At 46.6% G+C, this 469,295-nt stretch overlaps 3 protein-coding genes and 1 pseudogene across 3 annotated transcripts; 1 reads left to right on the forward strand and 3 right to left on the reverse strand.

Moving 5' to 3' along the window:
* Positions 1-30,553: 30,553 nt before the first annotated feature.
* Positions 30,554-60,012, reverse strand: CACNG5 (calcium voltage-gated channel auxiliary subunit gamma 5). Its single transcript, XM_049780934.1, has 6 exons — positions 59,972-60,012; positions 36,451-36,690; positions 35,420-35,506; positions 34,129-34,269; positions 31,223-31,368; positions 30,554-31,006 (listed from the first exon to the last, which is right to left on the reverse strand). The coding sequence occupies exons 2-6, from the start codon at positions 36,644-36,646 to the stop codon at positions 30,749-30,751; spliced, it is 828 nt and encodes a 275-aa protein (XP_049636891.1). The 5' UTR covers positions 36,647-36,690; positions 59,972-60,012; the 3' UTR covers positions 30,554-30,748.
* Positions 60,013-85,231: 25,219 nt separating this feature from the next.
* Positions 85,232-383,680, reverse strand: PRKCA (protein kinase C alpha). The gene is made up of 17 exons (XM_049779179.1): positions 383,499-383,680; positions 380,578-380,609; positions 256,248-256,330; positions 174,085-174,196; positions 171,838-171,966; positions 133,978-134,134; positions 132,774-132,908; positions 132,289-132,385; positions 119,598-119,735; positions 118,487-118,660; positions 117,710-117,801; positions 115,005-115,067; positions 113,320-113,458; positions 95,324-95,404; positions 91,710-91,817; positions 90,637-90,777; positions 85,232-86,106 (listed from the first exon to the last, which is right to left on the reverse strand). Exons 1-17 carry the CDS (start codon positions 383,669-383,671, stop codon positions 85,942-85,944), a joined length of 2,019 nt encoding a protein of 672 aa, XP_049635136.1. The 5' UTR covers positions 383,672-383,680; the 3' UTR covers positions 85,232-85,941.
* Positions 383,681-421,200: 37,520 nt separating this feature from the next.
* On the forward strand, positions 421,201-455,398 carry APOH (apolipoprotein H). Its single transcript, XM_049780585.1, has 9 exons — positions 421,201-421,307; positions 441,173-441,279; positions 441,793-441,969; positions 443,479-443,575; positions 445,757-445,833; positions 448,910-449,098; positions 452,078-452,257; positions 453,509-453,706; positions 455,245-455,398. Exons 1-9 carry the CDS (start codon positions 421,273-421,275, stop codon positions 455,298-455,300), a joined length of 1,116 nt encoding a protein of 371 aa, XP_049636542.1. The 5' UTR covers positions 421,201-421,272; the 3' UTR covers positions 455,301-455,398.
* LOC126032500 (uncharacterized) lies at positions 434,982-435,123 on the reverse strand (annotated as a pseudogene).
* Positions 455,399-469,295: the final 13,897 nt, after the last annotated feature.

Genomic DNA, 469,295 nt, shown 5'->3' on the forward strand with positions numbered 1-469,295 from the left:
AGAAAAAGGAAAGAGAAAAGAAGGAAGGAAAGAAAGAAGAAAAAGGAAAGAAAGAAAAGAGAAAGAGAAAAGGAAAGAAAAGGGAAATAAAGAAAAGAAGGAAAGAAAGAAGAAAAAGGAAAAAAGGAAAGAAAGAAAGAAAGAAAAGAGGGAGAAAAAGAAAGAAAAAAGAAGGAAGAGAAAACTGGAGCCCCCATGCACAAACTTGAGGTTATTCACTTAGGAACTTGGGAAAACCAGCTCCAGCCAGAACCCAGAGCATGCTCAGAGGAGAACCCTGCCCGGTGGCACTTTTCTCCTCATTAGGCTCCGTAGGCATTTTAACCCACAAGCCCCTCTAGCTGCATAACAAGATGCTAATGCTAGAGGCACTGTCGGAGCTAGCTCAGTTTTTCTATGCTTGAGCAACTCGTACCAGCCCAGTCAGGCTTCCCCTGCCCACGCCTCATGCATATTCCTCCTGCCTTAGCTCACCCTTGAACCGTGGGGTGTGCTATCTCTTTAACAAATCTTTCTGCTTTGGGGGTGCTTGCTTTACACACAGCTGCCCAAGATCTGCTAGAAGCGATCCCCTAGTGCAGAGGCAACAGTAAGTCCTCTGAGCTGATCCCTTTGTAGTCCCTTTCTGCAGGAACCACAATAGCCCAGCGCCACCCCCTCCGGCCTCTGCCCTCCGACAGACATGGCCCAGCCCTACCTTCTCTGACTCCAAGTCACCAAATTTGTTTGAGATTTATAGATCCTGGATCTCATGGCCCCAAGTGGCCATGCAACACCTCAAATTTTCATAGTAGTGTCAGCCCAGCAGAATCACAGGAAATTTGATGGGAAAAGTTCATAGAATACCACCAAGCTCAGTGAATCTCAACAACACACAAGGTTCAACTGGCACCAACCACAGCCCAGTAAATCCTTAGACACCGACTTCAGTAACACCGTGGAAAGATAGAACAAGGATTTCAAACTGACCCTGTTGATCTAAGTCTTGATAATCCCATTTGCCTTTGTGTTGTAACAATATGAAATAAATTTGTTCGTGCCACATGGAGACAGGTTAGAGTGATGAGTGGAAAATGGGGACACTGGTGAAGGGAAGGTCACACTGATGGTGGGATTGGTGCTGGAACATTTTAGTCATTTAATGCCTGAAATGACTGTATTATGAACAACTTGGCAAATCATGATGTTTTACATCATAACAAATTAAGATACAAACAGTAAAGCTCTGAGCACAGCTGAGTGTGGCTTAAATTCAGCACACTTCCTCCCCCTGCCCCAACACCAAAAGATGCTGAGATGGAAGAGGGCAGGCCTAAAGAGGGGCCTCTTCTCCCTCCAGGTGACCTGACCCAGGGACCTTGTTTCCCCTCTGGGAGCTGCAGGGATGCAGAAATTCATTACTCAGCATGCAATGCACTACCCACTATACTCACTCTCTCTCTCTGACCCTTGACTAATGTCCTTTAAAATATAAAGTACTTTATTTTACTTTACAATAAAAATGGAAAGTGAAGAGATCAGAAAGATAGTAGGGTAAGTAGGGTACTTGCCTTGCATATTGTTGACTTCTGGTATCACAAATGATTACCTGACATTCAGGCTGAAGTTCTCTCTTATCTTCTTCCAGACCCCAGAGAATAAACGTGTTCCAGTTCTGTGGCTTCCCTGAAATTAGGGGTGGAGGAGGGTGAATTCCCCCATGAACTGACCAAGGGAATGTAGGAGTGGTCTGGGGAGCACTTGGGGTGCTGCAGAGTAGATGGCCACAGGCACTCACCTGGGCTCCCCCCTTTTTCTGTGCCCCTCGAGTCTGATCTTCCTCAGCTGAAGGTGGCAGTCACCAAAGGACAAATGGGGCAGAATCCCAAATACAAATCTAGTTTGGGGACAGAATCAACTAGCAAGGGAAAAGGCTGAGGTGGAAAGGGGAGCCAGATTTGTTGTTGTTGTTGTTGGTGGTGGTGGTGGTAGTGGTAGTTCATTCATTTTGTGTAAGATGAAACCCAATCACCAATCCCAAACAAAGGTGTTCCCCAACTTTCTTCTTCCTAAAACTTCTTCCTTTGATATGTAAAAGATCACTGGATAGAACTTTTGTCTCTCTTGACCTGTCCTCTCCTGGTATTGGGAATTGGTTTTATTGAAGAAGGAAGAATTCTGGCTTTTGGCCAAGGCAGAGAGCACAAGGCAAAGGCCACAGATGCCATGTCAATTTTTCCCTGACTGGCATGGTATTATATCTTCACTGCTACGCTGCTTCTTCAGACCCATTGTTTTTGTTTGTTTGTTTGTTTGAGAAAATGGATTCAGAAATCCCAACACATAAACCTTCAGCTTCTAAGAAGCAGCAAGCTCTGTGGAAGTCCAGAAATGCAAGAGAGCGTTTTCCTACAACCAGGCATATTTATTGGGAAGCAACAGACCACACCCAGAGGTGGGATTAGATAGTCTAAACACCAATCCAAGGTTCTGCATTCAAAGATGGGTCCAACCAATGAGTAACAAGGTGGATACTGAGTGGGGAGGAATCAATTCAACCCCACATCCAATTAATCCCACAATTTTCGTTTTGGAGCCACATCCAGCAGTCCTCAGAGGTTACTCCTGGTTTTACTCTCAGGGATCACTCCTGATTCTGCACACAGGAACCTCTCCTAGCAGTGCTTGGGGGACCATATGGCAACCAGGGAATGGAACCTGGATTGACCAAGTGCAAGGCAAGCACCCTGAAGGGAACCAATGTTTTATGGGGACAAAATTCCAATGACATACCTTGAAAAGAGTGACAATGTCACATACAGCTTGACTATACTCAGTGCCACAAAGCTCAACGCAATATACTCAACCAAACAAGGGTGAACTGGTACATGTGATATTCACCCCAGTTTTTGTTTGGAGGCTGATGATGCTCAAAGGCTACTTCTAGAATGCTCTGGGTACTTGGAGGACCATAGGTTGTACCCGGGTCGAATCCAGGGCTTCGGCATGTAGAGCCTGCACTTCCTGAGCCAGAGAAGGTATCTTTTCCAGCCCAGGACACAAATTTACCACTGATCAAGTCGAAGCAAAATCGTGAGGTGGGGAAAGTGCCCTCTGCTGGTCTCGAGCTGGTACTGCAGAACCAAGAACAGTGCTGGGGCAAGTCGGATAAAGGGGAGAGGAAATTTTACTGTACCTTTCCTGTCCTGTCTTGAGCCACAATTATTTCAAATAAAAGAGAAGAAAAGTAAAGAATGGGCTCTCTCTGCTTCCCCTGTCTTTACCTCCAATTGCTAATTACTCCTCTCAAACCACTTTAGTTTCCAACCGTCTCCTTCCACCTCCCTTTTGACTATAGAACAAAGGCAAATCAGATGGGGTTGGCTACCATTTTGAAGCAAAAATTTATGATTATTATTTTTGTTTGGGAGGCCACACCCAGCAATGTCCAGTGGCTGTTCTTGGCTCTTTACACAGGACTGACCTCTGGCTGTGCTGGGGGAGCCAATGTGGGGGACTAGAGGAGGTGCTGGGATTGAATAAGGGTTGGCTGCAGGAAGGCAAATGTTGACCTCTCCCTATAGCATCTCTCTGACCGCTCAAATAGTGTCTTAACACATGTCACTCATTTTTCAGTGACCCCACTTTGGCTCACAGAGCTTTTTCTGGAGCTATGTAAGCATGTGTGTGCAGGGCTCCCAGGTTGGGCCACCTCTTCACACTTAATCAGCGCCCTTGGATGGGCATCTTGAAGGCTGCTCCCAAAACTGCAGCAAATGGGCTTTTTCAGACACCACTGGTTCTTAGCTCCTTCAGCAGGGGGTGGCACACTCACGCTGTGATCCAGAGGTTCTGCTGCAGGAGGGACAACAGCTTTGAAGCTAGATCCCCCCAGGCTGGAGACTGTGGCTCATAAGTGGGCAGCTCCCCCACCGCTGGGTGTTGATTGACATCAGCATAAACAGGATGTCACACCCCTCCCACACTTGTTTAAGTCACAGCTGTGCCTCGGACCCCTTTCAGAAGCAATTGAAGCCCCCACAGCAGCCCTGTAAGGAATCAGGAACAGGAGAGGAGGAGGAGCAGAAGGAAGGAAAAGATGAAAGAAGAGGAGGAGGGAACAGCTGTCCCCAGCCAGGCCCCTGCATCCTCCCTATCCAGGTTCCCCCCACCCCTGCCACAAATGCCATGAGCCCCCACCAGGAGCCTCTGGTTCCCATAGGTGGGCTTGAGCTCAGATCCTATGGCTCAGGGTAGGAAGATGGAGAATGCATTTCGGGCTGTTTCAAGATGAGATCCTGGAGGATAGCCTGGAGGAGAGGGGCAGGACTGGAGCACAGGGCTTGGCCGCTGTTTGGGACACAAGACCAGGACTGTCTCATGGATGTTCTGGGCTCAGGGAGCAGAAGGGTGAGTTCATGGGCGAGGCCAGAGAAATAGGACGCCAGGTTAGTTGCTTTTCTTGCACACACACTCAACCTGGTTTGAATGCCTGGCACACCATAGATTTTACTGCCAGGAGTGATCGCTGAGCACAGTCAAGTGTAAGCCCTGAGAACAGCGGTGTGTGGCACAAATCAACGCGCCCCCCTCCCCCAAAGATGCTGAGGATAAGGCAGACCTGGAGAGGATCCCTTTCACCTACCAGGTGACCTGACCCACAGGGACGAAGACACCCACCTACCCAGCATGCACTGGAGTTGGCTTGCTTTTCTTTCGGTTTCTGGGTCATATCTGGTCTTACTCGGGGGCTCCTCGCAGCTCTGTCCTCAGGGGTCACTCCTGGAGTTGGTATTGGGGACCAAACCCACTCTTCCAGCACATAAAGCATGAATCAGTCCTTTGAGCCAACTCTCTGGCCCTGCCTCCCTAGGGAGGAAGAAGGTTGTCTTTATTTTATTTTAGTTTTTGATTTTTGGGCCCACACCCAGTGGCACTCAGGGTTATTCCTGGCTCTGCGCTCAGAAATCATTTCTGGCAGGTTCGGGGGACCATACGGGATGCCGGGATCAAACCCAGCCGGTCACGTGCAAGGCAAACAGCCTACCTTCTGAGCTATTGCTCTGGCCCCTGTCTTTTTTTTTTTTTTTATTTCATTAAAGAACTGTGATTTACAAAGTTACTGATAGTTGAGTTTTAGGCATATAATATTTCAGCACTGATCCCACCACCATTGTCAACCCTCATCCCCAGTGCTACCATACCATATCCTGTCATTCCCCCCTCTTGCACTTACTCACCAGCCGCCTTGGCACGTACATTACGAAGTTGTGTGGTTGCAGCTTAGACCTCATGCTTTCAGTGTTGTTGAATCTGTGCTTTAGATATAGAACTATACACTCTTCTATATCCCCCCATACAACCGAAGCCCAAACCCTGTCCCCGCCATTATTTCTTATTCTTACCTTCTTCCTTCCTACCTTGATTTCTTTTCTCCTCTGTCCTCCTCCTCCCTAAGCTCTGGGGTTAAAGGTGATCTAGGCACCCCCCTTTACTTCATTGTAGCAAATCAAAATGTGACATAAGGGCGTATATGTCCCAGTCCAATTGCTATCACATTGCTATCACAATGGCTATACATTAGCAGTAACCCCCTTTATATAAATTAACACTTCATGACATTTCTTCATCCAGTTATTCTTTTTTTTTTTTTTTTTTTTGGTTTTTGGGCCACACCCGGCGGTGCTCAGGGGTTACTCCTGGCTGTCTGCTCAGAAATAGCTCCTGGCAGGCACGGGGGACCATATGGGACACCGGGATTCGAACCAACCACCTTTGGTCCTGGATCGGCTGCTTGCAAGGCAAACGCTGCTGTGCTATCTCTCCGGGCCCTCATCCAGTTATTCTATGGACCACAGATAAGTGAGATCATCCTGAGTTTGTCTTTCATCTTCGACTTACCTCACTTCACAAGCTCTCTTCCAGGTCCAACCAAGTTGCAGTGAATCGCAATGATTTCATCATTTCCTGCAGCTGCCTGGTATTCTGTTGTGTACAAGTACCACATCTTCATAATATCTGTGTGTTGTGGTTGGACACTAAGTTGGTTTCCATAGCTTAGCTATTGTCCTAAGCGCTACAGTGAATAATGGTGTATTCATTATTACATCCTTCTGAATGGTTTTAAGTCCTGGGGGGGGGGTAGATACCCCAAAAGCACAACTATGGGTCAGCTGAATTCTGAGTTTTCTGAGGACTCTCCATACTGTTTTCCACAGTCATTGAACCAAGCAGCATTCTCACCAACAGTGTATGAGACCCAGGGCTGGAGGCATTCAACTGCATCACTTCATTGAAACCTCATAAGCTGGAGTTGGGAGAATGTCCCAGAACCCATTTGTCAGGTGAGAAACAGAAGCTGAAGTAGTTATTGATCCCAATGTGCCTTCCACCCAGGCTTTGGGCCCATAACACTTTCACTTGTCCAGAGAGTAGAGTCCAATGGGTCAGCAGGGGCACTGGAACAGGATGAGAGAGGTGGGCAGGTGGCAGAGAAGATCCCATCAAAACAGTACTGGTTCCCTTAACCACTGCTCATCCCTTGCTCCCGCCCCCAACATCAGTCCAGCTGGGCTTGAGGGGGAGAGATTTGAAGTTGGTAAAACACATTAGCATCTTCCTGTCTGCTAATTAGATTTGTGAAAAATTACTTATTTATCTGTTTCTTTTCACCAGAGAGCAACTGGGGCTTCGGAAATGTGGTGGCAGGTCTCAGATGAAAAGGAAGGAAAGGGCTGTTTCCACATTCTCCAACACCCTACAAGACTGATGAGCAGGAAGGGGGAGGGCTGTCAGGGGAGCCATGGGGCCAGCCATGATCCCCCCACATAAAATAAAATGGGGCTCTGGTACTGTGAGGGAAGCCCTGGGGGTATGGGAAGACAGGACTTGCAGTCCTGGGTGGTGTCAGCTCGGCCCTCAGTGGTCACTGTGGAAGTCCTGGCTGGTCCTAGCCTTGCACCCCAATCCAGACTGGTTCCTGTCCTTCCTAGTGGCTCCATGCAAGGGCTGGTGTGTGATCCTGACTTCTGGGACACTGAACATCGATGACCAGGTGTGTGGACACCAGGACAATCAGATGACCCTCAGTGTGTACCATAGTGTCATGGGGTGACTCTGGGCCAATGTTAGCTCATAGTGAAGGACAATGATAAAGGGGAAAAGGGAGGGAAATATCTGCTTCCCAGTATTGATTTTGTCTTTCTTTTGAGGTGTCTCAAGTGGTATTTAGTAATTCTTGGCCAATGAGGGGGTGTGCAGTTCTGTGTGCGTGCCAAGGATGTGGATCCCTTCTGTAGTGCTTGGACACCTTCCCTGAGTATCATACCCTATTGTGCACAAGGGGTGCACTTGATGATGCTGGCCCGGGGATGCCGGGGATCGATCACAGGTCAGCCCTGGGTCAGCCACATGCAAGGCAAACTCCCTACCTGCTGTGCTATTGCTCTGGTCCCTCCTGCCTGCCAAACTCTTTGAGATATGCAGTCCAGCCACTTCCCCCCCCCCCCAACCTCTCATCTACTCACAGGAAAGAGAGGGGGTGCAGAATAGAAGTAGAGGACCCTGGACTCCATGCAGAGAGAAGGGAGTAAAGCAGACAGACATTCCTCCTTGCACCCACTCACTTCTCTGTCCACTCATGCTTGGAGCCAGTAACTACGTGGCTAGGATAGAACATGGATAAGGTGCCAGAGCTGCCTGGGGAGGCAAGAAGACTGGTTGGTCTTCACCAGGCTTGCTGACCCCAGCTCAAAGGCTCCTTTTTCTTTTCCTGTTGAAATGGAAAACAGTGTACCAGAAATGATATTCAGTATCCGGAACTTGGGAAAATCACTTCCCTCTAGCCTGGAGACAATTTCATTTGTATCTGTCATTTCTTCATTTCTTGTTCTCCTTCTTCATAGACATAGTCAAAGTTCTTTCCTCCCTCCTTCCCTCCCTCCCTTCCTCCCTCCCTCCCTCTCTCCCTCCCTCCCTCTCTCCCTCCCTCCTCTCTCCCTCCCTTCCTTCGTCCTCCCTCTCCTTTTCCTTCTTGTTGTTGTTGTTCTTCTTCTTCTTCTTGTTCTTGTTGTTCTTGTTGTTCTTGCTGTTGTTGTTGTTGTTGTTGTTGTTGTTGTTGTTGTTGTTCTTCTTCTTCTTCTTCTTCTTCTTCTTCTTCTTCTCCTCCTCCTCCTCCTCCTCCTCCTTCTCCTCCTCCTTCTCCTCCTCCTCCTTCTTCTCCTCCTCCTCCTCCTCCTCCTCTTCTTTCTTCTTCCTCCTTCCTTTTTTTTTTTGTTTTTTGTTTTTGGGCCACACCCAGCGGTGCTCAGGGTTTACTCCTGGCTGTCTGCTCAGAAATAGCTCCTGGCAGGCATGGGGGACCATATGGGACACCAGGATTCGAACCAACCACCTTTGGTCCTGGATCGGCTGCTTGCAAGGCAAACGCCACTGTGCTATATCTCCGGGCCCCACAGCAGGTCATTCTATCACTCAGACAGGCCCCCTTTCATCAAGTCTATGTTAACAGATGTCATTATTCCCAGCACAGGTAAAGTAAGAAAGGGTCAGAGACACAGTACATGGGTTAAGGCACTTGTCTTGCTCACTGCTGACCCTGACTCCATCCCTGACACTGCGTCTAATTCTTGTAGCACTTCCGGGGGGGGGGCACTCATGACCACAGAGTCGGGAAGAACTCCCAAGCACTGTTGGGTGAGCCCTTCCCTGAAGTCAAGGAATGGTCTTGCACAAATATAATTTCTGATACATGCTTTTCTTCAGTTGCTGGCCAGGGGAGAAGGTGCTTATAGTTTGATGGGTCTGGCCCCTTGGTTGCCTCGATTTTACTCTGACCATTAGAGAGTGTCACTGTCTGTTCCCTCTCGCCCTCTCTAACATGTGTGCTTCTCTTTGTGGATCCTATCTGCCTAGGTGAAGTGTAAATTCGAATCTCCACTCCCCATGGATTTCCTATCCCATTGGGCTTCACTGTCAGTGCAGCCCTTCTCCCGGTGCAGGGCAGGAGAGGGAGGGCCTCGGGGCCTCATGAGGATCTGGAGGAGATGCAGCAGATGGAAATACTCTGATGATCTTCACACACAGTCTTGGTCAGGTTTCTTAGCCCACTTTGCAGATTTGAAAACTGAGGCACAGAAAAAAAATTCTGATATCTTGCACATATGTCCCCACAGATGGTGGGCAGAGGAAAACTAGGAGCCCGGTGTCGGCCATGGGGCTGCAGACTTAACCCCAATGTAATTTGGAGAGTGCTTTGGATTCAGCTGAATGCTCCCCTGCTAGTTTTTGGCCCTCAGGAGAGAGGATTGACTGTTGCATCCGGGGTTCAGGGCATTTGTCATGCACACAGACTCTGATTACCTCCGTGGGGCTGCCCGATCTCAGCTTGCACAGGATCTGGCTGGGGAGGGCTTGATTAGTCATGTTTGCCTCTGGAGAAGTGGAGGGGCTGCCTCCCGGCTGGGTTACCCAGCTGTTTGCATCCTGAGTTCTCCAGGCATCCTTCTTAGTGGCAGGCTGATCTCTCTTCCCCTGACACCCAGCCCCTATCCCCTTATCTTTCCCCCTCTTCCTTTCCTCCCCAACTAGTTTTACTGTGCCCACTATAATACCACCTTTTCCTGATCCACCCCTTCCTACCCATCATTGAATTCACCCACCTTCACTCCAACATCTCTGATCTTGATTTTCTTGTAAATTCTCTGAGCTGTGACGTGTAGAGCAGCATGGAGGCATGGTCACTTTCCCAGACCAGACAGAGCCCCTGGGGTGGGGGTAGGGAAGAGGAATTCAAGCTTGGACTCTGACTCACAAGTCCAAATCAGAGCCACTGCTACTCAGAAATGCTTGTGAAAGGAAGAAAAGAAGGAAGGAAGGAATAAAGGAAGGAAGAAAAGGAGGAAGAAAGGAGGGAAGGAAGGAAGGAGAAAAAAGTGAAAGGAAAGAAGGAAGGATAAAAGAACGGGTGGAAGGAAAGAAGGAAGAAAGGAGGGAAGAAAGGAAAGAAAGGAGGGAAGAAAAGGAGAAAAGAAGGAAGGAATAAAAGAAGGAAGGAGGGAAGGAAAGAGAAAAGGAAGGATGGAAGGAAAGAAGGAAGGGAGAAAGAATGGGAGGAGGAAGAAGGAAGAAATGAGGAAAGAAGGAAGGAGGGATGGAAGGAAAGAAAGAAGGAAAGAAAGGATGGAAGGAAGGGGGGAAGGAGGGAAGAGTGGGGTAAATGACATCAGTTATTCCTTTGGCCTCCTCTCTTCGGGCTCATGATGTTTTCTTATAATCATCTGAGACAGACACAGAGTTAATAAAACTTCCCATGCAGTGTGGTTCTTAAGCAATTCCAAGGAGATAGAAAATATTAACACTTGTAGCAGGCTCAAGGACTATTGAACTGTTCAGATAGTAACAATGACAAAAGGTTCCCTCTTGGGCCCGGAGAGATAGTACAGCGGTGTTTGCCTTGCAAGCAGCCGATCCAGGACCAAAGGTGGTTGGTTCGAATCCCAATGTCCCATATGGTCCCCCATGCTTGCCAGGAGCTATGAAAAAAAAGGTTCCTCTTTAGTGACTTCACTCTCTTGGCTCTGCAGGGGCTATATTTTTGTCTACTACTCAATGTTTCTGCTTCATGGTGATATTCATAGGTAATTTATAAACAGTTAGCTTTGACTGTGTAACAAAACAACCCTGAAATCTAGTTGGTTTAGAACAATCAAGATTTATAGATATCTACAAGTAAAATGTTATAGCCTTCCATTTTTTTTGTTTGTTTGTTTTTTGGGTCACACCCGGCAGTGCTCAGGGGTTACTCCTGGCTCTGTCCTCCTCAGAAATCACCCCTAGCAGGCACGGGGGGACCATATGGGATACCAGGATTTGAACCACCATCCTTCTGCATGCAAGGCAAACACCCTACCTCTATACTATCTCTCCAGCCTCAAGCCTTCCATTTGTTTTAAAATACAATATATCTTTTTTTTTTTTTTTTTTTTGGTGTGGCTTTTGGGTCACACCCGGCAGTGCTCAGGGGTTATTCCTGGCTCCATGCTCAGAAATTGCTCCTGGCAGGCACGGAGGACCATATGGGACACATGGATTCGAACTGATGACCTTCTGCATGAAAGGCAAACACCTTAACCTCCATGCTACTCTCTGGTCCCTATATCTTTATTTTTAACAATAAAAACCAAAACACAAGGAAATCCTGCTCTATTTATTCTGACTTAACAAATGAGCAAGGCTTTTGAAAAAAATTTTTTTAAATAATGTTCCAGCTGTGGGTGTGAAGGAACGTGGGGACATTACTGGAAGGATATGGGGTTGGGACTGGAACATTGCATGCCTCAAACAATTCTATTATGAATAACTTTGTAAATCACTGTGTCTTAATAAGAATTAAAAAAAAAAGTTCCAGGGAGCCTTAGGCATTCTAGAGTCTTTTTCAGAATGCCTGAGAGATAAAACTACTTTCATAACAATATTAAAATGGGATTTGCTGCTTCCACTCTTCTTTCAGTCCTGCATATGGAGCTTTCCAGAAACTCCAGGAGCCAGAGAAATCAGCATCTCCTACGGAGCCAGCTCTCAGCATGATACCTCGAAATGTCAAACAAGTCCATTCTGCTCATTAAATTTTTGGGGGTTCAAAAGTGCTCCATTAATGTTCTCTTTAAGTATATTTTGTTGGCATCTGATGATATGGATTATAATTTGAAATGAATGAATGTTTTATGGACATGTTTTAAGACTACAATCCTATTGATATAAGTAATTTACATGAATGACAACACTTTGGGATGATAATTTTTTTGGTTTGTTTATTTTTTGGCAACATCCAGCGGTGCTCAGGGGTTACTCCTGGCTCTGTGCTTAGAAATTGCTCCTGGCAGGCTCAGGGGACTATATGGGATGCTGGGAGTAGAACCCGGGTCTGTCCTCCGTTGGCTGTGTGCAAGGCAAATGCCTTACTGCTGAGCTATCACTCCGGGCTCATGATTGATCATTTTTAAGAGCAATAAAAGAGTCCCAAAGGTTTCAGATGGGCCACACTGAGCAGGATTATAAGATGCTCCTGGAATTGTCAAAGTGATTCTTGCAAATAGGTTCTTTCTTCTTTCTTTCTTTCTTTCTTCTTTCTTTCTTTCTTTCTTTCTTTCTTTCTTTCTTTCTTTCTTTCTTTCTTTCTTTCTTTCTTTCTTTCTTTCTTTCTTTCTTTCTTTCTTTCTTTCTTCTCTTTCTTTCTTTCTTTCTTTCTTTCTTTCTTTCTTTCTTTCTTTTCTTCTTTCTTTCTTTCTTTCTTTCTTTCTTTCTTTCTTTCTTTCTCTTCTTTCCTCTCTTTTTTTATTTTGGTTTTGGGCCACACACCCCTGGCTCTGTGCTCAGGGATCATTCCTGGTAATGTTTGAGGGACTATACACGATGCCAAGGACCAAACCCAGGTTGGCTACGTGCAAGGCAAATGCCCTATCTGCTGTGCTATTGCTCCAGCCCCAAATGGGACTTTTCTTTAATCTAACCATTGCCACCTGAAAATAATATGTCCTTAGAAGATAGTCAGATACACCCATATTTAAGATAGCAACCTAGAAAAACAATGTCAATGTCTATAACACATAGACAACTTCCAATATTTTACTTGAGTTTATCTGGTTAGTAAAGATACTTTCAGGGCCGGAGAGATAGCACAGCAGTAGGGCATTTGCCTTGCACACAGCTCATCCAGGATGGACGGTGATTTGAATCCCAGCATCCACTATGGTCCCCTGTGCCTGCCAGAAGCGATTTCTGAGTGCAGAGCCAGGAGTAACCCCAGAGTGTGACCAAAAATAAACAAAAAAACAAAACAATAAAGATACTATCATAAAAAATTAATTTTGGTTTTAAGACACACTCAGTGGTGCTCAGGGCTTGCTCCTGGTTCTGCCTCAAGGGCTCACTCTTGGCAGGGCTTGGAAGACCATAAGGGGTGCTGGGGACCGAATCTAAGTCTGGCTTCATGCAAAGCAAACACCCTACTTGTTGTACTCTCTAGCTCATTATGTTAAAATATGACAGAATTTAATGTGAGACCTGGGATCTCAAGGGGGTTGGGCCACACCTGTCAGTGCTTAGGGTCACTCCCGGTGGTGTTTAGGGGTATCACATGCAGTACAGGGGAGAGAAGCAAGATTGCTTATATACAAGGCAGGTGCCTTAAATCCTGTAAATCCTCGGACCCATTTCTGAAAGAGCAGCAATCCACAAATATGTAAAATAAAAAAACAACAGTGGCTGGGTGTCTTTTCATGCTGCTTTCCAGGAGTCCCACGGGAATAGAAAGAAGCTTTACAAGCCACAGCACTTTCCCCAGGCTATAATTTTGAATTGATGTTTGGGACAAGCGTTACTGATCTCTGCAGCTCTTCCGGTCTTGGTCAGATTTTGGCTGGGTCAGGGGTTACTCTTGGCCTGAGTCTAGGATGAAACTCCTGCCACTGTGCAGCAGGCCAGTCACAGGATGGCATGGAATGGCATGGGACTGCAGTGCAGAAGGCAGCTGGAGAGGAAGGCATCCAGTCACATGCATTCTCCAGCAAAGCTTAAGAAATAGGACCCGGATCTAAAGCTAAGTGCATGACTCTGCCCTTATCCTAGAGACCAATTCACCTAGCAGCCCTGTACTGGGAATCCTGGCCTGGCTTCCACACTCCCCTTGTGCCCCCCCCCCCCCACCCCATGGCAGCTTTCTCCCTGCAGAGAGCCAAGGACACCTGTAGATGCTCACCTTAGTAAGAGTGCAGGGGTGAGGGTGAGGGGTTCTCCCTCTCTGGGCCTCTGATCCAGCCCACCCCCATAGCTTTCCTCTCATCCTCTAGCTCCAGGCAGCACACAGCAAAGCAGAGCAGAATCATGGGAAAGCAAAGAAGGGATGTCATGGGGTTCAGTGTGAACCAGAACCTGCAAAGTGTGAGTGGATCCCCTTAGAGAAGGGGAGAAAGGGGTGGAGTACATCAAGATACAGCCGCTTGGGAGAAAAATCATTACTGGCTTTGAGAAGAATCATTACTCTGGGTTTAGACGAGCCTAGGAAAGACTCGGTTTCTTTGATGCTGTCACTGATATTGCGTAGACAGGTAAGAAGCCTTCAGTGCTGGGTTGAGCTTTACAAACAGGCTTCAGAGAGAGGGGGGAAGGTTTTGTGTTTGTGTGTGTGTGTGTGTGTGTGTGTGTGTGTGTGTGTGAGAGAGAGAGAGAGAGAGAGAAAGAGAGAGAGACAGAGAGACAGAGAGAGAGACAAAGAGAGAGACAGAGAGAGAGACAGAGAGAGAGAGGAGGTGTGAGCTCCAAATATTTTCATCTCTGAGCACAGAACACAGGAAGCCTCTGAAGATGTCGGTTTACTCTGAGCTCTTTATTTATTAAAAAGAAAATCAATGACTTCTCCAAGGAGCAGGGGCCACTGCAAGCCACTGGCTGCCTCTCCCTCCTGCTCTGCTTCCTTTGCAGGTGCCCTTGAACCCCAAATGTCTGGCTACCATCTGTGCTTCCCTACAACCCAGCTCTCCCTGGCAGGGCTCAGGAGGACATGGGGTGCAGGGAACTGAACCCGGTTTGACACATGTATGTAAGGCATTCCTCACTATACTATTGTTCTACTCCTCCTGGTTATTTTTTGGGGTGTTTTGAGGGGTTAGAGTCATACCTGACAGTTCTCAGGGGCTACTCCTAGTTCTGCACTTAGAAATTACTTCTGGTGGTGTTCGGGGGGACTATAAGGATGCTGAGGAATCGAACCCGGGTTGGCTAAATGCAAGGCAAACTTACTACCCACTATATTATCACTCTGTTCCTTGTGGTTATTTGTTTGTTTGGTTATTTTTTGAGGGAGATTGGAATCATACCTGGCAGCTCTCATAGATCACTCCTGGCTCTGCACTCAGGAATTACTCCTAGCGGTGCTCAGGGGACCATATGGGATGCTGAGGATTGAACCTGAGTCAGCTACATGCAAGGCAAACTCACTACCCTGAAAGATGACATCCAACTATCAACCCCAAACAAAGGTGTTTCCCCAACTTCCTCCTTCCTTAAACCCTTTTATTTTTTGATATGTAAAAGCCCACTGGATAGGTATTTTTTTGGGGGGGGGGGTCATACCCAGCAGTGCTCAGGGGTTACTCCTAGCTCTGCACTCAGAAATCACTCCTGGCAGGCTTGGGGGACCATATGGTATGCCAGGAACTAAACTGGGTCTGGTCTGTCTGGGGTTGGCCAAGTGCAAGGCAATCAACCTACCGTTGTACTATTGCTCTGGTTCAGATAGGTAGGTACTTTTGTCTCACTCTCAATCTTCTCCCCCCATCATGGTAGATGGGTATTGATATAATTTTTAAAAAAAGTTAGTGTTGGGGCCAGAGAGATGGCATGGAGATGGGGTGTTTGCCTTGCATGCAGAAGGACAGTGGTTCGAATCCTGGCATCCCATGTGGTCCCTTGAGCCTGCCAGGAGCAATTTCTGATCATAGAACCAGGAGTAACCCCTGAGAGCTGCTGGGTGTGACCCAAAACCCATAAAAAAAAAGTCAGTGTTGGTTTGACTCTTGGAAATGTCACGAGGAAGAAGCCACAAGAAGCCACTCTTAAAAGCCGCTGACTACTTGACTTTCCTGACTAGCTTGGTTTATTATTTCTTTATTGCTACCCTGTTTCTTCAGACCCAACTACATGGGATTTAGATAGATGGCATCTGAGCTGATCTCACACCTCATGGATTTTTATTTTACAGTGCCCACTGTGCTATTGCTCCAGCCCCACGGGTTATTTTGTTTTAAAACAACCATTACTGCTGGGGTTTCTTATATGGAAAAAGTTTCTTAAATGGTGACAGTGGGTCCAGAGAAATAGTATAGCAGGTTAGGGCATTGCCAGGGCGTGCCAGGCATTGCCTTGAACATCACCAGTTATGGTCCCCAAACTACAACCAAAAATAAATTAATAAATGATATCCTGGCTCATGAGTCCTATAGAGCTCCATATGCAGCTCCAGATGCATTGGAAGTTCACCCCAGTTTTTTTGGGGGGGGTTTGGCCACACCTAGCAGTGCTCAGGGGTTACTCCTGGCTCTGTGCTCAAAAATTACTCCTGGTAGATTCAAAAGACACCATGGATCACCAGGGATCTAACTCAATTGGCCACTTGCAAGGCAAATGCCCTACCCATTATGCTATCTCTCAGGCCCCACACCTGCAACTTCTTGCATCTAACCCATTCATGCCCCAGGGTTTCTCCTGCTTCTTGGTGTTTTCCCAGTGAGGATACTTTTTTTCTTTTCCTTAGCACCGCTGTGGTCCAGGCTTGGGCTGGGGGTACATTCTGCCTGCTCCCCCTTTCATTGTCAGGGAATGAACTGGATAGCAGAATCAAATTCATGTAACTTCTTTCTGGCCAGTGGGGACAGTGAATGCCATTGGCTCTGTGACCCGAACAGATTGTCCAAGCAAAGTTCTGGGGTCAAATCAGCATCCACGGAAAAACCCAAGGTTGCCCCCCCTGGCCCCATCCATGCCTCGTCAGACAAACCAAGAACCAACACCCAAATGAGGGATTAGAATAGGAAAATTCGCCCTCTTAGGGCTGTAGCTTTGATGTGCTAAATGTTCCTTCCAGGCCCACAGATGCCCAATTAAGATGCCACAGGAAGGAGCTGGGGCAGGGCTGGCCTGAAATGTGACTTCCTCTTAGGGATTTTACCAGCCCTTAGTTGCACCCCACTGGCTCCTTGACAACTGGGGGCTCTCCCCTCTCTCTCCCCCTGAAACCCAAGGTGACACACTTGGCTTCCTCTTCCTGACTGAGAGCATCATCAAGGCTCATAATAACTGTTCCTATCCTTGGATCATTTGGGGGCCCTCTGCTCCCAGCACTGCACCCAAGCCTGCCAGACCGCTCTTTTACATATCCAATCAGGGTACCAAACACGAAGGCATTAAGATGATGTTCTTCAAGCCAAGAAGATCACATGATCAACAATTTCTGTCTTATCTGGGAAGTGGGGGAGAGACCTCATCAGGCCAGCTGAGGTCCCCTCAGAAGTCATGAGGCATGTGATTTAAACATTGGGGTGGAACCAAACAAGGGCCAAAGACTGAGGAGTCTGGAGTAATTCCTGCATCTACTGCCTCTTAGAATCCAACCAGATTGTGCAGAAACAAGTAGAAAAGAGCAGGGAGATCATGCTGGGGTTAAGGCACTGGCTTGCAAGAAGCCTACCCAAGTTTGAGTCCCAGCATCATATATGATCCCCTAAGCATCCCTCTAGGAGTGACTTAATACTGAGCACAAAATCATGAGTCATCCCTGAGCATTGTGGAGCCTAGAGCAGAAAGGACTCTTTTTTGTCAGCTCAGTTTTAAGGGTTCCATTTCCTGCTTTTAGGTTAAGTTTCCATTTGCAAAAATCTCACGGCTCTCTCATGGCTTTTAAGGCCGTTTGAAACCATAAACTCCAGGGCCTGAGAGATAGCACAGCGGTAAGATGTTTGCCTTACATGCATCCTACACGGGACAGACCCGGGTTCAATTCCTGTCATCCCATATGGTCCCCTGAGCCTACCAGGAGTGATTTCTGAGTGCAGAGTCAGGAGTAACCCCTGAGGGCTGCTGGGGTGCCCCCCCCAAAAAAAAAACAAAATAGAAACCATAAACACCACCCAGGACACCTGGCCATAGCAGATATCTTGTTAGAGCAAAGATAGCAGGAATTGTGGGAAGCCCCTTAGACATTAGCCAATCAGTGTAAAGAACAACAGGATGAAGTAGCCGTATATGCAAAACCCTATATAAATTTGCTTATTATCCCCGGGGGGGGGGTCACCTGCTGCTGGAGGTGGCTCTGACCGGTCAGTTTGGAGGTTGTTGGTAGACAGAATAAAGCTTTGCTTTGCTTTATTTTTATTCTGTGGTCTCCTCCTTCGACTCCGGACCCTACCAAGCATCACCTGATGTGGCCCTCAAACTCAACAACAACACGCAAAGAGAAAAACTAAAGTAATAATTCCATGTGATAGGATGGGATTTCTCTTTCATATTCCCACTGAAAGGGAGACACAGCTTTTGTAATGGTGCCAGGAACCCAGAATCCTTCTAGTTCATTCTTCCTCCAGTGACTTCCAACCCCATCGTCATCTTCTGTGGCTGCCAGGGTGGGAGACTTCCCATCTGCATCCCAGTTTTGTGGAAAAAGGAAAGAAGGAAAGAAATCCTGTGTCCATAATTTCAGAACAATTTCTGAGTCTGCCCTGTGCTGCATCTTTTCGAGTAAAACTTAGCCTCATGGGCTTAGCCTTGCTGTCAGGAAGGCCAGGAAATGTCTTTATTCCCAGCAGTTGCATCCATGCAAACTTCGGGGTTCTGAGAGTTGGAGACTATGGGTCCAGAATTTTTAGCAGGGATGCTCTGTAGCCCCCCCCATATTGATCAAAGACTTGCAGGAGAACAGTCTTGCTTTCCTCCCCCTCCCAAGGAGGGTCTCCCCACGCAAATGGGGCTGGGGGCTCCAGCCCAGTCTCCCTCTGTCTGCTGAGAGGGGGGACTCTGCCTCTATCACCTTGAGTCCAGTAATGACAGCCAGCTGGGTGGCACTCAGTAGATGCCTTGTTTAGTCTTTAAAGACTTTGTTTTTCAGGGAGCTGGCACAGCGGTAGGGCGTTTGCCTTGCACGCTGCTGACCCAGACGGACCTGTGTCCAATTCCCGGCATCCCATATGGTCGCTGAGACTGCCAGGAGCTATTTCTGAGCGCAGATCCAGAAGTAACCCCCGAGCACCAAGGGGTGTGGCTCAACTCCCCTCCCCAAAGACTTCGTTTTTCTAAGAGGGTGTTTGGTTCACAGCAAAGTGGGGAGAAGAAGGTGCTTTGAAAGGAGACAACAGATAATGTCAAAATTGATGAGGCCAGTGGGAAGGACCTGGGCGAGGGAACCTGGAGCTGCATCAGTGAACACTCCCCACCCCAGCCAGACCCCTCGCCTCCCTGCCCATCCCCTCCATTCTAGTTCCTCTTCTCCTCTTTCTGCCCCATCCTCCTCCCCTCTTATGCCCTTCCCTCCTTTTATCCCCTCCACCCTTCTCTCTTCTCTTCCCCTCCCTCTCTTCTTCGCTCTTCCTTTCTCTCCCCTCTTCTCTTCTTCCCCCATTCCCTCCACTTGCATCTCCTCTCCTCTCCTTCTCTTCCTTGTCCCCTCCTCTTTTTCCCATCTTTCCCCATTCTTCCTCAACTGCAGGCATCTCATCTCTTCTGAGAGTCACATAGTCTGCTCATTCCCAGAACACCAGCCCATCACCCCCACTGTTAGGACCCCCCTCTCCACACACATCTCAGATGCCTCTACTGTCAGACTGAAGTGCTGGGCAGATTTTTTTTCTCCAGAGGGTCTGGTCAGAACACAAAACTAAAAGATATGATTTTGTGCTTGACATGCATGAGCTGGCAAAGATTTTTCTTTTCAATGGCAAAGATTTCCCCCATTTCAGTCCACCAGTGAGTTGGTAGATAGAAAATAATGTTCCTGACCTGAATAGCACTTTAAGGGTAAATATTTAGTTGGAGTATCTCTGGGGAGCTTAAGTGTTTGCATATATTTACTTAGGAGGACATGACGCCTGTGCTTGCTCTCATTTAGGGGTGAATATACCCATATACCCATGGGCTTGCCTCTGCACTGCAGGGACAGTAAAAGGATTGTGGCTTGTATTTGTACCCAGCTGTGGGACATTAGTGTGAACTGGTACCCTGCAGTTGCAGAATATCGCCACTAGATGGGGCCTCTCCCCTAGAGTCTGAGCAAGCAACCTTGCCATGGCCTCATTTCTCCAGGCAGTTGTCAACTGTTCTCTTAACCTTAATCCCAACCGTTACTTCTTAAGACTTCACAAATGTTCCCTGGGATCCAGGTCTTAACCCAGATGTGAGTTAGACAGAAACGCCTCCCTGCTTTCAGTCATCAGTTCGGTTTCTCTAGGGGCTGTACTTCTAAGAGGTCTATGATTGGTATCCAGACCTACCCCCAGGAGCTGTGCATGGAGATAGTTATTGGGTTCACTCTCAGCTTTGCCCGTCATAATATCAATTCCTCTAGGGCAGCTCTTGGTTATAGGAGGCTCTCTGTGAGTCTGGGAAATGGATGAGTGGGGTCCCAGGAGCAAACTTCCTGGAGGGCTAAGATTAAGAAGGAGTTAGTTGGCTTATATCAAGAGGTTGACCCCACCGCTAACAAATCGTTTTCCACCTCTTCTGGGATAAGGATAATTCAGAACAAACATAAAATTTATGCAAAGTAGCTGAAAATGTGTTTCTAGGCTTAGTTTTCTGCTGTGAGCTTGGAATTAGATACTAAACTAGGGACCCCTGGTAGAAAATCACAGATGTACACAGACCCCTGAGAATGGGTCTTGCTGGCTGGGCTGGAAGGTCTGACTTGACTATTTTGATGGGAAAGGGTCCTGTGAGGCACTTTTATTCCTCTCCCTCTCCCCAAGATGTCTAGTAAGTCATAATTTGAGTTCATACTTGTTAGAATGATAATATGGTGGATATGCACTTGCCTTGCACACAGTTGTCTCCCAGATGAATCCATGGCATCCCATTTGGTCAGTCCCCTGTGCACTGCCAGGGAAGATCCCTGAGCTCAGAGCCAAGAGTAAGACCTGAACACAGCCTGATGTGCCCCCAAACTAAAACCAGCCAACAGAGAACCAGAATGTGGGCTCATGGCCCAACCCTATCCCCACATCGCTCCCTCCCTCCTGTTCTGAGTTTTTTAGCACACCCATCCCCGGCCTCCAGGGACCTGTTCTCAGGCACCAGGGAGCAATGCTGGAAAGTTGATTCTGCTAGCGGCATGTTCCCAGATCCGAGACGGCTGCATCGGAACAGCAGATAGATAACGCTCAGCTCTAGATGTTGCCAGAACCTGCCGGAACTGCGGCTGTGCCTGAGGTGTTTCCATGCCAACCAGCTGGGCCCTGGGGAGGAGCACTTGCTTTCTAAACAGCCCCTGTGTTAACGGCAGACGAGCACATATGGAAGCAGCAAAAGTGTGCACCCCTAGGCGTATCAATCACCTCCAGAGACAGAGAAATGAGGACAGGGCTGTGTCTTCTAAAGCTGGATACCCCATCTGGGCCTGGGGCATGTTCCCTTGTCTACTCCCTATTCACACCCTATTGCAGTTCCTGCATCTCTGGCCCTTCCCTGCCCTCATTCCTACTCATCATGGTTGCTGAAGGTCCCAGGAGCACTTTGCTAGATCCTCCCGACTCCTTGGCTGCTGAAGGTGGGGTTTCCCAGCAGTTTCCACTCTCCCAGCCGAGCAAATGTCTCTGCCTCTTTGCAACTTAAGTATGCATCTGTGTGTGTCTGTGAGAGTGTCTGACTATGTGTCTGGGAGATGTGTGTGTCTCTGTGTGTGTGCCTATTTATGAGTGTGTGAGCATATATGTGAGTGTATGAGCATCGGCGTGTGTGTTTGTGAGTGTGCGTGCCCTCTTTCCCCCTCCTTTCCCTATTTCCCTCTCCCCACTCTCTCCTCTCTCTCTCTCCACACTCCTTGTTGGGAGTCCCATCTGGTTTTTGGGACACATCCGGCAGTGCTCAGGAGTTACTTCTGGCTCTGTGCTCAGAAATCACTCCTGGCAGGCTTAGGGGACCATATAGGTTCTTTGAGATCGAACCCAAGTATGTACCAGGTCTGCCAGGAGCGAGGCAAACACCCTACCCATTGTACTATCCCTCCGGCCACTGGAGTCCCATCTAGAAGAGTGGCCCAGGAGGGCAGGATCAGCAGGAGGATGAAATCCCAGCCCAGAGCCCAGCGCCCCTCCAGGATGTGGACACCACCCCCCAGCTGGCCTAGTCCCCCGGAAACAGGTGCAGTCCCCGACCTGAATTGGACACTGTGCTTGGCTGCTTTGTTTTAACCATGGGCCATGCACTGTGATCGCTCTGCCCCCCCCCCCCCCCCAATTCAGAGTTCCAGAGTCACAGACAGAGTCTCAGGGTCACACCAGGACTCCATGGGGGCTGGTAGGCTTCAGGCACTGATCCACCACTGAGCTGTCTCTGGGATCCTCAGGACAGAGGAGGGGGGAAACACTGCAGGTTGATGAAAGGGGAAAAGTCTCCCTGTGGCCTGACCCTGTGATTGTTCAGGGACCTTGTGAGCCAGGACGTGATCAGCAATGACAGAACAGTGACAAGCGCTTCTGCAGGCTGGACTAAGGCTGGATTCGAGCTGTCCTTGGCTGCTGAGACGCTGCTCCAGGCTCTACTCCTAAGGGGGCTGGAGGCGCCGGGTTCTGCTGAAACCCAGAGCCAGAAGGAGATAGGGGACTTTCCTTTCCCCGCAAAGTGGGTGCTCAAGGTGTGGGCCACCCCAGGTGCCCTCTGTGTACGCCAGGGGAGCACTTCCTGAAGGAAGGGGCTGGCATGAGAGTCTCCTGGTGGAGCTCCCACAACAGGTGACAAAGTCTTTTGTGGAAGAGAGGCTGGGAGCAGCGTCCATAGGAGGTGGTGATAGCTTGTCCGCCCTTCCCTTCTTCCTCATCTCTCTTTCTCCTCCATCACTTCCCTCCTCCTTCCCTTCATCTTCATCCTAATCTTCCTCATGTTCTCACATCTTCATTGTCCTCTTTCTCCCCTCCCCTTCCCTCATCATACAGCTCTGACAACTGTGAGCTCCAGAAAGACAGGAGCTGGCGTCACCCCTGTTCCCTCTCAGGCTCCAACCCAGAACTGAACCTGCGAGGTGGGGGGGGGGGGGCACTTGGCTTTGTGCTCATGACCACCAGTCACTCTTCTCTCACCCTCGCACATGGAATATTTACAGAGCCTCGAGTCACATGCTACAACCAGTGGCTGACACGAGGTCAGCGGCCAGCAGTGGGAGCAAGGACTAGTCTACCATGTGCCTCAGTGACCCTGCTCTGCAGACCCGCTGACTCAGGAACCAGATCTGAGTTGGCAGAGACCCTGATTTCCCAGCCTGCCTTTACTTCGAAGCCAACTTGCCTTCTTGAGTCCATCTCCTCTCTCAGCTTTCCTATTGGGGGGATCCTGGCCCCCACTAGACTTGGGGCTGGACTGCCACAGCAGCCGGGCTAGGCCCAGGAAGACTCAGACCCCTAGACACTGTCAGCTCTAAACCATACCATGTGTAGGACAGTAGCAATGGAGAGTCTGCAGAAACGTGGAGGAAGAAGCTGAAGGAGACACCGGGCGGAGGAATATTTGGAGCAGCAGGGCAAAGGGCAAAAGGCAAAGGGCAAAGGGCCTAGGTGTTGGGAGTTGGTCATACCTGGCCTTGCTTATCTCCAGTGATCCTTTAGGACAGTCACCTGAGCTCTTGGGTCCTGGTTTGCTAATCCATGCAATCCCCAAAAGTGTGTCCTTTGTGGGTTGTTGCAAGGAAGTACTAGAGTTCCCTGACATAATAGGTGCTAATGAAAACGAATCCCCAACTTTTTCTCCTTTCCCAAGAGTTCTGAAAGTTGGGCCAGGGTTCTTTGCTCTGTAAGGGCTTGGAGAGAGAAAAAGAGGAAAGAAGATGGAACTCTGTGTTTTAGGAGGGCACTCGCATGCACTGAAAGCTCGGATTGAGCTACTGTATGGGGATAATTATGGCTGCTATTTTTGTGCATTTGTTTAATAACGCTAATTTGGCGACAGCCTGATATTATAGCATCCACTCCCACACAGAAGTGGCTTTGGCTCCTTATTAACCAGAATCCATTAGCGTTTTTTTTTTTTTTCCTGTGGGGCTCAGGGTTGGGAGCTGGTGACTCAGCTGGGGTGAGGGTGGGGACCTGATGTGGGTGGACTGGGAGGGACAGTGGAGCCTAAGGTCCTGGCTGTGGGGCTCTATGCACAGGAGGACTTAAATCTCCCTTTTAGCCCTGCTTTGGACTCCCTGGAATGTTGGCTGAAGAAATGGATCTACTCAAGCCACTGAGTTAGGGGTTACTTCTCAGAGGAGGGTCTGGGACGTGGTATTGGCCTGAACAGGAGTCAGAAAGAATAAGAGTTCTATTATTTATGTCTCAAAGGTCGGTCGGCCTGGACATTCAAGGTCAGATTCAAGAGTGCTTCTTCTCAGTAAAAGTAAACAAAATATTATTTGGCGAATCTATTAAATGTTTAACCATGGGGGACTGGGACCCCACGCAATACAGCTGTAGGATGTTCAGAAAGCAGATGAGATCATGTTTGCACATCAATGGAGAAAGGGAGGAAGTTGACCATTTGCTTTTACAACCACTGGAAAGTAAGTTCCCAGCTGGTGCTGTCCAGACCACTTCCGAAAAGGAAGGCTTGATTTTGCAGTGAATTCCAACATGGTGTAAAAACAGCAGAATATGCGTGAATGGTCTCCATTTCCACCGTTCCCCCTGAAGTCTGTCCCCCCTTCTGCTGTACTCCACTCTCTCTACTCTGGTCCCACTTCTTCTATCCTCCACTTTGTCCTCCCTTTCTCTCATGAAGCTTCTAGAAAGAGAACACTTTCCTCAATAATAAAAACACCAGGAGTATCTTTGATTCTCATAGTTGGCTTCTGACCTCGTTTCTGAGGACAGGTTCTTGGAACTTCTGAGGTGACCCTGGGTGGGCTCCTGAAAACAAGTGAAATGGGGACTAATCACCAGAAAAAAAAAAAAACCACATGGCAGAGATGGGAACTAACTTTCTGGCTAGGGGCAAGGGGCTGGTTGGGACCTGAAGGTCCCACGAAAAGACCTAGACTCGCGGGGGTCCTCAAACTTTTTAAACAGGGGGCCAGTTCACTGTCCCTCAGACCATTGGAGGGTCTGACTATAGTAAAAACAAAACTTATGAACGAATTCTTATGCACACTGCATATATCTTATTTTGCAATGAAGAAACAGAACAGATACAAATACAATATGTAGTCCGCGGGCCATAGTTTGAGGACCACTGAAAGAGGCTTCTAGGTGGGCAAACTCACCCCAGTCTTCACAGAGAGCAGCATGAGGTCTGGAAAAACCTTTAAGAACCCCCATATTTGGAATGCAACCGCTTTCCCCTGAGTTCTGTAACTTCTTGAAGTCAATGATTTGACCCACAAAGGGCCATAGCAGAAACTCCAGCTTTAGCCAAAGTGGGGTCAGAGGAAGGGGGACAGGAACTAGCAGTAAGGTTGTACCTTGGAACAACTTGGGACTTGTTGCCTTGGAACTCTGGGTCAACCTCAGTTGGGGGTCAGAATTGCTGCCTTGAGTCATGAAACACATAACTGGGCTCTCTGGGAGTAGCTCAGAGGGGGGAAATAGTTAACCCCAACTACCCCATACCTGGTGGCAGCAGGTGAACATGTGAGTGCAGAGGAATCGGAGTTTTCTCTGCAGAGCCTGAGCCTAGCATGAGGGGAGGAGAGGGTCAGCACAGAGGCTGGAGCGGGGGGCATGCAGGAACTTGTTTCTGACTGGAAGTGGTCTAGGTAGCCAGGTTGGGGCTTTAAGCCAAGACACCAAACTCGGGAACAAGGACTTACAAAGTAGGAATCAAACCTGAGTCTCCCCTAAATGCAAAAGCACCTGCACTAGCCTTTTGAACTATTAGTCCTCTTCCCTAACCTTTTCTAATTTTTTGGGCCACACCTGGTAGTGTTCAGGGGTTACTCCTGGCTCTACACTCATAAATTATGCCTGCCAGGCTCAGGGGACTATATGAGATGCCGGAGATTGAACCCAGGCCAGCAGTGTGCAAGGCACATGCCCTCCCCACTGTGCTATCTATCCGACCTAAACCTAACATATTTTCTTTGAAGTGCTGGAGGAAATGAAAATTTAGAAGGTGTTCAAGAGAAGGAGCCCTTCTGGATGCTTTCTGAGCTGAATTTCTATCTACACTGTGTTAGTCAAAACCTTTGCAGAATGTAGAAGCTGCAAGCATATAGCTACTTGTGTTCCTGAGTACTCTGGGCTCTGACCTAGATGTCATCTCCAGATACAGGCTTGGAGGCTCAAAAGGACAGACTTGCTTCTGGGACCCGAGAAGTGCTTCCCCTGCATGTGGATAAGGAAGGTGCTGGCTGGACCCCCTCAGAGCAGCAACTGAGGTCAGACCTCGAATCACAGACAACTGGGTTCAAGGCTGCAAAATATTCCTTTCCCCTACCACAGGCCACTGAGCCCCACTCATTTAAGGTATTTCTTTTAATTTAGTCTACAGTGCTCCAGTGTGGGGAGGGTTGAATGCCATCTCTTTACCATTTTGTTAAAAAAATGATTTAAAAATGATTTTACTGTTGACACAGTTTAATTTTGTTTGTTTTACTTTGTACCACACTTGGTAGTGCTCAGGGCTTACTCCTGGCTTGGGCATAGGTGATCCCTGAATCTGGCTGGGCAGAAGGGTAGTTGTTGGAATAATTGGTCTTCTCTCTATTCAGGATAATAATAATAATTATAATTTTTTTTTTGGTTTTTGGGTCCCACCTGGCAGCGCTCAGGGGTTATTCCTGGCTCTAAGCTCAGAAATCGCTTCTGGCAGGCTCAGGGGACCATATAAGATACGGGGATTTGAACCAATGACCTCTGCATGAAAGGCAAACGGCTTACCCCCATACTATCTCTCTGGCCCCTGAGGATAGGTATTTTTGTTGGTGCTTGTAACTCATTGGATAGAGTTTTGTATTGTATTGTATTTTTGTATTTGTATTGGTCTCTTACCCTACCTGTTTTTCACCACAGGGCATGGTATTTCGCTTCCCAATAAGGACCCCTGAACAAAGGGGAGATACCACTTGCAATTTCAGGTTTTCCACGACTGACCTATCTGCTTCCTAGGAGTGGAAGGCTTGCACATGGAAGTTTCTGGACCCTTTTTTTTTTATCTCCTTAATCATGTGTTTTGTTGCATTAAAATATTAACCCACCTTTGGCTAAAGGTGGAGTCAGGATTACAAAAGTTTCTTTTATATTTCAGAGAAGGGGGAGATGTAACTCCACCCTGGATTTAGGTGTACCTACCTGAGACCCTCCCATTCCGGGGAGTGGTCTTGAAAGGTAATATAAGGCCTTTGACCCAGGGGATTAGGGCCTTTGGCTCTTTTGGTCTTTGGCCAGCATGGAGGTCAAAGGGAAGATGGCTGAAAGGAGTTAAGATGCAGGGCTAGCTAAGTATGGCTGTGCTTAAAAGGTTATGATAGAGGCCACACATGTGGTGGATAGGGTATGAATAAAGTTGATGCTTCCTGATGCCTGTCTCTGGATGAGTCTGATTTCGCCGTTCACCTAAACCTGGGACCCACCAGCTGAATGGGGATTGCGGAGCCACGTGGCCTGGGATGGCAAAGAAAAATCCATCCACCTCCATCCTTCACCATCCAGCTCTATTGCTAATTATTTAATGCTACAGTGTTTATTATTTTCTAATTGGTGTTTGCTTCCCTCTAGTCCCTTGGAATTGGGCATAAGGCTTCTGCTTCACTGGCCCCAGACATAAACTAATTCCCCGTGGGTTGTGAGATCACCACACACGTGTATCTCCAACCTCAGGGTGATGGGTCGAAAGCAGGTAGGGTAGATGCAAAGAAATAATAAACCAAGTCAGTCAGGAGAGAGCCAGGGAGTCAGTTTGCTTTTTTTCTCGTGGTATCTCTAAGCTCCCCAAGCAAAATTTGCTCTTTCTTTAGGTGGTGAGAAAAAAAAAAGGTGCTCTTTTCTTAGGGGCAAATTAAAGGGAACTGGGTGTCCTGGAGTGATACAGGTAGGGCATTTGCCTTGCAAACAACTGATCCAGGTTTGATTCCTGACATCCCATATGGTCCCCTGAGCGCTGACAGGAATGACCCTGAGTGCAGACACAGGAACAAACCCTTAGCACCGCCATATGTGGCCCAAAAACAAAAGCCAAAACCAAAAGAAAACAAAACAAAAAAAGGAGTGATAGTATAGCAGGTAGTAGTGTTTGCCTTGATGTGACCAGCCCAGGTTCAATTCCTGGCATCCCATATGGTCCTCCAAACACCACCAGGAGTAATCTCTAAGCACTGCCAGGGATGGCCTCAAATACAAAAAAATGAAAAAGAAGGGAACTAGGAGGGCTATGGCTTGTACCCCAAGTGCTTTTAGTTTCTACTTTTCCTACTTTTGATTTATTGATCTCTCTGGCTTATTTTGTGTGTGTGTGTGTGTGTGTGTGTGTGTGTGTGTGTGTGTGTGAGAGAGAGAGAGAGAGAGAGAGAGAGAGAGAGAGAGAGAGAGAGAGAGAGAGAAAGAGAGAGAGAGTGAGTGAGTGCGATTCACACTAGTAGTACTAAGAAGGGAATTCATTCACACCCTGTAGAATGGGGATCAGACCTGGACCTCCTCTAATTGCCAAAAGCATATGCACTAGCTCTTGAAATGATTAGTCATCTCCCCAGCATATTTTCTTTAAAGTGCTGGACGAGGGGCCGGGCGGTGGCGCTAGAGGTAAAGTGCCTGCCTTGCCTGCGCTAGCCTTGGACGGACCATGGTTCGATCCCCCGGCATCCCATATGGTCCCCCAAGCCAGGAGCGACTTCTGAGCACATAGCCAGGAGTAACCCCTGAGCGTCACCAGGTGTGGCCCAAAAACCAAAATAAATAAATAAAAAATAAAGTGCTGGACGAAATGAAAAATCAGGGGGTGATCTGAAGAAGGAGCCCGTTCTATTGCTGTCTGAACTGTCTCTACACTTTGTTAGTCAAAACCTTTAGAAGGTGGAAAGGCGGCAAGCAAACCCCAGTCCTGAGGATCATTCAGCAGCCACGGAAAAGACCCAGACCCACTCTGCCAGGCACAAGTTAAGGACACGACAGGCAATAGGTGAGTGATGGTGGGACCAAATTCTATTTTCCACGCACAAGAAAGCGAGCCCTGCCCAGTGACAGAGAAGAGTGTGAGGGAGAGAAGGATGTGCCCGCGAGGAAGGACTACAAGGACAGAGGCTGGCAGAGGCGACAGAGAAGCTAGTGCCCACCAGCACCTCCTCTGCAAGGCAGGATCAGAAGCTTCTGGAAACAGTCAGCAATGCACATACTGGTCACTTCACTGCAGGTGTGGACAAATGAGGGAAAGAATCGAGGCCTCCATGCTTCTTGCTGTCAGGCAAGAAGAGGTGAGAGCCACATGACAAGAGAGTGATCTTGGAAATTTCTAATAGAGCCTGTGTATTTCGAGGTGGAGAATACTTTGTGTGTAGAGGAGGGAATATCTAGAAATTGTTGAGGCCAAGTCCTCCAGAGCAGAGGGAGGTGATAGGCATCCCTGGGGGGGGAGGGTTGGTGGCTGATTGGAGACAGGTGGTCTTATTCTGCCTCCCTTCCAGCTGTGGAGACTGCCCAGCCAGTGATGTATGAAATTATGCCCCTAGTTCTGTGTGGGCCCCTCACCTCCTGTACCCCAGGTCAAGGTTATCCAGAGGGGACCTTGAAACTGGTGATGAAGTTAAAATTACATGTGTGTGGGCCACATTCTCCTCCATCTGAGGATGCGCATAATATGGGATAGGCTGGGCCAGTATGTGGGGTTTGGGGGAGATAAGGTCTTGCCCATGGGGGTCTGGATCTCCAGAACTGCAGGCAGTGTAGACCATGGTCTGACTTGTGAGCCCCAACATGGAGGTCTGTGGTGACCACAGGGCATATCACTGGGTATCTCTCCATGCCCAGTGAGTGTTCCATAAACCTCACATTTTAAGGGCACAGGAAACAATAGCAGGCAAAACTTCCCTGCAGGGGACTGGCTTGTTTGGGGGGCACTTGGTCTCCTTAAAGTTACAAAGGGAGCAGTTAGCAGGGAAGGAGGGGCTGCCTGAGAGTGTCCCGTCTATACCCCACCTCCCAAGGGGTCCCCAGACCCCTTATTCTCCCACCCCTCAGATTTCCTGAAATGTGCCAGTGGCTACAAGTCCAGCTGGGATTACAATGGTGTTTTTCAAAGCTGCCTTCTTTGGTGGTGTAGATGGTCATTGGTGGGTGTGGTCAGGTCCTGGAGTCTGGGGTGGGGTGAGGGTTCTTCCCAGGGGTACAGGAGCGTCACCCCCAAGCGAAAGTCCTCACCCTACCCAAACTCAGACCTTCCAGCCAGCAGCCTCAGATCTTGGGGTTAAGGCAGTGCAGGACCCTAGAAACATGGAATCAAGGGCCCTGGTGTGTTAAGACATTGTTAGCCATGACCACCTCAGAGTGATGTCATAGAGGGGGGTTGGGCCCCTGACAGCCCTTGAGGACCAAGGCTGCTTGGGGGCTATGTGGAGCTGCAGGAAGGGTGGGTGAGTCCCAGCCTTGGGGGTGCAGAATGCAGCCCCCAGGAGTGGACAGAAGAACAAGGATTTTGAGAACTCAGACCCCACCTGGCTTCCATGCCAGTCCTTTCTGGGTGTTGGCCCCATTATGGTCATGAGGCCAGGCCTGTGTGCAACAGGGCAGTGGAGCAGACTTGGGGCTATGATAGGGACAGACAGACCCAGACATAAGGCAAGACAGACACCCCCTCAGGGGAGAGAGGTCAGCTGGCCTGTGGCCACTCAAGAGGCGCAGAAACTCCACTCTCTCATTCCACTACTGGCTTGGGGTCTCCTCCAGAATCCGGACACCCCCAGGGACAGTCCCAGCAGGAGCAGGGTGGGAGAGAACAAAGTTAACTGGCTGGGTCTGAGGGACACCTGGGAAGCACGGGACAATCTCAGCCACCATTAAGGGGGCCGGAAGGGACAAAAGGGGAGGAAGGGGGATGGTTCCCCAGCCGGGGGCTCAGCTCAGCAGGGCGAGGACGACATCTGGTCATAGTCGGGACACTTGAGCAGGGCGGGGTAGCTGCTGTTCATCTGTAGGGAAGTGTCGCTGGAGATGTCGGAGGGGCTGCGGCCACGCACCCAAGCATCGGGGTGCAGGAACTGGCCTGAGTAGTCTGAGCAGTTGCTGAGCCGAGGACGGTAGAAGCCAGGGTGCGGCCGGTACATGTCCTCTGCCGTGTACCTCTTCATGAACAGGTACACGGACATCACCCCTGCGCTCTGCAGACAGAGGGGTGCAGGGGACAGCTTGCTGGGCTGGGGGTGCCCGGTCACCTCCAAGATTGGGGAGGGCAGGGGGCAAGGGTAGAGAGATGGGTGGCTGGCGTTTTGGATACAAGAGACACAGGGGAGCAGGATGGGCAAGTTGGGGCATCCAGGATGCATATGGCGCTGGTATGGCCTCCCCTGGACCCCAGGCTCTCAGTAGATGCTCACCTCTGTCAGGAGGAAGGAGATGGCAGCGAAGGCAAAGGCCCAGCCATACTTGTAGTTGAAGTAGGTCTCGGCACTGCGGGGCCTGTTCAGCATCTCATCGTTGATGCTGGAGATGTACAACACCAGGCCCACCACCAGAGAGAGGCCTGTAAGGGGGAAAAGGGCTCAGGGCAATGCGGGGTATCATGGGGAGGCTGGTCCGAGGGGCCCGTTGGTCCATGCCAACTGGAGCTCAGTTTGGTCTGATTTTCTGAAGCACTGTATGGAGTGGGAACCCTGACCTATGACCCATTATGACCTATGACCCCCAGGGGCCTCCTAGGGCAGAGGGGAGGAGAAGAATGTGGTGGAAGCCACGGTCTCAGCACTGCTGCCCTCAGGTAGTGGCTGCTACTAAGGCTTAGATCATGATTTTGTGTTTAAGTAGAGGCCTGGTATTACATGAGGTGACTTGAAAGGGAAAGAGACCAGGTCTGGGGCTCTATGAGCTATGAGTTATCAGTGAAACAGGCCCCTGGATGCACCTACAGGATTTCATGTCCTGTAGCCAAGTATGAGGAACCACAGCTGTCTCGAAGTGACTGCAGGACCTAGGTGTTTGGTGAGGGTCATAGAAAGGCAATGGGAGAGGCGGGTCTTGGGTTTGAATCTCTGCACAAGTTGGGAGTCACTATGCAGAGTGCTGAGGACATTAAGGGGCCCGGTGTGTATCTGTTAGATTGATGGGTGGATGGAGGGTAGATGAATGGATAGACAGATGGAAGGCTGGATGGGGAGGTTGTAAAAAGATGTGCATATGTGTGAAAGAAAGGATGGGGAGAAGGAGAAAAAATCTGTGCATTGGCCACTCTGATTGCTTCTACTTCCCAGTGAGTATCGGAAAATTTGGACAAGGAAATTAAGGTGCCCTGGGATTCAGGTGGCAATCAGGATGTCTTAATGATCTTCTTCCTTCTTTCCTTCCTACCTCTCCCTCCCTTCTTTTCCTTTCTTCATTTCTCTTTCCTTTTCTCCTCCCTCCATTCATTTTTCCTCCCTCCCTCCCTCCCTTCCCCTCCTCCTTCCTTTTTATTTTTCTTCTCTCTTCCCATCCTCCTTTCTTCTTTCCCATCTTCCATTCCCTTTTCCTCCCTCTCCATTTCCTTCCTCCTCTCCCTCTCTTTTCTTCATTTCTCTTTTCCTCCCTTCCTTTTCCTTTCTTCCTTCACTCCATACTTTTCCTTTTCCCTCCCTTCCTTCTCCCTCCCTCCCTCCCTCCCTCCCTCTTTCCTTCCTTCCTTCCTTCCTTCCTTCCTTCCTTCCTTCCTTCCTTCCTTCCTTCCTTCCTTCCTTCCTTCCTTCCTTCCTTCCTTCCTTCCTTCCTTTCTTCCTTCCTTCTTTCCTCTCCTCTTCCCATCTATTCGACCATACCTATATCTTCCATCTGAGTAACTGCTCGTCCCTCCCTTATTAATAAGTTTAGGGGTCTAGGGCAACTAAATACCCTGGGAGTTACTCTTTTGGCTTGAGAGGAAAAGTTCTTCCTGAAAACACCTAGACTGCTTTGAAGGGAAAGAACTTCCCTTGTTCCGATTCCCTCTGCACCTGCCATGCTTCATATCTGCCATATCTGCGGTCCCCCCTCTGGCACTCTCAGCCAACAGTTCCCACATTTCTATCTCTGGCCCAGGCCACTTCCCAGACACTTGGCTGTTTGAATGCATCTTCTCTCAGATGTTACATGAATACCCTGGACTCAGATCTCCCCTATAAACTCATAATCTCTGTCCCTTCTTCCAGGAGCTCCTGAGTCAGTGATGTGATATGTCCCCTAGCTGGCATTAGGGCTTGGCTCTCATCCTGACTCTCCCTTAGAAGGTCCAGTCAAGCTGTTTCATGTGTCATGGGCAGTCACCGGCCCCTCACCCTTTTCTCTGCTTCTCCCCCCTGTTCCCCCCCCATGACACCTGACTTTTCTGCACTAATGCACTAGCCTCCTTCCTGTGCCCCCAATCCCTGTTTCAAAAACCCAAGTCTGAAGCTGTAGAATGAGCCTAAGTGGGAGAGTGCAGGCTTTGCATGTGTGAAGTCCTGAGTTTATCTCTGAACACTCCAGCTCTTCTTTGTGGCCCCCCCCAAGCACCTTGGAACTCAGCGCAGAATTGCTAAGAGTGACCCAGCTCTGCTGGGTGTAGCCCCTGGAAAAAAGAAGCAAATCAATTTCTTTCTAATCCTTGGGTTCTTCCTTGGGCCAAAAATCTTCCTGAGGCTTCTAATCATGGTGGGACAGACAGTTTCTCCCTGATCACATGCTCCTTTGAGTGGACAGTGCATCCAGCACCTGGTGACTTTCATGGATGTACAATCCGGTGCCTGTCCAGCAATGCACACTTGAACTGACCAGACCTGAGAGGCCTGAGCATGGGTGCAGCAGGGGAGAGAAAGGGACAAAGGTTCTCCTGGGGATAGCTGTGGGCTGGGAGGCAAAGGAGCTCTGTTCCAAGGACTTTTCTTTATGAAAAGCCTTTTATGTACTTTTTTGTTATGAAAAAAATAAATAGCAATTTCTGCCCTATTCAAGGCGGGAGCATTAGTCGGGAAGCTGTCCACAGCAGAACATTTACCTTGCATGTGTAAGCACACACACACACATACACTCTTATGGCTGCAAGATCAATGGCAACTGGAAAGTCAATGGGGTGAGGACATGGTGTAAGCAAGGCAGCTGTTTCAGCTCTGCCCCATGAAGCCTGCCCCATTCTTCCCCTTCTCCCCCATCTGGAATGTAGTTGCCCTAGGAAGCCAGTGCTGCCAATCACCCATTCAGTGTTCCCATGCCCAGAGTGGACTCGCAGCCAGGAGCAGGTCTGGCAAAGCAACTCTGTAGATGCCACAGTCCAGAGAGCCTGGCAGGAAGCTTCACTTACCCGAGAGGATAAAGAAGATGCCAGAGACGAAGGCCAGGATGGTTCTGTGTGGACGGATGTGTCCGATGTTGCTGAGGATGAAGCCGATGAACATGAAAAAGAGGCTGACCAGAGGGAAGGGTGTAGCCGAGCGGATCATTTCTAGGGAGGGCGAGAGAGAAGAGCCAAGGATGCCATCAGTTAGGAGCACAGGCCTGGCAGGGTCAGCTGCGGTGCTGAGACCTGGGATGTGCCCGGATGTTCTCTCCCCTTGGGGGTCAGAGCTTCCCCATGACAGGGGTTGTTGGGAGTGTTCAGGGCACACTTAACAGTGTTCCTCAAACTTTTTCAACAGGGGGTCAGTTCACTGTCCCTGAGACCATTGGAGGGCCAGACTATAGTAAAACAAAAACTATGAACAAATTTCTATTTATTTATTTATTTATTTATTTATTTATTTATTTATTTATTTATTTATTTATTTTTGGATTTTGGGTCACACCTGGCAGCGCTCAGGAGTTATTCCTGGCTCTATACTCAGAAATCGCTCCTGGCAGGCTCGGGGGACCATATGGGATGCCGGGATTCGAACCACCATCTTTCTGCATGCAAGGCAAATGCCTTACCTCCATGCTATCTCTTCGGCCCCCAAAACTATGAACAAATTTCTATGCACACTGCACATATCTTATTTTGAAATTAAGAAACAAAATGGGAACAAATACAATATGTGGCCCACAGACCGTAATTTGAGGACCACTGGGAATTTTATGGTCTCTACTGTACAATAAAGAATTTTGGTGGTATTTCTGGCTTCTGAGAAGCCCTGAGTCTTAGACTTCAACTCTTAAGGGATACACTGGGACACCCTGAAGTCATGATTTTTAGGAATGGGCAGAAGCTGGTGGGAACAGCTGGGAGTGGGATGCGGGGGGAGGGGGGAGAGCTGAGTCAGTCACATGACTGAGCTCTCACTACAGCCTATTCAGGGACATTGGGGCTCTACAGCCAGGTGGCACTTCTTGGCTTCAGTGTGTGTGTGTGTGTGTGTGTGTGTGTGTGTGTGTGTGTGTGTGTGTGTCTGTCTGTCTGTGCGTCTGTCTGTCTGTCTGTCTGTCTGTGTGTCTGTCCTTCCTGTCAAGGGAATCCCCACCTTGCCTTCACCTTATCACCAAATTGCATTCAAGGAACCTTAGCTACAACCCGGGTCCTGCAGAATTCAGGACATCAGTGTTGGAGGGAAGCAGGGTCACCTCTGGGCCCACCCTAGACCTACTCCCCTCCCAATACTGTCCGGGCCGAGAGCACCTACTGAGCACGTTGACCGTGGACTCGGATGTCAGCTGGGCGCTCATGGGCATCACATCCTCGATGGTGAAGCAGTGACCCCTCTCCTCACCTAGGCATGACAACATGGGGCTGTGGGTTACTGTCAAGGGGTGTCCCAGACCTTGGCGGGACAGCAGCACTAAGACATATCCTGCCCCCACACTTTTCCTAGACACATCCTGGGCACAAAAGGGTAACACCAGGGCAAGGAACGATCTTGAGACTGACGTGGCAGGCACTGACCTAGAACCTCCCCAACACTGTGTATGTGTGACAGAGAAGCCGCCAAAGCCTTGTAAACAGTGGCTCCTTGGAACCCCAAACTGCCTGAGGTTTCCAAGGGTCAGGGCCCATTTTCAGGTAGGTCCCTCTTGCCTTGGAGAGGCCCACCCTTGCAGCTTCTGCTGTTGAGTGCAATTGGGGTTTGGCCAGCACTGCAGCCTCAAAGCTCATGATCGCCCCCCCCCCCAAGTCCTGTGCCCTTGGCTTCATATACTTAAATTCTAGGTCCACTACAAAAGGCTGAGTGACCAGACAGATGCTGGCTCTAGCTTTCCTGCAGGCCACTCTGGGCCACTTTGTGGGCTGAGGTGGAGGGAGTCTGGGGGTTCTGCAGAGATAAAAGGAACCTTGCCTGGGTATTATTTGCTCTTTCACTGCTAGAGAGAGAGAGAGAGAGAGAGAGAGAGAGAGAGAGAGAGAGAGAGAGAGAGAGAGAGATGGAGACAGGGACCTGGAGATCTCCTGTCCAGGAGGCTGGCATCACCCTACTTGGGGTTCCCCATGCTCTCACTTATCAAGTGCAAATAAATTTTGTGCTGCCTGACAGGGCTGATGTACAAAGTGTGAGAAAATCGAGATGGGCAGAGGGGGAATTTGGACACAGCTGGAGGCAACCTGGGTTGGTACCTTGGAGAGTGGCGTCTGTGCGCCCAGGGCAGGTCCAGAGGTGCATCTCTTCCCTGGTACATGTGGGACAGAGAGTTGGGACTTGGGGGTTGCAGGCACCCTTACCTGCCAGAAAGCAGACACGCCACAGCCCCGAGTGCAGCGACATCCTGGCCTCGGTGCTCTGGTTCTGTGGCACAACCACGCCTTCCTCCAGGTACAGCCAGTAGTCGGTGCCCACGGCCACTCCCAGCAGCCCCAGGCCACACACTGCGAACACGCTGCTCAGCAGGGCCAGCGCCTTCCTGCCGCAGGTGCTCATCCCCACGCTCCTGGGGGACCAGGTCCCACTGTAGATGGGGTGCTCTGGGGGTGAGAGGGGAATGGAGTGCTCTGAGCACTGCTAAGGGAGCCAGCCTGCTTGGTTCACAGGCCAATGAAAGTCCTGGCTCAGGGCACTGGTGGCTCTGCCCCTGCCCTCCTGTGCCACGAAGCAAACATTGGCTTTGGCATCCCCAGCACTGCTGAGGTTGTTGGCCTGACTGAACACTGACCTGTCTCATCCACTGGGCTGGTCATCACAGGAAGTGTCCTCCTGAGCACAGTATGGGAGATTTCCCTACACTCCCTCCAAAAGACCGTCAGATAAGGCATCATGACGAACGTGGTATCTTCTCTTCCCATTGGGCATTGATTTCTCAACAGGACCTTGGCAGGCCTCCTCGTCTTTTTTGGAAGATTCACTGGCTGGATCATCACATTCATTCCTTCTTTCCTCCATCCATCTATTCCTCTATCATTCATCCATTCATTCAGGCATTCATCCATTCATTAGTTCATTCATTCAGCAACCCACTGATATAAGGTGAGGAAACAGCAACATGCACTTGATGTTGGCGCCTTGAAGCCTTCCCATCTGGAGGGACACGGGTGCCCAGATTGAGGGGGATATGGTTGAAGTCTTCCTGAGGGCATGGGGCTGGCAGACAGGCACAGACGTGGTCTCACAAGATGCCCTGCTCAATGCTGAGGAGGTCTCTGAGCACGCCATGAAGTGGCATCACCAGGGAGGAGGAACAAGGGCATTGAAGGCTTCTTGCGGGGAGTGTTTCCTTGGGGATGAGACTCCTCATGCCCCACCTGACTTCCAGGGCAGAGCATGAGAACAAAAAAGGGCACAGGCAACCAATTGAGTGGCATTCAGGTTCACACCAGGAAGCCATAAGTCCCCTGATGGGGACCCACCAAAGTTGAGTGCTGATTTGAAGCTAGGGAGGGAGGAAGGGAGGATGGGGACACCAGAAACCCTCAGGGTTTCTGAACTGCAGAAGATACAGAGGTGCCCAAATTTAATTGGCCCACTACTCCCTTGCAGAAAACATCATCCAGTGCCCCCCTGAAAAACCAACAGGAACCCCCTCCACTTACACCTGATGTAACTACTGCTCCTTTTGTCACTCTAGCATCCTTGTTGTGGGTTTATACTAGGAAGCCTTGTTCTGGAACTATTTGCACCCCCATGCTTGGACCATTCTGGGGTCATGGAGTTGCTTCACACAGCCTGGCCACCACCACTCAGGGCATCGCCATTGTGCTATACAGACTGTCTTGTCATCTACACAGACTGTCAGTCTTTCCAGCTGCCAAACCAGGATCCACCTGTGAACAGGAGGAAGGTGAACCTGTCACCTGCTGGCCAGTGGGGCCTGTGCAAAGGCAAGGAGAACCCAGAGAGGTATGACCAGGTGGGGCAGGAAGGGATGAACAGAACATGCCTATGCCAGAGCCACAGCTAATGCCCAGTGCCAGGCTGCTAGCATTCTTCAGTGGTCTTTTGCAATAAATGAAGGCAGACACTGAAGCATTCTGGGGCCTACCTGAGCAATGCAGGTGAAGCCCAGGACAGCCGACAGGGCTATTAGCTGCACCAAGCCCGCTTCCTTCCTTCTTTTGGGCAGGATGATAATGGGAGGGGGAGGGGAGGAAGCGAGTGCTGTTGTTCAAAAGAACAAGGGACCTCCAGCCTGGACTGCACAATCAGGTCCACTGTATCTACAGCCTAGGTGAGAGCTGGTTTCAGATTGGGGTAGTCCCGCACTGGCTTGTTGGAGGCAGACACCAGCCCCCCTGCAGTCTGCCCTGATGCAAGCCCAGGGGACACATCCCAGTCCATTTTGGAGGATTAGCGAGCACTTCCTGTCCTCCCCCGTTCCCCTACAATTGCTCGGGGATTAACAAAGGCGGTTGGAAGATTTGCAAAGATTTATGAGTCTATAGCCTGCGCCCTGCTAGGCATCAGTCTGCAGCACCCAGGGCTGAGCAAAGCTTGAACCCCCTGGCCAGAGCCCCGGGCCAGTTTTGACTCTAAGCTTGACAGACTAAAAAGAGTCTTGGAGATTTGAAACGATGCATGTTGGAAAGGAGATTTGATCTGAATTGATGAAAGCAAATGATGAAGAGGAGGATCAAGTTGATCTGACTGAATGGCAGGCTTGGGGCCCTGAATATGCTCAGGAAAACCAGGATGCCTGTTCCAGAACCTGTGTTGGCTTTAGCACAATTCACCAGAGGGGCAATCCACTCAGTACGTTGAGTGTCTGTGTATGGTTTAGGCTCCTGGTTACCCAGAAGGGAATGACATTCCCGAGTACTTGAGAGCAATGTAGGGTTTTATCAGGACTTTATAGACTCCCTAAGGTTGCATTTGTCCCGAATTAGGAAAATTGAGGTTTAGAGGGGATCAGCAGCCTGCAGGCTGGCACTGACAAAACTCAGCAGACAGATAAACCCCCTGACACTTGGATGAAGAAGCTTCCCAGGACTAAAGTTCTAATTATTTGTGTTTTAGACTTTTTCAACTTCCACACAAGTGTCTAAGTCATGTGTGTGTCATTTTCAGATTCAGAGATGAAAGCCAGATGGAAGCTTAGAGGGGTGCTTTCTCCAACCACTGCCCCCCAAGAACAGAGATGTGGGGCCCCAACTAACTCCAGGGTAGAGATGTCAAAACATGGGGTGTCCTAAAGGATGGAATTGGGAGGCCCCAGAGGGTATGAGCTTTGAGCTTTTTAAGATGATTCCCCGGGTGCCATTACCTCTAAGTATTAGCTTGTTAATTATCAGGAATTAACAGTTGCTAATTATCATCTGAGACTAGCAATTAGAGAGAAATGTCTTGCAGAGATTAAATCATTAATGGCACATTTCCCTGTCCAGGGGCACTAATGGAAGGCCTTGGTGCAGGAGGTAGGAGGTGAGTGAGGACCCGCAGAGGGAGCACTGTCCAAAGACTGTGTCAGGGCCCATGGAGAGAAACAGGAAAAGGGTAGCCCAGATCCTGGCCTTGAGCTCACTTTGCTCCGGATTCCCTTCCAAGAACTCCCAGCAGCACTTTGATGAAGGGTTTGGGAAGCAGGGTTTGAGCCAGTTATAGCAGCTGTTTTGGGAGTTGGTCCGGTGACTCAGGTCAGGCATGGCCAGCACCAGCTGGCTGAACTAGTGAGAAGCACAGCCCCAAGGGCCCCTGGCCCAGCCTGACCCCCCACTGCCTGCCCAGGTGGCTGGGAACAATGACAGGTCCTCAAACACTCTTCTCTCCTCAAAGCTGGGGTTCATGCTTCTCCACCTCCAGGGAGGGGGTCTGTCTGGCCGCTTTGCAGCAGCCCCCAGGAAGCAGGAAGTGGTGCTGTGACTTCTGAGGCTGAGTTAGAGAGGAAAATAGTTCCTAGGGCAGGAACCATTGCACAACGGGGAGGGTGCTTGCCTTGAACACAGCAGACTTGGGTTCGATTCTCAGCATCCCATACAGTCCCCTGAACACCCCCAGGAATAATTTCTGAGGGTAGAACCCAGACATAACCCCTGAGCACCATTAGGTGTGACCCAAAAACCAAACCTAACCAAGCCAAAAAAAAAAAACAAAACCCCAAAAAAAACAACCAACAAAGAAGACCTTCAGAAAATAGTTACCAGGGCTAGAGAAATAGGACAATAGATATGGTCACTACTTTACTTATGGCCAACCCAGGTTCCATCTTCTACATCCCAAATGGTCTCCTGATCCTGCTAGGAATGATCCCCAAGTTCAGAGTATAAGCCCCAAACATGGTAAGATGTCGCTCAAAACCAGCCAACCAATTAACCAACCAACCAACCAACCAACCAACCAACCAACCAACCAACCAACCAAAAAAAGACTCCTGAGAAACACTGAGCAATTGAAACTCAGTTTGGGGAGGTGAGTTTTGGCTCTCCAAGTAGCCTTGGGGACACTAGGTAGAGGTGGGTGACACATCTAGTTTGATGATACCCACCCATATTAAAAGGGCTCTTTCTGTGGTCTAATAGTGGCCGAATAATTCGTGGTCTACAATTCTGTGACCTAATATTTCTGTGGCCCAATAATTCTACAAGTAATAATCACGTGGTCCACTAAGTCCATAGATAATAATCCTGCAGCATAATAACTGTGGTCCAAAAAAATTCCCTGGCTAATAATCCTGGGGCCTAATAATTTGTGGGCTAATAATTCTATGGCCCAATAATTTCATGGCTTAATAATTCTGTGGCCTAATAATTTTGTAGCCTAATAATTTTAAGACTTAATAATTTTGTGGCCTCGTAATTCTGTGGCTAGGAGTACACTCCAGCCGCTCCACACTCCTACCCTAGATGATGTGTGCAGGGGATTCTCCCACGATGGTGTGAGCGTAGGGCACAGCCAGTCTCTGGCCACAGTGCTGCTCAAAAACTCTAGATGCAATCATGTGACAGGATACAGGAAAAGCTGAGTATTGTGCTGGAGATGGGTAACTAGACAGGGCAAGTGCTTGGGGAATGGGCTTTCCCAGGCAGTGCTTGGAGGTCTGGCGACTGTCCTGGTGATTCCCAGTTCAATGTAAGGGTTCAGGGATGCAGTCCTGCTCGGGTCCTGCAGTGATGGGACTCCTTGGGCCACTCAGGGGTACTCATGGAGCCCCAAAATTTCAGTAGTACAGGAGTCAAAGTGCCTATATGCAAGGCAAGTGTCTGTACCCTCATTCTAGCACTCTAGTCCTCCACCATTAATCCTTAAGTGATCAGTACAAAAACCAATCAGGAAGTAGTTTTTTTTTCTTTTTTTTAAATTTTTTTGGCCACACCCGGCGGTGCTCAGGGGTCTCTCCTGGCTGTCTGCTCAGAAATAGCTCCTGGCAGGCACAGGGGACCATATGGGACACCGGGATTCGAACCAACCACCTTTGGTCCTGGATCAGCTGCTTGCAAAGCAAACACCGCTGTGCTATCTCCCCGGGCCCAGGAAGTAGTTTTTAGTATGACACTCTTGGATTAAAAAATAATCAATACCTTCTACCTAAGTATTTTACACATTGCTCATATGTGTGTGAGAGATACTTGCATGTCTATGAATAATCCATCATGAATATATAAACACGTGTGTATGTACGTCCAGTGAATAATTCTGTACAGGGACAGGGGGTTTCCAAAATAGCAGACAGTATATTTCAAAAATCAGACTTGAACCTTTAGATAAGTCTAATCTTACCTATACAGACTGCTGAGGTGTGTGACTATTTTGTTTGTTTTGGGACCATTCCTCATAGTGCTTAGGGATCATTCTTGACCCAAACCTGGGTCCACCCATGTAATGCAAGCACCCTGCCCTTTCTACTACCACCGGCTCCCCAAATCTGTGTTTAAAGGTGCAGAATATGGGTTTGTGGCTACATCCCTTGTTGCCACCACATCTTTAAGAGGAGATACAGAGCCCAATGTTTCTGTGGGAACCACCCCTGGAGGCAGGGAAAGGCCCATTGAGAGCCTTTCCTGGGTGGGGCTTTGGGCGAACCCCAGCTCCTGACCAGCCCCAAAAGAAACATAGTAGATGAGCGCTATTCATGGCAAAGGGGGACCAGTGAGATGTGGACACACAACAGACTCTGAGTCAAGGTGTCCTCTACATGCCACACATTGACCTGAATCTCTTCTCCACACTTCCCTGCTTTGGGGTGCTGGGCTGGGGGCAAAGACTCCCCTCCTCTCTCCCACTTCTTTCCCTGATGTAACTCAAAGAATCACAACCTTCCTTGGTCCCAGCACAAGGCATCAGGCTGCTGTTCTGGGATGGCCTAGGGACTTGTGGAGACTGCAGGTTCACACTTGGGTGTGGAAGCACCTCTGTCCGGGTGACTGTCCTGGCTGGCTCAGAAAACTTGCAGCAACAGAGATAGAAGGGGCAGCCCAATGGATGACCCCCAAGATACTGTTTGGGTATATTGATTATTTTGTCATCAAAGTTAGTTAAGAAATGAGGGGTAGGGAGGCTAGGGTGACAGCTCAGTGGGTAGGGGGATTACATTGCATGTGGTTAACCTGGGTTTGATCCCTGGTATCCTAAATGGTACCCTGAGCCTGCCAGGAGTGATCCCTGGTACAGATCCAGGAGTGATCCCTGAGCACTGCCAGGTGTGGGCCAAAAACAAACCAACGGAAAAGTAGGTCCAGAGAGACAGCACAAGTGTGAGGACATTTGCCTTGCATGTGGCTGACCCCAGTTCATTCCCTGGCACTGCATGGAGACTTGAGCACTGCCGTGGGTAGCCTCCCATCCTGGCACTGAAGGTTGAGCAGCACCCAATGGGGTCTGGTACTAGACACCAGCTCTGTGGCCAAATATCACCAGCACCGTTGCCCCCCATTATCATAAGCCAGAAGGACCCCAACCCTCCTTGGAGTCCTGGAAAGCAGGAGATAGTCACCCCATAGAGGCACCTCCCTGCCCCTCTAAATTGCTTCCACATCACTCACTGCTACCCTGTGCCAGTCTCTTTGTTTGCTCCACCCTCCCTGCTCCACCCCTGTGCCCCACCCCTACCCTCCCTACTCCACCCCTCCTGATGGCTTCTGCTCTACAAGGCTATAAGTACAAGAGCTGCTGGCTGGGTACCTTGTGAGGCCACTCAGCTTTGGGGCTCCCTCACCACCACCATGCACCATTTTGTTGTCTTTATCTTGACAATATGTCTTCTGTGACAGCCGGGGTGCAACTAATGACCTGGGAAATAGAGAGAGAAGCATTTTTCTCTCCCCATGAGACAGTGATTTTCGTGTCTTGTGCCTGTATAGCAGACGCATCTGTTCAGACACACCTGTGCATGGGAGACTCAGGGAGCGGGAGAACATGAGTGACAGGACTGGAGAGGTGGCACAGTGGGTGAGTACCAGCCTTGAACACATGATTGACTCCGGTTCAATCCCCAGCACCCCATATGGTTCTCCAAACACTGATAAGAATGATCCCTCAGCACCACCAGGTATAGCCCCCACACCGAAACCGAATTAAAAAAAATACAAAAAACACTTAGCAGAATAGGGTGGTGGTAATAAGGAGAGAGGAGGTGGACGAGGAGGAAGTGGAGGAGGTAGAAAATGAAAAGGAAGAGGAGGAGGAGGAAAGGAAGGAGAGGGAGAGGAGGAGGTAGAGAAAGAGGAATAGGAAGAAGAAGAGAAGAGGAGGAGAAAGTGAAAGAGGAAGAGGAGGGAAGCAGAAGGAAGAAGGAAAGAGGAGGAAGAAGGGAAGGAGGAGAAAGAGAAGAAGGAGCCACATCGAAGTTCCTGGGCCTGCTGTGTTGTTCTGGGAACCCCTTGTTGACTCACAAGCAAAGCCTGAGGACAGTAGTTGGCCGCGCTCAGCTCATAGGGGACAGACATTGGCTAAGCTTGATAGGGTGGGACTCGCTCTGCAGACAGACATGTCTAGTGAACCATCCTGCCTCTTTCCTCCAATGCTCCCTGGTGCCTCCATTTCTGCTGCCTTGCGACCCACCAGCCCCCAAACACAGACACCCCTCCTGCAGGCAGCTGCGGGGTCTCATCAGATATCAGGAAGCTAATCTCTCTCCAGGGGAGCTGGCTGCCTCTGCACCCACAGAACCAAGGCTCCATTCAAAGTCTCCTTAGCAGGGAGGGGAATGAATGGGACATAGGGGGGAGGCCACTGTGGGACATCTGGAGCCCTGAGGGGGCTATGCTCATGTCCCCTCCACTCATCCTGCAGCCCCCCACGCACACACATGGCTTGGCCATCCTCCTCCCCTCTGCCTCCGGGCTCCAAGTACAGTCAAGCCTGCAACAAGCGTAAACAGCCTCCAGCCTGGACTTAATCTGTGTAGACAGGACGAATGCTCAGGCCTGATCTAATCTGGGTGACACTGGCCATTTATCAGCTCCAGGCTGCCATGGTGTGGGCCGAGCACAATCTCCTGGCATCCTGGTGAGTCTGCGGAGGTGGCGGATCGTCTCCCCCTCCCCACCCCACCCTCTGACTGGCAACCACTGGGCTGGGCTGGGACAGGGAACTAGATTTTGTGCTGAGAAGTGGACACACACAACCCCCTTAGTCTTCCCTTGCAGCCCCCTTTGTGGGGTAACCATCCTGGGAAACTGCTTAGGATGCCTGTGGGCCACCTGGGCCACAGCCATGGTCCCCCACTGTGGGGAAGGAGGTGGAATAAGTGACAAAGTGGAGCTCTGGCAAACATACCCCACTCACCTGCTTGTGGCCCTGGAGCCTACCCTACCCCAGGACTGCTGGGATCCCTCAACCAAGTCAGTTTTCACTTTGCACCCCACCTTGCACCCAGAAAAGCGCTTCTGGCTCAGCAATTCCTGAGTGTCAGGGGAAAACTTCACCCTTATTTCTCTCAACGTGATTAGCCTCTGGCAGGGAAGAGAAGGCAGAAGAGCTCAAGGCCTTTGTGCTCCCTGGAGTCTGTGAGCTGGTAAGAATAAAGAAGGGGAGGGAGAAGGGAGAGGGAAGGAGGGAGGAGGAAGGAGAGGAGGGAGAGGACAGAAAGGAGGAGGGAGAAAAAGAGGGGGGAGAAGAGTGAGGAATAAAAGGAGGGAGGAAGGAGAGAAGGGAAAGAGGGGAGGAAGGAAGAAGAGAGGAGGAAGGAGAAAGAAGAGGGAGGAGGAAGAAAAAAGAGAGAAAGAGGGGCCGGAGTAATAGCACAGTGGTAGGGAATTTGCTTTGCATGCAGCTGACCCAGGACAGACATGGGTTCAATCCCTGGCGTCCCATATGGTCCTCCAAGCCAGGAGCGATTTCTGAGTGCATAGCCAAGAGTAGCCCCTGAGCATCACTGCGTGTGGCCCCCCCCAAAAAAAAGAGAGAGAAAGAGAGAATAAAAGGAAAAGAGGAAAGGAGGAAGAATAGAAGAAAGGGGAAAAGGAGGAGGAAGAAAGGGGAGTTAAAAATGAAGATGAGAAGAAGATAAAGGAGGAAGGAAAGGAGGAGGAAAGAAAAGAAAAGGGGGTGGTAAAGAAAGGAAAAATCAAGTAGAAAGAAGAGGGAGAAAGAAGAGATAAAGGAGGAAGAGAAAGGAGAGGAGAAGGAAGGGGAGATGAAGGAGGAAGGAGAGGAGGAGAAGGAGAAGAGATGGATGAGGAAGGGGAGAAGGAGGGCCGGGAGGCAGGCAGTCTGGAGTCAGCTTTCCATGCTAGGCTAATAGGTGAGGTCTGTTTGCCCTGCCCCCCCCCCATGTTCTTTGTTTCCAAAGGAACATTTCTTCCTTTTTCTGCTGATTCTTTCTCCTGAGAGAAAGGAAGGAGGGAGGGCAGGGTGTGGGCTTAGACTTGGCAGCAGGTCTGGGGGTGTTTGGGGCCCAGTGGGGAACAACCCCCTCACAAGACAATGACTGTGGCCTGGCCAGGTGACAGCAGGTCCATCTATAAATACCTCTGGCCAGCTCTGCATTCCTGCCCGGCATTTGTCACTGCCAGAGTTTTAGAGTATGTAGGACAAGCAGCCCCTCCTTTGGGCTCCCCAATACAAGCCCCAACTTGACCCCTTCGAGCTGGCTGCTCTGGGCCTGGGGCAGGCGGTTGTGAGTCCAGGAACCATACTGAGGGCTCCAGAACATTTCTGCAGAGAGGGGGCACCAGCCCCTTTGGGGGCAAGTGTGGGGAGGGGGACAGGTGAGCACTGAGCTGGAACGGAAGGACACAGCTGCATGGTCATTTCTTAGCAAGCCACTCTCTGTCTTCCCCTTGGAACCCCAAGGATGCAGGAAGTAAACCCCAGACTCTGGGTTCTGAGCAGAGTGAAAGTCCCCACCCAGAGCCAGGAGATTGTTAGGGCTTTTACAAAGATTTGGGTGTCTGCTTCCTAGAGATATGGGAGGGGTCTTGTGGCCAAGAAGGGGGTTCAGCATTGCTTCCCAGGCTCAGGGAGATGGTCACCTTGTCTTGTTCTTGTCCCTTCCTAGCCTCGGAGTCAGGACTAGCACTGGTGAAGCGACCATGACCCAACACAGCTCCACGACTGCTATTCGCTTGGTTCACAAGCCCCAGCTGGTCACTTAGCTAAGGCTGTTTGTGCTGTGGGACCCGGAGCTGCTGGTGTGGTGAGGTGCTGGGCCAGGGGACCTCTGTTCTGGGAGACCCCCGTTGGGAGACTCCCACTGGAGACACCCTCAGAACCACATTAGGAATCCATGATCCATGCATGCTGAGGACAGGTGAGAAGATAAAGAAACTGTGGTACATCTACACAATGGAATACGATGCAGCTGTTAGGAAAGCTGAAGTCATGGCAAACACCCTACTATTGTGCTATCTTTCTAACTCCAACTTATTAATTTTGTATCTCACAGGGATTTAAGTAAAAAACAAATACATGGTAAAAAATACTGTTATGGTGGCCCCTGGACACAGAAGTTGGGGGGGGGTTCAGAACGTCTGCAGGTCACTGACTTGAGTCAACATTCTTCATGCCCTTTATGGTGTTCCCCTTTCATGGTGGGGGACAAGATGAGCATCTAATAGGGGGCCCCAGAGCAGTAAATAGTCAGGGAAATCAGGCAGCACAGGGTGGGGCATGGTGGTGGGAAAGAAATACTCCAGCTGGAATAACAGTCTCCCATCCAGCAGAAACTTCCAGAATGGCTAGAGAGAAAAGTGCCTGCCCTCCAAGTCAGGTCAGGGTGATAGAAAAAAAGGAGAAAATACCCCAGAATTTTCCAGATTCCAGCAGACAGCCAGTCTGGGGAGGACCCCACATGGTGCTCTTCTGTGGGAGCCTCAGCCCTGCTGTTCCTTCGGGTCACTTGCAGAGACCCAAAGAAATGCCAGCACTAGAGTGCTCTGAGTCCAAGAACTGTGTAGGTGGTAGGACTGGACACTTGTAATTTATGTCTAAATCCTAGGACAGTTCAGTAGGCAGCAAAGTTGACCCAAGGCTTACTCACTAGTCAATGGGGAGCCTCACAAGCTTGGGGCCCCCACACCCACAATCTGGCTTCTGTCCAGTCTCACCTGAGCTGTCCAATATTGCAATCAATGACCAACCACCAGTGGATTCGTGTCATGTGACCAGTCCCAAGGGAAGCATTATTGGTGCGAACCACATACAGGGAGAGATTGTAAGAAGTATTTGGTGGATGGCATTTAGAACTTGGGTTTTGTGTGGACATGTTGGGCTAAAGAAAATACATGGATTTGGGGCCTTAGAGATGATTCAGCAGGTAGGGCACTGGCCTTGCACACAGCTGACCTGGGTTCGATCCCCGGCATCCCATATATGACCCCTTGAACCCACCAGGAGTGATCCCTGAGTGCAAATTCAGGAGTAAGCCCTGAGCCTATAGCTATGTGTGGCCTTAAAGCAAACAAAGAGTATGAATTTCACCTAGATTTTCATGCCTTTTTACCATAGACTTTTAAACTATTTAAAGTATATCGTGAGGCCTATATGGCATTTCCAGCAGACTGTGCAGGTTTAGAGACGAGGCCATTTGGAAGTGAGTTTTCTACAATTTTTCTATTTTCCAATTTTGTTCCATCTGCTTTTTTTGGGGGGGGGGGAGAAAGGAGAGTGTATAACCATTTTCCTTTAGAGCTTTACTTTAGGGTCTTATTTATAGGACATTCTTGAAATGACACAAATAATAAAACAGATACTCTATGAGTAGTGTGGGTCTGGAGACAGGTTTGGGGTACAGAGAGAGTGAGGCTCAGCAGGCATGTTCTGTCTCCCTCATCATGGAGGCCAGACCAGGTGTTTATGTGGCATTAAAATCTCACTCTGGGGACCAAAATGATGGTGCAACGGTAGGGTGTTTGCCTTGCATGCTGCTGACCTGGAACAGACCTCAGTTTGATCCCCCATGTCCTGTATAGTCCCCCAAGTCAGGAGCAATTTCTGAGCGCATAGCCAGGAGTAATAACCCCTGATCATCATTGGGTGTGCCCCCCCAAAAAACAACAACAACAACAAAAAATCTCTGTCAGGTGTTTTCACTAGGGGCTGGTGGGGGCTTTCTTTTTCTTTCTTTCTTTTTCTTTTGTATAAATCTCAAACTAAAAACAGTTAGAAAAGCCAGCATTTTGGAACTATAACTTTTATGCTCGGCAGATGGAACAAGAAGAGACACAATACACCCTTTTTGGGAAAGCAATTTGGTACCAAGCATGGGGCCTTGAGCATTTTTGTTTCCTTCAGTCCCAACCATTCTTCTAGGAATTGTTGCCAAGGAAATAGAAAGGAGCATAGAATTCCATAAAGAGGCTTCCACCCTGGAAGTCTGCAATTCAAAGTGCCTAAAACCGACAGGAGGCCTTTGAGAACGGGCAGGGTTACGGAAACTCTGGTTTTTCCTTTCAATGGACTATTAAGTTATCAGTGATGGGTAATGCTGATAAGACCAGGTGATGTGGAAAAATAATGGGGGGGGTGCAAAATAATTATAACTTGCTCATTTATTTTTTTTAAATCTTCTAAAGGTGAGATGCTGTAAAAATAATTATTAATGGATGCTTTGAGAATAGGTCTATGAAGAATTTGGTTCTTATATCTCAATGTACTGTTTCGTAGTCCCCCCCCCTTTTTAAATAACAGCACGTGTTCCTTCTTTTCCTTACTGTAAGTTGGGGAGAGGAGAGACCAAGCCCCAGGAGAACAGCACGGGTGGGGGACTCGCCCCCTGCTGGCCGACAATGGTGCTGCAGCCCAGAGCCCAGAGAAAAAAGAAAAAAATTCATAAAACAATTATGAGCAGATTTTGGGGTCATCTCTGCCCCTAATCCACACCCCCAGCCTTCCAGAGAGTCATTTCCTGTTAGGAAGGCAGAGAAAATAGAGAAAAGAAAAAAAGAAGAGAGAAAAGAAAAGAAAAGAATGGGGCCGGAGAGATAGCACGGAGGGCGTTTGCCTTGCATGTGGCCTACCTAGGAGGGACCCAGTTTGAGTCCTAGCCTGCCAGGGGTGATTTCTGTGTGCAGAGCCAGGAGTAACCTCTGAGCACTGTCAGGTGTGGCCCAAAAACCAATCAATCAATACAGTTTTAAGATTTAAAAAAGAAAAGAGAAAAGAGACTGAAATTTCCTAGTTTGGTCTCAAAGGGAAGAGTCTCCCCCCAACCCTCACACCTGAGTTATCTGCCCTGAGCTCACAACTGTTGCATGCTGGTATAATAAATGGAGTATAGGGTCCCAGGGGCCACCCCTGTCCTTTCTCGGGGGGCACAGCTCCATGAAGATCCCAGATTGTGCTACTTTGGACACCTTGGGGCCCCGACTCCCCGGCCCTCTTCCATCTTAGTGCTTCTGTCTTTCTGGTGAGTCAACTACATATTTTAAGACTTTAAGTGTTTGGAGTTGAATGCAGTTCTAACAAGCGGAACTAATTCTGAGTCCCAAACTGCAAGTCTCTGATTCAGTCTCCTCTGCAGCCCCCAGTTCTTCAGAGACGGAAGGGGGCCTCTCTGCTTCGCTGAGTTTCCTCATGTGCTAAAACAAGCACAACACAGCTCTGCCATGTGGCTCACATATATAAAAATCTGACACCCCCTTATGGCGTGCATAAAAGGTAATCCATATATCAGGAAGGGGAAGACATATTTGAAGCCAGAGGTTGTGTGGCAGAGGGGGGCTGGACACAATTCCTTGCCCTCTCCTTGCTTCTGCCTGGGGTCTGCACTGCTGTTGTTTCTGCCCACCTGGCTCCACTGTGGCCCTGCTCAGCGTACCAAGTCACAGACCAAGGTCCTGGCGCTGCTCCCCCTGGAGCTCCATGGGCCACTCCTTGTGACCGTGTCAGAGGAGAGTCCAGAGGACAGGGATGGGGATCAAGATCCAAGGGGGGGGGAGAGACCGGAGAGATAGCACAGCGGTAAGGCATTTGCCTTGCATGCTGAAGGACGGTGGCTTGAATCCCGGCATCCCATATGGTCCCCCGAGCCAGCCAGGAGCGATTTCTGAGCATAGAGCCAGGAATAACCCCTGAGTGCTGCCGGGTGTGACCCAAAAACCAAAACCAAAACCAAACCAAAACAAAACAAAAGATCCAAGGGGCTGTGAGTGAGGGGGCACTGTGTGTGTGTGTGGGGAGGGGAGCATGCTGGGAAGAGTCTGGAAGCATCTGGAAACGTCTTCACCTGCAGCACTGACCTTTCAGCCACTGATACTCGCTCTCCCATCTCTAGTCAGTTTATGATGCCTTGCACTCACTCAGTTTCTGGCCATCCCAGAGGTCAGTGTCCTGAGAATACTTCCAGGGCCTCTCACCTAGTCCTTTAGTCCATCTTCCTGTAGTTTCTAGTCCAGAACAGCAATCAATGTTTGGACAAGATGACCAGGGAAAGAATGGAGGAGCCATCAGAATGGGTTTGGGGTGAGGAATCACACACATGTAACCTCAATCACACACAACACACATGTGAACACACATGCGCACAACACATACATATATGTACATGCACTCACAGATACTTATACATGCATGCGCACACACATGCTGCATACTCATCCACACACATATTCATGCTCACGCACACAGAATATTTATTGTTGCCTTGACCTTGACCCTTGCCCCAGATCACCTTGCTCAACCCTGTCTCTGGTCATGACCTCATGGCACTCCCAGACCACAGGAAGGAGGGTGCTAAGGACGGTGACTCCTTCCTGAGTGAGGAAAACCCAGACTAGGCAGAGGTAGGAAAAAGTGGAACCTGACACAGATCTGCTTGGGGATAAGCATAAGCAGAATGGCCCAAAGGGTCCCAGACACAATGCTGCTGGGGATCCCCAGAGCTGCTTCTGCTGCTTCCTAAGAGCTCTGCACTTTTATTGTGTATCCCCACCATGTCCCTCCAGGGATCCTCCGCCTTTGGAAGCAGCACGTGCATCAGGAGAGACCCTGAGGTATAGGGGAGTCAGAGGATGAGGAGGGGACACTGACCCAGATGGACTCTGTCCCCACATATGCAGAGCTGCTGGATGAGCAGCCTGGGCTATGGGTTTGGTGGGAATTGACCTTGACGCATCCCCATCCCCTGCCAGGGGCCAGCCACTGCTTGCTGGCACTGGGCAACAGGATTCTTAATGCCCATGGGCTGGGCCACTCATTAGTCTGACTCAGAATCCAGCTCCTCTTGGCTCACAGCACCTACTCACCAGCGTCTCAGAGCAGGTTCTCAGCAGGGTGAAGTGAGTAGTGGGGAAAGGGTCAAAGGAGGGGTGCAGGGTAGTTCCCACACCCCTGCCTGCCCTGGATTCAAATTCAAATGAGTTGAACTCCTATAGAAAGAAAGAAAAAAAGAAAGAAAGAAAGAAAGAAAGAAAGAAAGAAAGAAAGAAAGAAAGAAAGAAAGAAAGAAAGAAAGAAAGAGAGAGAGGGAGGGAAGGAGGAAGGAAGAAAGAAAGGAAGAAAGAAAGGAAGGAAGGAAGAGAAAAATGAATAAAATAGATTAAGAGAAAGAGGAGGCAGTACCAATAGAAATAGGAAAGTAAAAGAAGAAAGAAAATGAGAAGTAGAAAAATAAAATAAAAAGAAAAAAGCAAGGAAAGAGGGGCCGGAGAGACAGCATGGAGGTAAGAAGTTTGCCTTTCATGCAGAAGGATGGTGGTTCGAATCCCGTCATCCCATATGGTACTCCGAGCCTGCCAGGAGCGATTTCTGAGTGTGGGGTCAGGAGTAACCCATGAGCACTGCTGGGTGTGACCCAAAATACACAAAAAAAAAAAAAAAAAAAAAAAGGAAAGAAGGAAGAAATAAAAAAAGAGATGAAAATGAAATAATTTAAAAAGGAAAGAAAAATAAGAGAAAAAACAAGAAGGCAAGAAGGGAGAAAGATGAGAGAGAACAAGAACAAGAGGAGTGAGAGAGAAAGGGAGAAAGAGAGGATATCTAAGGGTGCAAGCAGGGCTACAGCCAGTCATATTTTAGTCTGAATTTGTGGACCCATCGCAGTGAGGGATGTAATTGAGATTCACACACAGATGCCCATCACACCAACTGTTGTTTCAGTCACCTGCTGGCCTGGACCCTTCAGTTCCTCAGCTGGTTTGGCAAGTAAGTGTCATCCTAGCCAGGCCCCTTCCTGGACATTCCTGTCATCCCCCGTAGCTTCCCTCTGGCCCCCAAGATTGTGGCTAGAGACCCAAAGTCAAGCTCACCCAGCAGCTACGGCAGCAGCCGCCAGAAGCATAGGTAGGGTCAAAGGTAGAGACTTGGGGGCTCAAATCCCCTTGTAGAGTCCCAATTCACCACGTTCCCAGACCTCAGAGGGCAGCTGAGCCAAGGCATGGTGTGCGCGACGCTGGGGTCGGAGACTTAACTCCTACCAGGCCTGGTTCTAGAGCCTTCTCTCCAGCTTCCCTAGGCCCCCCAGGGACTGTTAGTATCCTCAGCATTGTCCATCAGAGGCGCTGACCTGGAGGGTCTGTCTGATAGGTCACACAGGAGGAGCTGCTTCTTGAGGTCCACTTCCCTTGAAACAACCTTTGTGGGGTGGAGGAGGAGGTATAGCCCAGGCTGGGATCCAGAAGGAACATTAAAGCGAGAAGTGGCTTGAGGGCGAGGCTGGGTGGTATTGGTGGGAAGATGGACAATGCAAAAATAATCTGCAGTAGACATGGTACAGACCATCTGCAGTGGAAATGACATAGACATGGTGGACATGGTACAGATGCTGTGGAACAGAAGCACAGAATATCTTGGGCCACAGAGTAGACAGGGCAGGAACAGGAGTGCTGATGTGCACAGCGTGGACATGCTCAGAAAACATGGGGCAATGCCAGGAAGTCAGACATCTTGGTCATGGGAGACCCCACTGATATGAAATGTCCTATAGGGGTCCAGCACAGGAAGGAGCAGAAGGTGCTGGGCTTCGGGTTGGGCCCTGCAGAGGACTGTTGCTGGGGACAGACATCCTTGTGGACAGGAAGGTGCTCTGAGCCAGACCGGGCGGTGGTGCACAAGTGAGCGTGCAGAGTAAATGTCACTCATCGGTGCATTCAGAGGGTCAGAAGGAGGGACAAGCAGAAGAGTGGCAGTAAGCTCTCACTCACGGGATGGTTGGTGTGTGTGTGTAGGAGGGGACTCAGCTCAGAGATACCCTGAGCCAGGCCCTGTGCAGCCACTGGCATGCTCTTCCTTCCCTCTACTCTGCTGGGGTGGGGGCTCTCAGACACACGAGCTCAGAGGGTGTGTGGGCTTAGAGGGTGTGTGTACTGCAAGGTTATGTAGGCTCGGAGGGTATGGTGGACTGAGAGAGTGCCTAGGCTCAGAGGGCATGCAGACTCCGAGGTTGCGCAGGTTCTGAGGGTATGTGGGCTCAGAAGGTTTCTGGGCTCTTAGGGTGTGCAGGCTCAGTGGGTGTGTGGATTGGGAGGTTGTGCTGGCTCAGAGGGAACGGTGGACAGAGAGAGTGTCTGAGATCAGAGAGCATGCGGACTCTGAGGTTGTGCAAGTTCTGAGGATGTGGGCTCAGAGAGCTTCTGGGCTCTTGGGGTGTGCGGGCTCAAGAAGGAAAGGAACATCCAAGGCCCTCCTAGAGTTCTGAGCTCCATTGCCTCCAACTACCTCCACCCAGGATGTTGCTAGCAGGATGTGAGGGCTTCGGTTCACTCCCCCACCTGTGCTCCCAGTAGAGGCTGATTCTGGGCTTGCCAAGGTAGGTGGCAAAAGTGTGTGTAAGTCAGCAATACTCAGGGCAGGAGGTCAACAACTTAGCGCGTAAGGACCCAGAAATAGCTGCTCTCATATTCTTAGTACCATCCAGGCTGCCTCCCTGAGGTCACGTTCCCAGGAGGCTGCTTCAGGAAGGATAGCACATAGCCATGCCCATCACCCCGGGACCCCTGAGTGGTGGGTACCATTGCCCCACTCCTCTGTCCTTCCTCCTCCCCTTATCCCAGGCAGGCTGCAGAGAGCTTTCCTGGGGTGGTCTGAGTGCTCTACCGGGAGTGTGATCCCAACATTGCCACTCCAAGGATCTTGCCTCCCCGATCCAGGCTGGCATCTGACTCCCTTGGAGGCAAGAAAGGGAACCCCCCCGCTCGGTGCCAACCCCGAGGCAGCTGCCTCTGCTTCCGTCCTCAGGCGTGTTCTAAGCCCACAGCAGCTTCCTTAGGGGAACCAGGAAATGCAGCAGCATGAAGTAGGAAAGTGGGAACAGCGCCCTACATAGTGAAGGGAGGGAGTCCCAGGGAGGGGTTGTAGGAGGGTTCAAGAGTCCTTCCACCATTCCATCAGTAACGCAGCTGCTCCCTGGTTCTTCCCACTTGACTTAGGGGTCTGTGGGGGTGCTCCCCCTTCATCCTCAGTGCAAGGCTGGTGCTCAGTGTGTGTCCGAGGGGCCCTTTCCATCCCTAACATGCCTGACCTTTGCACACAGGTTTTGGGACCCCCTTCCTGTACAGAAGACACCAGCAGCTCCAAGAGAATGAGGATGTGTCTGAGGCCACATGGGAGCCCCGAATTGGACTCCATCTCTGGATGTCAGGCCCCAGATTGGACTCTTCTCGCAGTATCCCCACCCCCAACACTCTTTCCCTGGCAGGTCACAGCTGGACAAGTGATTAAATCTTACCGAGCCTGGATCAGACCCCAGTGTGTGTCTGGGGTTTCTGAGCATCAGGTACCCCATCATCTCTTAAAGCCACCGGCCCAGGGGGACAGAGGGCTCCTCCTAGGAACTAGGCAGAGCAATCCCAGACCCTCCTAGTGTAGCACCACATGGACGTGGCCCACACAGGCCCTGCCTGTGAATCTCGCACTCTGAGACCCCTATTGGGATCTCCCCCAGACAGCAATGCCTTTTCAGGGAAGAGCCTGTGACAGAAGCTTGTTTTGGGGTTCAGTTGACACCCTGGCCTGTGCTTTTCTGCTCCCAGGAGCCAGTGGATGCTGAAACCCAGTAGGGACTTATTTCTGACACATGTCACTTGGAAAGTAAGGGGCACATTTTCCCCGTATCTCTGTCTCTGACCCCAAAGCTTCCATTGAGTGTCTGGGAGGAAGGACTGGAGCTTGGTCGAGCATCCTGTGACTTTGGAAACTGGTGGCTGTGACCTCGGCAGATGGGGGTATGCAGTCCAGTGAGCAGATGGTGCTGCTGATGGGGGCTGGGAGGATTGGAGAGTGCTGCAGATCCCCTGGCTACAGGGGTACAGGGAAGGAGATAGCATAGGCGGGTGAGGGCAGGGCCAAGCACTCTCCCTTCCACCAGCCAACTGAGGCTCAGAGAGGTGCATGGCTAATCTGGGACTCGACTCCTTCCTGTGTGGCTCTAAGTCCATAGGTGAGGTGAGATGCGAGGTGTGTGTGTGTGTGCCATACAGGCTCAGGTCCTAGATGTACCCGGGTTGCATCACCTGGAAACCCCAGTGCAGGGCAAGTAACCCCCATTCAGCCAGAGTGAAAATCTGTGCAAGATCAGGGGGTGTCATCACCCCGAATATACAGTGAGAACTCATAGGCTCTTCTGAAAACCCCAAGAACTAGTGAAGTTCCTGACAATAGCCTCATAGGGATGTTGGGGGTGCCTGTTCCCCAATTTCTGTCCCCTGCCTCATAGCCTCAGACCTACTTTTCTCCTGCTGCTCTCAACTGCTCCTCCTTCCTGGTAACTCCCGGAGCACACATGGGCTGGAAAATTCCCAGCAGCACAGCACCTCCAACTTTCTGTGTTCTCAAGGGTACCCATGAATATTTCCTTCTGTCACCAAGTTTCTGTTCTCTGGCTCCTGAGGGAGCAGGGCGGATAGAGTATTCTGTTCTTGGTGCATCCCCAGCACAGCTGAGCAAGCGGCTGTACTCCCTGGGGCAGCTGCCAGACTCTGGGGACTTTTATTTATGGCTGCAACAGCAGGAGGAGGGGATCAGGGCCAGGGGAGCTACTCCATCTGCTGCAGGATATCCTGTACACAGGATAGACCTGCCCGCCCTTCCTCCAGGAATACCCTGGCCTTGAATGTCAATAATGGAGGTCGTGTGGCCACTACTCAGAACTCACCAGGCAGGCACGGCAAGCGGCTAATAAGTGCCTGTGTTGGGAGAATGCAGAGTGACTCTCTTTTTTTACCTTTATTTTTTGGTTTTTGGGCCACAGCCGGCAGTGCTCAGGGGTTCCTCTTGGCTCTTTACTCATGAATCATTCCTGGCAAGCTCAGGGGACCATATGAGAAGTTGGGGATCATACCTGAGTAGATCACGTGCAAGGCAAATGTCCTCCCCTCTGTGCTATCGCTCTGGCCTTAGAGTGACTCTCTTCCCCGTTATCATGGTGACTTCAGGGTGGATGGACCTGGGGCTGAGCACAAGTCCTGGAGCTGCCCAATGAGCACTAGGTTATGAATTCCAGCCCCTCCACCCCTGCATGCCCTGTTTCACCACATTGCCAGGTCCAAGATCGAACACTAAAAGAATGGCCCTTAGGTCTCCCTCAAAAGATTGCCCATTTGGGTGAGAATAATCTGGAAGATGGAAATCACTTGAAAGTCTCTGGTCCAGAGTCTGATTGTGACCCCATCTTTTCTTTCTCTATGCATGGTGCAGATTCGGTTGTAGTACAGAGCTGTGACCAGGCAGGCAAGACCTCCCTGGCATCCCACCCACTCTGTGCTCTAAACTGCCTGCTCCCCATAGTGAGTTTGCATGGGTTCTCAGCAGTCCTCAGAACCCCACTGTTCCCCAACACTTATCCCCTTCCTGGAAAATTCAACCCAAGTAAACAATTTAATACCATCTGCTCAGAAACTTGTGCTCTCAGGCCCGAGTGGACGACTGTGCAGTATTTGAGAATGGGTTCAAGAAAGGGGGTATATGGAGATAGTTAGGGAGTCCCCCTGTCTGCCTGCCTGCCTGCCAGGCCTGCTCAGTTCAGGCTTCCGGCTGACCTCCTCATGGTGGATCCCTCAATTTCCAGGTGCAGAAAGAGGCAACAGAACCCCAAACACCAGAACTTTTTCCACTTGCCTCACCCCTTCTTGAGCATCCCAGATTTCTGACTATGAAGTCTATGAAGTCTGGACTCCTGTTTGGTCATTGGATCTTCAGAAACTTTTTTTTTGTGACCTTTCCCCCATTATTAGTTACGCAACCCAGTATGGGACCAGGACCACACAATGAAGGAATTCTGTTACACCATAGTTTGAATTGGGGACCCCTGTAAAAAGAACAGCCCCATTCTACCTTGAAGAAGACCTCCCTGATACTCATTTCTTCAGAGGTTCACTCCCTGTCCTCGAGCCCGGGCCTGAGGTTGCCACTCTCCTTACTTCTGTCCCGTCCCATTTCCCTGAGCCTGTCTATCTCCGGGGACTTTCTAGGCACAAGTCACACAAAAAAAGTGACTTGTGGCCACATCCACACTTCTGGTCCCACTGTTCCACCTTGCTCCACGAAGCTTTCAAACAATTCACAAGTGTGAGGGTTTAGATGCCAACTGAGCCAAAGGGATGAGTTACTAGTGCTGAAATGTCAGGTGTCAGGTGGCTAGATTTGAGGGAGCCTGAAGTCACACAGAGCTGGTCCCGATTCAACCCGGGAGCGAGGCTGACTCCAAACCCAGGATGGATTGAAAGAGCAGATCGATGCGTGTACAGAAACCTCCAAACATGCACCAGGAGACCACAGCCCCCATCATGGTCAGAAGTCTCCAGAGAAGCAGCAGCACCCTCAGAGATAGGAATTGGGAGAACTGGGTTCCGCCTTTTTAGTTCTCATTTTCTGAGAGTCCGACTCCAATCAAACATAAACCCAGAAGCCCCATCTCTCCCCACTGCCCCTACTCTAGAGGTTTTAGTCACAAAATTCACTTCCCTCAACTCCAACATTGGTGATACAGGCTGGGGCTGGAGGATGATGAATGCTCAGGACCACCAGGGCCCAGACCTGAGCCCTTAGCCTTACAGATGAAGAACCAGTCCTCCTATTCAGTGATCCACCAGCTAGCAGTGTTTTGGCTTCCTTGCTCTGACCCCAGAGCCCTGTGTCCACCCCAAAATAGCAGGGCTTCTCTTAAGCCCAGCACCCACTGTTGAAACCAGATACAGTTGAACAGGGCAGTCCTGGCTCTGCTCAGCCCAATGGATGCGTACCAGTCCCCCCTTTTAGGAGGGAATTACACAACTTACGTCAGGTGCAGAAACAGACATAATTCCCCGTGTTCTAGACACCCTGTGGGTCTACCCACAAGAGAAGGGGCACAACTTTCTCTGCTATTAAGTCATCTGGGAAGAAGAGAGTCTGGGAATGGGGGGGGGATTTGGACTCAATGGGGCCACCAGCCCATCAAACCAGCCCCTGAGAACAGATTCACACCTTCCATCCACCCCTGCTGTCACCTGGGCTCTCCAAACATCAAGCCAGGGAAGAGGGGAGGAGTTGTGGCAAACCGGGACAGCGTCTGTGGAAGGTCCAGTCAGTCCTGTGCTGTTGGCAGCAGCAGCAGTAGTGGGGGCCAGTGACCAAAAGCAACACTTGGCAAACTCATGGTCCCCTTTTCAGGGGTCCTGCTCCCTACCCGACCAGTGCAAAGTGGGTGAGTCACTTCCTTTCTCTAGCAAGAGCTTCCTCCACCATAGTAGAGGACCCCAGGTGCCCGGCGGGGTCTGTGGAGGGGGGTGCAGAGGAGAGCACATGGCTGCCCCCCATCTCTCAGCACCGCATCACACCAGGCCCCTTTCTCCTCCCCAGCCAGGTTCCCTTCCCAGCAACCACCTCTGCTGTTCAGAAAGTGCCGGTTTGGCTTAAAAATTGCTTAAAAAAAAAAAAAAAAAAAAAAAAAAAGCATCTTCTTTAGCGGACACAGGGAGACAGGTCCTGGAATTAAGATGGGGATGGAGGAGGGGGCATTGAGCTCTCACACTCAGTATCTTCCTCCTGCAGGTTCCCCTATCTTGGGCATCCTCTGCACCCCCTCATCTCTGCCTCTGGGTACCCCTTAGGGACCTTCAGGGCAGGAACAGACCCCAGGGAAGTGAGCCCACCTCCTGCCAGCCTTAAAAAAAACTGAGGAATTGGATCTGTATCCCCTCCAGATCGCTTCTGCGGGTGTCCCTACGTGCAATACGGGGGTTCCTGCCTTTAGCGTGGAGTGGGCAGCAAACTCTGCCTAGCCACATCTGCAGAGAGGGGGGTCAGCCAGTACCTCCCCCCAATATACTCAAGGAGCACGGCCCTGGCACCATGACACCGGGTTGGGGTGCACGCTCCTGGGCATGGGGGTGGATGGGGTGGATAATCAGGGGTCCCCGTGCCTGGCTCCCTCCACGCCACTGGGGTGTGTGGGGTGGGGTGGGGAGCAGCCGGGCAGTGGCCGAGGCTGGAGGCGATGGGGAGGGAAGAGCCTCTTCCCGATCTTACCTCCCGGGCCTGCCCGATGTTCCCTCCCCGATTGCCGGAGGAACCGCGCGAGGCTCCCGGGGCGGCTGCCCCGTCGCGTCCAGCAGAACCTCCCGGTGGCCGCGGTCGCCTCCACCGCTGGAGCTGTCAACCCGGGTGGGCGTGGCCTCAAAGGGGCGTGGCCTCGGCGGAGCAGCCAATCAGAGGGCTCTGAAACCTCCCGCTGACTCTGGGCTCCACCCCTGGAGGTGAGCATCTTGGCTACACCAGTGGGGTTTGCAGTTTCTGAGGGGTTTGCAGCTGAAAAGTTGAGTGGGGAGCTGGGGGTCCAGGAGGACAGTCCTAGGGCTTCACTGAGACCTCCCTCCTGCAGGCGCCCTTTTGGAAGACTTGGGATCAGACAGCCTTCCAATTCTAGCTGCTCCTCTGTTGCTGTTTAACCAGAACACCACCTAGGATTTTGCTAGGGTGGGATCCCCCCTCCCTGTCACCCCCACCCGAGCTCTTTGCATGAGTGCAGTCACTGCAACGCAGCACTCTCTGCAGCTATCCCAATTTTGCAAATGAAAAAAATTGAGGCATAGAGGAGCCAGGAGATGCAGTGGGGGCCAGAGAACATGGTACATGAGGTGGGGGGTGGTGGGGGAAAAGGATTGCAAAGCTCCAGCTGCAACTCTCATCTGTCTGGCTTGGAGATCTGTGCTCTGAAAAAGCTCTTTGCATCGTCTATGGGCTCCCCCATTCCCCACAGGGCTTGCTCCTCGAAGCCTCCCCAATAGAAAGAAGTATGTGTACAATAAATGACATTTTTATGGTGTTTCCCCCCCCCCACTTTATAATTTCTGTGTTTCTTTTATTCTCTGGTCCTGGACCTTGGAGGCGTTCTAAATAGATTTGTTCATCAAGGACTACTCCCACAGTGGCCAATGACAGGTGGATCTGGTCAGCCAGTCTCCAAATCATTTGCCCCCTGTTCTGGTCTGAGTATGATACTGGTCAGACTTTGTTCTGTACAGCAGCCAAACCTTACTCTGCCTGTGCCTCTGCCTGTGTGCCTCTCTCTCTCTCTGTGTGTGTGTGTGTGTGTGTGTGTGTGTGTTTGGTTTGCAGACTGGCCGATCTGCTCAGGGCTGGAATGCTGGAGGCTGACACACAAGAATGAACCTCCAGGGAGCTGTAGTGGATCTGTAACACCCTGCAAAGACTCGGAAATGAAGGTTTGGGAGTTTGTGCATGTCCCAGGGTTGTCAAATGATGAGACATCTGCAAAGCTATTTGTTGAATGCTCTCAGGAAGCAAACTGATGGCAGCCAGGGTTCTGCTAAGGTCTGAGTGGGGCTTCAGGGAGAGCACTGGTACATGAGAATGGGGCCATGGGAGAAGGAGGATTTTGGGGAAAGATAGAGGCTTTTAGACTTAGTAAGTGAACAGTTTTCTTTTAACTTCCCTAGAATGGGGGCTCTCCTGGCTCCATTTGCAGATCAAGAGACCTTTAATTAATATTCACAGTTGGGGTGGGTCTCGAAATATCAAAACTCCCCACCTCAAACTGTTCCAAATGTGCTTGTTGCTTCTGCTTCCACTTGTCCTCTTGGCCCTTTTGACCCAACCATGGATTTTCCCTTCTTGCAGCTGAGCCCAGGAGCCCTGGTCTTGTTCTCAGTAGTCTAAGAATAGGTTGTTGGTCTCAGCCTCTCTAAGTGGCAGGTTCCATTTGGTATTTGTTAATACTGGCTCACAGGTTGCTCAGTTCATAGTTATTGGATGGGCAAGTCTAAGCAGGAAGCTTTTCCCAGAGTCCTAAGCTGGGAAGGAGAAACCCACCCAACAAAACCAATGGTGAAACTAGGCCAGATAGCAAAGGTGATGGATGGGCATCACAGGCTGGAGCAGATCAATTCCTGGGCTGTGATCAGTAACTCTAGCAGAGGTCCTAGTGCTGCAGGGACCCAAGTCCTGGGATTTTCCTTCCCCTGATAGGTGATGAGTATGAGCTTGGGGGAGAGGCTAGACTGCTTGAGGACAGCAATAAGAGCTGATGCTGAGGTGTGGGGGAGTCAGTCCTGGGAATTTTTTTGTTTTTTCTTGGTCACACCCCAGCAGCACTCAGGAGTTACTCCTGGCTCTATGCTCAGAAATTGCTCCTGGCAGGCTCGGGGGACCATATGGGATGCAGGGATTTGAACCACCAACCTTCTGCATGCAAGACAACACATTACCTCCATGCTATCTCTCCGGCCCCATTCCTGGGAATTGATAGATGCCTTAAGTACCCATATTGTCCCTTATTGTGCCCCCATGCCTGTTGTGGTTCCCAGGTGCCCATCCAAGGCCCTGTGGCAGCAAAAACACACTCTGTTATCAACACAAAGAACCATTTCAAAGAAAAGTCTGTTTCCTGATGATTTATGGCCTTTCTTACAGCCTGAGGAAAATGGGAAGGAACCCCAGCTCCCAAGTGAATGGTGGTGAGAAAAGTGTTGTGCTGAACTGGAATAAGACTCTGTTCCAATCTGTGTGACTTAGGCAAGCTTACTTCCTCTCTCTGAGCTTGAGTTACTCCTCCAGGGCTGCCATCATGGGCAGCCATGTCACTGGCCCATAGAAAGGCTGTGAAAACTCAGGAAACACAGGGTCTGCTGTGGTGGCCTGGCCATATGCCTTGATTCCCAATGCAGGGGGCACATCCGGTTGGGGATTTTCCTCACCCCCCAGTGTCATGGCTACACATCAGTCAGCCTATGTCTGCAAACCCATCACACAATGGCTTGCTTCATACACTTATTTCCCTGTCTCTGAGTGGGTCCTGAAGATGAATTCAATGCCACACCAAGCCTGTGAAGGGGAAAGAGAGAGGGTTCAGCCTGCCCAAGGGATGAGACTTGGATGTACAAGGAAGGCAAATAATTTGGTGGGATGGAAAACAGCACAGGGGAGAAGAAAAGCAGAAGGGATACACCTCAGCAGTAGAAACCATCACTTTGTGGTTCTTTTAAGGCCTTTGTATCTCTGTGCTGGAGACCTGAGTGGAGGGAGGAGGAAGCTCTGACTTCCTACCCTCTAAACCACACTGGGCTGCCACTGTTCAGCTAATGAGATAGGCGGCAAGGGTGTGGGCGAGAGCCCTGCTCAGAGGCTGCCAATCCAGCGGGCTTGAAATGTTTGCTGGAGACATAATGGGAAACTGCTGTAGGTGTCAGGGCTGGCAGCTGTGCTTGGGGACCTGGGGACTACGGCCTGATGAATAATAGAGCAGCATGCCCCCCCCTTTCCTGGAGGTTCTTCCCAGCCCTTCAATCATTTATGCATCCTCCCTTGGTTGGAGGAATCTCATACAGCCTCCGCAGTTTCCTCTGAATCCGCAGCCAATCTGGGCAAAGCTCATGGCTTGGCGCATTAGACCTTAATGAGAAAGACACATGCAGACACGCATGGCCAACTGTGCAAACTGGCCAGAAAAGTGACTACTCATGTCCAGTTGAGGGAGGAAGGTCCAGGCAGGACCTTGGAGAGAGATGTTGTAATGAGGAAGGCTGTGAGAGTGGGGGTGGTGGTGGCAGGGAGGTCTCCCTGAGCTGCTCTCCCTGTAGGAAGCTATATTTGGGTGCTGGCTATCGTCCTCTTATTGGCCACTCTGGAGACCAGTGTGGTCCAGGAATCCTCTTCCAATGACGACATCAGAGCCCAAGGGATGTGGATCCTATCCAGATGGAATACTGAGAAACATTGAGTGCTTGTGACCCCATTCTACCTGCCTTTAGGGTTCTGAGCACATGATTCAGAATGGGGTTTGTCACCCTAGATCTCCAGGGCATGGCCAGGAGCAGAATTCTCTCCTGCCTGACTATGCATCATTGGGAAAAAGGATGGAAGGGACAATAGAAATCACCTGAATTTCTAGGGTTGTTTTTGCTGTGGCCAAGCTAACTCAGCTCTCCTTTCCTTCAGCCCCTTCTTGAACCATCTCCTGCACCCCGATAAGTCTTTAGACGCTCAGGGCTAGAGCCTCCAGCTCTCAGTGGGCTCAATAAATCCTCTGTGGTGATGTCATTGGTTCTCACCACACCCTAATCTGGGCCACAAAATCGCCTCTTCCTAGATCCAGAGGCACCTGCCAGAAGGCATTGGTCCCAGCATGAAAAATAGTGAGTGTCCAGGAGAACCTGGGTCCTGAGCCTGAGTTCATGTGAACACCAGCCTCTGTGTATGTGTGTGTGTCTGTGTGTGCAATGAGTTGGGGGGGGGGGAATGGCATGGGGAGAGACAATATTCAAAAATTTTCTGCTGGCATCTGGGCCCAGCATCAGCCATTGGTTTCCCCTGGGAACCAGAAAGCTGTTTGGGGGTGTCCAAGGCCCCTAAATAGCTTCACAAAAATGGCTAAACTGAGAGTTTCTTATTACACCATTCAAGGTGGTAAATGGGAGGCCTTCAAGCAACAGAAAACAGTCTGGGTACTCCCAGAAAGGGAAATGGGGTTTCCTCCACTTTCTGGGATATGGGGAATCTACTGGAGGATCTGGGGGAGTCCCGCTACTTTCCTCTGCTCCTCTTGGACTGGGCTCTGCTGGTGGAGGATGTATGGGGGGTGATCTCGGCTCTTGCTTGTCTTCCCTCCCTCTTTCTCCTCTCCCTTCCTTCCTTCCCCAGGCGCCTCCTGTCAAAGCAGTTTTCCTTAGGGTTCCCAGCTCACACCCTTCTCTCCACCGCTCTCTGAGTGCAGTGACCTGCTCTCTCCAGTAAGAACCTATTCTCTTGGCCTCAGGAGCAGCTAAATGTGGAACCTGGGGGGACATCCAGCTGACACCCCCAGCCCTGCCCTGCTGGGTATCAGAACAATCCCCTGCACATGCAAGTACACACACACACACACACACACACACACACACACACACACACACACACACCATGCCTGCACCCCCCTGCTGGCACTTCTCCCAGCTGCTCTCCTCCTTCCCTTAAGACCAGCTGTTCAGCCCCTGCGCTTTTCATTTGTCCCCTTGGCAACTAGATTATCGCTTATTAAACAGTGGCCGCAGCAGGGTAGCTGGGGAGCCCAGGATTCCTCTCTCTCTCTCTCTTTGGACTGCTGAGAAAGTTGCAGGGGATTCTGGGAGGTGGCATGGCTAGGCAGGACCAGACTGGGGTTGAAGAAGGCTGGGGGAAGACAGTGAGACCTTGGAGAGTCTACAGGGGGCCTGAGAAAGCCTGCAAGTAAATTCAGCACCTGGACAGCGCCCTGCTAGGCTGGCGAACAGCTTGATCCAAGGCAACTCCATCACAACCCTGAGCTTAGAAAAAGATTCCTTTTCTGCCGCTGCCTTTTTGTTCTATTACAATTGTTGTTTTGACCAGTGGTTGCATCCACACCTGGCTGGAGGCTTGCCCAGGCTTGTAGAGTGTTTGCATGGCTGCGATCCAGCCAGCTCCCTTATTTCCCAATTTGTCCAGGATCACTGTCATGCAAATAGACCAATTTTGCCAGGGCCCTTTTCTTGTTCTCTGCAGAGCCCCAGGAAAGATCTGCTTGGTGCTTCCAGACTTCAGACTCAAAGATACCATCTCATTCAATAAGCTAATCCATGGGGACACAGGAGAGGGGTGAACCCGACCAGGCGAGAGAGACACACATGGTTACCAGGGAACACACTGTGACTCTGCCATGCTGGGTCACTATGAGGAGGAAGGGAGGGAGAAGGACAGCTCTCCTGAGCTGGTCGGAAACTAGCTTCCTCCTTCCTGGTGGGTCCTTGTAGGTAGGTGACAGATGCATGGTGGGGGGAAGGCCGTCACCTCCCAAGAGAGGATCAGTGAGTGGGGGGAGGTGAAGCGCAGAAGGAAAAAAGAGAAAGGTAGGCAGGTGTTTTTTTTTTTCCTTTCTGAAAGCCAGCACCATTCTCCCCAGTGACCTAACTCCTGAGATGACAGTAAATGACATCTTCCAGGGTTGCTTTCTGCTTTGAAGTCGGAAGCTCTAAAAGTGAATATGGAAGAATTCTAAGCTCAGGAACGCAGCAACACTGACCATGCTAGAGCCAGCAGTGATGGGGAGGGTTTGGGCTGTCCCTTTGTTCACAACACTGTCCTTACCTCCAGATCTCCTTGGAAAACCCACCAACTTCCTCTGCAGGCTCCATCAAACCCCACCAGAAGACACTAATCAGAGCTTGAGCGAAGGGGTGCCTGGGCTTGTGGGGAGGAGGCAAAGTGGGGACTTCAGACATTTGCACACTTACCTAACTTCGTCATCTGTCTGCCATCAATAGTGAGTTTTCAAATTCACTGGAGCTTTATTTATGGTAGAAAGGAATCAAAATTGCCCCTCAATATCTGCTCATGGGGAATTGATATATTAGCTGTTGCATGGAACACTACTGGGGTATTAAAAAAATCAAGATTTGCGGTCGGAGAGATAGCATAGTGGTAGGGCATTTGCCTTGCATGCAGCCAATCTAGGATAGATTGTAATTTGAATCCTGGCATCCCATATGGCCCCCTGTGCCTACCAGGAGCGATTTCTGAGCACAGAGCCAGGAGGAACCCCTGAGTGCCACCGGGTGTGACCCAAAAACAAACAAGCAAAAAAATCAAGTTTTGAATTTCAGGATGCAGAAAATTGGGGGATGTGGCCTGGTGGTAGCACATTGGACTGACATCTGGGAGGCACCGGGTGTTGTTTACCACACTGCAAGGTTTCCCCGAGCAGCCAGAGTGTAGACAAAACTACTCCAAAGGATGTAGGGAATTTACACAGAGCATCAAAAAACTGTGTTACACAGTTAAGTAAGCCAAGATGCAAAAATATTTATACAATATGACATGATATTTATATAACTTCGTGAAGAACTAAGATCACACACATATGCACACTGTAAAAAAATTAAGAGGGTTCCAAAGAAATTCACCAGTGTTTGCAGCTCGTTACTCCGGAGGAGAGATTATGAAGGATAATGATATTCTTCCTCAGACTTTTCCCCGAAACTTCTACTACGAATATATTCCTTTTATAATAAAAAAGACATGGTGCTATTTAAAGTTATGGAAACTATCAAGGCTTTCTCTTCAAGGCTGTGTTCTCAACACCTAACTCACTGATCTTTCTGTCTCTTTGCTTATTTATTTCCACTCTGGAAAAGCCCAGAACAGAGCATGTTTTCTTCTCGAACATGTTTTTCTTTTTTCTCTGCCTCTCTCTCTCCTCTCAACTTTCCAAATAAATTTTTTTAAAAAAAAGTTTATTTATCCTGACTTGGTATTGTACTGAAAAGAGTACCAGTGCCTTTTGAAGATAAACTTGTTGCATTTAGGATCTGACAGGCATTGTGTGGACAAATTACAAATATTCTGAGAATATAAACAATGTATATGCACAGATTTATGTATATACCTATAAGTGTTTGTCTACTATATATGTATATAAATATATAAACACACAAAGACAAAAAAGTATGTTAAAATATTAACAATAAAGATATCTGAGTAAGGTAGAAATACTATAAAAAGTTTATTGATTAATTGATTGAATGTTTTTTGGGGCCATACCTAGTGGTGCTCAGGGGTTACTCCTGGCTCTGCACTCAGAAATTGAACCTGGCAGGCTGGGGAACCATATGGGATGCCAGGAACTGAACAAGGGTCCTTCCTGGTTGGCTGTGTGCAAGGCAAATGCCCTATCGCTGTGCTATCTCTCTGGCCCCTTTCCAAAGAAATTTCAATAAATGCTATCTTGCTTCACACACACACACACACACACACACACACACACACACACAGATATCATCAAATGTACACACTTTGGTCATTTTTAAATGAGCAAATTATTGGCATTAAGTATAGTTACAGTTCTATGGAAATCTGATGTAATAAAAAAAAGCAATTCAAGACCGGAGAGATAGTACAGTGGATAAGGCACAGGGCACTTGACTTGCATGTGGCCAACTTGGGTTCAATCCCTAGCATCCCATTTGGTTTCCCCAAGTGATTCCAGAAGTGATTCCTGAGCACAGAGCTGAGGGTAACCTACTGAGCATCACAGTGCATGACCCCAAAATAAAAAACAAAATAAAAAGGACAAAGAATTTGTTTAGGGGCCACATCTGATGATGCTGAAGGGGGGAATATATGGCACCAGGGATCGAATCTAGAGTCTTTCACATGGCAGACCTGAACTCTACCACTTTCTTGCATGCCCAGTCCCACAAAAAAAAAATTCAACCTAATAGAAAACCTAAAGCTGGTTTTTGGGCCACATCTGGTGGCACTAAGGGGTTACTCCTGGCTCTGTGCTCAGAAATTGCTCCTGGCAGGCTCAGGGAACCATATGGGATGCCAGGGATCAAACATGGGTCTGTTACAGGTCTTCTGCATGTAAGGCAAATGCCCTACCACTGTGCTATTGCTTCAGCCCCCTATCGCAGACATTTCTCTGCTGTTTCCTGAATTCACTCAAATGAGGACTAGCATCTGTGTCACATACACACACTGAAGCTGACCGCATCCCTCAGGATTGTTTTGGCTGAGAGCAAACCAGGAGAGGGAAGGAGAGAGAAATGATTTATATAACTGGCATTCGGACTGAGAGAAGATGGTGGGAAGAGGTCCCCAGAGAGAAACTCAGGGACAACCACTGGTAAGAGAAATGGATTTGTTTACCACACAAAATCTGCTCACTGAAAAGCTCATAACCAGCTAGCCCTAGTACCCAGCTAGCAATAATCTATTTAAAAATAAAACCCAAATAGGACATTATTTGTAATGAAAGCAAACTTCACAGTGACATCACAGAAATCATTTTAAAGTGAGCAAGGAGATGATGCTTAGTGAACTGGCTTAGCCATCTCATCCAAGTTCTCGAACACTCACTACCCTAAAAAAGAATTTCTGCACCCCATAAGTCAGCGTTCTCATTTCCTCCTTTTCACCCTCTGGACCAATTTTATTTTCACTCCCTGGACCAGTTCCCATTGCCTCCTTTCCACCCCCAAACTAGCTGACTTCCTAGCTCCATCGAGCTATATCTTCTCTATATTTCATGAAAATGCTTGTCAGCTGCAGCCTTTCTGAACACTTAACCCCGTGTCTATGTCACCCTGGTTGACCTCTATGTCATTCTGGTTCATATTGACATCAGCCAAAGGCAAGACACCTCCTCCTTTGTTTCTTTCCCTCTGAGCAAGATCCTTGTAGAAATCCGTTTTCTTCTGTCAGCAGCAAGAGCTGGTCCCAGGATTGAATCCAGCTCAGAGGCTGTTTTTCTAAAATCATTGTCCCCTTCTAAGGTGCTAAAAGACCCATGAGCTACCTATCTGTGTTCCTGACAGACTTCCCCACCTCAGCAGTTGTGGCTTGCAGTGGCCATGCCATTTACTAGGTTCTTCTGCTCTTCAGCATTGTCTGAGGGTGTGTGTGTGTGTGTGTGTGTGTGTGTGTGTGTGTGTGTGTGTGTGTGTGTGTGTGTGTGTGTGTGTGCTCTGCTACATCATAGACCAGAGCTCTTCTTCCCCTACAGTGGTCGAAAACCTTTTTTTTTCAATGGATCGAAATCTTGCCAAAACCACGATTGAAATTTATTTTGAGAGCCACACAGGGCGCGCACTGACAGAGGCGAGGAGCAGAGTCCTGACTTCTGGAGCGGCTGCCCGGCACAGAGAAGAGCCAAATTAAAAGGGTAAAGAGCCACATGTGGCTCGCGAGCTGCAGGTTGCCGACCACTGCCTTAGGACTCAGACAAGCACATTAAAAATTGGGGCCTTGATGACCCATTTCCCAGGTCCACTCAGGAAATACAAGATTGAATCGGAGAGGCTGGAATGATAGCACAGGTATTTTGTTTTGCAAAATAGGGTGTTTGCTTTGCATCTTGCTGACCCCAGTTCAATCCCTGACACCTTATATGGTTCCCTAAATTCCAGGAGTAATTCCTGAGCACCGCTGGGTGTGACCCCAAATCAAACAAACAAAATAACAAACAAGATTAAGCTGATGACTTGCCCCAGTGGGATGGGGGAAGGGACCCAGGAGTGGTCCTTGTCACACATCTAGCCAGTAAAATAAATCCAAGACTAGTTGTCCACAGGCCTGAGGTCTGCTGATCTTGGGGTCCCTATACAAACAACAGAGCCAGTGGCAAAGGAGGGGTATTTCTTTCTCCTCTTGTGGGGTCCTGCCATGACCTTTGTGCACACCCCCAAACAGCAAGTCCTGCCCTTCCCTGGGACCATAGTCTCAGGCTCTGAGCTGAAAAGAGGCCAATGTCTCTGTACCTGAGAGCAAGTGGGGATCAATTCTCCTTCAAACAGAAGGGCCAGACCCCACTGGGGGTGACTTTGCTCCCCAGGAACCTTCTAACAATATCGGAGAAACTTCTGGCATTCCCATTTGTAAAGGCAGCCAAGAGATACAAAGCACAGGATACCGCCTGATGGAGTAACAAACCCTGATGTGACCCAAGAGTTGAGGTCCCTGGATAAATCCGAAGCCACAGAAGCTGGGACACCCCTGTGGAGGGTATGAAGTGTGCAGTTCCCAAGTGAGGTGAGGCAGGGTGCAAGGAACACTGTAGCAGGAGCAGTAGGTAGCTGGTTCTGGGCTCTCTGGACTGGGCTCTGTTAGTTTTTTTGCTTTCTCTCTTGAGTGTGTGATGCTGGGACAATGCATCATTCAACACCCTTCCCGTGAGGCACAAAGAGGCCCCATGCTTCCTTGTGGGGAACAAATCTGGGGGTGGGGAATAGGAGCCTTGGAAGAGACAGGCCTCCCTAGCATGTCTCTGGAGCCCAGAACTATGCCCTACATGGGAGAAGCCAGCTGTGTGATTTTTTTTTTCCGCCCGAGTAACATTTCCCTGCGGCTCTTCCTGTTCCCCCTTCCCAGAGCAAGTTTATGGGTTTCCGTTTGGTTTTGCAATAATTTGTTCCTGCTGCAGCAGAGGGGCTAGGGGACTCTCTGCAGGGAGGACCTTGGGGAAAACAACCCAAAATCAGTGCTCTCAGAGTCAAGAATCCTTAGATGTTCTTTGAGGTCTTGTCATTCTTGGTGATATGTTCCCAGCCACTTGGTTCCAGAAGTCTCTGAAGGATTTGAAATGGCTTGCTCAGACCTGCCAGTGGCCCCAGATGTTTTGGAAAGCAGTCTCAGCTCAGAGAGCAGAATTTCTGTGAAAGAGACAACCCCACGTTGATTTTTTTTAAGAATAAAATCCCTGTGATTTCTGGTACTCTTTCTTCAAGCAAACAGAAACACCCCCAATTACACCTCAGACTTCAGATGCTTTCCTGGATCATTCTAGTAACCCCTGGGGGAGCATTATCACCCAGTTTGATAAACACTGGCTCACCCCATGAACAGGGCTGCCCCAACTGGGGCTCTATTAGCAATGAGGAAACCAGGGCAAAATTTCAAAGGGGCACAGCCATTTTGGGTTTCCCATGAGTTGCCACAGCTGTTCCCCAGCTTCATTCCCCAGAGGGCTCATCACTTTTCCAAAGGACCAAGGCACCCTGCTGTTGGCCACAGACCCTCTTACCAGACTGGGGTTCTGGTTTCTCTGCTGTCCATCTTGACCCAAGACATGGGTGGACCTCTAAGTGTGCCAGGCCCTCATATACCTTTTCTTAGAGATGTGTGTGTGTGCGTGTGTGTGTGTGTGTGTGTGTGTGTCTGTGTGTGTGTGTGTGAGAGAGAGAGAGAGAGAGAGAGAGAGAGAGACAGAGACAGAGACAGAGACACAGACAGAGACACAGACAGAGAGACTTATCTTGGGATGCAAAGCTGGAAGGGTGACCAGAAGCTACCCAAGGTAGAAGTTTGGAGAAAACCATGCACCCAGGAAGGGAAGTGTGAAAATAGCAGCTGATAAAGAGAGAAGTATCTTGTGCAGTTCCTTTTATGGGTCCTTCATCTTATAGTGGGGACATTCCAGTGACTGAGAAAGATTAGTTGTTGGGGTGGGGATAGAGGGTTGAGGGGACTTGGGCAGAGGAGCAGGTATGATGCAGGAGGAATGTGGGGGGATCTTTCTGGATGACCCTGAATATGAGGGATAGTTATGGAAATCTATAGGTTGAGTAAATATTCATCAAAATACAAATACATATGGGGTCAGAGCAATAACACAGCGATTAGGGCATTTGCCTTGTATGCGGCTGACCCGGGTTCCATCAATGGCATCCCATATGGTTTCCCTGAGCCTGCCAAGAATGATTTCTGAGCAGAGCAAGGAATAGTCTCTGGGCACTGCTGAGTATGACCCAACTCCCCCAAAAAACCCCAAACCCCAAACACACAGAGGCAAAGGAGCACAAGCATAGACATGAACACACAATATACATATGAATACATGTGTGTATGCACCTATGCACACATAGACACATGCATGTAAAAGCTAGAGAGATTTATATCAAGCCTGATGTTCAGTGGCTGGCACTAACTAGGTCAATGTCCTCGTTTGGATAATGTATGGATGGAGGGTTGAGAGGGGCGTTCTGTTCCCTCACTCTCAGTAATGTTTATTTACTATGGTTCTAGAAGTCATTACCACAGAGGATGTGAAAATTGGTTCCAGCCTTATATAATCTCAGATGAAAAGTTTAAAAAATAAAGATGCTGAGATGCTTATCCAAATGATAGGGAGGAAGAACACTCCCCCCCCCCCAAACACACCGCAGCACCCAAACTAGTCTCAAATCCAGAGATTTCCAGCCTCAGGGTAGTGAGCCATCTGTGTTTATTAAAAACCAAAAAGTCTGAGCACAACAAATCCCTTGTTCATAGTCTATATTTTTTCACTTTTTCCAAGCACAGCAGAATTGCATTGTATAAGCACATTTTTATGTCTTGCTTTCAGTGCCAAGCTGCCCCCAAGAAAGAATGTGCCAATTTATGGTCCCACCCGTTGGGTATGGAAGGATTAGTTTTCCTAATTTTGACCCAAATTGGATTTGAGCCTGTAAAGAAAAATTTATCTGTGTCATGGTGATAAAGTCTGGAATCTTAATGGTATCTTTTTTTTAAATCACTGAGAATGTGAAATTTTTTCTTTGGACCAAGTGGAATCATGTCATTGGCTACTTATCTAGAGATGTGAGTTGAGCTTTTTTTAAATTTTCTTCTCTTTCCTAAGATTTCTTTTTGGTTTTGGGGCCACACCAGGAAGTACATAGGGTTTATTCCTGGCTCTGTACTCAGGGATCACTCCTGGCGGGGTTTGGGAGATTATATGGGGTACCAGGGTCAAGCCTGGATGAGCCACATGCAAGATAACTGTCCTACCTGCTGTATTTTTGCTCTAATGCCACAAGTTCAGCTTCTTCATGGGGTCACATTTCAATATTAGTCCCCTAACCCAGCAAAGATCATTAATGATGCCTATGTGGAATTTGCCTCTAATTGGTAAAGATCACTGGCAGTAAACAACTCGTATGTCTGTATCGTGTTTCCTGTGGTACTGGGACTGGAACCCAGAACCTCACACATTCAAGGTAAGTACTTTAATACTGAGCCACTTCCCCAGACACCAATGACCATTAACAAAAGGCCATATGGAAGTGACAGCTGTGTTTATAACTCTAAAGAGTGGTCTATCATGGTGGCCTTACATTGTACGTTACACAGCCTCATTTCTCTGCATAGCAAGATCACCACCTCCACTCCCGTGGAATTCCACATTAGGAAAATACTTCTGTGCCTATCTTTTTATTATGAGTCACCCTCTCACTAATGTGTTTTTGGTTTCTAGGAAATTTATGTCAACTTTGAGGGCTGGTGATAACAAGTTTGGGAAAATTCTTGATGATATTACTGATTTTGGTCCTGACCTTCTCTGTTTATTATTCATTTGAAGTGTTTTTGCTGATAACCTACTTCCAATTATTATAAAGAGAGGCAGACCCCAACCTGCTCTTCACAATGAATTTTGCTCATCTCCGAATCCTTAGAGCCCCCACCTTGGCTCATAATAAAGTGTCCACATGGAGGCTGTTGAGGAAAGATATGAGTGAATGAATGAATTATGGAATGAATGAGTGCATTGACTGATATACCAATGAATAACAGCATTGACACTGACGACAAGAATGAAGAAACATGAATTTCAACTGAGAGTGAATCTGAGAAGAGGCTGTCCATTGACCAGGAATTCAGTTAGTTCTTGAGGATTTATCCTATGGAGGTGCAAAACATCCCATAAAAATATAATCCACTTGTGGTCTCTGCCAACAAACTCTGAAACAAAGGGAACAGTAGCATTCTAAAGTGTGGCTCTTTGGACCATTTCAAGTTCCAACACAAACCACATCCACTCTGTTCAGAGTTCATGTATCTCAGTTATTAGCATAATCTTACTCATTGAGAGCAAAGAAATTGAGAACTACCTATGTATTTGGGCATGTAGCCCAAAAGTAAAGGCTGGGCAGGATGAATGAGAATGCCAATGTATGTATTACAATATAAATACTCCAGGGGTTTCTGAGTGATAAGATCCTTGCCTTGTATATGGCTGACCTGAGTCTGATCCCTGGTTCTCCATATGGTTTCCCATATTATTCTCCAAGCATGCCAGGAGTGACTCTTGAGTGCCAAACCAAGAGTAAACCCTGAGTACAGCTGGGTGAAGCCTTCCAAAGGAAAAACAACGCAAACAGTAGAATATAACTGCTCCTTAAAACATGATGTGAAATGAGGGCTGGAGTGATAGAATAACAGGTAGGGAGTTTGCTTTGCATAAAGCCAAACTGGGTTCGAGTCTCAGCATCCCATAGGATCCCCCAAACCTGTGAAGTGTGATTTCTGAGTACAGAGCCAGGAGTAAGCCCTGAGCACTACCAGGTGTGCCCCCCAAAAGATGTGAAATGACCTATATTCTGTAGTGGGATCTTTCTTAGTTAACACACACTGAATGACCTCTTGGATTAAGAAACATTTTTATTTTCTTCTATAAAACACTACAGATTCTCATGACATGCTGAATATCTTATTGACTCTAAACTTTTATTTTCTTACATCTCTACGCAGTGTGGCACCCACTGTGACCAGCAGGATCATTCAACTCACTCCCAATACTTCAGAAATCAGATATATCACGGAATAGTTAAATAATTTAAGAAAAAGTGCCTTAAAAACACTTGCTAAGGAACTACAAGAAGCTTGGAATGTTGAGTTGTCTCAATGAGCACAAAACAGAATGTTAAAGTACAACAAAGGTGAGCCTTAAAGAATGACCACATTAGAAAAACCCGAAGACAAATTATACTCAAAATGACAAAATACAAAAGTCGAGGCAGGGTATTAAAAGCAGGAAGGTCTAAAAATGGAATTTACATATAAAGGTGTGTAGCCCATAACATGTACAGCAGATCTATCAAAAAAGATGATAACCCAGAAGAATATGGGACAATTTAGTACAAAAAATCAAAGAACACAACACCAAGTGTTGAGTTAACCAGTTTTCACTCTAGACAAAGACGGCTTCCTCTTTATATGTCAAAGACCCACCTAGGAGAGAAGAGTTTCTAGACCGGTTCTTTGCCTTCACTTCCCCTGCCCATGGGGGATGTGTCTTAATTTTCCAATAAAATGTGGTCTAGGCTTTCTTCCTTTTGCTCCACAAGATGGAAATGCCCACGTGTTTCACCCTTATCAACCTGATTTACATTATTTCCTGTGGTGAACCCTGCTCCAGATCTGTTCTTCCTGGGATGGGAGTATGACGTGTGCAGCCTTTACAATCAAGAACACCCTATCCCAGGAGATCATTTTTTCATTTGAAGGTACTATCCAGAGCTTCATGGACTACACATAACTACACAGTTTAGAGGATTCATAGCCTTCAAACCAGTTTTGCAAGAAGCACTAAAAGAATTCCTTTAAAGGAAAGAAACTTCCCGACATGTTGCATCGAGTTTGGCACTCAGTAATGGTGCATATGGCTGCCCTCTACTAGGTTAAGAACAGTTAAAAACAGAATAATGAATCATCATGGATTAACTTCTATTGATTTATTTTTTGATGTTTCTACTTGCCATTCCTCCAAGTTTTATTGAAGCAAGTCATATGAAATATTTTATATATTCACATACGGTGTGGGCTGGAAGGTGGAAGGGGACAGAGATAGAAGGAAGGAGATATCGGTGGGATTGGTGCTGGAACATTGTATTCCTGGGACAATGTAGTTGTAGGCAAGTACATAAGACCAGGAAATCTGCCATCATTTCAAAGGATTGGTTGTGGGAAGACTCAGATAGAAGTTTTCTTCTGGAGTAAACAGCATGATTAAAAAAAAACATTTTTATTCATACTCAATTATGAATAACTTTGTAAATCACAACAGTTACAAAATAGCGAAATATTTTATTGACTAATTAACTGGAATTTGGGGGCCACCTGCAGTTGTGCTCAGTGCTTACTCCTGGCTCTGTACTCAAAGACCAATCCTGGTGGTGCTCAGGACAGTGACAGGAATCAAACCTAGATCAATGGTGTAAAAGGTAGGCACCTTACCCATTTGCCAACTCTCTGGTCCACAAACAATATGATGAAGTAATACTATCTTTGCAATCTCTGCTCTATTTGGGGGTGGGCGAGTCACATCTAGCTGTGCTCGGGGGTCACATCTGGTGGTACATAGGGGAATCATAGGCAGTGCCTGGTATCAAAGTGGAGTTGGTTGTGTGTATTATAAGTGCCATAACTCCTTACTGTACTATCTCTCCAGCCCCTGAAATATCTATTTTAGATGGCTAGAGGACTTCCATCACAAATAAGAGAACAGGACAGGAAATAAAAATCAGATGCCTGTGAGAATCTCAGGGTGGGGTTTTTCTTTAGGAAGCTGCCCTCTAAGAATTGGACACTATTTCTGTCATTTTCCTAAAAGGAAATGCATTAGCATAGTATGGTGTCCCTTCAGTCCCCAACTTTCCCTGCTGTCCAGCATCAAAGAAATTACTCTTTCATTCCAACACGTTCCCTGGCCACTGGATGGGGCTTGCCCCTGCCTGGCTGGCTTTAAATGCTCCTTCCCTGGGGCTTGTCTGCATTTTGGGAGTTTTGATTGCTTTTGACTTCTGCATCAAGGAGGGTATTTCTGTGCCAGGGCTGGCCCATGGCAGGAAAGGGGTGGGGGTTATCAGCTGCCCTGATAGTCGTTTCTCTGGGTCAGAGTCGGCCCCACTGGGAGAGGCTGAAAAGCACCACTGGCTTCTGAGAATCCCAGAAGCTATTTTCTCTCTCTACCTAACATCAGGCAGCTCAGAGAGAAAGCCAGGTGGAGGGGGAGGGTTTCAGGAGTCAGGAGGAGCTTGAAGTCTCAGTGGTGAGGGACTGAGCTTTGCAGATAGCTGGAAGAAGATCAGCCCCCTTTTACCTAACTGCTCCCCTATCCAATTTGCTTCTGTGGTCTTCTGAGCAGGCAAAGTCAGAGCAGATACATCAGGCTGGCCACCCAGTTCACAAGGGATCTCACTGGACTCTGCTTAAGTAACTTGAGCAAAGGCTTCTATTGCACAGAAGGTCCATGTGGATGAAATGGAACGAGTCTGCAGAGATTACAAGACGGGAACTTGGGCTGGAGAGATAGCACAGCCGCAGGGCATTTGCCTTGCATGCAGCCAACCCCAGATCGACTCTGATTCGATTCCTGAGCCTGCCAGGAGTTGACTTCTGAGTGAAGAGTCAGGAGTAACCCCTGAGTGCCACTGGGTGTGACCCTCCCAAAACAAAACGAAAGCAATATATATATATATATATATATATATATATATAGGGACTGGACATATATATATATATATAGGGACTGGACATGTGTCCTGCCTGCTGTGTGGTGTGACTTTTCCTTTCCCTCCTTCCTTTTCTCAGTCACAGTCTTCCTGCTGCCTGCTCCAGGCAGGCTCCTGTGAAATCCAACATCCTTCTCTTTTGGTTGGATCAAAAATTACAGAGATTATTGTTACTTGTTATTGTTATTTGACTCTTTCCACTCTGTAAAAAGGGCATAGTAGGACCAGAGAGATCGTACAGGGTTAAGGCACTTGAGCTCAGTTAGATCCACAGCACCACATATGACATCCTCCCTTCCAAACTGCCAGGAGTGATCCCTGAGTACAGAGCCAGGAATAGCTACTGACGATCACTACCAGGAATAGCTACCTATCATCAGGTGTGATACAATCATCAACAAATAGATGGCATTTAAAAAGTAAAAGAAAAAGGTTCAGGAAATAGGACTATGTGGAAAGACTTCTGGGGACATTACGCATTTAGTTAAACTCGAGGTGTATTAGCTTACTTTTGGTTTAAAATACTATAAAATTGGGCCCGGAGAGATAGCACAGCGGTGTTTGCCTTGCAAGCAGCCGATCCAGGACCAAAGGTGGTTGATTCGAATCCCGGTGTCCCATATGGTCCCCCGTGCCTGCCAGGAGCTATTTCTGAGCAGACAGCCAGGAGTAACCCCTGAGCATTGCCGGGTGTGACCCAAAAACCAAAAAAAAAAATAAATAAATAAATAAATAAAATACTATAAAATTATAGGAGCCTAACTTTCATCCTCCACAGATTTGAACAAAACATATAACAGTAAAGCCAGAGCTCAGTAAGGGTTCAGTGTGTGAATGTATTTATAGGCTGCAGCTCATGCTTCTGTTTTGCTGTTTTCACCTACTGGGCAAGAGTCCTTGAGCTCTTCTATTTCTTTAGAGGTTGTAGTGTGCTTCCCTCTTAAAGCTAGAACAGATCTCTCTGCAATGCAGTTCTTAAATCAGCTCCTTAAGTAAAGCATGTTGAAGAAACATCCAGTTCTGCTTTCTGAGAGGCCAGACACGCTTCCCACAGGCGCAGCTTGGCACTCTGCAATTCGTGCTCTCAGGCTGGGGACAGGGTGTGCAGACTGTAAGAACGGGCATCTTCACAAAACCATCATTTCACTCCAGATCAGACAAAAAGCTGGAGAAAGAGCTTGAGGTTTCTACCTTCTACCTTTCTACCTTCAGCTCGGCACCAGTGTGAGCTAAAGCTGCTGTAGCTATTCAGCGGCTGGGCTGATGGAAATGAGAACTTGGGTTTCCTGGACATGAGCTCATGCCAGGAATCTGAGAGCTGGACTTAGTCTCATGTGCATATTTTGTCTCCCTAATTAGCTCATGCTCGCCTCCAAGGCAAGCCCATGAGAAAGCCCCAAGACTCAAAGAGGTCCTGGGAATCTATACATCCATCTTTCCATTCACCCATCAATCCATCTGTCCTCTCACCCATTTTTTTCTTTTTTTCCTCCTTTGAATATTTCCTTATAGTTTTTAATAATATATTTAAGCACCACAATTACAAACATATTCTTAGTTGGGTTTTAGTTATAAAAAAAGAATACCCCCTTCATCAGTGCAACCATCCCACCACATCTCCCTCCTTCCTTACCCCCGCTTGTATTCGAGACAGACATTCTATTTTTATCACTCAGTACCATTGTCATGATAGTTGTTGGTGTAGTTATTTCTCTAACTGAACTTACCACTCATTTTTTATCCACCTATCCATCCATCCCTCCATTCATCTACCAACCCATCTCTCCATCATTTCTTCCCTTCCTCTCTCAATCCACCTATTCCTTCCTCCTTCCCTCATTCACCCACCCACTCACCCCCCCTTTTTCCCTCCTCCATCCATTGGTTCACCCACTTACCCACCCACACTTCCTTCTTTTTTTTCTTCCAACGTTCTTCTGTGTTCTTGTCATGGTTCTAGATGTTGGGACCAAGTCAGCCCTCCTCTGAGCTCTCTCTTATTACCAATGAGCCCATAGGCCAAGGTTAATTCCCAAAGCAGTGGAGAAATTGGGGATTTATTTCTAAGGAGAGGGGGCAACAGTAATTGAGGGTCTTCAATAGGGAAGGGACCTATGCAGACAAGTCAGGCTGCAATGTAGAGGCCTGGGTAGGGGTTTTCCAGAAAACCCCATAGTGACAGGCAGATCTATGGTGGGATGAAAGGAAGGAAATGGAGAAAGTTTAGGAAAAGGTTGGACTGCTGTATGGCAGCCATGTGGTGGAACTGCCCCTTGTAATGGGGGTTGTGCGTGGTAAGAAGTTGGGGTTTATAAGGCATCCTGTATAGTATGTGGAATTTCCCAATGTTTGTTTGAGTAAATGCACAGAGATATGTCTGTCCACATGGAAAAGGTGGCCCTCTGGGAGTCCATGGGGCTCGCTTGTGAAAAAGGTTTGCAGAGAAGAAAACCCCAAGATTTTAAACCAGATAGATAGTCTGGGGGTTAAGGCATTTGCCTTGCATGTGGCACTGCTGGGAGTGAGCCTGAGCACAGAGCCAGGAGTAGCCTAAAACACCCCCACCAAAGTAATAATAATAAAAATAATAATTGCTAGATTTTTGAGTGTGATTCCTTCTGAAATGCTGGTGGAGAGCTGTGCACCAATGAACATTTCTCTGCTCATTGCTCTGTCCCATAGTAGGGCTCAGAAACGACATCTTCACCTGGGCAGAGCCATCAGCCTCTCTCTGCACCATATTCCTTGGGTCTGGCTCCAAACACAAAAGGTCTGAAGCAAAAGGGGGCCTAGAAGAAGCAATATGGTCCCATGAGGAAGGGACCGTGCAGAGCCCCGCAAGGAGGCCCTGTGGGATGCAGGTTCGATGCCGCAGAGTTAGGCCACAGAGTCAAGGCCGTTAAGGAATGGTCATTATCTTTATTCATACACACTGGCTTCCAAACTACAATGACTCTACCTAACAAAGCTTGTCATGCAAACAGAGATTATAGGTGCTTCGAATCGAGGGAGCAATGCAGTCACATATACATCTGTCTGCTAGAAACCCAAGGCTCCCACACAGGTGAACGGCTCTTGGCACCCACAGCTCCACCTCCAGCTCTTCCTCTTCCTCTTTCATCCCCTTGCAGCCATCTCCAGCCAGGCTTTGCCGGTCCATGACCGAGATATGGAGTGTCCGTTGCACTCTTGCGCGCGCGCACACAAGCAGGTACAAAAGCAACTTTCAAATGTTTCTGACCGTCTAAAAAAGAGATTCCTTAAGCGAAGGGATGGGAGTGCGTCCTTAGACCATTTCAACACCCATCACCGCCTTCTTGTCTGAATTTGAAACAGTCCGTGAATCCCCTCAAGATGAAAAAGAAAATCACATTCTTCCAGGAAGAGTTTTGACAAGAACCAGCGACAGACAAGCACAGGAGCAGACTGGTGGCAGGGCAGAGACCAGACACACTTTTTGGGGGGCAGAAAAAGGCAAGAACACTTTTTGTCTTAGTTTAAAAAACAAGGTTATTATAAAGTGGGCCTGATCACCATGCTTGGAAAAGTGGGGGTTCTGTCTGCCCACAAAGGTGGTCAGATGCAAGTCGGGGGCTGGGGTACATATGTGACCACCTCTTCTTTCTCAGGATTGGTCAGGTTGACATATTTGTGAATGGCTTCACATGGCCTTCTTCACATGATTGTCTCAGAATTTTCACCAAATGTGAGTTTGGGGAGCCCTGGGGGCTGGAAACGGAGTTGCAAAAGCGGGTTCCCCATTTATTGTGTCAAAGGGGGACCCAGATTTTTGAAGAGTAAGGAGAATCCCAGAGACCCATAGGGATGACCTTTCCATCCCTTCTTTGGCAGGGGAGATAGACCTAAGGCCAACTCGGGGCTCCAGGACCCAAGGTCATTGTGATGTGGACCCCTCATCCCTGGGACCCTGGCAGTGGGAGTGTAGGAACTGGAGGGGTATTTGACTCAGAATCTTATGAAATTACCAGCAGTATTTTAAAAATTCCTTTTGAAAGAACTATGAAAGAGCTTCATAAGAAAGTAGAAAGAGTCCAATATGATCAATTGTTCTGGAATTAATAAATTGATTTCTTCCTCTGGGTTTACAAAAAAAAATCAACAACCTCTTTGGAACCGGTGAGCCTTACTGAAGGAGTTAGTAGGCTGCACAAGTGTCGTTGGTGCTCTGGGCTCCCAGAGCAGAGGCACAAAGTCCTGGATATGGTGAAATGAGCAGGGTTATGGGGGACCCCACTTATAAAGTAGGGTCATGTTTCCTTGTATTTTCTGTCTTCCAACAGCACAGTTCCCCCAGCTGGCCTTGGATCTACCTCATCAGACCAAATACATCAAGACAATCTAGCCTGGGACACAGAGGCACCCCTCCCACCAAAATAAAAGATTTCCCAAATTACTCCTTGAAAAGAGTTTCTGAAAATATTTCCTGAGGTCCCAGTGCAATCAACATGCACTCTCCTGGAATTGGGGGAGTCCCTGGCTAGGCACCCCTATGGGCCCAGAATGATTTCATGGGCTCAGTGGGAGTAGGAGGCCCTCTGGTTGGGGGAGTCCAGGGAACAGAAAGCGGGGTGATGAGTAGGTACCAGAAACACAGCACTGGAAACCAAGTTGAGAAGGTAGGGCTACTTTTGGAGGCCTCCTAAATATTCATTCCACCATTGATATGTCTTCTGGAGGACCAGAGTGTACCTGGGGTGCGATAGCTGGCACCTCCAGCTGTCCCCACTCTGGGATGCAGCAAGAGGCTTCCTGCTGGATGGTGCAGGAGTGTGGGAGTCACTTCTGGCTTAGGGAGGGGCAGGGGCTTCTGTGGAGACATAGAGGTACCTGACCACAGACACCTGCATGAGAACCATAACCCAAAGTGTCTGACATCTGGGCCACAGGCCCCAAAAGATGCTTGGAAGAGGCCACCACCTACTTCCCAGTCACCTGGCCTGCACCCCACCTTGCTCTGTTTCTTTGCTTTCTCCTGTCTGTCTCCACCCATGGACCCTTCTCAGGCATTTGAGGTACCTCATGCACTCCCCTATTCCCTTTGGCTATTCCTCTGCCCTCTCAGGGACCTGGGGGTGGGTCCCTTTGCAGAAAGCCAATTTCCCCCAGAGAAGAGGAGCTGGGCCAGCTTGTCCCAGGGTCTGTAGGGAGAGACACAATGGTTGGGGGAATCATGGCATCTCGGCTTTACCCACTGGTCTCCTGTGCTCAGTATGTGGGGTACCACCTTGGACCCTGAAGGGCTACATTGACTGGGGCACCCCGGGGAACATGATCCAGGATGGCCTTTTGGAGGAATCTAGATGTTGCCCCATAGCACTGGACATAGGGGCGATAGGCTCTTTGGCTCAAGGCCATTTGAGGATTTCCTACTCAAACTATTCATTTAGTAATGACGATCTTTGGGGGCTCAGTGTCCCCTTCGGCTAATGCCCAGTACAAAGCAACTTACAGAGTAGCTAGCCCCAACCACACTGTCCACACCCTCATTTTCAAATTCTCCCCACTTTGTTTCTGAGCTGCAGACCCTTCAGCTGGAGCCCCCCCCCCCCCATCACCATATCTTCTTGGAAGGTGCTGTCACCCCTTCTGAAGGGTATACAGATGAGCGAGCAGATAGGAGGCCTGGCTCTCACTCCTGGGGAGTGTGGGGTGTTTCTGCTCCAGCTTCTTTGGAGCTGGGTGGGGGTGTCTTTTCTGTTCTTTATTTTTCGAGGGGCAGTGGAGCAGCTGTTGTAGCCTCCTTACCAAATGAAGGGTACAGGGCATTGATGTGAAGCCCAAATAAATGCAACCCAGCATGCTAGCAGCTGGGAAGGTGCCAGCCCCTCTGAAGTCTCTAGGGCAGGAAGGTGGCATTGGTATGGCCTGTCCCCACACCTGCCTTTTCTTGGGTGAGGGTTTCTGCCATACCCTGGGGGGACCTTTACGTTGAAGCCCCTTCTGGGGGTGGCACCACAAAGAATGAGGAGGTGGCAGCAGTGAGCCAGGAGACAGAGGGGCTATCCTCTGCTGATTTGGAGAGCTACCTCCTTCTAGAATATTCTGTGGCTTCTGTGAGGATGTTGTCTTGCCACAAAAGGGCCTGCAAGTGACCAAGAAGGCTGTTTGGAGCCAGGGCTGAGAGTCACCTGCTCTGACTGAGGGGAGGCACGGGTGGGTGGGATGATGTCTGGATGAGAGCATCAGTGTTGGGATGAAAGGCAGCCAGTCCCTGGGGGCCCAGGCATTGACATATCCTTCTACCCAAGTCACTCAGAGTCACAGGCTGGACACCAGGACCAATCACACTGGGCCTAGTCCAGGGCCAGAAGGGGAGCCCAAGATCACAGCCATACGGCTGCCTTCAGGTCATACCCTTCCTGCTGTCCCCAAGAGGAAGTGGGGAATCTGAACCCCAAAGAAGATGGAGTGAAGAGGTTGAAGAGACAGTCTGAACTCATGGGAAAATAAAACCAACAACACAAAGCCCACCCTCAATAAAACTTCCATTTGTAGATTCAAATATTTATACATACATATATATCTATATATATCTGTCTAGTTGATCATGTAAAGTAGCCATTCGATTTTGAAATTAGATCTATGATTAAAAAAACATTAATACCCAATTACAATGGCCTCGTGCAGGGATGTGGGAGGCGGGAGACACACACAGCAGAGAAGTCAAGTAAATGGAAGAAACTTCAAAGCAGGTTGAAAAACAAGGGCCTTCACAGACATAGCATGGTTGTGTCTTAGAAAATTATTGTAATGTTCTTGTTATGCTTAATATGATTAGATCGATAATATAAGATTCACTTGTTGGTAAGGTTTATTAGAAACATGCAAACTTTCATTGCATGATGCATCAGCAAAGCACAGTAAACTCCTTCTAGCAGGAACCACCTGTGAGCAGAAACGCATCCAGGGTTCTGAATTCTCAGCTTCAGGGGTGTCCTTCAGCATGAACCGGAAGTGGAAACCCAAACCTTATGGTTTGTGTTTTATTTATTTTTTAATCTCCCTTTGCTTGGCCCTAAGTGCAAGCTAAGGACCAGAGACAGGGACCAAGTGGGAACAGAAGGGATGGAGGCCAGAACAGACACTCAGAGGGGGTCACTGTACATCGTACTCTCATAAAGGTTGCTACAGCCTACCAAATAAATAAGTATAAAAGGGGAGGAGGAGTGCACGCATCAGCTTCTTTGGAAGCGGGGAGCAAAATCCTTGGATGGGGAGGGAATAGGGATGAAGGTGGGGGGGTTGGCTAACGACACTCATGAATAGTGGCTTGATTGCTGATGGCACCCTGGATCGCAAAACAATCTCCCAGAGATTAAAATGAACGTACACACATGGGTCTGTCCTCTATTGGAAATGATTTCACATGATCCTTTAGCAAGGTCCTTAGAAGATTTGGCCTCTTCAGAAGAAATGTAAAGAATTCTAGAAAGTGATCACTGATTTACAAGATGACAAGGTGCACCCCACACTCATCTGAGGTCCCCCCTTTTAGAAGAAACAGGTGTCTGCTAGACCTTATTGGGGTCATGACATTGGGGAACATTAATGAGCCTGTAATGAGTCCTGTAAGGATTAGGTGCGTCCCAGCCTCCAGGGGCTCTAAGGACTGTCTCCCCCAAAGCATTTCAAAGCCATACTGACTCCCCCTCCAATCTCAACTTGCTCACTCTCTGGGTTCTTCTGCTGCTTTTTCATTCCATTGTTGTCTTGGGTGGTGGTGGTGGGCTGCCAATTTCCAGCCTGTGTCCAGGGCAAGCTCACTTCACATCTCTGGCCGCCGGGGGGGTCATGATGGTGTCGGTGGACAGGTGTAGGGTTAGGGGCAGAATATCAAATCGTACCAAAAAAGGGGACAAGAGTCTGTTCGCTCTCTCTGAAGAGGATACCAATTTCCTGGTGCGACTTTACATCGTTAAGCTGGACACTGGATATAACATTATCCTCCACTAAGAGAACGTTCTTGGTTAGGGCTGGTAGAGGAGGGGGAAAGGGAAGGAGGAGAGAGAGAGACATTGAAACAGCTGCTCACATCTGGACTAAGGAACCCTACAATTTTCAGGCCTCCTCCATCTGGAAGGAGGGACAAGGCCGAGGCCTTCAAATTTTAGGGTTGAGGGTCACTTCCCACGGTCAGGGACTGGGTGGGAGGGTGGGAGATCAAGGAGAGAGGGAGGCGTTCGGTCTCCCCGCCGAGTTTCATACTGCGCTCTGGAGAATGGGGTGTATGAACTGGGGGTTGACGTAGGAGAAGCCTTCGAAATCGGACTGGTCTATGTTAGCGATGACCAGCTGGTCGGGCGGGGTGAGGACAGGCTGCCCTCGGGTGAAGAACTTGTCGAAGTTTTCCGCGCCTTTGCCACACTGAGGAGAGAAGAGAGACAGGAAAGCAGGTCAGGAGCAATCACATAGGCCAAGGTACAACATGGCTGGATGGGTGAGGACACCTGGACCCACTGGATTCCAAAGTCAAGTTAAGCAAGCAGAAATGGGGGCACATGGGTGATCTTCAGACTCTCTTGGGAATGACCTCTCCCATTTGAAGCTGGCAACAGGGAACCAGTTTCTCCGTGCTCGTTATCATCTGTAAGAGCCATTGGGGCTAGACATACACCTATGCACACAAGCAAGTCTGAAGGCATGAACTCACTCAGGGACACCTGCCCACGCATGCAGCAAACCCACCCATCCACACACATAATTAGGCACACATGGCTGGTGGGTACACAGACAGTGACTCCTGGGACAGCCATCCCAGATTCAGCTGGGATCTGGCACATTTAGAAAGAGTGGCCCACGCCTGGTTAATCGGGCCCTGGGGGAGAGGGGGGGAGAAATCCCGCCCTATGCATCCCAAAACTACAGAACCGCTCGGGGGCTAGCGCCCCCGCGCGTACTTCATTTATTAAGAGTATTCCTTACTGTTATGTTATGTTTTACGTATCCAGAATCTTTATTTTGTATCGTGCCCTTTCCCACATCCCTACAAAGCTCTTTTTTATTCCTTTTCTCTCTATCCCCCCAAACATCTCTAATCTACATTACTCTTTTTAATCAGTAGTGTACAAGCCTTATCACAGACCAAATGCCGTGTATTGTGTGTAACAACCCAAAACTGTTTCAAGATACATAAAATGGACACGTATTTCTTTAGAATATTTTGTGTTTTTTCTCTGACAGCTATAATTCTTACTAAATGTTGTCTTATATAGTGACGATTCTAACCGCTTTTCATCTTCTCTTTTTGAGCTGTTTAACAAGGAATCTTAGAGAAAGAGTTCCCCAGATTAATGCTTATGATTGAACCATAATTGTTCTTATCACCCCCTTATGGGCCAAGAACACCACGTGGCATTGCTCCTTTTTTGCATAGGCACATTAAAATGGGAAAATACTATACATATAAATAAGATCCTATCTAATAGAGATTGGTACAGACAAATCTTATAGTGCAAAGGGACCTTACACCCTGAACATTGACGTAACGACCTGGCACAGACCTCAGAAGAAAGGGCATTTCCCTGAATCAGGGAAGCCATCCACAAAACATGCAGGCTGGTCTATAGCATCACCTGGAAGCAATCCTCTACCAAGGAAGACTCTACACTGCTCAGACATTGTCCTGCTCAAAAGAGACTTCCATTAACACTGAGAAGACTTAACAACAACAACGATTTGCTTACAGGACAGGGCTCCCTGCATTGCCCTTTGACTGTAAGGTGAAACCAGAGGACGCTCCACATCCTGACTTCAATGTTGGATATACAGATTCCAGGTTCTTAAATACAGAAGCTTGATACCAACAACAGAGACTGTGTGAAAAATATAAGTGTGTTGGCACTACAGACAATGTCTTGGATTGGACGATCTAGCTTGCCTGGAGCCTAGAGTTGGTCTTGTGCCAGGAACCTTCAGGGGTCGGGTCTTTTTGTATTTAGGCCAAGGTTATTTCTTTCCATGTCCCTCATATTTTGGTGGGCCTATGCAAACAACAATTGCCACTCTAAGACCATTTTTGCTGTGCTCCTTTGACTCTAATCCTTAAAAAGAACCCAGTTAAGATTTGAGGTTAACTTAAGCTAATATGCATGAATATGGAAATGTAAAAAAATGCTATGCCTGTAATGTTTAAGGAGTTATGTAAGTTTTATGGCTTTAGATTGCCTTGTGCGCTGTTAAGAAATATTATAGTGTGTTACAATCTTAAAAAAAAAAAAAAAAAAAAGAAAGAGTGGCCCAGTGAGAGAGGGAGGCAGAGGAGGCAGTGTCTGCTGAAGAAATGGCATTTGTCTGTAATGTGGCTCACTAGAATGGTTTGTGTTCCTCTACCCCTCTGCAGTGGGACTGGGGGATGGGATGGTAACTTGGGTAGGGGGTTCAACTAGGTTCCAGTGGGCTCAGATCAAGAATGCTGCAAGCAACCCAGTATGTCCATGGCTGCTTCCTACAAGGAAGTATTGGTCCTGATGCTGCTGAGACTGCCACATGGACCAGGGCCATAAGTTGAAGTAGAGCAAGTCTTCAGGCCAGTTTAGGCACAATGCAAGCAAACAGGAAGAGTTGGAGAAGGAATATGGGAGAAAGAGCGCGGGAGAAGGTGGGAGGAAGATGTGAGGGTAAAGAGGATGGAAGGAAGAAAGAGGAGGATGTGGGGAAGAGGGTAGGAGGAAAGAACTGTAGGAAGAGGAAGGTGGGGAAAAGAGGATAGGAGGAGCCATCCCTTTCCTAGGACGCCATCTTTATGAGAGGAACCAATCTCTTCCAAGGGTGCCATCTCTGTGGGAGGAGTCATTGCCTTATTAGGAAGCCATCTTTGTGGGAAGAGCCAATTCCTTTCTCTGGTGCCACCTTTTGGGAGGAGTCAATCGACTCTTACAGGAAGTTCTCAGAGCCAGCCTTAAACCTAGGTCAAAAAATACAAACTAGGAACCAGAGCTATAGCACAGAGGGTAGGGCATTCGCCTTGCACGGTTGCAACTAGGTTCGATCCTCAATATCTCATATGTCACCTGCGACTGCCAGGAGTGATTTCTGAATGCAGAGCCAGGAATAAGCCCTGAATACAGCCAGGTGTGGCCCAAAATCAAAACAAACAAACAATACAAACTAGAAGTGTCTGCAAGCCTGAAAAAGGGGAAAGTTCAGAGTGATAAAACAGCAGGGAAGGTGCTCCACCTTGCATACAATCTGACCAAATTCAATCTCCAACACTCCATATGATCCCTTGAGCCCCACCAGGAGTATCTCTGAACCAGTATAACCTTGAGCCATCACTGGGCGTGGCCCAGAAACAAAGAAAAAGTAAAATGGGGTCCCACCTGAATAACTTTGTAAGTCACAGCAACAGAAAATAACTGGGAGGGAGAGGGGAGACACACCTACCAGTCAGCTCAGCTCTGCAGAAGTGGCAGGATTTTGGTACCACGGTCACAAACATGACATGAGAGATTAAAAATCTCACAGGGCCTGGCGCCAATGCTGACTATGGCACAGTCATGCTTGGCCTGGCAAGTTCGAGCACTTCCAGGTGATTCCAAGTCAAGCCCTGTAGTTCAGAGACCCAAGGATGCTTGGAACCTAAGGTTCCAGGGATGATCTGGGTGACTGATGTGTTCCCCAAATTGGGTCCACCTAAAGATGGCACACCCAGGCGGTCCTGTTGGGGTGATGATTCAGGAGGGAGTCAACTGACCTGATTCATCCTGGTGTTTCTCCAGTTTGGGCTAAAAATATCTTTGGAAAAAAAACCAGAGGGCTCCCCCATAGCGCTTTTATTCTTGGAGCTGCAGAGGAGACGAGGAAGTCGCTGCTCTAAGAATAAAGCTGGGTGCCACCCAGTCGGCCACTCAGCCACTCAGGGAGAGCCGTCCAGCCTGCTCATGGGTTGCCCATCAGAGGAGACAGATTTGGGCTGAGCCACAGCTGTGGTTGCTGCAGATGCAGGCTCGGAAGCAGCACTGTTCTGTCTATGGTATGTCAGGGCATATCTGGGGCTGTACCCTGCTTCCTCCAGAGATATCCAGCAGGGAAGGCAAACCCTGGTGCCACCCTGAGATAAGCAGAGACACTTCTTCCCACTTGAGGCAAGTCACTCAGCTTCTTTGGGCCCCATTTGTCCCACCATAAACTGGAAACAATAGTGCCACTTCCTTGGGGGGAGGTGTTGTGAGGGTGACAGAACTCCTTTGGAAAATACTGGGAATAGGGCCTGGTATTTGTGATTCAGTGAGAATATGAGGTCACACAGGCTAGGTCTGTATCCAAGTGCTCTGGCATATGCCACCCATGCTGGCAGTAGGGGAGTGGGCACAGTGGATTGTCCAACCAAGCCTGTGTTTGGATTCTGATTAGAGCTGCTGCTAGGTTGCCAAGGCCTGCCCGGGAAACCCAGGAAACCAGAGACCATGCAGAAGGCCCCAGGGCAGGAGCCCAGTGAAATCCTTGCCTGGAATCAAACCCTCATGCTCAGTGCTGCCACCTTCAGGGGGTTATTGTGAGCATAGGCTCTGTTCCAAGTCTCCTCTAGCCTCCTTTGCTTTTTGTTTTGTTTTGTTTTGTTTTTGGGGGGGCGGCACACCTGGCGGCACACCTGGCGGCACTCAGGGGTTACTCCAGGCTCTGCACTCAGAAATCACTCCTGGCAGGCTCAAGGGACTATATGGGATGCCAGGTATCGAACCCAGGTTCATCCAGGATCGGCTGCATGCAAGGCAAATGCCCTACCGCTGTGCTATTGCCCCAGCCTCTCTGACTTCACTCTTAAGTGAGTAAAAATCATTGAGGGCAGAATCTCAGGGCTGGGGACACAGTTGAAGCTACTCTTGTGACCCTGCTCGGATCTCGTTAACCCCCACATCAGGAGTTGGGGTGGGAGCTAGGCTTGTCCAGACTCACCACTTTAGGCTTGAAGGGCGGCTGGATCTCCCTGCTCTCCAGCTTCTCCCAGTCGATCCTCCGGAAGAAGGCGTGTTCGCGCACATCCCTCTCACCCTCAGGCCCACAGCCCAGCCGCTTGCCAGGGTGCTTGGTCATCAACTGGAAAGCAGAGGGGAGGATGTCACAGGCTGGCCTGACCAGAATAGCTGAAGCACCCCCAACTGAGGTGGGCACAGAGCATCGGAACCAGGCATTCCCGCCCTAGCCCAGACCGCTGGGGTACACGGGGTGTGGGCTGTGGCTTGCCCACGTGGTATGAGCCACAAGTGTAGATAGCAGATGGTTGGGCATTCTAGAGGATGGGGAAGAGGCTCAGGGTTCAGGGTGTATGCCACATACATGCAAGGCCCCGAGTTGGAGGCTCAGGACTGGGGGCCCATCTGAGCAGGATTGTATCACTGAGCACTGAACTGTGGGCCCAGCTGGCTTAGGATGGTCAAGAATGGAGCCTGGGCCAACCCTGGGCTTGGGAGCCCCTTGCTAACCGATATTACATTCTCAATAAAGCAGAGGAGAGGAAGAAAGAGAAACTTGGCTTCTGTTGGGGTCTCTTTCTCCTGCCCCAAGGCAGCATGGATAGGTTTTCAGGGTGCTGACCAAGAAGTCCAGTTACAAGATTCACCCCAAAATCCACCACTGACTAATACAGGTCTTTCTTGTGGCATGGACAAGAAGGAAGCAGAGAAGTATCCTGGACATTGACTGAACCTTAGGAATTAATCATAGGTCTTTGAACAGGATTTTGGTGCTCCAAGTGGGTTACAAACAGCTGCCTGTAGTTTCGGGGTCCTCGGGAGTTATGTGTCCTGGAGGTACCCCTCATAGCCTCATAGATCCTCGAGCCACATCCAAGACTCCTCTAGGGCCTGGACCAATGTGGTCTCAATGGATGCCTCCTGGGACACAGCCATGACCACTGAAGCAAGGCAGGTCAGATAGATGTGTGGACAACTGGTTCTCAGAATGTGACAGTTTCACCCTTCAATCTGCACGCTCAGTCCCGACCAGAAAAGGGATCCAAAGTCACTCACTCCCTTGCAGATGGAGACAGCTTCCTTGGATAAGGACTTGGGGTAGGACACATTGTGCTCCATGATCGACTGGAAAAGCTCATCTTCATCCTCGCCATCAAACGGAGGCTAGAGCAGGAGACAGAGCAGGAGAACATTTCCAGGGGTCTCAAACTCATGACCCACGGGCCGTTTGCTGCCCTCTGTACAACATTTTGCGACCCTGTCCTAGAGAAATCTTTCTTTGTTTTGTTTTGTTTTAGTTGTTTGGGTCACCCCCCCCCCCACAATGTTCAAAGCTTACTACTGATTTTGCACTGAAGGATCACCCCGACTTTGCCTCCTGTGGCCCCCAGGTAAATTGAGTTTGAATTTTAGGCAGTGGCTTCACCCAAGATCAACTTTGCATAGAGGACCAGGCTGGGTTCCTGGCTGGGGACAACCTGGGGCTGAGATAATGCTACACGGTGATTGCTCAATGGTGTTTAATTAGGATGGTGCCTTGTATGAGTTTTCATTTCCCACCTCTGTCCCTTTAATTATCCTGCCCCAGGGCAGCCCACAGATATCTTTCAGGGAAAGCGGTTCTGAGTAATGTCTTTAATGATTTGCAAATAAATGAGACTTTGGCCATTCATCTTGTAATTATGTGTTAAAAAGTTAATCACGATCAAGTTAGGCTTGGTGTTTGGGAGACGGGGGGGGGGGGGTGGCTAATGCCTTTGGAATTTGGAACATGCGGGGTAGGAGGCAGAAGAGGGGGTATGTGATATCAGGACACGGATTTTGAGGCCTTCCCCAGGACCCTTTGAGTCCAGGGAGAGCTGCTCCATGGAAGGTCTGCTGGTGGCTGGGAGGGGAACAAGACCTTGTTGGGGGGTCTCCAGTCCTCTCAGCAGTATGTGTGTGTAAGTTGTGGTCTCAGAATCCCAGCTTTATTTGGGGGGGGGTCATACCCAGTTGCACTCAGGGGTTTCTCCTGGCTCTGCACTCAGAAATCACTCCTGGCAGGCTAGGGGAACTATATGGGAGGCTGGGAATCAAACCTAGGTCTATCCCAGTTTGGCTGCATGCAAGGCAAATGCCCTACCACTGTGCTATAGCTCCAGCCCCAGAATTCCAGCTTTCATGCCTGGCAAGCAATGCCCCTCATCCCAGTTGGAAGGTTCGTAACTCTAAGCACATCCATTCTGCAAAAGGGGGTTCTCCAGGAAGTCTGCCAAGTGCCTGGCACTTGTTTTGTGTCCAGGAAGAGATGGACGAGGCGTTCAGGACTGCCAGCAATCACTACAGACTGTGGCCAAGTCTGGGCCTGTTGCATTGTCCTTTCTTAGTATCACTCCCAGAGAATGACTTTGCGGGCCTGTTGGTGACCCAGTCTGGGGATGGATGCATTTACATAGCATTTGTTAAAGCTATTCTGGGTCACCTTGGGATTTGCACAGGTAACCGAATTAAGTGTGGGCTCAGGGCTGGAGGCATCTCTGCAGGGAGAAGCTGGAATTACATTCAATCACTTCTCTGTAATACCTGGGTATGGAATGTGGAGGGGAGGACAGAATGCTGGGGGGGGGGGCACTGCTGATGGTGACACACAGCTACTTCTGGCAGCTCCTGTTCCCTCTTGATTTTTTTTCCAGTTCCTGTATCTAGACTCAGCACACCAAGCTGACACGTGGGATCACAAAGTCTGGCTTGATATTAAACATTGCTATTTTTTTTAGGGGGGGACACACCCAGAAGTACTAAGGACTTTATTCCAGTTCTAAGCTGAGAGATCATTCCTGGCACAGCTGAGAGGACCAAATGGGGTGACAGGGATCGAACCTGGGTATCCACAGTCACATGCAAGGCAAGTATCCTACCTGCTGTTCTATTGCTCTGGCCCCTCTGAGATATTTCTACATGGGATTTCCCTTCTAAGCCCATGCAAAGTCCCCCTAATTAAGGAGAGCTGGTCCATCCTTTTCTGAACCATCCTGAACCCCTGATGGGGTACATGTGTGTGGGAAAGAATGCTCGCTGGGGTCCAGTCAGTACCCCAGTCACTGACAGTGGGGGCTGCCTAACACCCAGGGACAACTCATATCAGAGTTTAGGGACAAAGCATAATTAACTTAAGTGATACGTCCCAAAACAGGGTGCTGGTTTCTTTGGGGGTATGCCTCTGATGCTTGCAGCCATTGCATAACTCATTAGGGTGTTGGGCAGACACTCTTTTTTTTTTTTTTTGTTGGGCCACACCTGGTGACACTCAGGGGTTACTCCTGGCTATGTGCTCAGAAATCACTCCTGGCTTGCGGGACCATATGGGATACTGGGCATCGAACCCAGGTCCATCCTGGATCAGCTGCATGCATGGCAAATACTCTATCTGTGTGCTATCACTCTGGCTCCAACATTCTTTTTTATTTTAAGCTCAAAAATTTTTATTTTATTTTATTTTTATTTTTGTTTTTGGGTCACACCCAGTGGTGGCACTGCTCAGTAATTACTCCTGGCTCTGTGCTCAGAAATCGCTCCTGACAGGGTAGAGGAACTATATGGGATGCCAGAGATTGAACTTGGGTCCATCCTGGGTTAGCTGCATACAAGTCTAACGTCCTACCGCTGTTCTATCACTCTGGCCCCAAGGGCAGACACTCTTTATGGCCCAAAGGAAACTTTGGTTTCCTTAGGTCCTTAGGGGGCCATCCTTAGATCCTGTGGGGGCCAGGATATTTTGGGCTGTTGACACTGAGCTGCAGCCACTGAAGGTCATTAGGCCAATGAGAAGAGCTAGCATGAGGTGCAAATTTCTGTTCCTCTCTCTGCAGTTCTAACCGGTCTAGATAGCCCCAAATTGCTTTGTCATGTATCTTGGTTTTGGGTCACACTCCACGCCCAATCCTGAATCACTCAGGGGCTGTGGGCACAGACACTGCACTTTCTTGAGCCTTCTCATGTCACAGGTGGGGAGTGGTGGGTGCACTCTTCACCCTGTGGTGGAACGCCAGCCCATCTCCCCAACCCTAGGTTTCCTCCTGCCTTTCTTTTTCTACCTCGCTACAGACACTTTTCCTGTAACCTGTCTGCTCGCAGCTTCTCTTGGCTGTGCTATCAAAGGATAAGGAGTTGTGACTACTTGGCTTTGTTCCTGGCTCATCCCACGCACAGGAATTATTCAAGAGGGAGGGAAGGAGGGAAGAATGGAGGAAGCAGAGAGGGAAGGGAGGAAGGAAAGAAGGAATTGGGGATGGAAGAAGAGAAGGGGGAAGAAGGCAGGATGGGAATGGGGAAAGAGGAAGGAATGATGACACCCATCACATACACAGCAGCATCTGGGGGCATTTTGGGGAACAACTTGGAGGGTGCATATGGACCCCACTATGGGCAATGCTAGTGTTGGCCTTGACAAGCAAGGGCTTCTCTGCACAAGGTGAAAGCTGCTTTGTCTCCTCTTCAAGGTTCATTTCTTGGGATTAGGAGAGATATTTCTGAACTACTGGATTAGAATACAGGATCACAGGATCACCACCCTTCTTTGACTGGGTCTAGGTGCCAGAATGACATCAGCCACTTCCCACAGCCCCCACAGAGCAGACACAGCCCTCTTAGAGCACAATAAGACCCATGAAAATAACAGGAGATATTACCTGCCCTGCCAGCATCTCATATAACAGGACACCGTAGGCCCACCAGTCCACGGATTTTCCATATGGCTGATAAGCGATGATCTGTTGGAAAACAAAAGCATTGGTGACACAGAGTGGTCCAATAGCCTATCTCTGACCATATGTGCATAGGTCTTACAGACTCAAGCCGAGAAAGTACTGAAGAACTCCCGGGTTCCTGCCAGTCATAGCACTATCATCACCAGCTGAATCACCTCCCCAACTTGTCTCCCAGGTGCTTTTCTGAGTCTACCATCCAAGAAGATGAGGGAACTCTGGAACCAAGGTTTGCTAAAACTACTAAGGCCGTTGCTGTGGCTGAGAAAGGAGAATGACATTAAAAGAAAATTCTAGCTTGCTTGTTCTTCCCATAAACCAGGAAATTGGTTCAGTGAATAAGGTTATTAAAAAATATTTTGCCATGTGGAGCTTATGTGAATCTCGATTCAAACCCACAGTAAGAAGGGAAGAGCAGGAGTTAAAATAGGGCTGGATCTGAGATGTATCGAGGGAGGGCACATCATTTCTTCCCTTCTCTTAAGTCGTATACCTACCTGGTCCAATGAGAAATTTAAAAAGGGACCTTTGCACTTTGAGATGAATCTATCTGTGGGTCAGATGCAAGCAAGTGGCCATATTAGGGGACCAAGCAACATGGTTGGTTTTAAACACTAAGATGCAGTGTGTGTGTGTGTGTGTGTGTGTGTGTGTGTGTGTGTGTGTGTGTGTGATAAAATGTTCCCCACAAGACTCTCCAGCCTTCTCCACTCTCTCTCCTGTAACAGGAGTTTCTTATTTTTACAACCACTGATAAAAGGCAAATTGCATTCTCCAAAGGTCAAATCGGATTCCCACCCCTGCTTGGTGCCAATTTTGTCATGTCTTCCATTATATAAAATTGCTCCTCTTAAAAAAGTCTTGTAAAACTCCTAAGCCATAATGTTCATTAAAGAGATATTACAAGGAATAGGAAAAAGATAAGCTTATTATTATTACTTTTAAATTAAAGCTAACTATAATTAATTGCCTGCTATCTTGCCACTGAGAGATAATGCATTTTTTTCTGATAGGGATTCCTATCAGAATGTATGCTATATGTATGTATGTATGTACAGATTTAAAGAAATGGGGGTTATTCCAAACTAATAGTCTACAGTTTACCATGAGCATCTCTCCCAGACCTTGCATCATTTCCTCACAATAAATCTAAGTAGAATCAGGTCTTGGGAAATAATATAGTAGGTAAGCACTTGCCTCAAATGTGGTCCACTAGGGTTCAATCCTCAGCATCCCATATGGTCCTGAGTACTACCAGAAGTAATTCTTGACTGCAGAGCCAGGAGTAAACCCCTGAGTGTGACTGCTGGGTGTGAACCCAGAACAAAAATCTAAGCAGACTTGTGCTTTCAAGATATATGCTTTGTACTCTAAAATAAGACTTTGAGAACAGATTACCAGGACGCTCAAGAGTGGAAATGCCTGGCCATGTACATAAAAATCAGTATTCAAGCCTGCCCAAGAACTATTATCTTCCTTGAAGCTGCATCTTTGAGTGATGGAAATTAGTACTGCAATGTTCCTGGAACTTGCAATTTGTTCACTTTCCATTTTTTCTCCTGGAAGTAGCTGCCTCTGTCACTTAGTGATACACCTAGATCTACAGGGCACCCTTTCAGGGACAGGGTTGGGGTCATGTGAGGGCAGGCATGTGAGTCCCAGCCCCCTGGAGATTACACATATGCAAGCTGGTCTTCTCACCAAAGAAGCCCTCTTTGCACCTAAGGTTTGCACCAAACCCCAGCCAGAGTTTGGAGAGCCTCCAAATGTTTTATGTTAATCAATGGCTTATGTTTTGCTTCTAGGTTCTTTGATGTTTGGAAGTAACAATGTCAACATGAAATTCGAACGAGCTTCAAGGTATTGCTTAGAAATTTCTATCTCACAATGGTCAAAATGCTTTCTCATTTTCTCTAATTCTGTCGTACATTAAAAAAGAATTTGATGGGCCCGGAGAGATAGCACAGTGGTGTTTGCCTTGCAAGCAGCCGATCCAGAACCAAAGGTGGTTGGTTCGAATCCCGGTGTCCCATATGGTCCCCCATGCCTGCCAGGAGCTATTTCTGAGCAGACAGCCAGGAGGAACCCCTGAGCACCGCTGGGTGTGGCCCAAAAAACAAAACAAAACAAAACAAAAGAATTTGAGCATTTTATTCTATTTAAAATATTATGACATAGTTTATGAAGCATTTTCTCCAAACGCTAACCTTTTATCTCTATGTGATTTAATTGATAAACCACCTGAACTTATTTTTCTTTGTTTTTTTTTGGGGGGGGCACAACCATCATTATTTGAGCTTACCTTTGGCTTAGTGCTCAGAGATCACTTCCAGTGGTGCTCCTAGGACCATATATGGTATCAGGGATTGGACAAGGGTTGGCTGCATGCATGACAACTGTCATCATCCCAGTATTATCTCTTTTGTCCCTAAATTAAGTTGGGTTTTGTTTTTTTTTTTTGATTCCCCATGCCATTGTGTTCAGAAGCTATTCCTGGATCTGTGCTCATAAGTGATGCTGGCACTGCTCAGGGGACCCTTGGTGGTCCTGGAAATTCAAACTAGAGCATGACTTCCACAGCTGCATGCAAGATTAGTGCCTCATTGCTTGTATTACCTCTCCAGCCCCAAACAATCTTTTCTTTTTCTGTAAGTTACTTTACTTAAACACCGTAATTACTAGGCTGTTCATAATACAATAGATTTTCCGCCCATAGTTACAAAATTGTTCATGATGAGTTTCAGTCATACAAAGTACACCACCCTTCACCAGTGCACATTTCCTGTTACTAATGTCCCCAGTTTTCCTCCCACTCTCCTCTGTGCCTTCTCCCCTGCCTGCTTCTGTAGCAATCCCCGCCCCCTTCTTCTAACCCCTAAACCATTTTAACTCCTTGGAAAAGTGATGTTCCACACACACTAAGGAGTCAGCTCACACTATGTTCTCCCAGGCGCACCACTTCTGCCCTCTGAGGAGTTCTGATTGATCCAGCCTGTTCTTAAATCCACAGAGGAAGAAACCTCTATGTTTCTGCTTCCCTCACGACTGGATCTCCTTTACAGTGCTCAGTGAACGTCCTCAAACAATTCTCTCTCTTTGGTCTACCACCACACTCCAACACCATTTAATCTGAGACGGAAAGTTCTTTGGTATTAAGAATCCACATTTGTTCTGTGGTTTTAACCTAGAGGACACCCAAATTAATTTACCTACTTCCCTCCATTCAGGAAAAAAAAAAAAAACAACCACTCAGTGCCCTCTGAAAATCCACCTACTTGAACATTGTTGATGCCACTATGGCAGTAATGTGTTAATTAAATTACATTCAAGTGTAAGCCACCGGTGGTACATACTAGCATCAGTGTGGTGAGTGCCCAAGTGCAATGCTCTATAGTTCTGGATAATTCTCTGGAGTATTTTCTACCATAAAAACCAGGTTGTTATGCTCTCCTTTCTTTTTCTAAGGACCTGGTGAGGGAGATATGACCATTAGCATAATTCCTCAGATGACAGAACCGAGACTAAGATGGAATAAAATTACTTCAGTAGAGTCAGGGCAAGAATTTGCATTGAGAATTCCTTGCTCTGGAATCTGTTGTACTGGCTGTTCCAGGGGAGGAAAAGGAAGTTTTTTTTAGCTGAAACTGCTGAAACTCTGATTAGAAAGCTCCTACTTTACCCTTTCCCCAGAGGTGGTCAGTAAGGGACAGGTCACCGAAATGAATGGGTTGGGTGTGACTTCGAGGACTGACATTTTTCTCACTCTGTCCCCTGTGGAGCTGGAAACATTTAAGCCTCCACCTCTTACACACTCTGACCAAAGATGCTTTCTTGAAGGCTGCCAAGAAGCTCCTGTCTGGATCAGCTGGGGGTTGGCTGGGAGACCTGGCTAATCTTGGGTGACCCACATCTTGCAGGCAGCTGACTGGGGGTTGGTCTTAGCACAATCATCTGTTTATGCTTTTGCTTTTTCCAAAAATCAACACACTATCACTCTGCCATGAAACACAGAAAGATGGTGCAACTTTGGAACTACCTACATAAAAAAACTGGGGAAAACTTAATGAACCATTCAAAGGTGCCATTGAAATCTAAAGAGTCTAAATCTTTATTTTTATCTATTTTATTTTATTTATTTTATCTTTATTTATTTATTTGGTTTTTGGTCGCACCTGGTGGTTTCAGGGCTTATCCTGACTCTAAACTCAGGGATCATTTCTGGTGGGGTTCAGTGGACCATTTGGGATGTCAATGATCAAATCGAGGTTGGACGCATGTAAATCAAGTGCTCTAACTTTTTTTTTTTTTTTTTGTTTTTTTGGGCCACACCCGGTAATGCTCAGGGGTTTCTCCTGGCTATGTGCTCAGAAGTTGCTCCTGGCTTGGGGACCATATGGGACACCGGGGGATCGAACCGCGGTCCGTCCAAGGCTAGCGCAGGCAAGGCAGGCACCTTACCTTTAGCGCCACCGCCCGGCCCAAAGAATGTATTTGGGACTGGAAGATAGCATAGTGGGTAGGGCTTTTGCCTTGCACACCCTGACCCAGGTTTTTTTTTTTTTTTGGTTTTTGGGCCACGCCCGTTTGACGCTCAGGGGTTATTCCTGGCTATGCGCTCAGAAATCGCCCCTGGCTTGGGGGGACCATATGGGACGCCGGGGGATCGAACCGCAGTCTGTCCTACACTAGGAGGTAGACACCTTACCTCTAGCGCCACCTTCCCGGCTCCGTGCTCTAACTGTTTACTATCACTTTGGTTCCTGATTTCACGTTTAAACCTTGTCCCATAGTCTATATATGGGAAACATTGCTGGGTATGAATTTGACTATGACTTGTTTAATGACTAGATAAGTGAATGGATAAAAAAAAAATAATAACTTTGTGTCTTTCCATTTTTTTTTTCACTAGCAAAACTCTTTACTGCCTATTTCTGAAGGAAAACAAATCTGTGCAAAGCTCAAGTGTTCTCAAGAATAGACACATTTCACCCAGGACACTTTGCTTAGTTCACAAAGACCAGGGCTTATCAATACATGCATAAATAACAGTAGCCTTTGCATGAAAACTCTTGAGTCTGATGCAAATGCTAAGAACTGTGGCAGTTTTTGACCATATGGTAATTCCCCTTCCCATATTCTCAGTGGAGAACTACAATTAGTCAAACTGGAAAAGACATTTAAAAACAGGCGTGAACTGAAGGGTTAATGAGTCCCACTTCTTCAGAGGCTCCTGGGACACCATGTCTTAGCTTGAGAATGTTCTCTAGAATAACATTTAAAGAGAAGTGACATGTTTCCACAAACAGAACTGTCATTTCACATGCCTGGCTCCTTATCCAGTTGACTATTTAAAGAGTACATCCTACATTATTAGATCAAAGAAAAACACACTAGGTCCTACCTAATGGGAAATGTGGTTTTCCCAAAACATGTGCAGGAGAACAAAAATTATGCAATATGCAGACACTTTGTTCTCAAGCTATTCCTAAGTGGAAAGTGTTGCAAGTCAGCCCCTGAAGAGGTTGACTGATGGAGGGATGGAGGATGAGGCCTTTCTCTTCCAGCTCGGAGCACGCGTCTGCCACCCTGTCTAGCCGACGGTTCTGAGGTGAAACGGCGGGTAAACAGCTCGCAGACAGTCGTGGAAATATTAGCTTTATTTGGTGGACAAGACTGAAGTCCAAAGACTCAGCTTCAGTTCCAGCAAAAAAGTCTCGGCCTTCCACAGACCCTTGTTTTTATCCCCCAGAGTCAGGTACCACCCAATGGTGGGATCAGATACCAACCAATGGTGGAAGCAGAATCAGGTACTACCCTAGGGTGGGGGCAGAATGCCAGGTCACACCCTAAGGTAGGGCACAATCACCAATCAGTTTAGGGTGAGTAACATAGTAATCCCCCAAAATATTTACATACACAACAGAAAGAATGCTACAAAAGAACCTGAGGGGTGTGTGTGTATGTGTGTGTGTGTGTGTGTGTGTGTGTGTGTGTGTGTGTGTGTGTGTGTAAATTAGCATATTTTACTCAGTGATGAGCTATTTAAATGTGCCTAATAAATCAACCTCTGCAAAATATCAAGCAAAGGAAAATGAGATCTGAGTTGGGTATCTATTTCAAACCGACTGTGTCATCCTTTGCTTAATCCTCGAGTCTTGGAGATTGAGAGCTGATTTACACATGGGTTCCCATCTGAGAGCAAAAAATTGAAATCTTTAACATGAGTCACAGTATAAAATTTGTTGATTCCTGCTTTATGCAGATTCAGGACATGCTTAGTGTCCAAAGAATTTATTAGAATCGAACTCATATCCATTTAAGCAAAGACAAGGCTCTATCTAAATTTGCTATGCTAAATCCTCATCATTGATGTGGAAGAACTATTCTAGTTGTGTGAAACCTATGTCAATGGCATGGCTAAACCTAGTTTTGGAAGCCAAATGTGAAAATGAGAAGTTATCAGAGCTTGAAGAGTTGGAAGATATAATTGCTGTCAGAGAGATTTGAGTCAAAGGAGTAAACTCTCAGCACAATACTCATCCATGTGCCTTCTCCCTCCTATTTTGCAGCTTACTTGGCTTTTGAGCCATATGACTAGCTCTGGCCAATAGATGGTGAAAGAAAGTCACTTTTCACTTCCAGGTCAAAAGGGAAAAGCCCTCTTTCTCCTGCAATATAAGGTTTAGTCGCAAGGAGGGGATTGGTTGCCTAACATGTCCTAGCATATGTGAACAGTTGGAAAATACTGGTTTAAGTCGTGGAGAGTTGAGGGACTGCTTAGGTAACTGGCAAATATAGCTAATGTCTTCCTTTGTATGAGAAAAATCACAAAACCCTAGCTCCCCACTTAGCCTGTCTTGACTAGCAGAGGAACCCTAGAATTCTCTTTGGGAGGAAGAGGTCCCTTGTGCTGGGACACTCTAATTATTTTCCTTTAATCCAGGGAGACAGATATCTTTATTAGTTCCATTAGATTAGTCCCACAAAAGTCTCATTCATCCCACAAAAAACCTGGCATACAACAAGTTTTATAGATTTTGTTTTCTTGTGGTGAGAGAAAGATAGAGAGCTCAGTATTTGCTTTAAAAACAGAACTCAGAGGCTGGATTGCTAGTACAGCTGGTATGCCCCCTTTCATGTGGATAACCTGGATTCTACCCCCGGCATCCCATATGGTATTCTGAGCACTTCCAGGAGTAATTCCTGAGTGTAGAGCCAGGAATAACTCCTGAGCATTGTTAGGTGTGGCCCCAAAACAAAACAAATAGAAAAAAGAAAACTTATAGAATCAGAGCAATAACACATCAGGTAGGACATTTGCCTTGCATAGAGCTGACCTGGGTTTGATCCCTGGCATCCCAGATGGTCCTCTGAGCACTTCCAGGAGTAATTCTTGAGTTTAAAATCAGGAATGACTCCTGAGCATTGCCCGGTGTGGCTCCAAAACAAAGCAAAAGCAAAAACCCAGAATCCATGGGTTGCAAATGCAATTACTCACACTGAGATTAAGAAGATATTAATCAAAAAACTCTGAAGATGAGTTTGAGAGACTCAAATCATTATTTCAGTTGCTGTAGCTCTATTTTAGAAGAATGTGAGAGAAATAGGTGTAAACAATGTAAAGTCAGTCTTTGACAGCTCTTAGTGGGGAATGCAGGCAGAGTTGAAGTGACCTGTGCAGGAAGATTCAGGTCCAAGATCAGGGCCCAGATGAGGAAGGCCATACTTACTGTCCCATTTTATATTATTTTTATTTTTTATATTTGAACCACATCCAGCAGTACTCAGGGGCTGTATCTGGCTCTGCACTCAGGAATCACTCTTGGCAGGTTTGGGCCATATGGGAATCAGGTATTGAACCTGGGTTGGCCACATACAAGGCAAGCTAACTACTCACTGTACTATTGCTCTGGCTTCCAATGTCATATTTTAAACCCTGAAAAATACCAGAGCAGTGTATGGATGAATGGGGTAGGAGCTTCGCCTCTGAGCAAATTCAGTCTCAAATCCTAAAAGCCCAGGCCACTGAAGAGTTCTTCCATTTTAATTTCAGTTTTGGACTCTCTGCTTCGATACAGGTTTTTCTGTCTTATTTCTACAGCACTAAACTCTAACTTCTGCACCTTCCTCCAGCACTTATAGGGGCAAGATGCCCAGGGCCAATGGCTTGGTTGTTCTGGCGAGTCCCTGGCATTGGCTGGCTTGGCCACTAGACTGAGGTTATGGTGGCTTTTGCACTACAGACTCTGCCCTGAAGTTAGAGAACAGGGTCCAGAGCTCAGCCAGTACCTCCATCCTCCAGCATTTCATGCTCTGTATCTCCTGCTGGGCACCCATGAAATGGGAAGTCTAAGAAACCCAAGTGGTGAGGTCCAGAGTGCAGCTATGAATATGTACCCCCTGGTCTGAAAACCTCACTGCACAATGGTCAGTAGTGGCAAGTCTGTCCAAGATAGATGCAGAGGATCATGGGACTTAGAAAGATGGTGCTCCTGTCACTGGAGCTGCACTGGCCAATGATGATCTCATCAGGCTCTTATTTTGGGTGTGTTGGGTTTAATAAGCTACATCAAAATAATGGCTCCTGTTTTGGTTGTTTGCTTGGCCACACTCAGCGATGCTCAGGAGTTACTTCTAGGCTCTGCACTTAGGGATCACTCCTGGTGGGTTTGGAGGAAACATATAGGATGCTGGGGATAGAAACTGAGTCAGCTGTGTGCAAGGCAAGTAAGTGCCTTACCTGTGGTTTTATCTCTCTAGCTTCCACCTGTTTTTTTGTTACCTTTTTGAAAAGGTAGTTTAGGGTTGGAAGCTGCCTGCCTATACCCTCCAAGACCCACTGGTTCCTATAACCCAGACAGGCAACCTTGCCCTTGTTGGCTGTGGCAGTCAAACTCTACTGAGGACTTATCTCAGATTCTGCATGATGGACAGGGGAAGCTCTTGCATGCATCATGGGTGGAAGGAAAGATGGTTGGAAAGGCCAAGGGCAGGCTCACTGGCACGGGTAGCCAGTGGCTGGCAGCCAAGCTTGAAAGCAGCCTGGCATCTTGATGGCCCAGGCACCTGGCTGGTGTGGCCCTTTGGTTCCCCCCAAGAGCAGAAACTCACAAAGGGAAAGGCAGGCCTGGCAGGAAGTGCCTCGGTTGGCGCATCTCCTGCACATGTGGGAGGATGAAACTTAGCATCAAAGTCAGACCCCCGACAGGGCCTCCATCACTTAGTTTTCCTGCTGCTTGTCACTATGATCATTATCATTATACTTGCACGAGCCAAGCACTCGAAGGGATAGCAGGATATTACAAACGGTTGCCTGTCTGAGTAGAGTGTGAGATGGATGCCCTTCTCTGGGCCTGGGCACAGACCCAGGCATGGAAGGAGCCAGGGAGAGCCTCTGTCTCTTCCCAGCAGCTGGAGGGATGGCACCAGCCCTTCCTCTTACTGGAGCTGTTCAATGGCAGTGGGGCTGCAGAAGCATTTCTGGAAAGCTTGGAAATAGCAAGTAGGGTTCAAGAAGAGCAGCTGATGGTCAGTGGTCTGCATGCCTCTACACGTTACACTGAGACTGCTCATCTGCCCTGCTCCCCTATACTCTGCCCTTGGGTACCAGGACTCCGACCCCTGCATACGAACACAGTGGCCCCATCACAAGCTCTGTCTGTGGTGCAAAGCCAAAAGGGGTGGAGGAGGGCAGCCAGATCCCTAAGGCTGCAGGCGGATCTTAGAAAGGATCCGGAAGAGCAGGGCTCTGCAATGGAACCAGGCTTCAGTAGTTAAACTGCTAGATGAGGTTTTTCCCCAGGAGGTCACTGGACTGGCGAGCAGCCAAAACATATGACCTCATTTTGCAGCTGCTATGGGACGATCATACTGTACAACCAACCAACTCCTCAATGTTCAGCAAGAGGCATCCCTATAAGCCTCTCTCATGTGGCCAGACTGGGACCCACAAGCCGCATAGGAGGTTGCTGGGCTCAGAGCCTGACAACAGAGACCAGCTCTGCTGCCTGGGAACTAGTGTGACCTTGGGCAAGTGCCTCATTCTGACTAGCTGTTTTCTTTTATGGCCCACCAGTAAATAGATGGAAGGGAGGCTTACGTGGCAACATAAATTGAGATTATAACATTCCTGTGAATGAGCTGATCGGCCCGGCTCTGAATAATATAAAATAAAAACTGAGCTCGACCCATGATGAACTCAGGTTCGAATTCTGGCATCCCATATGGTCCCCTGAGCCTAGGGGCGATTTCTAAGCAAAGAGCCAGGAGCAACCCTTGAGTGCCGCCTGGTGTTGTCCCCTCACCCCCCTAAAACCAATCTGAGCTCTGGCATCGCTGGCAGGTGAATTCTCTCCCAAGGTTTGGCTGAACAAGAATGAATCAAGAACTGGAGAAATAGAACAGTAAAGATGGTGGTTGTCTAGCACATGGCTGTGTTGGATTCTATCCCTGGAATGCTTATTGTTCCCCAAGTACTACCAGGAGTGACTCCTGAGCACAGAGCCAGGAAGAAGCCCTGAACATTGCTGGGGGTTGCTCCCAAAATCGAGGGTGGTGGTGGTGGAAATGAATGAACCCATGACGACATTGGGCAAACACTTGGAGTACCACTGTGAGGTCAGATATAAGATTCAACTTTGCAAGAAACTGCTAGAATGAATGTCCCACCCTGAAGGACCCAGGGTGGAGTTGCTGGTGGAAGAGCTACCTGCGAGGAAACATGGAGTGAGGGATTCCACGTGGGACTAGAGCCTGGGGTTAGGGTGGGAGACAGGGACAGGCTTCTCACCACTCCAGCTCAACTTTCCATTTCTCAGTTCCCCATTTTCCACCCATGGCTGAGACCTGATCACTGTCCACCCCTACATCCAGGCCTTCTTCATGCCTTCAAGGAGGGTGACACATCTGGGCCTGCATGTCCAACTCTGTCCCTACTCTCTGCAGACCCACAACAGCACTGACAACTTCCAGAAGAGGTAGGACATACAAATAGGATGCCGAGTTCTGGGCAGGCCCACCTTGGCACTGGAAGAAAACTCTCAGGCCCCAAGTGCTCATCCCTATGACCTTACACACCTCTTGTCCCCAGGACAGCTAACAGTGGAGGGGAGGCAGGGGGGCTGTCTGATGTAGGGGGAAGGAGGAGCAGCCATCTGCAGTCCGGATCCACCCTGCTGGGTTTTGGTGGCCAGCCAGTGAGCTAAGTGTGGTTTTTACAGTTTTAAGTGAGAAATGAAAAAAAAGTAAGAGGCTGTGAGCCTTTTGGCAAGAAGTTGCCGGTTAGTTTTTTACCTTTGGTGATAAAATCTAAAATTTAGATGAAAGCATAGCCTAAAATATTTACTATCTTGCCTTTGGCAGTAAAAGTTTGCGATGGCAGCCCTGAGCCATGGGGGGAGGGGGAATCCTTCCGGTTTGGTTTTCAGTACTGGGCTGAGGATGCTTCTGTTGGCCAATAAACAGAACTGAAAGCCAATGGTGGCCTGAAGATGAGAGAGATGGAGAAGAGAAGTTGGAGAGAGAGAGAAAAAAGATTTTATCTGCTCTTCAATGAGAGAGAGGGTGAGTGGGGATGTGGTGGGGGGGGAGAGAGAAAGCCAGAGCTCATTCAGGATATCCTGGGGCCATCTTGCGCTTCCCCCCCCCCAACCAGAGGGTGGAGGGTGAGACACTGCATTAAAGAACAACACTTTACAGATGCTCTCTGACGTAGGTCCAACTCTCAGGGACAAAGCCACTGAATTCCCAGTGCTGGGCTTTCAAGGTAGGTCCTATGATTGTCCTCCAAATACAGATATCACCTCAAGGCTTTAGAAGAGCAGAGTGAGGTCACCTGAGGTCAAACCATGGGGGCCATTGGGATGGAAGGCACTGCCATGGGCTTGTAAGCCTCTTCCTGATGGTCTCTCCTATCTAGAGGGAAGTGCAGTTGGGGAGAACAGGACAGGCTGGGAGCCATCTTTGGGCCCATTTCTCAAGGCCCTTCTCCTGGTGGTGCTGATCAGGACATGGTGCTTGTAGTGTAGGACTTCCATTAGCAACTAGAAGCTTCCTGTGCTAAGTCAGTGTGACTTAGGGACGAGCGTGGTAACAGAACTATGGGATACACTGGGTGGCTTTGGTTCTACAGCATCTGGGGAAATGGGCCTGTACTCTGGCCCATGTGTGAGTTAACATCTGGGTAACAGATCTGTACTCTGGCGCTGGGGAATAAACATCTGGGTAATGGGCCTGCACTCAGGGCAGTTGAGCAGGAGCCAGGCCAATGGCTGAGTAAGGGGAGTGCAGGTGCCTCTCCTCCTTCCCATGACTCCCCTCTGTCTAGAAAACAGTCACTGCCCTCACCCTAGAGGGCATAGGATCCCCCCGAAACAGTGTGCGGCCATGTCTGGAAATGGACCACAGGCTGCTGATCTTCCTTCTTAGGGTTTGGACCTTGCTCAGAGGCCAAGGGGAGACAGAGGTCAGACTGCTTAGCCCCATGTCATGTCAATTAAATGAACCCCAACCCTGCAGGCCAGGGAGTCTGCAGGGGGAACCAAAGATTACAAGGGGCTTATGGGCTTCCAGAGCAGAGCCTAGATGGATAGCCCCTTACTTCCATTGGAAATGCATGGCTCAGAACCCATCTCTGGGGTGTGGGTGGCCACCAAGAGTGTGCCTCTCTGTGCCTCAGGGTTGCAACTCCTGGGAACTGACAAGAGTCACTGACACCAGCATAAGAACAGACAATAGGATCCCCACCAGGGAGTTTCTGCTTCTGAAGAAATAAATGGGGGACTGGCAGGGGCATGTGTCACAGAGCTGATGGTAGTGGGAGGCTGTGACAATTCTGAGTGGGCCAGAGCTGCAGACAGACAACAAGACAGGGGAGACGAGAGACCCTCAAGGGGAGCTTGGGACCGGCACCCCTGTGATAGGCAAGCCAGGGCTCGAACCTGCCTAGGGCTCCCTGAGCCAAAGTGGCTATTTCCTCTTCTCTGGCCAAGGATGGGGGTGCCTGGAAGAGGGGCAGGTTGCCTTGGCAACAAAAAAGCCCTGAGCGTTTCTTCGGAAGCTTTCTCAGTGTCTGGGCTGGTGTGGGCCCACAGTTCAGTTCTCACTCTGCCTCTCGCTTCACATGAAAGTGATGTGCTAGCCCCCCTCCACTGCCCCCCAATTTTCCTCCTCTTTGCCTGGCAGGTGCTAATTTGCTGTTCAGTGTGTGCGTCACTGTGGTTATTTTCTCCTTTAACTCAGTTCTCTTGCTCTCTCTAACTCCTCTCTCTCTCACTCTCTCTCTTCAGAGGCCAGGTCACTCACACTGGGGGTGCTGAGCTGTCTGGAGGATCCTGAAAGATGTCCTCACCCAGGAAGATGCAGGGACACAGCACCAGGGCCCTCTGGTCACCAAGTGCACCTAGGATCATCATCTGTCTTCTGCCCAGGATACACTTAATTCCAAGTTCCTTTGCCTCTGTCCCCCATGGTGTACAACCCTCTGCCCTCCACACACCAAGCCTTGTGTCTGCTCTCTGGCCCAGAACAAAGTAGCTGCATGGTGGGTGTGACCCTTCACCCCGACTCCTACATGCTTAGCCACAGTGGATGTGAAGAGCATCCTCAGAGGTCTTAGGTATAGAGCAATATTTACATGTTACCATAGCAGCTCAACCCTGAGGAGGCAGCAGGCTTGACCCGGCCACTTGTCACTCCTGGTTCTGGGGGCTCCTGATCTGGCCAGGGACCACCCAAACAATGTGTCTGTCTAGGCACATGGGATTGAGGCAGATCTGAGCTCTACTGGCCCAAGTTTCTTTCTTCCTTCCTTCCTTCCTTCCTTCCTTCCTTCCTTCCTTCCTTCCTTCCTTCCTTCCTTCCTTCCTTCCTTCCTTCCTTCCTTCCTTCCTTCCTTCCTTCCTTCCTCCCTCCCTCCCTCCCTCCCTCTTTCTTTCTTTCCCTTCCTTCCTTCCTTCCTTCCTTCCTTCCTTCCTTCCTTCCTTCCTTCCTTCCTTCCTTCCTCCCTCCCTCCCTCCCTCTTTCTTTCTTTCCCTTCCTTCCTTCCTTCCTTCCTTCCTTCCTTCCTTCCTTCCTTCCTTCCTCCCTCCCTCCCTCCCTCCCTCCCTCCCTCCCTCCCTCCCTCCCTTCCTTCCTTCCTTCCTTCCTTCCTTCCTTCCTTCCTTCCTTCCTTCCTTCCTTCCTCCCTCCCTCCCTCCCTCTTTCTTTCTTTTCCTTTTCCTTCCTTCCTTCCTTCCTTCCTTCCTTCCTTCCTTCCTTCCTTCCTTCCTTCCTTCCTTCCTTCCTTCCTTCCTTCCTTCCTTTCTTTTTGTGGTGGAGGGCAGGTTGGTTCACATCTGGTGGTGCTTAGGGGTTACTTCCTGGCTCTCCACTCAGGAATCACTCCTGGCAGGCTTGGGGGACCATATGGGATGCCGGGGATCAAACTTGGGTAAGTTGTATGCAAGGCAAGTGCTCTGCCCACTGTGCTATCATTCCCTCCCACTCCCCCACGCCACCCAGTTCTTTCTGAGCAAAGCCAAGACATACTCTCTTTGGTGGTGGGAATGGTTTTCTGTGCTGTGTCCTAGTGGGGAACATCACGACTTCAGATAGCACTTGTCAGGGATGCAGCCCTGTGTGCTGTGCCCAGGGTGGCAGAGAGCGGCTGTGAATTAATCCATTTCAAGGTGTGAACAAACAGTTGCCTGTGTCTCAGCCTCCACAGTGCTCAGGAAAGAAAATGGAATCTCTGGTAATTATTCTGTCACTGCCCAACAGAAGGGATGGTACAGAGATTGGCCGATTTCAGCCTCCAGTCGGCCTTCCTCTGCACCTGACCCCCAGCTGACTTCTAGCCAGTTGGTCCCCAGGGATCCATGGCTGCAATTTCTGGGAGTCCAGGCCAACTTAAACCCAGACCTGGATCTTGTCCAGAAAAAGTGAGTCTCTCTGCCTACTAGATTGTGGCCACATGGGAAACCAGGGTCCGCTGAGACACCCAAGGCCTAGGGAGGCCTACGGGCTGATCCTGGCAGCAGACATGTAGTGAATGGGGGTAGGGGAGGCGCCCTTTACAACTGCAGGTACAGAGGCTTCCAGGCCAGAACAAAGCTGGCTCTGGCTCTGGTATTCTTTGCAGGACACATTATGGGATGGAAAGGAGAATAGTGGGTGCCTGGGGAGAGGACGAAGCAGAGTCAGGTTAGTGGTAGTAGTGCTCAGGAGGTACTGCATAGTTCTGGGGCTGCTGTGGGGCTGGTGCAGTGATGTACTTGGGGGCTTGAACCTGAGCACTTACAGGCCAAGCAGGGCAAGTGAGAAACAGCTAGAGCCCAAGATAATGAAGACACGGAACCAGCAAGAGACTTGGGGAGAGGGGTTTAGGGAGAGGTGGTGTGTGTGTGTGTCTGTGTGTGTGTGTGTGTGTCTGTGTGTGTCTGTGTGTATGTGATCTGTGTTACCATGCACAAAGAGCTGGCCCTGCACTCAGACACTCAGAGGTGGTGTGTGTGTGTGTGTGTGTGTGTGTGTGTGTGTCTGTGTGTATCTGTGTATCTGTGTGTCTGTGTGTCTGTGTATCTGTGTTACCATGCACAGAGAGCTGGCCCTGCACTCAGACACTCAGAATCTGTGAATGACACTGATGTGGCATCAATGAGGCCAGCATGAAGCCCATGTCTGTCTTGAGCAAGAGGCTACAGGAGGTATTTTAGGGAGACAAAGACTGGAAGATTCTACTTTTCAGTACTTGGTGGGACACATGCAGGCTCCTCAGAAAAGTCCCAATGAGTCCCACCAGAGGTAGGAAAAGTTTCCAGAGCTTCTGGGAGAAGCTGTCTAGGTCTGTCTGAGAACTTGGAAGGGAACTGATTCTGTTTATCTTTGTTCCTACTGTTTTCTTACTAAGCATGTTTCCTTACTTTGGAGTTTCAGTTTGTTTGTTTTGCTGCCACAGGCCCTGTGCTCAGGGGCTACTGTTATTTCTGCCCAAGGGTCGTTCAGGCAGTGATTTAGGAGCTTAGAGGGGTTATAGGAATCAACCCTGTGCCTCCTGCATTCAAATCATGTGCTCCAGCAGTGAGAAATCCTCCTATATGTCTGAACCTTCCAATAGAGTAGCAATATAAAATTCATCTAATGAGGAACATTATAAACAAAAGCTTCAACTTACTGGCTAAATTTAATGGCTAAATTTCATCTCCAGGGTTATATGGGGTAGCTGGGGTTTTAGTGGGAAATACAGGGTTGGCAGTGATCTGGTCTGAAAGGAAATGAAGTTCAGAGCCACCTTCATTCTGTTCAGTAAGCAGCAGCTTTTGCATGTAACACTAGAGTGAGGTGAGCACTGCCTCCGGCTCCAAATGACATCGGACGCTGTCTAGGCAGCCCTTCCTTCCAACAGACAAGAATATGGATGCTACTGGGAGTTCTTGAAGATGGCGGCGTGGGATGGTTTGGTGGAAAAACAACAACTACAACCACAAAATGACTTATCACAATACCCTGTCACCTTCGGTCCTACATGCAGAATTAAAATTCTGAAGACACAGGAGCCAGAGCAGTGGCATGGAGTGATAAGGCGTCTGCCTTGCTGGCACGAGCCTAGGTTGGACTGCCATTCGATCCCTCAGTGTCCCATATGGTCCTCCAAGCCAGGAGCGATTTCTGAGCACATAGCAGGAGTAATCCCTGAGTGTCACTGGGTGTGGCCAAAAAAACAAAACAAAACAAAACAAAATTCTGAAGACACAGTTCAAAGACTCTGTTTGCAAAGTCTCTGAACTCAGCAGCAATCAAATCGCCTTCTTCAAGGAAGCAAGAGGAGAAAAAGGAGCACCCCTGGGATTAACTCATGCCTCCAGAGAGGGAAGTGCCTCAGCATGCAGCTCTGTCAGAGCAATTCTGCCTTCCACACTCCCACTGTTCTTGGCATCTCACTGCAGTGGGCTCAGTTTCACAGACTGGGGCTGAGCAACAAGACCGATAATCCCATGGGCTGACATCTGAGCTCTCACAACTGCCACTGAGACACACGTGTATACAGGCAACACTTTAGTGACCTTTCAATGTGGCCACCCAGGGTTGGAGGCAGGGCTGCCAGGTAACAAAACACAGGGGGCCCAGGACGGCTAGGCTGAAAGTCACCACCTTATTTCTCTTGTGAGACATGTTCAAGTGTTCCCCACGTGGCCTGTAGGGCCAGGGCTGCTCCTTCATTTTGCTCACACCATTCTGGAGAGCTCATGCTTGTCCCATTTTTCCCCGCAAGCATTTTTCACAAGCATGATCCCTCCTGCCTGCATCTTTCTGTTGCTTCCACCATTGGAAGCAATGGTGGGGGGACCAACCTCGAGGTTGGTAATGAAGCTGGTTTTTTTTTTTTTTTTGTGGTTTTTGGGTCACACCCGGCAGTGCTCAGGGGTTATTCCTGGCTTCACGCTCAGAAATTGCTCCTGGCAGGCACGGGGGACCATATGGGACACCGGGATTCGAACTGATGACCTCCTGCATGAAAGGCAAACACCTTACCTCCATGCCATCTCTCCGGCCCCGAAGCTGGTTTTTATGATCATATGACCACAATATAGATCCAGCCAGGGCCTTCCTGCGCATGACAAATGCTCACCATTTCCTCTGCCATGTCAATAGTAGTATGTTTTTTGTTTACTTTTGGACCAAAGCCAGCAGTGCACAAAGATTATTTCTGGCTCTGAGCTCAGAAATTATTCATAGCCATTCTGGGGAATCATATGGGATTCCAGGTAGGTCATGTGCAAGGCAAATGTCTTCCCCACTGTGCTATCACACTAGCCCCAACAGTGGTATGTTTTAGGGTGATATTCCCAGATACTGACTTAGTGGTACATCCAGGCCCCAACAGTGGCCAGGGCTGGCTGCTGTTGGAAAGGAGAGCTCTCGAAGATGAGAATTGGGGCACCTACCTCAGGGGCGATGTAATCCGGAGTCCCACAGAAGGTTCTGGTTGTGACCCCGTTCATCATATGCTCCTTGCACATCCCGAAATCAGCAATCTTGATGTGTCCTTCAGCATCCAGCATGACATTATCTAACTTCAGGTCCCTGCAGAAGGTGTGAGAGAGCATCAGGGATACTTGGGATTTAGGAGGATGGTGGCAGGAATTGAGTCCCCAAAGAGTAGGAACTAGTAATGAACTGGTGCATTTTCTATATTTGGGGGGCTTGAAATCCCCATATATAAATATAGAAAAATACTTCTATATTTTTTAAGTGAGGCTACTTCTGGCAGTGCTCAAGGGATCATATGCGGTATGAGAGATGCAAGCACATGCAAAGCTGTGCTGACCCTGCCGGCTGGCCAGGGTCAGCTTCTGTCCTCCTAGTGCTTCCAGGACTGAGGTTGTGCACCCTCTAGCTGATGATGGGGAAAGAATGGGTCTGAGGCTGATGACCAGAGAAAATTTATTTCGTTCTAACAGTGCCTCTATAGGACAAGAGGAATGAGATGTGTGCAGGGTGGCAAGGTCCAGGACATCGGAGATGGGCAACCAGGGACATGAGGCACTAGAGAGAGAAGTTGAACATGAACATTGGGGATCGGGAATGTTTGGAAGGAAAACAGCAGGTCAAAAGAACTTATCTCTCTTGGCTAGAGCTCTCTGTAAGGGAGGAAGGACAGCCTAGAGTCAAGCCTGTGAGTAACCTCTGATTATGGAGGTAGTGGTACCTTTCTTTCTGCTCTCTTTCCCCATCTCTGGAGCAGTGTCTTCAAGACTTCTGCTTCAAAGAGAATCCCCAGAGCAGAGCAGTTGCCCTGTCTATGGGGTCCTTTGGAACAGTTGTTCAATGGAGGGGGTTCTGTCTGCCAGATGGTTCAGGAATAGCATCACAGGGGGAAAATCTAACACAAGACGAGTATGTTACCCCCTGTCCTGTATCTCTAGACCTGGGCATGTGCTTCTTCATTGTATAAGGCCTGAGTGAGTGTATACACACACACACACACACACCAGGCAAGGACTGACTCATTGGCTACACAAACATGTCCCCTCTGTAGCTGTGTGTGCAAAGCCCCAAAGAGTCCATCCTGGAGACCCCATCATTGACTCATGAATTAGGGTCCCTCATCTATCATGGGATCTCAAACAGCCTAATTGGATCACACTTGGTTTCTGCCAAGTTCCAGGAGTCCTCCTAATTACTTACCAGCCAATCCCAAGGGGGCATCTCACTATCAGCACTAGCCTTGCACTGAACTCAGAGGGCTGAGTTCAATCTCCAGTTCTCCCTCCTCTTTCCCCAGTTCCTGGGCACTTCTGCCCCAGAAATTGCCTCCCTGCTGTCTTCCCTGACCTCCCATCCTCAAAAAGGCTGAGGAAGAGATTTTGTATGGAGAGAAGACTGGGTTCCCCTTGGAAAGCAGAACCTGGAGGTGCTTAGACCCAAAAAGCTGAAGGTGGCTGTGGTTTGAATGGAGGCTACTGAGAAAGGGGAGGGGAGTTCCCAGCAGCTTTTTGTCACTTGGAAGTTACCAAAGCCACATTTAAGGTACCATTGTGGAATGACCTGTCCCCCAAGCTGCAAATGCCTGCCCCTCCCAACCTCTCAACAACGACCGTGGCCCTGATGGCAGAGCCAGGACACTCACCTATAAATGATGCCTCGTTTGTGCAGAAAGAACAGCCCAATGGAAATCTCGGCTGCGTAGAATCTGCAACAGAAATGATTGGGGTTGGCTTCCTCAGCTCATGGAGGGTTTTCACCGACCAGCCCAGGCAGCAAAGGGTCAAGAGCAAGGAAGACTCTGGCACCATCACACTTCTTCGCCCTTCCCTATGCCAAATTCTTACACCATCTTCTAAGCTGAAGGGCACAGCTTAAAGAGCTAAGCCATGCCCAGAAGCATGCTCTCCCCCATAGTGGGGAGGGATACTAGAATCTTCTCTCCCAAAGAGCAGACATGGATCGGCCTATTTGGTGCCAAGATTGTGCGATGAGTAGGGTCCCCCTCCAATCCATGCAGAGGTGTAGGATACAAAGGAAGGTTGGATACAAAGGAAGACAAAAGAGAATGTTGGTGCTGGGGCAGCACCCCCACATCCAAGGGTCAGGTTAAACAGGGCCCACAGCCCCACATCCCTGAGCTCCTTCTCTGACATTGTTCCTCCCAGAAGCTCTTACTTCCTCTGTGGACTAATAATATCTGGAACCCAGAATAAAAGCCAAGGGAGCATTGGGGCCTATATGGGGCCTTTAGCACATCTGGACTCTGGGCCACTGAAGAACTCTCTGACGGCACTGACCTCAACCCCAAGAGAATCAGCTCAGTGGTCTAAATGGGCAGGAAAACCTCAAATGATGGAAAGACTCTGTGGGGGGGGCCCATTTTGGGTGAGAGTGGATGGGTGCAGGAGGAGGAGAGATGGGAAGGGAAATTGTTTACTTTGAGTGCTTCCCTGTATTTTTTAAAAATTTTATTGATTGATTGGTTTTTGGACAGGGGTTACTCCTGGCTCTGTGCTCAAAAATTTCCCTGGCAGTTTGGAGGACCGTATGGGATGCCAGGAATTGAACCAAGTCTCAGGTTGGCTACATGCAAGGCAAATGCCCTACCACTGTTCTATCTCTCTGGCCCCTTGCCTGCATTTTTAGAGTAAAAAACTTCAAAAAACACAGGTCGGTTAGGGGGAGGTCTTTGGGGGGAAACTTTGTAGCATACTGTGTCTACCCTCTGATAGCACTGAGATTCACAAAGCATTTTTCTCTATGAAGGCTAGGGTGACACTTGGGGTCCATCTGTAGTACCAAGGATTAAATTGGCATCAAGACAAGTGACTTAATTCCTGCACTATCACTCCAACCCACATACTTTAATGTTTTAATTGCAGCGAAGCAAGGAAGAGACATTGAAGGTCTCCAGATCGGAAAGGAAGAAGTCAGACTCTATTTGCAGGTGACATGAGACTATACTTAGAAAGTCCCAAACATGCTATAAATATAAAAATCTCCTAGAAGCAGGAGACCTGTACAGTCAAGTAGCAGGCTACAAAAAATCAACACCCAGGCACTTCAGTTCTGTTAATCTCATGACAAAAGAGAGAGACCAAGGATAGGTGATTTGAAAACACATCAAGTAAAATATAGAAAAATCATTTCCCTTAACATTAAAAAAAGAAAAACACCAAAATCCTGCCACCGAAGAATCTTTCCCAATATATTCTTGGGGCTAAGCAGTCCCCAAGTCCCAGCTTAAATGTTCAGCAGAATCCGTGAGTCCAAGAGGAATAGAGCACAGTGGTAGGGCTTTTGCCTTGCAAGCAGCCGATCCAGGACAAATGGTGGTTCAAATCCTGGCATCCCATATGGTCCCCCGTACCTGCCAGGAGTGATTTCTGAGTGCAGAGTCAGGGGTGACCCCTGAGCGCCACCAGGTGTGCCCCCCCCCCAAAAAAAAAAACAAAATAAAATTGTCCAGCAGAATCCTGTGACATGGGCCAACCCAGGCCCTTGTTCAGAGAGGCAGATCATCCTGCTGGTCAGACTCAGGCTGTCAAAAAGGCTCTCCCTATTGGGGGCACCCCTGCCTGCATGAAAGGCACTGTGGAAGCCTTCAAGGGAGCTCCCCCAAACCCTCCCCTCTCCTCCACAGAGGCTCCCCACAGCCTGAAATAGGCACTTCCTGAAGGAGCTTCTCATGTCTCCCTTCACCATTTCTAAGTTCATCATCCCTCCCCTTGGGTGTTCCCCAAAGGCACGTCTCTGTGGAGCCTGGGTCCAGTCCTCATGGTTTGTTTCCTCTCCTCTGGGTAGATGCCCCCAGCACCCCTGTTCCACCTCTGCTCCTTGTCCCAGGGGTTCTGGGAAAACATAGCCAGAGGTTAGGCCCTATAAGATCACCTTCTAGCACCCTCATTCTTAGTTCTCAGCTAGGTCTTCTTCACCAGCTCTCACCTGGAGCACTGCCCTCACCCCAATCTCATGATCTCCTGCACTTTTGAGTAGAGTATTCCCAAGGATAATTAATTTCCCACTGGCCACTTTGGGGGCAAGCATGAGGTTCCTAAGTCACCCCAAAAGCTATGGTGCCTTTAACCTCTAGGATGACCCTTTTACCCCTGATTCCTGGATGCCTGGGGACAGGATAAATGACACATTTCAATAATTGAGTGACTGGCACCCTGGGGGGTGGCAAGGACAAGCACCAGCACTTTCAGTTTACCAGAAGTGCAACCAAGCTCTTTCTTGACCAGCCCCCCCCCCCCCCGCCCTCTCCCATGGCAGAGCCCCTGGTTCCCCTAGGGACCCTGCTTTTCTAGTCCCCCACCCTTTACCTCTGGAGGGACAATTACTCACACTGCCTGTGGCTCCTTAAATTTGCCGACTTGTTGGATGTGGTACATGAGATCCCCACCGTTGACGTATTCCATGACGAAGTACAGCCGATCCTGGGGGTCACAGTCACACATGAGCAGATACCCTCACTCTATCTCTGTTTACTTTCCCATTAGTGAAAGGTAGGCTCCATCGGGCCTCATGACACTGTCTCCAATGAAAAGCCCTAATGCAGTAGGACCATGCTACGAGACTACACTATATCTCAACCGTCCTGTAACTATAGCAATACTAGAACTCTATTATATGATGACTGAACCATATACTACACTATAACTGTACCCTGCTATGATACTATAACTATATGCTATGGTTATGACTATAGTGTAACTATATAGTTACTGCACTATAAATCTTCTCTCCCATAATCATATTATACTAATGTAATTGTCTTATAGCTATACTATTCCTGTACTAAAGTATACCTTATCTAGGACTATAGCTAACTCTAGCTCTATATACTAGATTGTATCTCTCCTTCCCTTGCTTTGGGCTCCCTGAGCCTTCCTGCCAGTTCCACCCAGTACACAGGAAACATTTGCTTTATGGACAACAGGGTGCTGAGGCCCTCTGTAGGGAATTTGCGGAGAGGAGACAAGGCCAACCTTTCCACTTTATCAGGTAAAGAAGAACCCCAAGTCAGGTTATCCTGATGCTTTCCCCACAGTAGCCATGGGCCCCTAGCTCAGCTCCTGCAGGCATGGGCCCAAGTTCTAGCATCTCCTCTATTGGTCTTACCACTGTTTGGAAGCAGGAGTGCAGCTGCGTGAGGAAGGGGGGCTTGTCCAGCAGGGCCAGCACACGCTTCTCTACCATGGTGCACTCCACATCATCGTCTTGGATCACTACGTCCTTTTTGAGGATCTTGATGGCATACAGCTCCTCTGTGCCCTTCCTGTCAGCCAGCATGACCTTCGTGCAGAAAGGAAGTGAGGGTTAGTATGTGTATTTGTGTGTGTGTGTGTGTGTGTGTGTGAGGGTGCATATGTGTGTTTGTGCAGGCGTGCATGCCCGGGCTGGGAGTTTCTGAAAATATATCATTGCAGCTCTGCTGTAGGGGGCAGGTACCAGATACAAACTAGGGGATGCCACGGAGAAATGGTGGCCAAGGTCTGGGGAGACAGTTCCAAGGGCTATAGAGCCTACTTAAACCTGCAGGAGACTGGATTTAGTCCCAGGCACTGCAGAGTCTCCCAAGTACTGCCAGGTGTGGCCCCCAAACCAAACCTCCTTAAGCTACCACCATGACCAAAAAAACCAAAAAACAAAACAAAACAAAAAAAAAAACAAAAAAAAAACACAAAAAAAAGTCACCAATTTTGAAATCTTTCAGGCATCTAGCATGCTTCCTTAATCTGCCCTCATATCAACCAGTGGGCTTTGGCAACATGATGGTGCTGCTTTGGCTGCTAGCTGGCTCCTGGGAGCTGGGCTGGGCTTGAGCCTTGGGCCCCTTTTCCAGGAGTGACCTAAATATAGAAGGTGACTGACCTTTATGAGAGTTTCATGAGTCAGGAACCAAGTGTCTCCTCAACCACTCCACTCCCAAAGTGGCCTGCAATGATATGTCCTGCATCTCTCACAAGAGTTGGGATGGAGATGCCAATGGGGACTGAGCTGAAGACACCCGGCTTAATTCTGGTCATGAAAATGATTCTCTCAGCTATGAGAGAGTGGAGGAAGGACTGTGATCTGTGCTGGTTGGGGGGGGGGAATAGTTGTCATGGAAACATTGGAAACCCCCAGAGAAGTTCAGAGAGCAGGTTAGGATTACTTGGAAAGCCCTGGGGATGACACTACCTCCCAACATGCACAGCATCAGCCCTAGATTGACGGCTGCACCTCTTACCTTGCCAAAACTCCCCTTCCCCAGCACCATGAGGAAATTGAAGTCGGAGAGCTTCACTCTGTCGAGGTTGTTGGACAACTGTCTCCGCTCCTCCGATGAGCTCGCCGCCTTGTTACCCGCAGGACCCAGCTTGGCTTTCTAGGTGACAAGCACATGGGATGGGAATGGGGAGGGGCACTCAGCCCTTGTTCCCAAGAAGTGTGAAACTCACTAGAATGTCACCTTCTGGGGGCTGAAGAGATAGCATGGAGGTAAGGCATTTGCCTTTCATGCAGGAGGTCATCGGTTCGAATCCCGGCATCCCATATGGTCCCCCGTGCCTGCCAGGAGCAATTTCTGAGCCTGGAGCCAGGAATAACCCCTGAGCACTGCTGGGTGCGACCCAAAAACTACACACACACACACACACACACACACACACACACACACACACACACACACACAAAGAATGTCACCTTCTGGGAGGTAACATGGGACAGAAAAAGCACCTTGGAGGTGAGGAGACACCCCCTAAATGTCTGTCCCCCTGTGAGGCAAGAAAGTATCTTGAGAAGACTTTTGTGATGGGGTGCAAAGAGTCACCCCCAGCTGTGCTCATGAACTATAGGTACCAGAGATGGAACCCAGAGTCCCTGCATGTAAATCAGATGCTCCAGCCTGTCTGACCCAGCCCCATGATGGCTTTAGCCCATTCGTTCTGAGGCCAGTGACAGGAACCTGATTTTGATGCATTATGATCAGTTTCAGTTCAAGAAACAAGCCATCAAAGAATCTTCCCTATTGGCAGAGCTGACCCAATTTGTCTCATTGCAGAAAACTTGGGTCCTGGCACTGAGTAAGCCTGGTGAGGACCCCTGAAAGGTCATCTTTGTGATGTCCAAAGGTTCAGTGCTTTGCAGATGAGCAGACCCACAAAAAATGCTGGAGGTGTGTCTGAGAGGCCACCTGCACCCCTCCACCAAAGCACAGTGCCTGCTGAGCCAGAGAAAGACTTGATCATGCAAAGGCTCGTTTGCAGACAAGATACACAAAGGCCAAAGGACCCTGAGAAACATGTCCTTTCTCTGTTCCCAGTTAGAGACCTTAGAGGAAGGAGTAGAGATGCATCCTTTGGACACCCCTAATTCCTAGCACAGAAACTTCCATGGACTTTGTATGCAGAAAAAGCCCTTGACTCACCAAAACAGCACAGAACGCACCATAGAAAGGAGGCGTGATATAGAGTGTAGGCAGAATCACGGGACTTTGCACACTAAAGTTGTAGCATGTTGCTAAAGCACTCCCCACCCCCGCAATTCAATAAAATAAACTAGTTTCATGGCTATGAATCTAGGTGGTTCAAGTTCTGGGAAAGACATCACAGCAGCAGTTAGGTCCAGCCTGCTGTCAGGTGCCCTGTGGATTGGCAGGGACCACAAAGCAGCCATATTGCTGCACTGAACAGCTTGTCATAGCTGACATGTGTCTCATTCTACACAAAGGAGCTTTGCTGAGTCTTAAGATCTGCAACCTTTGCAGATACTCACAGTCCCCAGGACTGTCTAAGGTCCCATCAAGCACGTCTTTGCCTTTTAATGAGAACTTGATTGGCACAGAACTCAGCTCTCAAGATGGAGACAGAAGCTGGGAGCCCATCAAACCCATGTTGAGCTCAGCACTGAGGCTTTCAAATGAAAACTGGGGTGCTGTGCCATGCCGGACAGCGTCTCTCTGGGAGATAGTGCTGCAAGATACAATTTTTTTTTACCTGAGCTGGACCATCCTGACCCCTGGTGATGGCAGATTTGAGGAGCTTATACCTGTGCCCCAGATGGTCAGCAGGGCTTGGATTTTGTAGTGGGTGGCTGGCTCTCTCTGGCTTTCTGGGGTCAGACAAGATTTATCAGGTGACAAGCTGGCAAATTGCATGTCCCTTATCTTTTTTTAAACTAGCATGATCCCAGCAGTTCTTTAAGGAGGGGCTGACTTATGGGCAGAACCATTTTATCACCATATTTCACAGCACATCTCAGGGGGACATCCAAAACTGTGGGCTGATGTTGAACTGTGTTCCACTGTGCTGCCTTCCATCAGACTGACTCTCATCACATGAGAACAAAGAGTTACACCCATGAGACACGAAGTCCTGCCAATACTTGCCAAGTACAGAGCAATGAACCTAAGGTTCTTTACAAGAAGCCTCAGGCAGAGGGAACAACTATGGCCACTGATGGCATAACTGTGGGCTTATTCTCTGAGGAGTTTCCTATCATGAGAGTACTCGATAGTGAAGGGTTTTCCAACCAATCCCAGCAACACAAGACTGAGGGTATTGGGTGCTATTTCTCATATTGGGGATCTGGGTAACGTGCACCCCAGCTCAGAACCCTACATGAAAGGTCTGGAATCACTTACACCCACTGTCATGCCTAGTTAAGAGAGAGGGAATGAGGAGGAGACAGGCTTGAGGCACTTGCCTGGCATGTGGAGGATAATAAAACTTGGGTTTTATTATTGATGCAAGCACTCACACGCACACACACACACACACACACACACACACACACACACACACACACACACGCGCGCGCATCTAGTGGTTTCTGATGAAAAACCACATGTGAACCCGGGAGGTATCTGTGATGAAACCGCTAACTGGATTCGGGCTGGTGTCTTTCCAATAAGCCATGAGTCAGGCTGTCATCAATCACTTTCTGCTCAGCAACTGGCCATGGGTTAAGCCAGCGATACTTAATGGGCACCGTGGCCTACGGGCAGCACAGCGGGAGCAAATAAAGAACCTGCTGTTCTCTGGCTAAATCATTTTCATCTTCTGGAACATTCCAAGCACATTTTGCCTCATGGGGGCCTTTACATGCTGCTCTCTGGTCCAGGTGGACTGTTTGGGAGGGGCTAGAGCCCCGAGGCTTGGACATAGCCCCTCACCCCAGCCACACTTTGTGGGGTACAGTCCTGACTCTTCTAGTCTCTCCTGTTTGGGATCCCCTTTTCATCCTGAAAGCTTCCCTAGTGTCCAGACTGTCCAGAGAAACTTTGCAGAGTGTATACATGGGGTGAGGGGAATAGTTCCTTCCAGTAAACTGCCTTCCATAAAGGCACTTCTTGATTTTTAAATGATTTCTACGATAATGTTTGTTTTTATTGGCAGGAGGAGGTTGGGCCACGGCAGTGCTCAGGGTTATCCCCTGGCTCTGTGTTCTTTCAGGGGTCCTTTTTGGTGGTGCTTGGGGGTCCATATGTGGTTCTGGGGATTTAAATCAGGGTCAGTCATATGCAAGGCAAGCACTTAACCCTTTACTATTCCTGTGGCCCCAATAATACCGCTACCATTATAAATAGGTAGTACATGCTCATGCTGGTAAACTCTACAGGCACGAGGGAAATGTAGTAAAACACAATTTTATCCCCCTGTAGAGAACCATAGGCATCTCTTTCCTTGTTGTCACACATTTGACATGAGGTGCTGGGGGGACTGGAATTGCACTCAGCATGAGTTGGGGGTATCTAAGGACCCAGTTCTTAACCTCATGCCTATAGATAAAGATGCTGTAGGGAGCTCTTTTTTCAATCCCCTCAGCCCTTCAAAGGCTGTCATTTGACATGGGCAGGATGAGGCTGCTTGCAAATGCGTCATAACCATGCACAGTAATGAGGACCGCTTTGTGGGTGATCTGGGCTACATTGTCTCACCCTCTCACAGCATGGCCTGTTGTGGCTCTTCTGGCTAACCCATCCTCCTCCCCAGACACCTCAGTGGTTTTCAATATCCAGTTTTTCAAGGACAAGTAGCTGAGCCATCTCCACTCATCCCTGAGGCACATTCCTTACACAGAATTATGAGGTATAAGGGTTGCAAAGGTGGGAATCTATACTAGACCCTTAAACCCCACCCTGGAAAGGCAGAGATTAAAGTGGAGAGTCCAGGGTTGGGGCCATCGAATTCCCAAAGGCAAGATCTCTTTTGGTTTTTTGTTTGTTTGTTTGTTTGGGGGCTACACCTGGTGATGCTCAGGGGTTACTCCTGGCTCTGCTCTCAGAAATCACACCTGGCTTGGGGGGGGGTCATATGAGACACTGGGGATCAAACCAAGGTCTGTCCTAGGTCAGTGCCGTGTAAGGCAAATGCCCTACCACTTACACCACCACTCCAGCCCCCTCCCTTTTGTGGGGGAGGGCAACCTGATGGTGATCAGGGATTACACTTGTGCTCAGAAATCACTCCTGGTGGGACTTAGGGAACCCTATGGGATGTCTGGAATCGAACTTGGGTTGATCATGTGTAAGGCAAGCACTAAGAGGTTCTTTTTTTCTTTTGTTCTTTTTTCTTTCTTACTCTCTGTTTTTGGAAGGGGCTACACTTGGTGACACTCCTGGCTATGCACTCAGAAATCACACTGCTTTTGGGGACCATATGGGATGCCAGGGATCGAACCAAGGTCAGTTCTAGGTCAACCACATGCAAGGCAAGTGCCCTACCACTGTACTACCTCTCTGGCCCCTTCTGTTTTTCTTTTAATGAGGCCACATGCCCAACTCTGGGGTATGCATCTCAAAAGGCACCCCCCTCATCTCTCTTGTGCTGGCCTCTCCAAGTTTCAGGGCTAGCTGCCAGAATAAAGGCACATGCTTACTTCCACAACTCAAGGGAAAACGCTGTGTATGGATCTGGTTCTCAGGGAATTAAAATTACCATCAACAGAGGCAATTTGGGTTCTGATAGATGCATTCTCTGAAAGAAACCCGGAGGCCTAGGGCCAGATGGTTCCCCAGGAACCCACCAGCACCTGGAGCAGCCAGAAGAGTGACAGGAGAACAGGAAATTGGAGCTGGGGCAGAAGGGGGGAGGATAGTAGTACAAGATGCTCAGTGAAACCCTCAGAGGTGTGTGTGTGTGTGTGTGTGTGTGTGTGTGTGTTTCAGGGGTTGCCTGCCTTCATCTTGGGCTCTGACTCACCATCCATGGTTCTGAGACTGGTTCCCCCACCCTACAATGCTCCAGAAGAGGAAGAGGCTTCTGGGAACAGGAACTCACTGGTCTAAAGTCTAAAGAGAACTCTGGGGGGCTCCTGGTCAGCCCACCCACGCCAAGGTTTTCCCAGTGCTTGGAAGGACAGACAGCATGCATTTGCGGGGTGACTCAGGATATTAGCAGCTCAAGGCAGTCTGTGTTAGAGGTAAGGACAAGAGGCTGGGGGTGCTGAAATGCTAAGTGCTGGGTCTGATCCACAATTCCTCCCAGCTTGTGCTGTTCCATCTGGGGTGCCACACTCTACCCATTGGGCTCCTATCCAGCTCTGTCCACTGAGCAGGTGTCCCTGCTGGCTGTTCCATTCAGTCGAAATGGGCTGAACCTCTCACTAGCCAGAGTGTGGCCTGTGGGTTGCTTGCCAGACCTGGCCCGGGTGTGGTAGGACAGGTTGGTAGGAAAAAACTCCCATCCCCTTGCTGACCTGTCAGAAAAGGCAACAGATCAAAAGCCCAAAGGAAATGGAATCCCATAATGAGTCAGACCAGTGAGCACTGAAAAATGGAATATTGTGGTCAGCCCAGGGGAGAAATGCTGGTTTGATTTAGCAAAACTTTCAGGGAACTATACTGAGTCACTCTGGGGACAGCCCCACATTCACTCAGGACCTTGCCACAGCAGCAGAGAATTCCCAGGGGTTCAGTAGATCTCTGTAGTTATGGTAACTGGGGATGGGGTGGAGGACCAGTTGGACCTGAGATACAGTGAAACTTTGCCTGATGGGAGGATGTATAAAGAACAGGGTCCTACTAGGTCAGGGTCTCCTGTAGCAACACCTTTCCACAATTGTTGGTGTCCCCTTCTCGGGGCTGTTGACACAGATCTCAGTCTGACACTGCCATCCCCTGCTTCTGGGTCCTTACTTTCCCCCTCACTGTTGAGATCAAGACTTTATTAAAACTGCTGGACCCGATTCATACCCCACCTGCAGACATGAGCACTTTTTCCACCTACCTGGCTGATGTCTACACTGTAGGCTGGCTCTGGTAAGCAAAGATGGGCACCCCACGTTCCTCTTGCCTTCAACTTCAATGTTTGGGGGTACTTGATAACATTCTAAAACTAACCTGAAACTGACATCATTTTCCTGTCTCTGGGGGATGATGGGCTTCCCAGGCATTTAGGGCTTTAGGGGCAGGCCAGGGCAGGGTTAGCAGCCACAGGCACCTTCCAGAAATTGCCAAGAAGGGGTGGAGGTTTGCCAGGCATCCCTGAGGCCCTACCATACAGAAGGGATTCTGTCACCTCACACAAAAAAGCAAAGGAGAAGGAGATGATGGGAAAGGGATCTGGGGTCCCCAGTATGAGGGTGGGCTTCCAAGCGCTCGAGACCCAGAGCTGGGGCGGTGCAGGGACTTCGCAGACTGTTCAGTGTTGACATGATTCTGTGAATCCCAGGACCTTTATCTTCTCTTTCGCCTCCCTGCCTTTTGGGGAGAATTGCACTTTGTCCCTGGAAGCCTATTAGAGCAGGAAGGATGGTTTTATTTGCAAAACATCGATCGCCCTCTGGTGGTGGTGATTTTTCCAGCCCAATGAAATTTTGGCTTGAAATTCTTGAAGAGAATCTGGCCTGAAGGTCTGGGTCAATTCTTGGAAATATGCCTGACATGGATCTTTCTAGGTGTCTCTGCTCTCTCTCGTGGTGTGCTATCCTGTGCACCATGCTGGTGGGATGTGAGCTTCAGAGGGGCTAGGCGATTTCTAGAAAGTAGTTGAAGTCCTGCTGTGGGTGGGTGGGATGTGAGCTTCAGAGGGGCTAGGCGATTTCTAGAAAGTAGTTGAAGTCCTGCTTTTTCTAGACCTTCTGCTGGACTTATGCTTGGTTGGCAGGTCACGGATAGGAGAGGGCATCAGTAAGAGCTGCCCCCCGGGTACCAAAAGGACCCCTACGTAGAAAGCTGCTAGGGTGACTGTTCCTGAGGCAGGGACAAAGCAAGCAGGAAATGAGAAGAAATGATGAGCATTACATGCTGGCAGGATTGAGTGGAACAAAGCCACTCCTGGGGAAATTCAATTGGTGCTAAATGATCATAGAACAGCAGCTTATAAAGTCAATAATAAAAAAAAAATAGCCACAAACCAGAAAAAAAATTCCATACAAGTAAAAAGATAAGCAACCGTGCTACAATTGGCAAAAAAGCTTCACAAATGGCAATAAGGTTCCAGACACTTTCTGTACAGCCACAAGAGAAAGGAGTAGTGTCGAACCAATGGAGCAAGAGAGATCCCACCCTGTGTCCCCAAGGAGGTGAAGAAACAGGTCCAGTGCTGGCTGTGTTTTCTCATAGCCTTGGCTCCCATATTCTAGAAACATCTCAGATTGGCAGCATGACTGTGATGATATATCTGTAGCCCTCAATTCCCATAACCGTCCCTTTGGTCCCCTTTATACAGTGACTTTCTCCCATACCAGCTAAAGTCAATGGGGGGATACAGTTGGGGGCTGTTTTTTGGGCCCCTAGGACATCATGGGGGTGTATATGGAGGAGATAAAAAATGAAAAGCAAGGGTTTCTGGGACCAGCAGTTGGTTCCCACTTCCTTTACCAGGAATCTTGGGGGGGTATAGAAACCTTGGGATTGACCCCCAGAAGCCCCCCATTGTGTCCCAAACTCCTGCTCTAGTCCTATTACTGCATAGGCCATGCATAATCATTGGGGGTGGGGTGGGACAGTTCACAGGATCACTGCAGCTTCTCATCCTTATTCTAGGTATCTCTCTTTTAGAGCATTTGTTTTCTGGCTCCATCTTCTTCCCAAAGAGGAAAGCTTCAGTTGAACCCACTGTTCTGTGCAAGTCTCAGGGCCTGTGTACACCTGGGTGTCCAACTACCAAGGGGACACAGGGGACCCCTGCTCCTCCAGCTAGCAGCCACCCTTTGTACATCATTGATAGCCGAAGATCATAGACCTCTGCCCTCTGCAGGATTTATTACGAGGGAGCCAGGGCAAATGTGCCATCTTTTTCATTTTTGATTTCACATCCAAATCATTTCCACAAGAGGACTCAAGTTAAAATACACATCACCATGTTTTTACTTTCATCTAAAATGCTTTTCTCCCCTGGAGAAAAAGGCTTATCAACAATCCAGTGCAGTGGATTCCTTCCTTCCTTCCTTCCTTCCTTCCTTCCTTCCTTCCTTCCTTCCTTCCTTCCTTCCTTCCTTCCTTCCTTCCTTCCTTCCTTCTTTCCTCCCTCCCTCCCTCCCCCTTCCTTCCTTCCTTCCTTCCTTCCTTCCTTCCTTCCTTCCTTCCTTCCTTCCTTCCTTCCTTCCTTCCTTCCTTCCTTCCTTCCTTCCTTCCTTCCTTCCTTCCCCTCCCTCCCTCTTCTCTCTCTCTCTCTTTCTCTCTTTCTTTCTTTCTTTCTTTCTTTCTTTTCTTTCTTTCTTTCTTTCTTTCTTTCTTTTCTTTCTTTCTTTCTTTCTTTCTTTCTTTTCTTTCTTCTTTCTTTCTTCTCTCTTTCTTCTTTCTTCTCTCTCTCTCTCTCTCTCTCTCTCTTCTCTTCTCTCTTCTTTCTTTCTTTCTTTCTTTCTTTCTTTCTTTCTTTCTTTCTTTCTTTCTTTCTTTCTTTCTTTCTTCTTTCTTTCTTTCGTTCAAAGCTTTAGCTTCTAAGACAGAGCTGAAGCACAAGAATGAAAGCACCTTTCTTTCAACTGGTGTACACTTTATAGATTTTTCTCTCCCCTTAATATTCCACAGATCAGAAAGTAATTAAGTAAGCTGGGTACAGAACAGAGCAGAAAGCAGAATCCATATTGGGTCACATAGATTTTCTGTTCTGTGTTTAAAAGGTCATTGGAAAGCACTCGGTTTCCATAGTAACGGTGGCCAGCCTGACCAAATCAAATAGCTACAATTTCTCCGAGCTTCTTCGGGGCCCATCCATTCCCACCACCACCAACCCTGGGGCCTGACATCAGAAGAAGAACGTTTTGCATTAGGCAAAGTCTAATGCAAAGACAAACCGAGGCTTTTTGGAAAATCCAGTTTCAACAGGGGTCGTGAGAAGAATGCAATCCTGCTCTTTTCATGGATAATCTAGCCAAAACAGGCACATCTATACTGATTCCAATGGCTCAGCTACAAGGGGAATGGGATCAAAATGGATTTGTTAAGTATCAGGGATCATTTCCAAATACTTTTCTGGAATCAATAAATACAGGTGCAAGAAGTCAAACTGACTAATCTCCGAAGTGAGATTTCCAGAAGTTTCTGGACCAAGACCACTCAACTATTGTACCCGTGTGTTTTGTTAATGAACGGTGCTCATTCATTTCATCTTGGCTTCCTTACTGTTCTGCATGGTCAAAAACACAAGCGTGGAAAAAGCTTGAGCCCTTTCCCTATTCTGACCGATGCCAACGCTAATCTAGCTGGTCTAGCTAAGAAACCTTGGAAGGAATTTCTTCCGATAAGTCCTTGGGAAAAATGACTTCAGCCTGCTTCCATGCTGCTCAAATAAATGTGGCTCCAGGGCTCATGTTCCTCGGAGGAGACATTTAGTTTTAGTCTGAGAAGTTACAGGACTTTGTTCCAGAAGGCAGGGGGGAAGGGTGTCCTAGTACCTCCCTATACCTCATATCCATGGTCTCTTTGATCATAACATTCCAACTATAGAAATTCAGATGTTACTGGGACACTGGGGCTGTTACTAGGAGAGCATGCTACTTATAATGATTTTGTTTGTTTGTTTGTTTGTTTTTGTGCCACACTTGTGGCATTCAGGAGTCATTCCTGGCTCTTGTGCTCAGAAATTACTCCTGGCAGGCTCAGGGGGGTGGGGACCATATGGCATGCCTGGAATTCAACCAGGGTCAGCTGCCTTCCCTGCTGTACTACTGCTCTGATCTGGCATGTTATTAAGTGACTAGGGGACAAAGATCCAAGCAGCTTTGGTATGTCTCTGTCTCTAACACAGTCACCCAATTTTGTAAAATAATCAAATAAATAAGCTTCCCAGGCCTGCTCATGAGTGCCAAAGATAGAGCCCTGGCAGCCAGGAACCCAGGGCAACATTTCTCTTGTTGACTTATTGACTCTCTATTTGCTACCTTCTTGTGCTTAAGCTGGGTTCCCTCACCCCAGGACTGCTGATGGAACACACCCAACTTTCAGATGTTCACCCTTTGGAGTCTTGAATGAGGTCCTCTGCAGTCAGCCATCAATGCCATAAATGCCTACTGAGACCCACATCTCACTGTGCGCCATGGCTGAGGTCTGGCTCTGCCCCATGATCTGATCCATTGTCAGGAACACAATGTTCCCCATTTCAAACACATTATCTCCTAGAAATCCATCTAAATGCAAATGAGACTCCGTTCCCATCCTGGGGAGCCAGCACCAGTGCCCATCCCCTGGGATTTCAGGATGTGGAGGGATTTGCGCATTCAAAAAACCATTGAAAGCCACCCCAAAGGTGCAGAAAAATCAGCCCTTGTGGTCAAGACAAAAGGATGAGGAGGAAGTGCCATGATAGTGCTGTGATTAAAGAGGCTTTAAGGAATTTTTTTTTTTTTTTTGGGTTTTTGGGGCCACACCTGTTTGATGCTCAGGGGTTACTCCTGGCTAAGCACTCAGAAATTGCCCCTGGCTTGGGGGGACTATATGGGAAGCTGGGGGATCGAACCTCGGTCTTTCCTTGGCTAGCGCTTGCAAGGCAAACACCTTACCTCTAGCGCCACCTCTCCGGCTCCAGGAACTTTTGACTGATACCTACATGTACTCTTCAAAAACAGTCCTGGTAACCAGATTCCCTATGATTTATGGAGAGTGACAGGCACACAGAGAGCCTGGGCCACTCACCAGTGTCACTGGACTGGACTTCAGCAGTTTCATAATTGAACAATGGCCCATTTTGGAAGGCTATCCTCACCCTACCTGATTGTATGGACATGGCTGTGGATCTCCATAAAATCTGCTGAACCACCAATCATGGGCCCGGATGGAACTAGAATCTTCCAGAATCTTCCTGAATGGGTAACACTGCCCTGGCCCTATGACTAAGGGTTTCACAAATGCCTGCAGGAAATGCATGAACCTGGTGCCAGGGGAACTCAGGAAATGCCATTTGGGCAGATACTATGGCAATGTATATCTGACATCACTTTTGTTCAGAAAAAATAATAATAGAATGGTCAGGTAGCAGCAAGACTTTACCAAACCTTCTGACAATGAATTAATGACTTCATTGGAGATAACAATAATGTTCACAAAAGATTAAAAAAGGAAAAAGAGAGCTTGGTCTTGAGGAGGAACCAGAAGTCCCTTATTCTTCTATCTGGCACTGAAATGTCTATTATCCACCACCCTGCAATTTGCATTGCTTCAATATACCCATTTATTAGAAACAGAGTTGGCAAAGATTATTCCCTGGCTGATTCCTTCCCATGTCTAAAAAATAGATAAAGTTTCCATATATGCTGACTTTAACACCGAGATGAGAATGGTATCGAAAGAGCTCACTGAGGAGAAGTTTCAGAAGTAGGGCACCTTACCCTTGAGGCTCAGGCTGACACTCTTCACTCATTCCAGTCCTGCCCTTTCTGCTATCCCAAGAAGCCTGAGGCTATTTTACCTGGTAAATCATCTGCAATTCTTCTGCGCTCTTGTGACAGTCCTAGTCCTTAAGGGTTAGCCACAAACATGTTCAGAATCATGAGTCTGTGGACAGATTCAGATTTTGTGAGCAGGAAGCAAGAGAGAAAGAAGCACCAGCCCCTTGATGGGGATTTCCTTCCTTTGTGCCAGAGTTTTTTATGCATTTCCAGAGTGTTTATGCATTTCCAGGTGACTCTGACGTGGAAGGTCTGGGAAGGGACTAACTGAGGATTTTGAATCAGCTACGATATGACTAAACACAGGCGATTTGAATAGCTTTTTAGTTTTTTGTTTTGGGGCCATACCCAGGGTGCTCAGGGACTACTTCTGGCTCTGTGCTCAGGAAATCACTCTTTGTGGTATTCAAGGCACCCTATGGGATTCTGGGGATCAAACCCAGGTTGGCCATGTGCAAGACAAATACTACCTACTGCGCTATCACTCCAGCCTGCTTTGAACAGCTCTTAATAAAAGTGACTTGGAAGAGAGGGAAGTGCTGAGGGAAGATAATATTCACTACTGCACTGACTGGCAGATAAAGGTGGGAGAATAAGGAGGGTCAGAAGAGCGAGATGGAGAAAGACAATAGAACGAGCTTCCTGGAGAGAAAACAAACCCTAGGGTGCCAGAAGAAGAAGGGAAATGCCTCTTCTTTCTTCCAAAGATGAAGGGCGAAATTGAAGGTACCCTGATTCCGCCCAACCAGCCCCAAGTGAGATCACAAATCAGTCCTTGCCCTTTGGGGGAGCACCATCCTTCTCTAAAGAAAAAACACCACTCAGAGATTTGCCTATAGTTTCTCAAGATATGTGAACCCTTTACTCTAAAAATCAAACTCTCCCTCTACCCCTGTTCAACTTCCACTGTGTGAATGCAACTGACCAGGGGTGGACAGCTTGCTAAGGGGGATGGTTTCTTGCCATGTATCTATTTTTCAGCAAGAGACAAAGACTCACCCTTTCCTTTCTCTTTGTTTTTCCTCTTTCTCTGCTTAGCTCCAACCCTTCTCCAAGCCCAGCTTCTGAAAGCTCAAGAAAGTTCCAGCATTCTGGAAGGTCCACCTTACCTCGAACTTCTGCCGGAGTTCCATGTTTCCTTCTTCATCCCCTTCTGGAATGGGTACATTGTAGTACTCACCTTCTTCTTGGTTCAGCAGCTTATACCTGGCAGAGATACAGGAGAGAAGACAGATGACCACAAGCCTACCACATTGTGGACCCAGAGACACTCCATCTCACTTCAGTCCTTTCTGCCTGGATCAGCCCCACAGGGAATTCCAAATGGTCTATTGCTATGAGACTCCAAGCTCTTTATTTATTTTGATTTGGGGGGATCACACCCAGCAGTGCTCAGGGCTGACTCCTAGCTCTGTACTCAGGGATCATCCCTGGTGCAGGGTGTGTGGGGGAACATATGGGGCTGCTGGGGATCAAACCCAGGTTGGCTGCATACAAGGCAAAAATACCCTCACTCTTTGTTCTATGGCTCTGGCCCTGAGGCTCTGGGTCCGTGGTGGGTGCAGGCAGATTCTCTCTTGGGGTGTCGTCTTACCATCCACTGGCTGGCATCTTCATGAGCTCGGAAACGCCGAAGGACAGGGAGCCCATGAAATCATTCCTCGTAGTCCGATCCCAGTCCCAGATTTCTACAGACAGTCGGCGGTCTTTGTCGGATGGTTTTAATTTGCTATAAGAGAACACACATGTCCCCGGGGCTCTTGACTAAGGCTTCACTAGACAGAAATGGGGTACAGTGTGTCCTGAAGACTGGGGCAGAGGGGGAACCCTTCTGAAAAATGCCTCTCCAGATAACATGGTACAAATATCAGTGGGGTGACCTGGATGGTCCTGTCCATCTGCAGGTATACCTGGGAAATAGCTCTGGGAAATAACCCACCAGAAAAGCTGGGATGTGTCTGGTACCACATGACACAACATGACGGCTATGTTCAATTCCCTTCTGGGGCCCTCTCTCTGCTGCCAAAGGGACTCAGACCTCCTGACTCTCAAGCCGGTCTGAGACAATTCCACACAGATCAAGCCCAGCACATGGTTTGTGAGTAAAAGTTTCATGTGAACACAAGTGAGGCCCACTTGTTAGCGTGTTGCCTGAGGATGCTTTGAGTGTGGGTCCCCAAGTTTGTGTGGCTACAAAAGAGACTATGGGACAGGCCAGCTGTCTCTCTGCTCTCTCCCAAGAAAATGCTTCTTGGGTTCTAACCCACAAAGCGACCACAGGCTTGTGTGTGGCTGCAAGGCATGGCTTTCTCTGCTGGTGATGGCAAGTTGCTTTCGCCTTCCCTTCCCCTCCTTCCTGCATTTCCAGTTCCACCTCTAAAATCCTGGTCCTTTGTCCAGGGTCATGCTAAATACCACTTCCTCCAGAAAGCCTATCCTGCTGGAAGAGTAGATACAATTCCTATTTCCACAGCATATTCCATGTGACTTGCATTGAAAAAATTAGTCTTTAGATGCCTGCCTACCTCTCTTCTTTAACCCTCCAGGGAGCCTAAGACCCATTAGACGGAATACACATGAGATGCCCTGATCACATCTTTAATGTAAGGGAAGCTTTGCACAGGGCAGGAACTGAGTATTCCTGGGAACTGGACTGAAGGGGCTCTCAGAGAATCAAGCCCCGACCGATCACACAGGGGTGCTGAGAGCATCTCCCAGCACAGTGGGAGTGAGAGCCCTGGAGAAATGGTGCAGCTGGCCTGAAGATGGAACTAGATGGACAGGAAGAAGAAACTTACAAGGTGAAGGACTCATTCCACTGGGGGTTCAGAGTGGATCGGATGGTCTTGGTTTTCTGCTTACTCTCATTCTTGGGATCAGGAATAAGTTTCAGCTTCACATATGGATCTGAAAGCCCATTTGGATCCATGGGGATGAGATTTTTTGCATCGCGTACTGTGGAGAGAAAGACAAGGAGGAGAAGCCATTAGCAGTAGAGCAAGAACTGGCACTATCATGATCCTGTGTGGAGTGGATGGGTGAGTGGGGGGTTGTGGGGGAATCCCACAGCCTCTTCCTCACATCTGTAGTCAGTCCTGAGAGTAAGAACGGCCAGGCCAGGAGATGCTCAGATGGGCTGATGAAGACTGTATACACTGGAGGCTTCTGTCTGGTTTCTGGCACAGTGGTCCTCTGTTATCCTTCCTTCAACTTTCTGCCTATCTCACTTGGAAAGGGAGACCCTCCATAGCTGAGAGGAATCCGTGGGTGGTAATTAGAGTGACCTGGGGGAAGGAGAAGGGGGCTCGAAAGAGAAGCAGCAGGTGAAGAAGAGACACAGGTTGGGGCAGAGAGGCCGGTTAGCTTAGAAGCCATGTGAAATATGCACATGGCATATTAGGCAGTTAGGTCCTTAATAAAGGCTTTTTTAGGCTGTCTCCTAAGACTTCAACTGACTGCCTGTGTGTCATTTCTTCACTGTCACCCTGATACCTATAGACTTGCCAGGCCGAGAAAGGCTCCACCATCCACTCCATGCACCTCCACGACTATATGATTAATATTTAATACAACAGTCCCCTAAACACCACCAGGAGCAACTCCAGTAGATGTGACCCCAATCACCCCATATAAAAACTCATATAAAAACTCCCCAAAACTAAACTCTAACCCCCGAGGTGACTACAATGTTGGGTCTGAGAAGCGCCCACAGGGGAAGCCAAAGTGACGAGGAATGGGATCAGGCCTTTTCTTCTGCACTAGAAGTTGCCACAGCATAGCCCTGTCTCCCCATCACTGGTGAGCAACCAGCAAGGGTTCAACAGATGGAACATTGGTCTGGCGCACCCCACAGGCAGGGCTGAAATCCCCAGGGGACCCTGAGGAGCCAGATGCATAGTGTGCATGAAGCTGGACAGGTTCTCTAGCTTGTGTGGTGCTGGGACTGACTAATGGAACCTCACAGCAGAGTCTGAATGTGGGGCAACTGTGAAGACCTGTCCTGCCATGGGGAGATGTGTGCATTGGCTAGCCCAGATCTGTGAACTTTGACCTTTGCCCATCTGCAGGGCACCTGCCAAGAGTGCCAGCCTGGTCCATATGATACTGAAGTGGTTCTTTGGACTCTGGGGGTAGGGTCAGGGAGCTGGGATGGAAGAGGACGATAAGAGATTGTGTATTAGCTGCTCTCGGCTGGAGAACTGTGGTGATCCCTACTGGCCATTCCACAGCCTTCCAACCCTCTCTCTGCAGCTTCCTGTGATCAGAGAGAGGTACGGGCTGCCTCAGAGACCAGAAATAGAGCCTGAGTCCCACACAGGCTACTCAGCCCTCCCGCCTTTACCGCTGTGTCACAGTCTCGGTACCTGAGACCATTTTCCTGAACCTGTTTCTTCATCTAGAAAAAGGAACCAGAGGGGCCAGAGAGATAGCACAGCAGTAGGGTGTTAGCCTTGCATGCAGCAGATCCAGGATGGATGGTGGTTCGAATCCCAGCATCCCATATGGTCTGCCGTGCTTGCCAGGAGCAATTTCTGCATGCAGCCAGGAGTGACCCCTGAGCGCCACCTGGTATGATGCAAAAACCAAATAAAATAAAATAAAATAAAATGAAATAAAAATAAAAATAAAAAAGAAACTGGAGCAGCATTTGCTGTGGTTCTGGAGTTATGGGAGAATGAGGTGTATACAAAGTAGGTGCTTGGCAGCTTGGAAATGGAGGAAAGAAAGAATTTCTAGCGCCTTAAATGGCTTCTCTATTCCCCCCCCCCTCCCACAGGAGGGTGAGGGCTCATTCCTTCTACTCCCCAGTTTCTGCCAAAGGTTGTTGGCACTGTTGTCTGTTTTTAATACAAAGCAGGTTTTCCCTCCTAAACATCAAATCCATGCTCGCCAAAGATGAACCATCTGAGCGTAAACACAGCTCTCCTCTCCAAAGAACGGGAAAGGCCAGAGGTCTCTCTCCAATTAAGCGCTGGAATGAGAAATCAGATCTTTTTTAAAAGGCATAAAAAAGTCCCGGAATGTCTGACACGAAGGCCACATTCCAGCTGAACTAATAAATGACCAGAGCTTGGCCTGCCGGGCAGTTATTGGTGAAAACTAGCTTTTCATCCTCAATTTTCAGGTCTGGCAGCCAACATACACTGGACTCTTTAAGGCTGATCTACTCTGACTTAAAATCCTGATGGCACTGACAGCCATGGAATGTCTCCTTTCAAGCTGAAAACCAAGAGTTCTTCATTCCAGAAGGCTTTGGAGTCGACAAGTAGATCTATGTTTCAAAGTCTGATTGCAGTAGGCCAGGGCTTCCAGCCTCCTAGCCGCCCCCTAAGAGGATACTTGAATGAGTGGAGGGATCCCATCTTCTCAAGATGTCCCCATCGGGGGCCAGAGAGATAGCATAAAGGTAGGGCATTTGCCTTGTATGCAAAAGGACAATAGTTCGAATCCTGGCGTCCCATATGGTCCCCCGAGCCTGCCAGGAGTGATTTCTGAGCGCAGAGTCAGGAGTAACCCCTGAGCGCTGCCAGGTGTGACCCAAAAACAAAACAAACAAACAAAAAAGATGTCCCCATCATTTCCAGGGACAGGCTGTCTGGAATTGTACCACTTTGGGAATGGATACTCAGGACAGTATTTCCACCTTTCTCATACTCCTTGCTGCTGTTTCTGGCAAGTAATGCCTTCCCTCTAGGGGTCTGCATGAGTAGGATGTGGGTTTCCTCCATGCAGCGTATAAGCACAAGCTAAGTACATGTATATGCAGGTGTGAAGCAAGAGCCCACTCAAGAGTCATTGGTTGTTCCTGTTTTGGATACATTTTACCAGGAGATACACGATCACAAAGGATGTTGGGAAATGGACTGAGAAGCTAAGAACGAACCATCCAGTGGAGAAACACAACACAGGAAGGTCGGATGTAGATGCATTTTCATGGTGCCAGAAGTCTTAATTCAAGGACCATATGGGGACCACTGACAGCAAGAGGGAAGCTAAGACAGAAGCAAAAGTCAGACCTGGGGGAAGCAAAAGGGAAAGAAAAAGGCAGAGGGAAAATGCTAGTCTTAGGCCAAGGACCATATGGAGACCACTGACAGCAAGAGGGAAGCTAAGACAAAAGCAAAAGTCAGACCTGGGGGGAGCAAAAGGGAAAGAAAAAGGCAGAGGGAAAATGCCATCAAGATGAGTGTGTTCGGGTCCCATGGCAAAGGTGCTGTTCTTTTAGAGGTGCTGATGGCAGCTGCATATTCGTGGGCCTATTGTTCCTTCCTGAGCTGGTCACAGGGGACACTTGGCATGTGCTAACCCAACATACATGCCTGGGTCCCATGGCCAGAAAGGGCAATGGCCCAGGTACAAATACTCAGAAATTTCCCAGGGAAGCTGTGGGTGAAGTAATTCAATGCAGGTGGCCATCGTTCTCTAAAGCGACCTCCCTAGATCATGGTCTGTGAAGACTCAGATTCTCAGTCATATGTTCAAATGTACTCTTTTGTACATTTTGTACTGGGGCTCAAATCTGGGCCTCTGGCATGCAAAGCAAAGACTTGGTAAGTTGAGCCAGCTCTCTGGTTCCAAATGTACTCCCTTTATTTAGTGATATTTATTTTTGTGAAGGTTAGATTTTTTATTTTTAATGAGGTGCCAGGGATGGAGCCCAGGTTTCGATAAAGCGAGTGTCTGCCACTGTGCTTTATCCCCAGCTCCCTGGACTCACTTTTTAACACTCAACATTTAACACGGAAGCACAGCTCAGTGGAACATGATGCTAAGTGGCCAGCTGAGTATTGCAATAGATTCTGGAATAGCCCCCAGACAGAGCCATAGGATTATTTTTTATAATTTTTTTATCATTTTATTAAATTATTTATTGAATCAACATTAGGTACAAAATTACAAAGTTGTTCACAAGTCAGTTTCAGTCATACATTTCACGATTGAGTTTCAGTGGTACAGTTTATGATTTTCAGTGGTATAATGTTCAAGCCCTCATCCCTTCACCAGTTTCCCATCACCAATGTCCCCAGTTTGCCTCTTGCCCCCGCCCCTGCCCCCCAGCCTGTCTCCATGGCAGACATTTTTTTCTTCAAGGCACTATGGTTTACAATACCCTCTCTGAAAGGGAATCACACAAATCACGTTATCTCCTTCAGCACCAATTCTTGTCTAGGGTAATCATTTCCAACTATCATTGCCACAGTAGTCCCTTCTTATATTATGGCAAACTTTCTATAAAGGACCAGTCCTGCTGGCCTTCATTTCTATTGTTTTGGAATAGTATTCTCCTACTAAATTCCTTTCTATGTCACAAATGAGTTTCAATCATTCTATGTTTGTCCCTCTCCCTTTGGCTCATTTCACCCAGCATGATACCATCCATATCCATTCATGTATCAGCAAAGTCCATGACTTCATTTTCCCTAATGGCTGGCTAGGATTCCAGTGTGTAGATGTACTGCCTCTTCTTTATCCATTCATCTTTTCTTTGGCACTTGGGTTGTTTCCAGACTTTGGTTATTGTGAACAGTGCTGCAATGAACATAGGAGAGCAGGTGCCTTTTCTGCATTGTGTTTGGGGCCATTAAGGTATATTCCCAAGAGCATAATTGATGAGATGCATGGAAGATCAATCATTGAATTTTTTAATTATTGAATTACTATGAGATAGTCATAAAGTTACTCATGATTGATCTTGAGTTGTATAATGCTCAAGTCTCTGTCCCTTCACCAGTGTCCACTTCTCTCCACCAATCATCCACTAAAGTTCCCAGTTTCCCTCCCACCACCACCCCCAGCCTGCCTCCATTGCAGACACTTCATTTTTCTTTTACCTTAAGGTGCTGTGGTTTGTAATACTGTCACTGAAAGGGTATAATACATATTTCATTACCTCCTTTTAGCACCTAGTTCTTGTCTACGGTGGTCAGTTCCCACTATCATTGTCTTAGTGGTCCCTTTTCTACCCTAACCACCCTGCCTGCATTGTGGCTAGTTTCCTACTAAGGACCAGTCCTTCTAGCCCTTGTTTCTATTATCTTTGAGTATTATTCTTAGACTATATATATGTTTATATCCTGAAAATGAATGCGACCATTCTATGTCTTCTCTCTCCCTCTGACTCATTTTACTCAGCATAGTAATCAATTCTTCACATACATCCATGCATAAGCAAATCTTACAACTTCACTTTCCTAATGGCTGTGTAGTAATCCATTAAGTAGATGTACCATAGTTTCTTTATCCACTCATTTGTTCTTGGGCACTTGGGTTGTTTATAGCTATTGTGTATAGTGCTGCAATGAACAGGGAATGCAGATGCCTTTTCTGCATTGTGTTTTTGGGTCCTTAGAGTATAATCCCAAGAGTAGTAATGCTGGGTAATATGGAAGCTCAATCCTTTCTTTTTCTTTTTCTTTTTTTTTTTGCAGAATGTCCATATTGTTTTCCCAAAAGACTGGGCCAATTGACATTCCCACCAACAGTGAATGAGGGTCCCCTTTTCCCTATATCCATGACAATATTGTTTGGAGTTCTTTGTGATGAGTGCCCATTTCTTTGTTGTGAGGTGGTTTCTCATTGTTTTTATTTGCATTTCCCTGATGATTAGTGATCAAGAGCACTTCTTTTTTTTTTTTTTTTTTTTTTTCACATGCATAACCTAGCATTTAATAATAACTCAGTAATTGGTAAATATAGGATAACTGGGGAAACTGGTGGTGGAAAATAAACATTGATGAAGGGATGAGTGTTGGAACATCATATGACTGAAACTTTTTTAAAACTTTATTTATTTATTTATTTATTTATTGGTTTTTGGGCACACCCAGCAGTGCTGGACCTGACTCTGCACTCAGAAATTACCCCTGACAGGCTGGGGACCCATATGGGATGCCGGGAATTGAACCAGGTCCCTCCTGGGTTGGCCACATGCAAGGCAAAAATGCCTTACTTCTTTTTTTTTTTTTTTTTTTTTTTAATTTTTTTTTTATTTAAACACCTTGATTACATACATGATTGTGTTTGGGTTTCAGTCATAAAAGGAACACCACCCATCACCAGTGCAACATTCCCATCACCCAAGTCCCAAATCACCCTCCTCCCCACCCAACCCCTGCCTGTACCCTAAACAGGCTCTACATTTCCCTCATACATTCTCAATATTAGGACAGTTCAAAATGTAGTTATTTCTCTAACTAAACTCATCACTCTTTGTGGTGAGCTTCCTGAGGTGAGCTGGAACTTCCAGCTCTTTTCTCTTTTGTGTCTGAAAATTATTATTACAAGGGTGTCTTTCATTTTTCTTAAAACCCATAGATGAGTGAGACCATTCTGCGTTTTTCTCTCTCTCTCTGACTTATTTCACTCAGCATAATAGATTCCATGTACATCCATGTATAGGAAAATTTCATGACTTCATCTCTCCTGACAGCTGCATAATATTCCATTGTGTATATGTACCACAGTTTCTTTAGCCATTCATCTGTTGAAGGGCATCTTGGTTGTTTCCAGAGTCTTGCTATGGTAAATAGAGCTGCAATGAATATAGGTGTAAGGAAGGGGTTTTTGTATTGTATTTTTGTGTTCCTAGGGTATATTCCTAGGAGTGGTATAGCTGGATCGTATGGGAGCTCGATTTCCAGTTTTTGGAGGAATCTCCATATCGCTTTCCATAAAGGTTGAACTAGACAGCATTCCCACCAGCAGTGGATAAGAGTTCCTTTCTCTCCACATCCCGGCCAACACTGTTTATTCTCATTCTTTGTGATGTGTGCCATTCTCTGGGGTGTGAGGTGGTATCTCATCGTTGTTTTGATTTGCATCTCCCTGATGATTAGTGATGTGGAACATTTTTTCATGTGTCTTTTGGCCATGTGTATTTCTTCTTTGTCAAAGTGTCTGTTCATTTCTTCTCCCCATTTTTTGATGGGGTTAGATGTTTTTTTCTTGTAAAGTTCTGTCAGTGCCTTGTATATTTTGGAGATTAGCCCCTTATCTGATGGGTATTGGGTGAATAGTTTCTCCCACTCAGTGGGTGGCTCTTGTATCCTGGGCACTATTTCCTTTGAGGTGCAGAAGCTTCTCAGCTTAATATATTCCCATCTGTTTAATCTCTGCTTTCACTTGCTTGGAGAGTGCAGTTTCCTCCTTGAAGATGCCTGTAATGTCCTGTAGTGTTTTGCCTATGTGCTGTTCTATATATCTTATGGTTTTAGGCAGATATCGAGGTCTTTAATCCATTTGGATTTTACCTTTGTACATGATGTTAGCTGGGGGTCTAAGTTTAATTTTTTGCAAGTGGCTATCCAATTGTGCCAACACCACTTGTTGAAGAGGCTTTCCCTGCTCCATTTAGGATTTCCTGCTCCTTTATCAAAAATTAGATGGTTGTTCTCTGGGGAACATTTTCTGAGTATTCAAGCCTATTCCACTGATCTGAGGACCTATCCTTATTCCAATACCATGCTGTTTTGATAACTGTTGCTTTGTAGTACAGTTTAAAGTTGGGAAAAGTAATTCCTCCCATATTCTTTTTCCCAATGATTGCTTTAGCTATTCGAGGGTGTTTATTGTTCCAAATGAATTTCAAAAGTGTCTGATCCACTTCTTTGAAGAATGTCATGGGTATCTTTAGAGGGATGGCATTAAATCTGTATAATGCCTTGGGGAGTATTGACATTTTGATGATGTTAATCCTGCCAATCCATGAGCAGGGTATGTGTTTCCATTTCCGTGTGTCCTCTCTTATTTCTTGGAGCAGAGTTTTATAGTTTTCTTTGTATAGGTCCTTCACATATTTAGTCAAGTTGATTCCAAGATATTTGAGTTTGTGTGGTACTATTGTGAATGGGGTTGTTTTCTTAATGTCCATTTCTTCTTTATTACTGTTGGTGTATAGAAAGGCCATTGATTTTTGTGTGTTAATTTTGTAGCCTGCCACCTTGCTATATGAGTCTATTGTTTCTAGAAGCTTTTTGATAGAGTCTTTAGGGTTTTCTAAGTAGAGTATCATGTCATCTGCAAACAGTGAGAGCTTGACTTCTTCCTTTCCTATCTGGATTCCCTTGATATCCTTTTCTTGCCTAATCGCTATAGCAAGTACTTCCAGTGCTATGTTGAATAGGAGTGGTGAGAGAGGACAGCCTTGTCTTGTGCCAGAATTTAGAGGGAGGCTTTCAGTTTTTCTCCATTGAGGATAATATTTGCCACTGGCTTGTGGTAGATGGCCTTCACTATATTGAGAAAGGTTCCCTCCATTCCCATCTTGCTGAGAGTTTTGATCAAGAATGGGTGTTGGACCTTATCAAATGCTTTCTCTGCATCTATTGATATGATCATGTGGTTTTTATTTTTCTTGTTATTGATGTTGTGTATTATGTTGATAGATTTACGGATGTTAAACCAGCCTTGCATTCCTGGGATGAAACCTACTTGATCGTAGTGGATGATCTTCTTAATGAGGCATTGAATCCTATTTGCCAGGATTTTGTTGAGGATCTTTGCATCTGCATTCATCAGTGATATTGGTCTGTAATTTTCTTTTTTGGTAGCGTCTCTGTCTGGTTTAGGTATCAAGGTGATGTTGGCTTCATAAAAGCTATTTGGAAGTGTTTCTGTTTGTTCAATTTCATGAAAGAGTCTTGCCAAGATTGGCAGTAGTTCCTCTTGGAAAGTTTGATAGAATTCATTAGTGAATCCATCTGGACCTGGGCTTTTGTTTTTCGGCAGACATTTGATTACTGTTTTAATTTCATCAATGGTGATGGGGGTGTTTAGATATGCTACATCCTCTCCTTCAACCTGGAAGATTATAAGAGTCCAAGAATTTATCCATTTCTTCCAGGTTCTCATTTTTAGTGGCGTAGAGTTTTTCAAAGTAGTTTCTGATTACCCTTTGAATCTCTGTCATATCAGTAGTGATCTCTCCTTTTTCATTCCTGATACGAGTTATCAAGTTTCTCTCTCTCTCTTTCTTTTTGTTAGGTTTGCCAGTGGTCTATCAATCTTGTTTATTTTTTCAAAGAACCAACTTCTGCTTTCGTTGATCTTTCGGATTGTTTTTTGAGTTTCCACTTCGTTGATTTCTGCTCTCAGCTTTGTTATTTCCTTCTGTCTTCCTGTTCTTGGGTCCTTTTGTTGAGCATTTTCTAGTTCTATTAGCTGTGTCATTAAGCTACTCAGGTAAGCTCCTTCTTCCTTCCTGATGTGTGCTTGCAAAGCTATAAATTTTCCTCTCAGTACTGCTTTTGCTGTGTCCCATAAGTTCTGAGAGTTTGTGTCTTTATTGTCATTTGTTTCCAGGAACCTTTTTATTTCCTCCTTGATTTCATCTCGGACCCACTGGTTATTGAGCATGAGGCTGTTTAACTTCCAGGTGTTAAAGTGTTTCTTCTGAGTCCCTTTGGAGTTCACAAATAATTTCAGAGCCTTGTGGTCAGCGAAGGTAGTCTGCAAAATTTCTATCCTCTTGATCTTATGGAGGTATGTTTTATGTGCCAGCATGTAGTCTATCCTGGAGAATGTCCCATGTACATTGGAGAAGAATGTGTATCCAGGTTTCTGGGGATGGAGTGTCCTATATATATCCACTAGGCCTCTTTCTTCCATTTCTCTCTCTCAGGTCTAGTATATTCTTGTTGGGTTTCAGTCTGGTTGACCTGTCCAGTGTTGACAAAGCCGTGTTTAGGTCCCCCACAATTATTGTGTTGTTGTTGATATTATTTTTCAGATTTGTCAGCAGTTGTATTAAATATTTTGCTGGCCCCTCATTCGGTGCATATATGTTTAGGAGAGTGAATTCTTCCTGCTCTACGTACCCCTTGATTAATATAAAATGTCCGTCTTTGTCCCTTACAACCTTCCTGAGTATAAAGTTTGCATTATCTGATATTAGTATGGCCACTCCAGCTTTTTTATGGGTGTTGTTTGCTTGGATAACTTTTCTCCAGCCTTTTATTTTGAGTCTATGTTTGTTCTGACTATTCAGGTGCGTTTCTTGTAGGCAGCAGAAGGTTGGATTGAGTTTTTTGATCCATTTAGCCACTCTGTGTCTCTTAACTGGTGCATTTAGTCCATTGACGTTGAGAGAAAGAATTGTCCTGGGATTTAACGCCATCTTTATTTCAAAATTTGGTGTGTCTTTTGGGTAGTCTTGTCTTAGATTAGGTCTTTCAGTTTTTCTCTTAAGACTGGTTTTGTGTCTGTGAAGTTTCTGAGCTGTTTTTTGTCTGTGAAACCATGTATTCTTCCATCAAACCGGAAAGTGAGTTTTGCTGGGTATAGTATTCTGGGTGAAGCATTCATTTCATTCAGTCTTGTCACAATATCCCACCACTGCTTTCTGGCATTGAGCGTTTCTGGTGACAGGTCTGCTGTAAATCTCAGGGAAGCTTGCTTGAACATGATTTTCCCCTTTTGATCTTGCTGTTTTCAGAATTCTGTCTCTATCTGTGGGATTTGTCATTGTGACTAGGATGTGTCTTGGGGTGGTTTTTCTGGGTCTCTTTTGGTTGGTACTCTTCGGGCATGCAGGATTTGATCACATATATTCTTTAGCTCTGGAAGTTTCTCTTTAATGATGTTCTTGACCATTGATTCTTCCTGGAAATTTTCTTCCTGGGTCTCTGGGACTCCAATGATTCTTAAGTTGTTTCTGTTGATCTTATCATAGACTTCTATTTTCGTCTGTTCCCATTCTTTGACTAATTTTTCCATTGTCTGCTCATTTGCTTTAAGTTTTTTGTCCAATCTCTCCTGCTGTATGGAATTGTTATGTATCTCATCTTCCACAGCACCAAGTCTATTCTCAGCTTCTGATACCCTGTCCCAGAGCTTATCCATTTTGTCATTCACTTCGTTTACTGAGTTTTTCAGGCCTGTTAGTTGACATGTTATTTCAGTTTGGAGTTTTGTCATTTCTGCCTTCATATTTTCTTGGTTCTTATTAGTGTTCTGTTCAACTCGATCCATGGTTTCTTGGAGTCTGTTGAGCACCTTCCATATTGCTAGTCTAAAGTCCTTATCTGAGAGGTTGATTAGTTGTTCAGTCATTATCTGGTCCTCAGAATTGTCATCTTCATTCTCTATGTCTGATGCTGGCCTGCGCTGTTTCCCCATTGTCACATTTGTATTGTGGGTTTTTCTACGTGTTGTAGTGGTATTCATTGTCTATATGATGTAGGCAGCACACTCCTCTGGCTCCTCCCTTTCTGGATGGGCTGACTTGCCTCTAAGGGAGGGGAGTCCTCCGTGGATGAAGCCTCACACTGGGTCAAATCTTAGGCGCCGAGCATGTAACAGAGAAGACAGTCCAGAGAGAAATGTTTGCTTCTGTGATATAGCGCCGTTCTTAGTGTGATTTTTCCTTCTTGTTGCAATGGAGTTCTTTCCTTAGAAAGAGTGCACGGCCGCGTAGCGAAGCGGAGCGGCCGTGCTCCTCTGAGCCTCTTTTTGCCCCACTCGCAAGAGTTTCACGCAAGAGGACAGTAGACAGACATAGACAGGTCACACTCACAGTCTTTCACAGCTGAGCCCCACTGGGCCGGTGTACTTTCGCGGATTTTCCCCGCCTGGTGTCACACACAGGGAGCCAGCTTTTGCAAAGGATAGCCGGCTTTTATGCTCTGAAGTCCCTCCCTGAAAATGGCGTCTGGGCGAGCGAGGTTTCTGGAGGCTCTTTTTGCCCCACTCGCAAGAGTTTCACGCAAGAGGACAGTAGACAGACATAGACAGGTCACACTCACAGTCTTTCACAGCTGAGCCCCACTGGGCCGGTGTACTTTCGCGGATTTTCCCGCCTGGTGTCACACACAGGGAGCCAGCTTTTGCAAAGGATAGCCGGCTTTTATGCTCTGAAGTCCCTCCCTGAAAATGGCGTCTGGGCGAGCGAGGTTTCTGGAGGCTCTTTTTGCCCCACTCGCAAGAGTTTCACGCAAGAGGACAGTAGACAGACATAGACAGGTCACACTCACAGTCTTTCACAGCTGAGCCCCACTGGGCCGGTGTACTTTCGCGGATTTTCCCCGCCTGGTGTCACACACAGGGAGCCTCAAGAGCACTTCTTAATATGCCTTTTGCCCATTTGGATTTCTTTCTTGAGGAGGCTTCTGTTCATCTCTTCTTCCCATTTTCTGACAGGGTTGGAAGTTTAGATCTTGTAAAGTTCTACCAGTGCTTCACATATCTTGGATAGTAACCCTTTATCTAATAGTGGTGACAAATAATTTCTCTCAGTCTCTGGGATGTCTATGTATTCTGGTATTTATTTCCTTTGAAGTTAAGAAACTTAATTTAACATAGGCCCATTTATTTTTTCTTCTTGTTTGGCCAGTGGTGTTTTATCTTTAAAGATGCCTCTAATTTATATGTGTCACAGAGAGATCTGCCTATGTCTTCTTCTATGTAACTTATGGATTCAGGTATGATAACAAGATCTTGAATTCATTTTGATTTTGAATTCATTTTGTGTCAAGCATCAAGAGGAGGTGTAAGCTCTTTTTAATTTTTTTGTACGTGGTTGACCAGTTTTCCCAGCACCCCTTGTTAAAGAGGGGCTTTCCTTGCTCTACTTTATATTGTGTTTTTTGTTCCTTTATAGATTAACTGACCATATACCTGAGGTTCTCTCTCTCTCTTTTTTTCAATTCTATTCCACTTATCTGAGGATCTATCCTTATGCTAATACCATACTGTTTAAATGTAAATACCATTTTATAGTTCAGTTGAAGTGGGAAAAGTGATACTTCCGATCTATTTTTTTCCCCAAAGATTTCTTTTACTATTGGGGAAAGGGAAGGGAGATTCTCGTTCCATATGAATTTCAGAAATATATGATTTAGTTCTTGGGAAAATGTCATGAGTATTCTTATAGAGACTACTTTGAATCTGTGTAATGCTTTGACAATTTTGATCATGTTAATCCTTCTAATCCGTGAGCAAGGGATGTTTTTCCACCTCCTTGTGTGGTCTCTTATTTCTGAAAGAAGAATTTTGAGATCTTCTCTGGGCAAAGCTGCGGCGTAGCCAGGTGCCCACACGCTTCGTAGAGTCCAGACCTGGGGAAGAGATGGCAAGTTCTAAGTGCCACTTCCCAACTACTTCCTAGATGCTTTGAATTTAAGGGACTGGAAAGTGGGGCCTTCTGAGGCCAAGCTGGGGCCCTCTGGAGCCTCTTGGGTGCCTCCCAGGGCTAAGCTGGGGTCTAGCTGGGTGCCTGCATGCTTTGCATCGTTATAGGTGGGGGCACCAGATGAAAAGTTCCCACGGCTCCATTCCCATCTCCCCTCAGAATCAAAATGTCTGAGCTGCAGAATTAAGATGGGGGAGGCAGGAGGAGAAAATCACACCCCTTGGACGAAACCACTGAGTAAAGAACTTTGGCTGATGATTCCAAACCTAGCCCTGAAAGGTGGGGCACCGTTCAACTCAGCAGCAAAGAAGCAACATGTTCCCCCCTCGCTCAGGAGGAGGCTTCTGCCCCGGTGAGTCCCATGGTGTATGTGTGCAGATGAGGGGGAACATGAGTGGAGGAGAGAGCATGTCTGCCCGAGTCACACCTGGCACCTCGACTCAGCACAAGTCTGTTCTGTAAACCCTGAACACTGAGTAGGAAGATAGGAACTGGCTTATTATGAACCTCTTTGATGATGATGCTTGTTTGGGGGATGATCAGCTGTTAGCTTGGCCCAGGATGGGTTAGACACCTGCTTCCATTTCCGGCTAGTGGCAGTAAAGATGTTTGGACAGAACCCATCCACCTAAAAATCAGGAAAACTGAGAGGCCAACCTGCTAGTCAAAGAGCTGAGCTTAGGAGAGCTGTTTATAGTGTATAGTTATAATACACACACACACACACACACACACACACACACACACAGACCTATCACCAATTCAGAGTCAGAGGTCATGGGGAGGGTGGCCAAAACAACAGGCTTGAGCAGGTGCAGCTATAATCAGGGACCCTGGATATCACTGTGGGTGCTTTCAATTAGAAGATTTTAGGGACATGGACAGAGCAGGGGAAGTGATGGTGTGACCTTGCTTTTCCCAGGATGCACAAGCTATTCCAGCTCAGGTTTGCACTCAGGAGTACTTCCTGAGCTTCGGGGATCATTTTCCCCGCCCACTTGCTGACACCCCGCAGGTCACTCAAAGCCCAGCAGTTAAGAAGCGACAGAGTCCTGTCTAGGGAGGTTGTCAGGGTGTGTGGGGGCAACACACTGGGTCTGCAGAAGGCCAGATGGCCAACCTGGGGGTCACATGTCTCTATGATGACTTAATCCTGTTGCTATGGAGACAAAAGAAAGCTACAGTGCGCTGAAGGTGCTGTGTCCAACCCCATCTTGTCTACCAAAACAGGCCGAGCCAGAGATGGTCCCTGGATCTCAGTGCACAGAGCCCAGACATGGGTTCGAGTTTGAGCAGATAGGTTCCCTGGAAGGACTGGCAGCCCTGGAAGGGAACATCTGCCCTCAGAAATTTTCTTCTAGCTGCTCCTGCTCTGAGGGGTCTGGGGTTGGTAACAGGGGGCTCATCTCCCAGGAAGCAGAGCCCACAACTGTGTGGGGTTAGTCCCCTAAGTCTTAATACACCCTGAGACAGCGCCTTCTGCCAGCACCCAGTTCACTGGCCTCTTGGCATTTGGATCTCCTCTGCCTTTTCAGATAAACCAGGTTTGTGGATCCGGACTGATCCACCTGCTGCCACTGGCCAATGCAGGCCATGTAGGCGCCCCCTAGAGGATCCTCCTGAACTCTGCAGTGAGCAGGGCTTTCTATTGCTGTATCTGTGGGAGAGAAATGGGGGCCCACTTTGCTGTCCTCAGTCAACTAGGCTGGATGGTTTAGTGGTCAAGTCAGGTATGCCAGGGAACAGCAGAGGGCAGCGTCATTCCCTGACAGGGCAGGGGTGTGCTGGACTGGGACTGCTGATCTGAGCTTTCAGCACACAAAGCCAGTCATACCAAGCCACTGGCCCACTGTGGAGCTGTTTCGCTTGATCAGAAGGAAAAGTGGGTCTTAGGGGGCTTCTGGTTTTAAGAAGAAAGATTCTGGGCAGAGCTGAGTTTCTGTTTCCTGAGAAGGGGTTACAAAGCCCAGTAAATATGGAATCTCTGCTCTAAGGGGTCTTTGGGGAGAGGGCTTGGGAGCTAGGCTAGGTCCTGGGATCTGCCTCTGAGGGGGAGAGTGGAGTGGTAGGGTGTCCTATCTTTCATCAGTGCTGACAGAGATTGTTTTCGATGGGGCCTGCCAGCACCCAAGCTCAACAGGACAGGAATATGGGGGTGATCTTGGGGGGCATGCAGCCTCCCAGGTCCACGAGTCTCAGGTTGCTCATAGAATTGAAACTGTAAGTCCCGTCCTTCTCAGGAAATGGGTGAGAATAGGGGATGCTCAGTCATGGTTCGTGGGTATTTTAGTCCTGCTGGGAAGAGACCCAGATGGGTACTAGGGATCAAATCTGCATCAGACAAATGCCCTACTCATTGTACTATCTCTCTGGCCCCACATAGGTTCAATTTTTAGCTACATCTACCCTATTACAATGGGCACTTTTCTCTCCCAAACCCATTCCATGCCAATGACCATTACCGTTGCTATGAACCTTTTCCAACTATCACACCTATCATGACACCATTGCATGCTCTATAGTTTTTTGCTAATGACATGAATTTCCAGTGCCCACCTGGGTCCATGCTGGCTCTGACTGTGGTGAGTTGGGTATTCCCCCACTGTCTGCTCAGTGTAGCTGCAGGCCCTTTCCTTGTAACTTAGGTGCCCTTCCACTTGCCCTCCTCTCCTCTCTAGTTAAAGATTTCCAGCTAATGCTGCGTCACCCACTCCCCTAAGCAGGCTCCAATCAAATGCGAGGCCGGAGAGATAGTATGGAGGTAAAGGTATTTGCCTTGCATGCAAAAGAAAGGTGGTTTGAATCCCGGCATCCCATATGGTCCTCAGAGCCTGCCAGGAGTAACCCCTGAGTTACTGCTGGGTGTGACCCAAAAACAAAAACAAGCAAACAAAAAAATCAAATGCAACTGATGGCGCTTGGCAACATCTTCTCTCTTGGTTGCAGTTCAGAAAGCATCCATGTGGAGGGACTCTGAGCCAAGGAAACACTGAAAGGCCTTCCTGTGAGAGATGAAAACTAGGCCCCAAGGAGCCTGCATTTTCCCCGAGGAAATGTTTGCTGCTTTGAAAAGAAGCTTGAGGATTTCTTAAAAAAGAACGGACCTGAGACCATAGGACTGGCTTCTGGGGAAAACTTGGCAGAAAGGTTTAGGCATGGTAAGTCACTGCCCAGGTCAGGACCTGTTTACTCAAAGTTTTTTTTCAGAGGTGAGACCAACAGTTTTGTGATCATGTAACTCTTGCCTTATTAAACCCTGGTTTCCTATGCCCTGAAAAGATAATCCAGAAACTCTCTCTAAAGTCTCATTCATTGAAACGTAAAGTCCAGAAAGTAGAGGAGATGGTTCAAAGTACTGGAGAACATGGTTTGTAGTCACGATGTCTGGATTTGAGTCCCAGAACCACATGGTTCCCTGGGCAGACCAAAGAGTGATTCCCAAGCACAGAGTCAGATGCAATCCCTGAGGACCCCTTGATGTGGCCCCCAAAACAAATAAAATGAACACAAATTACAAAAGAAATCCAAGAGAGAGAGAGTGGTTGGAGAAGTCTAGTATGAGATGCAATGGCAGCATTTGGGGTTTTGGAAAAAAAGACCTAGTATTTCCTGACTTTCTCTCTTGCAGTGAATGAGAAACAGTTTTACTCCAGCTATAGAGGCCTGATGCTCAAAGAGAAATGAATCTATTTGTGAGAGAAAGAACATTTTCTAGGTTAGGAGAGACTGGAATGATTCTGAATCCAAAATAGAGAAGAATATATATATATATATATATATATATATATATATATATATATATATTTAAATATGTTTTTCTATAGGCAGAGTGACAGTGCAACAGGTAGGGCATTTGCCTTCCACATGGTTGGCCTGTATTTAATTCCCAGCATCCCATATGCCAACCATCTACAGGAATAATTCCAAGTCCACAATCAGGTGAAATCCCAAACACGGTCAGTTTTGGCCCCAAAACAAAACAAAAACCTTTCTTTTTCTTGGGCTCTGAAAAGGGTTCAAAAGTTTGATTGTATGATCTGTATTCGGGAGACCTTGCAGTGATCTTATCATGGCTAGTACTTTGTGTTGGATCTGAGGGACACCTGGGTTTAACCCTTGACACTACATGGTCCCCAGAGCACCATCTGGGAGCCATGTGTGAGCACCACTAGGTGTGAGCACTAATCATTCCAGCAACTGCCCACCTATAGATATTTTTCACATTGTAATATTAGTGGATAAAGTTCCACAAAAACTTAAATCATCAAACTGTGAAGAGGAGCATCAAAACTATCTATTCTATTGTCAGAAGCTCTGTGAGAGCTCTGTCACATCTCTGCAGAGAGAGATTGAGGGGTGTGTGTGTGTGTGTGTGTGTGTGTGTGTGTGTGTGTGTGTGTGCCTATGTACACTCTCTCATACTCCAAGTTCATACTTATGCACAACACAAATTAGGCTTTAAATCACTCTCCCACATGCAGGACCAGAAAGACAGCACAGCTGGTAGGGCACTTGCCTTGCACATAGTCAACCTGGGGTCACTTCCTGTCATCCTATGTGGTCCTGTAAGCTCTGCCAGGAGTGAGCCTTGAGCACAGCTGGGTGTCCCTGCCTCACCAAAATCACCACCACCACCACCACCACCACCACCACCACCACCACCACCACCACCACCACCACCACCACCACCACCATCACCACTAAAAGAAACCAATAAATGAAAATCAGTTCCCCATTTGGGCTCAACCATGTGGTTTGAAACCTTTCATCCTAATACTGATCAGAGCAAATGGTCATCTTCACACATCAATAGTCCCCTGAATTTCACTCATTCTCCTAAAGAGTCAGCCTTAGAAGTGCAGCAAATAAAATTAACTTGTTCAAAAGCCTTAACATATCTCCCAGTTATCTCCCAACTCCCACAGTGTCCCTCCAAATCTCAGCGAGGGCACGGGGAGAAAAGGATCTAGTCCTGCCATTTAGATTATTTCCAATGTGAACTTTTCCTTTCCTACATGATCAGTGGGCCACAGCAAATCTTCTCCACTGACTTCCCCTGTTCAAATTTTCCACAGGGTGGAGACCCATTTTCTTCTTGTTCCAAGTAACATTCACTACAAGCTGCACTTGGGACTTACTTCCCTAGTTTTTTTTTAAACACTGACACCAAAGTCCTTTCTAGTTCATGCCGTCAACATTTCCTTTTTTAAAAAAATTACTTCCCTTTCTTTCATATCTAGAAATACCTGTCATTTGTGAGACAAATGGCCCACATTGGTTCTATGACTTTCTTTCTTTTTCAATTGAACATTCAGGTTTTCAATTTTTGAGTTTTGCAGTTTCTCTTGGGGAGAGCGAGATCCAGTTTCTTTTCTTTTCCAAGTGTCTGGACAACTTTTCTCCATTCCTGCACCAGTCTCCCAGATCTTGAAGCTTCTGTTTCATTATGGCAGATTGTCCTTCCTGTGGAGCCTCGCCACACACGTTAAGATTTTCTGCCTATCTGGCTCCTTCCATACATATCTTCAAACCCAGTTCTCCCCAGGGAGCACTGCTCCATAATCTAGCAGTGGTCCTCAAACTATGGCCCACGGGCCACATATTGTATTTGTATCTGTTTTGTTTCTTCATTGCAAAATAAGATATATGCAGTGTGCATAAGAATTTGTTCATAAGTTTTGTTTTTACTATAGTCGGACCCTCCAATGGTCTGAAGGACAGTGAACTGGTCCCCTGTTTAAAAAGTTTGAGGACCCCTGAAAGTGACTCCACCGCAGCTGCTTCTTCACCCACTGCTCAGGATTATGGAGTGAGACTCCTGGGCTAAATAACAGAGTACAACAGGTGTGGGAGGGTTGGGGTTCAGTATATACTTGCCCCTCCAAGATATGGCATCTTGGAAAATGGGACATTTGCACTGACCTTGAGAAGCAGAGGGAAGGGTGAGAAGGATGGGGCCACCAGTCTCCCCTCAAGCAGGAGAAAAAAACTTCCTGAGGGTGGGGCAGAAGGGGGAGTCCCTTTTCCTAGAAGCTAGGAGAAACTCCTATCCCCAAGGTGGAAGGATCTTCGTCATCTCCTTTCAAAATTTCCTGCACTTAGTTCTTAATCCTCTGTCCCATCACTTCATCCCACTGCCTGTTCATCCTTCCCCAAGCCTAATACAACCATTTGGGATGGGGGAATTAGGGACAGTTCTCCATATCCCTGTGTCCTTGGGAAGGTGGGCACATCATGTCAGATCTACAAAAGGTTCCTGTGTCTGCACTCCTGCCAATATTGTTCCATTTTTAAGTTTCTTTTTTTTTCTAGGGGGTGATTATACCCAGTGCTCTGAGATTACTCCTGGTTCTGTGCTTAGGAATACTCCTGACAGTGCTCAGGGGACTCTATGGGGATGCTGGGGATGGAACCCGGATGGGTCATGTGCAAGGCAAATGCCCTACCCACTGTACTATTGCTCCAGCCCATCCTCTAATTTTGTGCACAAAAATATGGTCGCTGTCAAGTGGTTGGCTTCTGTTTTTCCTTATTCCTTAGATGTGACCTATTTGACCAGGAGGAGAGGCATTTGCTTTCTTTATTTGCGATGATAATTTCTCTACTTTGGTTTCTAGGGGTGGACTGCCCTGGAAATGAGGTCCTTTGTGTCCAGTTCCTTGTTTAAGATTCTACTTTTCCTGTAGACTTTCTGTCTGGCTTATCTGCCTCATGGGGAGAGGGGAAATCAGGAGACGGGGTGCTGTTCTCTTCTATTTAATGATTTTGCTGTCCTTCTCTCTCCAGGCCAGGCACAAGTGGCCTTATAAAGCCCTTGCTCATTCCACCTACATGGCCCCCTGCTCTGGGCACACAGTGTCTGGGATCTCCAACCTCAGTACAGAAGAGCCCCTTCCCTCATCTTTCAGTTCTAAAGAAAAGAAGTCTTGTTTCTTGCCTCAACATGGCTGAAACTGGAAGGGGTCACGGTGAGCAAAATCAATCAGGAGGAGAAAGACAAATAGCAAATGATCTCATGAGGCCCACACTCCTAAGTGGGGCACCAAGAAATGAAGGCACAGGCGAGGAATAGTGAAAACCAACCCTTCGGCTCAGTGGCAGAGAGGAGGCAAACAAAAGGGGAATAGGGGGTGGGGGTGGTCTTGTGGACAATGATGGGAGAGATGGTAACATGGCGTGCCCCCCAAACATAGAAACATTAGCATGCTTGTAACCAAATATTACTACCAATTAATTAAAACTATAAAATGAGGGGTAGGTGTGACAATGCAGTGGGTAAGGGGTTTGCTTTACCTGTAGCCTCCTGTATCCCAGAGGGTCCCCTGAGCAATGCCAGGAGTAACTCCTGAATGTAGTCAGGAGTAACCCCTGAGCCTTACCAGGTGTACCCCATAAACATATATATGTTTATATATGTTATATATTATATGTTTGTATATAATGATTTCTTTTGTGTTTCTAGCTGCAGACTCACAGGTACCATTTTTAGGAACCCACTGACTCTCCTCATTCAGAGACTGAGGCCTCTAAACTAACCCACCTCTCAAGTTGATGGGTTGTACAATAAAACCCACAATTTGAGATCACCCCACTCATCACACTTACACCCCCAGATAGACATATCTGAAGGATAGTGGTGAAGAATTAATAAACCAAGCCGGTTAGGAAAGAATCATGGAACCAGTTTGCTTCTGGCCTCATAGTATCTCCCTGTGTTCCAAAGCCAGACAGCTTTCTTTATGAAACCAATACCAATCCACCACGATGGGGAAGGTCTAAGTGATCCAGGTGGGCTTTTACATATTAAAGGAAATGTTTAAGGGAAAGAGGAAGACGGGGGAATATCTTTGTTTAGGGTGAATAGCTAGGTGTCATCTTCCAGATGGGCATGGACCCCAGCCAATGCCTATAGAACTTTGGTAGATCCAGGAGGGACCCAAACCACCTCACAGAGCTTGGCCATCAAATACAACATGTTGGGTTACTAATCCTACCCTAATCAATAATTGTAATCCACCCTAGGGTGTGACCTGGTGATAGTATATTGGATTATTCCTTACTTGGTAGTCTGCTCTCACCCTAGGGTGGTACCTGATTCTTGTCAATAAAAGCAAGGGTCTGAGGAAGGCTGGGGCTCATTCTTTGGTCTTCTTCCACTGAGCTGCACTCCATCTTAGGAGCAGAAAGCTTTTGTGGTTTGAATTCCTTGCTTGAGCACTGGATTTCCTGAACCTATTCTAGTACCTTTTCACAGTGTGGATTATTTTCTGAGGATCTCTACAACTGGAACTGTTCCCCCTAATCTAATCAAACAGGGGAATGGGAACTGCCTTTCCTGTCTGGAAGCTCAGTGGGAATCAATCCATAACCAATCTCCTAGAGAAAATGACACTTCATACCAATTTTAGGAAGCTTACTTAAATCCAGAGTGTCCCGTACAATGGGGCTCTTCTTCCTTCTATGCCCATCCACTGAACTTCGTACGTGGCACTCACGTCCCTCAGAACAATACACGAGACTGGCCTTTCTTCTACCCTCCCTTAATTTTCCATGGGAAGACATGGATCTCACACTGATCCCCTCTATCTCACACAATAACTGCATCCTAGGCCTCCCCCCCCCCATTGAGATCTGTAGACTCTGCTTCTCTGATCCCAAGGGATAGGTATACGGTAAAGAATCTTGCCTGTTCTTTCCAGCACACTTTTTGGCTTTGCTGTCTCTTCCCCAGTCCACTGGCCACTTTTTATTTTGTTTGGGGGCCACACCAGGTAGTGCTCAGGCTCTGTACTCTATGCTCAGAAATCACTCCTGGCAGGTTTAGGAGGATTATATGGGATGCCACGGATCAAACTCTAGTCAGCTGTGTGCAAGGCAAATGTCTTACTCGCTGTGCAATTTCTCCGGGCCTCCACTGGCTACTTTTTCTCCATGTGGATCCAAGGGTCTAAAGATAGAGTTTTGCCCGAGATGGGGCTGGGGGGTTTACTACTGCTGCTGCTGCTGGTGGGTTTCTGTCCTTTCCTGGCCTTTCTAGGCAGTTCAGAGATTCAAGAGAGCTTGTCCCTTGAGTTACCCGCCGCTAACCCTGATTCATGCCAAACTTGACTCTGTCTGGACTTAGGAAGCAGCTCTTGGAAGAGTCAGAGTTTCTGAGAAAGCTGGACCAGGGGAAAAATCCAGTGCCTGGCTGACTGCCCTTGGGTTGAGCTGGACTGCTGGTCCTCATGCTCATTGTCCACTGACCTCCTTCTGTCATGCTGCCCTCTGTAACTGTGCCACTGCATTCGGCTTCCTTTCTTCCTGACACTTCACCGGTCCAGAGTGTCAACATACCCAGGTATGGTCAACTATTTCTCTCACCAATGAATAAACTGCCACCTTGATTGGGATCAAATCTGGGGACCTTTAGGGGCCTGGCCACCTCTGGGTGGTAATGAGAGTCAATGCGGGATCTGGGGAGGTAGCTTGTCTTTGTGTGTGGGAACCCCTAGGTGCATTCCCTAGCATCACAAAGACAAAGGGATTCTTGGGGCCCTCTCAGTGCAAGGCCAGAATGAATGCCAACTGATATTACTATATTTTAAGCTTGTGTGCACTCTGGTTGATGGGGTGCTCTATGGAGAAGAGAGAATAGGAGAGGAGAAAGAAAGAGCAGGAGAGAGAAAGAAGAGAGATGAGAGAGAAAGAGAGACTGACATCTGACATAGGGGCAGGCTAGAGGTAGTAGGGGTTAGGAAGGAAATTGGAGGCATTGGTGGGGAAGTGTACACTGGTGAAGGGATGGATGTTGGGATATTGTATGACTGAAACTCAATCACCAACAACTTTTTAACTTTGTATTGCAAGGTGACCTAATAAAAATTAATTAACAGCTCCCACATACCACTCCACACATGCAGACACTCTTGCTTTTTGGTTCTTTTTAGCTTTTGGGTCATATCTGGCTGTGCTCAGGGCTTCTTACTCAGCAGCACTCAGGACAGTGTTAGATTGAGCTGGTATTGGCCATGCGTGAAGCAAGAGCCTTAATCCCCGAACTATTTCCCTAGCACCCCTCTTTCTGTTTTAAATCTACCAAATCCAGCATTTCTCAACTAGGGACCCCCAGCATACTCCAGGGGGAAAGCAGGTGAAAATTAATGGAGGAGGGCACCGCAGGATCACTGTGGGGTCAAGGGTGGTCTGAGTGAGGAGGAGGGCAGCAGGACACAATGGAAGTCGGAAGTGGCTGTGGCTGAGAAGGGCCCAGAGGAAGGCCCATAGCACAGACCCAGGTCCCAGCCCGCTGGGTGCTGTTGCTTAGTGGAGCTGACAGGCTTGAGGTCCTGCTCTAAGACTGGATTGGGGTCCTGGTCAGGGGCTATACTGGGGAATGTGATGTGGAGAGGGGGCTGCACCCACTCTGAGCCTCCCTCTGGCCTTCCTGCTGCAGAAACTGGAACAATCTCCACTCTGGGTGTTTCTCCACTCGGGGAGCAAGGGGCTCCCTGCTGTCTGGAACCAGCTTGGCCCACCATCTCTACTGAGGTCCCTGTGGGGTTCCAGTGTCCACCCGAAACATGCTGAACCTGGGCTCGGGGTGTGGCAATGCCTAGATCCCTGGCAAAGCTCTAGGCTTCTCTCAGCCTCTAAGTCGTCTCCACAGTAGGAATAAGATGGGTCTGGCCATGGTGAATGTGCTGCCCCTGACCTGTCATTGTGCTCTCAGATGGGGCCTAGCACATGGAGGCTTCCACTACATCACATATCACCTCAGGTACCATTTTCTTCTTCACACAGCACTCCTCAGGCATCAGTTCCTCACATATCAGGTCCTCAGGTATCACTTACTGATATATCACTTCCTCAGACTGTCACCTCCTCACAAATCATTTCCTCATACATCAGCTCTGCATATTCCAGAGCTATTCACACATCACTTCCTCAGGCCATCTCGTTAGGTGTTATCTAAAGAAGGCATCACCTTCTCAGGTATCACCTCCTCATGCATCACCTACACACACATCACCTCCTCAGACAGCCTGCAGAGACAGAGCATTTGCTGTCTGGGGCTCCTCAGCAATGTAAGAGGGCTGTGAGGAAAATAACACCCCCTAACTCCAGAACCAGTCTAGAAACCCAGGGCAACTGCTTGGTTCCACATTACTCTCCGTACTACTTCAAATGCACCCCCCCCTTGCACCCTGAGTTCCAACCAGAAACATGATGGATGGTGTGGCCTTCAGATCATGGGCCCCAACTCCTGGCTCAGCACTGTTGAGCAGGCCCAGACCAGCAACACATGAGGAGCTAAGTCTCTCCCTGTGCTGCATCTCTATATCCGGCTGGAATCAGTTCTCTGGTCTCCTGAGACATTCCCCCGACTTCTGCCCTCCCTCACACTCCCCAGATCAAGTTTCTTTTTTCAGAGGAATAAGTCTGGTTCTGAGAAGGAGCCGGAACCGGGCTGGCTGACCCGCTTCTACGAACTCATTCTCCTTCCATCAGGAGTAACGGGGCGGGGGTGCTGGCCATCCCCTCATCTGATTACTTCCTCTTCATCCGTGCCTAAAATAGACCGAGCCGCACTGAAAATAACCAGGGAGATTAAATTAAATTAAATCAGGCCTGGCTCCGAGGCGGTTGCTAATAAAATCATGAGCACTCATATCAGTGTGGTCGAAAAAGACAGGGACGATCATGGAGGCGGCGGAGCTTTCTGTAGCCTAGAGGAGACAGCCCTGAGGGTCCCACTTTCTTTTTTATTTTTGTATGTGTGCCTGTGTTGGGGCCTAACCGGGAAACACTCAGGGGTTACTCCTGGCTCTGCATTCAGAAATTGCTCCTGGCAGGCTCGAGGACCTTATGGGATGCAAGAAATTGAATCCAGGTCCATCCTGGGTTGGCCATGTGCAAGGCAAAGGCTCTACCACTATGGTCCCACTCTCTTTTTTTCCACCCAGTGGGGGATCTTATCCTTTCAGATCATTCTGACTACTTGGAATGAGCTGGGGAGAGCATCACATACATTCAGTATCTGGCTTTCTGGAACCATCCTGAATCAGGACAGATAATGAAGGGTCCAATGGGCCCCTTGCTACCCTTTGGGGGCCTCTTCTCATTCACATTCTCACTCAGGGCAGTCTCCCCAGAGGTCAGGAGGGGAGGTCAGAGGTCAGAGAGGACTGACATGTTTTTCTGCATCAAGACAATCCTGCGGGGCAAAATGACAATCCACTTTCCCATCCAAACCTCTCTGCGCTTCTACTGAGAGTGCAAAAATGACAGCCCAGGACCTGTGAGGTAGGCACTGTCTGGATATTCTCAGGACCACTAGTTTGTCTCCCCTCAACCCTAAGGTGAAAACAAATCTTGGAGACCAAACCGATAGTTACAGAGGGCAGGACATTTGCCTCACATGCAGCCAACTCTGGTTTAATCTCCAATAGCCCAAGTCCCACCAGGAGGGATTCCTGAGCACAGTGTAAGGAACTCCTCCCCCAAGGTCCTGTGTTGCTATTACCTGGATGGTCAGACCCCCCTGCACCTGGGAGGGGCCTGCAGTTTGGAATAAGGAATAAAAGGTGCTGGCTTTGGGAGGAGAAAAGGAATCAAGGAAGCATGGAAAGCAGCTGAAAGGGAAAAAGAGGCATTGAAGCTGCCTGGAATAAGCTGAGCACAGAAGCCATGGGAGGAAATGCACATGGTGGATAAGGCCTTGGAATAAAGCTGGCTGACTGCATTGAAACTCTGACTGCGTGTGATTCTTTCTTTCTACGCCTTATCCTGAACCTTCAGACTCACAGGCTGAAGGGGCAACAGGTGCCATGCAGTGCCAAAAAAGGCCTCACCCCCAACTCTAGAATTTTAGAATTTGATTTTTATATTAAAATAGCACACAGAGCCAGGGATCAGTAAACCCTGAGCATTGAAACAAATTGGGATGAGTGTGCAGAGAGCTAGGATGGGAAGTGGGGCACTTGCCTGGCACATGTCTAATCTCTGACACCTCACAGTTAGCTACTGTGTCCAAACCCTCAAGCTGTGGCATGAAACCCTGGTGATCAGTTGGAAGATCCTCCACCATCTGACTGGATCCTTACTCTGTCAACAATTAGTGACCCTTGACCACCTATCATCACCACGATACAGACCATTCTAGAAAGACAAGCTGTGCACTGAGGGAACATCAGGGATGGAGGGTTTTTTTTTTATTTGTTTGCTTGTTTTCTTTTGGGGGACCATACTCAGTGATACTTTGGGCTTATTTCTATCTTTTCAGTCAGGAACTACTCCTGGCAGTGCTCAGGGGGCCATATGGGGTGCTGAAAATGGAACCTGGGCCAGCCATGTGCAAGTCAAACACTCTCCCCACTGTGCTACTGCTCCAACCCCAGGAATAAAGTTTTCTTCCAGCCCCACAAATTGTCTCCCCTGACCAGGGGCTGAGGCCACCACTGATCTGGTAAGATTCAGGGGCACCCACACACTCAGGACCATGCTTAAGGATGATGACCCCCTTCCCCAGGGGCCTCTGAGCACTTCATGGAGATAACGCAGAGTAGGCTGGGCCATGCTGAGCCTAATGGCCAGTTTATAAACCAGGCAGGGGGGGACATGTCATTTCCCTAGCACCGGGAGGCACGAGGGCTTCCATGCATAGACAAAATGTACCTTGCTTTTCTCTCCCCTGGCTGAATGGAAGCTAGGCAGCCCAATTTTCTCGGGGAGAGGCACAGAATCGGGGCATTGTTGGCGTGTTGCTAACTGGCTCCTTGTCACAGCTGGAGTCGGTCCTGAAAGCTGGCGTCCGGGGATGAAGCAGGCAGGGTCTGAGGGCCTGGCACACAGTGCGGTCAGCAGACAAAGAGGCCCCGGGGGGAGTAATTTCAGGCCAAACAGCTCCATATGCTGGCTGGCCAGAAAGGGCTTTGTCCAGCTGTCAGGCTCTAATCAAACATCCCCTCCCTTCCCTGGGCCATGCTTCCTGGTTCTCCCTGGGCCCATTCACACTGCACGCTGGAGGCCTCAACTCCATCAACACCACCATGAGCGGACAGAGTCCATGGGGCAGGGGCGGCTCACAGCCACAGTGCGTGGCATAGAGCTTGGGGCTACAGGGCTGAATGGAACAGAGGTGATGGATCCATTTTAAAAAAAAAAAAAAAAAGATTTTCTTCTTCTTTATCCCTGGTTGTTTCTAGAAATGGGCCCAGCCGTGAATGTCTCTTTCAAAGAGACATAGTGATCCTAGTCAATTTTTTGTTTTGTTTTGTTTTTGGGCTACTTGGCAGTGCTCAAGGGTTACTCCTGACTCTATGCTCAGAAATTACTCGTGTAAGGCTTGGGGGATCATATAGGATGCTGGGGATCAAACCCTGGTTGGTTGTGTGCAAGGCAAATGCCCTATCCTTTGTGCTATCACTCCAGCACTGATCCTAGTCAAATTTTGTAGAAACTCAAGATAGTAGCTCTGGTCTTAGAGCTTTAGAAGAAGTGCTGGGAGGTGGACAGGAGCACAACCCTGAGCAGAGGTTAGGAGGCTGCTTTGTTCTCTGGCCACACAGCCCTGGAGAAGACTCATGGGACTCACTTGCATGCTACTCCTACCAAACCTCTTATGGGGCCCTGCCTTATAGCTAAGTGCATGAGTTTAGAAGTATCCCAGAGGCCCTGGGGAGTCAATGAAGCACCCTAGGACAGTGGGATCCATGCCTGACCTCCGGTGAAGAGCCATGATAGGTGGAGTGGTGAGAAGCTGAACTTGCCCTGACTGGTTAAAGGTTATGACCTGATTGGTTGGCCATGGGGGAGAAGACAGGATGTGGTGACTCTGAGTCCAGGTGCTTTGAGGTGTCCTACAGCCCTCTCAGTGCACCTTACCTCCTGAATTTCTTGAGTGACCCCCAACTTCTCTGGATTATTCTCCTTCCTGGGGACAGAGACAGTTCTGTTTTATCCCCAATGACCCTGACTAGTCCACACGCCCTCTTGGTTTGGATGTCAGTGATTCCCAGATCTGGCCACAGAACATCCTCCTGGGCCCAGAGGAAAGGGAGGGAGAGGAGGAGGAGGATTGGGAAGAGGGGGACCCACCTGGAGGCCTTCTATGTGCAACCTTGTTTGACAACAGGGACCAAATACTTCTCCGCCTCAGTCATTTGCTGACTTCCCAGAGCTTCCATTTCACAGAACCTCTGGGAAGTGGAGGTGATGGATATTCCCCCTTTCAACCTCCTAGAGATTCACTCTCAGCACCCTAAAACGCTAGTGCTGATGGGGTGACTCAGGGCCAAGGGCATCTTGAATATGCACCTTTTAGGCCAGCATGCCCATGTGACCTTGAGAGAGCACATCCGGTTCTCCAGGTGCCCCTGCCTGTGTCCCTAGGTGGCATTTGGAAGGCACTGAAAAGGAAGGAGTGGTGGGATCTGAGGTGGGTACCAGTGTCCTGGGTGGGGTCAGACATTGTCAATGAAGCAATACTCTTTTGGAAGGGGGTGACACTGAATGGAATAATCAAAACACTCCAGGTATAAAGCCATTCACAGAGTAACAATCCTGAAAACTCATTGTGGCAGGCATAGTGAGGTATGTACCCCAATCTTTTCAGCTCCAGAGTCCATGTAGAGGGCCTAAGAGCTGGTCAGAGATGGTCAATTGCTGTCAGGCCAAGCCCCCTACCTTTCTTCATGGGGTGCGGTGATTACAATTGTGCTGAGGATGATTTTTATTGCCAGAGTGGGCTTTGAGTCACTCATAATGGTGCTTGGGAAATAATAAATGAGGCCAAGAACTGAACCAGGGAAGTTCTGAGAACAAGCAAAGAACTCTGTTTTCCTTTAGTGTGTTTGTTTTTGGGCCACACCCAGCACTGCTCAGTGATTATTACTCCTATCTTTACACTTTACTCTTGGTGGTGGTTAGAGCACCATAAGGGATGCTGGGATGCAACCCCAGTTGGCCAGTTGCAAGGCAAACAACCTATTTACTGTGCTATCACTCTGGCCCCCATAAAACTCTGGCTTTATCGAGGGGACCTGAATAAAATGGTAAGGGACCAGATATAATGACGCTTCTGGCTGTCCTGTCCCCACTTCCAGCCTTGGGGTTCATGCTCAAGTACCCCCGCAATTTGGACAAGGAGAGTACTTTGACTCATACTCTTAAACGTGGTGAACTCCAGGTGGAATAAATGATAGAGAGAGAGAGAGAGAGAGAGAGAGAGAGAGAGAGAGAGAGAGAGAGAGAGAGAGAGAGAGAAGAGATGTCAGGAAGAATGATTATCCAGAAATCCAGAACAAGGCCCTCCTCTCTCCACCTCCCCACTGTGCCTTTGGAGGAAGCCAGCCTGTCTCTGGAATCTGCTTCCTGTCTCCTTTGGTTCGGCCCAGTGAGACCAACAAAGCGTGTCTTACCTCTGTACCTGCTCATCGTTTCAGGAAAACACATACAAACAAAGCCTCAAATGCTTTGGTTTATAAAGGGAGCCCCAACTGTCCTTAAATAACCACAAACCTTGCATTTATTTCCAAGGAGAAGGCAAAGACAGAGGGAGACTCTGGGCACTGTTTTCTGGGTACCCAGAAAGCAGTCCTAGAATGAGGTGGTCAAAAGGCGGGACTCGAGCACCAGTCCCTGTGCTCACCCATCACATATTTTTTGGGGGGGAAGCTGCACGTATTCTGAGTAGTACAGCTGAGGATCCAAGAGGAACATAGTTGGAGCCAAGCACTGGGGAGCAACACATGTGGGGAACCAGAGCAGCTGAACATCACACAGTATCTACCTCTCTGGCTACTGCAGGTGGAGCTCCAGCCCCGCTGGAAGATGAACACAGCCAGAATGGAACAGAGATAGGTGATATTATTTTCACTGGGTGGGGGGCATGAGTGAAGGTGAGTAAACCCTACAATGCCTAGACTCTCCAAGACTCCCCAGTGTTTTTGGAATGCCTCACCTATCCTTTGGAGGGGATCTCTGCCTCACCCCCATTTTTTATCCTGTGCCTTCCTCGTGTCTCTTGCTTGGTCCCCTCCCCTCAAAGGGTTAACCAAAAGTTGTCCAAGGAAGCGGTTACACAGACATTTATTTGCAAGCTTCACCGCATCTCCTCACTTGGCAGAATGCGTTTATGTTCGAGAAGATCGAGTCCCTTGCAATAATTTCATGGCAATTAATCTTGTGCTTAAATGATCATCCTATAATTAGAAGCAATTAAAACACAAGAATGACCCGCTCCGTCAATGACATCAAGACTGGACGCAGGCAGGCTGGTGGCAGAGAAAACCCTGGAAATGAGGTGTTTCTTCTCTTCTCAGGGGTGCAAACGGCCAAGCCCCCTCTCCAGGCTGCTTCCTGACCCACATAGATCCTGAAGGTCACACAGCACAGATGATGAAGGGACCCAGGAAAGAATCCAGGGGCTTCGTCCTCAGTTAAGTGGGACAAAGAGAGGTCAGGTCCCTTGGTCTATTCTAAAACAAATGCACAGGAAATGAGCACCTGGCTTGCTGCCTCTGTCCACATCTAGAGTGACCAGTGACCAGTGGGCAAAGCTCTTACTTGGGCTGCTGTGTCAACTGACAAACACAGGGACCACACACTCAGCAGGGCTTGAGGCTTATTCCTGGCTCTGTGCTCAGGGGACCATGTACAGTGCTGGGGATTGAACTGGGGTTGGCAGAGTGCAAGGCAAATGCCTTAACCTCTGTACTGTCTCTCCAGCCCTAGGAATTGTTTTCCTAATCAATGGTCGGCAACCTGCGGCTCGAGAGCCACATGTGGCTCTTTACACTTTTAATTTGGCTCTTCTGTGTGCCCGGTGGCCGCTCCAGGAGTCAGGACTCTGCTCCTAGCCTCTGCCAGTGCTCGCCCTGTGTGGCTCTCAAACTAAATTTCAATCGTGGTTTTGGTGAGATTTGGCTCAGTTGAAAAAAAAAAGGTTGCCGACCACTGTATAGGAACTTTTTTCTTTTTACCCTTTTGATTTTTTTGTTTGTTTTTGGATTTTGGGCCATACCCAGTGGCACTCGGGTTACTCCTGGTAGGCTCAGGGGACCATATGGGATGCAGGAAATCGAACTTGGCTCCGTTCTGAGTCAGCCATACGCAAGGCAAATGCCCAATCACTGTGCTTTTTTCTCTGATCCAACCTTTTTTGTTTGTTTGTTTGTTTTTTTGTTTTTGTTTTTGGGCCATACCCAGTGACGCTTAGGGGTTACTCCTGGCTGTGTGCTCAGAAATCGCTCCTGGCTTGGGGGACAATATGGGATGCTGGGGGATCGAACTATGGTTCATCTAGGCTAGCGCACGCAAGGCAGATGCCTTACAGCTTGTGCCACTGCTCTGGCCCCAACCCTTTTGATTTTAAAGTTACACCCTGATAGACTCAGGGAACACTCCTGGTGGGGTTTGGGGAAACCACATGTGGTGCTAAGGATCAAACAAAGTTGGCTACATACAAGGCAAGTATCTGCCCACTGTTTCCTCTCTCAAGTCCTCTATATAAATTTTTGTTTTTGGGCCATACACAATAGTTACTCCTGGTATATACTATATTCTGCAGTTACTCATGACAGGCTAAGGGAGCATATGGGATGCCAGGGATATAACCTGGGTCAGCTCTGTGAAAGCCAAATGCCCTACCCACTGTGCTCTCTTTCTCAGGCCCCTCTAATTATAAAATTTTAAGTCGACCAAGTGTCAAGTTTTGGATTTTAGTGGTGCCAGAGGCTGAACCCAGGGACAACCATTCCCTACCACTGTGTCCCATGCTGGAAAAAGCCATTTGAGGCACAGAGCCATGAGATCCGAGTTAGTGAGACAAGCTCTGACTTCCAGAGTCAACACTCAGTGAAGGGAAAAGGAGGGAAAAACTGTCCCAGTGATTACACAACCATGTACAACCTGGAGGGACATGGAGGCTTGGTTGGTAAGGATAAACATGTAGCTTGTACTGGGCATTATGTCTAAGGCCTAGTGAGAAGACTAAACGGTTTTGTCTGTAATTGTGATACAGGAGAATGACACCCTGGAGGATCCTCCCTTGCAGATGCAGGAGGGATGTTGAATATGCACATGTATTAGTACAGCAGTGGTACAGGGGTTGTGAATAGGCAGATGGGCCTCCTCGAGAGTTTGTTCCCTGATACCTGGGAGGCCTTTGGCAGGCTGGAACCTCTTCCCCTGTTTCCCTCTGTGACCAGTATCATCCTCAAAGAGGCAGAGCCAACATCACAGTGAGGTTACCAAAAATCCTCACCACAATCTCCAAAGTAGTGATATAAGGTGAGGTTGGGGACATAGAGCTCTCCAGAGTCCAATCTTGGATTCTCATGGGTTCCTCTCCCACTTTTCCCAGCCTATAGCTCTTCCAAGATGTGTGCAGTGAAGCTCTCCATTCTAGAGAGAAGGGGAGTGCTGAACAGAAGAAGGCGACCCACGGAAGCAGCTCTGCAAAACAGAGCCCACCTGCAGGGGACATTGGATTGATGATACTGGAAAACAGGGAAGGCAGCAAGAGAGGGTGTGCCCCTTCTAGACAGCTAATGAACCAGCTAATGGACCTGGCAGGATCACAGATAATGAACAGCACTGGGGTTATTCCCAGACACACGCTGGGGTGCAGATCCTGGGGTGAAAGGTGCTGGCTGCTACTTGAGACCCTGGGCTCCTGATTCATCAGAAGATGCCTTGGTGGGAAGGGCACCAGAGATGTTATGACACACAATGATAATCCTGGGCCACCATCTGGTCGACCTGGCCTGTTTCCCACAGCCTGCTCTCCAGAGCTGGCATCACACCCCAAAACCAGGCTCCAATGGACAGAAATGGCCCTGCAACAGCCAACTAACTAACACCGTCCATACAAGCAGGGGGCTCTTGCCATGCAGGGCTGCTAGGCTTGGCTTCTTGGAGAAGTATCCCCCTGTAGAGCCATGGGCTGCCTACTGGGCCTTCCTGGCTTGCACTGAGGGTCATGCAGAACTGGGGTGGGGTTGTGTGACAACTGAAATTGAGGCAGGAATTTGGTGTGCTCTGGCACCACTTGGAACTCCAAATAGTCTCCTATAAAATGGAAGCACTTCACTAGGAGCTGCAATGACCCCAGAACGGAGAGAGGAGCACTGCCAGCTATACCTTTAACCTCACCCTACTCATGCCCCCCCAAATCCCTCATGGTGTGGGGCTTCCTGTACAAGGTTCCTTCCATCTCCTCACCTGCATCTATGTGGAATGTACTCTCCCCTCTTTTGTTCTCATCTGTCTCCCTCTAACTCTCTCTCTCATTCTCTCATCTTCTCTCTCCCATCTTGTCTCTTGTCTCTCCTGTCTCTCAGTTATCTTTTCCTCCCTCTCTCATTTGTCTCTCTTGTTTCTCCCATCTCTCTCTTTCAGTTATCTTTCCTCCCTCTCTCACTTGTTCTCTTTCTCTCCTCCATCTGTCTCTTGTTTCTTTCATCTGTCTCTCTCCCTTTCTCTTCTCTCCCCCATTTATTATTTCCTCCCTTCTCTGTCTCTAATTTCTCTTTTTCTTCTTCTTTGGTCTCTCCCTCTTTCATCTCTCTTTCTCTCCACTGGAGGATTACTGCTGCAGCTAGCTTGGAGCAAGGAAACCCCTTTCCCTGGGGTCCCAGGGCACCAGTGGGCAAAAGCGAGGGCTTTGCTTCTTTGCTGGACATCACCTCCCCATTCCTACTGCAAGCATCTCGAGGGCACAGTCCTTCATGATCTTTCTCAGTGCATGTCTGATGCATGTGGAAGTTCTAAAGTGAGGCTCTGGGAGCAATGCTTGGCTCCTCTCCAGGTGCCAACACACAGAAAACAGAACCCAGGTGAATCCCTAGTGTGGGTGGAGAGACCCAGCTCCCCAGGGCAGCAGCTGCACACGAAGAAGAGAACAAGAGGTGACCCAAGGGAGGCCGCCCTTGCCCCATGGGGACCTTTTTACAGCTTCCATCTCTAAGCCAAATGGACCACACAGTGTGTGTTGGGGACAAGGAGTCTCTGTGGCAGAATAATGGATGTGTGGGGGAGCGGGTGCCCCCAAACCACTCTACAAAACATTCTCATTTTTCTATTTACTTACATCCTTATATAAAACATGAGTTCTGGGCACCTTTATTTTATTTATGATTTCTTTTTTGGGATGGCGTCACATCCAGCAGCATTCAGGGGTTACTTCTGGCTCTAAGCTCAGAAATCTCTCCTGGCAGGTTCAGGGGACCATATGGATGCCGGGATTTGAACCACCGTCCTTCTGCATGCAAGGCAAATGCCCTACTCTATGTTATCTCTCCGGACCCTATTTTATTTATTTATTTTTTTACTGCTCTTCCAAACTAAATAAAAAAAATCAGAAACAAAGATAGAAGCCTTGGAAATTGGAAGGAAAAGATAAAAACAACAGACAAGTTCATATAATATCAGCTGTACGACCAGAAGGTGGAAAGCAGAAAGATAGAGTGAATGGGGCCTTTCCCATACATGCAGCTCCAAGGCAGGAAGAATCCTTGTGGGGCTCCCAAAGGGTGAGTTTTCCCCCCAAAGAAGGGATCCTAGTGGGAAAGATTATATATTCCTTTGGGGCTGACTTCCCATCTGAGCCATTTTGCACAGGTAACACTCTCTGTGGAGTGAATGTAACAATTAACACAGCTGCTCTGGGCGCAAATGTATTTTCTAAGAAATCATTTGTGTTGGGACCAGATGAAACTCGCCATGGTTTCTCTTTTATTACTGCATTCTCATTAGAGGTGGGCTGGATCTCACGACCTATTTCAGCTTGTACTGGAGTTTGGGCCTTTGCCAGTTCTTTCTCTCCTCTCCTGATTTTTCCTTCCCCTTCTTTACCACGCTAGGAGCCCACACTCCTAGTTCCTATGCCTAGCAAGCACCAGCAGCTGTAGCTATATCATTTATTTTTCACTTGGGTTTTTTGAACCACACCCGGTGGTATTCAGGGTTTTATCCTGACTTTGAGCTCAGGGACCACTCTTGGCAGTGCTCAGGGAACAATCTATAGTACCAGGGATGGAATTGAGATTGGTAGGTGTGCAAGGCAAGCGCCTTTCCCTCTGGACTATCTTTCTGGCCTTGTTCTAATATTCTCAAATCTTTGCTGATGGAGATTTTGAGCGCAAAGCTGATTTAGGGTGACTTTTTTTTTTAGACTGCTGCCTTGCCCATAAAGTCTGTCCACTGAAGAGAAAAATTTTCTTGCTCAGGAGATTCTGTTGCGGTTAATCAAGCTAAGACCCTGATTGGCACCAACATGGCCCCTCAGCATCGGAGTCCTTGGAGACATCCATGTCTTTCTTTCCCATTCTGCCTGTGGCACGCTGGTCAGGCCACTGGGGTCCCCTGGGGTCCTGCAGAGATGGAACAGCTCAGGTAGCAACTGTCATTGCTGCTCTGAGGGCAGACAATATGTGCTCTTCCATAAGCATGGTGCCTGCCCCTGCCCGGCGGTATTCAGAAGCAAAGTGTGAATGTGTTTGCTGCAGGCTGTGGGCCTGGATATGAGTATGCTCTTAGGCACTGATTTAAAGCATTTGTTATAATTCACTATCATATTATATAGTTTATATTGTTTAAGAAAACAACAACCAGATACAGTTGAGCCAAGGAAGGATTTTGTTTATGAAAACCAGATCCCAAACAAAAGAGCCTATGTTGGCTATCTGTATTGATGCCTGAGCGACTCTGGGACAAATCTCTACCAGACTGTTGGTTTTAAAACCACCTTACGGATAAGGGCAAAAACATGGCCCAAACCTGAGCTATGGAAAGGCATGATTTGCTCCTGTGTGAGTTGAAGTTAAACCATCGCTGATTTTAAACAGAAGTCAAAACTGTAGTGAATCTTGCATGATCTTAACTGACACTTCGGAAGGCCTTTCTGGAGTATAAATGCAGCATTAGTTTTGAAATAATTGTGGAATGAGTTAGAGTACCATGGCCTGTCGCAATCCCTGGGCCCATGACGATGAAATAAACTGATATGCTATTCCTCTTCTGTGTCCTGTCTCTCTCAATGACACACTCTCTCAAGGACAAACTCGACTCTCCCAACTGAGTCTGGAACATCCCTGGGCCTGTCTCTCACTCTGCCCACAGCCATCGGGCATTCAAGGCTGGGCTATGGCCATCAGGCTTCTCCTTCATGCTCTCAGCCATAAGTACCGTGTTTCCTGGGAACGACCTTGCTAACCATTAGCTCCCTCATACATGGCGCTTGCTGAAGTGTGGAAGAGAGATACAGGCTGTGGTTGGGCTCACAGTACCCAAGAAGGCTCCTGTCCTGGACCAGAAGCACAGTGGTGCCCACAAGGTCTGGGGGACCTGGCCATGGCAGATAAAGATGATCCCAGGAGAGGTAAGGAGGGGCAAGCACAGCCCCCAATGCAGGAGGGGTTAGAGGCCCAGTTCAGAGAAAATTCAGGATCCAGAGTGCAGTTGTACCCTCAGCCGCTGGGACTTTGCTGGCAGCTGAAGCTGACAACCCACCAGCTCCTACTTACTCTGGTCCATTCCACCCTCCCCAACCATTCTGTGATCAAGACCCTCCAAGGAAAATGCCTTCATTCTCCCCTGCACTCTGATCCATGAGGGCAGCTGTGTAAATAGGGCCTTTGCTTATTTGTTCAAAGCACTAACAGGGCAATGGAGTTTCCCACAGTCTCCGGAATGCACCCCCTACTCCCTGCCTTTCTTGAGTTCTCATTCCAAGATCTTTCTGGGAGGGATGGGGGTTCAGTGGCCAAGCACCTGCTATACAGGGGTGAGGCCTGGCCCATCCCACCTCACAGAGCAGAACCCACCCCTTTCCAGCACTGGGGTACAGCCCCACTGCTAATTGCCACCACAGCCAAGATTCCTGGGGATTTCCCTACCATTTCTTAGTTCCAGACCAGAACTCAGAATTCTTCCATCTGTGTGGGCTCAGGTTCACAGTTCCCAAACCGAAGTGGAAATGCCAGATTGTGCTGCCCAGTGATAATGCTTGTTTTTGCCCATATGCAGTCCCTGAGGAAACCCCCAAGGTACAAGAATCAGCATGTGAACCCCAAGTCTGGGCTGGATCACAAGACACCGATGAATGGGGAAAGGTCCAAGGCAATGGGAACTGGGCAGGTATTTGCAGGAAACTCTGCGAGGGCCCCAACAATGTGGCCCTACTTTGGGTCCAGCCCTAGGTAAGGTGTCTTAGTGTAATTTTGGGGCCCTCAGCCAGGTTTTCCTTGGACTAAGTCCTCCAGCAGCCTCCTTGGGCCTCCATCTCCACTATCAAAAATGCTGCTCATCATTGGGGCCTTGGTAGGGCAATTGCCCTACCATGTGATGGGTGCATAACAGCCTCTCACAAAAACCCCCATCAGCCTGGGGGTCGGAGCCCTTCATATCCACCTGAAGGCCACACTCATCTCCTTCTTCTCTGCCCCACAGCACACAGGACCTGCACAGCCTCCATGTGGGATGGTGCTTGGGAACCTCCGTGCACAAAGTGTGCAGGACTGAAGTGTGTGGCCATGGGGGAGCGCCTCACCTGTGACATGCAGCTTCTCCTCAGTGACTTCCGCCTTCAGGTAGATGCGACCCCTCTTCTCAGTGTGGTCCATGCCGCACAGGCTGGGCACGTTGATGACGCATTGTTTGTGCACATTCATGTCACAGGCTGCAAACGAGAGGGCCGAGGTGAGGACGGGGTGCATGAACTCAAATGGCATCCCTTTCCCCAATGTTGGGGTGTTTGAGCAGGTGCAGGCACGTCCCCTCACATCCACACAATGCCACCCACACAACTCGATACTTTGCTACCATGTTTTTAGTGACATCCAGAACTGCAAGCAGCTGTCTTGGATGGCTCTGGCTGCCTGTGATTGACAAGCTCCTTAAAATACTCATGCCATCCCCGCAGACTTCAGGGGAGCCAAGTGCTTGGTGGTTTCATCAAATACCAAGCAGAGCCCCTTGAAAATCTACATAGCAGGATGAGCTCTGAGCACAGGCCGACTGACATGGGTTGTTCCCAGATATAAGCCCAGCATGCACCTGCTTTAAACCCAGGAAAACTCTAGGTTGGGAGTTTCTTCTGCCTTTTTGTAAAGAGAGAGGAGAGAGAAGAGGGGGGAAGAGGAAAGAAGAGGGGAGAGAAGAGGAGAGGAGAGAAGAGAAGAAGAGAGAGAAAGAAAGAGAGAGAATGGGGTAGAGAAGAGAAAGGCACAAAATACTCCTTTTCTCCAAGCCTTGTGCTCTCAACATGATTCCGGCCCATTGCTCAAGCAAACGTGTGTGATATTTCCAGCCTGTCTTCAAATATTGAAATATTATTGCCAGTACAACAAATGCACGCCTGGCATGATAAGCGTCTCCTTACCAGCTGACATAGTGTGGGTGAGCTGGGGAGGGGGTGTGAGGGGAGGATAAAAAAAGATCAGTCTTCCTGCACCAAGCCTAAGACACCCTGACAAGAATCCTGGGGGCTGAGCACAAACAGAAGTTTGCCTGTAGGGGGTGCCAGCTCCTCCTTCTCCAAGCCTGGGACTTGGGGGTCAGGCCACGACTTCCTCCAGGGGGCGCCTTGGAGTCATTCTGGTGGAAGGAATCTGCACCCCTTGTCTGGTTCTTAAGGAGAGTTTTCTTTGTGGGGAAGCGACCTGGGATTAGTGCAGGAGAGAAAGCTCTCTACTAGGAGTAAGCTTTGGGTATGTCCCCCCCCAAAAACAAACAAACAAACAAACAAACCCCAAGAAACCAAATCTTTGGAAACTGAAGAGATCCATCCCTAAAGTTACTTGTGCCTGGGCTGGTCATTGAGTTTTACTAGACTCTGAAATTGGGCTTTGTTGGGTAAAGAAAGAGCACTGTATTCAGAGCAGCTCACTACAAAGGCTAGAAATATCATGGCTCTTGGGTTTCATGTGCTGTCTCTAACCTTCTGTAAACCCCCACACTCAGTTGGGGGACAAACTGAGGGTCGTAACAAAATAAGGACAGGCTGACTGTCCTACAACACTCCCTTGTCTCTGAGCAGGAGAAATACAAGCTCCACAATTCTGGTTTTTTCAGGGCTGGAAGTAGAAACTTTTACTTAGGCAAAGAGCCTGAGAAGTCAAGGATAATGCTTAGAGCCAAGAGTTTGCAGCCATGTTTTTCTTCTCTAGTGGATGAAAGTTCACACAGGGCAGCAAAAGAGTAGAGTGCAAGGGCTGAGGCTTCTTCCTCAGGGTCAACTCCTCCCTTATTGGGCTCACAAGGCCTAGCCTGGTCCTAGCCCTAGGAAACCTCATCAAGATGCTACCCGGGGGGCCTGGTTTCTTTCTCATCACGGCTGCAATTTCAAGGAGTGCCGGGCTGGATTTTTCCACAGTCCACCCACTGATTAGAGATGCAGGAGGATAATGACTATGATTGCTTCGCTTCTTTGGAAGCCAAACCAAATGTAGAATCTGTAGGTGTGTGTCTGTATGTGTGTGTGTGATGGTGGTGGTGTGGGGAGTTTCCCTTCTCGCATGGCACTTGCTGTGGGGTCTGACTTGCTGCCTTTGCAGCGACTGAAGGTTCACACCACGAGAAAGCACCCACCTCATGTATACACTGGTGCTCCTACCAGGGGAGTTTCACACACCAGAACTTGGACCATGGAGAGACTGACACACTTCCTGCTTTGTCTGCCAGGATGGAACCATTTCCTTCTGGGCTGTGTGTGTTATATGTACGCCTGGATATTGATGGATTGGGGCTATAAAGCCACAGGCCGAGCCTTATGGATTGGGAAAGCAAACAAACTTACTGTCGCATTTCATTCCCTGGTGGATGAGGCCGTAGAGCAGCGACCCACAGTGATCGCAGAAGGTGGGGCTGCCGTAGGTGTGGATCTTGAACTTGTGCTTGCTTCGGGGGTCCTGGGAAGAGAAGTAGCACATTGGTCAATGGAGGGTTCCTCACTGCCCTTTCCCATGTCAAGAGTCCACAGCATCATACACACCCCCACACACTCACATATGACATCCTTCCCAGGAACTCTGTGCTGGAGAATAGTGAATTCACCCCTTCACTAATCACCTCAGGGTGATTAGGGGTTACTCCTGGCTCTGCACTTAGAAATTACTTCTGGCAATGCTCAAGGGACCATATGGAATGCTGGGGATTAAACTCAAGTCAGCTGTGAGCAAGGCAAGCACCCTTCCTGCTGTACTACGTGTCCAATCTCTTACTCTGTCTTTTTTTTTTTTTTAAAGAGGCTGCCCCTGTGGGTGGTTGTAAATTTTTTTTTGATAGGTACAATGGCTGATTTTAGGTTTCTTTTAGGGCAGTGGTCCTCAAACTATGGCCCGCGGGCCACATATTGTATTTATATCTGTTTTGTTTCTTTTTTTTTTTTTTTGGGCCACACCCGGCGGTGCTCAGGGGTTTACTCCTGGCTGTCTGCTCAGAAATAGCTCCTGGCAGGCACGGGGGACCATATGGGACACCGGGATTTGAACCAATCACCTTTGGTCCTGGATCGGCTGCTTGCAAGGCAAACGCCACTGTGCTATCTCTCCGGGCCCTGTTTTGTTTCTTCATTGCAAAATAAGATATATGCAGTGTGCATAAGAATTCGTTCATAAGTTTTATTTTTACTATAGTCAGACCCTCCAATGGTCTGAGGGACAGTGAACTGGCCTCCTGTTTAAAAAGTTTGAGGACCCCTGTAGGGGATGGGGATGTTGCACCACATCCAATGGTGCTCGGGGGACCAATAATGCACAGGGGTTCAAACTGGGTTCAACTTGGCCTGCATGTCAGGCAAGCAAGTTGCCTGCTATCCTTTTTCTCCCCGAGCCCAAATTTAGGGTTTTGTGCAAAGTTCTTTCTGCTGGCCACAAGGACACTCCAGCACTGGATCAGGCACCTTGTTATCTTTCTACCCTCTACCCCAATGTCCAATTCTGGCTGCAGCACAAAGTATGCAGGAGATCACACAGGGCTTGGGACCTCAACTACCTTGGATCTACCCTGTCGGGCTTGTGAGATCTCCCTTTGTTTAAGGCTTCCGGAAGTGCAATTAAGTGCTGAAACCAATATCACAGGAAAAAGGACAGATACATGTATCCTCCTGCATGTGCAGAATATAGAAAGCATCTGACACATCTGTATGGAGTGGGGGACAACACCTCAGTGACAGCAGGAGGAGACCCTGGACACACCGAGCATATGTTCCTCAGACTCCCTCAACAAGTCCATCAGCTCCCTCAGTACATCACTTGTATTACTGACAACGCTGACCATGACTTCTTTTCAGGCAAATCTTCCCTTTAGCATGCCATAGGGCTAAAACTTACATGACCAGGTGTGTTCATTAAACCATGTTCAAGTGTGAGCCACTGGTGGTACACACTGCCATCAGCAAAGAGCTCCCACACCCAAGTCAGGCTGCCCGAGGTGCCTTCCAGTTCTGCTACTACCCAGCACATCCCTATGAACAAGTCCTCACTCCTTTGGCTTGAGGACCATGACCAGCAGTCCTCAGGGTGTTCTCAGACTCTGTGCCCAGAGGTCACGCCTGGTGAGGCTCAAAGGGCCCTTTGAGGGACCAGGGATGGAAGCTGGGTCAGCTGGTCTAATGCAAGCATCCTACTCACTCCATGATCTCTCTACCCCACAACCCCCACCTTTATTTCACAGGTCTGCAGTGCCCCAGATCCAATTCCCAGCATCCAATGTAAAATCGAGTTAACACTTTGAAAGCTCAGCTCTCAGCTTTACTGGGAGTTGGGGCTGCTACAGAGATTTCTTTCTATTTGGTGACCTTATGGGGAACCCGGCCACAAAGCTCATGCTCAGAAGTTAATACACCGAATCAACACAGCACAGCACAAGACCTGGTCTTCACACACCGGACTCAGGATAGAGAAGGGGTAGGATGAGTGACATTATGAACAGGTAGAAAGAGCAGGAGACCTGGGCATCAGTGAGGGGCCCAGAAACACTCTCTGAGACTGTCTGATGAATGGTCACTTCATACATGGCTGAAGTTTTGTGTGCAAATAAATTCCTCACACATACAGAGGAGCCACAGACTCAGGAATTAAACCAGCTTTGTGCTGCCAAGATGTGGTGATGTTATATGGACAGGGTAACACCATAGCTACCACCTTGGGACCAGGTAGGCTCTCCCAGCTCTAGAGAGTGAAGTCATCTTGGCAAATTCTTCCTCTGGAGTTGGGGAGTACATGCTGCCTCTGGTCCTACTGGCCTGGCTCATTGTTTCTTCTCCTAAGAAACAACAATATTCATTCTGGGGCCAGCTAAAAGTCTCATGCATTGCCGAGTTACTGTCACCTTCCCTAGCTGGAGTGACTTACAAAATCAGGATTTGGCAACAGGAGGATTCTCATGGGTCTAAGGTCCGGCCAGGCAAGATGTGATTATTATCAAATCTGCAGCACCAAATCGTCAAAAGTCTCTTTAAGTCTCCACCAGCGGGACAATGACTACCTATGCCATAATATCTTTATGCTATGGGACACAGTGGAGCAGTTATGTCAAAGAAGCTGAATCTTTCCATTCCCAACCTAGACCAGGATCTAAGAGATTATATATATTTAAGGGAAAGAACAAGTCCGAGAAAAAGACTTGAGCCATCCTGACATTTAGGTAAAAGATGAAATGGAAATACACCCCACCAAAAGAACAATAGCACAGCTTTTCCCAGGAGGGATACAAAAGCAAAATGCCTTTGGAAACAGAGGAGGAGAGGCAGGGCTGGGAGATGATGAGAGGGGTCCTTTAGAAAATGGCCTTTTGAAAAGGTTCTATTGAATCAATGAATTCATGCCAATCAAAAAGCTTGGCGTTTTTCCTGCAGATACTATTGGTTCTAGGTCAAGGGTTTCCCCATGAAGAGAGAAGTTGAGCTTGGTGAAGACACTGGTCCCTTGGTTGCATTTTGGGAGAAAGAGTTTTGTTTGGCAGTTTCCGGGAAGGTCCCTGCATGAGACCACTCTGTAGACAGTTGGGAAACCCTACCAGCATGACCCAGGAATGCGTAACTGAAAGCACTCATATAGTTCAGCCAACATCATCCTTTTTTATCTTGTCAGTCTCAAGGCATCAATATATGTCCAGTTCCCTACCCCTTTCCCATGCCTGATAGTTTTCAAATTCCAGACGAACAGATGCATTAGGATAAACCTCTACTACGAAGATGATGAAAATGTGCCAATATTCAAAGCACGAAGTCCATGTGTTTATTTTAACAAGGCATCTTACAGTTACCCTTTTCTGCAGGGCCGCTCTAGTCAATAGAGCAGCTCCAGTTCAGTGGGTGGCTGGCCCTGTCCCAGGGTGGCTCAGGTCCGGTTCTGAGGTTATTTGGCTTCACTCATAACATACAGGGACATTAGCACAGCCAAAGGTTGTGGCTCAGTCTTCTCTCTGGGGATCCGGGGAGGTGATGGGGCACACCCCCCTTTCTGGAGTTGTTTCATGGGAAGGGAGATACAGCAAAAAGGGCCACCATTCCTACTGGCCACACACCCCAGGGAGGAGCAGACATGCTCTGGGTAGTAACTGCATCTATGAAAGGGTGCAGGGAGACTGAGATTAGTGTCATTCTTCCTTCCTCACTCCCCATGATGGATTAGAACTGTGAACCTGGGCAATTTGCAGTTAAAAGCACAACAGAATGAGATTTTGAATCTGCAATGTCAAATAAAACAGATTCTCTCATCAATGAAACAGCAACCCAAAACCTTCCAGTGTACAATATTTCGCATATGTTAGGACAGAACTTCTAGCCTGCTCTGGTCAAAATAAGTCAAAATATAAGATGGGGTAGGTGGGTGGGTGGGTGTGTTCTTCCTTCTTTTCCTTTTTCTTCCTTTTCTTATTCAGTTTTTGGGCCACTTCTTCTTTTAATTTTTTTGGGTCATACTTAGATGTGCTCAGACCTTACTTTGTTTTTTTGTTTGTTTGTTTGTTTGGGTTGGGTTTCCGGGCCACACCCACTGGTTTTTAGGGGTTACTTCTTGCTCTGCAGTCAGAAATCACGCCTAGCAGGCTTCGGGGACCATATGGGATGCATGGATCAAACCTAGGTCAGCTGCATGCAAGGCAAAGGACCTACCCACTGTACTATCACTCCGACTCCTTACTTTGTGTTCAGTGGACCTTGTGTGGTGCTCAGTCATGTGCATGGAAAGGAATTTTCTTACTACTTGTCCTTTCTCTTTGGCCCCTCACTGTAATTCTTTATCATAGACATCAGAGTTCATATCTGCTTTTGTTTCCAGGAAAAATCATTTTTCTTTCTTTCCTGCTTTTATTGACTCTTCTAAATGGGGGGGGGATTATCCCCCTTTGTTCCAACTTCCGCTGGAATAGAATTATTCTGTTCTGATTATACTCAGAGAGGTAAGAGGGTAGCAGGGGTGAACCCCACAAACCCTATCACCCTGGATGTGCAGCTTCTCCCTGTAGGAAAGGGGTGAAAGTTCTATTTAGTTTATTCAACAAGATGCGTTGATCTACCTTTACGAGTTTTCAGATAACTTTTCAAATGGGTCATTCCAGGAAAATCTGCCATTTTCAAAAGAGGGAGGGGGACTTTTTTCCTCTTTAAAATTCTCCTTGTGAGCCAGGTTTAGAGGCACAAGCTATAAAAGTAGCAGAGGAAGGAAGGTTGGCTGGGGACTCTCTCCCCAGCTTCCCTTGATGATCATGTCTTACAAAACCAGGGCCCCTAAAATACAAATCTGAGAAGCTCTGTGTGTAATTCCTAGCTGAGTCCATCCCAAGGCATCTGTCTGTGTGCTTGGACCTCTGGGATTTCATCAGAGTTCACAGTGAAGACATGGAAGAACAACTCCCACTCCCTGAGTCACTTACTTTTACCTTCTAGATTTATCCCCTCAGTTCTAATTGCTGTTGACCACTGCTTTCCAGCCAAGTTTCATTCCCCCCCCTTTTTTTTTTTTTTGGTTTTTGGGCCACACCCGGTGACGCTCAGGGGTTACTCCTGGCTATGCGCTCAGAAGTCGCTCCTGGCTTGGGGGACCATATGGGACGCCGGGGGATCGAACCGCGGTCCGTCTCCTAGGCTAGCGCAGGTAAGGCAGGCACCTTACCTCGAGCGCCACCGCCCGGCCCCGTCATTCCCCCCTTTTTAAGCCCCATCGTCACCAGATCCCCGAACTAATGGTGCTAATTAAAGACAGGACAATGCCACTGTTGAAAAGCAAAATGAAACATTTCGGAATACAAGCAGCATTATGTAAACTCCTGCCAGCCCCAAAAAGAGTCATTTGTCTCCTACAGAAATCCACAGCTGAGTTCAGAGGATTGAAAACAAATGGGAGCTAAAAGGTAACAGGCATCCAAGACATGCCACAAGCCCATCCTGATGGTTTAATGCAGTGAAGACAGAACTGGGTGGCTTGTGTAGCCCCAGCACTTAGAGATGCTGGAAAGATGAGGCCAGTGATGCTGTGCTCGTTTTGTTTTTTTTTTGTTTGTTTGTTTTTTTTGCCATGGACATGAGAAGAATGTGGTTGATGAGGAAGCCATGGCCCAGGGCTGCCTAGTATGTCACATTCCTGGAGCCTGGTAGTGGGTCACATGACTCTGCACATAATGGAAGAGGCAGAAGGTCGAGCTCTGTTTCTCTGGAGTTCCAAATGCAGAATATACCCATGGATTAAAATATGATGCAGGATTTTTTTTTCTCTAGAAACCTTTATTTCACTCCCCAGATGGTTGAGGACTTCTGGTCAACACCATCCCAATAGCAGACCCCTCCTAGTATGGAGACATTACTTCCTGAGACCCCATCACCTTTTTATTAGGGGGATGAGGGTGGCTATCCCTAGTGGTGCTCAGTACTTACTCATGAGTCTGTACTCAGAGACACCTATGATGTTCTGAGGACCACAGGATATCAGGAGCTAAATCAGGGCTGCTGGCCTACAAGGCAAATGCCTTAACCCCTATATTTTCTCTCTGTTCCCATTACCTTTAGGGATCCTTCCTTCCTTCCTTCCTTCCTTCCTTCCTTCCTTCCTTCCTTCCTTCCTTCCTTCCTTCCTTCCTTCCTCCTTCCCTCCCTTCCTCCCCTCCCTCCCTCCCCTCCCTCCCCTCCCTCCCTCCCTCCCTCCCTTCCTTCCTTCCTTCCTTCCTCCCTTCCTCCCTTCCTCCCTTCCTTCCTTCCTTCCTTCCTTCCTTCCTTCCTTCCTTCTTTCCTTCCTTCCTTCCTTCCCTCCCTCCCTCCCTTCCCTCCCTCCCTCCCTCCCTTCCCTCCCTCCCTCCCTCCCTTCCCTCCCTCCCTCCCTCCCTTCCCTCCCTCCCTCCCCTCCCTCCCTCCCTCCTTCCTCCTTCCTTCCTTCCTCCCTCCCTCCCTCCCTCCCTCCCTCCCTCCTTCCTTCCTTCCTTCCTTCCTTCCTTCCTTCCTTCCTTCCTTCCTTCCTTCCTTCCTTCCTTCCTTCCTTCCTTCCTTCCTTCCTCAACTTATGGTATACTACAATTTGGGGCACCTGTCATTTGTTCTCAGCTATTTACTATTTATATAGGTGACATCATTAAAAAATAATTGGAAAATAAAGTCAAAAAGAAGCTACAGGATTCTGCCCATTTTCGGCATATTAGACTCTTACCCCAGTTTATTACTTTTCTCTTTTTCAAACAAAACCACGCATCTTGAACTAGCTAGTCCTGCCTCCAGTTAGAGGGGGAAATAAGGGAGACATCAAGACCAAACAGGTGCAAGACTACTAAGTAGTAGGTCAGATACAGAGGGGACCACATATTCTAGCCGCCCTGGGGGTGAGGGAAGAGAAAATGGGAGGGAGGACAAAAATGGAGGTGTAGGGAGGACAATTTGGTGATGGGAATCCCCCCTGATTTTATGTAAATATGTACCTAAAATAATATTGTCAACAATATGTAAGCCACTATGATCAAAATAAAAATTATATTAAAAAAAAGAAGCTACATATTTTTAATGTATATGTTAGCCTGTTTTGTTTAAGGAAGATAGAGATGATTGTATTTTCTTAGGAATCTTACACACACACACACACACACACACACACACACACACACACAATCAGCCTGTTGTGTATTTTTACTTTTTTGTTTGTTTCTGTTTTAGGGCCATACCTGGTGGCGCTCAAGGGTTGCTCCTGGCTTTGTGCTCAGAAACCACTCTTAGCAGTCTCAGGGGTCCATATGGGAAGCTGGGGATCAAATCTAGGTCAGCCATATGCAAGATAAACACCCTATCACTGTGCTATCACTCAGTCCCTCACTTTTTATGCTACAGCTCATCTCAAACATCTTTCTGTGGCAGTCAATAGAAAGTAGATTCACTTCTTGCTATCTCAGTCATTAAACACATCTGTGAGGAGGTAAACCAGCCCCAATGCCTGGGCATTGAGCTGATTCCCAGACTCCTGACTAAATCCAACTAAACCCTTGCAGATCTGTGAGCAGAGGGTCTTATCAGCTCCTGGGTGTAGAAGCCAGCAGGGGATGAATGGAGCTGGAGATGTCCCAGGACTCTGTTTCTAATCAGTGTTCTCTGGTGGTACCAGCTGGTGACCATGCCTTCCACTAACCTGGCGAGAACCAGCCTGAAGTCAAGTGATAGGGAGTGCTAACTCTTGGTCTTCATTGCACTATTTGGAGGGAGACCTCTGTCCTTTTTAGCTGCCATCTTTATGTTGTTTTTCTTTTCTTTTTTTCAGCACATGCCCGAGCTTCTTTTTCTAGCACACAATGACTGCATTCCTTTCCCACCTGTGCAGGTGAGAATCCTTCCCGCCAAGATTTATTGTCTCTCTAGGGAGATTTGTGGTTCCTTTCCAGAAATGAGGAAATTAAACAGTTCAATCTATGGTTTTTATTTTTGGTGGGGAGCTGGAAGAGTATGGTGGTTCTATTTCCTCGAGGAGAAAGAGTTCTGAAGCTATTCACTTGAATATTACCTGAAAAGTACTTGCAGTCGAGTCTACAGCTGGGTCTGTGGAAAGTGGTTTTAAATGGGGGAAAACTGAGTTTCCTCTAAGTAATGGGGTTGGGGGGCATTTTCCTTGGGGCCATTGCTCAAGCAAAGCAGTCTTTGTGGGCTAACCACACCCAGCGTTGCTCCGAGGTTACTCCTTGCTCTGCTCTCAGAAATTATTCCTGGCAGGCTCAGCAGACCATATGGGATGCCGAGAATCAAACCTTAGTTGGCTGTGTGCAAGGCAAATGTCCTCCCTGCTGTGTTATGGCTCCAGCTCTTCTACACTCCCCTCTTGCACTTTGGTCCAAACATCTCATCTCCTATCTAGGATGCTGGGTGTGGAGCTTCCAGCATGGCCACGTGTCAAGCAGATGGATTCCTATCTTGCTTTCATTTTTAAACACCAGGAGGCAACCCTAATGCACTGTCCTCCAGCTGTGACTTTAAAAGCATCCTAGGCGTTGCCTCCCAGAACGGAAAGAAGAATGATGTTTTGCAATAGGGCTTGTTCAGCTCACCCCCCAGGATGGCGGCGGCTGCATCTCTTCAGAAACAAGCGTGGCTTGCTCTCAGCAACTAGAAAGAGGGAGCCCCAGAGGGTGGTGGAAACCTCTCATACACACCTGAGCTTTGTCTGCTTTTGTTGATGGCAAACAAGCCGCTAACCAAAATATCTCTGGCAACAAGCGCCTCTTTCTCCTATGCCATGAAAAGCAAGGCCTGCTTGGCCAACACACGGCTCGTATTTAGTGTGCTGAGCTCTCCCTCCACTGCAGAGGGGGTGTAGGGAATGGGATCAAAACAAAGAGCAGGGGAAAAGGGGGGGCGGCATTGAAATGCATTTGCGCAAACACCTCTAAGCGTTGTTCCCTTTATTTGAGGAGACAGAAATACCGAGATTGCTAGTATTCTAAAAATGACTTGTGCTCGGCACACTGGCTCAACCTCCACAGAAAGCCAACAATTAAGTTGGAGAGGGGACCCAGAAGCAACAACCTCCGTGGCAGCCTGAGAGCTGAGAAAGCAAGGTGGGTGCAGAGCAGGGGAAACGGGGAGACACATTTCTGGTTTTCCTGCGTGGCCAACCTTTCTGATAAAAGAAGGCTGTGGCGGTGGAGAGGCGGATGATGAAGGGAGATACATTTAGCTCAGCTGACTTCCCCAAAGGTTGGCGTCATTCACTTTAACCTGGTAATAGGCCCATGACAGGGGGAGGAGGGGAGTCACAGGGCAGTCGCCCCCCATTTCAAGATGAGGAATCTTGAAGCACAAGAAAGTCACAATATAAAGGCAAGAGCCATGGGTCAGAACAATGGTGAGGACCCATACCTGGTCTGCTCCCAGCCATCTCCATGGGGCTTCTCAAGGATTGCTGGCTGCAGCCCTGAATGCCCTCTGCAGCAGAGCATTCTGATTATTCCTGGCACTGATGGTCCCCAGCAAATATCGGATCCATGGGCTTCCCGCATTGCAAAAAGCATGTATCCAAATCAGAATTTTAACTCAGGCCTTTAATGGTTGGCAACACTGAACCAGTGATGGACAGGGAGGGGGGAGAGATAGTCAGAGAGAGACAGAGATGGCATGGAAGGCTGGTCCTGTGATCAGGAGGAAATGAATAGCCTCTCAGAGCTCTCCCAAGAAAATCTGCAGAAGATGGTTTCCTTCTGGGTGCTGGGAAAGAAAAGACACAGTGTGCAAAGCAGCGGCCACTCGAGAAATGGAGGCAAAAAGGAGCAGAGGCCGGCTCCAGCCTCTAGACTTTCACTCTGACACGGCTACAGGCAGGCCCAAGCTGGAGCTGATGGACAGAGTCCCCAGAATCGATTCCATTAGAGAAGAACAAAATGACACTGAAGGATTCAAATCCCCTGAGCTTTCAAGACTCTCATGACCAGAGCAGGGAGGACATTTCTGGTCCCCTGCAGTCCCTAATAGTCTGGTAGTGTGGAGTGTGGACACCCCATGCCAGGGCAAGTGGCTACCATCCACTTGAAAGAGGCCACATGAGGCCGAGATTCCTTTCCACTTCCTGGACATGTGCAAATATCCCCCTTGGCAAGTCACATTTCCTGTCTTCCAAGCCCACAACATTCGGCAGCCAAGTCCACTTATTTTTTTTTTTATCAAAAATCCAATTGGTATCTGGGAAGGCAGTGTTCTCCACAGCCAGAAGTTTCACTAGGAAGGTAAAGTTTTGTGGCATGAGACCCCAGAGGTTACTCTGTTTCTTTCCCCTTCGTGTGAACCCCCAAGATTCCTAGCACCACAAAAAGCTTGTTCCTTGAACCTCAGAGTGACCCAGCATGGTTCTGGCAGGGGATACTTGGCCAGGAAGAAAATGATTTTCAGTGACACTGAGAGGACAAATAGTTCCTGCATGCTAAGCCCTGGGTGAGGGTACCTTCTTCTGAGGAATGCAGACTTTAGTCAGCCCTGCCTGATATCTGATGCACCGAAACTGATCCAAGTGGTGCCAAGGCCAGGACACATCTGGGAGGCAAGGCCAGAAGTTCCTTCTCAAGATTTATTCTGTCCATCTCAGTTTCATCTTCAAAAGCAAGTCGACAGTAGGGACACCTTGAGAGGTTTCATCTGGGCAGGGCACTGGCCACACAACAACAGGCTGTTGTTCTTCTGAACTGGGCCCTCTCTTGCACGTGTTCTTAGTACCAATCCCAGGGCTTCCCCTAACTGTCCCCCAATCTAGTCCATCCTGGCCAGATGTTGTGACTTCCAGGAAGTCCACTTGGTAAAGGAGGAAGAACACTCATTCTTCCCCAGGCTTACCATTCTCTGAAGTTTCTCTGACACTTTCTAAGACAACTCATCACACAAAACCCAGTTCAGTGTTAGGTTTCCTAATAGAGGAAACACACCTTAATCTATGAGGGAAGCATCTATTTATTTTTAACCTCATTTAGTTTTCACCTCAAGAACCACAGATCTGGCAAAGAAAGTGAAGTCCAATAAGGGTGGTGGTGGTGGGGAACCTCCTACTTCCTCCATGGAGCAAATCATCTTCCTGGTGGTAAAGGAAGGGGTTAAAGTAGGTGGATTGGATTTGAACACCAGCCATGTTGTTTATAGAACCAAGTCGGTCTCTAAGCATCCAGAACAGGAAGCAACTAGAATTTGCAAGGTCTTAGAATAAGCCCATTTTGAAAGGCTTCCATGGATAAAAATATGGTTTTTGATGAGCCCCAAATAGAAATGTTTAAAGACACACATGGATTGTAAATGTGGTAACCGAGAAAATGCCATTTCCTGCAACTCTAGCAGAACTCTCCCGGGTTCGCTGTGTTCCATGACTGCAGGCTGCGGGCTCAGACTTAATTGCCTGGGACAGAAACGTGGGGAACAGAAGGCCTTCTCCTCCCTCTCCATTCTTGATGAACATCAAGATCAACACAAGCCTTCCCCCAGGGAACTCCCGGTCCCTCCTGAGACAGACTATTAGGGTTCATGTATCTTAGAAACAGAGGCAGACGCAGGGCTGAAGTCGCTGAGAGCACAGCTGGACCCATGCTGATGATAGATAAAGACTTATTTTTACTTCCTTGCCAGAGGACAACTCCATCACAAAACTTCAGAACCAAGTTGTTTTCAGATGTTCATGATAAAATGTTCATAAGACTCTGGACTATCTAGTGAACTTCAAGGTCTCCTTTACAAAACCCTCAGAGAAGGCTTGAAAATGGGCACTGGCGGAAAGTAGGGTTTACTAGGCACAATCAACATTCGTCCACTTCCTAGGGCCTCCGACACTGAACTTCTGGGGCCAGGCAGTCTTTCCTAATGTCCATGGGCTGGCAGACATCGAAGGGGGTCATCTGAATTCTCAGACCTGCCCTGTTTTCTCTTCCTGGGACCCAAATCTACTCCCCATCCATGGGATGACATCGTTGCTAGGTTACCAGGAACCAAAGTCTGTTCCTTGTTCCTTTCCGCCTGACAGGATGCACTTCTTGGCGAATGACACCATGACTAGAGGACAAAATTCGCCAGCCAACTTCTCCTGCCACTCCTGGTAATGACCAATCTGAAGCCAACACAGCCAAGCAGAGCAGGTCCCAGAAAACTGCCTGATCCTGTCCCTAGATGCTCCCCTTTTCTGGCTTCTGAGTTACAGGCGGGAACAGCCTTCTGTGGACAGAGTCAAACCAGTTGTCTTTTTGGGCAACTCTTAAAAGAAAGCTGCATTTTTTACGACCTCCAAGCACCAGTGGACAGAGGCTGCCTGGCAAGGGTTGGCCATTTCTACCACTTTTATCAGCTTCACCATTCCACCAGGAAACAAGTCCCTTCTTTGGTGACTGGTTGTGTGACAGGAAGACCTGTCTCCCCAAGGAATAGTGGCGTGCTTACAGCATTCATTCTACAGAGGTTCCTTATGAACCTGGTTCTCCATAACCACAGAAGCCAATAAAGGGAACCTGTGGCAGCAGGCTGAGCATTGTTTGGTTTCAGAGCCAAACCTGGCAATGTACAGGGCTTACTCTTGGCTCAGTGCTCACTCCTTGCAGGGTTAAGGGGAAGCCTATGGGGTGCCAGGGATCAAACCAAGGTGAACAGTGTGCATAGCAAGTGCCTTACCCATGGAATGGTTTCTTTGGCTCCTGGCTTGGCTTTTGGAAAATGATGCCCCAAAGTCCATTTACTTCCCTGTTTGGGGCGGTTCCTAAGTACCACCTATCCACAAGCCAATCTAGTTCTCTGCATCACCTTCCTTTAGAGATGGGAAGAAATTCGATGAGAAACAAAATCATCATCCCCAAGACAGCTAGTGGCAGTCTCCCTTCATCTCAGAGGGTGGAAAGGGAACTTAACAAATGTCTAACAGGATCTGTGACCTGATGCAAACCTTCCTTCCCTGCCTTTGGTTGCAATGATGACAGGAGTTTGTCTGTGTATCTTACCTGCCTGTTTTGGGGGAACTGCGTGATTTGTTTTTATTTTTTTGGGGGGGTGCTTTGCATCAGAGATGACACACCATTTGTCACTGAGGGTCCCAGATAGCAGAGTGGCCAGGTCCAAGTTCACTCAGCCCACACATGTGGGTGGCCCTGGGGATTGAACACAAGGCCTCAAACCTCCCACACAGAGCTCCTGCAGCTGAGTCACCCCCTCAACGGCCTGGCTGCACACTGTCTTGCCTCGAGACTTCTGAGTGGGAGGAAGAGAGGGCCTTAGTTTCTACTCTGCTGAGCTGGGTCCAAAGTGCTGGCTTGGAGGAAAACACTCAGTCCTACCATCCCTCAAAGCCTCTATTTTGCAGATGAAGATAATGATATTCATTTGAGGGGCATATTATGCCCTTCTGTTGCATCTACAAACCATACTTAATGGATATTTTAAAATATTTCCCAGGGGGAAAATAGCCCGGGTGAAAGTGCCAGGCATTCAGCTGCCACTTTCTCCCAGGGAACGGAGTGTAATGCAGAGGGAGTGCCCAGGCCTCGAGCTGGAGCCAGACACCATTTTCCCAGTGAAAAGCTCTGAAAGCTGTTGCCTACACACTTGGCTCTGAGCTTTCCTTAAACCAGCAGACTTAGGGAAGGCTGTTTCATCTTCCAGTGGGGAACAGTTTTCTGGGATCACTGCAAGAAGGTGAAAGGAGAAAGACCAGTTCATTTTCTTCTGAAATCAGCTCTGACTTGCACCCTCTAGCAATGCCTGAGACTCGGCCACAGGCATCCTGGCTCTGGCATTAAGCCCAGGGATCTTCCCCCCAGGCAGTCTAGTTGGTTCAAGATGTGCAAGAACTCTAATGCCTAGGCATCTTTTAGACTCTCTGAGCCACCAGTCCCCCCAAACCCCCTTCCTGGGTTTTCAGCAAAGGGCATGTGGTCTTTGGGGCTAATGGTGTTTAATGGAATCTACTTCCCTTCTTACCCAGAGGGGAAAAAAAAGATTCTAGAAATTAGGAAGACAGAATTAAGATGATGGATGGTTGGATGAATGGATGAATAGATGGATGGATGAATGGATGGAGAAGTGGGTAGATGGATGGATAATTGAGTATAAGAATGTGTGAATAGATAAATGAATGAATGAATGGATGAATGGGTGGTTGGGTGGGTGGATAAATAGGTGGATGGATGATTGGATGAAAGAGAGGGTGGGCAAATTGGGTGGGTGTGTGGGTAGATGAATAGACAGATGGGTGTGTGAGTGGGTGGGTGGATAAATAGGTGGATGGATGGATGATTGGATGAATGAGAGGGTGGGCAAATTGGGTGGGTGTGTGGGTAGATGAATAGACAGATGGGTGGGTGCGTGGGTGGGTGGATGAATGGGTGGATGGATGAATAGTTTGATGAATGGGAGGGTGGGTGGATTGGATAAGTGAATGGCTGAATTGGGTAGGAGGGATGGATTGATGGACAGATAGATGGGTAGGTAGGTAAATGGATGAATGGACATATGGAAGGGTGGGTGGATGGAGGGACCTCTGTCCCACAGCCCATAACACAAAATCATGCACATCACTGATTCTTTATTAAAATGCATGAATGACATCCTAAATCCTCTAGTCTCTTGCTTCCTGATATTTGCTCCTGATCTTGGAAAGATGGAGAGCTTTAGGGGGCCCTGGAACTTTGTCAAAATTGTAGTTGGAGGCTGATACTGAGTGACAGCACAGTGGTTGCCTTGCATGTGGCTGACCCAGGTTCAATCCCTGACATCCCATATGATCTCACAAGCACTGTCAGGTACTATTCCTGAGTGCAAACTAGAAGTAAGCCTTGAGCATCAATGGGTGTGACCAAAAAAAATAACCTTAAAAAATAAAACATACTTGGAAATAAAAAACCATACTCAGTGCTTTTCAATCATCATTTTTGTTAAAAAGTTACACTCATAGGCCCTTAATTAGGAAATGTACTTGTTTCATAAATAATTATAATGGGCATATAGAGAGCTCATGTGGGGAGTAAAAATCATAGAGAAATACTTAGGAAGGAAAATTGTGAGGACACAAGAGTCAGTGGCTTGGTTTCCTGCAGGCAATACCAACATTCCTAGGGCAGTAGTGGACTGGGGCTAAAGCACTTTTCTGCAAGCATGAGGCCCTGGGATCAATCCCTACCATGGCTCATATGTGCTGGAAGGTTAGGCTGACTCTGCTATCTGGAGCCTTCAGTGCCACAATACCCACATTCCTAAGATACATTTATGCCTCAGGAGTCACCCTTGATCTTGAAATTTTTTGAGCCATTTCTTTCAGGCACACAGTTGGAGGAGTTGGGCCAACTTGGCTTTCAGGACATAACACATCATTGGCACCAGAAGTGCTGAGAGAACCCAGCCTGCTGCCTTTTCCCCACTAAAGATCACCCTCTGGGCTCAAAACTAAAAGGGTTGGTCCTGGCACCCTAAGAAGTTTGTGATGTTAACAGGCCCTCAACCATACTGCATTCTCAAGAGTTCTTCATTTCATGGTCCTTTAGGGGTCTTCACAAAAGAAGGTCTGCCATCATGTCTGCAGCTTTTTAGAATGAGGGTCAATAGTGATTTCAACACAGCTTTTTTGTTTGTTTTTGGGTCACAACCAGCAGCGCTCAGGGGTTACTCCTGGCTCTATGCTCAGAAATCCTGGCAGGCTTGGGGGACCATATGGAATGCCGGGATTCAAACCATCATCCTTCTGCATGCAAGGCAAATGCCCTACCTCCATGCTATCTCTCTAGCCCTTCAACACAGCTTTTAAGGAAGAAGAGTCATTGGCATGATCCCAAGCTGCCTTGAGGCTCCATCCTCTTTTGGTAGCTGCAGATGAAGTTGCCTGTTCTGATGGCTCCAAACCAGCCCCTTCTTGATTCACTCCTGTGCACTCTGTGTCTGAGGGACAGACTTGCCAGATTCCTCTGGTTCACAGCCAAGTTTACTTATTATGCTTGGTTCTCAAAATACCCTGTAATCCCTCCTTGGACAGTCATAGAGTCAGGCAAGCACATCAGATGAGAAAAAGAGGAGGACTGGGGGCCGATGGATGATGGTAGTCCTGCTTCTAAGCAGCCTGAGAGTCAGGAGCGGTGGAAGAACAGCCCAAGAACTACATGATCACAGGAGAAAAAACAGCCGGCTGGAAGTTGAATGACAGAACTGGACCAGATCCTGTAGGTCAGCCAGAAACCTGGCCCCTTGGCCCTGAAAATGAACAAATCATCTGCCTACTTTGATCCCACAGGTTCCATGCCTTTGGAAGAGGCAGAGAAGGGTTTGTGCTAAAGCATTTTGTGTCACTTTTCCAAAGCTGTTGTTTCGAAACACTTTGTGCATTAAAATTATAAATAAGAAAGAACTTAAAAAAATAGATTGATTTGCTCAGATTAGTGTCTCTATCTTTTGCTGTCTCCCATCCAGTCACAGAAAAGTGGAATTTCTGCCCCTACTACTCACTGTCCCATTTTCCAAGCACTTTGTCTGTCACCCCAGAAACCACTCAGGAACTGACCTTGCTAGTGCTTTACTCATTAACCAGCGTCTGTTATGTAAGAGGCTCTGTGGCACTTTCTAGCCTCTTTGGTAACTTGTGTCTATAGCTCCAAGGCCAGTCTTGCAGAAAACCCAAGAAGGTGGACAAGATCAGCCACTGTCCCTCACTCATGCGGTATCCCCAGAGACAAGCACAGCAGGCTCCTGGAACACACCCACTTGACAAGCTACACCACTCAAGGAATGAACGAACCTCTGCCTCCAGTAGCTCCTCATCAACTCCCATCTCAACCCCGTCTGCCTGAAGACATCTAGCTGATACAGTGGAAATGGCCAAGTTCAATCACACAGCTAGAGAGTTAGAGACCAAGGATCCACACGGCCACTTTGACATGTTGTCTTACCCACATGTCATAGTGGGCCTCTGTCCAGAGCGATTATCTCCAACTATCCTTTCCATAGTGTTCTCTTCTCTACCCTAACTGCACTCCCCTCTTTTTATGGGAAGCTTCCTACCATGGACCAGCCCTCCTGACCCTCGTCTCTATTTCCTTTAGATATTAATGCCATATGAATTTTTTGATATATCCCACAAATGAGTGTGATAATTCTACGTCTATCCTTTTCCCTCTGACTCATTTCACTCAGCATATTGTTCTCCAATATCCATTCATGTATAAGCAAAATTGCCTGACTTCAGTGTTGGAACATATCACTAAAACTCAACCAATTAAAAAATGTATTCATGAAAAAATAACTAAAAAAAACCCAAAGCCAGTGGACTTCTGTTTTTCATTTGGTTCATCCTGATACTAGCATTTGAGGACATGGAGCAAAGAGACAACAACCGGTGCTCAGGAGGGAAACCCTGAACATGGTGCAGATGGCTGTTCCCTTCTGCCATCTGAGCAGGGAGCATGTTACCTCAAAATTCAATTAGGAATATGGTGGAGCGAAGTATCGGGATAAATGTTTCTTGGTTCTGGAAATACTGAAAATGCTCAAGTCTCAAACCATCCAACCTTAGATCTCCACTTCCCATTCCTACAAGTATCGTCATGGGAGTGAAGAAGTGAGTGGTGCTCCAGCTATTTTGGAGTACAGAGGATGATGTGCTGAACTAGGGGGTCAATAATGCCCCAAGGACAAACCCTTGTTCCTGGCAGTCCTTGAGTAGTTCCTGAGCTTGGGCTCTCTTCCCTCATAGTCCCATAGGTTAGAGAAACAATGCACCTCTTCAATCTCTCATCATTCAGAAGTTTTTATTTTGTACAGTTGCATAAAAAATGGGGGGGGGGTTTGGGCCACACTCAGCAACATTCAGGAATTTAGTCCTGGCTCTGCACTCAGAAATTGCTCTTGGGAGGCTCAGGGGACCATATAGAATGCCAGAGATCAAACCTGGGTTGGCTGTATGCAAGGCAAACACCATTTCTATTGTGCTATCTATTGCTCCAGCCCCTGCATAGAATTCTTAATGGAGAAGCCCTTTAGGGCAAAGGCATGCTTGCCAAACCTCCTATCCCATAACCCTTGATGGCAGGTGACAGTAAGGACAAGAGAAGCAAAATCACACTTCCAAGGGAACAAGAAGGCACAGAGATTCTGAGATGACTAACAGAATTAGCTTTAGAGAACCTCATGCATACGAGGTAGTGCCTTACCACAGAACCACACCCCAGGCCTGCACATGGGATTCTAAAATGTCCTCCTGGAAACACAGAAACACCAATGCTTCCATTTCTTCCTTTTTTCTTTTTTTTTTTGGGGGGGGGCACACCTAGCAGGTTGATTTTTATTTGAGGTCAACTAAGTTCTCTCACTCACATACACCCAAATAATTGTGCCCATCCGGAACTTCAATCAGGCCCACTCAGAGCCTAGGAAGAAGAGTTCAAAAATTAGAGTGTCAGAGGATAAGGATAAGTCACTATGGTGCATTTGCTGAGGTGCCTGTAGGGGAGTGAGAAAGGCAGATGCCTTCGGGTTCTTAAATAAAGTGAAGGAATAAATAGCATTGAGAGAGGAAGACTCCTTCCTGTGGCCCCCTGAACTGAGCTTTGGTCTTCTCTCCCCATCACTGCGTTGCTCTCCCAGACTCAGCCCTGTCAAGGTTTCTGCTGAAAGGCTCATTAAGGGTCCCTGGGCCACAAGTGATGCCCTAGTTACTGAGGTGAAAAGAGGCGCTTTGCTGCTGGACATGGAGTGGACCCGATGAGCTACTAATTAGATTCCCGGCTGAGGGAGCCGGCCTCGAGAGTGCCAGTCACCAGCGTGGATCTGCTTCACTTTTCCACGCGATGTTCTATTCTTCTGGAATTAAGGCAATCAAGTTGTGCCGCTCCTGTTTGGCATAGCTAATGAAGAGACACAGGCTTTCCACAGACGCCAGAGTTTTCTAAGTCTGGGAGGGAGAAACCCAATTATGATCATTTCCTTCAATTGCCTGCCAGGAATTAAAAAGCAAAAGAGAGCTTTCTTTTTTTTTCCTCTGGAAAAAATACACAATAACACAAATGAGATACTTATCTCTTGAGTTTCCAACAACTTAAAGACTAAATTAAAAAAAAACACAAAAACCTCTACCAAAATCAGTGGCTATTCTCAGTGGATATCTGTGTTCCAAACTTAGATTCCCCCAACAAATTCACAAATATTAAAATGTACATCATGTAAAACCAGTTATTTCCCATTAACTCACCCAAATAGGTCATATGCATATCTTAATAGGCTGTAGAATGATACAGGGTTCTATAAGTTTGCTATAATATGTGTATCTTATCTCCTATCTCTAGAAGGAGTCCCCAAATTAGGTTACCTAAAACAATAAGTCTGCTTATAACATTCTTTCAGCATTTATAATATTTGCCATTTTTCTACTTTTATATTCATACCATGAGGCTGACCCTCCCCCCAAAAAAGCAATGGTACAAACAGATGATAAAATGAGTCAAAGATTACAGTAGACATTTCTCCAGTGGAGACAGAGAATGGGCTCACCACTGGGCAAAGGATAAAAATCAAAACCACAGTGAGATTCCATTTCTCAGCAGACATGAATAAAGAAGATAAGACATGGTGAGTGGGGGCAAAGATGTGTGGGTGGCATAAGTCTTCCTCCTCTGACTTCCCTTGTGGGCATAAGATGGCAGCGCTACTTCAGAACAATGTTTGGCAGGTCCCCCAAACAAGGTAACTAACCAGCTGACCTAACATTATGCCCTCTCAGGAGCTATCTCCAGCATGTGGGAAGTGTGCGTAAATGATGTTGGAAGCCTTATCCACCCAAAGTGGGGAGGATGATCGGGATCATCAATTGACAAACGGGGGACCCAGACATAGGATACCAATTCTACATGGATGTGGGAGTCATTATGAGAACCAGGTATGAACACATACTTGGTTCCATGTATCAGACATAGGGGCACAAGTCCTTTATGTGTAGTGTTGGACTGGACGAACTCAGAGTGGCTGAGAGACTGGAGATGTAGGGGGTGGCTGTTAGTGGGACTTCTTTTCAGGGGTTATGAAAATATTAAATTTGAGTCTGGTGATGTTTACACAGCAATGAATATGCCAATTGAGCTGGGGGTTCAATGAGAGGTCCTGGAGCATCAAGGATATATATACCTGGCAATGCTCCAGTGACCAAGGGGTGCTGAGGCTTGAACCAGGGTCAAGTGCAAGGCAAGTGTGCCTTATTCCCTCTCTTTGAATCCTGCAAACATAGGATTTAAATAAATCTACAAAAGTAATAATATGGACATAATTGTACTTGTAAGCCTTTTAATCCAAAAATACAGAGCAATACTTTTCTTGATAAACCAAATTCAAGTTTGTCCCAAAGATACAACTTTTTAATCACTTGGGTGTGGAAGAGTCCCAAATTATGCTGTCCCGTTTCCCTTAGCTCTGTGGGTTCCAGTCAATCTCACAGTCTGTCACATTTTCAAGGAGTTTGATCACATAGATAAGACATATTCACATGACCTACATTAACTTTATTGTCTTATCAAGCTTTGGACGATTGGACAAGTCATGGCTTTCATTTCATTGGCTCTTACTGTGACTTTTATCACATTGACCCTGTTCTTTTACCCTTGAATCCAATAAAACCACTCTTAACACTGCACAGTGGCAGAGCCCAGGTATCATGACCTACTACAAATACTTAGATTTAGGCTTCCCTGGAGTCTAGTCCACAGGACAGAAGCATCTTAAGGAAAATTCATAGAAAAGTAAATAGATTGCACAAAAATTCCCCTTATGGGTGTTGAGAGGTCCTCCTAGCAGTGTGAAGGGGGGGGCCTGGAAGTACTACTGGTGAAATTCAGGCAGCCATGCCAATGCTGGGGGCCCTCAGAGACACATCAAGTGATCTTGGATATGGTGATGGTAAGTAGTGTCATGGATCCAATCTTGTGCATTAGAAGCATAATCCCGGACCTAAAATTTCATTAAAAAGAAAAATAAGGGCTGGAGCAATTGTACAGTGGTTAGGGCACTTGCCTTGCATATGACCACCAGAGCCAGGAGTGATTCCTGAGTGCAGAGCCAGAGGCAACCCCTAAGCATCACTGGATGTGGCCCCCAAATGAACAAACAAACAAACAAAAAAAGACAAATCAGAGAGTTTTGTGTGCTTTTAACTCCTCAGGCCAGCTTAGGAGCAGGGGCTGAGGAGGAAAAGGTGAGAGGTTAGGCCTCTGAGGTGAGGGGGGCACCCTATACCCCACAACTCAAGAGTGAGCTCCTTCAGTCTGATTAAAATGAAAAGAAAGGGCTGTGCTTCTCTAGCCTGGCTGGTTCTCAGAACCACCTGAGCAACTTAAAAATAAATAACTTGGGTACCAGAGCATTAGCACAGAAAGTAATGCATTTGCTTTGCATGCAGCAGACCTGAGTTTGATCCCCAGCTTCCCATAAGGTTCCCCGAGCCTGACAGGATTAATTTCTGAGTGCAGAGCCAGAAGCGCTGCTGGGTGTGGCCCCCAAACAAAGAAACAAACAAACAAAACAAAAGCAATCTTTCGCTGAGGAAAAAACTCAAACCTATACAAAGAGGAGCAAATATTGACTGCAGAACACCAACACCGTTGCCAGTTCTACTCGCATTTTTCAACCTTTTCCCAAATGTGGCCCTCTTCCAGCCTTGATTCCTTCCTATGACCTCTCTGTCCCACCAACTAAGACCTAGTCTTGTATTCTGCCCACACCCCCATGTATGTGGTTTCCACCTGGGGCCCCCTTGAATATCCATATGGTACCCAAGTGAGAAATGCTGTGCCCTATCATTCAACAATGGCCTAAGGAACAAATCCTACCCAATGGGAACAGTCTAATTTTGGTCAACAGGGGACACCTATGTCCTTCGGCCCTGTTTCTTCTCCGTGTAACCCTGATGGATAATGCTCTTCAAGAACATACATGACAGAACCAAACACTGGGGTCTTCGAGGACAATTCTGGGCAAACTGAGAAAGTTTTTCTCCTTTAAGGTCAAAATTGGGAGCCAATGGTCTACATTTATTTCCAGCAATAAACTCTTTATCTTTGTGATATTTTGGTAACAAGGCTAAAATAGTGTATGAATAGTATAAAGTTAATGGTTTTGACATACAAAGATACTGCACCTTCACCAAAAACAAAATGCCCAAGACCCTGCCCCCCATACCTATGTTGGTTCTAGTCTGCCTCCTTCCCTCTCCTCTCTGCCCCACTGCTTGAAGTTCTAAGGTTTGCAAAAACCAAGGGTTTTTCATCCTTCAACACTGTTCATTGCCTTGTTTTGCTGCCCTCCATACCAGATAAGTGTCATTATCTGGTACATGTCCTTCTTCCTCTAACTTATTTCACTGAACATGAGATCCTCCCATTTCATCCATCACAGGATGTCATCATAAAATGGTGTTTATTAAAAAAAAAAAAAGGGTGGTTCTAGGAACCATGATTCCTTCATCCACCCATCTGTTATTGAATTCTCTGGGCTGCTTCCACAACTGGGTTATTATACTTGGTAAGCTATGATATACATAGGTACACATCCATCTTTTTTTTCTTTTTTTATATAAATCTTTATTTAACACATCCATCTTTTTGAATTAACATTTTGTATTCTTGGGACAGAGTCTAGCAACACATTCTATCAGTGTGGGATATACAAAGCAAGATAGGCTAAATGTATGGAATAACACTGTGTTTTCTGCGTGGAATGAATACTATCTAGAGCATGAAGCCTTCGATGAATAAAAAGATGGTTTCAATCAAGTATAGATCTGGCCCCTTGAGTTACAGAAAATCCTGCTCAACCTCAATTATGGGAAGCATCCAGTGTTCCAGAATTTAGAATTACAAAAAAATGTGGGTCCTCATAACTGCTGCTTGGCACCCAATGAAATCCTCTACCCCTTCCCTGGCTATACCCCTGAAATGCTGCAGTATATGGGGAAGACTTCCCAGTACCCCAAATTCAGCTATAACCAACTGGCATGCTTTCCTTACTCTGATGTGTTGATTGAGATCATGGCAGACACATAGGCATATGAACTGGCATCCTTGTCCTCCAAAGATACATGCCCAAGTGGATGGTTCTGAGTTAGTGGCATTTTGGTCTTTGGCAATTCATAGAACCACTCAATTTTTTGAATAAATGCAATTTATGATAGCATCCTGTGATGGTCAAGTCTGAGTCTCAGAGGCAGCTGGCCACTAGAACTCAGCCTTAGCAAGCAAGAGATAGTGCTGTCTGCATGCCATGAGACTAAGAACCCCAATACCCGAGAAATGTAAGGGATTTCAGGGACTATGCAGCCACCTAAGTTGACCATTTCTTTCTTTATTTTTTTGTGTTTTTGTGTTTTTTTTTGTTTTGTTTTGTTTTGTTTTGTTTTGTTTTTGGATCACACCCGGCAGTGCTCAGGGGTTACTCCTGGCTCTACACTCAGAAATCGCCCCTCGCAGGCACAGGGACCATATGGGATGCCAGGATTCGAACCATGGTTCTTCTGCATGAAGGGCAAACAACTCACCTCCATGCTATCTCTCCGGCCCCCTTTCTTCATTTTAACAATACTGCTTTGGGCTTCTTCTACACAACCAGAAAAGCATGTACAATTCAAATGACAAAGTTTTCTGACCTATATATAAACACAGAGGTGAGATCTGGGGGAATTTGAGGACTCCCCCAAAGCACCCTCTGCACTTAAAGATTTTTGTCCTTTGTATATCCAAGAAAATGCAGGCTGCATCCATGAGATGGTGGAAGCAGTGAAAGCTTTGAGCTCAACCACTTAGGATGTAGCTTGAGTTGGCAAAGAAGCAGGTGTTTCTACAAGACAAAAAAAATGAACTTTTGCAGTTTGATAAATGCTCCTTGGGATCAAAACCAACAAACCAAGAAGGAGAAAATGACGTGGGGTGTTTTCTAAACTGGAGCATCAGCAAGAACTCTTTTCAAACACTGAACCAAGTTGTTCCCTTTAAATAGGAAAGACAGATTTCGATGGGAGGTTTTTTTGGGTTGCTCTTTTTTTAAACAGAGGGACAGATATACACTACCATGCCTTCTTCCTGCAAGAAAGCTCTCTAAAAAAGTACTCATTGCTAGCTTGCAAGAAAGTTGGCATTGATATTATGTGCCGGAACTTTCCCCCCACAAAATTGTGCAAATGGGTAAAACAAGAGAACCATTAAACCTCAGGCATGGCAATAACAGAATTCATCCAGGGTGTCCTAAGTACAATTTTCCTCATAAAAGAATACTGCCTAATCAATATTTTAGTTTGAAAGTTAAAACTAAAGCCTGTATCTCTTGATTGGAACAAACTAAAACAGTCTGCGTAGATTAATAAATATTTTAGGGGATATGAGTCTTAGAAATAAGGTCTATATATTTTTTAATTTTGAAAAGTTAAGTATACTACAAAATAAGAATTTTCAATGGATCCATCTCCCAGAATCCAACCACTACAATTTGATCACTGGATTAATCTAGTGTATTTCCTTTTGGTGATTTTAAGCATCTCTTTTATAAAAGAAAAAATGGTATATACAGAATAACATTACATTAAACTTTTTTGCTCTTTTATTTGGCATAAGTTAGTCATGTTGCTATGGCTTTATAAAAATTTCAAGTGAATGCCTGAATGAGTCATAACTTTGCCCTGCGAGTGAATCTTTTATTATTGAGAGTCTATCATTATTGCGACAGGTATATTCATGCATACAACACTTTGTGTGGTTGTATTCGTTTCTTAAAAGAGAGTTGTAGGGGCTGCAGTGATAGTACATCAGGTAATGCAGGCAGCTAGCCCTGGTTTGATCCACAGTCTCCCATATAGTTCTCTGAGTTTGGAAGGAGTGATTGCAGAGTACAGAGGCAGGAGTAACCCCGAGCACCACTGGGTGTGACTCAAAAAACAAAACAAAACAAGACAAAAACAGAACAGAAAAAGAGATTTCTAGAATAGCCATGCACATTTTAGACTGTATATAGACACTATATGTATGTGTATGTATACAAATATAGTCATTTTTCCAAGGCTAGTACCACCTTATAATGCAACCTGAAATGCAGAAAAAAATCTTGCTAATAATATTTTCTCTATCAGCAATGATACATAGCTTTACGCTGTTGATATGCGAGAAGTGACACCATTTTCTAATTTCAACACCTTTCAGAGGACCAAAATAGTTCCTCATTGTCTGTTTAATTATATTCCTTCTATTATGAGGTTTCTCTTTGAATCCTTTTGCCGGTTTACCTACTAGAGTCTTTATAAATTTGCATGAACTCTTTTCTAGACTGTTTTCATTCTCCTATTATCACCTTTGGTTTAAATGTATGGTATTTAACCCATTTAATATTGAGTTCATTTTCATATGTGGCATGAAATGAGTGTTCAAATTCACTTTTTTTTGGGGGGGTCCCAAATGACTGATTAGTTTATTCCAAATCATCTATCTATTGTCAAATCTTGCACTTCCTATTAACAAGTAACAGTTTAAATGTAAGCAATAACAATCACCAAAAAAAAAAAAAACCCAACCCACCAGCTTTCTTTCAACTTAAGAGAATGTTTGGACCAGAGTAATAGCACAGTGGGGAGTTGCACAAGGCCAACCTGGATTTGATCCTTGGCATCCCTTATGGTTCCCCAAGTCCATCAGGTATGATTCCTGAGTGCAGAGTTGGGAGCAAACCCTAAGCGTTACTGGAAGTGACCCCAAAATAAATAAAAGCAAAAAGAGAATGTTTGGAAAAATCTGGATGGCAAGGATATAGCCTCAGTGCTATTCATTTATCTCAGTGCAGTGACATTTAGGCATGTATGTAGATGATATACATCCATGCACAGGAGGATATATATATATATATATATATATATATATATATATATATATATATATATATATATATATATAAATACATCACATGACTGTGTGTATATGTTATATGTAGTGGCATATATAGATGCATGTGAAGAGAAGGAAGTCTTTTGAAAGCTTGTAAGAACAATAACAGCACAAATAAAACACCACGCTGGGGCATAGGTTTAAGAAAATAACAACAAATTGAAGGTGAGAGGCAGATGCCAACAGCCCGTAACCTATTCTGCTGCACTTCCAAGCACATGTGCTATTTCCATTAGAGGGTTAATGCAAAAACCCCAGTATTGCTTTGTCCTACTTTACTCTTCATTTCTTTCTTTCCTCCATTCCCTGCCCCAGGAAATAAGTTATGGTACACTCATTTGTCAACTGAATAAATACTTGCTAAGTATTTGCTCCTGAGTACCAGGGACAGTGGAGCATGCTGATGGATCCATGGGCCCAGGGGGCATAATGCTCCTTGAGAAGTCAGCTGTCACCCACTCTTCATCCAAATGATGGGGCTCCCACTGCACCCCCCTTGAACAGGATGGTAGAGAGGAGAGTGGTAGGCACTGTGGATGAGCAAAGACAACCAGAAGACTATAAGGCAGCATTGCAGAGCGACTGGACTCGGGTGTGGGGTAAACATGACCAGACAAGGCAAAGGCAGCTTTCTAGACCCTCTATTTCCTGTTAACACTTCCGCCTCTGCCATGGGGCATGGTGGCTCCCAGGACATCTCCCTGTGATTATCTGGTTCCATTCACCAGCATAACTTTAGCTTCTCCTAAGGATGCAGAACAGCCAAGCAGTGACCTATGATCCAGCTACATGGCCAAGCCTATTTAAGAACTCAATTATCACTTGGGGTGGGTTGGAGGCCACCCAGAGGTGGTCAGGCTCTCTAATATACAGCAATCAAGTGAACTGACTGTCCAATGGATGCCAGAACACTGATGGGGTGGTGGGAGTTTGAATCAGGGTCCAGGCAGTGAGAGCCCCAAGGTCCACTGAGGGTGGTTCATGAACATGACCATAACTTGTGGCAGACCAAGGGTCAGGCCAACATGACAGTACAGTGCGTAAGGTGCATGTCTTATATGAAGCTGACTCAGACTTGATCCCTAGCACCACACAGTTTTACAAACCCTGTTGCATTCAGTCTGGGAGGCCCTGACTCCCCACAGCTGACCTTGGCAATCACCAGCCCTGCAGGGTCTAGGCAGTACCTCATTTTTGGACCCCAGTACTTCATTCAGTGGCCCAGTGGGGCTAAAATTGCCAGGAGACCATCTTTTTCCACATTAACACAAACTAAGGAATGTAGGAAGATGTAGAAAGTGGAGTTTTGCTTTGTTTTGATTTTTGGGCCACTTCCAGAGATACTCAGGGCTTATTCCTGGCTCTACGCTCAAGAATCACTCCTGGAGGGCTCAGGGGATCATATGGGGTGCCAGGGATTGACCTCAGGCTGGCCATATGCAGGTCAAGCACCCTGCCTATAATACTATCACTCAGGCTCCAGGAAGTGTAGGATTCTGAACTGAGAATCTGAGTGGGCAGATTCACCCCTAAATCCAAACCCAGTCATGGGCGTCCTTGTCAGAGAAAGGAGGTGATGGAAGGAAGTACTGTCTCTGAGGTCTAGGAAACAGGCTTTCCGAACACAGAGGAGGAGACTGGAGGGAGGGGTCCCAGAAATATAGGCAGCAAGAACAGTGAGGGGGCGAAGGGAGAACAAGGAAGGCACCAATTTTACTGACACATTATTCCAGACTTCCGGCTTCTGGAACTGTTAGGCCACAATTTTGTGACTTTAAGCCATGAGCACTATGGTTCCTGACAGGCCCGGGCCATGGATACAGAGACTGTCCCACCTCAGACAATTTATTAAGACTTCTTCCCTGGTTTTGTAAATCCATGTGAAGGATGCAGCCTTGTGTCAGAGGGCAAGACTTTCTACATCAGGTTCCTGTTTTAATTTGTTGTTTAACACCCCCTGAAATGGGAGATAACCCAGAGTTGGCGTCATTGAACTATAAATGTGTCCAAGGTGGAAGCCATGTACCCCACATCTGTTGTGCATGAGCATACATGTGCTGTCCTAGGAGATATAGATTTCCTGGATCACCTGAGTTGAAAGTCATGAATGTCAGCCAGGACATCGCTGTGAAGAAATCAAGAGATGCTAGAAATTGTGCGTGTGCTAAAAATAAGAGAAACCATCTGGGAGTCTAATCTATGGCTTTGTTCGCTCTGGGGCGCGTCAGCAGGCAGGAGTGGGGAGTCGGCAAATATAGGTCCCAAAAGTGGTAGTCAACGGGGCAGACCAGCACGTGCCCAGTGAGTGGTCGTCATGGAGAACTGTGACATCAACTTGAGTTCCCTTCAAACCATGTCCTCAGAAACCCCTGAAAGGCAACTCAGGGGAGACAGAGTCTCTGCTGCTGCAGACATTTGGGGGTAAATACTCGGGTTGTGTCATCACAGGCAGGGAAGACTGACTATCACCACTCCCACCCTTCATTTCAGGGTATTGGAGCAGGGCTGGTGAGGTGAAGACAGGATAAAGTTTCCATAGCAGAAATTTCACTTTCCTGGTGTGTTGGAGAGGACAATGGTTGGGTTCCAAATGTCCCAATGGTGGAGAGAGAGAGAACACAGGGGTAAGGGCCAAGCTTAGCCTGTAGCCCATCCTGATTCAGTCGCTGTTGTCACATGGCCCCCCAAGAATTGCCCCGGTTAGTTTGGGTCTGGAGATTTTCCGAGGGGAATGTGAGGTGTCTAGGCTAGAGTTGAGAGTCACCGAAAGGGGCATTGGGCCTTCCTGAGGATGCTAAAAATTCTTCCTGCTTCCCCCCCCAAAAAAAATCCCTCTGTAACCAGCGAGCATTTCCAAGTAGATTAATGTGGGATCCTGAATTCAGTATGAGTTCCCCATGTGCTCGGACCCCCAAAACTGATGGACAGAACTCCAGGGGACCCTGAGCAACCCCGAGCTCTATAAAAATTCTCTTCCTGTTCTTGACCAAGATTTTGGTGGTTTTTCCAGTTAAGTGTAAGTAGGAATGTTTCCCATTCTAAGGCATGTCCTGTCCTCTAAAAATTGTATGCTAAGGGGCAGGAGCTCTTGCCTTGCATGTGGCTGATCTAAATCTCTGGCATCTCATATAGTCTCTTAAGCACCACCACAAGTAATTCATGAGCTCAGGGCCAGGAAGAACCCATGAGTACCCATAATTCAGCTGAAGTTCTGACTGCTGGGCTGGAGTGACATGGCCAGCCTCTATTGCACATAGGTGCCACCATGTCACCAGGCTGAGGCCAGCAGCTGTGGCTGGAGTGTTGAGTGTGAAGCCTCTCAGTCTGAATCTCAATGGGAAAAAGGGGTTTCCTAGTATCTCCATCCTACCCCCAGCAAAGCAGTTCCATTGTGTCAATCGTGCACTGGAGAAAATTGAGGGCATAAGAGACCCAGCCAGGCTGGGTGGGTGGCATACTTCTAGTACCGCCATAGAGAGAGACCAACTCTCCCCAGCCCCCACCTGGGACACTGCACTGCAGAATCTAATCCTCAGGATCAGCACCTAAGCGATAAACAAACGCTTCTGCATTGAAGGAATTGGCATTCTCAGCTCTGAGAGGCTCAGAAAACCAGCCCCAAAGTTCTGTAGCCTTGCACTCTATTAAACTGGAGTTGGGCTGCAGTGACTCAGTGGCCTGTGACCTCCAAAGCTACCAGGTGGCACATTCCAGCCTTGCCTGAGTGTGACTCCCTGTGCCTCATGAAAGCTGCTCCTGTCCTTTGCTTAAAGGGGCTTGAGGTATGAGGTTTGTGCTCAGAGCAGTAACATGTAGGGGGAAATCAGCAGATGCAATGGTTGGGAAAGGCTTGAGCATGGGTTTTCTATGTTCATCCTCTTTCCTTCTTTTTATTCCTCGCCTTGGAGGGGAGAACTCAGAAGGGTACTGGTCAGCTAGTGCTCTGGCTGATGTGGTGACATGGAACAGTCCTAGTTAAAAATATGGAAGCATCTCTAGGAAGCCAGTATGAAGGACTCAGAAGCAAGTGCTTTCTAAGGAGGAGCCCCCAAGTTAAGTTTCCTGGAACCAGGAGATCCCCTGAGCACCACCAGAAGTGAGCCATGAGCATTGTGGCCAGTATAGCCTTTTAAGCAAAAGGAAAACAAAAATGAGAAAAATAAAGCAAAACAAAAAATATTGACCATTCTAAGCCTATCCATCCCTCTAAAAGTTATATGCTAGGGGGCCGGAATGACAGTACAGTGGGTAGAACAGTTGACTCGGGTTCGGTTCCTGACATCCCATGTGGTCTCCTGAGCACCACCAGGAGTAATTTCTGAGTGCAGAGCCAGGAGTAACCTCTGAGCACTTCCAGGTATGGCTCCCTAAAAAAAAACAAAAAACCAGAATTGTGTCCTACGCCACAAAGTCCCTGAGCTCAGGAACAGTCCCAACTCACCCACATATTCTCAGACCTCTGGCTGCACAAACACAAGCTCCGAGAAAAGACTCTCAGCATCTCAGAGATCACCTAAGCACACAGGGGCTACAGGAGCTAGCTCCTATTTGGCACCAGTGTGCCCAGGTGTGTCCCAGGAAACACCCATGTCCCCAGGGCCTGGCACCAGTCTCTCAGGTGTCCCCTGATGCTGCCACCAGCCTGAACCTCTCCCCCTTTTCTCCTCAGTGAACTGGCTCTTTCCTCAAACCTATGCACCTAACACATAATCCTCAAGCCCACAATTGAATCTCCAAGCAGGACAACTAGTTTTTAGGGAAGTGCTATTTCAGGGTGATAAAAGAAACCCTCTCTCCAAACTAGAAATGAGATTTTTGGAGGGCTTGGGGGTCACACCCGGCAGTATTCAGGGGCTACTCCTGGCTCTGCGCTCAGAAGTCACTCCTGGCGGGCTTGAGGGATCATATAGGATGCTGGGAATCAAACTGGAATTCATCCGGGGTTGTCCAAGTGCAAACAAATGCCCTACTACTGTGCTATTGCTCTGGCCTCTAGAAATATGATTTTGAGGCGTCTTGGATGTTTTGCAGGCCAGGTTTGGAAACCTGGGCCTCACACATGTGAGGGGGCATGGGCCTTCTGGTGACTTAGAAACTACTGGGGGGAGGAGGGAATGTGAGTTTTGGCCTGACCAATTTTTGTTACATGGGCTTAGGAGCTAGAGGGAGAGGTAGTGGGGACATCATACTCGTATTCCTCAAGGGCTAATCCTGGCTTTGTGCTCAGGAATGATGCCAGCTTACCACTCACTTTCCAAAACCAACTCCCTGCACCCTATGCTTGCATTCACCTGCACCCTATGCTTGCAGAGGATGCTACTAGCTCCTGCATTCAGGCATCCCAGTTCCAGCATCTTCTGGGGTGCTGGATCACCCACTTTGATAAATACTGCCCCAGACTAGGGCAGCTTAATCATCATGCTCTTTCCCCCCCCAAGAAATACAAGCCAGGAACACCTGGGATTCACTACACATTATATTATCAATTCATCATCAATTCTTTTATGTTCAGAAATCTGGGATTGTTGCCAAATTTCTCACAAGTTGCCTTCCCTGCCCCTCCAATTCAGTGATTCATGCCTTCGGAGGGAGCCCCTTAATGTGTCTACATTTGGGGGCCTTACAAAGTGCCCTAGAGGTGTGTGTGTGTGACAAAGCTAGGGTGTCCTAGAATGAGGGGACCCCAGTCCTTCCCTGTCCCACCAGCAATCTGATCTACTACATCCCAGTCTCAGAAGTGAGCACTGTTGGCTCAGCACAGTAGGACTGGATTTTCTTTTATATAGAGATAAAAATATTTATGAACAGCCATGTTTACTACAAGGATGCTTCTTACTGTAAACACAAAAGCACCAGGCATCCCCCAAGATACCCAGCAAGAATGCACTCTCTCAGAAATAAATCTGTATAATCGCTTTTGTGGCTCAAAGTATTTGTTTGGCCATGTGCTTCTCCATGGGTGTGAGGCAGTTTTGATGCCCATAGTGGTCTTTGCAAACAACAGGGACTGCATCTGTGTTCAGATAAATGTGACCCAGCTTTGGGAAGAAAGGAGCTAATGATCTCTAGGTAGGTCAGGGACTGGGGTCATTGATGGTCATTGGTCTGAGCTAGAAGTGGTGGTCTTTTTTGGTTTGTTTTTGAGCCACATCTTTTGATGTTCAATTTTATCCCTGGCTCTGTGCTCAGAAATCACTCCTAGCAGGCTTGGGAACCCTATGGGATGCTGGGGACTAAAGCTGAGTCAGTTGCCTGCATGGCAAATGCCCTACCTGCTGTATTATCGCTCCAGCTCCTGGAAATGGTGCTTTTATGTCCACTGTGACATTTCCAAGGCATCCACAATCATGACCCAAAGTCCCAAACAAATATCCTTGTAAAGAGACCTAGCAGAAACTGGAAGAAGCTCCTTTGAAAAGAGCAAAATCAAAGAGAATGAAAACCAGGAGCAGAAAGTTCTGACTGTCGGTGTGGTTATCTTCTCTATCCCCGAGTTTACAGGTGCCTCTTAGCAGCCTCCTCCCCAAATACTTCCATGAGAGATTAAACACGACCTCCCAACCCAATTCTTTCATAAAAATCTCTTCATGAGAAGGATGGAGCAATAGTACAGCTGGAGAATGCTTGTCTTGACCTGGGTTTAATCTCCAGCATCCCATTAGGTCCCCTGAGCTCAGAGTCAGAAATAACTCCTGAGCACTGGCAGATGTGGCCGCCCAAACCAAAACCAAATAAAAAAAAATCTCTTTATGAAAATGGCACAGACCAGGACAGGAGGAGACATTGCTGACAAAATGTTAATATCCAACATGTAAAGAGCATTCATGAAGCATTGAAAAGAGAAGGCAGGTCTCTCCTCCAGGTGTCCGAAAGAGGCAGGGAAGGAAATATTCCGGGAGGGGAGCGGAGATAGAGAAACTGCTCCAAGCCCAGCTTAGACTTCAGGTCCCTGGGATGGGGAAAAAAAACTTCTGTTGCTATCCAAGCTACAGGACTCTCTGGATACTTGCTGCGGCCTCCCAACTGACTATTTCCTGGCTACTGAGCCCGAAGTTCACAGAAGCAGCAAGGTAGGAAGGACATAAAGCAGCAGTGGGTAGGGGCCTGGGTTTCCCCTTTCAACCACCAAGACTTGAGTTTTGAACACAAACCAAAACAAACCCTGTGCAAAAATAAAATATGATGATGCCAGCAACTGCCTCCCCTGAAATGCTCTGGAAAGTGCTTGTGGCAATTTTATGTAGGAAGTGCACAAATCCCATGTACACACATTTACAGGACACTGAGGCCCACAGAGAGTGAGTGCCAGTCTGGAGGCAGTTCCATGAGGCAGATGTGTGAGTCCCCACACCTTCTGACCCCAGACTTGGGCTTTGTACTCTGAGGTGCCACTGAATTTGGCCATGTATGACTGGACCCAGTTTTTTCTCCTCTTCCTTTGGTTTTGGTTATGAGACAGAGGAATGGCCAAGAGACCAAGTGGAGATGGCTGACTCCAAGGTGGGTCACTTAAAGTCACCACTCATGGGGCTCATACAAGACAGCTTGGTGACAAGACACTGGGGGAGAGGAAACACATCCCTCTTGGCCCCACTAACCTGGAGCTCTTTCTGCAGGAGGAGGGTCAAAGCCTTGGAGATGGGACACTGGCAGGGCTGTCACAAATTGCGGGACCTTGAGAGGCGAAAGAGATGAATTCTCTGGCCCTTTGTGTAATAAATAAGTGAGCCAGTGGCACCTGTAGAATAGTGATATTGAAGAATCTCTCTCTCCCTCTCTCTCTCCCTCCCTCTCTTTCTCACTCTCTCTAATGATAAGAAACAAACACGAAGGTCATGTGCTTGCAAAGCAATTTACAAATCAGTCATAATTATTAAGCTCTGTAAACTCTGGAGGGCAGCTCATGGCCAAGTGTATCTGAACCCTGATAGGGAACCTTCCTTTAATGAGATGGTTTCCTCTCATTCCTGTTACTGTCAGAAACATGAAATGCAGAGGATCGGAGACAAAGGAAAACCCCAAAAGCAAACCCAGATTTTTATCCTCAGTGTCTGTAGATTTCTACTGTGACATTCAGTTCTGACATGGGCCAAGGGACCAGGCCTTCTGCAGCTGGAGAAGGGGTGCAGGGTGGGGAAGCCAACTCATGGGGGGCATCGTGGAAAAAACTAGGAGCACCCCATCCGCACCCCATCTTCTTCAGTAGATGATCTGGGTGCAGGGAAATTAACTGCCAATGAGAAGGTGACCCTAAGATCTTGCTTTGGAATCCTCCCTTCAGTCACAAAACTACCTGGGGAAGAGGAGCATGGAGACAATAGCTCACTCCCTTGTCAGTCAATTGTACTATTTGAAATGTTCTAGTCCCTGTCCATGGGCTAAAAGTGAAGGCAGAGCTTAAATGATAGCACAACAAATAGGATAGGGCATTTGCCTTGCATGAGATAGACCCAGGTTTGATTCCTGGTATTCCATATGGTGCCCCAAAGAGCCCCTCCAGGAGTAATTCTTGAATGCAGAGCCAGGAGTAAGCCCTGAGTATCTCTGGGTTCTCCCATTCCCTCCACCCCTCAAAAAAATCAAAACAAAAGAAGTGAAGCCAAAATCCAGAACAAAAGAGGGCAGAGGCTGCAACTGGAAGCAGGAAGGGGACAGACTGACTTGGAGCCTGCAAGGACAGACTCACATGGTAAGAGGTCAGAAGCTACTTAGAGACTTGCTGGACACAACTGGTGGCCCAGTTGAGGGCACCTTTGTCCAGGACACAGGCCATACTCCAGAGGACCTTGGCCTAAAATCTTTGTGCACTTACATTCTACTCAGCAGAGGGGGCCAGGCCAAAGGTAGGCCTGGATTCAGAAGCAGAAATGGAGCTGGGGCATGGAAATGGTACTGGCACAATTTATCCTTCCAGGGGTTCAGCTGGGGACAGATGAGAAAACCCCCTTTCACACCATCTACTCACTCATCTCCCCTGATGAAGACCTTTGAGACCCAAAACTCATGGCTGTTTTCCACAGAGGGAAGGAAGGACTCAAGGGAAGAAAATAAGAGTGAGTCCAAGTTCTGTGTGGAAGAAGCTACTGGGTGTTGCTTGTTGGATTTCTTATGACCTGGTGAATGGCCCCAATGAAATTTTGGCAAGAAGGCAAGTCCTCAAGCCCTATGTAGAAATGAAGAAGGGAAATCAATAGGAAGGGAAACTGCCTGCCTAAGTAAAGAGCCGTGGGCCCCAGCAGTTGGAAAGGCTTCAATTTTAAGTACAGACTAGCCTGGAATTATTCGAGTGCTTTTAACTCAGTGGTACCTTTCCCTGTGCTTGAAGTTAATTTTATGAGGCTCATACCACAGAGTCTTCGTGACAACTCTCATAAAAGCCAGGGGAATGTATTTCTTTTTATTCTTCTTCCTCTACCCACAAAGGCTTAAAATTTGGTCTCCTTGGGGACTGGAGCAAGTACAGTGGGTAGGCCTTGCATGCACCTACCTGGATCAAACCCTGGCATCCCACATGCTCTCCTGAGTACTGCCAGGAGTGAGTCCTGAATAAAGATCCAGGAATAACCCTTTAGTATTGCTGGGTGTAGACCCTCCCACCCCCCAAAAAAAAAAAAAAAACCAACAAATTTTGATTTCCTTGCAGTCTTGTGACTTTGTATTGTGATGTCCTAATCAACCCTTTGGAACAACTCTGATTCATTGGTTTTTCTTCATTTAGAACTCAGTTTAGTACTAATATTCATACTAATCCTGCTGTGAAGGTTTGTGCCATATTGCTTTATCGGGCATTTTTAGTGAGATTATACCTCTTAAAAACTTTTAAAAAAGTGACAATTGAAAAATATTTTTCATGGAAGAGTCTCCTATGAACGTTTTTGTGATTAAGCCATTTAGGGTGGGTCACCTGCATAATTTCATCATCTGTTCATCACAAGTCAGGTAAAGTGACTTCCCTTGGGGAGTCTCTTGGTAATGACTGAGTCTCTTTAATGTCCAAACACAATCTGTACCTTGGAAGTTACTAACGTCCATAGTTTCACCTTATTGCATGGCCTGGAACCAGGGGCTTATTTTGGGTTTCCAGTCATAGTCTCAGCCATCAGCCAAATTAATCCTATACTTGTGGTCTCAGTAGACAATATAGCAGTTCCTAGATACATGCTTGACACAGGTACTGGAATTAATCTCCTGGTCCCCAGATTCCCTGGGTGTCCTTCAAACTTTTCAAACCTTAGTGATTTGGAGTGCTTTGCTCGTTCTTTCTCATCTGTTCTGCAGCCTGAGGTTAGGTAGAAGGCTTTCTAGGCAAATATATATTTGCGAAGAATGGCAATTTCTGAGGACTTTACTTAGGTAGGTTGTTCAATAAATGGAGGTGGACTCAAGCATGTCCTCCACCTCATCCTCTCTCTTAGCTCCATAGATTCCTCCTGACCAATTTCTTAGAGTAAAGCTTCCAAATTGGCTTGTTTTCCATTAAGGAGAATTCAGCGATCAGCCGAAACAATCAAGCAGGGCCAATGCATTCCCCAGGAGACACGTTATAATTTGTTCCAAGACCAATAATTACGTGCAAGCTTCTCTGTCCGGACCAAGGAAAACCCACTTTGGTAATACGTGCCACAGGCTAATGATTTCTTCCCCATCTCCTCTACTGTCCCTTTGGGCTTCCCATGTGGTCACTTACAGCAAATACAGAAAAAACTCCTAACACTCTGCAGGGTCCAAGGAACCGGGAGCGAGACAATCTCGAGTTGGAAGACCCCTCCCTGGCCTCTTTTCAACTTGGCTTTGGTTTTTCACACCTCACACCTCTGCAAGGCTTTGCATGAGGAATCGAGGGAGGAGGGAAACACAACTGAGAACTTTGCCAGAACACGTGTGGTCTCAAGCCACTGTCAGATTTTCTCAACTGAACTGAGAGTGTATTTGGGAATCATTTTACTCAGAGGAATACAGAAATTTCTTACCTGCCTGTGATCAAGGCAGCATCTCACCCCCTTCCCCAGGGCAGCCATATACCCTGGACCCCAGTGTGTCCTGGGTTCTCTGCAAACACTGTCCCCAAATAATACAGTAAGTAGTCTGGGTGTTAGGGGGCCCGGAGGTGTGTGCAAGTACATTCTTGTTAAATCATCAGCTTCAAGCACCTAAATAAAACAAAGCAGGCAGGTGTAGCCTGTATGACAGACACTCTTCGTGTGGGGCACCCTGATCAACCTTTCTGGTGTGCAGCCCCAGCACCCCTACCTCTGTTTCTAGTCCCTAGGTTCCCCAGGCTAAAATGAGCCCACTTTTTAAAAAATGAATTGCTTTATTTAAACATTATGGTTACAGCACAGTGTTTAATACAGTGTATAACACTCTTCACCAGTGCATGTTTTCCACCACCAATGTTCCCAGTTTCCCTCCCCTGTGCCTTCCTCTGGGGCAGACATTTTACCTACCTACCTTTCTTTCTTCCTTCCTTCCTTCCTTCCTTCCTTCCTTCCTTCCTTCCTTCCTTCCTTCCTTCCTTCCTTCCTTCCTTCCTTCCTTCCTTCCTTCCTTCCTTCCCTCCTTCCCTCCTACCTTCCTTCCTTTCCTTTTCTTTCTCTTTCTTTCCTTCCTTCCTTCCTTTCCTTCTTTCCTTCCTTCCTTTTTCTTCCTTTTTCTTTCTCTTTCTTTCTTTCTTTCTTTCTTTCTTTCTTTCTTTCTTTCTTTCTTTCTTTCTTTCTTTCTTTCTTTCTTTCTTTCTTTCTTTCTTTCTTTCTTTCTTTCTTTTCTTTCCTTTCTTCCTTCCTTCCTTCCTTCCTTCCTTCCTTCCTTCCTTCCTTCCTTCCTTCTTTCTTTCTTTCTTTCTTTCTTTCTTTCTTTCTTTCTTTCTTTCTTTCTTTCTTTCTTTCTTTCTTTCTTTCTTTCTTTCTTTCTTTCTTTTTCTTTCTCTCCCTCCCTCCCCCTCCTCTCCTTCTCTCACTGTAGTTTGCACTATTGTTACTGAAGAGGTAACATGCCTATCCCTTGACCTCCTTTAGCACCCAGCTCCTGTCCAGAGTGATTATTCCCAATCAGCATTGTCATAGTAGTCACTTTTCTGTCCTAACTGCACTCCCCCACTATTTGGACCTGGGGCTGAGAGTGGTCACCAGGGTCCCTGAACCTTGTTTAGAAGACCCCCATAAAAGAGAAAAGTCACATTGGAAACCCTCATGGCATGTTTAACCTGGCAAGTATTGTTTTCCTATAAGTGAATCCCTGCAACAGAAATGCAGTTGAGACATGAGGATGAGCTACTGAACCCAGGGAGGGGCACATGTTATTTTCTGGCTCCATGTGCAGTGCCAAAGGATGGCAGGAGCAGGGTGGGAGGGCGCAGTGCCTGCTGAAATAGCAACTCTGCTCTTTCATCAAACATGGTTTGGTTCTGCTATGACAATGACAGTTGGAAACGAATCACTCTGGACAAGAACTGGGTGCTGAAAGGAGGTAAAGTGATATTCATGTTACCCCTTCAGTAATAGTATTGCAAAACTCAAAGTCTAAAGGGAAATAATGGAGGGAGAGAGAGAGAGAGGGAGGGAGAGATAGGAGGAGGGAGAGAGGGAGGTAGAGGGGGAGGAAAGGAGGGAGGGAAAGGGAAGAAAAATGTCTGGCACAAAGGCAGGCAGGGGAGAGGGTGGAAGGGAAATTGGGGACAAGGGTGGTGGGAAATGGGCACTGGTGAAGGGTGTTAGATCTTGTATGACTGAAACTCAATCATGAGAAATTTAATAACTGTGTATCTCACATCATTCTGCATTGAACTCAAGAATTCTGTGTTCTTTCTCCCTGGCCAGTTTTCATTTATAACATCTGGAACATTTTCAAATCTTTCTTAGATGAGTGTCACGTCGGCATCTTAAGAAAATAAGCATGGAGGTGCCACTTTTCAAGCAGAATCTGATTTCTAAGGGGACCAAGAATTCCAACCTTTATGGGATGCTGGGGAGGGGACCCCCCCTTTCTATTCCTGTGAAACCATTCAGTAAGGGGAGCTGATAGGGTGACAGGTGAATAGGGGGGGTGGTAGGGTGGGGAGGGGGATGCAAGAAAGCCCTGGGTTGGGTGGTGGGAGACAGCATGGGTGGCTGATTCAGGATTATAGGTTCTAATCTCTCCCTTTGCCTTTTGGGGCTCCCCAAGGCTGGTGAAGGTGCAGTTTCAGGCTCAACTATCTGGGCCCTGGAGGACCATCCATCTCCCTTCACCATCAGCACCTACAACTTGCTATGGACTCACCACCAGGAGTCAGCCTAGTCACCATAAAGGTATCCTGTAGCCCTCTCTGGCCATCCAGTCACAGCCCAGAATGTTCTGAAATCTGTCTGGTGATGCTGTTGGAACACGCTTCCACTTTGTCTTCTCATCTCTCCACCTCAGTACCCTATTTCTTATTATCAATGTTGTTTTCTATTTTTAATATATTTTTAAAATATTTCCTTCTCGTTTTTTTGGAGGGGTATACCCAATAGAGTTCAGGGCTGACAACTGGCGGTGTGCTCAGGGATCACTCCTGGTAGGGCTCACGGTGGGGCTTAGGGGATTCCAGGGATTGAACCTGGGTTGGTAGTATGCGAGGCAAGCACCTTAACTCTTGTGTTATTGCTCTGGCTCCATTTAAGAAAGATTTTTTTTAAAAGCCTGAAATGAGTAGTTTTCTATTCCAGTGGCTGCTTTCATGGGCAGCTCACTGTAGCATGAACCCCACGGCCAGCTCCTTCCCTGGAGCCCTCCTTACTTGCCAGAGTGGAAAAGTTTGATCTTTCCACATCTGACAAGAACAGGACAAACCCTCCCTTGTAGCAGAAAACAGCTTAACAAGGACATTTTCTGCTCTTGCCATGTGCCATTCAGCCACCTATGAAGACTCTTGACTTTCTTTTCCAATTGCAGAATGTGCTGTATAGGCCATCTTCCGGCCCCCAGACATGCCCAAAATTTTTAAAAGGTGGGGCGAGAGCGGCCCACGTTGACCCTCCAAGGCCTGAATTTTCCTTATTACAGCCCGAACAGTGCCAGGCTGACTCTATTTCCACTGAGATAAAACCCTGGGATCCAGGATAAAATGTTCATTGTATGAGAGAGGAGAGAGAGAGGGGGGAGAGAGAGAGAGAGACAGAGAGAGAGAGAGAGAGAGAGAGAGAGAGAGAGAGAAGAGAGAAGAGAGGGAGAGTGGAAAGGGAGAGAGAAGGAGGGGGGAGGGAGGGGGAGGGAGGGAGAGAGAGAGAGAGAGAGAGAGAGAGAGAGAGAGAGAGAGAGAGAGAGAGAGAGAGAGAGAGAGAGAATCTTTGTGGGTTTCATTCAGAACCCAGAAAACTGCCAGATACTTCTCGGCTAATAAATTATCCTGTTGTTCAGAAACAGCAAATACTTGCAAAAAAATTAAAAAATCTCTTTGCATTACTTTCAAAAACAAAAAGTTCTTCAATCTTTCACAGACCCACCAAGGGCAGGGTTCAGGAGGAAAAAAGCTCTTGGGATCTCCATGAAGGGAGAATGCTCTGGAACATTCTAGAACACTCTAAGAAACCAAATTGCCTGGTCTGTACCATATATTCCTTCTGAAATCTTCATACTTCCCCTCTAAGTTGGCTTCTTTGCCTGCCTTCTCCTGGACACAATAATCTTCCTCAGCCAAGCAAATGGCAAATATTATCTTCTGAGCAAGCCACACTCCACCAGAAAAGGGGGTGAGGACACCCTGAGAAGCTTGAATAGTACGGGGTGCAAGAACACTGGAGTAATAGGCATCTAATGCTCATCAGTAGGTCTGAAAGGGGTCCCAGAGGCCAACCTCCAGGGGTGTGTCCTGGTCCCTGAGCTATGGGAACTAGATAGAGGATGGGCCCCAGGAACCCCAAGTACAGTGCCATGAAATCACCTCAGAGCAGAACCTGACCACAGGCTCCCTTTGGGCATCTGAGGGCCAAGTCACAAGTAGCTGGATAGGCCCCATAGTACCTCTGGGGGCTCCCTTCTAGGCTCCACACAACAATGCTTCTCGCATTGACAGGGCCAAGGGACCTACAGCTATTTGGAGACCAGATGTGAGTACCTACCATCTCACAGAAGAACAAGGGGACATCTCATGAGGACACAGGCTCCAGAATCCTATGTACAGTGTCCCTCATCTGCCCTAAAAAAAAAAAGCTGCAACAGGATTATCTAGGGTGAGCAGAGGGCCTAAGAAACCAGACTTTGCTTCTGTTCTCTCTCTTGACCAGCCCTTTCTGCAATCTCCAACATATACAGCTGCTTCTTGGGGACACGACTTGGTGGTACCACACTGGGCCACAAGACTGTCCTCCTGGCGCAAAGACAAAGCTATCTGTCATGAATCCAGGCTGGACAGATGGTACCCTCTGTCTGGAGGCAGAGGTGGTGATGGTAGTGGTGGTAGCAGCTGAGTTTGGGCTTGCATTGCACAGAAATCTCCAGCCTGGAATTCAAGGACCTCCAGCTGCCTGGTGGGTTTAAGTCTTGGGAGCTGGAACACGAACTGGAAACTCAGGCAAGGCGGCTGCTGCCATAAGGCGCCTCCCTGGGACTGCTCCTTGTGAATGGGAGAAGTTGAGGGATGCGCACAGAAAAGAGAGAAGTGTCTGTTTGCTGAACTGGCAAATGACATTTCTCCCCCAGTCCCCCTGAGGCTGAAGGCAGGAGGCTACAGAGGTGCCAGCAGGAGATGGGCCAGTCGCCAGGATCTGAAGGTGCCAACAAGCTCCTGTTGGCCTCCTGCCCTGTCCCCAACTGTGGGTGGCAGCCCGAGAGCAGAGGAAGGAGTCATCTCCAAGACATGGCCATCAGAGCTGCACTGTTCACCTCCAGAGCCTGCCAGCTGGTGTTATTTTAGAGGGAAACCAATTGATGTGGGAATTGATATTTTAAAAAAATGTCTTTGGTTACCTGCTCAGCCCTTCTGAAATAATCTTGTCTGCTTTGTTTGTTTGTTTTTATTTATTTGTTATTTGTTTCTGGCAGTGCTCAGGGCTTAATCCTGGCTCTATGTTTAGGGATATTTCCTGGAGGAGCTCAGGGTACCAGATGGGATGCCAGGGTTCAAACTTGGGTTGGATTCATGCAAGGCAAGTCCTACCCTTCAACACTTGGGGGTGTAACTTTAGATGAGAAACCCCAGTATGTGTGTGTTCAATGAGAACCCCACACAGGTCAGGCTGTGTGAGTATCTCACACTTGCTCATGGGAAGCCAGCAGTTGCTCTACACTCTCAGTTGGACTATACTGGGGGAGCATGGCCAGTCAAACCATCCTCTCGCCCCAGTAGCTCTGCCCATCAGAGACAGAAGATGAGTCACAGCTTCCTAAGTGTAAGCCATGAAGCGAAGCAACTCATGGAGCAGTAATGGCCACAGCCCATCCCCACCCATGGAAAGAGCTTAAGGAATGGAACATTGGACAGTGGGACTTCAACAAGGACCTTCCAGTAAAGGCAGGACTCTGGAGAGACAAAACAACAACACAAACAAAACAAACAACAAACCAACAAAGGTGAATTTTATGGGGCTGGCAAAATATCCTACACCTCCATGATGAAGTGCCTACACTGCCATGACACTTCAGCCCCAAGAACACATGAGGAAGAGAGACATGACAAACAGCCTGTTGGGGCCAGAGTGATAGAACAGCAGGTAGGACATTTGCCTTGCAAGCAGATGAACCAGGACTGACCAGGTTTAATCCCGACACCCCATATGGTTCCCTTTGCCTGCCAGGAGCAACTTCTTTTTTTTTTTTTTTTTTTTTTTTTTTAGTTTTTGGGCTATACCTGATGAAGCTCAGGGGTTATTCCTGGCTATGTGCTCAGAAATCGCTCCTGGCTTGGGGGACCATATGTGCTGGGGAATTGAACCTCGGCCCGTTTAAGTCTAGCGCAGGCAAAGCAGATGCCTTACCTCTTATGCCACAGATTCAGCCCTTGCCAGGAGCAACTTCTGAGCGCAGAGCCAGAAGTAACCCCATGAGTGCAGTCAGGTGTGCCCCAAAAACCAAAAAAAGAGAGTAAAGAAAGAAAAACAGTCTGTTACTTTACACTACATAGTGTACTGAATCCATTCATGCTGTTGGACAACAAGGTGGGACTCCCCATCCACCAGAAAAAAAGGAGTGCTGGTGGACATACATGGGACAATTTTCCAACCTTGGAATGGATGGGGAGGAAACCATTCATCTGCAGAAAAATCGCCATAATCCAGGAGCAGCCCTCCCAGAAAGTGTACCTTGTTTGCAAACGTGCCCCACCCTTCTCTGAACACTGATTATGTCTTAGCATCCATGGCAGCATCGCAGGGGAGAGCACGATGCGACATGGAGACCCCACACAGACATTCAAACAGCCCAGTGAGCTGCCTTCTTCCCTACCCATGGAACCCGGAGACGACACGTGACACTTCCCCAGCAGGTTCTGAGCTCGAGCAAACAGTGCCTGGCACATGAGTGACATGCCCACGATGTGCCAGGCAGGAGCACTTCTCTGGGGAGCGCGTGCATGAAGGGCGTGGATTACTTGCTCCCATAGAAACGTCACACCTAGCGAGCTGTGCGTCTTCGTGCAGATCGGAGTCTCTGAATAATGCATCCTGGCTGTCCCTGAGTCGTGGATCACTCAGCCACATGCTGGAAAATAAATAGCCCTAGTAGCTTAGCCAAGGCCACCTATTCTGGTTTCTAGCAGTCGAAGAACCTTATGATCACAGCAGGAAATTGAGCAGGGGAGGAGAATCAGTCTGTAGGGATCTCTGGAGACCAGAGCTGACACTTTGCAGTTTGGTGGACACACCCTTGCCTGATGCACAGCTGCAAGCTGCCTATACCCTTGCTCCTTCTTGGATCTTGGCTAAGTCACTGCCCATCCTGTTAGATCTCCACCCCACCACCACGCCTTCTGCAGAGGCACACCCAGAAGCAGACCCCCTTTTCCATCCTCCCCTCTGCTCATGAAGGCTTATTTTCACTCAAGCTCTCAGCTTGCTGTGACCCAGGAGCCAGCCCTGCCATCCGCTCTCTAAATAATGTATTCTGGACGGCAACAGAATGGGACAGCTGCAGATTTCACCCTGTGCCCATGAAGACTATATGCACGACTTAAAAAATATGTTTGCAATTATGGAGCAGGAAAGATGCAAGTAGAGGCTTCTAGATAGAAGTCAGAGACCTGCGCCCCCCCCCCCCATAAGGAATCAGAACCAGCCAAGCTCGGCTGTTGCTAAGGGAGCTTGAACCTACACTGGTGCAGGGTCTTTTTGGTGGGTCTGACATGTGACTTGCACGTGTGACAGGTGGGATGTATTCAGCACTGCCTATGCAGACAAAGATGTCTGTACCTTGTTTTGGGACAGGAATTTGGGGGTTCCCTTCAGAAGTGGTTGTGAGTCTCCTGGACCCTTTCTCATCTGGGGCTGGTTCGTAGTCTGCTATGCACGAGGCTGATCTCTGCCCAATTCCCAATTTCATCAACTTAGCTCAATTCTTTCCATGCCCAATGCATATCTTGTGCTTGAAAGAAGCCGTCTGGTTCCCCGCACCCCACATGCACACTTCCCCTCAGCGTCATCCTGCGCATACTCCCCTCTAGTCTTCCATGAGTTCTTCAGCAACCAAAGAAGGATAAATACATCTTATGATTCGCCGAGGCCTGCACCATAGTTTACCCCAGGCTGCCCCACTCCCCATGGCTGTTGGCAGGAAGACTCAGTTCCTTGCCTGCTGTCACAAGAGCTGCCTGCCTGCTTGAGAAGACACGGAGGCCTGGCAGAGCTCTCATCACATGTCCCGCAGTCCCAGGGCCCAATCACCCTTTAGGAGATGGCACCCTGTCTCTTGAAAAGGGAAAGAACACTGAGGAAGGGCGAACATATTTCGCTGTTAGAGTTTGGAAGCCACATTCCAGGAGGCATGCGAGAAGAAGGGGAACCAGGAAGAGACAGATGAGTCAACCAAACTGCCATGACATCTGTGCCCTTCTGGACTTGTCAGGGACATCCAGCCACATTGGGTAGGAGAGGTGTTGCAGGGTCAAAATCCTTCACCAGACTTGTCTAAAGTCTCCTTTCGGAGCACCCACCCAATTTCCATGTCCCACTGAAAAGACAGGCCTTGGGGCTCCAGAAACGAGTACACAGGCATTTTAGGACCACTAGGGGGCGCAACTTTGGGCACGGCACCCGAGGAGTCTGGCCTGAGGTTCAGAGCCTGGGTTGTCTCCATGAATGTAGTTGGGCTTGTGTCTCTCCCTTCTAAGAAGATGGCAAGAATGCTGGAGCCGCCACTGGTTGGCTTTGAGGGGCTGAGGTTCTGTGGGCATTTCTCTGTGCACTGTTGGAGTCCCAGGCATCCAAACTAAGGGAAGTTTCCAGCTAGAAGAGAACAAAGTACAGCAGGACTCAGACCAGCATTCTGGAGCAAGCTTGGGAGCTGATCTTTTCTCTGTGGGGCTATGGGGCGGGCGGCACCCTAGTCAGCTCCATAGAAACAGATACTGGGGTGAGCTACACTGGACTCCAGCCCCACAGCACCAGAGCACAAACACTGTTATTTTCTGTCACTACATTCTGTGGAGGGAGGGGTCTTTTGTTATGCAGCAGGGGGTGTCTGGTACAATCCACTCTGTGGCTTAACAGCTATAGTACTGCTGGTACTTCAGGAAATCTGCTGGCTCTTGACCACACTCAAGTCCTCTACATTGGCCATACATCACAATGTACGCTTAAGATCTATGCTTCTAGAAAGTCAAAAATAGACTTCATGAAAGAAATGAAAAAAAAAACTCGATTATGTCACTCACGAACTGGGATTTCTGTCAAAGAAGTTTGCTGAAAGTGAAGCTTTCTCTGCTGCTGTGGTTAGGCAGGGGGACCCTGCCCCCCAACTCTGCCCACTTCCAGCAAAGCCTGGAGCACAGATTCACTGGCACCAGGAAAGAGACCCAGTGGAAGCTACAGAGTCTGGGCTTTGTCCCACCAGCCTTCTGCTTACTGTCACAGAGCAGTAACCTGGGAAGGCTCTGAGACAGGCTGTTGCCAGCGCAGTCAAGGACCAAGGTCCTGGGAACAGCAGACTTGTGAGCAGATAATAATGCTATTTCTTCCATGAGTGCCACTAGCGGGGAGTCAGGATGAGGGTGGGGTGCAGCTGGATTCCTGACCCAAACATTCTTTGCCCTTCTCAGCCAGGCACTGAGAAGTGGTGATGATGAAGCCATGGGCTTTGGGGTTGATCTGTTAGATGCCAATATCTGATGAATGTAACTGTTCCCAAGATTCAGAATCAAAGCTGAGAAATAGAAGGGGCCAGGGACCAAAGAGAGCACAGTGGGGAAGGCATTTGTCTTGCATGTGGTTAACCCAAACTTAAGCTTTGGCATTGCATAGGGAGTTCATTTCTCATCAGGAGTGAACCCTAGTGCAAAGCCAGGAGGAAGCCCTGAGCACTTCCAGGTACGAGCAAAAAAACAAACAAATCAGATAAGATCATGTCAGGAGCTGGAACAACAGTACAGTGAGTAGGGCGTTTGTCTTGCCAACCTGGGTTCGATCCCAGATACCCCATATGGTCACCTGAGCATGGCCAGGAGTAACTCCTGATTGCAAAGCCCAAACCCCCTCCCCCCAAAAAAAACATTCAAACCCTCAAACCTGAAGCTCAGCTACATGGTCTATCTCCATTTTGCTTCTTCAAGAATGTCACTGGCTAGGGCCGGAGTGATAGCACAGCAGGCAGGATATTTGCCTTGCATGTGGCTGACCCCAGTTAGATTCCCAACATCCCATATGGTGCCCAAGCCTGCAAGGAGTGATTTCTGAGAGCAGAGCCAGGAGTAATGCCTGAGCACCATAGAGTATGACCCAAAACTAAAAACAAGATCATTTCAGAAGAGCTAAGTGAAGTAACCAAAAATATTTATATTCCCCCAACCTCAATTTCTATCCATTGGAGAATGAAGCCTTGACTGAAGATCATGTCTCCTTCTCTCTTACCCTTACCCCTGGCAGAAGAGGAGGAGCAGGTGGTGTTGGGTAGAATATGGGCATACAGGGATAGTGGCTCTGCTATCCTTTGCTGCCTTGGAGAAATCTTCCCCGTATTTGCTTTGGAGCTGTTTGCAGCCAGCAACAGGATTTCTGACTGGCAAGAGAATTCCTAGTTGGTGCTAAGCCTCACCATCTTCCCTTCAGCCACCAGGGCTTCCTTCTGCATAGAAGCCCATTATCCAGTTTCCCATTTTGGCCACCACTGACCTGAGCAAGAATGTGTACCTCAAGGCTTGGAGACATATTCCAGCAATTACAGTACTTGCTTTGCATGCAGCCAAACACAGTTCCATCTCCATGCTGCCAATGGTTCTCCAAACCCCACCAGGAGTTATCTCCCCAAGTTCAGAGCTAAGAAAACCTTTAGCATTGCTGAATGTGGCCCAATCTCTTTGCTCCCCACAACTCCAGCTTCCCCCAAGAAAGCAAATGCAACCCAGCACTATAGAAATAGAAGTTGTCTTTGACAGGAGACATGGCAGAGTTCACTCACAGAGGGCAGCACATGGGAGAGCCGGCTAGTTCCGAAAGGAGGTGCCAGGATGGGAACCTTCCAAGTATCACTGCAGGAAATGTCCCAGGGGTTCCTTTAGGAAGGCTGGAGGAAGGGCAGGACTAGGTGCGTCTGTGAACCACACTCATTCCTATGATTGCATCACAACCCCCTTCGTTGTTTGTGTCTCCAAGACACAAATTTCTACTGTAGCAACTATTTAAAGGAGGACAGCATCCAGCCCACCTGCAGCAGAAGGTGGGAAGGGAGCAAAACTAGCAGCATCAATGGGCTTCTTACCTGGGACTATGAAACAAAACTCTCAGCTATCTAGCCAGCACCCCTGAGTCCCCACCTTAGTGAGAGGCTTAATTTCTGCCAAGTGCCTTCGCTAATGCAGCGTCCAACACCCTCTTGGAGCAATGCATACAGAATTCACAGCCACTAAAAGCTCGGGTATAGACCCTAAATGACTTCGGCTCCAGTTCTCCTGTGTGGAGTGCTGAGAAGTGGGTATAGACAGGCAGACACACCTGGAGTTTGCTCCTCCCTGGGACATCAGTCAGATCAGGTCTCAAGAGAGTCACCTTTCTAGCAAGGCCCCTGTGCTTTCGGTTCTTTGCAGTATAAGCAGATGAGCATTTCTTCAAAGGCTGAGACTCAGGTGAAGTCCCAGTACTGTGTAGACCCCAGTTCCAACATTACCAACTGTATTTTGGGACACCTGCCTTCCCAGATCTCTGTTTCTATGGGTAAAGGAAGTAAGAGCAGAACCAGAGGTTTCCTGTAACTATGGCCACTGGTCAGCATCCCACCATGAGCATGTCTACAGTTCTGAGTTTAGAGGTCCCCTGAGGTCAGAGGTCATCTGGGGTCAGAGGTCCATGCCCCTTCCAGAGGCAAAGGGAGAATTCATTCTCGAAGTGGCTTCTTTGGGGCCTGAGGCCTGGACCCCCCAGGAAAACACCCTCCTCTCCAGAAAATTCTAGTAGCAACACCACCAAGATTCTTTCCCACAAAGTCTCACATATGGGTTCCAGGATGGGGTGCTTCTGGGATCACCAGACAGTACCCCCAATAAGTGGGCTGTGAGGAAGCTTAAAGCAGAAAGTCACTACCTGTGTGATAGGCTTGCTGGGACCTCACAGAGGTACATAAGCTTTTTATTTGCCATGGGAGATTCAGATCTTTGGAACATCATCTGTGGGTCTGTATCCAATACAGGCAAATGGGGGGAGGGGAACCTAGCTCCATGTCTTTCCAACTCCCTAGTGTCCCCTTGCTCTGGTGTGTAAAGAAAGTTTGTCCCGTTTTATAGAGCATTTTCTGGAGGCAAGAGACAGGCCATTTGGGGCCAGAGAGATATCATGGAGGAAGGGCATTTGCCTTGCTGCTGAAGGATGGTGGCTTGAATCACAACAAACCATATGGTCCCCCCGAGCCAGAAGCAATTTCTGAGAGAGAAGCCAGGAATGACCCCTGAGTGCTGCCGAGTGTGACCCAAAAACCAAAGGAAAAAAAAAAAAGACAGTCCATTGGTGTCTCAGGACAATGGAAGAGAGGATAGAGAGGAGACAAGAGTCTTTCATCTTGGGTGAGAGGGTCTCTGGGAGCCAGAGCTCATGCCTCCTTCCAATGTCAGTGCATTTTGGGAATATTCATTTTCATGGTGCAAGAGAAGGCAAGCAGCTATGGTTGTTCCTCCTCTTCATTTCCTGTCCTTGAACTAAAGTCTCACAAAAGCCCCATCAAATCTCCTCTGTTAAGATTAGAAATAATCTCTGATGGGGGTGGGGATGGGAGAGAGAAACCACTTTGCACAGTTCCATGTTTAAAAATGACCTAGATTTTGTAGATAGGCTCAAGGAAAGAAAAAGAAAAAAAAAGAACAGAGCTACACATTTCATCAATTCCTAAGCAGAGGATGTGTCATGCGTGCCTCCTGATCTTACAGTCCTAAGACACTTATGCAAACATCTCAGATAATTATGTGTTTTGATGCACTGGTATAAGCTACCTAATATAGTTGCCCTGCTTGTAAAAAATAAGTAAAAAAAAAATCATCCGCTAAATACTCAAGTCAAACTTGTGCTAGAAAGGGAAATTTCCATTTCTGACATCCGTGTGGAAATGCCTCCCCCCACCTTTTTGTATATTTGCAACTGGAAAGTACATCCATGTCCTTCTGTTCCTATCTGGAACCATCAAAGCAACTCTTGTCTCTCAAGTGATGGGGAGTAACGGAACATAGGATATAACAGGGGCAAAGAGAATAGAGCAAACTACCTACACTAAGCTTTTTGATTTGTTTTATGGTGGGTGGTCTACCAGAAGTGGGACTCATTTTTTTAAACAAATTTTAAACTTTATTGATTGATGGATTGATTGATTGGTTTTTGGGCTACACCTTGAGGCGCTCTGGGGTTACTCCTGGCTTTGCACTCAGAAATCACTCCTGGCAGGCTGGGGGACCATTTGGGAATCGAACTGGGTCTGTCCCGGGTTGGCCGCATGAAAGACAAATGCCCCACCATTGTGCTATCTCTCTGGCCCCTCCTGGAGATTCCTGACCAGCTGGCCTCGTGGCTAGAGCAGGATCTAAGGTGTGGTGCTTCTCAGACTCAGCTATGATGGGGCTTCTCTGCAGGAACCTGGCAATTGGGTAGAGGGCAGGTGGGGGCAGTTGCCTGCCTGTCATTCAGACTTGGGCACCTTTGGGCATCTGCCTAGTGGAGTGCCCCAAAGAAGCCAGCTTGAGTTCCTTCATAAGAAGCTGCAAATACTCCTCATGGCCAGAGGTGGTTGGACTGAATCCTAGGCAGAGTATGTAAACTGCCATGTATGACACTCTCCGAGGTCTTCGAAATAATGAGTAGGTTGGGAGAATCGCCTGTAATTCAGTCCACTCCATATGAGCTCTTAGAAGATTAACTGCGGAATTTTCTGAATACAAAGTGGCTTTTTTTTTTCTCTCCCCAGGGTTTTCTATGGAACCGATATAATTCCAATGTGAGTTTAGAACCTGTGTAATCCCTGAGCCTGTGTGAACCCCATTCTTAGCCTCATACTGCTCCAACATGGTCAAAACTACCTCTAAATTCTGTAGTGAGCCACGAAAAGGTCTGACAAGCTCATCTAAGCTGATGACTTGGACACAAAATCAATAACTGAGATGTATCCATTGATGGAAGATCCCAGCATTTCAGGCAACATCATTATATGCTTTTACAGGCCATTATTTTTTTTTTCTTGCAGGCCCCGATATGTCAGCAGGGTATGAAGAGGAAATATTTCCCCTGGTTTCCTGAATAAAGTGCATCCCCTCCCCTGCCCGTGGCCTTGTCCACACAGCAAGCAAATGAGTCACATATGTCTATGGAGTCTTGTGAGGTGAGGAGGTTGGTTCACATGTACTCGGAGGTCACTGGCCTCGGACCCCCACCAACTATTTGCTCTCTCTGTCTCTGCTCTGAATGCAGAAAATGAGAAGAAGAAGAAGAAAAAAAAAGGAATAATTTATTTTCTTTGCACACCAAGCCCTAAAGGGTAAACTAGCTTGAAATGCCACTCCACTGCTCCTGGTGTGTGACAGAAATTAAAGTTACAGAGAGAAAGAAAATAATGAGGGAGAGCTAAGCCTCTGCGATCTTTGTTTCCCTCAGCTCAGCCAAGGTTTGAAGGTGTTTTATAACAATGCAGGAGGCTGGAATCCCTTGGGTGGAGGGGGGCAGTAGACAAGTGTAAGCTTTGGATCCCTCTGTCAACCTCTGCAAAAACAGCCCTGATTAACACCCGGCTGAAGATAGTTCGTTTTGTGCCCAGTGTTGAGCACACTTCCTTACAGGACCCTGACAGAGTGCAGAACAGGCAGTGGTTGGCGTCTTTGTCTGAGCCCAAGATTGCACCCAGAAAAGTGACAGGCAATGTGGCAGGCAAGGGATGTACTCAAAAGCTTTTTAGTCCCTTACTAGATAAGTGTAAGCTATTAACTCAAAACAAAGGAGTTCCTCCCCTCTTCCTCTTTCCCTTAAACCTCTTCCTTTGATATGTAAAAGCCCACCTGGATCACTTGACCTTCCTCCTCCTGGTGAATGGGTATTAGTTTAATAAAGAAAGGGCAGTTTGGCTTGAGGGGGACAGAGAGATATCAGGAGGTGAAAAGCAAACTGACTCCATGACTCTCTCCTGACTGGCTTGGTTTATTAATTCTTCACAGCTACCCTACCTGCATCAGACCTGTCCTCTTGGGATAGAAATACGGCATGTGGTGTGATTTCACAAGCTGGAACTTATTTTACAGATAAGTGCAACCTGGCCTCAGAAGGCTGATTCCCGAGGAGGGTTTGGAAGAGATATGGGGGGGGGGGGGGGATCTGCCCCACTGCTCCAGTCAACACAAGAAATGGAACCAAATGGTGTCAATTCTTTTCTTTTTGGGGAGGTTTTGGGTTTTGGGTCATACCGGGCAGCGCTCAGGGGTTACTTCTGGCTCTACGCTCAGAAATTGCCTCTGGCAGGCTTGGGGGACCATATGGGATGCCGGGATTCAAACCACCATCCTTTGCATGCAAGGCAACCGCGCTACCTTCATGCTATCTCTCCGGCAATGGGTGTCAATTCTTGACAACGTGTTTCTCAACGCTGCCTGCTCCTTCAGGGAAGGTGAGGAGGCTATGCTTCCTCTCTCAGAGTTGGGAGACAACTAGCTTTGCAGAATCAGAAGTGTGGGGATGGAGACTAAGGCCCAGACTCCACAGCCTGAATTTTGACCTCTGATGCTCTGATCTAGTGCCCTGGCCCACTAACTATGGCCTGTGGCTTTACCAAGTGCTGAGTGCTGGTGCTCCAGGGCAACTGGTTCCCTGAGAACCCCCAATTCCCCCAACCCCAACTCCAGGTGCAGCTACTCACAGCAGCCCCCGCAAACTGCCACAGCTCCCTGCCGACTGCTCTGGGCTATTTCTGTGTGACAGTCCTTGCTCTCAGCACTCACATCCGCCTTTTGGATTATTCATCTTTCTCCTTAAAACAACCTCCCCCACCCCCAGCAAAACCAGCACACAGTGTCCTTTGGGTGCAAGCCCCATTTGGGGCTCTAGAAGTCAGCAACACCCCCCTCCCCACTCCTCCACCCCCTCAACCCGAAGTTCGGGCTCCTGCCTCTGTGCAGTCGCTTTTCGCTGAATGTTACCCTTTGTCTCGGGCCCGGGCTGGCTTTGCTGTTGGAAAGTCTGAACAACAATGATGAATCAGAGTATTTATTTTTGAGGTTTTCTCCAAGCTGCCTCTTCATCAGCTCTTAAATAGCAGCATTCAAGCTGCCACGGATACTTCCAGAAGTTTTGCGGGTCTGGGGTTCCCAACTGGGGAGGGGAAAAACTTTTTCTTCCTGGCAACCCACGCAGCTGAGATCTCACACCCCGAGAGCCATATTCAGCACCCTCGGCCCTCCCCAAGAGAATAGGGATAGCCTACATGTTTAAGGGGCTTTTGAAAATTATTTTGGAGGGCTGGAGAGAGAGGACAGGTGTGAAAGGACTTGCCTTGCACACAGCTGGCCCGAGTTCCATCCCAGATACCAGATAGGGTCTCAGAGTACTGCCAGGAATGATCCCTGAGCACAAAGCACAGAACCAGAGTAATCCCAGAGTGCAGTGGGGATAAAGTAAAATTATTTTTGAATCCCCCAGTTGGCACAAGAAGTATGTGGTGACTTTTCTCAAACCAGCTCATGCATTCAGGTCTCCTTGAAGGAGTGCCTGCAAGGCCAGCACGCTGTGTTTTTTATTGTGTTTTTAATTCCATGTAAGGTACCCTTGCACCTCCCTGCAGGGTGAAGAATCCTGGGTCTCCCCCCACCATCCTCAGGCTAAAAAGCCCCATGGAGAGGCACTTATGCTTGTGGATTGCTCACTGTTCTGGGTAAAGCTAAGAGCTGAGATCCAGGTAATAGAACAACTGGGTTCCAGAAAGGACAAGGTAAGAAAAACATGGCTGCCTTCCTGCCTTTCTCACTCCCACCTCTCTTTCTCCCTATTTGTTTTTTGTTTCTGGACTACACCCCACTGTGCTCGAGGAATCACTCCTGGTGGAAGTTAGGGGACCATATGAGGTCCCCATATCAGGTGCTGTGGAATGAACTTGGCCGGCCCACTCCACCTGGCCTCCTAACAGAAGTTCCTTTACACTTATTCCCCACGCCCAGCTTGCAGCCTGGAGCACTGCAAAGTTTCTGGTTTCCAAAGGCAGCCACTGGGGGATTTCTGGCCACCAGCGGGGTGAGGTGGGGTGGGAGAGAACCAGAAGCCAGTAGCTGAGCACGCCCGCCTGTGCAGAAATAAGTTCAAACAGCTTCCAATAAACATTCTTCACCCCTTCTAGCTGACTCGGTGGGTGGGAAGGGAGGAGGTCAGCGGGTGTGGGCAGCTCTCTGAGCCACAGCCTAGTGAAGGGGAAAGTCTAAAGTTTGGCCAAGATGCCCAGAGGCCCTCCTGACCGAGTACCTCGCTCTCTTCTCCCACCTAGGGTGCACCGACGAGGGTGACAGTGAATTCCACACCACTGTGGCACCCTGTGATGGGTCCTGCCCACATGCCTGTGAACCCCATACCTGGCCCAGAATCGTGTCACCAATGAACTTTGTCCCTAAACAGAGTAGCTGCCATTGACTTTTACAGATTTTTCTACCGAACACTTTAGCTGTCTCCTCCCTCACCTTGCTAGATACAATCTGGTCTGGTTCCTCCCACCCTGGGGAAGGCACAGGGAGGGGAAGCGAGCATTAAAGACACCCAGTGTAAGTGGCAGAGCTGGGGCCCAAGGCTATATTCTCTACCCTGTGCACAAAAGTTCTGCATGGGGCCCCTCCCTGTCTCCCCAGTAGTGTTGGGGTAATTCAGCAGACATGTACAGCACAGGTCCAAGCTTGGCCCTCGTTCAGTATGTTACCGCAGTGATGGCTGGGAAGAGATGGTGAAGGTGGGCTCCAGGGCTCTGAACTGTCATTGGGATTTCTGGTCCTCTCTGATCCCAGGTGAGCAAGAAGCCCCTACATCAGCAGCCAGAGAAAGAGCTCCAGGAACCTTGAGGAGAGGAAGATTTGCAAGGAAGAGCTGGAGCCTAGAGCATGTGTCAATGAAACCCCTCACCAGGGGATCATGTGGCTGGGTTGAACCCCAGAAAGAGCTCCAAGATTTCTGGCCCAGAGGTGGCTTGGGGGGTGTGAGGGTGGGAAGAGACAAGCTTGGTTAGAAGAAGGCTTCCCAGAGGCGAGGTCAGGCTATTTTGTCTGTTCCATACCCAGCCCAAGAAGGTCCACAGAGTTCTCAGCCTGAAGATGGCAGGAGAACAGCAGAACCTCTTGGAGTCTGGCAGCCATGAACACCTCCAAATACCCTTTCCAGAAAGCTGCTTCCCATGAAGAGAACTGTCAGAGTCATTTGGCTGCCCTGCTCCAACATCAGTGACAGGGACAGGAAGAGGGCCTCTATTCTGGACAAAAATTCAGATGCTCACTTACTCTTGCTCCACCCAACTAGGCTTATGTAGCATAACAGAATCATGCTGTGTGTGGCCTTCTGTGCCATCCTTTGGGTTGGAATCATTTTGCCTCAGTTCCTTGTCTTCCCCTCTTTTTTTTTTTTTTTGGCTAAGACAAACTTCTATAAAGCAGCACACACTTGGGACACCCGTTCAACACTGACTGTGAATAAAGCTGCTGGAATAGTCAAAAGTGTGTGTGTGTGTGTGTGTGTGTGTGTGTGTGTGTGTGTGTGTGTGTGTGTGTGTCCCAGTCCTACAGTGCAGAGGGTTCCAAATGTAGGCTGTGGAGACCCCACACTTCAGCTGGGAGCTGTACTATGTATGTGGCCAACATTAGCTTGATCTCTAGCACTGCAAATTATCCTCTGGGCACTGTCAGGAATGATGTCTGAGCACTGTCAGATGTGGCCCAAAGTCACCCCTGTCCCCAATAATCAAGATGCAAACTGAATGCAGAAAGAATGTGATGGATTTTCTTCATGCCCTGCTCTTGCTGAAACAAATGCCTTGCAACAAACGCCTTTGGGCCAATGGGACCAATTGCACCAAGTATTTTTCAATCTCAAAGTTGTCTCTGCACTTTAAGTTGGAGAGCTCAGAAAGGCCCTTTCCACCCCACAGAGGCACTCACTGTGTGTGCAAACTGTGACATCCCACTTAGAGGCAGCACATGCCCCCATGCCAAAAATGGGCACAGATCCCCGTTCCCAAGGGACAGTGGAGCCTGGTCATCCAGGAGTGTGGTACAGTATAGCTTCTGAGCCCATCCATGCAAAGAACGAAGGGAAGACATGGTGTCAATGAAAAGACGGAAGCTTATGGGGCAAGAATGAAGCAATGGTGACAAACAAATAGGGAAAAATCGGTCTGGGGAAAATCCACCAGCAAGAGGGTCCCCTGAGCCTCCTAAAAAGATCACTAACCACTGAGTCAGGAGTAAACCCTGAGCACTTCCTGGTATTGTCTAGTCTCTCCCACCTCCCTCTGCCTGGAAATGATGGGAGCAAGAGCACCCCCTCCCCTAGGAACTACTTCTGCCCCTCCAGTGATCCCCTAGGGACTCCCTCTCTGCAAGCCAAGAGAAGAGAACTGAGCAAATGCTGGACTCTTGCCTGGCTTCCCAAGAGGATTACTTGGGTGAATCCTGGTGTTTGGGAGAGAGAAAGAGTCACCAGCTACCAGCCGGGACTGAACTAATCTGAGGAATGCCCCTGCATCTTCCTTTTAAACCTCCTCAGTGATTCAATTGTACCATGGGGCCCAGAGCCTGACCTGTAGGCCCAGGGGTGGCACTGTCTGAGGCTGCCCCCAGGGCCCTGTGTGCTTCCTACACCAATCACAACTGCTCTCAGCCTGTGTCTGCTGAGGGAGCAGGAGTTGGCAGAGTCCCACAGGGGAGAAAGAGTATTGCTAAAAAGACCCAAACTGTCACTCTGAAATCTGGATAACCAATGAAACAGCTGGAAGTATAATGGGGTGGAAATGAGAGGTCCCCATGGGTTAGGAGAGGGCATGGGAGACAAAAACAGAGAAGAAAAGGACAGTGGCCTGACTGTTTTGCCCACCTTTTGGGCCAGATGGGAGGGCAAAGAGGATCATTTTAAATCTCCCCCCTACACACACACATGCACATCAGCTCATCCAGAGAAGCAGGGAGGGAATCTTAGCATTTCAAGCAGCCTGGTTGCATAGGAACAGCTGAAGAAGCCCCAAAAAAGCACTTCCTGGAGGCTCTCCTGGCTGAGTGTGTCTCTAAGTGGGTCAGAGAGCGGCTGTCCTTGCACTAGTGATGGGCACAGCACATGTCTCCCAATCACAGGAGTGGCTGCATCTGGCATGACCGACCCCTCTTGCAGGTCCCTGAAGTGGGAGCAGCTGGAAAAAGGGTCCTTGATCCCATCTGGTAGTAAGAGATAAAAGCACAGGCCCCAAGAAGGGGCTGTTCACTTGCAAGGTCCTGGGCCCGCTTTTCCCACCCAGCTGTGGGAAAACCATCATTGCTGAGTCCTTACTTCCAGTCCCAGTCATTCTCTTTCATGCTCCCTCATGGTAGGGGGCTGCCTTGGGAGGAGTTCATTTTATCCCCTCTACCCCACCCAATTCTGTGTTGGTATGTCTGGCTTAGCCTCTAACCAAACAGACCTTACTCTTATGTGTGTCCCGCTCCCTTGTCCCAGAGAGCCCCACAGTCTCAGCTGAGGAGACATGACTGCTCACACCCAGCTAACAATTCCCGAAGGTGTCGGGCTGGAAGAGCCCAGATTGGCAGAAATGTTCCTAGTAACTGTTGTTGTGATTTGGAGAGGTAGACTGCAGTTTCTGCTCTGCTCTCCCACTACCCTTTGAATTAAGAAGTGTCTTCTCTTGATGTACCCCTATAATGATGGGAAAGTTGGAAACTCAGGCAGGCAGCTGAGCAAGGTTAACTGGGGAGGCAGCCAGAGGTGTGAGTTCTGAATCACTCATGCTGGGAAGGAGCTGAGCAGATATGAACAGGTCATAAATTATCAAGGTGATCAGAGAAGATTAGATGAACCCACACCCACCTGTTACTTAGGCAGGCAGGGATACAGGACTCGCCCAAATTAGTAAGTTACCAATGTCTCTACATGGGCTAGAGCCATAGTATAGCAGGTAGGGTTCTTGCCTTGGACGTAACCAATCCTGGTTAGATCTCTAGCATCCCAAAGAGTAGCCCAAGCAGTGCCAGGAGTGATTTCCAAGTGCAAAACCAGGAGTAAGTCCTGAGCATTGCTGGGCATGACCCCCAAACAAAACAATCAAGTCTCAATGTGATCTAAAACAGCAAGTTTTCAGTGCAAAGATTCCCAGCTTCTAAGGCCCCCCTCATAATACCCTGTGTCATGCCCCTCCTGCCTCAACATTACTCAGTGTATCGTGGTGAAGGAACTGAGAAACTAAATTCTTCTGCTCTTCTTTTTTCTTTTTCAGTTTTTGGGTCACACTTGGCAGCACTCAGAAATTGCTCCTGGCAGGCTCAAGGAACCATATGGGATGCCGGGATTCGAACCACCGTCCTTCTGCATACAAGGCAAACACCCTTCCTCCATGCTCTCTCTCTCCAACCCCTGCTCTTCTTTTTGTCTCAAATCTGTGATGTTGCCAGAAAAATTCCTAAAATCTCCTATACAGTTCTGTACCCCCTAGTTTGGGCCTAAATTTTAGGTGATGGCTTAGTTGCAATCCATCTTGATATTAAATAATTCAATCTCCTTGCTTTCTCACCTGAAGATGGTTTCGGTGTGATTGATGAAGCGAATTCTGTGACAACATTGCTATTGGGCCAGCCCAAGCTTTGTCCCTGGAACATGGAGCAGACTTGCATACTGACATCCAAGCCCTGGAGCAGGATGCTTAGCCTGGTTCCCTGGAACCGGGGGATGAGGGGCACTCTCCTCTGACTCAGTTTCCCTACTGTGTATGCTGAAAACTGGGAGAAGGAGCAGGGCAGAGCCAGTACCTAGGGGGACACATATGGTCATCCCAGGCAGAGCTATCAGCAGTTTACTCCCCTGATGCATAAGAAGTGTCTGTGGGGCTGGCGTATTAGTACAGCAACTGGGTTCTGTGCCTTGCACAAAGCCAACCTGGGTTTGATCACTGGCATCCCATATGATCCCCTGAACCTGTGAGGAGTGATCCCTGAGTTCAGAGGTAGGAGTAATCCCTGAGCACTGCAGAGTGTGGTCCCTCCAAAAAGTATTTGAAGCCCGTTTCTCCAGCTAAGCCCCAGACCTTTAGACCTCAAGCACTTTTAAGAGGACTTTTTCACAGGGAGCCTCATTCTGTTTTGTTTTGTTTTAATCTTGGGTCAAATTTTTACTTTTTTTTTTCCCTTTCAAATTATGTAATACCCATGGAGGAAAGTGCAGACAGCAAAAATCTTGTGTTTGTAACAGGATCATTCCCCCCCCCCCCAAAAAAAAGAAAGAAACCACTGGGCAACATGGTGTGTGAAGGCAGGAGTCCCTCTGCCCATCGATGAGGAGCCAGAGCCAATGCTCTTGGGATCACTGCAGGAACAAGTCATATGACTCAGGCTCAAGCACCCACAGTCCAGTGGCTAGGAGAGAGAGCAGTGGATGGTACCTGGGGATGGGCTGGAAATGTCAGAGTTGCAAAGGAAATTGAAATAGTCCCCTACAGGGAAGCTCCCCAGAAGCTCGTAAACATGTTTTGGGCCTCAGACTTGCCCTCGGACTGTTTGCCGAGACCCTAATCACGAGGAGGTGATAGCCATCAAAGATGACATTTCCGTTCAGAGAAATTCTGCTGAAAACCAACAAGAGGCTGAAAGAAGAAGTGGCTGCTTTGTTGAGACCAGAGACATTTGCCACCCTGACCTAGCAAAACCCAAACAATTCGACTGTGTTTCTAGATGCTGGGCTTGACTGTTGGCTTCCAATTCTTTTCTTCGGTTGCCCTCTGACCCTCAAAGGGGTTGGCATTCCCATCACCACCTCCTGGTCTCAACCACCCAATCAAAATATACCAACAATGGGGTCTTTCTGGTTTGGGATTTTCCCAGATTCACTCTTCAATGCCTTGGAGAAAAGTACCACTGAGAAAAGGATGGAGGTAATGAAAAGCAGCATGAACATGGGCTGGCTGAAACTCAGCCTCCTGAGATCCCCAAACAGCCAGAGGGGCTCCAACAAGGCCGTGGACACTTTTCCTACCTCCACCCCCTCCCCTATTTTTTTAACCTAAAGTAACACAATAAGAATGTGTGCCAGAAATCCTTCGACTTCATGATAAGGTTGATTTAATACTTGGTCAAGGTCTACTTGGAAGTCTTTTCTAGCTGTCTGTATTTTTTTTTCTCACAATCTCTACATTCAGTTGTGAGACCACTGCCCACTGTTTAAGTTGGAACTTTGAGCGGACAAAAGCTGGCTTCGTTTCTCTTAAGTCAGGGGAGGTCTCCCTGCCCTAAACACAACCTGCATGTCCTACAGGATGCACAGCCCTTGGAGCAGAGGCAGGCAAACAGGAGGTACCTCCATTCGGATGTTCTCAAACCCACAGCTTATAAACTCTGGCTGAAGGATTACAGCTCGCAGCTGTAAAATTTCATCAATTGCCACCATCAGAACTGAGATGCCAGAACGAGCTTGCAAAGCCACACGGGAAGGCAATGCACACGAGATTTCCCTGCAAAAGTGGAGACTGCCACGGAGATCGCTTTTCGACTATTCTCACACTATGCAACCGGGTGCGTGAGCTGACTCTGAATTGGGAGTGATTGAGTCCAGCTTCCAGGCCTTTCTGTCTGCTGCAATCACTCACAGTCAATTCTGTGGCCCTGAAGTCAAAGCAGCTATTCACGTGCCCCAGCAAATAGGCAGGGCTGGGACTAAGGAGACCTGAGTTATATGTGCTACACTTGGATGCCCTGTGACTCACCAAGGTCCCTCTGCAGCCCCTGGAATTCCTCCTCCAAAGGTCAAGTGCAGGGGTCTTGAGAGAGAAAGACAAGCAGCCTGAGCTGCCTGCTTTGAATGATGGGAGACTGACTTTGCACTGCATAGTTTTGCCCCGGGTGTACCCACCAGGTGTGTCCTAAGCTCCTTTCTCACACCACCAAAAAGCAGTCCATGCATTTCTTTGCCCCTGGTTTTGGGCGCTCCACATGACTTGTGTGGTGCAAAGCAAGGAGGCAGAAGAGGGGATGAAGGTGCAGGTTCCAAGTCTAGAAAAAAGTTCACCTGGTGTTCTTCTGACCTCTGGTCATTCTGGCCTCCTTCCTGATTAGAGGCTAATGAGGCATCTGTTTAGGCTGGCCTGAAGTCCACATTGAGAAGTCAGGGTGTTCCTCTGAGATACCCTAAGTTTCCCTGCAAACCAGTCCCCTAACTGAGCTGATGCCTCTCTGATGTTTTAGAGCCACTGACTATTGGGGTGGATAGGGGTCCCCCCAAAACCCATTCAAACCTAGCCCATCTCCTCTGCATAAAAAGCACCTCCAATGAAATAAGTTGCGATGTGTGCTTGCATAGACACATGCTCATTTACACACATACATACCTGCACATTTCCAGAGTTACCACCCTTTCCACACACCCCAGCCCTCCAATCTGAGCAACTCAATCAAGCTGCAGCCATGACTGAGGGTTGAATCGTGAAATGCTGAAGCCAGGAAAATCCATGCTCAAGGGCACCCAGCCACTGAGAGGTGTGACTCAAGGGGAACGCCAGCCAGCGATAGATGTGCTTCAAGGCTGTACCAATTCTAACTTTATTACGCACAGGTTTTCTCATGGGCTCCTCCAAGACGTGCAGAGCTGCTGTTCTTCATGGATGGAAATAGATCTCTACGCAGCAGTATCATTAACAGCGCAATTTCCAAAATTTCTTTCTTTCTTTTTTTTTTTAATCCCCATCACAGTGGTAGGTTGGTTTTCAGTCCACATCCTAAAGCATATGGCTTATGATCAGAAAAGCAATCTGGAGCTGTGCTGACTTTGTTGATGTGGAGGAAGGACTATTAGTGAGGGCATTCAATACAAAGGTATTTATAAAGTGAGTGGGCACTAAAGAGGCCCAGACTTCCTTCTGAACTAACCACAACAAGGACGACTTTGGGGAGAGAGAAGAAATGGAGTGAAAAGGTCTTACCATGCTTCCGGGTGGTTCTATGGGCAGATGCCCAAGTGCTGCCTGATGTCCCTTTGGTCTGCAGGGACCAAGCTGTGACTTTGACACTTCTAGGAGAGATTAGTCTCCTTGCCCTGCTCTAGGAGAGATTAGTCTCCTTGCCCTGAATGAAAAGCTGCTTTTCCAGCTTCTGATGTGGAATCCCCTTACATCTACCCTTTTGCAAGTCAACTTTCCTATCACAGCCCTACATAGTCTGGGGACCTTTATTAAACACGGGGCCACAGATTTTTCTGCTGCCTGCCCCTCAAAACACAGAGCCAGTCCCCCAAATACCTGTGGTTGTCCTCCCAAAGTCAGTCTAAGCACAGATGTTTTGAAAAGCAGTAATACCCAGGCGTTGAAGATCAGGGTGAGTTTCTCAAGAGCTGAGACTGGGCCCCTTTCCAGACCTAAGATGAGATCTGGTTTAGTAGGGGGTCCCTCATCACAAGGCTCATTCTCAAGAAGTGTGTCTGGGATTCTTTCACAGGGAAAATTCCCAGAATTTCAGAGAAGGTAGAAGCTCTCGAAATTGCTTGGTGCCTTGGCTCAGAACTTGCTGGACACCCAGGCTGTCTTTAGCAGGGCCAGTGAAAGTCTTAAGGTCGGGCTGGACCACAAGAACTGGGCTCTGCCTTCTGTCCATAGACGTAGCAACATCCAGATCCGAGGATACCCCCTAATGGGGATAGAGACAATGTGCCTCTTTTTCTGTTTGTTTTGGACATGCCACAAATGACCCAACTTTTTTTTTTAATTTTTCTGGACCACATTAGCAGAGTCAGGATATGTTCCTGACTCTGCACTCAGAAATTATTCCTCACAGGCTCAGGGAGTAATATGGGATGCCAGGGATCGAACCCAAGTCAGCACATGTAAGGCAAGTACCTATTCACTGTGCTATGGCACTAGTTCCCACAATTTCTTGTTGAGGGACATGATAGCTCTCATGCCGGCAGCTCCCTGCTGATTCTAGCCGATTCTAGAGGGTGGGCAGGAAGGGGTCTTGGTCAAAAGAAACCACACACAGAGCCTTGTTACATGTCAGAACCCACTGAGGTAGAACGGCAGGGAAAATTCCAGGCTAATGAAATGGGGGAAGAGAAGGGGAGGTGCTGGCTATATGAACACAGGAATGTGTGTGTGTGCTCAGGTTATAGGAGAGCAGATCCCCAGAACTTGGTTTTCAAGTTCCTTCTTTTAATACTCTCTGACATTTGTCTGCCATTTTCTCTTCTGGGCTGCCGAGAGTCCAGGTAGTCAGGGTAGGATTAGGAATTTGGGCTTCTATTGCTCTTCTACACATTCTTGTGGTACTGGGCACCAATCAATGCATGTTCAGGCTCAACATAACAATGGTTTGTATTTGCTGAGTTACTCTGTGATAGGCAACATGCTAAATATACCCTTCAACTCATCCTCAAATACCAGAAATTCTTTCTCTATTCACAGAGAAACTGGCTCAGAGAGATCACCTAATCCCCCAAAACTATAACTAGCTGGGGGGCTGGTACCTAGATACAGCCCCCCAAACCAATGGTCTACCATGCAGCTGCTTTCTGGTTCCCTCCCGAGTACGGTTAGAACCCCAATGATTTATATGTACCTCCAAAGTTAGGGGTCTACGCTCCACCATCGCAACCCAACCTACATCTTGCTTCTATTTTCCTGAATCAGATCCACACTCATGCTGTACACACCTGATCCCAGAACTGTGGGCCAGAGATGACAATTTAGACCAGAAGCCATGTAAGAGCTAAGGGGTACTTGTTTAGAAAGCGGGGGGGGGGGGGGGGGGGGGAGGGGGGGGAGGGGGGGCTCCTTTCCAACCAATATGAAGTCACGACACTTCAGTTTTGCCTTCACCTGCCTATCTGGTTATTTCAAAGCCCATTCAGTATTTTTGTTTTGTTTTGATTTTGGGCCATACCCAGCAGAGCTCAGGAGTTACTCCTGACTCTGCACTCAGAAATCATTCCTGGCGGGCTCGGGAACCATATGGGATGCAGGGAATCGAACCTGGGTCAGTTCTGTATTGGCTGTATGCAAGGCAAATGTCCGGCCACTGTGCTATTGATATGGCCTTCCATTCAGTATTTTGAAGGTTGATCTCTGAGGAGAAACCAGGCCTCTCTTCTTCTTCATATAACCCACTCTTGTTTTGTTTTGTTTTTTGCCTTTCCCAAAGGGCACAAAACCATTCCTGGTCATGTTCTTCCCTTATGCACATAAAACAAAGGGTGTCCATGAGCTCAGCGAACTGGACTTCATCCCTGCCAATACACAGTCCTTTAATAGGGCTTCTGGAAGAGTGGACAGGGCTAGACTGGATTCCTCAGTGCAGCGCTGAATACTTGTATTCAGTCGCCCGCATTCAGCCCAAACATAGAGGGAGGGTGGGAAATCCTATTTCCATTTTTCTTTGGCAAAGCCTGAGCCTCATCTTGTCCCCCCAAACCCCTCTTCTGAGATCTTAGAGACAGAACAACACTGGAGAACCAGAAGACAAGACCAGAGGACAAGCTGGGCGCTTCTGGTGTCCTGGCAGAGAAGTTGGCATTGAGATGTAAAAACCCCCTGAGAAAACTATAAGGCTGAGACTCCTGAGTGGCTTTCGATGTGCTCTTCTCCCCTACCACTCCACCCTGGGCCACTGAAAGGGACTTTATTTGTCCTCCCTCCACTGTCTAAATACACCAGTTAGCAACTGCTGAATTCTGCCTGAGCTTGGCTGGCTGAAGAAACTGCAGACCGCTGCAGAAATCCAGAAATGTCAGCCCTGTCGAGTCCCTGTCTTCTCAAGGGGGCTAATTTCTAAACTAAAATCCATCGGAGCAAAGATTGGTTTAGTGTCAAGCGGGAAGTTTCTCCTCCTCCTGCCCCTCCCAAGTTCTAACAAGGCCCTGTGTTGCTCAGGATCTGAAATATCTCATCAATTCAGGCCTCTTCCCCTTCATACACCAGTGAAGCTCTTGTCTTGGACTTTGAACATTACTGCAGATTTTTTTAAGGTACTTTACAGCAGGTTTTTTTTTTTTTAAAGTAATAACACTGGGAATGACAGACCCAGGAGAATCCCATTGTGTGTAAAATAGAAGCTGCAAATGGTATTCTAATCATTTTACTTTTGTTCAGTCCTGGGGCCAACCTTTTGATTTTGAAAGGCCCAGAAACCCCCAATCACATTGCCTGACTGCAGCACCCCAGAGGTGCAAAAGAGTGTGGCTCATGACTCCTTCAGTCCAAAGGGAAAAGTCAAAGGGAATTCTCTACAGCAGGTCTGGGCTCTGGGACTAGAGAGAACTGGCCTTTCTTTAGTTGCAACCACTTGGGAAGCTGCCCCTGCTTTTCTGATGGCAGGGAAGAGACCCAAAACTCCCTGAACAGTTATCTTGCTCCTAACACCCACTGCTCAGCTCTTCAAAGCCACCAGGTTTGCAGGCATCCTTCTAACATTTGTGTGTGAGCGTTGGGAGCAAGCAGGAAGCTTCTTGGCAACCAGCACTCTGCCTAGCCGTGGCCAGGAGATACCCAACCCTGGAAACATCTTCAAGTAAATCCACCCAGCACCTCTACACTCACTCACTCACTTCACCCACCTTAAACAAAATTAATAAAAACAAAAGAAAATCCCCCCATGCTTTGACAGCTTGTGGGGCCTTCTTGCATCCTACATACATGATAAAGATGACCTCGAGTCATTTATCATTTATCATAAATGATAAATGATAAATGAAGGCCTCGAGTTTGCAGAAACAAACATCTTGGTGAGAAGCAACTTCCACCTTGAGTGAGTACTGGGCATTATCATCCAGCTTCTCTTCACAGCTTGCTCCTTTCTTGGGCCTCCATGCAAGCTTCTGAAATGGTCCCAAGGCCTGACCCCAACCAAGGAGGTGACTCTCCACCCCAAACAGCAGGTCTCCACTGCTGCTCATACCTGTCTAGGTGCCTAGAACCCCAGTATGTGTTGATCGGCATCAGAAGCACCCCTGACCTGCCCCACCCTGCCCTATCTTCAGAGTGAGTTGAAGAAAGAGAGGTCCACGCTTTGTACAACCTGCTAGGAGTACAACACTTAATAAAGGCCCCATGTGGATGATAATGACCCGTGGTAACGCTCCCCGTACTGGGGAGTCCCTCACACCGAACAAAGCAACTCCCAGAGCCGTTTCCATGGAAACAGCAGCATCACCCAGGAAAGAGAAGGGAGCGCTCACTTGCTGGGAAGGATCTTTAGAAACTGCTACTGACATGCAATCCAGGTTAGGGAACAAAAGGCAAAACAAACAACGTTCTGGGCACTTAGATCTGGAGCTCCACTTCATTTCTTCCTTGAATGTGTCCTTTGATGATGGGGCTATTTTTAAAAAGTCTACAGGGAACTGATTCAGAACATGATTCAGTTATCTGCCATCTGCCAATTTGGGGGAGGTCTAAAATTTGGTTACCAGGTTCATCAATTTCCCTTAGAAGATACTAGTGCAGACAGACGAAATCTCTCTGATGGCAAATGCAGAGAAATGCTGGCAGCATAAATGCCTAAGTGGGTAACCTTTATTTAGACAGGAAAAACTAATGGGAATATATATATATATGTATATTTAAATATCAGTCATTTACCCTGAATAAAATTAAAATAGGAAATGCCTTATAAAAAAAGGAGTTTCTTAGAAAGACCCTTAAATAGCCTACCAAGCCCCTAAAAGAACTCCAAGTCTTAGGTGACAGAACCAAACCTCTTCCACAAGCAGGAGGAGAAAGCAGTCTTTGTTCCTCTTCTCCTCCCCTCACAAGCTGAGGCCTAAAAATGAGCTGGAAATAACATGAATCTCCCAACAACTTGGGCAGCCCTACTCCCAGCCTGAAATGTTCTTTTCTGCCATGATTTTGCCTATATTGACTGACCACCCAAGAAGAGAAGGGGCTAGTACTCCAGTGGCAGCTAGAATTGAGGCCTGTTCTCCCCCTCCCTTAGTCATGGGCAGGAAAAGTTATTTCATCTACATCTGTGCTGTGTTATTTTTAAGATTCACCTTGTTCTCTGGTTATTCTATTTCGATAAACAAAAGAACCCCTTACAGCTAGACCCAGCCTTGCTCACTAAGAAACTGGTTAGGCCCCAGCGCCCAAAGAGACAACAGGCTTCGCCAAAACAACTTGGTACACAGGGTCAGGTCTCACCATGTTTATCTTCCATGACAAACATGAAGACATGTCCGTAGTGTGGCCTATGCACAGAGCTACGTGTGGGCTGATGTCATCGCCAAATTGCCTGCATGTGGAGACACACAAGTAATTGTGAGGCCACCTGTCAAGATGGCAGCAGTGTTGCTGAGACCTAAACATGGTCCTGGATCCCTTCCTGACAGCACATGTATAATCTCACTAACTTTTAGCCACTGGCTGAATGAGACAATAAATTTTCTGGGGAGCCATCTTCATGCCAGAATCTGTTTGATCCTCAAGGGGAGAATAGGCCATGGTTCCAAGATCCACAGAGATGAGGAAAGACCACAGCTCTGTGTATCTACAGAGGGGTCCCTACTGGGAAACAAACAGGGGCCATTGAATGGGAAAAAGTATAGAAAAAGTCTCGTGTGGGGGGGGGGGATGGGGTCAGGGGTACGCTATTCAACTATTGATGGCCAGCCCTGCCTTGTCCACTGGACATTACAGAAGCAAGTGTTGAGGCTCAGAATGGTTCATTATTACAATAATGAAGCCCCCCCAAATTATCAAAAAATGGCTAGAGTTATAGCATAGCAGGAAGAACATTTGCCTTGCAGGTCACTAGCCTGGGTTTGATCCCTAGCATTCTATATGGAAAGCCAAGTATTACTAGGGGTGATTTTTGAGCACAGATCCAGGAGTAACCCTTAAGCACATCTCAACATGGCCCCAAAACCAAAAATAAAACACATACCAAAAAGATCACCAAGTAAGCTTTTAAGTATCATCACTGACCAGAAAGAATCAATAGTGTTTCAAGGAAAACTATCCAACTAGACTGTCAATCCTGTCTCCTATCAACAGTAACTGGTGATGTGTCTCAGGGAATTGAGTGGTATCTGAAAACCCATCCTGTGAAGAATGGGCACCTTCCTGTCCGGAAATCAAGTATAAGACCACGAAGAACACAGAGGGGAACCAGAAGAGACCAGGTATGTCCAGATGCAATTCCACTCTGATCCTTAGATTCCCTTGTTTAATCTATACTCATTCTCCTCATCTTCATGACTAAACTACCTTGATTCTACTTGGGGTAGAAATATATTCTGATTAAAACAAAAGAACAAACAAAGGTCAGGCAACACTTTTCCAAGGAGGGATGGAATTGGATGCAGCCTCAAGATTGGATCTCCAGAGAATTCGCCAGAAGTGAGCAGATGCAGCAAAGGCTCATGCATGGACTTTCACTATTCTCTTTCCTTGGAATATAGCTGGTTGCTCCCCCTTGCCCTCTTTACAAATTAGGGTGACACAGTGGAAAGAATGATAGCTATGTGATAAAATGGCTATATCAAAAGAAAGTGGAGTTGGTCCTTCCCAGAACCATGAACCTACCACTGGAGAGCTGAACTGCCAATTCCAGACAGTAAGTTCCCTAAGAAAAGCAAACCCCCATCCATGCAGACTTGATAGAGTTAGTGATAAGTTGTTCTTGCACAAAACTCCAAATTCCAAATGATCCCAAATGGGATCATTTAACATGTGGTAGTATTGACCTCTACAGGGTTCACCATTGTCTTGTGGGACATATCAGAGCACCTGAGTATGCTCAGATGGGCCATTCTGGAGACTAAGCCCTGTTTCCTAAAGCTATACAGTGATATAAATAGATCCAAGAGACAGGACAGAGAGATTGCACTTGCCTTGCAAATGGCCAATCCTGCTTTGAACCCCAGCATCACACAGGGCCCCCTAAGCATGGTCAGGGGTCACTCCTGAGCACAGAACCAGGAATCATCCCTGAGCACAACAGAAACCCTCCCCACCACCCTTCCCAATATGAGAAAAAACATTAAAATGCTAGGGGCAAGTGTTGAGAAAGAAATACAAATACTTCAATAACAATCTTAGAGTATTTAACAAGCTAATGCGCTAATAAGAGGAAGCCTCCAAAGAGCTAAGTCAAATTTGAAAACTCAAATTACCAAATCACTCTTCAACTTTCTAGGGTCCCTTTGAGCCTCTGCTCCTGAGCAAGCTTTATTGTGATGTTAATTCCAGAAGTAACTATGCCTTCCAAGTTGTGCCTGGCATATTGTGTTCCCCTGTCTTTGTAGTTATCCTCAGAACAGTCACTCATCTTCTCTTGTGGCTGTATCACAGGCCACTTAACTTCCCACTGCTCTGTGGGAATGTGAGTGGAAGAAACAGGGCCCTTGCAGAGGGAAGTCTAAACCCCCACATTGCTCACACAAACCTGAAGCCGTGCCTCACTTTCCAGTGTCAGGATACTATTAGCTCTCAATTATTCTACAGACTTCAAATTCAACACAGAGTCCCTGGATCTAACCTGGACGGATCCACTTGATCTTCTTAAGGAAAACTCACCATACACTTTTCACTTTAAAAGGAATGTTCCAGGCCACTTGCTCTTAATACCATGAAAAGGCCTCAATGTTTGCTGGGAAGATCTACCTGAACTCTCAATGGGCCCAACCATGTCAGGGCCCAGGGGGAAGGCAAAAAACATTGGAGGGAAGGAAAGATCTCTGTGGTTCTGAGGATATCCCTTAGGCTTTGGCAGCCAACAAAATCCTCTGAGATTTTTCATTGCCCAAATGCAAACTGGTCATCCCTTCATCCATCTGTCAATCACTGAGTGCCTAGATAGGGATGACTAAGTCCCTGTCCTGGGGGTGCTGTGTGCAGGCAGGATCAGACAGCTATCAGGTGACAACATGGACCCAGGTGCTGGCCAGAGCAGGGCAGACTCACGCCAAGGGTTGGGTCGGTGGCAGATGACAGCAGCATTCTGCAGAGACAGCCTTGGGCTTTGAGAACATGGGAACCACATCTAATTTTACTCTGATGGTCAAGGAAAACCTCTGAGGGATGGAGGAAGAGCCACTGCTGAGCCAACATGCCTGATAAATAGCCCCAGGGAAATCCCCAGAGTGGGAAGCAAGCAGCAAACTCTTCAGGGGACCTCAGAGCTATTTTGTGGAACTGGGTTTCAGGACCACAAAGTTCCCCGACAGACAAAAAACCTAGCTGAGTTCCCAGAGCTTATATCTGCACAGGGAGCAAGTCTCACTTCCTTTCTGTTCCGCTATGAGATTTGGGGGCCACACCTGGCTGTGCTCAGTGGTTTGGGGGGGGACCCTATGTGGTGACAGGTACTCAAACCAGGGTGGGCCTCTCCAGCCCTCACTTCCTCTCTGAGGGGGGTAAAAATATCAAGTCCTCCTTCAGTTTTCAAGTTACCCTTTTGCTCTGCCCTAAGTTCCCTAGGGAACAGGTCTCCACGTGCCAGAGTCACCAAAGAAAAGAGGTCTGATGTGAACCCCCTTGATCTGGGTGCTCTCCTCACAGTGGGGCCCCACCTTGCTAATTTTAAGACCTGCTGGGTGAACTCCTCTGTCTTTTCCAGCTTCCCTTGGTCCTTAGTGATTAATTTTAGTAACAGGAGAACGACCTGCTTAGGAACATATGAGTCATGACACAGCCTAATATCTAGACACGGAGAAGCTCCCTCCTCCACAAAGCTATCGCTTTCAGGCAGGAAGTGCTCCCAGCTGAACCACTGCTACTCCATGGCGACTCACAGCTTCTGACTGGGGCATAAGAGGAGGAAGGAAACGGCCAGGATGTGAGTCCTTCTGCCAAAGGCCTTCTACGGAAAAGGGCTCGGGGTATCCAGCAGGTAAGTGCAGGAGATTTGATACCAAGGAAAGCCAAATATCAGACCCTCCTCAAGGCTGCGAACCCCTGAGGAGCTGTCTGCGCAGTTCAGAATCTCATCTTTCATACAGCCACCATCCTGCCAGTGAGAAATTCTCACCTCGGAATTTCGCTTGCTGTTTTCTTCTTGGACCCAGAGAGCCCAGGCTGGGGCTTGGAAATGCGGCAGTGGGAAGAGCTTAGCCTGCAGCTTTCAAATACATGAAACAGTGTGGCTGGGAGATCGTCAGTGTTTGCGGCACGGAGAGGAGGTGGTGGAATATGTGGAGACCGATGTTAACTGAACTCATGGCGATGCTCATTTTTGCTCTCTCTTTCTCTGTTTATAGTACATATAGGCATAAGCCCAAGTCCCTGTGATTTGCATGATTTCGTGTTAATCAGACCTTCTCATTGAAACTAAAGGAAAGAAAGCAATGGGGAGCAAATTCAAGCTCAGTATCTCTCCTTCGTTCTTCCTCTTGAACTGGGATTTGCCCAACTTAAGTCTCTCCAGATCAAAGGTTTAAAGAGAAATGGCTTCAAGGAACATACATGTCAAATATACACTGGCCATATCAGGCACAGCCTTTCCATGGACTGGATTTTGGCTCAACCCCGAACAATAAAATGCTTCTCTCTACCTGCTTGGTACCTGTACTTGGCACCCACAGTTAGCTCAATAGGCACTGTGATAGCTTTAACTCTGGGCACTGCAGAAATCTTTCTAAGGGGGAGAAATAAAGAGGGGTCAAAATGAAAGTACAGCAGGAGGGTGCTTGTCTTGCACGCAGTGACTCCGGTTTAATCCCCAACATTTCATAAGGTCCCCCTAAGCACCATCAGGAATTCCTGAGTGTAGGGTGTGGTCCAAACACAAAAGTGAAAAGAGGAATAAAAGAGCATTTGCTGAAATTCATTTCCTAAAGATAGTAACTAAACAGTCAGGAAATGACTTTGACTGACTTTAAAATCTGGGGAATGTTTGATAGATATTCTACTCAGACCAAGGAAGTGATTTTATGGTTGTCTGGTAGCCCGAGACATCACTTGGTTCATTCATCCCCTCTTTCAGCAAACACGAATGGCGGCCCACCATGAGTCAGACCTCTTACTGGGCAGTGGGGAGACAGAGATGAATAGGATGCAGGGGAAAATATGAAAATATAACCCAAACCAGTCTTTCTGCGGTCAACTGCTACAAGAACAGGCCCCATGATTCAGCCCTCCCCAGAAGCACACCCTCAAGCAATACTGATGGCTGGGTCTATGGCAGTGTGGCCAGGCCAGAGGCGCCCAGAGCCTTGGCCAAACACACTGGGTGTGCCCACAAGGGTGTGTGGGACTGAGACAAACATTTGAATGGGCAGAGGGAGTCAAGCAGATCGCCCTTCCTGATGAAAACCTGGACTGGAAGGCTGATGGGCTGAGCCAGAACATTCTCCATGCCAGGGCATGGCCAATTTCCTGCCCTTCCCTCAATCCCAAACCCTGGCTGGCTCCTCACTTCCAGCCTAACGTGCTTCTCATCTTCTCATGTTGGCCACTGCTTGGGACTCTGGCCTGACCCCAACACCCAGCTGGCTGAAAAACAGCCAGCCCCCATTTCTCCTCAGCCAGGAATTAGTTTCTCATGAATCTAAGTCTCACACACAGTTTCTTGGTGCTGAGTCTCAAGAATGGAGACTAATTTGCTGTCTCTCACTGACTCTGGGGTTGTGAACTGAGCGAGCATTCAGAAAGCCTGGGCTTCCCAAGGTGTGCCCTCCTGGAAGGACTGACAGAGGAAGGCCCAGTGTCGAGTAGAATCCAGGCCTCCTGGCCACTGGCTCCAGTTAGCAGCCATTTACAATATGGCAGAAGGTCCTGAAGAGCAGCAGGTAAGAGGTGTCGATGGAGGTTGTGTTAGTGCCGCCCCCTATAATCACACTAAACCCCTGCCACTTCTCTGCGGCTTACTGTTTGAGCCATTACCTATGGCCACAGAAAGGGGACCCAAGATCAGTGGCCATGAGAAAAGACAAATCAGGAGAGGGGAGACCTAGACAGGCCTGGGCATGAGGAGGTGACTGATGGTGAACAGGATGAATGGACAGGGGACAGTACAGAGTACTAGCGAGTGAGCGAGATGGGATGATGACAAGGTGGGCCTGGGGTAAATTTTGGCCTGGGAAGTTGGCGATCTATGGAGAAGGGACAGTAGCCAAGAAGTCCAGGACACGAATCGAACCTGAGCACTATGTCCACGTCAACAGGATTGTCTGGCAAAGCTACAAACACTACAAATACTGAGCAATGCCTAGTGGCTTGTGTGACAATTATAATGATGGGGGGAGAGGAGTTTCTTCTTACAGTTTGGCTCTGTCCCTGCCTCTCGTTCCAACACTAATACACTAATATGTTGTATCATCTAAGGACAGATTAGGTGGATAGGTTTGAAATGAAGCTTAACCTTCCCTCCCCCCCTGCTGGTTTATCTTCAGCTGGTCCCTGGACTACAGAGCGAACAGGGCACTAACCACCCCCACCACCACCCATTCCATCTCTTACCCCTACTAAAAGCCTAGACAGAATTCCCAGTTTATGGGTTCATTTCATTGCTATGGCTTGTTTGGGCCTTTAATTGCTCTGTAAATAAATAAACGTCACAGTGATAACTGCTAGCTAGAGACTTGGCAATAAATCTTCTTCCCATCTCCTGGCCTCTGGATGTGGCTTATTCCTTCCACCACCCTCATTCCACTCCCCACCCCCGCTGCCTCATCCTTCGGCCTCTGGAAATCGATTCAGCAGCAACACCAGCAAATGGCCAAGGTGAGGTCGGGACAATCCACTGAAAGAGATTTGAACCTCCGCACATGAAGACAAGATTACAAAGACCTGGGGCGAGGCTCTGCCATGAACCTCCAGAGTTCTTTGGGCTGGCTTGTAACTTGGTGGGTAGTAGTGGTGAAATAATTGTGTAAGATTCATCTGAGAGAACTATCTTGCACCTTTGGGGGAGCAGGGCTCCCTGCCTGGGTTCCCAATAATACTCGGTTCTGCATTATGGGTCTGACAGGTTCAATGCTCAGCCATGGCAAAGTGGGGCTCAAACAGTGCCAGAAATAGGGCTTCACATGTTCAAGGAAAGTGCTCTAGTCCTTTGTACCATCTCCTGGGTTGACTTCCTTTCCGAGAACACAAATTGGGACTCCCCAATTCCTTCAGGTGCTCACCCTGCCCCTTTGCCACCCTCTATAGTCACGCTAACCCTCCCACCACTTCTATTGGGCTTCCTGTTTGAACCATTACCCATGAACACAGAAAGGGAAGCCAAGCTGAGAATCAGGGTTTGCACAGGAGACTTGTGGCCGACCTGCAGTCTCTGATGCATCAGTCACCCTTGGGGGGTTCCCTTGGTGTTCCCACCTGCACAGTGGATCATGGATCATGAATGTTCTCAGGTGTGAGATGAACTGCAGGAACAGTCTGAGCCTCCAGCTCAGATCAGCTGGCCACTACAGTATATCAGAGAATGTGCCCGAGAGACATTTCTGAGGGTGTGGAATGAATCAGGGAAATGAGGGACATTTAAGTCCTGGAGATCACCCTCAAGATGCGTGACTGAAAACAGAGTGGTCCCCATTGCAGCGGAGGAGTCCCCCACTTCACCTTAAAGCACCACTAACTGCATGACACTGCTCTGTTCAGCCTTTGGACCAGGGAAACCAATGCAACCACTAGGATTGTTTCTGAACTTGACTCGCCACCATTCAACCTTTTTTTAATTTTATATTTTTGATGATGGTTTTGGAGCCACATCCAGCTATACTCAGGGCTCTTCCCTGGTTTTCTGTGCTCAGGGGACACAGTCCTGATGCTGCTCGGCCCCGAGGTGGCTGGTACCAGGGAATGATCTAGGCTCAATTGCATATGCGGCAAATACCTGAACCCCTGCACTGTCTCCCTAGCCGCATGGCCATGGTCTTGAGTTACACAAACTCCTATGGCCCCTGGACACCCATAAAGGGGGTATGTCCCTTTAAGGGCTGAGAAATCAGCTAGGAATAACTTATAACTATAGTTTAGGGACAGTTGCTCACAAATTATATAAGCCCCCAGGTTTGAGTGTAGGGGTGGCTACTTCTCTTGGACACTGACTGTTTTTTCCAAACGGCTTCACTAGAAGTCTGCTGCCAGATTAGTAGAAAAACTGTTGGATGGACTTGCTATTCCTGTTGCTTTCCTGCCTTTTCTTCTCCTCTGGTCCCCTCTCTGACTCTTTGTCTCAGTTCCAAACTCAGTTCTCTCTATCCATCCCTCTGCCTGGGGGTTAGCTGTAAGGCCTCTGGCTTTCCTACCCTGTCTGTTTTCCTGCTAAACCTGGTCCCCAGAAAAAACTTTTCTTGTCAGAGTTTTGTCTATTTGGCCTCTGGCAGTGGACTCTGGTACACAGCTCTTAAGAACTAAGCTGCAAATACTGAAGATCATGGCGCAAAGCCCCACCCACCATCTCCATGGCAGAAGGGTTCTGAGGCTGCTGTTTCTGGGAAGGCACCCCCCAGGTGACATCACTGCCTCAGCCATGTCTCAGCACTGCCCCAGACAGTTGAGACTGGCTTGGAACCCCAACAGCGAAACAGGATTCAGCCCTTCAGCCTCTCACTCAGGCTCAGCTCCTACCACCAACACTGCAGAATCCACTAGACCTGTCTAAGCCCAAGAGGAAACAACTTAGGATCTCTGACTCAATGCCACCTTGTGCCCTGGGCCAGCTCCTTAAGTAACTGAAGCCCCACCTCTGCCCCCAGGTGGGGTATTCAGGAGAAAGAACTCTCTTTCAGGGGACTCTGATCCCCTGCAAGAGACACCCCGACTCACACTCTGCTCCCCTCCCTACCCCATACCTGATGTCCCCCTCTCCCCAGACAGGCCCAGAGGGGAGGTTCTGACCACCTCTGGCTCCTGGACTTCTCAATATTAGAGGGGAAGAGACCCCAAAGACCATGTCCCTAAAATGGGATTCTCAGTGCCCTGTACAAATGTGCAGTGGGAGTCCCTCTGAGTATACTCTCAAATCTACCTTCCTCTTCATCCCCCAAGGCCAGACCAGAGGGCAGATAAGCTCTCATCTGGCTGGCAGGGGCTAGGGGTGGGCAGGTAGTAGGAGTGGATGTCCCCCAGCCCCATCCCATTCTTTGGGGGCTCCTCCGAAGTGCCTAGCTATTTTTAACTCTGGCTAAATTAATTTATCACCCAAGCAGCAGCAGGAATGTCTTCTCCACAGAAAAAGGAAATACTTCTGGGACCAGGAATCCAGCACATCCAGGCCCGGCACCCACTGTGGGTTTGTTTCCCTGAAATAATGACTGTTTCTTTTCAAGAATCCCTGAGGCTTTGCAGCAGCAGAGGGTGAGGAAGGCTCCCTGGGGACAAGCGATGGTAGGTTCAAAACCTGACACAGGTTTCTCTGGGAGATGCAGAGAGGCAGGAGATGGAAGACCTTTGGGGTTTGGCCAGGGCAGGGAACCCACACTTGTTCCTCCCCAGGGTTCTCCTATAGGGCCCTGAGTTTAATCTGTCTGTGGGGGAGCAGCTCAGGGCAAGAACTCAAACTTTCTGCAGCCCATATATTTGTAAAGCCCATTATATTTGTAAAGATGTACTGGTCAGTTTGTCTCTTCTTTTTTTGGGGGGGGGCACACCCATTTGATGCTCAGGGGTTACTCCTGGCTAAGCGCTCAGAAATTGCCCCGGCTTGGGAGGACCATATGGGATGCTGGGGGATCGAACCACGGTCCTTCCTTGGCTACAGCTTGCAAGGCAGACACCTTACCTCTAGCACCACCTCATCGGCCCCGGTTTGTCTCTTCTGATGCTTCCTTCTCTCTGTCTTCTGGGGTCAAAGGTGATCCATGTACCCTTCTTAGTTTTTTTTCGGGGGGGGGGTTTACACCTGGAATTGGTCCTGACTCTGAGATCAAGAGTCACTCCTGACACATTCATGGGACCCTATCAGATGCTGAGGATCAAACTTGGATCAGCACATGCAAGGCAAGTGCCCTTCCTGCTGTGAGGCTATCTTCTCAGCCTCACATTCCTTCCTGGGGAGATGGTATAGTTAAAGATCCCGACCACAGAGCCAACAACACCGACAGCACCGAATATGAAGTGTAATCTACAACAGCTAAACTTGTGCTTGTAGCAGCAAAGTTTTAGGGGTCAGATTGGGGGTGAGAGGGAGGTAATTTAGGGATGTTGATAGAAGGCAGTTTACCCTGATGAAGCTCCAGAAGGGTGCTGGAACATTCTAAGTCTAATACTCAACCACTTTGTAAATTACATAAAATTTCATGAAATCATATAAGGGTAAAGAATTAAACCATTATGGAACAGTCACTTCCAGGAAGGTTTCCATAGGGGACTCCTCCCTGTCTGCCTCAATTCAGCAGAGTTCGAATGCTTCCCTATGGGTGCTAGGGGAGAGGTACCTCTGCCCACTCTGCTCTTCCTGCCATGAGAGGTTGCTGCCCCACCCAAAATCAGGCACTCATGAAGCACCAAGCACCCCCAAGTTTGACCCTATACTCATAGGCCTGGAAAATTGTGGGAGTCCTGGAGTCTCCCCTTTTCCCATACCGAGATCCCCTGATTGGGAGTAGGCCACTTTTAGCACCTCCCCTTCTCCCAGGTTCACTTGACTCTACCTCACCCCAGAAGCAGAAACAGGTTTCTGGGTGTCTAACTGGGTTGTGCTCACAGAACTGTCTCATTTCCGAACTAAACAAAAAAAGCACACTTGGAGAAGATTCACTCATTAACTTTCTCTCTGGATTCATTTTAAGTGTTTGGCGTTGTATTACCAAAGCAACTTTGAAGTGTTGAATTTTAAACAAGTGCACTGCCTTTTCTGTTTGAGTCATTTCTGAGACATCGAGGGAAGAATCCCTGAGACTACCAGGAAGAAGAGCCTTAGTTGTGTTCTCAGGACATACCAGGGCCATGTTGTAGCCTAACCTGGGCCACTGTGGTGTGTACTATGGTGTGTGTCTCCAGATGGCCCAGGAGGGAAGCAGGTGTCCTGCCTGCTTTTGACCCCATCAGGGTCCTTACAAACATACTACTCAGCTTGAGCTCATGGTGCAACTGCCTCTGAGAATGCCAGCTTTGTGCCTGTAACAGGTGTAGCCCAGCAAAAGACCTGGACCACATGCAAGGCAAGCATCTTCCCTGCTGTGACATTCATACCAGCCCTATTCTTTACAAATTTTGAAGAAAAAAAAAGTTTTATTTGATAAAATTATATGTAATTTACAAAGCTATTCATGGTTGAGTTTTAGATTTAGAAAGAGGTTCAGGGACCACTCAGGAAGTTACCTTCTGTTTGTGCCTGTTGAGACCCAAAAGTGCTGATGGCAGTGGCTCTCCCCAGCCAGATGAGGATGGCCATTGGCAATATAATAGTATAAGGGAGTGGCTAGAACCCATGGTGCCTTCTGAGTGCAGGAAGCTGGGAGCCCTTGCCACTGTCCATGCCCACTTACGTAGTAAATAAGCAAAGCCCCTTGTGAACATGCTCAGAGCCAGGAGCATCACTACTTCCATCAGACTGAAAGGCTGGGACTCAGGTGTCTATAAGAGCAGGGCTGGTTGATAGACCCCAGAGACTGTTCTCTTTGCAGGCTCACATGCATGCAGGAAGAACCCTCATCCATCTCCCCTTCCACAAAGAAGCCCCACGCAGAGGGAACTTGAAAAACTGGGAGAGGTCCAAACTGTGGAACCCCACAGCCTGAAAGTCTGAGGGTCCCCAAACCCCTCATCACATTCTCATGGCGGGACAGAGAAGTCACCAGGATGGGTGGCCAATGGGGCTGATAAAAATGATAGCACTTCTTATTCCTTTTCAGGTGGACGGGGACCTTCAACCCAGAGTTCAGGGGTGCAGAGGTCAGGTTGGGACTTGACCAATTGGGCCCAACACTTCAAAGCTCTGGCTAGATGACATGATGTTGCTTGGGCCTAGCCAAACTGGGGGTGTGTTCCAAGTCACCCCATGGTGCTCCGGAGTGGAAAGGTGAAACTCAGAGCTCTGTGCATGCTAACATATGTGCCTAATGGAAGCTCCAAACCCCTCTTTCTGCACTGGTAAGAGCCACCATGCCCTACTTGCCCAAAGCTAAATACACCTCATGATACTTTTGGTTCATATCCAAGTTCAGGGACAGGGGAATAGCTTTTCCAGCAGATGCTAGAGTGTTCTTCATTCTCTGATGCCTCATGGAGGCAGGCAGTGGGTGCTAGCAGAGTCCCACCCCTCATGGCATCCTGGGGCACCTACATGGATCCAAACCCTGCTGCAGCCCTTCACCTCCAACCCTAAGGTCTTTCCAGGCTGAGCAAAGAATGAAGCAGGTTCTGGGTCAGGCACCCATCATGGCTGCCTAGTCTGTATCCAGGCTCCCATGATGCACCGGGTCAGGGCTGGATTCATCGGCCATACTGGATGCTTTTCAATCTTGTTCTTTCTTTACTGATCAGTGCACTTCTGCAACTGTGGCCCTTGGGGTCTTGGAATTTTTGTTCTCTCTGGAAACTGGGCGGGATGCTGTGAGACATCCGAAGGTCTTCCAGACACCCTGCCTGGTCTCTACCTCCAAGTTCTCAGCTGGGTCGCACCCCTTCAATTTGAGCCTCCCCAATTATCTTCCCAAAGACCCTCTGACACTGTTTCTATTAATCTACAGTGAGCTGTGAGAGGGGCTTCCATGCCCAGAGTTTTGCCTTTCTTTCCTCTGGAGGGTGACCCCATGGTTCTCTCTCTAGAGTTCTTCCTTGCTTGCCCATCTTGAAAATTCCTAGGAAAATGCCAAGGAAGCTGCTGAGCTAAATGAGGCTGTGAACAGCAGCATGTAAACTGTAATTCTACCCTGTGCACCCTCCCTGGAGAGGGCCCCCCAGAAATGTTCATGTTCCAGGGGGAGCAAAGCTTGAGCGGTTTTTCTCAAGACAGATTTCATTCTTTCTGATCTTTCTGTTCTTTTCTAAAATAAAAAATCAGCCACCTGTTGTAAGTTCTGAGTGATAGTACAGAAGCTCGGGAACTAGGCTCATTGCATCTGGGTTGGATCAGGGCACTATCTAGGGTCCCCCTGAGCCCACCAGGAGTGATCCCTGAGCAGAGAGCCAGGAGCAAGCCCTGAGTAGTGCTGCGTGTGCCCCATCACCATTCCCCCCAATTTTATTGCAGTTTAGGTAAGAGAGTTATAAGAGTGTTAAAAGCCTATGGTGTTGATGTACAAAGTTGTAGTATCTTCCACTGCCTCTATGTCACCTCTAACCCGGCCTTCATTTCTTCCCCCTCACTGAAAAAGACCTTTAAGCTATTTTAGTGGGGAGGGTATTTGGGCTTGGAAGCCACTCTAAGTTCTTTGTTCAAGGGACTAACCACATGGTGCCAGGGATCAAACCAGGGTTGGCTGCTTACCAGGCCAGGACCCTCAGCCCTCAGCTCCCTTTCAGTCCTGACATTTAACCACCATACCCAGCCTTCTTGGACTTTCTCTTGAAGCTTCTAGCAGGGCATTCTCCTGGGCCACATTTACAGCTCACCTCAAGCAGGTCTTCTAGGTAAAGCTACTCTGGTTCTAGCTCCTGCCCACTGCAGCCCTGCGGAAAGCCCCTGAGGACAAACAAGGAGCATGTCCCTTTAATCTCGTACCTTGAACCCCAGCATGCAGCATCACAAGTCAGAGTACTGAACCAAGAGAACGGAACAGGGGAGGTAGCCAAAGTCCTGACCGCTTCTTCAGGGGTTGGAAATGGAAGAATGTCCCCATGAGGAAGGGGTGCAGCTGGGCATCTCAGACAGGGAGGTAACAAGACCAGCCTGTTTTGCGTCAAGCCAATATCAAAGCCAGAGTGACCAGACTTGGGAATTTCATATAATCTGGGATCTTCTCGACATCTGTTCTTCTGGGGGGAGTTAATATGGTGGTGTTTGTTTGATTTGGAGGTCCCAGTCAGTGGTGCTCAGGACATACTTCTGGCTCCTGGCAGAGCTTAGGGGACTCTAAAAGGTGCCAGGGATCAAACCCACCTGCAAGGCAAGTACCCTATTTGCTGTACTCTTTCTGGTCCCAACATCAATTTTAAAAAATTTTTGAGGAGAACCACTAAAAACAATTTACTAGAACCACATAATCAAGTGTATCAACTCTACATTATACAAATAGACTACAAATGATTTTTTCTGCATACTATTTTTTTCCTCCTTTTTTATTTAAACACCATGTTTACAAGGTTTTTCATATTACAGTTTTTTTTCACAGTTCATGATTGAGTTATAGTCATACAATATATAATAACCTTCACCAGTGTCATCAATTCTTTATCTCCACAGTGCCCCTGGATGGAAATAGTATTCACTTGGGGCACAAGTACCCCAAGCCAGGGCTTATACCCTGATTATTTTTCTTTGTCAGCAAATTGCTTAACATCCTTGGGCCTGAGACTCCATAGGAAAGAGGTGACTTTGAGCCCCAAACCCCATCCTGTGCTGTTTCCAACAGCCTCGTCACTGCCTGATGCACAGTCTGTTCTATGGGCCAAGAGGGAACAGCAAGTCTCTTCATTGCCCGAAAAACACCTGCAAAAGCAAAGTAGCTGTGCATTCTCAGTGGCCCTATGGTAAGGCCATTTTTTCAGGTAGAGATGATGTCTACACCACTGCCAATTCTGTCTACACCACCTTTGTGAGGCCACTCTGCAGTCAGTTTTCCGAAGTCAAAGGTGCCAGACGACAGAGTCACCCTGCAAACAGTCTATTTGCAGACCTTCTCATCTGGAGAGTGAAAATTATCCTCACCCCAATCTACCCTGTTCTGTTCCCCCAGTCACACTCAGACACTAGTGTTTCCTAAGGCACCTAATGCCCACTCGTCTATGAAAAATCATTCTTCCGTTACCAACAGGCATGACGAAAGTGCTCCACTGAGACAGTCTAGGGTGCATTTGTTCAAACAGATGCCAAATGCCACCCCCTTACAGCTGTGCTGAAAATGCAGAATGGAAAGTCAGCAAAAGGGTATAAGTAGCCCCCTGGTCACCAGAGCTAGAACCATAAGGCTCCCAGGATTTAATAAGTCACAGAGGGCAGGGGATGATATCTCAAGCTTGTGGCAAAACAAAACAAACAAACAAAAAAAGACACAACCAGAAAAGTGTGTTTGTAAGCAGACACTGAAGATAGGACCCAGCCCCTGTGACTACAATAAGGGAAAAGGAGGAAGCCAAAAGGAATCCTCATCCAGTCCCAGAGCGCCCCAAAGGGCCAAGGCAGGGCTCAGAAAGACTCGCATCTGTTCAGGCGACAGAGCTTGGAGACTTGGGGAGAGGCTAAACCAGCTGTGCAATCCTCTCCAGCCATTCAACTCCCACATCAGCAGAAACATCAACGTGAACAGCTCCCGTACTACTTACATCTGTGTCGGGTCCCTTATCCGCACCCGGACAGGAAAACGTGACAAATTCATGGCACCTCTTGTGAACCACAAAACAGCAAACTGAGGGAGAGAAAAGAAAAGTGGAATTAGAATGGCCACGGTTTCCGCTGCAGGCTTTCCTACCAAAAGGGACTGCGCGCAGTTCAGAATCAATTTCACTATTGGTGGAACCCCTAAGGGCGCAGGAGGCAGAGGGCATTACATGTCGAACCCTCAACAACACTGGGTATGGAGAGCAAAGACTAGCACGAAGATGCCCACGCTGTCTGCCACTGCCACAGATCGGTGCTGCTCTCCAGTGCAGACAGGTTGAAACCCACCAGACTGGTACCTTGGTTCTAAAAGATGATCCATAGGCTGGCATGCCAGGCAGTACCAGCCTGTGGGTGCAAAAAGGCTGAAGAAACACTAGCCTGACTCACAGTTACTCTTCTCTGAAGATGGGGGCAAAAACAGGATAAAACAAGAAACCAGTATTTAAAACCTTCTGCACTGTTCTACACACACAAGAGAGAGTTATAAATGTTATCCCCTGTAGGGGGAATAAAATATTAACACTGTTCTAAATAATAGATGGCCATTCCTAAATGTGGCTGACAGACTTTCTCCAGCAGAACTCCTAACTCATCCAGATACAGACCCAATTGATAGAAATGAACCCTCAAATGAAGAAAAGTCAGGGAGCAGATGTTTTCACAAATTGGGGACTCCTTAAGAACCCCCTCCCCAACACACTCCCCAACAATAACCTTCATGTCCAATGTGACTTGCTAAATAACACCCGAAGATCAATACAGAACTATCGGTTATAGAAATAAGCAACCCTGAAAAATCTTTGATTTTTCTTCTGTTGTGGTGTTGGGGATCAAACCCAAGGCCTCATACGTGCAAACATGCAAGGCAAGCACTTTTCCATTGAGCTATATCACTGGCCACTGCTAGTTAATATATAGTACGGGATACAGGAGAAAATAATTTAGATGGCCCATCCCCAAGGCTTGAGGTCAAGCTCCAAAGGCCTATGCCATCCCCCAGCAGTATTCCTTTGTAGGACAGCAGCATGCTGAGGATCATACAGTGCCGGTACTCACACACAACACACAACACACACACACACACACATCAACACCCTAGGCAGTGTGGCTGAGTCCTGAGTCTCCATGGGACACTGAAACTCCCAGACTCTTGGCTCAAATACTTGTTTCTGACTCCTGCCCACTCTAGTATTGCTCTGCTCCAGAAAAGTACTTTTTTGCAGAAAACAATATGTAAGGAGGGTCGCGGGCAGAGAAAGGTGAATGAGGAGAGGTTGTGTCTTGGAGGGGAAGCCTCAGACTTTATATAGGGCTGGGGCAAGGGCTACTGAGGGGCAGAAATGTGGGAGGAGGTCCTGAGTAGTTCTGCCTACCAGCCATCTAAGTTAGGGGGCCAGTCCCCAGGCCCACAAACCCACTTTGGCCATTCACTCTCCTGAGCTCTAAGTCCTTATTCACTCATGTAGATATGAGAGAGAAAGTTGGGAATACTCTGCCCTCCTCAGTGCTCCAACTGAGGGGTGCTTTAATGGGAAAGGAAGGCCTGAGAGTTTCACTTACACCTTGGACCCTTTTCCTGTGCAAACATCACTGCTGGCCTTCATCAGATGAACCAGTGAAGGTCCAAGTGTATGCATGTGAGAGCACCTCAGGGTAAAAATCACCAGTAAAGGCCTCTGCCTTCAAGCGAATACCATCCTTAAATCCCACTTTCCTTGATCCCCTTTGGAAGGACAATGGGCTGGGTAAAGGGCTTCATTCCAGGTCTGTTTGCCTGTCTGTGTAATTACATATCTCCAGCTGGAAGGGTCTCTACAGCATGTTTTCAAATCAAAATAAGTCTTGGTTCAATTCTCCTAAGACACAACAGACCTTCACAGCTTGTACAATTCCCAGGGGATGGGGGGTTGGAAAGGTTCCCCCTTTGCCTCTCTTCCACCTAGGGGTTGCAATAGCTTCTTCTGATTTATGACCAAACTGGGCAGGATGGGGCATAACCATCCAACAGAAAGGAAGAAGAGAGGGTCACTGAGATGCAGAAGCCTATGATGCTATTGGCCTCGGCAGAATGGACCCTCCCATCCCCTTAGTGATGCTGGGTAGAGATGAGGCACCCCCACATCTGAAAAGCCAGTTCCCACATTCTTGTGAGGGATGGTGTGTGTGTGTGTATTGGGAGCGCTCAGGGAACACAGTGTCAGCCTGAGGAAATCAATACCCCAGAAGCCAGAATCACCAACAAGGCACTACACCCATTGGCTCCCGAGAGTACCCTATGAGCTGAGGGAAAAGCACTGGAAAACTTTTTGCTAGTGTCTTTGAAAAACTCAGGGCAATGCTGCATGATGTCATCATGGCTGGTCCTAGGAAATGAGGTCACAAGGGGGTGGGTGGGTGGCCTGGAGACAAAGTACAGGGTACAGCTTGCAGGTCAGAGGGGAGAAGAGTTCTATTACTGCCCACCATATGGGATGGGGGGGGGCAGTGGTGCCCATGGCAGGGTAACAACACCATCACCAAATTGTGGTCAAACCCAAGAGTGACTTCAGTTAGAGGGAATCCCTGACACCATTTGCACCTGCCAGAAAGTCTATTCTTCAGAGAAACAAGCATAACAAAAGGGACAGCAAGTTGGCCCATATCTACTGTGGGGTCCCCATACAGCAAGCAGGGCGCTTGCTTCCCAAGAACTTAAACTGAGGACTCACCTATGATTCAGCCCAAGAACAGAGAGCAAGTTTCAAATGAGGAACTATATCTCTGGTTCTCTGCTACCGGGGATCAAAGCTTCCCTGTGTCTAGGCATGAGCTGCAAAAACACTTGAGGCCCACATATTCCCACATGGGAAGGGAGAGGTGGATAGGAAGGAAGAAAGGGAGGAAGGGAGGAGGGAGAAAGGTGAGAGGGAAAGAGAGGGAGGGGAGGGAGGGAAGGAAGGAGGGAAGGAGGAAAGGGGTAAGGAGAAAAGAAGGGAAGGAAGGTCCTGTGCTCACATCTGAGTTACAAAGCCAAGAAAAAGAATCTGCCATTGCCTGGAATTCTACATCCAGGGACAGAGAGATGGCATAAGGCACAAAGCCCCAGGCACAGATAATGGATGCGGGATGTGTAGTTTTTTTTTCCTAAAGCCTGTCACTCTGCCACTTCATCCACCTGCCACGGGATTTCCCCTGTTTGCCCTCGATTGTGGAGGAGGAAAAGACTTTGTGACATGGATCATTTCCCATTTTTCCTTGATAAAGGATTTCCTCTCAGACTCCAGTCTCAAGTTCACACCCTTTCAAATTCGAGTCAGAGTCAAAATAGACCCTAGGCGCAATGATTGCCGGCTCCTGAAAGGTGGATAGGTGGGGATGCATATTATGTAACAAGTCATGGAGTTGACTAAGAATCCACTCCCCAAGTCTGACTTGGTGGAAAACAGAAAACTGGTCTCGTCTTCTGAGCTTCCTCAAGTTTCCTTAAAATAAAGGGGGACAGGGAATGGAGTGATAGCACAGCAGACAGGGCTGTTGCATGTGGCCAACCTGGGTTCAATCCCCAGCATCCCATGTGGTCCCCTACTGCCAGGTATGGCCCCCCCAAAAAAAACAAAAACAAATTAGAAAGGCATAATAAAAAATAATGGGGGACAGGGACCAAAGGGGCCTTTTGGATAAGGACAGAACTAAAAATTCAAGCCACAGAGTCAACAATAAAATCATGAGACTCAATCTTGAACAGCCAAAATTTAAAATGGGCCTGGTATGATGGCAGAGTATGGGGGCATAGGATGGCCTCTGGAAACATTGGTAGAGGGAGGTTGACCCAGTGGTGGGATTGGTGCTGAAACAATGTATATCTAAAACCCAACTGTGAATAACTGTAAATCACATGATTTAAATAAAAAAAAATTAAAAGCCCCATAACTGCCTAGCCATCATGTAAGATGGTTTTAATTAAGTTTTGCTTAGCTGGAAGGGATTTGTGAAAGGTAAGGTCTCATTAGAACAGTGAAATGGAACTCTCCAAGGCAAGGGAACAGTTTTTTGGCTTCGTGTCGGAAAAAAATGAGCTTATGTTCTATTTGCATGTTAAAAAAAATTATTGGTTTAAGATGTGTGATAATGAAAACAGTCATCTGACGAGATCCATGTGAAGGAAACCAACATATCTTGCCAGAAAAGGGATGGCATTCTTGAGGAAGGTTCCCAATCTGCAAACATGTGCTCCTCAAGAATACTCAAAATCACACTCAGCTCTCCCCAGCAACCCGGCACTGTGTCCCTTCTCTCCACTTCCTTGGAGACTCATCCTCAACCAAATATCCTCGGTCCCCTTCCCTCACAGGTCACCACACACTCTGTGGGTGCTGCCTTTTCTGCTCACCACCCAGACTAGATTGTCATCAGACAGGGAGAGAGAACAGAAACCACAGGCAGATGCAGGCAGAGTTCTTGTACCCAATATCCCATTCTGGAATCCAAAGCCCTGTAACATCTTCATTTTCCACAGCAATCCCAAAAATCTTCATGCTCCTGAATTCCTACCACTACATCACCTGCACTTTGCGGGGTGGGTGCCCATCAGCCTTGTGTGAGCTCTCTGGTCTTACATCCATGAGTACTACTAGCAACTTAGGGAAGCTGGTGGGTTGGTGAAGGGGGGTAATACGTATGAATGGAAGGACCAAGAACAATTGAGGATGGATGCAGGGAAACATCCAGGGACTGACACAGTTTTAGGTCAGTAGAGTACCACAGGCTGGCAGATCACACACATACCCGTGAGGGGCCACCAAGTGGGACTTAAAATGAGGGGTGAAAAGTCAGCTGTGGACAGCAATGCAGCTGATAGCCGACTGCATCATGGGGAGTGGGGACTTCACGGAGTAGGGTGGGAGGATTCTAGGGTCACCCACAAATTGGGGTTGATGGATAAAAAGGAGGTAGCAGACTGAGAGGAGTATGTAATCCGGGGGGAAGAACAACTGGTAGCTGGAGAACAGACAAGAGCAGCTCATGAGACTTCATGGAAGGGTTCAACCTCTCCCTTGAGCTCTGATCTCCTAGCACCCCACCTCAACCACAGACCTCCCTGAGTCCAGCCAGCTATGCACCACAACCAAGACTCAATACTTCAGGCCAAGGTCTCTCTGATGGAGAAACAACAAATGTTAATGACTCAGGCAATCGCTTTTTGAAGGGAAATCCCAGGTTCTGATTTCCAGCCCAAGCCCCAGCAGTGCTTAATGTAATTTCAAAATGATCTGGAGAATTCTCCTCTCTCCCTCACTTTCAAACACTACGAGGCCAAATGCCTTTCCAAGGGCAGAACCAGCCCCGAATCTGCACGCCCACAGCCCTGGCATGCTCTGCATGCCTGCAAAGCCAGGTTCCTCTCAGATCTTGTGCCTTCCAGGCCCTCTTGGGTAGAGTTTGTTGGAAAAGTGAATTACCACTGAATAGACCCAGTCTCTCCTTTTGGGCTCACATGGGTTCATTTCTTCCATGTTACTTTTTAAGTTGGAATCCCTTTGGTTGGAATTTTAGAGTCTTTCAAGGAGGGAAGGAGATGGAAAAAGGCAGCAGGAAAGCTCAGGCTCCTTCCTTCTTGCCCATCCACCTTCCAATCCTAGAGTGGCTCCTGTTCTCTGTATCTAGGGATGGCCTGGGAGTGACTTGCCCATGCAGGGACATGGAAACCATGTTCATCATCTAGAGCAGCAAATAAAGGACCCTGAGAACACAGGCATGAAGAACTCAAGTTTGAGAGGATGGAGGAGGCCCCCACACTTAGGACCCTTATTAGTCAAAATTCCCACCACCTCTACAACCACATGAATAAAGTACATCAGAACTAGGCTTCCATGCTGGAGGCAAGTGAGAAATGGACTCCCACAGCATGTGAACCCGCTGACTTTCAGCTTAACCCCATTAGCCTGAAGTATACAGACTGGGGTGTGTGTATATGGGGTGAATCCATTTTTCACTTGGGGACTGCAAAAATGGTCCAATCCTCAGGCAAAACTGGTAGGAAAGTCAATTCAGAGTCAAGGAAGTGATGTGAACAAAACCAGAGTGACTGAGCATCCCAAGGCCTTTATCCCAAAGGGCTTCCCCAGACAGCATTGCTCAGAAAGAGCACTGGGATCCCCAAGACAGAGGCCCAGGTGAGCATGAAACAAATGAATCAGAATTCTCTTCCTTCTCAGGGCAGAATGAGACACCCCAGCCCCCCAGCCTCCTCCCCATGATTGGCAACTACAAGCAAAGCTATTAAACCTATACTATTTTTAAATTGCTGATACAGAATGGAAATTTGTACGATGTAAAATTATCTGGGCCATTGGTAGGTTCATTTGCTCATGCTTATAAATGAGTTTAATAAAGTCAGGACTCTTAAAGGTCTCAATACAGAAGGTATAATCAGAAGATCCAACTTAGGATCACAGAGAGAGACAGAGACAGAGAGAGAGACAGAGAGAGAGAGTGTGTATGTGTGTGTCCTGTTTAATATATGAGCTAATAATTGCCATTGTAATCCCAGTCCTGAACATCTTTGAATGATGCTTGCTGACTGCATAGCACATTTCCTTGGTCTTCCATAAGGAGACCAAGTATATTCCCACTGGACCAGAAAACTAACACTAGGGATAGCAGGGACCCAAGTGCTCAGGGATGTCACCTTCCACAGTCACCTTCACCAAGGAAAGTCAGACTCTCTCAACAGCAGCAAACTGGAGATTCTGTAATGGAATAATTTCAGAGAACTTTCCATAGGGGCTTCTCAGAGGCTCTTTGGAGGCCTCTGGGAAAGAACCAATAGGAGAGTGAGGTCATGTCATTTGTCCTGAGTGTCAAAGTTCTGATGAGTCAGGACTTTGTCCTGAGTCAGCTTCTTTCCCATCTAGTCACCAAGCTACAAGTTTGAAAATTGAGGGCAGGGGCAAGGCTGTATCTATTCGGTATGATTCTCTGATTATTTTCGGGCTATACCTGGTTGTGCTCAGGGCTTATTCCTGGTTCTGTGCTCACTTCTGGGAACATTACAGGCAGGGTTTGGGGAACCATATGCAAAAATATTGGGACACAATCCTAGATCAGGTACATGTAAAGAAAATGTCCTAACCCTGTACCATCTCTCTGCCCCAACCTCATCTTTGTGATTTCATCATTATCCAGTCCTCTTCCAAAATGACGCCGCATTTGGCTGATCCTTCAAGAAACACCTGCAGTCTCAAGCTGAGAGTCCCCTCCAGTCCTTTGATCTCTCCCAGGACTTCAAGTCCATGCATAAACATAGATGCATCTCCAGGCATGGGTTCTAAGAGTGAAGTTCAAGTTCATGGGAGATTTGGGAAAGTGGAATAAACAGTGAGGCCACAGCTAGCAGAGGCCATGTGGCCTTGGGACACCATCCTGCCAGCCAATTCTGCAGGGGCACTTATTGCCAAAATCATGGCACGCAAAACACTGAGACATACAGGGGGTGCAAACACAGCCCCTGATGGAACATGAAACTTCATGGCTAGGTGGCGGCAAGCCCCACACGTATGTAATAATCCAGGCAATGCTCAGTGAAGTCTTGAGCAAATGTTCTATTTTCTGTTTGTTTGCTCTGGCTATTTCGTGCCAAAGCTCCTATGAGTGAGGGGAAAAAGGGCTTCAGACTTCATGTTCTGGTTTGGCTTCACTTTTCAACCAAGGCTGGCCTGCGCTGGGCGTGGGGACAGGAGGAAGCCAAAATGTTTAGTCAGAGAGAAAAGGGTGCCAGAGAAGTCAACATGGGATGGCCGAGATTCCTTCAGAAATGAAAGGGCTGCCACGGCGCAGTGGTAATTTTTAATTCTTAGAGATAAACACATGCAGAAAGTTTCCATAAATAAGTTCTTTCATTTTTCCCAAGATTACACAGGCCTTATGCAACAAAATCTGTTCCTATTATTATGCAAATTTACCTCAGCTTATCTGGGAGAACAATTCAAAAGAAGTCAGAGTACGCTAATTACCTCCCCCCCTTTTTTTTTATCAAGTATGTTGGGAACTCATAAAGCATCCAGGATGTAGAACACAACATAATTACAAAGCAATGAGGCCAGAAGTTTCCAACAAGGAAATTCAAAGGTGTCCAAGGGATTCTAAATGCCCTGGGGAAGGAGAATAGCAGTGAGCAAGGGGAAATTCTCAAGACAAAGAAACTAGGAAAATTTTGCACAAATAAGAACATGAGGCAGAAAAAGGGTCAGAGAAGCAACAGATAATTTTTTTTTCTTTTTAGTAAATCCTTTATCAAGTGAAGATGTCATTTTTCCAGATCATGTGTCCCAAAAAAGAATGTAGTGTGAAAAATAAATACAAATCGCTCTTTAGAGTTTGAAGACCCAGAGGCCTTTTTTTGGGGGGGGGAGGGGGACGGAGATTTGGGCCATATCTGGCAGTGCTCAGTGGTTATTTCTGGTTCTGTGCTCAGAAGTTACTCCCGGCAGGCTCAGCAGCCATATGGAATGCCAGGGATTGAACTTGGGTCAGCCACATGCAAGGCAAAACACCTACCCACTGTGCTATTTTGCTCGGGCCTGCAGAGGCTTTTGAGTCTGTGTTTAATACATGGAGTGGGGCAGAATACCTGGGGATGACACAGGTCACAGTGGTGCCTGCTGCTAGAGTGCTGGCTAGGAAAATTTCCTTTATGATATTTTTCTTTTCATTCATCTACAACGTTCAATGGTCTTAACTATTGATGCTAAGTATCTGAAAGTATTATTTAAAACATGTTCATTGTACTAAGCTGCAAGAGCCTGCAAGGCTTCACGAGTCATTCTCGCTTAAAAAAGTCTTAGATGGTGCTTAAATAAAAATATTATTATAATAAAAAGAAGTCGTAAAACATCTTTAGGACAGTGATGAGGTCAGTTGATCAAGTATTTCAAGTATTCTGAGATGGGGTGACAGGTTCTGGATTCAAGACTCCGGTGGCAGGAAGAGGGGCTAGACAATACAGATACTGTCTGAGCATTGGTTGACCAACTCCCAGGATGCCCCCCCCTTATAAAACTAGACAATTCTGGTTCCACAAACTGGACCCTCTCAAGAGGACTCTACATCAGCGGAAAATGCAAAGTCCCACAACTGGCTTCAACCCAGCAGAAAGAATGCATGGGGTGACAAGGGGCAGACAAAAAGACTATATGACAATGACAACAAGGAGATCATGTGACTCAGTGAGTGGAGAAGAGGTGCCATTACCAGAGATGGGTCATGTGGAATGGAGGAGGAGAAGGCTAAACTCATGCTTAGATTCCTCCCGAAATATGGCTCAAAAGTCTGCACCCATATTAGAGTGGCAACTTCTTTCTGGTTTAGATTGTTTAAAGCCAAGTGGACAGAAAGAATCAGATGCCCTTCAAGCAGGGGGGGGGGGGGCGCGTCTGAAAGGGACTTGCGACCTACACCATGGATTGCTGGCAAATGCTGGGAGGATTTGGGTATTCAGGCGCAGGAGAACTAGGCTTGCTCCAGTGTTCCTAAGCTCCCATAGGAATCAGAAGTGGAAATCATAAGGTCTGGGAGTCCAGCTAACCCTGGGATGGTGGTGATAGTGTCCTAAGAAAGCAGGTGTTGGGAACCCCATTGGGTCCCCATTGAAGGCTGCTTATGGATTTGAGGAAATCGTTCTGACCTGGGTAACATCACCCAAGGACTATACTGAACTGTCCAGCCACCCTGTACCCTACCAGCACCAAACCCTGCCAAAGCCACTGGCAGGAAACCAAGAAATAAGTCATTCTTTTCTTTTGGGGGGCATACTTCATGGTACTTGGGGGACCCTATGGGATGCTGGGGATCAAATCTGGGCTTGGCTAAATGCAAGGCAAATACCCCAACTGAGTTACTATTGCTCTGGCCCCAAAGTCACTATTTTCTATATCTAGAAACCTCAAGAGATATCTAGAAACAACTAGAGATATTTTTCCTACTATGAATCATGTGACTTTAGAGTTTAGGATTAATCCCAACCAAACCTAAAAACTCTGTCAAAGCTACGCTCAGCAGTAGGACTGTGGAGGAAAAAAATAATCACCATTTAAGAGCTGCACTGTGGGCTCAGTCACAGATGAGAAAAGAAAGCCCTTTAGCTGAGTTCAGCTAAAGAGAGAGGAAAAAGTTTTGCTCTATCAGGGCCAGCCAAAGCCTTCAGCACCCCTGAAATCTGGAGGAGGAGAAATTGGCTCTCGAAGGTGCCAGCTTAGGTCCCTCCATCCCTCCTGCATGCTTTGAGCTGCTGATGGTCATGCACTCTCCTCCCTTCAGCCATTGTCTACCATACCTCAGGCTTTTCCCAGCCCTCACAGCAGCCACAGCCTCTCCACAAGACTGACCACTCCCTGCAGGTACAGTTCCTGGGGGCAGTAGCAGGCTGGAGGCCCCACCCTGCGTTCAACCAGAAGACAGATCACAGCACTGCCGACCCCTCCTGAGCTCACCCTTCTCTCTGGGGTGATCAGGGGTGTGATCTAGGGTGTCCTGCAATGCCAGAGGTGGAACCCTGGCTCCCCCAGCCCCCCAAATCCTCTGCCCCCTCAACCCACACACAGCAAGCGAAGCATTCTACCACTTAGCCATATCCCGGGCTCCAAAAAGGATTTCTTAATTGTATAAAACTGGGTCATCTGCATTGGGCTGGCCGCCTGGGAACGACGGGCTACAGAAAGTACAAGAGTTTTCAGAATACTCTAATAAGTGCTTTTATTGAGGGGGGAGAGAGAGAGAGAGAGGTGGGGAAGAGAGATAGATAAAAGGGAAGGAGTGCTACAAGAGAACTGCAAATCATGGGGGTCACAGTTCACACTGGGAGTCCAAGGTCAGCCCTCAGGGGTTTTGCCATGGCTATGGTGAGGTCCCCATTTTTCCCACCATCAAAACTGGATGAGAAGTACAGCAGGGACCAAAAAAGGTCAATTGGACAGAGGGAGTCTGATTGTCACAAAACTGGGAACACATGGGGGGCCCTTCCTGAAAGGGAAGTTGCTGCAGCAGGGAGTAGGACCCACTCTGGGGGTGCCTAGCTGAGACCAGAGAAAAGCAGCGTGCCAGGGGAGTGACACCAGTTACCTGAGGTGGCCACAGGGAGAGGCACCAGAATTCCCAGCCCAAATCACAAAAGGCTATAGACAGCAGGTGGGCCCCAGCTGGGAAGACCTGAGGCTGAAGGGGTGAGAAGAGGTGAGGAGAGGAGAGGAGAGGGAGGAGAGGAAGGAGGGGTAAAGAGGGAAGAGGGATCACTTATGGTCTCTAAATACCACCCTGAGCCATAGGTGCAGGTGCAGCTGACCCTGCTCCTCCCCCCAATAAAGAGGAGGATGAAACTGCTCAGGGAACAAGACTTCTGCCTGGTCCCAATACGGGTGACATCCACTCGCCATCTCCACCCCTGCATGCCCAAGTTCAAGAACTTTGCCTTGATGCCAAGGAAAACTCCAGCCTCATCAGAAGGCACCTGAGAATGGGAAACTCGGAGTTAGAATCAAGTACAGTTTTGGTCTGGCCTTGGCTACCCATCCCACATGGAAGAGCATAGTCATATTTCTAAATGCTGTCTTTGCCTAGCAGTGCAGAGGAGAGGGTAGGAGAGTGAAGTTACACAGAGGAAGCCCAGGGATCTGAGTTCAAACCTCCCTAAATCACTTCAGTTCAACCTGGCCAACACTTGGCTTGCCTGAGGGTTAACAGCACACTCAGCTGGGAATGAAACCTGAGGTCAGTTCTGCGGGAATGCCTGACAGCAACTAAACTTTCTCCACCTGAGGAAAATGACAATGTGCAAACAGGATCTTGGCTCTGCATAAGGCCACACAGCCTGAGGCAGGGCTGCCTGTGTTCTGGCTTCCCTAACAGCCCAGCAGCACAGAGCTGGGCCCAGCCGCCTGCCTGCCCACCACAGAAGCTGCTTCGTGGGCTGAGACTAAGTTTAAGCTTTGCTGGCCAAATTGAGTGGCAGATAACATCCGGTTCTCCTGGCCTCTCTGACTCCTTTAAGTGATTCCATAGCTGTTTGTCCTGCACACAGAACTCCTGTGACCCCCAAAATCAGCTCGTTTTTTTTTTTAATTAGGTGCCATGTCCAATATCAGGACTTCTCCCCCCTTTTATTTTTCAAGGAGTGCAGCAAGGGTGTAATGGGGGAAAGCAACACAAGTAGAAGCAAAAACTTCAAACTTGAGGCCTTGATCTTGCCTCCCTTCTTTTTTGCTTCACTCAGCAGTTCTCAGGGGTTACTCCTGGCTCTGCACTCAGAAATTGTTCCTGGCAGGCTAGGATATGGGATGCTGGGAATGGAACCCAGGTCAGCCACATGCAATGCAAACGCCCTACCTGCAGTGCTATCGCTCCAGCCCCTCTTTGACCCATTTATTAAAAGCCATTTCCACTTGCATCATGTTCCAAAGGCAAAAAAACAAAACAAAACAAAAAAAAGACACAAAAACATTTAATTCATTCCTTTGGACCAGAGATACAATACACTGGGTAAGCCAGACACTTGCCTTGCATTCTTCAGTGAATCACACCAGTTCAATGCCAACCACCACGTGTGCTTCCCCACAACACCACCAGGGGACGCTCCAAAACACAGAGCCAGGAGTCATGTCCTGAACACCACTGGGGGTGGCTCAAACCCTGCTTCCAAGAGCCCCTTCAAATGTCACGACCTGCCCCATCTTTGCTTTGCCCTATAACCAGGGAAGGCTACTGAGCCTGGCTCTGCTCAGCATTTCTCCGGCCTATCTTCCCTCCATCCCTCCCTCCCAGACTCAACTTTGCCAGCTCTCTTCTCCACCAGCCATGGCCAGTTCAAGACAGTGACTGCCCAGTGGGGGAGCTACGTAGCTAATTAAGAGACAGCACACAAGGATCAAAGCTCGGGAGTCAGGACAAGTTGTCAGTACCAGTCGCAATCTGTCGGCAAGCCCAGCACAGGCTTGGTCTGGCACACAGCAGCCGGGCTTCCTTTGTGATGTATTATTTACTGTTGTCACAAGACACACAGCTTGGCATTGGCCAGTGCTCCTGATGGGGGCCCGAAACGTGGCAGGGATGGAGCACCAGGTCAGCAGACAAAGCAAAATGCAGGAAGTAAAGGGTACACTCTAGTACTGGAGAAGTCCCTGGCCCACCAGGCCTGAACTGCACTATAGGGGCCAATGCTGCTCAGAGCTTGCAGCATCTAGACTGGAAGGGAAATCAGGCTGGGGCAGAGCCTACAGGGTCTTTTCTGCACAAGGGCATGTGGCTCCAGGAAGGTGTTTTGGGAATTTCCACTCTCCGTTGACATTTCTAGACGTCCCTCAGGCAGAAGCGCTTCCTGACACGTGGAGAGACGAAGGCTACCCTCTCCTTGAGGAGCCATCCATGTCCCACTAAGGGTGCTAGGCCACTCTACAACCACAAGAAGCCTGGAAGATATGAGACAAGAGGAGAGGCAGCACCAATGAAGTCAAGGGACAGAAGCTGGGAATGGGCATCAAAAATGGGACCCATAGTTTCTTTAGTCATTCATCTATTGAGGGGCATCTAGGCTGTTTTTAGAGTCTGGCTATTGTAAACAGCGCTGCAATGAATATAGGTGTGAGGAAGGGATTTTTGTATTGTACTTCTGTGTTCCTAGGGTATATCTCTGGGAGTGGTATAGCTGGATCGTATGGGAGCTCAACCTCTAGCTTTTGGAGAAATCTCCATGTCACTTTCCATAAAGGTTGGACTAAAGAAACTGTGGTAGATATATACAATGGAATATTATGCAGCCATCAGAAGAGATGAAGTCATGAAATTTTCCTATACGTGGATGTATATGGAATCTATTATGCTGAGTGAAATACCGTATTTTCCGGCTTATAAGGCGACTTTTGAAACAAACAAAAAAGTCAACCGAAAATCGGAGGTAGTCTTATACGCCGAGTATATCCTGAAAAATGTTTCAATATGCCACTAAATGAAAATTGTCTGAATATTGCCGCAAAATGCATTTTCCAACTCGATCCTGCACCAATCACTGCAAGGCTGCTCAGACCGCCTCTCTAACTCAGCCAATCCGAGCAGGCTTTTGATGCATGCAAATTAGACAATGTTCTGGACCAAATCTACACTGTCAAAAGCCTGATCAGATTGGCCAGAGTCAGAGAGGAAGTCTATTACAGTATAACCTTTGAACCTTTGCTTGTTGTGATTGGCTCACTGTGGGACATACAGTTGCAGCACAGGAACGTTCTGTCTGATACAGCAAATATAGGCCTAAACCTATGTTTTAACTGCAAAATTAGGGGGTCGTCATACGCTTAGTCGTCTTATACGCCGGCAAATATGGTAAGTCAGAGGGAGAGAGATAAACACAGAATGGTCTCACTCATCTATGGGTTTTGAGAAAAATGAAAGATATTTGTGTAATGATTCTCAGAGATAAAATAGAGGACTGGAAGGTCCAGCTCATGACATGAAGCTCACCACAGAGAGTGATGGGTGCAGTCACAGAAATAATTACACTGAGAACCATCATAACAAAATGTGACTGAATGAGGGAAGTAGAAAGCCTGTCTAGAGTACAGGCCGGTGTGGGACACTGATGATGGGAATGTTTTTTTAAACAAACAAATTTATTAAAAATACTATGTAAAATTTTTCTTAAAAAAAAAAAAAAGAAATGGGGCCCAGGCCAGCACCCTCTGGGCACAGTGAAGGCTCCACCTGTGTCCCAGGACTCACTGTCATTTTCACTTTTCCTGTCCAAAGGAAATGAAAAACAGAGGGGTGATGAAAGACAAGAGATGCCTCATGTGTAGCTTTGTTTGGGGCCACACCCAATGCTGCTCTGGGGATCCCATGAGGTGCTGGGGATGGGTGGAATTCAGGTTGACTATGAGCAATGCAAGTGCTTTACCTATTATAATATTGATCCAGCCCCAGGAGATGTTTTTATCTTGTGCTTTGCCAGGGCTGGGGGGTGTGGAGCTCCCCATAAATCTCTCTAGTGCATAGTCTCCTCCTTGTTCAAATAGTTTCACTTTCAGTTGGAAATTTCTTTTCTGTAATAAAAATGAATAATTCCCTTTCTCATACCAAAAAGCTGTCTCTGATTTAAAGTGAGGATATGATCATTGCAGCCTACTTTTATGTTTTCATAAAGAGGTGACGATGGAGTCTCCATACTAATCCTCTTTATCGAAGCCCAAATGTGTACGTGCCACTGGTGACCCCGGAGAGGTGTGGGCACTGAGGTTTCTAGATGTCTGTGCTTTACACCAAAATTAAAAAAAAAAAAAGAGGAGAGACAGATGATAGACAAACTAGCTGGTAGAGCATTTGCCTTGCACATAGCCAACCCGGGTTTTATCCCTGGCACCACCTTTGGTGGTGACCAGAAGTGATCTCCTGAGCAGAGTCAGGATTAAGCCTTGCACACAGTACCGCCAGTTGTGGCCTAAAATACAAAAACATCAAACAAAAAAAGGAAGAAAAGAAACTTCAGATTGTTACAGGGTGGAATAATTAGCCATTTTTTAGTGGCAGAAGCTATTTCATTTTCCATTTTTCTTTAAAGGCTCAACACATAAAGTCATGATTGCTATTTAATCTAAAAAAGAAAAATGTGTGTCCAAAAAAATGTGTTTTGAGTTTGAATGAAACATCCAGACATAAAAGAGAGAGAAAGTGACCGTGACATAAGAAAATACTTCCTGGGAACAGTTCGAACCAGTCAAAGCAACAGAAACCCAGAGAAGCTTCTCTGGAGCCCCCGGCAGTAGGGCAGGCTTTGAAGGCGGTGCAGCTTTGAGTTGGTCCCCAAAGGACACAGAGCCCCCAGCTTGCTCTCAGAGCAGCTTCCCAGGGACACGTCTCTACCACATAGTTCCCACCATATCCCCCTGTGACTACAAGAGAAACAAAGACACAGGCATGGCCTTGTCAGCAGACTTCAATCTCTCTGAGGCCATCCTGCTCTGGATTTCTTCAAATAGGGGCTCTGACCATAGCAGTGAATCAACAAAACAGCAGCAGGTGGGGTGGCCTGACAATGATGCAGCCATTCCCTTTCAGATATCCATGTATAAAAATGTGTTCTCGACCCTTGCAAAGCCCTAAGGAAGACTTTTGATGTGCTGGTGACATAACTGGGCTCACACATGCCAAGAGCTGATTTTTCTTGAAGACGTTGAGATTAGTTACAAAAATTAAGTAGGAGCACATGAAAATAAACAACTCCAGAAAACTTTATTGAAGGAGCTGGGGAAGGGGTTGCCACACCTAGCAGTGTTCAGGGCTTACTTGTGGCAGGCTCAGGGGACTATATAGGATGCTGGGAATTGAACTCAGGTTGACTACATGCAAGGCAAGGGTGCTACCCATTGTGGTATGGCTCCAGCCCCAGAAATCTTCTTAAATGCTACCAAGGGGTCAACAAAATCCCTACCCCAAGTGGGAAGTGAGATTACAGGATAGACTCAACAGTCTCTTTGTCATAACACCTGGTTCATGGTCATAATAAGTGCCCAGTCTACTGGGAATTCCAGTTCAGCCCTTGTCCACTATCATCCAGGCTTGCTATCAGGGTAAGGATGACTCCAGAAATCCAACTTCTCAGAGCTGCTTTGAAATAAAGTTCTCTTCAGTTTTTCCAACAAGCCCACTGAATTAAAGCTCTATGAGGACCCAGAAGGTAAATTGAGCTGTCCGTTCTGTGTTCGACACACACTAAATCCTTGTGGACTGGACTAATTGCACGTTTTCTAGTCATTCATTTACTTAAGTTATGGGCAGAGTAACAAACCATGTTTCTGCCAGTCCAGATAAGAAAATCAATGGTCTCTTTTTAAAAGCTTTAATAGACTCAGATGAAAGAACTGGTAGCACCGCCGGTGATTAACAGGGGGAAAGAAAACGGTTGAAGTTGTGGCCTAGCTTCTGGAAACACAACTCATGAGTGAAACTGGCTGACCTGGACTTTATTCGAACTTAAAGTTCCTGCCCTCAAAAGACACTTTCAGGAAAATGAGAAGCCACAGATTGGGAGAAAACAGTTGCAAAAGGTACATTGGATAAAGGACTCATTGAAAAGATATGAAGAACTCTTAAAACTCAGTGAGAGCTGAATTGGATATCTGACAGGTTACCCAAAGAATAGGAAAAGATGCTCACAGTGATGATTAGCATGTCACAAATCAGCATGAACCAATGCCACACGTGTATCAGAACAGTCCAAACTCCTATAACTAAATTTGGACAAGGCTGGGAGTGGCCTAGTGTCACTCAATGCAAGTAGAAAACCTTGGAAGATTGGCAGATGGTCTATAAGGAAGCCCCCTCGACCATGTGGGCTTGACCAATTGTGCAACTGGCTCTGTCCCCCCAAAGTCTAAAAACATATTGCCCCACAAAACTAGCAGATAACAGCTCTACTCAGATTGGCCAAAAGTGGAAGCTCTGAAGGTAAAAAAAAAAAAGACTGAGCAATGGAGTATATTATTCAACACTAAAATGAAATGAGTGATCGAGTCATGGAAAGAAAGAGGTGGTGCCAGGAGTCACAGATAAGTTCAAGATGCCCTCTTAAAGGCGATCCATCGTCTCGTTCCAAACTGCAAGACATTCTGGAAGATACAAAGCTGTGGGAAAAATAAAGTGATCCATACTTGGGGCCAATGGTATGACTCAGAGGTGATACACTTTAAAGCCCTGGATTTGATCCCTGGCACCAAACGCAAATAGGGTCAGTGTTTGCTGGGAGTAGAAAGAAGGGGAGAGGGAAGAACTGATGGATTTTTAGGGCAGTGAAGCAATGCCTGATGGACACAAGTTGTCATACATGTGTCAAAACCCAAAAGGAAATAAACCTTCTAGAAGATTCAGTCCTAGAAACCACAGGCTTGGTAAGACTGAGTGGCTGGAGGTCTGTGGTCTGTGGCCACCATACCAGAGCCGGGCAGATCTGGTGGGGATGGGAGCAGAGAGTCTATTACGAACCGCAGGGCCTCTTCATCAGCTTTATTGTCGACAAAGGGTCAGCATAAGGGTTAATAAAAACCATCAAACTGCTTGGCTAACCTACATGGTTCAAGGTACTGATCGGGTTTGACGGTTTTTTCAGAGAAACAAGTCAGAAGTGGCTGAGATAAATGAAGCCCCAACCCACCACTGGCTGCTGGGCCATTTCCTTCTGGGCACAGAGGAGTGCAATGGAGTGGGGCAAGGAGAATAGGAAAGGTGTGTGGCATGAGGAACCCCAGAGGGTTGACTGATCACCCTCTCATTGAAGGGGTCAACCCAGCTTGACTGTATTCCAGCCATCAACCTAGCTTTGTAATACTGACCTTCTGGGAACCATTTCCTACTGCTGCCTTGTGACATGATCGACAGACTTGCACACACCAAAATTCTTAGATGTCCATGTGTGTGCCTCTAGGGCACACTTAGGACAGGCCCCTCCTGCCCCACAGGTAATCATTTCTAGATGGTACCAGGAGCAAACATCCAGGAGGATCCTGTTAGTAAAAGACTATGAGGGCATTTTTATGACTCTAAGCCAGGAAACAGAATTTTTCTAGAAAGCAGTAACTGTGTTTGTGGTCTGTGGAGGTAATATGCTTGTGACTTGCCATGAAGCAATCAGGCATCATTGATTAGAAGACACTCCTATTCTTTCTTTGTTTTAAAGTGTTTTACCTGTGCTGTTATTTTAATATAAAATTTTTTATTTAATCTCAGTGACATACAGTTACAAAGATGTCCATGAGTTTCAGTCATACAATGTCTAACACCCATTCCTTCACCAAGTGAACATTTTCCACCACCAATGTCCCCAATTTTTCTTCCCCCTGCCATCTACCGCCTGTCTCTGTGACAGTCATTTCTCCTCTCCCTCTCCCTCTTCCCTTTTAGACACCGTGCTTTGCAATCTGTCACTCAAGGGGTATCATGCCTATCACTTTATCTCCTTTCAGCACCTTTTCTATTCCTAAGTGATCATTTCCTAATCTCATTGTCACAATGGTTCCTTCTCTGCCCTCACTACATTCTCCTGCTCTTTGGGCAAGCTTCATTCCTTGAACTGAAGACCCCTATTCTTGCTTTGGGGATAAATCTCTGGGGAGAGATTAAAGACTAATGGATGATCTGGACTCTCAGACAGAGACCAGTGATGCTCACAGACATGGCACCTAAGGCTGACAAAGATGAAACCCTTGGCTCTGAGAAGCTGAATGGTTTGCAGGCGTCCACCCAGCCCCCTCCCCTACTGCCCCCAGTCCTCTTGTGAATCAGGTCTGAGGATAAGAGCCAGACAGGTTCCTTCTAAGTCTTTGGTGCTCATCTCAGAAATAGGGAGATGGGGGGCCGGGCGGTGGTGCTAGAGGTAAGGTGCCTGCCTTGCCTGCGCTAGCCTTGGATGGACCGCAGTTCAATCCCCAGGTGTCCCATATAGTCCCCCAAGCCAGGAGCGACTTCTGAGCTCATAGCCAGGAGTAACCCCTGAGCATCACCGGGTGTGGCCCAAAAAAACAAAAACAAAAAAAAAAGAAATAGGGTGATGGATTCATGTAGGTCACCACTGACTTGATCCTCCACACTGTATGTTTCCTGAGCATGACAAGATATAGCCCTGAGTACTTCCCCACTCAAGCCCCTGGAGGGCCTGAGCAACACAAGCAACACTGTGAACTTGGGGTCCTTATACTCAGCCGTTCACTGGCTAGTGGGGCCCCCAGACTGTATGAGCAGTGCTGAGGAGACCTACCAAAAATATATGCATATTTTCTGTTTGGATGTTACTTCCCTGGGCCTCATTTCTGGGCTTTCTGCCTCATACATGAGTTCGCTAAGCCTCAATAACTGAGTCACCAAGGTGCAGAGAGAGCAATGAGAAATAATTAGAGCTGCACTCAAATTCTCGGTACCCCTCATGTCCAGAAAAGAAAGGGTTAGCTAGGATGTTCATCACCCTTCCCATCACTCTGAGGTGCCCATGACCTTTTACTTAGGATTCAAAATGTGCCCAACCCAATCCCAGGGAAGTTGAGACAGTTCAAAACCAACTTGAAGCCCACAGGCTGGGTATGGGGGTGTCCTGACTTAGCTCACCAACTCTGGTGCTAATGCATACTTTTGTGCTCACACATGAACCCTTTCCATCAATACCAAGAGTTTGAAACTGGGTAAAACAAGTCTCAAAGGAATGAATTAAAACACACAACATTTGTCACCAAGTAAAGGAAGGACCACAGCTACGGCATGACAAATGCACACAACACACAACAATATTCAGCACCACCAAGCATTTCTGGGCCACCCAGGAGACAAGACTTTTCCTTGGTGGCTCTCCTTACAACACTGCCTGACAGCTATATCCATCGAACTTGGGGGCAGAGTGGTGGGGCACCCCAAATATGAGCTTCAGGTGTCAAAAACAGTCCCAGAAACCATCAGAAAGCAATGGTGGATTTAAAAACAAAAACAAAAAAAACCAACTCAACACCGCCAGCAAAGCTTGCACCCAGCCGGAGGGATGGAAAACCTGCCTTCATGAATGATTCATCTCCAGAGGCCTCGGATGGATTACCCAGAGCCCACAGACAGGGCCACGCAGCAAGTGGACCCTGTCCTGCCCGCCACAGAACCCTGCAGAGACACAGGTTGGCATCTGAGAAAGGCCAGAAAACAACTTTCTAGACAATAGGTAAAGAGGGAGCCGGTCAGCATCGCCAATAGACTACAGCTACCAAGTCCCCAACAAAGGCTACTGAAAATGTGCTCCCCGAACCCCGGGTATAGAAACATCTCTAGGAGAACTAGAGCCCCAAGATGTGAGTGATCTACCAGATCACAGCCCTAGGCAGCATCCTCAGGGTATGGAGAGGAATTTTCCAGGAAACCAAAACCTCTAGCTCACACCCATCCACAGACTTTCAGGTGAACTTGATTCCTCTTTCCAGAGAAGTCCATCGCATGCAGACATATCCTCGCCCCTTTGAACAGCAGATATGGACCCAGCCGCATCCTCCCATGTGCTTTTGTGAGAACAGAAGAGCCCCCCAAGGCAGCCCTAAAGTCTACTATAATTACTCCCAAGCGGAAGTGAGCCCCAAAGAATGAGAACATAGCATAGACAGATGAGATTCAAAGTCTCAGTCCAAGAACCACATCCAGTTCCTGCCCATTATCTCCACCGAGAAGGCAGTGCAGTGGGTCAAAGTGTTTGTATTGCCCACAGCCAGCTTGGGTTTGATCCCTAAAGCCACATATCTCCCAGCCCCAACCCAAACACCACCAGGAGTGATCCCAGAGCATTGCTGGGTGTAACCCACCAAAAAAAGCAAAAAAGATCATGTAAACCCCAGGTCAGGTGCCAGCTCAGTTCACTTCCTCTTTTCCCCCATCCTCTTTTTATTTTTATTTTTTTTAATTTTTGGGCCACACCCAGCAGCATTCAGGGGTTACTCCTGACTCTGAGCTCAGAAATCGCTCCTGGCAGGCTCCAGGACCATATGAGATGCTGGGGATTGAACCTGGATCCGTCCCAGGTTGGCTGTGTGCATGGCAAATACCCTACTATTGTACTATCACTCCAGTCCTCCCCATCTCCTCTAATCAGATGTAAACCCGCAGTGAATCATCAATCTATAAAGCATGTGACAATGACTGCAGGGGCCTCCAAGGAGTCCACGGAGGTCCCATAGAGCGGGATGCAGCACTTGGGGTGGCTTGTAGCTCATGCTCAGTTTTTGCTCCATTTCAGAGTCAAGGCTCTGTTCCGATGAGCTGTAGATCTTGCTGAGCCTCCCATCAATATTTTAGATATCACTTTATTCCGGTGACCTACATAGCCTAAGAATTCACACGCGTGCCGACAAAAACAGCACTTCTTACAAGGCTACAGAAACAAGCAAGCAAACAAACGGGTTCGTTTGTGGTTCCATACCAGCTCTGCTCTTGAACATTCAAATCGGAAAGCCCCAAGTCGTTGGGTATAACAAGGAGGAGCTAGACCTGGGTCTGACATCTCCCCAGTCCCCCTCCCCCCCCCGCCCCCCCCCCCCCCCGTAAGGCTGCTGGGCTCAGATTCAGCCTGAAATTCGTGATGGCAAGCAGGGCCTCGGGGAACATCAGGCCTCATTCTTTAAGATGGGGTCCGGTGCAGGAGATGGTGGCAGCTTCCTCGCTGGTTCATGACAGCACTGAGCTCACAGAATGGAGCACCATGCATGGACCTGCAAGTGACGGCTTCAACATTGCCACTGTGGGGAGGATCAGGTTGGGGTGGAATATACTAGAACATACTAGATTTCCAGATGGGTGCTGTTTCTGTCACCTTTACAGTTGGGACACCCCTGAATCCAGATGACGATGTCATTCCACCTCTCATACAACAGGTGATAGTTAAAATCACTCGGCTGCAAACATACCTAAGTGGGGGATAGTTCCATTCTGTCTGTTGTGGAAGGAGCTAAAGTACAGCGGGGAGAGCACTTGCCTTGCATGAGGCAGACCCATGTTCAATTCCCAGCATCCCATATGGTCCCCTACACCCCAGCAGAGGAGTAAGCTGGGTATGGCCATAAAACAAAAACAACCTCCCTAATCCCACCTTCTTTCCATGAAGTACAATAAAGGTTGTGTTGCTGACTGACAGGTACACACAAAAGCATCTTGCTTTGTTTGGGGGCCATACCCAATGGCTCTCAGGGGTTATTCCTGGCTCTATGCTTAGGAATCACTCCTCGGGACCCTAATGAAATGCCAGGAATCAAATCCAGGTTGGCCATGTACAAGGCAAATACCCTCCCCATCTTTGCACTATCACTCTGGTCCACAGAAGCATCTTTTACTGAAATGATCCTAGTTAGAAGTGGGAGTCAGAAAAGAGTCCTGATTCTTTAAGTTTGACAACTGACACAAGGACACTCACTCATCTTCTCTTTACCCAGAGTATTATTCTAAGGGACATGGGAATGGCAGGGAAGCCCTGAAGTGGGGTTCCTTCTAGTGCAAAATTCCATCTTTCCATGAGACTCAGTGACTGCTTTGAGCAGGGAGACAAAAGACAACCCAACGGGCCCGGAGAGATAGCACATCGGCGTTTGCTTTGCAAGCAGCCGATCCAGGATTAAAGGTGGTTGGTTCGAATCCCGGTGTCCCATATGGTCCCCCGTGCCTGCCAGGAGCTATTTCTGAGCAGACAGCCAGGAGTAACCCCTGAGCACTGCGGGTGTGGCCCAAAAACCAAAAAAAAAAAAAAAAAAAAGACAACCCAAGTGGGGTGCCCCTCGTGGAAAATGCAGTTTTAGGAACTGATACCAGGAAGGGACAGTACCTCCTGACTTTTGCCACCACTGCTACGTCTGTAATGTAGGTAGCAGTTCCTAAGAGTGCATCCCTTTCTAATAGCCAATCTCTTGCCCCACTCCCTAAACTTGGCCAGCATACTGGCTTTTATTTGGGGGGGGGGGGCACATCCAGCAGCGCTCAGGATTACTCCTGGCTCTAAGCTCAGAAATCGCTCCTGGTAGGCTTGGAGGACCGTATGGGATGTTGGGATTCGAACCACCATCCTTCCGCATGCAAGACAAACGCCTTGCCTCCATGCTATCTCTCCCCGGCCCCAGCATACTGGCTTTTCTTCTATCACTTTCCCTCCAGCCATCTTCTCCTGCTGGCTTTAGCACTCAGGGATGCAGGCAGGGGTGGAGGACAGCGAGAAGGCAAGTGAGGTGGTCTCTGGCCACAGAGACATTCCATATGTTGCAGAGGTAAAGTTATATGTTTTTACCAACAGCTTTAAGTGATTCTTGCTGTTGCCAGGATTTTTCTTGGGGGGGGGGCTGGTTAATTTTGGCAAAATGGAAACACATGTCATGTCAAAAATAAACTTTTGTTATCGTATAAACAATCTGCTCCTCATGTATGTATGGCCCTAGAAATTGAAATTTTTTTTGTGTAACACCTTTTTGAGTTAGAGGGTGGCTCAGAGATGTGGGGATTCTGAGAGTAAGACTGTTGGCAAGAGAGTACACTCCCAGTTTGTACTTCATGATCCACAGCAGGGATGGGATGGGATGGGGACACTTCTGAGCACAGAGCCAGGAGCCCAGACCCAGACTGGATGGGGCCCATACAATGACTGCACAACATGGCTGGAAGCCCAATTTCCAGAGACCACTGTCAGCTTCCACTAAGCTGCAAAGCTTTAGGACTGACAACATTTCTCTAGGGACTGCAGGACCAAACCACAGGGCATGCCAACTGAAGGAAAGGCAGTAATGGGGCCCTTCATAGGTCCCCGCCAGCACTGGGGGTGTAGCAACCAAGGGCATACAAACTTCTGTGCCATGGGTACAACAGAGAAGGCAGAGCAGAGTTTGGAAGAGTATGAGTGGTGTAGGGGTAGGATATTGGGGGCCATGAAAGAAGCAGGGTTAAGATGTGGAGAGTTGTGAAGTAGGGCATGGAGAATTGTGTTGTGAGGCAGAAGTGGGGTGTAGAGGGTTGCATGTAAGGTAGAGGCAGAGTGTGCAGGGCCCATGGATGAAGCAGGGGTTGAGTAAGGAAGATTGTGAGTGAGATCAAGACAGGGTGTCCAAGAGTGAGACAAGGGGGTAATGTGTAGAGGGTTATGAAGTAGGGGTGGGGTATAGAGGGTCATGCCACAGGAGTGGAATGTGGAGGGATTATGAGGTAGGGGTGTAGTGTGTGGGGTTATGAAGCAGGGTTTGGTGTGGAGGGTTATAAAATAAGGGTGTGGTGTGGAGGGTCATAAAGTAAGGTGGGGTATGGAAAGTCGTGATGCAGGGGTGGCATGTAGAGAGTTGTGCATGAAGTCGAGACAGGGTATCCAAGGTCCATGAGGGAGGCAGGGTGGAGTTGAGGCCTCATGTGGGGTAAGAGCTCATGAGCGAGCAAGGTGCCAGTAGGAAGGGAAGAGGCACCACAGGTCTGTGAGGACCCAGAATCCTTTGCACACTCTGCAGCTCAGCTGCGGCAGCAGGGGGTGGTTCCATTCTGCTTTTTTTTCCACACTGCATGGCCTCCTCTCCACGCCAGGTGCACACAGGGGTGGTGAGGGGGGAGCAGCTTTCAACAAATAACCCCAGATCCACACTAAAATTAAACTCCCACACATGCAGACAGCAAGGGGGAACCCCCCCTCCCGAGTTCACTGCCAAAAAGGCCTCCCCACATGCCAAGCCCCCGCATCACCCACCTCCTCCTAGAGAAGCCTAGTGGGCCCTCTCTACCAGCACCATGGGGTAGCCCTGCAGTTCCTGAGGTAAAGGCACTGTGGGGCCTTCAATATACTCCCCCCAATGTGGGGACCACTGCCTTCAGGATACATGATGCCACCAGAAGTTGTGAGCCTGTTCCACAAACACTAACACTGGGACATACAGGTTCTCTCAGATGGGGAGAGATCGGGTGAGATGTGGCTCCACCCACAGCATCTAACGCAGGTTCCATTGACTCAATTCTTGGTGCAGCCAGGAAGTTGGCCACATCATCAGGTGACTCGGAGAATGGGGCCTCAGGTCAGCCAGTTGTACTGTGGAGTTGGTACCAGCCTGGGACATATGGGGATGTCACAGCACAGATCCCTCATGCAGGAGGGAACAGGCTGGCTGGCAGGTCTGTAGTGGGGAGCTCCCGTTAGCCCCATAAGCCGGCTGGGTCCCCATTTCCCGTTTGAGTCTAGATTCTTGGGGCAGCAGGAAGGGACCCATGTTTCCTGCCTCCTCCAAGGTGCTTATTAGTCTGGGATATCAAGATGTGACCAGTATACACACACCACCCCCATCTCCCTGCTGTGCTCCCTTCTGCCTGAGCCAACCGCCACTGTCCCCATTGGCAGCCAACCTCACCCCAGGACTGGTCCCAGGTTTTAGGAGCAGGCAGCCAAGCAGCTTTCCTGGCATCTTCCCAACATGCCACAGTGTCACTTATGGTAACCCAGATGCCTGCCTCCAGTCAGGACACTGAATCCGTTCACTGAGCTTGAACAAAGTTTAATTCCTCCTGCGCCAAGCCAACAAGTTCCAGTCCCAGCCACCCCTATCCCCTGCCTAGTTCAGGCCCCTTCTTCCTGGGAGGAAGTGGCTCCTAAGCCAGTCCCTGTGGGGTATAGGAGGAGGTGATGGGGCTCCCTGCATAGAAAAGCCAGAAAAACTCAGGATAGTAAGGGACCATGGGGAAGGAGCCCAGGAGAGAGCCCCAAGACCCAGGCGGGCAGCCCAAGAGAACAAGGGAAGAGGAAGGCATGGCCAGGCCTGTGGGACCTTTAGAGCCTAAATACACAGGGGGCAGCTTCTTGGGGGATTGAAAGCACAGAGGGGCAGGAGACAGGAACAGATGGGCAATGAGCCCTGCAAAGACCTTCCCACCTGTCAGGGCCCTGCAAAGTGGTTAGCACCTGAGAGCAGCCTGCTGGTTCCTCTGTCTGTCCATCTACCATGGGTGTTGAGGTAGCTGAGCCGCAACACAGATGGCCCAGCTCCCAGAGCCAAGGAGATTCCCTCACATGCACTGACATACATTCAGACTCACATAAACATACTGACACAAATGCACAGAAATTCAGATTCTCAGACATATACACTGAATATCTTGCATATCTATTTATAGAGACTCACACACTAGTTCATACACACAGACTCACAGATGCTTACACACAGGTTCTCACACATAGACACAGACACACATACTGAGTCACACAGGCTCTTAAATTCACATACGCATGCTTACCTGACTCACACACAGGCATACCTACTGACCATCACATAGATATAAGTAATGGGCACACACAGACACACATGCAGGCTCTCACACAGATTCATGGACAGATGAAGCCTCGTCCCTCCATTCTCCCTAGGTAACTTGACCTTACCTGCAAGACCCCGCCCATTCCTAGGAGGGGTCTTGGAAAAGGTAGATAAGGCCTTTGACCCAGGGGATTGGGCTCTTTTGGTCTTTGGCCAGCATGGAGGTCAAAGGGAAGATGGCTGACAGGAGTTAAGATGCAGGGCTAGCTAAGAATGGCTGAATGCTTGAAAGGTTATGATATAGACCACACATGTGGTGGATAGGGCATGAATAAAGTTGATGCTTCCTGATGCCTGTTTCTGGATGAGTCTAATTCCGCCGTTCACCTAAACCTGGGACCCTCCAGCTGAATGGGGATTGCGGAGCCACGTGGCCTGGGATGGCAGAGAAAAATCCCTCCATCCATCCTTCACTATCTAGCAACCATTGTTAATTATTTAATGCAACAGACAGACAGACAGACAGACAGACAGACAGACACACACACACACACACACACCTCCCCACCAGAAACAAGCACCTGCCTCCATCTGCTTCCACAGTCCAGATGTGAAGGTGCTGCCTGGGCTCCCACAGGTCCCCCTTGAGCTGCTCAACTCTGAGGGGAGGTGCCCACAAATCAACCACCTGGGTGATGCAACTTCTTCCCATTGGCATGTGGCATGAAACCACACAATAATAAACATTTTTTCTATGTTTTTTTTTTTGTTTTAGACAAAAAAAATAAACAAGAGACCAGCAAACAGATGGGGCCTGGTTCATTTTTAGTATAGAAGCAGACTTTAAAGAGAAAGGGAAAGTGGGTGTTACCCCAGGGAACAGAGCTCTCCTTGTGCCAGGAGAAGGAGCCAGGCCCAGGGAAGACACAGGGGACACAGGGCACCCCCAGGCACTCGGGCAGCCTCCAGAAGGCTCTCTGCAACCTCAGCTCACAGTTCTAGGCCCACCCGGAATCCTACCCCTACCCAGACCTCCAAGTTCCCTCAGTGATGGGTCTCGGGCCTGAGACCATGAGGCACACACCAGGGCCTGCAGAGGAAGGGACACATGGATAGCTATATCAGGGCCTGCAGAGAAAGGGACACAGGGATAGCTACATTCCTGGACACCCCATCTCCACAGGGGTGTCAGGTCTCGACAGGCTGGAGGGGCTTGTGTTCATGTGTTCAGCTCCGACAAGAGCACAGTGACGGGCACCTGAGGAGGGAACCTGAGAAGAACTGTGTGACAGGCCCGTCTCTCCCTCAGCCGAGAGGCAGCAGGAGCTTTTCCATCTGCAGTTTCCAGGCAACAATCTGAACGGTGCCTGAGTATGTCTGTGTGTTTGTGTGGGGGGGTGTGTGTAACTTCCTATTACCTCATATTTCCCTCCCGTCAGCTCTCCATCTCCTTCATCACCAGCCCTGTGTTCTCAATAGCTACTTGCTGATCTCTCTGAATGGATGTCTTACTGGCAAAGAAGGTTTTGAAAGTGAGGGAGAATAAAAAATCCAGACTATTCAGCCTAGAATGGGTACCTGGTACATCCAGGCAGAGGGTTACTGTGCTAATGCCGGAGTTCCCGAGATGGGGCCAGTCATTCAGACACAGGCCAAGCTCTCGTTGGGCTTTATGGGCCACACTGATTTCCTTTCTACCTGTGCTGAATAGGACCTTGGGAACAGACAGACAGATGGACAAACAGATGGACACACACACACACTTCTCCATCACTCTCCAGATCATTGATTGATGATACAATGATTCACATCTGCACTGACAAGCTGAATCCCCGCCTGGCACAAACCTTAAAGGCGAGATAGAAAAGATGAATGGCCCCTGGGACAGAGTCAATACTTCTTTACCTTGTGAGTAAGGGACGTAGCTCCTAACTTGCTCCAGAGGGTTACAGGACATTCCCCCCTGAGCCATACCAGCCATATCTCACACTTCCTGCACTGAGACCCCTGCCCCAAACCCAACACACCAAGGCAGGCCTGCGGCTCACTGACTTCAGGCCTCAACCTCACCTTCCATAGTGTCTTGAGCCCTTCTCCACTGAACCTGGGTTCCATGAAGCCCCCAACAAGGACTATCCATGTAGGATCCAAGTTGGTGCAACCAAGTTCTCAGGCCACCTGTTTCCTTCCCAAAGGGCTGTCCATGAATGTCGCATGGCCAGAAAGCTTGGCTGGACATGGTGGATAATCAAAACGCTGTCTTACCCTACTGTTCAGTGACGTTTCCCATGACACGGTGAGTTTGGGGGTCAACAACCAAGGGACCCATTGGCCCTTGACCTGAGAAGTTTTGCTATGCTGGAGAGAATAGGAAAAATAGTCTCCGAGCCTGCCTCACCCTGGGACAATGAGCTCCAAGTAACACCACCATTCCCTGCTTGTCTGGTCTTGCCCTGCTCCTTGCAAGCTGGCCCCTGATCTCTGGGAATCACCTTCTATGCTCTCCTCTGAGCTTATATAAACAGCGCCTGGTCTAGAAGCCCCGCATGGTGCTAAAAGCACTTGATTTGTTTATTCCTGGTGTCCAAATAGGAAGAGAACCTGCGATGGGATATTTATAGACGTGAGTCAGTTCTTAGAAAGACACTAACAGACGAAGGATTTTCCAAAGAATCAGACACTGGGAGGGAGGCGAGTTCACCTACATGGATTTGGACCCACTCAGGAAAGAAAGATTGACATCCTACTCATTTATTTAATGGGCGTTGTGCAAAGAATTTAAAGGCAATTGCCTGCTCCCTTCACTCCAATGTACCTGTCCCTCAGCCTCATGGGAGTGAGTAGGTTTCGGGGAGGGGGAATCCCAGGTGTGTTTTCTGGAAGACGCGTTTCTGGAAGGGCTCTTTCACATAAGGCTTTAGAAACTCCAAACTCCTCAAGTTACTTGCTTCACAGTGCTTAGAATGCATTATGGATAAGAAACCTGAGTCTGTGAAAAGGAAAAAGGTGGATGCTGATGGCATTTACAGCATTTCCATGGGCCGGAGAGAGTGCACAGAGGTCAGGGGACTTGCCTTGCATGAGGCCAACCTGGGTTCAATGCTTGGTACTTGCTTTGCATATGGTCCCAAGAGCTCTGCCAGGAGTGATCCCTAAGCACATTAGGATATGCCCCCCCCCAAATACCCAAAACTGTATATACATGTCTGTATTGAGGCAACATGATTGCAGGCTCCTCTCACCCCAAGAAACATGTCCATACCCCTTTAGTCTAGGATCCTTTTCACCTTCCCTTCCTCCCTTGTGTGTTCATCATCAAGTTCTCTCTTGGGCACATGACCCCTGCCTTTCTATTTCTACATTTTGACCCCTTGTGGGTGGCTAGTATAGGAGAGAGGGAGGGTGCTTGCTTTGCCTTGTACATTGCTGACTTGAGTTTGATCCCCAGCATCCTTTATGGCCCTCTGAGCCTGTCAGGATTGATTCCTGAGCAGAGCCAGGAATAAGCCCTGAGAGACACCAGGTATGCCTCCCCACAAATACTCTGCTGGGGAAAATAATAGTGCAGTGGGAAGCTCCTATCTTGCACTTGATCGACTCCGGTTCAATCCCTGGTATCCCTGGAGTAATTCTTGATTGTAAAGCCAAGAGTGATCCAGGAGCTTTTCTGGGTGTGGCCCCCAGACAAAACAAAGTTACAGGGAGACAGGGTTGCCATCGCTGCCTTGCCACCTTAATCTTTTCCTAGTGCCCACGAACCATGTACACAGCTTCCCCGTGCCCTGCTCATCCTCCTCCCCTCCCATGTTCACTGCACTCTGGGTGCGACTGAAGAGGATGACATGGTTGGGAACCAACCCTCCTTCTTGGGTTTCCATGACAACAGTTTCACTAGGTGCCTCCAGCTATGCACTGTAGGGGAGTCATGCTCAGATTCCTTCCCACTGCCTCCCCTCCCCCTGGGGTATTCCCCAAGGCGTCTTGTCCATCTCCAATCACACCCATCCTCCTCTAACCAAACTCTGAGCACAGGCCCATGGGAAGATGATTTCTTCTCACAGTGTCACTCCTACACTTCCCAAACCTAGACGCACAAAATAATAACAGTCAGGGGCTCAGAGAGTGCATGGAGGAGCACATGGCTTGCCTGGCATGTGGCTGACCCCCAGAGCATTGCTAGGAGTAAGCCCTGAGCACAGAGCCAGGAGCCCTGACCCAGACTGGATGGGGCCCATACAATGTCTGTAATTCCCAAGTAGTCTTCACGACACATAGGGATTCCACAAGGAAGCCTGTCGCTTGCTCTGTTCACTTATTCACAGCCCTTCTAGGCAGCAGGTATGACCAATCCTGTCTGTTAAAAAACTACCGAAGACATGGGAAGGCTTGGGCAGAATGACACAATGAATAACTGGGCAGGAATAGGGTTTGAACCCATGATTTGAGAGCCAGAATTTCTAACAGGGATGAGCACCTGTCTTTCACCATAACCTATGTTGTCACTCACTCCCGGCTCTGTCCCACCACAAGGCCACTCAGCTCCAGAGTCCTAAGCTGGGTTTTTCCTTTTTCTTTTTTTTTTTTTTTTTGGTTTTTGGGTCACACCCGGCAGTGCTCAGGGGTTATTCCTGGCTCCAGGCTCAGAAATTGCTCCTGGCAGGCACGGGGGACCATATGGGACGCCGGGATTCGAACCGATGACCTCCTGCATGAAAGGCAAACGCTTTACCTCCATGCTATCTCTCCGGCCCCGGTTTTTCCTTTTTCAAGGTGTAAGCAACCACAGGTGACTTTTTTTACCTTATCACTCCTGAAAACGTGCCCCCCTTTTCTCTGCCCCATCCTGCTATTCCACCTGCAAGGCTACGAAAAGCATCTTCTTCCTTCCTAGTTCAAGATCAGTTCATAGCTGGGTATCTCCATCCCAGAATGGATCATTCCCACCAAGACAATGCAACACTCCTGTACCCTCTGCATCATGGGGGCATCATAAGGAGCTTTATATGATCTGTGTGTGTGTGTGTGTATGTGTGTGTGTCTGTGTTGGGGGTGGGGGGTATCAGGCCAAACACACAGCTCCATTTTCAACTGCTGCAGTAAATAAGACTTTGCTCTCTCTATCGCTCTACAAAGTTCTTTTAAGATCCCGCTCAGCGTCAAGCCCTTCTCCACCTCCCGCGCTTGTTCATTCAAACCATTCCACAACCTGGAAACTGTGGTGGGGTATGATCCCTTCACCCTCCTGCCTTAAGGTGCTTCTTCCAAAAATCCTACATGTGCAGCCTCATAAATGGGGGCATCCTGTTGCTTGTCACCCCACACTTTCTCTCCTGACTTGACCCAGTTTGTCAAGGGGTGTGGAAGAGCACAGTCCTGTCCCCTATTGCTCCTGAGTTTCTAGAAACAGGAGCCTGGCTCAGAAGGGCTGGTAGCCTTGCGGGCTCCTCCTATAGCACAAAGAAGAAAGGGAGATGACCTCAGGGTCCTCAACCCCCACTTCCCAGAATATTTAGCACAGGAGCAGGAGCTCTTTGGAAATAAAAACTCATCTGGCATCCAGGAGACTGTCCCTGGCAGCCTCCCTTTTGCCCCTAATACAATGTCCAACACTCTTCACCAGTGCACACCCTTTATCACCTAAGAGGTAAGGAGCACATATGGGTCAAGGAAGAGGGATGATCCCTCACACAGTCATGGGAAGCAGGGGGCATCACTGAGCTCAGTGAAGAAGGCCCAAGCTGGGATCACCCATCCACTTGCCCTCCGTTCTTCAAAGAGCCTCAACCCTGAAGAACCCAAGATCAGCCAGAATGGACTGAACATCTCAGGACCATCACAAAGACCACCATGGGCCAGAGGGACTGGACAGGGCTTAAGGTGCTGGCCTTGCATGCAGTCGGCCCAGGCCCAACCCCTGTTAGGACATATGGTCCCCGCAAGGCTGGTCAGGAGTGACCCCTGAGCACTGCTACGTGTGGTCCCAAAACCAAACAAAAAGAAAAATCAAAGGGTCACAAGTCCAACATCCACACCCCAGGCCTCCAGAAAGGAAGCAGTCTGGGAAGTTAATTTTGTTAACTCTTTCCTTGTCTGGTGCAATCAGGTTAAACATTAATTTTCTATCTAGGCCATCAGCTGACGTCTTGGCTCAAAGGTCCGGATCTTTCAGTTGGCAACAGTCAACTCTCCCAGATCTTCAGACTTCTTTCTTCTACCTGCCTCTTTAAGAACTGGCCGTTTGGCACAGCCCTTTACTGCTGTGCTGAAAATTCAGCCTGTCTGAACCCCATGTGAACCCTTCTGGGAGCTCCCCAACAAGGCCAGAGCATGCGACTGAATCGTAATGTGTTGGACCACATCCAGCAGTGCTCAGAGCTCACTCCTGTGTGATGCCAGGGAATGAACCAAAGAGCTAACCCTATGCAAAGCAAGTGCCTTAGCCACTATTTTCTCTCTCAGGCCCACAAATGTGAATATTTCTGTCCTGACAAGACCCTGTCAACCCACACAGCCTTTTAGCAGCTACTCTATCCAAAACAAAGCTTTGGGCTGCTTATGCCTGGGGTAAACAAACTTTCTCTGAAGGAGACAGTAAACATTTCAGGCCCTGCATGTCCTTTTACATTTTGATTTTTTTGGCGGGGGGGGGGGGGGAGTATAAGATTTATAAAATTCTAGCCATGCTCAGGGATCCATATGTTGGTTCCAGGAATAGAATCCGGGTCAGCAGTGTGCAAGGCAAATACCCTACCCACTATACTATCTCTCTGGCCTCAGGTTGTGTGAGTATTTCCTTCCTTGGTTTGTGTGCATGTTGGGGTGCAACTTTCCGGTTACAAAGTTGTTCATGGCTGAGTTTCAGTCAATGTCCAACACTCTTCACCAGTGCACATTTCCTGCCACGGATGTCCCCATAATCCCTCCCAACCTCCCCCACGCCTGCCTCTGGGCAGACATTTTTCTTTTCTCTCTTCCTTTTTATTTTTATTTTTTCCACACACAAGATTTTTACGCTTTCAAAATCCTTGACTCCTACAAGCTCATGTCCAGGGCACTGAACCAGAGATTCACTGTGGTACATATAATGCGCTGCTATGAGGAGAAAGAATCAGACACCACAGTCCCCCACAGGCTGAAACATCTGCCTCCAGAGAAGCACTTTCTGCCTGGCTCAAGTGACCCGTGGAAGATTCTAGAACTGTGTAGTGGGCTTTCAATATATCTCTTCACAGACTGGAACTGTTTCTCAGCTGAGGACAGGCCTGATGACTTGCAGATCACCTATGAGGAGTCCCAGCATGGGTTCAAAGACTCTAGCCAAACTGCTTCATCGAGGCCCACAAGGCCACCAGGACTGGTAGGAACAGCACTGAAGGGACAATGGCTGAGTCAAGTCAACCATCAGGGCCTGTAAGTGATGCTTCTTTTGGGTATTTGCTAGGAATCTGTCTCTGACATTTCCAGCTCATTCATTTGACTAGCAAATTCTGTGTTTGTCCATTTGATTAGTAAATCCTTTATTGACCAAGATAAGTTTCAGTCCTATCTCCTGGGATCACTGCTATTTCTAAGACACAAAATGGGACAATTTCCAAATCTGGGCTCTCAAGAGAAATTAGTCCTTTAAGACAGTGCCCTAGAGGATGTAGCCAGGAAGTGACTGGACATTGGTGTAAACATAACCTCTCTCTATGCCCCATGACGTAAGGGTGGGGAGAGCTTAAGTGTTCCCAGAGAAAACCCGATAATGCCTTTACTCACAGAATTTAGACTTCCATTGCTGGGCTGGATGGTCCTTTCTTTTGTCGTTCAAGGGCTCCAATTGAACAAGGTCTATGTTACCAGTTTACCTGGGGTTCTTTCCTGAAGCATTTCCTATAAGTGCTTAGAGGGTCCCAGAACCCAAGAGGGTGGAGCATCCAGGGCTGGATGCTGGGGTGGAACCAGAAAGTGCTCATGGCAAGACAGTTTCCTTCATCCTGTTCTCCTCTCCCCAACTCTAGTCTGAGGCATGTGTTTCCTTTTTTTTTTTTTTTTTTGGTTTTGGGCCATACCCATTTGACACTTAGGGGTTACTCCTGGCTATGCGCTCAGAAATCACCCCTGGCTTGAGGGGACCATATGGGACTCCGGGGGGATCGAACCGTGGTCCGTCCTACACTAGTGCTTGCAAGGCAGACACCTTACCTCTAGCGCCATCTTCCTGGCCCCAGCAAATCACTTCTTGCTCCAAGCGTCTTAAGACTTTTCTTGAACATAGGCTGAACAAGTACTACCAGAAAACATGTGGGATCCAGGATGCTTCTACCTTTGAAGGCTTTTTCTGTTTTAAGTGTTAGGAATATTATCTTATGAATAAAATGAACAAAAATAGAACAATCCATGACCTGCTGAGTCAGCCTTTTAATTCACAACATGTAAGTAGGCTTGCAGGGAATTCTTGATTTTGTTTTTTGGGGGAATACATACTGTGTTTCTGTGCTCAAGAATCATTCCTGGGGGTACTCAGGGTACCATATGGGATGACGGGGTTCAAATTAGGATCTGATGCATGCAAGGAAAGTGCTCGCCCTGCTATACTATTAATCCAGCCCCTGCTTGGAATTCTTGAAAGACAGACTCCAATCTAGGTCTCAGGGTGAGGGTTTCACATATAAAACTAAGGTTCAGAGTGAAAGCTAGAGGAGAAAGAAACTGTCCAAATTTCTCTTCCTCCAACAGCTGGTCTCTCACCAAGATGTAGAGAGAAAAGAGCTGTTGGTTAAATTCTGACATTTTTACAAACTGACAAGGGGCCTGCAGCAAAGGGACTCTTCTCTCCATCCCAGATGCCTGAACCCTAAAAGGCCCCTCGAACAAACTCCAAACATGTAACCAGTTCCCTGCCCAAGGGCAAAGGTCCACCTGTCCACTGCTCTCTAAATTACTCACCCCAAGCCTCTCGGTTTCAATTCCCTTCTTCCTGAGTAAGGTGGTTTGCATGCAGCCACCAGGTGGAAAGGGGGTTTAAAAAAATAAAATGTGTAAAAAGGTCAAATGTAAAAAAGGATATTCATGTGGGCTACATTGAAGACAGCAGCCCTGAGCCCCTCACTGGATCAAAGTCCAACTTTTGGTGGAGTGAATGACTCCTCTGTGCTTGTGTGACTGGCTAAACGCATGCACCCTCAAACACTCAGCCTAGACCCCACCATCTAGCAGCCAACTGTTGTAGGCTAATTTCCCATCATCCTCCACAGACGTGACATTGCTCCACACTTCTCCTGCCGACTCTACTCACTCATGCTATGGGCCCACTGTCCACCCATATTGTCATAAATGAGAAGACACGCTCCTGCCTCCCTCCTTCCGGGCAGCACCTGTATGTCCATCTATTTGCTTATCCGCTCATCCATTCATCACTGGCATTTGGGCAGACTCCGTGTCCAGGTCTTATGACTCACATGCAATAAACACAGGGGTACAGACAGCCATACCAAAAACCCCATCTGTATTTCCCTTGGGGACACACTCCCAGGCAGAATCACTGGGCCACCTCCCTGTCACTGAAGAGTACTGAGTGCCAGCACTGTCCTTTCAGGAGCAGTGAGGCTCCTTAAGCAAGGATGAAGCTCAGGTCTCAGCAATTGCTTCAACTAAGAACAGGGTGCACTGGCTTGAGTCTCCTGTATCCCCTCCTCAGTCTGGTGGCATGGGAGATTGGTGCCACTCATGAGTAATAGGGGAACTCACTGAATTCCGCAGTGCAAACCCCTGACCCCGTGAGCACTGTGACACGGGCAAGGCTCTCGACCCTAAGCATGCAGAGGAATCAGAAGATCGTGCAGACCCAATAAGGCCAAAAGCCATGTCTCAAACACTTTCTGTCTCTCTGGGTTCTCTATTCCTTCCGCATTCTGAAACATCTCAGCTGTGAGGGTGGTACCTCAGCCTCCTGCAGGGTCCACTCCAAGCCCACACCTCTGGAAGAATAAAAGGGACCACAGTGATGCTCCATCACCTGGGCGAGATGGGGAATAAAGGCAGATGGTTAGGAAAATCCTCTTCCTCATCCGTTCACCAGCTGGGGTCACTCCTTACACAGAGGGTGTGCCCGCTCCTGCCAGCTGCATTTCCCCAGGCCTTAGGATCCCCTAAAACCTCAGGCAGTCTCCAAGTGCAGGTGGCTTGTCATTTCGAGCTGCCAGACTGTGGCCCCGTCACCCACCTGACCTCAAGCACCAAAAGGGGAAGCAGGAACCGGAAGGTCATGGTTTGGGTTTGTCCATTTGCTCTGAGGTTCAACTACCTACAGAACATGAACCTAGGCAACCTTTGATCATCAAAGACAAAGAATGCATTAGAACCCTGGACTGGAACGTGGGTTAAACGTGGTGCCTAAACAAAATGCTCGGGGCTTGCAAGGCAGCCATGGATCTGAACATCGTTCATTTCCAAGGAATCAGGTTGCCTTTTTTTTTTTACCACAACCTCTAGCCATTCTAGAGGGTGGCAGGAAGGACAAGGGGCACCCCCTTTCTGTATGCCAGGCAGTGATGAGCCCACTGCCCATCAGGGGTGTTTCTTTGACACACCAAGTGCATAGAAGGTTTTTTCCTACCTTCTTTTCCTAGAGAAATCACCCTGAAACTAAATGGCAGCTGCCCCATTTTCTATTGTGGGATAGAGGCATCATGACTGCATTCACATCAGCAGAGAACTCAGGGTCTTTCCCATAAGAACACAGGCAAGCTGGCCTAAAAGCTGGACAAGAGTAGCAGCCCAGCCATCACAAAACATCTGGAGAACATCCGAGGCTTAGAATGACACTAGCCAGGATGGCACGCCACCACACGGGATAGCTTCCTCCTGCAGTGCTTTCCTGGGTAGGACTCACCAAAGGCCTCCTATGAACTCCAGCCCTGCACCCACCCTGTGTCCTGTTGATCTCAACCAATGAGCCACGTCACTGGCATGACTCTGAAAACCATGTGATCAGGGACTGAGCTGGGCAGAGTTTTCAGAATGACACCACAGGGAGGTCTATCTGCAAGCGGGTCAAGCATCCAAGCAGAACTGGGGGTCAGAGGCTCTGAAAAAAAAAAAAAACCCAGCTACCACCCAGGTTGTTACAGGCAATCAGGTGGCCACAAACAGAGCAGGAGCAGATAGGCCGAGGGAATGGGGCTGTCCCTGTCACCAACATGGCATCAAATTGACCCACACCCAGAAATACCTACATCTCACCGACCACTCATGGAAGGAGTGGGTATTATATGCACCAGACCAGCAAACCCGAAGGCAGATAGCCCAGCAATGGGGATCCCCTTCAGCACATCTGAGACCAAGGGGAGTTCCCCACATACCAGTAGAATATCCTGGCTTGCCTATAACCATGGGGAGTAAATTCTAGTCTCAGGTTAAATGCTTCTGATCATTCATTCCTACATTTGCTTCACCCAAGGCAGGCAGTGAAATGATTTCCGGTCTCCTCTGCAGTCATAAGTGGGAGTGGAACAGACAGGAGCCCTGTAGCAGGGACTATGAGGCCAGGGGGTCACCATCCCCTCTGTTTCCTGGCAGGAAAGGTTAGCGCTGAGCGAAGGGCAAGTTTGGGATGCCCAACGACCCCACCTCTTTCACCAACCTGCAGATGTGAGACCATCAGAAGTATAGACCTAGGCTCTTAAGGAAGATTCCAGGCCTGGCCCAGGAGGTAGGCAATGAAAGTAATATCAGGATGGCTTTTTGTTTCATTTTTAGAGCAAAGCATCAGTCTTTAAATGTTTAAGCACACATCACAGATGAGAAGGAATAAAATCTGCTCTTCAAGGATTTCTGGAGTTTCAACCATAGAATACTCATTTCATGCAGAGATGGGCTCAGCGAAAAGGGGAACAGGTCTGTAAGTCAAAGCAAGAACAAAGGTCGGAGCCAGAACACAGCAGGGAGGGTGTTACCTTGCATGCAGCTTACCTATCATTGATCCCCATGATCCCAGATGGTCCCCACAATCCCATATGATCCCTAGAGTACCGGCATGAATAATTCCTGAGCTCAGAGCCAGGCGTAGCCTCTGAGCATTGCTGAATATGGTTCCAAAACAAAAACAGAAAAGCCAGAACAAGCCCCTTTCTCAGAGGAGAGCAAGGGCAGAGGGAAAAGGTAATTGGGGGACATTGGTGATGAGAAAGTTGTACTGTTGAAGGGGGCTGTACATTTTATGACTGAAACTCAACTACAAACATGTTTATAACCATGGAGCTTAAATAAATAAAGATTAGAAAATAAAAGTGAAATTCCCATGTATGAATGCACCTGCTGGGGATTTTTGTAGAACGGACACAGAGATGCTGCACCTGGATGAATCAGAGAAGGCATCAATGGTACAGGCCAGCTAGATAAAGGAAGAAGCAAGTGATGAACAGAGAATTCTGGACAGGCCAGAGGTGTTATTTCTCCAAAACTCTCAGAGCACAATTACAAACACCAATCTATTCTCTGAGACTCAATATTCAAGATGCAAATCATTTCTAATCCTGGGAATCCATCAATGTGAGGGGAGAAGCTATAGGGCTGTGGGCTTAACACTTCTGCAGAAAAGAGGCATTTGTCCTGCTATGTTTTCCTGTTTTCACACACAAAAAAATCAACTTTATTGTGAATTAGAAAACTTTGTTAGGAATGAACACCTGGGAAGGATACAACAAGAAAGGTGTTATCTTCTGTGACTATAATCGGAAAGGTACAGGATGAAGCTATTTAGAAACTGCCAGTTTTCAGCAAAGAAACCAGAACACGAAGGAAGAACAACCAAACCTGGGGCTGGAATAATTTAATAGCACAGCGGTAATGTGCTTGCTTTGATCCACCATAGCACTCTGTATGGTCAAGAGTTGGTCAGGAGTGATCCCTGAGCACAGAACCAGGACTAAGTACCTGGTGTAACCCCAAATCAAAAACAAACAAAAACAAGGAATGGTAATACATAGGCAAGTACTTCACCTTCTCCCTGACTTTCTCTTTGTTTTGCCTTAACTGCTAGGTTAAAAAAAAAAAAGTATTAGGGGGTGGAGAGATAGCACAATGGTAGGGCGTTTGCCTTGCACACAGCTGATCCAGGACGAAAGGTGGTTCGAATCCCAGCATCCCATATGGTCCCCTGTGCCCTCCAGGAGTGATTTCTGAGGACAGACCAAGGAGTAACTCCTGAGCACCACCAGGTATGATCCAAAAAGCCAAAAAAAAAAAAAAACAACAAAAAACAAAAAAACCAAACAATCAAATCAAATCAAATGAATAGTTTTCCTACAACTGAAGAATTAAGCCTTGAAAATAAAACGAAGCAGATAAATCCCCCAAAAAGCAAGATTAGATCATCTGAACAACCCATTTCCACCCCCTTGGACTAGACATTCAAACACATAAGCAGCTTTAACCCCCCAAGCTGGATTTGAAAACACCGATTCAAATGATTAGTTGACACAGGTTAAATGTATCCTCTCATTTTTACCGCCCACTTCTCAAAGTTCATGCTATAATTCCCAATGTTTGGATACAGACTAAACCACTTCTCTGAAATGTACTCATTTGAATAAATCAATCATTCCATGACAAAGGTTAATTAACAATGAAATATAGGCAACACAATCTCAAAGCTAGGTCTTCCGAAACACAAAATCGTCAGGTTGAAGTTCTCTTCTTCCAAATATTTTCCATTGCATGTAATTCCAGTTTCTCTGCAAATAACCTGTCATTGACCCATAATTGGCGCTGACAATCTATTTTGATTACAGCAGAAAAAGGGTTTACGGGAAAATATGCCAGATACCCTCCATCTACCCAAAAGGGTTACTGAAAGTGAAGTAATGTCAACACTTAACTTATAACATGGGGATGGAGCGTGGTAATGAGTTCTGGACCTCACATGGCATGACTACAGGGTTATTCCTGGCTCTATACCTTGGGCATGACTCAAGGTGTGGAGTTTGGGATTAAATGGTGTTGGCCACATGCAAGACAAACCCAAATTTCACAAGTGCAACATCACCTGATTGGGGTCATTGGTGAACAACACTGGTTCAACAAAACTCAAACTTTGACCCAGGACACATCTAAGTAATGAACTTCAGCTTGATCTTCATGCCCATGTTCTCCTCTTGAAATGTACCTTGTTTCTTCCTTTTATCCATTCTGGAGAAGCCTTTATATATTTTGGAGAAGTACATTCCTTTTCCATTCTGGAGAATACATGTTCTCTCTTGAACATGCACTTTTATTTTCTTTCTCTCTCCCCCTCTCATCTTTTCCCTTCCTCTCCTCACATCTAAATAAGTTTCAGTAAAAACTATCTTCCCCCTCTCACATACACACACAAATCAAACAAAAAATAATGAACATCACCTTTTAAAACAATGATGCTGAAGTGCTTACCCAATTACCAATTACTAGGGAATATGCAGTTGGGTACACCATAGGCAGATTCCAAATGCTGCTTAAAATAGCTCAAGAATGAACACAATTCTTAGCAATCGTGGATGAAATTCTGTGAGACTATCATAAAATGAAACACCTTTTATTAATGTGCTAATTAACTAACGTGTGGAGGGGAGCAGAGAAAATATAGTAAACATCCTTTAAGAGTAATAGAATCACACCAACTTTAAATGTGTATGAGCAACTAGTCACACCAAACAATGCCTGGGTAGACTGGCCCCAGGGTCACAGACAGGTGAATCAGCTATATAAAAACATCAAGGTCACAGTCCAGAAACTCATACGTCAACAGGCTAACCTTTGGACAAGCACCAAACATCTGCGTGCCTCTGAATCTAAACTTGTGCCAGAACATTGCAAAGCCAAGACTTCATTTTTTCAAAGTAATAAAGACCCAAAGAGTCACAGAAGAGACTTGTAGCAATGCAGTCATGGTCTGACAAGCATATTTCCTGAAAATGAAGAGACCTCCACAGATGAAGAAACCAAGAATCGAGTCTGCGAGATGCAAACACAAGTTCCTTCTCCAAGCACGGCTGATTCCTTAACTGAGTTTTGTCATCTCAATTGCACCACAATGTCTAGGACAGTGAATGAACAGAAATGGGAGTGGGGCTTCCATTCTTCCGAGTCCCTGGCTCCAACTAATAACCACTGTCAACAAACAACTTTTTCAATCTACAGTTTACTTCCAGAATGTTGTTCTATCAGACCGATTCCAAGCTCCCCACTCAAAAGTACCAGGGTTAAGATTCCCTTGCCTTGTCCACTTTGATCCCTAACACCACAAGGAGTGACCCATGAACACAACTGGTATGGCTCAGGATCCCCCACAGTTACCTCCTGCACCAAATCCCATTTTTTTATTCAAAACTATTTTCCTTTTTTAATAGAAGATCTACTGTTTAAAACAGCAAGACATCCAGGAATTGAAACTCAGAAGCAGGCTTTTGAGCTCGTTTTCTTGGGCATTTTCAGCTGGGATGTGTCTGGTAAACTGGCAATCTGCCAGTCATGGAAGATCAACTCCCTCAGTGCAACAAGGCAATGAGCAGAACAGATATTCCCAGCTGAGAGCTGGAAAGCATTGGAAGCCACATTGGGGAAGGGGAGATGGGCAAGATAGGCTGTTCTGCCTCTACCCAGCAATCCTGCTGACCCATAGAAAGCAGCTCCAAGTTTACCAACAGGAAAACAGTCCCTGAAACCCTGGCAGAGGCCCACAAGTCTTAGTCTTCTCAAGAACTTGGCTTGCTCTAGCAGGAAAGAAACAGACTAATGAAGAGCCGAAGCCACCATCTGCCAAGAAGCTCCTGCTTCCCCCAACGAAGGCACTTGTTCCTTCTGGGAAGGACTCATTTTACATGCAAAGAAACGGGCTGAGTAAGTGGGTTACAAATTCTCAAAGAGAGACAGAGAGATGTCTGGCATATCTGGACTTCCCAACTTTACAAGTCAATGCTAATAAAATCTTGAACTATCTGCGCTCATTGGGAAAGTCAAGTAGCAATGACAGGGAGGCTTGAGGGTTGGGTCTTTCCCTCCCTCCCTCCCACCCCAGTATTATTAATGAACGTGCAGGAATAGAAACACAGATTCTGGAAGTGAGTAGGGGGACATGGCAGCCAGGCAGATGAAGCCACAGCTGGTGCTGACCCACAAAGCATCCTGGGAGAGAAGTGGGTGATCCCGGAGCAAATCCAAGGAAAACCAACCAGCAATGCTCTGTGTGTCTAGATCATCTCAGGGAGAACAATTGGGAGTCAACAACAGCCTAATTGGGTGGCAGGGCTGCTACACCAGCAATCAAGCCCCCACCACCACCTACACTGCAGTTTTCTTCTTATCTCACACACATCCACCCACAAATACATAGACCCACCTCGGGAAGGAAGGGTATGCTATGCCCTCTTAGCAGAGAGAACTAGGACCGTCCTGTAGCTAGCGGCTGATTAGCTCTCGAGGCAAGAGAAATGGGGGGTTGAAATTCCCCAACAACATGATCTTGGCTTCTGCAGCATGGGAGGAAGCCACAAGGTAACTTCGAAATGTTTTTGCATCAGAGAACAGGATCCACTTCCTGGTCTCACCTCCTGAGTCTGTAACTAGCAAAAACTCAACCAAAGAACAAGAAGCTAAGCTGCTAAACACATAGCCCCGACACTTTCGGCCAGGGCATGCTGCAAATAGGTATTGCCAAAGAAAGTTATTGGGGATTTCTCTCCTTCCTGGAGGAGGCCCAAGAAGGAAGTGACTACCTTGTCAAGGTTATTTAAAAGCTGGTGTTCAGGAAAGACAACCATGAGGACAGAGTGAGCACAGAAGACTTTCCAGTGCCCCACAGGGCTTCCCCGGTAGTATCCAGACATATGTTTTCTTTCTTTCTTGGTTACTGGCTGTCGTCGAGCATACAGGGAACAGAAACACAGTAGTGACAACTCAGGGTTGAAGATCAGGTTGGCACTTGCTGCTACTCTGCTTCTTGGGTTCACTGCAGCTGACTTCTGAACCCCACTGTTCCTCCAGTGTTACCCAGTGCATACCCTCCCACGCCAGGAAATCTGCAGCGGTACCTAAGAAGTGGACTCTAAAGGACTCCATGGTTTGCCTTTGGTTCCTACTTGAATAACCTCAACTCAGCAACCAAGAAAGAAGGGGAGCTGGTGAGTCCCCTGAAAAGAAACATTTACTTAAGATTCACAATTCCTGATTTCTCTCTTTGTTGCACAGGAGCCTCTGATTTCTTTCAAATACTCCAGAAGAAAACCTGGCATTAAGCAGTAAAGTTCTACCACTCGGATGATTCACAAATGGGTTCCACCGAAACTGAGATCCTGGCAAGACTACTGTGCCAATTCGCCATCTCCCAGAGCCCTCGGCAAGACACCCGTGTCTACACTGCCTGCGCTCACCCTCCTGCTGAGAACTGTGTATATACACCTGGAAGACTTGCACTTCGATTGTTTGAATAGTTTCTAAGTAAAGCACAACTCCCAGAGATGCACTTCTCCATCTGACTGGCCAAGAATTTGAGTTCTAGTTCCTAAGATAGACCCAGAAGGGGCCCGGCGAGGTGGCGCTAGAGGTAAGGTGTCTGCCTTGCAAGCACTAGCCAAGGAAGGACCTCGGTTCCATCCCCCGGCGTCCCATATGGTTCCCCCAAGCCAGGGGCAATTTCTGAGCGCTTAGCCAGAAGTAACCCCTGAGCATCAAACGGGTGTGGCCCGAAAAACCAAAAATAAATAAATAAATAAATAAATAAATAAAGGAAAGATAGATCCAGAAATGGTGCCATGGTCTTGCTTGGAAGCCATAATGCCATCTGGATTGCAGATTCCTATGAGTCCATATTTTCTAAGCACCCAAAACAGCAAATGCTCTGTGGTGGAGGCAGCACCAGAGGTGTGCAAAGAGAATAAAATCAGCCAATATAGGAGTTTTCTTACCATTTTGCCTCACAGACAAGGTCATAAAGAGCACTGAGTTAATCTGAATGCAGATATGTTCCTGAAGTTAGGAACATCGCTTCCTACTATTAAAAATGCCTCATAAGAATCCCTGTTGCAATGAGTTCAATATGTCCTGGGCACAGAATTTCCCAGCACCAGGCACTGGTAGGAATGAAATACAGCCCTGCTTTTCAAGTCACCAGTTTGGCAGGTTCTTCTGGATACAGCCCTGTTAAAAATAAATAAATCACAGAGCAGGGGCCTGGGTGATAGCATAGTGGGTGGGGTGTTTGCCCTGCATGCTGTTAAGCTAGGTTTGAGCTCCAGAATTCCATATATTTCCCCCAAGCACCACCAGGAATAACTCCTGAATGCAGAACCAGAAGTAAGCCCTGAGCACTGCCAGGTGTGATCCCCAAACAAACAAAACGTCACAGAACCAAGGGGCCGGAGAGATAGCATGGAGATAGGGCATTTGCCTTGTATGCAGAAGGACGGTGGTTCAAATCCCGGCATCCCATATGGTCTTCTGAGCCTGCCAGGAGCGATTTCTGAGCATAGAGCCAGGAGTGGCCCCTGAGTGCTGCCAGGCGTGACCCCCCCCCCCAAAAAAAAAACCAAAAAAACAAAAACAAAAACAAAAAAGACCCATCTTCTATTCAGGGTCTTAAACTGAAGTGACCTCCTCCCCCACAGCGCCAGGACTGAGGCCACCAACCTCAGTACTAGTTACTGTTTGTTTCCTTTTGGGGTTTGAGGCCACACCATAGAGCCAGGAGTAACTCCTGAGCGCTGCTGGGTGTGACTTAAAAAAAAAAACAACAAAAAACAAAGTCACAGAGCCAATACTCAAGATGGCTCAAATGCTTGGAACTGAAGGGAGAGAACAGGGCACAAAAGAGATGTAACTTGCACAAGCCAACCTTTACTCAAAGCTGAGGCACTGCCTGGTACCCCAAGTATTGCAGAGGACATTCTTAGAGGCTCTAAAGCAGTGTCAGGGTGTCCTGGCGAGTCTCTGGGATCACAGGACCCAAGAAGCACCACCTTCTCAGGCCTTTGTTTTGTACCATAGACCTGGTTGGCTGAGAAACACCAATAGAACACCCCTAGGGAACCCTTATCCTCCAAAGTAGTAGTCCATCAACCTTAAATACAAATCAAAGCATTACTATGCAGAAGAGAAAAATCAAAACTCACCATTCCTGACAATGAATGGCATAGCCAAGATTGAGGCAATCCAGAGAAGGGTTTTGGGGAAATTTAAATCATGGGAGTCCCAGTATTGATGTCTTCAGGCACCTTTAGAAGTGTGGAGACTTCCTTGGCCGATTCTGTCCCCTTCCCACAAGGCTCTGTCTGTGATAACCTTTTCATCTTTGGTCTTTTTTTTAAATTAATATCTTTATTTAAGCACCATGATTACAAACATGTTTGTAGTTGGGTTTCAGTTATAAAAAAAAAGGACACCCCCTTTCACCAGTGCATCCTTCCCACCACCAATGTCCCCCATCTTCCTCCTTCCCCACCCCCTGCCTGTATTTGAGATAGGCATTTTATTTCTCTCACTCACTATCATTTTCATGATAGGTGTCAGTGTATCTTCAGTCTTTTATTAACAGCAAAAACTAAAACAACAGGGGCTGGAGTGATAACACAGCAGGTAAGACATTTGCCATCTTGCATGTGGCGAACTTGGGTTCAATCCCTGGCATCCTATATGGTTCCCCAAGCCCCAGGAGTAATTCCTGAGTGCAAAGCCAGGAGTAATCCCTGAGCAGTGTTGGGTATGGTCCAAACACCAAAAGACAGACAGACAGACAACACACACACACACACACACACACACACACACACACACACAAAACAACAAAGCATCTCCATCTTCTTCCTGCCTAAAATCCAGTTCATGTCAATATTCCTCCTCTGCTCCCCATTGTTAATATCTACCTCAGAATTAGGAGAGATGGCTGAGAGTGAACTACACTGGGAAGCTAAGTGAGGTGGCTCTTAGCTATATCATCAGAACCCCTACAGTGCCTTGAGTTTATTTTCTCAGTTAGTAATTGGGAATAAACACCTTAGTCGATCCTCGGTGACCTGAGGGTGGCCCTGTCCATGGACAGACATGAGGGTGGACTCCTCCATGGAGACTAGACACTGAACTGATGAAATCACCTTTCCAGGACCAGTAAGCTTCCATGGTGCCTCTAGATCATCTCTTCAAACTGAGATTAGAGGCCTAGACTACTTGGCCTCTGCGATGGTGACTTCCTGTGGCTGTAGGTAAAACAGCCAGCATTGTCACTCTGGAAGCTTCTCTCCTCCCTGGACCTCCCTCTTGACCCATCCCTAATGTGATGGCACATTCTCTAGCTGCCGTAACACAAAGGGTTGCGACCCCCTCTACCAGACTGGTACAAGGACCACTATTTCCTCTAGTGCCATGGATAGGGCTGTGACATGGTACCGCTGCTATGGAAACAGCAAGAAGATGCTGCAGGAAACGAAAACTTGCTCCAGCAAGCCCGCCCCTGATTATGGGTCCTAAGATAGGGTGGGGGGAATATGCCAGGGAAAGAGTTCACACCTGTATTCGGAGCAGTATTCACAAGACCCAGCTACTCATGGATAAATGGAGACACACAGAAGATATCGGCCTATATAAAATGTTTCTGGTCCTGAAAGAAAAAAAATCTGAAATAATAAAGAAAGTACAGGGGGAAGTCACTTGCCCTGCACACAGCTGACATGGGTTCTATCCTCTGCACTGTGTAGAGTCCCTTAAATACTGCCGGGGTAAGCCCAATCCCTGCCCCTCTAAAAAGAAAAATAAAAGTTAATTCTTGCCTTGCACACGGCTGACCTGAGATGGGTCTGGGTTCTATCCTTGGCATCCCATATGGTCCCTAAGGCCTGCCAGGAGCGATTTCTGAGTGTAGAGCCAGGAGTAACCCCTGAGCACTGCCAGCTGTGGCCCCCAAAAACCACTACAACAGAAAAAAGTTAATTCTTTTGACAAGATAGACCTTAAGGCTGTATAAATTAGCCAGTCATAATAAATGAGACATGGGCCTATGTGTTTTACTTCTAAGTGCATACATTTAACGATACACACATGTGAGCTTATGTATAAATACTGATAAACACACATGTGTTCATGTGACTGTGCTCTTATATATAGCCAAATCCCTAAGAAAGAAGTAGGATCATCACCCATGATCAGGGCTCTGTTGGGATTCTGAGTTCATTTCTGCTCAATGGCAAAGGTTTGGAGGTTCTGTGCTATACTGCAAACATGCCTCACACTTCTGAACTGTCCACTTGAACAGGGATTAACATGGGAAATTTTATGGTTTTACAACAGAAAAGGGAAACTACACCTTGAAAATTGGACCAATTCCAAAAGAACCCCCGAACATTTCATTTAAAGTCTTCAAGCAATGATGGTTTTGGCTTACATCTCTGCTATTTTCCTGCAAGATTTTGCAAGGTGACAGGAAAAGACTTTCTCACCAATGCTTTCTTGATTCCACAGCTTCATCCCTACAGACTTTCCAGCTAGACTGCCCAAAAGTGCCTGTTTCAACATTAGATCTCAGTCTATATGAGAAAAAGCAGAACTGGTCAACAAAAAACTGAAGTATCAGGGACAAGATCAATAGTACAGTGAAGAAGGCATTTGTCTTACATGCTGCAGACCCAAGTTCCATCCCTAGCATCTTATCTCTTCCCCTGATCCATCAGGAGTAATTCTTAAGTACAGAAGAAAGTCCTGAGCACATCTGGCTGTGGCCCCAAAACCAAACACCACCCCATTAAATAGCATTGTCTGAAAAGGATCACAAGCTTTATCACCATGATCTCAAACACATGCATTGTTCCAAGTGAGGGGATGAAAGTGTCATTACTAAGAGAACAGAGGCAGATCACTTCCTCATCCTCACCCCAGTAGCACCCTCCCCTCCCTACGTATTCCAGGCTCCTGACTCTCCCTCTCTGGATCCTGGCTATGGCTACACAGCCTCTGAATGAAGGTGGCTGCCTTGGGTCTTGCTGCTAGTCCTAGGGGCTGCTGCTTCTCCTGAAATTTTTGCACCATCTTACTTCACTCCCAAATGCTTCTCTTGCTCCTGCCAGCTCTTATTTTTCGGTCATTTGTTCAGCTCACTTCTAATATCAATTTAGGTAAATTGATGTAAGGCAAAGTCATCTTCCAAGACATACCCCTTTCTTGGGGACTTTTTCCCCCCATATTTTCTATTGGGCATGCTCATTTTATTTTATTTTTTATTTAAACATCTTGATTACAAATAGGATTGTGATTAGGTTTCAGTCATGTAAAGAACATCTCCCTTCACCAGTGCAACATTCCCACCACCAATGTCCCAAATCTCCCTTCATCCCACCCACCCCCACCTATACCCAGACAGACTTTCCAGTTCCCTCATTCATTCACATGATTATGGTAGTTCTCAGTGTAGTTATTCCTATAACTGCACTCACCACTCTTTGTGATGAGCATAGTATTCTTGAGACTACTATTTTCTCCCAGCCTCATTTCTTCTCAACTCCTCAATTATCTCACACTTGGGTTATAGTCAATTCCCAGCTCTACATGCAGGACATTCTTACCAAGAAGCCTAACCATCCTTCTATTACATCAAGTCAAAATAAAATGTACTTTATGTCCAGTTCTAGGATTAGTCATGGAAATAAAGTGCTACACAGAGTCACTTTCAAAGTGTCAGTGATGAGAGATCCCAGCTCCTTTGAAAAAGGAGACCCAATGGGTAGAGCTGGGTGATGTCTAGACAGCATCTCAGAGCTCCTGCATCTTGCAAATTGCAAAGTAAGGTTGCAAGATGCAGCAGGTGGCCCTGCTGGTATCTTAAGGTTAGGTGGTGCCATCAACCCTGCCTAGTGAACTATGGTTCTAGCATGTACCATCATCCTCTCCCACACAACGAATTATAGACAGCAAGTAGAGAAGTTCTGCTTTGCCTGCCAGATAATGGACATAAAGCCTGTGAACAAAACTAGCTTTGGAAAATGAGCCTACTCCTGGGAGCCCAGGTACCCAGAATCCCTTACTGATGCCACAGAAAGAGCCTGGAGCCTGATCAACCAAGGACAATCATTTCAAAAGGCAGCCAAGCAGCAAGAGCTTCCAAAATGGGTTGTCCTCCTTGGACAACCAGAACATTTATTTATATTTTTCCCCTACCAGTATGGGCTGGACTGCAGGGAAATAGATAGCCTGCATGCAAACAGTGATGCCGTGCTTGGCAGGATAGCTCGGCACACACAAGTCTTCAGAAGCATTTCTACCCTCTACCCAATCATTCTGACTCTAGCAAATCATACTGACATCAGACTTTAATATAAACATTTATGTAGACTGATACAGATCTCAGCACTATTTAAAATAATTAAAAAATGGAAAACTGGGGTTGGAGCTGTGGTGTAGAGCAGTAAAGCATCTGCCTTGCCAGTGCTAGCCTAGGATAGACCACGGTTCGATCCCCCAGTGTCCCATATGATCCCCAAGCCAGGAGCAATTTCTGAATGCATAGCCAGGAGTAACCCCTGAGCATCAACAGGTGTGTCCCCCCCAAAAAATGGAAAACCAAGAGTCAGTTATATTAACTCAGTGACCAGATCTAGTTCCATTATCTGGGGAAAAGTCCAGGTTCAATCCTGGGCTCTGTGTGATTTCTCTGAGCACTAAGTTGGGAGTAACCTCTAAGCACCCCCAGGTGTGACCCCCACAATGTAAAAAGCTAAATCCATGATAGGTCTTAGTTCTAGGAAAGAATATTAGGCAGTCACATTACATTATAGAAAAATCCAAGGTGGTCAGCTAGCCAACTTTGATCCTGGGTACAACAAGGTCCCTGAGCAGTGCCAGGCATAGTTCTGAGTGTCCCTTACACTACTGGACCAGGGCACCACGCACATTTTATGCCTACCACACAACCAGCTCCCTATCCTGTTGTCTGTGCTGAGCTAGAAAGATCCTGAGTCAAAAGAGCAGTGTAAAATATTGGGCACGAGCCAATATTCATACCAGTATAAAAAAAGTATGCCATTAGCAAGACTCTGGAAACAGCCAAGATACCCTTCAACAGATGAATGGCTAAATAAACTGTGGTACATATACACAATGGAATATTATGCAGCTGTCAGGAGAGATGAAGTCATGAAATTTTCCTATACATGGATGTAAAAGGAACCTATTATGCTGAGTGAAATAAGTCAGAGAGAGAGAGAGAGAGAGAGAGAGAGAGAGAGACGCAGAATGGTCTCACTCATCTATGGGTTTTAAGAAAAATGAAAGGCATTCTTGCAATAATAACTTTCAGACACGAAAGAGAAAAGAGCTGGAAGTTACAGCTCACCTCATGAAGCTCACCACAAACAGGGATGAGTTTAGTTAAAGAAATAACTACGTTTTGAACTATCCTAATAATGAGAATGTATGAGGGAAATAGAAAGCCTGCCTAGAGTACAGGTGGGGGTTGGGTGGGGAGGAAGGAGATTTGGGACATTGGTGATGGGAATGTTGCACTGGTGATGGGTGGTGTTCTTTACATGACTGAACCCCAAACACAATCACGTATGTAATAAAGTTGTTTAAATACAAAAATTTAAAAAAAGTATGCCATAAACCACACAAAACTGCAGTGTAATATAGAAGTTTAGAGTTATAGAAAGAGTGTGAAGATTGGAATCGTGAATGACTTTATTCTTTTGCCTTTCTGAGATTTGCTCCCAAGAACGTATTGCTCTTACAGCCCCCACCACGGTGGGACAGTCCATAAGTGTTGATCGCCTCTCATCTACAAATCATGGCTGAGACTTTCACCCCAGCTCTTAGTTTTCCTACACACACAGCCCTCCCTGCATCATCGTTTTCCAAGATCTTCATTCACAAACCGACCTGGGGATCTGTAGCTGAGCCAGAAAACTTCAGTCGGGGAATTAGTTTCATTCCATTCAATAGTGCGAATATTTTACCCAGCCTCAAGGCTGGGGAGGTGGGAGGAGAAAGAACTGTACTTACCGTAGTAACCACATTCCAGAGCCAGCTTAAAATTAATAGCTACAATATTCAATAAAGTAACAGTTTAAACCTGCCCTGAAATGATGCTGAAAATAACCTGGCTGCCTACACCCAGTGTCTTTTGCCAGCCGGAGGCTTTGCTGAAGAAATCCGCACACTGGTGGTCTTGCCCATCATGCTAAGACATTGAGAATCACCAAGTGTTCCGCAGGCTTGGTGGGATGGGAGGGGTTGCAGAAGCCTCTGTTCAAGCTCTGTCGCTTGTGGCATCCCAGGGTTGCTGGTTTTCGGGGGATCCAGACAACTGTCCCCAAAGGCAAGGTGGCTTAAAAGACAAAGTAAGTTGTTTTCCATCAGCTCCAATTTGATGACTGACCATGACATGTAAAGAGCAGCCACAGAACAGATCAGCAGTGGGTGCTCATTCTCCAAAAGCTGGGATATAATGTCAGGGTCACATACTGCTTAAAGTGGACATCAGCGTCTTCTACTCTGTCCCCATAGCCCTGGCTGCCCTTGACACTGGCTGCCCAAGTCCCGAAGGAGATACACTTTGAGAAATGAACAATGGGTTTGGAAGCCTGGGTGCAAATAAAAACAAAACAAAACACTAATGATATTTTTATAGTATGTGTTACATTAGGAATACACGAATTAGATAAAGGCATGATTGGTTTGACTTCTCCAAATGCAGCTCCTAGACAGACCTGCCTGTGTGTGGCTGATGCTCAGTGCTGGCTTTGGCCCCAGGGTGCCTCTTTCTTAGGCACTACCTGAATTGCCCCACTTTCTTTACTGACTTGGTGAAGGGCCCGCCTGCCCACAGAACAGAATCCCCATTGGAACACACATAACTGCCCTTTGCTCCTAAGACTTTGGACAAGTGCCTGAGTGTGCACTCCACCTACAGTTCTGGGAGGAAAGAACCTAAAACAGAGACCACCACTCATTTTAGCCCTGGGTGCCGACTCCTCTCTCAACATTCCAGGTCTGGTCTGTCCTCGCAAATTCCTTCTCCTTTGCACCCTAGCTGTGCCTGTTTGGAGGAGTTAGAGGGTTGTGTGTGAGTAACCTGACCCAGGGTCTTATATTTCTTTTCAAATTATTTGCTTGGGGAGCCATATCTGGCAATGCTCAGGGATTACTCCTGGCTCAGAAATCATTCTGGCTGGGGGTTAGAGAGATAGTGCAGTGGGTAGGGTACTTGCTTTGTATACCGTCAACCTGGGTTGAAATCCTGATGTTCCAGTCAAGCAATGCCATTAGTGACTCCTGAGCATCATTGGTTATAACTTAAAAACAAACAAACAAACAAAAAAGAAATCATGGCAGTGCTTGGGAGACAATATGGAATGCTGGAGATCTAATCAGGTGTGTGGCGGGAACCATATGGAACGCTGGCGATCTAACACCGGTGGGACACATGCCCTTATGCTATCTATCACTTTGGTCCTTGGTCCAGGAACTTTTCTATATCATGCTTTCACTGATTTGAGGTGCAGAGGCATTTTTCTTCATGTGAAATGGTGAAGCCCGACCCTCACAACCCTTCTCTCTCTTCTGCTATGACTATGTATGACAATGGCATGAAAGACTGTACCTAGCATGGAGAAGCTCTGTTCAGCTGCCTCCTGAGCCTCCCACTCTAAAAGACTGGTGAATAAAGGGTTCAAGGACCACCTCCATCCCGCCCCAGCCACCAACACCTCACCACACTGGCATAGGACGCAGAGAGCAGCCTGCTGCTGACCCCAAAACTGTTTTCAGTCAGGGGGCCTGGAGCTAAAGTCAGCATTGGATGCTAGTGCACCCCGTATTCTCAAGCCTTTGCACTGAATCCCGAGAGGCTAAACACTGCTGGGGTGTAGATTCCATAGGAGGACTGTGGGTCACTTTGCAAGCCTTAGGAGCACAGTGATGTAAGCAAAATAAAGCAGCCCCCCAAACTGTCTTACCTTTGTTGGTTACAAGAGATATAAATATGGAAGACAGAGAATATGAAGGGAACATACTTGCCCTAATGTGGGTCCTGGGGTTCAGGTAGCTGAGGAAAACTAGTGAAAAATGGGCCAGCCACCACAAGAAGGTCCTGAGATAGGAATGTGGGGACCCCATTTTCCCCAGAATCATGGCAGCACTGCTGACAATTGGGGTAAGAACATCTGTGAAACCAGCCTTTTTCTTCTTTTCTGAGAGCCTGAGCAAGCCACACTCCACCCGACTTCCTGATGGCATCTGCTCTGCTCTCTTCAGGGATGCACGTCTGTGCCTGGTTGGTTCTTTGTAACCCAGGAAGAACAGGAAAGCAGAGTGAAAGCACGGGTAGCTCAGAGGATGTGGAGCACCCCAAAACTCAGGAAAAGGGATACCCAGTTTGTCCAAGCACCCCTCCTAACCCCCACATCTCTGATGCTGTTCTAAGCATTCCACATTCAAATATTTATCCACGGATGAACTGCCATTCACGGGCACTTGATTGAAGCAGCCCCTCACCACAGAGTAACTGAGAAGAAACAGGAGACTGAGGTCATATAGAAACAGAACAAGGCCTTGGTCAGAGGCAGAATTGGTCAGTGGACCCCAAACTGAGCTCACTCCAGATTCTGCAAAGCAATAATGTCCAGCAGGCCACTCACATGCTACGTGAGTCCCAGGGGGACTCAGTCCATGCACCCAGCCAGCCTTGGGTCTCAGGGGAAGTAGGGTGAGTGTGCCTTTCTGTCCCCCCCAATATGCGGTTCTAGCCCATGTGTCCCACTGACCAGAAGTAGGGTGCCAATTCCAGACCAAGATCCAAGAATGTGACAAGCTCTGCAAACTCTTTTGGCCTGCTGCACCCTTTCAGAAGACACCAAATCGACCTTCTCTAAGCAAATAAAATGATCACCTGCTGCATTTAAGGCGCTCCCCATCCCCCCCCCCATTTCAGGTCCTGGGAGTAGGGAACAGTATCACCAAAACTATGAAGCTCTAGTCCACACCCAGGCCAATTAGGAGATATGAAGCCACAATGGGGGATGAAGGAGCCCCAAGAGGAAACAGTCCCCCGAAGGCAAGTGGGGTACTATCAGCTCTAAAGCAAGCCAGGGCCTCTCTAACTTCCTCTGCACAGCCCCAGGCTTCCGGCTGGCTGTGGGCAGCCCCAGGGGCTGTACCTCCAGAACTCAGCTGGGAACTCCAGCCTGGAGAGAGAAGCAGAAAGCTGCGGGGGTTCAGAGCCACATGGATTTTTAAGCCCAGGAGCAAGCGTGGCCAGCGGGGCGCTTCCACCAACCACCTTCTCCTTCTCCAGCTGCCAGGAAGCCAGCAGGAAGCAGAAGGTTCCAAGAGTGCCCAAATAGAGACAGGGAGCCTCAAAGCCTGCAAGGTGCTTTCCCAGGTCTCTCACTTCCGCTCAGCCCTGCAGTCGATGAATCAGCCAAGATCAGGGCTGGTTTACTGGGCAAAGGCTTTCTTCTCACTGGGCACCTTGAGCAAGCAGAAGTGCCATCTCTTCGCCCACGCAGCTGCTTCTTCCTCCTGGGCTGGCAGCTGCCCTCTCACCTTGCCCAATGAGAAGGAAAATTAATCGAGGATGGTTTCCCTGTCTTTACCCCCAAGTGGATGTCACTCATCTAAATGGAACTCAACACCGTTCACCCGGGAGGCGGCAGCGGGGCGTGGGCAAATGTCAAGCCACATTAAACATGCAAGTGGGAACCATCACTCCTGAGCCAAGTGACGGTCCTCAGTGAGGGAGAGGCTGGCCGTGAGCAGGTCAGCAGCCCGTGGAGGGATCCTCTGCAGCCTGTACATAGCACTTGGGACCATGAGCCAGGGATATATTCCAAGCTTCCAGCAGCAACATCAGGAAGGAGGCATCTTACTTACTCCCTGTGATCTGTTTGTTTTACACTGTTGTTGTTTTTTATTTTTCCTCTCCCAAGTCAGTCAACAGCCAGTCTGCTGGTGGGAGCCAATCTCACTGGCCTGGTCCTGAAGGTGCCAGACTAGCTATGAATGCCAGCCATGGATCCCGTTCTCCAGGTTTCATCTGTGCCTACTCCTTCCTCTTCCTCAGGGTGAGAAGTCACTTATGTTCCTGTTCCACAAGGCAAAGCCAAGGACAGAAAGTCATGAGAAGCAACTTGATCAGAGCCAGAGAGAGCTTGAGCAAAGGTGGAGCCACACCCAGTAGTCTAAGGGAGTTGGTCTCTTGCCCTGCAGTCATGTGTTCCATAGGCCACACACAGCACCTTATGCGTGTCCCCACTCAAAGGCCACTGCACCCAAAAGTTGCACAGTTGACTTTCGGATTGGTAAAAAGCACTAAAGTCCACACTGCTGGAGACAAAAGGTTAGGGGATTACAGGAGAGCATGCGATAATGAGGGTTCAATAAAAGTTATGAGGCTGGAGCGATAGCACAGCAGGGAGGGCGTTTATCTTGCACACAGACAACCTGGGTTCAATCTTTGGTATCCCATATGGTTCTCCAAGCCTGCCAGGTGTAATTCCTGAATGCCACTGGATGTGGCCCAAAAACAAACAAAATAAAACATAAAGAGAGTTGGGCCAGGGATTGCAGCTCAGCTAAGAGAACACTTACCTTGCATTTGTGAAGTCCAGAGTTCCATCCATGACACCACAAACAAGAATACATGAACGACAAAACCATGCCCAAAAAATGCTTAAGTGAATTCAATAGAACCACATCAGCCAACTGGGTCATGGAACCCAATATGATAATATATCATGGTCTCCCATCAGCTTTTCTTTTTTCTTTTTCTTTTTTTTTTTTATCAATCAACAGTATGTATTTGAAGACCGAAAAGATGTACCGTGAGCAAAACACTTGACTTGTACTCAGTCCACTGAGTACTGATATCACTGACATCTGACCTATAGGGTCTCCTGAGTCCCAACAGGAGCGATCCCTGAGCACAGAGCCAAGAGTAAGGTCTGAGCACTGCTGCTATGATATGATACCAAAACAAAAGAGCATGTACATTTTAATAGATTTGGGGTTTTTTGTTTGTTTTTTTTTGGGGGGGTCACACCCAGCTCTGCATTCAGAAGTCATCCTGGCAGGCTCAGGGACCATATGGGAAGGCGGAATTTGAACCACCGTCCATCCTGTGTTGGCGCATGTAAGGCAAACACCTTACCACTGTGCTATTGCTCTGGCCCCCTTTACTAGTTTTTTAAGGGAAGGAAAACAGTTTTATTTAAGGAAATTTAGAGAAGTTCGAGAGGAAAAAGATGTGTGTTCAAGAGAGAACACAAGCTTCTCCAAAGGGAAAATATCACATATTTTAACTCTGAAATGCTTTTACCAAAAAAAAAAAAAAATAGGCTAGAGATGTATCAGTGATACCACAAAGATATAAATACAAGTGAAGAGCAAGACCTTATGAACTAACAAGATCCAAATCCCACCTGCATGTCTCACTGGGAACTGCTGAGCCCCCAAGATTAAAGATAAAATCTGACTCAGGTTAAACATGGAATGAAAATACTGTCTCCAAATAATTTCTAGGACTTATTAAAAACTCAGCAGAGCCACCTGAGTGCTTGATTCCAAGTTCTTTCCTATTATAAACTTCAACTGTCAGGTGCATGAGTTCAGGAAGGAGATTTGGAGATGAAGGAAGGAGAATATGAGGGGCTGGCACCCTCCATGATTCCCAGCCTGGCCCTAGGCCTCTTCCTCTACATCTATAACCACCTCAGATGAACCCAGCTCATCCCATGTGAAGCAAAGTTGCTACACAGCTCAGATAGACACCAGGCCCCTGAGGGGCAGGGGGCCAAGATTCCAGTTCAGGCATTTATTCAATGAGGTCTTGGCCCTCTAGCCAAGACCCAGGTGAACTTAAGGCTGGAAGTGGAGATCATGTCCATCCAGGTAAAGGAATCTATTTGGAGAACTTGGAATGGAACTTCTCTTTCTCCTCCTCACCAGAAAAAAAAAAAAATATATATATATATATATATATATATATTTAGGGAAGCAAGAAAGATGGTTTTTTTTTCTCCACTCTGGAGTGCCAGTATAGTAGGGAGGGCATTTATCTTGCACACTGTCAACCTGGGTTCGATCCCCAGGTGTGATAATGGAGAACTGCCAGGTGATCCCACTCCACTCACCCCCGCACCCCAAAAGAATGCTATCTTCTCAAAAGGCCCAAGATGGCTACCCTTCTTCCCACTGGTAACTCTAGAGAAAACCTCTGAGAAAAACTCCATGACTGACAATGACCTCATTGACCCCTGTTCTTGAACAAGTCCAGAAAAAACTGGTGTGTTGATCACTTAAATAATACCTTCTTTTTTCTTTTAATTTTTTATTGTGACCAAAGTGCATTACAAATCTTTCACTACATTATTTATGGTACATAGTGACAATGAATGAAGGGCATTCCCACCACCAGTGCTGTCCTCCTTCTGCCCCTGTTCCCAGTATGCATCCCATATCTCCCTCCTTTACCCCCCAGAATGCTAGTGCAACTGTTCTCCCCACTTTACAGCTTATTGTAGATTGAGCATCTATTCCACCATCATTGGAGATAAAAAGGATAAGAAAAAGGGAGAAAAAAATTTGGTGACAACCAAAAAAAGAAAGAAGAGAGAGAAGAAAAAAAAAGAAAAGAAAAATGGCAGAAAAAAGGAAAAAATGGACCCGGCAAATAAAAATAAAAATAAATCTCTAAATAATAACCACAAGAGTGAAAAAGAAAGAGAAAAGTGGAAAAAAAAGAGAAGGAAAATAAAGTAAAAAACTAACAAATCAAAAGAAAACAAGAAAAAGTATGGGTGCTGGAGTGGCAGGGTTTGGCGTTCCCCCCACTTTTCTTTTCTTTTTTTTTCTTTTTCTTTTTTTGCATAGGCACAGTAAGCATTGGAGAAAAAAGGGAATTCCTGTGGCCTAAGAGATTCAGGGTTTCTCCATCCTTGAAGCATACCATCATGGGATCAACCCCGGCTCCATATATACTCATTACCCCATCCCAAAGGCTTTTTTTGTGATGCCAGGAAAGTTTCCTCTCGGTTGTGTGTGAGAAAATCAAGCCACTGTAGCTAACGATCTTGGTATTTGCGGGGGTTATAGGTCAGGATCTAGGATAGAGTCTCTAGGAGGTTCTTATCCATCGTTGTTGTGTTCAGTCTTCTGTAATACTTGCTCCCTTGAAGGCATTATTTTGTAAGGTATTATTTTGCGAGTGTTACAAAATAATACCTTCAAGGGCGTTGGTCCCAATCCAAAAAAGCTTCAATCTGGATTAAAACTGGCCCACGGCCAGCATCCAGCCAGAGGTAATAGGACCATACTCGCCCCACCCTCCTGACAACAGAAAGTCACAGGCCAGCCCTCACATCAATACACCCAATGACCTGCTAGAGTGTGCTAAGTACTTCACATCATACACAAGGAAATCACTCAAAACAGGAACCATCATGGAGCCTCCAGATACACATCAGTAGATTAACTGTGACTGTGAACCTTTGATCAGAAACAATTTCACCTTCTTGAATTTAACAGGCATTTCTGTGACATGCCCAGGATTCTGAAACTTGGGAATTCTCATAAAAAGTACCTGGTCCTTACTTCCTTGTAGACAGGATCTGTTATACTTTGATGATGGTAAGGATGGGAATCTTCCACCAGGTGAGGCAGGAATAAAATCCCCCACCCCCAAAAGAAAAGTACATTGCACAGGACTAATGAGATGAGAAATACAACTTTATCCCCAACTTTACCAAAACTAAATGTTTTAAGTAAATAAAAAAATAATACCCCATTCCCCTCAAATCTTAATACTGACAAGAACAGAGGCCACCAAAAAAGCCCATTCACGGCTGATTAGGAGACTGCATTGGAAAAGTATCTTGGAAATATTTGCCAACAAAACTGAGAAACTTGCCCCTTAAGGAAACCCAACCCAGGGTCAGAGCGATAAAATAGAAGATAAGGTCTAGTCTTGCATTTAATAAAACTGATTTCAACATGCCAGTCCCACATATGGTCCCTGTAAGCACCTCCAGTAGTGATCCCTGAGTGCAGAGGTAGGAAATAGGCCTGAACAGTGCTGGGAATGGTCTTAAAATCAAAAAGAGAATGTAACACAACCAAGAAGCAGAATTAAAAAATAAATGTACAAAATTGTTCGCAATAGGTCACAGTAATAAATGAGAAGAACTGTGGATCACAAATGTTGGAAGACTGCATAGGAACTGTTTTAATTAAGCTATAATGCCTAATAAAAATATTTAGATCGCAACATGACCATTATGTGTGTTATGCAAGCAAAGTGAAAGAAAATACATAATACAATCAGAATGAGATAATTCTGCTGTGAGACTCAGATAGCTACTGGATTTAGTTACCCTAAGACCATGGGCACATGAGGCTGACATTCTTTGTAGAAAGGGTCAGTCCTGAGCATGGACAACAAAACCACATTCCTCTGTCACGTCATCCTTCCACCTCTGCCCAGAAGTTTCTAGACATTGTCAAATGTTTCCTTGTGAACAAAACCAACTTGAATGACGTGGGAGCTATTATGGAGTATTATATACCCTAGTAGGCCTAGGCTACTGAACTTTCTCATTTTTTTCATTATTGTATGGATGAAAATACCTTTTAAAAAAAGGAGTAATAAGGAGAAGTTGATTTTAGTGTTTCATTTTTCAATAGGAAAAGTCTTTAGAAACAAATGCATTCTTACTCTTTAAGGATATAAAAGCCACTCACCCCTCCTTTTTTTGTTTTTGATTTTTTGTTTTGTTTTGTTTTGGGGCCACACCTGGTGATGCTCCAAGCTTGGGGGACCATATGGAATGCTGGGGATCGAACCACAGTCCATCAGTCCATCCTATGTCAGCCACATGCAAGGCAAATACCCTACCACTGTGCCATCACTCCAGCCCCTCACCACTCCCTTATAAAGGATGATGGTACTGAGGATCAAACCCTGGGCCTTACAGATACCAAGAACACGTCCTAATGCTGATCATTCCCCTCACTTCATTGCTTATTTAGTCAAAAACTCAAGAGGGTAGGGGGGGCTGTCTATCTTCACCTTGAGGGTTACAAGTGGGGCCCATCCTGCAAGCCTAAAGGTCAGGATATTATACCCCTCAGCTGATCCCCCTAGTTTCCCCTCCCTTCAAACACACCATTAACCTGGATCTAAAAGTTTCCAAGTAACAGATTTCCAGAGGAAAATAAACCAGACACCACCACTTTGCTACCATTTGGTAACTTGCTACCAGGCACTCAAGAGCCTGGTTCTCTGAGCACCATAAAATCACAACCATATCACCAGTTCACAGCTCCAAGGAGCTTCAAACCCTTTATTAACTACTACCAGGCTCTATGCACAAGAAGGATAAATCATGTCTTGACAAACCGCACACTGCTGGAGACAAGAGGTCAAAGCGCAATGATGGCATGATAAGTCCAAACTATTTTAGACTCCAGCGAGTGGAGCACTAAAACTGCAGCATTGTGGCGACAGGCTATTTAAATTTATTCTGACTTTATGCATCAGCAAATCCATCTCGATTTGCAATGCTATGAAATAACCACACTAACAGTTAAGGCCCTTCACTGGCTGCCAACTGCTGGCTGCCAACTACTTTTCTAGCCTTCCTGTCCAATTCTCTACAATTCAGACTGTGGCTCTCCCCTTCGTGGCTTTTGAGCAATCGTTTCTACCTACAAGATGGACAGGAGGCTCATTACCTAGAACTTTCCACCAAACTCACCCACCCAAATGCATCCTGGCTGCTTCCCCTAATTGGGAACTTGGGATATGGATTGTAATAAATGAAACCTCCAGCTCTGATGACTGATCTCTAACTGGCCTGAGAGCATAAGCAAAGAGAGCTCAGAATTTCTCAGCTCAGAATTTCTCCGTGGTTGAATTGGATGAGAAGCCAGAGAGCATTTGAGTACAAGATTCCTTCCGGAAGATTCTAGCAAAGGAATGAACCTGAGTGCTGTCATCACACATCATGTTTATTTTCCCCTGTGTTTGATAAGCATGAAAACCTCTGGGGTATTTCATCCACATAGCTGTCATGGAGCCCAGTGATCTGCTGTGCCACCCTATTCAATGATTTCTTCATGCAGCCTATATTACTATAAGTGGAAGATGGATCATAGCTCAACACAAATGTCAATGTAATCTTGTGAAGTTAGCTACAATAACTGTTTCTCCACTCTGGCAAAAAGTAATCAACAGAATTACACAATAATTTAAAATACAGTATTGCATATGCAATAGAGTGCAGGTGATGCTGGGAATTTCACTATATGTTGGAAATACTAAGATAACTAATGGTAGAACCACTTATTGAGCTTTTAAGAGGTAGCAGTGTCTATTGTAAGTCTTTTAAACATATCAGTTTATCCACTGTTTCTAACCACCCCCATAAAATATTCTCTCATTCTCTCATTTTTAAGGACATAAAGAACCTGAGCTGGGGCCAAAACGATAGCATAGCGGTAGAGCATTTGCCTTGCATGAGACCAACCCCAGACGAACTCTAGTTCAATTCCAGGAATCCCAGATGGTCCCTCGAGCCTTCCAGGAGTGATTTCTGAGTGAAGAGCCAGGAGTAACCCCTAAGTGCCACCGGGTATGACTCAAAAACCAAAAAAAGAAAAAAAAACTGAAAGAACTGAGCAGGTGCAGTGCTTCTTCCCAAATTAAAACTAGAAATATATATATATATATAAAGATATGTATATATAAAACTATAAATCTTACAAGACAGAGCTAAGAATAAAAAAATAGAGATTAGTTTGAGAGTGAATAAATGTATAAATTTTGAGAGAAAAGCAGATATTGAGGAAGGTGGTATCAAACACGTAGGACTTTTCTATTTTGCATAGGCAATCTATGGAATATGGTATTTAATAATCACAATTCCAAAACTTTTGAATTATACATCACATTTAGAATTTAAAAGGCCTCTTTGATTATTTCATTTATTTATTTATTTGTTGGTTGGTTGGCTGGTTTGGAGGCCATACCCAGCAGCGCTCAGGGGTTACTCCTGGCTCAGTGCTCAGAAATCACTCCTGGCAGGCACAGGGGACCATATGAGATGCCGGGATTCGAACCAACGTTGGTCCTGTGTCAGCTGCTTGCAAGGCAAACACAATATTGCTATGATATCTCTCCAGCCCCTCATCTATTTTTTTTTTTACTTTTCCTACTTGCAGATTACAAGTCCATACATGTTAAATAAAACAATTTTTTCTGGTTCATTGAATAATTTTAACAGTTTCTAATATATATAAAAATTCAATAACTACTTAGTGATTAATAGTTATGAGGTTAAATGGGGAAAAACTATTTGCTTTCTTTCTCATATGCAGCTTTTTTCCATAATAACTTAACTTTGTAAATTTTTCTACCAAAAAAATCTATATATAAAAGTCTCTTTTACATATGTAAATTGAAGCATGGGCAGGCTTCCAAAGGCAGGATTTCGAGTTTTTCCCCACTAAGTCAAAATACCTTTTAATTCTCTATAAGGCAGCCCCCAGGAACACTTACATTCTTTGTTATATGTGTTTCCAGAATTGCTCTTGGGTACACTGTCAAAACACTTCTTAAACTGGATCCCGTCTTAGCAGTCAGCTCAATTTTAGAATCAAGTTTGAGACTGGGCATTTGGCATTAATTCTTTTAAAAAATACAAAACTAAGAACTATAATTTTTGTATCAGATGACTAGTAATTTCAACAGTGGGATGGAGCTAAGTATCATAATTTTTTTGAGAAATAAAGGCATTTTCTATGTGTTACATTACTTCAATCACCCCCAAAGGTTATTTTTAGCAAAAACTAAAAATACTCAAGACTCAAAAAATGATACATAAAGCTTAATAGAATAGCTAATAGAATAAAAATTCTTAGTAGAAAACACTAGAATGAGTCTTCTTGACCTTGGACTTGACAATAGTCACTTAAGTGGCAAAACAAAAATAATTCTTATCAATTCATGTTTACTAGAGAAAAAAATTGTTGAGATTCTGGGCCGGAGAGATAGCCAGTGGTAAGGCGTTTGCCTTGCATGCAGAAGGACAGTGGTTTGAATCCCGGCATCCCATATGGTCCCCCAAGCCTATCAGGAGTGATTTCTGAGTGTAGAGCCAGGAGTAACCCCTGAGCACTGCCGGGTGTGACCCAAAAAAAACAAAACAAAACAAAACAAAAATTTATTGAGGTTCAAAATACCTCAACAAGTTGAAAAGACAAGCTATGTAGTGGATGAAAATATAGGTTTTACGCCTTTAAAAAGGGACTTTTATGTAATATACATCGCACATGCAACTCAAATTGTCAACTCAAGAATTGGAAGGGACCAGTCCCTCAGGAATAGAATGACCAATGAGCATGAGCAGATGCTCAGTCATTTGAAGATAAAACTCCAAGTGAGAAAGACATCACCAAGATAATAACATTAAAGACCAGAGTTAGCAAAGTTGAAGAGAGAGCAAAACCCCTCCCTCACTGCTGGTAAAGATCATTGAGTGCAGAATTAGCTGGGCAGTTGCTTTACAAATTCAAAGGAGCAAGCTACCCAGCAAACTTAGTCCTTGGTATATGCCTGGGAGAAATGAAACACAACCAGATGGAAGTATAGCTCGAAATGTCCTCCCTGTAGGATTATTCATCATCAAACTGCGGAAACAAATCCCTAATGACTAATGCATGAAAAATAGAATGTGGTATAGCCCTGCAACAGAGTATTACTCAGCCATCAAAAGAAACGAGACTGGAGCCAAAGAGCTCAGGAGTGATGACGCCTAATTTGTGATTAACGTTGGTTCCATCCCCAGCACCCCCTGATCCCTGAGCATCATTGAGTGCAGACCCAGAAATTTCCAAGCACCCCAAGTGTGGCCTTGGCCATCCCTTGCACCACATGGCTTGAGCAGGGTCACTCACTGAGACTGGAATTCTTGTCTCAGCTAGCTTAGGAGGGGCCCCTGGCAATCCTGAGCACTGCATAGGAGACTCACTATATCCCCCTTCCCACCCACCAAAATAAATGCAACAATTGACACAAACTAGGATATGGGGGAGCCTCCAGGTCATGCTAAGTGAATGATGCTGAGTGCCAAAGACTATGTTTAGTCCCACATGAGACTTCCAGAACAGACAAGTCCAAAACACAAAGTAGATTCACGACCTTATGAGGCACCATGGCAGATTGTCAAGAATGTACCTGAGTATGGCAAGAGCCTGTGTCCACCTTCACAACTGCCAAAAAAGCCAGGTGCATGAGGCCACCCACTGGGCCCGTATTAAACTCTGATGGGCAAAGTGGAGGCCCTTGAGCACCACCAGAAAGTGACCAAGCACCAGTGTGCACACCTCAGTCATCACAATAGCAGCATCAGCAGACGGGAGGAGTGGGGGGGGGGGGGAAAACTCAGCATAATTCAAAGAGAAATAGTAAGTGCCTATCAATCAATGGGCTTCAGATTGAGCCTTTCCAAAGCCTGCCCCAGGCCTGAAGAATCACCTGTAGACAGGGAGCCCCAGTTTCTGCCTTTCAGAGTTCACTGACTGCCAAGGCAGTGGCTGGGCCATTAGGTGGCATTTTCCCTATTGGATTATCCAGGGCATTTACAAAGCAGTGTCTAAATTATAGATGAAGCCAAAGAGCAGGCTTGGCAAGCCCCATTCTAAAATCCTCCTTCCCTGGCTTTCTTTCGACAATAATCACCAGGTGGCAAGTCCTATTTTCAGGCCTTGCAGGTGGAAGAGGTCCTGGGCTTGCCCTAAATCAGTAAGAGGAGTTGGGAGATTGGATAACAGATAGATTCTGGGCCTACCATCTCCATCCAGCCCAGATTCCCATCTACCCTGGAAATTCCAGTGAAAATGGTTTAGCATTGAATCCCAACTATGGTAGACTTTCTCCTTCATTCTCTGCCCAGCAGTGAGTGGGACAGGAAGTTTGCAGATGGGAACTAAGAATCCTGGTCTTACTGATCAGCTCTTGATTCTACTTGCCAAAGGTAGATGTTATCTGTTTGCTAAAGATGGGGGAGAGGGGGTGACATGGAGCTATCCAAATAAAGCCACTCCCTGCTTTTCTTTTTTTTTTTTTTTTTGGTTTTTGGGCCACACCCGGTAACGCTCAGGGGTTACTCCTGGCTATGCGCTCAGAAGTTGCTCCTGGCTTGGGGGACCATATGGGACACCGGGGGATCGAACCGTGGTCCGTCCAAGGCTAGCGCTGGCAAGGCAGGCACCTTACCTTTAGCGCCACCGCCCGGCCCCACTCCCTGCTTTTCTTACCTCTGTACTGATCACAAGTGAACTCCTTTGTTGGAAATAAAAAGAGGCTTTGATGATTTATCAGGGGAAATGCGTCATGTAGCCCTCTGCACTCGAACACCCTCTCCTGAGCCTTGGGTGGCTAAGAACTTTCCTAACATTGGCCATGAACTTCAGCTTACAACACAGTGATCACCAATTCCAACTCTTAACCCAATGGTCATGAACTTCAACTCTGGATTTGCACCCCAGTTCAGTTCAGTACTGTTTTACTCAGGCACTCCTGGGGCTTCCATCTATCCACCCTTTTCTGAAACAGAAAATGGTGCATTGATCATGTCTGTGAAGATTAAACTGCAGGACATGCTGACTTGACAAGGGGCACCCGAGAAGCGATGGATCCCTAGTAACCCTGTCTTTTCCACCCCTGTACCTCAAGTTCATCTGAGAGTTTCGAGTTGTTTTTGAGAAACTCTGTCCTTGGCCTATGGAGGCGGGGATATACAGGGACCGACTTTCAAATCTAGAATGTTTCCATCATAAGCTGGTAACAAATGTGCACATTTGCCCCAGAAGTCCCGGTTCACGCCTGTTGTCCCAGCTTAATTATTAATGGCCCTCCTGATCCACTCCCCCCCCCTTTACTATCAGGCATGCCCTGGTTTGGATGATCAAGGTCATGTTCACTGTCGTATTAATGACACCTGAAACCAACCATCCCCCAAAAAGTCAACTGTGTGGCTGTGTTTCACAGACCACCAATGCCATGTGCAAACAAGCTGCTCAGGTTTTGGGGTTCATAGGTAGAACCTGGAGGGGGTGAGTTGGAGGGGAGATGGGCTACAACAGAGACAACCAACTTTCAGGGCTCACAGTGGTCTGTCATATCACTCACTCCTAGGAGCAGTTGGTACACAGAAGAAAATAAACACTGGTGGGTGGTTCAGAGGTAAAAATCGTTTCACCCATGTTACTTGGCTATTTGGGACAGGGGAGGGAAAACACTTGAGGTGAGATCAGTTGCTCCAGGCTCCCAAATTAATTACTTCTGGCCTTATTTATTACAACAGAAAATTTGGCTGGAGCAATAGCATAGAGTGTTTGCCTTGCAGACAGCCAACCTGGGACAAACCCAGATTCAATCCCCAACATCCCATATGGTCCCCCTGAGTCTGCAAGGAGCTATTTCTGAGCACAGAGCCAGAAGTAAACCCTGAGCATAGCTGGGTGTGGTCCAAACCCCCACACACAAAAAAAATTCAACAACAGAAAATCCTGTAACAACTAGATGTTGGTGTACCACCAGTGGCTCACACTTGCATGTCCCCTAGGATACACCACCATCTGTGCTCTTTCAGTTGACTTGGAAAAAATGGTCATCAAGTTGAAAAATTATGACTTTCAAAATATATTTTGAAAGCATTTTATTTCAATTAATTATGAATATATGCTGTTATTAAGTGGCAGTTTCATTGTATTTGCATTTAATTTGGAATATTTCTGTGTTGACTAACTTTCTCAAAGGCAGCAAAACATCTTTATCTTTCTTCAGGTCTTCTTCAGCTAGCTGTCTTCAAGGTGTCATTTCTTCCTTTGCTTTCACTTCAAAATTTATAACATCCTTGACATTTTTCTGAAGTTTTTGCAGTTTTATTATAAAAGAGGGGTTACCTTTTTTTGTAGTGTTTGTTGTCCAATAGCCAATTCTTTAATATGGCTAGTTGACCAGGAGAGGACCTCTAAATTGTCTATTCTGTTTATTAGCCCATCTATGACGTATGGACTGTGCATTTACACATATTAGCTAGCTCAGTTTCTCTGCACTAAGCCCATTTTCAAAAACCTATACACCATTTGATCTGATATTCCCTGTTTTTGTGATATTGTAATTAAAAGAACAGCATCAAGTTTTAGTTTCCCTTTTATTTTTTTGCCATCAGTAATGATGCACTTATGATTCCTTGAATAGTTTTACTTAACTAGTCTTTTATGGGTCCATTTTAGAAATCTGGCCCTGCTACAATTTTCAAAATTCCTGACAACACCCCATAGTTTCCATTTTGCTTCTTATGGTAAAAACTTGATTACTTTTATTTTTTATATATAGAAGCTCTTCATCCAAAGGGTCAATAGGGGGCCCGGAGAGATAGCACAGCGGCGTTTGCCTTGCAAGCAGCCGATCCAGGACCAAAGGTGGTTGGTTCGAATCCCGGTGTCCCATATGGTCCCCCGTGCCTGCCAGGAGCTATTTCTGAGCAGACAGCCAGGAGTAACCCCTGAGCACCGCCGGGTGTGGCCCAAAAACAAAAACAAAACCAAACAAACAAAAAAGGGTCAATAGGGACTGTGATTCTGTGTGTCCCTTGCATAACAAGGTACTCATCAATTTGATCCCAAAGTCATGTGGAATGTCTTGTTTCTTTTCTTCAAAAATATCAAAACTGTAGGTGTCACGTCCGGGAAAAAGTTTTTATTCCATATTTAGGTTTCTTACTGGGAACATGTTGGAGAAAACCAATAAAGCCTCTCCGGGAAACTAGACTTTCATCTAGAACAATGTTCTCAACAGGCTCCACAGTATTTTAAAGTTTATCAACAATTGCTTTGAAAATGCTCTAAATTGTGCTGGGCCAATCTTCAGTTCTGGGCCAATCTTTAGTTCTGGTTGTGGAATTGCTAGAAAAGTGTAAATACTTAAGATAGGACAAAAAAATAAATAAAACAACCATACTTGGTAGCATTTTTGTGTACATGTTCCTATATATATATATGTATATGTATGTTTGGGACTAATCTAACTGTGGTACTTGTGTGACACACGAACAATAGGCTGATAAAAGCGTTCACTGCTCCCATTGTAATGAGCTTTCTAAACTGTTGGCTGCTCTTTGGTGCAGAATTCATTTCACACTGTGCAGCTTCTTGGTTGGTTTCAACAGGGAGCATTTAGATCATTTTTCAAGAATTATTTTTTAAAAACATAAAAGGTCATTTTGTCTATGTTTTCCCCAAAATCTTCCAATGCATATTCCTGTGACTCCAGACCACTCCCTTTTATCTGTCATCACTCTTCATCAGGATCATCTCCACAATCAGATCCAAAGCCTCTTTCCTCCATATTCTATGCCTAAAATTCATTATCTAACGGTTCACCTTCCTCGCAATCAGAGGATAAGAGCATTCTGAGTCTTATTTTTTTTGACCTGGTTTTCTGTTTTACTCAGCTATTTCTATATTAATGATATCTATATTCTCATAGGCAGAGATTTTTAAATTAAAAACAGTGCTAATGGTTGTTGTAATATTTGGGATAAAACCTGCAGAGTATATCATGTCAATATATTATAATGAGAATAATTATGTTGCAACTCAACATGGCAACATAATTATTCTGATTATATTGATGTGCTATACCACAGGATATGATAAACATTCTAAATAATATCATAAAAATCATAAAACGAACCCAGAAGTAGCAACAGAAGTTGTTTTGCCGAATTTTCCTAACATCATTTTGCTCAGTGCCATCTGACAAAGTGGAACACTATTAACGAAGCCGCCAGATGGCAAGAAACATAAATTGCAGCGCCAGCATCAATGTGTATTAAATCCATAATCACCTGAGGACAGGAGGGGTCGGCTGGGGCTCACCTCAACAGCTCCCCAAGAGCCTCTTGGGCCTGGGACTCAACTATATGCCTGTTTTTCATCCTCTTGTCTCTGCTTTTTTGAAGACTGATGGACCATTCACAGCTTTTATTTTTGTGGGAGAGGGGACAATGCTTGGGGATTACTCTTGACTCTGCATTCAGAATCACTCCTGGCAGTACCTTGGGAACCATGTGGGATGTCGAGGGATTGAAACCAGATGGGACACATGCAAGGCAAGTGCCCTACCCACTGGACTATCACTCTGACCCACAGCTGTCTTTTGTTCTTGCAACCTCTGACTGGAGTCATCAGAGCCTCCCATGGGCCCTATCCTTCTTCCAAGGCCTCACTTCTCAAACTGTGGAATTGTGGAAACAAATGTATAATAAACTTGCAAGTTCCAATGTGTTAAACAGTATACTTACTATTGCTTATCAGTGGTATAAAAACAATGATGTTAAAAAATGTACACATAATAAAACACATTAATGCAAAAAAAATTTAATTTTGGTGGTGGAAAATTTCCAGATGACCAAAATTTAAAGTTCAAGAATGGGAGGGAGGGCTGTCAGGGTGTCTGAGTGACAGTACTGTCGGTAATGTCAGGGCCTTGCAAAGCACCTTGCAGGCAAACCACCCTGCTTCTATCCCCAGCACTGCATATGCAGTGAGCTCAGTGTCAGGACTTGTGCTGGGCTCAGGACAAGTCCCCACCCAAATTTAAATTTTTTTTCTAATCACACAAAGGAAATGCCATGAACCTGCAGAGCTTCCTTCTATATTGGCCGTGTTGCATTTCAGGATAGAAAAAAGTTCTCTCTAGAACTGATCAAAAGTGAGGTTCCTTTACCTCTAAGTCATAGGGCTATGTCACTTACTAATCATTTCTTTCTTACTTCATTCCCTGACCTCACCTCACTCATCACATGCATGGCCATCACATAGCTGTGACAAATTCCCTATAGTTCACTGGTGTTGCATTAAATAATTAACGATGGTGGTGGATGGAGAAGGATGATGGAGGGAGGGATTTTTCTCTGCCATCCCAGGCCACGTGGCTCCGCAATCCCCATTCAGCTGGCAGGTCCCAGGTTTAGGTGAACGGCGGAATCAGACTCATCCAGAGACAGGCATCAGGAACTATTAGCTTTATTCATACCCTGTCCACCACATGTGTGGCCTATATATAATGTTTCAAGCATTCAGCGATTCTTAGCTAGCACTGCATCTTAACTCCTTTCAGCCATCTTCCCTTTGACCTCCATGCTGGCCAAAGACCAAAAGGGCAGAGACCTAATCCCCTGGGTCAAAGGCCTTATCTACCTTTTCCAAGACCCCTCCCAGGAATGGGCAGGGTCTTGCAGGTAAGGTCAAGTTACCTAGGGAGAAAGGGTGGGGGATGAGGCTTCACACTGGCTTTACTCAGCGAGGGTCAGCATTTGACCAGGCCAGGTGGCTTTTGCCTTCTTCCTACAGCACAAAAAATGGTGCAGTCATGCCTGAAAAGAAGAATACAATGGGCCACTTGGTTGCTTGGGGGAGGAAAATATCATGCAGGTCTCCTCGGAAGCTGGTGTTTTGCCTCTGCAGTCCACTTCCCTCCTCTGGCAATCCACGTTCTCACTCACTGAAGATCTTGGGACACTCTGGGCCTCAGAAGCATTTTCATCCTTTAGGTCTTACAATTTCATGATGGATTAAGTCCTCCAAGACCTCAAAGGGCACCACTCTGAAAGGATGATCTTCAATGTGGAAAGTCAAAGGTGGCAGCACGGGCTTCTGACAGACAGCTGAAGCAACGTACCAACTTGTGGGACTGGTTTTAGTGGCTGATTTACAGTTGCTGCCTGGTACCCTGGTAAAGCAACTTGAAACAACTTCAGTCTTGCAAACACAATGTGGCCACAAACCCAAAGTCTCTGCCGGCATTTGGCTGGTCAAGACAAAGTGTCACCTATCCTGGATGCGCTTTGCAGGTAGACAGAAAAAGAAAAGGACTCGTGCTCCAGTGCTGTCGACACTCACTTCATCACAAAGAAAGTGGGGCTCGGGTAACAGTAATCGGGGCCTAATCAATCATTCATGCCGGGCCCTGGCGTGCGTTTTCTACCTCTGCTTAAATAACTCAGTGTATGATAATTGAAGAGGATTAAACACTCATTGTCCTGTTTTTTTCAGTGGATGTACACTGAGGAATATCCATTTTTCTGTCAAGGAGAATCATTGACATTGTAAGAAAACACTGAGCATTTAACACAGCAGGAGACTGGAGGTCAGAGAGATGGGTCAGGGGCTGAGGCATGTGTCTTGCATGAAGCAAGTGATAGTATAGGGGGTAGCACATTTGCCTTGCACACCATCAATCCAAGTTGGATCCCTGGCATCCCATATGGTCCGATAAACACAGCAGGAGTAACTCCTGAGAGCAGAGCCAGGAGCAAGCCCTGATCACCATTGTGTGGCCCCAAAACACAAGACAAAAGGTCAGGAAACATTCCTTCTGTGTGTCTTCTCCCCTGCAGGCCTCTATATTAGGGTGGGGCCTCCAGCCAGCAGGGCTCAGGGGAGCATATACAGTACCAACAGAACCAAGCAATGTAAGATCAACATACTGTTCTCTCTGGCTTCCTGTAGGCCTTAGCCACGAAAATTATCTATTATCTATTATTTTACACAACAGACACAAATCTAACACAAGGCAGACCAGGGGCAATTTCTAGCATCGGCCCTGATTATCGGAAAGCCTCAGGAAACAGCACCAGAAAGGCTAAAAACTCTGCTCAGAACAGCAGGATGTGGAGATCAAGGACAGGTCTGGACTCTGGCATGAGATGTGCTTCTTCTCAAAGTCTTTCAAGCCAACCTTGGGAATTCTGAGCCCAGCAAAGAAGCTCAATGCTTCTCCTCAATCAGTCGATTCCAACTTAGCAGCAGCCTTGACAGGTGTAGGAATGAACTGGAAGTCACAACGGCCTCTCATGGAGGCAGGGACTCTTCATACTGTCCCACCCATGATGCCCTAGTACTGCACACTCCACTGTTAGAGGAGAGTATTACATTCTCTGCTGCTCAAATAGCCTGCAAGTGGGAAACTAGAATCAAGGAGGAATCTCTGGGTCACTTATTGCAGAAGCACTCTGCACAGGAGCACCTGTGACTGATTGAAAGCTGGAGCAGGCTTGCAAGAGAACACTGTATGCAGGGTACTATGAGCTCACAGAAAGATACTTTGCCTCATTCAGCAATGTCTCATATCTGGGGGGAAGTAAAATAAAGGTGCAAAACTCTTCAGCAGTTTGGTTCACACAGGTTAATTGTACCCATGGCCTGGGATGAACCTTTGAAAGTGATTAACCAGAAATTCTGACACCTGAAGTAGGGATCCATGGCTGGTCCTCAGGAACTCCCAGTCTTTACCTTTGTGAAAGGCCTGGGCAGGGGAGATAACTCAGAGGGCCTTAGGCTTTGTAAGCCCCCCCCCCCCTCCAAGCCATTCCCCGAATGGAGAACAACAACCCTCAACCACCCAGCCTCACACCCCAGCATAAAGCCCCAAACTAGCCTCATTATCAACTTGTACAGAATCTTTCATGCGGAATGTGGTTATGTACCATTGCAGACTTGTGGAAACTTACCTACCAACTTCCCTCTTTTCTAGTCTGAGGATCGACCCACAGCAAAAAGGAAAGCAAGACAAGAGCCGAAAGACAACTTCAAATCCCTTCAGCCAGGAGAGAAAACATTGCTCCTGAAACTGGTCATAACATCAGCTCAGCTGGTGGAGCCTGCATGCAACCAAGAAACAGCAAAAATCCAGAAACAAGGACAGATGGATGTGCTTTGAAAAGTTCCAGGAAGTCATGAACATGCTTATTGAGACCTGTTGGTTAGTCCTTTAAATCTGACCTCTATGTATCTGAGTCACTCTGTCATTTGGGTTGTTTTAGCCATCAGCCTTATTCCCTACTGACATGGACATGCAAAGTCTCCCTCCACCTTCTTTCCATCCACGTTCCCTCTTCCAAGCAAGGCAGCTAAGAGCCCAGATGAGACCATGCATGTGGAACTCAGACTACAGCCTCAAGGTTGTCAAGCAAGCAGCAAGTTTCCTGTAAAGAGAGGAAAAGGTCTATGGCTTCCATTTCCCCCATCCTTTGACACCCTACCTCCCCTTCTTGTTGGGGAGTTTCATCTAAGGGCACCTTTTGTAGGATCCACTCCGCTGCTGACACTCATTCCCTACTGGCTCCTTGAACTTGAAACAGGGGTACGTTCCTCTCTAGCTCTGATTACTAAATAGAATAAGGCCCAATCCAAGCTCAGGTTAAGTGGGAAGGGATATGGGACAGTGAGGCAGACTTTATTTGTGGCTCTTTCCGAGGGATGCAGAATTGTCCACCATTATGCACACCAATTGTCCTGATGCAGTTTGGTCATCTTCACAGACCTCCTGGTCAATGCTGTTAGAATGCTGATGTCAAAATGGTTGGGTTCCCGTCTTTAAGGGGGAGAGAAAGACTTCTCCTCAAGAGGTGTTCAGGAAGTTTGAGGACCCCATGGGCAATTAATTGGCAGCAACTCAGCTTAGTTCTTGCAGTGGCATGTGTACCTGGGTCATACCCAGCAGTGTGTGGGTGTCTCACGGCCAAACCCAGCCATGCTTAGGGGGCCCTGGGGATGCCAGCAGTGGATCCTAGGTTGGATTATCTCCTAGCCCCAGGTGTCATCCTTCTTCCTGCAGGGGGCGGGCATTAGTCCACAGATAAACGGTCAAAACTCAGCATCCTTGAAGGATCGGAGAGTCTTTTTTTTTAATATAATTTTTATTTTGAACATAGTGGCTTACATATTGTTGACAATAATATTTTAGGTACATATTTATATAAAATCAGGGGGATTCCCATCACTGATTTGTCCTCCCCATACCTCGATTGAAGAGTTTTTTATGGGCGAGTAGATGTCTCAGGAGCCACAACTCACTTACAGGTGACCAGTTGTATCCCTCTGACTGATAGAGCAATCCAGGTCTGGGGTGAAGAACAGAACTCTCTCAGAATTAAAACAACCAGCATGGTTTTGAAGGAGTTAGGTCATCAGAAGCTATGTGAAATGATGTATTCAGTTCTCCACAAGAATAACCACCACAAACTTGCCTAAAGTCCTTTGCGTTTATTGGGTGTTTTTGCCTGTTATAAATATTTCTGTAATCCTTGGTTGTTTTCAACTCTCTGGGTGACGTTTAAGAAATGTGCAGTGCTTTGGGTGCTGGCCTAGAATTCGCTGAATTGTCCCTTCGACCTAGCTGCACACCAGTCACACATAGTTTGGTCTTGGGTCAATCAAGCCATTGGAGAAGGGACCACAATGACAGTGATAGTTGAAAATTATCACTCTGGACAAGAACTGCAGAAAGTGAGGGAAAGTGATAGAAATGATAGTCCTTCAGGAACAATATTGCAAACCAGTGTCTAACAGTGGTCCTCAAACTATGGCCCGCGGGCCACATATTGTATTTGTATCTGTTTTGTTTCTTCATTGCAAAATAAGATATATGCATTGTGCATAAGAATTCGTTCATAAGTTTTGTTTTTACTATAGTCAGACCCTCCAATGGTCTGAGGGACAGTGAACTGGCCCCCTGTTTAAAAAGTTTGAGGACCCCTGGAAGGAAAAAAAAGAGAGGAGGGAGAAAAGAAGGGAGGGAGAGTGGGGAAGAGAGAAAGAGGAGGAGAGAGAGAGAAGAAAAATGTGCTCCAGGGACAGGCAGGGATAGGGTAGAAGGGGAACTGGGGACATTGGTGGAGAAATGTACACTGGTGAAGGATGTTGGACATTGTATGACTGAAACTCAATCATGAACAACATTGCAACTGTGGATAAAAAACAAAAACAACTGTATTATGAACAACCCTGTAAGTATGGTGTTTAAATAAAGTAATTTAGGAATGAAAAATAAGGCCACTGGGTCTGCTCCCGGGAATGACAATGAGCTCAAGACATTGATGACACCTTCCAGAATGTCCAATCCACACTGAGAACAAAATTCTCCTAGAACAGCACAAGCCTCATATCCTGTCCATTTTTAGAGCTGTTCACATTTCCCACGTGGCACATATGATCGCGCCCATGACAGAGAAACAAGTTCTCTGTGCAACCAATTTAGTTGGGAATCAACTGAGAAGTCATGATGAAATTTTAAGAAGCCCACAAAAGATTGCAAAACCTTTCACAGACTATCTTTTGAGGTGATGTTTTCCAAGAATGAAAGGTACATGTTTGGGGACCAGGAGTGATAATAGTTGGGGCCACTCCAGAGTAAGTGGTGCTAGTTTTTCAGTAGAGAACATCTCAGGTTTCAGAATATTCCCTTTCTCTTTTTTTCACGTGATTCTCAGCATGAATGTTTGTATGGGGGTGGGGTAGGTGGAAGGGGTTTGCAGAAATGTTATGTCAATTCTCCAAGTAACGTTTTTTTTTTTTTTTCAGTTTTAACTTGGGCTCAACTCTGCCCAAAAGGCAGCCAACCACTAAAACATGAGGAGAAACAGACTTCAGCAAATCTTATACAAATCAGATACTTCTTCATTATACACCTAGCAGAACTTACTAGCATCCTAAACACCCTGATTAAATTGCTTTAACTTCTTAAGTTGACTGTACACGCACATGCACACACATGTCAAGCAGAAGATAACTGTGAGTGTGAAGACAGGAGACACTTTGTAGTAGTGGGGCCATTTGGACTGTGAACATGAGATGAATCAGTCATGATGAAATCTTGAATCTGAGCAGTCAATGTGCCAACCACAAAGAGAAACTAAAGGAATATCTAAAAAGAACAAGTGAAAGGCGTTGGACCCTATTTGGTGGGCAGATGAATAAATGAGTGAATGAATGAATGGACAACCGCAAAGCAGTCCATATCCCATACACAGTCAGATTCTCCCCAGTTCTTGTATGCTCCTCTCCATGTTCAGGGAGTTCCAGTTTGAACTTTGAAGGAACTGGGCCAATTTCTATTTACTGTCTCTTCATTAACAACTGGACAAGGCAGCAAGATGATGAAACATGCTTAAATCTCACTGCAAAAAACTTCCACATTTGTCCAAACTATCAGTCACCCAGTAGCTGGAGTGACACAGTTATCCAGTAATAATTTAGGGCTTCTTTGCATTCCTGGAAATGCTCAAAAGGTTAGGAGGGAATCCACAAAAGATGTGGCTTCTGCCTCAAGAGCAACAGGACACGGTCTCATTGCCAAATTTCTTCTTCTCAGCATGCTCAGGAGATTGAATTAGAAAATTGGAAAAATGGTAGGCGAGCAAAACAAAAAATTAGATTGTAATTGTCTTATTAATTCTAATGAATAACATTAACACTCTGTGTCATTTGTTACCCTTCCTCTGCTTCCATGCTTATCGGAATCACTCAACCAGATAAATTGTCTACAGCCCTTCCTTCTGTTTGTCTCTCTCACATCCAAGGAACCATTTAGAATCCAGACCAAGTTTCTATTCTGAGCCAGAGTAATACAGTATTGGCCATGACACAGCAGCCTGTGAGGCTTTAAATAACACTTTACTACACGGTGTCCCTGATTTCCATCCTCCACCAGGCCATGAACCAGACGACAGTAGGTCATGCCTGTAATGTTTGAGCCCACTTAATGATCTCCGAGCCAGGAGGAGGATAGTAATATGGCTCCCAGTTTGTAGATGAGGAAGCTCAGAGACCTTCACTCACAGTCTTCATTCAGGTAGCAAGACCAGGTAATTCTATTCCTCTTGCAAAGTCCATTAGACTTTGCAAGATTCTTTCTCAAGAATCTCTCAAATTCCAAGTGTGCATTTCCTGATTATTTCTTGGGATATGTCCATTTTGTAAAGGCCTCTGGCTACCTCCAGGATCAGAATGAACCTTACTTTTAAAAGTAATTAAAAGTTATTAATTAAAGGGATCGGAGAGAGAGACACAGAGTAAACAGTAGAAAAGGCACTTGCCTTGCAGGCAGCTGACCCAGATTCCATCTCCCACACCCATAGGGTCCCCTGAGCTCTGTGCCAGGAGTGATTTCCTCAGCACTGAGCCAGGAGTGAGTTCTGAGCACAGCTGGGTGTGGCCCAAAGCAAAAACAAAAAATAAAAATCATTTAAGGCAGACTTTGCAACCTCAGCTCCTCGAAGAAAGGGGGGTATTACGGCAATGAAAATAAAGCTGAGCAAATGAGCTGGTGCAAGATTTTTGTGTGGCTTGGGTCAGCTGCCATGAGGGTTCCTCCTGCAATGGGGGTGTCCCCCATTCTATAGCAGCACCTTCACCCTGAGTGAGCAAACACACAGCAGCTAAGAACTCAGTCAAATGAGGAAATATTAGCTGGAAACACTTTCCTAATCGGCAACCCCATGGCCACAAAACTCTTGGCAGAACAAGTTCTAGACACTGGAGAATTTAGGATTCATCAAAGCATCCATTTCCGGCTGTTATCTTAGTTATCATAAATACCTAGCCCTATTGCCATTCAAGCTGGTTACCTCAATGTGGTAATTCCTTTATGGGGTTCCCTCTTCTCCTCAAAATAATACTTATTTAGATGGTATGTTAGTATACAAACATACACACACACACACACACACACACACACACACACAACCAGTGGGACAAGGCAGAAAATTGGAATGATGAAGAAGTCAACATCTGTTTCGCCCTCCGGATGTTACCCAGGGCTTGCTTTTCTTTTTTTAAGCCACTAATCATTCTAAAAATATAATTTAATAGTTTTCTAATAAGTGGTAGGGTGTATTTTCCTAAGCAATTTTCCACATTTACCCTAAGTAGCACTATGAAAGTTTAATCATCTACAACTTGCTCGTACAGCAATAATGACTGAATCATTTCCCAAGAAAGTGGATGTAAAGGATGCTTCCAATCTCTTATTATAAACAAAACAGGAGTGGGCATAGTTACTGTGCAGCCATCTCTTCCGTGTTGAAAGGAGTGTTTCCTAAGGGCTGCTTCTTGGAAGCGTTATTTGCAGCGCCAGATACTAGAACCTGCGAATGAAGACGGCCATTGAGCAAGAGAGGGTGGAAGAATTTATTTCGATACACATTTTTGAAAGCTCAGTGAAGGACAGAGCACCACACCACACCCCATCAGACTAAAATCCAGTGATAAAATTTCAAGGCAAAAGAAGTACAATCAGGTACTTCGCCACCGGGTCAGCAGCTGCCAACAGTGAACTTCAAAAGTCCCAGGGATTTACTGACTGAAGGGACAAGCAACAAAGACATGCACCCCCACCCTTTCATTAGCACTTCTCAGGGTTTTCATTAGCACCTCCAGCAGGATTTTTCAAGTATCTGGGTTAGCTATAGACTTATGACTGAAGTAGAATAATCTCAGCTATAATGAGACCCCTTTCCAATTTCTATGAACCAGGCGAGGGAGGAATAAATGATGACCAAAAATCTGACCTGTAGAAATTTGGGGAATGGTTTGTTTTGCCAACATCATGAGTTTATTCCAAATTAGCACCCTTTCTTCTTTATTGGAGCCACACCCAGCATTGCTCAGGAATTCCTTGGGGCTCTACACTCAGAAATTACTCTTGGCAGTGCTCAGGGGACCATACAGGATGCAGGGGATTGGCTGCCTGCAAGGCAAGGTCTGCCTTACCATCTGTCAGACCCTCTCTCCAGAAAATATCACATATTATCAAAGATCATTTAAATTAGTCCTGCCCTCTCCCTCGAACCATGAAGGGGTCCGGTCATGGGCTGGACAACATCAACAGATGCAAAAAAGAACACTCTGAGAGCCAAAGTATCGGTAGGGTATATGCCTTGCATGTTCTACCTGGGACAGACCCAAGTTCAATTCCTGGCATCCATATGGTCCCCTGAGCCTGCAGGAGAGAGAGAGGGGAGCATTCTTTCAAGGTCCTGGTAGCATGTAGGATATGATCAGTAATGACAATGACCACAGGAATTACCATTGTCTAACTGCAGCAGGAGATACAGAGGTAAAACTCACAAAGACATCAACATAGAAATGAAAATTAAATTTCTGCTTAATCATCCCTTTGTAGAGAAAAAAACAAGTACTTTATACACAAGGCAATATCATCTTTTAATAGCTCTAAGACACATTCCTGCTGCTTCTCTGCTGGAGGAATAGGATTAGTGGCCTAAGAGGGAAGAGCTTAAACTGATTAGTTGAGCAGGCAAGTAAGTGGGGGGAAAAGAGACTCCCAATCTTCAGGGAACAAATGCCCCTACCCACCCTCCCATATGAAGTCCAGTTTGACCCAGCACTCCAGCTCTGTGGAGTGCTTTACTAGCCCATGAGGAGTGTATTTAATCTTCTGATTTTAAAATGGTCTGCAAATGGCAGGGATCAGGTTAAGATCAGCGCAAAAGGTTAAATCCCACAAAGTGATTACAGCAGGGGCAGCCACTGTTTGCCTATCCATTTACTCAATAATCTTTATTAAGCAACCGCTACACCACATACTGTGATACAGGAGCCATAGCCAATATAGAATATGGCCGCTGCTGTATTGGAATCATTCAAAAGGCAAGGAATGTCTTTTTGAGTTTGCTTAAATGCACCTTCAGTGTGTTAGACAGCAAGGTATGGTAGGGGTTCTGCCCATCATTTTCATTTCACAAAGAAAACCCAAGTCTAGACTAACACAAGAATAAAAGGCAGTAGTTAGGTCAATATTTCCACCACACATACACATAAATGTTGAGAACCTAAAGTCCAAGACAAATCTTCCGGATAGACCATCTGGTGCCTTGGATGGTGATATAAGCCAGGGAGAAGGGGTCTAGCTCTATTCCATACCTAAAGGCAACACAGATGGATGCAGAAACCCAATTCCCAGAGACCACAGATACCTAAAGGTCTAAAGTCAAGGCTTCGCATCTGCTGACTTTCTGAAAATAGTCTACAAAACTGGGAGGCAGCCACAGACACCAAAGATCATCTTCGTTCTTCCCAGAAAAGAAAGCAGACTCCATTTCAGAATCAAATCCAATGATCATCATTTCCTTTTTGCAAAGGAGTGGGTCCCTATGGCAAAAAGACAGCCCAACTATTACACAAACAAAAATACACTGGGAGCTGGCCCAAAGGGTACGTGAATGTTGGCTTGGACTATACTTAATGGAAAGACTCTCCAGTATGAAATCTAAGGTACAGCTCTTTGATCAGAGATCCATGAATGCCATCCCAGCCCCCCAGCTGCTGAGGGCATCTCTTGAGAGCACAGTACACAAAGCAAGCTACCTCTACTGCACCCTGTTAAAGCCAGTTGGCAATGACTCATGTCCTTGAGATATTCATGTTTAACACTGAAAATCCCAACTGCTGAGAGCCAGAAAGGATGAAGAGACAGCATGCACCTAACCCAACATGGCTAACCCAAGTTTGAGCCCTAGCTAGCACTGTGGTCCTCCCAACTGCCATCAGGAGTCATCCCTGAGTACAAGCCACGGTTGGCCCCCAAACCCAAAACTTAACTAAAATCCAACTGCTAAGGGTATATATTTCTAGGAGGGTCTGAGAGAGAATATATTGAACAGCAAAGTACCTAGCAGGTACCCAACCCAGGTTTAAGTTCTAGAACTGGATGGTCCCTTGAACATAACCAAGTGCCACACTTGGGGGCCCTCGCACTGTTCAGGATGGCCTGGGAGACCTGGGTATCACAGGGCCCAAGTACATTACTCAAGCAAGTGGGTACCTTCTCGATTCAGGGTTTCACCCCACTTTAGTCTTCTAGACTTCCTCTAACCCAGGAGTAGGTAGGAGTTACTGGAATGGGGTCAATCAGGTACAATTATTCCCTCAAAAAAATTTAAGCAGAAGACCCATGTTTTGGGACATTTGGAGGTTGGGCCACTGAGGAGGCAATGTAGTTCCTGTCCCACAACCATTAGTACTAGTAAAGAAAAACAGATATAGGGAAGGACCCTGGAATAAGCCCGGGGCGGGGGAGGGGGGGGAGGTCAAGCTGGGTCCAGAGACCAAGATCTAGGACCTCAGTAGCATGGCAGCATTTCCTGTCTCATCCAAACGAAAACTTGACTTCCAGAACATAAGCTCATTGGAGCAGGCAGCTGTTATTTGTACCCAGGAAGCTACAGTCATCTGCTTAATCATTTAAAAGCTAATATCCGAAGATTTATAACCCCAGCAGAATAGCTCAGAAGCTGTTTCTTTTTTACTAGCATGGACTAAAATAGGCTTCCAATTGCCATTCCCTATTTCAGGGCTCCCCGGAGCCCTTTTCTGAGACACAGCCCCACGTAGAGAAGAAAGTTTAAATAAGCAGTAATCGAGTTACCTCTCCCCGCCCTCCAGGCTGAGCTTCGAAAACCTACAGAGCTCAGGTGAAAGGGCTGAATGTCTCGTCCTCTAATTCAGAAGTCAGCTCAGGGGCTCAGAACACAAACCAGAGGCCTTGAGACAATGGGGACAAAGTGCCTTACAATGTGAGATGCTGAACTTGGACACAGCAGGCGCGCAGGCAATGCACAGAGAACATCCAGCCTCTGGTCACCATCTCCACTGCCCCGAATGTCAGCATGTCATGTGGGACGGGGTGTGGATTAAAATAGGCCTGAAATGGGCTCAAGCCAGAGCACAGTGGGGAGGGCATTTGCCTTGAATGCGGCCCACCCAGATTCAATCCCCTGCATCCTCAGCCTGCCAGGAGTGATTTCTGAGTGCAGAACCAGGAGTAATCCCTGAGTGCCGCCAGGTGTGGCTCCCAAACAAAACGAGGGCCTGATTATCCACGCACCTACCAGGCTCAAGCTTTCCCCTTTTCCCACAGAACCTTGCTGTTCACCCATACCACCAGAATGGAAGCACACAGTTCTCGCAGCATTCACATGCTAGGACGAGAAAACTGAGACAATTATGAGTGGGCAGCGCAGAGGAGCAATACCATGTGCCCTGTCAAACTACCAGGTACCCCAATGTAGCATTAAATAATTAACGATGGGGCTGGATGAAGGTGGATGCCATCCCAGGCCACGTGGCTACGCAACCCCCATCCAGCCGGCGGGTCCCAGGCCCAGGTGAACGGCAGAATCAGATTCATCCAGAGACAGGCATCAGGAAGCATCAACTTTATTCATCCCTATCCACCACATGTATGGTTTCTATCATAACCTTTCAAGCACAGCCATACTTTGCTAGCCCTGCGTCTTAACTCCTTTCAGCCATCTTCCCTTTGGGCTCTATGCTGGTCAAAGACCAGAACGCAGAGACCCAAAAGCCAGCGAACCCAGCAGGGCAAAAGACCCTAATCCCCTCGCTCAAAGGCCTATCTACCTATTCCAAGACCCCTCCCAGGAATGGGCAGGGTCTTGCAGGTAAGGTCACACATAATATCTGGTTCCCAAGACCCCTCCCAGAAATGGGTGGGTCTCAGGTAGCTACACCTAAATCCAGGGTGGAGTTACACCCCAACACACATTGTAGGTGAAGAGGGGTGCCGGGGGTCCCCATGCACCAGCAGATAATCCCTCCAGCTAAAGGGCTCTTCCATGAACTTGCTCTGACTTTGGAGGGTGGAAAGATATGTGCAAAGTGGTTCCCCTTGGTTTGTCTGAATGAGGGACATCAGCCCCATCACCATGATCTTTCATGCCTGCTTGGGTACCCACTGAGCTGCCTCTCCCCTTGATGCCCACCCAGGCTGCTCTTCAGCAGAGACTCTCCTGAGCCTCTTCCCCACTTACTGATGGGAACCACCTCGGCCAGCCACCCTAGTGCTTTGTGCAAAAGGCCGGTTGGTACAAGAACCATTTAACCACACTGTCCTGTGCCCAGAAGAGATAGCACATCAGAAGGACATTTGTCTTGCACGCCGTCAATTCGGGACAGGTGGTGGTTCAAACCGACATCCCATATGGTTCCCTGAGCCTGCCAGGAGTAACCCTGAGCGCCACCGGGTATGACCCAAAAACCAAAAAAAATAACTAAGTAACAAATAATTAAAAATAACACTGTCCTCAGGCTTCTGTCCCCTCCTGGGCAAGTGCACAGGCAAGGCCAGAGTGCCAGGACGGCCGCCTGAGCTTTGGTTACCAGGATCTGTTTTCAGAGCCCAAGAGGAGCCTCTGTGTGCCCCCACACCCACCCATGAACCCACATGGGAGGGGGCGTCCCTTGTCTGTGTGTGTTTTCTGAACCTCTGTAACCAAAGAACCCGATGTGGCCATGTGATAAGGGAGCCCTGCCCTAAAAACCCAAGTGTCCGGTTCCAGCCGTGGCGGCTCACGTTCCAGGCTTTCACACACGCACAGGACAGGAGGGAAGAGCCTAAAAATAAGAGGTGCAGCCGGGAGACACCCAACACCCAATCAAAGCCCAGCAACAGCGGGGGTGGGTGGGAGCCAGCCCAGCAGTTTGGGGGAGCTGGGCCAGATGCTCAAGTTGAGTTGGGGAGGAATGTGGAGAGGAAGGAACCACCCAGCCACTGTGCGCTGTCAGCAGCCTGGGGGAAGATGCAAGAAGGCAGGAGTTGGACATTGGGAGGCCAAGGACAAATCTCCCAGCATGGGGGGTGGGGTGGGGGGAGGATGCAGCAGCCCCATCCAAGTCCTGGAGGAACAGGGTGGTCCCATCTTCCTTCCAGCAGGCTAGGGGGGAAAAAAGCAGCAAGAGGAAGGAGGCAGGAGCCCCTGGATCCCAGGGTAGGGTGGGGACCATAGGGTTTCTCCCCACATTTAAGGAGCCCGCAGGAATCCACCCCAGACAGAGCCAACCCCAAGGAAACTCAATCTCAGTAGCAATTTATTTTCTTGACGCTTTTCTCTTTTTAAAAAAACCAGGTCGAGAAAAGTTGCACCGTCAAACTTTCGGAGACAAAAATAAAACTTGTTCTGTACCTGCTGCCAGAGGCCTGAGGTAATCCATTTGGGGACTGTCCCTGGCAAGGGGAAAGGGACTCAAGATTTTGCAAGGATGCTGCGGGCCAACCGGCTGCCCCGAGGGTGTTCCAGAGAGAAACCACCAATGGCCACTGGCTCAGCCAGGGACCTGACACCCTCTCCAAAGAGACCCTTCCTCCCTCCCCAACTCAGATGCCATTTCCAAAGGCTTTGCCACATGCCCCCATCCAGACCTGCCCCAGATGAGGCCCTGGGTGTTCACGCAAAGGATCTTGTCTAGGGGGAAGGAAACAGGGCTGGAGCTTTTCAAGTTCAGCTGCTCTCCACAAAGCTGCTGACTCAAGCTGGGAGTAATTTTACAACTCCGTTATCTAATGCCGGTGATTCATTGACTGCCCACCCCCGCCGCTGTCAACCTGCTCCCGGGAAGGTGCCAACTGCCTGCTGCAAAGAGGCTAAAGGTGTGCACAGACGGTTTGTAGCATGCACACAACCACACACTCACACACACACACACACACACACACACACACTCACTCATGAACAGCAAGACAGTGATCTCGAAGGCGGCGCCTCTCTCGGCTAAATGGGAACCTGGCATAATTTGTGGACAGCTGGTATGAAACGTCAGTATTTAAGCAAAGATTCAGTCTCGTGAATTTCTTCTAACCTGTTCCTGGGGCACCCCCACCCCAAACAGTGCTTGTGGGTTACTTCTAGCACAGTTCTGGAGAAAGGGAGATGGGTATTCATTTCTGGCTGTGCTTGGAGCACTGTGGGGAACTGGGAATCACATCTCACACCCAAAGCCCCTGCATGCAAAGTCCACGCCTGTGCCATGTCCCAGACAGTCTTCTTGAGAACAAGCGAAAGTGTCTGTACCCACATGATGCTAAATAACAGTCCATTATCCAAAATGAAGTCACTGCCTTTTCCCTTGAACAGACATTTGCTCTGATGGCGCTCCAAACTATTGATGCCTTAACCAGTAGTCAAGGTGCCTTACTGTGCCAACGAGCATCATACTATGGCACTGTGAATATTCCCTCCCCTGACTTCTTGTTTATCCCACCTGAATGATCAGAACTGCCCACACCTGGAATGGGCGGGTAGAGGAGTCTGTCTGAGAGGAGAGAGGGAATAAGGAGAGCTAGAGAAAGGAGAAAGACAGACACAGCTAAGATATGGAGAGCAGCAGAAAGAGGCTGCTTAGCTTAGAAGCCACTTGGCACATGGCAGCTAGGGCCTTGTTATAAATCTAAATTTCTCCTGAAACTTCAACTGACTGCCTTTGGATCATTTCTCCACCATTATCCTGCATCCTATAGACTGCTGAGCAAAGGGGCTGCAGGAGCCAGCCAAGCAGAGAAAGGCTTCACCATATCCCTAACTAGGACTTAATATTTTATATTTAAGCAACAATGCACCATGATGAATTTTTGTGTTTGGGGTCAATTTCCATTTTAGAATCTTGAGAGGGGATTAACACACGTCTGCCGCATTCAGGAGAGATGCTTTTCAAGCAGCTACTCTTCCCATGAAACATTTTCACTTTCCTAACTACCAAACCAGGGTGACTCACACTTAACTATTTACAATGATTACTAATGGCAAAACCCAAGCTTTCAAGCGAGTAGGAATTTTGGAAAACTGGCATCGGCTGAAAAAAAAAAAAAAGCTTGACAGATGTTCTGGAACATGTGTATGTGTGAAGGGGGTTGGTGGCAGTGCTCAGAAATCACTCCTGGAAGTGTTTGGGGGGACCTTATGTGATGTCCCAGGGATGGCACCCGCCCTTCCTCAGCTCTCACTCAGGTCCCCACAGCAATGACATGACCCACACCCCATCCAGCTTGCCAAAGAAAACCTTTTAACAATCAAATGTCTATTACTGGATGAAAATGAGAAATGTGGCCATTTAAAAGACCTAGAGGAATAATAGAGAATGCTCTCTGTTCACAAGCCAAGGAAGAGATTTTATACAAGCACATAAACTGGGATTTAATGCTAGACACAAACTAACGGAACACAAGGTCTCAAAACCCTACAATATGACGAGCCTTCAAGACCTCTCTTGAGAGGCCCAAGCTTGAGCCCTAGCACTGACTGTTCCCCAAGCACCGTGCCAGATGTGGCCCAAAAACAAAGAGATAAAACCCACTAGAAACTCATTAACTATCATTATCAGAGAAGAATGTCTCCCATTATCAGAATATATTCAAATCCTCTTTCCTTTTCCATTATGCATGGAGTCACACGTGAGCCACTTCCAAGCAGCTGAGAGCCCCCATTACTTAATCAAGTCAGATAGTGAAAGATTTCTAAAGTGTAGATAGAGCACCATTTTGCAAAGAGGTCACTTGCCATGAAATGATGTATTTCATAGAAATATGTACAGGGCCCGTTGTTTTCCTTAATACCGATTAATACCAATTTGAGGTGGGGGGCACACCTGGTGGTGCCTAACAATCACTTCTGGCAGGGTTCAGGGGATCTTATAGGTTGCCGGGGATCAAACCCAGATAAGCCACACGCAAAGCCAGCACCCTCCCCCTCTGTGCCATCGCTCCACCCCCCCTCAATTTTTTTCTAATATGGTTAATGTTGGCAGAGAAAATCTACAGAGAAGTGAGGAATAGGGTTCAAGTGGTAGGACACCTGCCTCTCTGTGAGAGGCTCTAAATTTAGCCCCTGCACCCCATAAGAGTCCCCAACACTATGACCACTAGACCAATGAACAGCAACTCCATATAAGCAAATACTGTATTTTCTGCTCTAGAAGATGCACCTGACCATAAGATACACAGAGTTTTTAGAGGCTCTCCTCCTCTGCACTCAGCTCCAGATGGCATTTGCTCCCTAAAATGCATCTTTTGGGTAAAAGTGCATCTTGTGGTATGAAAAATAAGGTACTCTTTGGAGTATCTGCTTTATTAGTATCATCCCAAATATGATCATTTTTTAGAATAAAGGGGTCCTGGGACCTACAAGTATCGTCAACCAGGGCCTCATAGTGAAAAAGCCTAGAACACGGTTCCCTCTTCAAACAAGGCCCCACAGGGTTCACTGGTCACTCAGAAGCCCGGCTTGCAAACTAAGATTCTTCTCTGTTGCCTCTTGGATCCGAAGTTCTGAGACTAAAACCAGTCTGTCAACTTCTCTCTCACTGCCATTTATTCACCTGCTCTTTCACAATGGAATCAATTGTTTGGGACTTCTCTAGATACCAGAAGTTCCTCGGTACCAGATCCTCATGGGGCTTACACCCAACTGGCACCAAGGGTCACTAAAGCTAACTAACCACCCCACCCCCAGGTACGCCTTGATGTTTTTGGTTTGTGGATCACACCCGGTGATGCTCAGGCGCTACTCCTGGCTCTGCACTCAGAAATCACTCCTGACAGGCACGGGGGACCATATGGGATGCTGCGAATCGAACCACCATGTGTTCTGGGTTGGCTGCGTGCAAGGCAAATGCCCTACCACTGTGATATCTCTCCAGCCCCACTCCAAGTGTTCTGATAACTTCCCACAGGGCGCTAGATCCAAATATAAACCCCAAATTTGTGTGAAATTGAGAGTTCTTGGATCTAGATGCGAAGGCTATTACCCATACAGGATGTTTTGTTTGTTTCTTTACCCCATCTGTCATTGCAACCCTGAGAAAAAGATGATGCTCAAAGACAGACCTATCTTTAACAGGGGCCATGCAACACTCAATCACCCCCTTTGAAAATCCTTTTTTCCACTCACAATAAAGCTCTGAGGACACCAGCTCCCCATTCCTCATGTGCAGGGGAACCTGGAGACCAACCAGGGAGAAGCCAGGGCCACCCTCTGGCCAGGATGAAGCCAGACTTTGTGGGTCTCCTAGCAAAAACTCAGTCAACAAGCAACAAGCAACGCTGTGGAAAAGCCGTTAAAAGATTCCAAGAGGAAACTCAAAGATAATTGTCCATTAGTTACACAGGCTGAACACAAATGGCTGCTTCAGAAATTCAACTTCCTAACAAGGTTTTCAAATTCAATCACTATTTAAAGAAATTTAAAAAATTAAAATCCACCCAGCAGCCACCACCATGCCCAGAAAAACTAGCTAGGAAAAAAAAAATGGTCGTGAGGGAAACAGGGTTCCAAATATAAGAAATGTCCCGTGACTTGGTGGTGCCAATCTTGCCATTTTCCACAGCAAAACTTGGGGGTGTCCAAGTTCCTAAGTAAACCCATCTGTAGAAGGGAAGAGGGCATGGAGTTAGGGGGGGCAGGGAAAGGAAAGAGTCTCAGATGCTGAACTCTTGCCAGGGACGTCTGAGTGAGGCCTAAACTGGCTCCACAGAGGATTCTTCCACTCGGCATCCATCTAAGCAGCAGACAGGTAGGAAGATCCAAAGACCAGGCCAGGTTCTCAGCCTCTGCATGTTGAGCATCAAGGCTGGGAAGTGAGACAGGCCCAAGGCAAGGCCCTCCTACCCAACTGGGCCTCTTCCTGTCTATCCCAGACTTCACACTGGACTGAAGGGGGCGGGTTCTCTGGCTTCTGCTTCCTCCTCTGTTTACAGGGAACTTCAACACATAGTCTGAAAAAATAGCTCCATGCATGCTGACCCCTGCCTTGAGGGAAGGTTATAGTGCATCTTCTACCCTCCCTGTCCCACCTCCTCCAAAAAATTCAGGCCATAGATACCCAAGACACAATGAACCAAAGGAGTGAGGAGGAAGAGAGAAGTTGCTATTGGCAATACTGGATTCAGCTTGTGTGTAAGCTCAGAATGCAGCCAACACCTGGATTCTCCCCCCACCCCCAACACCTCCACTGTTCTTCTAAGGCTTGTCCAGGCTTCAAGTATAGCCTCCTCTGACTTCCATCTGAATCCCCATCACATGCGGGCAGGGATATGTGAGTGTCCCACCTGGGCACTCCGGTTTCCTACTGCCATCCAGGTCTCTTCACAGCAGGCTGAGTCAAGATGGAAAATGGATCAGCCAAGCCCTCTTCCCCCAAACCCACACCCACTTCTACAGCTTTCAGAGCGGCAAAGAGGGAAATGTTTTAAGAAGCTTTCCTTTGAAAGGCAGGCCCAGGTTCATGGATGACTTGAGGGGTATAGCACCGAATAGGTCAAGGAGAGATCACTGTTCAACCATCTTGGGACTAGAGAAATTGCCATACAGGTAAAACTCTGGCTTTGCATGCAGAGGATCCCTGATTTGATCTCTGGAACTGCTTATGGTATCGCTGGTACCATCAGGAGTAATCCCTATGCACAAAACTAGGAACAAAGCAATCTACTGAGTGTGACCAAAAACAAAACAAATCAAAAAAAATCATATATATATATGTACATATATACATATATATATGTGAAGCTGGTGAGATAGTACAGCAGGCAAGACACTTGTCTTGCATAAAGCCAACTCAGATTCGACCCCCAGTACCCTATATGGCCCCTCCCTACCCTACACTCCCAAACACTGCCAGGAGTGATTCCTGAGCACAAAGTCCAAAAATTATATAGGTTTGTATACATAAATATCTATCAAAATCTGTTTTCTCTGCTGTTCCTATAATCCGAGCTACTTTGGAAACATTGGTCTGAGCAATATACCACTCGAGTGTGGTAAACAATATAGCCCCATTTTAGAAAATAAAAGCAGAGAATAGATTATTCATCTCTCATGCAAAAATTTCTACTTTTAACATCCTGGCATATTTGCACTGCTTTTTCTTTCTTGCTAAGTATTTTAAGGAATTTACGCAACACATAGTAGAGTAGAAAGACAGATGCAAAAGAAACACCAATGACAACACAAAATAGCATTAACATTAGGGGAAAAAAAATATTCTGGGTATCTTTCTACTCTGTATATAGGGATGGCAGCAGAAGGTAGACAGAAATAATTTGATAAAAATGGGGCTTCCACCAACTATTTGGTTAAATTTAAATGCATTTCTCCAGGAGCAAAATGAAATGTAAGATGATGAAAATGTTCAACTGGATTCTTTTTCCCCTCCGAAGAGCTTGTTTTAGGCCAACCTGGTTGAAATGACTTTGAAAGAGGGACTTTGAAAGAGCTGCTCCTTCTTCCCTGTCTCCAGGGTTCCGTGCAGTTACAAACCTAGACACTGTGAAACAAAGGCTGCTTTCACATAATGTCCCAGTCCTGTCATTTCCACAATTACCAGCAGTTCTACCTCCATTTAACGAGGCTCTGCCTCCAACTGTCTGTCCCCAGCTCCCTTGTTCTATTCCCCATGTGTACCTGGGTGCAAATGCAAATACTGAGTCTGTAGAGGTGGGGCTCCTCGAAGAGAATTCAGTTACTGCTCTCCCTCAACGGGTGCTCCTGAAAACACCTTTTACTTTTATAACATTTTTCATTTTATAACTTTTGCATTTTGCTACAGTATGAAGTATGTCCCTTCCCTGACCTACTGATCCTCTCATTTCACAACTTTTAATCTAATAATCTCAAACCTTATGTGCCTGGAGCCCGAGGAAAGGAAATCATGAGCCTCATACCATCTCATGAATTGCCCTTTCTGTTTGAGACTTTAAGGAATTTCACTCACCTGTGAGCTATAAGTCTTCAGGAGCAAAACACACACACACACACACACACACACACACTCTCTCTCTCTCTCTCTCTCTCTCTCTCACTCACTCACTCACACACACACACACACACACACACACACACACAATGAATGTAAAAGAGAAACTAAAAGACAACCAAGGATAACTTCAATTTCAAATTCCAAGCTGCTATCACACTGTGCTAGGATTGTCCTGGCACCAAAAATATCTAGTTAATTATTTGTAGCCAATTACCATTTATAACTCATTTCCTCAAACTAATACCTTCTAACTTCTTTTCACAGCTCAGAACTCTTAAGGTTTTTTTAAAAAGTGTTTTTGGCCCTTCAAAACCTCTCTCCACTGGCCTGGAGCCATAGAACAGTAAGTAAAGGACTTGCCTTGCACATTGCTGACCTGGGTTCAGTCCCCGGCATCCCATATGGTTCCCTGAACAACACCAGGTGTGATCAAGCCCTGAATACCATTGGTGTGCCTCTCCCCAAATCAAAACACAATTAGTTAATGCTCACAATAATATGTACATCTCCTCCTCATAAAGTCTCAAAAACATGTTTTTAGGACAATGTGCTTCATTTTTTTTTTCACTTTAGGGGAGGGAGCATATCCAGTGTTACTCAGGGATCACTCAAGTGGTACTCAGAAGAAAATATGGGGTTCTAGAGAGCAAACCTGCATGTAGGTCAGCCACCTACAAGGCTAGCACCCTGCCTACTGTACAATCTCTGGCTCACTGTTATATTTCTAAATGGATACTTTGAGCAAAACACAAAGCTCAAAATTGAGGAATGCCCATATTTTCCAAAAGAGCTGAGTCAGTCAACATTTCCACCAACGATGAATGAGTCTCCCTTTCTCTCTCTTTTTTTTTTTTGGGGGGGGGTCACACCGGGCAGCACTCAGGGGTTACTCCTGGCTTCATGCTCAGAAATCGCTCCTGGCAGGCTCAGGGGACCATATGGGATGCCGGGATTCGAACCACCATCCTTCTGCAAGCAAGGCTCTACCTCCATGCTATCTCTCCAGCCCTGAGTCTCCCTTTCTCTCCACAACAGTGCCAGCACTGATTGTTTTCTTTGCTTGCTTTAACCTTTCCACTTTCCTTTTCTACTCCTGTTTTTCTTTTTAATTTTATTTAAATTGCGTCATAGCAAGGTTGTTCATAATACAGTTTATTCTCCACAGATAAAGTTGCTCATGATTGAGTTATAGTCATTCAATTCACCCTCCCAGATGTCCTCTTCTCTCCCACCCAACCTCCCGTGCTTGCCTCTGGGACAAACATATTCATTCTCTTCTTTCCTTCCTTCTTTCCTTCCTTCTTTCCTTCTTTCCTTCTTTCCTTCCTTCCTCCTTTCTTTCTTTCTTTCTTTCTTTCTTTCTTTCTTTCTTTCTTTCTTTCCTTCCTTCCTTCCTTTCTTTCTTTCTTTCCTTCTTTCCTTCCTTCCTTCCTTTCTCTCTTTCTCCCTTCCTCCCTCCTTCCTCCCTCCTTCCTCCCTCCTTCCTCCCTCCTTCCTTCCTTCCTTCCTTCCTTCCTTCCTTCCTTCCTTCCTTCCTTCCTTCCTTCCTTCCTTCCTTCCTTTCCTTTCCTTTCCTTTCCTTTCCTTTCCTTTCCTTCCTTCTCTCTCTCTCTCTCTCTCTCTCTCTCTCTCTCTCTCTCTCTGACAAACATATTCTCTCTCTTGGACAAACATATTCTCTCTCTCTCTGGGACAAACATATTCTCTCTCTCTCTCTCCCTCCCTCTCCCCTTTTTTTGACACTGTAGTTTGCAATACTGTTAATGAAAGAGCATGCCACGTTATCCCCTTTAGCACTGGTTGTTCTTGTTATTTTTGATGTGTGCCAATTTCTGTGGTATGAGGTGATATCTCATTTCTGCTTTGATTTGCATCTCCCTGATGATTAATGATGTGAAGAATGTTTTCATGTGCCTTTTGGCCATCTTTATTTCTCCTATATTCATTGCAGCACTATTTGTAGTAGCCAGAATCTGGAAACAACCCAAGTTTCCGAGAACCCAAGTGGATAAAGAAACTGTGGTATATCTACACAATAGAATACTATGCAGCCATTAGGAAAATTAAATCTTAAAATCTCTTAACCATGGATGGATATAGAGAATATTATGCTGAGTGAAATGAGTCAGAGGAAGAGGGATAGTCATAGAATGTTTATACCCATTTGTGTGAGATATATATATAAATATATATATATTATGGTAATAATATGAGACAACAGAGATGAAGGCCAGGAGGACTAGTCCATGGCAGGAAACTGTGGCAAAGAGGGGGGGAGTGCAGTTAGGGCAGAGAAAGAACCACTGTGACAATGACAGTTGGAACTGACCACTCTGGACAAGAACTGGCACTGACTGAAAAGAAATAAAGTGATATGCATAATACCTCTTCAGAAATAATATTGCAAAGCACAATGTGGAAAAAGAAAAAAAAGAAGGGGTAGAAGGAGGAGGAGGAAGAGGGAAATGTTTGCAGCAGAAACAGGCAGGGGGAGGGTGAGAGGGAAACTGGGGACACTGGTGGTGGGAAATATGCACAGGTGAAGCTTGCTGGAGGATGGTATAACAAACTCAGTCATGAACAACTTTGAACTGTGTATCTCATGGTGATTCAATTGAAGAATTTATTTTTAAAAATAAAATTGGGGCCGGGAAGGTGGCGCTACAGGTAAGGTGTCTGCCTTGCAAGCGCTAGCGTAGGACGGACCAAGGTTCAATCCCCCGGCGTCCCATATGGTCCCCCCAAGCCAGGAGCGACTTCTGAGTGCATAGCCAGGAGTAACCCCTGAGCATCAAACGGGTGTGGCCCAAAAACCAAAAAAAAAAAAAATAAATAAATAAAATAAAATAAATTGGGAGGTTTATTATTGAGCCACACCCACCAATGCTTAGGGATTACTCCTGGTGGTGTTAGGGTTATTAGAGTGCTAGGAAGCAAACCTTGGTCAGCCAACATGCAAGGCAAGCACCCTATTTGCTGTCCTATCTCTCCAGCCCAAAGATCAAACTTTTTAACTACTTAATCCTCATCAGAATTTTCTCCTTAGAGATTATACACTGAAAAATGTGACATGCTCTGATGTAATAAAATTGCACGTGAAGAGATTAATATTTCCCCCAGAGCTGCCGGCAAGCAGGACGAGAGGAAAGGGAGATGTGAAATAACCTCAAACTTCCGCATTGAGGAGCAGAAAGCATGAAACCAATTCAGACAGAGGAGTGTGGTGGGCAAAATCCAAACTACACGGCACTTTGCTAAACCTGTCTCCCCGGCTCCACCCCTCCCCACCCCCAAAAAAGGTTCAAAGGTGTTTCTGTACAAAGAGTCGTGAAATGGAGGCCAGAGACACAGTCCAAAAGACTAAGCAGGCACTCAGGAATACAGGAGACTTGGGCTCAAATCCAGGTACTATACCTGGTCCCTGCTTGGTTGGAGTTCAGAGTTTTGGAGCCGTACCCAGTAATGTTCGGGAGTTACTCCTAGCAGTACTTGGGGGACCCAGATGGGATACCAGGGTCAGCCACGTACAAGGCAAATGCCCTATCTGCTGTACTATCACTCAAGCCCCACTTACTCATGATTTTTGAGATCTCTTAATAATCTACCTTTCTCAATGACACACATGCGACCTCTCTACTATCCCAGTCCCCCTGATCTGCACAGACCAAGGCCTTCCCTGAAACTTGGGCACTAGGATTTTTGAGATCTCTTAATAATCTACCTTTCTCAATGACACACATGCGATCTCTCCACTATCCCAGTCCCCCTGATCTGCACAGACCCTGAAACTTGGGCACTAGCCTAGTACTATGGGATCTTCCACTTCTTCCTAGAACATACAGGGCGCTTCAAAATCTTAACTGTCCAAAGTGCTCCCAGTCTAACAATAGCCATCCAGAATCACATAGGCTTTACCTGTTTAAAGTGGACAACACACACACCAGCACTTTTCTTTGCTATTCATTAAATTTGGAGAGGGGGCAGGGGATGGGATTCCACCCAGCAGAGCTCAATGATCACTCCTGATCAGAGGAAACCCTGTGGGGTTCTGCGGCTCAATTCCAGGTCAGCCAAGTGCAAGGTAAATACCTACCCTACTGTGCTTCATCTTTCTGGCCATCCATTGATACTCACACTTTGGTTTTCGGTCCCCCAAATGTAGTTTACACTTTCTCCATCTTCCAATTAAGAAGTATACATTACACTTCAGTCAGATATTCCACCTTTGGAAAATGTATTGATTGTTTCTTAGCATAAACACCTGCTCCTCCCTCTACACCCCCCCTCCCCAGAATTTACCACTTCAGATTAGGGGCCTCAGTGTTGTTTCAAGCTCTTCTAGGCCTGGTCATATAGCCACCCCCTTCCTCCATTCCCTGAGACCCGGGAAATCAACCATCTCTCGGGCTATCCCCAGCCTTTTTCTATGCAACAGCCAATCCAAACCCACTAGCGTGGAACTTGTTTGCAGGACTGCAGTGTTCTTTGTTTAGTTCTAAGCAGAATTTCCCAAATATTCTTCCTCTTCCGAGTGGAAGGGTGGAAGGTGGAAAGGGTACAGTAGACTCAGGTGCAATTGAGGGGTGCTTTTCTTTGAAAAGGCAGACTTCTTTTTGTTTCTTTTTGAGCCACACTTGGTGGCACTCTGAGGTTTCTCCTGGCTTTGTGCTCAGAAATTACTCCTGACAAGCTCCAGGGATCATATAGGATGCCAGGGAATGAACCCAGGTTGGCCATGTGCAAGGCAAACAATCTCCTTGCTGTGTTATCGCTCCAGTCCCGCAGGTAGATTTTAAGTGGAATGCCAAGTGAGATTTGGTTTGGTTTTGTCTGAAAAGTGGATGTTCTGCCACTGAAGTCTGAGAACCTGTGTCCTTCGAGTTTAATGCAAAAAGTGAGATAAAGGGAAGTTTAACCACAGAATTAATCCACATCCCTTTAAACCCATGAGGGTTTTGTGGTTTGGTCTGGTTTTGCTTTTTTACTATTAAGCCTGGAATGAAGAGAACTCATGTCAAAACTTATCCTTTATACCTCATATATAATATTTATCTATATGTATCTATAATCAATCCTGTCTCTCTCTATATATATTTATAGATAGATATAATCAAACTCAGATGAATCACTCCCACCTCTACTATATGATTTTGTAAAAGCCTTTAAAAAATTGAGTAGAGGAGTTGGAGTGATAGTACAGTGGTAGGGCATTTGCCTTGCACACAGCCAACCCAGGACAATCTGGGTTTGATTCCCAACATCCCATATGGTCCCCCAAACCTGCCAGGAGTGATTTCTGAGCATAGAGCCAGGAGTAATCCCCAAGTGCTGCCGGATGTGGCCTAAAAACAAAAAAAAACAAACCAAATATATATATATACATATATACATATATATGTATATATATATATATATATATATATATACATATATGAGTAGATAGGGCCTGTTCCATTCCATCCTGAGCAACATTCAAAATGGACTCAGTTTGGGGCTGTTTGAACTGCTTTGGGGTAACACATGAGTTTGAGGCTGCTGCTGTTTCCATAAAATCTTTGTCCTTCTGGGGAATATAAAATGCCAGTCTGGGCCAAGTGCTGGAAGAAATCGGAGAAGCTGGAGGTTACAGGAGCAAGAGCAAGAGGCCCTGATGGAAAGGTCTTGCGGGGAGAAAAAAGGGAGTTAGGGAAAAGAAAGACTCTCGAGTCGGCTGCTCTTAAAACATTTCTACTGCAGCTGTTGAGCTTCTTTTCATGGTCCCCCTTCCAGTAGTAGCCACAAAATAGGTTGTTAAAATGAACAGAGAATAGAAACTGCACTTCCTTGATGGAAACGGGGCTCTCCACAGCTCGAGGAAAACTGCAGGAATCAACGTTTTATTGGTTTGTTTTTAGCAGGAGCTAAAATGGACCTTTCATTAGTGTCAAAGTGGCTCATTAAGAAATTATGCCCACACATATATAACGAGATAAATAAAATATATAGACTATATACTATATAATTAAATATTATTAAATATTAAATATATTTAAATAAATATAACTTTATAAATAATGTTAATATATAAATACTCTATTTATATAATATATATATTTAATATATATAAATATATATCAATCCAAACAGAAGCTTAAAAAAGTGAGGTTTTAAAGGCTGGAGCAATAACAGCACATCAGGTAGGGCGTCTGCCTTGCATGCATCCAACCCAGGTTAGATCCATGTCATACCATATGATCCCCTGAGCCTGATAGGAGTGATTTCTGCACACCAGGAGACCAGGAGTAACCCCTTAGTGCCACTGGGTCTGGCCCAAAACCAAAACAAAACAAAAAAAAATTGAATCTTTACAAGACAGTTCACATGCTCCTTCAAGCCATCATTTTCAGATCGACTCATTGTAGGAAGAAAGATGGATTTGGTCCTAAGACAGAAAAAGCTGCAAAGATTACTAACAACGGCTATGAAGTGGGAGTCTATACTGAGAATATGAACCCTGGAAGGGTCTAGCTACAGCTGTGACCTCTGCCAAGTCAAACTCCAAAATGAGCCTATCTTGAGACTGGTGCTTGGTATCACCAAGGAACTATTTTTGATTCTGGGTTTTCTCCCATTGCTTTCGGCACAGAGAGGATCATATCAAGACTCACTTCCCCTTGACATGAGAAAGACAGAACAACAGGCAAGGGACAAGCCTTGCACAAGGCTGATTCTGGTCTAATCCCTGGAACTGCTGATGGTTCTTGAGTACTGGCTGGAGTGATCCTTGGACAGTCAGGAGCAAGACCTACATGTAAGTATCTTAAAAAGACCAGCAAAACAAATAGAACCCAATTTGGACATAGCAGTGATTACATTTTTCTGTTTGTTTCGGGGCCACACCCAATGGTGCTCAGGGGTTTCTCCTGGTTCTGCACTCAAAAATCAATCCTAGAGATTGAACCTGGGTCGGCTACATGCAAATGCCTTAGTACAACTTTAGCCTCACAGCAACTATATTTTGAAACTCTTTCACTGGCAGCAGCTTGGCAAGCAAACCTATGGAGTTGGCCACCAGGATCCTTTCATTTCCTCCTCCTACTTGGCAATCAGGAAACAACTTTATAATAAATTGATATGGCAGCCTGGTGGATTTTACTGCTATCTACCATGCTTGCCATAAATAGTTTCTGTCCCCATCTGAAAACAGCTGTAGAAAACCTTTGCCAGGAAGAGCCTATTAAAATTGCAAAAATATTTTTTTTTTGGTTCTAGTCCATTTTGCAAAAAAGGGCCTCGTCTTCGCCCCGTCACCTCCACAGAAAACTGACACGCTCCAAATACAGCTGCAAAACAACTGTAGCTCACTGGAATTATAAGAACTTCATCTGGCAATGACTTTGGAGCAGTACCCCCCCAAAAGCCCACATTTTAGAGGACAAGGTGCAGCCATGTTAGTATCTCAGCAGCATACCAATGTGCAAATGCCACAATGGTCAAAAAGAAAATTCGAGAAGCCTGAAAACCCAACACATGGAGAACCTATAGCCAGGCAGGGAGTTGGACCACTTCTGTCTTTGGTCCCATCATTCCACAAGGTGACCATTGAATAAAGCAGCCCTTTGGGGCCAAGCCAACACATAGACTATTACTCCTGCCAAAGAGTTTGTGGCTCAGTACCCCAAGACACTCATCTCTGGACATCAGCATAGCACAAGCAGGAACAAAAAAGAGACAAGTTTAGTCTAGGACCAAATAGAGCCAGCACTTTTTGTTTTGATTTTTGAGCCACACCTGGTGCTTCTTTTTTTTTTTTTTTTTTGGCTTTTGGGTCACACCCGGCAGTGCTCAGGGGTTACTCCTGGCTGTCTGCTCAGAAATAGCTCCTGGCAGGCACGGGGGACCATATGGGACACCGGGATTTGAACCAACCACCTATGGTCCTGGATCGGCTGCTTGCAAGGCAAACACCACTGTGCTATCTCTCCGGTCCCACACCTGGTGCTTCTTATAGGTTACTCCTGGCTCTGCAATCAGAGTTTATTCCTGGTGGTGCTCAGGGGACCATGATGAATGCTGGAGATTGAACTTGAGTCAGTCACATGCAAGGGAAACACCCAACCACTATGCTATAAGAAAGCCAACACTTTCTGATGAATATAGCCCAAATGCAGACAGGGATACCCCCAACTCCACCCTGAATGGAAAAAAGGATTAAAGGGAGCAGGAGAGCAGGTTAAAACTTGTAATGGAGAACATTTGTCCACATGCCTGAAATGCATGTAGGAAGAAATAGAGATGAGTTATTGACAGGATCAAAGCTACCTATCTATGACATGCCAGTTAACAGAATTGGTCACTTATGAGAAAAAACATTCAAGTTGCACCAAATATGAGGCCAGAGAAATAGTACAAAGGATGGGGTGCTTGCCTTTACATGCAGCTGATCCAGGTTTGGTCCTATCAGAGTGATTCCAGAGTGCCAGGAGTGTTGTCCCCCCCCCCCAAAATAAATAAACCAACTCCTCCTATATCTCCTGGTAAACCAAACAGCACAGGCTGCTGTGGAAATAATTAGAAATCCTGACCTGTCTACTCCAAGAGGTACCATGTTTCTAGCCCCATTTTTTTTTTTTTTTTGGTTTTTGGGCCACACCCGGTAACACTCAGGGGTTACTCCTGGCTATGCGCTCAGAAGTTGCTCCTGGCTTGGGGGACCATATGGGACACCGGGGGATCGAACCGCGGTCCGTCCAAGGCTAGCGCAGGCAAGGCAGGCACCTTACCTTTAGCGCCACCGCCCGGCCCCATCTAGCCCCATTTTTTTTCCCATCTTACTCTAGCATAACTTGAATGGAAAAAAAAAACTGTTGGATACCACTGGATGCCAAAGGATCAAACCTTCGAAAAAGATAAGACACTAAGAAAACACACACAGAGAAAAAAATAAATTTAAAAAAGAAACTTTAAGAACAAACTACTTGGGGCCAGAGTGGTAGCACAGCAGTAGAGCATTTGCCTTGCACACAGCTGACCCAGGACAGACCTGGGTTCTATCCCCAGCATCTCATATGGGCCCCAGAGCCAGCAGAGATTTCTGAGTGCAGTCAGGAGTAACCCCTGAGCACTGCCAGGTGTGGCCCAAAAACCAAAAAAAAAAACTAGTTGGCTGGAAGGTGAACAAAAGGGGCTCAGAATACAGCCAAGGAATGGTCATAAATTCAAATTCCCAGGGTCCACATACACTCAGTTTAATCCTGACAGCATAGCCTGGGATGTCCAGCACCAAAAGCCGTTTCCAGCTGTGGCTAAGTACACACACACACACACACACACACACACACACACACACACACACACACGACACAGACCCACACCCCATAAGCACCAAAACTAAAAAGATACGAAACAACTTCACCTCCTCCATGCAATCCAGAACACACACACCAATGCATCCCAGGAGTGGGAACCTTGGTTAGCCCCACAGTTAATAAACAGCATCACTCTGCAGCCCCACAGCTTGACAGCTGGGGTTGGGGGGGGACTCCCTGACCTCTTTTGCAATATCAAAGGAGTGTAAAAAAAGGGAGTCAGGGAGAACAAAAGCCGATGACCCTGTCTATCCTCAGGATAGTTTCCATCCATGCTCCAATAGTGCAGTTTAGCAGGAAGGGGATCTAGCCCACCAAAAGCAGTCAGGAATCACCCCACAAATTCTGATCTTGATGGCAAAGAGGCACAGCTCCTCCAGTCCCACTGCCCCCTGTGTGTCCCAGGCCCATGGTGAAGAGCTGGGACCTGGTGTCCCTGATCCAAGGAACACCAGGTCCCAGGCAACACTCTGGCTTCTCCCTCCCAGCATGAAAAGTGGTAGTCTGGGGGTTCCAGAAATGTGGATGCACTCAGACCATGAAAAGGGAAACGCTTAAGGGCAGACATTTGCATGGAGTGAGATGCCAACCACATGCACAGAGCCAAGAATTGGGCATTGGTATAACTTCAGGGTATCCTGTGCACAGTGTTCCTAAGAAGACATACCTGGGAGGTGACAGTAAAGGTGTGTGTGGGACCTTTCAGAGTCACTACAAAGGACATGAGTCCTGGGTGCCCTTGAACTAAGACTGAACGGAAGCTGAGAAAATGGTTAGGAAGACCAAAAGTGGTTTGGCTGTCACCATAGTCCTCCCAAGCAATGCAGGGAGCCTGGAGAGGCCACTCCCAACAATAATCAGCCCAGTCCTATAAGCCTGAAATTCCATTCTTGGGCCCAGTGGTATAAAGGTCAACAGAACTATAGCTGGAAGGACCAGAGCCAGGACGGACTTAGAACTCTGCATACAGGCGACTGCTCCAACCTGTCTTCCAACACAGATGACCAAAGCCAGATTGTCATAAAACTACCTTGCAGGGCCCATCCTCCACCCCATCCGTGACCCTTCCTGGAGAAACCTAGTCCAAGAAACATAGAACCAAGATGCCAGTTCTCCTGCTAACTTATCCCTACACACCCTCTCCCAAAGCACTAAACAAAACCTCTTCAGGGCTGTGTCAACAGCACCTTAGACACATCCTCTTACTTATTTAGGGAGTTTTTCCGAGGGATTAAAAATATGTAGTTGGGTGATTGAGAGAGAAAGTATAATGGGTAGCGTGATTACCTTGCATACAACTGACCCAGAATTCAAAGCCCAGCACCCTGTATAATTCCCGAAGCCCCACCGAGAGTGATCCTTGAGCAGAGGTATAAGTAAGCCCAGAGGACACAGATATGGCCCAAAAGCAAATATGAACCAGCCCCTGGAATAGACTCAGCATGAGACAGAACAATCTCCAAGTCTGAGTTCAAAGCAATAGCGCAGTGAGTAGGGAACCTGCCTTGCACAAGGCCAACCTAGGCTTGATCTCCGGCATCCCATTTGGTCCCCCGAGCCCATTAGGAGTGATCCCTGAGTGCAGAGGCAGGAGTAACTCCTGAATACTTCTGGGTATGACCCCAAAACCAAAATCTTAGCACAACTTGCAAAATATTCAACCAGACTCAGCTCAGATTCATCCTGCCTGGATCCCCGGTAGTGTCAGACCCACTAATCCACTCAAACCGCCAACTCCCCCTCATCCCCAGCTCTCAGTCCCAAATGGCTTTTCTTATAGCTGCTTGATCCACGGCCTTCTGTCATCTCGCTAATGTCGGAGTGCATGATTCCCTCTAAAGCATCCCTCGTTCCCTGCCATCATCCTGAGACCCTCTCCACACAAGACTAGAAAATGAAATTGAATCTGTAATAGAATATTTGAGCTTAATAAAATCTCCCAAATGCTCGCCTACTGATCTGTTTTATCTCTGCTGATAGGATGAACAGATATTACCGCTGAGCGACTGATAATTAAGTCCTTTTCCCTGAGACAAGCCCATGTCCCAGGTGAATACAGGCAGTGGGGCTGTGGTGGGGCCTGCCAGTGGCCCGAGTCATACACAGATTACCTGAGCACTGGCTGCTGCTTATCTGCTAGGCTGCTTCCTTCATGCCTATACCCTAGAGCAGCACAAAGATGGGGTCTAGAGGCAACAGCTCTGCCAAGGGTTTTGGGAATTCAAGTTTCTAAGACTTCCAAAGAAAAACCTATAGCGCTATCTCCTAATGAGAACCTGGGAGTTTTTCCAGCCCTGGCTGGTTGTGAGATGAGACCTAAGCTCAGAAGAGATGCAGACAAGCTTCCTGGGCCTGAGGGTGTTTCCCGGAGCTGTCTGGGGATTCGCTGCGTAGAGAGCTGCTGTCTCTCCTGCTCTTCCCACTCTTCTTGGCGCTTGGTCCAGAGCTAACAGTCATGCCCTGGAGGCCCTGATTACAGCTCCATCACCCCCACTCTCCTGAATTCTGTTTCTCCAAAATCCTCCTCTGATTTCTCTGGCAAACTCGCTATAATTCATGTACGCAAGGTTCCACCAGCTGACTGCAAGGCCCCTGTCTGCCCAGACCTCCTGGTTTCCAAGTTCTCAACTGCCCCTTTGCTCTCCAACTCTGGCCACCCCTCTTTAGGTACCTTCCCGCCTCCCCCACCTACCTCCTTTAGAGACCACTAAGGGTCCTCAGTCATCTTCCCCCCCTCTGATGTCCCACACCTACTCCTGCCACTTCCTGCCCTGCATCAGCCATTGTGTCCCCCTGGTGTCCCCTTCTTGGGAGCATCCTTCATTTGTCCCAGGCTGCCACCATCTTCCGACTTCAGGATGTAGATCTCCCATCAAATCGAGGAGCCTGGGTCTGTCCCTCCCCTAGACTGCCTCCCCCACTCCTGCCTACTTCTGACCTGGCCCCCATGAGCAGCAGGGCATGACCTCAGCCTGGGCACATCTAAGGTGCCTCTTCCTGAGAGCCTGATGATGGATTCCAATTGGTATCTAGCTACAGCACTGAAATGTGGGGGGAACCCCCATTTTTTTTTAATTTAGGCATGTTGGTTTGCCAACATGTCCATACTTGATTTTTCTGGCATGTACTGTCTGATGAAAAGGCCTTTGCAACTAAAGGGAAGGAGCACACTGAAATCTTTTTTTTGTTTTTGGGGGTTTTTTTTGTTTGTTTGTTTTGGGGACATACCTGGTGATGCTCCTGGCTATACACTCAGAAATCGCTCCAGGCTTGGGGGACTATATGGGGTGCCGGGGGAATCTATCCAGGGTCCGTCCTAGGCTAGTGCGCGCAAGGCAGATACCTTATGCCCTGCGCCACCGCTCCAATCCATGAACACTGAAATCTTGAACTAGGCTCACAAAAGATCACAAAAGTTCCTGCAAGCTCCTACTCTCCACCCCCCAAACTTATAGGAAGAGTGAGGTTAGTTCCTAAAAGGCACAAACCTTCCCCACACTCTACCCCAAATGCCTGGAATGCTTTTGCTCCTGTGCTGAGCTCCTTTGCTGCCTTAGAATGGGTTCATATGTTTTCTCAGGGGACACTTTCCTGGCTCTCCCCATTAAGGAGATCCCTTTTGTCTCCCTTTTACAGGCCCATGGCTTCATTTCCTCCCCCACCCTCATTTATAATTCCCTGTAGAATGCAGAGTTATTTGTCCACCTGATTATTGGATTAGCAGCCAGGTCCATTACTAGAGGCATCTATGAGAGAAAGCTCAGGATTTTTTGCTTATTTTTCCTTTCCAGCTTTAGACATGGGGCCTAACACTGAATCTTTTCAGTCAATAGTTGCTTAAAATTTTGGAAGTGATTTTGTGAAGTGATTCTCTAAACTCATCCTATTCAATCCAATCAGGAGAGAGAGAAGAGGAGAGGAGGGGAGAGAAGGGGAGAGGGCAGAGAGACGAAGGAAAAAGGGAGAGGGGAGAGGGTCGAAGGAGAAGGGGAGAGGGAGGAGGGAGAAGAGGAGAGGGAAGAGAGGGAGAGTAGAGAGAGGAAAGAAAGAGGAGAGGGAGAGAGAGAGAAGAAAGAGAGAGAGAAAAATATAAGCACAGAGATGATTCACTGAAACTGTAGGGTTAAGTTCTGCAGATAAAAGACCTAAATTCCAGAGCCCAGATCTTTGGAGATTATGCAAACAGAAGATCAAAACCTAGAAATATTTTTCAATAAACTGGTTACCAAAAGTAAGCCAATGACCATGACAAATGAGTAGGGGTTAAGGTGCTTATCTTGCATTTGGCCAAACCCAATTCAATCCCTGTACCCCACATGGTGCCCCTGAACCTCAGCAGGAGTAAGTAACTCCTGAGCACAAAGCCAGGACTAGCCACTGAGCACTCTGTTCCTCTAAAAGTAAAATGACCTAACAACAACAACAACAACAAAAAAAAATAAAACGCAAACAAAAAACACCTAGCAAATCTCATATTTATCGTGCCTTAGAAGATCGAGGATTTGTAAATGCTGAGTAAAGTTAGATTTCCAAAAGGAACCCCCAACATGGAAATCTAGTACACACAACTGAAGGGGCAGTGCTAAGGCAGTGCTCAGATGCCAGGCCTGGCACACATGTCTGCATGAGGGGGCTCGTCCCACCAACCCCTCATCACATGACTGCCTGACCACTGTACTTATGCTTTGGAAAGCACCTGCTCTTAAAACAGGACACAGAGACAGTGGTAGGACATTTTACCTTGTACATGGCTGACCTGAGTTCAATCCCTGGCATCCCAGATGGTTCTCGGAGCCTACCCCAAGTAACCCATGAGTGCCGCCAGGTGTGGCCCTTCCTCCCCCCCCCAAAAAAATAAATTAATTAAAAAAGAGATGGATGGTGGCAGGAAGGGAAACCACCACCTGAATCCAAGTTTTAAAACAGGGCGGTTTGCTTGTCAACATACACAAGTCTCTAAAAATGTTCCTTTTCAAGACTTTGGGGGGAGCGAGGGGGAGTGAACAAGAGATCATAAAGTCTCACGTGATGGAAAAAAATATGAATCAAGAATCAAGTTCAGTATTATACTAAGTCAATGATTCAGGAGACACTTAATCTCTGAGTCATCTGAAATTATCAGCAATTTGGTTGTGAAGGCTGAATCTAAAAAATAATAATAACTGTGTAAAGTGTTTAGCCCTAGATTGCATGTAAAACAAGGTCACAACAAAAGCCAGGTCCTAGTAAACTTAATTAATCAGATTGGGGGGGGGGGGAGTGGTTCAGGCCATGAACAGAGGCTTTCAGGCACCCATCAGGGTCTCTGAGTCTTAACATCAATCCTATCACTTAAAGCCTCCCACGAAAGGCTGGCTTTAAAGGGGGGTAAGGGGGAGGCACGAGGCATGGCAGACAGTAATGGAAATCATTTTAAAGGTCAAATTTGCACAAATAGGATTTGCGCATGCAAAAGCATGCGATCTTATAAACTAAAAGTAATCCCCAGCTCTCTCTCGCTCAAAGGATTGTAAGCAAATTTTCCAAATAAATCACAAAAAAAACACCAGAAAGAGCTTTTCTCTTCTCTCCCTGAGCACTGTTTGCAAACAGGTCCAGCTAGAGCTGCTTCCCAACTTGCTACCTCTATAGGATTTTTTTTCCTAGGGCATTTTATTGTTTTAATTTGGGGGAGTGTAAGGAACCCTCAGGGATCATTCCTAGTGGTTCTTGGTTCTTGGAAAATCTATCTCAAGGTCAGCCATGTGCAAGGTAAGAGTCTCACCCCTGGACTCTCTCTCTCTCTCCAGTCCCTTCAGGTAGTTTTGTTGTTTTGTTTTGGGGTCACAGCCATTGACGCTCAGGGGTTAATCCTGGCTATGTACTCAGAAATCGTTCCTGGCTTGGGGGGACCATATGAGACTCCAGGATCAAACCGTTAGGTCCATCCTAGCACTTGCAAGGCCTTACCTCTAGCTCCACTGCTTCACCCCACCCCCCTTTTCCAGGTAGTTTTAAACACAACAACCTGTAATCCCAAAGAGCCCACCTGTACCATCTAATACCATCACTCTAGTCTTCCCATGGGTCCTGATGACATCAAAGACCTAATTCTACTCTGTTTTAATGCCTGTCCAGATTAAAAAGCAAAGGGGGGGGGGGCATGCCAGAGAGAGTTCTTGAATTCAAAGCTCTGGAAAAGAGCACCCAAACTAGAACAGGACCCAAATGCCAGATTTGATACGTACATAAATTAGACAGCCAGAACCTTTGGCTCAGACCCAGCTGAAGACAGAATAATTTAACATTTACATGCTGCCAATGAAGAAAAGTAACACGGGGCCATGGAGACAGCTCAAAGGGGAAGAATGTTCATCTCTCATGAGTGAGGCCCTAAATTCAACCCCAAGCAGTGCATGACTCCCCCCCCCCAATTCCCTTCTCCCACCATATACCAGGCTCCAGCACTGAACTTTCAAGGCACAAGAGCCAAGTCAAGCATCACAGTATGGTCCCAGCCCCCTCTGCCCCCCAGAATACCTGGGAAGTACTCTTACATACCCCCATGAATAAAGAATAAACATTTTGGGTTTGGAGGTGTCCCCCTCAAAAAAAAGATTCATAAACCTTTTCCTGACTTAATGTCAATTCTCATCAATTGGTGGTTTGTGTTTCAAGGCATTTTCAGTATGTGGTAGTGGTAGTACACTTCAAGCAATACTCAGAGGCCTCTGCCAACCGGACTGTGGTTCAAAGCCAGGGCCTTAGGATGTGGTGAGGTGTTACTCAGAGTCTGTAGTGTCAGGGTGAGTTGTGGGGCCAGAGCAATAACACAGTGGTAGGGCGTTTGCCTTGCACAGGGCCAAACCTGAACTGACCCCAGTTCAGTTCCCGGCATCCCATATGGTCTCCCGAGCCTGCTAGGAGCAATTTTTGAGTGCAGAGCCAGGAGTAACTCTTGAGCACTGCTGGTATGGCCCCAACACAAAAACAAACAATCAAACAAAAAAAAAAAATAGATGAGTTGTGAGACTGACCCACAAGCCTTGTTTCTAACCCCTTAGGCGGATGGGTCTGATGAAGGGGGCAGCGGTGGAGAAATAATACACCAAGTAGTGAGGAAAAGAATCAACAGAGTCAGTCTGCTTTTCACTTTATGGCCTCTCTGTGCCTGCCATGTGCTCCCTCTGCCCTAACCAAAAGCTAGAACTGCCCTTTATTCAAACCAAAGTCCAATACCAGGAAGGGGAAGGTTGAGAAAATACAAAAGTAACTATCCAGTGGGCTTTTATGTATCAAAGGAAGAGGTTAGTGGGAAGAGAAAGTTGGGGGAACACCTATATTTAGGGTAGTTAGCTATACTCATCTCACATCAAGGGTATCTGGGCTACCACAGAGTCTGGAGGAACATAGGCTACCTTTCCACATTTAATACTCAGATGCCACTCCAGAGGGTCCACATGTGGTGCGGATAACAAAGGGTTGAATATGTGCAAGGCAAGAACTGACTTAACCCTGTACCACCTCTCTAGCCCCTTCCCCATGAATTTTTATCCAAAAGTCTTAGAGCACTTTTAAGACACTATTTTGATTTTTCTCCTTTTGTAAGTAGAAAAGTTCGATCCTGGATGCAAGAATCAAACCCAGACTTCATGCATTGAACATGGGCTTTATATATAGGATTATCGAGATGGAAATCTATCAGAAAAGATAGGCAAGCCTCCTAATCTATGAACTCCTAGACTATAGATGTGGTCATCTCTGAAAGGAGAAAAGTGATAGAAATCTAGTGCCTGCATTATTTTTGCAGAGTGTAAGACTCATGGATGGAAGTGCTCATAGGAACACACACTGGCAACAGCACTTAACATACATGATTCCTGGGTCCAGTTAAATGTAGAGGTTCTGAGCTACCAAGAAGGCCAGTGGGTACTCCAGTGGACTTGGGCCAGTGGATAGGGCTGAGCATCTGGGTGGTCACACTTGCAGATGAGCTTATAAGCACATCCAGTTCTTCAGCTCCAGCCTCCTCTCTGCCCTTTCTGGCTTTAAGTTTTTGGAGCCTGGCTCTTTCTGACCACAGAAATGCTGGAAGCAATCATGACTGGTCAGGATCAGGCTTAGAGAGAGTACAGAGGGGTGGGTGTCTGCCTTGCGTGTAGTCACCCTAAATTCAATCTCTGGCACCATATATGTTCTCCTAAACATCACTAGATATAAACCCAAAATAGCAAAGTATTTTTGTGTATAAATTAACCTCCACTGAAGCCATAGAGATAGCCCAGCAGTAGAGTGTTTGCCTTGCACGCAGCCGATCCAGGACAAACAGTGGTTCGAATTCCGGCATCCCATATGGTCCTGTAAGCCAGGAGCAATTTCTGAGTGCAGAGCCAGGAGTAACCCCTGCCACCCAATGTGACCCAAAAGCAAAATAAAACATAAATAAAATAACCTCCATTAAAAAACAAACAAACAAACAAAAACAACCATGGGGCTGGAGCAGTGGTGCAGCAGTAAGGTGTTTGCCTTGCACACAGCTGACCTAGGACAGACCGTGGTTTGATCCCCCAGCATCCCATATAATCCTCCAAGCCAGTAGCAATTTCTGAGCACATAGCCAAGAGTAACCCCTGAGCATCACCAGGTGTAGCCCCCAAAAAGCCAAAAAAACAAAACAAAACAAAACAAACAAACAAAAAAACTCAGGTATTTTTTCCCCATGAATCAAAATGGAAGCAAAATTAAGTCTACGAGGAATGAAACAAGACCTATACAGATCACTGTACCTGGATTTTCCCCTGATATGAAGGCATGCTCTGCTTTTTCATTCTAAAAAGGTTGCCGGCCTTAGTCCTTGGGGGTCATCAAATCGAATGTGATATTAAAGGGACAAAAGTGAAATGCAAATGAGGCCTGCAGTGGATGCTTCTTCAGAACTGGAAAATCCAATGTGAGACCTCATGGTACCTCTGGAGCTTTAGCTGAAAGCAGCTTACACTTTCAACAGCAAAGTAAGTATCAGGACTCCCTCACCCCTGAATTTTGGCTTTTAATAAGCAGTGAAGTCATGAGAAACATGCTTTCAGCAATGCTCCTAAGTCTGATGTGTCCAACAGTGATGAACAGAGCCTGTCCAGTTCCCCTTAAAGCTCCAGTACCTTTCTCTCCTTTGTCTTCAAGCTTCAGCCTTTGCTTGCTTTAGATCTCCGTTCTCCAATTTGTGGTCCAGCAGTCCAGATCAGGCCCTAGAAACTTCCTGGAAGTCCACCAAAAAATACAACCCCGCAATCCCAGGCCAAAGAAAAAAAGCAAATGTCATGCTAAAAATTGCAACTGTAGGGCACTGGGTTTAATCGATATAATACCAATGGCACTGGATTTTGTTTCTATCTCAGCCATCAATAAATCCCCACAAGAGTTTTGTTTTCCCTGGTACTGAATATCAAGTAGTCTATAGAAGAGCTGGGTTTTCCAGAACTGTGACAAGGAGAAAGCACACAGTCAAACCGCCTTTACTAACTTCTGGTCAATATCCTTTCTCACGTATTCTGGCAAGTTAGTGAGCAGATTCAGTTCAGGACATGCAGGTGTTGGCATGTTCCTCAGTGTCATTAGGCAAAATAATGGGTCATGGGGGCATTGGGAAGTGGAGGTTGGGGAAGTATTGGGGTGAGGGTAATGCATCTTTAATGTGATATTCCTGAAACTTACATTTGGTTTTTTTTTGGGGGGGGGGGTTTGGTCACACCCAATGGCACTCAAGGGTTACTCCTGGTTCTGTACTCAGAAATCACACCTAGCAGGTTCAGCAAACCATATGGGATGCCGGGATTCGAATCACAGTCCATCCTGGACTGGTTGCATGCAAGGCAAAAGCCTTACCGCTCTACTATCTCTCTGGCCCAGAAACTTGCATTTGGATTTCATAATTAAAAAACAAACAAGGGGCCGAAGAGAGAGCATGGAGGTAAGGCGTTTGCCTTTCATGCAGAAGGTCATCGGTTCGAATCCCAGCATCCCATATGGTCCCCCGAGCCTGCCAGGAGCAATTTCTGAGCATGAATCCAGGAGTAACCCCTGAGTGCTGCCGGGTATGACCCAAAAACTAAACCAAACCAAAACAAAACAAACAAAAAATAAAAACAGGGGCTGAGAAATAGGCCCTTAGCTGGCCTTACACACGGCTGACCCAGGTTTCATCTGCAGCATCCCATATGGTCCCCATGCACTACTATGAGTTAATTCCTGATTGCAGAGCCTGGAGTAAGCCCTGAGCACTGCCAGGTGTGGCACAAAATGAAAAGGAAAAAATAAAATTAATCCTACTTGCTTCTGAGCTGTACCAAGTCATGGCACTTGGATTTTTAAAGTCACATACATGGTACTGAGAAAAAGAATGCAATGAAGAGAATTTTCCATGTTCATGAATCACCAAGACTGAAGAAAGCAATGTGAAGCTCGAGTGACAAAAAAAAAATCACTTTGGTGATCAAACAAACTTAGCATGTGAGACATTAGATTTACTCAAAAGGAGGTTTCAAAATGAGGCGAGTGACTCAGAACGTTTTGTAACCTATTTAGATCTTCCACGCCCATCCAAGACTTTCTGCGATACAACAAATGTAAAAGGTGAGGAAATTGCTCTGCTTTATTTGAATCAGCATCAAGCTGCCACATGAGAATCTTCTAGAAGTGCTGGCTGGAGAGTAGATAGCACAGCGAGGAGTGTGTTTGCCTTGCATGTGGCTGACTCGATTTTGATTTCTGGCATCGTCTATGCTCCCCATGAGCCCAGCAGGGAGGAACCCCTGAGCAACACCAAGTGTTGGCCAAATTAAATGTATATGTGTGTGTATGTATATATATGTATGTATGTCTAGATACACATATATGTATATACATGTATACACACACACACATATATATATGATCTATCTCCAGTTGTTTTCATTTTAGGTTCTATAGAATCAACACACATGAGAAGGGCAAAAAAAGCAATTATTCTGAGAGAAACCTCCAAGCCAGCTAAGAAAAGCTTTTCTGAATCTATATAGGCCTAACTTAATAAGCCAGAAAGAAAAATGAATAAAAGGAGAAGTCACTAATCACCTCACTCAAAAAAATGCCAACCAGAGAGCAGGCTTCTTCACATGCAGGAGCCCAGGGTTCAATTTCTGGCCCCCCAAACCACAGTGGAGAGTTTCTCTCAGTCCCAAATGGGAACAGACAAGGCTCAGCATAACAGACATTTAACAAAACTGTCAAGGTAATAAAGCTGCAAGACCTTGGACATGCTACTTTTCTCCATCTCAGACCCCCTTCTTCAGGACTGCAGGGACAACACCCCCAGGGCCCAAAGTCACATTTTCTATGAGTTAACCCAGCCTAGCAGTACCCCTTAAACAAATGTCCCACAGAGAAGAAGGCCAGGTGTGTCTCTGCCTGCACTCTGCACCTTTACTTAACCTACTTTGGTTTTCTTAGACCACGCCTGGCTGTGCTCGGGAAAGGCTCTGGGCAGTGCCATGCTGTGCTGGGAAGAAACCAGCCTCTGGCAGGCGTGAACTCATGACCTCTGAGCCATCTTCCTGGAGCTAACCTCAGGAGGTGTGCTCATACTATACTGATCATTCAGCAACGCTGACTCAATTCATCAGTAAGTGGATTTAAAAATAAAAGTAGCAGGGCCAGAGCAATAGTACAACTGGGAAGACACTTGCCTAGCAGGTAAGCAACCACAGTTGAATTCCCAGCTATATAGTTGGAGCATCCCTTAGGGTCCCTCTTGACCCAGCTAGGAGTGATCCCTGAGTGAAGGGCCACAAATAAGCCCTGAGCACTGTCAGGTGTGGCCTCCAAAAAAAAAATATTCACTTAGGGGAAACTAGATCAAAATTCAATGCTTGGAGCCAACCAGTGATCTTGCTTAGACCTGGAAGTTACAGGGGCCATGAGAGGGGGATTAGTGACATTGGGGGTGGACTGTAGGATACTGCATTCAAGACCTTCATTTCTATCCATCTCTCCAATTTTGTGGGGACACACTCGGTGGCACTCAGGGGTTACTCCTGGCTCAACACTCAGAAGTCGCTCCTGGCAGGCTTAGGGAACCATATAGGATGCTGGAGATCGGGTGCTATTGCTCTGGCCCACATCTCTCCAATTTAACAGACATAGTTTTAGGCCTGCTTCCTTCACTATGTCCGAGCACACTGATGATGCTCGAGACTGAATTTTCAGATGCCAAGGAACAAGCATTTTTATTGCCACAGGGATCTTGCATCAGTCTCACTTGAAACTATTTAGTCCAAGTTTTACCGCCATCTGTCTTTCCCATGAATATGTAATGCTTTCATCTCCTGGAGTCGCCACTTTTTTTTTTCCAGAAATGGAGCCAAGTCTTGACCCACAAAGCAGGGAGAAGAAAGTGATCTATTGGGTGGAGCAAAGCAGGATGGGGTGGGAAGGGTGGGGAGATGCAGCTGCCATGTTTCCTCTCTCCGGCTGTGCTTCTGTCCCAAGTGGGTCCCTCTGTACTCTCTCTCATGCATGCTCATCCTCACTCCCAAGCCTCTTCCCCACCGTCTCCCAGAAGTCCCTGCAGTCTCCACTGAGACCCAACCTAGAGCCACCAACAGTGAGCTACTCTTCATATACCAAATCATGCAGAGGCATTCCAGAGAGTCTGAACTGGCCGTCCCTGAGCACACCCTCCCTCAGGCTGCCTGGTACCCTGCCAGCCCTCCAGGTACCAAAAGTGTGTGGATGCCATGCTGAGTGGCACCATCTCTTATAGTGAACATGGATGACTGAGCCTCCATGTCTACTCGTCACTGCCCCAGGCATGAAAGAGCTGAGGGATTGGAACATGAAATCTGCCTGTCGCTCCAGCCCCTGGGTCTTTCCTTTAAATTAGCCAAACTTGGGACCACAGATATAGTACAAAGGGTATGGTGCTTGCCTTGTATGTGGAAAATCTAGGTTCAAGCTCCAGCATTCCATATGGTCCCTCAAATCCAGCCAAGAATGATCCTCATGTAAAGAACTAGGAGTAATCCTTGAGCATTGCTTGATATGGTCCCTATCCCTCCAAAAAAAAAAAAAATCCAAAAAATCAAAACCAAGTCTAAAAAATAAGAATTAAAAACAAGCCAGAGTCAGTTTTCAGCTAGAGTTGAATATTCATAACACATCTGTGGGGAGGGCAGCTCACATCTTCCATGGCTGGAGTCAACCTAACAGTAGGTTTCAGAGTTTGGTAGGAATAAACAAAACCTAAAATAAAAGGTTTGTCATGGAAATTCTGACCCTTGAAGGGACAGTGAAAGCTTTAATTCTCTGTCACCGAGAAACATCTCCGTGTTTTCAGCATCAGTCTTTCCTAACAGAAATCCAGGCTCCTTGAAGTGCCAGAACAGCTTCCCTGTGGATCTACAAAGTTCTCTGCAGGACTATTGGACTCTGAACTAACTACACTCTGCAGCAAGTCCAACATCTTGACTGAAAAACAGGCCCCAGGCCTCTGCCTTAGAGGCAGCTCCATCGCGGGAGTCCTGCAGGCTGCAGAAGGGCCCATCCCAGTGGAGTATTAAATAATAAACCTTCACTACTGACCACCCTCCCTCCCCCCCCCCCCCCCCCGTTCTGTGGCATCAAACTCTGAGACACTCAAACACAGGTCACTTTCAACTCTTCCCTGACTCCCATCCACTCCTTTCCCAGGGAGCACAGAGCCCCTTCATGCCCATGAAGTTTAAAGAAACCAGAATCAAGGCATTGAACAATTTCTCCATCAGCATCATCCAGTAGGCCCAGCTTTGAACAATCTCAAAGGAGCATCAAAATGGTGGCCCAATGCATGATAGAGAAATGCAGGTTCCCTATCACACTTGGCCCAGGGCTTTCCTCAACCTCCTGCTGGCTTTCCTCATTTTCTTCATTTTCAGTTCTGATGCCTGGACCCTTTGCTAAAGATAGAAAGCAGGCACAGTAAGTGCTTGATTCCTGTTGTACTAAATTTAAGGTTTATCCTCCTTCCATAAGAACTTGTTAGAGAAACAAATTAGAAATTTCCAGCTCTATTTTGAGTAAATGCTTAGCTTCATAAAGAACTCTCTTAAAACCCTTTGGGCACTGATTTGAAATAAGAAAAAATTAGCTTTGCAGTTTGGAAGAGCAGAAAATATAATGGAGGAAATACAGTTCTTGGGATTAAGAGAGTTAGTATAGAACAATGGTAAGATGCTTGCTCTGCAAGCATATAAGCCCGCGTTCTATGCTGGCTCTACACACAGTCCCCTGAAAACCCCCCCAAATAATTCCTGATCAGAGAGCCAGAATTAAACTCTGAACACTATTAGGTGTGGTTCAATCATGACTCTTCCACCAAACTGGTAAAAAAATTTTTTTTCTTTTTCTAAAATAAAAAAGGTGAAATATGAAGTACTGAAAATAATCATGAGGTATTGTGATTAGATTCGGGAAAATGGAAATTTCAGGGTGTAATAAAAAGTTACTTGTAATTTTAAAGCATGTGCTACTTTTCAAAGTCAACAAGCAAACACGGTGGCACTTGACATTGTTTGCGCTGCCAAGAAGTCTTGTTCCTGCTGTTATGACATGGCACAGCTTCTTGTAGGGCCCTGTTTGGGCTCAGTTGACAATCTTTTCAGGGAGGTGCACCTCATCTTTCTCCTGCCCGTGTATTGGCACTTGAAGGGCATCTCCAACCGTCATAGCCACACTGAGAATGCTTCAGCAATATCTAAACAGGAAGCAATGCCTGTTTGAGCCGTGACTGGTGATTTTAGAATATTAAAGTTTGTGTTATAAAAGGCCGTGTCTGGTAGATCAAAGAAAAATACATTTTCTTCTATCTCTTTATACATTTTCTCATAAAAGGGATGGATGCTAGCATTTGATCTGATTTATCAAAGTCTCCCAGACCTTTGTTATCCTCAAGCACACATGATGGCTCAATAATATATTCAATTTTGCCACCTCTCTTCTCCTTTTGCCTGCACCTGTCAGGCCCGCATTTGAACATTTCATGCTAAATATGTGAATGAAAGTTTTTATCTTTTCATTTCCGTGCAAATAAACCACAACAGGATTAAGTTTTCACTCCCACCCCCCAACGGCAGTAAAGCAAGAAGCTTTGAAATAGTCAGTTTTCTTTTTCCAATGGTGTCAATGGCATTTGGATCACTGTTTGGTAAATTTAGGAAGAATTGTGGCTCTGGATGCCAATCACACATGCACAGTCTAGATGCCACAATTACTCTCTCAGAAGTGGGTCAATCACTTCCTGGAATTACATACAGGCTAACATAGATTTTTGAGGGAGAGACAATCACCAGCTGTAGATTCACAAATAAAATTTTACGCCCAAACATGCTCTTTAGGAAGCAACAGATTGAATGCAATTCAATCAAACTTTGAATTTCAGTAACAATTCATAGAGAGATATCTTTATACCCAGAGTAACAAACATTTAGGTACCCCACCTATATTTCTAAGTTTTCTCACTTTCCTCTTATCTGTATAAGGCAGGGGATTTGAAATATTAAAAAAAATTATGTGGGGGCCGGGCGGTGGCGCTGGAGGTAAGGTGCCTGCCTTGCCTGCGCTAGCTTAGGACGGACCGCGGTTCGATCCCCCGGCGTCCCATATGGTCCCCCAAGAAGCCAGGAGCAACTTCTGAGCGCATAGCCAGGAGTAACCCCTGAGCGTCACAGGGTGTGGCCCCCAAAAAAAAAAACCAAAAACCAAAAAACCAAAAAAAAAAAAAAAAAAAAAAAATTATGTGACATTAACAACAGGAATACTTACGTAATGTTCTAGCTAAAACATATGCAGTTTTGATTTTTTGAGATATCAAGATACATAAAGCAAAATATGCTAATATTTAATCAGAACTTATAGGAAACCACCTTTGATTTTAGAGCAACACCCAGGAGTGCTAGGTGCTCAGGGACTCCTGGTAATATTTAGGGGACATATGTGGTGCCAGGGATAGAACCAGAACAGGCCAAATGCAAGTTAGATGTGTATTTTAATCCCTGTCCAATCTCTCCAGTCCTGGTTTGGCTTGGAGGTTGTTGGGTTTGTTTGTTTTGCTTTGTTTTTACAAAACATTTTTCTATCATTTCTCTGACTGAGCCATCTCTTTTACTACAATGTCCCAAATATCTGTATTCAGCACTTCTTTTAAAACACCTGATGTTTTAGGATTATTGCCTAGACAGGCACAAAATTTCTGGTATTTCAGAAATAACAATGCTTCTGGAATAGTACACGAGAGCCCCTGACCAAGAGGCATGTAAACTGTATATATGAAATCTTGGTGTTCGATTGCTTATTGTCTAATTCATTATCTTCCCTTCGCAATTCACTGCAGTCACTAATTACAGGCTCACAAAAATTCAGATTGCTCTGTTTCCGAAAATAGAGTCCTTAATTCTGACATTATGGGGCAGGGAATTGCAAATATTGTTCACCAAAAGACTATGTTGTTTCTGTGGCAACTGATGCCAACAAACCCGAAGAGAAGAATGCCCAGGCCCGGTAGTGTCCCAACACCAATAAAAAGTCAGACTCATAATGAAGTTAGGCAGAACAAGTGCAGGACAAAAATCAGTTTTCAAATGTACCCAAGAAGACAAAGAAGTTTCTTTTAAATTGCCCAAGGGTTTACCCTTGTTGAAACACTTTAAGTTTTTCTTGAGTGTTTAAGAACTTTAGTTGACAGGGGCAGAGTGATAATAAAACAGGTAGGGCACTTGCCTTGCATACAGCCAACCTGAGCTCTATCCCTGGCATCCCATATGGTCCCCCAAACAGGAGTAATTCCTGAGCACAGAGCTGGAAGTAACCCAAGCACTGCTGAGTGTGGTCCAAAAACAAACACAAATAATAATTGGGGGGGGGGGTGATAGCACAGCAAGTAGGGCATTTACCTTGCATGAGACCAAACCAGGTTCGATCCCCAGCATCCTATATGGTCCTGTAAAGCACCAGCAGAAATGACTCTTGAACTCAAAATCAGAAGTAGTCCCTGAGCACTGTAGGATGTGCCCCCTCCCTTAAAAATAAGTAAATAAGTTTAGTCAGCACTAGTCAATAGTCTACTGGTGAACTGATACCCTATTCCTTCACCAAAGCCCACAAGTGGGACAGTTGCCTCTCACCTCAGGACATAAAAGGGATCCTCACCCTCACAGCTGCAGAGCACACAGGAGGAGAGAATGTGGGTCCTGGGAGAGGGCACAGGGCAGGCACTGTGCTGTTTAAAGCCCAAGTTCCATGCTAGGAAACCACAAAGAGACATTCCCTAGGCAAGGAAAAGAACTATACTTTCTGAGCAACTACAACTTACACAAATGCTGGAAGGAGGAAAGAAGGAAAGAACAGCTGAGAGGTTCAGGGGTAAAGGCAGGACCTTTTATCCAACAGCCAGACTAACAGCTCAGCAATGGACTATCAGAAAATATGGGAGCAATGCTCCACTAAATGGGTGTGGGGAACCCACATTTACCAGCAATCCAAATGTCATTGACCAGTAGAGGTATCTGCAGCTGGTAGAGCTTATAAAGGCAAAACAAAGCTCTTAGTAAAGGAGAAATCTACACCTGAGTATCCCAACCCTGTTCTCAGCACAAACCAAGGGGTACAAGGGGGTGCAACAAAGGGGGATGTGCAAGATGACCGGATGTGAAGCCCACTGTCCAGGTAGATACAATCAGGTCATCAAAAGGATATAATTTTTCTGGGGCCAGAGTGGTGGCACAGCAATAGGGCATTTGCCTTGCATGCTGCTGGCCTAAGAAGGACCGAAGTTCTATCCCCTCGGCATCCCATATGGTTCTCCAAGCTGGGAGCAATTTCTGAGCATATAGCCAGGAGTAACACCTGAGCACCTTCGGGTGTGGCCTAAAAACCAAAAAAAAAAAAAAAAATAGAAGGATATAATTTTTTATGGGTGTGGAGCAATAGTACAGCAGGTAGGGTGCTTGCCTTGCACATGGCTGACCGGGTTCAACCTCCAGGACCCCATATAATCAATCCCGAGTCTTGCCAAGAATGCAAGAAATAGCCTTGAGTACTCTAGGTATTCATCCTCTTGCCCCCCAAAAGAGAGTACTTTCAGCTTCTGCATGAACTACCTTCTAAGGGCCTGCCTAAACAATACTAACCCCTGGCTCTGCTTTTAGGAATCACTCCTGGTAGTGCTAGAGAGACCATATGGGGTGCCATGTGCAATGCAACTGCCATAGCTGGCTCCAAGGCTGAGACCTAACTTCAGTGCTGGCCCCTTAAGATTTAGGGCACACTTTTCTGGGGAATCTGACCTTCTAGAATTCAACAGAGGACTCAGCAAGTTCACCCTGAGTTGAAGTCTTTTCTAAGTGTGGGGGGGGGAAGGGTGACTGGTGAGAAATGGGGTGTGGAGCTGCTGAGCCATTTTGAAGACAGGAAAAGATGAAAGCCCTGGTCCCAGTATTGCCCAGCAGCAGGGCCCTCACCTCAGAATATACTACAGCTAGCCCCCGTGGGAGACAGAATCTGCTCCAGGCTGCCAGCACTCCCAGCCTTCTCTGGCAGGCGGCCAGGCCGAACCCCCTCTGCCTTCGAAAGGTCGCCCGCTCTCAAACTGGCCTACTTTTCTAGAATTCCTTAGTGCCGAACAGCTGGTCCTCACTCAACCATTATTAATTCTCTTCCTTGGAGGACTCCAGAAACCCTGGGCTGGGGAGACAGCTCAAGCTGCAGAAACCTGTGTGAACTTGAATGAGCATATAGGAACTCGAGTGGGGTAAACAGTGACTCAGAGAAGAAAGGCAACAGGCCTTCCTGGGATGGGGAGGCCGCTTAAAGGGGTTGTATGTGGCCACATACGAGGCCCTAAGTTGGATCCCAGCACCGCACACACAGATCAGTTATGCACAGAAACACAACGCGTGTCAGCAGCTCAGTGCTTATGTTGGTGATGAGGCAGAGATTAGATACGGACTTTTATTTGGAGAAGGGGAGGATGCAGCAGGCTCTGCTCAGGGACCCTAAGTGAAACTAGGGGTGAAATCAGATGGGCAATGTGCAAGCTCTTCCTGCTGTACTGACTCTTTAACCTGGTGTCACTATTTTAGGCAGCAAGTTCTCCTGGTAGGAGGGCAGAGAGGCTGGAGCTATCCCCTCAGTAAATCAGTGTTCCGGGTTGAACGCCTGTGCTGGCAAAGACAAACATGGCAGCACTTCCCAAGTGGCAATGGCCCAGTCCTAGAATGGAGGTAGGAACTTCCTTCCCTGTGCTTGTGAAATCCACTGTATCCGTTCAGATGTAGTTTGATTTGATTTGGTTTGGGGAACACATCTAGCAGCACTCAGGGGTTACTCCTGATGGATTCAGGGAACCCTATCAGGATCAAACCTAGGTCAGCCAGGTACAAGGCAAAATGTTCTATCTACTGTGCTATTATCACTCCAGCCCCTGCAAGTTAGGCTTTAAGGATAAGCATAGGTTAATTTTTTTTTTTTTTTTTTGGTTTTTGGGCCACACCCAGCGGTGCTCAGGGGTTACTCCTGGCTGTCTGCTCAGAAATAGCTCCTGGCAGGCACAGGGGACCCTATGGGACACCGGGATTCGAACCAACCACCTTTGGTCCTGGATCGGCTGCTTGCAAGGCAAACGCCGCTGTGCTCTCTCTCCGGGCCCTAATTCTTCAGCCCTTAGTGAGTCAGGGAGCATGCACACAGCAGTTCAGGAGCACTCAGCACAATGCTCAGGCACACAGAAGGCTCTTGGAAAAATGGCCTCCTCCCATCAACAAGGCCATGGAGCAGTAAGAGATCCCAGTGCCGACTGAGTCTGGCTACCTATGTAGCAAGTGGGGTGGTTGTCTCCCTCAAAGACCAGAGGGTTAATTCTCCTGTAGTTAATTCTCATTCAAGCTCAAGGAGCAGCAGGAGGCAAGCGGCAAGTAGAGAATGCCTTGAGCCCTTTTCATTCCTCCAACAATGGTCAGCTGTTAATGCATTTCCAGGTGAGCACCCAAATAGGAGACCTTAAGACTACATTTGTGGGAGTCCCAGGTCGCCCTGTTATTGTGGGAAATGGTCCCTTTCCAAGTACAATGAACAGAAACGATGAAACCATTCAAGGTGCTTACAGAGTCCAAAACAAATGCATTCAAAAGGTACCAGGTTCCCCTAGGAAGCTGGGTATGTGAAGTCTAGAAGTGGTTCCCTGGTGTTAGAATTTGTCAGTGCACAACAGAAGTTCTCAAATTTTATCCACTGTGTTACACCCCCCCCCCCACCCAATGCCACCTTTTCAAGGGGAAAAAAACTGTACTCAGCACCCCGGGAAATCTAGAGCCAAAGAGGAAAGTGCCCCCACCACTGCCAAAATTTCCAGCATTGTCCTTGAATCTATTCTCTCCTCCCGCATGCCCAATTTCTATGCCTTGGGGGAAAGTACTGTCCACTTCAGGAAACAAAGCAGAACTCATTTGTTTCCGAAAGATCCGAAATTTAACTCTTCACCCAAGCACAGAGGATGGTAGTCTCATCTTGGTGTTAATGTGCCTGGTGTAAATTATGAGGAGACAAAGACAGGAAGGCAATTCACAGAATGGTGGGGCTGAAGCTAGGAAAATAAATTCAACTGAACCCAGGAAGATGTGAAATGTATGCTTTCTTCTAGGTCTAGACAAAGGCTCCGCTAGCTTCAGGGAAAACACACCAACAGCATTTGTTCTGGGCAGAACTGGAACACAACTCTTCAATGTTTTGCATATAAAACTGACCATTCTGACGTAAAAGGGGAATCATTATACACCTCTGAGTACAGAAAGTTAGAGTAATGGACCATTCCAGTCTTTAAGTGAAGCAAGAGTTTTTATTGAAACTTATCTAGAAAAATATGAGACAAAGAGTATGTGTTTGAGAAAATGAATACTGGCTTCTGCAGAATGGAAAAAGGCCCCAATCTGGTTTTTCTATGTCTTTCTATTTGCTTTAGGGACCACACCTGGCAATGCTCAGGGATTAACTCCTTACTCCTGGCTCTGCATTCAGGAACCACTCCTGGAAGTACTCGGGAAACCAGACAGGATGTCAGGGATCAAAGCCAGGTCAGCCACGTTGCAAGGCAAATGCCCTACCTGCTGTGCTATCACTCCAACCCCTCCAATCTGTTTATTAAAAAAAAGAAAGAAAGAAAAAACAAAAGTTATGTCCTGAGGATGGAAGACAAAGGGTTGCAATTTCAAACTTATGCAGTGTTTGCTTTTGGTTTGGGGGCCACAACTGGCAGTGCTCAAAATTACTCTTCCTGGTGCTTAGGGCTGACCAGATGGAATACTGAGGACTGAATTCAGGTTGGCCCAGTGCAAATGCCTTACTGCTATACTATGTCTCTAGTAGGTACATTTATTTTTTTAATGAGTATAGCCTTTATAACTCAGGTAAAGGGAGGGAGAAACAAGCTGGTCCCTCAGTGTGGTTCATGCTGATCCTCAATCTTTGATTTCATACTCTAAATGCTGCTGAGATGAGCAGATCCTAAAAGTAACTTCCATTCTCTCTCTGCAGTAAGTTTAACTTACACTCGACTTTCACCAGATACGCATTATTTAGAAGCTATAGTAAATATTTTTCTTGCTAGTTTCCAAAGGTCCCCACCCAAACACATTTATAAAAATAACAGATGTGAATCACATTAGGCCAGAATCACACACTTACATCTTTTTAGGATCCTAAAAAATAAATTCTTCATGCTTCTACTCAAATCTTGCTTATCAAATGCAGGGTATACATGGTGAGCAGCAAAGACATGACCCTTCAACCTTTCACCCCAAGACTGCAGAAAGATCACCTCTCTTTCTGAAAGGGTCTTCTGATCCATCTCTCAGGGCTACCCAATGATTTAGTCAATAAGTATTTTCAACACAACGTCAAGAAATGGATCATATGACATATTTCAAGAGCACTTTACTTGCAGATATTCAGAAGAAACCAAGTAATAAATCTGAAAAAACAGTTTAAAAAATACCTACTGGGGCCGGTGAGGTGGCGCTAGAGGTAAGGTGTCTGCCTTGCAAGCGCTAGCCAAGGAAGGACGGGGGTTCAATCCCCGGCGTCCCATATGGTCCCCCCAAGCCAGGGGCAATTTCTGAGCGCTTAGCCAGGAGTAACCCCTGAGCATCAAACGGGTGTGGCCAAAAAAAAAAGAAAAAGAAAAAGAAAAGAAAAGAAAGATACCTACTGAATCATCTTGTTCTGCCTCATAAATTGAGGGGAAAGAAATGGATAGTACCAGGACAAAAAAAGGTCATATGAACATTGAGTAGAAATAAAAAATGATCAGACTTAAACACCAAACTAAAAGTCAGTGATACCAGATCAATACCCAATCTACAACAAACTATACACAGAGAGGACCAGTTACACTAGCAGTCCAAGAGGCAAATGAGGGAGATATGGGATGCATGCTGGGAACAGGGGTGGAAGGAGAACAACACTGGTGGTGGGAATGCCCCTGATTCATTGTCACTATGTGCCTTGAATATTACTGTGAATATTCAATTCATAATTCAATTTGTTCACAATAAAAATAAAAAAAGAAAACCTACTGATTTTAAGTTCAAAGTACATACTCTGGGAGCCAAAGAGATAGTACAATGGGTAGGGAGCTTTACTTGCATACGATCAGTTCACATTTGATCCCAGGATCCCATACAGTTCCTGAATCTGCCAGCGCACCACCATGAATGGCACAATAAATAAAAACCAATAGGTAAATAAAAGCAAAGTATATACACTTCCTCCCCCCAAAAAAACACATATAACGTCAAGAAATAGTAGGGCCATATTTTCCAAGTAGAATGTATTTCTCCCACTGTCCCTCAGAAGCCTTTAAATGCTCAGACAGGAAACACCACCAGAGCTAAGTAAACATTATATATGTAGGCAGGAAGCATGGGCATGGGCAGGTGAGCGCAGGTGAATCTGTGATGCCTTCACGGCTGGCAAATATTTTTTCAAGCATGTAAACAAACTGACCGGGTCCTATCTAGGAAGTTAGCAACCTCACAGAGTGTGAAATGCAACTGGGGATCAGAGGACAAAAACTAAGTTGACATTTGAATCCAACCGAGACTGCTGTCACATTTTATGGCAACCCATCACTAGCAAATCATTGCAGTACAGATAACATAACTCATCATCTTACTCTGGTACTGAATGACAAACAGTATGCAAAAACCCATATTTGCCAGAATCAGGCACGACCTAAAATTAGGTGTCGTGAGTCCAGCCCAAAACAACAACGAAAAGATGAGCAAAACCAGGAGCAGAAAGGAAGAGCCAGAGGAATACAAAGTGATTCCATTTTCCCCCAAACACCCACACAAAGACAGCAGTTTCTGACAAGAATGTTCTTGGCAAAAAAAAAAAAAAAAGACTGGAACTTTTCTTTTTTGGCTTCAGTGAGTAAAAAAGCAGCTCTTTCTGCAGATTACTCAGTGATGCCCTCAAAGTGTTGGGTTAAGGCCCAAATTTATTGTCAGCTGTCAGAAGATATTTATCTCCATATATACTGACTGGTTCTGGATCAAGCCTGCAACATTATTGGGTTGTTTTATTTTCTGAATCAACAGGAAAAGGCGTGCATGGTTATTTCATACCATTCTGGAACATGAAATGCAGAGTGGCAAGCTTACCTTGGCACTGGAAGCCTTGTTTTCCAAACCCCCTGAAAAACAAACAAGAACACAAGGGCTTAGTATCTACTCCAGGCTGGACATTGTATTTCAAACGCATCGTGTGCTAACCCATGCAACAGGGTTAATAGATCAGAGGTGAAGCCCCATTGCTGACAGTACAGAGGTTAGTTAGCTCAGTGACTGTCAGTGTTCTAAAGCAGCAGCTGGCCTCCACATCCACCCAGCTGTGGGGTGAGCCAAGATTCTTGCCAATACTTGACAATTAATCATTGCTGACCAAGACAAGAATGTGACCAGGGGCTCAAAGGTGCAGACAACACTACTCAACTCATCAACAGAACCTTAGTTTAAAAAAAAAAAATTACCAAGTGTCTTAATTTGGTCCCTAAAGACCAAGTGTAAATGATTTCTTCTCCCCAAAGGCAATTAAAAAGTGGCTTCCTGATTTCTTCTGACTGTTTCGTGATGCCTAGAAATTGCCAAACAGCAACATACAGCAGATCTGACTTGCATTTAAAGGAACGACATTTAGCAGTATTTAATTCCTATGGCTCGCATCTGAGACGATCTGGTTTGTACTAAGAACCACCAGCTTTCCAAGCACATACATCGAGAGGTCGCCGTGCTTGTACTTCAAGGAGTTTCCTCTAGGAGAAGGAGCCTGAAGTGAACATTAAATTGCAAATCTGGAGCCACTAAAAGGCACCGCAAGAAGTTCTCAGAAAGCTGTTTGTCTCTATTTCTTGCTTTACGTAGCATTTTAATTTTTACGAAGCACTTTTCATCACTTAGTCATCACACTAGAAATCTTTTTTTTATAAAAGCACTTTAACCCTAACAAATATATAATGTGTGTGTGTATATATATATATAATATATATAATATATATATCAACGCTTCATGATTTCAGTAACATTTGTGAAAAATCTAAAACCCAGGGGAGGGGGGCAAAGAAATAATGCAGGAGGTTTGACGCTTGCCTTGCACATATCTTCCCCCAGGTTCAAGCTTTGGCATCCCACATACTTCCCTAAGTACCGCCAGGAGGAATCCTGAGTGTAAAGACCAAAAATAATCTGCCCAGGGGAAAACCTAAATTTAAACTGAAAAAAAAAAAAATCAACCCCCCCCCCACTTATCCCCTAGAGAATTCTGGTGTTTTCTTGGAACTTCTGAGCAGCTGCCTTACAGTTAAGAGGAGATCTAGCTGCAGGGGTGATGGGTGAAAGCAAGAAGGGGCCATATTTTATACTTTCCACCTCTCGAATACCAAACCACTGACCTCACCAAGTCATTCAGGGACTAACACCCCCCCCCCCTTCAGGGCACCTCAGAGTGCAATGAGAATGGAGCTTGGGGCTTTCTGCTGCAGGGCCAGGGCCCTTTTCTAGGCTTACTTCCCCCACCTGCAAAAGCAACCGTCTGACCCCTAATGAAATCTGGATACACCCTTCCAGCAGTATCCCCTTCGCCTTGGTGAAGATATAAACTGGGGAGCTTAGTTTACAGGCCTTATCTACCCAGGGGCTCCACTCTCGCCAGGCCAGCGCTGTTGCTGCGCTGCGAATGCCAAGGGCCAGCTGAGCTCTCTTCCTACAGTAGGCTGTCCTTTTGCTCAAAGCGCTCCCCGACTGGTTTCTGGAAAGGGGGTTATTAAGCACCTTATTAGCACCACATTTGCGCACCTCCTCCTTGGAGAAGCCTCGCCCCAGGTGCGAGGGATTCCGAGCGGCAGCCTTCACGGAAAATTAGGCGCTTTATTGGAGCCTGGTGGGATCTACCCTTAGAGAACTGTCAACTCCCTCCCATCACACCCCTATTCTCCAGGGGTGTGGCGGCCTCAGCGCGTTGCTGCGCCATTCTTCAAGGGAAAAGGGAATGGGAGAGAATCAAGCACTTATTGGCATCCTCTTTGGGGGGACCTAACCCCTAGAGCTGACCCTCCCCAGTTGGAAGGGATGAGATTCAGGCAGCCTTTTCCCTTGGGTCCCCCACTCAGCGACAAGAGAGTGGGGGATCCTAGTGCTTACTGGTTTGCAGACTCCTAGCTTCGCTGGCCCAAAGAAACGCGCCAGAAGAGGCACTGGGCGCAAGCTGGAGTTCCCCCCCCCCCCACTTAGTAGCTCCAGCGCCCTAAACTTTGTAAGGGAGGCAAGATGAAGGGTGGCAGCGACCTCAGCAAGGCTCAGAGAGTCGCCAGTATCTAAGCAGAAACCCACTTTTCCAATGGGGGCCTGGAGACATACACACATCCCTGATACCCACCCAACTTCTCCAGGCCCGGTTTGCGCGCAACCCAAGGGGACACCCCCTTCTCTTGGGCCGCCTGCAACCCTTACAATCTTTGGCTGATTAAATCGTGCCCTGTCCTCACCGGCGGGGTGACGGGTCTACTAATCTCTCCTGTTGACACGATCTATTTTAAATGTCTCTCCTTGTGCCCTTCTGCAGCCGCCTGCGGTGCCAACGGGTCCCACCCCTTCTTCCCCCTCCACTTTGCTCTTGGCTTTCTTTCAACAGTTCTGGGCACCCCCAAAGCCCCAAAATCATAGAACCTATAGAGTGGGGGGACTTGGAGACACGACCTAGAAGTCAGCAAGCACCCCCCCCAGATGCCAGTTTGCAAGGCAGGCGCACGCCCAGAACCCTAACCCTGGAAGATTAGACAGACACCCAACCAAACCGGGCGCACCCCAAACTTGGAATAGCTCAGGCCATCTGGATGGATCACCAGCAGCACCAAACGCTACTCCAGAGGCTCCCGGGCAGGCTTGGGCTTAGGGGGGCCAAGAGTGGCATTCCATGGGGGCGTGCCCCGGAGTCCCCACTGGAACTCCCCAAGTTGCCCCGAGTGAGCGCGCGCGCTCGGGGGACGCGCAAGCAAGCAAGCAAGCCAGCAAGCCAGCAAGCAACCCACCAGATGAAGTCGGTGCAGTGGCTGCAGAAGGTGGGCTGCTTGAAGAAGCGGGCGATGAATTTATGGTCCTTCACCTCATGCACGTTCTTCTGCCTGAGCGCCCCTTTGCGGGCGAAGCGGTTGGCCACGTCCTGGGGCGCGGTGGAGTCGTTGGCCGGGAACACGTCGGCCATGGTCCCCCCCAAACCCTCTCCAAGACACCTCTTGCCTTTGCCTGGCCGAAGCAGCGGCAGGCAGGCAGCCCGCCCGCCCGCCCGGGATGGGATCGGGATCGGGATCGGGCTCGGGGAGAAGGCGGAGGGAGGGCGGGTGCGCGGGGTCCGGAGCTGCTGCTGCTGCTGCTGCTCGCCGGCTGCTTGGCCGCGCGCTACTGACAGCTCCGCGCCCGGCGCTCGCGCTTCCTACTCGGCGGCAGAGGCGGCCCGGAGCGGAGCGGCGCCGCCCACTGCGCATGCCCCAAGTGGTGGTGGGTCGGGGGCGCGCGCGGGGAGGGGGAGAGCGGGAGCGCGCGTCCCGGGGACTGGAGGAGCCAGAGCGCGCGCGGTGCCGGGCGGCGGGACGGGATGGGACGGGGCGGGGCGGGGCGGGGCGGGACGGGACGGGGCGCGGGGAGGCTTTCCCGGGCCGAGCGAGCGAGCGGAGCGCGGGCGGGAGGCGGCCGCCAGCTTCAAGGGGCGGGTCCCTGGAAGTCTCGGCCTCTCTTTTTCCTCCCTCCTCTTCCGCTTCTCTTCTTCTCTTCTTTTCTTTTCTCTTCTCTTCTTTCTCTTCTCTTCTCTCTTCTCTTTTCTCTCTTCTCTTCTCTCTCTTCTCTCCTCTCCTCTCCTCTTCTCTCCTCTCCTCTCTTCTCCTCTCCTCCTCTTCTCTCCTCTCTTCTCTTCTCTTCTCTCCTCTCCTCTCCTCTCCTCTCCTCTCCTCTTCTCTCCTCTCCTCTCCTCTCCTCTCCTCTCCTCTTCTCTTCTCTTCTCTCCTCTCTTCTCTCTTCTGCTTCATCTCTCCTCTCTTCCTCTCTTCTCTCTTCTTTCTTCTGTCTTCCTCATTCTCCTCTTCTTTCTTTCCCTCTCCTCCCTCTCCCCCTCTCTCTTCTCTCCCTCTCCTCACTCTTCTTCCTCTTTTCTTTCTCTCTTCTCTCTTCTTTTTCTCTCCTCTCTCCTCTTATTTCTCTCTCCTATCTCTCCTCGTCTTCCTCTCCTCTCTCTTCCTCTCTCCTCTTTTCTCTCTCCTCTCCTTTCTTCTTTATTCCTCGCCTCTCTTCTCTCTTCTCTTTCCTCTCTTCTCTTTCCTCTCCTCTCTTCTCCTCTCCTCCTCTTCTCTCCTCTCTTCTCTTCTCTCCTCTCCTCTCCTCTCCTCTTCTCTTCTCTTCTCTCCTCTCTTCTCTCTTCTGCTTCATCTCTCCTCTCTTCCTCTCTTCTCTCTTCTTTCTTCTGTCTTCCTCATTCTCCTCTTCTTTCTTTCCCTCTCCTCCCTCTCCCCCTCTCTCTTCTCTCCCTCTCCTCACTCTTCTTCCTCTTTTCTTTCTCTCTTCTCTCTTCTTTTTCTCTCCTCTCTCCTCTTATTTCTCTCTCCTATCTCTCCTCGTCTTCCTCTCCTCTCTCTTCCTCTCTCCTCTTTTCTCTCTCCTCTCCTTTCTTCTTTATTCCTCGCCTCTCTTCTCTCTTCTCTTTCCTCTCTTCTCTTTCCTCTCCTCTCTTCTCCTCTCCTCCTCTTCTCTCCTCTCTTCTCTTCTCTCCTCTCCTCTCCTCTCCTCTTCTCTTCTCTTCTCTCCTCTCTTCTCTCTTCTGCTTCATCTCTCCTCTCTTCCTCTCTTCTCTCTTCTTTCTTCTGTCTTCCTCATTCTCCTCTTCTTTCTTTCCCTCTCCTCCCTCTCCCCCTCTCTCTTCTCTCCCTCTCCTCACTCTTCTTCCTCTTTTCTTTCTCTCTTCTCTCTTCTTTTTCTCTCCTCTCTCCTCTTATTTCTCTCTCCTATCTCTCCTCTTCTTCCTCTCCTCTCTCTTCCTCTCTCCTCTTTTCTCTCTCCTCTCCTTTCTTCTTTATTCCTCGCCTCTCTTCTCTCTTCTCTTTCCTCTCTTCTCTTTCCTCTCCTCTCTTCTGCTTTTTCTCTCTCCTCTCTCTTTCCTTTCTTCTTCCTCTCTCCCCTCTCATCCCTTTTTATTCCTCTCTCCTCTCCTCCCTTCTTTCTTCGCTCTATCTTCTTCCTCTTTCTTCTCTTCTTTCCCTCTTCTCTCTTCCTCTCTCCTCTCTCCTCTCTTCCTCTCCTCCTCTCTTCTTATTCCACTCCTCTTCTTCCTCTTTTCTGTCTCTCCTCTCCTTTCTCCTCTTCCTCTCTTCTTCCTCTCCTCTCTCCACTCTTCTTCCTCTCTCTCCTCTCCTCTCTTCTCTTTCTCGTCTCTCCCTCTCCTCTCCTCTCTCCCTCTCCCCCCCTCTCCCTCCCTCTCCATCTCCCCCTCCCCCTCCCCTCCAGGTCCGAGGTTCAATGCCCAGCCCCATGCAAACCCCACTGGAACACTCCCGGGGGGGGGGGGGGGAACCTCACAGTTCAGCTAGCTCCTCTTTTCCCTTTCCTATGTGCCAGGCAGGACCCACCTGCATCCCTAAAGCCTGAAACTTGGATACCCAAATTCTGCTCTTACCTGGCCAACTCTTCAGCTCCAACTCCTCGGAACCCCTAAAACACTCCATTCGCTGGTAGTTCTTCAGGTCGTGGGGTGCATCTATTGGGCGAAAGGGCGCGAATTTTAAGTCATTGCATGCTCGCCTTCTCCCCTGCGTGCAATTGTTGACTCCCGTATTTCTTCCCCCCCCCCCCTGCAAATATGCAGGCAAACTTGGAAGTGGGGAAGGTTCAAGGACGTGTCCTACTTGGTTTTTTAGCCCCTTACTCACTGGCTTCCACGGCTACCACCACTTTGATGGATAGGCTGGCTTGATTATTACCACTCGGGAGCCTAAATTTAGTAAAAAAAAAAAAAAATGTATTTTTTTGCATCCTCAGCTAATTACTGCAACAATCCTGGCAGGTGTGGAGCAAGGCCAGCACATGTGCAATTTGCAGAGGAAAACTGCTGCTCCATGCTAGGGTGACTGGTTTGGGTGGCCAAGGGCACCCCCATGGGCATGGACCCAGGGCTCACGCACTCCCGCTCAATATGTATCACTCCAGCCTCAAGGATGGGAAATTGCCATCTCGATCTTCTTTTTCGTGGTCGGGTCACAATGTTCACAGAAAGAGTGGAAGGCATCCAGGAAGAGAATGTTGTTTATTCTTTTAAGTGTAAAAGGGAGGCTGGTGAAGTGGCTGGCAGTCCAGATGTCCAGTTAGATCCCCCCCACACCACATGTTCTCCATAGGCATGTGTGACCCCCAAATCACCATCAATAACAAAAATTTAAATAAGAGTTTGCACAACGAATTATCTTGTGTGTTAAAGCTACCATTTGCATTTTTATTTTTTCAGCTTTTGTTGGGGGACCACCCAGCAGTGCTCAGAGGTTACTCCTGACTTTGTGCTCTGGAATCACTCCTGCCAGTGCTCAGAGGACTATATGGAATGCCAGGGATCCAACCTGGGTCTATCGTCCCAGACTACCTTTTATTTATTTATTTATTTATTTATTTATTTATTTATTTATTTATTTACTTATTTATTTTTAGACTTCTGATTATGATGGTTGGTTCTAAGTAAGCATCTATTTCATCTATTTGTATTTTTTTTTGTTTTGGGGTCACACCCAGCAACGCAGAAGGGTTCCTCCTGGCAGAAATCGCTCCTGGAAGTCTTAGAGGACCATATGGGATGTCGGGATTCAAACCACCATCCTTCTGCATACAAGGCAAATGCCCTACCTCCATGCTATCTCTCCAGCTCCTCAATTTGCATTCTTTTTTTTGGGGGGGGGGTTTGGACCACACCCGGCATTGCTCAGGGGTTACTCCTGGCTGTCTGCTCAGAAATAGCTCCTGGCAGGCACGGGGGACCATATGGGACACCGGGATTCAAACCAACCACCTTTGGTCCTGGATCGGCTGCTTGCAAGGCAAATGCCGCTGTGTTATCTCTCCGGGCCCCTCAATTTGCATTCTTAAAATGTTTTCCAAATATCAACCCTTGAAATGGTGATCACATGGGCCTTGAACCAGTTGGGGGATGAAATGGTGCTAGATCCCTCACATCATATATGGTTCCTGGGGCATCACCAGGAGTAAAACTAACAATAATAATAATAATAATAATAGTAATAATTAATTCAATCACAATTTTAACTTGTGACTAATTTTAAAAATAAAAATATTTTAATTTTAATTAAATTTTTTAATTTTTAAAAAATTTTAATTAAAATTTTTTTTCTTTTCATTTTTGGGCCACACCCAGTGGCTCCCAAGTGTTACTGTTGGCTCTGTTCAGAAATCGCTCCTGAAAGGCACCAGATGGGATGCCGGGATTCAAACCACCTTTGGTCCTGGGCCGCTTGTAAGGCAAACACCCTACCACTATGCTATCTCTCCAGCCCCTTATTTTTCTATTTTTAAAAAAATTAGCAATAAAAAAAAAAGGACATGAGGAATCTGCTTTAAGGAAACTGAGTCCATGCAAGCCCAGACAATTTGAAATAAAGTGTTTAGCAATGATGCCGAAGAAGTGAAAATGTACTTCTAGTTTTGTTGTTATTTTGGACCATACCGAGCAGTGCTCAGAGGTTACTTCTGGCTCTACTCAGAGATCACTCCTGGCAGAAGCTAGGAACCCTGGTGTAGTGTCTGGAGTCAAACCTGAATCAGCTGCATGGGAGATAAGTGCCTGGCCTGCTGCATTATAATTTTCTACAAAAGATTGCTTACACCTAAAAAAATTGTAAAGTACTCTGCTTCTTGTCATAAACAATGATGTTTGGGGTGCAGTACAAAGTTCCTTCCCCTTCTCTTTTTCTCTTAGTTCCTCCCACACACTGTCAAGTTGTAGATTTTAAAGGAAAATGATCCCAATTTCATGATGGTTAGACATTTGAAATTATAACTCTCTACTTCCGTAGCTTCTATCCAGGAAAAATGGAGGCAACCCAAGAATTCCTCGTTTCATTCAGAAATGATTTATCAAGTTACATCTCCAGGGCCGGAATAATAGTACAGTGGGCACGGTATTTGCCTTGCACTGCAGCCAACCTGGGTTTGATCCCCGGCTTCCCAGATGGTCTCCTGAGCACATTCCTGAGTGTAGAGTTAGGAATAATCCCTGAGCATTGCTAGGTGTGGCCTAAAAACAAACAAAATTTATTTCTCAAGTAGAATGAGACATGTAATAAAAAAATAAATAAACGTTTAAACATTAAAATGTTAAGAGGCCAGCAAGATAGTGCAGGGGTTAAGGTGCTGGTCTTGCCTATGGCTGACCCTAGATCAATCTCAGGCATAATCAGTAATCTTTTGGGGGCCAGAGAGATAGTATAGCTAATAAAGGCACTTTCCTTACACAAAGCAAAATCCAGGTTGGATTTCTGGCACCCCATTGTGTTCCCCCAAACCCTCTAGGAGTGGCCACTGAGTGCAGAACTAGAAATACAGCCTGAGCAAAGCCAGGAATGGCCCAAAAACAAAAACAAATTCATCTTTGGTAGGTGGTCGGAGGGTACAGTAGTTTTGTACATTAATTCCACACATTATAAATTGTTTTAGCCATCTTACCTCCACTATAATTTTTTTGTTTTTTTCTTTTACTCTAAATAAAAGTAAAATCTTATTTTCATTTAAAACCAAAGCAGCAATCATCCAATATAAAGACTGAACTTCTTGCGTCTTCTATAAACAAAGGATGTATATGGGAATGTTTAAAATCCAAGTATTGAGGAACTAGTATCTTTTTTCAAGTCCATGCTGTTTGTACTAAAAAAAAAATTGGTTTTCTCCTGACTAAAATTTTAGGTCAGAAATTTTGACCCTTCTGCTAATTCTGCGGTCCAAGAGGTAAGAAAGGGAGAGGCATGAAACAGAGCAAAAAAAATCCATCCAGATGGGGAAAAAAGATCAAATTCTCCACAAAGACCTGTGGCCTCTTAAGCCAAGGGCCTCCTTGTTGCTTAGTGACTATAAATCAACGGGGCCCTAAAGAACCAAACACAATGACTTCACAGACACCCTCATAAAGACATATTTCCTGTACTTCCTGGAAATGCTGATATGATGATGGGAGGAAACTGGAGTGTGGTACTGAACTTGCTGATGGAAGATCCCTGGGAAGATGAGATCAGATCCAAAAGGGTCTGTGGTACAGCTGGGTGGCTGTTTGTTTTGCACTCAGGGGACCCAAATTCAATCCTCGGCATCCCTTATGGTCTCCTGAGCACTGCCAGCACCAAACCTTGGCTTCCTTACAGTAAATATTGCTGGGTGTGGCCCAAAACAAAACAAAAACAAAAAGAAGAAAATAACAACCAAAGAGCCTGGATCTTTGTAGCCAAAGGAATGGTGGAGTACAACAATGGAAACAATATTTATTGCTCCAATGTAGCTTGGTATCTTTGACTTCCCTATTCTCATTGTTCTTCCTGAATGGGGGTTGGATTACTGTATTTTTTGTACCCTAAGATGCACTCCCCCCAACCCAAAGATGGGAGAAATGTCTGTGTCTTATAGAGCGAATGCCCCTGCACCTGAAGCCTGAGTGCTGGGGAGGAGAGCATCTACTAACCTCTTGATATCTGCAGTGTTATGCTTCCTTTATTGCACAGACATACCACATGATACAAGCAATCAGTTTAATGCACTTTCACCATCACATATAGAGCTTTCCTTTAAGACTATTTGATTGGTGGGGCTGGAGAGATAGCATGCAGAAGGTTGGTGGCTCGAATCCCGGCATCCCATATGGTCCCCCGTGCCTGCCAGGTGCGATTTCTGAGCACAGAGTCAGGAATAACCCCTGAGAGCTTTTTGGGTGTGAGTTTTTGGGTGTGACCCAAAAACAAACAAACAAACAAACAAAAAAACAAAACAAAAGACTATTTGGTAGCTGCTGCGATGTTTTATTATATTAACAAAAAAAGTATTTAATATTTTTATTTTATAACGTAAAATAAAAGTTAGGTAATTGTGTTTAACCAGCTGTGGACTGGCGTATTGTAAATATGCTTCAGTGTCTCAGGCTGGTTGTTCCCAGTGTCCATCTCCTGACAGCATCTCCTGTTGCACTACCTGCTGTAAAATATTTTTCCCTTGTTTTCCTCATCTAAAAACTATGTGCATCTTATGGTCAGGTGGGTCTCATAGAGCGAAAAATATGGTAATTTGATTCCTGGCATCCCATATGTCCCCCAGCTGCCAGAAGCAATTTCTGGGTGCAGATCTAGGAGTAACCTAGGTGATGCCGGGTGTGAATCCTCCCCCCCCCCCAAAAAAAAAAGTCTGGTGGCTTAGCTCCAGTACACCCCTATCCCCACCCCAAATGACTCCTGCAGAAAACTCTTGGCAGTTCAGTTTTCACAATTGCCTTCCACAACTTGGACTCCTGGGGGATAGTGGGCAAAGCACTTGCCTAGTTGCACCCCAGAGCACCATCAGGGAGGCCAACCCTGAGCACAGAGCCAGAAATAGCTTCTGAGCATCACAGCATGCAGCCCCCTCCCACCCTCCTCCTCATGGAGTCCTCTGTTTGAATTCACCTGATGTCTTAACTAAACAAAAGGGCAGGCCCTGTTCTTACATAAGACGAGATAGTAAAATGTCAATGATCCTGAAATAAAACCATACATGTAACTTAACCCAATAAAAATAAGACTTGTTTAAAGAAACAGACACACTTAGTCAAAGGCCCAAAAGAAAAAAAAATGTGTTGGACTCAATACCCAAGCAGATAGTAATCAAGAAGGAAAAAAAATACTTGAGAGAGTAGAATGGAAAAACAGGCAAATGTCATTCATGAACACTAGATTTCCTCTCCTGACAGTCCTCCAAAAAGGAAATGCAGCATTTTTGAAGTATGAAAGGCATTTTTTGAAGTATGACAGTGCAGCGGGTAGGGCTTGCATGTGTCTAATCTGAGTTCAATCCCCCACACCGCATATGGTCTCCCAAACTCACTCAAGAGTGATCCTAGAGCACCAGTAGATATGGCCCAAGGGCCAAAAAAAAAAAAAGGCAAAACCAAACAAAATATGAAAGGTGCCCCAAACTGCGTCATCACAAGCTAAACTGAAACAAAGACTTTATGACCTAGTCTCTGTATCAACAGAGCTGGAGAATTCATTGTTTCAGACAGAATCAGTGGAGTTGTAAATTGGCACATGCATGAGAATGTGCAATTGGCAATAATTTTGCAGAATTGAAAATGCCTCAGCCCCAGGAGTTCTGCCTCTACCCATGTATCTCCCAAGGATCTGTGCACGGAAATAAAACGACAGCATTAATTCAAGGAACGACTCTGGCTAAATGTCTGTCCTTGGGAAAGCAGGAGGCTAACTTAAGCTCCAATTGTTTGTGGCCTCTTCCTAGTGAGTTTAATGAGACATACTTAAAAAGAAAGATCTTCAAGATATGAGTGAGTAAAAAGGCAAAATATGCGGAAGTGTGTCCAGAATGCTAACCATCTGATGGCTGTTTTTTTAGAATTTATGAAAATGGGCACTTGACACATTTGAATACATGCACAAAAATTAGTAATAGTGATCGCATTGGGAGGTGAAGGGGCAGCTGGCTCGAAGAAGGGAGAAATATTTTTCTTAAGAGATCGACTTTAGGTGCCTTTGAAAGCATGTTCTTGATGAAGGAGGAAAAAATGTAAAGGCATCAGTTGGGGGCCAGAGAGAAGGCACAGCAGTAAGACATTTGGCTCGCACATGGTCGACCCCCGGGACAGACCTAGGTTTGAAATCCCAGTATCCCATATGGTCTCCCAAGCCTGCCAGGTGTGATTTCTGAGTACAGAGCCAGAAGTAATCCCTGAGTGTTGGTGGGTGCGGCCCAACCTCCCCCTACAAAAGGTATCAGAGACCTTAAATTATATCCCTTTTAAATTTTAAAACCTTTAAATTATATATTAAAACTATATCCCGGGCCCGGAGAGATAGCACAGCGGCGTTTGCCTTGCAAGCAGCCGATCCAGGACCAAAGGTGGTTGGTTCGAATCCCGGTGTCCCATATGGTCCCCCGTGCCTGCCAGGAGCTATTTCTGAGCAGACAGCCAGGAGTAACCCCTGAGCACTGCCAGGTGTGGCCCAAAAACCAAAAAAAAAAAAAAAAAAAAAAAAAACAAAACCTATATCCCTCGGGCCTGGAGAGATAGCACAGTGGTGTTTGCCTTGCAAGCAGCCAATCCAGGACCAAAGGTGGTTGGTTCAAATCCCGGTGTCCCATATGGTCCCCCGTGCCTGCCAGGAGCTATTTCTGAGCAGATAGCCAGGAGTAACCCCTGAGCACGGTCGGTGTGACCCAAAAACAAAAAACAAAACAAAAAAACTATATCCCTCTACTGGTTATATTGTGTAGAGACAGGGAGATAGCTCAAAAAAAAAAAAAAGACTAGAGGATATAAAGTGCAGGGTGAGGAGTGGGAGGGAAACTGAGGATATTGGTGGTGGGATATATGCACTGGTGAAGGGATAGGTGTTGGCACCTTGTATGATTGAAACTCGACAATGAATAGGTTTTGAATGGTACTTTAATCAAATAAAACTTGGAAAAAAAAGAAAAGAATGCCTAGTAAGATATTAAAGTTTCATAGCAAAAGAGTTAAATAGCCTTCTTTAGCTTCATTAAGTTTGTGTTTTGGAGAAAGGATCTGAGAATTCCCTTCTGTAAGCTTCTCCCTTCTCCCTAACTCACCAATGCATCTCCTTCCACTTTAACTATGAGTAAAGAAAGGGACTGGAGCGATGGCGCATCGGTAGGGTGTTTGCATTGCATGCTGCTGACCCAGGATAGACCATGGTTCCATCCCCCAGCATCCCATATCCCCCAAGCTAGGAGCCATTTCTGAGTGCATAGCCAAGAGTAATCCCTGAGTGTCACCAGGTGTGGCCCAAAAACATTTAAAGAGAAAGAAAGGAAGGAAGGAAGGAAGGAAGGAAGGAAGGAAGGAAGGAAGGAAGGAAGGAAGGAAGGAAGGAAGGAAGGAAGGAAGGAAGGAAGGAAGGAAGGAAGGAAGGAAGGAAGGAAGGAAGGGAGGGAGGGAGGGAGGGAGGGAGGGAGGGAGGGAGGGAGGGAGGGAGGGAGGGAGAGAGGGAGAGAGAGAGAGAGAAGAAAGAAAGAAAGAAAGAAAGAAAGAAAGAAAGAAAGAAAGAAAGAAAGAAAGAAAGAAAGAAAGAAAGAAAGAAAGAAAGAAAGAAAGAAAGAAAGAAAGAAAGAAAGAAAGAAAGAAAGAAAGAAAGAAAGAAAGAAAGAAAGAAAGAAAGAAAGAAAGAAAGAAAGAAGAAAGAAAGAAAGAAGATAATACCACTGTTTAAAATTCCCACGAGGCTTTTTGTGGGGAGGGGAGCACTCCCTGTGGCACTGAAGGGTTACTTCTGACTCTGCACTCAGAAATCACTCCTGGCAGGCTCGAGGGGACCATATAGGATATCAGGGATTGATCCCAGGCCGGCTACATGCAAGGCAAAAACACTACCTGCTATGTTACTGTTCCATGAGACTTTTTTTTTTTTTTTTGAGTCACACCCGGCAGTGCTCAGGGGTTACTCCTGGCTCCACACTCAGAAATCGCTCCTGGTAAGCTCAGGGGACCATATGGGATGCCTGGATTTGAACCAATGACCTTCTGCATGAAAGGCAAACGCCTTACCTCCATGCTATCTCTCTGGCCCCCCATGAGACATTCTTATGAGAATGTCCATGTGTGTAGTCTTTCTTTCCAACTTGCAACCTTGCAGGTCATCTCCACCTTTATTATTTTGTGCCTGCATTTTTGTTTGTTTGTTTGTTTGTTTGTTTTGAACCACACCCAGTGATGCTTAGGGCTTACTCCTAGCTCTGCACTCAGGGATCAGCCCTGGCAGGCTCAGGGGACCATATGTAATGCTGGGGATCAAATCCATGCACAGTAAACACCCTACTCAATGTACTTCCACTCCAGCACCACCTCCACTTTGAGATTGCTTTCTAGCAGAGGCCAGACTGTCTGGCTTCTTTGAAAAAGCCAATTGCAAAGGGCCATTCCATACACAGAGCTTTCTGGCCACTGAGAATTTTATTGAAATGGGAGCCAGTATAACTCTGACTAGTTATCTCACTGTGTCCTCCCAACCTGAGAATTATCCTGCCCACACATTCAACCTGGCACTCCCATGAACCCATCACCCTACTTTAATAATGATGAACTTTCAGTGAATCAGACTGCACTGCTGTGCTACCTTAACTCTTTGTCTCCAGATAATAAAACCCCAAATAGAGTGAAACACTGAAGAGAACATGAGGACTAATGGTCATGTCTCTTAGTTGTGGGTTTCTTGAGTATTTGCAAAGCAAAATGCACTGAATCTTACACATAAAAATAGATTCATACTAAGCCACTAGGTACATGTGTTGCCAGCCCATGCACATGGTACATGGTACATGCAGGTACGTGTCACCCTCATCTTCCCTCTTTGGATGTGGACTTTTCTGCTTTCATATTTTCATGCTGGGATGTGGACTGAGGTTTTCTTTGCCTTTGGAGAAGGCAGTCTTCTCTTAAGTACATTATTTTCTCTCTCTCTCTCTCTCTCTCTCTCTCTCTCTCTCTCTCTCTCTCTCTCTCTCACTCTCTCCTGCCTTTATTTCCTTCCTTCCCTTCCTGAGAATTTCCAAATAAAAACCTGTTTTTCAACCAAATTTAGAAATCAGCCTGTGATGATGGCAGGCTGGGGCAGGATGATAGTGACATTGGATGGACTCTGGGAACATTGGTGGAAGGAGGTTGACACTGGTGATGGGATTGGTGCCGAATCATGGTATGTACAAAATTCAAGCAGTTTATTTTATTTATTGATTGGTTGGTTGTTGGGCCACACCTGGCGATACTCAGGGGTTACTCCTGACTCTGTGCTCAGAAATTGCTCTTGGCAAGCTCAGGAGACCATATGGGTTGCCAGGAATCGAACTGGATTTGTCCTGGGTTGACTGCATGCAAGGCAAATGCCTTACCACTGTGCTATCTCTCCGGCCCCATCAATAACTTTGTAATTCACAATGCTTCAATTAAAAAAATGTTTTCATGCAGAGAAGAGCTGAACAGACATTTCTCTAAAGAAGACCATGGCAGATCACGGGCAGAAGATCATGGGCAGATGAACAAGTGTTTATTATCATGGATTATGAAGGAAACACAAATCAAAAATCACAATGAGATATTACATCTCATCAAGGAGAGGGACTATATAAAAACATTTGGAAAAATATTTTTGGAGTGATAGCACAGCAGGTTTGCCTTGCATGTGACCAACACAGACAGGTTCAATCCCCCAAATCTTATATGGTCCCTGGAGCCTGCCAGGAGTAATTTTTGAGCACAGAGCCAGGAGTAACCCTTGAGCGCCACCATAACATGAGTAACCCCTAACTCCAAAACATAAAATAAAAAAAATTGGAAAATTAGTGCTGGTGTAAATACACTGAAAAAGGAACTATTGGCTGCAATTGGTGGGAATATAATCTAGTTCAGCCTCTCTGGAAATTTTTTTCTAAAAACGAAAACCAAACAAAAAACCTGCTTTTACTCCCCTCACCCCCGCCAAAAAAATTGACTAAGCCACTAGGCCTAACAACTCTGCATGCTCATTTAAGCTAAGCATCAAAATAAACATACAAATTTGTGCAAGGACACTTACATGGTATTGGCCTGCCTTTCCTTGGGGGACCAAAGACCTCATTACCTGCCAATGGAACACAAATCTCTGCTCTGACTTCTGCTTGAATGTCATGTTCTGTCCACAGCAGTAAAGTACAGATAGCACAGCACCTACCTGTGGGCATAGGGTAACGATAACAACAAAATGAAGGAAGCAGCTCCTAAATCCATGTGGTGAGTTCTCCTAGGTAAGTCACTTGACCTAGAATGATAGAAATGCCCATTTTTGGGGCCAGAGTGATGGCGCAGTGGTAGGACGTTTGCCTTACACGAGGCTGGCCCAGGATGGACCATGGTGTGATCCCCCAACACCCCGTTATGGTTCCCTGAGCCAGGAGCAATTTCTGAGTGCAAAGCCAGAAGTAACCCCCCTGAGCATCACTGAGTGTGACCCCCCCCAAAAAAAATAAATAAAATAAAATGCCCACTTCCCCTTGGGAGGAATTACATCACAACTACAAACAGCTTTTGATAAATACACTTCATCTTTTCTGGCAGACTCTCCAATCCCTGACTCTGTTGGGTGTTGCTGAGACCTAGAATGTTGGCAACTCTTGAATTCTTGGAATTCTTTCACATGCCTAGGTTTTCTTTCTTTCTTTCTTTTTATATTTTTTGTTTTAGCATTTGGGCCACACCTGATAGTGCTTAAGGGTTACTTCTGGCTCTGAACTCAGAAATCACTATGTCAGGCTCAGGGTTCTGTAAAAGAACCTGTGTGCTGTATCTCCAGCCCCAGGTAAACGACTCTGAATCAGGGTCGTGTGTGCATGAAATAATCCAAACCAGGCTGAGGGTGAAACATGTATAGTCTGGCAGTTTTTTGCCTTGTATCTCCACCAAGCTGCCTGCCAGAACTGTCTGTTTTTTATTGAATACTGTACTCAATTTATCTGGGGGCCGCAGGAGGCAAAGTGGGGGTGATCCTTGAGTGCAAAGTCAGTAGTAAGCCTTGAACATTGGGGGTGTGACCCAAACAACTAAAACAAAACAAAACAAAAAAAGATTCCTCTAGGCCAGGGCCACAAAACGTTGTACGGAGGGCCGTTTGAGACCCCTGGAATACAGTGATCACCCCTGGATAAGGCAGTAATAGCACAGGTTATCTGAGCCAGTCCCACCCAGGATTACAAGTAAAATAATCTGTTTGGGGGTAAATCCAAGTTGTAAACAAACATATAAAGGAACCAGGGATGATCTTTGTTTTAGGTAAAATAAGGTGTAACCTAATAGGCTACCATAAAGGATGCTGGAGATCTAACACAGGTCAGCCACATGCAAGGCAAATGCCCTACCTGCTGTGTTATCATTGGTCCAGCCCATATGCCTAAGTTTTCTATGAAGCATTGCTCTCACAACAGGAATATTCAGAAACAGGTATTCAGAAATACCACTTCAGGGCCAGAGAGATAGCACACTGGCATCTCATATGGTCCCCCTAGAGAGCCAGGAGTGATTTCTGAGCATAGAGCAAGGAGTAACCCCTGAGTGCTGCCAGGTATGGCCCAAAAACAATATAAAAGAAATATCACTGCAGGGATACTGTCTGTGCACTTGTTTCATGTTCAGGCCCTGTTACAGAATTTGAAAAGGAACAGTGAACAGAGCGACGGTGTAAGTGGCAAGGCATTTGCCTTGCAGGTGGCTAACCTGGGACGGACCGTCATTCAATCCCCTAGTGTCCCATAAGGTCCACCAAGCCAGGGGCGATTTCTGAGCACATAGCCCCAAGCGTAACCCCTGACCGTCACCGGGTGTGGCTCAAAAAACAAACAAACAAAAATAAATTACAAAGTACTATTGAACTGAGTGATAAATGGGGAGGAGAAAGGCCGGGGAGACGATATCACAGGCCAGGGTACATGTTTTGCATGAGAGAATCCTGGATCTAGTCACAGCACCTCATGTTTCCCCACACTGAGTGTGATCCAAAATCCAAAATATGGAGAAAAGTGCACATGGAGTCTGCACCTTTCCTCTTGAGATGTGGACTTTCCTACTGTCATGTGGGTTGTATACCAGAACTCTCTCTGCCTTTGTAAAAGCCTTCACTCTGTCTTGAGCACATCTTTTTTTTTTTTTTTTTTTTTTGTGTGTGTGATTTTTGGGTCACACCTGGCAGTGCTCAGGGGTTATTCCTGGCTCCAGGCTCAGAAATTGCTCCTGGCAGGCACAGGGGACCATATGGGACGCCGGGATTCGAACCGATGACCTCCTGCATGAAAGGCAAACACCTTACCTCCGTGCTATCTCTCCGGCCCCTTGAGCACATCTTTCTTTTCTTTTCTTTCTTTTTTTTTTGTGGGGGGAGCCTACCTGGCAGTGTTAAGAGGTTACTCCTGGCAGGCTTGGGGGACCATATGAGTTTCTGGGGATCGATCCCAGGTTCATCCTAAGTTGCCCATGTGCAAGGCAAACACCATACCTCTGTACTATCACTCTGCCACCCCTTATACTCTCCCTTCCCTTCTTCAGTTCCTCCGAATAAAATAGTTTTTACTTCAAACAATACAGAGAAAGGCAATGAACCCAAAATTAATTTTATAGGGCTAACAGTATGCTTGCATGATAATAGTAATAATTCAAGGAATATCAAATTGTGGTGTTGAGTACAGGTTGAAAAGTATCAGAGACCAATAAACATTTCCTGTACCCAATCTGGGGAAGAAGACTCAGGAAATACAACAGCAGTTAGGGTACATGCTTTGCAGGATGCCTGGCTCTGGTTTGATCCCCAAGCATTAGCAGGAGTGACCCTCGAGGCCCCTCAGTGCTGAAAATGTGGGTAGCATCACATCCTGAGGCTCCTGCCTTGAATCATCATCCGGGTTATGCAAAAGTTTCATGGGGCAGCTGGTTCTCCCAAGCATGGCTTGGAGAAACGCCCAACCCAGCCAAATTTAAGACGAGGAAAGAAACAGTTTTATTCAGAGGAGCATTCAGAAACATGTGACTCCAAAGGGTGATGAGAATTGGGGCAACGGCTGTGCAGTTTCTATACCATCTTAAAAGAATAGAGGAAAGGGGGCTGGAGAGATAGTCTAGTAGGTAAGACACTTACCTTGCATGCATCTGGGTTGGATCCTGGATTTCTGAAAATGGTCGCTGGGTTTCCAGGGGGGGATAGTAGCTGGTTTTCTGGAGATGGTAGCGGGGTTTCCACGGATGGTAACTAGATATTCAGGAATAGAGCTGGGTTTCTGGGGATGATCATTGGAGTAATGAAAAGCATTGCTTTGAGTCAGATTAGAAGTCAGAGAACAGGAGCCATAGAGATAACACAGTGGTAGGGCATTTGCCTTGCATGCAGCCAACTCGGGAAGGACCTGGTTTGATTTCCGGCACCCATATGGTCCCCCAGCCTGCCAGGGGTGATTTCTGAGTGTAGAGCCAGGAGTAACCCCTAGCGCTGCTGGGTGTAGCCGAACATCCAATCAATCAATTAATAAGCAAATAAAGTTTTTATAAAAAACTCAGAGAACAAGCTTCTTCCTGCATCTGTTGGTCCTAAATGAATTCCACTCAATATCATGTCCAAGTCATGTCGATGGAGACATTTATTTTTTTGAGTAGTGACAGAATGACTATTAACAAAATCCATCTTCCCAGGCAGTGAGGATAAAAATGTCTTAGTTGGGAGAGAAGGAAATTATCATCAAAGCAGGCTGGAGAAAGAGTAAGCAGGAGGGAAACCGAGGACATTGGTGGTAGGAAATGTGCACTGGTGAATGGATGGGTGTTGGAACATTGGATGGCTGAAACTCAACTATGAACAATTTTATACCTATCCATCTCACAGTGATTCAATAAAAAATAAAATAGAAATAAACAAAAGAATCCCTCACAGTGTACTACTTTGGGCCACATCCTCTTTGGGAATGTCTGGCATCAGCCTTGACGAGGTGAGATGACAGCCCCAGGTATAGTAGAAATGCCTTTAATTCAGCGGTGAGTTCCTCACCTCAGGGAGAGGTAGAATTAATTGTGACAATGAGAAAACCTAGTTTTCTGCTAAGATTAGAGACAGGCAGCTGAGGTTGCTTAAAGAACTGTGACCTCAATGTTTGCATGAGGAAGTCCCAGGTTTGTTGACTGCTCAGAACCCTTGGCACCCAAGCATCACCTAGAATGGCCCTTGAATCTGGGGTGCATACTCCCCCAAAATTAGTGTAAAAAAATGGTGTGTGAGCAGAAATGTTAGCACAGGAAGGAGGGTGCTTGCCAACCCGAATTCGATCGTGGGCATCCCAGATGGCCCCCCCTCAAGCCTGCCAGGAATAGCCCCTGAGCACTACCAGATGTAGCCTAAAAGCCAATAAATAAATAAAGTGGTGTGGTCTTACACTTTAGAAAATTTGGCATATTAGCATTTTAATAGACTTTCAGATTTCAATTAAAACTGCTAGCTCAGTAATGAATTCATACTGTGAAATTACTTTGAAATTGTACATTGTTGGGGCCGGAGCAATAACACAGCGGTAGGGATTTTGCCTTGTTCGTGGCCATCCCCGGTCTGATTCCCAGCATCCCATATGGTCCTCTGAGCCTGCCAGGAGTGATTTCTGACTGCAGAGCCAGGAGTAAACCTCTTAGCACCTCTGGGTGAGGCCCCAAAACAAAACAAAACAAAAACCTACATTAATAAATGAAATTGTACATTGTATGAAAACACTTAGAGATTTGAGGCCCAAGTGATTGTATGGTGAGCAAAAACACTTGTCTTTCAAGTGGGGGACTTGGGTTCAATCTCTTAAACCCATATGGTCCTTCAAGCCTGACCAGGAATGATCCCTGAGGGCAGAATTAGGAATAAGGTTTGAGCACTTCTGGGTATACTACAAAACAAAGAATAATAGTAACAACAACAATAATGCTAAACAATCAAAGAGAATTTAATTTTCACTTTTTTGTTGTTAAGTTTAGAACCTTAGATTTATTTGTACCTAGTTTGTTTTGTTTTGTTTTTATTTGGGGGGGCCACACCCAGCAGCGCTCAGGGGTTACTCCTGACTCTGTGCTCAGAAATCACTCCTGGCAGGCTCAGATTGGCAGTATGTAAGGTAAACATCTTACCACTGTACTATCACTCCGGCCCAGATTTATAACTTGTTTTAAGGTTGAAATTCAGAAACCATACTTAGATGATTTGCTTTGCTTACTAGTTTTTTCTTTTTATTATTTTCCTCTTACTGGCATCTCCAATATGACTTGCTAATAGAGCAAGATTTGCAAAATTAACTTAAAAGCTTAAGGAGAAATATGCTATTTTTTTCAGCTGTAATCAGCTGGGATCAATTCCCAGCACTCCATATGGTTCCCTCATCCCTACAGGAATGATTCCTGAGTAAGTCCTGAGTAAGTAAATCCTGAGCACTACCAGTGTGGCACCCTAACAACAACAACAACAACAACAACAAACAAAACACAATAAAATCTGTTCTCAATGGGGGTGAGGTGGGGAACAGGACAGAAAAATAAGAGGTGGCCCTCTGGGGACATAAAACCTTCTACTAACAGTTTCATGTGTAACTTTATCTTAAACCTACTTTGTAAACCTACCTTAAAAATGAGCTTTAGGGCCCGGAGAGACAACACATCGGCGTTTGCCTTGCAAGCAGCCGATCCAGGACCAAAGGTGGTTGGTTCGAATCCCGGTGTCCCATATGGTCCCCCGTGCCTGCCAGGAGCTATTTCTGAGCAGACAGCCAGGAGTAACCCCTGAGCACTGCCGGGTGTGGTCCAAAAACCAAAAACCAAAAACAAACAAAAATGAGTTTTACTGTGTATTAACAAGAATTTCAGGGCTAGAGTGATAATACAGTGGGGAAGGAGTTTGCCTTGCATGCAGACAACCCGTGTTCGACCCCTGGCATTCCATAGGATCCTCCAAGTTCACCAGGTGTGATTCCTGACCTCAGAGCCAAGAGTAGCCCTTGGTGTGGCCAAAAACTAAAGCAAAGAAAGAAAAGAAAGATTTCAGAACCAGAAGTCTCCATCTTCTCGCTGGAGTACAGGTATATACACGTTTCTGAACATCCTGAACATGCATGAATGATTTCCTGCAAGAATCAAACACAGCTTTATTATCGATTGAAAGTGATCTAGACACTCTCTTCCATCACAGATGCCAGTGACCCAACATGATTTGCACTCAGATATTTATGGGGAGACATGAAAGTCTAACACTGGAAAAACCTGTCCTTCAGCACCTTAGAGAAAACCATTTCCTAGAATACAAAAGAAGAGAGAGAACTTTTGACGGGCAGGAAAGCATTCTGCTTGCTGAGACCAGCTTCTCCCAGGACACAGTGACATCCAAGAAAAGTTGGATGGGTGAAACCCCTCACAATGGTTATTTCCATGGTTATTAGAACTGATGAAACCTAAATACTATATCGTTATACATGGTCTCTGGTAGACACCTTTGGTTGTTTATTTAGAATTTTTTTCTTTAACAGACTTCTAACTTTCAGGTTTAACCCAAGGGATGTGACAATAGGCAAGCACTGATGTTTTGGGTGTGTTTGTTTTGTTCTGTTTTTGTGGTGCTTAGGGTTTACTCCTGGTTCTGCACTCAGAAATCACTCCTGACTATAGCACTGACTATTTACCAAGAGCTTAGGTGTGTCCCAGCTGAAAGATCTTCACAAGCTTCTGTCACTTCATGCAGTCCTGACTTCCCTCAATGCTCACATTATCTGAACTTCATCCAGAGATGCCAAGAAGTATTGAATCCTGTAGAAGTGAGGTTAGCCTCTCCGAGACAACAGGACTAGTCAGGCAGAGCAGAGCTGAACTCACTCCTAGTCCATGCCTGCTCCCCAGAAAGCACTGGCCAGAGCACACTGGGCCTCTTCATCTTGGGCCTCCTCATCTTTCTGTCAACCCTGTGGCCTTGAGGCCTTCTTTGTCACAGGGCAGTGGAGTCCATTTGCGTTTCCAGCTGATGTGGAGCTGCTGAGGAGAGAAGGTAAATATTGGAAGAGTGGGAGGCAAGCCTGTCTTCTCTCTGGGGGTGCAGCAGAGTGACTTAAGAAGACAAAATGCTGAGCTTCCTTGACTAGCTCAAAGAAGGAACAAACAAGCAAAACAAATATTTCAACCTGTTCGTTCATCTGAGTCACCACTTATTTGCTAGGTTTGTTTGTGGGTTTTATTTTTGTGTGGAAAAACAGAGATTTTTTTTTTTTTTACCACACAGCACTTGCCCTCACGAAACACAGAGTAAAACAAAGACAAATTTGGGGGGGGGAGTCTTTGTTACCACACAGCTGCCTTCCTTTTCCTTGACATTTTATTGGTTGGTTGTGCCAGGATGGAAGCCAGGGTCTCATAGTAAAATTCAAGGCTCCCTGCAGAGCAACATGCCTGGCCTATACCCATTTGAACCTAGGACTCTAAGCAAGAGGGTTGTAGGTTTTTTTAAATTAAAAAAAATGGAGGGACCATACCCAATGATGCTCAGGGGTTACTCCTTCTGATTCTGCACTCAGGAATTATTCCTGGTGGAGCTCAGGGATATCCAGGAAGCTCTCAGAGAGCTCAGGGAACTATTGGGATGTCGGGGACCAAACTCCAGACAGTCACAAGCAAGGCAAATGCTCTCTACCCGCTGTATTATCTCTCACCCAACAACAGAGAATTTATTAGCAAATTAGAGCTTCTTTGTGTAAGTGCGGAAGATATGCATATACTCTGTTGATTGGAATCAGGCTATATTTTGTCTTAATATGGCGTGACCTTCCCTCCAGACCATGCGACCTTCCATCCACCAATGTCCCAAGTTATCCACTCACCCCCACCAGCCTGTACAACATAAATGCTTTATATTGCTTATTACACCATATATCTCACTGGGTGTTACTGAAGTTCTTGTCTAAGTATTTGCTGAACTATAAGATGCTGGTTAAGCCTGATATTTAATTAATTAATTAATTAATTTGCTAACTGGGCTTAATGGTCTTCTAATTTTTTGTGTTCCTACTGGGAACACAGTGACCACTATGAACTTTGGAAATGTTCTGTGGACACTTATGTGGCCACATGCTCCCACTGCCAATGATTAAACACTATGGCAACTTGGGCCTACCAGGTTCTGAGCTGCAGTGGCTTTCTCTGAAATTAGTCATGGGGTTGGTCATTATGTATAAGTGGGTGGGTGAAATGTTGGACCATCTGATAGGGCAGGGACTGGATCTGCCCCATCTAAGAAGGCTCTAATAATCTGGACCCTAAAACTGGGCCTGCCAGGTTTGGCACTGAGGCAGTTCTCCAGGAATCCCACTTTGGATGCCCATGAAGTGGAAGTTTGTCATGTGTGGGCTGAGTGTGCCTCCCAGCCTCTCCTGAACTCTCATTGCACTCATGCCATCCTGCTGCCATCAGAACCTCTGTACCTGGACCTGGACACCTCAGTGGTTCTAGGGCAGGCCCCCTCAGTGCCTATCATGAAAGATGGGGTAGAGTAGAAAACATGGCTCAGGGTCCAATGCAGACCCCTTGCTTGTTCCTGGCATCAGCAATGAAAACCAGGTCCTATCTGCTGGGATCCCAGGGTTAGTATGTTTCTGTCCAAGCACTGCTAGTCACTTTATTTTTTTATTATTTATATGTATATTTTTTATTTAAGTAACATGATTATAGTTGGGTTACAGTCACAAACAGAACATCCCCCTTCACCAGTGTAAGGTTCTCCCCTCCCAATGCCCCCCTCCCCCTTCCCATCCCCTGCCTTTATTCGAGACAGGCATTCTACTACAGTTATTTGTTTTTAAGTTCAGTAAATTGTTTTTTTTTCCTTAAAGGATAAGGGTTAAAAAAATAGTAAAGGTGTGACAGTGGCAATCGCCGTTGTTTGCATAGGCCCAGAAAAATATGGGGAAAATGGAAAAATATCTTTGGCCTCATTACAAGAAGGCCTCACCCCCAAAGTTTATTGGCATAAAACCGACTCTGGACTCCAGGCATACTAGTCTGTAACCCAAGTCATTCTCTGTGGTACCGGTGAAACTTTTTCACACTTTAGCTGTTGTTGGTATCAGGTTCCTATATTTAAAGATTCTGGATTCTATGCATTTCTTTCATCGAAGTCAGGCTGACGTGAAACCTCCTCTAGTTTCAGCACACCATTAGATGTGGAGCAATATGCCCTGCAAGCAGGCTGTTGCTGAGTTGTCTGGGTGTTGAGAGCACTCTTTGGAGTAAGTCAATGCCAGAGAAGTGGTAGGCCTTCCCTGGTAGAGGTTTATATCCTGTTATAGACCATTGTGGTTGTTTCCATAGATGGTATCTATTGTTCAGAGGTGTTTGGGCAATGCCCATTCTTCTGAGGCCTAAGCCAAATCATTATGCCAATGTTCAGAGTATAAGGCCTAACTGCATTACCAAACTTGTGTTCCCATCTCTATTAGATAAGAAGAACTTGTTTGCATATTAATTTCCCTTTTAATGTGCCTATGCAAAAGAGAAACAATGCCACAAGATATTGTTGGTGCATATGGGGGCCGACGAATAAAGCCCAACATTACTTTTTTATTTTTGTAAATAATTTCTTTATTTAAGCACCATGGTTACAAACACATTCATAATTGGGTTTCAGTCATAAAATGCACACACCCCCTTCACCACTGCGACTTTCCCACCACCATTATCCTCCTATTTACCTCCTTTCTCCACCCCCACCCCATTCCTTGCCTGTCTTTGAGCCAGGCATTGTATTTCTCTCTCTCTCTCATTGTCATGGTACCTGTTAGTGTAAGTTATTTCTACACTTACCACTCTTTGTGATGAGCTTTTTATCATGGGCTGGTTCTTCTAGCTCTCATCTCTATTGTCTCTAGGTGTTATTATTATACTGTCTTTTTTTTTTTTTTTGGTTAATTCATTTCTGATGGATCATCCATAACTGTGACCTTTGTACCCTTTAGTTTTCACTTTCTCGAACTCTTCATGTAGTCTCTTAACGATGTCTAATGGGGGGCCGGGAAGGTAGTGCTAGAGGTAAGGTGTCTGCCTTGCAAGCGCTAGCGTAGGACGGACCACAGTTCGATCCCCTGGCATCCCATATGGTCCCCCCCAAGCCAGGAGTGATTTCTGAGCGCATAGCCAGGAGTAACCCCTGAGCGTCAAATGGGTGTGCCCCCCCCAAAAAAAAACCCACAATGTCTAATGGACCTGGAAAAGCTTTTATTGGAAAGAATGTCTAGAGGATTAAAACCAAAAAGAAGATTTCATTAAAAACACAACTAGGGACAGGGAAATGGAGAAGTAATCAAGCACTTATCAGGCATGTGTGAGGTCCTGGGTTTGATCCCTAATACCTAACACACATACACACACAAACACACACACATTCATACTCACAACCATTCATAACTTTTCTAATCTGACCTTCCAAGCAATTGAGTTTTGAGATCTAGATTCTCTTTGAACCATCTAGAAATTTACTTTTTTTGTGTGGTTTTGGGTATGCTCAGGGGTTACTCCTGGCCCTGTGCTCATGATCATTTCTGGTGGTGCTCAGGGGACTAAATGGGATGCCAGTAGTTGAACCTAGGTCAATTGCATGCAAGACAAGCACCCTACCCACTGTGCTATCATGTCAGACCCACAATTTACTTTGTAAAATGTAACTATTTCTATTTCTTTCTGTTCCAACATTTGGAAAACAGGGACTGGAAAGATACCACAGCTAATAGGATATTTGCCTTGCACGTGGTGAACCTGGGTTCAATCCCTGGCATTCCATATGGTCCCCTGAGCCTGACAGGAGTTAATTCCTGAGTGCAGAGCCAGGAGTAATAAATACTAGAGTGCTGCCAGATGTGGCCCCCCCCAAAAAACCAAACCAAAGCAAAACAAAACAAAAACTCTGGAAAACATTGGATTATGAGTGAATAATCAAACCCAAACCCGGGCCATTTTTTTTGGGGGGGGGGGCACACCCGGCGTTGCTCAGGGGTTACTCCTGGCTGTCTGCTCAGAAATAGCTCCTGGCAGGCACGGGGGACCATATGGGACACCGGGATTCGAACCAACCACCTTTGGTCCTGCATCAGCTGCTTGCAAGGCAAACGCCGCTGTGCTATCTCTCCGGGCCCGGGCCATTTTTTAAAAAGCCTATTGGTAATATAAATAGCTAGATAGTCAGCAGAGTAGTTTTTTCCTATGAGAGAAGCAGAAAGATTTTACAGGAGGGTGTGTGCAGGCTCCTAAGCCTTTCCTCTAGCTGCTGCAGTAGTATTGCCTGGAGGGATGGGTCAAATGGATTCCAATTTGCTGGAAGAGCTTCTGGGTGTTGCCAGAGCTTTGGGACCTAGATCTAACTCTGCAAAACCTAACAGAGATTCCAAGTGAACACATTCTTCAAGTGGAAAATCTCCACTTGCAAGTGGGGGTGCTAGGGCCAGAAGTGTTCCCACAGATCAGAGCAGAGAGCTAAAAGTCAATGTGTGTTCTTGGAAAAACCCCAAATTATCAGCAATTTCCTCCTCTTTCTCTTTGAGGGGATGCATATGATACCCAGAATAATACCAGAGCACCCCCAAAATTAGAATAAAATCCCACTTTGCATGAATGCTTCTACTGGGGTGTTCTTCATGAAGGAGCAGCTTTGCAGATGAACCCTGGGCATGTCAGCTTGAGAGAAATGGGGTGACATGTTTCTAGAAAAGCTGTTCAGAAGGGATGAGAGTCTCAAAAGCATCCTCTCCTTGTACCTCTATGCTTTTTCTTTTCCTTTTTGCAATTAAACTTGTTTTTATTTCCTGAAAGCAGGCTCAGAGGCACATGATAAAACACAAAGAATGGAGAAATGCTCTTCTCACTTCTTTCCTCTTCCAAAGGAGGAGTGTTCCCCCTCCAAAGTAACCTGTGTATCGTCTTGCCTGTCAAAGAAAATTATCTGTGTTGTATATAAAATAGTGTGACTTGAGCCAGGCTTTTAAAGGGAAAGAGAAACTAGGGAGATCACTGTAAACATTGGAGTGCAGGCCTGGCATTAGCAAGGCTCTGAGTTCAATCCCCAGAACTCCTTGGTTCTTGGAACACAGCCAGGTGAGGTTCTTTGTGGCCCCTAACACCTCTGGGTCCAAACATCACCACATCACTGGGCCTGAGTGATGTAATGTAGCCAGACCCTTTGGCCAAGAGATCTGAGGATTGCACCCTCTAGCCCTTGGGCACTGCTTGGATAGCCCCCCATTAATTTTATTATTATTATTATTATTATTATTATTATTATTATTAGTCTCCTGGCCACACCTATGATGCTCAGGGGCTCTTCCTGGCTATGTGCTCAGAAATCACTCCTGGCTTGGGAGACCATATGGGATGCTGGGGGGGAATCGAACCTCGGTCAGTCCTAGGCTAGCGCGCACAAGGCAGACACCTTAGCGCTTTGCATCACCATTCTGGCCCCACTCCACCCCTGCCAATTTTTAAAGAGCAAGATTAATGCTATTGGTAGCCCCCTTCCCACCCTCCTTGCTCCCCTCCCTTCTCAGAAATATTAGCCACTGAGTCAATCGGACATTTGGTATTCAAAAGCTCACTGATATTCTAACTTAGGACAATCTTTTTCCAATTTCATCAACTCTTTCTTTCTGTTTGTTCAGACGAGATCAATAAATATGGGTTGACCAAATTGGTTTTATTTGGCTCTCCATGGGGCTGTTCAAGGAGAAGATAATAAACACATACCGCCCCTTCTCTTTGGTGATCTGTCCACATCCACCAGGAACAGAGCCTCACTGAGTGATTAAAAATGGACTTCACTTTGCTTGGCCTGTATGAAAGGAAGGGGAGAGAGAGAGAGAGAGAAAGAGAGAGAGAGAGAGAGGAGACAGGAGAGAGGAGACAGGAGAGAGAGGAAAGAAAGGAGAGAGAGAGAGAGATGCATAGAGACCAGCCAGTCCGTAGAGAGAACCTCAGTGGCTTCAGGTCACCTCTTATTACTGCTGATTCTCCAGGAGAAGGTCCAGAGCTTGTTCACTTCTGTAGAAGATCAAGGCACTTGCAGTGAAACTGCTTATGTGAACACCACTGTCAATAGCAAGCCTTGCAAGTTGTTTGGCTTGTCCCTTTCCTAGAGGGCTTCTGTAGATGTCCCTGTACTTTGATGACTGCTCACTGTCACTCCTTGCAGTGCCGGCCTGAGCTCTGGTGTGTTTAGACTCAGAAAAACTGATGGGAGGTGGAGAGAGAGAGAGAGAGAGAAAGAGAGAGAGAGAGAGAGAGAGAGAGAGAGAGAGAGAGAGAGAGAGAGAGAGAGAGAGAGAGAGGCACTTGATCCTCCTTCGCTTCCTAAGCAGGGTGATTACAAGCAGGTCAGTGGCCCTTGAAAGATATTTGAGCTTTATAAAATAGCAAACAAAAGGAGCCAGAAAGATAGCATAGAGGTAGGCTGTTTGCTTTGCATGCAGAAGGATAGTGGTTCAAATCCTGGCATCCCATATGGTACCCCGTGACTGCCAGGAGCGATTTCTGAGCAGAGAGCTAGGAGTAACCCCTGAGCACTGCCGGGTGTGACCCAAAAACCAATAACTAACTAATTACTAACTAACTAAATAAATAAATAAATAAGCAAGCAAGAAAGTTGGAGCCATAGTACAATGGGTCAGGTGCTTATCTGACCTGAGTTCAATCACTGGGATCCTACATGGTCTCCGCAGCATTGTCATTAATGATTCCTGAGTGTAGGGCCAGGAATAAGCCCTGAGTCCCCCAAACCCAAGGACAGGTAGGATACCTACCCTGCTTGCTGAGAATTGGGATCAACCTGTGGTACCCTGAGCCCTGCCAAGAGTAAGTCCTGAGCACTGCTAAGTGTGGGCCAACAAAACAAAACAAAGCCACAAAAATGCAAACAGGAATCTCATGTTGATTGTGTGATTCAGTGATTGACATATCTCTAAGTGGTGGTTTGTCCAGGAAATCATGGAGAGAATTAAGGTGCTGGACAGTCTAGATGAAATTCCCAGAGACAATACATTGAGCTGAATGACCTGTAGAGACCTTTAAAGCTCAGTGAATCTGGAAGACCCCTCCCCTCATCCTGATGTTTCTCTTTCTCTCAGGGCACACTGACCTGGGATGAAAATGGCTCTTCTGAGTCAAAGAGGAGTCCACTTTTGGTCTCTCTGTCTGCCTTAGTTTCTTGGGACTATGTGGCTAGGGAACCCTTTGAGTCTTTTTCCTCTCAAATAAAATATGGATAGAAATGTCCTCTGCCTTTGTGAGGGCAGCTCTGTGGGGTGCAGGCATCAGGCCCTGGACCTGGTTTGTGGGGGGGTGCTCAGGAGTTGTGACTTCCCTATTGAAAAACTTTTACTGGGGATCCGTAATGGGAGGACCCTAGAAGAAGGAATGAAGAAAGAAACCAGGCTATAAGGAAGAAGCAAGTGAGAAAACTTCCCAGGTCTGCACCCAGCTAAACTTAGTCCAGAGGCTCCAAGCTAATCTCTCCTTCCTTTCAGCCAGGGGCCAGTTTAGTCCCATTAACACCTTCCCAACTAAACCCCAACTAATAAGCATGTTTGTAATCATGGTACTTAAATAAGATATTTTTAAAAATAAAAGAAATATGTATAATTCAGGAAGTTTCTGTGGAAAAGTACCTCTTATCCTTGGTCAAATATGATACACAATCTTAATCCCCTTGCATAAGGTTCTAAACATGCATGAAACATTTCAAAGCACGAGGACTGGAATGGTGGCGCAGAGGTAGGGCATTTGCCTTACATGCAGCTAACCTAGGACAGACCTTGGTTCCATCCCCAGCGCCCCATATGGTCCCCTGAGCCAGGAGCAGTTTCTGAGCACATAGCCAGGAGTAACCCCTGAACTGGGTGTGGCCACACCAGTGTGGCCCCCCCCCCCAAAAAAAATCTCAAAGCATTAAAAAAAAATGGCTGGGGAAAGCAAACCACCATGAAGGAAGAGGAGGAAAAAGCTGGTCACTTGATTTTTGCTGTTCACAAGCCTTGTCAGGATTGAGTTGGGAGAAGAGAAGCAGCATGGAAATACAGGCTAGATGGCTCATGTTTTTCCATTCTCCCTTTCTTGTTTCTCTTTTCCTCCTCTCTACCCTCCCTTCTTTCTCTCTGGGTCTCTGTCTTTCTCTTTTTCTCCTCTTCTCTCTCCTTTCTCCCTTCCTTTGGTCTTCTTTTCTCTCCTCTCTGTCTCTTTCCTCAGACAACTCTGGGTCCTGCTTCCTTTCTTCACTTCTGCTCATAGTTTGGCCCTTATATCTGCCTGTACCAAAGCTTCCACCCAGCCTCTTTCCAGTCTGTGCTTTCAGAGACCCTGGGGTTACTTCTGGGTTGCCTATTGTCATGTGAGTGAAGTATGAGCTGCTCTTTACCTCACTCTTGCCAGAACTCCTTGGGCTCACAGCTTCAGGTTTCTCAGAACATTGACTGGCCCTATGATCTCTTCTCTACCGTCCTTCTCATTCTCTTACTCTGGAGGCTCTGGGCCCAGCAGAACCTTTGTTCCTTGCCTCCTTTGCAGCTATAAGAGTGCAGAGAAGCAGAAGTCTGTACAGGGCAGGGCTGGGCAGCCTGAAAGATCATCCACCAGGATTTTTAAGGTGGCTTGACCAGACCTGATAGACTGACAGGCCTCCCTGTCTACCCAGCCTCGAGAGACTAATACAGGCCTGATGAAATTTTCCCTCATCCCAAACAGGAGGAGGAAGGAAGTACTGAGCGGGGTGTGTGTGTGTGTGTGTGTGTGTGTGTGTGTGTGTGTGTGTGTGTGTGTGTTTGTGTGTCTGTGTGTGTGTGTCTGTGTATGTGTCTGTGTGTGTCTGTGTCTGTGTGTGTCTGTGTATCTGTGTGTGTGTCTGTGTCTGTGTGTGTCTGTGTGTCTGTGTGCATGCATTGTATGTTGGGGAGCTCTAAGTAGGGAGTAGAAAGGCCACATGGAAGAAGAGCCTTTCTGGGTGGGAGAAGCTCTTGCTTGTCTGTCCTTCCTAGTGGCTGACATAAACAAAAATGACAGAGCTGATGAATTTATGACTTAAGGTTCAGGCAGGACTGAAAAGCCCAGAGTTGGAGACGGAGAAAGTGGGAAGGGGTGCTCCAGAGCCTCTGGCCACAGAGCAAGGAACTCTGTTCCCCAGGGACAGGGGCAGGGCAGAGTCAGCAGAGCTGAGCCCGGAGGAAGCAGGGCCCTGTGGAAGTTGCTGGAAGGCTCCTCACAGCTGAGTCACCCGGGTGAATAGGCCCGCCCGACTGGTTCTGTTTTCTTAGTGACGCATCTTTCTGATGCCATGTGGCCACTCTACTGGCTGGCCTGGAGCCCAGCTCAGTCACCCTGGAAGAGGCTTTTCCCGTGTGCAGTATCAATGCAACATGACAGAGAACCGGGTCTAGGCCTCTCTGTTTCTCTCTCGCACCCTCTTATCCCTTTCTCTCCCCCTCTTTTCTTTCTCTTTTTCCTCTCTCCTTTTCCCCTCCCTCCTTCCTTCCTCTTTCTCTTCCCCTCCTTTCCCTTTCCTCCCTCTCTCCCCCCCCCCCAAACCAACTGGAGAGGCTGGATGTGGATTTGTTCTGGATTTTTTTCTGGTTTTTTGTGGTTTCCACAAAATGCTCTTGGACACCCCCATCTGTGCTTGGGAGGCTGAGAAGGGCTAGGGATCAGACCCAGAGGTTGTCAGGTATGTACTCCCACTTTTTGAGCTGTCTTCCTCTGGCAGAAGAATCTATTAAGATTTATTCCATTGTTTTCTTAAAAAAATAAATCTTAATCGAATCACCTTGAGATACACAATTACAAAGTTGTTCCTAATTGAATTTCAGTCATACAATGTCCAATACCCATCCCTTCACCAGGGCACATTTCCTGACACCAATACCCTTCCCCCTACCAATGCCTTTACCTCTGCCTCCCTCTGTGACAAACATTTTTTTCCTCTATCTCTATCCCTGTCTCTGTCTTTTCTTTTTTCTTTTCCTTCCTTCCTCTTCTTTTTCTTTCTCTTTCTTTCTTTCTTTCTCTCTTCTTTCTTTCATGCTTCCTTTTCTTTCTCTTCTTTCTTTTTCCTTTCTTTTCTTTTCTTTCTTTCTTTCTTTTCTTTCTTTCTTTCTTTCTTTCTTTCTTTCTTTCTTTCTTTCTTTCTTTCTTTCTTTCTTTTTTCTTTCTTTTCTTTCTTTCCCTATCCTTCTTCTTCTTCTTCTTCTTCTTCTTCTTCTTCTTCTTCTTCTCTTCTCCTCTTCTTCTCTTCTCTTCTCCTCCTCCTCTTCTTCTCTTCTTCTTCTCCTCCTCCTCCTCCTCCTCCTCCTCTTCTTCTTCTTCTTCTTCTTCTTCTTCTTCTTCTCCTCCTCCTCCTTCTTCTTCTCCTTCTTCTCTCTCTCTCTCTCTCTCTCTCTCTCTCTCTCTCTCTCTCTCTCTCTCCCCCCCCCAATCCTTACCTTCTTAAATGTTTAACTTATAGAAAAAAAATCTCCTAGATCTTATTAAAATACAATGCCAGGGTCCTGCTTTCAGAATTCTGATTCACTAATTGGTCTGTGTAGGGTCTGAGAATGTGCCTTTTGGAAAGTTCTATAGACTCCATGGTGATGATGTTTGTCTGCTGGCAGAAGACTGGCCTTCCCTCCCTTCCTTCCTCCTGTTCACAACATGAGGGTCTCTAACCCAGGACTCACTTTGGGAACTTTCTCCGCATTCTTTCTTAAGTACTTTCCCCAGGACCAGGAATAAAGTCTTTGGGATATCAGCCTGAAGGAGTCCAGAGAAGCGGATCAAAGCTCTCACCTTTGTGTGGAAGTTATACAAGTGGAGTTGATCTGCACCCAAACTTCTTTCTTCATGAGGACATTGAGGTTCAGTGAGGCTCTGTGACTTGGTTAAACTCACAGGACAAGCCCTGGATTCCACCTTCTGCCCCCCCTAGCTGGTGACCTTGCCAGCAGATACAACTGACATTAATTTCCTTTTCCTGCTTCAGATAACCTAAGGGTAAGGTGAGAGCCACATAACCCATTCTACTTACCAGGAATCTTTAATGAACTGAAACACCCCCTGGGCAGTCCAAAGCTAAATAACTTTTTTGGGGGGGAGGGCACACCCAGCAGAGCTCAAGGATTACTCCTAGCTCTGCACTCAGAAATTGTTCCTGGCAGGCTTAGGGGGCCATATAGGATGCTGGAGATTGAACCCAGCTCTGTCCCAGGTCAGCTGCATGCAAGGCAAATGCCCTACCACTGTGCTATCACTTGGGCCCCATGAATAGCATTTTTTAAAATGGTTTAATAATCTACTTTATTGTTTTGAAATTTTCGTTTTGGTGGAGGGGAGTCTCAAGTGATCTTTTGGAGGTCAGGAGGATTCTCTTGGTGACTGATGGCCAACCTGCTCAGGGGTTCCATGTTAGGTCTCTGTGATGTCACAGTTGATCCAAACTGCCCTATCAGTGCCATGGTGATGCTCAGGGTCCCTGGGGTGCTGTCTTCTCCAGTCCCTACCAGGGAGCAGGGAACAAACTGAAGCTCATTATGTGAGACCCCTGATAACCAGCTCTGTAGTGGGGTTCCCTTTCCCAAGCTGCCCTCTGGCTTGGAAAAAACCCCTGTGGATGCTGGGTGAGCAAAGCAAACTGGTTGGGAACCTCCTTCTGCCAGGAAGCATGTGGAAAAGCAAATGGAAAAGAAATCACTCAAAATTCCAGCTCTGGCAAACTTGCTACCTCCCAGGAAAGGGAAGTTCCTGGGGCTGAAAAAAAAAAAAAAAAAAAGGAGCATCTGGCTTCATTTGCAGCCGAAAGCAGAGCCAAAAACACTCTCCTGGGTGCCATTAGGGAATTACCGAGCTGGAGAGCTGGAAGAGGAAAGCTAGGGGGAAGGGTGGGGTGAGGAGAGAGTCGCCAGGACCAGACAAACCTGGCAGGCCACAGAGCTAGGGCCATTTCTCCGGGAATGAATGAATTAGAAAGATCCTGTAGTGAATGAATGTGAGCCTCATCGTTTCCTCCACCTTCAGGCAGACTTTTGTCCTGTGGGCTTTGGTGTGATTTTGGTTTGTTCCTACCTGACATCAGCACAGTCATTCTTCCTCAAGATGAATCTGAGTGAGATGAAGCAAGCTCTGTCCCCCTTTATGGGACAAGTCTCCTTAGATACCTAGGGAGCAGCTCTGTCCCCATGTGTGGTCCTGGATGAATTTCCAGATCTCAGTTTGCCTGCAGAGAACCCCAGAGGAGGAATAAATGTGTGTGTGCGTGTGTGTGTGTGTGTGTGTGTGTGTGTGAACGTTGTAGGTGACCCCCTATGGCCAGCCCAAAGGAGCAGGCTCAAGGAAAGGCAAAAGGTCAGTGACTCAGGTGATGTTGAATAATTGGTATAGACTTTCTCCTGTAGGGCCTTGGAGGAACCCCATAGCAGCAATCTTACCATAGCCCCAGGAAAGTGAAAATTTAGAAAAGAGATTTCCAAACCCCTTTAAAGTTGGTAGTGGGGGGAGGGAGAGAGAGAACAAGAAAGAAAGAGGAAAGGAAGAAAGAAAAAGAAGGAAAGAAAGAAAGGAAAGAAAGAAAAAGAAAGAAAGAAAAAGAAAGAAAGAAAAAAGAAAGAAGAAAAGAAGGGGCCGAGCAGTGGCGCTAGAGGTAAGGTGCCTGCCTTGCCTGCGCTAGCCTAGGACGGACCGCGCTTCGATCCCCTGGCATCCCATATGTTCCCCCAAGCCAGGAGCGACTTCTGAGTGCATAGCCAGGAGTAACCCCTGAGTGTCACCGGGTGTGGCCCAAAAACCAAAAAAAAAAAAAAAAAAGAGAGAGAAAGAAAGAAAGAAAGAAAGAAAGAAAGAAAGAAAGAAAGAAAGAAAGAAAGAAAGAAAGAAAGAAAGAAAGAAAGAAAGAAAGAAAAGAAAGAGAGAGAGAGAGAAAGAAAGAAAGAAAGAAAGAAAGAAAGAAAGAAAGAAAGAAAGAGAAAGAAGAGAAAAGAAAGAAAAGAGAGAAAGGAAGGAAGGAAAGAAAGAAAAGAGAGAAAGAAGAAAGGAGAAAGAAAAAAGAAAAAGAAAGGAAGAAAGGAAAGAAGAAAGAAAAGAAAAAGAAAGGAAGAAAGGAAGAAAGGAAGAAGGAAGGAAGAAAAGAAAGAAAGAAAGAAAGAAAGGAGGGAAGGAAGGAAGGAAGGAAGGAAGGAAAGAAGAAAGGAAGAAAGAAATAAAGGAAGAAAGAAAGAAAGAAGAAAAAAGAAAAGTAAAAGGAAGGAAGAAAAAGAAAAAAAAGTAAAAGAAAGAAGAAAAAGAAAATCACTGCTTCTCTGGGAATTTACCCAACAAACACCACCCTACTTGCACCAGAACCTATTACTGTCCCCTCCAGTGTCCCTGGAGGTTATAGTATCACCCACTTGTTTTTGTACATGGTGTTTTGGGGAACACACACCTGTTGTGGTGCTCTGAGCCTACTCCTGTGCTCAAGTATCACTCCTCATCGTTCATGCGATCATATGGGATTCTAGGGATTGAGGCCCTGTTAGCTGCCCGCAAGGCAAGGGCTCTACCCACTGTTTTATGACCCTGGTCCGTACTCTGGGAAATACTGGGCTAGAGCTAGTACACTCCAAGAGACCAGGCCCATTTCCGAAGGCCATAGGAGCTCCTTAAATGTAGGGAGGAGGGTGGAAGATTTGGGAAGCTCTCGGGATTGGCTTCTCCACTGCTCCCAGGGTAAGGAAGGGCCTAGAGCCAACTTTAATCTGATGGTGAGATAACAAGAGCCCAGACTGCAGAATCCACAGCTGAGAACAGGATGTCTTTCCGGGGCCATTCCCAGCCTCCCTTGCAGAGAGGAAAGACAGCTCCAGGCAGAAGCCTCTCAGACAGAAACTCTCTTCCCTTTGAGCATCAATGTGTGTGCCCCATGCGACCTTCAGTCCCACTACCCTACTTTGTTTCTAGAAATTGGTTTGTTCCTAACATTTCACAGGAGTAGGATCTCTCCATTCTTTGGCCTCTGACTTATCTCCCTTCATCTTGATGTCATCCAGATCTGTCCAGTTGCATTCCAGATCAGGCAAAGCTACAAAACAAGCAGTTTCTAGCATATACCTAAATCCCTGCTCTTATCACTGGCCACATGGCTTCTAAGGTCTGGAGGTAGACACATCATCTTTTGTTTGCTCCCAGAGCAAAAGCAGGAGATAATCTGGTCATTTTAGATAGGCAAATCCCCACCTTGGAAATGGGGAAATGGAAAGAAATTTTCCCATTTTATTGCATTTTTGCTTTGTAGCTGAATCAAAATAAAGTGAATTATCATCCTCGGGAGTGAACTTCTGGTCTTTGGAGATAAACCAACACAGGCTGGTGAAACAAGGGTCAAAGAAAAGGAAGTCTAAGTTCCCAGGATTCAATGGAGAGAGGGGAAGAGTCATCAGAGAAATCTCTTTTCAAATTTCTCCTGCTGTGATTCTTCCAGAATCACCTGGAAAGGTTTCTCTACCCGGAAAATATAAATAAATCAGAATTCCCATCCCCTACTCCTCTCCTGTCTACAGAGATTCTGATTCATAGACTATGTAGATAGGACCAGGTGTGTGTGTGTGTGTGTGTGTGTGTGTGTGTGTGTGTGTGTGTGTGTGTGTGTGTGTGTTGTGGGGGTGGTGTTGTTCATAAGAATCTATGGGGATCTGGAATGCACATCAGTTGAGAGCCACTTAAAAGGTAGGTGAGAGCAAGCAGCAGCCCAGCAGCCAATTCTGTGCCCCAGTTCCCCTTTCTAGGGCTGGATCATCTGTATAGGCAGGTCCATTGTTCTGTTTGGAAGAAGGAAGGTATTGAGTCTCTCTTGGGGGTGCTCAGACTCTGCTCCTGGCTCTACGCTCAGAGGTCACTCTGGCAGAGCTGAAGGAGCCCTATGTGGTGGCTCATATAAGGCAAGTGCCTTAAGCCCTGTGCTCATCTCTCTCTGACCCCTAAGTTATTCATTTTTTAAAAATAGCTTTTCATCTCTTTCCAGACTGTTCATTCCCCTGTCCCTTTGCACTTTGGACTCTCTTCAACAGGATTCTGGCACGATCCCTCCCACTTGTTTTCTCTGTCCAGGACTCAGGCTGGGAAACCACATCACAGAGCTTATTATGATTCCTTGCAAAGAGATAAACACTCCTCTCATCCCTCTCGCTATTGAGGTAGAACTTTCTAGTAGATTCTGGAAGAAGCTTAGCCTGTGGAGCCCAATCGACCTGAGTATCTTTGACTGTGGTGTTGGGAGCAGCTTCAAACAGGAGCTTGTCACCCCACTCTTAGTGTTTTCAATGAGTTGTCAGACTAATGATCACTTGCACAGCTGCTGGGAGGATGAAGAGAAATGTGGGGTGACATGCTCACCTGAGTCTCAGCTCGGGAGAAGGCTGTGATGAACACCCTCCACTCATTGTGACTTTTTTTTTGGAAGGAGAATGTCTTTAGGATGGTGGATCTCAAGCTTGACCATGGGTCTGAGAGAGACACTGGGAGGGAGGGTTTATTCAATACAAGTGGCTGGAGTCATCTCCAGAGTTCTGGTTCTATCGAAATAGGTTGGGGCCCAAGGATTTGCATCTTGAAGCAATTTCCAGGTATGCTGGAGAAGTAGCTACTAGTGGTCAGGGGGCCCAGATGGAGGAGTGAATCCTGGTCTAGGAAATAGGCCAACTTTGCATGGCCATTGCACCATGATTGTATTACATTGAAAAAAGTCATTCCATTTCTTGGAGCTAAGGTTTGCCCCACTAAAGTCACAAAATTTTTTTTTCCTCAAATGTTAAAATAAACCGTAGATGAAATAAATGGCAATTGGGAAAGTTTGAGCCCTAACGAGGTCAGCATAAAGCTTTATTTTCTACCACGAGATTAGGATTACTTCCTGTTGCTGAAGGCACTATAGCAGCTTGCTGGTTTGGTTCCTAAATGCTTGCTTGACACAGAAGACACCTGTTATTTGCTCAGAAGTGCCGTGATGTTTCTTGAATCTCATGAGCCCTCTGGAGCTGGAGAAACTGAGGCAGCACTAAGAGAAGGATGGACCTTCTAAGAAAAGAAACTTCAAGAGAATATAAAGGTCATGATATGTATGTGAACAGTCCACCAAGAGTCCAAGATTTTCCCTGTGACACACCCAGGTTAACTTTTCTTTTTCTTTTTTCTTTTCTTTTCTTTCTTTCTTTCTTTTTTTTTTTTTTTTTTTTTTTTTTGGATTTTGGGTCACACTCAGCAGTGCTCAGGGGTTACTCCTGGCTTTATACTCAGAAATCGCTCCTGGCAGGCTCGGGGTACTATGGGATGCTGGGATTCGAACCACCGACCTTCTGCATGCAAGGCAAATGCCTTACCTCCATGCTATCTCTCTGGCCCCCCTCCCCAGGTTAACTTTTCTGAATATAGAAAACTTCAGGCTAAAAGGTTATGAAGAAATGATACAGAACTTTCTCTAGTTTTTTTTTCCCAACTCTGGACACACCTATGTACCTTGAACATGCATTTCGCTTTCTTTCACCCCACATATCTCTAAGAAAATTTCTTGTAAAGAAATAGTATTTGCCTTTTAAATTCGTTTAAAGGGGTGGAGCAGAAAGAAAGTATAGCTCCTGTAGAGTTAGCTTGGGAGAACTGTTTCATTAGCTTTCTTCTTTTCACCTGTTAGAGAAATGATGGATGGATTTTAAAAATTCCCTCTCTAGGGGCCAGAGAGGTAGCATGGGGGTAGGATGTTTGCCTTGCATGCAGAAGGATGGTAGTTCAAATCCCAGCATCCCATATAGTCCTCCAAGCCTGCCAGGAGTGATTTCTGAGCGTAGAGCCAGGAGTAACCCCTGAGCGCTGCTGGGTGTGACCCAAAACCAAAACCAAAACAAAAAAAATTCCTCTCTAGATTAGAAAGGTCTTTGCAGGTAAGTAAAGAACATACAGAACAAGGCATACTTTTTACCTTTTATTGGTGTGGGGGGGCATATTCTCTTGCACTCAGGGATTACTCCTGGCTCTGTGCTCAGAAATGACTCTTGGCAGGCTCAGAGGACCATATGGGATGCTGGGAATCAAATTTGTGCTATCCCTCTGGTCTCTCCAGTAAATACATGTGGACTGGGATAGGGGCAGTTACTGCATTCTCTCCTGAAAGGAGACTCTAAGTTATAAAGCAACACTTCTGGCACAAATCCTATTGGAAATATCTTGTTCAAATTCTGCACTGTCAAGGAAAAAAAAAGAATTTTTTTTGCTATGATATTAGTTTGCTGGAGTTCTGCCAAATGGAAACATTATCACAGTAAATACATCCACTTTAATTATTCATTTCTATTTGCTAGAAAGAATATTCTTATTTATGTGACATACATATGTTGTTGCAGCAACACGGACTAAAGAAGTCCCTTTCACACAGAAAGGCAACTCCAAGAGTAACTAGCCCTAACTTGTGTCCTGTGGAGACCCTTCCCACATTTGCAATGCAGCTGGAGAAAAGGTGCTCTTGGGGTGACGGGGAGGGATTCTGATAACTCAGCAAAAACTCCAATCAGTTCTTTGGAATCAAGAGGGGAAGGCACCCAAATTCTTCATGCCATCTGCTCTTCCTGATAGCTTGCAGCATCTTCATAGGGATTCAACAAGGTCCAAGGGAGGCATCTACTTGAGACTTGAAATCTCAGCTTTCTTCGAGGCTACTGGGACACGAGCAGGAGGGTCTGTTCTGCCACCTGGTGTTCATGGAAGAGAACATCCACTTCCAGTAGTAGTAGAAGCAACAGCAGCAGCAGCAGGAACTGGCTTCTCGGCATTCTTGATGCCTATGAAATTGTTACGGTCCCCATAAAAAGGCTCTTCCGCCGTCTCTGCCACGTCCTAGTTGAGTGGCAGTTGAGAGTCGTATCAAAATTTACTGAGTCCACATTCCTGTTCTAGGTGATTCCACGTTTACACATTCATCTCGTGGATCTATTTATACGTGGCGCCGAACAAACATTCTATTCTTAGCCGCGCTGTCATAGCGGATGACTGGATGCAAGCTAATGGGCCACCACGAAAGGTACCAGTGGAATAAACTTTGATGGGGCATGCCATGGTCCCAATCATGCAACTAAGTGTGTGTGTGTGTGTGTGTGTGTGTGTGTGTGTGTGTGTGTGTGTGTGTGTAAACAAGCAAATTTCTATCTACAAATAAGGAATGATGTTAACCTATTGCAAAGTGAGATAAGCCTGTTCTTGAACAATGTGTATAACTGATTTGGGTGTGTAGACAGTGTGTATAATTGATTTGGGGGGGTAAAGAGACTAACCTAGGCAGAATAAATGGCATAGATTCTCTCCAAGGACACTGCAGAAAGTGGTTCAACATTTTGTACTATGGAAAGAATTCTTCAGCCGTGGGTGGAGGTGACAGCAACAGGACAGCTGTCGTTTAACGATGGCAGGAAGAACATGACCCTGTGAAGTCAGATTTGGAAATCCCAACAAGCACAGCTTTGCACTCCGAAGATCCATCCACACGCACCATGGAGAAGGGAGAGGGTGATGGTACGATTTCCGTTCTTTCCCCTTCTGAGCCCCACCTCTGATGAGGAGGGCCATGGGAGAGTTCAAGCTGAGCCACAATGGCCAATGGCTCCAGAACCAGCCACCAATTGTACTTCCAGAACGTGAGCAAGGCTCAGGACCCACACGAGAGTGGCCTCAAGACCAGGCTTGGGGAATTCACCCTCCAGGGAGGTCTCTGAGGCAATTAGAAAAGAGGACATAATAGTCATGGAGTTCAGGACACTCTGCCCCCAATATGGCCATATGGTGTGTTAACTATTGAAAGTTGCTGGAACTTTAGTGATTTTTTTAATTAATTAATTAATTAATTAATTACTTTATTTGTTTATTGGTTTTTGAGCCACACCAGGCGATTTCCAGGAGTTACTCCTGACTCTGGGCTCAGAAATCGCTCCTGGCAAGCTCAGGGGATCAGATCATATGGGATGTCAGGAATTGAACCTGGTCATTCCCAGGTCTGCCAAATGCATGGCAAATGCCCCACCACTATGCTATCTCTCTAGCCCCTGCTGGAACTTTCTGAGTTTTCCCTAAAGCAGGTGTAAATCTCTTCCAGGTGGAAAGGATCAACAGTGGGGGTGGGCAAGGACTCATCCCTCCTCCAGCCCCATACCTTTTTCTACCCATTTCCTTGCCCCATCCCTACCCCTTCATCAAAGCTGAGGTGACTGTTCCTAGGGTTTTCCTTCCTTTCTTCCCTTCCTTCCTTCCTTCCTTCCTTCCTTCCTTCCTTCCTTCCTTCCTTCCTTTCTTCTTCCCTTCCTTTCCTTCCTCCCTTCCTTTCCTTCCTTCCTTTTCCCCTTATTTTTCCTTCCTTCCTTTCCTTCCTTTCTTCCTTTCCTTCCTTCCTTTTTCTTCTTTCCTTATTTTCCTTCCTTCCTTTCCTTCCTTCCTTTCTTCTTTCCTTTCTTCCTCCTTCCTTCCTCCCTCCCTTCCTTCTCTCCTTTCCTTCCTTCTTCCCTCCCTTCTTCCTTCCTTTGTTTCTTTCCTTCCTCCCTCTCTCCTTCCTTCCTTCTTTCCTCCCTCCCTTCCTTTCTCCTTCCCTCCCTCCCTTCCTCCCTCCCTTCTTCCCTTCCTTCCCTCCCTTCCTTCCTCCCTCCCTTCCATCTCTCCGTTCCTTCCTTCTTCCCTCCCTTATTCCTTCCTTTGTTTCTTTCCTTCCTCCCTCCCTCCCTTCCTTTCTCCTTCCCTCCCTCCCTCCCTCCCTTCCTCCCTTCCTTCCTCCCTTCCTTCCCTCCCTCCCTCCCTCCTCCCTCCTTCCCTCCCTCCCTCCCTCTCTTCCTTCCTCCCTTTCTTACTCCCTCCCTCCTTCCCTCCCTCCCTCCCTCCCTCCCTCCCTCCCTCCCTTCCTTCCTTCCTTCCTTCCTTCCTCCCTCCCTCCCTTCCTTCCTTCCTTCCTTCCTCCCTCCCTCCCTTCCTTCCTTCCTTCCTTCCTTTTCTTCCTTCCTTCCTTCCTTCCTTCCTTCCTTCCTTCCTTCCTTCCTTCCTTCCTTCCTTCCTTCCTTCCTTCCTTCCTTCCTTCCTTCCTTCCTTCCTTCCTTCGTTTTGTTTGGTGGGCTACACTCATTTGTACTCAGGGCTCACTCCTAGCTCAGTGATCATATTGGCGCTGGAGGTTGAACATAGGTTGGCTGCCTGCAAGACTGTCTGTACCTTGTCCTCTACTACCTTTCTAACTCCTTTTTAAAAAATTTTTTTATTTTTTAAATTTAATTAATTAATTAATTAATTTTAGTTTTTCGGGTCTCACCCGTTTGATGCTCAGGGGTTACTCCTGGCTACGCGCTCAGAAATTGTCCCTGGCTTGGGGTGACCATATGGGATGCTGGGGGGGGGGATCGAACCGCAGTCCTTCCTTGGCTAGCGCTGGCAAGGCAGATAGACACCTTACCTCTAGCACCACCTCGCTGGCCCCCTTTCTAACTCCTTTTACCCTGCTTCCTTTCTCACCTCCTGATATATCATCTCTCTTATTGCTACTAATATACATATTTTGTCTTTCTTCTTTGACTGAGGGTCAGAATTCAGGGCAAAGATTTGCTTCCTTTGTTTGCAGCTGGCCTTAAGGAATAGTCACAGCTGGGGAACAGCTCAGAGGTAGGTCACAGGCCCTCAGAGATAGGAGACCCCCTTGGTTCTGTGTCTACATTCCCCCTCCCCAATAACAATCACAGAACAAATGAGTCAAGAGACAAACCCCTGGGCAGGGAGACAACTGAACATAGGGAAAACAGTTGTGTGGAACATCTGGGTAAAATATTTGCTTTTTGTGCACATTTCCATGGAAACCACAGAGCATCTAGGAAGGTCACAGCCGAATCTGTGAGGGGTCATCACTGGGTTCAGGGTCTAGATCTTCAGTGCTCCAATGTCAGGACACTTAGTGCTTCTCTTTCATTGCTGAAAATCTCTCCTTAATGAATATTTCTCCACTACACCAATCCTTCTTATAAATATCTCTCATTAATCTAAGTTCTGCCTTCGGGAACTCGAAAACAAATTTAATGGTTCTTAAAGCTCTTGGAGACAGCTTTCTGAGTCTTCTCTCGAGGATAAACATGCATGACTTTTGAATTATTATTCTACTACATGATTTGCAGATTTTTAAATTGTCTTTTAGAAGGCCTGAATCTCACAGTTATTTTGTTATTTTTTGGGGGGGGAGAAGGGGAGTCATACTCAGCTGTGCTTAGGGGCTTAGAGTTTACTTATTTTTTGGTGTTTGTTTTGAATTTTTTTTATATAATTGCTTTTATTAAGCACCATAGTTACAGAAATGAACAGAAATGGTTGGGTTTTAGTCATAGAATGTATACCACCCTTCACCAATGCAACTTGCTAGACACCAATGTCTTCATTTCCCTCTCATTTCCCCACCCCTGCCTGTCTCTGGGGCAGCTATTTTGCTCTTCTCTCTCCCCGCCTCCCTTTTATGACATTGTGGTTTGCACTCTTGCTAATGAGGGGGTACCATGCATAACACTTTATTTTTTTTAGCATTCAGTTCTTGTCTAGAGTGATCAGTTCCAATCGTCATTATCATAGTAGACCCTTCTCTATTCTAACTGCACCCTCTGCTCTTTGTGGCAAACATTCTATCATGAACCAGTCTTCTTGAATCTGGATATTATCATACTGTCTTTTATTTTTCTTATAACCCACAGATGAGTGAGATTATTTTATGTTTAGTCCTCTCCCTTTGATTCATTTTACTCAGCATCATTTCTTTTTCTTTTTCTTTTTTTTTTTTTTTTTTTTTGGTTTTTGGGTCCCACCCGGTGGTGCTCAGAGGTTACTCCTGGCTGTCTGCTCAGAAATAGCTCCTGGCAGGCACGGGGGACCATATGGGACGCCGAGATTCGAACCAACCACCTTTGGTCCTGGATTGGCTGCTTGCAAGGCAAACGCCGCTGTGCTATCTCTCTGGGCCCTCAGCATCATTTCTATGTTCATCCATTGTATACACAAATGCCTTATGACTTTATTTTTCCAGCTAAGTATTCCACTGTGTAGATGTACCACCATTTCTTTAGCCACTCATGTGTTGTTGGGCATGTGGGTTATTTCCAGGTTTCGGCTATTGTAAATAGCACTGCAATGAACATAGGAGTGTAGAGGGCATTTTTGTATTGTGTTTTTGTGTTCCTAGGGTATATCCCTAGGAGTGGTATTATTGGATCATATGGGAGTTCAATTTCCAATTTTTTTGTGTAATATTCATATTGTTTTCCAGAACTAGACTGCATTTCCACCAGCATCGAATGAGAGTCCCTTTCTCCCCACATTTATGCCTTTACTTCTGGCTTTGCACTCAGAGATCACTCCTGGCAGGTTTGGGGAGATCATCTGGGGTATGGGAGTTCAAACCCAGGTTAGTAGTTTTCTAGACAAGTGCCTTACCCACTGCTCTATCTTTCTTGTCCTCTCTTGCAGAAACTGCCAGATTGCAGGTGTGAGCAGTTCCAAGACACAAGGACAATTGTGGCAGCACAAAGAAACATTTGTGTCCCAAACTAAAGCAGTCCTTGTCTTTGAACTTGGTCTGATCCAATTATGTGTCTGCTTAATCACAAGTGGGTCAGGCTAAACTTGTGGTCCCTGCAACATAAGAAATTTCTTCAAGCTGGGACTGTCCCCGTCCTTAAACAGTGAGCTCTCTGAGGTTTACATCAGGCTTGTGAAATGTCTTCTGTGGTTTCTGGCTGGTATGCTGAGTCGCTGTGATCAACCATTCACTTTCTGTTCTGTGACCCCTGACAATTTATAAAAGTGTTTTTTCTTTTATGAGTCTTTATGCAATTGGTTAAAAATATTCAAGACTTGAGGGAGACAGAATCCTATCAATTTTCTTCTTGAGAGTTTGTTCTAAATCATCAGCTTATTTTTAAGTAGCGGGGAAGGTGTAAGAGGAGGTTCTCACCAAATCATATTCAGGGCTTACTGCTGCTTTGCACTCGGGAATCACTCCTGGTGGGGTTCAGGCAACACCCCTGATAGGCAACATGAGATGCCAGGGATTTAATCTGGGTCAAGTGTGTGGAAGGTAAGTACCCTGACTGCTGTATTATCTCTTCAGACCTAAATGATCAGAATGGTGTCTAAATAGATTGAGAGTAGTTGCATATTTTATTTGATTTAGGGCTCTTTTGAGGGGGCCATATTCAGCGATGATCAGGGGTTACTCCTGACTCTGCTCAGAAATTATTCTGGCAGGCTTTGGAGACCATATGGGATGCTGGAGATCGAAACTGGCAGCATATAAAGCAAATGCCCTACCTGATGTACTATTGTTCCAACCTCTAGATTGCATATTGTTATGTACAGCTGTAGAAATGTGTTGGATAGAGCCAGAGTCATAGCATAACAGTAGGGCATTTGCCTTGCACATGGATGACCCGGGACATACCCAGGATCTGTCCAGTAGCAATTTCTGAGCACAGAGCCAGGAATAACTTCTGAGTGCCATTGGGTGTGGCCCAAACACCCACCCCCAATGAAAAGAAATATGTTGAATAAATGCAAAGGTGTGTGGTTGCAAGGAAAATTCTGGAAGATGTAAACTCTGTGAAGGAAAACGAAGAAGAACATGTAGAAAGAAATGGGAAAGTTACCATTATCTTTGTCATATCAATCAGTCCACCAAATATATCTGTCTATAAGACAAGGGAAGTGATCAGTTTTGAGAGATTTGTGTGTATTCATGTAATGCGTTTTTAAAAATGCTAGGATTAATAATATTTATTTTCCACATCCAGTTATGCTCAAGGCTCACTTCTGGCTCTGTGCTCAGGGATCTCTCCTGGTAGGGTTTGGGGGACAATATGGAGTTTGAAGATGAAACCTAGGTTGGCCACATATTATTCCCTGTACTATCTTCTTAGCCCCAAAGATTTATAATTTTAAAGAACCTATTTAAGTTGATACTGTTGGTATAACTTTATATTTCAAATGAACAAAACATAATACAAGCATTCAACAATATTAATGGAAGACATTTATTCCTCTACTTCCTATAATATTAAAGAGCATCCTCCAAGCTCATGTTTCCTATCCCATAAGCTGTTTGAACTGGTAAAAGTTGGTACTGGAGTTCAAAGTAGAGTGACTGAGCAAACTTTTCAATATTTAGCTCCTACAAGTATTCAAGGGCTCACTCGTACCAGGAGAGTGCAATCCACCTTTCTGCCTCTGCCTCCCCAGGGTACCATCAAACAATGTCAAATGCTTTGCTAAAGAGGAAAAGCATGTTATTGATAAAGCATTTTCTCTTTTCTACTTGCTTGACAACTCTGTCAAAACCAACTCAAGCTGAAGTTGCTATAACTGAAGCGAACCACATTCCTTGCTCCCGATCCCTGCCCGTTTTTCTGAGAGCCTGCAAATCCTTCCATTGGACCTAAGTAAATTCAAATTTTATTGATGTCTTGGGTGCTTGTATTAAACCTCACCTGATACTGGCATCTCACCATCTATAGCTTTCCTTCTTGGCTTTAGGCATCTTTCATATAATTTTAAGGGGAGAGATTTCTAAGCCATATTCAAAGGTATGTGGGGGAAACCCTAGACCTATTCCTGGCATCACATAGTCAATCAAGCAGGACTATTCAATGCTTGTACCCAGCAATTCTTGAGGGTCTTCATGGTTTCAGACAGAAGTGGAAGGGGGTGTCATGTGGTTTGGAGATCCAATAGCATTTTATATGCACAGGCATCTGGCCCTGCTCCTAATCATTCTCTCACTAACCCCTTTCTGATTTAAATTAAAAGTTGCTTTTTCTTTTCCCCTTCCAAGTCAAAGTGATATGAATACACTAGATTAAAAAAAAAAACAGAAAAAAATAGAATCAGAGAAAACAAGAGGAAAAAATGTTCATCTCTGAAATGCTCTCAATATTTTGGTATATTAACTTCCACCACTTTTCTAAATCTATTCTTTACATGTCGGCAATCTTATACTGTACACATTGAAAGAGTTTTCATATTTCGATCTGGATTGTGCTGTCTCCTTTGCCACCCTGTTGTATAATGAGAGAGGCTAGTGATGTTGTGGTTCCATTCGTCATTGGAATAGCACTGAGACATTTTCCTGCATTTATGGCTCCAAAGTGCATTCAGGATAGCTTAGTCACTTCCGGTATTTGCTAGCCAAACCTTCCGCTCCCTGTTGTTTATGATGTCCATTCTAGTTCTTCCAGTGTGCATAGAATTTTACTTGTTAGATTAGCCAAGAGAATGCTGAAAATTATAAAACCATCACTGTCATAAAGGTGACACCATGTCTGGAACCTTCCCATGTTATAAAGGTAGAAGAGCAATTGGGTCCGTCTTTCTGGAAGACAACCCAACAATAGATTTTGAAAGTCTTTAAAAGTCTTGCTCTTTGGTGTGGCATGCAGGAGGCCTGGCATTTGAACCCTGGCACCGTATGATTGTCCCAAACAATACCACAAGAAAACCCGCCTTCATAGGACAGAAAAGAAAGTAACCCCTGCGTATCTCTGCCCGTGGCTCCCAAATCGATCAACCAAACTGAACCACATTAAACTATTTTACCCTTTGCCCAACTGTTTCTGCAGCTAGCAATAAGACCATGGGGGTGGGGAGGAGATTGTATTCATAGATTTTTTAAATAAGGATCTTAACTTAGTCATCATGTTAATGATCACATGAAAGAAAGATAGCATTTCTATGTTCAAAATCTGGCAGTTGGTTAAAATACAGGTGGAAGATTATGTTAAAAAGTCATGGTTAGGGCCTGGAGCAATAGTACTGGGCTTACCTGTCCTTCACACTGATCAAGTCTAATTCTGGCATCCTATATGGTCCCCTGAGCCTTATCAGCCTAACAGGAGTGAATCCTGAGTGCAGATCCAAGAGTAATCCTTGAGCACCACCAGGTATGGCTCAATTTTTTCCCCCACTCCAAAAAAAAAAAAAGAAAGAGGAAAAAAAAAGAAAGAAAGAAAGAGAAAGAAAGAAAGAAAAAGAAAAAGAAAGAAAGAAAAAGAGAAAGAAAAGAAAAAAAGAAAGAAGGAAGGAAAGAAAGAAAGAAAGAAAGAAAGAAAGAAAGAAAGAAAGAAAGAAAGAAAGAAAGAAAGAAAGAAAGAAAGAGAAAGGAAAAAAAGGAAAAAATTCTATTAAAATGTATAAATGATACTTTGTAAAATCATTAGTTGTATGAAAAGAAAGAAAATTTATCTACTCTGTAGACTTCTGATTTAGACTCCATATATAGAACAATTAGGTTTTTAGTGTGTTTTGTTTGTTTATTTTTGGTTTGGGGGCCACAACTGGCTGTGCTCAAGACTTATTTTCTGGCTTTTATTTGTTTTTCTTGTTGTTTTTAGGGCCACACCCAGCTGCGCTCAGGGGTCACTTCTGGCTCTGTGCTCAGAAATCACTCTTGGCAGGCTTGGAGGCTATACGAGATGCTGGGGATTGAACCCATGTTAGCCACATGGAAGGCAAATGCCTACCTGCTGTACTATAGCTCCCGTCCTAGGCTTTTGGTTCTTTTGAATGTTTTTTTTCCAGATGAATTAAAATGGCCTCAATTATCCCTTGGAGGGACTAAGAGAAAACCCCACAAGTGGTCAGCACCTTCCTGGGAACTTGGGTTTCCAAATGCCTCCTGAGGGTACCTTGACTGGCTTTGCCAACTTTATCTCATCCTGCCTTTATCTAGTTCGCTGAGCTCCTGGTACATTGGTTGTACAAGTCATCCCTTGTAATATCCCCCCCTCCGTTTTATTCTCTAAAAACATAATCTCTTTTTTGTTTGTTTTGGTGCCACATCCAGTGGTGCTCAGCGTTTACTCTCAACTCCTAGTAGGCTCGAGGAACTATATAGAGTGCTGGGGATTGAACCACAGTCAGCTACATGCAAGGCAAGCACCCTTCCCACTGTACTTTCTCCCCCTACATAAACATGGCCTTTTTTATATCTGAGATCTGCAGCTAACTTCTTGAAAACTCATGTTCATCTCTGGCTGCCCCTCCTTTTCCTCTTCATCAGATCTTTACTAAGTACATTTTCAGAGTTTCATTCTCAGGCCCTCAGCTGTTCATCTTCATTCCTTTGTAGGATCTCCTGGGATGGGTGCACGCTAATCTTTGAGTCTCTTACCATATGTTTTACTCTGGAGTGGAGGTTCTAGTATTTTCTCCTGGCAACTCCAGAGTGTTGTGACCTTTCTGTTATTCCAAACTGGTTTTAATCTGTGAAATCATGTGAAAGGGAGGCAATGGGTTCTGACCCCAAACCCCAATAGAGAACTCCGTGGGTGAACACAACCAAGGGGTCGGTTGGTCCTAGAGAAGTGGGATGGGACTCTGGTAATCCCTAGCTGGAGCTGGAGTGACAAAATGCCTTAATCAGACATTGGGGGACAGCTATAAGTTTTTCTCTTGTGCTATCCTTGGGTCCACAGCCTGGAAACTATTCCCAGGAATATTTGTCACTATGTGTCAATTATTCTTTTATATTTGTGTTTGGAGTTTTCAAGTTTTAACTTATGATTTTATTTTTTATTTGTTTTATTTTGGGGAGGTTGGGTCATACCTGGTGATGCTTAGGGGTTACTCCTGGCTATACGCTCAGAAATCACTCCTGGCTTGGGGACCATATGGGACACGGGGGGGTGGGGTGGGGGACATCAAATCGCTGTCTAGTTCGTCCTAGGTCAGCACGTGCAAGGCAAACACCCTACCTCTTGCACCACCACTCGGGCCCCTTGATTTATGGTTTTTACCAAAGATGGATCTAGTTCTTTTTGTTTGTTTGTTTGTTTGTTTGGGGAGCCACACCCGATGATGCTCAGAGGTCATTCCTGGCTCTACACTCAGAAATCACCCCTGGCAGGCTCAAGGTATCATATGAGATGCCAGGAATCTAACCCAGTCTGTCTCAGACCATGTGCAGGCAAATGCCCTACTGCTGTGCTATCACTCTAGCCCCATGGATCTAGCTCTTCTGTATTCTCTATGGATAAGATTTTGGTTTTGAGTTTTGAGCCTCACTGGATGTATTCAGGAATTAATCCTGGCACTGTATTTAGGAATCCCTCCTGGCTGTACTTCAGGAACACATGGGGTACCAGAAATCAAACCTGGGTCTGTTACGTGTAAAGGCAAACACCCTACCTGCTGTAGTTTTCTCCAACTCCTGCATAAAAAAATTTAAAGTCAATATAAAACAAAACAAAAACATGAATAATTTTTAAAAAGTATAAAGGGGGCCAGAGAGTGAATACAGGGCTTGAGTGACTTGATTTATATGTGGCCTACCAGCATAGGATACACCGAGCCTGCCAATAGTGAACCCTGAGCAGAGCCAGGAATAACCCCTGAGTACCATCAGGTGTGGACCCCCAAACCACATCTCTAACCCTCCAAAGAGCAGAAATGAAAATAGCCAAATTCTACCAGCTAAAGAGAGCTTCAGTTCACATTTTGCAGTAGGGTGTGAAATACAGAGCACTCTCTATCTCTTTCTCCCTTCCCCACTTTCTCCCTCTTTCTTTCCCTTTGCCTCTCTTCCTCCTCCTTTTTGTCTCTATCTTTCTCTCATATTGGTTCTTGTGTGTTTTCTAGTAATAAGTTCCAATTCCCTCAATGGAATCTCATTGGAATTGGTTGGATTACAATCAGTTGGTCTTAAGTGGGATTTTCCAGTCCTTCAGCATATGAAGACACGGGGAGCATTGATGTCTAAATAAAGCGGAATGTTCATTAGCACACAGGCTCATCAGGCACTTGGGCTAAGCCAGTCGAGGAAGCACTCCACGCTTGGGCTCATTGAATCCTGACAACAGGCACTGAAGTGGGTTTCACCGACAAGATGCTACCTGCCGAGAAGTCACAGCCAGTAAGAGGCAGAGCCAGGACCCCAAGCTGAGTATGCTATGATCAAAAGCCCTTGTTAATCAGGGCCCCACACATCCCCACTCTCCTGCCTGATGCACACAGAGATGTAACCCTGTCACATTCGACTCTGCTTCTTGATTGGCTTCACATTCTCCTCAGAGGTCAACATCTGGGTTCTTTTTTTTTTTTTTGGTTTTTGGGCCACACCCGTTTGACGCTCAGGGGTTACTCCTGGCTATGTGCTCAGAAATCGCCCCTGGCTTGGGGGGACCATATGGGACGCCGGGGGATCGAACCGCGGTCCGTTCCTTGGCTAGCGCTTGTAAGGCAGACACCTTACCTCTAGCGCCACCTTCCCAGCCCCAACATCTGGGTTCTTAGCTCGTTGCCTGTGAACAACCTAAACTTCTGGGTCAGTTAATCTAGCCTGTAAAATTACCTCTAGTTTCTGAATAGTGGTCTCCACCTTGGTCTTGGACTTCATTCTACAAGGTAGAAAGGAGATGGGAGATGGGAGAAATCACATCCTTCCTTCTAAGGCACATCCCAGTAGAATAGCCCGACTTCCTATCAATCCGTCAATGCCAGAACATGCCCTATAGCCCCTGTCATATTGCTCGCTTGGTCAAAATGTCTCCCATGCATGAGATCCCCTGCTGACCTCTAGATATGCAGGATTACTTTGGGAAGTGAGACTAGAAGATGAATTCAGCTTGGGATGGGCTCAAGATTTTCCTTTCTCAATCCATCTCTCTCCAAACACTTCCCTCCGCCTTACTCTACACTCTGGTCTTCACACTCTTTCCAAAATACAAGCCAGGCTTGCTCTCCCCAGAACCTTCAATCAGGATGAGATCAAACTCCTCAGCAAGGCAGGGAAGCATATTGCTTTCTCTAGGTTCTACCCTGTCACTTCAGCCTTGGTCCCTCAATTCCTCACTCAAGTAGTCAACCCCAGAAACATGTGTTGTAGTCTTTTTTTGACAAATATGTAGAATATTCTCAACCAGATCCTCCCAGCCATGCCCAAATCCAGTCCTTTGAAACCCTTAGAGACCCGAAGTTTCGCTAAGCCACAACCCAAATGAGGGATCTTCTGTGGTTGTTTCTAAGAAGCTTTGAGCTCTTTGGACTTTATTTGATTGTTTTTTCACGTGGAGGGTTGGTTTCCACTCATAAGAAACCATGGAGCTTGTCATAGGCAACTGGCAATCATCAGATCTTGTTTATTTCTGAAATTCCATCCCCAACCACCAAGAGCAATTCAGTAACAGTCTGCCGATGTCTGTAAAGGAATGCATGAAGTCACAGAACCCAGGACACAATCCAGCTAAGCCCCGAAGTTATGCAATATAGAAACCAACCCAAGTAGTCTCACTTTGGCAAGAGAAAAACGTAGGTGGTGGAATGCAAGTTGGGTCAACAATGACCTGCAGGGTTATAGTGGGTCTCAACCCTCAGAGCTATTATAATTCTCCAGCACTTAAAAAAGGTGACCCATGCTTGACCGTACACATAGAAATTCCATTCAACGGTTTTGTTTTTTAAGAACAGTCGGGGAGTGGATAATGTACAAGCAAGGTTAAGAATAACTGTTCTAGTTAAAGATAGAAATTACAGTATACAAAACACTAGTTTGGATCCTCAAAGATGTCTCAGTGTTGCTTTTAACTCTGTGTTTCCAGATGTTTCCATCCAAATGTTTTGTCCTGGGACATACTCTCTTTTCAGGGTGCCTGAGTTTCTCTTGTAGGAGTAAAAAACAGTTGCATCTTTCCACTGGGACCTTGTTGGTGGATATTGGCTGGAATCCCAAGCCAGAAGGAGACAAGTTGAAGGCATTTAAAAAAATGTTAAACTGTTGCTAAATGTTTAATGTTATGGCCAAAGTCTCTGCTTGTGAAGTAAATAAAGTTTTTGAACATGTGATGCAATGTGAGTTCAATAATACAAACCCTTGGACTCTCCTAAGTCACGTCTATAGTTGAACAGACAAAATAGGACAAAAGCTGATATAAAGTCTGATGTGAAAATTTAGTCCTCAATCCTATTTCTGTGAAATAAAGTTCATGTTTTCTTCAAATATATATATAATATTTGTGTTATATCTATATCTATCTATCTATCTATCTATCTATCTATCTATCTATCTATCTATCTATCTATCTATCTATCTATAGTTCCCTATATGCTCCTGGGTCTGGATAATAAAATTAAATATACCAAGTGCCGTCTTCTATCCAAAGGCTGCTGTATCTTTTGTGGCGAGTCTACACCCTAACTATAGAAAAAGGCCTCTTGAGTTGCCAACATTACTTGGATTTTTTTTAGAACAAATTTTCCATTTGCTCTGCCAAATTCAACTTGAGTGGTAAATGTGTCTTGAAGTGTCGTTGAAGATCAATTATCAACCAGGAACTTGATTGTTATCTCAAGTTAATTATTGGCATGTGAGTGGAGCTAGATTGGGAGGGGAGAGAGATGAAAATACAAATCAATCACAAGATTTTTAAAGTCGTGAGAAAAAAAGTAGCTGGAAGAAGAAGATCACATCTCTTCTGAGGGCTCATAACAAGGCTTTTCATCAAGCCCATGTGTGTATTTGGAAGAATTCTGGAACATCTTGTAACTCAGCTATGTTCCAATGGCAGAGCACTCAGGACTCATAATAATTATAATTTACAAATGGTACAGATTAGCACCAGTTTGTATTTAATTGCGCAGAGGAAGTTTTTACTCTCTCACAAAGTCCCATTTTCCACATATCTATAATATGCTGTACATCATTTTGTCAAACATTTTTTGTCCCCCAATTCACAATACAGACCAGGCAAAGGGCCTGGGGTTGAGGTGTATATGGGGTGCCTTTACTGTACCTCCTCTTTCTATACAGTCAGTGTAAAGATCACAGTGTCAAACATTTTTATAGGAACTAGGACATACATATAGATAAATGTCTATACTTACATCCTGTTTCTTGTAAAACACAAATGTTATCTTGTATTTATTAACCCAAGTGTCTATGTATAAATATATTTATATTTAGAAGAGATTCGCTAGATGAGAACTTGCTGACCATGCCATGACTTTTAGGGATGACACAGAGAAAAGCTAAGACGTCACATAGTCCAGTTTAAGGACAGTTTCTCATAGGAAACCTTCCAAGGGGCATTCACTATTTAATTAAAATTTTTTGTTGAATTTAGGGCCACACCTTGGTAGTGCTCAGGGATTACTCCCAGCTCTGCACTTAGGGCTCATTTGTAGCAGAGTTTTGGAAACCAATTGGGGTGCTGAGGATGCTACATTCAGTCAAGCTCCCTATCAATGTATTATCTCTCCGTACCCCCATCCCAGACTCATCTGACTAATATACTTTAGGCTCTTTAAGGATAGAGTGAGGTGCCCCTCCTAACCACACCCCTGCCTTTCCAATCCTTTGCCTGGTTGAAGATGATAGCAATGGCTGTCATCTCTCACCTTGGTTGCATGCAATATTTTCTCATGACATGACCCAGGTTATTAGGTTTAGGGCAGAAACATTACAGACAAGCTACTTGGTTATCATTACACCTTATTTAATGTCAGATGGTCCCATGCATGGTGCTATTGATTTTGATTGATCAATTAAGACAATGTGTACCATATTCCTCCCCTTTCAATTCTTCACAATAAAGAATGGATTGAGATAGAGTCACTCTTTAACTTTTTGTTGTTGTTAGTGTTTTGGGTATTTTGTTTGCATCCAACACTCAGTGGTGCTTAGTGCTGACTTCTGGCTCTGCATTCAGGGATCTCTCCTGGCAGGCTTGGAGGACCGTATAGGATAACAGGGATTGAACCCAGGTTAACTGTATGCAAAGTAAGAGCATAACCACTAACCACTATACTATTGCTCCAGCACCTAAGTTACTTTATAAAAATTTTATTTGGGGAGCTGGAGTGATAGCACAGTATAGTAGGGCATTTGCCTTGTATGCGGCTGACCCAGGATGAACCTGGGTTCGATCCCCAGTTAGGAGAGATTTTTTTTAAATATAAATCTTTATTTAAGCACAATGATTACAAGCATGTTTGTAGTTGGATTTCAGTTATAAACAGAATACCCCCCTTCACCAGTGCAACATTCCCACCACCAATGCCCCCTTCCTCCCCTGCCCCTGCCTGTATTCTCGACAGGCATTCTACTTCTCTCATTCTTTAACATTGTCATGCTTAGTTGTTAGTGCAGTTATTTCCCTAACAGAGTTCACCACTCTTTGTGATGAGCTTCAAATTGTGAGCTGGTCCTTCCAGCCCTTCCAGCCCTTAACGCTATTGTTTCTGGGCTTTATTACAGTAATGTCTTTAATTTTTTTTAAAACCCATAGATGAGTGAGACCATTCCCTGTCTACCCCTCTCCTTCTGACTTATTTCACTCAACATAATAGATTCCATGTACATCCACGTATAGGAACATTTCATGATGTCATCTCACCTGATGGCTTCATAATATTCCATTGTGTATATGTACCACAATTTCTTTAGCCATTCGTCTGTTGAAGGGCATCTTGGTTGTTTCCAGAGTCTGGCTATCGTAAATAGTGCTGCAGTGAATATAGGTGTGAGGGAGGGATGTTTGAATTGTATTTTTGTGTTCCTAGGGTATATCCTTAGGAGTGGTATACCTGGATCATATGAGAGTTCAATTTCCAGTTTTTTGAGGAATCGCTATATTGTTTTCCATAAAGGCTGGACTAGACAGCATTCCCACCAGCAGTGAATTAAGAGTCAGTAGTGATTTCTGAGCCTTGCGTGTCACCGGGTATGGCCCCAAAACAAAAACCAAAACAAAAAAAATTTTATTTGATCACACTAGGCAGTGCCCCTGGCTCAATGATTTGGAATCACTCCTGATAGGGCTCCAGAAACCACAGAAGTTCTGGGGATCAGAAGTAATCATCATGTGCAAGGCAAGCAATATGCCTGCTATAGAATGTCTCTGGCATCTGGAGTCACTCTTTTTTTTTTTAATTTTACTTAAACAGCATGGTTTACACATTTGTTCATAATACAGTTGCTTTGGGCACTCAATGTTCCATTCCAACACCAACCCCACTACCAGTGTGACCTTCCCTCCAGCATTATCCCCAGTTTCCCCATCTACTTCCCTTGGCACACACAAAATATTTTATAACGCTTATTACAACAAAATGGTAAGTGGGATTATCAGAAAATAATTCAGTAAAAGAAAATGTGTGAAAATTGTTATGTCTCACCATGGGATTATTAAAGTCTTCATCTGAGAATTTACTGAGCTGTTTATTGCTAGTTGAGCCTTCTGTGCTACTGTTTTTGCTTATTCAACTTAGTTGGCTTATATGCTACCTTTTCATCTAATTTACTTCTGCTCCTACTGGGCTGCCAGTATTGTGGAATTAGGAGGTGTTGCATGGCCACACTCTTCGGGAGCTCCAGGATCTGTTTGTAGAACTAGGACAATTATCATTCTGCCCCTCTACCTAAGAGGCCCTGAGTTTTCAGCCCAAGACCTGTGTACCTTGACTTTGATTAGTTTGGTGTGTCTTCCAAGATTAATCATGTAGCTGTGAAGGTGATCTGTATTCATGGCAGAGTTTTTAGTTCAAAGAAGGATGTACCTAGGAGTTTTGATGGCTTGGTGTCTCTTCAGAAATTAGTCATGCAGTGCAGCTGGGACATTTCCATTGCAGAAGCTGTGAGGTGTAGGTGTGTCTGTCAGTGCTTTGGCAGGGAAGGGACTTGGTGTATCCTTTTCTCAAGGGGTCCCAGTGTCTTAAGCCCCCAAACCAGCATACCTCTGAGTTATACTAGCTTGGCCTGGTACCTCTTTTGGGATTAGTTATGAAGCTGTAAAACTGGGCCACTTACATTGGTGGTGGCAATAAAACGTGGGTGTGGTTTTGGGGTAGAGTCACTTTTTAAGGCCATATGAGCAGCTTATCCTTTCTTCCACCTGCACCCCACTTATAGCCTCTATTGCTATTTTGGGCCATGATTAAATACTTCTATAATGTTTTTAAATTGCAACATTCAAAATCCAATATAGTTTACTATATTAATTTGCTGGCCTTTTCATATAAAGAAGAATATTTTCTTATCTTCTCATATATTTGCTGATATGTTTAGGCTACAGATGTGATGATTCCTGCCCTACTCACGAGATTATAGCCAGTTACTATATCACTCATATTATCCCAGATTTTGCTACTGAGCATCCTTTCACATTATTTCAGGGTTCTTATTTTATCACATGTTCCTATCTCTGAGTATTTCCTGAGTTGTTCTTTGCATCATGATATTCCAGCTTTCTTCTGATACATTCCCTGGTCCATTCTAGAATCAGCCAATGTTCCAAGGAGTTCAGGAACCTTTCAGTACTTTAGAAACCAAGGAGTTAAGTGTTCTCACTGCTACCCAGTACATCTCTGTTTCCAGATTCCCTTGGATGGAGCTGTGACTTAGATGTATGTCCAGACACATCCTTTATATTTGTATTGATTTCTGTATCTGTGTGTGTATATATATAAAATGTCTTCTAGTAGCTCCACTACCAACTCAACACTAGAGAGTTCATTCAACCTCTCCCTAGTTCCTTGTCACACTCTGTTACTCAGAAACTTAACTCCCATAATTCTGGGTACATTTGCTTATTTGTTCAATGTCCAGTGACACTACTTAGAATGCCAGACTCACGAAAACCAACATGAGTGTGACTGGTTTTTGTATTAAATTAGGAATAAGGAAACAAGGAAGGGGAATGTAGGGAGGAAGTAACTAAGAAAGGAAGATGAGTGGATGGGAGAATGAGAGGGTGAGAGAGAGGGAGGGAAGGAAAATGAAAAGGAAGGAAGGCAAGAAGGAAGTGTAAAGGGAGAGAAAGGGAGCAGGAGGGAAGAAAGAAAAGAAGGAAGGGTGAGAAGAAGATAAGGAGGGGAGGAAGGTGTTTTGTCTGCTTGGAAGAAGGAAGGAAGGAAGGAAGGGAGAGATATAGGAAGAAATGGAGGGACAGCCAAATGAAGGGAGGAAGGAAGAAAAAGAAAGAGAGGAAAGAAGAAAGTGAGGAATGGTAGAAGGAAGATAAGGAAAAGAAAAAGAGAGATGGTGGGGTGGGATGGGGAAAAAGAAAATAAAAAGAGTGGAAGGAAAACAGGAAGCAAGGAGACAATGCACACATCTTAAGTGTTTCGTTGTTTGAGCTCTGATAATTGCACATACTCCTAAAACAACTGCCTACAGCAAATAGAGAATATTTCTACCCTTCAGAAAGTTTTCTCCTGATAGGAAGTATATCCATCAGCTAAGTTCATCTACATGTCCTTTCTCCTCAGTGTCTATCAGTCAGTTTCTGCAATTGCTCCAAACTTTCTCTTCTCAGTCTCAAATCTCTTTCTCAACAGCTTATTCCTTGTGCCCAGCCTGTTTCTCTTCATCTTTCTCCATCAACCTCAGCTCTTTATCACATAAAACAACTTGACTCCTCTTCATTAGATGGGGAGTAGGGGAGGGAGAGGTTATGATTTAATTACAAAAGGGGAAGGACCACCATTATTTTAGATTAGTAGCAGTACGTTTTCCTCATTATCATGGAACATACTGTTCATTAAAAGCACAGATAAAGGCCCGCTGCCTGACAAGAACATTTCTCAAACTGTCGTCTTAAGGAACTTTGGACCTGTGGATATAAACCAAGACCACCCAAAGGAGAACAAGCTTTATTTAGAGCTTGCTTGAAAAAGCGGGTCAGCCATCAGCATGCCTCTGGCAGGCACCCAAAGTCAGTTAAAGGAGAGGAAAACTCTATAACAGGAAAAGAGTAAAGAGTGTTGGTGTGGGGAAGATGGAGACAAATGCACTTGTTTAGATAAGGGTATTGGACTTTCTCTGATTGGCTCTAAGTTGGGTTGATGTCTAAGGAGGTGGCTGTTAGGCTTCCTAAACTGGTTGGTACAGAGTTTATGGTCTGAGTTTATTTATTTTGGATTTGGGGACTCCACAATGAACAGTGCTCAGGAGCTATTCTCAGTTCAGTCCTGGGGGATTAATGCGGGGAGAGCATGGAGGAGGATGAGGTGCTGGGCTCATGCATGCAAAGTATATCCTTTTATCTATCTCCTGATCCCCAGATTTTTTTATATAAAGTCTGATCCTTGCATATTTATATATTCAGTCTCTTAGAGTAAATGGTATCTAAGAGAGCAATGCAATTATGTATGTCTCATGAGAACTCTCTCAAGCAATACCATCCATCTCTCTTCCTACTCAACTTCTTTTCTTCTTTGAGTCCTGGTTTGTTTCAACTCCTCAAGCCCTAGAACAGATACAGCTAAGTAAATCTAAGAAGGATCAACAGTGAATGAGTTAACTTGGAATCAGAGGACACTGAGGGAGAGAAGTACATTAGAAGATCTTAGCAAGGATTTTGTCACTAACTTCAGGTGAAAGAAGAATGATGAAATAATGGTCATAGAGTGAGAGGATGAGCTCAGCCTTTTAAGGCATTGAGATTTTATGTGCCTGTTCTTGAATTCCTATGTCTGGAAATTTGGGGTACTATTTTAGAAATATCAACATTGAAAGTCATTGAGTATGGTATAGACCTTGGTTTTCACCTACCAGCTTGCTGTGGGCAAGAAGGAATATGCTTTTTGATGCTCCATCAGCTACATGCATCCATGGTACAAAGGAGTGGGAATGAACTGGGTAGAGATCTGGTGAGTGGGACACCCCCGAATTCTGTTGGAGGAATAAGCTTCTGCTTTAGGCCATTAACTGCAGTGTCACGGAGACAGAAACCATTCACCAGAGATTTCACAACAGAACCACCAAAGTGGAAAGCAAGCAATGAAAGAATGCAGACCTCTGAGTTCCCTTGAAATTGTGATTTTTATCTTGTGTTTACAGAAATAAAAAGTACACAAAAGTGGTTAATATTTAAGCCCTTTCGCCTCTGCCTCTCTCCCTACTCTCAGGAAGGAAACCCATTTTGGCACCGTCCATGCTAAATTCATCCCAATGGCTGCTCAGGTGCTTTTCTTGTTCTTGAGCATTCTCTGCCATGTCGCTACAGCAGGACGAAGTAAGTACTCTTTTACTTTGAGGGGACATCAAAGATTTCATCAACCAAAAATCCAAAGGAGATGCCAGAGACCCTGAATCCTTTGGGGAGTAGATTCTGAAAGGGACTATCTGAATATTATTTAGTATAACTCAGCTTAAAGTACCTTCATGATATGTAGCTAGTTTAGGCATTAGCATTTCAACCCCCAGAATGGAGTGAATGATGGGACCTTTCAAATGATTGCTAAGGTGAGTATGTGAGATCTTCCTGTTCATAATAAGTGTATAGCACAGATTTGGGCATTCGTTATTTCTCAGTTGTGTGTGCTAGGGGACCTTAAGAAGGCCAGCTTAGATCTCATACTATCTTTCTCCCCTTATATTCCACAAATGAGTGTGATCATTCTATGTCTATCCCTCTCCCACTGACTCATTTCATTCAGCATAATACTCAACATATCCAGCCACGTATAAGCAAATTTCATGAAGAAGCACAGATTTCTTAACCAATGTCTTTGTGTTCTGTTTCCAGCTTGTCCTAAGCCAGATGAATCACCATTCGCCACAGTTGTTCCACTAAGAAACTTTTATGACCCAGGGGACCAGATAGTGTATTCCTGCCTGCCAGGCTATTATTCTCCTGGAGGCTATAGACGCTTCACCTGCCCACTGTCAGGGATCTGGCCTGTTAACACACTGAGATGCATGCGTAAGTCTCCACCATCCTTCATACTCCCATACCCTTCCCCTCACTGGGATCTGAATTTGTGGGGAGGCTGACTGACCATGCTAGGTCAGAATGCAGGGGATCATGCCAAGAAACAAAATGGTCTGGGGGCTTCTGCTGCAGAAGTGGGAAGAGGGACAGAGGATAGGAACAGTAGGGAAGAGGCTCATGGAGATGCACTGAAATCCAAGCAGATGCTGCAGACACTCAATGAAGAACAAACGTGACCAGCCTTTTTTCTCTTGAACTTTGTCTCATATTGGAAAATGATGTAGTAGTTACCCAAACAAATGTAAATTTCACCTAACAGCATGTATTTGTGAACAAAGGGTCACTACATTTTATACTGTATTAAAGTGCATACCACCAAATACTTTTAAAAAATATATAAAGCAAGATTTATGTCACCATGGCTTAATGATAGATGGTTGCTCTTATTTTTTCCTGTGACATCATGCTGGACATTATATTTTTCATAAGGTCAGATATTGAGCAACAACCCTATATAAAATTGGGCAATGTTGTGTAGGGAAAGAATTAGTCTGATCATTCTGAGGCATGCTTGGGGGACATGTTTTTTTTTTGAAAACACACCTATTTATGTTAACTTATACATATTTATTAGTAATTTCCATATACTTTATGTTAAATAGTAAAGTAAAATAACTTAAAATTAATTTAAAATATCTGTAATTATTAGCAGGAAATTTTTTTCTTTAAATTATCTATAATTCTAGAATAAAAAATCATTTTTTTTACCTTTGGTTTTTGGGCCACACCCAGAGGCGCTCAGGGATTACTCCTGGCTTTGTGCTCAGAAATAGCTCCTGGCAGAATCAGGGGACTATATGGGATGCCAGGAATCAAATCCAGGTCTGTCCCAGGTCAGGTGAATGCAAGGCAAACACCCTACCACTGTGCTAGCTTTCCAACTCCAACAAATCTGTTTTTAAATATTTTTCTATGGAATTATTTTTGTGGGGCACAATTGGCAATGCTTTAAGGACTCCTGCTCTGTACTCAGTAATTACTCCTGGTGGTGTTCAGGGAACCATATGGGACACAAGAAGGTGAACTTGGGTTGACCATGTGCCAGGCAAGCTTCTACCCACTGTACCATTTCTCCAGCCCAACATACACATATTTTTACGTCATTGCAAAGACTAGGAATGATTTTATATCTTCATCAGTATATTATAAATACTAACTTGATTTCTATAATCTTCACATTTGATGCCTGCTTTTCAGTACAAGTGTTGATTTACTTTTTTTCAGTTAAACTTGTCCCCTGAGAGTGAGCATATAATCTGTCCATTTGGTTATCAGTGTAGCCAGCCCTTTTGTGTCTATCTTATTTAACTTATTTTATATTACTCTCTTAGAATATTACCGCTGGAGTTATTGGATCAAAAGACAGAAATGAGTTTTTATATTATTATTTAAGGGAATATTGTATAAATAGAAATTTACCTTTTTATCTCTAAATCACAGCCAGAGTATGCCCTTTTGCTGGAATCTTAGAAAATGGAGCGGTTCGCTATACAACTTTTGAATATCCCAAAAATATCAGCTTTTCTTGCAACGCTGGGTAAGGATTTCTCATTAAGAATATCTGTGAAACTTTTTCTGTGCCCTTAAGCTAAGTGTATAGATGGGTCAATATTTTAATCTCTAGCCTTAAGCTGGATCTGTTGAAGAGAAACTAATTTTAGTCTTGCTTTTAATACATGCCATGGTGGAATTATAGGAGGTACGATGCAGACAATAAAATAGCTAATAAAATAAAAAATCACAACCATGTCAAATTTTTCTGCTCCAGATGAATTAGTTAGCTGAGATTACCTTGAAATGATTGAACCTAGATTCCTTAAAATCTCTGATCCAAATCTTGTCTTGAGGGTTAAAATGCTTTTGGAGTTGAACTTGGGTTTTTGTTATGAACCTATTATCATAAATTGGCCCCTTAGTCTCTAGGAGAAAATTTGTTGAGATGTTTTGGGACTCTGACAATGACTCTCTCTGGGGTTGAACCAAATCTGAGGTTGCTTAGGCTCCTGCCAGCCCTTTATCTGAATACGGTTCTCTTTCTTTATCCTTTTTGCTTTTTGCCCACTGAGCTCTCTGACATCCAAAATCTAGTTCTCTCTACTTTTTGTTGTTGTTTGTTTGTTTGTTTAGTTTTGGGCCACACCTGGTAGTTATTCTTGTTGCAGGGGTTACTCTTGGCTCTATGATCAGAAATCTCTCCTGGGTACCAGAACATTGGTGCAAGCAGTAGGGCGTTTGCCTTGTACACACTAACCTAAGATGGACCGTGGTTCAATTCCCCGGCCTCCCATGTGGTCCCCCAAGTCAGGAGCAATTTCTGAGTGCATAGCCAGGATAGGAGTAACTCCTGAGTATCACCGGGTGTGGCCCAAAAACCAAAAAAAAAAAAAAAGAAAGAAAGAAATATCTCCTGGCAGACTTAGAGAACCATATGGGATGCTGAGGAATAAACCCCAGTCAGCCTCGTGCAAGGCGAATGCCCTGTCCACTGTGCTATTGTTCTGGCCTCACTGACTATAGTTCTCTTATTGCTCTTCTAACCCAATCTCCCAAGAGGAAAACTCTGGCAGTTGATCAAACAGTCCATCTGCCTTGGGAGCACAAATACCACTGAAGACTGTGGAGTGCTTGTTGGCTGTACTCCAGGGCACATTTTTGCTGAGACCCCTCTTTGGACTAAAGGTTAAGAACTTATGTGAAAGAGAAATTTGATTGTTTTACTCAGGGACTGATGGCAAATTGGTTAATCTGATAACAAATAACCTTGGAACATTGTTTTTTTTTTTTTTTTTAAGGATAGAACATTATTATGGAGGGGAGATTCTTAAAGGCCTACAGAAGGGTTGGTGGCTCCTCCTGGTGGTTCTCCATCAACTGGACAGTGGTTGAATGAGAGAGATCCAGGATGTAATGTAGCCCTGTGGTTTTGGGGCCACCTTAGGGGTACTTGGGGGCCTCCGGGGTCATACACAGTGGTGCTTGCAAGCACCCAGAGATGTTCAGAGGATAAAGTGCTTCAGGGAATCAAACCAGGGTTGACCGCATGCAAGGCATGCCCCTTAATCCCTGTACTATCTCTTCAGCCCCAGGAACATTACATTTTTTAATGGAAATGAATTGTGTTATTGTTACATATTGTAAGAGTCAATTGATTCTTGGGAAAGAATATAAGAGGTTGTATAGCTTGATTCAGTTTAGTAATCTTGATAAATAAATGACTCTTGTTATCTAAGAAGCAGTTGACTTGAGTGACTGGTTAGTAAGAAAGAATTGAGGGGCTTGTTTTTGACATCCCCAACTGTAGGACTCTTATTAGCAATTCACCTGTAGAATTTTTTTTTTTTTTTTTTTTTTTTTTTTTTTTTTTTTTTTTTTTTTTGGTTTTTGGGCCACACCCGGTAACGCTCAGGGGTTACTCCTGGCTATGCGCTCAGAAGTCGCTCCTGGCTTGGGGGACCATATGGGACGCCGGGGGATCGAACCGCGGTCCGTCTCCTAGGCTAGCGCAGGTAAGGCAGGCACCTTACCTCCAGCGCCACCGCCCGGCCCTCACCTGTAGAATTAAGCTGGGAATCCTGAGCTTTTTCTCCTTAGGAAAAACAACAATATAAATTTGGAAAGAGATTGGAAGTAATAATTTGAAGCAATGCTCAATGGAAAAGATATTTGAGGTCTTGTCAATGGGTTTTACCACTTGATTGATCAAGTTTGCCTTTTTCAGGTTCGTTTTGAATGGAACTGATTCTGCTAAATGCAATGAGAAAGGGGACTGGACCCCATCCCTTCCCGTCTGCTCTCGTGAGTCTGTGGATCCCTATTGCCAGATGTATCTCATTTGGGACGTTCTTGTTTTCAGGACTTTAAATTCAAACCCCAGTATCCTTTCATTATTGCAATACAAGATGGCAGCTTCCCTTTCATCTTGATAGCTTCTTATTCTGGAGGCTGAAACAACAACTCTAGCCTGACAACAAAGCAATGTTCTGGAACATAGTTCTTGTCCTTCTCTAGTGAGGACAGAAATTCATAGCATTTCTTAACTCCAGCTTCCTGGCAAGATTTGTGCAGGAGCTTGGTTATGGGTGGCCTTGATCCAATAGAGACTGCCACCAATGTAGAAGAGCTTCTGGAAATAGGGGGTGAAACAGCTTTGTTCCTTCTTCCTGCATTCATAATAACATGGATTCAGAATCTTCTATGTGCAATATTCTGTCCCTAACACTGAGACTTCATGTGTAAAGGAGGTTTATCACTGTCCTTGGCAAGTTAGTTGCATGGCAAGGAAGACAAGGCAATTCATTTTCACAGTAAACTTGCCCAAGGTCCTTCATCTATGGAAGTGAATGAGAGGCCCACAAAGAAGCCTGGTTTATCTGGGCATTCTAGCCAAACAGTCCACATAGAGATCGGCTGTGTTTGAACTGGGACAGGTGACATGTGTCCTTATGTTCCCAATATTGCAATTCATTCAAGTCCAATCTTTGTTTTTGTTTTGGGGCCACATCCAGCAGTGCTCAGGGCTTACTCTAGGTCTAGTGTTTAAGCTCAGAGATTACTCTTGATAGTCCTCAGGGGACCAGCTGGGGTACCAAGGCTCAAACCTGGCCTGGTAATATAGAAAGCAAGCAAGCACCCTATTTCCTTTCCTATTGCTCCAGTCACTTCTCAAGTCTAATCTTTGACCTGGAGGCCTGGATATTGTAATAATAATTTCAGCTCTTTAACATTTTGATGAAGTTTGCTCTAGCAAAAGCGAGCAGAAAAGTAAAACCATTTCAAAGAACAATACTGTAAGAACAGCTAAGCCACCCTCCCCCAAACATTTTTCCAGCATCAATTAAGTAGAGGAATTCATTCAAGAGGAGTAATTACCACGGTTCCCAAAATAGTTCTCCTTCTAAGTAGATTTGTATCAATGATGCAGTCTTTTTTCTTCTTCTTTAATTACAAGCAGAACAATAATTTTACCTTCTATCTACACTGCATGAGTCTTTTCTGACAATCCTGAATTTCTTGTGCACATTGTTAAAACACAAATTCTTTTTCTTTTATTTATTTATTTATTTATTTATTTATTTATTTATTTATTTATTTATTTGGTTTTTGGATTACATCTGGTGGCTCTCAGGGTTTACTCCTGGCTCTGCATTCAGAAATCGCTTCTGGCAGGCACGGGGGACCATATGGTATATCGGGATTCGAACCACCTGTCCTGAGTAGGCTATGTGCAAGGCAAACGTCCTACCACTGTGCTATCTTTCCAGCTCCTAAAACACAAATTTTTATTCTTGTGTCTGGTCTGGAACCTGATTGTCTCATTTCTATGAAACTCCAAGACCAAGCTCTACATTGTTACTTTGACAACAGCGATCTAGTTGGTTCAAGGCAAATGGCATATCTGCACTGACTTCCATGAAGTTAGTCTATATATCCCTGAATGACAGGAACTATTTTCTAAGCACATCTTTGTGACAAGCTGCTTGGATAAGCTCATAAAGTGTGGTCACTGGCCTGCTTGGGAGAGACAGAATAGCCAAACTGTCAGTAGAACTTAAGATGTCACCTTTGCCCTTAGCTATTATCTTTAGCATTGCCTGCAGGATGACTTTCAGTATCCTTTCAAACATCAAGAAGCATCTTTGGGAGCCAGAGAGATAGCACAGCGGCGTTTGCCTTGCAAGCAGCTGATCCAGGATCCAAGGTGGTTGGTTCAAATCCCAGCGTCCCATATGGTCCCCGGTGTCTGCCAGGAGCTATTTCTGAGCATATAGTCAGGAGTAATCCCTGAGCACCGCCAGGTGTGACCCCAAAACAAAAACAAACAAAAAACACCACACAAACAAAAAAGAAGTACCTTTGGAAATGCTTTGGGAATATTTGGAACAAAGATTTTTTATCAAATCTAAGCATTGTGTTATAAATCATCAATTAGTGGTGTTGGTGTGACAGTCTTTTAAAGTTCAATTTATAGTTTACTTTACTTTTTTACTTGCCCTTTTCCTCTCTCTCTTTCTTTCTTTCTTTCTTTCTTTCTTTCTTTCTTTCTTTCTTTCTTTCTTTCTTTCTTTCTCTTTCTTTCTTTCTCTTTCTTTCTTTCTTTCTTTTCTCCTTTCTTCTTTCTTTCTTTTCTCCTTTCTTTCTTTCTTTCTTTCTTTCTTTCTTTCTTTCTTTCTTTCTTTCTTTCTTTCTTTCTTTCTTTCTTTCTTTCTTTCTTTCTTTCTTTCTTTCTTTCTTTCTTTCTTTCTTTCTTTCTTTCTTTCTTTCTTTCTTTCTTTCTTTCTTTCTTCCTTCCTTCCTTCCTTCCTTTTTTTTTCTTTTGGTTCTTCTTTGTTTTATGAGCCACACTTATCAATTCTCCCGGCTCTGTGCTTAGGGATCATTCCTGACAGTGCTCAGGAAACTATAGCGGTATCAGTGACCAAATCTGGTTTGGTCTCACACAGGGCAAATACTCTATCCCTTGTATACTACTATATCTATAGCCCAAACCATCTTTTCTTATTTGGCATCTGCAATGAACTGTTTCATTCTGGAAATTGAACAAAATTTGCTTTATCTCCAATCAATCTTCCTAGTGTTTCTTTTTTTGTTTGCTTTTTTTGTTTTTGTTTTTTGGGCCACACCCGGCGGTGCTCAGGGGTTACTCCTGGCTGTCTGCTCAGAAATAGCTCCTGGCAGGCACGGGGGACCATATGGGTCACCGGGATTTGAACCAACCACCTCTGATCCTGGATCAGCTGCTTGCAAGACAAACGCCGCTGTGCTATCTCTCCGGGCCCCTAGTGTTTCTTTTTTATCTTTTCTTTTTGGAAGAACTCTATTGAAAAGATGCCAACTATTTTTATTATAATTTATAGTTCTTCTTTTCTTCCAGCTGTAACCTGCCCTCCACCATCCATACCTAAGTTTGCCATACTTAGTGATTATAAGCCGAGGGCTGGAAATAACTCCTTTTATCAAGACAAGGCAGTCTTTCAATGCCTGCCACAATATGTCATGTTTGGCAATGACACGGTGACCTGTACAACACATGGAAACTGGACCGAGTTACCAGAATGCAGAGGTGAGTGCAGGAACAAAACAAAATAAGCCCATTGGGAAAATGTTGATGTTCCACCATCATGAGGGGTTTCGGCAGACTTTGCTGGCATCTCCCATCTGCTGTGTAATGTAGGCATTGAGGGTACCAGGTGAGTGAAAGCTGGCTTTTGACCTCAGAGAACTGCAATGACTGCTCAAGAGCTGCAGGATTATGGAGAATGAGGGGGAAGGAATGTCCCAGAGGGCAGAGGTCATGAGAAGTCAATGAGTGAGGCAGGAAGAGGGTGTGTGTTTGTATAACTGAGTCTTCCTTTATATTGGTAAGGAGAATTCTGGGAGTTCTAGGAGAAGAAGGTAGAAAAACAGGTAAGCTGGGGCCAGAGAGATAGCATAGCAGTATGGCATTTGCTTTACAAGTGGCTGACCAGGGGGAACCTGAGTTCGATTCTGGCATTCCATATGGTCCCCCAAGCCTGCTGGGCGTGATTTCTGAGCATAGGGCAAGGAGTAGCCCCTGAGTGCTGCTGGGTGTGACCCCCCAAGCCCCCCGAAAAAAAAAGAGGTAGAAATTCTACCCTGGGGTCAGAGTGCTGACACAAGTGGTAGGGCATTTGCCTTGCTACACGCTAACCTAGGATGGGCAGCGGTTCGATCCCCTGGCATCCCATATGATCCCCCAAGCCAGGAGCGATTTTTGAGCGCATAGCCAGGAGTAACCCTTGAGTGTCACCGGGTGTTGCCCAAAAACAAAACAAACAAACAAAAAACAACAAAAAAATTTTACCCTAATTTGACCTATATTGTCATCTTCGAGTTTGTCAGTGGCATCATCAGTCAACAAATTATAGAATTTGACATGCATACAGAAAATTAGACTGTGGACTCCTGTAGTAGAGATAACATGTATGGATGAAATGATTCAAAACTTAAGTCATTTTTAGCACGGGGAAATGAAAAATATAAAATAACTAGCATTTTTAGGATGGATTTAGTTCTGCATCATGTACTGGTCTTATCTTGTATGTGTGCCTGTCTGATTTAATCCTACAAAGTCCTAACTTCCCAAATGGGTTCTTTTTATCCTCTTTAAACTCTTTATCTAAATGTATCCACTGTCAACATATTATGCCATTCTTTCTCTCCCTTCCATTCTTTCATCCTCTCTCTCCCTCTCCATAGACAGATAATTTCTTTCCTTGGAGCCATCTGAAAATAAGTTCTACACATTATGACACTGACCCATAAATACTTCAGGACTATCATCCTAAGAACAAGGACGTTCCCCTATATTATCCCTGTGAAGTACTGCAGGGGGACTGGAGAATGATACACTTAACATGTTTGAATTATTAACAAGAGTTATTAAGGCTGTCATAATAATATAAAACATTAGCAGCATTGGTTTTATATGCACATTTTCCCCAAGTGATTAAATAGTGTCCTTTCTACTTGTATAATATGTTGGACCTAATCAAGAAACACTTAGTTTCTTTCAGTTGTCATGATTTTTAAGTCTCTTCTAAAGAATGATTCCCTGCCCAACTTTGCCTAAAAACAATGATGTAAATCACAGTGTCTACTTAAAAAAAAAGAATAAGAAAGATGACCCTTTGCCATTTTGGTCTTCTCCCTTTGACATTTTCAAGAGTCCAGATTGAGCAATGCTCTATAGTTTGAATTTGGTTGATTTTTTACTCACAGTTCAATTCCACATAAAACATTTGGTTCATCATACATCCCTCACATAGTGAAGGGTAGAGAATGGGTCTATGAGGTGGTGTTTAGTTTGGTCCCTTTGACAGGTGAGTTGTGATTGACAGGTAGATTTGTCATATGTGAGGAAATGAGATAGATATCTCATTGTTTTGGAACTAGTAAGCCATGTGTGGTTGATATTTTGAGAACATAAGAATACCTACACTTTAGAAATAATCATGGTCTCCATCAGGATCCTTGAAAAAGAAAATGATGCTATTCATTGGGAGTTGTAAATTTTTTACTTTCTCTTAATATTTTGCTATTGAAGTATCATTGCATTATTAATTGTGAAAATTATTAATTATTAATTGCGAAAAGTATTACTATCAATCACCATCTGAACATTTAGTATCGATGACTTTCAAGCTGTGTCATTTTTATATATTGATAAGCAGAAATTCTATTATGGAGAACTTTTTCCACAGACCAGTTTTTCACATAATATTCTAACAGATGCTTTTATAAATTCAAAATGTGGAAAGGCAACATTCAAACTAGCAGTCAAGTGGTCCAACTCTGGAGTTTGTATTTAAAAAAAGCAACAACAAATAAAGTTCTTCATCATGGTTTACATGACTGTAGACTTATAGAGTCATAGATCTATATATCTAAATGTGTATTGAACTATTGACATACCAGTACTCTATTACTCTCCCAAAGTGGAATTTGTACTCTAAGACTATCTCAAGAGCAGACCTCCAAGAACTCAGTGCTTCTGACTGTAGACTTATTCTTGAAGTGGGATTAAGAGAAGTAGAAGTGTGAGGGTCTTTCTCTGAGGGTCTCCTATGGACAAGACCATGAAGTAGCCCAATTTTCTCTGCCAAATTCATGATAGTTTCTTGTATGGTCTAATAACAAGCTTAAGAATAAGATTTGACATTTCAAGTCCAAGTAATGGTGCACTAGTACTGCTGAGGAAGTCTCTGTGTTTTAATTTCATGTTGGTGAAAAGAGGCAGATTTTCTTCTGTCAAATCCCAGCTTTTCTATTACATGGTGATGACATTTACAATATGCAATACCTTATGATCACATGACATTATCATATGCTTCCCAAGTGTTGCTTCTTTTGTTTTTAATATCCAGGTCTCATGAGCGTAAAATAATGTTAATAGAATAAAGTCCCAAGATACCTAGACATTGTATTCACTAAATCTGGGTATCTGAAAGAAAAATGAAAATAGTTATCATGCAACTCCTGTTATTTATACTAATATGTGTCATTGAATGTATCTATTTAGACGTAAAATGTCCATTCCCAACAAGACCCGACAATGGATTTGTGAACCATCCTGCAAAACCAGTACTTGATTATAAAGATAAAGCTACCTATGGTTGCCACGAGACCTATGTCTTGGATGGCCCAGAAGTAGTTGAATGCAGCAAATTTGGAAATTGGTCTGCACAGCCAAGTTGCAAAGGTATGAAAAATGGGTAAGATATTAAAGTGTTGTTTAATTTTCACAGTGGACCATCTGAACTGCTCACTTTCTTGTTCTAACTTGTTCATTTGTTGCTCAGTCCTTGCTGCCTCTCTGTTGGCATGTGAATGATTTTAGGACTCACTACTGTACCAGTGTAGGAGAGTTTCAGGCTTAGGAAGTCAGGCACATAGTGTTTGAGATCAAACTGTCGAGATAAACAGATTCTTTGCAAGCCTGATAAGATGATGAAAGATTGTGTGGGCTTCCTGTAGGAGCTTTTAAGTCTTTGCCAATGCACACCCTTTTCTGCTTTGTTCAAGACTCTTTTTTGTTGGTAGTTGCAAAAGCTAACCCATGCTGCTAAGTTAGCTCAAGAAAGTGAAGGATGATTATAAAAGGGCAGCTGACAATCAGCAAAAGGACAGTGGATGATTCTGTTGTCAAAGCTAGTCGAGCTTCAGTTTCCTCCTGGGAGATTGGAAGCACAGATTCTACCCTAGAGTTTATTCCACCAAGAGGTGAATCTACTTTTTGTATTGCCCCGAGAGTGAGTCATTGGTTATGGATTGTGGAGACAAAATCTTATCTTGACTCTAGGTAGGGGTCCAGTTTGCCAGGTGATTTCCTTGGGGTCAAAAGAAGTCTTTCAGAGAAAGAGGCCTCTGTGTGTTACTTTCAATCAACATTCACAGGCTGATGGGTGGGTACATTGGCTCAATAAACAGGATCTGTGTGGGTAGTGTTAACTGTACAAAAGTTTGATCTCTTAGACAAATCCTTTGCCACTAAAACCTAGATTCTAACGCTTCTTCCCTGACCCTCTTCTGTGTTTACTGTAGAAAAAGGAATGGTCCTTTTTCTTGGAAACCAAGACTAATGGCTCTACTGAGAAATAATTGTTATTAGTAAACAATAGTAAACTGATAGTACTCACTACATCTATTATTGGAGTCTTCTTGGCTTAGGAAATTTGTTTTAGGAGTACTTACTTGCTGATTGAAATGTCATAATTGCTTCAAGAAAGTTTAATTGTGGCCAAAGAGATAGCACAGTGGGTAGGGCGGTTGTCTTGAACATGGCTCATCCATGTTCGATCTCTTGCACCACTGAGCACTGTCAGGACTGATCCTAGCACAGAGTCAGGAGTCAGCTGTGTGTGGTCCTCAAACAGAAAAAAAAATTAAAAAGGAAGTCTAATTGAATTTACAGGTCTTGGCTGCAAATACTGTCCTTCTTTCTCTCTCTCAGCCTCTTGTAAATTGCCAGTCAAAAAAGCGACAGTGCTTTATGAAGGAGAGAAAGTCAAGCTCCAAGAAAAATTTAAGAATGGGATGCTACATGGCCAAAAAGTGTCTTTCTTCTGCAAAAACAAGGAGAAGAAATGTAGCTATACAGAGGAGGCTCAGTGCAGAGATGGCACCATTGAAGTTCCCAAATGTTTCAAGGGTAAGTTGAACACTTAAACTATCTTCTAGATGTCTACCTCTCTTCATCATAGTTGGGAGACTTATTATCTAACATTATGAATGTCAGGTCTGAGTGGTCATCGGATTTCAAAGAGGAGAAACGGCAAGAAGAGAAGGTGATAAGGAATATGCTTTTATTTCAGATTTCTCCACTCAAATAAACATTTTCTATAGAATTCTTCCCCTTAAAGCTCAAGATTATGGCTTTGTTCAATGAGTGTTAAGGTGAATTATGCTCTCTTATGTTAGCCCATTTTAATAATGTTAACAATATTGAATAATAATGATGTTTCTATTCCTTAGTCCCCAATTCTCAAGCACTCATCCCAATTTATATTGTAATTCGCAGTGATGGTAATTAGTTTGTAGAGCTTCTAACATTTTTTTCCCACCCTCAAGCAACTCCTAGTGTTTGAAAAGTACCCCTCCAAGTAAAATATTTATTATAACAGGATATCTTGGGCCGCAGAGATAGCACAACTGTAGGGATTTGTCTTGCATGCAGCTGATCCAGGATGGACCTGAGTTCGACTCCCAGCATCCCATATCGTCATCCGTGCCTGCCAGGAGTGATTTCTGAGCTCAGAGCCAGGAATAACCCCTGAGCACTGTCAGATGTAACCAAAAAAAAAAAAAAAAAGGCAAAGCAAAACAAAACAAAACAGGATATCTTAAGGAAAATGGAAGTATGGATAAGATAAAGAGGGGCAAGGTGGCCAGAATTTAATGCAAGCAACATAGTAAGGTTTTTGCTTTAGAGTTGAGAAATATTTGCTGCTATGAAGGAAGAAAGTAGCCTAAGGCTGAAGCTTTTTATAAACCAGAGGGTCAGAAATATTTTTAAGAATGTTGCTCTATATCAGCAGATAAGCGAGGGAGCAGAAGTGAGACAGAGACAGAGACGAAGAGATAGAATAGGATTGGTAATAGGTAAATTGTACACATCATTGTGTTGATAGTAGAAATATAACAGTGCATTTCCGAACCAGTGACATTCAACACTGTAATAGCAAATAGAGACACACAGGCCAAGAATTATTGACCAAAGATTGCAGATCCCTGGTGAAATGTTCCATACAAAATCCAACTGACAGGTAACATGAAGGCTAGTACAAACAGTGGGGAAAGTATTAGAAGAGAATAAATACGAACAGAGATTTGTTGATGAGTTTCTTCTGGCTGGATTTTGTGATGTTCTTTCTATGCAAGTAGCCTTGTTCAGAGCTGGAGAGCAAAGAAAGGCCCCATTGTTTCTTCCATTTTTTTCCCTCTCATTGTTGACTATCAGAGTTACATAAAATATTTTTATTCCTCTTCAAAACCGGTCCCTTAGAATTTCCCTGTTGTTTTCTCCTAACACTAACCCTCCTACTAAATGATTTTCTGATATTAAAACATTCCACACATTGTAAGATGTGTTAGATTTGACTCAACTATTTCATAAGTTTAAGAAATAACCATTTCTCTTAGACTGCCGTTTTTAAAAATTTTTTTTTTTATTTTTATCCTCTCACACAGAACACAGTGCTTTGGCTTTCTGGAAAACAGATGCATCAGATGTAAAGCCATGCTAACCTGGATTTCAGATTCAAAGTGGAATTTCAGTCAACCATGGATCCATGATTGTCGAAGGCACCTAATGAGAATGTCAAAATAAAAGAGATTTCATGGCCATGGTTGTTGCAGCAGCTTACTTTCAGTGGTGTTCTCTGATTAAGAAACCCAGGTATTCAGAGCATTATTTTATGGTTGTGAAATGGAAAGCGTAAACAATTATCTGGGTAACCCCACTTCCCCTCTCTAGTTCTTTCTCACAGAAAACAACTGCAATGCAATATTCTTTTCTTTTTTTTTGCAATGCAATATTCTGTGTGTGTGTGTGTGTGTGTGTGTGGTTTTTGGGTCAACCTGGCAGTGCTTAGGGTTTTTTCCTGGCTCCGTGCTCAGAAATTGCTCCTGGCAGGCACGGGGGACCATGTGGGACGCCGGGATTCGAACCGATGACCTTCTGTATGAAAGGTAAACACCTTACCTCCATGCTATCTCTCCGGCCCCTGAAATATTCTTATAGAATGGTCACAGATCCCTGCAGCAGTACCACCTGGTACTCATAATAGAGAAGAAAAGTATGTCCCAGAATTTCTGCAGATGGTCCCCCAATCTGCATTTATGACAAAGTCCCCAGGTAATTCTTTGTCTTCAATAGTTTCAGGGACCAGAGATTATAAAAAGAGAAGGTACTTACTAAGCCTGTTGACTGATCCCCATTATTGCATCAGGTCCCCTGATTACCACCAGGGGGTAATTTCTGAGCACAGAGCCCTTTGTAGCTCTGAGTGTGGAAAAAACAACAAGCCCCCAAAGTGTAAGAATTGTCATCAGAGTAGAAGCATACATATTCATGAGCCATTGAACTGGATTTGAACCCCAGATGCTTGGGGCCCATAATGCCTGAAAACTATTCCCTTACTCACCCAAATCTGGTGAACCGACCTTAACATTACTCCTTTGTCTATTGTCAATGCCTTGTCTGTATCTCCTGCAGTACACACCAGAGACGCTCGCCCCACGCTCTCCCTTCCTTTCCATGCCTGTGCCAGCCTAGCCAAGTGCTGCTGAAAAAAAGTCTCTCTCCCTTGTGCAGTTCATAAACTGAAGCCTTCCATAAACTCTCTTCTCTGCCCCTGAGTTCACCATGTTTTTTTCTTGCATATTCACTTCCTACTTTCCAAGGAGGCCAGAAAAAAAGACAATGCATCCATGGTTCTCTCTTCTTTTGTTGCAAAATGATAAATTTTATAGCTGCAAAATTAAAAAAAAAACTAGATGACTTTGGAGATTCCCCCATTTTTGCTCCATTCCCTTAGGGAGAACATGGCAGAGAGAGAAGACAGGAAGAGAAACCATGAGGGTTTTCCCTGGTTCAGGGCTGTTCCTATAGACCCGAGGACCATTTCTTTTGCTTCAAAGCTTATAATTATGGAGGCCAGCTGAGCTCATTTAACCCCAGCACCACTGTGATCCCCTGAGCACTCCCAGGAAATGTCTTGTTTCCTGAGCACTGATGCTAGGGTAAACTGTCAGCACTGCTAGGTATGACCCCAAACCCTAAAAACCAACCAACCAACCAATAATTCACATTAAAATTGCTTTCTTCTTTCACAATTACCATGGCTACCTGAATTAATTGAAACATACTGTCCTAGGATTTATTTTCTTTCTTTCTTTTGGTGTTTGGGCTACACCTGGCCATGCTCAGGGGTTACTCCTCGCTCTGCGTTCAGAAGTCGCTCCTGGCAGGTTTGGGCGAACATATATGATGCCGGGGATGGAACTTAGGTCAGTCCCGGGTTGGCCACATGCACAGCAAACACTGTGCTATTACTCTGGCTCCAATCACTTAGAATTTCTGAACTCCTTGAGTTGAAGAAACACACCCAATGGGGCGGTTGTCTAAGTTTTCCTTCCCCACAACCTATCTTGGGGCCGCTCTCCTCACCTTGGATCATTAACAGTGGAGGAAAGTCCCGGATTGAGGTTTGAAGGTGTCTGGCTGTAAGCTCTATGATATGTCCTGGAGATGGTGGGACCACTGGGGAGGGTCTTATGGCAGAGCCAACTTCCCACTGTTGTGATTTTGGTTCCCTTTGCCAGTCATTTGCCTCCCAAAGCTTCCAAGAATAGCACTTATGTTTTACACCCTAGTTGCTCCCTCCCTTCTTCCAAATTTTAGGGATAGGATAATTTTGAGGCTGATCTTTTCGTGCCATTTTGCTCCCTGGAAGGTGTTTTGGGCTATTGGAGAGGCAAGTGACTGAAAACCTCAGTAGAGGAGACATTAGCTTGGAGATGCTAGTGCATATCCCTGCCACAGAAACAATACTGCCCCTTTCTTCTCCACTGAAGAGGCAATTTGGATTAGAGGAAAGTCATCAGCAAAAATGCCCCCATTCCAGTGATTACGTGGTCCATTTAGTCCCATAAATAGACTCTCCTTGCCTGATGTGTTTTTTTCGGAACTGCTGAGTGTACCAGGTCACCTGTCATCCAAGGGCAGTGGGCCTCACTACTGTGCCAGGAAACGTTACCTGCCTCCTGCCCCAAGCAGTCTGGGGAAGAGCAACAAAAACAGTATGTCGACTATTACCTTCTTATTACCTTCAGCGGGCATGTGAGCGCTGGCAGGCTGAAGCTCTATTTTCTCTTCTCCACACCGTGGGCAATAAAAGAAATGTTGCAATAAAATAAGTTGTAGACATTTTTGGGCTTCCCAATGTCTATAAAAGTTATGTGACACTGTCCGGCAGTCTATTGAGTGTGGAATTGTATGACATCTAAAAGCAAACACAAAAAGTCCCGGATCTTAATTAAACATGACATGGAGACCCAGGAGAGCACAAACTGCCGGAAAAAGAACCTCTTCAGCACACGAGGGCCATTCGTGGACCTTTAACTTCCAGTGCAATGCAGCTGAGTGGATGCCTGCCTGTACATGAGCCTAGCAGAAAGGAGGCTCCACCTCTCTCACGATCTGAGCAGCAAATGCAGATTGAGGAACACTAAGTTACATGATCACAATGAAGCCTTCTCCTGGGGACAAGTAGGTTCTGGGACCAGCTGGTAGGCCAGGTCTCTGCTCTTTTGTTTTTTTGTTTTTTATTTTGTTTTTGCTCTTTTTTGGGGGTCACACCCAGCAGTGCTCAGGGGTTACTCCTGGCTCTATGCTCAGAAATCACTCCTGGCAGGCTCAGGGGATCATATGGGATGCCGGGATTCGAACCACCAACCTTCTGCATGCAAGGCAAACGCCTTACCTCCATGCTATCTCTCCGGCCCCAGGTCTCTGCTCTTTTTTTTTTTTTGATTTTTGGGCCACACCCAGCGGTGCTCAGGGGTTACTCCTGGCTGTCTGCTCAGAAATAGCTCCTGGCAGGCACGGGGGACCATCTGGGACACCGGGATTCGAACCAACCACCTTTGGTCCTGGATTGGCTGCTTGCAAGGCAAACACAGCTGTGCTATCTTTCCGGGCCCAGGTCTCTGCTCTTGAAGGAGAGCAACATAAAGTCCTAGCAGTGCAAAAGAGATCTATCATTGCATGTCTCCCTTGGTATGACACATATGTGTAAGATACATGGAGCATAGGCCAGCATTTTTCAACTGGAGGGCAATGTGGCCCCTATGGGACCCCTCAGAATATTCTAAGATGAACATTGTGTAAATGAAGGGCCATGACACAAGACTAAGGGGCAACCAGTAGGATGGAGGGGGGGGGGGCTAGAGGAAGGAAGCATTAGAGAGGAAAGGAACCATGAATGAAGAAAGTTGAGAAATACAGGTCTGGAAGATAAAGTTTTTATTTGTTACACAAGGCCATTGGCTTCCCAGCCTAGTGTTTCAGGGTTTTATATCTCAGGTCCAAGCTCAAAATATAAGTATTGTCCAGTGATATCTCCTAGCTACAAGGCTGAGAATATTTTTCTCACCAGATTCTTTAAACAAAATATTAAAGTGATAAGAGAACTTTGTTGGGGTGGGGGGAGAGGCTTGGGTGTGGTGAGTCCAGAGCTCAAAACCTGGCACTTCAGCATCTTTGGGGTGTGGTCTTGGTGGTCCTAAGTACCACTCGGGTGGTCTAACTATCAGGTCAGCATATATGGGCATTGCCGCTCTAACAGTGACCTCTGACCCCCAACAAACTAAGCACAGCGAAAAAAGACCCAGAGTGATTATTTAATAAGCTGAGCACTTACATTTCATGAAGAAAGTCCAGATTTGATCCCTAGCACCTGAGGAGCATCACTCAAAGAATTTCTAATAGCACCCCTTGAGCACTGGGCCAAAGTACTCTCTGAGCACTGTTGAAAGATTCAGAAAAATAAGAGAGAGGAAAAGAAAAAAACCACTTAGGCTGTGAACAGATGAGTGTTTCTTCTGTGTGTAAGAGTGCAGTTGGCATTCACATGTGTCAGTATATTTAAACTTCATAAGTGTGTATGAGGTATGAGCAGATGTTACTGTGTTCTCTCCATGTTCTTCATGGGCTTATGCTGCCTTCTAGTGGCACTCGTTTGACAGTGCTGGCAAAGCAGCTGGGAATGGAGGAGACCTGGTGGGGAAGTTCCTGTGTCAAAGACAGAGTCGCATTCCACTTGAGTCCTGGCCACCTTCACCTCATCCTGGACATCATTCCCTAAAGAAGGCAAAGCTGAGGACACTTAGGTAACTTTCTCTACTCAAATCTCAAAGCTAGTTCACTCATGAGCCATATCTCTAGGTCTCCCAATGCCAGGATTTATTTAGAAAATTTCTGCTAGTGAACAAGGAGGTTTCCTGCTTCTTTTGGGTCCAGCTTCCTGATTCAGTGAACATCTTCTTGTTAATTGTTGAGCCATTATGGTGTCATTTTTTTATTTTAATTTTTGTTTTGGTTTTGGTTTTGGTTCACACCCGGCAGCGCTCAGGGGGTTACTCCTGGCTCTACGTTCAGAAATCACTCCTAGCAGGCTCAGGGGACCATATGGTATGCTGGGATTCAAACTACCAACCTTTTGCATGCAAGGCAAATGCCCTACCTCTATGCTATCTCTTCGGCCCTCCGGTGTCATTTTTGGTTCTGCAAAAGATGTCCAAACTTCAGAACAATCTTTTTTGTTGCTCTTACACTATGTGCTCATAGACCTGGAACAGGTTACTGAAGAAAATTTTGTACAGGGATAGTTTACAAAAATGATTCATAGTGGCAACAAAAATTTGAAGGGTGGCATGGGTGGCATATCATCGACTGAGGGGAAGGAGGGCAAGAATGCTGCTTATCTTAGTTGCTTCTGGCATAATTTATCCCTTTGTTATCTGTTCATAAAAAATTATGGAAGGTTTCCTAGACAGCTTAAGAAAGTTGCTGATTACATGAGCATTCTGATTTTTCATGTATTATTCATGTTTTCATGCATTATCCATATATTATTCTGATGTGTTTTTCATTATAGTCATTTTTTTTAAGTTTTCATTATAGTCATTTGTTTGGTATTTCTTTTTTCTTCAGTTTCTGGGCCACACCTAGCAGTACTCACTTGGGAATCTGCACTCTGGAGATCTGCACTCGGGGATCACTCCTAGTGGGGCTTAGAGGATCATATCGGGTGCTAGGAATTAAACCTGAGTTGGTCCCTTGCAAGGCAAACACCCTACTTGCTATGTTATCACTCTGTTCCCTGTTCTAAGTTGCTTCCTACTTGATAGCTAAGACTCACTCACACATTTTAGTCTAATGAGAGAGGATCTTAATAATGTGAAATGGTGAGTGAAAACTTATTACTTAGAAATATCAGTTAAGGGGCCCAGAGAGATAGCACAGCGGTTGTTTTGCCTTGCAAGCAGCCGATCCAGGACCAAAGGTGGTTGGTTCAAATCCCGGTGTCCCATATGGTCCCCCGTGCCTGCCAGGAGCTATTTCTGAGCAGACAGCCAGGAGTAACCCCTGAGCATCGCCGGGTGTGGCCCAAAAACAAAAAAACAAACAAAAAAAAAAGAAATATCAGTTAAGGCATAAGTACTGCATATAGTCACTAATTTTAAAACAAAAATAAGGAAGATATATACATATACATATTGTGCCAGATAGTGGAAAAATCCGATTAAAGGGATCCTATTTTTATATATACAATTAATATAGATTAGAGAAACTATTAATAAGAGCCAGCCACTCTCATTAACATGTTAAGTAGGACTGCAAATTTACAAAACCCTTCTGGAAAGCGAATTTGTCAGCAGTAATCAAAAGCCTTGATTTTTTTTGTGCCCGCAGGAATATCTTTTATGGAAATAGCTGAAGACTTTAAGGACACTGTATGTATCAAAAGTTGTTAATTGCAGTAATTTATGAGAGATCAGCATTGCTAAGAATGTAAATAGAATCACAGAAAAATAATTTTTTTTTTGGTTTTTTTTTTTTTTTTTTTTTTTTTTGGTTTTTGGGCCACACCCTGTGACGCTCAGGGGTTACTCCTGGCTATGCGCTCAGAAGTTGCTCCTGGCTTCTTGGGGGACCATATGGGACGCCGGGGGATCGAACCGCGGTCCATCCTAGGCTAGCGCAGGCAAGGCAGGTACCTTACCTCCAGCGCCACCGCCCGGCCCCAGAAAAATAATTTTAAAATGTATGTTGTACCTAAGTTATAGAGTACATTAAATAGTCATGATAGGAATATAATTTATATTGAGAGTACATATTTAATTTATATTAAAAGTATAGATAAAATTTTTAGCAACAATTTTTCATTAATGATAGAACTGCACATAGTATTTTTGGGGAGCATACCCAGATGTGCCCAGGGCTTACTTCTAGCTCTACCCTCATGGACCACTCCTGGCAGGGGTTTGGGCTATCATATGTGGTGCCATATGTAAGGCAAGTGCCCTTGCCACTATACTATCTTTCCTGTCCCTACATATATTTTTAGTTTTTTAATTATTAGGTATTTTTTTTTTTTGGTTTTTGGTTTTTGGGTCATACCCGAGGGCGCTCAGGGATTACTCCTAGCTCTGAATTCAGAAATTGGTCCTGGCAGGCTCCAGGGACCATATGGGATGCAGAGAATTGAACCAGGAGCCGTCTGGGGTTGGCCGCATGCAAGGCAAATGCCCTACCACTGTGCTATTGTTCTGGCTCCAATTTCTTTAAAATTAGATAATTTATTTAGTGATTTTTTAAAATTTTTCAATATAGCATAAAATTGATAATCTATAAGAAGGGTAAAATTAAAAGTTTTCTATCCAAGGAGAAAAATATATAAATAAATATTTACAGTAAAGTTTTCCAAAATAGCCCAATATGGAGAGACTGCAGGTGTTTAGAAAATAAAATCGACAGGAGTCAAAGTATCTTTAATTTCTTCATCTAGAAAATCATTGTCAATATTTGATTCATATCCTGTATGCTATTTCCTTCTGTACATTTGGCAAGCAATGTAGCATAGAATAATGACTAATAAACTATTTTGCTATTCACTTATGTCTGTCTTTTAACAATAATTTTATTAGAATAAAGTTCCACTTTTGCTATATTGGTCCTCAGGGAAATGAAGGTATGAAAAGAATGCAATTAGGAAAGATATAAGTAAAAAGAAATAAGTTACCAAAATAGGTTTACATTTGACTTTATAGCACAGAAATTTCAAACAATATTGGCTTGAACAAAATGTAGGAAACCTATAGGGTTTTGTTTGTTTGTTTGTTTTTTCGGTTTTTGAATCACACCCAGCATCGCTCAGGGGTTATTCCTGGCTCTATGCTCAGAAATTGCTCCTGGCAGGTTCAGGGGACCATATGGGATCCCGGGACTCGAACCACCATCCTTCTGCATGCAAGGCAAGTGCTCTACCTCCATTCTATCTCTCTGGCCCCACCTCTAGGTTTTTTTCTATAGCTACTGTGACTTGATAGAACAAGATATTAAAATATATAGATCTTCAAATTTGTTAATTATAACAAATGCAGCTTTTGTTCAAATTATGTACAAATACATATTATCGTTTTAGTTAGTTATAGGTATCATTCCCTCTCTCCCCCCCCTCTTTACTCTTTTTAATTTTGGGCCACACCAAATGATGCTCAGGGCTTACTCCTGGTTCTGTGCTTAGAGGTCATTCCTGTCTGTGCTAAGGGAACCATTTGGGATACTGGGTATCAAATTTGGGTGTGCTGTAGCAAGGCAAGTGACCATCTGCTGTATGATCTCTCTGGCCACAGAAATATATATATATATATATTATATACACATATATGTTTAATGTAAGAAGTAACAACCTATTAGCTCTTGAAGGTGAGGTTTTCCTTTCATTTAAAATTTCTTAGGAGGGGCCAGAGAGATAGCACAGCACTAGGACATTTGCCTTGCACACAGCTGGCCTGAGTTGGATTCAAGTTCGATTACCAGCATCCCATATGGTCCCAAGAGTCTGCCAGGGGTGATTTCTGAGCATAGAGCCAGGAGAAACCCCTGAATGCCTCTGGGTGTGGCCCAAAAATAAAAACAAAAACAAAAAACAAATAAAAAAACACCCCACCTTCTTAGGAAGTTTTACTTTCTTTTTTCTTTTTGAGTTTTTGGGGCATTTATGACAGCACCCAGGGCTTATTTCTGGTTCTGAGATGCTGTGGGGACCAGATGCAGTGCCAGGGAGTGAACCAAGGTCAATTATATACAAGGTAAGGGGCACAATACTCACTGTAGTCTTCTCTCTGATCCCAAAGTTTATTATTTGGTTTTTGTGCCACATCTGTTGGCAATCAGGGGTTACTCCTGGCTCTATACTCAGAAATTACTCCTGACAAAGTGAGGGGATCATATGGGATGCTGGGGATCAAACTCACGTCAACAGTGTGCCATGTAAATTCCTTACTCACTGTGCTATTTAACCAGTCCTTTAATAATTTTTTTTAAATCAAAACCTGTTGTTTTTATTCTTGGCTATAATGGTTTCCTCAGAGAATTAGTATTTTATTCTTCATCTTCTCCACATTTTGATTCCTTTCTTGAAATCTTTCAGTTTTCTGCTCATGTTCATTTGGATATCGATAGTATTTAAACTGGTTTCAAGATCTCCTAAACATCTTGGTCCTGCTCACAAAAAGGTGCTATTCTTTTTTTTTTAATATAATTTTTATTTTGATCATAGTGGCTTACATACTGTTGGCAATAATATTTTAGGTACATATTTACATAAAATTAGGGGGGATTTCCATCACCAAATTGTCTTCTCTACACCTCCGTTTTTGTCCTACCTCCCATATCCTCTTCCCTCACCCCCAGGGCTGCTAGAATCTGTGGTCCCCTCTGTACCTAGCCTACTACTTAGTAGTCTTGCAAAAGGTGCTATTCTTACAATTGCTTGAATGGGTTTGCAATCTTGGGTTCTCTGAGCTATGATCTGATTTACTGATCCCTCTTTAGCATAAACATGTTCCAGCATGCTTTGGAAAAGTAAACATTCTGCAGTGCATTTCTTGACCTTTTCTTTCCATTGGCTTTATAAATTGTCCCTTGAACAAAGAGGAACTGTTGGTTTATTTAGCTCCTATGCAACAGGGTTGAAAACACTTAGGCTTTGTAATTAGTCCTTTCAAGCTTCTTGTTTGGAAAGTAACTAGTTACAAATCAATGCATTTTCTATTTTCTTTATGGAAAATGGAAATGCTGATTCAAGCTGTGCTTGTTTTAGAACAGTTTCACACTGTGTGTGCTGCAGAGATACTGGACAAGAGATTCTGTTGTGAAATTAGATGAGAAACAGTGGTAAACCGAATTGCATTTAAGTGTTTTTATAACTTAAACTTTGTTTCAGCCTGGTATTCAACCACAGCTTTTCCAGCAGGTCACAAAAGACCCAAGAACACCAAATATAGACAAACAAACCTAGATTCTAATGCCCTCTGAGGTGGCAGTGATGAACTGAGAAAACACAATTTCTTATGATTTTCCTGCCACCCCCATCTCCCTTCCCCACAAGGGGTCTTGCTAATTTACAAACACAAAGCTTTTTATTTTAGGGGCTTGAACAACAGCACAGTGGGGAAAGCATTTGCCTTGTACTTGGCCCACCTGGGTTGAATCTTTGGCATCCCATATGGTTCCCTGAGTCTGCCAAGAGTAATTTCTGAACTAAAACTCAGGAGTAACACTTGAGCACCGCCAGGTGTGACCCACCCCCTGCAAAATAAGCTTTTTATTTTATTAAATATGTCAGAATTTGGAATCAGTTTTTTTTCCAGACCTCAGTGATAGCACTGTGGGTAGGGTGTTTGCTTTGCATGCAGTGGACCCAGGTTCAATCCCAAGCATCCCATATGGTCCCCATAGACCTGCCAGGAGTAAGAAGATCTGAGCCAGGAGTAACAACTGAGGAAGGGAAGGAAGAAAGGAGGGAGGGAGAGAGGAACAAAGGAGAGAAGAAAGGAGGGAGGAGGGAAGGAGGAAGGGGACGAAGGAAGGAGGGAAAGAGGGACAGAAGGAAAGAAGGAGGGAGGGAGGGAAGGAAGGAGTGAAGGAGGGAAGGAAAGAAGAAAGAAAAAGAGGGAGGGAAAGAAGAGAAAGAAAGAAAAAGAAGAAAAGGGGCCGGGCGGTGGCGCTGGAGGTAAGGTGCTTGCCTTACCTGCGCTAGTCTAGGAGACGGACGGCGGTTCGATCCCCCGGCGTCCCGTATGGTCCCCCAAGCCAGGAGCGACTTCTGAGCGCATATAGCCAGGAGTAACCCCTGAGCGTCACCGGGTGTGGCCCAAAAACCCAAAAAAAAAAAAAAAAAAAAAAAAAAAAAAGAAAAAGAAGAAAAGAGAAAGAAGAAGAAAAGAGAAAGAAAAAGAAATAAGAAAAGAAAGAAAGTGAAAGAAAGAAAGAAAGAAAGAAAGAAAGAAAGAAAGAAAGAAAGAAAGAAAGAAAGAAAGAAAGAAAGAAAGAAAAAGAAAGAAAGAAAGAAAGAAAGAAAGAAAAAGAAGACTATTCACCTCTGCTGTCTCGAGATAGCAAGGCTATAAATTCTTTGACTTTCCTCCAAAAGTAACGGGCACGCCCTCCATGAACATCCTCCATCAACCCCTTTGAAAATATCTTTTCCCTTCTTTGCTTCTCCTTTCTGCCGAGTCCCTACAGTGCTCATCAGCTCCTGTCTCCGCAGGACGCCCCAAGCCCCATCCATCCATCCATGTAGACCGCCAGCAATCTGGCCTGGTCATTGTGTGAGCCTGGACCAGGAAGCGGGGGGCGGGGCCAGACGTCGCCATGACAACGGCTACCCGCACTAGGGGGCGGGGAAACGGCAGCCAGCGCGGAAGTCCGGGTCCCCCCACCACCCCATCGTCCGGGACGCCCGGGGATCGCCATGGCAACGGCGCGCACGCCGGACGCGGCCGGAGGGGCGTGACCTGGTCCGGGGGCGTGGCTAGGGGCGTGGCCAGAAGGCGCGGAAGTCTCCGCCCTTAGCCTGCCGGAGGCTGATGCTGAGACCGCGGCGGCCCGCAAGGGTTTGAAACCGTTTGGCCCGGGCGCGGCGGCGGAGGAGAGCTTGTATCGGGGCGCCCCAGGTTCTGCTTTCGGCCCCTTCCGCGTGCCCCCTGGCCGGGTTCTCTGGTGGAATCTTGCCGGAGGGTTCGTTCGGGATGGGGTGTCGCCCCTGCCGCAGGCCCCGGGCCCATTCTTGGGGCCTGCCTGCAGGGCGCGCGCCCTCCGGAGCTGGGTGGGCCAAGTGGGGTTCCCCCCGCAGCAATGCCTCTGCAGAGTGAACCCCAATCTCTCAGGCACTCTTTCCCCCCTCAGACCCAAATCTGAGTTGGAGAAAGTTCTGGGTCCACTTGGAAGCAGCCCTGGATGCTTCTCAGCTGGAGAAGGATGCCTGCAGTGGGTTTGTGGGGCTTTGGGGAGATTTTGGGGAGCCCCAGGATGCAGCTTCTGATTGCCCCGAGGGTTTTGCAGGCCTCTGCAAAAATAAAATTAAAAGGCCAGGTCGGGTTGCACCCCCAATCCGAGTCTGCTGGCTGGCTTTCATGACTGGTGGCATTTGAGGGCCTGGAACCATTTCCTTTTTGGGGGACCATCTTCTCTAGGACACCCCGAACCCTTAAAAGAAAAGTCTTTTTTTAAGGGGGTGCATGTGGCAGGCCTTAGGATTCTTCTAAGATCAGGAAAAACAGAGAAGCACAAGCTTTTCACTGTTTGCAAAATGCACACAGCTCCAGGCCTGGGGGTTCACACATCCTGCTGTCACCCCCTTCGGGGACTAGAGTTCCTTCTTCCTGCAGAGCCTCCCCACAAGAGGGTAGAGGGAGAGAACTCGTACCTAGGCTGCTGCTGAGGGTTGTGCCAGGTTTGCACCTGCAAAGCTTCCTGCGAGAAAGCTGGAAGGTGGCCTGGGCCACCTGCAATGCACTGGACGCGCTGCGCCTACTGCATCCAGGTTTCCTCACTGCTGCTCCTTCCTGCAGGGCACAGGGAGCCAAACTGGTTGCAGCTCATCTGCTGTTGTGTTTGGCCAGGGGAGTGATGTCATTGGGATTTATTCTTTGATAAACACTTGTAACTGCTTACCACTCCCTACCCCCCAAGCCTCTTAATATTTGTGGCTTTTTTTAATTTTAGACTCGCTGCCTACAGCTAAGTGCCTTGAGAAGGTCTAAGCTGATTTTGTAGCTGTCCACATAGGATTAAAGACAAGACAGTGCTGGTGAGTAAAATAAAAGTCGTTCCAGGGACTGAAGCCATGTAGCACAGCGTTTGCTCTGCCTCTTACCAACTTGGGTTCTATCCCTGGCATATTCTTTGGTTCTCCAAGCCCACCAGGATTTACCCCTATGCACAGCTGTGTGTGGCTAAAAATTTTTTTAAAGTTGTCACCCACAACAACAACAACAAAAACCAAAAAAATTATGGGGCCAGAGAGATTGCATGGAGGTAAGGTGTTTGCCTTGCATGTGGAAGGTCATTGGTTTGAATTCCAGCATCCCATGTGGTTCCCCCGAGCCTGCCAGGAGCGATTTCTGAGCATAGAACCAGGAGTAACCCCTGAGCGCCGCTGGGTGTGATCCAAAAACAAAACAAAACAACAACAAAAAAAAAGTTGTCACCCAATTTATTTATTTTTGCTTTTTTTGGGGTGGGTTCCCACACCCGGTGACACTTAGGGATTACTCCTGGTTATGCGCTCAGAAATCGCTCCTGGCTTGGAGAACCATTTGGGATGCCAGGGATCGGCTGCCAGGTCAGCTGCATGCAAGGCAAATGTCCTACCGCTGTGCCACTGCTCCAGCCCCTGCTTTTGATTTTGAAGCAATTTACTACCTTGGACTTAAGCACATTTAAGTCCCAGACACAGCTTTAGTTTTCAATTCTAATAACAAATAGTAATACAACAAAAGTTTATTTTTTGAGTCACACCAGGAGATGCTCAGGGTTTACTCCTTGGTTCTGTGCTTAGGGATCACTTCTGGAGGGACTCAAAGGATTACATGGGGTAGTTGGGACTGACCTGGGTCAGCTGTTGTGCAACACAAGCTCTTCGCTTACCTGCTGTACTATCTCTTTGACACCAGTGATATAATTTTTTTGTTGTCTTTTGCTGTCCTAGGCTAGTGCGCACAAAGCAGATGCCTTATCACTTGCGCCACTGCTCTGACCCCCAGTGATATAACTTTTATGTAATTTGTTTAAGCAAGAAGTCCTTGAAAGCTTGAAATTGTATTTTGTTGTTGTTGTTGTTGTTGTTTTTGGGTCATACCCGGCGGCGGTGCTTAGGGTTACTCTTGGCTCTGCGCTCAGAAATCACTCCTGGCAGGCATGCGGGACCATATGGGATGCCAGGATTTGAACCACCATCTGTCCTGGATTGGCAGCGTGCAAGGCAAGCACCTTACAACTGTGCTATCTTTCCGGCTCATATTTTTTATATTTTTTGCATTTCTTAATTTTGATGGAGAATAAATATAGGTAAAGAAAAGCAGAATTTTAATTTTTTAATTGAAGACCATATTTTACCATTATGTTATTTTTAAAATGTACACTCTAGGAACTGGAGCCATAACAT

The sequence above is a fragment of the Suncus etruscus genome, chromosome 1 (genome assembly GCF_024139225.1).
Source record: "Suncus etruscus isolate mSunEtr1 chromosome 1, mSunEtr1.pri.cur, whole genome shotgun sequence".
Taxonomy (NCBI): domain Eukaryota; kingdom Metazoa; phylum Chordata; class Mammalia; order Eulipotyphla; family Soricidae; genus Suncus; species Suncus etruscus.

Bases quoted from the DNA above. Each gene is read 5' to 3' on its own strand.
- CACNG5 (XM_049780934.1), bottom strand. From the start codon at position 36,646: ATGAGCACCTGCGGCAGGAAGGCGCTGGCCCTGCTGAGCAGCGTGTTC. The intron at 35,507-36,450 runs GTAAGGGTGCCT...TGTCATGCCTAG, and splicing joins GCGTGTCTGCTTTCTGGCAG to GTGAGGAGAGGGGTCACTGC. The intron at 31,369-34,128 runs GTAAGTGAAGCT...TCCCCCTTACAG, and splicing joins CATCTTCTTTATCCTCTCGG to GCCTCTCTCTGGTGGTGGGC.
- PRKCA (XM_049779179.1), bottom strand. From the start codon at position 383,671: ATGGCCGACGTGTTCCCGGCCAACGACTCCACCGCGCCCCAGGACGTG. The intron at 132,386-132,773 runs GTAAGACGACAC...TATCTCTGCCAG, and splicing joins AAGATGCCAGCCAGTGGATG to GTATAAGCTGCTGAACCAAG. The intron at 95,405-113,319 runs GTAGGTGCCCCA...GTTTTCCAACAG, and splicing joins CGGATTACATCGCCCCTGAG to ATCATCGCTTATCAGCCATA.
- APOH (XM_049780585.1), top strand. From the start codon at position 421,273: ATGACTGGATGCAAGCTAATGGGCCACCACGAAAG. The intron at 441,280-441,792 runs GTAAGTACTCTT...TTCTGTTTCCAG, and splicing joins TGTCGCTACAGCAGGACGAA to CTTGTCCTAAGCCAGATGAA. The intron at 441,970-443,478 runs GTAAGTCTCCAC...TCTAAATCACAG, and splicing joins TAACACACTGAGATGCATGC to CCAGAGTATGCCCTTTTGCT.